Below are 576,716 nucleotides of genomic sequence, written 5' to 3'. Positions count from 1 at the left end.
CACTCAGGGCACATACCTGAGTTGTGGGCTGGATCCCTGGTGGGGGGATGAGAGGGAGACAGCCGTTCGAAGATTTGCTCTCACATCAATGTTTTGTTTTCTCTCTCTCTCCTTCTCCTTCCTCTCTCTCAAAGAATCAATGAAAATCTTAAAAAAAGAAGAAGAAGAAGAGGAGGAGAGAACACATAAAGGTACATACAGGAAAGAAGGCCAAGTACAGACAGGCAGAGACTGGAGTGATGCCGCTACAGGGAACAGAAGGGGTTGCCGGGCACTACCAGAGGCTGAAAATCACAGAAAACCTTCTTGCCCGGAGCCTCCAGAGGGAGTATGGCCCTGCTGACATTTTGATTGCAGACTTCCAGGCTCCAGAGTGCAAGAAAATAAATGTCTGTTGTTTTAAGCCAACTGGTTTGTAGTAATTTGTCCCACCAGCCCTAGGAAACTAAGGCAATTGTTTACCAAATACAAGTTGAACACTAGTGAATTTGCTGGGTAGATGCAGGATTCTAATCATCAGCTAAGAGCTGATCATTAAGCTATCGGTCATGTTCACAGTTTCTCAGGTTCTGCAAAAGTAAGATTCTGTTTGTACCTTAAATCATGTGGTTTAACATTACTAAGTAATACTAATCATGTGCTGGGAGATTCTCAGTAACATTATAGAACAAAGAAATGTCACTTAAAACTATACCAGCACACACTGCAACTTTACAGTGCCTTACGGTGCACAATAATTCCTTCCGATGCGGCTGTCCAAATATACAGCTATCTTAGGTGCAGTCCAAGGTAGACTATTCGGAGGGGCACTTGAAGCTTTCAAAAGCTTTAATAGTTTGATCAGCATTTCTTTTAATTCTGTAAATCACAAAGTTCACCAAACGCTCTGCAAACCAAATTCCCTGGCAAACCTGGGTACAGAGTCCTTCACAGGGATCTCAAACCCATAAAGTATGTTTCAGAACATTCTGGCACAGGATAGGTGGCTGAGTTACACCCAACAATCAGCCTACATTTAATTTTCAGTTCATTCTTTCTATTCCTGGTTTTGTATATCTTATACACATTATATGAGTTTCTGTATGTGTGTATACAGAGACATGTTTATGCCTGTGTATATTAGCATAATATCCATCTATATAGAGAGCTTAGGTTGGTGCTTTCTATTATTATCACAGAACATATACATAATTAAAAGAGAAATATTAGTATACTTGGGAAGCACATACATGAAGTGTTTTTACTCATAGGTCCACATGATCAAAAAATGTTGGAGACCATATCTGTAAACTTTAGGGATATAAATTTCATAAGGTTCATAAAAAACAAGTTCTACTTTATTGTCCAGAGCAATAAAATGAGCGACAGCTCAAGAATGATGGCAGGTTGTCAAAAATAAAATGCTAACAATACAATCACAAATGGTGGGGGCTGGGGGGAAGAAAAGGTCAGTCATTGTCACACCTGTGTGGTTGCAGAGGGAGTTCTCCCAGGAGGTCAGAGTTTAAAAGATTATTTGACAATAAGCGAGGGGAGAGCCTATCCAAGGCAGAACAAAGACATAGCACCTTACTGAGAAAATAGTGTGAAAACACAGACATCCAGGAAGCGCTGAAGTCCGTAGAAATACCCAGAAAAACAATAATTATAAAACAAAAAATCTGATGAGATACAATGAGAGTAAGGAAGGGACTAAGGAAAGAGGAAGAGGATACAACTAAGATACTGTGGACCTACTATGTGTTAATTCCTATTTTCTCTCCAGTATTTGCGAAAGCCTAGTGAAATAATTATTATAAATTCTACATTACAGATGATGAGGTCAGGAAACTGGGGTGCTAGTACTAAAGAAACTAGACAGAACCAAGACACATGAGACCCCAAAACCTGGCCTCATGCACTACAAGGCAACTGGTCTAGTGAGATAAAGGACTTCCTCCCCCCCTCCTTCCTTTCTTCCTCCTGCAAAGGAGTATATGCCCAGGACATTTTACGGTTTCCTTTCAATAGCACCGGACTAAGTTCTTAATAAGAAAGGGATCATCTGCTTCTGAGTCCTTCATTCAGGTGTTTACTCCACAATATTGCAGAGTCTCTGGAATGCAATAAGTGAAGAGGGATACACGACAGAGTAAGACTCGGGCCCTTTTTGGGGAAGCTCACTTATAGGCAAAAACAGCAAGCAACGGTGGTGCAACAGTAAGGGATAGAGAACTGTGGGAGCCCTGGGGGTCAGGAGGCAAGTGTGCAAGGTAAATAGTTTGCTTCCTTCTTACTATTAGGGAAACAAAGGAGAAAAGGGTAGAAAAATATGATTGATAATGCAACCCAAGATATGTCAGAAAAGAAGTAATGAAAGAATAAGATGACTTAAAATTACTTACCTAATTATACCCTAAGGTACCTGAGAAACATAAATATTTGAAAGCAAAAGATCGTTAATACTGGTTTGCACAAAGCAGAAAAGGCCAAGTCCAAAACTCCAGGCAGATGTTGGCAGCTGCTACTGAGCACTTTTTTTTTTTTTTTTTAGAACTGGTCATTAAACAGATGGTTTAGAGGGATTTTGGAAGAAAGTGGTAACTTCCATGATGAACATGGCACAAATCAGCATTTCCCACTTTTCCTCCTGGAAGCTACCCAAAAGCAAGGAGAAGAGAAATATACTGTAAACCGCAGACTTCATTTTCTGTAAAATCAGGAGAAAGATATAATCTGCTGTCTCCAACGTATGTGCAAGGCCTGTAAAAGCACCTGCAATTGGTTGTAAGCCACACAAAACAAAAAATAAGGAAATGCAAAGAAGGGCAGGAGAGCTCAGGGACAGCACATCTCAGAAAATGCTTGCAATAACAAACTCCCTGACAGCAAAGAGCATTTTCTGAAATGCAAAAGCTTAATTCCTCCTTAAAAAGCTTGTGGCAAAGGGGGTCAAAAAAAGAAGCATGTTCTGAAGTTTACCCTTGACTGCACCCGTCCTGTAGAAGATGGAATCATGGATGCTGCTTTTTTGAGCAGTTTCTTCAGGAGAGAATCAAAGTGAATGAAAAAAGCTGGGAATAAAGGTGGAAAGAAGCAAGAGCAAGATCACTGTAACTTCTGAGGTGTCTATTTCCAAAAGGTATTTGAAATATCTCACCAAAAAATTTTTGCAGAAGAATAATCTCCATGACTGGTTGTACATAGTTGCTAAAAGCAAAGAGTTATGGACTGCGTTACTTCCAGATTAACTAGGATGAAGAAGAGGAAGATGATGATTAAAACTCACTTATCTGACACATTTTGTATGAGTTCGTGAATAAAACTTGAGAATCAAAAGAAAAAGCTTGATTCCTTATTTGTAATATCTTCTGCAGGAATTGGGGTAAGAAGACTTTGCCAGAAATGCTCTTAGAACTAAACATGTGGAACGATCTAAAGACTCACAGAGGAGCCATATTTGCAGGAAGCAGAATGACTCTGTGGCAGCACAGAATGCGAGAGTGTGAGTGAGAAAGACAGATAGCATGAAGACAATCACATCTTTCTCTACCACAGGAACTTCTTTCTTGTAAATTGCTGTTCAGAAGTGTCCTTTTAATTGGATGATGAACAACCATAACATTCATACAAAGATATTATTAGAAAACAAGTAGAAAAAGAGCAAGCAAAATTTACTAACAGATATAAAACACACATCAGGTAAATGATGTCTTGGGACAAATAAAATACGTGAGCAAATATTTTCTTATGAATTTTTAAAACCACATTTAAGCCCTCACTCTCTGTAGGAAGCAATAATAACCTTTATGGAAGAAGATCATGACATGGAAATGCAATAACTCAAGAAAAGGAACTATTTCAAAGTACTGATATGGAAATATCTTCGAGATGTACTATTGAGAAAATGAAGATGTGTAAAACATACATGAAAGCAGGGAAAATAAGTTTCACTAAAAACTAATAAGAACATCATCCAATTAGCTTTATTTCCCTATTTGGCAGGGTTATTGGACTGGGCCATGAGGGTGAAGCCAGAGATTAAGCTTATCCTGAGATCACATTCAACAAAAGTCAGGTCATCTTTCTTTCTGGACTGGATGGACGATGTGGGCTGGACCTGAGTCCAGGTGGGTGCATTTGAGCTATTTCCATAACCAAATTCAAAGGGTGCAGACTAGGCTATTCAAATTTTGAAGAAAGAGTACATCCTTGGCCTCTTTCTGCTTAATGATTTTTGAATAAAAATTTGCCTATTAAATTTGAAAATCACACAAAAGAATTTTAAAAGTAAATAAAATAATCCATTGGCTCTAGTAAGGAACTAAAAATAACATGATAAATGCATGAATGGAATAAATACAAGAATTGAGCTCTAGCCTGTCTGGCTCAGTGGATAGAGCACCAGCCTGTGGACTGAGGGGTCCCGGGTTCAATTTTGTCCAAAGACACATGCCCGGGTTGTGGGGGCCATGCAGGAGGCAGCTGATCAATGATTCTCTCTCACCATGGATGTTCCTATCTCTCTCTCCCTCTCCCTTCCTCCCTTAAATCATTAAAGAACTATATTAAATATATATATATATATATATATATATATATATATATATATATAAATGGAACCAAAGCTGACAAAAATCAGCTGTATACTAATATAACCTAAAATTAGATCATATAAAAATAATTTTTGTTTTAATTGACTAAACACTCAAGTAAAATGGCCCCTAGACTTATTTTAAGCTTTAATCACATTATTATTAGTACAGTACTCAAAATGGCAGTGTTTGCTGTCACTCTGTACCCACCACTCATCAGAACACATATGCTGTCCTGTATTTAGTTTTAGTGAAATATTTTAAAGCAGACAATGATAACCTGGATATTTCCAGAGGAGTGGACTTAGAATTTCAGACTATTTCAAAGTCACTCTTATAGAAGGAAGGAGTTGAGGATGTTAGCTTGAAGATAGAGATGGACAGGATATTTCATAAAACGTTCCAAATATTTGAACAACTGCCATTGGAAGGTTGGAATAGACCATTTTCTAAAAATTCAGAGACATAACTAAGATCAATTAGTAGAATTTATAGGAAGTAAGATATAGGATCAACAGTAAGAATAATTTTGTAATAATTAGAGATATCTAAAGTTTAAGACATCAATAGCCTAAGACTGTATGAAAAGTTACCTAACCTTATCAATAAATGCAAACCAAAACAACCAGATGCAACTTAAAAAATTATTTTTGGGGCTATTAGATTAGCAAAAACCATAGAGAATGACAACATTCAGTCTAGGGAAACATGTGGAGAAATGAGCAGGCTTAGCCATTGCCAGTGTGAGCGGCAACTGGTAGAATTTGCCAGACTGTAACAAGTACGTACTTGTTAATCCAGCGTTTTCATTTCTAGGCATCGCATTTAGAAATATTCACGGGCAAGCTATATGTTCAAGAATATTTAGTGCAAACTTTTTCATAATAGCAAAGAAAGCAAGCAAACTAAATATCAATCATGGATTGAAGAATAACATTCTGGTATATCCATGCCCCAGACTATTATGCATCTATTAAAAGAACAAAGCAAATCTATCTGTACAAATTCAGGACTTAGTACTAAGGGAAATCTTAAGTTTCAGATTGCTAGTATAATCTCTTTATAAAACAACAACAACCAACCCACAAGGATGCTACTTGTTGGCACACGCACAGAAAGCCACCTCCAAGGAAACAGACAATGAGTCACATCTGGAGAGTGGGTCAAATGGTGGGAGCATAGGGGGACTGGAGATACTTTTGTAGTTTTGAATTCACATATGAGCATGTTAGGTTTTTGTAATTAAAGAAATAAAGAGCCTCATCAGTATGGCTCAGTGGTTGAGCATTAACCTATGAACGAGGAGGTCACAGTTCGATTCCTGGTCCAGGCACTTGCCAGGCTTGCAGGCTCCATCCCCAGTATGGGGCATGCAGGAGGCAGCTGATCAATGGTTTTCTCTTACTATTTATGTTTCTTTCTCTCTCCCCTGCTCCCTTCCTCTCTGAAATCAATAAAAATATTTTTTAATAAATAAATAAAGACTTTTAAAAGTGGAAGGGTTGATTTGGGAGGTGGTGAGTTCTCTGCTCCTGGACTGCTCAAGCACAGGGCCAAGGAAGGGGGGTTGGTAGGGAGGGAAGACAGTTGAATGAGATGACCTCTGAGTACCCTTAATATCCGGGGAGTCCTTGACCCAGTCTGCTACTCCTCTCTCCTCTAATGCACCCAGGAGAAGCTCCACCAAGGCAAAAAGAAAACAGAGTATATTAAAAATGAGGTAAATCCAAGTAATTACTGCAGAGACCTTGTGAAATCCATTACCAGCAGGAAGCAGCCAGTCCTGCCTGATACACCATACACCGCTCCTGCAATGCCAATTGGTTTCATTGCACTAAATTTGGGCTGAGTGGCTGGACAGGTGTAAGTGAGGCCAGGAAGATGACGTGGGATTTAAGGCACTTGGTAATTCAAGCCTTTGGCAAGAGTTCCCATGAGTTGGTGGATTTCCTTCTTTCCTCCACGTTCAGGTGGAGAACATGGCCCTTGGTTACCCGAAGCTCCTCTTCCTTGCCACACGCAGTAAGGTTGACATCTGCCCTGCCAGTTTTGTGGCAGAGGGTACCCTGTGACATTCAGCCAGGCCTTTGGAAAGTTGCTATTTCTCAGTGCTGGAGTCTCAGGGGCCTGCCAGCTTTTTCCTGCTCCCACCCACAAACAGCGGTGGGATCTGGGCTGTACTTTCCTGCTTACCGTTTATTGGCTACGAACAGCACTCTCCCTGAGAGGGTTTCCCCTTCCTTGGCAAAGAGAGGAGTCTGAAGAAGGCACCGCACCTGGTACCAGTGGGTCAGAGGCTCGGTTGGGGCTGTGGACAGCCAAACTGTTACCCTGTAGGGCAAGAAAAGAGTTGAAAGCCAATTATCGTTCAGGCCTATATTAATGGACTAGAGGCCCAGTGCATGAAATTCGTGCACTGGTAGGGTCCCTAGTGGTTGCTGGCCGGGGCCTCCCTCCCTTCCCCCGTGCCGGCCTGTCCCCTGGTTGAACTCCCAGAAGAACTCAGGTCGAGGGGACAATTTGCACACTACTCTTTTATTATATAGGATAGGATTGGGGACTTAGGTTGATAGATAATTTTCATCGTTTTTGACTCATGGAAACCTTTTAAGATAATGATAGCTCAATTTATTGAGCAGTTATTATGTGCTGTGTACTGTCCCAGGAGCTTTATGTATATTAGCCCATTAAATCTACACAACAACCCTATGGAGTAAGCCCAAAGTGGTTAAAGGACTTGCCTAATGTCACACAGAGGGCAAGAGGAGAGCCAGGCTTCCCATCCATTGACATATTTCTGAATCAAAGTTCATGAGAAACCCAAAAAGTAACAGAGTTAAATTGGGAACTGATTTAAGAAGTTTGGAGTCTGGGCTCTTAATGACTCATGCCAACTTGTTCAGGGGTCTTGATGAAGATTCTGGAAGCCAGAAAAAGTACTGGAGCCCTAGCCAGTATGGCTCAGTTAGTTGGGCATTATCCTGTGCACCAAAGGTCCCCTGTAAGGGTACATGCCCAGGTTGGGTTGAGGGCTCGATCCCTGGCAGGGGGCATTCAGGAGGCAGCCAATCAATGTTTCTCTTTCACATCAATGTCTGTTTGTCTGTCTGTCTCTAAAAATTAGTAAAAATCCAAAAAAATGAAACCTACTGGAGTGCATGACCTCTACCTCCCTTCTGGCTTAGATATCCTGTGTGTGTGTGTGTGAGCACATGCGCACACGCACGAAGTAGTGTTTAAATTGAGGTTCTTCATTTCAGATGAAGAAGGGAGAACATCTTGCTGTGCTCTGAGCACCGCGGCCACTTGCCATGGAGCCGGCAGTGATGTTGGCTTATAGGGAGTATGTGATGTTAAGAGTGGGGTAAATTTTCAGTGTATATTTTGACTTGAAGATTTGGGGGACAAATTTTAAATAAGTTACTAAGTAGTATAAACCACTTTTATATCAAAATATACTTAGCTACGTTACAAAGTAGAATGCAAATGTTCTATAGCTGTTAAAGATAACGCTTTTAACTTCAAAGAAATCTCCCGCTGGAAGCAGGCCACTTAAAGCTTATCGCCATTACCTTCTCAGGAACAGATTCATTTACTTGGGATATTACTGGGAGAAAGTCTTAGGGAAAAATGTATGGAATCTTTGAATGGACATGCTTATGTGGTGTAGGAATGACCTGCACATCATTTTCTTTCTCTCTACCAGCCTAGGCAAGGCTTCCAGGGACCCCCTTCTCCCCGAACCCCAAAGTTTATCACAGATCCATGGGCCCTTCTTTTTCAGCAGGTGCAAAGACAAGCCTGGACGGTGTGATAAGGGGTAGAGGAGGGGGTACTGTGAAGGGTTCCCTTTTGTCTGGTCATGTGACTCAAAGCAAATCTCTTTGCTGGCTGGAGCACTGGAGCAAGCCCAGGAAGAGGGCCGGGAAGTCAGGAGAGCAAAGATGTGGGGTGTGGGAGTGGCAACGCCTTTACAAGGAGCCCCAAGCCCTAACAGTCCATTTGTAGGTGGTTTTTATCCTCTTTTAAAGCCCTGAAACTTCCAACCCTTTGCAGTAGGGAGAAAGGAGTGAGTGCAGGATGGAGAAGTTACCTAATGTTGCAATTAGCATCAGCACGACCAGCCTGCCTGGTCATTAAAAAGGGATCCTAGACTGTGAAAGCAAAGGCTGTGAAGGGGAGAAAGAATGACACGAGGTATTACCCCAGACACAAGAGATTCTGCAGTCAGGTGGGATGGTTGCCCCTCCACATCTATTCTGGAAAAAAGCAGGAGGGTAGATAAAGCACAGACCCTCTCTCACTCCTTTCTTTGAGCCAGAGTCGATATGACACTATGGAAAACCGTCTTATTTTCAGTTCATCCTAAAATCTGAAAGTAACACTAACATCAATGCTTATCTTCTGGGAATTCGTAAAAACCAGTTTTGTTGAAGTTGAAATTAGTTTTAAAACACTTTAAAGGTATGATTAGAAACAGTAGAGGACAGCACGGGAGAGAGGAGGTGAAGAAAGGGGGTGATACCTACAGAGATCCGACAAAGGCCACGTCAAACCAGAACGCCAGGCCGTGGATGAGGCCAGACTGTGTCATCTGAAACACAAAGGGGATTTCTACTCTGCAAGGAAACAAAAGAGAAAGAAGAAACATTTTCTTGTTGACAGACATCCTGGATACTCTTGTGAGATGAGTGGGAACACTCGCAGAATATTTTCCTTCTCTCTTAAGTGCTTTGGCTTTGGCAACAAGATTCTCTCGGTGTGATTAATGCTGGGGTGACGCTGCACATTTGAGATTGTTGCTCTTGACAAAATTCTGCGAGGACCACACCACTGTGCCGCAACGACCCAGAGCACCGCTGGGCGAGTGCAGCACCTGGGGCCGCGTTTGACTACTGAAGAGGGGGACGACCCAGGACACAGGTGACAACCATCCTTCACGAAGCCAAAACATGGGCTGTGGCAGTCCCCCTGCGCAGCTGTTCAAACGAAAAGGCTGCTCAGGCCTCTGAAAAATGAAGTGGATTGCAAGCGCCAAAGGTCATTGTCATAGTTCATTTACTTTTCAGGAAGGCAATTTAACTTCCCACCAGGCTACAGCAGAAGTCATGCAGAAGTGGCCACAGTTTATGCCAAACGCAGAATAAGTGGGAATGGAAAGAAGATTGGAAATGATACAACAACATCCAGATGCTGGACCTGCTTTACTGTGGGACCTTCCAAAGTCACTTCAATTCTCTGAACCTCGTTTTTTTCATTTGTTGAAGGGTAACAAAATCTCCTACTTTCCCCACAAGGTTCTTGTGAATGTCAAATGAGGAAAACAATGCATATAAGAGTGTTTTGCAAACTTTAAAGCGTTTCACCCTTGAACAGCAGTATTACGGGTCCATGGCCGGGGCTGTATTCCTCCAAGGAGACTTATTTTAGTGAGTGCTCTAGGAACTTTCAAAGAGGGTTGTACATTATTTGCAGGTATGCTGCCCCCAAAGGCCTAACTTCCTCCACCTGCAGTGTCAGCGCATTCCTGGAGATTTCCACTGTACTTGTCACATTGAATTTGTTGGTATCGTATTACAATTATTTCCTCCCATTTTTGGCATTCTTCTAAATCAGGGGTTCTCAACCTTCAGGCCCTTTAAATACAGTCCCTCATGTTGTGACCCAACCATAAAATTATTTTTGTTGCTACTTCATAACTGTAATGTTGCTACTGTTATGAATCATAATGTAAATATCTGATATGCAGGATGGTCTTAGGCGACCCCTGTGAAAGGGTCGTTCGACCGCCAAAGGGGTCACAACCCACAGGTTGGGAACCGCTGCTCTAAATGGATCATGAGCTCCTACTTGGGCATGCACCAGCGCAGTGCCTGGCACGCAGTAGGATCTCAATAAAAGTTTGTTGAATCAATGCCCAAATGGATAGATGACATCTCAGAGTTTTCAAAAACCTCCCTGGAGCTCAGGAGGTAGCCCAGAGCAGCCAATGGAGCCAGTCGGAATCATTTTGTCTGGCCCTGCGGCAGTTATTTCAGTTGTTCCCGCATGCCAGTTCTCTTGCTCCAAGCATACGGTAGGGTTGCATTTATCCACTCTCTTGAGTTCAGGCACCGCCACGTGATTTATGTTGACCAATTAAATGTGAACAGAAGTGCACTGTGTTGTTTCCAGGCACAAACTTTTATTGCCAGTGCATATTTTGCTACACTCCTCCTTTTTCCTCAGGGACTGGCATCGTTGTAGACACAAGCTGCCATACCAGCCTGACTGAGGAGTGACTGAGGGGTGTGCAGAGCTGAAGCTGGTGCATGATGGATAAACAGTGTAGGGGAGAAAGACACCTGGGATATTACAAGCACTAAAGATCCTTTTTTTGTTACTGCAGCATGTTTTGGCCTATCCTGACTGACACCTTTTGTCCATTGTGATCTCAAGGTAGGCAATGGTTTGAGTCAGCCAGCTGCATTTTCCAGAGTCTGACCCTTGATTCCTCATGAGTCCAAGCAAATTATAATCTGGCTGGGTCTTAAATCTCTTACCCAGAAAAGAAACACATAGATATTAATCTTCTCGGGAAGGAAAAAACAAAATACTAGTGAAAGGTCACCCAAGAGGATTCATATCACCATCTGAGAAATGAGTCTTCAGTGCAGAGTCTCTTTAAGTGGAGGGAAGGAGGGCAGACAGTAGCACTGATTGAGTGCCTTCTTTGAAAATGAGCCAGTGCCTGCAAAATATTTAGCACAGTACCTACCATGTACCAAGCACTGCTCAGATTGTAGCTCTTCTTGTCATTCTTATGGGCACTGACCTGGGAGAATTGTTAAAAAGCCCAGACTCTGAACGCTTCAAGTTCTAGCTTTCATGACATTTATTCATTCTGTGACCTTATGCAATTGATTGTTCCACTCTGCCTCATATTTATCATTGGTAAAATGGACATAACAATAGTACCATTTGCATGGTGCTGCTGTGAGGATTAAATGAGTCATATGTTAAGGGCTCGGAATAGTGTCTGGTTATACAAGTAGAGATATACTGTTTAATTTTTCTCATTCAATTCTTAAAACAATCCTTACCCTTATTCTGCAATAAGGGAAACTAGTGCTAATGTATTATTCCTGTGGGTGACTCATACCTCAAATCTCTTCCCTGTGTGAGCAGCAAATCTCTGCACTGCAGTTTTAGGGATGGGAGAGCTAGAGAGGAGATTTAAAAATCTGCAGCGTCTCTGATTGGTACAAACCTGTGGAGATCTGCCTCTTTTGCATCCATAAAGTTCACTGTGTACTTGACTGATCGAGCCATCAAAATCCTAATGTCAAATGTGTCCTGGGGAAAAAAACACAAAGATGTTATCTTTCTGTCAGGACAGACTGAATTCAAGCAAGACTGATTGCAGTCTAGCTTTCCTCCTGGAATTTTAAGTCAGTAAGGGTTAGGCTTTAGAAGGCATGAACTTAATGAGAATAATATTACTAATACAAGCTAACATTTGTTTAGTGGTTACTATACGCCCAGCCCTAAGTATTTTGTGCTTTACTAGGCTATACCAATCTTCACAAATTCTCTGGAGCAGGCGTGTGGTGGTTCTTGACCATCCAGAACTGACCTCTTCTCCACATTCCAAGAAGCTGCACAGTAATTAAGTTCACTGGACAACCAGGCTTTATCGGAACTAATTCTGGGACTTTTGTCCAAGTTATTAGGAAAAGGCAGGCTCTTCTTTGGGACTCAGAGTTTTAAGAACCTGAGTCTGGAGCTTCCACAACACCTTCCTGCCCTGAGGGGGGCTCCTGCCTAGGAACAGAGTTACATCAGAGGAAATGGGGATATGTGACGAGGATAGAAAACCAGAGCCTGGGGCACTGTCCGAACATCAGGTCCCTGAAGCAAGCTCTATTTCCAGGCTTCGCATTTCTTGAGGGCCTGTGATTCCATTTCAGCTTAAGCCAGTGGTTCTCAACCTGTGGGTCACGACCCCTGAAAATACATCCTGCATATCAGATATTTACATTACGATTCATAACAGTAGCAAAATAACAGTTATGAAGTAGCAACGAAAATAATTTTATGGTTGGGGGTCACAACATGAGGAACTGTATTAAAGGGTCGCGGCCTTAGGAAGGTTGAGAACCACTGGCTTAAGCCATTTGAGTTGGGTTTCCTTCCACTTACAACTGGAAGAGTTTCAGACAACGCAAACGTCAAGTTACCCAAGGTTACACGGCTAGAGGGAACCACAACTGAAACCCCAATCTTTTTGCCAGCAAAGCTCCTATTCTAAGCTATTTATTTACAACACTTCCTCTTCAATTGCGCCTTGGACCACTGGAATCAATGGGAGGATGTGAATTATTGACGAAGTGGGAAGGCTGAGTGTGGGCAGGGGATGCGTCTGAGCAAAAAGAAAATTAGGAGTCACTTATTGAAAGGCAGTCCTCAAATCGCTTTGCTTTCAACAGTTCCATTCTCTGAGAATTTTCTTAATTGACTGGGAGATCAGCGCTGGAAGACTTGAAAACATATGCTCTTCTGTGATGGCTTAGCACCCAGCCTGGCAGCACAGTGTATGCAGGCTCACGAGTGCGTGAATGAATGAATGAATCAACAGATAAACACACGGGAGGAAGCCTGTAAAGAGGACACACTTACAACGATTGGCTGTCTGAAGTATTCATCCACTGCAGCAGCCCGGAGACTGGACAGGTTGACCCCATAGAAGCACTGCTGGTACCTGAAATAGCATAAAGCATCACCATGTATCTCATCCCAGCCCTCCCCTGAGTCCCCAAGCCCAGCATAGCTGTGGTGTTCAAGCTCCTCACAGGCCATCTAAGTTAGCTCTGGAGCAAGAATGAGGCCATGTGAAGGGCAACTGGTCAGTAGGCAGCAGCAGAGCCGAAAATATTCTCTAAGACCTGCACTTGACCTGTGCTGGGCAAGAGAGAAGGGCGGGTGTAGCTGAGGTAAAGGAAATTTCTTGTGGGGAGAACAATGAGAAGGATATGGGGTTTGGGGGTGGGGAGGAAGGCCTTTGGGCTCCCATCCTTGATCTCATGCCTGCTGTATGACACTCTATGCAAATCCCAAAATACAATTTCTGGGCCCTCTCATTAGCCCAACCCAGAGCACGACTTTAGATCTGCAAAGCCTCTGGACACTCCTGCTGTGTTGGGAAATGGATTTTCCTTTTCTGTCCTTCCGTAGCCACTGGCCTGCACCTTCACGACGGCCTTTGCTGTCGTGGCAGACAGAGGCAGTCACAGTGAGTGACGGCTGGATTGTCACAGTCCATTGTGCACACTTCTCCTCAATTCTGTGGTCAGTGACACCCGGCAAGTGCTACAAATCCTGCTTTCTCCTTCAGTGCCCCAGCTGTACACAGTCACCAGCGACCACTGGTACCTCAGCACAGCCAGGGCTCTTTGTCATGTTGCCTAAAGGTCTTGGTTATTTAGGGAGGAGATCCAGTATCTGGATTAAGACTAGCTTTGTTCAAACTCTGAAGATGACTGGCTGTGTGCCCTGGGCAAGTCACATGAAATCTATCAGTTTTCTTATCTCTAAAAATAAAAATAATGCAAAGCTCACTTTGTAGGGTTACAGTAGGATTAATTGAGTTAATACAAGCAAAGCCCTTGAGCAGTGCTTGGCATTTTAAAAAAAATCTTTATAGTTGAAATTACTATCTATGTGTCTTCCCCCCCGCACCCCCCCCCTGCACCCTCACCCCCCTAACTCTTCTAGCCAGCCCCCAGGACTTCACTACCCTATTGTCTGTGTCCATGTTATGCATATATGCATACAAGTTCTTTGGTTGATCTCTCTCTCCCACCCATCCTTCCCCACCTTCCCTCTGAGGTCTCATAGTCTGTTCCATGCTTTTGTCTCTGGGTTTATTTTGTTCATTAGATTCCACATGAGTGAGATCATGTGATGCTTATCTTTCTCTGACTGGCTTATTTCGCTTGGCATTTTGTCACTGCTAAGTGTTGGCTGTCATTCTCTGAACTTCACTTCAGCGCTGGGGACTAGGGCAATGATTCCCAATCTGTACCACAGGATTACTTGGAGGAGCTTGTTAAAAATTCAAATTCCCAGGTCCAACTCTAGGAAGGCTTGGGACCTCACTACTAAAGAGTGAGGGCTTTTATCCTGAGATTAAAAAGAGGTTTACTAAGGGTGTGTGTTATATAGCCTGTCAATCAGATGGGAATTTAATTTATCCATCTCCATTCCCCCCAATTCCACCTGCCAATATGGAGGGAAGAGAGAGAGAAAAAACAAAACAAAGCACAGAATAAACATTAAAATCTGTGGTGCAATTAGATTTTGATGGAAGGCACAGCCAAAGGAAGGCTCTACAACAGGAGGCAAAGTCTCTGATGCTCCCAAGAGACGCAGGGAAGCATCATAGTGTTAACTCAACTGCCAGTCCTCAACCTCCAAGTGCAATGCAAGCCCCACTGAGCTCCTCACAGATCCTGAAGAACTTGTCCTGTTTCTCATCTCTGAGCCTTTGCTTGTTTTCCCTCTACCTAGAATGACCCTTTCCATTTTTTACCCTGTTAATTCCTATTCAATCTTTATGAATTAGATGAAATATTTCCATAATGTAAAAATATAAAACCTTGTGTGACAATGAAATATTCAAGTTTCACCTACTTAAAAAACAGAAGTATTTTCTTTTTCATCAGTGTATATTTAGCACTCAGCATGGGACCTCACATACCGGTAGGACTGAAAATATCTACATATAAATCTATATATTTATATAATGAATGAATGGAGAAACTGGTGTCCTAAATGGCCCTATGTGTGAGCACAAGTGCCAATAAGGATAATGGAGAAATGGAAAATCATTCCTCCAAGCTTCTTCAGGTTTGTGACTTGTTTCTTAATCTTTTCCTTCCACCAGGGGAGAGAGCCAGGCTGGCCTACAGGTAAAGGAGATGAACAGTGCTGCATATCATTCTACAAACACACATCTTGAAAACAATCTCCTATAGTCCTAGAAAATGCTTGGGAAACACAATATTGTATGTTTAAACAATCTTTTCAGATTTAGAAGGAGATGGATGTGTTCGTGGGGAAATAAGTCATTGTCACAAAAGTTTTTATTGGAGGGAAGGAGGAGGAGGGTAGAGAGAGAGGGAAAAGGAGAGAGGGGAAGAGAGAGAGAGAAACAAGAGAAAGATGGAAGGTTTAGACAGAGTCAGAGAGGCAGACAGACAATTTCCCAGAGAGCCCAGAAGGACTCCACTTTGTCCTTCCTTTAGAATCCCCTGAAAGCTTTTTAAAAGTGCTGAGGCCGGGACTGCATGTCCCCCCTCCCCGCCCCCCACATACACATTTGTGATTGATTTGACCTGGGGTACAGCCCTAGCACTTATTTGTTTCCAAATTCAGGAGGTGATTCTAATGTGCAATCAGGGTTAAACACTACTAAGTTAGCTGGTCTAGAATTCTCGCCAAGTAGGTGAAAGAGAAATCCCCAAGAGCAAAGACAGCCCCTGCCTGGCAGTGGCTGAGGTTGAGAATGGCTCTCTGTTCTTCGCATACAACCACAGCTCTCTGTGCCATTTGCTTTGTGTGTTCAGTGCCAATTAAAGCCCAGTAGCCATGATCAGTGTGGTGCAAATGGGCACCATTCCTTGGGCAGACGGAGAGTTGTGGGCACAGAGCCCACTGCCTGGGTTTTAAAAATTTTCTGGCTGGACTATATTTCTAATTCTTAGAAATCTCAAATCTCCTGAAATGCATCATAAAATGATTAAAGCAGATGGGAGCTGGCATCTCTCTGGGTCTCCTACGATACATGGTCGGGGGATAGATTAGGAAATGAATCTGTTGACTTAGAAGCTGGGGATCATTTCCATCATATGTGGGTTTTATTTTCCGACTTAACTTATGATCCCTTTAGAAGCACATAAGGCAGAATCTATGTGTGTGTTTTTTTGTCCTGTCTTCTAATTTCCAAGTGTACTCACCTCCCCACCCCCCGCTTTTCCATAATACATGCAGCACTGGGAACCTCCTACAACCACAGTCCAGAAGGAAAACCATCTTACTGTTATTTATGCCTAAACATACCCACAATGCAGAGAAAGGGGCACGCCATTTACCATCACCTTAACTTCTCTACATTCTCTACGCTGAGCCTAGCTCAGGGAAGCAGCCAGGAGACCCTCCCTTCTCCAGCCTCTCTTGTTCTTGTAGCCGCTCCTCTCGTTCACCTTGGTCTTTTGTCCCCTCCCCACCAGTGTCTGGATCTGTCTTAGAAGGAGGGTGGTACAGCCTTGGGCTCTCTTGCATTAGTTGGCACTGGTCTCCAGATTCAACAGAAGAGAGCTTCTCCAATGCGAGCATTCCTTTCTCTTGCTCATATGAACACACTCTCTCATAGCATAACTCAGATATTTTACTTTAATAAAATCTTTGCTTCTTCACTGTAACAACAAAAAAAAAATCACTCAATCCACATCAAAAGCTTCCTTCCTTTAAAAAGATCAAAAACATTAAGAAAATATAATTAAGGAAGAAAGGAGACAAGAGGGAAGGGAAACCCCATTCAGCTGTTGGACAATTAAACAACTTCTGGGTATCTTAATGTACTATGCTTTATTGAAATTAACAACCAAGGGATGCCAACCAATGGAAGTCATATATTACCCTAAGAACTAGAAACCAAAAGCAAGGATCCAAGAATGTCACCTATGTCACATAGGGTGCTGAGAATGCAGCATAAGAGGGTGTTTGGAATGGCCTGGTGGGAACGCTGATAGGAGAATGATGGCTGTCTAGGAACAAACTGCATCTTTATTCAACTTCTTATACATCCCTTACATATGGCAGGACTAAAGGCTTGGCTGTTTCTGACAATTTTATGCATCAGCAGAATGCAGAGGTACCATCGTGTAAAGATGCTCAACTCATTTTGTGTCTGGTTTTGTTGATTTAAACCCCATCAAAATAATGCAGCTTATATTTTACATGTGCTATATTTATATACATTTTGTATTTGTAAAATATGTTTTTTAGTACAAAGGAGAGGGGGAATGGGTGCACAGGCCTTAAAAGGATCCAAACTTCAGACGGTGGCTCTTCTGTAAGAAGTGACAGAAAGCTGTGTCATTACTGGTTTGCACAGGAATTGGAAGCCTGTGTCAGAAGGAAGAGTGTCAACACAACTGTGGGTGGTGGACATCTTTTGTTTGTTCTACCAGCAAATGGCTGCTCTTCTTCTGTTACTGACAACAGATCTTCTGGGAGATACCTCTTCCCTGCTCGCTGTTCTTGTGGTTTGGATGGTCTTGACTCTGCCCTCTGAAGGTTGGCATGTGGCTCAGTCTCAGCCAATCAGAGCATCTTATCTCCCTGGCCTTGGCAACGGATCCAGAGTTAAACATCCGACTTAAAGACAGTCAAGTCTAAGATATTTGCTCCTACTGTTACAAAGGAGAGGTAGACATGGAGATATGAGTCTCTAAATCTAGATTTGCTGGAAACCACGTTGCTTCCATGAGGAAAATGCCTATCCAAGAACTGAGTGGGGCTGAGAGAGAGAGAGCTGGAGGGAGGGGCTCATCTGACCCACCTGAGCACAACCCACTTGTACTTGAGAAGCTGAATCTACTCTTGGGTTTTCAGATAAATTCATCAGAAATATTCTTTTTCTTGTAATTTTTCATTGTTTTTTTTTTTTGTTTGTTTCTTAAAACCAAAAGTAGAAAGAGAACAATTAATAAGAGTCTGCCTGTACAAGTGCTATGAACATAATAAATAGCTTTGCCTAATTCAGTGGACTCCTAATTCTGTGCGTAAGGAACTAGATTGGTTTAGCCATTAGAACCAGGCCAGGGCCTGGTAAAGAGGACGTCTGCTGGATTGGTGATTCTGTATGAAAATGGTCAGCTCTGATGTCAGAAGGTCCAGAAACTGAAATATTACATCCTTGATGACACAGGTCTGGATGTGTGTGGGTTCCGTGGCAGAGTATTATGGAAGAGCTATGAATTTGACACAAGTTACAAAAAAAAGATGAATGTAAAAATCAAGGCTTATTCTATAAGCAAAAGCCAGATAAGTTCAAGAGCTGCAGATATGAACAGAGAAGCCAAAGAAATATAAATATAAATACACACACACACACACACACACACACACACATATAAAATACTGGGTAGTTGAAAGGAAATATGGTTCCAAAAATCATTGAAAAATAACAAAACAAGGACAGTGGCCTATGAAAATCCAAACATGATTGTACTGGTCTCAGTATTCCTGCAAAAGTTCCTTCTCTGTGATACTTTGTGCTTATGCTTAGCTTCCAACAAAAATCTGGTTTTATCACACAGTGATTTGAAATGTTCTTATTTGGCCCACATAACATTTCTATGAACCAGTGACTACCAGGGCCAAATATATTACTGGGACAGACCAGAAGGCCTAAAACTCTACCTCTGCCCAAAGAACCTTTAGTAGGAATTTCAGTTTGGGAGCAGAATTAGCCTAGGAACAAACTATCCATTATCTTCACAGTTAAATTTAGCAGATTGTTCATTGAGCTGACTGGATTTCCTGTTTCTCAGTAGTACCATGGTCAGCAAGACATCCTATCTAATAAAAGACAAAAAGGGTAATTAACCGTACCTTCGCTATGCTTCCCATTGGCTAATCAGGGTGATATGCAATTTAATCGCCAACAAAGATGGCGGTTAATTTGCATACTAGGCTCCAAGTGGTGGAGCGAAGCCAAACGTACCCGAAACCTGCAGAGCAGCGAGGCCTCACGCCCCGGGATGGGCGGAGCCACGAGGCCTCAGGGCCCTGGGATCAGCGGAACAGCGAAGCCTGGCAGCTGGGGGGAGGGGGGGCTCTGGCTGGAGCCCAGCCAGAGCGACGGCCTGGGTCCCAAGTGCCAGAGGAAAAATGGTGCCAGCAGCCAAGGGAAGGGAAGGCCTATTGCACGAATCTCTTCGTGCAACAGGCCTCTAGTTTAGTATATTTGGAGTGGAATGGTGCAGAATGGGAGCTCTTATTGCCTGTGGCAGAATCCTGTTACATTCATCTTCCCTTGTTCTTTGCAAGCATGGACTTCTAATCTCTGTAAAGAGCAGACTACAGGCCATCCACAAAGGGTATCTATCCCTGATATCATTCAATTGGATCTGCTCTTGTTGAGCATGATGGATGCATATCATCCATTCATAACACTCTGAAAAGGGAAATGGCTCCTTTACTTTGGTTCCTTAAGTGGTGTATCACCTTTTAAGTGTCAGATTTGCTCAGTCTTACCCGTCTCTGGAATCCTCAACCATGTGTTCTGCTCCTGCTATGTCGAGGTAGGGGCTCATCTGACCCCACCTGAGCACAACCCAACAGTGCTTCCTCTCAGGCCTGCACCATGTGTCTCTCCCCTCCTGCCCCCAGGCATCCCTGCTGACTCTGGATCATGAGATGCCTCGAGACCCATTTGGTGCCCATGCATGAACAATCCAGAATGTAGTTAATGTGGAAGGATGAACATCTGGCCAATGGGGATACAAGAGCCAATGGATACCTTTGCTTCTCTCCCACCCTTGTATAAACTGTCCTGAGATGTGGTTCAATCAATGGATCAAGCACAATCTCTTGATGTTTGCTACCACACAGTGTTCAGCTCAGTAATGTACTTGTGTATTACTTCCCTCCTTGCCTGCCTCATTCTTGCTTCTCCTCATTCTTGTTTCACTGAGATTATATTTTTTAATATAGTAGTACCTTATAAGCTGTGTCTAAGACTGGGATTTCTGGGGACCCCAAGCAAAGACAATCAACATAAAGTGTGACCCTAGAATATAGACCAGGGGTCCTCAAACTATGGCTCACGGGCCATATGCAAATACAAATATTGTATTTGTTCCCGTTTTGATTTTTTACTTCAAAATAAGATATGTGCAGTGTGCATAGGAATTTGTTCATAGTTTTTTTTTAAAACTATAGTCCGTCCCTCCAACCGTCTGAGGGACAGTGAACTGGCCCCCTGTTTAAAAAGTTTGAGAACCCCTGATGTAGACCCTCAAGATGGAATTACTCACCAATGTGATGACAAGAGAATCCTCATTGCTAGCAGGGAGTGATAACTCTTGGCATGTAGCTTCATCGCAATTACTAATGATCCCACTAGTGGTTAATTAGGATGTAGTAAAGGTCGAAGGTGAAGCATTGGGTTATATGGTGACTGTGTGCTTGAGGTTCTGGGGTGATAATAATTATATGGAGTGAGGAGCAGGCAAGTCTCTGTTAACAGCATTGGAAGCATTGCAAAAAAGAAAATTATATTCTCAGGGAAGCCAACTCCCAACTTAAGACACACTGTGAAACCAGGAGGGTTTTCTTAGCAGAATTTAAAGAAATTCCTATCTCCTCTGTGCTCCCAGACCTGCTGTGACAAAACTCAGGTACAAAATTGGACAATTCCTCAAATTAGAATTGCCCATCTCCCCACCCCCAAAGGAGGTAATAAAAGAGTAATAGCAGAAGAGCTGTGAAGGAGATTGGACGGGCAACTTTGACTGTCTTATGTATCATATTGGGACCCTGACAGGGAAAGGGTAGGGCTCTGAGATCTGGGGTTGGGATAGCTCAGTGGATAAGGCAGAGAATCCTGAAAACACCTTCCCAACTCCCATGACTACTTCAGGCCAGTAGAAGCAGAATTCTTATACCTGTTCACAGCAGAGAATAGCTTCCCTTTGCCTGAAGACTGCACAACTTATCCTGAAGCTTGTGCCTTGCAAGATAATTTTGTTCCCCTCAGGATCTGCCTCACTACTGCCCACTGCCTCCATGCTCATGGTTACTCACTGCTGTCCGGCTGATAACTCCAGCACTGTCTAAGCAGTAAGTATGATTCCTATTCTAGGGGGAGATAACTTACACACCTAAGGAACTGCAGAAGCTGGTTAATATTTTCTGCTAAGAACCAGGAAAATATGTATGGGAATGGATTTTTAAAGGTGTTGATATAAGTCAGGTGAGGGTACAATTTACTGACAAGGGGTACTCCATGGATTCCATGCTCTAGCAAGAGACTAGTCCTCATGGTCTGCTGGGAAGTCGCTTTGAAGCTTGGTCATCATGAGGCATGCAGTTAATGAGACAGAGATTCCAGAACTTCTGTAGCACAGTATTGAGGAAAGGGCCAGAAGGCTCAGAGAGGTGGAAATCATAGATGAATTTACTATAGAAGATCTAAGAACATTCTACGTGACTGTTCTCAGGCAGAGCCCAGAAAACCTTCCTTTTATGAGGTAACCTGGAGTAACTTAGTGAGAGAGCAGTGGCATTTTTGAGATGCTTATGGTGGCTCTCCTCAGTAGATGAATAATAATAGATGATGTTGCCATCAAATTATGCTCTCAATGAGCACAATGTGGATGGAATTTTAAAAATGTCAGAAGCAATAAAGCAGTAATTGACTGTCATAGGCAAAAATGACATAAAACTGTGTGAGACAGCAAGGCCAGAGTGGCAATACCTTGACCCACAGGGATCTGTGGTGGATGCTGACAGACCCTAGTGTTACCAGAGAGGTGAAAGAGATGTGCAGTCACTAGGATGGTACTCAATTTGCAGAACAACAAGAACGACAACAAACTTGCTAGCTGGTGAGCTGATGGCATCAGCTGTCACAATACAAAGAGTGGGTCCCTCACTTAATCTGCAGAACTAATTTCCAGATCTGGTTTATGGGTCCAGAGGCCACTGGTCCATGACTGAAGAGGAGGCCCAGGCCCCTGAAGCACCACAAGCAGTTATGGTAAATATTCCCCAATCCTTCTCCAGAGGACCTGGGTTCCTGGGACAAAGTAACTATGCGGGTGAAAGGAGAATATCTCAATTTTTAAAAAATATGTTTTTATTGATTTCAGAGAGAGGAAGGGAGAGGGAGAGATAGCAACATTGATGAGAAACATTGATCGGCTGTCTCCTGCATGTTCCCTACTTGGGATCGAGCTGCAATCTCGGCATGTGCTCAACCAGCTGAGGCACAGTAGTCAGGCAAATATCTCAATTTTTAAAAGAATGTTAGATAACAAGGGTGAACTGATATTGATACTAGGGAGTTTAGGATGCCTCTAGTAGATGAGGGCTTATGGAGGACAGGTAGTAAATGAAGATTTGAACCAAGTCCATTGCACGGGGTATCCAAGGGGCTCATACCCACCCTTGTTTATTTCCGCAGTCCCTGAATCTACAATTGGGATAGATACATGCAGCGTCTGGCAGACCCCTCACACTGCCCTGAAACTGAAACTCCCCCATCCCCAGGGAGGTAATATTGTAATCTTTAATTTATAAATAAAGAAATTGTGTTTCAGAAAGACTGAACTAACCTGGCTAAGGTTTTACAGTTAGTAATTGAAAGAGCCCAGGGTTAAGCACAGTTCAGTCTGGTTCTAGAGTCTGATTCATCCAGCTTTTAACTACTGCCAGTTTGCCTATGCTTTCTGTTCGGTAACTGCAATAAACGTGTTAAGGGGGTGGCGGTGAAGAGCAGCAGCTTGCTTTTGGACATGTTAAATTTAAGATACCTGACAGACATCTAAGTAGACTTGTTAACATCCGAAGTCTATGGTTCCAGGGAGAGATCTGGGCTGGAGTTCTAACCATGGGAGTTGTCAGCCTAAAGACAATATTGACGGCCACGAGACTGAATGAGATCAGTAAGGAAGTGAGTACGGACAGAAAGAGGAAGACAATGAAGAATGAACCTGGAGTCAATCCAGTGTTGAAGATTTGGACCATGATGGGGAGGAGACTGAGCAGTTGGGGCCAGTGAAGAAGGACAACCAAGTTTAGGCTCCAGATGTGAAGAGCCAACGGTGTCAAGTGCTATCGGTAGGAGAGTCATGTGAAGACTAATAACTCATTACACCTGATGATCTTATTCAGCCTGTGAGTTGTTCCTAGGTCTCTCAGCTGACTCCCTCAGAATGCACCCAAACTCTTCTTTTTTCATCCCCCTTCTTCCGCTCAGCCAGCATTTCCACTGCTTTGCTTCTTCTAACAGAAGCCTTGCAAGCTTTCACCACCTGTTCCCTGGGGCAATGCAACCGAAGATCCGCATGCTAGTAGTCTAATGCAGAAACTGCTTTATAAAGCAAGGGAAATTAGAAAGAAAGCAAAGGCTGTAAATTTTGAGAACTATATGGTTTTAAAAATATTTTTGTGTGTTTATTGACTAAAAATAAAATAATTCAAATGCACCAGCTATCAAAGCAGTACAGATTAAAAATAAACTGGCCACCATTTTTTTTTCTTTTTTTGCAAATCAAATTGGCATTTTAAAAAATAAAACATATCCCTTATGGGCAAGACTGAGCAGACATTCTCATATTCCACTGGTGGAAGTGTTAATTGGTAAAACTTTTCCACAGGGCAATTTGGCAATATATAAGAACAATTTTTAAAGTTCCTTCTTCACACCTTTTGGTCCAGTGATTCTGCTTCTAGCAATTTATTGTAAGGAAATAATCAGAATGTACATCAAGATTTCTATAATAGGAAACTTACTTCAGTGTTGTTACTTTTAGAATTTGGAGTATAAAATTCTATAAAGTTCTATATTCTGGTAGAATATAGAAGAATAACAGAATGAGAAAATGTCAACAAGGTATTGTCAAAGTAAGAAAAAACAAAATAAAAGCTATAAAATGGTATGATTCTTATTTTATAAAGAAGAACAGAAAAAATTGAAAAGAAATCAGCTAAAATCTTAATAGTAATTACTTCTGTAGATGCTTGAGATTATTGAAATTTCTACTCATTCAGAAATATTTATTGAAGGCCTAGCATGTGGCAGGCACTGTTCTGGGTGCTTGGGAGACAGTGGAAATCAATAGAATGCTGGCTCTTGTAATTGCTGACCGTCTATCAGGAGGGATACAAAAATAAACAATGATAAAGAAAGAAAGTATATGTCATTTAGGAGGTGATACGTGTTAGAGAAAAAACACAGAGCAGAAAATGTGTATGGTCACTATTTTAAACAGGGTGGTCAGGGTAGGGGTTATTGTGAAGGTGGCATTTAATGAAGACTTTATGGCGGTGAGGGAAGTAGCCATTAATATTGAGGGAAAAGTATTCCAGATGGAAAGGTCAGCAAATGCAAAGGCTCTTCAGTGGGAGCATGTCTGATATGTCTAAGGATGAGCATGAAACCAGTGTGGATGGAGCTGACTGAATATGGTAGGAAATGAAGAGCCAGGCTGGGGAGAACCCACTGGAAGGTTTTGGAAATGTTGGGAAAGATGGGTTAAGAATCTATTGCAGTAATCAAGATTAGATGATAGTATTGGGATCAAGGGAGATCAGCGAACATATTGAGAATTAGTCAGATTCTGGGTATATTTTGAAAACAGTGCCAGCATAATTTCTTGATGGTTTTCCTCTGGGGTACAAGAAGAGAGGCCTTTAAGGTTTGGCGGCTCAGTGATTGGGAGATAAACTTCTTAGCAATTGGGGTAGAAAGACTATGAGTTGAGCAGGTTTGTGAGGGAGGGGAGAAGATCAGAAGTTGTGTTTTAGACAAGGTAAGTCTCTCCAAAGAGAGATTTACAGGAGGCAGTTGACTGTGAAAAATTTGGAGTTCCCAGGACATGTCTGAGCTAGAAAGATACACTTGGGAATCATCAGTATATAGATGGTATGTGAACTTGGGGAATGGGTGAACTCCCCAAGGGCGTAACAACTGTGGACAGAGAAGGGGTCCAAAGGCTTCATCCTGGGGCACTCCAATATCAAGGGGTCAAGGAGACAAGTACCAACCAGAGGAGGACAGGTTGAGAAAGTGACCAGGGAGAAAAATCAAAAGAATGTGGGACAAATAAATAATTCTGCTCAAATGCTGGCAAGTTAAATAAGTCGAGAAGTGAGAACTGATCACTGGCTTTAGCCATGCGGAGGTCAGGGCACCGGGGACCTTGATGAGGGTGGTTTCGGTAGAGTGTCTTGAGAAAAACTGAAGGGAGCAGCTGGAGATGGCTGAGTATAGATGATTCCTTTTAGAAAATTTTTTTAAAAATATATTTTGTATTGATTTTTTACAGAGAGGAAGGGAGAGCGATAGCCAGAAACATCAATGAGAGAGAAACATCGATCAGCTGCCTCTTGCACATCTCCCACTGGGGAAGTGCCTGCAACCCAGGTACATGCCCTTGACCGGAATCGAACCTGGGACCCCTCAGTCCGCAGGCCGACGCTCTATCCACTGAGCCAAACCGGTTTCGGCGATCCTTTTAGAAATTTTGCTGCAAGGGGACTTAATGGGTGATCGGTGGCTGACGGGGGAAGTGAGATATAAAAAAAGTTTTTTTTCTTTTTAGATGGAATAAGTAGCAGCATGTTTGTATACTTATGGGGAGCCTAGCCAGTCCACTGTTATCATTTATAGTCTCAAGGTAGGAAGCTGCCTGCAGATGGTATGGTTGGGAGTCACACAAGGAATACCTGGACAATCAACCTCCCCGTCTACTCTTTTATTTGAATTCTGAACTCTTCAATGGAGATTGAATAAGGAGGACACATTTAAAATGTAAACAGTTAGGGTAGCCTTCCAGAACAATAATCATAAGTAAGGTCTCCCCTTTTCATTGCCCTCCACATACCAATAGGCTCTTTATCCCCACTGGAAAGTCTCTGGCTTGAAGTTTCAGAATTACAGATTGAGCAGAAGCCACATAACGCTATGAATCTGTGGTAGGAAAGCCTATTTTGCAAGAAAACATTGGGGAAAAGGAAAAGTGTAGCCCTCTGACCCTACTTCTCACAGAATTTGTAAGCCAGGAAACCAAAGCACTTCCTATTTGCTGTCATTTCACCAAAAGAAAGAATTATAAAGAGCAAACCTGGGAAATGAACTTTGGATATCTCTATTGGAGGGCTCTGCTTACCTCAGCTAGATCTCAAAGCTTAAATTTTAGTATCCATCCTCATCCATCTGCCGGCACATGTCTGTGCTCCCTCCTACACACCTAACATTCCCACTAGGGTGCTATTTGTTCTGTTTCTCCCTCCATGGGTCCAATATTATCATCCTCCCCTCTTACTCTTTATAAAAACCAGCTCTCAGAAAAGAATGCTAGAAGGAATGGTGGTTTAGAACAGGAAGAATTTTGTGATAGTTTTCATTTTTCAAATGAAACAACCAAGTCTCAGAGGGTGAAGTGAACTGACAAAAGCCAACAGCCAATTTGGAAAACTCCACAAATTTTTTAATCAACCCATTTACAGTGAGGAATACTGATTGATATGTTCTCTGACAAGGGCATGTTCTAATAGAAGCCATAGTCCTGCCCTGGCCGGTTTGGCTCAGTGGATAGAGCGTAGGCCTGCGGACTGAAGGGTCCCAGGTTCGATTCTGGTCAAGGGCATGTACCTTGGTTGCAGGCACATCCCCAGTAGGGGGTGTGCAGGAGGCAGCTGATCGATGTTTCTCTCTCATCGATGTTTCTAACTCTCTATCCCTCTCCCTTCCTCTCTGTAAAAACAAAAATCAATAAAATATATTTAAAAAAAAAGAAGCCATAGTCCTGAGCCAACAAAATGGATGCTGAAAAGTAGAAAGAGAGCTACAGCAGTCAGGGGGAAGATGTCATATTAGCCTCAAGGGTAGCCTTTGGGGTGTTTGATATTACTAAGCAGTTCTCTGATTTGTCTATTATAGTTCTCAATGGGGAGTGATTTTTCCCGCAAGGGGACACGTGGCAACATCTGGAGACATTTTGGTTGTCACCCTGGAGGAAGATGCTATTGGCATCTAGTAGATACAGACCATAAATGCCGCTAAACATTCTACAGTGCAGAGGACAGCCCTCAGTCCCAATATATGACCCCAAATGTCAATCATTTCAGAAACTCTATTTTATTCTAAGGCAGCAGTTCTCAACCTGTGGGTTGCGACCCCTTTGGCGGTCGAACGACCCTTTCACAGGGGTCGCCTAAGACCATCGGAAAACATATATAATTACATTACGATTCATAACAGTAGCAAAATTACAGTTATGAAGTAGCAACGAAAATAATTTTATGGCTGGGGGTCACCACAACATGAGGAACTGTATTAAAGGGTCGCAACATTAGGAAGGTTGAGAACCACTTCTAAAGGAAAAGGAAAGAAAGAGAGAACATTACCAAAAGTTGGCTCTGGAGTAGTGTTCCATGTAGAGCTGGTCGTCAGAAAAGGGGGCCAAGTGGATGTCACTGAATGTCGGGAACATCTTTCCTAATGAGCAAAAAACAACAGACCCAAAAGTTGACTCGTACTGCTTTCTGATTGAAAGGTCCACTTACCTGCTTCTTGACCACCTCCATTCTTTCATCTAGTTCAGTCATTACACAACAGGCTAAAATACAATGTCACCTCAAAGCAAAGATAAGAAAATTAGGCAGAAGATCAGAGGGGATATAAGAAAGAATACCAAATCAAGTCCCTAAGCTATGTGCTGATAAGAGCTTGTACAGTCCTAGGTGATCCATTCAACCTGGCATATTTGCCTTCCTAGCTAGTGTCTTTGTTCTTTTCTGTATGTCTTCTGCTTTGAATTCTGGGCACTTTCTTTGTTTAATTTTTCTCTCTTATTCATTATAAAAGAAACTTGGCTTTGAAAATAATAAACATTTCATCATTCTATCACATTTTTATTTCCCTTCTCAGACCTGTCCGTCTATAATCATATTGACTATCTTTTTAGGTGCTACTGGAATCTATGCTTATATGCACGCTCACCATCCTCCATGCTGGTACAACCACGCTTGTATTTTGTTCCGACATCTATAGTCACCAGGAGGAAGGCAGATTCTTTGTCTGGCAAGCAAACACCTAGATTAGCATGTCTGAAATAAGACCTTTCTGAGCAGGCAGACTTGGTGATCAGCATTATTATTTTTGTATTTTTAGGGAGACCCTTTTTAATAGTCATTTATTAAACTGCACATGAAAGACAGATGAACTATTAACCCTATTTCAAAAATGAGGACTGCCTAAGAGATTGGAGATGCTGCCACAAAACTAATAATAATACCTAAAATGTCTTGATTTTGTTAACTTTGCCATGAACTTTTTTTCTGGGTTTTCTATGTGTTAATTCATTTAATCTTCATAACAATATAAAGTAGGTTTTATTATTATGCCTATTTCATAAATGAGGAAAAATAAGGAACAGGGAAATTTAAGTGTCTCAGCCACAATCTCAGGGCTAGTAAGGAGAAGGACAAAATCCAGGGATGGAATTCCCTTCGATGGTCAATGGCCCCATACGTTAACTCAAAGTCTATTAAAATAAAACAGATTGTTTTATTTAGGGTATTGTCAGAGGTAGAGAAAAAGCATGATTGTAACATCATTCATATGTCACCTTCTAAATCTCATGCATTGATGTCAAACAATGATTGTGTGGGGGTTTTTCAATTTCAAGATAGAGGGCTATTAAACAACCTTAGAAAAGTAATATGTAAACTTGGGAAGCTTCAGAGAAGGATGTTCTGAGCCCAAGCCTAATAGGAATTCCAAAGATATCAGATAAAAATGGAGGAGAGGAAATCATCAATGGTAAAATATTTAAAAATTCCAAGAGTTAAAGAAAATGCCTTCTGATTCAATGTACTCACTACATGTCCAGCACAAGAACTTTAGGAGTTCGTACTAAGAAGACTAGAAATAAAAACAAGATACTAAAAGTGTCCGCAGGGGAAAGTATGCCACTCTGAAGCATCAGGAGTCAGAATGGCATTGGACTTCTCAATAGCAATATTAGAAACCAGAAACCAGAAAAAGGTGCCTTGAAAATACTGGAAAAAAAATTGTTTTCAAGTTAAAATTCTCTAACCAGCAATATGATAATCCACGGACTCAATAAAAAGTAACTTCTAACATTTCCTTTCTCCAGAACCTGTTAGAGAATATTCTTTGTGGAAATGATGGTGTAAGACACAAGAATGGGGAGAGAAAGTCAAAGTGTGGTAGCCATGCGATAGGACTGGTAGAGGACAGAGGGCCCCAGGAGGAAGGCTTCATAGAATAAATACTGATAGGATCTGTCAGACCTGTTGGAACATGGAAAAAATTAGTAATGAGTATATAGAAAACTAAGCCAATGAAAATAAAAGGCAATTAACTCCAGAAAAAGCAAAAGATTGCATGAGAAAATGTATAATCCTATGCACCCACTATACCGCCTGATTTGGCACTGCACACTATTTACATTGTGACAGTAATATAAACACATTGATTACTCATTTAAACATTACCTAGGTCCATGTTTCCTTTTTAAAAAAATATATTTTTATTGATTTTAGAGAGGAAGGAGAGGGAGAAAGAGACAGAAACATTAAAGATGAGAGAGCATCACTGATTGGCTGCCTCCTGCACGCCCCCTACTGGAGATCGAGCCCACAACCCTGGCATGTGCCCCGACGGGGAATCAAACAGTGACCTCCTGGTTCCTAAGTAGATGCTCAACCACTGAGCCACACCGGCTGAGCGAGGTCCATATTTCTTTATATTAAATTCTGAATTTTAAAAAGCTCTCCTCAGCAAAGCAACAGATTTTTGTAAGTTTGCAACATCATTTGATGACAAAACCTGCCCTGAACTGATGTGAGTTGATTTATAGTCTATATTTATCTCACTTGGCATCCATATTCATATGTTTTGTAGCAGAGATACATATAATGTGTTTCATTATGGAGTGTCGCCTCATATCTGACTGGAGGCATTAAGTAATACAAGGTATATGAGTGTATTACCTTTCCAAAGTCCTCCAGATTCTGAATTCTGAAGCATATCTAGGCCCAAAGGTTAGGATAAGGTATAGAGGACCTGTATAAATATATTGAGAGGATGGGAGAAGGGAGGGTGTATCAAGAAGGGAGAGAGCTGATATGTAGGAAAGCTAACTTCTCAACCACAGAGTGACAAGAATAGCAATAGGATAACTTTACATATAAACGTTGTAAATAACAGAAGAAACAGAGAATAGAGTTGAAAGGGACAGCCTTCGGGTAGCAGTCTCCGCATAGGAGGAGATGTGACAGAGGGTTCTTATTTTTCATTATAAGCCTTTTATTATTATTTGATGTTGTAAACTATGTCTTGTTTTGATGGAAAATCAAAATAATTAGGGAAAAATGCAATCATTCTTCCCTCAGGAACACCCTGGGTAAAAAGCTGATAAAATCAGCATTTATTTCTACTTGTCTAGTTAAAAATATATAGCCCAATATAAAATTTCATATCCACTTCAAATATCTGGGGAAATATTCAGCTTAGAGAGGCTCAATCAGTTGCACGTTAATTAACTATGTGTAAAATCTCCTCACACAAAAGCACCTCACCATTTGAAAAATTCTCCAGAAAAAAAGTATACAAATTCTTCCCTTGGGGGCACTGAGGAGGAAATCCAAGCAGCTTTGCTCCTTTCCTTTCTCTCCCACAGTTCAGTTTTATCGCATGGACACAAGGCTTCCAAGTTCAACCTGGGCTGTTTTACAACAGGAACACTAATGAAGTTCTTGACGTTGGGTATCCTTTCCTAAGTTTATTCAGTTATTTTTTCACATGAGGTTTTTTTAAGTGCATATTTCTGAATCCCTAAATTTTGAAAACATGTATGGATGAGTCTCAAGCTTTATTTGTACGCATATACTGTGTCACTTGGTTAAGTATGAGTTGTACTTTTATTCCCTATTTTGTCTTCCTTGGATATCAAAATAGGGAGCAATTTAGAGTAAGTAAAATTAAGGTAAGAAGCTACAATTCAGTTACCTTCTACGTCTTATTTGAAAAACCTGGGTTGTTAGAATTCCTTCCACTCTCTCTGGTAAAGAGTAGAAAGTCAGTGTGTGTACAGGAGTTGTGAGTGTGAGATGTAGGTCAGACAGATCTGGGGTCAAATCCCTGCTCTGTCACTTTTTAAAAAAACTTTAAATAATTTTTTTCAATTACAGTTGATATACAATATTATATTAGGGGTTTCATGTATACAACCTAGAGATTAGACATTATATAACTTATTAAGTGGATTGCCCTGATAAATCTACTACCCATCTGACACCATATAGTTATTATGATATTATTGACCATATTCCCTATGCCGTACTTTATATCCACAGGACTGTTCTGTAACTACCAACTTGTACTTCTTAGTCCCTTCACCTTTTCCCCGAACTCCTCACCTATCTGGCAACCATCAAAATGTTCTTTGCATCTACGAGTCTGTTTTTATTCTGCTTGTTCATTTATTTTGTTTTATAGATTCATATATGAGTGATATTACAAAGTATTTGCCCTCCTCTGTCTGACTTATTTACTCAGCACAATACCCTAGGTCATTCCATTTTGCAGATGGCAAGATTTCATCCTTTTTTATGCTTGAGTCATATTCCATTATAATTATATGCATAACTTCTTCTTCATCCATTCTTCCACTGATGGACACTTAGATTACTTCCATATCTTGGCTATTATAAGTAATACTGGAATGAACATATGGATGTATATTGGCATTTTAGGGGGATGCCTCTTTGATGGCATAGAGCAGTGATGGCGAACCTTTTGAGCTCGGCATGTCAGCATTTGAAAAACCCTAACTCAACTCTGGTGCTGTGTCACATATAGAAAGTTTTTGATATTTGCAACCATAGTAAAACAAAGATATATATTTTTGATATTTATTTTATATACTTAAATGCCATTTAACAAAGAAAAATCAACCAAAAAAATGAGTTTGCGTGTCACCTCTGACACACGTGTCATAGGTTCGCCGTCACTGGCATAGAGGTTGTACTGTACTTTGAAGGATGTTTAGCAGCATCCCTGGCTTCTCCCATTAGATGCCAGCAGTGGCCCCGCCTTCAGTTATGAAACCCAAATTGTTTCCAAATGTTGCCAAATACCCCTGGGGAAGAAATATAAAATCACAAGAACCTCAACATTAACCCTTCCAATAAGTTAAAAACCTCCATCATTCACACTTTGTAAGGTTTCTACAAAATCATGCAAATTGATTAGTGCATGCAGACACTTAGTAAGCACAACAATTATTGGACTTTATATATTTTTATCCTGATTATAGGTAGTGATCATAGGGGAAAATATAAGCAGCAAAAAAAGAGTATGTTAAAAAGAACTAGCAGACCCCAGAGAGTTCATTACATTATAGAAGGCAAACACTTCATAGGGCTTTAGAGGTTATTTTTAACCATATAGGTGAAAAAATCAAAGTGAAACAGTCAAGTATTAGGCCAAGTTCCTTAAGGAAGAATGTGATAGAACCAGGACAAGAATACATAACTCTGAACTGGTCACTATACTATATTGAATCCTGTGCAGCACACTGCCGTCAACGTCCGCTCGGCTGGAGACTATCTCATGTGTTATGGAATAAGATGAGAAAATAAAAGAATTGGCGCAATGGCAATGTTCTCTCCTTTCTGTCAGAATTGAATGGGGGAAATTTTTGACAGGATTCTTGGCAAATTTTACAGACAAGTTAGCCTATTTTCTAAACCAGGATTGGCCAACTCACCATTTGCTTTCAGCCATTTTTTGGAATGAAGATAGCTCTCCAGCATCCTTTCATTGAACAGCATGTATCCCATTGGTTCAGAAATGATCACATCTACAGCCTCGGGAAGTGAGATTTCTTCAATTATCCCTGGCAGAACAATGATCTTGTCTGAAAGATGGTTATTTTTCACTAGTATCTGAAAAAGATAAAAGAGAGTAGCAGTATTATTGTTATATAGAATCTGATAAAAAAAACAAGTTTCATAGGTTAGGGGTTAACAGTGTGATAGGGATGAGAGGGAAGTGACATATCTTTTTTTCTATAAACACTCCAAACAGTTTTGTTTTGTTTTAAATCTCACCTGAGGATATGTTAATTGATTTTTAGAGAAAGTGGGAGGGAGGGAGGGAGGGAGAGGGAGAGGGAGAGGGAGAGAGAGAGAGAGAGAGAGAGAGAGAGAGAGAGAGAGAGAGTCATCAATATGAGAAACATTGATTGGATGCCTGTCATACTACCCTAACCTGGGATGGAACCCACAACCTAGGCATGCATCCTGACCCTTTTGTTGTATGGGATGATGCTTCAAACAACTGAGCCACCCGGCTGGGGCAGGTTTTGTTCCTTATTGCACAAATATTTAATGTTTAATATAGATGAGAAAATTCAGATATAGGACAAATAAAAACACCTATAATTGTACCACATACAAATAATAACTATTAAGCGTTTGACACATACCCTTCCACACTCTTTATACAAACACTGTAAGTATGTGTGATCTGTGTATGTGTGTGTATACAGGAAATGGCAAAAGTAGATTTACAGTTGTGATAAAAATCCTATCTAATAAAAGAGAAACATGGTAATTGTCGTACAACTGCTACCCTTCCGATTGGCTAATCAGCGAAATATGCAAATTAACTGCCAGCCAAGATGGCGGCCGGCAGCCAGGCAGCTTGAAACTAACATGAGGCTTGCTTGCTTCAGTGATGGAGGACTCCAACATTCCCCGCCTGACGCTGCAGGCCTCTGAGCTGGCAGTTTGAAACATAGTTACAAAAATAGAAGCTAAACAAAACCCCAGAAACCAGCTTTCAGCTAGCCGGGATCTCAGACCTGGAGTTGATACAGAGTTTTGATTGTAGAACCTAAACAAACCAGATACCTGCTTTCAGGAGCGGAGGCCTAAGAGCTGGAGACTCAGAGCTAAAGCTGGCTCTGAATAAAAAAAAAGAAAAAAGAAAAAAAGGAGCAGTTGGGAGCTTCAGTCCCAGCATGAAAACAGCCCTCAGCCCCTCACCCAGACTGGCCAGGCACCCCAGTGGGGACGCCCACCCTGAAGGGTGTGTGCTGGCAAGGCACCCCAGTGGGGACCCCCACCCTGATCCAGGACACCCTTCAGGGCAAACCAGCCAGCCCCCACCCATGCACCAGGCCTCTATTCTATATAGTAAAAGGGTAATATGCCTCCCAGCGCCGGGATCAGTGGAGCCGCAAGGTCTCCCGGCACCGGGATCAGCATGACAGAGGGCAGCACCCAAACCCCTGATCGCCCTGTGGCTCTGTGTGTGACAGAGGGCGGGGCCACAACCTCCCTATCGGCCCTGCTCTGTTCCTGACAGGGGAAGGCGCCCCAACCTCCTGATCGGCCCTGCTCTGTGCCTGATAGGGGGGAGCTCCCCAACCTCCTGATCGCCCTGCGGCTCTGTGTGTGACAGGGTGTGGCGCCCCCCCCCCCCCACGGGCCCTGCTCTGTGTGTGACTGGGTAGAGCCATAACCTCCCCATCGGCCCTGCCCTGAGTGTGAGAGTGGCGGCGCCCCAACCCCCTGATTGGCCCTGCTCTGTGGGTGATAGAGGGCGGCGCCCCAACCCCCTGATCTGCCCTGCTCTGTGCGTGACAGGGGGGAGCTCCCCAACCCCCTGATCGGCCCTGCTCTGTGCGTGACAGGGGGCAGCGCCCCAACCCCCTGATTGGCCCTGCTCTGTGCGTGACAGGGGGTGGTGCTGCAACCTCCCCATGGACCCTGCCTTGAGTGTGACAGGGGGCGGTGCCCTAAACCCCCAATCGGCCCTACCCTGAGCGTGACTGAGGGTGGCATCGCAACCTCCCAATCTGCCCTGCTCTGTGCATGACAGGGGGCGGTGCCCCAATTCCCCAATCGGCCCTGCTCTGAGCCCAACCAGGGGCTGCACCTAGGGATTGGGCCTGCCCTCTGCCACCTGGGAGCAGGCCTAAGCCAGCAGGTCGTTATCTCCTGAGGGGTCCCAGACTGCGAGAGGGCACAGGCTGGGTTGAGGGACCCCCCTCCCCCCGCCCCCCCCCCCCCGCCCCGCCTCGAGTGCACAAATTTTTGTGCACCGGGCCTCTAGTAAATAATAAAATAATAAATAATAATACAACAATAAACTCTGTAGACGCAACTATAAACCTATTTTGGCCCCACCCTGTATATGCACAGGTACTTTTTGGGATTACTCTTTACTAATGGTTTCAGCTTATTTCCCATTTTTCTGCCTGCAGTAAAGATGCCAAAAAATTCTGTATGATAACCTTGCCCAAATTAACTATCTTGATCCTTATTAAGTTATCTCTGGATCTATTGATTCCAAAAATAATACCATATTCATTAACCTGTCTTTAGAAGTACATTTTACAGTTATGTACTCATTTTTCTTTGATGTCCTCTATATTTTATTTAATAACTTTGAACTCACTTAAAAGAGGGGCCTTGGAGAGCAGGGAATTTATTATCTTTCTAAGATAGATCTTCCCAATGCCCTCTATGTCAAGGTGATTGTATGATTATATCTATGTCTTTTTACTGCCTGAAAAAAAAATATTTCCTAATAAACACCTTACACGTGCCAGCATAATATACAGCACATTTCTTTTTAAGTTGGGGTTCTTTGAGACCCCAAGACTCTTACATCTTTGCTCACTGTATTTATACATAGTCAGAGACCTTCATTTTGTATTTTCCTACTGTGATCCCTTTCCTCATCCTCCATGCAGTACACCATGAATTTATCATGACTCAATTCTCAATTTCTGATCACTTCTTCACATGGCTAGGGTATCTTTCACCTCAAATCCTATCTTCTAGGGTGTAACCATATCAAATGTCATTTCTACTTTTATTTTTTTTAAAAAACGAAATCAAGGAATCTCTAAGGAAAAACAATAAAGAAAACTATTTGAAAATGTCATCCTTTGTCAACATTCATCCATGCACAAGGACTCTTGGAATTCCATTCTATCATCATTCCACACGTTGGTCAAGTTCTTGGGATTGCATAGAGACCTGGCGGGAGAGCCCATTCACGTGAGCGATTCTCAAAAAGACTCCACCGTGGATGGCTGCCCACACTACATCTTTAGGTTGCTCTCTCTCGGGAGCTCCGGCCAGCACCAAACATTTTTACCAATGTGCTTTGCCACCTCCTCAATTATCAACAAGAGCCAACCCCAGCTTCTTCTTGAAAAGTAACCATTCCTTTAATTTTCATTAAAATCTTTATATGATCTTGGATTTCCTTGATTCTGTTTTTGTCACTAATGCTATAAGCCTCAGTTTCCTGGAGGCACACATAGTTGCTTCCCACAGACAATTAGTTTCCATGTTTTCTTATTTCTGCCTTCCAGATAAGTCTCATTTCCACTTTCTCCTTTTTGCCTGAACTAGCATGTCCAGTTCCTCATAGCTTTAAATCTGGAATTTAAAAATAGCATTTATATAACTACAATAATAGTAGCAGTGCCTACTTCTTAGGCCTATGTGACATAAAGCATATTAAGGGCTAAGTATTAAAGTTATTGTTGTCATGTTAAATTTCTTAAAAATATTATTCACTAAAAAAAATAAATGAAAATGAGTAAAAATATGAAAATGCAATTCACTTGTATTCCTACCACCCAGATGTGGTCAGGGTATATTCCCTAGCAGCATTTTAGTGCATCTCTGTTTATAAAAATATATAATATTTTGCAATTACATATTTATTAATTAATATAAAAATAATATTTTTTCTGTAATATATTTTAGACCATATTGTTGGCATGGTTAAATAAAATACACCCAAACTTATTTGAATATTTTGCAGTTTTTTTTTTCATTGAAAATTTATTGATCTCCCATAGAACAACCTTTAGGAAACAATGAAAATAGTTATTGGATATTCCTATGTTTGAATATAATTTCTTGACAGACATTTGAAAGTAGGAACTAAACTCAACCAGCTTTAAGACACAAGAGCAGCCAATTTCAGAGATAAAACATATAATAGTTTTTTAGTCAGTCTTGCTGTCCTTCACCCTTGGTTTACATCATTCTCAGTAGAGATCATTTATGCCACTGCCTATACCTTTCTTCCAAAACTGAAACTCAGTGCCACTGTCCTTTCCAGGAAAAAGGGCACTTCGGTCTCTCCCTCCAAGGGCTGGCAGAGGCCCTTATGCAGCAGAAGGCTCCGTCCTCCAGCGTATTCATTGTTGCACCGGTTTTCACTGCGTGACCTGGTTCTTCAGGACAGAGGGCGTTGAGGAGAGAGGGAGATTCCAAATAAAGGCTCTTCTCCCAAGATACCATCAAGGTACAAGAAAACCCATGTCATATTCTTGTTTCCATCCTGTTTCCTTGGTATTACATGGGGTTTCAAAAGCCTGTTTCAATAGTCCTGTCACTTGTTATCAGCTGCTTAACACTCTCTCTCTCTCTCTCTCTCTCTCTCTCTCTCTCTCTCTCTCTCTCGGTGGTAGTAGCAGTAGAATTCCTCCTTATACTATCACAATAACTTCCAAGATAGGTCAGGGATAATGTCACCTGGTATCCTGCTGTTCTTATCTTATTGGGGAGGATTTTCATTGAGTTACACGTGTTATGTAAGTGTTGGTTATCTTTGCCTGCTCAGTTTGGAAGCTTAATTAGTCTTAGAGGCCATACTACACAATGTATCCCTCAATTATATTTTCTCTTAAAGCAGTGGAAACAGCAAGAGTTTAGAGGTGGAATACTTGGGTGGTGGTTGTGAGTCCTGGACTCACTAGCTGTAAGACTGTGGCCTAGACACATAATTTCTTGGAAATCCATTTTTTTCTCCTATAAAATGAGAATAAAAATATTACCTGTTTCACAGTGTTATTTCAAGGACCAAATCAAATGAAAAAGAACAAAGGAATATATAAGTTAAAGAGAATCTAGATTAAATGGAAGAAGAATTTAAAGACAAGATGATAAATCAATAGAATGAGATTAAAAGAGAGATTTCAGACCCAAGGAAACAAATCAAGAAGCAAAGCAACATAATCCTATATAATAAAAAGCTAATATGCAAATGGTCTTCACACACTCATGCCCTCACGCCATGAGGGCTCAGCCACTTAACACTGGGGAGAGAGGGGAGGGGACCAGCCAGGCACAAATGAGCTCATGAGAGAGGAATGGGGACCAGCCGGGCTGCGGCCCAGGAGAGGGACAAGCCACCTGCCCCGCGGTCCCCGGCGCCAGTGGCTGCGCCTGCACCTATAGCCTGGGAGAGGGACAATCTGCATGCCCCATGGTCCCTGCAGTCCCGGGCACCAGCGGCTGCACCTGCAGCCCGGGAGAGGGACAAGCCGCCCGCCCTGTAGTCCCTGTGGCTGCGACCCGGGCAAAGCCACCCGCCCACGGTCCCCTGTGGTTGTGGCTGGACCGGGCAAAGCCAGCCCAGGTTCTGGGTGCCTGCAGCTGGCCAGAAGGAGGGAAGCTTGGGTCCTGGGTGCCTGCGACTGGCCAGAGGAGGGAATCCTGGGTCCCGGTGTGGGGTGAAGCAGAGGCGGTTAGGGGCAATCAGACCAGCAAAGGAGTAGTTAGTGACAATTAGGCCGGTAGGGGAGCAGTTAGAGGTGATTAGGCAGGCAGAGGTGGTTAGGGGCGATCAGGGAGGCAGGCAGAGGGGTTTGGGGTGATCAGGCAGGCAGGCAGAGGGATTAGGGGTGATCAGGCAGGCAGGCAGGTGAGCAGTTAGGAGCCAGCAGTCCCAAATTGCGAGAGGCAGTCGGATATTCCCCGAGGGGTCCCGGATTGGAGAAAGTGCAGGCCGGGCTGAGGGACCCCCCCACCCCCATGCACAAATTTCGTGCACCAGGCCTCTAGTTATAGAATAATACACAATATCTAAGAAAATAATATATTACACTCAAATTATATATAATAATTTTACAAAAGCATTTGGCATACTAGAGCTAACAATATTTTTAATTCTAGGGCTTAAAAATATCACCCCCAAGAAATATACACTCTAGACAAAATTTTGAACATGTATAGAAGATAACCTGTCCTAAAATTTTAAAAAATATTGGTAGTTATAAAATAAAATTTTAAAATAAAATGAAGTAACTAGTGACAGTGAAACGAATGAATAAATGGTGGTAACCCTGAATACTATTCAACAGTGAGAAAGAAAGGACTGGAGATATATGTGTTAACATAAATTAACAAGCAGAATTTTAAGCTGTGGGGTGAGGGAGGAAGCAGGCTGCTGAAGAAAATATAACATAATTCAGTTTATAAAAAAGTTCAAATGTTTTCAATAGTAAACTGCATTGCTTGATCTTAACCTGGGTGTGGATATAAATGTGTTTATTTGTTTAGTATTTTTTACACCTTATATTTATACTCACCTCTATTTCTATATGCATGAAATATTTTATAATAGGCAATTTAAAATTATGCTATTAATAGAAAAGCTTGAGATTATCATAATGAGTGCAGATTTTAAAAAGGCATACTGATTTCTGCAATCAGAAAGAAGCTAATAGGCAGGGAAGACAGATTAAAACAAAACAGCATAAAGGTACTTCAGACATAGAAAAATGGAATAGAAAAATCACTCAAAGGTATACTAAAAGAAAGTCCATTGAAAAAACCTGAATTTGTTAAAAGAAAAAATACATTGTGGTCATAGGAAAATTTCATATAGTAATAGCAACATGGAAATATATTCTGGTCAAGATTTTGGATTTAGAGAAAGGAAATTTCTTGGGCACCCAAGCGAAATGAATCACCTTAAAAGTGTAAGAAAGTCAGGCTAGCATTAGACTCCTCCATAGTCACATTCATTTGGAAAACAATGGAACAATGATTACAGAGTTTAGAAAAAGCAATAATTGTGACTAAAAGAAAATTAAATCCAGAAGGTGCGATTCACATTTTCAACATGAAAAAACTCAGGGTATATAGCACCCATAAGCCCTCTTCAAAAATGCTTTGCCAAAAATAAAAATAAATTAATCCACATAATTAAGAGATAAATTTTTTTAAATTGGTAATAAAGAAGCTAAAATAAAAGACTAATGATTAGAAATGGATTCATGCATCCTAATAATTCTATCATTTTATAACTCAAGAAACTGAATGCTAACCATTCCAATTTTATAGGCTGCTATAAAATTAATCCAAAATGATTAATCCACAGTGTGAGGGAATAGAAAATATTTTCGATATAGAAAACCTCAAAGGTTTTCTGTGTGTAACAAATATAAAATCAACAGCAACAACAAAAGACACAAGGAATCAGTCAAGAGGAAAAGATAAGAAAAGGATAACGGAGGTAGAAGAAAGAGTAGCAATCTGAGCATGAATTAGAAGTGAATAAATCTGAAAAGAAATTAGAAGTTTACCCATTTTTGATATGTAGACTATTCTTTTTGGAGTAGCAAGAATCAGTGGCATAAGATGATATTTCCTTTTCTTTTTTAAATATGTTTTTATTGATCTTAGTGAGAGAGGATGGGAGAGGGAGAAAAGAAGCACATCTGTTGGCTGCCTCCTGCACACTCGCCTAGTGGGGCTTGAAACCTGGGAATGTGCCTTGACTGGGAATCAAACTGTTGGCCCTTTGGTGCCTGGGATGACGTTCAACCCATGAGCCACACTGGCCAGGCTAACATTTCCTTTTCTATGGGTCCAATGAAATCACTTGGTTCCATAGGGAAAGATATTTATATGATCTTTATATGCTTTTCTGGAGGTTAAATGTTCAGAAGCAAGCTACAGACAAAGCATTAAAAACTGATTATTCTAAACCTTGACAATCTAGAAATAATATAATCAAACAAAATTGGGAGGTGCGTCTGAAGACAATAGTTCCTCTTCGACTATACTGGGAGTCAACAGTATATTCAAAGAAGATAACTCAGGAAACAGAAAAATGGGTATTAGGATATAAAGTGATAAAAAATGATGATGGCAATCAGCAAAATAACTAAAAAATCAAAAGCTCAGAGTGGTTCACTGGGAAACGTGATTGGGCGTGAACGGGTGGGTGGGAGATGACTTTGTTTTATTTTAGACCGACCTAAGTTGCTTGATTCCCCTTCCTCATGTACAGTTAGCACTTTAATGGGAAAGAAAAAAGTCAGTGAGCAGCCAGCCCCTCAAACAACAGGACACGTAACCAATGTTTCCTTTATATCCCTGCAGCCCCATTCCTTCATGGCAATTCTGAACCTCTGCTCAGACATTTAAAAAAGCAATAGTAAGCTTACTGTTAAAAAGTTCAGTGGCTTTAATTTACTTAAACAGAATGTTTGAGCTAAAGTTTTTTGCTAACTACTTGTTCTGAGCCCATCATTTTATAATCGGGAAACTGAGTCCTAAGGGGGGGGTCAGTGTCCAACCCAGGGGTGGGCAAACTTTTTGACTCGAGGGCCACAATGGGTTCTTAAACTGGACCGGAGGGCCGGAACAAAAGCATGGATGGAGTGTTTGTGTGAACTAATATAAATTCAAAGTAAACATCATTACATAAAAGGGTACGGTCTTTTTTTTTTTTAGTTTTATTCATTTCAAAGGGGCCGGATTCGGCCCACGGGCCGTAGTTTGCCCACAGCTGGTCCAACCTAAGGACACGCCACTAAACAGGGGCAGACTTGGATGAAAGTGATTATATTTGTCAATGTGTTTCAACAAGTTTAGTACATAACTATTATTGATGATAGTGGCATATGGCTTGGCTCCTTTCTGAGAAGGGTCTGAAGAGGAAGTACCTGTGGTTTCTGTCTCCCTCCCCCCCCCCCGCCTTTTTCCTTTCGCCCCCTCAGTGCACACCTGCCTCCCTCCTGTAATCAAGGTGATTACAGCACTGAGCACTGCCTATGACCCCTCTTGGGCCACTGGTGCTTAATGACCAGTGTGCAGCAAACAGGGCCTTGTGAAATTGGCTGCTGAGAAAGAATAAATGGGCCCCTGGAGGAACCAGCCAGAGACATGAGCGCAGAAAACCTGTGCAAACAAGAACTAGTTGGCAGGGCAACGAGGAGAGCACAGAGTGAGGAAGACAGAATGACAGATGAGGGAGACAGATGCAGAAGGAAGGGGAAGAGTCAAAGAAAGGGACTCCTCCTTGCTTCTCTTTGGGACGACTTAAGGGCAGAATGGGAGGAGTCCAGAAGCTTCTCTGTACTGAGTAATTATATGCCCCTTTATCACTGGCAGAATTTCCAAAGGTGGCAGAAGGAAGTCACAGGAAGCTTTCATGAGGGAAATGCTGCCAATCCTGTAGTTTGGCCGCCAACAAAACAAAACAAAACAAAAAACTAGCCGAAACCAGTTTGGCTCAGTGGATAGAGCGTCGGCCTGCGGACTGAGGAGTCCCAGGTTTGATTCCGGTCAAGGGCATGTACCTGGGTTGCGGGCACATCCCCAGTGGGAGATGTGCAGGAGGCAGCTGATCGATGTTTCTCTCTCATTGATGTTTCTAACTCTCTATCCCTCTCCCTTCCTCTCTGTAAAAAATCAATAAAAAATATATTTAAAAAAAAAACAACAAAAAAAACCCCAAAACAAACAAAAAAACCCACAAAAAAACCACACTGGCAACTTTAATACAGATAGTTGTTTCCCTTTAAAGATGTTCCAGAATGCTCAAAAACTGGGGAAAAGGAGCCTCAAGGAGGCAGACAAGCAGTTTAGACTTGGAAAGGAAGCTTTGATCAAGCTATAGAGTAAGCACTGAAGCCTGGAATGTCTTCAGAAGCATTCACAGCTGTGTGTGTGTGGGGGGGGGGGGGGGGGGGGCAGCAGGGCTGCAGCTTTGCACATCCTATTACCCAGCTTATTTGCCCTCATTTGGAAGGTAAGTTTTCTCTCTTGAACTGTATCTGACAGCAGGGGCTGTGTCTGCTCTGCTCAGCTGGCAGAGTATCTGGCACACTGAAGGCATCCAATACGTATTTGTTAATGACGTCACCAAAGGTGGACATAGCAGCCCTTGGAATCTAGTTTCCACCTTCGTTTGGAAAGTTATTACCATCACAGAGGAGCAGTTCCAAGAGAAAAGATCAGTCTTCCCCTTTCCAGTCTTCATGCTGGTCCTATGGCAGCAGGTCAATAAAGGGTAACTGGTTAAAAGGAACTTAGGGGAATATTCTCTTTTAAAAAAATATATGTATGTACTTTTACTGAGTTCAGAGAGGAAGGGAGAGGGAGAGAGAGAGAGAAACATCAATGATGAGAGAGAATCGCTGATTGGCTGCTTCCTGCACGCCCCAAACTGGGGATCAAGCTTGCAACCCGGGCATGTGCCCTGACCTGAAATGGAACCGTGACCTCCTGGTTCATAGGCCAACACTCAACCGCTGAGCCATGCCAGCCAGGATGGGGGATATTCTTTATGTCTCTATAAATGCTGGCATACCCGGCAATGGGGAAAAACATTTCATTTTATTTTATTTATTTATTTTTTTATTAAATAAAATTTTTTCTATTTTTTCAAAGGGGCCCTGTAGCCTGAGACAAGTAGTTGTGTCACTCACTGGTTTGTAAGAATTTTTATAAACTTCCTTTTTAAGTCTACACATAAGTTACATTTCAAGATACATAATGTTATTTGACAGCTTAAAATGTGTCATATGTTTAAGTAATATAAAAGAAGAAACACATTTCATTTGGGAGTCTAAGTACATAGTATCCCAGTATCAGCTTCAGAAATCGCAGACATAGTATCATTTGAATGATTTGCCTAAGCCCGTATCAGCACAGCATGAGAGCAGACTCTCTTCAATTCCGATTCTCTCATCCATAACTTGGAACCTCAACTAAGTTCTGAATTTGCTGAACCAATGGATGAAAGCATTTTCCATTGCCTAAATTTAGAAAATCCCAGAATGTGAAACTGTAGGAAGCACTTTTCCCCTTGAAAGTTCACACACAAACACTACATGAATTCCAAAGTCTATTAAAAATCAAAGAATAGAAAAACTTTACATAAAAATATGTCAATTTTGTTGTTTGCACACACAAAAAATTGAAACATGATATCCTTTGTGACCACAGTGGTAGCCAGGCCAATTCATTTTTAAAATGATGGCAAGGTTATTGAGGGCCCGTCTAGCATACCCTTCCAGGTTATCTTTGCCTTTCAGTGTCTTAGAGCTATTTTGGAACTCGGTAAGAAAACTGAAGATGATGCAAGTAATTCTTGCTCTAAGAAACAGAAGAAAATTGTTATCTGGTGGGATGCCACTGGTGACTGCCTGTGGATAGACCAGACTTGCATCTATTTGCAATTTCTTTTCAGCATTCCTCATTACCTATAAGAGGAGGTTTAATATCTGACTAGCTCACCCATTAATAAAACTATTTGATACATGTTCATTTAATATTTGTGTGAGAGTCACCACTTTACCATTAAAAATTATCTCTAAGCATTTCAATGTGCCATTTTTAACTTTAGTTCTGGGACATAACTTTATTCTGTAACTTCTTCATAACTTCTCTTCTTTGTTTCTTCTCTTCTAGGTATGATGGATAGCACGTTAGTTTGCAGTGGTTCTCAACCTTCCTAATGCCGCGACCCTTTAATACAGTTCCTCATGTTGTGGTGACCCCCTAACCATAAAATTATTTTTGTTGCTACTTCATAACTGTAATTTTGCTACTGTTATGAATCGTGATGTAAATATCTGATATGCTATATGTGTTTTCCGATGGTCGCGACCCACAGGTTGAGAACTGCTGGTTTAGAGTATTTGCTTCTGAGATAATAACCTGAGTTCAAGTCTCTGCTTTCTAGTAATTTTAATTAAATCAATTAATTTCAAGCCTCAAATGAGTACATATAGAATAGGAATAATATTAGCACCTACTTCCAGGTGTGCTTTGAGACTTAATGAGGTAATGCATGTAATGTGATTATACATGGCTTGGCAAATATCAAGTAAATAATAGATGCTAATTATTATACCCCCCCCCACCCTCCCAGCCCCAATGGTGGGAGAGCCAGGCTATTACTCCAGTAAGAGTGGGAGTGTGGATGTAGACAGTTGGTCAGGTCACCAGGTCAATTCTCCTTGACCATAGGTTTTCCTTTCTACTCTTTTCCCAGGATGCCACAAATCATTTACATTTTGTTTGGGAACTGCTAGTTGCTTATCAAATCTCCATTCTTGCCTTTTATCTTACTAATAAAATGCCTATACAACTGAGGGCAACAATACACAAACTAAAATACTATATGTCCCAGCCTCTCTTGCACCGAAGGGTGGCCAACGGACTAAGTTCTGGCCTATGAAATATATGCATGAATTGCTGGGAGTGACTTCCAGGAAGGTTCCTTAAAACAGGGAGAAAGAGCTTGGGAAAGACATTTTTGAGTTCTTCCTTCCTTTCTCCATCCTATTGAATTTGTGGGATGAAGCTATGGCAAACATGTTGGATACGGGGATGACTTTCGGGAGACAAGCCATATACCTGGATAGTGTAGCAGGAAGATGCAAGGAGCCTGGGGCCCTACAAATTTTGTGGAGCTTCCACATTCTTTAGGTCCTGTCCATCAGACTTCTTTTACATGAGATAAAAAATGCTCTTGTGTGCTTACGTCAGCGTTCATTTGGGTTTTCTGTTACATGGAGATGAACTAACAGATAAATGTGGGTGTCTTAATACCATATGATTTCACTTATATTTGGAATCTAAAGAACAAAGAAATGAACAAACAAAACAGAAACAGACTCATACACACAGAGAACAAATTGATGTCTGCCAGATGGGAGGAGCATTGGTGAACTGAGTAAAAAAGTGATGGGATTAGTACAGCATAGGGATGACAGTCAATAATCTATCCTATTTAATAAAAGGCTAATATGCAAATTGACCAAACGGCAGAACGACTGGTCTCTACAACGTGCACTGACCACCAGGGGGCAGACGTTTAACACAGGAGCTGCCCCCTGGTTGTCAGTGCGCTCCCACAGGACATCCCAAGCGGGCAGTGGGACATCCCCTGAGGGGTCCTGGACTGTGAGAGGGCACAGGCCGGGCTGAGAGACCGCCCCACCCCAGTATACGAATGCTGTGCACTGGGCCTCTAGTATATATATAAAAACCAAGCAACTGAATAGTGGAATGACCAGAACGACCGGTGGCTATGATGCGCACTGCGGCGGCCAACCAGCCCGATGAGGGGCAGGGCTGGCCAGCCGGCCACTTGTGGCCCCTTCCCGCTGTGGCCCCTTCCATCCTGATCACTTACTTACTTCAGTGATCACTTACTTACTTCAGTGATCTAAGTAAGTAAACGCTCTCCAGCCATCATAGACCAGGAACCTGAACGACAAGTGATCAGGAGGAAAACTGCTCATGGTCTGGACCGTCAGTCAGGTGTCTAAGAGAAGTGCCCAGCACAACCGCCACCTTCCCCACCCCCGATCGCCGCCCTGCCCCCAAATCCTGGTGCAGTCAGGTGTCCAGGAGAGGTACCCAGCACAACCACCACCTTCCCTGTCCCCGATTGCCCCCCCGCCCATGCAGTCAGGTGTCCAGGAGAGGTGCCCAGCACAACCACCATCTTCCTGCTTTCTCTCTCCACTGCTTACTACCAAAGAGGGCAGCCACACCACACCACGGCCTCTCTTTAGAGGGTTAGTCAGCAAGGAACTAAACCGCATTACCTGTCTAGGGAGAGGCTTAGAAACGGAAGCTGTCAGTGTCCCTGACACTAAAGGCCTTTGAAGCTTCAACTCATCCGAAAGCCAACAACAAACATGTATACACCCTGCAAAGGTCTTTGACACTAATAACTCCCCCCGGCCCACCCCTTGGGCTTAACAAGACTCCCAACATTTTTCTATTTTTTTTCAATTACAGTTAATATTCAATATTATTTTATATTAGTTTTAGGTGTACAGCATAGTGGTTAGATATTTGTATAATTTACAATGTGATTCCCTTGATAACTCTAGTTACCCACCTGGCACCATACATAATTATTATAATACTAGAGGCCCAGTGCATGAAATTTGTTCACAGGTAGAGTCCTTAGGCCTGGCCAGCGATCAGGGCTGATCGGGGCCTTCCAGCTGCCAGCCGGGGCCTCCTTCATTCTGCGCTGCCCTCTGGTGGTCAGCGCATGTCATAGCGAGCAATCGGTCTCCTGGTCAAACTCCCATAGGGACAATTTGCATATAAGGCTTTTATATATAGGGATTATATATAGGGATATGATTATATTTCGGTTGCTTTGCTTTTAGTAAAATCAATACTAATATTAGACCTTTCTGCTCACAAGCATGTCCCATTTATTATCTCCTATCTACTCTACACCACTGTAAGAGAGGCATTATTATTTCCATTTTTTGATATGAAAACTGAAATTCAAAATGATGAAATAACTATCAAGCATATTGTTTCTTTATAGCAAATCAGTCAGTAAAGAAACTCTTGAGTTAACTGAGGTTTTTTAAATAGCAAAAGGGATTTTTAAATGTATACCAAAGGATTATTTGAAGTCAGAATTTTCAACATATAAAAATGGTTGACAAACTATATGCTTGAGTAGGCTGATTTAGAAGTTAGAAAAATAATACAAGTAAATTGGTTATAGGCCAAGTCAAAGTGAGGAGCTGGGCTGAAAAATATTATGTGTCTATAAAATAATTCTGACAAAGCAACATTTTAACCATTTAAATATGAAGGAATTAGCATTTATTTGGATTTATTTTCCACCAAATGTTATGCGAGTATAAAAACTGTCTCAGGTTTCACCAGCCCAAATGTTTCATGTTCTCAGATGGTTTTTCTTCAAATGTGAAATTCAGCTAATTAGCCCATCCTTGGCTTTGAGAGCTACCAGTGGCTTGGGAATATCTAGAGGCCTGATCTGCAGCCAGCTCTGCAGAGCTTTGGGGACAGCAGATGAGTAAATAGAATCACTCCTGGGTAGTGAGGGCTGATAAAATACCTATGTCATAAAAATGTAGCCAAGGCATTCTGCACATTTCCTTCAGGTTCTTCTTAAGAAGAATACCTAGTCTAAGAATGTGCTCATGAGAATAAAAAATCACATTTCTGAAAGGTCAAGCAAGCAGCATTATGAATGGACAGAAATAGTTATGACAACCAAAACAGATCTAAAAAAGTGTGAGTTCGTGCAGACCTTCATTATCAAGTGAATGTAACTAGGGACTTAGAGAATAAATGCATTGGGGGCTCTTATGGGAAAGTAGAATAAAAACACATTTACTCTTAAAAATCAGAGACTTCGAATCTGGGTCTTGATGTGTGTTCTTCCTCCTCCCCCACCCACCTCTCTTCTTACAGGGACTGTTTAGGAAGACTGGAGGTTTCAGAACTTCTTCCACAACCACATTACTCCTTGCTTCAGAGAAATATGCATGCACAATATGGGGCAGAGCGACCCAGCTCACTCTACCCTCACAAAGCATTTTCTTCTAAGATCATCCCAAACCACATGCTGCCTGAGCTAAATTTGTCAAAAATAAATAAATTCATCCCCAGCTAGTTGGCTCCATAACTGACTTGTGACCCACTCAGCAAGCGCTTCCAGGTAGTGATCTGCTGGCGTATTTCTGGGAGACCCTTCATCTGTTTCTGTCAGATATCAATGACTCCGTCCTCTTGCTAAGTAGCTCTGAGTTAAAGGTGAGACCCAGGGATGCTTTTCACCCTTTATATTTCCTTCTATTTCTGCTTTAATCCAAGACTTCACAAGGACAATGTGACATAAGAAATATGTACTTGGTTTCTGCCCCTGGTTCCTGACACAGAGCTCCTAAAACCCTTGTAATTTCTGTAGTGATAGGAGCATCTTACACATGGCTCCTAAATCCCTTTGGATTTCCTGAGTGAGAGAAGCATCTTTTGTTCTAATGAGATGACACCTTGTTGGATCCTGGACAGTTTCAGAAGAGGGGCTGGTCACCAGGAAGATCAAGCCATGATTAGACACTTGGAACTTTTATTTTTCATTATTTTTTAAATTAAATCATTATTGCTGAAAGTATTACAAGTATTACGTATTAACCTCCCCCCTCCATTAACCCCTTCTAACCTGACCCTGTCCTCCACCCCAGGCCTTCACTACCCTATTGTCTGTGTCCATGGGTTATGCATATATGCATACAAGTTCTTTAGTTGATCTCTTCCCACCCACCCCCCAATACACCTCCGCCTTCCCTCTGAGATTCCACAGTCTGTAGAAGCTTGGAACTTTTAGTGCCTCCTGTATTCTCCATAAAGGGAAGAGGGGCTGGAGATTGAATTAATAATCAATCATATGTACATGATGAAGCCTCCATAAAAATTCCTAAATGGGGTTTAGATGCTGAGAGGGTAGCACACACCAACTCCAAGGGGACAGACGTTTCCACATGTGGGGCCCTTCTGACTTTCCCCTAAAGACCTCTTCAATCTGTATCTTTTATAATGTCTTTTATGATAAATTAATAAATATAGGTAGATGTTTCCCTGAGTTTTGTGAGCTCTTCTAGCAAATTATTGACAACTGACTGGGTTTGTGGGAACCCCCAACTTAGTAGGCAAGATAGACAGAAGTGTGGGTACCCTGAGGACCCACCATGTGTGACTGGTGTCTGAAGTTGAGGGCAGTCTTGTGGGACTGAGCCCTTAAACCTGTGGAATTGGGCACTAATTCCAGGTAGTGTCCAAATTAAATTAAATTATATAATGCCCAGGGCGTCCAGAGCGTTGGAAAATAGGTTGGTACAAGGGGAATAAAGCCCACACATTTGGTGCCAGAAGTATTGTGAGCAGAGAAACGTGCACAATGATGATAAACAATCTTCTGTCTCATATGTGGGGACACTTCTTTGCTAAGCCATTCAGATAATTTCTCAGTATTAAGAGTTGACCTCTATGTGTTCCTTCTTTTCCTTTGATTCAGTTATAATACATACTCAGTCTCTTATTCAAGCCTTGAAACTAGTTTGAGACCATGCAATTTAGAATATACAATGCAATTTAGAATCTACAATTCTGAGACAATGCAATTCAGGAATACAAATACCGGGATCTGAGTTCCATGAGAGTAATTAAAGGGTGAATTGTCAGAAACTAGGGTGATTATAACCACTTAGCCTGGAGTCAAAAGATGGCAGGTCTACAGGTTTATAAAATGTGATGAGGGAAGTGAAAGCATAGAACAGTGGTTCCCAATGTGGAGCATACACCCCACAGAGGAGCAATTTGATGTTTAAGGGAGACAATCCGAGAATGAGTTATTAACAGTGAATTTTTTGCATTTCTTATGGTTCTAGGGGCCTAATATACAGTATATAAATATATATTGTGGCATATGTATGCATTTCAGTTCTCTATTAAATGTTTTGAAACTTTATTTGCGATTTTTTCATATTATTATTTTTTAACAATTTCTCAGTGATTTCTTTCTCGGTACTTCAACTGTCCTTTCGTTCTTTTATTTTTCTCTTTCATGGATGCCATGTTCTTTGGAAGCTTGTTGAGACCAAGTTAATGGCCTTTTAGGCTTCCTCCACATGAATAGGAGTTCACTTTTTTAATAAGAAGAATTATATGTCACGGGATTGGGGGCACCATTATTTTAGAGATGCTGAGGTGGGGCATGGCCAAAAAAGGTTGGGAATCACTGGCATAGAAGGAACCTCAAAGATCACGGTCCTAGTTCAACAACCTCATTGTGCAAAAGAGGCAACAGAGACACAAAAAGTAACATGACTTGTTAATTTCAAGGAACCAATAAGCAACCCAGGCAAGGCTAGAACCTGAACTCACTGTCCCCCATGCAGCATTTTCTCATTTCATCACTCGGACTCCCACATGGAGACGGTCTTCCCTGTCACTGGAATATGAGGAAGAACTGAGTTGCAGTTTCACTCAGGAACCCCAGACTGTGCCTCATATTCGCTGAACAATACTTGCACATCGTTTTCTTGTCCTGGCTTTCTGCAGAATAATTCAACCACCTTTCCCATCATTAGCTGCTGTTCGGACCAGCTGAGAAATTCTTATGCTGATTTATTAGTCTCTACTGGGCTGTGTTCCATGTAATTTTCAAGCAAAGGACAGAAAAGATTTCCATCAGCGAGGAAGTGGTGTGAAGCACAGAGGTTAAAACAACATCTCCCCTGAAGAATACATTTATAAAGTCACCCAAAGCATGTTATTCAATCTGGCACCTGGATTTAAAGATTGCCAGATGGCCCACCCAGGACTCTGAGGAAGAAATATCACATTGCTCCTCCCTTCTTGCTCCTGCCTCGCCCTGATAATACCACGACTGATTAGAGAACCACAGCATCAAGGATGCCAGTGACTAAAGGTAAGACGCTCAGGCTGAACGCTCTCTCTGTACCTGGAGACAAGATGGCATTTGTATGTGTAACACTGAATTCCCCAAGCACTTTTAAGAGAGCAGGAAATCTCAGGAAGACAACAGAAAGAAGAGAGGTTTCAGATGCATCGCAGGGCAAGCCTTTGGGACCAACTATGTGGATGGCATGATGAAGTGTAATCTACCAAATGTATTATCTCACAAATCCAGACAGACTTTCAATTCCAGTCCAGGATCACCGTGCCTTCCGTTTAGTTTGATAAATTCAGTTCAAAGATTTTCAATCAGGTAGAAAGTGCTGTGCTCTAGATGATGTGACACCGTTAGAAATAGGACCAAGCAGAGTCCCCACCACCACAGGTTAATGAAGAGGAAAAACATATACACAGCCAAAAATCATGGTTAATGCTGATGCAGGGCTTACTTGTGCCGTGCACTATTTTAAATGCTTTACGAATATTAATTCACTTAATCATACAACATCCCTATAAGCTAGGCTCTATTTTTACTCTATTTTACTAACATGCAAACTGAAACCAGGTAATTTGCCAAGGGTCGCTGTAATGGGTGAATGTGCCTTTACACACACACACACACACACACACACACACACACACGATTAGTATAGCTGAAGTCCCAACCCCTAGGGCCCCAGAATGTGACCTGATTTGGAAATAGAGTCATTGCAGATGAAATTAGTTGGGTTGAAGACATACTGGAGTAGAGTGGGCCCTACTCCAATATGACTGGTCTCCTTACAAAAAGGGGAAATTAGGACACAGACATGCTCACAGAGAGAGCTCCATGTGAAGGTGTAGGCAGAGACTGAGGTGATGCAACAGAAGCAGTGATTCCTGCAAACCACCAGAAGCCAGGAGTCTTCCGCACAGCACTCAGAAGAAACCACCCTGCCGACACCTCCATCTCAGGCTTCTAGCTTCCAGAACTGGAGACAATACATGTCTGGGTAAGCCACCCAGCTTGTGGTACTGTGTTATGGTAGCCCTAGCAAACTAACACGGCCCCCAGGCCAATAAACAGTGACTTCAAACCCAAGCAGTCTGCTGCCAGAGTCTGTGCTCATAACCATTTCACCAACCTGCTTATGTTTCTTAAAGCACGGAGCACTCTGTGGACTTTCCCACATATAAGAGAATGAGAGACACAGAAAGGGTACACAAGCCAAATGAGTTCAAAGAAAGATTGTGAACAACCTAATTTAAAACATACACCGAGTAAGCATTTGCTGAGAACTTTCGACTTCGGGGACTCAAAAAGAGCAAGATGCATCACTACTCTCATGGAATTTAATAATCTAGTTGGATCTCTAAACAACAAAATTAAACTGCCCCGAGTCAGGGAGGCCCTTCATCAGAAGTGACACGCTGTAAAATCTAGAGGGTCATGCAGGAGCTACCAGGTTTACACTGTGGCAGAAGGAGATTTTAAGCAGAGAAAGTGTTATTGGTGGAAGTGGAGTTCTTGGGGTGCCTAGAGAAAAGGAATTTGAGGCCCCCACGGGAGAATGGGATTTTGTGGAAAGCTTTATTGATGATGTAAAATTGAGGGGGTTTCCCTCCATGTTCCCATCTGTCTTGCCATCGAAGAAATTCAATCTTGTCTTCAGCAGAGCCAGAATTAAAGCCACTGTCCAGAATTTTTGTTCCATATTAAAGTCCAGTCCAGCATCTGGCTAGCTTAGCGTGTGTTCCTAGCTGCAGTCCATTGTGTGTGGTATCCACACGCCATGGGCCATGTGGCTGCTTAAGGCCAAAGGCTATGGAGAGAGAACAGGAGAGTGCATGGGCAAGTGTGGGTTCCAAAGCAAGACACAGCAAGAGCAAGTCAGAGAGAGGAACTCTGTGTTTCAGGATTTTAACCAGGAGCTTCTTCAAACTAACCAATTCACTCTCCAAGATTTCGCATGCTTCTGATGGGGGCCACCTCCTAGCCAATCCATTGTACCCTAGGCTAGACTGACAGGCAAGCATCTTCCTACATCACCCTGCCTTCTCTGCGCATGCCCCCGTCTCCCGTTTGTTTGATCCCTCCCCCAGTGATCTGCAGGGAATGAACTGTGGTTCCATGGGGAGCATGAAGCTGTAGCTTCTTGTGAAGCTGCCCAGATGACCATATGGCCTCCCCTTTGCTCCTTCCCTATTATTAATATTAAATAGCTAATTATGACGATAACAAAAGCAATGTGTATAATATCAAAGAATCATGAATCATGCAAGGCAAGGAAGGGACTGTCCAGATTTTAATTAAACTGTGCAAGTCTGAGTCAATGTCCATTCTATCTCAGGCTCTTATGCCACACATTTCTCATAAGCAGCCATGGACCAGAGCCTGCTAGGTCTATTGTTGGCTCAGATGGCCCCTGGTCACCATTTTGATCTATCATTTGTTTTCTCTCTGGCTTCCTGACTCCTCAGATATTAACCTTAGCATCTGGTGACCACCTCAGCCCTGCCAAGCTTTTCATCCCCAGCTTCAAGGGCCTCTTGGCTTCGTTTCTGGCTTTTTAGGGGGGAACTATTTAGTTCTCTCTGGCTCCACACATATGATAACCAAGTACCTGGGTCAGCCAGGCCTGACCCGGATTAGGCAGTTAAGGGAGGGAAAGTGGTCAGGATAAGGGAAGGAGGTGAGTTGTTATGGGCTAATTGTGTACCCTCCAAATTCATATGTTGGAGCCCTTAATCCCTCAGTACTTCAGAAAGTGGAGAGAAGATCTTTAAAGAGATAATTAAGTTAAAATGAGGTCGTGAGGTGGGCCCCTAAACCACACATACAGACCCTACATACAGACGGAAGACCATGTGAAGACAGAGGGAGAAGACGGCCACCTACACGCCAGGGAGCGAGGCCTCAGAAGAACCCAGCCCTGCTGGCAACTTGGTCTTGGACGACTAGCCTCCAGAACTCGGAGAAAATTAATTTCTGTAGTTTAAACCACCCAGTCTGAGGTACTTTACAGCAGACTAATAAGTGGATGATAAAGGAAAATGGAGAGAGACATGTGTCAGGGATCCTCACTATCTCGGATACAGCTCTGGTTCCTGGAGTGCAGTCAAGGTCAACACACTGGCCTTCTGGACACCAACTCTGGGACCAGTCCCCCAGCCAATCAATACTTCCAATGGATTGGGGAGGGGGAGGCTCGTGAAGACATGATTCCTATATCACTGTCCCCTACTCTTGGTGTAAAGACTGAATCAGACTTTCTCCATCAGGACTGTTGTCCCAATAAGGTTGGGTGTGATTCCAGACACCTCACCCTTCCCCCCCGACAGGCACCCGTTTGCTCAGAAGCTGTCATTTACCACAGTTAGAGTTCAAGGCCTGAAATGTAATGCCTATTGAGCAGGCGAAATTCAGCAACACAAAAGTCACCCAGTTGATCATTCATCAGGGGAAAGTGACAACTACCTCTTCTCCCCTGTTTTGATTGGAAAAGTAAGAGGCCTTGGGTGTTGGAAGCAGGAGGAGGGTTCATAACAGAGATGGATGCAATGTGTGTGTGTGTGTGTGTGTGTGTGTGTGTGTGTGTGTGTACTGGGAGAGGGCTACAGGAATGTTGCCTGGAGACACAGCAGTCAGACTTTTAAAAATCCTGCCTAGTATTGGCCTTATTTACCTTCAACAGGGTCATTTTGGAAGTATTTTGGCTGCACTCATACATGCACGCCGCTGGGCTTCCAAGAATGCATGTCTGAAGATTTCTTTTGTGACTTTATTATAAGGGTGCTTCCTTCCAAGGGATGCATTCATCAAGGTGTCACAGCAATGTGCTTCCTGCCTTTGGCCTTGCTGCAAAAGCCCTTTCAAGCCAGCTGTGCACAGCTGCAATGCAGAGCGCGCCGCCTCCAGCACACGAATTAAATAAACATCATTCACTGTGTCTGAGAAACAGGCTGTCAAGGCATCAGGAGGAAAAGTGAGAAACTCAGTCAATTTGTCCTGATCCTTCTTTGACATAATCTGCATATGTCGAGCTATTGGGATCTGGTTACAGTGAAACATTCCAAGAGAGGAGCTGTGCCTTATTCTTCCATAATACCCCCTAGCATCTAGCCAGGGACACAGCAGCCCTCAGAAAATGCATAGGACAGAACTTTTCACATTATCACCCTATAGTTGTCCTGCAGGTACAACCTCATTCCGAAGTAACAAGCACTATTTCTAGTTTTAAAAACTAAACACATTTTTGCCATCGACTTACTCAATTTGCAGGTAACCTCTTGTCTACTTATTGCAACTTTACTTTCACCTCAGTGAGTGTGTGGGACAATACTGGCCTGCCACCAGCATTAATTTACCCCTGTAAAGAATGGGGCTTTTATTCACCTTGAAAGGAATAAGAACAGCAATTAGCTTTTGGACAGTGCCTCACAGTTGACAAAAGGCGTTCACACACGTTATCTTCTTCAGAGCAAGGCAGGATGTGTTGGAGGCCTGTGCAGGGTGGTTTTCACCTGTGTAGGACCTGCCCTTCTTAGGGAATTCTGGGGAATTCTTACTCCCCTGTTCTGATCATGTGGTGCAGCTGGAGGCTGCCAATTACAGCCAGCCTCCCTCACCCCAGCCACAGACATGGCCTGGACCCAGATCCAGGCAATCACAGCTCTCCATTCATCTAGACTTGGAGAAGGTGACTTATTTTCTTAGTCATGGATCTCAAAGGGTGTTATGCAGGGGCTGTCAGCAGTCTTCTCCTCCATATGGGGGTGGGATGTCTGCAATAGGAGAATAAATCCAACACAGAGAGAAGGTGGGGAAGGGAGGAGGCTGGACAAAGAGATAGGAAGGCCGGGTGGGAGAAGGACAGGGATGGGAAGAGAGGAAAAGGAAAGGAAATAGAGATAAAGGTAGAGGTAGAGGTAGAGGTAGAGGTAGATAGATAAAGAGAGAGAAAGCAATCTCATTTGGATCACTTGTCATTCCTCCTCATGACTACCTGGTTATGAGAGCCAATAAATTCTCTTTTCTCTTAAGCCAGTGTGAGTTACTCTACTGTGATTTGCAACCAAAAGCCTGACCAATATATTTTACAAAATTTGACTGATTTTTGAAGTTAAAAAAACAAACTGTCTTCCTATTGCCCATATATAGTCTTTTCTGTGTCCCATTCACGTTAGGCTAGTTGTGTGACTTGCTTCGGTCAAATAATCCATAAGCCATGGACATGTATGCGAGCAAAGGAATAAACCTTCTGCTGTGGTTAGGCCTGAGACGTTGGGAGTTTTTTATTACCATAGCAGAGCCTTGCTAAAAACCTTGCCTACCCTGACAGCCACACCTACATAGCGCTACAGCCCAAATATCAGCTCCGGCTGTTTGAGTCCAAATTCTGCAGTTCCTATTTACACTAGGCCAGGCTGCTTCAAGCAAACCTACTAAACTCTCCAAGTGTCCTAGGGCATCTCTGAAAAATAAAAACCAAACAAACAAGAAACCACAGTCTAATGGCGAACCCTAGGTAGTGCCAGGATGACTCATAATGAACAATGACAATCATAACAAGAAGGGCTCATCTTAATGTCCAGGAAAAGGTCGCCTGAAAGAGATCAGGGCCCAGGCAGTCTTGCTCACTGGTACATTGCTCATGGGCACATCTTTAGAAGTTAGCACAGTACCTGGCACACTGTAAAGCTCAAAAAATATCTGTTTGAAGTTGAAGGGAATGGTTACTATTCGCAGACACTGTGCTAAGTGCTTTACCACACGCTCATCTATACTCACTTACTCTACAGACATGGCTTATGCATCTCCTATGTGTCAGGCAGGCTGCAAACACTGAGGATCCTGGGGACAACAGACCAGGTCCCTGTACTCATGCCACTTACAGTCTCCAGCAACGTTTCTTTTTATTGTTAGTCCTCACCTGAGGATATTTTTTTTTCCCATTGAGTTTTAGAGAAAGTGGAAGTGAGGGGAAGAGACAGAGAGAAACATTGATGTGAGAGAGACACATCGATCGTTTGTCTCCCGCACGAGCCCCGACCAGGGCCAGGGACCGAGCCTGCAATTGAGGTGCGTGCCCTTGACCGGAATCGAATCCGGGACCCTTCAGTCTGCAGGCCGACATTCTATCCACTGAGCCAAACCAGCTAGGGCTCCAGCAGGGTTTCTCACGCAGCAATACATACTGACATTTTGGGCTAGGGAATTTTTGTTGTTGTTGTTGTGGCGGGGTCTCTCCTGGGCATTTTAGGTGCTTAGCAACATTCCTGACCTCTACCCTTTGCCCCCAGTGTGACAATCAAAAATGTCTCCAGACATTGCCAAATGTCACCCTAGATTGAGAACCACTAGACAGCAGGTTATTGACTGAAATACGTTAAGTATAAAAGTGCCATTAGTAAACACAAAACAGGGTCAAGTAACAGAAAATGACCCAAAGGGAGGTACAAAGACTGAGCGGTCAGGGAAGACCTCGGTTCTAAGTTAACATTGAAGAGACCTGAATGGAGCGAGCGCTAGCCCTGTGGCTGCCTGGGGAAGAATTTTCCTACAAGAGGGAGCAGTCAGAGCAAGGACCATGAGGTGGAAGTGCGCCTGTTGTTTTTGAGAAGAGACAAGGCTGGAGAGGCTGGAGCAGAGCAAGGGAAGAGTGTGGGAGGAAACGTGGTCCCAGAGGCAGCGGAGGCCAGTGGGAATGGTCTCACAGGCCCGGCAAGGACTCGGGATTCTATTCCGAGTGGGGTGGGAGCCACTGGAAAGTTTCAGCAGAGAAGTGCCAGGTTCTGACATACTTTTACATAATTACTCTGGTTGCTCCATGGAAAACAGAATAGAAGGGACAAGGGTAGAAGGAAGATGAATTAGGAGGCTACCAGCTATTCTAGGTACAAGATGGCTTTGCCAGGAGGGGTGAGGGAAGGGGTGCATGGATTCTAGATTTTGAAGGGAGATGTGTTGTATATGGACAAAGAGGGAAAGGAGTGGATAATAGGATGTACTATTAATATCCTCATTTTATAGACGAGGAAACCAGAGTGCAGAGAGTATGAGTAACTTGTGCAAGACCATCCAGCTAGCAAAGGTACTGCCAGGCTTTCACCCAGACACCGATTCCAGAGCCTGCCTCTTAATAGCCACACTATATGGCCAATCATGCCTGGCAGCAAAGCGGGGAGCAAATTGAGGGGCTCCACTCACCCGTTTCCTTTTTACTTAGCACCCTATCACCCTGTCTCAGGTTCCAGAACATCCAAGACAGGTCCATATAGTCAGAATACAAAGAGCAAGCAAGTGCAGGGAGGGGCAGTGGGAAGTAGAAAAGGGCATAGAGGGGATAAATGGTGATGGGAAAATAAAATAAAAATACAAACAAGCAAAGGGCAGACCTGACCCTCCCTCGTTACTAGCTCTTGTCATCCATTCTGATGCAAAATCATAGATATTTAATTCTCACAAGGCAGACAGCTTTAAAAATTCAAAATCCCCAAGGAAACTTATTGAAATATGTATTTACACCACATGTTATTAACAACAGAGCTCAGCTCAAGGTTGTATATAGTGCTGGTAAAAAGCATCCAGACTGGTTACACATTTAAAGAGATTATTATCTGGGATGTGAAGACAAACTTGAAAAAAAAAATTTGAGCACTGTTTAAAGGTATGCATTACTCAATCAAAGTCTGCATAAAGTTTCCCCAAATTTCTCTCTAAAAGCCACTTTGGATGTTCCTTGCATAATAACAAAGAATAAAAGCTACTTGTCAATGAGAAATACTTGTTCTTTCTGCTGCAGTAAAAATGACTGAAATAATACATGGAGATAATATAGCAAAACACTAATATGCACACATCTGCTAGCAAATATTGTAGATAATGCAGAGAGAACATGATTGATGATTTTAAGAAACAATCCAGAAGAAAACATGCTATGTAGAAGGTTTGCTACATACATTTGTATTACATGCAAATGCTCCTAGCATGAGATGTTATATTTTACATTCTGTTTGAGTAATAGATACCAGAACAACTGCTTTCCTCAGGGCCAATTGAAGGAAGGATGGACTGGAGAAGATTCGTGATCTTTAACTATATCAATGTTTCATGGGAAAACTCGACCACTAATGGAACAGTTACTTTGGTGGGATTTTCTAAAATGCACAGAAAGAGCACATTTCAGAGATAGTTCCACATGGGAAATTCATCTGCAGCATCATACATCAGCAAGTTATTACAGACAAGTAGTTGAACTTAGAATGGCACTATGGGGTGTCATCAATGTGGATAATTCTATATGTTTTTAAAAGGCCTTTAAGAGATAGTAGTCTGTTCACAACTTTGTAATCACATGGAAATGTCCTTGAAAATCTTTACAGCAATGACCTTTTACTGGTTATTTCATAGCAAAGTATTTGGAAGAGTTGCCTCACTTACAGATGAATCATAAAATTTTCTTGTTAAAGATAAGAGTTGTAATTTGTTAAAATTTTCTGTGATGACAAGTAGTACTCTACCTAGCAGGCATTTGGGGGAAAAAGTAAACTTAATTTGCTCTTCCAAAGTCAAGATGACTTTTAGTAATGAATCAGAGATGTACTATTTTTCAAAAGAAACCCGTGCTATGGAAAGAACATTTTGAAATGGTTGGTTGGGATATTTCATTGGCCCATGATTTTGTTTTTGAAAATGACATAAAAAGTCTCAAATCTGCAAAATTTTAAAAACTTGGGAACATAACTTTCTAATTTTCCCAAAAGCCTTCCAAAGAAAAATTTTAGTAATTTTTTAAAATTTCAGTTTACATTTTATTTATTATTTTTAATTGAATTTATTAGGGTGACACTGGTTAACATAGTTATATAGACTTCAGGTGTACAATTCTACAACACTTCATCTGTACACTGTGTTATGCGTTCATCACCTCAAGTCAGGTCTCCATCCAAAACCAGTTATTCCTCCTATACTCTCCTCCACCTCCCCCATAGCCCTCTCCCCAGGTAATCACCACACAGTTAAAGAAGAATTTTAATAACTTATTTTTAAAAATATATTTTTATTGATTTCAGAGGGGAAGGGAGAGGGAGAGAGAGAGAGATAGAAACATCAATGATGAGAGAGAATCATTGACAGGCTGCCTCCTGCATGCCCCATACTGGGGACTGAGCCCGCAACCTGGGCATGTGCCCTGACTGGATCTCCTGGTTCCTAGGTTGATACTCAACCACTGTGCCACGCTGGCCGGGCAGAATTGTAATAATTTAAAACACATTCTTAAAACTGTAAAAATACAATGCCTTATAATTAGTTTATAAGACCTTCTGATTGACATCAGAAAAAAAGAGAAATGTATTAACTGAACTTCATATATTGGTTAAAAAATAAGTATTATGATTTAGCTCAACTCATTTTGCCTTTCTTCCGGAATTTACATAGTTTGTATGTTTTCATTCCAGTGGCAATAGCCCTCATAACCAGTGTCAAAATAAATTTAAGAGAGAACCAGACCTTTAAATAACATTATCTCCAAATATTAAATATTTTAAATCACATAACGGTATAGGTTTTTGTGTGGCATTAATGAAATGTAGACTTCAGTACTGATTTTCATCCTTATCTTTTTCTTTCTTTTCAATCATTTTATTTCCGGTTCTTATATTATTGCACAGACTAAGAATATAAAAGTGAATAGAAGTTTACCTTTATTTTAAAAAGCATGCTTACTGAATGTTTAATAATTTACACAGACATTATTTTACATGTATTTTAATAAATATATTTACCCATGTAACTACAGCCACGGTCAAGATATAGAAAGTACCCATTACCCCCAAATTTCCTTCATGCTTCTTTGTAGTTAGTCCCGAGCTCCTTGCAATTCACCAACCCTCAGCCTCAGACAATCATTGATCTGCATTCTGTCACTACAGGTTATTTTTCCTGTTTTAGAATTTCACATAAATAATCCTATATGCTCTTTTCTTTGAGATGTATACACAGTTATGTGCATAAGTAGTCTATTCCTTTTATATATCCAAATTAGTTGGATATATAACTAGTTTGTCCTTTCATCTGTTGATGGGCACTTGGGTCTCTTCCAGGGTTTCATGTACAAATCTTTGTACAAACAGATATTTTCACTTCTCTTAGGTAAATGCCTAGGACTAGAGTTGTTGGGTCATAGGGGAAGTGCATGTCTAACATTATGAGAAATTGCTCAACTGTTTTTGAAAGTTCTTGTGACTTTAAAAAATATATATTTTATTGATTTCAGAGAGGAAGGGAGAGGGAGAGAGAGATAGAAACATCAATGATGAGAGTCATTGATTGGCTATCTTCTGCATGCCCCAAGCCTGCAACCTGAGCATGTGCCCTGACTGGGAGTCAAACCATAACTTCTTGGTTCATAGGTCGATGCTCAACCACTGAGCCACACCAGCTGGGCTCCTGTGACTCCTTTTTATTCCCACCAACAATGTATGAGGGTCCCACTGCTTTCTTGTCAGCCTTTTAAGTTTTAGCCATGTGTGGGTAGATAGTGGTATCTCATCATTTTCACTTTGGAGTATGTTTACAATGTACCTCATGTGGGAGTGCAGTAGTACACATACTGTCTCCAAAATAGATCCATCTGTGTGTGTCGATGGGGCGGCTAAAAATGTTCACCAGTCACGATATGCAACCCAAACCGAGCAGATACACAACACACTGTGACGGCCAGGTCCCTGCCCTAAGTGCGGCCCCTCCAGAGTCTAGGAGATTGCTTTGGGCTCGAGGTTTAAAAGGTTATGCTTTTAATTCATATGAATTTAGAAAGGAGAGAGCGCCATTTCCTGCTTTCAGGGCTAAGTTTGGTACCTGTTAGCAGGGGCAGCGGGGAGACTCGGCCACACATTTTTGCTCCAGCGCTGTGTCACCCGTGGTGCTGGCTTTGGTCTCACCCTGATTGAAGTTCATTTGCACAGAGGGTGACCCTGAAGAAAAACACGTTTCTCCTTCCAGCACGGCCCCAGGAGGTGGCCAGGCCCGGCAGTTTCTCGGGCACTTTACTGGCCATTCACTCTAAAGTGTGGGGATACTCATCTGTCATTTCACGGCTTGTTGGCAGGAAAGCAGCAGCGCAAATACCAAGAAGCCCCAGCAGTCGGTCCGTTTCGCGCAGGTCAGATGCCCAGTAATATGCACAGTGTGACAGTTTAATCAGAGAATCGTGCGGTATTACTGCTTCTGCCTGAGAGGAGCAGACTTTCTTTGCTTTTCAAGAAAGCTCTTTTCAGATAGCTATTAGCTTGTTGAATGAGGGACTGCACAAAAGAAATGCGGGCTCCTTGTGGTCTTTCAGATCATTAAAAAGTAACCCAGGTGGCAGAGCCAGTTATCATTTCCTCAGCGGCCGTGGATGAAAAGAGCAAGATTGGACACCAATCTGGGGCTACATGACGGCCCGACCATCCGCCCAGAGTGAAAGCGGATTCATCAGTTCCGTGGAAAATAAGGAGTCAAAGTGATTACTTAGCATTGTGTGGGCAAGCCAACCTGTTGATTTGACTGCATGTGTTGCTCTTCAGATGTCGGTCTTGTCTTGAAGAGTCTCACACAGCCAAGCAGTGATCTTGTCTTTTTGTTTTTCTCTCTTGTGGGACTTCCTACAGGGTCAAACTCTTGAGCTACCTGGAGCTGGCCGGGCAAAGTAAAGTTGGGGTGTGTGTGGGGGGGGGGTGTGAGTGTGAGGCAAATTCGCTGAGTTCTCAGACATCAAGACATTGTTAGCAATGATTGGTAATCAACTATCGGAATGCGTTTCCGTTACACTCCCTGGGAGAGCTCAAATAATGCCTTTCTTATTTAGGCGAACTTGCCCACTCTGCTTGCCAAGAATATGTGTGGCCTAATCACAATTCCCCTAAAATGTGTAGCCACCAGAGCAGGAAAAAAATGCTTTAGGTCAATAGCACTTTCTGCAAATATGCTGCTTTTCTAGTAATGCCCAGACTCAAACTGGCCCTTAAACATTGGCTGGCAATCTCTAAGCACCATGGGGCTGCTTAGGAGGAGAGAGAGGAACGGGAAGGTGAGAGGCTGTGAGTTCAGACTTTCATTTAAGGAGAGCAGATTTTGGAAGCTGCAAAGTGAGCTAAGTGGCTGGTGAATTATGGGGTAAGTGGAGATATGATACACACGTCAGTGTTGGAAATGGGGACAACTTCCCATGGCAGAGGGAAAACAACTGTAGATTTGGGGCAAACCCCTGAACTTCTTTAAGCCCCCTCAGTAAACTGAGGAAGCTGAACATCAGCTTCAAAAGGGTTATTTTGGGTTTGTTTGTTTGTTTTTGCTGTCTAGACGCTTCTTTAAATATAAGTTTATTCAGAAGCCCAATAAGTGAAATGGATGAAAAGGGTGTTGCTCTCCTAATCATCAGAGAAATATGGACCAAAGCTACAATGAGATATCACCTCACACCTGTTAGGATGGTATTTCCAAAAAATAGCAAAAAGGTAAGTGTTGGCGAGGATTTGGAGAAATTGGAACCCTTAGACACTGTTGGGAGGAATATTGAATGGCGCCTCCACTATGAAAAATAGTATGGAGTTCCCACAAAAAATGTTAAAAATAGAACTGCCATATATGATCCAACAATCCCGCTCCTGAGTATATATCCAAAAGAAGTGAAATCAGGATGTCAGAGATACCTGCACCCCCATGTTCACTGCAGCATTATTCACAATAGCCAAGATATGGATAAAGAAAATATTATATATACAACAGCATGTTATTCAAAACTCAATAAAATAACTTTGTGACATAAATGTAGAGGGCATAATGCTAAATGAAATAAACCAGACACAGAAGGATAAATACTGCATGATTCCAGTTACATGAAGTATCCAAAATAGTCAAACTTATAGAGGCAGAGAAGAGAGGGGGAAATGAAGATTTATTTTTCAGTGGGCATAACATTTTTGTTAGGTAAGATGAAAGAGTTCTAGAGATGTCAGTACAACATAGCATCTGTAGTATGGTAAATGATGCAGTGCTTTGCACTTTAAAACCCCAGCTCAAAGAGTCGAAATCAGAATAAATTCATATTAGAACACTTCAAAGATTATGCTCTTTCTAGTACTCAAGATTAAAAATTAGAAGTACCTTTCTAAAAAATGGCCTTTAAAGCATTTGTGCAGAGATTGCCAACACACTGAAGCTGGGGAACTCCATGAGAACCTAAGGGCTTTCCAGAATCTCATCGCTGGCAGTCAGAGGTGAAAAACGCGGGGAGGAGCACTTCACTTCTCACCCTTCAGCATTTCATCCAAGTCGCACCTCCCCTCTGAAGCCTCCCAAACCAGCCCAGGCGATGGCACCCGTTCCTGGTGGTGGTGCTTCCCTCTCTGCCTTTCGTGGGCACTTGGCATTCACCGTCTCGTGTCAGAATTTCACTTGTTTGAAACCCATCCGGGTTGTAAAGTACTTGAGGGAAGATATCATGTCTTATATGTGCTCTGTGTCCGCACAGGGCTTAGACTTGTACAGAGATCTGAGATCAGGTGATGAACTCAATTTCTAGGACGTTTTTGCTCACACCTAAAGCTCACACAACAAATAGCCCTGTGGCCTTGCCTAACCTTTTAGTATCATCCCATGTGCTCCATCACTTTCTTGATTTACTGTTATTATCTTTCCCTTTATTCTCCGTAGCCCAAAGTTAGGGTCCTAAATCTTGAACTTAGAGAACTTGCCTTACAGATCCTTCCTCCAGGATCAAGGCGCCCATGCCCCAAACTGCTAGGAATGTTGGCAGATGATGGCTATAAACTCCCCTCAGCCCGAGAGCCACCTTACCAGAGTCACATACCTTTTAAGGGACCATATACTAAAAATGTAGAATATAAAGATTCTTGCCTAAAGGTGGTTCAACTGAGAAGGGTTTTCCTAGCCTACAGACTCCCTGGGGGACTGGCTGAGCCCTCCTTTACAACTCCAGTGTAGCTGAGCTCCTTCCTCTGCCCAGTCCGACCCTGCTTCCCTCACTTCCCCGCAAGTCAGGTTCCTGAGAGCCCACTGCATTAAACGTCTTGCACGTGAATCTCTTCGTTAGAGTCTGTCTCCTAGGGCACTGGTCGGCAAACTGTGGCTCGAGAGCCACATGTGGCTCTTTGGCCCCTTGAGTGTGGCTCTTCCTAAGCCTTAGGAGTACCCTAATTAAGTTAATAGCAATGTACCTACCTATATAGTTTAAGTTTAAAAAATTTGGCTCTCAAAAGAAATTTCAATCGTTGTACTGTTGATATTTGGCTCTGTTGACCAATGAGTTTGCCGACCACTGTCCTAGGGAACCTGCCCTATGACTGATCTTACACATCAATAAGCAAAGAAGGATAAACAATGAAAGGATAAACAATGCCCATAGCAAGAGGGACTGGGAGCGCTGCCTCTCCTAAGGTCAAGCCATACCAGTCTCGCCATGGCTGCCAACACCCGGCAGTGAACACAGCCATCAGCGTGGACACTGAGTGGCAGAAAAGTGAAGTTTGGCCATCTGTGCTCTCTCCGTCAGTGCCGCCCACTAGAACTTCCTCTAGTGACGAACATGTTCTCTGCCTGCACTGTCCAGGGTGATAGCCACCAGCCATTAGTGGACACTGAGAACCTGACATATGACTAGTGTGACTAAGGGAACTGACTACTTTTAAAAATTAATTTAACCCTGGCAAATGTGGCCAGTTGGTTGGAGTATCATCCCATATACCAAATGGTTGTGGGTTTGATTCCCAGTCAGGGCACATACCTAGGTTGCGGGGTCAATCCCAGGTTAGGGCACATATAGAAGACAACCAATTGATGTTTTGATGTTTTCTCTCACATCAATGTCTCTCTCTCTCTCTCTCTCTCTCTCTCTCTCTCTCTCTCCTCATCTTTATCTCTATCTCTCTTCCCCTCCCCGCCCCCACCACCACGCTCTCTAAAAAAGATCAATAAGCATATCCTCAGTTGAAGATTAAAAGAAATTAATTTTTATATATAAATAGTCCCATGTGTCTAGTGGCTGTCATAATGGACAGGCAGCCCTAGCCTGTGAACCCAGCAGGTCCAGAAAGGCAGGACCACAATAGATCCAATTCCACCTGCTTTTATTTCTACCACCACCCAGGGTACTTGGCCTAATTCCTTAAAACTCATCCTAATGAGTCATATATAGGGACTGTGTGTGAGTACAGTCTAATGAGCCCCAAAACGATTATGCACATTGTTAAATCTAAGTGTCAGAGAGCTTTGCTGTACGTTTACGCTGATTACAACACATAAATCTACTCATGATGGCTCGCCCTCCTGGTCTTCCATTCTCCTGGCCCGCCAAGGGGTTTATCAGCTAGATGGAGAGACAGAACATGCATTTGTGTGCAATTTTAAACTAAGGAATACCCCCTCCATGACTCTGTATGTGTATACATTTGATTAACGTCTGTATGGTGTGAGGGCTTTCTCTTTACATTTCACGTGTAGGAAAAAGAAAAAGAGCAAGAGATAGTTGCCATGTTGACGTGGGCGGGCTCACAGCTTGGGAATGCATGGAAGACCTTTAGTTCTGCCCTGTTCCTCACACAGGGATGATCTCTTATTACTGACTCAGAAATGTCAAAGGGTGCCGAGGGTGAGAGCACATGGCTGCACCAGGCAAGTTCACGACCATTCTGCAAAAATGACTGGACGTGCACGCCCTCCGGACAAGGAGTCACTGGCATCACCTTGCCATCTGAGGGCTGGCCCTTACACAATCCGGCCGAGCTGCTGAATGCGACTGACATGGAATCCGACGCAATTTGAAACTATCCTTGTTTACTTAAAGCCCAGAAGCCTGGCGCGAGAAGAAGAATCCCAGGGACAGGCGACGGTAGTTAAATTTGTACATTTTTCTCTCTTGTTGCAATTTATCTTTTCTGAGCAATTTAATGAAGACTCCAGAGGAAAGAATTAACTGTCTGCTGCTTCCATTACCACATAATGAAAAGGTCGGAAGGAGCACCATGCACTGTACGCTGAGCTGCTAGAAAAGCCTATTCTTGGAGTGAGTCTCTTTTGTGGGCTGTTCACACTCGCACGTTGCCACCCACCAATAGTACGGGCGAGTGTCAGTGTGGGAAGCAGAAACCGAGAGCTGGTACAGATGGTCCCGCACAAGGGTGAAGGGCCTAGCCCACAGGGATCAGCGCACGGCACCCACAGCAGCAGCGAGGGGCGCGCAGGCCAGTGTGCATCCAGAGGGACCCGGCTGCCATTAGATTCGCACTTTGAGAAGACTGTAATCATCCTTGGTCCCGAGTGCATTTTTAAGTAGCTTGTCCGTAGGGCTACAGCCAGCGAAGGCCTCCGGGCAAAAGGGCCTTGCCAACAGGAATTTAAGGGACTCCGTGCAGTCCCTGCAGCATCTGGAAAGCCACCCCTGCCCCCAGGCTGCCTCACATACCCAGAGAAGAAAGATTGCAGCAACACACACCTCCTCTACAGAAGGCAAAACAGAAGATAAAATAAGACTATGGCGCTTTGGAATTCACCAGGACATTGACTTGTAAAGCTTTACAAGTGAGATCTGTCTAGAAATACCACACAAGAACAGAGACAGTTAAGTAGAGGGTCTTCCCACCTCAACACCCGTGGGGACAGTCTCTCCACTCATGCTGGGGCCTCCCCAACACATTCTGATTGGTAATACGGAAAGATTCGATGGATGAGTCACTGTACAGCTTCTTCTTCACCTTAAAATAGGTTATTTTTTTGGTTACAGAAAAAATAGCCTCATTTTTAGGAAATACACACTGGAATGTTTAAAAATAAAGTTATATTTTATATAAAGGACTCACAGAAAAAAGGTATGTGCATATCTCTAATGGCTAGCTACAAATATGGAAATGTATTTAAACACACCTAGGTGTGTATAACCGTGTATATGTGTGTGTGTGTGTGTGTGTGTGTGTGTGTGTGTGTGTGTGTGGTGATGGAGGAGCAAGAGTAAATGATAAAGCAAATGGGGTAAGATGTGAACAGCAGGTGAATCTAGGCAAAGGAATTTGGGAAGCCTTTGAAATATTTTTCTTTTACAACTTATCTGTACTTTGAAACTATTTCCAAGTTTTAAATAGTTTAACAGCTTAAGAAGTTTTAAATAGTTTAAAAGTTTTAAACGTTAAGTTAGTTTCCTTTTCGTCGTCTCTGTATTGACGGGCTTCTTGCTAGAGGCCCTTACAGTTATACAGCGGCCACACTGTGGGTGAGTGTGTCCGCGAGGGTAGCCCCACTCTGCGAGAAGACAACAACCCTGCCGATGTGTTTAATCAGAATGAGAACTCTCTTGGAGAAACCAATCACACAGACAGTTGTAGCACGGCTCCTCCGTGGTGTGCTGGTGATTGCTGAGAGTATTTGCTGGGGATGGAGACAGGATTAGGGCTAGGGAATGCAAGGACATACCTAGTTAATTTCTTCCTCTCCTCCCTTAAAATACTACAATCAAGAGTATTAGAATTTTAAAGTTTTAGAAATAAATATCGAATGTGTCACAAACCAAATTAAAATATATGAAAAAAACAAACTATAGGAGAGGAAGAAAATCCCTAAATTTTTTATACCACTCTTTTTTTGGGGGGCGGGGGGTAGGGTGGGGATAGGGAGGGATGTCTGATGCAAGAGATAATATCAGTTTCTTACTAGGACAGAATACAGAGTAGACCTCAATCATTACTGGTTTTCTTATATGCGCCAACAAACAGAATCATGGACACAACTGAACGTAGATATGATTAAGTGAATGAGTAGCACCTGAGACAAAGTTCTGCACTCAACTCCTCATCTTTAAGGATGCATTTTAAGATATTTTAAAACCTAAGCAGAGACGTTTTTAACTGTGGGGCTCTCTTTATATAAGTTTATTTTTTCCTCTTCTCTTTTCTTATTTAGAATTCCATATTGAAAGTTGACTAGGACCATAAAGAAAAAGGTGAGGTACAAACGGGGAGAGGATATTTTCTACCCATATAACTAAATAGGATTAATATTCAAATTTAGAAATCATTCTTATAAATGAATTTAAATTACAAAAACGATTTTTAAAATATTGTGAAAATCTGGGACAGGTATTTCCAGAAGAGAAAGGACAAATGGCCAAAACACTTTGCAAAGATGCTCAAAATCATTAATAAGTGGAAGTACAAACTAAAACCACAAATACCACGTCATCAACACAGAGTGGCAAAATCCACAGCCTGACAATATCAAGTGCTGACAAAGTTGCAGAACAATGGCACTCTCATTTACTTCTGGAGGGAGTGAACATTGGCACACCACTTTGGAAAACAATCTGGCATCACAGAGCAGAACTGAAGGCATGCATACCCTGTGGTCCAACAATTGCACTGTTGTGAATATGCTAGGAAACTCTGACAAAGAGGCAGTGGGAGTCTATGCAAGAGTATTCATAATAACAACACGTTTATAATGGAAGCTATCTAAGGTCTGCCAACAGCACAGTAGACGAACAGCTTGAGGCATTTCATACAACATAACACTATCCCGCATTGAAGATGGGTAAAGAACAGCTATATGCACTGACAAAATGACCCTCAAGAACACAATGTTGGACTTAAAAAAGCCAATTGCAGAAGATCACATATGTTAAGATTCCATTTTTGGAAAGTTCATACAGGTTTGTTTTTAGGGACAGAAACATATGTGGGAAAACTGTAAAAACAACAAAAGGATGATAAACAAAAATTCAAAGTAGTGGTTAAATCTCTTTAGGGCAGAAAGGGGAAGTGATCAGGAAAAAACACACAGACCTTGAATGGAAATGCCAAGAGCCTGTTTCTTAAAAGAGGTGTCGGCACACATTCATTGCATTGTCATTCTTTACACTGTACACATTTAACAAATATTCTTTTGTGTGCAGCCAATATTTACTAAAAAGGACTCTCAAGAATTGTTGAAGAAGCAAATGGCCAAACAATTTTTATCCAAGACTTGCTGAAAGAAGGACAAAGAGTGCAATGACCCTCCAGCCATGAGGCCCTGGCAGTCTTTTCTACCACGCATGCCCACCGGGCTTCTTGTCTCAGTCCCGCTCTACTCCCTCAACCCCAAACCCAGTATCACTCAGAGCTACCAGTGGTGCAGGGTTGGAGGGAATTTTCACGGTGCTCCTTCAGCAGCAGCAGCCAAGCTCTCCTCTCTCCCCGTTATGCTATCTATCCCTCATTAAAGTTCGGGCTTCTTTCACGTGTGAATGTCAAGACCACTGTCCTGTTCACACGAGTACATGCACACACCCAAACTCGGCAGCTTGCCTGGGTTGTTATCGTACACAGATTTTACCTGACTCTTGACTTGGACTTATTTTCTGTTTGTACACAATTCATAATGATAACAGAGCACCATATTTAAAACAAAGCATCTCACTGTCCTCCAATTAGAACATAAAATCTGAAAAAGCTCCTTGAAAGGCAGAAACCTCTTTGAGATCAACCATGTAGCAGCAGCCCCTTAAACCAAAAGTAAAATTTAAGGTGAGTGGTGCAGCTATTGTCAGTACAGCACTTACAAATAAAATAAACCTAGCTCCAGGGAGATCTGGCTCCTCACCTTGGCAGGTCATTAAAGATAAAATAAAAAAAACATTCACCACTCTGGCTGGTATGCTCAGTGGTTAGAGCATCAGACTGTGCACCGAACGGTCTCAAATTTGATTCCTGGTCAAGGGCGCGCACCTCAGCTGCCCTGGTTGGGGGTTGTTCAGGATGCAACCAATCAATGTGTCTCACATCAATGTCTCTCTCTCTCTCTCTCTCTCTCTCTCTCTCTCTCTCTCTCTCTCTCTCTTTCCTCTCTCCATCTAGTAGATAGGAAGAAAGGTGTGTTATATTTTCAATATTGTGACACTTTAAAAACAATTGTTTTCATATCAATCACTACAGTGAGTTTGGGCTCTTTCACCAGTAACATCTCAATAGGGAAAAAAATCAAAGTTGTATAAAAATTCTTCTAAATTACTTACTGGAAGAGTCCATCACTGAGTCCCCTGAAGCTTACGAGAGTTAGTGAGTAGCAGCTGTAAAAATACCACTTACCTCAGCATATTGTGCTACTGAGCTGGCCTCAACTGCATAGACTCTCCTGGCTCCAGCCTGTACAGCAAAAAACGACAGGATTCCTGTTCCACAACCAACATCCAGAACAACCTGGAAGGAAAGGAGAAGACAGAAATGGGGTGAAAACACAAACAGGTGCTTGGCTGTTGGCGCCACCCCAACCTGAGCACTGGAACCAGACTCAAGTGCTGGCTTTGATATTTACTATACGTAGTCTTACTGGGGCCAAGTTATGAGTCTCTGTGAGACTCCTTTTTCTCTTCTGTTAAACAGTGGTTATTAATACCCACTTCTTAAGGTTTGCCGTAGGGATTAAATAATATGAAGTGTGTGCAAAGTGCTTGGCACACAACTGGTGTTTTCAAATTGTTGCTATTATTATTATAGTTTCTGTAGCATGGGTTATTTTTAGGATGTTTAGGGCCAAGAAAAGTAGAGTGTTGTCAATGAGCTTGCTTACCACGTCAGTCAGCATGAACAAAGCAAACACTGTCTCCAACAATTATTAGAATTATATATATCATTATATATTACATTTTATATCCTATATAATAAAACCCTAACATGCAAATCGACTGAACAGCAGAATGACTGGTTGCTATGACACACACTGACCATCAGGGGGCAGATGCTCAACGCAGGAGCTGCCCCCTGGTCATCAGTGTGCTCCCACTGGGGGAGCACCACTCAGCCAGAAGCTGGGCTCACAGCTGGTGAGTGCAGTGGTGGTGGCAGGAGCCTCTCCTGCCTCTGTGGCAGTGCTAAGGACCCCTCACAGGATGTCTGACTGCTAACTTAGGCCCGCAGACATCCCCCGAGGGGTTCTAGACTGCGAGAAGGCGCAGGCGGGGCTGAGGGACCCCACCCCAGTGCATGAATGTCATGAACCAGGCCTCTAGTATTTGTATATATATATAATATGTAAAATTTTCAGAAATAACTGAACATAAAATCTTTAGAAATCCAAAAGTGAGTTGTTGTTATTGTTGTTGTTTTACCAGTTCCCTCCACAAAATTGGGAGGTTTATATGGAGAGTATTAAGGCAGTGGACAGATGGAATTAACAGATACTTTTCTTTTATTATCTATGCTCAGCCCCGGGACTGAAGTCAAGAAAACGATCACTCACTGGTACAAAAAGTCCGACACTTAGACCTACATGCTGACAGGCAAGAGAGCAGGGTACACATTGGGCCCTTCTCCCCAAATACTGTGGAAGCTGGGGCCTTGTCTGATCATTAAATTTCAGGTTATTGTCTTTGTGTCTCACCAGTGACTTTTCTTCTCAGCATCTTTTAGAACTAGCTCCGAGCAAGCCATTTAGTGTGACTAAATCCTTACAACAAACACATGAGTAGACAGCATTAGTATGCCTACTTTATAGATGACAAACCTGAAAGTCAGAGACACTGAAGACCAGCCCAAGTTCATGCTGCAGGAAGTGCAGCAGTTTAGAGTTGAATCTGGACACTTCTGCCTTCCAAGCTCATGTTCCATAAAATCATACATCGCTTACTTCAATTCATCTTTACAAATATGACATTTTAACACAGCAATACCAGTAGGCAATGTTTGACAAGGAGACAAAATTCTACTTTTTGTAGGAAAACTTAGCTAAGTTTTTGTTTTGTTTTTACTTCCATAGCTGGGAAATTTTTCTGAAACATAGGAAATATCACGAGGTTGTACATATGTGTGTTAACTGCAACCTCACACTGTGCTGACACAGATCCCGTGCCATTATTTGAAGAGAACATGCTGCTAGCAATGGGCTCACAGTGCTCGCTTCTATTAATTCTAGAGCTGTGGCTGGATTCCATATGGTTTCCTAGGGTTTGGTAATTAGGAGCCTTATCAATTTAAAATGTCACCCAGGCTCCGGAATTTGCTGTCAGGCTGTCTATACTTTTAGAAATACCAATATTCACTTCTCCTCATCCTCCCAAGGAAATGCATCATCTTTGATGATCCCTGGTCCATTGCAAGGACACCTACGACTGCTATGTAGGGAATGGAGGCTGTAAGTTGGAGAGCACAATCCGTGGCCACCAAAAAAGATGCACCTCCTCTCAGTTTTCTACCTGGAGAACTCAAGACCCAGCTCAGATACCACATCGCAGGGGAGCTTTACCTCACATCCCCAGAAAGTCTAGGGTGGGCTCTCTGGCACCTGGACATAGCAGTTACTATAGGATATTGCAAATATCTCCTTACATGTTTATCTTCCCTACTTGGCCTCTGAGCTCTCAACAAACAAGAATCACCTCATTTGTCTCTTAACACCTAGCACACTGGTGTTAAGGTTTTAATTTATTTATTATTAAAACCATTAATAAATATTTATTGACTAAATGGCTGAGTGGGATGACTCAATATGGCAGTCGCCTAATTCCAACCTCACCATGAAGTGTCTCTGGAAAAGGCTTATGACTTTTGCCAGTCATTCGGACTTTGGGAGTGTTCTTTATCGCAAACTTTGCACTCAAAGAGGATGATCTCAGGATGGACTTGCCTTATATCCTGAACTCTTTCACACAACCTCATCTTCTGCTCCCTGGCCTAGTTCTTATTTCTTGGCCTCCACGTCACCTCACAGACACGACACTTTCTACCCTGTCTCTCTTCATGATCTCTGCCCTTTCTCATTGATTCTGATCCAAGCATGTCCCTTGGGTCCCTCCTCGGAGTACCCGAGGCAGCCTTCTGCCCTGACACAGGCCTTCTTGGAAGGCTCTGTGCTCCTTTCTGCAACAGGGCCCTCGTATATGGCGTTCCCTTTGCCTGGGACGCTCCTCACTACACTCTGTGGTATCTGTCTATGGTAATTTTTATTTTGTCTACTCAATGTTCACTCTTTGGATGTATTTTTTAAAAATCTTTATTGTTGAAACTATTACAATGCTCATTTTGCTAGATCTTTTCAATTTGCTTCTCCAGATCTAGTCTCCACCCTTCTCCATCTTGCTCTTTGTCAAGAGGCTGACCTGTATGGACTACAGCAATGGGACTCCTTTGGACTCCAGTTGGGATCAGTCAAGAGAAAAGACAACAAGAGGCCAGAAGGAGTGAGAAGAGTGAGGTCAGGTGATTTACTCTCCTGGCTTCTTCCTTCCTTCTCTTACAGGTATCACCATCTCTCAGGTTTCCAGTAATGGCCTCTTCCTTTTGCCCCTTTATGCCTAGTGGTGGTAACAGATCCCTACTCTTGCTAGTGCCAGGGTGCTTCACCATCCCATGCTGGCTCCCTCACCTCTGCCCACATCTCTGTAAAGAGTCCCATTATTTAACTCTTCTAAACTGCCCTGCCATGCATGCCATCTCTCTCCTGCAGGCACCCTGGCTGGCATACAGCTCATCCTTCAGATCCCCAGACAACTCCCAACAGGAAAGACTTCTCTCATCTTTGCTCCTCTCCCAGGCTAAGTAAAGTCCTCCTGTTGGTGCTTTCTTATCGCCACCTCCTCAGATCCTTCCTTCATAACACTCATCACAGTTATAATGTTCCTTTCAGTGACGGATATTTGATGAATATGTGCTCCCTCCCCTGGATTCTGAGCTTTATTAAGGCAGAGACCACCATCTGTTTGTCACTCACTATTGAATCTCTGATATAACATGGGGTCTGTTGAACAAATTGAATAAATAATACTGTGTCTAAGTACCACAAATAGGGAACAGAGTCATGATCTAGAAAATATAGTGCAAATCTGCTACTGCCCCGAGAAAGCACCTTCTACCAGCATAGCATATCCACTCCAATCTAGGGATCTTAAGCATCCTTTAAAGGATAACTTGCTTTTGACATTGCCATTTACCATGATATTATAATACAGTTAGTTCTTGTGCACAATGTTCCTCTAGAGAGAGAATTCATCTGCAGCTGCCCCTGGCTACATAGGCAGTAACTGTAGGCATGATTAATTTGGGGCTTATATGTGGGAACACCAGAAAGTGGTGTGAAATCCCTGCCAGGACTAATAGGAAAAAGTCAACAGTTGGTCCATGGAACAGTGGCCAAAAGTTCTATGAATTTATTTGTAATTAAAGTAACTTTAAAAGTATTTAAATATTAGGATCATCATTTTGCTTGTACAGACTATTTTAATCACATGCCCTTGTGGTTTCCTGAGCAAAGAAACCCTGCAGAATGTTTGGACAAGGCTAAAAAAAAGCTCCAAGTGGGTTCAAAGCTGTTTCACTGGATTAACTAGCTCACAATTAGCAAGAAATATCCAAGTCCTTATGAAAGTGTGAAACGAAACTACCCTTGAATAACAGAATAAAAATAAGTAAATATGTACCATTTGTCTTATACTTACTATGTGCTATGCCTGTTTAGTACTCTGCAGGCTTGTTTACTTGCAATGACAACTCTATAATGTGGATACAATCATTTCCTCCATATGGCAGATAAAGAGACTGAGAATAACATGGAGTTCAAGTTACGTACTTAATAAATTCCAGAAATGAGATAAAAAACCAATTGTATCTAATGCAAACCTTATGCTCTAGTCTAGCCACTCCCCTCAGCTTCAATTCTAAGTTATTCTTTGTACTGTTGAGGCTATAGTAATATTGGTCACATTAACTTTCTTTTCACCCCAACAGTTTTATAACTACCTTCCAATACTGAGGTCCTGATTATCCCACAATAAATTCCTCAAGTTATGCCAGTTATTATTTATTCATTTTTCTTAATTTTCTTGAGCATATCAATGGCTGCTCTGAATTACAATATCCCAACTACCACTTTTGTGTGCCTTGCACTCCTAAATTCTATGGCCCGCCCACCTGGGCACTTTTACTGCCATCACTGCTTCTGCCAGCCATTATTTAATTACACCCGTAGACGCTTCCACTTAACCACACATGTACCTGATGCTCTTGTACAGTATCATGTAATTTTTTAAAAATATATATTTTTATTGATTTCAGAGATGAAGGAAGAGAAAGAGAGAGAGAGAGAGAGAGAGAGAGAGAGAGAGAGAGAGAGAGAGAGAGACATCAATGATGAGAGAGAATCATTGACCGGCTACCTCTTGCTCACCCCACACTGGGGATTGAGCCCGCAACCCAGTCATGTGCCCTGACTGGGAATTGAACTGTGACCACCTGGTTCATGGGTCGATGCTCAATCACCGAGCCACACCAGCCTGGCCAATGTCATGTACTTTTATCACCATTGTTACCTGACAGGGGCTGCCTATCTCCATAGACTGTGTCTACCTCATTCAGTAACCAAACTACTTGGCTGAACAACTTCTAGGCAGTAACAGAATGAGCACAGAGTGCACAGCCTTCTGCCGCCCATCACATCTCTTATTCTGGATTTTGTCAGGGAAGGAAAATTTCACATCCTCTCCTGGGCTGCAGAAGAGATTCCTTTACGGCTTTTGCAGCTTAGATTTGAATCCTGTTCAGATAATTAGCACTTTAATTAGGGCTGAAAATTTCTGCAGTGACAGCTCCATATAAAACAAAACTCTACATCTGTGGTGCAGTGAAATTTGATTTCAACCAAAAGGCTGCCTGTATTTCAATAATGCAGAACCCATGCTTGTGAGCACCCCTGACTAACTCTGTCTGGTCTCCTGGTATTGTTATGGGGTGGGGCCACAACATTAGTAACAAAGAAACAGAATTTCCGGAGGATGAGGTCCAGAAATCAGGATTTTAAAAAGATTACCAGGTGATTCTAATGTGCAGCCAAGGTTGAGAACCACTGCTCTAGTATTACAGAAAATGTAAAGTATGTTGATCACTCTTAGTTCATCTCATCTCAATTAAACCCCTTCATATGCTACCAATAGACTCAGACTAGCTTACTCAGCTCAAACCCTTAGGCTCTCAATCATTCACAGACATCTACCTAGTATCTCCTGTTACCCACTGTGCCAAGCACTGCTAGGTGCTGGGAATACAAAGATGAATGCAGCATGACTGCCTGGGAAGGAGAAAGACATATACAAGGAGGTAGTACAGCTCTGGCTGGTGTTTCTCAATGGTTAGAGCATCAGCTCATGCACTGAAGGGTCTCAGGTTCAATTCCCGGTCAAAGGCATATACCTGGCTTGCAGGTGGGGATCCCAGCCCTAGTGGGAGCACGTGCCAGAGGTTGAGTGGCAGGGGGGGAGGCAACCAATCAACGTGTCTCTTTCATATGGATGTGTTTTTTTCTCTCCCCCTTTCTCCCTCCCTTCCACTGTCTCTAAAAATCAATGGGAAAAATCTCGTCGGGTGAGGATTAAAGAAAAAAAAAGAAAGTAGTACAATAATGTGCGATAGTGGCAATGTTAGAAATATATAAAGGGCACAAAGTATGAAGGAGGAATAGTCTACTCTACCAAGAGTTCTGGAAAGATTTGAGGTGGCCTGGGTAATGAACATAGAAAAATGAGTCAATGTGGTACCATTTGAATGATGAGAAGGGCAGCAGCTCCAGGAAGACGGATCCATATGAAAAAAGGCACCTAAGATGGACAGAGCCAATCACTGTCATAAGACAGTAAATTTCCTCAGGAGCACGATGTGTGTCTGAGAGGTGGAAGTGGGAGTACAGCTGAGACATGAACATGGCAAGAGCAGAAGCCGGAGGAACTGGCAGATGCTTAATCATACACGGCCTTGTATGCAAGACTAAGAACTTAGACTTGATCCTTAAGCAAAGAGAGATCATGAAAACGTTTTCCACAGTAGAATGACTGCACAGTTGCATTTCAACAGCATCATGCTGGGGACCTGGGTTGGAGGGGACAAGATCAGAGGCAGCAGAGCAGACAGAATGGTTCCTAACCAACACTGGTCCCTTCCTCCTTCCGGTCAGAACCTCAGTTTTATTGAGCATTTCCCCTCATCCATATGGTTCTCCATTCCGAGTCCCAGGGAGGGGCTCTGATTGGTCTAGAGCAGTGGTTCTCAACCCTCCTAATGCCACGACCCTTTAATACAGTTCCTCATGTTGTGGTGACCCCCAACCATACAATTATTTTTGTTGCTACTTCATAACTGTAATTTCGCTACTGTTATGAATCGTAATGTAAATATCTGATATGCAGGATGTATTTTCATTGTTACAAATTGAACATAATTAAAGCATAGTGATTAATCACAAAAACAATATGTAATTATATATGTGTTTTCTGATGGTCTTAGGCGACCCCTGTGAAAGGGTCGTTCGGCCCCCAAAGGGGTCGCGACCCACAGGTTGAGAACTGCTGGTCTAGGGCAATCATAGACAGTTTGGTTCTTGCTAGTGATGGCTTCAGGCTCGGGTGTGTGAAACAATGTTGTTAATGAGACCGAGGGGAAGCCTGCCGGTGGCTCCTGGCAAATTTCCTCCCTCTGATACAGGTAGCAGAGCAGATGCCTCTTCTCTCCTGAGTGTGGTGGAATTTGGATGTGGTACTCAGAGTAATTGGACTAAACACCTCCTGGTCGTACTACCTCTGACTGTGTCAGCCAATCTGAGTGGGAATTTTCTCTTACTTAAGCCAATAATAACTGGTACAAGTAGAGCAACTAATTGGAAAATGTTTGCAATATTCCAGGAAAGATTTAAAAAAAAATTGAGAACTAAAATTAGTATGGTACAAAGGGGAATGGAAGAGTTGCAAAATTGCTGAGTTAGTAGACACTAAAGAATTTTGAGAACGAAAAGGAAAAAGAAAAGTCTACTAGATTGATCCCCTCCAGGTTCCTGGTTTGGGTGATGTATATAATATAAAAGTCCACTTTCACCTTCAGGGAATACATTCTAAGAGGCCCAGTGGATACCTTGAAAAATACTCAACCTTATATGTTTTTTCTATACATACATACCTATGATAAAATTAAATTTATATATTAGGCCAAGTAACAGATTAAGAATAAGAAATAATACACAGAACAATTATAACATATACTGTGATAAAATACGGGAATTAATTTGGGGCCATTATTGAGTAACATAAGGATCACTTGCACACAAACACTGTAATACCATCACAGTCAGTCTAATAACCATGACGCTACAAGTGACTGACAGGTGGGAACACATACCGGCTAGATATGCTGGACAAAGGGATGATCCAAATCCCTTTGACACAGGGACACAGCAGGATGGTGTGAGATTTTATCATGCTATTAAGAACAGAGCACGGTATACTATGCTGCTATAAAAAAGAAGGAATTCTTACCATTTGCAACAGCATGGATGGAACTGGAGAGCATTATGCTAAGTGAAATAAGCCAGTCAATGAAGGAAAAATACCACATGATCTCACTCATTTATGGATAATAAAGACCATTATAAACTGATGAGCAAAAATAGATACAGAGGCAGAACAGCATCGAACAGACTGTCAAACTACAGCGGGAAGGCCAGGGAGGGTTGGGGTGGGGGGTAGGAGATCAACCGAAGGACTTGTATGCATGAATATAAGCATAACCAATGGACACAAGACACTGGGGGATAGGGGAGCCCGGGGGAATCTCAAGGGGAGAAAAAAAAAAAAGGCGACATATGTAATACTCTTTGTAATGCTTTAAGAAAAAAAAAAAAAGAAGAAGAACAGAGCGCAATTTAAAATGCACGAATTGTCTATTTCTGGAAATTTCCATGTAATGTTTTTGAACCATGGTGACTGTGGGTAACAACCGCAGAAAGCAAAACCACGGATAAGGGGAAACTACTGTTGCATATTCAGTTTTGTACTGTGCCAGAACGGAACACGTGCCTTGCTCTCAGCCTGAGTGGCTCTAGGATTGGCTTGTGCTGATCTTTAAACGTGGAGCTGAGTTTCGCTGCTGCCACCACTGCCGCTACAGCCACTACTGCCCAAGGATCTGCTGCAGGGACTTCTAGTCCTCCTGGAACAGCCAAGCAGTGCTCACCTGGCTCATGCCACACGCCTTCCATCCCTCGCCTCCCACCACAGGGTTTCTTGGTGCTGTGAGGCAGGAGACAGGCACCACAGCACCCACTTGGCACTCGTGCACATGCACCCTTGTGGGCAAGGGAGTACCCTCTGGGAACATTCACTTTAAAAAATATACATATTTTTTATTGATTTCAGAGAGGAAAAGAGAAAGGGAGAGAGAGAAACATCGATGATGAGAGAGAATCACTGATCAACTGCCTCCTCCATGCGTGCACGCTGGGGATTGAGCCCGCAACCCTGGCATGTGCTCTGATGGGGAATCGAACTGTGACCACCTGGTTCATAGGTTGACACTCAACCACTGAGCCACGCCTGCGGGGTGGGGACATTAACTTTTGACAAATGGGAGATGGCAGCCAATGGGTAAATCATTCTTTTTTTTCTTCCCGTGGATGAACTATTGGAAGATGGAGTGGTTTCACATGGCCTCTTTGTAGATTTCCTGTGACCTGGGACAATCAGTTCCACATAAATGTGGCCAGCTCAGGGACAGACTTGCTTACACTTACCCTCCCTCCTTCCCTGCCTGTGTCCCCTTTCCCTAACTCGTGCTTTCCCAAGGTTGTCCTCCCTAATTAAGTCCTAGCATATAAGCCTGGGCCTCCTGATCTATGGTTCAGGGAACTTAGAAATGGTGCTAGTTACATGAAATCCATGTTTATTGACAGCTTTCTGTGATTCTGTCTTTTCTGGGTTTCTGGAACTTATAAATTCTAAACCTAAGCCACCACTCTGAAGTTGAGTGATGTCAATAGCACAGACTTAGGAAAATACATGAAAAGAGGGTTTAGGTACAAGCTCTGAGTTCACAGGAGCCCACTTCCTGGTTCGTTGCCAGAAAAGACTAGGTTTTAGTACAGTACTTTGAACTGCTTATTCTTTGATTGTTTTGTCCAATTTAACTGTTCTCACTGACTTTATCCTCTTTTTTCTACTTACCTTCTTATCCTGGAAAGCAGATATTAAAGCAAAAGCATTACTTTAGAAGTTACTGCTGCATAGAGCCTTCTATGTAAGCCTTTGCAAAGTAGGTAGTTGCTCCCAATTGGCCCTTCACGATGTTGTCTTAAAGGCAATGGGAAAGGTTTAGAAATTCAACCCCAGGAACGTTCTAAAACACCTTGCATTCAGTGGGTAGGCAATCCACCAGGCAGAAGTTACTAGTAAGTCAACCAATAACCATATCAGTGCAATATTAATCCTTCAAACCCCTCTTGTTTTCCCAGTTCCCTCCCATGCACAGATGATGCGCTGAGAATATCACCTTAGCAATCTGTCCCTTCTTTAATGATTTTGCAAAAGTGCCATCTGTTATGATAGTTATTAGTGCCATTAACCAAATACTTCTCGTCTCCTTATGGGCTCCTAGTAGAACTGCACTCCTTTGCCCTTTTGAAATTAGCAGTGGTCACATGTCTTGCTTCGGCCCGTGTCATGTGGTCATTAGTGACATGGGTCATTTTCAGGAGGAAGATTTGAGAACCAGGGGTGTGATTTGCCTCTCTCCTTCTCACTGTGACAGGAACTAGTATGTGTCACAAGGAGGCTGTTCCTTCAGCCTGGGTCTGGGAGCGAGAATGAGAGGGCACAGCCTTTGCTAACCCGTAACGGAGATGGACGTGAGTATGTTGGTTAAATCACTGAGGTCTGAGAGTTCACTGCTGCAGCAGCATAACCTAGTTTATCTTAACAAGCCTACGTCAGCCATAGCCTTGCAGTGCCAATGATTTCTGACTCGGATTCCCTAGCTATGCCCACAGCATTCTAATGCCGTGCTGAGACTGTGCACGTGGTAGCTCACCGAGTTCCTCCAGCCTCCATGTGTTGTATTCTAATCCCAATTTAAAAATAATCTCAGAAAGATTAAGGTCACAAGTCATCATCTGTTGCATTATAGCCCCAGCTCCCTCTTTCCCAAATGCCCTAAAACAGGGGTGGGCAAACTTTTTGACTCGAGGGCCACAATGGGTTCTTAAACTGGACCGGAGGGCCGGAACAAAAGCATGGATGGAGTGTTTGTGTGAACTAATATAAATTCAAAGTAAACATCATTACATAAAAGGGTACGGTCTTTTTTTTTTTTAGTTTTATTCATTTCAAACGGGCCGGCGGGCCGTAGTTTGCCCACGGCTGCCCTAAAAGTAGCCTGTGACCATTGTTTATTCCACCTTCTTGGCTGTCCTTGAAAGCTGCACTTGGCTTTCACACCAGATGAAAGCACTTTCCTCAGCTGACTCTGGCGTCTTCTTCTAGACCCCTTGCAGGAGTAGATTCTATTTAAGTTCAGGAGAACCCTGGCACAGACATGCCATCTCCTTCCCATTCACAATTGGGAAATCCATGCAGAGTCCTTCTAAGGGCTGAGAAGCCAAAGAGAGCAGCTAAGACTGAAGTCTATTTTCTTTCTCTCTCTCTCTCTCTCTCTCTCTCTCTCTCTCTCTCTCTCTCTCTCTTCAATCTCTATTACAGGGAATTAATCCCAGGGTAGGGGTGTGGGGGGTGGGGTAAGGGGGAGTTCTTATGATATAGAACCTCACATGAACCTTGGCTTCTGTACTGGGTTTGATAGTGTCCCCTATGTCACAGGACATCTACAAAGAGGCCATATGAAATCACCCCATTTTCCAAGTGCTCTTCTCATTTTAATTACATTGAGATCCCTCAGCCAGCCCAGGGAACACAAAATTAACCTTCTAAGAGGGTAGATTTTATGTTAAGTCCTTATAACAGCAGAAGGAAACTTTTGGAAGTGATGGATATGTTAATAGCATGGATTGTGGTAATGATTCCTCGAATGTATGCTTATCTCCAAACTCATCAAGTTGTATACATTAAATATGTACCGCTTTTTGAATGTGATCCATACCTCATTAAAGAGGTTTACAAAAATGTAAGGGAGCAAGAGCTATTTCATGACATGCAGACGGACTACTGGCAGGTCTGTGCTGCAGCCATTATTCCCACTGATGGTTAAGGTCAGGCCCCATTCGTGCACCAGATTAACCAAAGGTGTGTGGTGCTTTCAAGTGGGAGGAGAACTGCACAGCAGGACTAGAGATGAACTCAAGAGCCTTGGACCAGACTGCTGGTAAGCCCAAGGAAAGCTCAGGGCAGAAGAGCCTTAAGCCTCTGCACATCTGAATGCCAGCCGACTCTCCGAACAGGTTGCTTAGCATGTTTGTTGTTGTTTATGCTTTCTTTGAAGCCTTCAAATCCCTGAACCCCTCCTGCCTGAGCCAACCTCACATCTGAATGCACTAAGCAGCTGTTGCGACTGGGGATGCTCTCCTCTGAAAACGCTGATTAAAAAATAAAAAAGCTCTCGGCTCCTGCTTATTTTCACAAGTTTCCAGCAACTGGTGCCCTGACAAATGAAGTGTCAAAACATTTCCAAATTAAAACCCCACTGCTCGCACAGCCCCACACCCTCAGCAGGATGGACTTCCCCTGCTTGCACCCAGCACACACTTGAAGAAACTAAAAATAGCCAGATGGCAATTAACAGAAACTGGGAGGAGAAGAATGGGGTGGGTTCCAGCGGGGTCAGTTTCCTGAATGGGTTCCAAACGGAGTTCTCAGCCAGCAGTGCTCTGGCCAAGAAAGGATTTTCATTAAAACTGCATGGCAGAGGCAAAATGAAAAATCAGAATTTGAAAGATTTAAAGTTACAGCAGAGGTGGAAACTACGACACCATGCCCAAACCATCCATAATAATAATACTCGCTACCATGTACTGAGTTCATACGTGAGCCATGTACTGCGCACTTCATCTGCAGTGTTATCTTGACCTTGCAAGATAAGAAATACCTACTAGCTCTTATGATAAGGACAGGGAAGCCCAGAGATGGGAGATAACCTGCGTAAGATCGCCAGCAAACGGGATAAAGGTCTATGGCAGGTGCATGGGAAGTGGCCAGGCTGGAGTTTCAACTCAGCATTCTGGCTCCAGCCTGACGAACATAACCGCTGCGCGATGCTGCCTCATGCACACACGAGGGTGCTTAAGAAACCAGTGTTTTCACCCCACCCTTAAACTCAGAGAAACAAAAGTCTCCCTTGGAAATGTCCGCTAACTTTCCCACAGGCTGTACCTGTCAGAGGTTATGTGTGTGGCTCGAAAGTTAGACTAACGGGGTTCAAATCCTGGCCTTTTCATTTACTAGCTGTATTAAATCGGGTGCATTGTCAACATTTCCAGACCTCAGTTCTCTCATCTCTAAAGTGGTAAAAATATTAATAATAAGATTGTAATGAAGATCAAAGGAAACTGCTGTAGATTGAATGTTTGGGCCCTCCAAAATTCTAACCCCCAAGGTGATGGTATTTGAAAATGTGGCCTTTGGGACATGACTGAGTCACAAGGGTGGAGCCCTCATGATGGGATTAGTGCACTTTATAAAAAGAGACAGGAGACAGCTTACTTCCTCTCTCCCTTCAGCCATGTGAACATACAGTGAGAAGGCTGCTGTCTACAAGCCAGGAAATAAACCCTCGCCAGACACCAGCTCTATTGAAACACTGATCTTGGACTATGAGAAATAAATGTTTGTTGTTTACGCCACCCAGTCCATGGTATTTTTGTTATATCAGCCTGAGTTGACTAAGACAGAAACAATGTATGGAAAGGTCTGAACACGGTGCTTGCATATACTGAGTTCCTCAATAAATAATAGCCATTGGTATTAATTATGTCCTTGTAGGTAATCAGTTTCAGTGGGAAAGAATACAAGGGCTTAATGAAAAGGTAGCAACCTCCATGGACACACAGGTTATTAAAAATGGTCTTCAGTATGATAAAGCAGACAAAAAGGATTTTAAAGGATCTGGATTTGTGGTAGATTTGGAGTTAGGGTGACCAGTCATCATAGTGAGTCTGGGACTGGCTCCTGGGACACTAAAACCAGGATAATTTGCTCTTCCAGTTTTCATAGGGGAGGGGAAATTAACCCCCAGGAGTGGGCAGTACTAGAAGTAAAAATGGTCACCTCCTCTTCCTTCTTTCTTTCTAGGCTCTGGACTCGTCTGAGGAGACCAGTTGTTTAGTGGGTAGAAACGTTTGGAGGAAAAACAAAGTAGGAATCTCCGTTTGGACATACATCCAAGTCCTGTACTCCAAACAGCATTTCTAACAATAACACTGGTATTATGATTTCTACCTGACATCTGTGTCTACCTTTAAATCAGTTCAGAACTCAGAGGGGGAAAGGGATATAATTAATTATCAACCATGCGATTAATTATCACCTTTATAAGCCCCAACAGATGGATGCTTATTTTATTTCACTGGCAGATAACCCCATTTCAGGCTGGCAGGGAAAAGGGTATTTTGTAGAATCAAATGAAGTTACAGCTAGAAGTGACCTTAGAGAAGAACTGTTCCACTATCTTCATTTTTTAGATGAAAAGATATACACATAGAGTGGTCAAGTGACATAATCCATATGAAATTCTGAGAGTCATCTAATGCAAGGTATTGGTATGATTAGTAGTTTGGGAAGTGCTCTTTAGAAGTTGTAACCAAAATTAAAATCAGATTTTAGATAATATAGAAAATACATTATGGATAATAGAAGACAGATTATAGATTCGAATTGAACAAATTCAAAGGGAGATGATTTCTCTAAATAAAAGTATTACCCCCTCAAAAACATCTTCAAGCCATGGATCAACAGTTGAGAGTTGCATTTTTATTTTTAATTTGGCAAGAAACCTACCTTAGGTCAAATGACTGCTTACCCATAATCTTGAATACCAGATAAGGTGTCAGAAGAAACAAGCTTTTCTCCTCTATCCTCAGCCTACCCACCTACCATAATCAGGTCCTCCTCATTAGGAAAGCTAGCTTCATAACTGTTAACTAGGCATGTGCCACTGGCAAAGCAAGGGTCCTGGCACCTTGAGACATACTGCAAGACATATGGGATGCCTTAGCCAAGCATGGTCATTTCTGGTCTTACCTCTGTCTCTTGCCGTCACCCTCACCCTACCTAAGTACCAAGATTTGGCATTGAGAAAATGTCCCATCAGGAGTAAGTTGGAGAAAGCCACTTCCCCAAGTCTCTCCCACTGACTACACCTGTAAAACCTGGACAGAACGCTCGGAGCATTACTTGAAGCCTGAAAAGAAAACAGGAGCAGTAGATTGGGAAAGAAGACCAGAATTTGAAATACCACCAAACCATATCCCCTGACCCTCAACTCATGGCCTGAACTCAACACACCAAAAATGAGCACTGGTGTGTAGACAAGAGAGCTCCCGGAGATGCATTCTAGTTCTGGCTCCAACACTCGAAAGGGGAGTCCTAATGCTCAGAGACAGAGTGGAGACCCTCTGTTTTTCCTCCCTCTTTTCTACTCTTCCTCCCTCCTTTTTTCCCTTCCCTCCCTTCTTCTATGCTCTAGCCCTCAACAATCTTGCCGTCATCAGTCACATAAGCCTTCAGGAACCAAAACTATGAGAGAGGTGAACCTTTCTCTGTATGCAATGATGCCTCCATTCCCAAAGGCTGGAACCAACCTCCATTGGTTTTCTTTCTATCTTTGTCCTCTCTTTCTCTGTTTGGCCAATATGTGTGTAGGCAAAGTCATAGATGTGTACAGCAGAGGGAGCTTTTTGGCCCAGAGACTGAAAAGTGTTCCCAGGAGACCAAAAAGAAGGAGATCATGAAGAGGAAGGAACTTGGCAAAGCAACTCCATAAAAGGTGTTTGTTGGTTGTTTTTCTTTTTTTAAATATCCTCACCCGAGGATATGTTCATTGATTTTAGAGAGAGAGGACGGGAGAGAGAGAAACATCGATCAGTTGCTTCCCATACACAACCGACCGGAGATAGAACCCACAACCTAGGTATGTGCTCTGATCAGGAATTGAATCCACAACCTTTTGGTGCAAGGGACAACACTCCAATTAACTGAACCACCGGTGGGGTTTTGTTGTTGTTGTTGTTGTTTTATATATAAATTCCTTGCTTTATCCTCAACCTGTGCATGCATGGATTTTATCTTTATTAGCAAACTAAAACTGAGAACTCTACTAGGGTGCCATATTGACCACTGGGTGACATGCACATGGGACAGATCCAAACAATACTGCGAGGGATTTGAAAACTGAACTGACATAGGAACCAGAGCCCTCAGAAGAGCAACTAGTGGCATGGAACTCACAGCCTGAACCTAGCCAGGTTGAATGAATACAAAAACAAAAATACATTATCCACAGGCTTTAAACAAGTCCTAGAGTCTGAGAACATGATATGGAAAATGTACATAATATAATCCAAAATTTCTTGGCATGTTAAGAATCGGGAAAATCTCAATTCCTTGGGAAAAGATAATTAACTGATGCTAACACAGCAGTGACAGACATTAGGATTATCTGACAAAAACTTTCAAGCAGCTTTTATTTAAAAAGTTCCAACTAGTAATCATGAACACTGCTGAAATCAATGGAAAAACAGAAAGTCTCAGTCAAAAACCAAATGGCATAAAGAAGAGCCAAATAGAAACTTGGAACTGAAAAATATGAGAAGAACAACAAAAAATGTCGGATGGGCTTGATATCAGAATGGAGTTGCAGAGGAAAGAAAGCCAGAGGCAAATCAACTTCTAACTGGAGGTTTATTTATCACAACCTTTTCACTCTTGATCTCTCTGCTTTAATTAGCTATTGCTGCAGAACAAACCACATCACAATGTAGTGGCTTAAACTGGAAGCAATTTATTACTTCTCCCAATTTTATGGGAGGGCAGGACAGTTTCTCTGCTGGTTTTGCTTGGACTTACTCATGTTTCTGCATTTAGCTGGAGGTATGGTTAGACCTGGAGGTCCCAAATGGCCTCACTCATAGGTCTGGCAATTGGTGCTGGCTGTTGCCTGGATTGCCTCAGTTCTCCTCCACATGACCTCTCCACCTCCATTTGGCTAAACTGGGCTTCCTCCCAGTATGGTGTTCTCAGGGTTCTAAGAAGGCGAGACCAGAAGTCACAAGGCTCTTTAAGCCCCAGGATCTGAAACTCGCTCAATGTCATCTCTGTTATTCTATTGATCAAAGTACATCACAAGGACAGCATAGAGATAGGGGGTAAAAAATTAGACCATTTTGCGATGAAAGCAGCAGCTACGTAACTTTGCAAGTGGATGTGAAGACAGGGAAGCATGAGTCATTTGGATCATTATTTCAATGTTCCACCACCTCCTTCTTGGGGAATTAATACTGCAGATCTACAATTACTATGGTCATGGAAGAGATTGTGCAGCTCAGAGAAATTAGTGTTTTGCCTAAGATCACACATGGGGAAAATATGAAACTAGGTCTTATGACTGCTGATTCCACTGAGCAGTACTCATCTTTGAGATGAACTGTACCGTATTTTGAACACTTTGTTTGTGTTTAAACACAGGTAGGGGAACAATGATGTGTTCACAATCATTCATCATTCAGATCCATTTTGTGAAGGAAATAAATGCAGCCACTTGTGGAGTCCATGAAAAAAAAAAAAAAGGAAGTAAATCCACACAGTAAGAGCTAGTCCTTAGGTAGCTATTAGGCTCCTAACCTATTTTGTGCACCAAAACAGTGCATATAGCCTCCTGAGTTTCCAAACTCAAAGCTTAATTTCTTTACTGAGGTAAAATTCACATAACATAAAATTAACCATGAATCATTTTAAAGGGTTCTGTTCAGTAGTATTTGGTACATTCACTATGTTGTACAACCATCACTTCTATCAAGTTTGTAGACATTTTCGTCACCTCATAAGGCAACCCTGTACCCACTTAGCAGCTACCCCCAATTTCTTCATCCCCAAGCCTCTGGGAACCACCAGTCTGCTTCCTCTATCAGTGGTTCTCAACCTTCTGGCCCTTTAAATACAGTTCCTCATGTTGTGACCCAACCATAAAATTATTTTCGTTGCTACTTCATAACTGTAATGTTGTTACTGTTATGAATCGTAATGTAAATATCTAATAATGAGGATGGTCTTAGGCGACCCCTGTGAAAGGGTCATTCGACCACCAAAGGGGTCGCAACCCACAGGCTGAGAACCGCTGCTCTATATGATTTGCTAATTCTGGATATTTCCTACAAATGGAATCATATGAGCTTTTGTCATTGGCTTCTTTCACTTAGCATGTTTTCATGTCTCATCCATGTTGACACATGTATCAGCATTACATTCCTTTTTATGGATAATAGAAATATAAGTAATATTCAAAATACTCTATTGTATGGTTATACCACATTTTCTTTATCTACTCATAAGTTGATAAGCATTTGAACTGTTTTTACTTTTGGGCTATTATGAGTAGTGCTGCTTAAGATTTATGTACATACAGTTGATTAAATATCTGCTTTCAATTTGGGGGGTATATAGTTAGGAGTGGAATTTTGGGGTCATATGATAATTCTATCAAAGTTTAGTTTTGATTCTAGCTTTTGACAAGACTTCTGAACATGGTTATAACCACTGATAAGAGATGAATGGCCTGCAGCCAGCATTACCTTGTCTCTGAAGTCAACGTGGTTCTGGAGGATGGCTCTGTGGTAAGTGGCTGTTCTCACAAAATCTTGCATCATGTTCTGCTGCTGGGAAATGCAGCCATAAAACTGCAAGGAAAAGAGAACCAGAGGGAGCGTAAACAACCCGCAAGGCAGCACTCGCATGAACATCTGGTTCTTACAGTCACCTGGTCAAGGCAGGCCTAGCCTAACACAGGGAAGCTGCGGCTTTGACAGACACAGTGACTGGTCGACACTGGCCCTGTTTGTGAGAGCAGAACTCTCAATTGACCCCAGACTTCTGACTGCTACTCCATACAATAGTTTCAGGTCTAGATCTTGACCAGGTAAATGCCCAGGGGCCCTTCCCAAAGCAGAGGCTCTGAGATAGCACAGACCAAGCATAATAGAAATAAGAGAAAGGGCCAGGGTCACAAAGGATGGCCCCATGAGTCCCATCAGCCCAGAGAGAAAAACAGAACTTGGGTAGAACTCCTGGTTGAGGGTGGTGGTGCAGCCGAAGGCAGTGATGGTGGTAACCCTGATGAAGCAAGCCAGTTGGCAAAAGACATTTATTGCTTATGGATTTGTATCCATAAGAAATACATATCTTCATTATACCTGCCATCTTCTGGTAGTTTTCTATTCCCAGGAACTATTCTAAGTGCTTCACATACATCCTACTGTCAAATTCAATCATCACAATAATCTGATGAATTATGTTCCTTGGCTAAGGAAACTGAGGCTCAGAAAATTGCCCAAGTCCTGACAACTTGATAAGTGACAGAGTGGGGATTCCAATCCAGGTGATGCTACTCTTGCTGCTCAGGGGTCCATGCTCTCAGAACCACTGCAGTACAGTATCAATAGTCTCCTCCCCACCCACCACCCTGTTCAGATGTATTCACAGGTGTGTGACACGTTGAAACAAGACAATTCCACTTGGGGCAACTTCCCTGACCTGGAAGTATTGTGTGGCAGACGCCTCTTCTGTCCGCTGGTTAAACACTGAGTATTTCTTTTTCTCATTCCGGCACCTTTTCAAGGTATTTGAAAATGCGCTGAATTCTGCAAGGAGAAAGAAGCAAATACGTGTCTATGCCTTGAAAATCACAGAACTCACCACTGCACTCTACAAAATTCCGACTGAGAAAATACTGGAAGATTATAATAGCACGTTCATCGCCGAACACACGCCTGAGGAATGGTGAGGTGGAAATGGGTACCACTCCGAGGTGTGACACCCTTATTTACACTTGTCAGACATCTCTGCATTCACAAATGTCAAGTGAGAGCGCACAACGGCACACAGACTGGGCTCTCCCAGCTTCCAGGCTTATTCAGTATGCGCTCTGGGGAAGGTGACTGTGGATACAGAAAAAAATGTATATGTGAATACAAAATGTATGTGTATGTAAATGAATATATATGTAAAACTCATTCTGTTACATAGTGACAGGACATCCTTTTTTTTACGGTAGTCTCTAAGCATATAGAGAAAAGGCAAAATAGCAGGGGCTATGTGAATACAAGAGAATGCTTTCTATTATTTGAGGGGAAAATACATAAGTGAAGACTCAAAAATATCTTGGAAATGATATTGCTAACACAGCATGTATAGCTGTCAAATTTGGTGACTTCCGCCTTAAAAATGACTCCGAAATCCTGCCCTGTGGCCCTCACTACCTGTGGCCTCTTCTGTCTCCACCTGGCGTTGTGACCAGATCTTCCCCTTATAGCCCACAGGGTCCTGAGTGCCCAGCACTCTCATGAGCTCCAGCCCTCACATTCTCTCTGCCCTCCTGAGTGGGTACCCATGCCCTCTCTTCTTTCACATGCACATCCTCCACGCTTACAAATACCCATATCAACCTGGTCCTGGCCTGGCTCTTGACTGTAAACCCCCTGTTTCTTCTGTTCAGATTACCTTTTGACATCAAACTCCTATTCATCCTCCAAGACTCAGTTCAACCAGCATTTCCTATTGCTGTGTTCTGGAACACCCACAGGCAGAATGTAGTTGCTGTAAAACAGTGGCCCTCAATACTTCGCTATAGATCAGAATCAACTGGGAATAATTTTTTAAATCTGGATGCTGACCCCTCATCCCACATCTGCTAATTCAATGTTGTGGGGGTAGACACGAGGCGTCTCTATTTTATCGAAAGCCTCAGAGTTAGTTTCCATGTGTAGCTAGGGATGAGAACCTTTGCTCTAATCTCACTCTCTCTCTCTGAATCAAACTCTTTTAGGGCATGCTTCTCTGGCTATAACTTTATCTCCATTTGAAAATTTCTGTTACTTCTTTATTTTTTGCATTTGCACCCTTATAAAGGAGAGAATCAAAACACTGATTTTGAAATAATTATAAAACCAACACAAGAATACAAATCTCATTACCTAAGCTACTAATTATTGTTAAAATTTTAGTATGCTCTTTTGGGTTGTAGGAGTGGAGAGAGAGATAGAGATAGAGATAGAGGTAGAGGTAGAGAGAGAGAGAGAGAGAGAGATATTTTGGGGTTCCAGCCTTATTTATCTTTTCAAAACATGGTACTAACATAGCAGCCACCCAATAAATAGGCCTAAAATGTAAATTTGGGGAAATGTCTAACGAATTTGGTGAAACTATTTTTAATTGGTGAGGCAGCCCCTCGAAGCCCTGGGAATATTCAATGTGGGGGCAGTTGAAAAACATCTTTTTGGAGAATAAATATGTAAGCATACCTAGCACAGCCCATTCTGCTCAAGGAAATGCCATCAACTCTAAAGAAACTTTGCAAGGGATAAAGGAAGGGATTCTTGGTGTATATATATATCCAGATTAGATACAATGCATCCTGAACAATCAGTGTTTCACTACCTTATACATGCTCACTGCAATTTACAAACCTCCCTCAGCTAGTGTTCCCATGTGGACGGATTAGGGAAATGCATGCAAATCAAAACTAGAGATATCACCTCACATTTATTAGAATGGCTATCATAAAAAAAACCAAAAAACACAAGAAATAGCAAGTGTTGGACAGAATGTGGAGAAAAGGAAACTTTGTGCAATAGCCTTTTGAATATTGGGAATTTAAATTGGAACAGCCACTATGGAAATCAGTATGGTAGCTCCTCAAAAAATTTAAAAAAAAAGAATTACCTAATCCCACTTCTGGGTATATATCCAAAGGAAATGAAATCACTATCTCAAAGAGATATCTGCACTCCCATGTTGGTTGCAGTATTATTTACAATAGCCAAGACATGATACAACCCACATTCCTGTCAATCTGTCAAATGGATGAATGGATAAAGAAGATGTCACACACACACACACACACACACACACACACACATTTCCCACCGCCCCCCAATGAAATATTATTCAGCCACAAAAAGAAAAACCTACGATTGAGACAGCATGGATGGACATTGAGGGTATTATGCTAAATGAAATAAACCAGAAAAAGAAAGACAAATAGAGTATACTATCACTTATATGTGGATTTTTTTTAATGCAAACTCATATAAATAGAGTAGAAAAGTGGTTGCCAAGAGCTGGGGCATGAGGGAATTAGGGAGACATTGGAAAAGGGGTACAAATGTTCAGCTATAAGATGAATAAGGTATAAGGTTTTAATACATAACATGGCGACTACAGTTGATAACACTACATTATGATGGAAGTTTGCTAAGAGAGAACTTAAATGTTTTCAGCAAAACATAAAATAAAATAAATAAAATAAAATAAAATTCTCAGACATACTGGGGAAAAAAAGATCCTGGATAATGTTTACCAAGTTCTAGTCTTCTGGCCTTCTCCAATTCCCTGTGAGCTCTCAGAGAATGCCAGCAGGGGTTTATGTCAACCATCTGTGAGTTCTGAGTCCTGGGCATCTCAGTTGTTTGGGTTTTCAAAGCTTATAGTAAATTCATTTGTTCCACAAATAGTCTTTTTTTTAATTGAGTTTATTGGGGTGATATTAGTTAATAAAATCATGTTTCAAGTGTGCAATTGTATAATACATCATCTGTATATTGTATTTGTGTTCACCACCCCAAGTCAAGTCTCCTTCCATCACCATATACCCACCTTGACCTACTACTCCTCCTTAATTCCTTTCCCTCTGGTAACCACCATATTGTTATCTGTGTCTATGAAGCAAGTTGAAAAGCATCTTTTTGTTGTTGTTGTTAAAAAGCAAGATTTTGACTATAAAGTATCACAGCTTGTCTTTTTTTCCCCACAGCTAGTCTTCTTGTGTGGCTCACCAACTGTCTCCAAAGGAAAATGTAAAAGAGAAGTCCCAATGAAGTTGTGCATTATGCCAGCATCCATCCAATATATAAATAGCCTTCCAGAATAAATACTAATTTGGATGTATCAGCTCTGCTGTGTTTGCTATTTACCCCCCACCCCCCCAATATCATTACATCAAAGACACTACAATCACAACTCTATAATCCCAGCACAGGGACCATATTTGACAAACCCAATATCAGGGTCTCGGGTTTGAGATGCATTTGTGGGATTTAGGAAATCTGAGCATTCAGGCCAATCCAGGAGTCAGCATCATTTACTCCTGTCAGTGCTGAATTCTGTCACAGTGACTGCCAGAATGTTTTCTTCACATGTTACCCTTACATTTAATGGTTAAATAAATGTCTGTACATAAAGGAAATGAATGTGTTTCCACGTGATACATAACGATTTTTTTTAAAAGCCCCACACACCTTAAAAAGGAAGAGACATTTAATTGCTGATCTCTCCCCTCCCCTCAGCCTCCAGAAGGAATGACACATAGCCACTAAAGGTGCTATCGGAGTCCATTCGGGCTGCTACACGTAGTACCGCAGATGGGGTGACATAAACAACAGAAATTTATTTCTCACAGTTTGGAGGCCGGAAGTCCGAGATCAAGGTCTCAGCATCGTTGGTTCTGGTGAGAACTCTCTTCCAATAGACTGCGGATGTCCGGTGGCGTCCTCGCATGGTGGAAGGGGCCAGGGAGCTCTCTGGAGTCTCTTTTATCAGGACACTAAGGTACCTCATGATCTGATCTCCTCTCAAAGGCCCCACCTCCAAATGCCATCCCATTGGGATGAGGTTTCAATGTATGAATGTGGGGGCACACAAGCACTCAGGCTATGGCAGTACTCGCTGAGGAATCCAAATGAGATGCGGCCCATACAGCACAGCTTCTCTTCCCCACTTCTCCACACCGGGTGAGGGGCTGCTGGTAAGAGGAGTGAAGGGCTCTTTAATTTTGCCTCTGGAGAACTTTTGCCAAGGAGTACGATTTTCTGGAGGGAGGAGCCTTTTGATTTCAAGGTACTATTTGTTTGAAAGATGCCATTAATTTTGTAGAGCCAGGGGGGCTCCCAGGAAGAAAAGCAAGGGCAGCTGTTTGGAACATAAGAGAGTCAAAGTGGATGTTCATATTTGCATATTGGCCCCTTCAGCTGCTCAGGACAAAAGAGTTGGGAGGACATGGGTCAGAACCACTGCTCTTCAATAAAGAGATCCCTGTGGGGTATTTCCCCGAAGTCTGAGGGCAGAGTCCACAAGGATGGGAACCACCCTCAGTTACTCGTAAAAGCCAAGTCTCTCTGCCACAGATGGATTTTTGAGTAAAGTGGAAACTCCTTGCAAAGGACATACTTATCCACATTGTATCTGAAGGAGATGACCTGTGGGACTGCCATTGCCACCGCTCTGGCTGTCAACCATCATGTTTGCCATTTTTCACCGCAAATACCTAGATGCAATCTTCTCTGTCATACAGATACTAACCAAACTCATGGCACTTCCATGCCAAGGCCATGATTATCTCCCTTTGTATTTGCAGGGAGGACTTAGGTTTCTTCTTGACAAGCCACTGCTTTTCAATGTTAGCAGGTAGTTATATTCATGGATCAATAAAGACTACCGAGGCACGCCATTTCCCTTCTGCTCTGTTACTCCGACCATATTGAAGGGATCTGTTTTTGTTTGCTTGCTTCTCTTAAATAGCTGCTGTTTACAAGTGATACTGTCTGTGGAGCTTTACAAAAATGTTTATTTACCTAGATACTAGCATCTTTTTGTGCCAAGGAAGGGTAATACCTGTCTGACTACCTCATCTGTTCTGGCCACATGTCCCAAAATTATACCGAAGAATCCACAACTGACAATATGATCACCATGATGTAGATTTTTTAAAAATAATAATGCCTCAAACTCTAGACATTGCTGCAGAACTGCTTCCGGACTATAATTTACAGAAAGCCCATTTTAATGCTCTCTAGTCCATCAGCTCAAGTTTGCCAAATTAAGCTCTTTTTCCTGGCACCCCGGGAAGCTACCTATTTTCCTGTAGTCAGCACACAAAAAGGAGAACAGTACTGACCACGTGCCCCCATTCAGCTCCCCTTCCCTAGGTTTCACGTCTGGGTGCTTTCCCCTCGGAATGGATATGCTCAGGACAGACTGCACTGACCCCCACATCTCCTCTCTGGTCAGAGCTGGAGAAACAGGATGGTATCGAGGGCATCATGCCAGCAGGATGGGTGTGATGCCAGCGGCTGCTGAGGATCTTGTCTCCATCAGCCACTTATTACTTCTCTGCACAACATATGACATAGTAATTACTATTGTATTTGTCTAAATGCTTATTTTCTTCTTTATTAGACAATGAAACTTAGAGTTTATGAGGGTAAAAAGACTTTCTTACCATTAAATCTCAGTGCGTACTATGATACCTGGCCCATAGAAGTGTCCAATAAATATCACTGAATGAATGAGTGGATGAAAACATTCTTTTTCCCCCTTTCCTATCTACCTTTTATTTTATTTATTTATTTTTTATTTTTTGGTATACCTGTCCACTCTCACTTCCTGACTGGTCCAGTTCTCCCACAGCAATTATCTACTTTTACTATTTTATTTTCTAATCCTCACGTAAGGATATGTTTTTAATAAACTTTAGAGAAAAAGGAAGGGAGAGGAGAGAGGGAGAGAGTGAGAGAGTGAGAGTGAGAGTGACAGTGAGAGAGAGAGAGAGGAGAGAGAAGAAGAGGAGAGGAGAGGAGAGGAGAGGAGAGGAGAGGAGAGGAGAGGAGAGGAGAGGAGAGGAGAGGAGAGGAGAGGAGAGGAGAAACGCCAACTGGTTGCCTCCTGCATGTGCCCTGCCCGGGAATCAAACCCACAAACTTTTTGGCGTACTGAATGACGCTCCAGCCAACTGAGCGACCCAGCCAGGACTCAGTTGCTCTATCTTTTAGAGACATTTAATTAATCAAAAATGTCTTCTAGTTAGGTATCACTGATAGAACCAAATATCATTGGTCTCTGATGCATATTAAGTCAAATTCTATTCACTATCTGAACTCCTAAATCACAATAATACTATGCTTCTCTTTCTCTCTCTGTCTTAACAAGGAAGAACATAATGTTTGCATAATAAAGTTTCCATACCTTCTTCATCCCAACTCCCACAGTTAGATAAATGCAAACTGAATTTTAGGAAATTTTCTGTACACATATACTGTGTGTGTGTGTGTGTGTGTGTGTGTATGTGTGTGTACACATGCATATTTCCAGAGAAAGGCAAAGCAGTCTCAGGTGGTGGGAGGTGAAGCAGGACCGCAAAATGAATACATTTTAACCATAAATACTTGCAGGGGACTCTGCTGTTGAGTAAAATTCAACTTAAAGGTGACCCTAAGAAGGGCCTCACATAAGCATAGACAGGCTTCATTTAGAAATAAGGTAGATTCTCTGAGCACCCAAAATAGATAGGTAGCATTTTTATGACAATGTATATTTCTGTTGCATACATGAGAAAACTAGAATGGACTTCAAGTTAATTTTTCTTTTATTGCTATTATGTCCTTTAAAAAAAATGTCCTCATTCCTTGAAAGCAATTGCCAAATCAACCTCTTAAAACAAAGGTACTTATAAGCTCTAAGGAAATGAATACATTTTTTGGCTTTTATCTTCTCTCAAAGCCTTACAATTAGCAACCAAACCTATAATTTGTAATCTATATTAACACTTACCTAACACTATTTTTGTGCAATCAAAACATTTAGTACAGCAATTTTCAACCTTTTTCGTCTCACGGCATACATAAACTACTAAAATTCTGCGGCAAACCAAAAACCATATTTCTTACTGATCTGACAACAAAATCAGATATAATTTTGATTCATTCATACCAGATGGCTATTGTTGTGTTGGCTGTTGTCATTTTTTCATTTGTCAATCTAAGGGAAAAGAGGCCAGTGTCCCTGGGTCAGATGGCATGTTTTAAGAATTCTTGTGCTCTACTAGTTGAAAATCACTGTATTACTACAAAGCTCTGGGGAAGACCATCGGGAACTATTTTGTGTATTTGTCACATCTCTAAATGTCAAGAATTTTATGCCAAACAAATGGGCCAAGGATCTTGTCAAATTTCAAAGGCAATTTTTATGCATGTCTTAAAAACCAGTTATACACTTATTGAGATGACTGGCAGTGACCTAAACATTTATGAAAGTAAGGACAGATTGTTCATGTGTTTAAATACTGAGCCAGGTCTCTGATCCCTGTGGGATCTTAGTGCACTGGCCCTGACGCTCCACCCACCAATGAGGCAAGCGCAAGAACCAAGAACTGTGCCATCTCCAATAGGCATCAGCATCAGGGGTCAGCCTTGGCCAGTGGAATGAAGGAGCCAGAGCAGGTACAAGGTTTTAAGGAAAACTACTGTTGGCAAGTGGTGGAAACTGAAATTTAATAGAGATAGGAACTTTATGACTTACAAAATTGAAAAAATCCAGTATTAAAATTTTATTTTTAAGAATGCCTGTGTCTAGGAGTTCAAGAATGATATTGTTAAGATTTCCCTCCCTTCCCTTCCCTTCCTTCCGCCCACCCCCACCCCCATCTCTGCCCCCCCCCCTTTCTTACTCTTAATATTTCTATCTCTATATGTCTCTTTCTTGCTCTCTATTTCTCTGTTTAGCTTCATGCTCAGGCAGGCTCCCCCCCCCCCCCTCACAGGACAAGATGATTGTCAGCATTTCCAGAACTACATTGCTACCAGATCAGTAAGCTCAGTCCTTCCAAAATGTTCCAACAAAGGCCCCAGATTAAGTCTCATCGAACCAAGTTAAAGACCCATCACCGAATCAATTGCTATAGCCAGGGATCAATGCCAGTTGAGGAGACTTGAGTCAGCCCTATCTAAATCCAAAGGAAAACAGCTTCTGCTATCTGAAGAAAGGTGAGTAGATTAAAGACAGGCCAACCCATAGCTGACCACCCCTGAACAAGAGGTAGAAACATTATAGACGAAGGTGAAACAGGGAAGTGAGAGTTGGAAAAACTGTGCTTCAGGGGCTGGTGAGGCATGGGAAACAGACATTCAGATTCTTGGCTTCTGACATCTGAGCTTGGGCCAGCCTAAATCCAGGTTTTGCTCCGGGCAGCAGGCTGTTACTGTAAAAGACCACTACAAAGCCATTGATTTAACATTTCTGGTTCCGTAACATGTTGAATCTCTGGCACTGCCACAATCACCAGCTTTATTTTCCTGTCCATACTCCCTAAGAGTATTTGGCCCTGCTCACAGCTCCTGTTTATACAATTTGACCCTATATTCCATCCAGTAGGTGAGTAAGGATGAGCACTGATCAAAGGGTAGCACAGCCTGAACCAGAAAACCCAGGCACTATAATGAACAGAGACGGGTTCTAGGGCTCGAAAGGGGTGTGTGTGAATCTACTTTTTATTTTGCCCAATTTATGCCTGCTATCCTGGAGAAATTATTGACTGTGTTCCCTTTCACACTCAAAAGAGACCTGTTTTGGATGACAAATAACTGAGTCATCCTAGCTATAAGGAAATGCAGTCTTGGGGGAGGGAGCATGCTAGGTCAAATACAAGAGGAAGAGGCACCTGAGAGAGAGATGAGAAAGAAAGATGCAGATGGGTACAACATTACGCTAAGTGAAATAAATAAGTCAGAGAAAGATAAATATCACCTGATCTCACTCATTTGTGGAATATAATGAACAATATAGACCAATGAACAAAAACAGATCCAGAGATAGAGAAGCATCGATCAGATGCTCAAACCTCAGAGGGAAGGTAGGGGAGGGTGGGGGTAAGGGGGAGAGATCAACCAAAGGACTTGTATGCATGCATATAAGCATAAGCAATGGACGCAGACAACAGGGGGTGAGGGTGAGGGCAGGATTAAAAAAAAGATGCAGATGGGGGAGACCATGGATATAGGCTTCCCCACAATGGTTCTGGCACTCTCTACTCCTCAAATGCCATGAGACATTTCCTTCCCCTTTTGAACTTGAGCTATTTTGTATAGATAGCCTTGACTTGAACAGAAATTCCCTCTCTTTACAACATTATTTTCCCCCCTCTGACTCACTGCCAGTATTCTGAGAGGTTTGTGTTTGGTTTTGATTTGATTTGATTTTTGGTTTTACTAACAACTTTTATGTGGTACTTGCTTCAAGTGGTTATTTACTTATTGATTCAGTTGATCTACACAATACTTTACTCTAGAGGTGAATCAGCCAATTTGCAATTGGGCTCATTTCTACAATTGTGTTTTAAAACTATTAGAGTGAAGACCCTCCAATGCTTATATCACTTAGGATCAAGACTGAATCCCACAAAGCCACCTGGCCCTTGAAGGTCACCAGTCTTGTAAAAAGAAAAATGGTACCTCAGTTCATTAAGTGAAGCCAGAATGCACCTTCTGGAGCATTTAACATATATTCACAGAGGGACTAATTTGTTTATGTGGCAGCATAAGCTACTATTCAATTAGTGCTCGTGGCTTCCCAAGGCCTCTGCATGCCTCCCAGCAAGCAAAGCAGCACAGGTGAACACCAAACAGGTGGCACGTTTCCAATCTGATTAGATTTACAGAGTTTTTAAAATGTCGTTTAACAGCTTAAATCAATGTTTCCATGGCTGTCTATGCCTGACTCCCTACATTTCCAAAACACACCCTAACTTTGGGTAAGCATTAATACAACATAACATTAATTTTAAAAAACTGAACTAGAAACCTGTACGGTCAGTACATAATGTTTGGACACTTCATTTTGCCAAGTGAAAATTTGGCATAATAGATACAGAAATCTGTCTGGGCTTTCCTCTTTATACTAGTATATGAACTGAAAACGAGTAAGACAAAAATACTTATAAACTCAGCTGAGAAATTCTGTACCTGTTGCAAAGCAAAAGAAAGACTGTACTTTGTACCTGGCAGACTTGAGATTTCAAGTCATATAAAAAGATCAGTTCAGATGACAAGTAGCATCTTTTGGTTTGCAATACACTTTTAAGAACTAGCTCCCTGAGAAACTAAGATGGCGGCATAGATAAACACCAGGAAATAGTCGCCTCCCACAGCAATTGAAAATTATCCCAAAGGACGGAGCAAACATCGTCCAGAACAACAGGAAGGCTGGCTGAGTGTAATTTCTACAACTAGAAGACAAGAAAAGCATGCTGAGAGCCAGAGGAGCTGCGGAGGCTGAGTGCAGAGGTACGGCGCCCGCGCGGAAAGGGGGTGGCACCTGAGGACGCGGCTGTCTTTTTGAATCACAAGCTCCCGACTGCTCTGATCTCCGGTTCTGGGAAGTCTCTGGGGACCCAGGACACATACGGGGAGAGGCTGCTCTCTGAGGCGGCAGCGGGCGAACTTGAGGGCGGATTTCCCTCAGAGGTGCTTGCAGCCATTACCGGGACACTGAGAGGCGCAACTCCGGGCGCGGAGAATCAGCCATTGCTTCTTTCTCCGGCCTTTTGACTCCCTGAGACCCCACCCCACCCAGGCTGCAGCAGAGGCTTTTGCATGTGAATGCCCCGGCCCTTTGCAACCTGATAATTACCTAACTGCAGCCGGGCCAGCCAGACCCGGAACTTCCAAGAGAAGGCCCAAGGCCCCGCAGCGGCTTGCATTGCTTCACAGCTGAGCCTCTTCGTGGCCCGGCTGTGAGGCCTCAGGCAGGGGCTGAATTAGCACCTCCTTAGATCCAGGAGCCACTGTACCCAGTGGTCAGAGGGGGACCATTCTCCCACTTCAGACACAGCTGCTTCCCACAACCAATTGGCCTGGAGGTCAATTCCTCCCAGTGATCCTACATCAACCAAGGCACCAAGAGTGCACCAAGAGTGTCCACCCCAGGTAACTGGGGAGGCTGAGCTACTGGGCCCTACAGGACACCTGGCGCGCAGGGCCACTCTATCAACACAAGGAAGCAGCCAAAATGCGGAGACAGAGAAACAGGTCACAATTGTCAGAAACGGAGGAGGACAGACGACTGGATATAGAGTTCAAGGCCACGTTTATAAGGTTTTTCAAGAATTTTATGGAAACCGCCGATAAATTTAATGAATCGCTCAAGGAGTATAGTGAGACCATGGAGGACATGAAAAAGGACCAACTAGAAATTAAGCATACACTGACTGAAATAAAGAATATTTTACAGAGATCCAACAGCAGACAAGAGGATCCCAAGAATCAAGTCAAAGATTTGAAATACAAAGAAACAAAAAATACCCAACCGAAAAAGAAAAAAGAAAAGAGATTCAAAAAGTATGAAGATAGTGTAAGGAACCTCTGGGACAACTTCAAGCGTACCAACATCAGAATTATAGGGGTACCAGAAGGAGAGAGAGGGCAAGATATTGAAAACCTTTTTGAAGAAATAATGACAGAAAACTTCCCCCACCTGGTGAAAGAAATGGACCTACAAGTCCAAGAAGCGCAGAGAACCCCAAACAAAAGGAATCCAAAGAGGACCACACCAAGACACATCATAATTAAAATGCCAAGTGCAAAAGATAAGGAGAGAATCTTAAAAGCAGCAAGAGAAAGACAGTCTGTTACCTACAAGGGAGTACCCATCCGACTGTCAGCTGATTTCTCAACAGAAACCATGCAGGCCAGAAGAGAGTGGCAAGAAATATTCAAAGTGATGAATACCAAGAACCTACAACCAAGATTACTTTATCCAGCAAAGTTATCATTCAGAATTGAAGGTCAGATAAAGAGCTTCACAGATAAGGAAAAGCTAAAGGAGTTCATCACCACCAAACCAGCATTATATGAAATGCTGAAAGGTATTCTTTAAGAAGAGGAAGAAGAAAAAGGAACTCTTACCATTTGCCACAGCATTGATGGAACTGGAGAGCGGATAAATACCACAAGATCTCACTTATTTGTGGAATATAATGAACAACATAAACTGATGAACAAGGACTGATCCAGAGACGGAGAGGCTTTGATTGGACTGTCGGGCCTTGGAGGGAAGGTAGGGGAGGGTGGGGGCAAGGGGGAAGGATCAACCAAAGGACTTATATGCAAGCATATAGGACTAACCAATGGACACGGACAACGGGGGGGTGAGGGGATGAGCGGGGGGGGGGGGTAGAGGGTACACATATGTAATATCTTAATCAATAAAAAAAAAATAGAAAAAAAAAAAACTAGCTCACTTCCCACTCAAACACGGATTTAACAGCAATAGCTACATAGTGTGCCACCTTACAAGAAATTGATCTTAATTTTTAAGAAATCAAAATGCACCTGCTGTAGTTTGCGCAATAATGTGAATCTATAATTGTCTAAGTACATGGATGTACAGGTGTCTCCTTAGCTCAACATCTTTGTTCTCCTCTCGTTTTCTCTTTCACATTTATATAGGTGGTCCACCAGGCTCACAATGACTGAACAGAGACTAAATCCACAGGCATTTAAAAATTTGGCCATCATGTGTCTTAAAAATCAGAAACTCACAGGAAATGCGAATTTCTGGTGAAAATTGTGCAGCGTTTTAGCCCTGGGTCTGGATTTCTCTGTGGTGATCATCAGCACCAGGGAGTGGCTCCTGCCACCTTTTGAATGAATACAAGCTCTGCCGTGCCATCAAGCTGCCACCATTCTCTTTTACTTGCAGCCCACTTCACGCATTTTCATGACCTGCCTGGGCACTGGAGGCGTTTGAGTCTGTGCTCCCATATCCCCTACGATCCATTACAAAACTTAGTGGAGAGCAAGTCTGCAACTTAAAGTATCAATTACTTCCCTTCGATTTCTAAGCACCATGTAATCATAAACGCTAAGGAAAATGACAAACACACTTTATCATGCTATTTTTAAATCAATTGTGTCATGCTAAGCTTCTGGGAGAAGTTGTTGGGTTTCATGGCAATGCGTTTATCTACCTATCTTGTGCCAACACTCATTAGGGCAAGTTGAAAATCTAGAGCTTGTTAGATAAATCCTGTGAATTAGTCACTGTTATTCCCAAACAACCTATTTTCATATGGATATGGTACTGCTGACCAACTTACAGCGTGATTTCAGCTGTGAAGGTGAGTTTTTATTAGACCACCCACCTCCCTATCCCTGCCCTGTAATTGTGGATGATCTAGGCCCAGGACTCAGAAGTGTGATATCTGCAGCTGAAGACCAATTCCCCTCAGAACACATGCCCACAACACTGCACTGCATTACCATCAGCCCCTAACACATTGATCCAGCCATTTACTTCTATAACAAGCAACCAATGCATTCAGCAATAGTTGAATGAATGTTTCCCCGTTGACATCCATTTGCACCACCCTCATATGAAATGGTGGATAACATGGCCCTAAAGTCAACAGAAGTAAATCCAGGGCTTTTGGTTATCATTCAATGTTTCCATAACTACAACCAGCAGTCCTTTTTATATGTGTGCCTTACCTGAAGCTTTAACTGCACCCGGCGCTAAAAGGAGTGCTGGGTTCAGAGCCCTGAGACTCTGGTATGAAGGATATTCCAAATCTTAATAGGAACCCGCTTGAAATTTTTTCTTCAGATCTAAATGCCAAGAGAAGCTTTGCCTGCCATATTCTGCTTACTTGCCACTGTCCCCTCATGGACACTGGGAAATTTATTCATCAACAGTGTTTCCACTTCTGTGTGGCTGCCAGGGTTCTCAGAGCCAAAACCATGGCTTGGGAGTAATATTTGTGCTTTAATTTCCTCTTGGCCCCAGTCTTCTGTGCTTTCCATATTTTCCCTGAACTCATATAAGTGTGTGTGGAAACTCAAATTGTCAGTGGGAAATGTTGGCAGATGCATGCATGGATGCATGATAAATAAAGAGATTGATTTATTAATTCCATCATGCCTATAGGAAGACTTGACAAACACTGGCTAAATCATTCTGCAATTTTCTGCCTCACTTTCTACACAATAACCCGCCCTGCTCTGAACAGCAAATACCAGAACTTTGGAAGCAACAGTATTGGTCCCATATGCTGAAAGCAGATGGGAGCTGCAATGTCTTCACAGTAGCAGCTGCCCAGGAAGCAAAGTGAAGAGGAGGAGGCTCGGGGACGGAGCACGAGGGGAGAGAAACACAAAAGAGCAGTTGGGAGCAGAGAAGAGAGACGCCTCCTGCTACCAGTCTCAGCCGTGGTTAACAAGCAAGCGCACGTGTAGGGACTGCTCCCTTTGACAATGTTTTCGCATGTATGGCATCACGGCATTCAATCCCCACTGCCAAGGGGTATGATGGTCTCCACTGTACAGATGAAGAAGAGATACAGATGGTTGCCTCCGAGTCACATTAGTAAGGCCAACATTCATTCCAATGCAGTATCTGCATTCCAGAAGGTGGGAGATCCTAAAACATAGGGAATCCTTGAGTGGCATGTTCTACATTGGAAGATGCTGTCTATGTAGTAATTGAGGGTGGCTGGGAAGGAAAGGAGAAAAGATAAAATTATCATGGAACATAATGTAACATAAGTAACAGAGAAATGACTTCACTACCGCCAGAAGGATCGGCTAGACAGGGAAATGCTTTTGATTCCAAATGTTACAAAATCATGACAGCAACGGGTTCTCTGGGTGTAACTCCAGAATTTCCTTCTTTGGAGATGTTTCTTTGAATATTAGTTATCTATTATTCTAGGTTGTTGTTGTTGTTGTTGTTGTTGTTGTGTGTGTATACACACACACACATACATACACACACATACAGGGGCGGGCAAAAGTAGGTTTACAGTTGTGAGTACATGGAACACAAGAGTCAATAAAGCTTTTGTGCCGAAATCGGTTTGGCTCAGTGGATAGACCGTCGGCCTGCGGACTGAAAGGTCCCAGGTTTGATTCTGGTCAAGGGCATGTACCTGGGTTGCGGGCACATCCCCAGTAGGAGATGTGCAGGAGGCAGCTGATCGATGTTTCTCTCTCATCGATGTTTCTGACTCTCTGTCTCTCTCCCTTCCTCTCTGTAAAAAATCAATAAAATATATTAAAAAAAAAAAGCTTTTGTAATGCTCATAACCTGCATGTCCTTTTCTATATGGATAACTGTATACCTACTTTTGCTTACTCCTGTATATAAAATATAGTAAGTGCTCAGTGTTAGCTCAGCTTGGAAATTATTTTGCTAAATGAAAATGAGTAGCCATAGGTGCGAATTTTATCCAAGTGGCCCCTAGGGCTCCTCTCCACTGGGGATCTGTTTCCTTCGCAATGACGAGGGGTAGGATGGCCCTTTCTGAGTTTTCTCTCTGAAGGTCTAGCACTGGAATTCACACCAGCACTGTGGAAGGAAGGCAAGAAAGCCAGCTTTTCTTGGAAGGCTGCATGCCTCTGAACAGCCTGCGCCGAGGGGGCCTGAGTGCTGCCGGTGAGTCAGTTCCTTATTAAAAAGCATTTATTGATCACCTGGGGTGTGCTGAGAGCAGACCGGGGCTGTGGCGGGGGTTGCAGACAAAATTAGAAATATGTGACTACACACACACACACACCCTACAAGGCATTGCATTGTTACATATAAAATGATGTAGGATAATTTGCATTCAAATCCACTCCACCAGGGGAGCCTGTGCTTACAGCAGGTGAAAGGTGGGCTGGAGGTAGGAGGAATGTGGACAGGCAGAGAGGAAGGTGGAGGGGAAGGGCCTGAAGCGAAGCTCCCAGCAGGGAGATTTCTGAGTCTGTGCAGGCTTGGAAGTGGCCTGGTTTTTCAGTGTGAAGGGGCAGAGATAAGGAGTTACAGAGAAAATATTAAAACTGGACTGAAAGGCCATTGCTTGGTGATGGAATGTTAAATGCGAAGTTGGATTTACCATCTGGTGCAACAGGTAGTCTATGTGGGTTTTTGAGGTGGGTTTGATGACAATTTTAACCATTTTCTTTGCTGTGGTCCTGCCATGGATATCATAGGTGGCTTTTTTAGCAGTTCCATCAAAATGTGTCCGGCAGCCACCTGTATGAGGGAAGGGAGTCTGTCTCCCACCTGTTCTGCACTGTCCAGGACAGGGACTGGGAACATTGTAGGAGCCAGTCTACTACCATGAATAATTTAAAAATCTCCTGTTTAGTAATTACGTGTTAATATAGGTAAAGTGCTTAGAAGAGTGCCTAGCACTAAAGAAGCTCCACAAAAGTACTGCTATTCCCTCTTCATCCTCCTCGTCCCCCTTCATACCCTCCCCACCTCCCCTGGAAGAAGGCAGCATCAGACAGAGTACACGTCACAGCTCAGTGAGTCCTGTCCACTGGGCCAGGGCAGCTGAGTACTGCCACGCAGGTGTGCACTGCACAGAACACTCACAGAGACTACGGAGACAGCGGCGCTGTCTGGAATTGTCTTGCGCAGCGGCCCCGCACAGGCAAGCTTTCCATGTCACACCCAACTTGCAAGTTCCTTTCACACTTCAAAATCCTAGCGTAACCTCAAAAGCCCTTCCTGCTGTCAGAGCAGAAGGTACATCAAAGAGTGGTCAAAGCAGAAAGAAACTAACAGTGCCACAAAGAGGGAAGTAATTCCCAGGCAGCCGGCAGCTGCAGCAGGTGTTTCAAGTGCATTGGAAGAAAAGGGTCCCCCCTCCAGGGTGTGCTAAAAGGAAGACTGGGAAGATCGCCACGTTAAAAGCTTCAGCTTGAGGAAGTGGGGTCAGAGACACAGAGAAAGCTCTGCAATTGGTACAGAAGACCCGACTCAAGGGTGTGAGAGATCAGCTTGGCGTGGAACAGCACCGGCTCCAGCAACACGGGACACACAGGGTGCACGGGGGATGCAGATCCCAGAAAGACTTCCGGGAACAAACGGAAAAGGAACTTGACTGACTGTGGCTAAGGAATTTACCATTTCTTTCTGGAGATGAGATCAGCTGAATATCACTATTTATTATCATAGTCTCAGAAGTGTGTCTGATTTCTACATTATATAAAAGAAAACAGTTTAGAATACTGGGTGCCATTAAAACCATATGGAGGTTCCAGTTATTCACACTGCGTTGCCTTGTTACCTTCTGCCTTTAAGCGCCGAGTTAAAGAAATTCCACAACTAAGGAATATGGGCTAGATGGTCCCCGGCCCAGTTAAGATGCTAGTTGGTGGCCAGATTAGGCAGAACAAGTAATCTTACAAGGAAGTAAGGGTAAGATTGGTTTTTAAGTGGGAGTTAAAATAATGCAAACACACAAAAAAGCATCCGTTACCATATACCGTGCCTCGCTTGCAAACGACTTATTGACAACTTGGGCACACTGTATTAGAATGACTTCCATTTAATAGAAATTCACCAGCGACAAGGTGATGTTGGCCATAGCTCAACTGGGATACATGACAGCCATGGAAAGCGGGAGGTCTCCTCTGTGGCTGCTGAGGAACGTGAGCAGAGGTGCTGCAAGGCTGACGGGGAAGCTAGACTTCCAAGGCCCCAGAGCCGTGGCGGGCGGCAGGGGCTCACAGAGGTGCACGGATTGGCCTCGGGTGGTGGTCCCAGGCGGGCTGCTCTTCCTTTGAGCAAACACCCTGAGCATTTCAAAACCCCAGAAGCTGCACTACAAACATCAAGATGACAGACTGTCCCTGCTGTGCCTCTGTTACAGCTATGACCACTGTGCCCTGTGTGTGACAGTTGCTGGGGCACAGCGCCAGCTCCCTGCTAGACTCCATGCCCTGGAGAGGGCAACTGTGTCTGGTTCATTTGTGGATCTCCCAGCACTGGGCCCATCGTGGACATGCAAGAGTGTGCTGGGCTACCTATATTACATCAATTATCTCATTTAGTCAACCAGCAGCCCTCTGCAGTGTGTGCTGGAATGATCTCCATTTCACAATGAGGAAACTGAACCTTGGAAAGAGGAAATAGCTGTTGTTAAGTGACACACCTGACTGGTGATGGCATCAGGATTTATACCAAAAAAACACTCCACCTCATGTGTTTAACTACCGTATAAACCTGCCTCTAGATCAGAGGTTGGCAAACCAGGCCCCATGGGCCAAATCCAGCCTTTGACCTGATTTTGTACAGCTTACAAGCTAAGAATAGTTTTTATATTCTCACATAGTTTTTAAAACATCAAAGCACGGATAATATTTTACAACAAAAGAAAAATAATATGAAATTCAAATGTCAGTGTCCAAAAATTAAGTTTTATTGGCGTGCAGCCACACTCACTCTTTTATATACTAGTACCGTCCCAGCTGCTCGCATGCCATAATGGCAGAGTTGAGTAGTTATGACAAGGCCGTATATGGCTCATGAAACCCAAAACATTTACTAGCCGGCCCTTTACGGGGAAAGTTTATTCACCCATCTCTAGATACACAGCTAAGAAGCAGACACACTTCTCTGCCCAGCTGTGCAGGCAAACTGGCACACAAAGTCAGAGAAAGTGTGGAGTGATGAGTATCAGGTTGGCTTGAAAGCACCTCCGCCGGAAGGCCCTGGCTACCACCTGGCCACACCTGGAACCAGTGAGGCCGGTACAAGGCACGTGGCTCAGGCCCATCTGCTGGCGGAGGCGGTACTGCTGGTGGTAGTTCTGAAGGTCAGTGAGGATGCTCAGTAAACCATTGACTGATCTGGCCCACTTGCAAATAATGAGGATCTTGCGGATGACTGAGCTCTGCAGATGATATGAAAATCCCATTTAGCCTTGAGTCAGCAACCTCCTCTCCTGCTGAGCTCTCTGTAGAGATGCCAACAAGTTGCAGAACTGACAGATTTGAGCATCACCACCCTGTGCTGGGGATGCTAATTGAGCAGTGACATAGCCAGGAGGCACACAGCAGGAAGGGGGGGCAAGCCAGATGCCTGTACAATACTGTACGTGCAGCTGAGAAGGGCCTGGTTGCACAGCCAGGAAAACCCAGTGGAAGCAGCCAGAGGGAGCCCTAACGGCAAGGAAGAGGAAAGGAGATAGTCACTGCTTGCCCCTATGTTTTATGGGTCTCCTGCCAGATGACTGAGGCAAAGGACACCAATGTCCAGGTAGAGGCTGGGACAAAGTTCTTACTAGAAATTCCATACAGGTTGCCACTAACTGTAACCTGCACGACAGCTGCCCTGAAAATGTGCAGCAACAGGACGGGGGAGGTAGCAGAAACCACATCCTTGAAAAACAAAATGATACAATAAATAAAGCACAGGCCTTGGGGCCAGCATCCCTAGGCTTGAGTTTCGTCTGACACTACTCCCTGCATGATCACTTAATTTTTCAGATCCTTGGTAAACTCCTTTGCAAAATGAGCTTAAAGAGTTAATTTATGGGTTAGATGACTCAAAATTAGGGTTGTTTGAATATAATAAAAGAAAACAAATGATGGTGACTTAAGTGAGAGTAATTATTTTTTCTCACATAAAACAAGTCCTGAATTGGGCAGATCAGGGCTGGTGTAGCAGTTCCACAGTCGTATGGATAAAGGAACCACGTATCCTTCACCTCTGATGTGCTTAGAGAATACATAGGGTACCTCATAGTCACAAAGTGACTGCAGAAGCTCCAGCAATCATGTCTACACTCCAGGCAGCAGGAAGCTGAAAGGGGCAATGGATGAATGGCATACGTCTTACTCAATCCGCTGTTGTTAAGACGATTTCCAAGAAATTCTATCCAACAACTTCAGCTGTCATCTTTCTTTGCAAAACTGGCTGGGAGGTGCACATTTTAACTATACTTTTTGCTACCCCTAATAATATAGGACTTTTTATAATATGGAAGAAGGAGAGCCTAGAATGAGGAGGCAATTAGTAGTCTTGGACACAAATGCTTGAGGGCTGATGCTGTTGTTTCCAAATAATCTAATGTATTTAAAAGGATGCTGTAAAGCTGCAGAGGGTCATGCAAACACTATCCAGACTCTTTGGCTCCCATCCAAGGCCCTTCATGATTGGGCCCCATTGTGCCTGAGAAGCCACATCTCCGCCCACTCCCCACTGGCTTGCACTTTGTGTTCACCACGGAGAACTGCTGGCACTTCCTTGGATGGCCTGCCTCTGTGCCTTGGATCTAGTCTTTTTCACTCTTTCTTGCCCAACCAGGTATCTTCTTCTGGAAGCCTCCCACGGACTCCACGTTGAGCTAAGTGTCCCTTGGCTGTGCTCCCACAGTGTCCCATGGACATTTCATCCCTTCCTTCTCCTGATTACCTTGAGATAATCAGTCCAAGCCTTTATCTTTCCCTAGAGACCTGCTCTGTGCAATCCCAGTAGCCACTAGCCACATATGGCAATGGAGTCCTTGACATGTGGCTAGTCCATATTTAGATGTCATAGTCCAAAAAACAAATGTAAAATAGCTCATTAATACTTCCTATACTTATTTCATCTTTAAATTATAACATTTTGGATTTATTGAGTTAAACTCTATTATTAAAATGAATTTAATTTGTTTATTTTGGCTTTAAAAATGTGTTTACTAGTCAACTTAAAATTCTACATGTGGAATGAGTTCTGGAGATGGGTATTGGTGACAGTTGCACAATAATATGAATGTACTTAATACCACCAAACTGTACACTTAAGAACTGGTGAAGATGGTGAATTTCATGTTTTATGTATTTTTAACTAAAACATGTATACATAGATATATATTGTTAAATGACCATGTGCGGCTTGTTTTGTGGCTCACAGTGTATTTCTCTTGGTGGGCGCTGCTCTAGAGTATAAGCTTCTGGAGGGAAGCAACTGTGGCTCGTTGATTTTCATGTCTCGAGCCTGTGCAGTGCCTGTTTGCTAAGCATTGGTTGGACAAAGTCATATACAGGATAAACTCTCTGATCACAGTATGGCAAAGGCAGGAGAGAGGGAAAGCTGACAGTAGTAAAGGATGAGGGCTCGGCAGAACCACAATGTGCCCAGTCTGGGGCCTTGAGAAAGTCTTGGGTGAAACAATGTGGCCCCTGCTGTGTAAGTGGCTGGTGCACAGCCCCACGGAACCTGGTTCAAATCCTCGGACTGCTATTAAACAGTGACTGTCCTGGACAAGGGACATTCACCCTGAGCCTCAGTTTCCTCATCTGTAACCCAAAGATGATTACAGCACCAGCCTCATCATGGTGCAAGGAAAAATAAAGGAGATTCTGTTGGCACGGTCCCCGAAGCATAATGTATGATCAATAAATGTTAGCTTTATTTTTATTAACTTTTATGGGCCTGTTGTGAAGGAAAAGCAATTTTTAAGAAGTTGCCCGAAGCCAATCCGCATTAAGTCATTTCCCTGCTGAATATTAGAACAATTTTTAATCTGAGATGACAAAAATAATTTGAGCTGGCAGATGGCACAGTGTTGTCACCCACTTTGTTGCTTGGAATTGAACGAATTATGCATAAGTACCACCACCCTCCTTTCCTTGTTTGGAAGAGCACTTGACTGTCAGGTCTGCTGGGTGTTCTGGGTCTGAAGTGGCCCTGGACGCTGGCGTGATGGCCCAGCAATGCAGGCAGGCAGACGGGCCACACCGTCTGAATCAGAGGGGACAGCAGGTTATGCTTCCTAACGTACACTCACCGTGACTCAGTAGCTTGGAACAACATTTGCTTCTCATTTATGTCCACTATGGCTCAGCACAGGGCTTTGCTTCATGTTAGTCTCACCACAAGACCCCAGCTAGAAGGTGCCCAGGATTGTGGCCGCAAGAAACATGGTGAGTCCCAGGCTTGTGAAGCCTTCAGGCTGGAATGACATCATTCTCACTCACACTCATTGCCCAAAGCAAGTCATATGTCCATGCCTAACTTCAATGGAGTAGGGAAGTGGAATCCTATCATGTGACTAGAAGGGAAAGCAGAACGAATATCCATGAACAGCCATGAAGACAGCCACTGCCAGAGTAGACGGTCTCACAAAGGCAGAGATATGATGCCACCCTGCGTCCCAAGATCAAATTCTGGAATGCTAACGAAACCCCCCTCAATTTCACAACCACAGAAAGCAATGAAATGCAAACTGAAATGATGCACTACTTTTTTAGAACAACTGAATTAGTAAAACCTACAATATCCAATTTTGTTAAGGTTTCAATGAAATGATATACTGATAGAGTAATCAGAAATCAGAATGTGTATTTTTTTAAATATGTTTTTATTTTAGATAGAGAAACAAATCAATGTGAGAGAGAAACATCAATCGGTTGCCTCCTGCATGCCCCCTACTGCAGCAACCCAGGCATGTGCCCTGACTGGGAATCAAACCAGCAACCTACCGGTACATGGACGATGCTCAACCAACTGAGCCACACTGGCCTGGGCAGAACATGTAGTTTTTAAAATGATATTAGTTTCAGGCATACGGCATAATCAACACTTATACACCTTATGAAGTGATCACCATGGTAAATTTAGCACCCATCTGGCACCTTACATAGTTATTACATTTAGAAGATGGTCTCTCCATGAGAAGAGGGATTTTTAATAGTGCAAGCTCATAGCAGGTGCTCAAAAACATTTATTATATAAACAAACTTTAAAAAATGAAGAAAAGATAAACAGCAATAAATGAATGTTGAATTCAGAACATAACAATGAAGGGACCATCTCTCTTAAGAATCCTGGCAGGGTATGTTCATCAGTAACGAGAGAAATAGCTTTCAAAATTAAGAACAGTCTCCTAGGACCAGTGCTGTGTAGGCAAGAAGGTTCCAGCAGCCACAGAAACTCTCAATTCTTCCTTGATGTCACCACCACATGAGCCTCCTCTGCTTTTATTTCCTTCTCCCCCTCGACCACCCCTCCTTGAGTTTCAGCCTTCCTACCCCCAAAACTGGCTCAGGACAGGGTCTGAGTTGGAACATATGCCTATTAGAAAGAGCAGTTGTTTTCCTTCAACCACAAAGGAATACAAGATAACGGTGATCGTGCCTTCACTGGGATCCGCCCTGTTGTCTTAATGATCTCTCTACACTCAGATAATTTAATGAAATTCCCAGCAAAGTCTAAATCCAGGTTTTCCTATGGAACACACACCTTACTTCCCTTAAACATGCAAGATTGACATGCATGGTTGTGCTGGATGTGCAATGCACAGCCGTGGGGCTACATTATCTACCAAAAGCATCATAGACTTATTTACTACAATTCTTCAGCGAATGGCAGTGAATTCTCTTGTTTTCTAACAGAATCGGTATTTCATGATAACGTCCTGGCAGATGAGAGAAAACTGTCTAAAGGAAGGTGTTTGTTTTTGTTTTTCCTGGTTTGGACAAGGTGTTACGTGGTCTTTGTTGGCTCTGAGGCATGCGCTGTGAGCACACACATGGAGAAAGAGGTGGCACACTCAAATGCTTCATGGTCAGAAAGGTTATGTAAGCAGGTGAAGCAAGCCAAGTGTGTGCATCTTTAGAAAGTAGAGGGAACGGTGAAGAAACTAGTCGAGAGTATAAGACCTAGTCTTAGGGCAGCCGTGGGCAAACTACGGCCTGCGTTTGAAATGAATAAAACTAAAAAAAAAAAAAAAAAAAGACCGTACGCTTTTATGTAATGATGTTTACTTTGAATTTATATTAGTTCACACAAACACTCCATCCATGCTTTTGTTCCAGCCCTGGCCCTCCGGTCCAGTTTAAGAACCCATTGTGGCCCTCGAGTCAAAAAGTTTGCCCACCCCTGTCTTAGGGCCTTTGAGCTTGATTTTAAAACAATCATCCTGTAGCTAAATGTAATTCACCTTCTGGTAAATTCATCCCTCTGGCCACCAGCCTGCAGACTGTGGTTCTCGGTCAAATAAGTGATGGAAATAAAAGAAAAAAGAAGAACAGAATGCAGCTTCTTTGTTGAACCTTAATTTCCCTCCTTATTTCCAGCAGTCAAAACCATAGAAACCTCAAAAGGTTTGCAAGTTAATGTTCTCAATGAGGGCTGATTGCTGATCCCCACCCGCACCCCCCGCCCCCGCCAAGCAACTTTTGGCAATGTCTGGAGACATTTGGTCACAACTGGGGAAGGGTGAGCTGTTGGCATCTAGTGAGTGGAGGCCAGAGGGGCTGCTAGGCATCCTGCAATGAAGAACAGCCCCACCACAAAGAATTATCCTGCCTAAAATGTCAATGGTGTCACTGGTGAAGAACTCATGTGAGAATTTAAAAGACAGAAAGCCCAGCCTGTGTTGCTCAGTGACTGAGTGTCAGCCCATGAACCAAGAGCTCACTGGTTTGATTCCCAATCAGAGCACATGCTCAGGTTGTGAGCTCAATCCCCAGTAGGGGGCATGTAGGAGGCAGCTGATTGATGATGTTTCTCATTGATGTTTCTCTCTCTCTATCCCTCACCCTTCCTCTCTCTCTCTAAAAAAATTAATGAAAACATATTTTTTAAATAAAATACAGAAAAAAAAGAGAAAGGAAGCTGTTAGCTTGATGTGAAGGGAATCATTAAGCCCTAAGCAGTATCTATATATAGGTGTGGCTAGTAGAAATGAAAAAGGGTTAATCAGTTTCTGGACCCAGCACAGTGAAAGGGGGTGGTGGTCAATATATTTTGAAATATAATGTCAAAGTGCCCTCTATAGGCTGTTACAATCCACAGGGCTGTATAATAATGCCTAACTATTTCCCCACATCATCACTAACACAGTGCATTAACAATTTTTTATGAATAAATTTAAATATTTTATAGATGTTTAAACCTTTTCTTTTGTGTTAACCTATTATATGTTCCTTTGACACGCACCAGCAAGATAAAGCATTTGAAAGTATTTAAAAGAGGTATAGGCTGTGCCCTGACAGGGTACCTCAGCTGGTTGGAGCATCATCCCATACGCCAAAAGGTTGCAGGTTTGATCCCATAAATATTTCAGTAGTATGCAGATAGACTGTTCAGCAGGAAACAGGAACCAGAAAATATGGTTACTGTAATAAATGCTGAGAGCAGGGAGGCAGGGTGCAGGCATGCTCCAGCTGGGTTTCACTCAAGTATGAATTTTCCTCATAAAAGAAAAAAATTGAAAAACAGCTACTAGAAGCTTGGATCTTCACTGTTCGCTTCCTTGAGTCATTATCTGAAGCATAACCTCACGTATAGTCAATAGAATATCAACTTTCATATCGCAAAGGGTCATAAACAACTACAACAGACAAAATCCAGTTATAGTCGGTAATTTCAAATCTCCTCTCTCAAAAATTGATAAACAAGTAGTCCAAGAATCATTAAAGATCAATCAACTTGACCTAACTGATATTTAGAGAATAGTTCACACAATAATAACAGAACACATATTCTTTTCAAGTGCATATGGAACATTCACCAAGATATACCATATTGTGAGCCATAAAACAAACTCCAACAAATCTGAAACCACTGATATCATACAAACCACATTTTCATTCACATCACAGAAGAGTTCAATAAAAATACAGAAAGTGATCTGGAAAATCTCCAAATGTTTCAAAATTGAACAATATAATTCTAAATAATTCATGGGTCAAAAAATTTCATAGGCCAAAGAACAAATAACAATACAAATTATTCAGAATTGTAGGGCAAGGAAAACACAATATACCAAATTTATGGGATGCAGCTAGAACAGTATACAGAAAGAACTGTATAGCAGTAAAGCATGTATTAGAAAAAGAAAGAACTCAAATTAATGATTTAAGCCTCTTCCTTAAAAAATTAAATAGAAGCATGACCGGTGTGGCTCAGAGGTTGAGTGTCAACCTGTGAACTTGGAGGTCATGGTTCGATTCCCGGTCTGGCACATGCCTGGGTTGCAAGCATGATCCCCAATAGGGGGAGTGTAGGAGGCAGCCAATTCATGATCCTCTTTCATCATTAATGTTTCTATCTCTCTCTCCCTCTCACCTCCTCTCTGAAATAAATATATATATATATATATATATATATATATATATATATATATTTTAAAAGTTAAAGAGAAAATAGTAATCAGAGAATCAAAGTAATGAGAAGGAAGAAAATAAATTTAAAAGCAAGAATCAATAAGACAGAAAATGGAGAAAAATGAATGAACCAAAAAGCTGTTTCATTGAACTAATCAATAAAGTTGAGAAGCCTCTAGGTAAATTAATAAAAACATATATTATCATATAAGAAATAAGAGAAAGAACATTATTACAGATCATACTGACATAAAGAAATATTATGAATGACTTAATAGCAATTGATTTGACAACCTAGATGAAATAGATAAATTCCATGAAAGACAATTAAAGCTCAATCAATAAACAGAAGATACATTAAATAGATTTATGTGTATTAAATAAACTGACTTTGTAGTTAAAACCTTTTCACACACACAAAAAATCAAGATCCATTTGAATTTGGTTGTTAATTTTAACAAACGTTTAAAGAAGAAATGATGCCAAACTCTTTATAAAGAATTCACCAAAGGAGGTTAGGGGATATGCTCCTATTTTATAAGACCAATATTACTCTGATACCCAAATCAGACAAAGACATTAAGAAAACTACAAAGCAATACCTAAGAAGCATAGACATAAAAATATTTATAAAATTCTAGCAAATCTAATTTAGCTCTATATAAAAAGCTCACATGTCATGACCAAGTTTAACTCAGAAATTCAAGGTTGTTTCAACATTCAAAACTCAATCAATTTAATTAATCATATTAATAGGCTAAAAATAAAAATGATTCATTCATTTTCATAGATTCATATAGAGTTTCTATCTTGAATTAAAATACAATTCAAGATAGAAACTCTGAGCAAGTTAGGAATATAATGGACTTTACTCAGTCTGATAAAGAACATCAACAACAAAAACCCTACAACTAATAGTGAAAACTGAATGCTTTTCCTGAGATCATGAACAAGGTAAGGAGGCCCGCTCTAACTTCTTCTCTGCAACATTATACTAGAAGGCCTAGCTGGTGCAACAAGCAAAAAAACCAACAAAACACACACACACACACAACAAATACAGCTAGGAAAGAGAAATGCAAAACTATCTCTAATCACAGATGATGCGATCATTTATGTAGAAAATCTATTAAAAAAAACACAAACCTATAAGAATTAAGTGACTTAGCAAGATTACTGCAGGATACAAGGTTAACATATAAAAAAACCCCTCAACTTCACATCCAAAGCAATGGATAATAAATATATACTAAATTTGGGCTATTTGATGAGGAACAGGATATTTGCATGATACCAAAGTGCCTTGACCCAGACTCCTTACTATTTACATCTATCAGGAAAAGCAGAGTAACTGTGTATAGAAAATAGAAAATGCCTTGACCTGTGATCAAAACCCATACTACCAACAAGGGGTAGGTAGACCTCAGTGCTTGCTGAGGTGGTATTCTGAGAAGGACACAATATCAGATAGGTAGTTTTCTGACTGGGGATGCATAACCTGAATCTTTTCATAAGGAAATATTAGAAAAACCCCAATTAGAGAATATTCTATAAAAATAACTGATCCCTCTTCTCCAAATATCTTAATGTCATCAAAGAAAGAAAAAGGGGTGAGGAACTCAACCAAATTAAAGAGTCTAAACAGACATGACAACATGATCCTAGGCCAGATGTAGTACTAGAGAGAGAAAAGTGCTATAAAAGACATTATTGGGATAATTTATGAAACTGGACTGTGAACTGTAAGTTAAATATAAATACATAGAGATGCTAAATTCCTGAGTTTGGTAATTCTACTGTGGTTACAAAAGAGAATATTCTTGTTTACTAGAGGCCTGGTGCACGAATTTGTGTACCAGTGGGGTCCCTTGGCCTGGCCTGCAGGATTGGGCTGAAACCAGCTCTCCGAAATCCCCCAAGGGGTCCCAGATTGCAAGAGGGCACAGGCCAGGCCGAGGAACCCCACCGGTGCACGATCGGGGCTGGGGAGGGACTGCAGGAGGGCTCCAGGGCATGTCTGGCCCATCTCGCTCACTCCTGATAGGCCGGACCCCAGCAGCAAGCTAACCTACCAGTTGGAGTGTCTGCTCCCTGGTGGTCAGTGCACATCATAGTGAGCGGTTGAGCGGCCTTAGCGTATCATTAGCATATTACGCTTTGATTGGTTGAATGGGTGACCAGACAACAGGACACTTAGCATATTAGGCTTTTATTATACAAGATGGGGTATACCTGTGAAGTACTAAGGAGTAAAGAAATATGACATGCAAATTACTCTCAAATGGTTCCAGAAATAAAATGATAATATGTATTTACATATGTACCCACATACACACATAGATAAATCAAGTGTGACAAACTATTGTAAATTAATGAATCTGTTTTAAGGATATCCAGAAATTCTCAGTATTGTTTAAGAAACTTTTAGGTTGGAAATTTTTTTCAAAATAAAAAAGGATAAAGAAATTTCTCTTGATTCATAAACTTCCAAAATAAGGACCACCAGTATCTTTATTTCTTTTTCTCCAATAGTGAAATGCTGATAAAAGTTGGCTTTCCGTGGCTGTGTTACCCCAATTCAAAATGTGAGTTTTCTAGATGAAATGTCAACCAGTGAAGAGTGGAGGGGAAGTTGGGAAGCTGTTGAAAGAACATGGGCCTTACATTTTCTTTTTGTCACGTGGGCAACTTCCTTCGAACCTCTGAGCCTTAGTGGCTTTGCTTAAAAATGGGAATAAACAACAACAATAATCCTGCTGTGAGAATAAGGGAGAAGGTATCAATGCCTACCTCTAAAAATTAAGGTAAAAGTAAATCTTACTTAATCTAAAAATTAAGTAAGACTCAGACCATGCTGGGCCTCTGCGGCAAGCCCTCAGATGCTTTCAGTCCTCAGAGGAAAACCAAGATGCTCACCATGGTCGCCAACGTCTCCCCTGATCTGGCCTCCAGTTGGCTGATCTCACCGTTCTCCTCCCTCATTCCACCTGGGCCCTCTGCTCTCTGTGCCATTCTTCAAGTACAACCTGCCTTAGGGTCTCTGTAGTTCTGTTCCTCTGTCTGGACCACCCTTACCCTGACACACACAGGGCTCTACTCCTTCCCTCGTCCACTACAGCTCCAATGGCAGCCAATCAGTGAGGCTTTCCCTCAGAAAGTACCTATGAACAGTCTACACACTTAATCCCCAGTCATTCTCTGTCTCTTTCCCTGGTTTATTTTCACTACCTACCAGTATGTTCATTTATTGTCTGTGTCCTCATAAAATGTTAGCTACATATTTGTAAGGACTTCTATTTACTCAGTGCTATATCTTTAGCACATAACTAAGTGCTTGGCACATAATAGGCTCTCAATATATATTTGTTGAATGAATGAATGAATGAATGAATGAATGAATGAATAGGAAGGAAACCCTGCACATATCTAGTACATTCATAGTCAGTTTGTCATAGATATGAAGTCTATTTAATTAAAACTTCTTTCTCTGTTGACATCTGTCATCATTAAATATTCCCACTGCTTCTAAAATACAGTGAGATTTAATGGCCAGATTTCACAGTGGTCTCGGAGAACACTGGCAATTATTTGACATGCGACCAAATCAGGCTGGGAGAGTACTGAGTCACAATTCTGAAGAAGGAAAGGAGGAAGGAAAGAAATATTCCTTAGAGATATATTTGGGTATTTGATCATTCTTTTCCTAGTAGTGCCTAATTATCACTACTGATCAACTTCCCAATAAAGTTGGATTTTCTTTCTTACCCAAGCTCTAGAAAATTGGCAGCTGTTCACTTCTAAATGTAAAATCACAGGCTCACATTTCAAATGCCACATGGTCTTACTCCAGAAAAGCAGAGCACATCTCAAAAATGTAGCAATTGTGTCTGATGTACACAACTTGCTGTCAACACCCAAGCTGGCAAATGACAGGATCCCACTGCCACCTGGGATCTGGGCCCTCGGGGACCCACTGAGTCACAGCCAGCTTGCTCCTCAGTTGCCACACTACCAGCCTGCAGCTGTGGACTCCGGTCCCTCGCACCACAGCCTGCCTTGACAGATCCAGAATGCGGGACCAGCTGCTTGGCTTGTTCAGTCTCTAGGGCCATGGAAATCAGACAGGCAACCCACTCCCCAAGGACATTAGTTGCTTTCGAAAAGTATTATTAAATTAAACTAAGGAGGACCATTAATTTGCAAACATCTGTACTTGGAATCCATATGGTGCTGCGATTCAATCCTAGCAAAATCAAGACACACACAAACTCCAGAATAGGAAGGTGGTATAAGGTACCCTTGGGAAAATTCTCAAGTAGAGTCTGAAATTCTTGGTATCGATTATCTTTCCTTCTTACAGAACAAAGGAGACTAATCAATTACAGCCAGTGTCCTAAAGCAAGGTAGGCCAAGGTCTCTGTGCTCATTTCTGAAACACAGCTTACACGCTGAACCAATAATGAATTCATGATCTCAGAATTAGTCCCACCTAGGAGCTCCCTATTTAAAAGTTCCCTTCTTGCTTTTTTGATGGGTATAAACACATTACGTAGAAACTTAGTCATTTGTATTCTACGTTAGGGAAAAGCACGTGGAATACAAATTTCATTACTAAGTCCAAAATCTCTGTATCAAGGAATGTAACGAAAAGGGTCCGTTCACTCTCTCTCTCCTTGTCAGCTAAGGCATCAGATATTACCTACAGGGGCCTCTGTGTAGGACCAATAGGCTCCTGTCATTGGCCCCCAATACTGAGTTGGTTCCGGGCCTCACGACTATCTAGGCTATTTAACTAGAGGGCTGGAAGCAGCGCAGTAAAATGGACCCCAATATCTTTGGACTTAGTCTACTGGAATCCCAAAGGTTCTATTTCACTGCCATTTAAAGAAAGACTCAAAGAAAAGTTTTTGTCCAGACAGTGAAGGCAGTTCAAGTTGAGAGCCCCTAAAAAATAAAACTCCTAACCCTGTTTAGACTCTACATACCAACTCTGAACAGTACCCTCTGCTTGAAACATGGACATTGTGGACATAACGTATTCTATGTGGAGTTGAGCAGCATGACTTCCCCGAGCATTAAGTGTTCCAAGTGTGAACACATTAGAAGAAAGGTTTTCCCTTCAGTCTTCGTACTGTACAATCGCTCCCTGTTCTTTCACTGGCTATTTCTTTCGTGAAACGAACTGTGTCTCACCAGGGATGATGAAGAGATGAATAGGTATATGATAAAACAGCTTCCTCTCTCTGGCTGACTCCGAGTCAGTTCAGAAACTACAAACCAGGTTAACTTCTTTATCCCAAGTAGTTACCATAATAGGAAACAACTTTGGACATTTTAACTACCCAGAGGAGAATCTGTACCACTGCTAATACTTTGTATCGTCTGGATTAACACCATGGAATGAACACTTTATATCTAAGTTAAAGAAATGACGACAGACCATCAAAGGTAGACGCATGGCATTGTTAACCCTAATTACCTTTATCGGACTGGAAATCTCCCAGGTGCCTTTTAGCCCTTTCTTAAAGTAGCTCTAGTTACACTTTAGTTTACCTCCCTATTGCTTGACATTTGTTGTCCAGAATCTAAAAATGTTCGACAAGTGATCCAAAGACAAAAATAGGATGAAAACATTCTGATTGGCAAAGAAGAAGGAAATCACATTTCTGCAAACAGCCTCCTCTTCAAGGAAAATCAGCTCTGGGTGAAGGAGAACCCAAAGTGGGGAGAACGAAAACGTTCTCAGGGTCTAGGAAAAGGCCGACAGTGCTCTAGCCTGGGTATCAGGTAAGCACCAGAACCAGCTTTATATCATTGTTTTAATCTAGAACAACCCACATCAGGAAACATTCTGCTGAAAGCCAACCAATCAGTAACAGCAAAAAGTCAACCAATCAGGGGGTTCATTTTCAGAAAAGACAGGGGGTCATGACAAGCACAAAACTTACCAGCATAAGACTCAAACTTCAGCAGAGCACTGTTGTACCCCAGGGTAATCAAGACGGATTCCTTCCCCACCCGGCAACATTCGGTGTCTCGATTGAGTAGGCATTTAAAGACACAGACGCCATCAGCTATAAAGGGTGGAAAAAAAAAAGGATTAGGAAAATCCATTTTGAGCATTGTAAAAAGGCTCACCAACGCCTAAATGCATTCCTATATTTTCTCATGTTCTCTAGGCGCCTCGTTTCTTTTTTCTTAATACAATTTCTCCTGGGACATATGGGGAAATGAGGATATGAGTTAAAGCAGTGGTCGGCAAACTCATTAGTCAACAGAGCCAAATATCAACAGTACAATGATTGAAATTTCTTTTGAGAGCCAAATTTTTTAAACTTAAACTATATAGGTAGGTACATTGTTATTAACTTAATTAGGGTACTCCTAAGCTGGCCTTTGCTAAAAACGTCCTCAATCTGATTGAGGTACATATGCTGAGGTCGACACCTTCCAACTCTCCCATCCTCACTCCTCTTGTAGGCAGTCTCACTCAACTCGTGCATGAATCGCACGCACCTCCCTGGCGATGCGTATCCCGCTGCCCGCCTGCCGCGTCTCCCTTAGCTCGACTGACCGACACCCCCCACTTCTTCTAATGCCACTTCTTCAAAATAAACTCACCCAGGCTAAAAACCGACTTCTGCGCATGGGCCACGAAGTTTCAATTGCACTGCACGTGCACGCCCGCACGTGGTATTTTGTGGAAGAGCCACACTCAAGGGGCCAAAGAGCCACATGTGGCTCGCGAGCCGCGGTTTGCCGACCACTGAGTTAAAGAAATGACTATATGGCCGAATACCAATTCTTTGCAGGTGTTTAACACCACTTAAAACAGACTTCTATTGGATCTTGCCAGGGCTCCATTACCCATAACCCAATATTCCCAAAATCATTTTATAACTCTCTCTCTCTCTTTTTTTAATCCTCATCTGACAAATGAGGATGGGTTTTTGTTTGTTTTGGTGGTGGGGGGGGGGAGGGAGAGGAGAGGGAAAGAGAGGGAGAGGAGAGAGAGAAACATCTATGTGAGAGAGACATATCCATTGGTAGCCTCCCTCACCAGGGCTGGAGATGGAACCTGCAAATGGAACCTGCAATTCAGGTACGTGCCCTTGACCGGGTATCGAACCTGTGACCCTCCAGTGCACAGGCTGATGCTCTAACCACTGACACACACTGGCCAGGACCATTTTGTAGCTCTGGATGCCATCCTAGGAGAGACCAGGTAATGTCGCTGTGGGTGACTGCGCACCTACTATGTGCCAGAGATATCACACAAAAATTCCATTGTATTATCACTGCCAATGTTCCCAGGTGAAGACGAGGCAGAGTTTACGTTCATATATGCACAGCTAATATGTAGCAAAGCGAGAATTCAAGCCCAGGGTTGAAGTTGACTCCAGGGCCCATGTTGCTCCTACCACGTTGTGCCAAGGCAAGTGAGATAAAAAGTTTCCCAAGAAGGGCCCATGGTAAGTGGCTAGGTTCTCATTAGATTCATGCATAGATAATTGGGAACTAACTCACTAATGCTGTTAGCATTGGGGCAGCTGTAGTGCGGTGGAAAAAGCAATGACTTTGGGTTTTGCTTTATCTTTGACTAGAGGGCTAATGCATGAAATTCATGCAAGAGTAGGCCTTCCTTCCCCCGGCTGCCGGCACCGGCTTCCCTCTGCACCCGGGACCCAGGCTTCCCTCGCAGCCCTGGCTTTGTCTAGAAGGATGTCCAGTCTAATGAGCATATTACACTTTTATTATTAATAGATACTAGATACTTACTAACTGAAGAGCTTAATCACCTAAACACATGGAGTCATGTTTTTTCATTATGTAAAATGAAAATATTGATGCTTTGTTAAGAGTGAATGATGAAGTTTAAATAATTTCTAAAATCCTATTAAACCAATAAGAGAGTATTAATATTTCTCTGATTAAAAGTAGTGACCTGGTGCACGGATTCGTGCACATTGAAAGAAAATTAATTAGAAGGTGGCTGATGGGGCAGGACTGGGCGAGACGGGCTGGACATGCCCTGGAGCCAACTTCCCACAGTCCCTTCCTGGCATCTGTGGAGTGAGCAGGGTCCCTTCACCAGGTGGGGTCCCTTGGCCTGGCCTGCAGGGATTGGGCCAAAACTGACTCTCCAACACCCCCCGAGGGGTCCCGGAGTGCGAGAGGGCACTCTGCAAAGTTGCTCTCATAAAGGGTGTGGAACGCAAATGCAAGTGCGCAGTAAACCAGATTCGGGGCCGACAGTGCCCCAGGAACAACATAATGCACGGCTGAAGGTGGAATCGTGCGGCCCTGCAAGGAATCGGGCTCCCTCCTCTCTGGTTTCGGGGTGTGTCACCCAAGAACTGCTGCTGCCAAGTCACTGCAGCTCAGCAGCTCCTGTGTTGAGCATCTGCCCCCTGGTGGTCAGTGCACGTCATAGCAACCAGTTGGACACAGCATATTAGCCATATATATATATATATATATATATATAGTCTTAGCTCTTATCTTTAATGTCTTCCATTCTCTTTTACAAAATCAATTACAGTATGTGTATTAAATTGAATTATAATTAAAAACATAATCCTATATAATAAAAGGCTAAAATGCAAATTGACCGAACGGCAGAATGACCAGTCGCTATGATGCGTACTGACCACCGGGGGCAGACACTCAACGCAGGAGCTGCCGCTGGTGGTCAGTGCGCTCCCGCAGGGGGAGTGCTGCTCAGCCAGAAGCCCTGAGCCAGGCTCACAGCTGGCGAGTCAGCGGCGTTGGCGGGAGCCTCTCCCACCTCCAGACTGTGAGAGGGCACAGGACTCTCCCCCCCCCCCAAGTGCACAAATTTTGTGCACCAGGTCTCTAGCTGTTTATAAAATTCCAGTGTTACACATGAGCATATGCACATTTGTGCACACACATTCAAAAAACACACACAGAGTTAAGATGATTAAATGTTTTCAAATATTTTTAACCACTACTTCATATGAATGAGTACCTCCTGATGGAGGCATTCACAGATATATTTCATGAAACATCTTGGCTGGTTAAATAGTGCAGATGTTTTGTAAACATTTTCTTGGCATAAAACATGGTTACAGGTTGTTATTACAGCCCAGTCAGTGTCTCTAAGGCATCAACGTCTCCTCGCAGGGTGGCAGCTGTGAATGCAGATGCAGAAGGGAGTTTGGGGCTCTCTGAAACAATATGTTTTCTTAAAGTCACAAGAAATATTTTTTCAAGAAATTGGGATTATTAGCATTTACCAATTGTTTTTCATATGGTTTTGAAGTAGGATGAGATAGGATGAGAAGGAAGGAGATCCTAGTCTTCCTCAGCCCCTTGTACAAACACGAATATTACAGTCTGTGCGCTCTTTGTGAGCAGGGCAATTTCACTTTATTTTTGGGTTCATTCTCTCTTTTTTTCCTCTCTGCATCAAAGCCTCGCACAGTATCTAATACTTAATATTTTTTGAATTAGTGAAAGCATTTCTCTATGTATTAATTGCATCCCACCCCAGAATAGATAAGTTTAAAAATGTATTACTCAATCCTCCTTAACCAGATAGACTTGATTTTTTTTTCTTTTGTTGTTGTTGGTTTGTGATTTAATTAGGGTATACATTGAGTTGCTGTTTTTTCCTACCTTCATAAATTGCAAAATGCTTAGTCATACATCCTTTTTTCTTTATTCTCTCCCTATTTTCTTTTTAACTATGGTGGGGGAAGTCTTTTTAAGTATGCCATTATATCCAGAAAGTACTGGGAAATACGTCAAATGTTAAAATATACCTATGGCAAAAAATTTTTAATACTTGAAACAAAGTTGAAAAGCAATAATAAGCTAGGCATATGTTTTCAACATACATAACAATGACTTAATATCCCCAATATACAATTAGCTCTAAAATATAAGAAGAAATAAACATCCCTATTAAAAAGTTAGTAAGGGGTCAGTAGGCAATTGACAACTGGGAAATGTCAAAAGCAAAATTTTAAAAAATTTTGTATCCAACATTGGAAAGGCTGTGAGAATTCACTGAGTGCTATTACTAAGAATGTAAATTTCTATATTCCTGAAATGTATTTTGGCCATATGGTTTAAAATTTAAAATCTATGTACTCTTTGTTAGACGTTCTACTCATAACAGTTCTTCCAGGATGTACTTTATCAATTGTGAATGGATGTATATTTAAGGATGTGTATATTAAAGCTAAGAGTCCATCACTTACATGGTTGGTTAAATTAAACATGATACATTTGTGTTCAGGTTGCAGAACAGCATGTGTAATTTTTTTGTAGCAATTTAATATTGTGTTTATTTTTGTAGAAAGTTGTTTAAAAAGATATACACCGAAGTGTCATTAGTTGTTTCCTCTGGATGGAGAGATTTGGGGTCATTTTTATTTGTCTGCCTCGTTTGAATTTTCTAAGTGACTACTTATTTTTCTAATTAGAAAAGACAAGAAAGCTATTCATTTGGCTAAAAAAAAAGCAATCAAGCAAAAGACACACTACTATCACTAACATTCTTCACCACATTCTCATTCTTGGTGGGTATCACTATTCTTTACACTTTTTTATTTACCAGATATTAGCTGGTACTTCATTCATTTTAAAATATTTATTTAATATAATAAATATAATCATTATGTTCATTCTCCGTTTTTAAATCATTCATGGAAATGAATGTTTTCTTACATTTTTGTTTGCTAATGTAAAAACTTCTTGTGTTGATTTGCTATCCTGACCTTGACCATGTTAGTACATAAAAACATTACAAATGATTCCTGTTAACAAATGGGATCAAGAAGAAAATGCAGCTATTTTAGAGGAGAATATCCTATTAATCTAGAAATACGTCTTTCTAAATTTAAAGAATTTATGTTAGAAAAATGAGGGAATGCACTAAAAAATTAAGGAACATATATAAATCCAAGACCAGGAAATACTACAACACTGGGAAAAACAGGGATGGTGTGGAGACCATTTTCTTTATTTTTTATTTTTTTATGGCTAAAATCAGGTACTAATACATTCAGAGGTAAATGTGTTTATTGAGAATATTCAAAAATCAAATACATTTTCAATGTACATTATACCAAGGTATAGGGCATTTATCAAGTTATTATTACTAGTAATAATAATAATAATACTAACTACACCCTTGCCAAACATCTCATTTCATCTTTTCAGTGGCACAGAAAGCTGGCTGCTTCTGTGTATTTACTATCATTAGGCTTTTTTTTTTTTTAATCCTCACCTAAGGGCATGGTTTTATTGTTTGTTTGGTTTTATTTTTGTTTGTTTGTTTTTATTGATGAGAGAGAGAGAGAGAGAGAGAGAGAGAGAGAGAGAGAGAGAGAGAGAGAGAGAGAGAAAGAGAAACATCAATCTGTTACCTCTCACACACACTCCAACTGGGGATCAAACCCACAACCTGGGTATGTGCCCTGACTGGGAATTGAACCCACCACCTTTCTGTGTATGGGACGAGGTTCCAACCAACTGAGCTGCACTGGCCAGAGCTACTGTAATTTTGCTTTTGAACTTGATTCTCATCTGTGACACTCTTTGCTGCTTCTTCATAGGGCAAGTCCTACTCTGCTGGTGGCAACAAAGTAACAAGCAGAATAACTTCCTGTGCACAAAATTTAGTCCGCTTTAGGAAAACCTAGAGCTATGTCCCTCCCTCCTTGAGGAAAAGCCACTAGTTCCCCGAAAGGACTCTCAAAGAAAATGATAATCATGGTGAATCCAGATGCCTTGCTCTATCCTCCACTTCAGCCTCATTTGACAAAACTTATAACGGTACACAGAGAAATCCAGGACCTACCCATTCACAAGTACACACAGGTAACCCTGGAAAATGCCTCAGGGTAAGGTCAAGAGAATTGCCCTTGACTTTAATAACAAAATGCCCTACTTCTCCTTACATATACCCCTCTCCTTTCAGCCTATGCAAATGCAGAAATTCAATCTCCATAAGAAAACTACAACACTGAATAAGAATATTATATATCAGGCATGGTCTAGAACAGAAGTTCTAAAATACAGTTTTATGTATAAATCCACGGACAGAGAGTACTTATGACCTAATAATATGGCATTTACGGCAAGTCTTTGCTAAGTGACCCTTTAATATTTTCCTATCTAGAAATAGGAAGTTAGTCTACCTAAGCAACATGTTTCCTAGAAACAGGTAACTAAAAAATGATGGTACAGGCAGCACATACATATACATGAGAGTAAATCATATGGATAACTGAGCAGTTATTATTTTTAGTAAATTTAACCTCAGAAAATGAGTGTTAAAAAGAACATGATTATGGTTTAAAAAAAGATAACTAATATTAAAATTAGGCACCAATACTGATCACATTAATAACAATCTCCTATGAGAGATGACAAAATAGTAATATATATTCACAGCTTCTTCCTCTCCTCTACCTGGTAAGGAGAATTCTGTATTTGAAAGATTAGTTTCTAGGATTCTGCTAGCTAGAGTAATGATAGTGAAAAAAACTGAAAATGGATTAATTCTTTCAGATTGAAATGGGCCCAATGTTAATAGCAGAAGAGAAATGAAAAGAACAGGAAGGTAAGCAGAAAAAGGGATTTGGAAAAGGTTTTAGAATTGAGAATTGGGGTAGCTACCATATGTGAGAGAGTCAGAGATGGGGGAAAAAAGGCTTTTAGGACATTAGTTTCAGAATAACAGTTGTCTGGTCATTTGGTTTTGGTTTTGAGTTTGATGGGGGTTTTTGTTTTGTTTTGTTTACAAATGTTATCCCCCTTCCTCTACGTTTTGATTTTTAATTTTACCAAGTCTACACAACCAAATCATACAGCCATTACATAGTAACACTATCCCCTTTGGGCCCTCATTTAATAACAATTTAGTGCCCACCAACAGTTCCACGTACTGTCTCTCGAGTCATTTCGACTGTCCGAAGTCGTTCTCTAGCAGAATCTTAGGAAGGGCTCACTGAACAAATCCTTTACCAGATTCCTTAGGACGAGTCATTGGAAAAATATTCCCCAAATTCTTGCACATGAATAGTTGTCTTCGTCTTCTTATTTTTGAAGGTCAGGTTTTCTGGATATAAAATCCCTGCCTAACACGTTTTTTCTTTCAGATCTTATGGTATTCCCATGGAATATGTTACGCTATTCTATTCTCACACACAGCATCAAAAGGTCTAGTGATAATCTAATTTCTCTCTTACAATAATATACTCACATTGTCTAGATATCCAAAAGATGTTTCCCTTTCTTTAAAGGCCAGTAATTTTTACCAGAATGTGTGTTATGCTGGTCATTCTAGGCCAGTATTTTCAGGTATAAAGTACATTTTTTCAATATGTGTTTTCAATTTATTTCAATAAAATTTTCTTAATTATTAATTTAGTATTTGTTTTGGTTGTTTCTTGGTTTTTTGTGTTTTTTTTTCTTTTCTGATGTCTGCTTCAGAGACTGTTATGTGTGTGTTGGAATTTTTTTTTTGTTTACCTTCAACATTTGCAACTTTCTTTTGAATCCATTTTATCTCTTTTTACATTTCCTTTTACATTTTAAAACTTTCCTATTTTTTCTTCTTTATTTGATGTATTTTTTTATTCCTTCTAATTTAGCTTTCGCTTCTAAAAATTATTTCATTTTTAATATACATTTTATTTCTAATTATTTCTTAAATTCTGTCATTTCATTGAGTTCTCCTAATTCTGATTGATGTTATTCTTTCATGTCCTGTATAATTTTCTTAATGTCTCTTAATTTATTTTGCAAATAAATCTTACAGAAATATTTTTGTAGCATGTCTTTCTAGCATGCTTGTATTGTTGGTAGGACTCTTATTTTGCCCCTTTTCCCCTTTTTTCTTATAGTAACTGTTGGGATTTGACCTCAGTACTTTCCTGTTAATCATCTTTATGTGAATATCATTTTCCTGAACTTTTAGAAGGATGATAAATTACACTATAGTTTTATGAGAAACTACCAAATTCTATTTCACTTAATATTCCCATCAGCAATAGACAAATGAGTCATTTTTTCTACATCCTTGACAATATTTGGATTGTCATCATTTTTTCCTTTAGATATTCTTATAGCTGTGTAGTAATGCCTCATTGTGGGTTTAACTTGCACTTTCCTGATGGCTAATGATGCAGAACATCTTTTCATGTGCTTATTTACCACCTGTATATCCTCTTCAGTGAATGCCTATTTATGTCTTTTACACATTTTCAAATTGGATTGTTTTTGTTTTTTACTATTGAGCTTTGAAAGTTCTTCATATATTCTAGATGCTGGTCCTTTGTCAGATACGTGGTCTACAAATATTTTCTCCCATTCTGTAGCTTTGTCTTTTCTTTCTCTTAACAAAATTTCACAGGACAAAAGTTTAAATTTTGATGACATCCAATCTATCAATCTTTTTTTTTTTTTTATGAACCATCTTTTGTTGTCAAGTTTAGGAACTCTTCACCTGAGTCCCCTGACCTTGTTCATCCTATGGTTTCATTACATCTTAACTGGACAACTGCGACCATCTCTCCTCTGTTACCTGCTCCTGCAATTGAAAATGAGTTCACACTCTTCCAAGCTGTCAGGTTACATTAACGGAGAGCATGTGCAGTCATTGCAATGCTCTGCACAAACCTTCCAATAATCCCCACTGAATATGAAAGGACAGACTCTCCTACTTGAAACTATAAAGCCAAACTACAAGCTACTCTCCGAAGGGGCTTATAATTATGGTGTCTGAAGAAATGTGAAATAAAACATCGGGACTTCCGAAGCGCCCCTTCTGCCACCAAAAATATTACCTAATTTATTAATGTCCACTTCAAATGGCACCTTTCCTGATTGCCCCACAACTGGCCTAGGTTTCCTCCCTCACCTCACTAACCCAACAGCACTCTGTACCTTCCTTACAGTACGTAGCTTATTTTCTCATTTGTGCCCCATTCTTATTATCCATTGGGCCAGACTGTCCAAGGGCAGAGTGTCCTCCTTATCTTTGCTTCCCCTGGAGGACCTGGTGCACAGCAGGGACTGTGAATAGTCAATTTGACTGGAACCACCATCAGCATCATCCCAGCTCAGACACAGAAAGCCCATTCGCCATACCCGCTGTTAAAAACAAAGTAAAAGGACAAACTGAGCTCATCTTTCTAGCCTCTGAGTCAGCTTCATTTTTGTAAACAATTCCCTCTTTCCTTCCACACCCTTCTCCCCACACATGATCACAGTAGAAAGAACAAATAAACACTGAAACCAACCCCATAATGAAATTTTAAACACCTCTGTGACCAATATTCTCAGATCAGAAGGAAGTAACATTTCATCCTGCCTTTAATGAAAGAGTATGTCACTCCCTTAACAGCTTCTCTAAGAACCCACTGTTCCCTGAAATTTATTTGCAACGCTTGTCTGAGTAATCCTTCGGCTCCCCTAGGAATTTCTCTAGGCAGGACGGTGACAAGCAGCCAGAGAACCCATGGTTACTTGGAATCCCAGAAAAACAGTGGTTCTCAACCTTCTGGCCCTTTAAATACAGTTCCTCATGTTGTGACCCAACCATAAGATTATTTTCGTTGCTACTTCATAACTGTAATGTTGCTACTGTTATGAATTGTAATGTAAATATCTGATATGCAGGATGGTCTTAGGCAACCCTGTGAAAGGGTCGTTCGACCGCCAAAGGGGTCGCAACCCACAGGTTGAGAACCGCTGGATTAGTAGCTCTTGTTCCTTTAAAAATCTCAACACTTTCCTATGAAATTCATGTCTACTGTTCCCAGCACAGCGTTCAGCACGTAGTTTATGATTGATAATGTTTATTGACTTAACCAACTGAATCAATACGATCATAAAATCTTGGTGGCTTCCTAGATTATATAAAACAAAGAGCATGAAATCTCAGAGCAGTACAGATGTGAAAGGGACAATCAAACACATGGTATTTTTAGCTGACTGTATTTTTTTCCACTCCGACAAGTGGTTTAGATCTTCCGGTTTATAAAATGTTTTTCCAATTATGATATGAGGTCAAGAAAAAGTTCACTTCCTCATTTCTTCATAAGAATGTAAAGTTTTCCCTACTTTCCTTGAATGAGCGGCTTCTCTGAGATTTAAATTTAATTTCACTGTGAATGTCTCTTCGGGGAAGCTAAATATTATGGCATCTACAGTCTTTCTGGGTAGCGTTGCCTCAGATCATCAGCTTTCTCCTTGTGGTTTCTAGAGATTATAAACTATCCACTTGAATTCACTCAGTCGGGGATAATTGCTCCGATGTGGTTTCCCCAGCTATAACAACAAAAAAGTGGGAGCTTCCAATGAAAGAGAATAAAATAATGACTTGGCTGTCAAGAGCTGTTCTAGAGATTCATTTTTGTTTCTGCCCTGCAGCTGATCTGGTGGAACCAGATGTCTGCAAGACTTGGTGTGGGAATTCATTCATACATGCATACGCAGCTAACACTTATGAGCATCTGCTGTAAGCCAGTCACTGTTGATTGGCAATAGGGGGACATGCAAAAACAAACAAACTGTAGACACAGCCTTGAGAGAGCTTGCAGTGCAAGGGGAAGGGATCTGTTCAAATGCTGTGGTACCCCCGGGAAACAAGCAACTCATTCTGTCTGGGAGATCCATCATAGGAGTCAGTACACTGGACTCGAGGCTTGGAAGAAAAGTAAGAGCTTTCAACAGAAAGGAAAGAAGAGGAAAAGGTCATTCCAAACAAAGGGAACAGCCTCTTTAAAAGGCTAGTGAATGAACATGTCATGAATGAATATGGCAGATCTGGAAATGAGGTGTAAGCAGTCCCACGTGGTTTGTAGGTGGAGGAATGGGTGCTAATACATCAAACTGAATAGGGCGACTGGAAGAGGAATTTTAAATGTTTTTTTTTTTTAAATTAAATTTATTGGGATGATATTGGTCAACATGAACAGGTAGGTTTCAGGTGTGGGTTTCTGTGTTACAAAATCTGTATATTGCACTGTGTGCCCACCTCCCAAAGTCAGACCTTCTCCTGCCACCACGTATTAGGACCCCCTTCTCTCCCCGCGCCACTTTCGAGTTGCTGCAATTCCTGTTGCCATTTTGACTGATCAACAGTTGCCTGTAACAAAGAGAAGTGGGGCAACTAGCTACCTTTGTTGAGCATTTTCCCACCTTGCACCTCATTTGTTCCTCACTGCTGCAGCATGAGGTGGGGTTCCTTATGTTCATCCTATAAACGGGAAACTTGAGGCTCAGAGTTACTGGGGGATGTGCGTAAGCTCCCTTCCATCTGGACTGCTGCAAAGTCTACTCCCATTGCTCTGCATTATGTTGCTCCCTATGACTAGAAAAAGGAAGGGGAAAAGCGCAAAGGCATGTCAAGTTTTCTCAAAATATGAGCTCTGAAATCCTGCTTTCAAGGCGAGCAGGGGTCCATATCCCCTTCTCTTACTAGCTACTCTTATTTTTTTAAATATACTTTTATTGATTTCAGAGAGGAAAGGAGAGGGAGAGAGAGAGATAGAAACATCCATGATGAGAGAGAATCATTGATTTTCTGCCTTCTGCATGCCCCATACTGGGGATTGAGCCTGCAACCCCTGGCATGTGCCCTTGACCGGAATAGAACCTGGGACCTTTCAGTCTGCAGGCTGATACTCTATCCACTGAGTCAAACCAGCTAGGGCAATCTTAGCTACTCTTAAAAGCCTGCTTCATACCCCACCTGATCCATAAGGGGTATGGGATCACTCTCTAGCCCATAATAATTGATTAAGCATAGCTTCCTTTCATTATCTTAATTTCTTGCATACGGTGTTTATCTGCTCTTTTAGAACCAGTCCTATCTAACTCTCAACCAGTAAACTCCTTCGGATGCCTTATTCATGTCTTTTTACCCAACAATCCCCAGAACAATCCCTTAAGCACAAAACACAGTCACTAAATGTTGGTTCCCCAAGACTCTTTGAGCTCTGAGAACATTTTTGAAGCACTTTAGAATTTCCTTCAAAGAAATTAAAGATCCCAGATGGTCTACAAGCAATATTTTATCAAACATTTGAGGAGCAGGTAGTTTCCATGCTACTTAAACTGGTCCAGAAAAGATGGGATACTGCCTAAATCATTTACAAAGCCAATATAAGGCAATAATATACTTGACAATGATACTCCCAAAATAAATATTAAATTCCATTTTGAGTATGGAGGGAGGATGGAGATGACCTTGGTTTAAATCTTGGTTAGAACACTTATTAACTTTATCTCTTTAGCAATATTATTTAAACTTTCCATAACTATGCTTTTTACTCATAACATAATAAATAAAATAATAGCATAATATGACAATACTAGAGGCCCGATGCATGAAATTCGTGCAAGAGTAGGCCTTCCTTCCCCCAGCTGCCAGCACCGGCTTCCCTCAGGCACCAGGGACCCGGGCTTCCTTCCCTCAGGCTGCTGGCAGGCACCCGGGACCTGGGCTTCCCTCGCAGCCCCAGCGTTATCTGGAAGGTCGTCCGGAAGGACTTCCAGTCTAATTAGTATATTATGCTTTTATTATTATAGATAAGGTTAGTCCAAACTCAACAAAAAAAATGATGGTGATGCTCATATTTACCATGTATCTGACACTGTTCTAAGAATTTTATATACATTAACATCTAATCTTCACAACAACCCTGGCTTATTACCCTAATCCTCACTTTACAAGGGAGTAAATGAGATAATAAGCAGAAAAATATCACCTTTACAAAGCTCTTATATGGTAGAGACAGGATTTGAACGCAGGCATTCTGGCTCTAGGTCCCCTATGATTAACAACTCCTCTAGTCATTAATATTAATATCATTTTAACATGTTGAAGGAAAATATGTACTTCCTTTTATCAATACAGAAAATAAAGTGCAAGAGAAAAAAAACAAAAAGCTTTCACTAAAATAAACCTTTTAGCAATCTGGGGTAAGTCTTTAATACAATAAGGAATATTTGTAATGACCAAAAAGTCAATATGGGGCTTAAGTTTGAAATTAATTTAAAGTTGAAAATAACACCAACTAAAGAGTTTGCCCTAATCTCTATTAATTGACATTGTTCTCAGAGTTCTAACTAAGGTAGTGAAGCATGAAAATAAATAAGAGGTTTAAATATGAGAAAGGAGGTGGTTTGATTGTGGGCCTGAAAGAATCAAGAGCATCAATTTAAAACTTACACCAAGTAGAGAGCTGAGAAAGAACACTGGTTACAAAATGAAATTACTAAGTAGTTGTTTTATATATCAGCTCTTCCAAACAATACTGTTAAACGTATAATTCTATATTAAATAGCAACAAACTCATAAAAAGAATTAGAAATGACTTTAGCAAGAATTGTGAAAGCCTAGACCATATTAACAGAACTGCAAAAGCGAGGGCGTGTAAAACACAGATCAATGCAAAGTCTAGAAGTTGCCTATGATTCCAAGATTGTCTGTCGTGTGTGTGTTTGTGTGTGTGTGTGTGTGTGTGTGTGTGTGTGTAAGTTAACCCATGATTCTAAATTCTTTTCAAGTAAGTAAATGAATGAAAATAACCACAGTGCACAAGAACATATAGACCAATGAAATAGAACAGAGAAACCAGAAATTGGCCCAAGCCATTACACTCGAATAATATTTCACAAAGGAGGCAAGAGCATACCATGGAGTCAAGACAGTCTCTTCAATAAATGGTGCTGGAAAAATTGGACATATACATGCAAAAAATAAAAATAAAACTAGGCCACTAACTTACACCATAAACAAAAATAAACTCAAAATGGATAAAAGACTTAAACTAAGACAGGAAACCATAAAAATCTTAGAAGAATCCATAGGTAGAAAAATATCAGACATATCTTGTAGCAATATCTTTACTACTACATCTCCTAGGACCATGGGAACTAAGGAGAAAATAAACAAATGGGACTACATCAAAATAAAAAGCTTCTGCATAGCAAAAGAAACCATCAACAAAACAACAAGACTGCAAGGGAGAACATATTTGCCAATGTTACATCCGGTAAGGGTTTAATCTCCAAAATGTATAGGGAACTCATACAACTTAACAAAAGGAAGATAAACAATCCAATCAAAAAATGGGCAACGGACCTAAATAGACACTTTTCGAAAGTGGACATTCAGAAAGCCAAGAGACATATGAAAACATGCTCAAAGTCACTAATCATCCAAGAGATGCAAATCAAAATGACAATGAGGTTCCATCTCACATCTGTCAGATGGCTATCATCAACAAATCAACAAACAACAAGTGCTGGTGAGGATGTGGAGAAAAAGGAACCCTTGTGCACTGCTGGTGGAAATGCAGACTGGTGCAGCCACTGAGCAGAACAGTATGGAGTTTCCTCAAAAAATTAAAAGTGGAACTCCCATTTGACCCAGTGATCCCACTTCTAGGAATATATCCCAAGAAACCAGAAATGCCAGTCAGAAAGGATATATGAACCCCTATGTTCATAGCAGCACAATTCACCATAGCTAAGCTACGGAAACAGCCTAAGTGCCCATCAGCAGATGAGTGGATAAAAAGCTGTGGTATATCTACACCATGGAATACTACGCTGCCGTAAAAAAGAAGGAATTCTTACCATTTGCAACAGCATGGATGGACCTGGAGAGCATTATGCTAAGTGAAATATGCCAGTCTGAGACAGATAAGTATCACATGATCTCACTCATTTGTGGAATATAATGAACAACATAAACTGATGAACAAAAATAAATCCAGAGACACAGAAGCATCAAACAGACTGTCAAACTTCAGAGGGAAAGCAGGGGAAATTGGGGGGGTGGGGAGTAAGAGATCAACTAAAGGACTTATATGCATGCATATAAGAATAACGAATGGACACAGACAGTAGGTGGTGAGGGCCTGTGCTTGGCGGGGGGGGGGGGGGGGGGGAGTGGGCAGGGAGAGGTCAATGGGGGGCAAAGAAGACATATGTAATACTTTGAACAATAAAGAATTTAAAAAAGAAATAAATTGGACCATATGAATTCCAGAAGTAATATATCATCATTCACCTTCATAAGTATTTGGACTGTATTGGTGTCATATTGTCACTTTCCCATCAAGACCCACTTTTGTGCTCCTTTTAACACTAATTTTGGAGAATATAAATAACAATGAACTTAACCAATCAAAATTTGCAATATCTAAGGCAAATCAAGGCATATTATACTCTTATCTGTTATACTATTTCCTAATGTGCTCTTATACTATTATATATGTAACTGCATAATTAATCAAGAATATAGTACAAATTTTATACTTATTATACAATAAAAATCTTATATATCAAGAAATTAAAAAAAAGAAAATAGCCACGAGTTTTCTCTTTATGGTGAGGGTGGGCAGTGGTGGGATAAATAACCAGCTACAGTATATCAGTAATTAAAAGTTGAAAATGAAAGCTATGTAGTTCTGCTGCATCAGTAAGCAAATGGATAGATGTAACGGGGAAGGGGGGGGGGCTCAGAAATTAAGTTATCTAAGAATTTAGTTTTTGATCAAGGTGGCACTGCAAGTTCAATGTGTAAAGGATTGCTTTTTTAAACAACCGATACCAAAAAAAAACAGTGGACAATTTTAGTTTCTTGACAGAGGGAAAACTTCCTTAAATGAGGAAATTTACCCCTTTCCTCCCTTTATTCTGCTGCCTGGAGAGCGGGTGTGACGCCTGGAGCTCATTAGCCATTTTGTAACGACTGATATGAGGAGAGTTAGGTGACAGAGCAGTGAGTTGAGAGGAAGCTAGGTTCTTTAAAATTTCCTGGAGCCAACTCTGGACTGGTGACTACTGGACTTCTTTTATTTGAGGCACAGCGTACTTCTATTTTTTAAAGACACTGTTATCTGGGAGTTCACCATTGTGTACAGCTGCATTGAATCCTAACTCATACAGATCCCTCCCTATCATATTGTACTCAAATAAAAAATGTCATAAAGAGCAAACAGCAATTTTCAAAATAAGTCAGATTATAGAAAAGTATTTCTCAAATATCAGAGAAGGCTTAAGTGTACATGCAAGTGTTCAGATCAAGTGTTGCTAGCACAATGTGTCTTTTCAATGATGAAAGAGGTACATGAAAAAGTAGACACAATAAGGAAGGAAAGATGAAGAAAGCATGGGTAGGTTTAAAATAGAACCAAACAGAAATTTTAAAAATTAAAAAACACACTAAAATAATAGGTGAGTTTTAAAACAGCTGAATAAAGATTCAATGAACACATCTCAGGAAATCTTACAGAGCAGCGGTTCTCAACCTGTGGGTCGCGACCCCTTTGGAGGTCGAACGGCCCTTTCACAGGGGTCGCCTAAGACCATCCTGCATATCAGATATTTACATTACGATTCACAACAGTGGCAACATTACAGTTATGAAGTAGCAATGAAAATAATTTTATGGTTGGGGGTCACCACAACATGAGGAACTGTATTTAAAGGGCCAGAAGGTTGAGAACCACTGTTATAGAGAATCACAGGGAAAGACACAGAGACAGAAAACAGAACATTGGTTAAGAAACTCAGAACATAACAAGAAGAACTAATACACATCTAATAAAAGTTCTATGATAATGAAGAGAATAGGGGAAGAATACTTGAAAATATGGGATGAGAATATGATAAAACTTATGGAAAATATGAATCACCATATACTAGACGCATGAGTTACCATCAGGATAAAGAAAAAGAAATTCCATATTTAGGTATATTGTGGTGACATTTCAGTATACCAAATCTAAGAGAAAATCACTGAGGCAGCCAGAGAGCAAAAAAATCCATCAACTACACAGGAATGGAAATGACACTGGCAATTGCCAAAAGAAAGATGCTGTTCCTATTATAAACCATCTTCAAAATCAGAAATTAAGAAAGTATTTTTTTTTTTTAATTTAGAAAGCTGACCCTCTGGGCCTAGCATGTGTAATGGATTAATTCCTTATGAAAAGAAAAGGCTCAGAGCCCAAGTTTAGGTTTTATATCAAGCTCTTTTCACTTGAAAGATACTATAGGTCACCTTACCCACCTCACTCATCTAATAAGTGAGGGCCTGAAGCCCAGGCTGTAAAATGATTCGTTCAAGACCATACAGTTAGTTAATAGCAGATCTGGGGCTAGATCTTTAACATCTTCCATTAACCTCCTTGCAAGTAGAAATCGGCAAAGTTGGAATGTTCTTCGGAGCTGGTTACATTGGCCTTAAAACACTTATTCAAAAGCCTGAAATTATTTGCCAGTTGATACACATCCACATTCTCACTTCCACAGCCTCTTGTGCCCGCTAATACGATTGCCATAGATTAGAGAACAGACCCAAGGATGGTCAGGCAAATCAGGAGCAGCTCTTGTGTGGTCTGGACAGCTTACTGCAGAGTCACTCCACCGTGGCTGGTCCTGGCTACCCGGTGTAAGAGACCGCACAAGTCTGTCCTGCATGCTCTGTGCTAACGTTTTCATTGTCCGGCACCACTGAAGTCCTGCTGGCTACGCTGTAGTTCTACTCTCTCTGCGTTCAGAAACCTGAGAACATGCCATCACTCTCCTCATTACCTTCAGGGGTGAGTAATTTACTCGAGGGTCTAGACCAGCCGTGGGCAAACTACAGCCCGCAGGCCGGATCTGGCCCGTTTGAAATGAATAAAACTAAAAAAAAAAAGACCGTACCCTTTTATGTAATGATGTTTACTTTGAATTTATATTAGTTCACACAGACACTCCATCCACGCTTTTGTTCCGGCCCTCTGGTCCAGTTTAAGAACCCATTGTGGCCCTCGAGTCAAAAAGTTTGCCCACCCCTGGTCTAGATTCTGGATGTGAGTGTGGGTGATTCTCATACTGAAACAGAAATATACTAGAAAACATTGAGACCCTGATGTCTCTTTACAAGGAGGAATCTCTTGCTGTTCGTGAAGCCTAGAATTGTGGAGCTGAAATGAAGTCAAATTCCTCTAATTTATTGCTACTCGAAATGTGCGCCAAGGATCCTTGGCACCTGAGGCTTGTTAGAAATGTAGACTCGGGCCTATTCTGATTCTGAATCAGAATATGTATATATCTAATCAAGATCCCAGGATGACTTATAAACAAAAAAGTTTGAGGACTGCTCTAACCATCCAAAAGCAGGGGTTGCCCACCCTATTTTTCGTGTCATACCACATATTTTCTTTCCATATTTCTTTCTGTTCGGTTATCCCTTTATAGCACATGTGCCTATATTTTCAGCACCTTTGCTATTTGAAAAAACCCTAAAACTGACCAGTAGACCTCAAAATACTATAGGGACCATTAGACTTTTGACTAAATCTCTGTCCCATTCAAAAGTAATTTCTAACACCGCTCAAGTAAGCTTACTTCAATGACTGCTACAATAATCCTTAATAAATAGATGATTTAACATATTTGCTCTTTTGTGTACATAAAGGTTAAACTAGGTTCTTGGTACCAAACCCAATGTGTGGGGGATGTTAGGTCGGATCAAAGCATTGAATCAATACCCCCGCCCTGGGAACTGACCTTTAGGCCATTTCACAATGGACACTCCACTTGCTTAGACCACATTCCACCTGCTAAGACCATTATCTCTTCCCCTCCGGAGTTTCCCTGAATCCAGACCTGCACAGAGAATTCTCCGCCCAGAAAAAGCCCACCTACTAGTAAAGCCCTTTAAAAATCCCTGACTCCCCCCCCATCTTTGGGTGCTGGCGCCATTTGGGGGCTCAGCCCATCTGGTATCCAGATGACTTAATAAATTTGTAATTCTTTACCCCCTTTGGCCTCATGCATTCCTCTTTCGACCACCCTAACAGGGGATACCCACACCAACAAGAAATTCCCCAGATATCACAGGTTGTCTGAGAATTCAACTCAATTTTGACACTATTAATGCAGAGATAGCATTAGATTCCACAGGTTGAGGGTCCAGTCCCACAGGACTCCTCACCCCCACTTCAGATGCCAACAGCAAGTCCAAATTGTTCTTCTGGCTACAGCGCAGAAGTTCCCACAACCCTCTTCTTGGGTTTGATTTGCTAGAGCCCCTCACAGAACTTAGAGGAGCATATTGCTTCCTTCTGCGGTTACCAGCTTATTGTACAAGGGATAAAACTCAGGAACAGCCAGATGGAAGAGATACAAGGGCAGGGTATGGGAAACGTGAAGACGCTTCCATGTCCCCTACAGGCATGCCAGTCTCCCAACACCTTCGTGTGTTCACCAAACCAAAGGTGACAAACCCAGTCCTTTTGGGTTTTTATGGAGGCTTCATTACACAGGCATGATTCATTGTCCATGGCCTTTGGTGATTAATTCAACCTCCAGTCTCTGCCCCAAAGGGAAGCAACCAACCTCCATCCTTAAGTGAATTCCAAAGTCACCTCATTAACATAACAAAAGGCACTTTACCTCTCTCAATATTTAGGAAATTCTAAGGGTTTGCGGAGCTGTGAACCAGGAACTGTGGAATGAGAAATATATATTTCTCATTTGGTCTTCTGAGTGACCAAATACATATTTCTTATAAATCATAATATTGCAAAGGTAAAATGAGAAAAAAATCTAATCAGTTATTGAGTGAATTCAGCTCTGTGATACACCAGCTTTTATAATAATCAATGACTTTAGGAAGCATTTCCAGTTTTCCTTAATGGTATCAATTTTTTTAAGAAGTACAAGAAATCAGTATTCTATTTTTCAAATTTGTTACTAAATAGATAAGCCGCCTAGAGTTTTTTGAAATAATATACATAATTTTATTACAAAAATTTTTTTAAAAAAACAAAATGCAACAGTCTAGAAAACCAAAAATTTACTATTGATACTAATTCCTATGAGTTTGCTGTGCTACCATACACAAGAAATTAAAGAAACCATTAAATATTTAGAAACATTTAACATCAGAAGCCTTAAAATCTAACTGTATGTAGTAGCCCCTCAAAAAGCTACAACCTGCTTTTTTTATATAAAAGTATTTTCTCTACAAAGAATCTTATCAGCTATACAGAAATCTGTACAGTTTTTACACTGAAGCTAATATTGAGCTGCACTTGAATTCACATTCTTAGCAAAACAATTGCCTGAGAGCACACACACATACTCTGCACACATCATTACAGGACAGCCTTTATTCTTCATCTTCATCCTCTTCTTCATCATCATCCTCTTCCTCCTCCTCCTCATCTTCTGGTTCATTTTTCTTCTTTGAGTCAGTTGGCCTGCCAGGGCCCTTCACGTTTGCCCTTGGCAAGGTATGCAGCAATATCCTTTTCATATTTCTCCTTTAGCTTAGCTGCTTTTTGTTCATATGGTTGCTTATCTTTGGCTGATTGTTCAGACCACATTTCATCCAATTTTTGCAGTATCCCCAATGGATAAACCAGGGTGTTCACTTTTGATCTTTGGGTGATGTTCAGAGCAAAACAGGAAGAAGGCAGATGGAGGCCTTTTAGGAGCATTGGGATCTTTTTTCTTCCCTTTCTTGTCACCTTTTGGGGGAACATAATTTTTCATCTCCCGGTCATAGCGAGCTTTGTCACTCTTCACCATATCTTCGGACTTTGACTTTTCCTTTGCAGACATGGTCTTCCATCTCTCCGAACATTTCTTGGAGAATTCGGAAAAATTGACAGAAGAGTCCGGGTGTTTCTTCTTGTGCTCCTCCCGGCAGGTCTGGACGAAGAAGGCATATGAGGACATCTTGCCCCGCAGCTTGTTGGGGTCTCCTTTGCCCATGGTGACAGATGACGTCCACCTGGTGGTAGGTTTTCCTCAGAGTCCCGCTGAGCAGCCGGGTCTGACAGAGACGCTCCCTGGCTGGGCTCAGGCATGAACTGGTTTCTAGAATTTTTAAATGTAAAATATTTTTAAAATTCTTTTACCATTAGAGAGCATCTAGGAAATATTTTTCTAATGCTGTTTAATGCACCAGATCTTGCCTTGGAATTTTTCCCGACATTTTAGTTTTAAAGAAAGAGTGATGACCAAGAAGGCCCTCACTGGCAGTCAAATAATAATACTGCCCCACCCTTCACTTTACAAATGAGTCTATCTGGTACAGCATTTGCATTTTTACTGCAGTCCTGGAAGGGTTCTTAAAAGCTCAGATCAGCATGTTTTTACAGAACACAATGCAAATTTTCAAACAACTAAATTACTTTTAAAAAAAATATATATTTTTTATTGATTTCAGAGAGGAAGGGAGAGGGAGAGAATGAAACATCAATGATGTGAGAGAGTCATTGATTGGCTGCCTCCTGCCCGCCCCCCACTGGGGATCCCACCCACAACCTGGGCATGTGCCCCAGACTGGAATCAAACCCGGGACCCTTCACTGCACAGGCCGATGTTCTATCCACTGAACCAAAACAGTTAGGGCTCAAGATTTCTTCTTGTTTAAAAAAATGAAAGCACAAAGTAATCGAATAAAATATAGGTAAATTGCTACATAAACTTGGGCTGAATATAAAAGCTCACAAACTTAAGACAAGTTACAAACTGGAAATATGCTGTAGTAATAACAATGGATAATGTTTAAAGATTCACAAAGAAATAAGCACATTTTTGTCTAACCAGATTTGTGAAGATATTTTTAGTGGCTGTAGGTTAAAATAGAGAGAAATAACACTGTCATATGAAGAAAATGTAAATGATAGAATATTTTCAAAGGGCAATTTGGTAATATATATCAAAAGCTTTTAAAATAATCATGCCCTCTGACCCAGTAATTTCAGTTTGGTGAGTTTATCCTTAGACTATAATAAAGGTTGTGTGAAAAGATTTAATTACATTTCTATTCATCACCGTGCTGCTTGTACTTTTGAAAAATTGGAAAATTTTAAATGTCAAGCAATAGGGGATTAATTAAGTAGATCATGGTAATCCACATGAAGGGACACCATGGAACTGCCAAAAATAATGTTAGCACGGATAGCTGTTCCTCTTGTATTCTAGAAGAATAAAATGTTTTATTAGTGTAACTATAATTCCATAAGGAAAAATTATACACTTAGAAAAGTCTGGAAGCACGGACACTGGAGGTTTCACAGTATTTTTATCTGGCATGTAGAATTACAGGTTATCTTCTTGCTTACCTCCAAGTTTTATTTTTTTTAATTTCCCAGTAATTAGTATGCATAGCTTTCTTAATAATAAAAAAATTAAAAGTTAGTTTTACACAAAAAGAGAAACATAGCATATATCTCATATGCCTTGAAATGGTAATAATCACTTCGTATTTTATTGAATTTGAAAGGCCCAGAAAATGAATCATATGAACGTATGAGACTGCACTGAAACTGTATTATTATAATGCCTCTGACCCTGAAATCAGTAAGTGCAGCACAGAGTGTGAGGAGTGTGCCTGTCTTCCCACATTTCCCTAAAAATTCACATAAGCATCCAAAGAAATTAGTGTCATTTCATAACTAGCATGGTATTTATGCATATCTTCCCAACTCACTATTTAAAAAGACCATGCTGTATTGTCGCGCAGTGAGCTTTCCAAACTTGACCATCTGCCTTGTTTTTAAAAGACTCAGTCTTTATTGGTCTAAATTCTTTCTGATAAGCCCAGACCTTGAAACCTGTGTACAGATGAGAGACTTCGCCCAGCCACTCACAGCCCAAGGTCACCCTCTCCTTTTGTCTCTCCTCTGCCATATTTTTAATCAAAAGTTGTTTCCAGCCTTGTGACAAGGATGAAGACCCGTCTTCAGACTGTGGATCTGGAACCCTTGCAACACTTTCTCCTTTACATTCATAAAGATATACAATATATGTATATATATGTGGATTAAGAGTACTTGCTCACAATAAAGAGAAAAAATAATGGTAATTTGGAATGTGTTTACCATTCAATGAACACATTACACAAATTTTCTAATTTAAGTATTAAACACTAACTACTGTGTGCATAAGTAGATTCAAGGATATCCTAATTTCACCATATTCACAGTTCTGTGAAAAATATTTCTCATTTTAATGAGCTCTTAAATCAACCTGAAGAGGCAACTTAAATTAACAAATAATTGTACTCCATCATGGACCTACAAATAGAGCCCCAATTTATTATCTTTTCCCTTATGTATAATTCTGGTATTTTAACCTACTTTTCTCAAGCTGGTCTTTAGTCCTTATATGATGTTACACACACACACACACACACACACACACTACTAGGAATGTTCAAAGGCAAACAATTCAATTCTGAAAAGCAAGCATGAATGGTCCAGCCTCTGCTAAGTAAGTAAAAGGGTTAAGAGAGAAGAGTGTGACGAGGTCTTGCCCTGCAGGTGCACACAGTCTCAAGGTATAAGTCGAGTGTTGCAATGCAGCATGGTGTACGGAGGCGGTGTGTACAGGGGGGGAGCACCTGCGCAGACTGAGGGAGGAGGTGTTAAAAGAGACCTCCTGGAGGAGAGGTTTCCTCCAGACGATGGCACTTCCAGGCGATGACTGAGGCTTTGAAAATGACTAGGCAGAGAAGTGTGAATGGAATAATCCAGGCATAAGTAACAGCAGTTATAAGGCACAGAGGCATGAAAAAGCAGGGCAGGTGGTTGGCAGGAGCCTCATGCACCATGTTCATCCATCAGGCTTTCATTGAAGGAACAGAAATCATTCTAGCAAATTAAATAAGAAGACAGTGAGTGATTCAGAGAAACAGGGGCTTAGAAAATCATTGGAAGAGGTTTGTAAGAAGCTTCGAGGCTGATCTTTAAGGAGGGATCCCCACAACAACCCCTCCCAAATGATCCTCGAAGCAGCCATCTCTGCCGTGATCAGGAATTGGGGGCTCTAGAAGCTACTGCTGCGGCTGCTGGCTCCAGGGCCCCACGCCTTCAGCTTCAGTTGGTATCTGCAAATGGCTGTTTCAGTCCTGGCTCTCAACACCCATGAAACTATGACACAGATCCTGGGAACTCTGCTACCTCTGCCACTGAGGAACATACAAAATTTAACAATCCCCATGTGCTCATGGTAGAACAATCAAAGCAATGCCTCTGTGTCACTTCGGGCTTTCAACGCTCCCAGGTCCACCTGCTTGGTGAACACTCTCAGTGTCCAGCAAGCATTCAAGCTTACTGCAAGGGAGTTGAAATGGATTCAAGTGATCAAAACTATGGTCTTCAGCACACCATCATAATAAGCTTGGCGCTTTTTTTTTTGAGATGCAATTCACATGCCATAAAATTCACCATTTTTGAATGTACAATTCAGCAGTGTTTTTGAATGCATGAGGTTGTACAAACATCATCATTATGTAATTCCAAAACATTTTACCACCCTGAAAAGAAAGCCTGTACCCATTATCAGTCACTCTCCATTCCTCTTTCCTCCAGCCCCTGCTAACCACCAATTTACTTTGTCTCTATGTATTTGCTGATTCTGGGCATTTCAAATAAATGGAATCATGTAATATGTGATCTTTGTGCCTGGCTTTTTTCACTTAGCATAGTATGTTCAAGGTTCATCATCCTAGATATGTATTAACACTTCATTTATTTTTACAACTGAATAATATCCCGATGTGTGGATATACCATTATTTGTTTATAAATCCCTCAGTTCATCCATTCATCAGTTGGGTTGTCTTCATTTTTTTGCTATCATGAATAATGCTGCTATGGACATTCTTGTTTTTGCTTTAACATATGCTTTTAATTTTCTTGGGTATATACCCAGGAGTGGAATTGTTAGGTCACGTAGTAACTCTATGTTTAACTTTTGAGGAACTGTCAAACTGTTTTCCACCACAGGTGCTCCATGTTACATTCCCTCCAGGAATGTATGAGGCCTCCAACTTCTCCACATCTTCTCCAACATTAGTTATTATCTGTTTTATTATATTATTATTGCTGTTGTTATTTTGCCATCCTAATGGGTGTGAAGTGGTATTTTGTTGTGGTTTTGATTTGTATTTCCCTTATGACTAAGGATGGTTGGTATCTTTTCACTTATTGGCCATTTTATATCTTCTTTGGAGAAATGTTCATGCAAATCTTTTGCCCATATTTTCTCCCTATCTATATATTCTTTTCACTTTTTTTATAATATTCTTTGATGCAAAGAAGTGGTTTTTTAAAATTTTGATCAAGTCCAATTTAGTTGTTTTTTCTTTAGTGGCTTGTACTTTTAAGTATCATATATAAGAAACCATTACCTAATCCAAGGTCACAAGATTGAAGCCTATGTTTTCTTCTAAGAGTTTTTTAACTTTTAATCTTACACTGTTTTGAGTTAATTTTTGTATATGGTGGAAGAGCCAAATTCTTTTTTCCTTTGCATGTAGATATCCAATTGTCTTAGTATTATTTGCTGAGAAAAAATACAACCAACAACCTATTTTCACACATTTAATTGACTTGACATTCTTGTTGAAAATCAACTGACCATAGATGTATGGGTTCATTTCTGAACTCTCAATTCTAGGTCCACTGCTCTAAAAGCCTGTTTTTATGCCAATATCATGATGTTTTGATGCTGTAGCTTCATAGAAAGTTTTGAAATTGGGAAGTGTTAGTTCTCCAACTTAATCCTTCTTTTGCAAGACTGTTGCGTCTATTCTGGGTCCTCTGCATTTCCATATACATTTTAGGATCAGTTTGTTCATGTCTGCAATAGAGGTAGTTGGATTTTTGATAGAGATTGTACTGAATCTGTAGATCAATTTGGCGAGTACTGTCATCTTAATATTTAGTCTTCCAATATCATTTTAATAATATTAAGTATTCCAATCTATGAACACAGGATATTTCTCCATTTGTCTTACTTAATTTCTTATAGTGTTCACTGTATAAGTCTCACATTTATTTTGTTAAATTTATTTCTAAGGATTTTATTCAAACAAATTGGAATTTTAAAATATTATCTTCAGACTGACTGTCTAGAAAGACGAGTTACTTTTGTGTGCTAATCTTTTATACTGCTGAACGACATAATAATTCTAATTTTTTAAAATGTGTGTGGGTTCCTTAGGATATTTTATATACAGATAGATATACTTTTGCTTCTTCCTTTTCAGTCTAGATGCCTTTGATTTCATTTTCTTATCTAAATTCCCTGGATAGAACCTCCAGTACCATGTTGTCTAGAATTAGTGAGATTGAACATCCTGTCTCATTCTTGATCTTAGGGACAACGTTTTCTGTATTCCACAATTAAGTAAAATGTTTGCTATAGGCACCAAGGATTTTAAGCAGTAGAATGAAGAGTTACAACATTGAAAGCCTAGAGATGCAGGTTAATACGTCGGAGACTTACTTTCTCTGCTTTATAATCTAAGGCCAATTACATTATCATTATACCTATTATCTGCTAAGTTTTTCAGTATATTGTGTCTCTCTACTATGTATACTCTCTACTCTCTATAAGGAAGTGGCAGTTCTCTCCCAACTCCCAATACTACACTCTCCAGAAAGACGAAGACACTCCCTCATAGCTGCAGAGAACTTTACCCACCTCTTTCCTGCCACACCACCTGGAACTGCAAGAGAGAATGATGACACGGCCCCAGACTTCCAGCTGGTTGCTCACAGTCAGGACTTTTTCCATTATGCCTCACATTCTCATTAACCTCATATAATACTGGAATAGTAAGCCTCTGAAGTCATTCATTTATCTGGCCCACTATCCCATTACTCCTTGGCCTCCAAAAGCCCTCTACTGGACCCCTGGTCTTGTTCCCCATAACCTTAATCTTATATCTGAAGTTCCCCTCATCTTTTATAACAGAAAACTTTTCTAATTATGAGCCAGGTGAGCCTTCATAAGAAATTGATCCTATTGTCTACATAGAGCCACTACAATGAGCTTCAGAGAAACTATTAACTGATTTTTGTCAAATAATTCCATATTACTTCAGTCCCTTTAATTTTCATTTCACAAATAATTAATCTTGGGAGATACACTAGGAGGTTGTCCTGTTCAAACCTAGCCTGTTGGAAGTTTTAATGAATTATGACTGTGGTGCATATTTGGTTGCACCTGCTTTAACAATTTTTCCAGACTAAACTTTGCTATGGAGTAGAACACTTAGTCTTGGTCTGTACATACTGACTCTATGTTAGCACAGATGGAAGTTTTTTTCCTTATAATAATATTGATCCTGCCTTTGGGTCTCTACTTTCAACCCTTGGCCAGCAGTTCATTTCCAAGCAGAATACATGTGCATGAGTGCATGGGTGAGGAATGGAACAGGAGGAGGCATTCAGACTAGTTCTATTCAGACATGCAACATATTAAAATATTTTTTTATTGATTTCAGAGAGGAAGGGAGAGGGAGAGAGGAATAGAAACATCAATGATGAGAGAGCATCATCGATTGGCTGCCTCCTGCACACCCCCAACTGGGGACTGAGCCTGCAACCCAGGCATGTGTACTGACCGGGGAATAGAACCATGACCACCTGGTTCATAAGTTGATGCTCAGCTACTGAGTCATACCAGCCAGGTTGAGCATGCAACATTTTAAGAGAATGCCAAGTGCATGCCTAGCTCAGTTGATGGTTAAAGCATATGATTCTTCAATCAACTAACTATATCAATGGCTGCACTAAAGGAGCAAATTCAGAAATAATTTTGAACTCTCTATTACCCAATATCTATGAAAATATGAGCTGATAGTAATAATATTTATAAAATGTTATCTTCCAACCTTGACATTCTAATATTTACTTCTATATATTAAGCCAAATCATCAGAAAGATGTGTATCACATATCCACCCTTCCTTCTATACCTTCCCTCTTCCTCTTACCATTTGCCCCAAATATTTTATGAATTCTGTGAATTGATTATCCTATGTAATAAAAGGGTAATATGCAAATCAACCAAACAGGGGAACGACCGTTGCTATGATGTACACTAACCACCAGGGGGCAGATGCTCAACACAGGAGCTGAAGGCAGGTCCCGACTGCCTGATAGTGAACAGGGAAGCGGAGGTGGGTGGTGACAGATGCGGGCGGTGCCAGGCCAAGGCCCCCGCCCCACCAGTCACCCCACACACAGAGGGCGACCAGCGTTGGGGGTGGAGCTGGCAAGTGGGCGGGAACAGCCAACCTCTTGGTTCCTCCCCCCAGTTGGCAGGCTCCAATTGCCCGATGGCGAACGGGGAACCGGGGGTGGGTGGCAGCAGGGACGGGGCCAGCTGCCAGTGGCCAGGGAGGATGGTCCTCATCGCAGGCCAGGCCTAGGGACCATACCCCTGCAGGAATTTCATGTGCTGGGCCTCTAGTATTTCCATGTTCATGTTGGTGGATTAGAACTAAACATGTGGTACAGCTTCAGCAGACATATGGCATAGCACCTTATGCTTGCTGCCCTTGCCTTAATCCTGGCAATTTCATATTCTTAACCCTTTTTTTTCTCTTTATCTTTCTTTCCTACTTAGGTTTTATACTGTAAGTTGTCGCCTTAATTTAATTTTGGAATGAAAAAGGGAAGAGATAAAGAGCTGATATTCCTACCTCTGGAATTGCTTTGGTAATATTCCTTTTCCCCATGGATATTGAATGAATTTTCTATTATAAACTTTTTATCATCCCACTACCTGCTTGAAACTTTCTAAAGGATCGCCTAATACAGGGTTAGGCAAAAGTAGGTTTACAGTTGTGAGTATGCGAAACACAGAACTTATCCTTGTATTATTAGTTATTAATTATTGTATTATTTTCCATATGTACAACTGTAAACCTACTTATGCCCCACCCTGTATATAGAACTAATTTCAAATTCATTTGTATGGGGCCTCCAAGATTTTTTTCTCCAAACTCCTATTTCTTATTTAAGAGGCATAAGAGTTAGGAGTTCATATCCTGGCCTCAGGAATTACCATATACTGCTAGCTATATAAATTATGTAACCTCTCTGGCCTCAGTTTCCTCATCTATGTAAAGGCGATAGAGTAACTACCATAGAGTTGTTGGGAAGGTGATAAGAGTTGATATATATAACACATTAAGAACAGTTTCTGAGGTTTAGTGCTTAAATCATATTAGCTATTGTTAACAGTCTATCTCCTTCTTCATTAACTATGACCTGTTCTGTTAATAACAAGCTGCTTATAGCTATAGTTCCCTCTGCATTAAATAATTCCCACCACAGCCCACTTTATGTCCCATCCTTTGACCACCTATTCTAGCAGGTGAACTTCTCTTTTGCTAGACCCAATCCAAGTATCTAAACTCTGAAAATGGATAGATAGATAGATAGATAGATAGATAGATAGATAGATAGATAGATTCTTCCCTACCCCTTCAACCCACCAACCCCCCTGGACTATGAGCAAAACTGAACAACTCTTTCTCTTACACTTTGTAGAGTCCTAGGTCACATGGCACTTAGCTCACTGCATTTCAAATATGTATTTAGCTATTGGCCTCTCTTACTGGATAGGGAGCTCCTGAAGGCTCAAGACTGTGACCTAATTACAGCTCCTTCCCGAGAAGCCTATACTGTGACTAGCACCAAGCACTCTCAATAAATATTTGATTAGCTATGAATAAGTGAATGACTACATAAATGAGCCACTGAATGAATGAATGATGGTAATCTGCTAGGCATAAATAATATAACAAAAGAAATAATTCAAGAAAAGAATAACAGGGATTAACGGTTTGGGGAAACCAAAAGCAGGTTATGTTTTAGTAAACAATATCAAAATACGCTGAAATTTATGAACATCAAATGGATAACAATGCAGTTCTAATGGAGAAGTGTCCAAACTGAATAAGGGTCTGCTGCTAAGGAACTGGACTTGCATCTCTATAGACTGTACACATCATATGAGTTCTGCATATGTTAGTGACGTTAGTCCCTTTAAAGCTGCTCAGAACTGCTCGCTCAAAAACGTGAGGAAATATTCCTGTGGGGAATGTTTATGGTTAATTATGTAAAATTAACCTTCTTCACAGAAGATTTATATTATTACATCCTTCAGTGTGATATGGTCACCTCAGATTTAGCCTGAGGCCTATATATCCTTTCCCCTCATGTATCTCAAGGCTAATGCATCTTTAAGGGAGTTCCTTAAAGCTACAATGTTAACTATGGTCTAGGGCAGTGAAGGCGAACCTTTTGAGCTCGGCGTGTCAGCATTTTGAAAAACCCTAACTTAACTCTGGTGCCGTGTCACATATAGAAATTTTTTGATATTTGCAACCATAGTAAAACAAAGATGTATATTTTTGATATTTATTTTATATATTTAAATGCCATTTAACAAAGAAAAATCAACCAAAAAAATGAGTTCACGTGTCACCTCTGACACGTGTGTCATAGGTTCGCCATCACTGGTCTAGGACCCGTCAAGATCATTATCCTATCCAGGAACATATAACCATGACCTCTTTAGAATCAGGGTCTTACCAATGATGTTCATAAAATTTCTCCTTCAACAGAGCCACTACAAAATCTATATATATAAAAGGCTAAGTGACTGACTGTCCATCCAACCATCTGACCAACCAACCAACTAGCCGGTACATATGACGCGCACTGGCAATTTAAAAATAAACATTGACTCCCACATGCGCAATACATTTAAAGCTCTTGTTGGCACCAATTGCACACATGTTTCTATCTGTCATTGTCAATCGTGAATTTGGTTGACACTTCTATTATAGGGAAAGGGTGAATAGCGATACTAAAATATTTCTTCTAATTAATTTCCTTTCAGTGTGCAGGAATCCATACACCAGGCCACTAGTATGTCAATAAAGCCTACCTATTCAATGGAAAAATCGGAAGCCTCCCAAAAGCAAAGGGTAAAAAGGAAGGAAGGGTGGAGGGAGGGAGGGAGGAAGGGGAGAGAATGAGAGGGTGGGAGGGAGGGAGGGAAGGAAAGAGGAAGGAAGGAAGGAAGGAAGGAAGGAAGGAAGGAAGGAAGGAAGGAAGGGAAGGAGGGAGGGAGGGGAAAGATAGCCACAGATAAAAAAGAGAGAGAAGAGAGAGAAAGGGAGAGGGAGAGAGAGAAATTGGATCAAAAGGCCATATTCACTTTTTGGCTGGATCAAATTAAATGCCTGTCTGAGCTATTAGATTTCAAAGAACTAGGTTATTAAAATAAAATGAATGCCCAAATTACTTAAGAGATTATTGGTTATCACAATGTGAAATAAATTTAATTAGAATTTCATTACACACTTGTTTATTTATTTGGTTCTTCTGGATTAAGACATGTAAGTTTGCTGAAGAAGAGGAAAAAGCACTTTTCCACAACCAGAATGTTTTAAAAACTATTTCACTATGAAGGGAGAGTTCCAAAACTGTATTTTTCATCTTGTACCTATTTCCTAAGTAAATACCAAATATAATATAAAAAAGAAATGTAAAAAAATTAAAAACCGTAAGGGTATAGTTTGGTGAATTTGCATAAATTCAACATGTACTCAGCACCAATATGCAGAAATGTTACCTTGTAGCACCCACTCACACCCAGCACTTCTCTTTTGTTGCTATGCTAACTGTTGGCACCGTAAATTAGCACTGTCTGCTTAAATTTCATATAAATGGAATCACACTGTGAGTCTCTTTTGTGTCTGTTTTTTCTTAAACTAAATATTGAGATTCTTTCATATTACGTGTAACAATACTTAATTCCATCTTCTGCTTTTGTTGCAAAGTATTCCATTTTATAAAAAGTTCGTAATTAAGTTATCCACTCTATTGTTGATGGACATTTGGGTTGCTTCCAGTGTGGAGCTATTACAAATAGTGCTGCTACAAACATTGTGTATGTCATACATGCATCTATGAGCATTTCTATAATATACTTGGGAGGCACAATTTCTGTAAATACCTGGCAGGCATATTTGCTTGGTGATAGGATATGAGTATGTTTAATTTAATAACTACTGCCAGACAGTTTTCCAAAGGGCTTGTAACAATTTACACTCCCACCAGGAATGTAATTCTTGCCAATACTTGGTATCATCAGATTTAAAAATTTTATCCATTTTGGTGTGTGCATAATGATATATTACTAAGGTTCCTTTTTTTAAAATTCTTTATTGTTTAAAGTATTACATTAATTCCCCTAAGAACAACTGAGATTAAAAGCTTTTTCTTATGTTTATTAGTCATTTGAATATCCTTCTTTTTGAAAACCTATTTGAGCTTTTGTACATTTGTCTTTTAATATGCCTGCCTTTTACTTATTAATTTGTAGGAGTTCTTTTTCATATTCCAGGTAAGATACTTTACTGGATGGATATAAACACCAAACACATTCTGGACCAGGGGTCCTCAAACTTTTTAAACAGGGGGCCAGTTCACTGTCCCTCAGACCATTGGAGGGCCGGACTATAGTTAAAAAAAAAACTATGAACAAATTCCTATGCACACTGCACATATCTTATTTTGAAGTAAAAAAACAAAACGGGAACAAATACAATATTTGTATTTGCATGTGGCCCGCGGGCCGTAGTTTGAGGACCCCTGTTCTGGTCTATGTGCTGTCAGTGTCCTACCAACAAGCACAGGGATCACCTGCAGCTCGGAGAATGTTTCCCCTTCATGCCAACGACTTTCCACCGTGAGCTTCTGTGTCTCTTTACCTGAAAGCTTGTGGCTCTTAAATGTGCTCAGCTCATGCTCAGAGCCGGTTAGGAGTGTCAGGGAGTTCACGCCCTTAGGAGCAGTTCTCCCCCAACGTGGAGGCCCCGCGATACTTTCAGACCAAAAATCCAACACTTGCCAACAGAAATGTAGGCTGGTGTGTTTGCAGGAAATGGTGTTAAATATGTGTGCCAAGCAAACACAGTTACAGACAGCATAGTGCTCACTAGCAAAGTCTTCCACTCTTCCCTCCGAGAAACGCCATCACAGGCTACACGCGGACATAGTCAGCCATTCGATGAGTCTGAGCACACGCTGAACAGCCGGCTAGAGCACTGTCTCCCGTTGGAGGCCACTCAATGAATGGGCAAGTTGTCCTCTAAAGTCTCAGCAGGGCTGTCCTGAAGTCTGAGCAGTAAATCTGAAGCTCTGATGTGCTTCTTGATGCTCAGTGACGTGTGCCAATCACCACCAGCTGGACATTGCAACTGTATTCACCTGAACTCACTGAGAAAGTGCTTGAAGGTAGAGCACTGTGATTCGGGAATGACTTTTTATCAATGCCTTGAAGGAATAGAATACTTTTTTCAGATTTGATTTCTATAGGCTTGATAATCACCCAGGCAAAGGATACTGAATTCAAGACGAAAGACAAAATTAAAGAAACGCTCTCTAGGAAATTTAGTGAGTTAGGAGGCATGGTTATTAGTTTGGGAATTTGCATTTTTCATAGTTGTATCCCCAGAATCTAGCACAGGCCTGGCACATAACAAAGCTTTTAAAAATAAATAAATAAATGAATAAGTCATACAATATGTTAAATATGTTCATTGCCTGGTATCTATTTATCTAATATGTATTTATAAAATACACACATGATATAGTTGAAGAGATAAATAATCTTATAAAGAAAGAATAATACATCATTATGAAGGGAAAATGTTAAGTGCAGTGAGAGATTATAATAGCAGACCTGATAGACTACAATGATAGAATATAAACAACTTAATTCAGCACACATTTATTGACCACCTACTATGTGCAAGACACTATTATCTACCCCAAGATAAAGATGAAAAAGGCAAAATTGTTGCCCTCAGGAAAGGTACATAATGAATCATGTAGGCAGATGATACATGGGAGAGGAATTAGAGAGTCATTGCAGAACACAAGTTCACTATGATTAGTAAACAATTAATATCATGGCCTTCAAAGGCAAACTTTGTGAGTTCAATTCTCAGCTCTTCCCCTTTCTTAGTCCACTTGGTACATTAGTTAACCTCTCTGAGAATAATCTACACTAATAAAAGACAAAGATGCTAATTGACCATACTTTCGCTACACCCACCAGCCAATCAGAGTAACTATATGCAAATTAACCCGAAAAAGATGGCAGCCGGCAGCCACGGAGCAGGAGCAAGCAGGAGGCTTGGTTGCCCGGGTGATGGAGGAAACCAAGCTTCCCGGCCAGCCCTGAGCCGGCTGTGGCCTCCACTAAAGGAAACAAAGTTTCAATTATAGAAGATAAACAAATTCCAGATACCTGCTTCCAGCCAGCCTCTATTGGGAGCTTGGGTGGCTGGGGGTTGTGGCCAGCCTGCAAACAGCTATCAGCCCCTCACCCAGTCTGGCCACACACTCATGGAGTGAGGGTCCCCACTGGGGGCTTAGCCTGAAAATAGCCCTCAGCCCCTCACCCAGACTGGCCTGGCACCCCAGCAGGACCCCCCACCTTGAAGGGGCTATGGCCAGCCTGCAAACGACCCTCAGCCCATCACTCAGGATGGCCAGCACCCCAGTGGGGACCCCCATACTGAAGGGGCTGTGGCCAGCCTGCAAACAGCCATCAGCCCCTCACCCAGGCTGGCCAGGCACCTCAGGGGGGTCCCCTACCCTGAAGGGGCTGTGGCAAGCCTGAAAACAGCCATCACTCCCTCACCCAGGCTGGCCAGGCACCCCAGCGGGGACCCCCACCCTGAAAGGGCTGTGGACAGCCTGCAAACAGCCATCAGCCCCTCACCCAGGCTGGTCAGGCACTCCTATATAATAAAAGGGTAATATGCAAATTGACCCTAACAGCAGAACACCTGGGAATGACTGGTCACTATGACACACACTGACCACCAGGGGGCAGATGCTAAATGCAGGAGCTGCCCCCTGGTGGTCATTGCGCTCCCACAGGGGGAGCTCTGATGAGCCACAAGCCAAGCTGATGGCTGCCAGTTCAGCGGTGGTGGTGGGAGCCCCTCCCGCCTCCTCAGCAGTGCTAAGGATGTTCGACTGCAGCTTAGGCCTGCTCCCCGCTGGCAAGTGGACATCCCCCCAGGGCTCCAAAGCTGCCAGAGGGATGTCTGACTGCCAACTTAGGCCCAATCCACCAGGGAGCGCACCTAAGCCAGCAGCTGGTCATCCCCCGAGGGGTTCCAGACTGCGATATTGCACAGGCCATGCTGAAGAACCCACTCCCCCCCCCCCCCCCGAGTGCACAAATTTTTGTGCACCGGGCCTCTAGTAATAGTTATAAAACCCTTGCACAAGGCCCGGTATTTTGTAAGCATTCGTGATAACTTAAAATAACATGTATATGTAATATATATGATAAATATAATATAAACAATAGGAAAGTAGATGAAACTCTATGGCTGCACATTTTCTACATTTTTCATAAGTGGCATAATAATAATTCTAAGTCAACTGTGAAAAGTTAAAATGTATACTATAATACCTAAGGCTGCCCTAAAACTACAGAGGTGTGGCTAAACAGTTAATAGGTAAACTTAAATGGATTTCTTAAAATTATTTAAATAAACCAAAAGAAGGCAGGAAAGAAGGAACAGAGGAACACAATTTTCTGAGGATATATGTGGAGTGCTATTGGTGGTTCCATATAAGGGATGAATCACCAGCTACAACTGGCTTGGGGATGGCGATATTGACACAATATGTGACACTTGCACCATATGCTGTTTATAAAATCTTGTCCATGGACCAAAAGAGCTCAAAATACCCAAATAGTTAGGCTTTGGTTTTTAGCCATGTCAACCACATTAGATTGACTGCATAGAGGAGCTAACTCGTTGGGATAGAATTTAGTAGGAGGAAACAAAGCATGGCCTGTATCACGTAATTGTAAGTACATATTCTACTCCTAGTTGTGCCACTTGGATGAATAACTCTGGGCAAGGCAATGCTCCGTAAAACAAGGTATAGCTTCTGTTTTCTCCCCTTATGGGATTTGCACAAACCTGGCATAAACTACACAGATAGTCTAATCACACTGGTCCATGAACATCAAATACTTCTGAAAACTCTGCCTGGTGGCAGTATTTCGTAAATTTATGGGTCATCTCAGATATTGAGAAGCCATGATGTGCTTCCTGAAATTGGAGAGCCACACTGAAAAGTTCCTTCTCATTTCAAGAGAATACTTACTAAAAGTATTCTAGTTCCATCCACCCCAATTTAGAACTGGAAACATGAAACATAGAAACTCACACATTCTTACTGATTAACAAACTAATAGCTACCGTAATTAATTCTTTATTAGAGATCATATGATAAAAATTTCCTTGGCCTATTTTCCTCCTTGGGATATATGAAAGATCTGCTATAGGTTTTACAAGCTAAGTAAATCTTTATATTATGGAACTCTGAGGTCAGATTTTTGTTAATGAATGAATTATATTTGTTATCTTAAAAAACTGTCACTTGTGCACATTGTTGATACAATGCTATGATGCATTTTATCCCCTTAAAAAAATCTTCATTCAAAACTTAGTATTGTTTAAATAAATACACCAAATATATTAAGTCAAATGCAATCATCAAACTTTCTCACCAAATAGTTAATTTAAAAAAACCTTAAGGGACATGGTATATATAACTCTTCTTTGCCTATGGTATAATGCTGAACATTCTTATAACATGACATTTCTTACAACATGTTGTAAATTTAGACAAATAGAAGATTAGCACATCGATAAAGATTATTACAAGAGTTGTGGAAGAAGAAAACAAGTACTCATCTCTCCAGAGCACATTCTAACACACAGTTTAAAAATAGACAAAGGCATTTTCACTAGCAACTGAACCCTCTCTGCAGCTGTAGGAAAAGGAAAAGCAAACAACAACTTTATTGCAAGCTTTATTTCTAACAAAAAGGGTTCACATAACAGGGATGGCTTGAAATTTCACTATTTGGGACTTCATAATTAGCATTTATTATCCTATCACTCATTTATTATTTTTTTTAATTCTAATCACATCAAACTCCTCTATCATTCTTCTGTAAGCCATCTGAGATTCTTGCTCATAATACATCCCAATTAATTTTAACCTTGAGACTTGTTTCTAGAATTTTCTAACACCACTAAAATCACTGAACATACCCAGCATTGTGACATGATTTGTGAAATCAAAAATAAAAATTGTGAAGTGATCAGACAAATGTCGAGGGGAATGACGGATCTACTCTATCCTGGGTAAGCTACGGGGTGCAATCAAACTGTACAGAGCCTTCCAGAAGTGTCAATCATTCAGCCGCAGAATTCTTGGGTCATTCTGGAATAATTCCTCTATCTCCAACAATTAAAATGCTAGCGGTCTCAGCAACCTCCGCCTGCATTTTCAGTTGTATTTGATGAAGCAATTCTATGAGTCATACAAGTCATAATCTTATTTTGCTTCATAGAAATCCAAATAAGTAGAATTCTCTCTAGATTAGATTGAGTCATGAGGTATGAGGAGCTTAGTGTGCACATACAATATAAAATGAGAGAAATGAAACAAAAATAAACTAGATAGCCCTAGCTGGTTTGGCTCAGTGGATAGAGCATCAGCCTGCAGACCAAAGGGTCCCAGGTTCCATTCCGGTCAAAGGCATGTACCTTGGTTGCAGGCTTCTCCCTGGCCTGAGCCCTGGTGGGGGCTCGTGCAGGAGGCAACCAATCAATGTGTTTCTCTCACATGGATGTTTCTCTCTGTCTTTCCCTCTCTTTTCCACTCTCCCTAAAAATCAATGGAAAAATATCCTCGGGTAAGGATTAACAAAAATAAACAAACAAACACAAACCAGACATAAGTCAGAATGGGCACTTGGGTGTGTGCCATGAAAAATGCCTTCTGAATTTTCCTTAAAAGATCCCAGAAGCCATCTACAAAGCTTAAAAAACTTACTCTGCTACTATGAAATAAATAATACTCTCTCTGTACAGATAAGAGAAAAATTGTCCCAGGCCTATGAGATTATTCTGAAACACAAAATAATCCTAATAAATAATGGGAATGCTCTTAAATAAGTCACTTTTGAAAAGCATTTACTGCAAGAAAAATGTTTAATTGTATACTCCAATTTCTCAATGATAAAAGAAGAAAATGCCTTTTTTAAAATAAAGAAAGCTACTATCAGACGGGTATATCTAAGATAAAGAAAGCCTATATTAAAATTAAAAACATGGTACCTGACTTAAAACTATAATGGACTTAACCTTAGGTTAGTTTGAAATTTATTTTGCTTTATGGTAGAAGGTGATGATCTAATTTATTATCTCAGCAAAATTGCCTATATGCTTCCTCCCACCGATAATGATAGCAATCCTTATCATATACTAAATTCTCCTGAACAGTAAATTCTATTTCCAGGATTTCTATGATACCACAAGTCCACTGTTCAACCTTGCCAAAATACAACTCAATTTTGGTAATTTCACAGCACAGTTTCATATCTGGAAGGGGAAGAGTCTCCCCTAAATATTTATTTTCCAAAACATTTTTGAAACTGCTCTTACTATTCATTCTTCCATAAAAATTTTGAAATTTTATGTTAAACTGAACTTCTAGCAAGTTCAGTTGAGATTTTTATTGAAATTGGATTAAATTTATTTACTAATTCCTAAATTCAAATGCACACCTAAGTGGAAAGAGAATCCAGAAGGAAAGACAGAATATTAATGATGGTTATCTTTAAGTGATGGAATTATGAGTAATTCAACTTTCTTCTTCATACCTTTTGGTGTTTTTCAAACTTTCTACAATAGACAATTCTCATTCTTCTAACCAAGGATCACTTACACATAACAGTATGGTATATCATAGACCTGACATTGCAAATAATTTAATCATAGAAATACATGACTTATTTCTAAGATATTCCCAGAACCTAGGTAAAAATAGAGTTCATGATGATTAATTATGGGCTGAACTGTGAAGACAGGTAGAATATAATATGAATTTCTTTACACTTCAAAGGAGTAAAGTTTTATTATATTTTCTTTATCTTTAATAATTCCTACACAAATACAGACTTAAGACTGTATTTTTAAATTTTAAGTATAATATATAAGGAAAATATCAGAATGCCTAATTTTCCAAATATTTGAAGATGAAATAACATTTAATTAATTCTACCACTTATTGACTACATATCATGTGCCATTTAATCCTCAATAACAGGAGTTATTATCCCCACATTACATCAATGACAAACAACTGAAAACTACAAAAATTAGCATATTTGAGATTTTAATACATGCCTGTCTAATTCCACAGAGTATTCACCTTAACCTCCATATATATCCTCTCCCACAATAACATCCCATAATACCCCACAATAACATCTATGGTATGTGCAATGGGATACTTAGGCCTGTTTCTGGCAATTCTCTCCCACTGGTCAATCTGTTAGTTATAGTTTGAAGTAAAATTTAACATCAGCAGTAATAATGATAAGTTTTCCCAATGGGGAACACAGTAAGTTTCTTCATTTATCCAAGCTTTTCTTTTTCCTTTTTTTTTTTTTATATTTTATTGATTTTTTACAGAGAGGAAGGGAGAGAGATAGAGAGTTAGAAACATCGATGAGAGAGAAACATCGATCAGCTGCCTCCTGCACATTTCCCACTGGGGATGTGCCCGCAACCCAGGTACATGCCCTTGACCGGAATCGAACCTGGGACCTTTCAGTCCGCAGGCGGACGCTCTATCCACTGAGCCAAACCGGTTTCGGCTTATCCAAGCTTTTCATGACTCTCAGTAAAGATCCACACAAATAGATCTCTAGACATCTGTTAAGTCTATTACTAGGGATTTTATATTTAGGAAAACTATCTATGCAGAGTCTATTCCTTGACAGGCTCTATTATGTTTTTGCTACTCTGTGGTAATGTTAATTATTTTTTCATATTCTTTAACCTGATCACATAACTCTTGATAACTCTAATTTTCCTGTTGGTTCTCCTTAGATTTTCTAGGTTGATAATGAAATCACTTACCCATTTTATTTCTTCCCTTTTTTCTTATTTTTGACAACTGCCACTGAATATGTTAGAATTTGCCAAAACAATCATAATTATAGCAGGTGCCTTTGTCCTGGTCCTGATTCTAAAAGAAAAGGCAGAAGGAATTTTCAGCCAGTCTGTTGGTATGACCTTACGGGCTGAGAACGATCTGCTGTCCGGTCACCACCAGGAAACTCTCAGTCCCCTCCTGAGGAAGGTTAAGGCTTCACACAGCAGGGGCTTGGAGGACTCCTGCACGGCTCAGAGGCTCCTGGCCACCCATCTGGTGGAACCTGCCTTCTGCTTACCAGTAGCTAAAGCTTTTCATAGCTCATCATTATGAAACAGGCTGTTGGGTGGAAAGCTATAGCCTTAAAACTTTTTTGAACCCTTCCCTGTTCTAGTTTAATAGCATAAAATTATGTTGGCTATTTCCTAAAACATAACCATAGATTTAATTAGAATGACATTTAGAGAGGTTTTTATTTTTTAGCATAGAAAACTACCGTCATGTTCAATGAAAAGCCAGAGAATCAATTTTATGCACATTGTAAAAACACATACATAAAAAAAAAAAAATGTTTAACAAAGAGACACGGAAACACAAAGTAGCAGTGATGACTGTCTTAGAGAATATTTTGGTTTTGCCTGCCTTCTATCTTTTTATCTTTTCCTTTTTTTCTTTACATAATGCGTTTATAGTACTTCAATTCTGAGAAAAAGAAATCAAAACTTTATATTGAAAAATGAATATAATTCAATGCTCTCAAAAACTTTAAGAGACAATTTGCACATACATGAAATTAAATTAAAATAATAACCGAGCAACATGTTAAAAAATAAAGTGCAAGAAATCGGCCTAAATTGAAATAGAGACACGCAGCAGAAAGGAGGTACTGTGAATTTGGCAATGTAGCAGGATACAAAATTAACCCCAAGAAATCTGAGGCATTTCTATACACCAATAGTGAACTTTCAGAAAGAGAGATTATAAAAACAATCCCGTTTACCATCGCACCAAAAAAATTAAGCTACCTAGGAATAAACTTAACTAAAGAGGTAAAAGACCTCTACTCAGAAAACTACAGGACGTTGAAAAAAGATATAGAGGAAGACATAAACAGATGGAAGAACATACCGTGTTCATGGATTGGTAGAATCAACATCATTAAAATGTCCATACTACCCAAAGCAATCTATAAATTCAACGCACTTCCCATTAAAATACCAACGGCATACTTCAGAGATCTAGAACGAACTCTCCAAAAATTCATCTGGAATAAAAAAAGACCCCGAATAGCTACAGCAATCCTGAAAAAGACCAAAGTAGGTGGGATCTCAATACCAGATATCAAGTTGTATTACAAAGCCACTGTTCTCAAAACTGCCTGGTACTGGCACAAGAATAGGCATATAGATCAATGGAATAGAATAGAGAGTCCAGAAATCGGCCCGAACCAATATGCTCAATTAATATTTGACAAAGGAGGCAAGAACATACAATGGAGCCAAGATAGTCTCTTCAATAAATGGTGTTGGGAAAATTGGACAGATATATGCAAGAAAATGAAACTAGACCACCAACTTACACCATACACAAAAATAAACTCAAAATGGATAAAGGACTTAAATGTACAACAGGAAACCATAAAAATTCTGGAAGAATTCAAAGGCAACAAAATCTCAGACATATGACTAAGCAATTTCTTCACTGATACAGCTCCTAGGGCACTTGAAACTAAAGAGAAAATGAACAAATGGGACTACATCAAAATAAAAAGCTTCTGCACAGCAAAAGAAACCATCAACAAAACAACGAGAAAACCCACTGTGTGGGAAAACATATTTGCCAATGTCATATCTGATAAGGGCCTAATCTCCAAAATTTATAGGGAACTCATACAACTCAACAAAAGGAAGATAAACAATCCAATCAAAAAATGGGCAAAGGACCTAAATAGACACCTATCAAAAGAGGACATTCAGAAAGCCAAGAGACATATGAAAACATGCTCAAAGTCACTAATCATCCGAGAGATGCAAATCAAAACAACAAGGAGGTACCATCTCACACCTGTCAGACTGGCTATCATCAACAAATCAACAAACGACAAGTGCTGGAGAGGATGTGGAGAAAAAGGAACACTTGTGCACTGCTGGTGGGAATGCAGACTGGTGCAGCCACTATGGAAGACAGTATGGAGTTTCCTTAAAAAACTGAAAATGGAACTCCCATTTGACCCTGTGATCCCACTTCTAGGAATATATCCCAAGAAACCAGAAACACCAATCAGAAAAGATATATGCACCCCTATGTTCATAGCAGCACAATTCACCATAGCTAAGATCTGGAAACAGCCTAAGTGCCCATCAGTAGATGAGTGGACTAGAAAACTGTGGTACATCTACACGATGGAATACTATGCTGCTCTAAAAAGGAAGGAACTCTTACCATTTGCAACGTCATGGATGGAACTGGAGAGCATTATGCTAAGTGAAATAAGCCAGTCAATGAAGGAAAAATACCACATGATCTCACTCATTCATGGATAATAGAGACCATTATAAACTTTTGAACAATAATAGATACAGAGGCAGAGCTGCCTGAAACAGACTGTCAAACTGCAGCGGGAAGGCCAGGGAGGGTTGGGGGGCAGGAGGTAGGGGGGTAAGAGATCAACTAAAGGACTTGTATGCATGCATATAAGCATAACCAGTGGACATAAGACATTGGGGGATAGGGGAGGCTAGGGGACTGTCTAGGGCGGGGGGATAAAATGGACACATATGTAATACCCTTTGTAATACTTTAAGCAATAAATTAAAAAAAAAATAAAAAATTAAAATTAAAAAAAAAAAAAAAAAGAAATCGGCCTAAATTGAAATAGAGACATGCAGCAAAAAGGAGGTACTGGGCCCGGTACACAGTTTGTAGAAATTATTCATTTGTGATTTACATCCATAGCTACTTCCGATAAGGATTTTAGGCTGTTTATAAGATTTGATGAGTCAAGAGAGGGGAAAACTTGGGACAACCCTCCTTGAAGAATCCCGTGAACTTGGCACGCACCAGCCACAGTGCTTGCGCTATTTTACTGTGGCCCTGAGAGTCCTGGCAACTCTGAGAACTGCAGAGTCCCCAGGCAAGGCAGTGTTAAATGCTGACAGTATTCTAGATCAGTGGTTCTCAACCTTCTGGCCCTTTAAATACAGTTCTTCATGTTGTGACCCAACCATAAAATTATTTTCGTTGCTACTTCATAACTGTAATGTTGCTACTGTTATGAATCATAATGTAAATATCTGATACGCAGGATGGTTTTAGGCGACCCCTGTGAAAGGGTCGTTTGACTGCCAAAGGGGTCGCGACCCACAGGTTGAGAACCGCTGGGAGTGATTGTGCTGGGCCAGCAAAGCAAACCAGCACGGATACGTGACATCACTTGAACCCACCTCTCTGCTTACTCCTTCTCTTGTTAGCAAGGCTGAAAGACAATGAACCCTCTTCTCTCCCCATTGGTCTGCAAGCACTCACAGAAAGAAGACTGCAGGTTTCTGAGCTGTTTTCGGATGTAACAAAGGAAATGCACCAGATGGAGAATGCTCCAACTCAGAATCACAAAACATAACTGAGAGGCATCCATGGCCGTGTGTTCAGTAGTTATGGACCAGGCTGCACTTTACTTAGCCACTGTATGAGGATGGGTGCACTAGCAATAAACCACGAAAACACCTGCCCACAATAACAGTCAACCTTCCCCTGGTGTCCAAGACATTTCACCAGACCTGAGTGTGAATGAACCTAATAAGAGCTCTGAGCTCTCCTTGCCATCTAAATTAGTACAGAACTCTGGGATATCCTATATAATAAAAGCCTAATATGCAAATTGACTGAATGGCAGAACAGCTGGTCGCTCTGACGCGCACTGACCACCAGGGGGCAATGCCGTTATGATCAAAACTACCATTATGATCAATGAAAAGCCACAGCATCAATTTTTTGCACGTTGTAAAAACACATACATAAAAAAAAAAAATTTAACAAAGAGACACAGAAACACAAAGTAGTAGTGATGGCTGTCTTAGAGAATATTTTAGTTTTGCCTGCCTTCTATCAATGCAGGAGCTGCCCCCTGGTGGTCAGTGTGCTCCCACAGGGAGAGCGCTGCTCAGCCAGAAGCCGGGCTCATGGGTGGGGGGAGGGAGGATCAGGTCTAAGTCAGCAGGCAGACATCCCCCAAGGGGTTCCAGACTGCAAGAGGGCACAGACTGGGCTGAGGGATGTCCCCCCTCCAGTGCACAAATCACGGGCTCCGGGCCTCTAGTTTGGCTATAAAAGTGTATGCGTGACTTAAGGATATATTGCCATATACCTTTATAATGTCTACAAGCAACCACCAAGTTCATGTTGGCTAAGAACGTTTACCAAGCAACGGAAATTGGCTCCTAAGACTCTGCATAACCTATTTCACCTCTGTAAGCCTCAATTTCCTAAACTATAATTATGAAATAATAATGATGATGGTGGTAATAATAATAATAATAATACCTTCCTCGGGGGTTACTGTGAGGCTTAAATCAAATACCAGTGTGTGGGTTTGTAATCACTGCATGAAGAGCTCTGCTTTTCTCCTTGGGCATTTCGCTTCTCTGTTTAATGTAGCGATCACCCTGAACAAACTTCTACAATGCCACTAGTCTATTTCAAAGCAAGCAGAAAGCAAGCCTAAATCCAGCAACCCTGCAAACCATTTTAAATTACTGGGCAATGGCCAAGGGACCTACCCAGGCAAACAGAGGAAGTGATAGCAGAACCCAGAGGTGCTGCTCCTTAACCAGCAGCTTGAACCTTCAGCCGGGATAAAGTGCTTAAAATGAACAGAGGTCAAATAAGTAACACAATTTTTAAACAGCTAATAGGAAAATGGGAAACAAATGCCCGGAAGGAACTGTTGGAACAGACAGGCTGCACAGTGTTTCCAAATCCCTGCATGGGAAGCACAGCCATAACGAGAGTGTTGTTTAATCAAAGGATTCTTTTAAAAAATAAATGTATACCCCATGCACCTGTATCTAACTCACTGTGAGCATTTACCATGAATTGCTAGGATTCTTTTCCTGACCATCCCACAGTAAAAAAATGAGTTGCTCCATAAAAACCAACGCATCTACCCAGTGTAAGGCAGGCCCACTCTGTGTCCCAGTTGAAGACCAGAAGTAGAACATTGAGTAAATGGATGAGTAGGGCTCCTGTTCTTTGTTTGTCAAGATGTTCTGGCTTAATGAAACCACTAGCAACTGTAAATTCAGAAAACTGTGAATTTCCATAAATAACCTCATTTTCATTTCACACCTCTTCTAAAACTTTCAGATCAAAAACCTAGACTCTCCTAGGTCTTCTGCGGGGTTCATCTGTTAGTAGTTCTGAATCAATCCTTACTTAGGCTACCGAATCATTCTCTTTCAGAACAGTGCAGTAAATTGGTTAATACGTTTGAAAATGCACAGACTGTTAAAGCTGAAGGAAACTTAGAAATTTAGTCTGAACCCCCTCATTACCCAGAGGAGAAAAAAACAGAAGCACAGAGAGGCCTAGACACTTGATCAAAGTTGCACAGCAGGCTAATTTCTACATGCTTAGCTGACATGGGAATGAGTACTCCAATGCTCTTTTCAATACTCATGGTTTTCAAATAGCTTTTAAAGAATAACTCTTCTCATTATTCTAAAATGAAATCTTACACAGAACTCCACTACACAGGACACCGATATACAGGGTGGCCCAAAATAATGTATATGTATTTTAACAGCTGATGGCTCCATTTTGAAAGTGAAATATATTTTAATAAAGACTGCCTTTATACTTACTCAAGTGTGTGGATACATTTTTCAGGACATCCTCTGTCTAATAGTCAGAGATACAGGCTAAAGAAAGGCCAGGGGAGGAACTGGCTGGTGGGCATCTCCTTAGCCCACTTCGCATTTGTCGTACCCCTCCACCCAGTGCCCAACTCTGGCCTGCACAACCTCTGCAGGCCCCTGGGATTTGATGGAGCAGCGTGTGAACCTTTGCCTATATCATCCTGAGACTAACGTTTCTGCTGAAATCCTGCGGCTCCATGTGTGCTCCTTAACTATTGGGCTACTTCTTCTGTGAGTCTGGGCTGTACCCTGGGGCCAGTGGCTCCTAGACTCCGGTCCCCAGTTCCTCTTCCTTTCCTCCTGCTCCTGCATGTACACAACTCCATTATTTCTCTGGTGTCTTCTCTCCTCTAGGCCACAGCCAGGGACAACTCTATGAACTGCTCTAGATATCTGAGCAAATCTATTTTATGTGTCAAAGCAAATAAAAACAGATTTTCCAGTTCCGAATGTCACTACTGTTTTATAGTTCGCCCCCTGGTAACTTGGCAGTTTGTGGAAAGACACAAAAAAACCTGAAAATGTTCTTTCCCGGGTTTTCATCATTCTGGTCGTGATCTAAGTGGACACCTTCTCCAGGGACCTCAGTTCAGGCCTCCCCGGTAGCATATTCAAGCTAACATGCGTCACTGCGTTAGGCTTTGGGAAACTCGGAGGACTGAAAAACCAGTTCAAGGCACTCCGACAGAAGCAATGGACAGAAGAGGATTATTCCCGCTTTCTAACTGCCTTTATTTTCACAAAGGATACAAGCTTAAAGCAAACCTTTCCCCCACCCCACAGCATACAGGGGATATGAATACCACGCCTTCATTTCCCCTCACCACTCCATGTTTCCCAACCAGGACACCCTGACATTGGGAAAGGACACTTTTTGCGGTGTGAGATTGTCCTGTCTATTGAAGGACGTTTAGCATTGCTGCCCTCACTCACTCAAGGCCAATAATACCGCCCCCTGAACACCGTGACAACCAAAAATGCCGCTATGTATTCTAAACACCTCCTGGGAGTATAGAACCACCTCTCATTTAAAACCAATTCCTATTCATCGGCCCTTTTTCCCTTCCTGCTCTTTCCCAGGCTAGGGCAGGGGTCCCTTTTCCTGTTCTGGTAACACCTTTGCATTCTCTAACTCTGCCCTAATCTAGGACATTACAGCATTATACATTTGTGCCTGTCCCCATCATTCCTCAACTATGAACAAATTGGGGGTGGGGATCATACCCAAACCTTAGTATCCTATTAAGTGCTTAACAAATGTTCATTGAATAAAGTGTATGAAACAAACAAATGGCATATGCAGAAAATGTGGTCTTTGCTAAAGAAAAAATGTGAACATGTTTTGAAACAGGCAACACGTTGGAGCTTCTATCTTTTCAACTCCCTGAAACTATCCCGAAATTTGTGATGTGGAAGAGCATATGCAGATACATTTTTATTCTTTGGAGTAGCCTGTGGTAGCTTCTGTCTGCTCTCAAATCCCTTTACTATTAATAGGAATAAGTTCTGGTTCCATTACCAATCACAAATCCACTTAATCTAATTAGTTAAACTATCCTTGCAATATATGCATAGTCAAATTGATTGCTAAATGGGGAATAAAAACCCATGCTTTGACGTAAGGGAATGTCAGATGATACAACACCAGAAGGATGTGTGAATTGTAAGAGAAACCTTGAAATACAAGGACACAGGAAGACACCCATGTGTCCCTGATTGCATGAGGTGTATAAATGCTTCAATTTATTTAACCTTCACCATTTAAGTCCAAGTGGTATTATGAATATCCCCGTTATAGAGATAAGGAAAATAAAGTTCCCAGAGACTAACTAATCTCCCCAGAACCACAAAACTCCTAAGTAACAGACCCAGGATTGAAGTTCATCCAACCTTGAATTCATCTGCCTCCAAGCTCTGAAGCACCACACTCAACCCTTTCCCGTGCACACAGGGCTAAACTCTCCCCATAAAATTAAAGGCACTTAAACGTAAACAAATAAATTATGTCTCGTGCTTTAAAACCTGGGTTACACTAAGTCTCCGTGTGTCACTGCCGCCATATCACGGCTGCGCTCTCAGGAAGAAAGGTAGAAGAGAAAGAACATTTTTGGATTCACTATGGTGTGTCAGGTAACGTGCACTGTAGTGAAATCTCATTTAATTCCTGTATTAAATGTACCTGTGTCTTCCGATAAGGAAATTGAGATTCCAAGGTCAAGTCACCTGCCAGACTTGATCTTTCTCTGAGGTCACACGACCAGGGAAGACTCAAACCAGGATTCAATGCAAATAAGCCCTCCGATTCCACAATGCCACCTATACAATATTTTAAAATAAAGAAAATATCTAAAGAGACTGCGTTTTCTAAAGTGAGTAGAAATATTAGCTCAGGCAGTATATACAACATACCAAAACATCAAGCAAAATCGACAGTTCTGTTAGGATGATCATCTAGGCTGCTGATGAAAACCAAGTGGACTAAGCTTTTCCAGAGAAAGAGCGATTTCCACTAAATTATTTGTGTGTGTGTGTGTGTGTGTGTGTGTTTTGGGGGGAGGGGGCATTAAGGAAAAATCTAGCAGGGGATTGTCGACTGATATTCTTCAACTTCAAATTCTGGCCTGTTAAACCATGCTCACAAACACTCTCCTGATCAATAATTATACTAAATTATGCAGACAGAGCTGTAGATCTCATCTGACTATATTTTGTGCTTTATAAAAGTCTTTTGTAATCAGTAAAGATTAGTTACAATATGTTTGTATCAGTGATTATAAAACGGCCACGGTATTTAGTATATTTCATTATATTTTTCAAGCATCAGATTCTCAGGTTATTAAATTAGACATGCTACCACTGGGGAGTCTGGCAACTTTTCCTAATTAACAATGACAAAGGGAGACAAAGAGAAATATTGTTTCATGGTCCAACTGTATTCAGAAGCTAATATCTTCTAAGAGACATTACACTTGGTGTTCCTTGTAGAAAACACCACACACACACACACACACACACACACACACACACACACCCCAGGCTCCACTTTCGCCCAATACCACAAAGCAGGCACTCAGTGAAAAGGGAGTTCTAAATGAAACCTCTCTTTTTCTCCTATCTGTGCTTTGGATGCTATTTTAACACAATTGCAATCAAAATGATCATTGAAAGCAATGCTACAAGTTATATGTGATCAACAATGAAAATCAATAAGGCCACTTAAATAACAGTTCCAGTGAATCAAATTATGTATAATTCTTACCTTCACAACTCAATGATGCTTGAAATGAAATCCCTTTATACCCTTTATGCAAGTATGTCTTAGTAGTAGTTAGTGACTTGAAAAAAGAGAGTTTTTATCAGCAAGATTTCTGCTACTGCACGTTTACCTTGACTTAGGGGGTCAAGAGGTGCTGGATCAATGTATTTAGGTGCTTGAGGCATGCTGTTTCTTAGCTTACAGAAAAATTCTACCTGCAGGGTCTCCCTGCTCTTAATAGGGGTGAGAAATGGAGAGAGAAAAATAACCCTTTATACACAGAGGTTTTTAACTGTATCAAAGACTTCATAAGTCTCAAAATTACAGCTTTTGAAAGGGAAAATTAGAAAAACAATCCCTTAATTTCTCTCTAGTTTCCAATACAAAATGTCTTTCCCAGGCATATTACCAAAATAAGAATGGGCAAGATTAGATATAAGGAAGTATTTATACGAAGTCATGGAAATCATATATCAGTGTGTGTACAACGATAAATATATATATATATATATATATATATATATATATATATATATATAAAAAATACACCAATGATTATAAAAATATATGTGTACATAAAATATATACTGATGATGATAGGGATGCACATATATACATATACACATATATACATGTGATATAGGGTGTCCCCCAAAATGTATACCTTATAAAGGTAGTGTTCAGTAAACATTTCATTTTCAAAATTGAGCTATCAGCAGTTAAAGTGTGTATACTTTTTGGGGACACCCTGTATATGCATATATGCATAGCTATACCATCTGTATGTATATATTATATACATGTGTGTATATGTATCATCAGAGGTATATATCTCATAAATAAACATATGATTTCCATGACTTAGCAATTATCATAGTGCTATGTGCTAGGCACTGCTCTAATGCTTTTCATACTAACTCACTTAATCTTCATAAGACAGGTACTAATATAGTCATGTTACAGATTTAAAAAATGAGGCAGAGACTGCCCAAAGTCACACAGGAAGTAAGTGCTGGAGTCAGGTACACACTCAGGCAGTCTGGTCCCAGGCAAACGCGACTGAGCAGAGCCCAGAGGACACCGTGCACGGATGCCCTCCACCTTCTTCAACGTGCTCACCTTCCTTTTAGTGCATTCTATTCCCTGTGCCAGCCACCGGGCCTTTGCATGTACTGCTCACGCATGTTACATCACTCTTCTCCTCCTTTTCAATCTCAGCTCATGAGTTACTGTCCCCGAAGCAGCCTTCCGTCGCTTTCCTAACTGCCTACTGCCCCATTAGAGGGTCACGCAGCACCATGGGTTTTTCCTCTGGAGAGTAAGATTACACCTGTCTGCACAAGCAGGTGGTTCACGTCAGCCTCTCCCACTACACAGTCAGCTCTGAGATTAGAAACTAGGTCTTCTTTTGTTCATCTCCAATGTGTGTGCCAGTGCCGGGAACACAGTGTGCACTGAATGGGAGGAGGGATAAACTGCTATCGTATATCCTTTGAGAAGTTAAGTCTTTCAGATGGGTTTTTTCTGAATTTGAAGAAGTTATTAATACAGAAAAGAGGGCCAAAGAGCGAGAGGATGTGTCAGAGAATGAAGGGTTAGAGAGGGGTGGGGCGTGGATCTCATTTATCCATTTACCTGATAATTGCTAAGCATCTTCCTGTTAAGTATTAAGTAATGTGGATGCCATGATGAGGGCAATTCTGGAAGAAAATAGTTCTCTATGAATAATTAAACAAATGCAACACAATTTAAGGGCAACATACAGAAGGAGGAGGATGGAAGAACAAATCCACTCAACATGGGGCTGGTTTTAAGTGGCAAAACGATCTCTCGCTAAGGGTAGGAGAAGGCAAATGTATTTTCCAGGTTGGTGAAAAACAATTAGATAAAGTCTTATGTTCCGAGTAGGCAACTGAGAGAAAACAGTGTTCCAGGTGCCACAAAGGACTGGGAAACGCAGGAGCGCACACAAACGCTGGAGGGAGGGGGAGAGGTGGAGGCTACGCAGTGGCCACATCCTGGAGGGAACTGTCTGTCATGCACAACAGTCTGACTGTGTCCATGAAGAGACTTTACAGCTACAAATGTCAGGACAAAAGTGGCATGTACTGTTAGGTGCCTGAAGTTTTTTTCTTCTCTTCGCTTAATAAATTCTTCTTGCCTTTCCCATCCTTGATGTGTTGGTGATGCTCTGTACTCAGTGCATTCAGCACCTCACAGTTTCTTTCCTTCTCATTGTTACATAGGACAAGGGTATCAGGGCAGTTCTTACTAAATGCTATTCTTGCCAAATGTTAAAATGTAGCGCAGTATTTCTAAGATGCAGCTGCAAACAAGAGGAACTTGACAGAAACTCAACCAGATTAAGTGTAGCCAATGACAAAGAAGAAATCAACAGGTAATTGACCAAATAGTGTATATAAGCAATGACTAAGCCTCCCTTCTGCTGAGACAAGGCTGAAAGCTAAGTACAACTACCTAAGGACAACCACATCTTGTTCCTGATGAGAACACCCCAAGTGGCAAACCCCTCAAGTTCAGCAACCTCGTGTCTCCAGGGATCACCTCCATCGAGATGGTTCTCCAGACATCATCTCTAACCCTTACGTTTACCGAGTTTTACCCTCACACCTCTTGCCTCACACGTGGGCACTTCATCTCTGTTTAGCCTTCCCTTGTCTCAGCCCTCCAGTAGCTCCCCTGACATGACTTCCCATGATCTATTAATACAACTTCACTCAGGACTGAAGTCTCGCACTCGCATCTCCCTCTGTTGTTGAGCAAGTGAACACGTTATGTTTATGAATATTAGCAATGGAGAAACTGTATTTAGGTGTTGAGGTGGGCACTAGAAATGCTACTGTAGCCTTCCTTCCATCTATTGCTTCACCCTTATGGAGCTTTTAAAAGTGAACTAGGGTGTGGCTCAGTGGTTGAGCATCGACCTATGAACTAGGAGATCACGGTTGGATTCCCAGTCAGGGCACTTGCCCAGGTAACAAGCTCGATCCCCAGTTGAAGCATGCAGGAGGCAGCTGATTAATGATTCTCTCTCATCATTGATGCTTTTATCTCTCTCTCCCTCTCCCTTCTTCTCTGAAATCAATAAAAACATTTTTTTTAAGTGAACTACACTCTGGGAAGACTCGTAGGTCTTGGATGTCGGTAAGGCCACCACAGCCAGGTGTGTAGGTTTATATTGCACATGGGTTCCCAGCAAGGTGTTAAGCAGGGGCAGAAGTCCAGGCCATGCTCTTGTTAACCATCTCTCTTTATCTGTGCAGAGCAAGGTACCTTCTTCTAACTCAGCAATGGCCCTATATGTAGAAATCTACCAGACAAGCAAACCAAGTTGAAGATAACGCTGGAATAGCACAACAGATACATAGGAGGAAAAAGAGGAGCAATCACTCTGTCCAGAAACAAACACACTGGAGTCCTGAAGTCATCTTACCTTTGGCGATTGGCACTGAAAGTGAAGCCTGCCAACCGCCCCCACCCCCACCTCTCTCTCACACAGAGCCCATCATCAGGCCTCTCACTGAAGAGAAAAATGAGAAACAGCAAAATAACACAAATGCGTGCCAGCAGCAACTCCTGCCAGTCGACAGAATAATCCACACACAACTGCACGGGAAACTCCTGCCGATCAAGCTAGTTTGTTTGTTTTTAATTAAACTAATATAAACAATGAATATAAAATATAAGCAACTAAAGAAAACCAATGGCACCAAAGGGAATAACCAAGAGAAATAACCGGAATAACTGACACCAAAAGAAAGAGAAATAATTTATTAAAAAGAAGAGGATATTTTAGGAGGTTTGATATCCACACAGAGATTTCAAAGGATATTGCATCAAATGTTAGCAATGGATGAATTACATTGGAAGGAAATAGTTATTCATGAAACCCACTTTTCAATAATCTTTGTGTTCATAAATTTTTTTAAAAATGTCAATAGGCAAAAAGATATTATCCTATATAATAAAAGCCTAATATGCAAATGGACTGAATGGTGGAAAAACCAGTGGAACGACCAGTCACTATGATGCGCACTGACCACCAGGGGGCAGACACTCAACACAAGAGCTGACCCCAGCCCTCAGGCCCCCCCCAATCGCCCCTCTCCCCTTGTCGCCTCTAAGGTGGGTGCCAGCGGGGGCTCCCCGATCATCCCGCCAGTTGCCCCACAGATCAGTCCTGATCGCCGGCCAGGCCTAGGGACCCTATCCATGCATAAATTTTGTGCACCGGGCTTCTAGTATCTATATAACAAGGACAATAATTGAGGAATGAAAATTAAAAAGGATTTTGAAATGGAATGGCATGGTCATTAGAATGAACAAGTATAAGAAACAAAAAGGTGAGAGGCTACCAAATAGTAAGGAAGATAAATTTTAAAAGAAAAAAAAATTAAGATTCATAATGTTTCAGAATACCAGCTATAGAGAGAAAAATAAAACTACTATAGAGGAAAAAGATAGATTACCTACAAAAAAATAGTTTAGACTAAGAACAGACTTCTTGACATGGCACTGGGTGCCAGGAGACCATGGAAATGCATTCGAATAATCTTGCAGCTAGAGCTGTATCGCCAGTAGACAGAAATTAATTTGAGGACAAAATAAAGACAGTTTGAGTCATACAAGACTGAGAATTTACCTCCCATGCATCCAATACAGCACACAGAAAGGAGCCAAGAATACCTTAAAAATAGAAAGAAAGCTCAGAAGAAATTTAAAAGGAGGATGAGTCCTTGATATTGGGACATTCCTCTTTGATTATCAAGGGTTTAGCAAAATGGAATTAATTTATTTCTCTATAATTAGTATTTGGTACTATTTTAAGTATAATTTAGATAAACCTAATACTATGCTATTTTATTCCATTTACAGACAAAGCACAGGAGACTTAGAACTATGGAACAGAGTATAAACGGTTAAAACGTCAATAATGAGAAAAAGAACACATGCTTAACAAAATCAATAACGTTAGAGTAAAAATGCTCTAAACGTCTCACTTTCCCTTGCGAGAGGCAACAGAACACCAACTGCATAACAAAGAAAAGTGTATCACTTGAAATCGTAAACTATTAAACAGGGCTATGTTATCAGGCACTGGACTGGGCAATATCAAGATCAAGTTTTTAAGATGGCAGAGCCCTGAACATTTTTAACTTTCTACATTTCTATAATGAAGGGGACATACCGTAAAATGAGCTTACGCAAGGTGGTAATAAATGTTCCTTTTAAAATATTTCCTCTTTTCATGTTTTTATCGCAGGAAGCCTCAATACAGTAGCAGGTGTATTTTATATAAATGACCAAAATGTAACAATGGAAGTACGCCTCACATCTTGATCTCCATGTGTCTCCCTGTTAGAAAGTTAAACAGCCTGGTAGCAGATAATTCATGAATTATTCGTTCAGATGGCCACTATGTGTGGCATATCCATTTTCCTTACATCAGAGCGGCCTCTTTAGGCTCCACTCTTGGTACATCCGTGTTTTCCCAACACAGACTCTATCTTTATATTCTGCCAGATGACTACGAAATTCACTTGCCTGCAGCGAAATCTGGCTTTCACGAGGAGTTCAGGAGTTAACTGTTACTGAAGAAAAAAAAATCTGTGAGAGGAAAAGTCTGCCATGGTTAATGACATGATTTATTGCAATTACAGAACACTACCCTCCCTGATTGTTCAAATTGCCGTCTGTGGGCCTCAGCCAGATTAAATGCCAGGCTGTGACTAGCACCGGGGAGGTAATCAAATAATTGCCTTTGCTAAATAACACTGTTTTTAATTCACACAGCAAACTTTTTAAAGTGTAAATTGGTATGACACGATTGAGAGAAACAAAACACCAGGATTTTATTTTATTTTTTTAAATCGTTATTGTTGAAAGTATTGCATAGGCCCTCCTTTCCCCCCCCTCCCCCATTAACCTCTTCCAGCCCGCTCCCATCCTCCCAACCCCAGGCCCTCACCACCCCATTGTCCATGCCCACGGGTTATACATAGATGCATAAGCTCATTGGTGGATCTCTTCCCACCCAGCCTCCCCTACCTTGCCTCTGAGGTTCAACAGTCTGTTCCTGCTTCCATGACTCTGGGTCTATTTTTTTCTTATCATCAGTTTATTTGATTCATTAGATTCCACATATGAGTGAGATCATGTGATACCTATCTTCCTCTGACTGGCATATTTTGCTCAGCATTAATACTCTCCGGGTCCATCCATGCTGTTGCAAATGGTAAGAGTTCTTTCTTTTTTATTGCCGCACAGTATTCCACTGTGTAAATGCACCATAGTTTTTTTTAATCCACTCATCTGCAAAATGAAACTCCCATTAGACCCAGTAATCCAACTTCTAGGAATAGATCCTAAGAAACCTGAAATACCACTCAGAAAGAATAGATGCACCCCTGTGTTTATAGCAGCGCAATTTACAATAGCTGAGACTTAGAAACAGCCTAAGTGTCCCAAACACCAGGATTTTAAAAATTGGATTATCCAACAAAAATTGGACTGGTGTTGCTGACCAAAACTGATTTTTAAGGCAATTTTCCCAAAGATATTTGAAGCTTAATTTGTTCTATATAGCCAAAACTTTCACATAACTTAAGATCTAGTTGGTTAAAACTGTGATATTGACATGTATAAATGTTTGTCTCCCCAAAATCCATATGTTGAAATTCTAACCCCCAAATGATGGCATTAGAAGGTAGGGCCTTTGGGAGGTGCTTAGGACATGAGGGTGGAGCTCTCATAAATGGGGTCTCAATTACAAGACCCCCCAGGAATTGTTTCCATAGGTGAGGATACAATGAGAAGTCAGCCATCTGCAACCGGAAGAGGGCTGCTACCAGACCTGACCATGCTGGTACCCCGACTTCCTTCCAGCCTCCAGAACTGTGAGAAACACACTTCTGTTGTTTATAAGACACCCCGTCTATGGTATTTTGTTATAGCAGCTCAAACGAAGTCACTCATCATTCAAGAACTTTGAGGAAAAGAGATATTTTGTAAAACGTCAAGGTGGTGGGGAGAGTTAACTTGGAAAGCAACAGAGGAAGAAGTAAACTAGAGGTGGTATATCTGTTCAGCTAGATATTGTCCACACAGGAGGCAGTCTGCCTGAACCAGCAGATTTGAGAATGGGGAAGGAGGCAGCATTTTTGAAAGTCTGTCAGGGTTGCAATGAATTTGTTCCACTTCAAAAAAGAATTGGTCACCTGTACTGTCAGAAATAAATGGAGACTATCAGAGTCCTCAGCGGTTAAATAATTATGGACATGTTTGTTTGTTTTTCAGTCCCAAAAGAAAATGGTACAAAAGATAATAAGAATAATTAATATGGATGCTTGCTATGCATTATCTTCCACAAACTCTGTAAAACTGCTTTTCATATAACTCATTATCATCCCTAGCATGTCTAAACTCAAGCATTTCCAAACAACTACTAAAAGGTATACGTTAATTTCAGCTCACAACGAGGGCACCAGAATCACTAAAGGCTTCATTGCGTCCTCCCAAAAAGCATGAAATTGAGTTTTGTTCTACGGTTAAGCAATGGGTTAAGCTTCAATCTTGCCTATGATCAGATATACCACAAATAATCCACCAATGACTCACCAGAGACATACACAGATTCCACTATCACAGGGAAATATTAAAATGTATTCACATCATCCTAGCTGGTTTGGCTCAGTGGATAGAGCGTCGGCCTGCGGACTGAAGGGTCCCAGGTTCGATTCCGGTCAAGGGCACATGCCCGGGTTGTGGGCTCAATCCCCAGTAGGGGGCGGCAGGAGGCAGGTGATCAATGAGTCTCTCTCATCATTGATGTTTCTATCTCTCTCTCCCTCTCCCTTCCTCTCTGAAATCAATCAATATATATATATATATATATATATATATATATATATATATATATATATATATATAATGTATACACATCACTTAGATACAACAACACAAATCAGTTTGAGTGAATGAGCAAGTAGGAGATGTAGATGGATCTGGATTAATATAATCTAACCCAGATAAAGCTGCCACTGGATAGAAATTACAAAAAAAAAAAAAAGGTGAAAGAGATGTGAAATATCCAAGGAAAAGGTCCTCATCACATCTGGAACACTGGCCAGGGGATGGGGCTTGATCGCATCAGGGGTGTTTACCTACAGGAGCACCTGTCAGAGAAACGGGAACTGGGGTAAGTAGTGAAGCTGAGGCCAAACATAGGCACAAGAACAACAGCTGCAAGGATCCAAAATCAGAGGAAAAGTGTATTTTTTAATAATAAGATCAATAAATAAATGACACAAATCAGAAACCAAGAGAAACAAATTACAGAACGGAGGCTAGGAGAGATGAAGAGTAAATAGAATGCTCCTTAATTTCTACAGTCTTGCTGGCTGTATGTAGTTTTAAAGGATCACCCAGCTATGCATTTAATTTTGCACCGATTTGGTTTGTGATTGTGCTCTTCTCCCTAAACCCAATATTCACGTGAGGAAGGAACTCTGACAACACAAAACAAAGTCCTAGTCCTTAGAGAGTCTCTGATTGAAAACTTGAGGTTAGTGACTAATCTCAGAAAGGTATTCTGTTCACGAAAAGCTTGGTGATTATTCCTTCATCTTTATTTAATATACCAATATGTATTTGTCTGTAGAAGGATTTATTTCTCTTCTCCTGTGTACTGGCTTATTAGTTACAGCTCCTTTTTCATTCCTGAAATATGGTCAGATAATTTTCTAATAAATACTATCAGTTGTTTTCAAAATGCCACCACTGGGGAGTAACCACAAGTAAATATTGAAAATCTTCATACATTGAAGACAAAAAAATAGAAAATCCTCCAATTAATGTAACTTGTCCACTTTAAACCAATAATGAGGTTATTAATAGGAGAGGTGTATGTAACTAGTTACTGGGTGACATTGATGAATAAGCCGTGTGTGTGTGTGTGTGTGTGTGTGTGTTTTGAGTCGACTTGACTGGATTGTGGGGTTTCCAGATATTTGGCTAAATGTTATTTCTGGGTGTGAACTGGATGAAATTAGCATTTGAATTGGTACAATCAGTGAAGTTGGTTGCCCTTCTCAATGTGGGTTGGCATCATCCAATTCTCTGAGGACTTGAATAAAACAAAAAGGCAGAGGTAGGAAGTATTCAGCCCTTCTTTCCTGATTACTTGAGCTGGGACACAGATCTTCTGCCCTCTGAACTCTCTAGAAAACCTAAAGCTGAGGTTACAAAGCAACCATGCAAACTGAATTCAAAAGGTTGACAAACCCGTCTGAGGAGAGATGGAAGATACAAATTGTTCCCTCTTGGCAGATGCAGGGAAAATTAAAACCTGGGGGGGGGGGGGGGAATCAACTGGAAATTAATGAATTTTTAGAGATGAAAGGTAGACTAACGTGAAAGTTTAGAATCCCTGGGAGTCCCCGGACACAAGTGGATTCCTTGCCCACTCACCGACTCTGTTCTATGGGCCTCCACTGGGTGCATAAGAGAAAGACTGAAGGCAGGGCAGGAATCCTGAGAGGGCCACCTCATGCCTGGTGGCAAAGGGTGCAGAGCCTGACAGCTGATCAGAGGGAGCAGGCCGGCCTAGAAGGGTCGAATGTCTTCACTACATCTGTGGAGGCCACACACTCATCTTCCTCCTTAGCTCAACTAAAATAATAGATTAATGGTTTCTCAGTAATCTAAGAAAGAAACCTTATTGGTTATCTTTAAAATACTCTGTTAGAATCTGTTAACTCTTATTTAAAATGTTTGCATCAACAGTCACAACTGAGATTGGTTATACATTTTAAAACTAATAAATTTTTATGAAGTCTTCATCAGTTTGGGGATCAATGATAAATGTTCCATAAAACAAGTTTGAAAAAAAAAATGTCACTTGCTCTGCTTTGGAGTAGTTTAAGTTTTCTTTGTATTTTGACCTATAAACATTTTGGCAGACTTCCCATAACACTATCTAGGCCTGGAGCTTTTATTGGGGGAACTTTTTATATATTTCCTCCATTTCCTTCTGTGACAATTGTTCTGTATAGGGCTTCTGCTTCTAATAGGGTCAACTTTATATTTAAAAAGAAATTATTCATGGTATTTACTGTTTTTTTAATTCATAAAGTAAATAAAAATAGTGTCATGGTTTTTTTTATAATTTCTTATTTTTAATTTTACTTTTCAATTATATTTGATATTCAATTTTATTTTATGTTAGTTTCAGGTGGACAGCATAGTGGTTAGAAGCTTATATAATTTATGAAGTGATCCCCCTAATAAGTCTAGTACTTACTTGGCACCACACATAGTTACTACAATATTAGTGACTATATTCCTTAGGATGTACTTAACATTCCTAGGATTATTTTGGAACTGTCAATTTGTACTACTTAATTTCTTCACCTTCTTCACCCAACCCCCCGATCCCTCTCCCATCTGGCAACAATCAGTTTGTTCTCTGTATCTCTGAGTCTGTTTCTATTTCGTTTGTTCATTTATTTTATTCTTTAAAGTCCATGTAGAAGTGAAATCATATGGTATTTGTCTTTCTCTGACTTATTTCGCTTAGCAATAACACCCTCTAAGCCCATCCGTGCTGTTGCAAACGGTAAGATTTCATTGTTTTCAGTGGCCAAGTATTATTCCATTGTATATTTGTAGCACTGCTTTTTAATCCACTCATCTATTGATGGACACTTGGGCTGTTTCCATATCTTAAATATCGTAAATAACACTGCAATAAACGTAGGGGTGCATATATCTTTTTGAATTGGTGCTTGGGTTTCTTTGGTTATATAGCCAGAAGTGGAGTTACTGTGTCATAAGGCAGTTCCATTTTTAATATTTTGAGGAACCCCTATACTGTTTCCTACAGTTTCTGCACCAATTTACATTCTCACCAGTACTACAAGAGCATTCCCTTTTCGCCACATCCTTGCCAATACTTATTATTTGTCAATTTATTGAGAGCCATCCTGACAGGTGTAAGGTGATATCTTACTGTCATTTTAATTTGGATTTATCTGCTGGTTAGTGACATTGAGCATCTTTCCTTATGTCTATTGGCCATTTCTATGTCCCCCTTGGAGAAGTGTCTATTCAGGTCCTTTGCCTATTTTTTAAATGGATTGTTTGTTTTATTGGTGCTGAGTTCTGTATAAATTTTGGATATTAACCGCTTATCCGATATATCACTGGCAAATATGTTCCCCCATATAATAGGCTGTCTTTTCGTTTTGTTGATGGTTACCTTTCCTATGCAAAAGCGTTTTAGTTTAATTTAGTCCCATTAGTTTATTTTATCTTTTGTTCCCCTTGCCTGAAGAGATTATCAGAAAAAAATATCGCTACGAGAAATATCCAAGATCTTAGTGCCTATGTTTTGTTTTAGGATTTTTGTGGCTTTGAGTTTATCATTTAAGTCCTTTATCCATTTTGAGTTTATTCTTGTGTATGCTGTAAGAAGGCAGTTGTTTCCATTTGTTGCTGTTATCTGTCCGATTTTTTTCAACACCATTTATTGAATAGACTGTATTTACCCCACTGTATGTCCTGGACTCCGTTGTTAAATCTTAATTGACCATAGGTACATGGGTTTATTCCTGGGCTCTCTATTCTGACCCATGTATTTTTATGTCTATTTTAATGCCAGTGCCATGCTGTGTGATGACGATGGCCTTGTAGTATAGTTTGATATCAGGTGGTGTGATACCTCCAATTTTGTTGTTCCTTCTCAAGTTGCTATGACTATTTGGTATCTTTTGTGGTTCCATATAAATTTCTGGAATATCTGTTCCAATTCTGTGAGGTACACCATTGGTATCTTCATAGGAATTGCATTGAATCTATAAATTGCTTTGGGTAGTAAGGACATTTTAATCATAATTCTTCCAACCCATGAACACAGTATATGCTTCCACTTATATGTACCTTCTTCAACTTCTTTCTTCAGTGTCTTATAATTTTTGAAGTACAGATATTTTACATGCTTTGTTAAAATTATTCCAGTATAATTTATTTTTTATTCCATTTTAAATGGAATTATTTTCTTCTTTTCCCTCTGTGATAGTTAATTATTGGTGTATATACCAGTAAATGCAACTGACTTCTGGAATTTATTGTGGATCCTGCTACTTTGCTAAGTTCAGTTACCAGTACTAGCAGTTTTTTGGTAGAATCTTTAGGGTTCTCTACGTACAGTATCATGTCATTTTCACATATGCGTGTCTACCTGTTGAAATCACGTATGTGGTCTGACTGATGGGATCCTGGATGTGGACGGTTTTTCCATGTGTCTCATGTGAGAGGACCCCTGAGGTCTTTATCTGTCAGCACGTAGAGACCTCTGCACCCACTTGAGCAGCTGCCCAGCTTCCCTCTTCCATGTGGACCAGGACTGGCAGATCCCAACCCTTTCTATGGACATTAGTGTTCTGTCTAATGCCCAGCTGTTTCATCAGTGCTGATGAGTAGTTTGAACAACGGTTCAAGAGTTTCTGTGGGGCAACCACTAGGGGGAGCACTGCCAGGTGCAGGTGTGCCCCTGTGGGACTCTGACAGGTCTTGCTCACTGTTCTCCCAGAGGAGGGGCCTGGTCCCCACAAGAGCAGAAGCCTGCCAGTCTGATGGTGACAGTGCGCTCTCCCCAGTGTTGACAGCGCATGTCTCCCATCGGGACAGTCAGGCAGTTCTGACATATCCTAGCATGTGCACTGCCTCTCTCTGGAACTTCTTGTGTTTGCTCTTTGCCCCTTTAGAAAACACCCACTTTTGAGAGTTTTCTCCACCACAGGGATATTAAACCTCTCTCTTAGGTTCTTGGGTTGTGAGGAATGCTTTCCAGCTTGTGGTTTCTTTCCAGATTTCTGCATTTTTCTCCTTTTTTGTTTTGAGCACAGGAAGAACCAGCCATTGCCTGACTGGCTTCTGGCCCTGGGTTCACATTTAGCATAGAGGTCTCTACCAGGAAATCATAGATCATGCACACACTTACTTAAAGGGCTTTTTTTTTTTTTTTTATCACTACCTGGGATTTTCCTTTCAAATAAAAAAAAATGGTATTTCAGATAAAAAAAACAAACCAAAAATATCTCAACAAACACAAAATGGCACCTATTGCAAGATTCCATTTCTAGGAAACATCTGGAAGAGGTAAAGGGGCAGAGATAGACAAGGGGTAGCCAGGGGCGGAGGCCTGGGGAGTGACTACTGCTGGTGCAGGGTTTCCTTTTGGGGGATGGAACATCTTGCAACTAGACGGTGGTGGTGCTTAAACAGCATCATGAGTGTCCTTCATGCTCAGGAATGGCACCATTTAAAATACAAACAAGGACTTTATTACTTAGCATGGATTATACATTGGAAAAATGAAGGCTAAAAACAGAAAAAAGATAATAATACAAACAAACAAAACCCCAAATAGTAAAAATAAAAAGATAAAACAATGAACCACGCCATGGAGAACATAAAAACAAAATAAAAAAATAAAAGAAAAGGAAAAGATCAAGCAGTGGGGGTATAACAAGTTTTTCCCTTGGGACAGGGCGAGCACATTTAAGAAGCAGCCCTTGAGCTGGGCCCTCCACACGCAGCTCCCCCTCTGAGGCAGGACCCAGCATGGGTCCCAGGGAGGGGTCTTCATCCAGCGATGGGGCCTCGGTTTGGTCTGGGGCCGGCCCTGGCTCTTCAGCTGCAGCCGGAGAGGCTGCTGGAGGTGGTGAAAGCTCTGGAGATGGACATGCCTCCAGCTCTTCATCCTGCTCCTCAGGAAGGACTTTGGGTGTGACAGGAGCCGCCGCCTCTGCCTCCTGGGCTGCTGCTGGAGTTGGAGGAGGAGAAAAGATCACCCAGGTGCCTGCATGTCCATCTGTCCCCCAAAGACAGAACACTGGGCACAGCCCAGGACCCACCACAGGCCGTCCTCCATGCCCAAAGTCCAGCACATGGGTGGTCAGAGGCCAGTCTTTGCTCCTGGCCAGGCTCTGGGGGTGCTCCCTGTGTGTCTGGCAACAATTTCTCCCCATAAACTCACATGGACTGCCCCCACCCTTCCCTCTCCCACACCTCCCCACCTTCTCACCTGCGGGCTCTGCCTCTGTGGGCTCCAGGTCTTCGGAACTGGTGTTATTAACATAGAAATAGCACTCCACATCAGAGTTGAAAGTTACCCTCCGGGTGCTGGGCCTGAGCGGCTTCGAGGATGGAGTCCTCCTCCATCCACCCACGGGCCCTGGCTCCCCAGACTCCCAGGTGGCCATGCTCACTTTAGGGTTTCCCTGGCCCTTAGTGTGGCTCCCCGGCCCCTCAATGCTGGACATGGGGCAGGGGACTTCCTCCACCAGCTGATGTTCCAACTTGATCTGGGTTGCGCTCTGCAATGATAGCGACCGGCAGCAGGTTAGGAGGCCTCAAGCCTGGCCCTAGTCGCTGCTGCTTCTGCCCCTGGACCTTCTGCTCCCGGATCAGGCCCAGCCCTGTGTCTGCACAGACCTCCACCCAGGGGAAGTGAGAGTCACCTCCAGGGCTCGGGATAGACCTCAGGCAGTAGGTAGCCTTCATCTGGGGTTTGAACTTGACTGGTCCTGACCCCCCAGTCCAACCTGTTCCTATTCTGGGCAGGACCTCCCCATGTGAACACCCCTTCACCCCCCAACACACACACACACACACACACACACACACACACACACACACACACGGGACATAGGGCTGCTCAGGTGGGATCAGAGTGGTGGCCTGGCACAAACAAGACCTCCCTGTGATACCTCCGGGTCCCGGCATGAAAAGGGCCACAGGCGTCGTCTGGGCTGAGCCCGAATCCAGCTACGGGCACGTCTCAACACACTCTCATCGCTGCCTCTCTTGAGGCCTCGGCGTCGGCGCACTGGGAGACAACAGGAAAACATGGTGTCCTCTCCAGTGTCTCTGTCCGAGTGAGCCGGGAAGGGGCAGTTATAGAATGGGGCTGCCTGGTTACCAGGCTTCCAGGTTCTGTTGGGCTCCATCGTCAGGAAGTGAGGTCACCCCTGGGTCCCCCCACCCCGAGCATCTCCTCAGACATGAGCAGTGACCTCACTTCCTGACGATGGAGCCCAACAGAACCTGGTAACCAGGCAGCCCCATTCTATAACTGCCCCTTCCCGGCTCACTCGGACAGAGACACTGGAGAGGACACCATGTTTTCCTGTTGTCTCCCAGTGCGCCGACGCCGAGGCCTCAAGAGAGGCAGCGATGAGAGTGTGTTGAGACGTGCCCGTAGCTGGATTCGGGCTCAGCCCAGACGACGCCTGTGGCCCTTTTCATGCCGGGACCCGGAGGTATCACAGGGAGGTCTTGTTTGTGCCAGGCCACCACTCTGATCCCACCTGAGCAGCCCTATGTCCTGTGTGTGTGTGTGTGTGTGTGTGTGTGTGTGTGTGTGTTGGGGGGTGAAGGGGTGTTCACATGGGGAGGTCCTGCCCAGAATAGGAACAGGTTGGACTGGGGGGTCAGGACCAGTCAAGTTCAAACCCCAGATGAAGGCTACCTACTGCCTGAGGTCTATCCCGAGCCCTGGAGGTGACTCTCACTTCCCCTGGGTGGAGGTCTGTGCAGACACAGGGCTGGGCCTGATCCGGGAGCAGAAGGTCCAGGGGCAGAAGCAGCAGCGACTAGGGCCAGGCTTGAGGCCTCCTAACCTGCTGCCGGTCGCTGTCATTGCAGAGCGCAACCCAGATCAAGTTGGAACATCAGCTGGTGGAGGAAGTCCCCTGCCCCATGTCCAGCATTGAGGGGCCGGGGAGCCACACTAAGGGCCAGGGAAACCCTAAAGTGAGCATGGCCACCTGGGAGTCTGGGGAGCCAGGGCCCGTGGGTGGATGGAGGAGGACTCCATCCTCGAAGCCGCTCAGGCCCAGCACCCGGAGGGTAACTTTCAACTCTGATGTGGAGTGCTATTTCTATGTTAATAACACCAGTTCCGAAGACCTGGAGCCCACAGAGGCAGAGCCCGCAGGTGAGAAGGTGGGGAGGTGTGGGAGAGGGAAGGGTGGGGGCAGTCCATGTGAGTTTATGGGGAGAAATTGTTGCCAGACACACAGGGAGCACCCCCAGAGCCTGGCCAGGAGCAAAGACTGGCCTCTGACCACCCATGTGCTGGACTTTGGGCATGGAGGACGGCCTGTGGTGGGTCCTGGGCTGTGCCCAGTGTTCTGTCTTTGGGGGACAGATGGACATGCAGGCACCTGGGTGATCTTTTCTCCTCCTCCAACTCCAGCAGCAGCCCAGGAGGCAGAGGCGGCGGCTCCTGTCACACCCAAAGTCCTTCCTGAGGAGCAGGATGAAGAGCTGGAGGCATGTCCATCTTCAGAGCTTTCACCACCTCCAGCAGCCTCTCCGGCTGCAGCTGAAGAGCCAGGGCCGGCCCCAGACCAAACCGAGGCCCCATCACTGGATGAAGACCCCTCCCTGGGACCCATGCTGGGTCCTGCCTCAGAGCGGGAGCTGCGTGTGGAGGGCCCAGCTCAAGGGCTGCTTCTTAAATGTGCTCGCCCTGTCCCAAGGGAAAAACTTGTTATACCCCCACTGCTTGATCTTTTCCTTTTCTTTTATTTTTTTATTTTGTTTTTATGTTCTCCATGGCGTGGTTCATTGTTTTATCTTTTTATTTTTATTATTTGGGGTTTTGTTTGTTTGTATTATTATCTTTTTTCTGTTTTTAGCCTTCATTTTTCCAATGTATAATCCATGCTAAGTAATAAAGTCCTTGTTTGTATTTTAAATGGTGCCATTTCTGAGCATGAAGTTCATTCACGATGCTGGGCAAGCATCACCACTGTCTGTCCAGAACAGCGCACACACCAGCACATGTCAGAGATGCCCCACCTCCCCAGTGGGGAGACACTGTCAACACTGGGGAGAGAGCCCTGTCACCCTCAGACTGGCAGGCTTCTTGTCTAGTGGGGACTAGCCCTGGGGACAAGGTGAGGCAACAGAGGCTCCAGCAGATCCCCTAGGGGTACAGGGAGGCCCCTCCTGTGGGAGAACAGTGTGCAGGACGTGCCACAGTTTTACAGGTGCACACCTTCACGTAGCAGTGATCACCCTAAGGGGTTCCCTCAACGAAATTCTTGCAGAAATCTTCCAAGATGAGTGTTTGAGACTGCCCATCAGGCAATGATGACATTGCAGGGAGTTGGAGGGGGGATGGGTCCACCAGTCCTGGTCACATGGAGGAGGGAAGCTGAGCAGCTGCTAAAGTGGGTGCAGGGTCTCTGTGTACTGACAGATAAAGACCTCGGGTTCCTCTCACATGAATTGAAAAGAAGATAATGAAATAGAACTTGATGCGCTAAAATAAAATACTGACTTACCAGAAGAAAAGTCTCTAATTTGACAATTCTCCTGATACTCTGGAAGTTCATGTAAAATATTTTTAAAATTCTTTCTTAGTCTTTCTGTCTTGATTTAGTGAGGTTTCAAGCCAGAGTTCAAATATAATTTATTCATTTATTTGATTGCTAAATAAAAACCTCTTTATAAAAATATGTTTTAAAATATTTTGTGGAATATAAAAGAACACATCCTTTAAGTAAGAAATTATTTTTCTTACTTAACCAAAATAGAAAGGCTGTGTTAAAGAAGTCAAATTTTTAACAGTTTAATTTTTGTTTAGTTTCTGGTTCAAATGAAAGTTCTTTTAGCCATAAGAAAGCAGATATTGGCTACTCCAAAGACAAGTGTAACATTGAAACTACTCAGAGCATATATTTGAAAAATAATTGAATATAGTTAAATAGAATATTTCCCCATGCATACTTGTGGGAGAATGATATTCACCTGGCTGGGGTTGAACTTCTGTACACTGTTGGAAGGATTTTTTTCTTACTTCATGACCTTTCATTTCTAAAAATCCCACCAATTCTCTCCTATTACCAATAGGAAACTTTTATATGATAATTGAATTTAAGATAGAGGAAAACCAACTCTTAATTATTTATAGAAATTTGGTTGTATAGTGTTTGGAAAGTTTCTTAACTCAAAAATAACATGGCTGTTCATATTTATTTTTATGACTATTCTCACTGTGAAATATTTGGATAAAGTCCCTATTCCTTTAGCTGGGAGACTTAAAAACTTGTGGGCCTGGTATAAGTGGGAATCCTCATTTCTGAGTATTTCCAGGCTATCATCTCACTGAATGTTTGGGGAGTGGGAAAATGCCCTTGTCTAGGCTGGTGGTAATGTTGCTTGGGTTAGGATTAGAGACATTCCTGAAGCAGCTGGCTCAGGTGACCAGGGAGCCCCACAAAGCACTTACTATATAATCCGTCCTACAAAAATAGGGAGAGATAGGAGATCTACCTAATACGCAAAAACAAATACAGAGAGGCAGCCAAATGAAAAGACAAATAAGCATGCCCCAAATGAAAGAACAGGAGAAATCCCCAGAAAAAAATAACTAAATGAAATGTAGGAAAGCAATCTACCAGATACAGAGTTCAAAACAATGGTTATAACTGTGCTCAGGGAATTTAGGGGATAAATGTATAAATTCAGTGAGAACTTAAAGAGATAGCAAGCATAGAAAACAACAACAAATAAACCATTAAAAAAGAACCAGTCAGGAATGAAGAATACAATAGTGGAAATGAAGAACACACTAGAAGAAATCAATAGCAGGTTAGATGAAACAGAAGATCAAATCACCAATTTAGAGGACAAGATAACAGAAAACACCCAAGCAGGATGCAAGATCAAGGGAAAAACTCCATCCTGGAGCATTATGCCCATGTTCGTCACACCGGGCCAGAAGCCTTAAGTGGCACACTAGATCAGATGTATATCTCTCAGCAGCTTTAAAAGACACACTAGATCAGATGTATATAATTGACATCTTCAGAGCATTTTACTCCAAAACAACAGAATATACATTCTCTTCAGTGCATATAGAACATTTCCTAGGGTAGGCCACACATTGATGTTTCTATTGGCAGGGGAGTAGGTGGAAACTATATTCACATCCTCTTGGGACCAAACTGGAATTATAACTAAAACATAGATCAATCAACCAAAATAAGCAACTGAAGACTCCCTGATCAGAAGTCATAAGATGAAGGATTTACAGGAGATCAAGGATTTACAGGAGATCAAAGATTTATAAAAGAAGCTACAGCAAGACTGGTAGGATGGGTGGGGATGTGAAAAGGGCTGGCCCCTCTCCCACAGTTGGTGACTATGATCCTAGAAGTGACATCTCAGCTGTAAAGGTTCCCCCTTAGGGGCATAAAGTCTCAAACCCATGCTAGGACCCCCAACCCAGAGCTTCAGAGCCCATAAGAGGCACCCATATAACATCTGGCAGTGAAAATCAGTTGGGAGTCTGTCTTCCAGGGAGAGACAGAAATCTGCTAGAGACACAGGCACACGCTTAAAGGGCTAACACACAAAATCTTGTTCACGGACACTCAACATGGGCTCCTGTGGAGGGAGGGCAGAACGGACTAGAGGTGCGTGAGGAGAGTCTGGGGCTTGCGGCTCTGAGAAGAGAGCTGAAGGGACAGCTGCCAGAACCTCTGTGCTAAGTCCCTCTCCCACACTGTAAACACCATCTTTCTTGGGTGGAACTCTCCCCTCCTTATGGTATCAGTCTGGGGGACTGCAATAACCCACCATCTGGACTTCCTGTTGTCCCAACCTGCACAGCTCACACCCTACTGAGGAGTCAGCTGCCTGGTCAGAAGTGTACAGGCACGGGCAGATTCAGGGGCGTCAGTGACTGAGTTGTGTGGCTGTGAAGCAGCGGCCACTCCTCCCTCTCGCCACCAAGCATGACTGGCGCTCCACCTCATGGGATATACATTAACCCCACCATTCTGACTCCCTCCTGAGCGCAGGCTCCTGGCAGAATCTGAGAAAAACTGAGTTGTGTGGCTCTAGGATGGTAGTCATTTTTGCTTTGCATGAATGACAGGTGCAGAGCCTTACCTTCATACAGCAAAATCTTGGCCTGCTTAAGCCTGATAAATTCTGCTTAAAACCTGATAAAAAGCCTGACAACTTCCTGAGACCTGGCCTCACCACAAAGGTGCAGACACCCAATGGGTGGCAGCTAGACTCGGTATACCCTGAGAAATTTGCTGAATTTGCTCAGACCCAGCACTGGCACCGAGATTGAACCTCATCCCTATATGGTGACTCAATGCGAACCTTCCTGGTGGAACTTGATTATTGTCAGAAGCTCTTTCAGTGACTGAGGTGACAGGCAGCCGTGTAGATGTAAGTATTGCTGCGTTCTACAGGTAGAGGCAGGCGGAGGAGGATCTCTGGGCGTTTGGGGCCTTTTGTTGAGCTGCCACAGGACTCAGTGCTGGGGAAGCTGGCCTTGGTACATATGTCCTTTTTCATGCTGTTGTAGTTCTCATGCATGACCTTGGCTATGCACACCCAGGCCCAGCAGAGGCAGCCACAAACGGTGGCAGCTTAAAACAGGTGGCCCGTGGCCAGTCACAGGCAGCATCTGACACTGACCTATACCAGAGTCTCTCCCAAGAGGCCCCAGGACACAGTGGTCAGCTTCAAACAACATCAGAGCAGGATACAATTAGCTTCATAAGCAGCATATGCAAAGGGAGATCTTGGAAGGCACTAGACCTGCTGAGTTGACATCCCTTCTGTGTTGTCAGGACTTGCACAACAGGTTGTACACTATGGTCATGGTTGATCCTCAGTGTAAGCCACCCTGAGGGTTGCCCCCACACACAAACAGGCCAATAGCAATCAGGACTCAAATACAACAGAAGGGCTCACATAACTCGCACAAGTGACATTCCTGAAGCACCCCGCTTGGGTGATCAAGGAGACTGTGCCACCAATCCCATGTACAACATAGCCCACCCTACAAAGATTGGGAGACATAGCAGATTTACTTAATACATACAAACAAACACCAAGGGACAACCAAAATGTGGAGACAAACAAACATGCCACAAATTAAAGAACAGGAGAAATTTCCAGAAAAAGAGCTAAATAAAACAGACACAAACAATTTACCAGACACAAAGTTCAAAACAGGGTGATAAAGATGCTCAAGGAACTTTCTGAGAACTACAACAGCATGAAAAAGGACATAAAACCATAATAAAGAGCCAATCATAGCCTGGTCGGGTGTGGTTCATTGGTTGAGCATCGACCTGTGAACCAGAGGGTCGCGGTTTGATTCTGGTCAGGGCGCATACCCAGGTTGCAGGTTTGATCCCTAGTGGGGGCTGTGCAGGAGGCAGCCAATCAAAAATTCTCTCTCATCATTGATGTTTCTATCTCTCTTTCCCTCTCCCTTCCTCTCTGAAATCAATAAAAAATAATCAATCATAAATGAAGAATATACTGGAAGGAATAAACAATAGATTAGATGAAGCAGAGGACTGAATCAGTGATTTACAAGACAAGGTAGCCGAACACACCCAACCAAAGCAGAAAAAAAAGTTTTAATGAGGATAGTTTAAGGGACCTCTAGAACAACACAAAACATAACAATGTCTACATCATAGGGATAACCGAAGGAGAAAAGAGAGAGCAAGAGTTCAAGAACATATTTGAAGAAATGAGTTAAAACTTCCCTAACACAGAAGTCCAGGAAGCATAAAGAAGAATACCAAACAAGATGAACCCAAGGATGCCCACACCAAGGTACATCATAATTAAAATGGTAAAAGTTAAAGACAAAGAATCTTAAAGCAGCAAGAGAAAGACAGTTACCTAAAAGGGAGCTCTCATATGACTGTCAGCTGATTTCTCCACAGAGACTTTTCAGATGAGAAGAGATTGGCTTGAAGTATTCAAAAGCAAGGACCTACAACCAAGACTACTTTATCCAGCAAGGCTATCATTTAAAATTAAAGAAGAAATAAAGAGCTTCCCAGACAACAGAAAGCTAAAGGAGTTCATGACCAGAAGACCAGTATTATAAGAAATGCTAAAAGGTCTTCTTTAAGGAGGAAGAAGAGGAGGAGGAGGAGGAGGAGGAGGAGGAGGAGGAGGAGGAGAGGAGGAGGGGGAGGAGGGGGAAGGGGAGGAGGAGGAGGAATAATAAAAGAGAGGAACATAGTTAAAAGAATAAAATGGCAATAAATACATACCTATAAATAATTACTTTAAGTGTAAGTGACTTAAATGCTCCAATCAAAATACATTGGGTAGCTGAATGGGTAAGAATATAAGTTCCATGCATATGCTATCTACAAGAGACACACCTCAGAATAAAAGATACACACAGACTAAAAGTAAAGGAATAAAAGAGATATTTTGTGTAAAAAAATTTTTTTAAAAGCTGGGGTAGCAATACTTCTAGCTGACAAAATAGACTGTAAAAGAAAGGCTATACTAAAAGACAAAGAAGGTCACGAAATAATTATCATTTTGTAGTGATAATGGGAGCACTCTAACAAGAAAATATAACCCTTATAAACACTTATACACCCAACATAGGAGCACCGAAATATGTAAAGCAAATCCTGATAAACATAAATGGAGAGATCAACAGCAATACAATCATACACCCCATCAACGGATAGATCTTCCAAACAGCACTAGATCAGATTATATCATTGATATCTTCAGAGCATATTACTCCAAAGCAACAGAACATACATTCTCTTCAAGTGCATATTGCTTTGGGCAGCATGGACATTTTAGTGATGTTGATAATTCCTATCCACTTATGGATATGCTCCTATTTATCTGTATCTTTTTCAATTTCTTTCTTCAGTGTCTTATCATTTTCCAAGTATAGGTCTTTTACCTCCTTTGTTAAAGCTATTGTTGGGTATGTTATTTTCTTTCTTTATGAAACTATAAATGGGATTATCTTCTTCTCTTTTTGATAGTTAATTATTGGTTTATAAAAATGAAAGTGATTTCTGAATATTTATTTTGTATCCTGCAACTTTGCTGAATTCATTTATCAGTTCTAGTAGTTTTTTTGGTGGAATCTTAAGCATCTTCCCTACTCTTGAATTTTTTTGAATGCTTGAGAAAGACAGGTGTTAGTTCTTCTTTGAATGTTTGGTAACATTCACCTGTGAGGCCATCTCATCCAGGACTTTTGCTTTACTGGGAGTTTTTATTACTATTTTGATTCACTATTTATAATTAGTCTGTTCAGATTTTCTGTTTCTTCTTGATTCTGTTTGGAAAACTGTATATTTCTAAGAATTCATCCATTTCGTCCAGATTGTCTAATTTGTTGCCATATAATCATTCAAAGTATTTTCTTATAATCCTTTCTATTTCTGTGGTGTCAGTTGTTAATACTCCTCTTTTATTTCTGATTTTATTTATTTGGGTTCTCTCTCTTTTTTTTCTTGATGAGTCTAGTTAAAGGTTATTTAAGCTTGCTTTTTTTTTAGAGCCAGTTTTTGGATTCATTGATCATTTTGTATTTTTTTAAACTCTATCTTGTTTATTTATGCTCTGATCTTTACTATTTTCTTCTACTCACTGTGAGCTTTATTGTTCTTTTCCTATTTTTTTTTCCTTTAGGTTTAAGGTTAGATTGTTTGAGATTTTTTCTTGTTTTTGAGGTTGGCTATATTGTTATGAATTTCCTTTTTAGGACTGCTTTTGCTTGTGTCCCACAGATTTGGGTTTGTTATGGTTTTATTTTCATTTGTCTCAGTATATCTTTTGATTTCCTCATGTAGCTTTTGATATCTTCGTATATCTTTTGATCTTATTGTTAACCCATTTATTACTTAGTAACATTATTTAGATTCATGTGTCTGTATATTTTATAGATATTTTTCTTGTAATTGATTTCTGGTTTCATATCACTGTGGTCAGAGAAGATGGCTGGATATGATTTCAATCTCCTTAAATTTATTGAAACTTGTTTTGTGGCTTAACATGTGGTCTGCCCTGGAAAATGTTCCATGTGCACTAGAAAATAATGTATATTTGCTGCTTTGGAATGAAATGCTTTATAAATATCAATTAAGTTCATTTGGTCTAAAGTGTCATTTAAGGCTGCTGTTCCTTGTTGATTTTCTGTCTGGAAGATCTATCCATTGATGTTAACGATGTTAAGCTCCCTTAATATGATTGTATTACTGTTGTTCTCTCCCTTTATATCCATCAATATTTGTTTCATATATTTACTAGAGGCCCAGTGCATGAAATTCATGCATTCAGGGAGAGGGGGTCCCTCAGCCCAGCCTGCACCCTCACGCAGTCCTGGAGCCCTTGGGGGATGTCCAACTGATGGCTTAGGCCCATGGGGAGTGGGCCTAAGCCAGCCATGGACAAACTACGGCCCGTGGGCCGGATCTGGCCCACTTGAAATGAATAAAACTAAAAAAAAAAAAAAGACCGTACCCTTTTATGTAATGATGTTTACTTTGAATTTATATTAGTTCACACAAACACTCCATCCATGCTTTTGTTCCGGCCCTCCGGTCCAGTTTAAGAACCCATTGTGGCCCTCGAGTCAAAATGTTTGCCCACCCCTGGTAAGCAGTCAGTTGGACATCCTTAGTGCTGCTGAGAAGGCCCTCCCACCACCACTGCTGCACTCGCCAGCCATGAGCCCAGCTTCTGGCTGAGCAGCGCACCCTCTATGGGAGCGCACTGACCACCAGGGGACAGCTCCTGCATTGAGCGTCTGCCCCCTGGTGGTCAGTGCATGTCATAGCAACTGGTCAATCCACTGGTTGATTGTATATTAGCCTTTTATTATATAGGATGTGCTCCTATGTTGGTTGCATAAATGTTTACAAGGATTATATCCTCTTGAGGATTGACCCCTTTGTCATTAGGTACTCTCCTTCTGTCTCTTATTATAACTTTTGTTTTAAAGTCTATTTTGTCTGATATAAATATTGCTACCCCGAGCCTTTTTCATTTCCATTTGTATAAAATATCTTTTTCCATCTCTTTATTTTCAGTTTGTATGTGCCTTTTGTTCCAGAGTGGGTCTGCTGTATATAGCATATATATGGATCTTGTTATCGCATTCATTCAGCTACCACTGAAGGACCATTTTTCACTTTTTCTATGAATTATCTGTTAATATCTTTTGCACATTCTTACTGAATTTCCCCCTTATTTTTAAGATTGCCTTATATATTAAGGATATTAAGGATATTAACTTTGTGATATATACTGCAAAATTTTCTGTTTGTCAGTTATGCATTGAACTGCAAACATTTTGTGTTTTTCTACATTAAATTTTATTAATACTTTCTTTAATTGCATCAGTATTTTGAGACCAATCACATTTTCCTCATGCAGGTAAAAGAAGAATGTATGTTTTCTTCTGGTACTTATATGATTTTATTTTTTATATTTAGGTTTCAGATCCATCTGGAGTTTATCCTTATGTGTGATGTGTATGATCTAATTTTATCTTTTTTCCAAATGGCTAACCAGTTGTCCCAGAATCACTTATTAAAAGTCTATCTTTGGTCTGAAGATTTGAGATGACATCTTTATCTTATAGTTCCAGGTAGTCTTGGGTCTACTGCTAGGCTTTTATTCTATTCCATTGATCTGTATTTCTCTTCCTGTTTTAATTATATGAAGAGAAAGACAGATTTCTTATTCTCTGAGGAAGAAAGAAATCCAAGCAGGGGAGTTCTCTCTTTGTGGTATTTTTTAATATATGGTAGGGGTACTGTTCCTGCATAGCTCTTCTTTTTTAAAGTTCTCCTAGCTATGTACTGTTCCCATATAAACTCTCATATTAAGTCATCCAATTTCACGTAAACAAAAAGTTTGTTATTTTATTGGGATAGTGTTAAACTTTTAAATTAATTTAGGGAAAGTGACATCTTTATGATGTGAGTCATCCTTTCCAAGAACAGAGAAGGCAGTCCTTAATTTATTCACATGCTTCAGTGTCTTTTGGGAGGTTTTAAAGATTGCCTTGTTTAGTTTTTACAAATTTAATGTTGAATTAACTTTAAGTACTTAATCTCCTTTGTTGCTATTTAAATGAGGTTTCTCTCCCATTATATTCACAAACTGGTTATTGTTTCTGTATCTAATCACTAGTAATTTCCATTTCCTTATGTTAGTTTTATATTCTGCTGCTTTACTGAATTCTTTTATTATTGGAGAAACTTTTACCATTGTTTCCCTAGGGTTTTCCAGGTACAGGATCATATTATCTGCAAATAGAAATTGCTTTCTCTTTCCAATTCTCATCCCTCTAATTGTCCTGGCTATTACTTCCAGGACAAGGTTGAATAGTAATGGAGACATAAGGCATGTTTTCTTTGTTCTTAATCTTAGTGGAAGTGCTTCTAGTATTTCCCATTCATTAAGTAGGATGCTTGCATTAAGAATGGAATATATTTTTTATTAAGTTGAATTTTGTTCAAAGTCTTTTTTAGCACCTTTGGAGATAGTCATATGATCTTTGCTCTCTCTAGATCTGTTAATATAGTATATCATTTCCCTGGATTTCCAAGTAGGGAACCAAGCTTGCACTCCTGAAAATAAATTGCTTAATCATGGTTTATCAGGTTTTATTGAGAAGTTTGATGTAGATTACTAATGTTTTATTAAGTACCTCTGCATCAATATCCATAAGTGATATTAGTAATAACTTTCTAATTAGTCTGCCATTAGCTTACTTCCTTAAAAGAATTTTGACACTTTAGGTAAGTTATAGAACACTGGCTCTATGTGGTCTTTGAATTTTTAATAGAATTCTCCAGTGAACCATCCAGGTTTGGTGATTCCTTCTCTATTTCTTTGATGGAAATTGGTCTGTTTAACCTTCTATTTCAATGAAGGTTTTTTAAAATCATAATTTTAAATATTAATTCTGTTCCATTGTTTTGTATTTTTGTATGTTCTTTCAGGGACTCCAATTATATCTAATTGGATCATCTTTACATGCACTTCATTTAAAACACTTTTTTATTCTTTTATCTTTTAATCTCATTTGTTATTCTCTTGATGTTCTCCTGTTTTTCTTCAATGCTCTTAACTTATGTTTGAATATTTTATTCCTTAGGGAATTCTTAAATTACTCTTCATTTCCTATATAATTTAGACTATTTCTTCTCTGTTTTTCCTGAATGTAATCCATCCTCGTTTTAGTCTTTTTCATTATATGTCCACTTCATGTTCTTGGTTTTAAATTTCCATTTCAAAGTGGTTTGCTTATCAAATCCCCAAATACTTACTTGAGAATATTTCATTCCTTTCCAGTTAGTGGGTGGAATGTTCATCAGCTGAATTAATTTGGTTCTCATTTCCTGCTATATTTTTATGGTAGTTATTTATAAATAAAAACTGTTTGTGCCTCTGTACATCTGTGTATGGGACTAGGGTTGGGAGCAGTTTGAGAGATACCTGGTTCAAAAATCCACTCATCTGAGGATTGAAATGTGGCTGATTTACTGGATGGTTCCTTCTTTTGGGAATCAGGGCTCTAGGGTTGGGACTATTCGCTTTTTTTCTCTTGCCTTGTAGGATTACCAAAGTGCTCTTTAAAATTTCTCTTCTACATGTGGTTTCAAAGGGTGCCTCTCCATTTTAAACTTCTTGTCTCCTGAAGTGTTATCTTTCCAAAACTGTCTCTTGACACCTGTTTGAAATTTTACATTTCTTCCCTGTTTTCAGTTTCCTAATCTACTAGATCACTTTTTTTGTTTTCACTCTTATAGTGAACCTTCCCTTTATGGTAATGATTTTAGATCCTATCAGGCCTGCTATTAGTTCTTCCTTCTCTCTTCTATGGGATTTTCCAGGGGCTGCCCTTGTAACCCAGGAGGATGGAGAAAACTCAACGGGATTTTTGTGTTTGTTTTTGTAGCTGCAGGTATTTTGAAGTTTAGACAGTATGTGTCTTCTTGTTATGCTGAAAGCATGAGTTTTAGTTCTTACTGTTATTTTTGTTTGGGGTGGGAAGGACATTTGGGGAGAGTACAATTTATACTATCACCATTACATCAACTGTCCAGAAAATTAAATGTTTAATAATGCTGTGTCACCACACACAACATTTCTAATGACTGTCAGCTGTGAGAACCCTAGTTTCCCATCCTTGTCATACCTATGTCAAAACACATTTACTAGTTCTCATGGGTGTACACTGTTATACCTGAAATGACACAGGAAAACTGAGTGACAGGATCACAGAAGACTTACATGTATTGGGAGGTCTGTCCAAAAAGATGGATCCCACCACCATACACTAGCTAGATAACTAGCTAAAAGTGAAAAATGTGAGACAAAAAGGGAAAGCAGAATGTTGGGGAGCAGTTACATGGTGCAGTGGTCTCCAATAAAAGACTTTTACTGAAGGCTCTTATAAGAAGACTAGAGGCCCGGTGCATGAAAATTCATGCACTGGAGTGGGGGTCCCTCAGCCCGGGAGCTCCTCTCACAGTCCGGGAGCCCTCAGAGGCGGGAGGTGACTCAGTGATGAGGGGAAGGTGACGCCCCATCACACCTCTGCTGCTCCCACTGCCAGCAGCGTAAGCCTCGGCCGGCCCTGGTTACCTGTGCCCCGGGCTGGCCCTGGGCGGCTGGGGGGCTGTGGGGACTGGGGGACTCCGGAGGCAGGTGCATGGAGCGGCTAGGCCCACCTTGTGGCGTGCTTGCGGCCCAGGCAGGGCTAAGGCTGGGCACTGCCATCTTGTGGCTGTGGGCACCGCCATCTTTGAGGGCTGGGCAGTCAATTAGCATATTCCGTCTTTATTGGGTGTGGGTGCCGCCATCTTTGCGATGGTGTGAGGGTCAATTAGCATATGTCCTCTTTATTAGATAGGATGGACAGGGGTTCATGCTTCTTTCAAGCCTTCACTACTCTGCCTCTCATGCCTCAGTTTATCTATGTCATGTTTCTTGACTCTTATTCTGTATATATTACTGGTATCTTTTAAAAACATAACAATGAATTTTATTTTGTTTAATCTTTGTTAAAAGTATTATATATGTTCCCTTTTATCCCCCAATTGACCTCTTCTAGCCCACGCCAGCCACCTACCCCAGGCCTTCACCACCTTATTGTCTGTGTCATGGGTTATGTATACATATATGCATACACGTTCTTTAGTAGATCTCTTCCCACCCACCCACACCTTTCCTCTGAGATTTGACAGTCTGTTCCATGCTTCTAGGTCTCTGGATCTATTTTGTTCATCAGTTTATTCTGTTCAGTAGATTCCACATATGAGTTGGATCGTGTGATAATTGTTTTTCTCTGACTGGCTTTTTTTGGCTTAGAAATTTCACTCTATAAATTTAAGAGCTAGAGGTCTCCAAGGAGATAGTCAAGGAGGACATGTTAAGAGGTATAAGGGCAAGAAGGCACTTTTTCATAAGCTGCAGACTCTAGGTCCACCAACCTCTGACAACAGTCTCTGTTCCTCTTAGATCAAATGATCAAGAGTAGGAATCATCCTGCTGCAAATGGCATGAAGTCCCTATTTATTGGGATCTAAGCTACATTGAGAAAACTTTCCTCTCTAGCTTTCTAAGGGAAACTTCTAGGTTTGTTAGAAATTTCAGGGCTGTTTTGAAAGGTGGGTGCTAGCTAAAGATTGCAAATATGTTTGGCCCCATGTGAACTATACTAACTAAAAACATGACAACACATTTAAGAAAGAAGTGGGGTGGGGGAAGCGTGTGAAAGCTTAGAGATGATTACATTAAATGATGCTTTGTTGAGGTAGACATTGCAAGTTAGCTCCACTGACTCCCTTCTCTTGTCATGTTATTTTTTTTTTTATTTTAAAGTGCAGGCACACATTATGATTAGAAAGTTTACTCCAAGTGGAACAAAATTAACTCATAAAAGCAAGGAGAAACTTGATTAATTTTCTAAAAAGGTTACAGAGAAATTCTCTCACTGTATTAATGGCTGAGTAAAGCTCATATGGGTTCTAGGTCCATATTTTCCTAGAAAAACTTGCACTTTCTGACCCAGAAGCTGCATCACTATACCCACTAGAACCAGGTCCTACTGCACATCTTCCTAGAAATGTAGAAAAGGTCAAGACACAAACCATGACCTTACAAAGCTGGAAGTAAAGGGCCACACCATAGTATGGGGAAATGCAAAGAAAGTAGAACTGATGAAATGCTTCAACCTAAGAAAGTGTATTGCCATTCTAAATAGAACAACAGGGAATCAAATGCTTTCTGAAACAGACAGACAACGCCCTCTTGAATATGAAATAGAAAAATCACAACTATTCCTGGGAGTCAAGAGATAAAAATCCTATGAGGTGGCTAAGAGAGTGTGGCCCTAAGGAGCCTGTGGCAGAGAGCGTGGAACTGGGCATCGGGGAGCTGGGCTCTAGCCCTGGCTCTAGCAAGTACTTGCTAGGTAAGCCCGAAGATTCATCCACTGCTCTGCACCACACTCTCTTCTAAGGCTCTTATTATTCTATAGATTAGGAAATTAATATCCATTGCCTACAGTTGACATGCTCTCTGCTCTTCTGATCTGATATTCCTAAAAATCTAAGGAAACACAATTCATATTCTGAAGGGCCCCTGACATCTGTGGAAACAGGATAAAAAACTCCTTCTCTGAGGAAGAAAAAAAAAGAAATCAGAAATGCGTTTCCCTGTAAGGGGAAATAGGCTTTATCCAAAGCAAAGACAGGAAGCAATTACACAGGCCTTTCGTTTCCCAAGCACAGAGAAGCATTACGGCGCCTCAGACACTAGCCCCCCAGCGAGTGGGTGTGCATCTCAGCTCTGCTCTTTGCTCCGATGTCTTAGGGCAGGTCCTGAAAATTGCGCCTCAATTTTTTCCAAGTCCCTGCAGGGTACCTCACATTAACCTGCGGTGTTACCAGCCAGACTTGGTGAGGCTGAGAGCAATGCACACAGCTCAGATTCACTTCCTCTTCCCTTTCTGAGCTATGGCTTTTCATTCATCTTTGATGTTTCTGATACCTGAAATCCAAGGCGCGGGTGTTCTCAAGCCTGTCCACAGTCTATCTCCATCCATGTCTTTTAAAAATTAAATTCTAAACGCACGACTGGGGAAATTTCAAGGTTCGTGAGACATGTTTTAGATAATGATTTAAAGCCCTAAACCATGGCCAGTACAGATCACAGCAATGCCCATGGAGTGTACCACTTATTTATCTGGCAAGATGCAGCAAGTCCACAGCAAGGGTCCAGCTTCCGGTCCTCTTCCCTTACTTTCTTCTTCCCCTCTTTGCTTCCTCCTTCCTTCTTTCCTTTCTTCTGTCCTTTCCCTTTCCTCCTTCCTCCCTCCTCCCTCCTCCCTCCCTTCTCCCTTCCTCTCTCTTTCTGTCCATTTTCTCTCTCTCTTTTTCCTTTCCCATCCTGTACACACTTCTTTGCTTCACTCTATAAAACGTCACTTTAATTTCTAGTATTTGAAACAGCAGCTCACTCTGGCTCCCCTGCTAGTGATTTAATAAAAGTATTCAGTGTGAGAACACACACGCAAGGCAAAATTTACCTTCAATACACCTCTTCCCTGCAAAGACAAGCTGGCTAAGCCCTGAGGACAACGGAATGAAGTCAGGACTAAGGAGAGCTCCCTAAAAATCCAGCAGCAGGTGCCACAAGGGGATTTGTCTTCATCAACAGGGGCCTCCCCGGGCCAGCTACCCACAGTGCAGCGCAGGACCTAGAACCAAAAGCAGGCTGGAGCTTGTTTTCTGCTGCAGTGACCAGTGCAGCTCTGCTAAGGGCTGTCTCCTGCTGCTGTGCACACCTGCTTCAGTTCTGCAGTGCAACCGCTGGCTCCCTGCGAGTTTCAGGACAGGACTACATCTGATAAGTCATTTGAAAAAAAAAAAATACTTCACGTGGTGTTTAACAATTTGTGTTAGAAGCACAAATACGCTTTTTGTCCAATAGGCCTATCGGAAGTGCAGCGCAGACAGCAACCCCGATGCTTCCCCCATGGCACCAGAGCGCGTGTGCTCTGTAGAAGTGGTGGCTTTGGTCTGCTCATTCCTTGTGGCAGGCAGACTCTCAGATGGCCCTCAAGGAGCCCGGTCTCCAACTTCATGCCATTATGGAATCCTTTCCCCTTGAGGATGGAGTGGCCGAAGATCAATAACTACAACAAAAGTCAGGGATGTTACTTCCAAGGTTAGGCCACGTAAGATTGAGACGTTCATCTTGCTAACAGACTCTCTCTGGCTGGTTTTGACGGAACGAGGTGCCAAGCTGGGCAGGCCTATCTGCTAAGAACCTGAAGGTGACCTCTGGTGAACCGGCAGCCAGGAACTGCAGCCTTCAGAGAGCAGCCCTGATGGGGTGAGCTGAGCCGGCACCCACACGCGTGGGCTTTGCGGGGGCTCCTGTCCCCAGCCCCGGCCAGAGCCCGGACTGAACCTCTGACACCCCGAGCAGAGGACCGCTGACGTCATGCCCCGATTCCTGCCCACAGAGGCAGTGGGATCATCAGTGTGTGCTGTTTTAAGCCACTAAACAGGTAACGAATACACTGCTATTTCCCCAGGGTCTTGAACAGTACCTGGCTCCGACTCGGTGTGCAAGGAATGTGAATTGCATGAATCAACAAATGAAATGAATTCCTGTCACTGGTATGGGGAGAGTTACTGAAGAAAGTGAGAAAGCTGTTCATCTCAGTGCTGCTGTGTACAACACAATGAGGTGAATAAATCCAATTTTCTACAATAAACATGCTAACAAATGCAATTTTCTAAAATAAACACATCATAAATAAATACAATTTCTGAAAACAAACATGTTAAACCAGTTTTTCAGTTCTCATAGAGCCTCAAGGTTGACTTATATTTCCCAGAAGATTACAATAAGCTTTCTATAGTTAAAGATGAAGTGTTACTGGAGACCTTTTTATCCATCTTACCGAAGAGGCTGACCAGGAACCCAATTTCATGATGACAACATTTAGAATACGTGTAGCTCAAACAGTCCTTTCAGCTGACCTGGCTAGTGCTCTTCATTCTTTCCGCCTTTACGGTTCCTAATTTGAAAATATGCTTAAAGCTTCTCATTCATATTCTCAAAAGCATTTGAGTCAACTGCCTCCCCTTCCTCGGAAGGTGTCTCATTAAATACACTTGTGATTTGTAGCCTGTGATTCCAACTTGGTTATTTACTTATTAACCAAAAGGAAATAACTTTTAAAATTTCTTCTTAGTCTACAGACAAATGCAACTTTGGGTCTGTGGCTAGAAGTCCAGCTTTACTCTGGGTTAAAGATGATAACTAAACCCTAAGTGGGTGCCATGGAAAGTGGGGAGTAGAGGTTTTGAGGACAATATATCTGAGACAAAATGAACCCATAAAATAACCTGGAAATTTCTGATATTTCTACCCTCCAGGTTACTGTGAGGCTAGAGATAATGTGTCTAGCACCCACAATAAGAGAGTAGTTTAGCTATAATAATAATAATAATAATAATAATAAATAGATAAATAAATAAATATAATAATCAGAGAGTGATCTGGGATACCCAGTGATCTCTCAGACCTGAAAGAAAGACCCTATTCAAGAATCTAAAGTCATTGCTCTGAGGCATGGATTTGTCTATTAAAATGCTAATGCGCTGGGTAAACCTTTTATCAGAAACTCTTCAGGTGGAAACCTCAGGCTGGAAGGAAAAGGAATTCTGGGGGGTGGGGAAAGCCCCAGGCCCAGGCATAGGGATTTTGAGGGAGGAAAACCCTGGGAAGATGGGATCCTGATGACAGAATGGACTCACTCCTTAATCCACTTCAAACCCTTGGGGGGGGGGGGGGGGGTGCTCCTGTCTGTGACCCAGGGAGAGGGAGGAAGCAGTGAAGGGGGATTTTCATCATCAGGGCGGTGCTGGTCTGGCACATGGTTTTGAGCCTCATTATTTCAAATATCCAGGGGCCAGTCACAACACAACACAAAGCACAAATATGTTGTCAGTGATGTGTCCTTTTCTTGCTCAATAGCCTCTTGGTTTCAGTATTAATGCTTTTTTTATCATATATTATTTCAGTACTAATTCTTAAAATGAGGCTCTACAGTGCTATCTACAATTTTACAATTTACTCCCCTGATCCACATACTTTGTTCCTCTTTTCAGTGGCACTGACTGAAAGTATTAATCAGCGGATTGCCTGTCTTTGAACTGATTTATTCCTCGGCTGAATACAGACCCCATCTTAGTACCACGATTGAAAATGGGAGGAGAAAGGGATGTTAGAGGGTCTTTATTTGACCATGAAAACAAGTCTTTTCATCTGGTTTCACTTCTGGTGTCTTTAGACTCAGATACACAGGGGCCTTGGACGGTTTTCCATTTGTCATCCATTCGAGGTACCACGACAGCCTGACAGAGGAAGGAAATGCTTTCTCTCCATTGATGCGCCCATAATGCTGGAACACAAAGGCAGGTCCAGCTGAAAGTCTCAGTGTAGGGGCACTAAGTTTATTTCTTGGAAAGCTATAACGAAATCATGTAAACGTTGCTCTTGGTAAAATAACAATAAAAGGAAGGAGTTACTTGGCAGGATTCTGACTATTTCACATGCTTTAACAACTCTTCCGTGCAACCACAATATCTAAATAGTTGCTGGGATGAAATGGTTGCAAGGTGGGTTGTGACTGTGAATACAAGCAGTGGTCTACTGTTTGTGAGAGGAAGCCACTGTGCCAAAGATCTATGTGGTGTCTTTCAGATACTCTAGATCAGTGGTTCTCAACCTTCCTAATGCCACGACCCTTTAATACAGTTCCTCATGTTGTGACCCAACCATAAAATTATTTTCGTTGCTACTTCATAACTGTAATGTTGCTACTGCTATGAACCGTAATGTAAATATCTGATATGCAGGATGTATTTTCATTGTTACAAATGGAACATAATTAAAGCATAGTGATTAATCACAAAAACAATATGTAATTATATATGTGTTTTCCGATGGTCTTAGGCGACCCCTGTGAAAGGGTCATTCGACCCCCAAAGGGGTCGCGACCCACAGGTTGAGAACCGCTGGTTTAGATGGAGAAGTGTGGGAGTGTCCAAGGTTGTGGTTATGGGGAGGGGAGAGGTCAGGGGACCGGACTGTGTATTTGTCCTCCCTCCTGTGTCCATGTGAAAGGAGTTCTGCTAGCTTGCATGAAGGCTGTTCTTCACTGTCACAGTAACTGGGGCACAAGAGTGGGGGTTGCTGGCATTTACTGGGAAGGAACCACGGTGCTAACCATTCTGCAATGTCTCTCACAATGAAGAAGGTCTCAGCACATATGCTATTCATGCTGCACTGAGAAATACTGAGCCCCTGTAACAATTCTAGCCTCTTTCCCCACCCAGGGTTCTCTTGATTGATGCACAGGGGAGAAGGACAGGAACCTGTTCAGGCCGGCCACCTCATCTCTTGCTTCCTGGTGTGCTTGCCTACAGAGAAGGTGTTTTCCGGGCTGTTCTGCCCAAGTGGTGGGCCTGCATGTGTTTTTCCTTTTGGGAGTGGGGACAGGTTCAAATTATGAGGGAAGAATTCGGAAGTTTATTGGGGTGCACATCAAAACTCATGCTCTCTGGACAGCTTTTTCAGTGATGGTGACGAAGAGGGCTGTTATTACAGTCCCCCTCCCCCCTAAAACAAGAGTGAAAGAGGGAGAAAGAGAGAGTGAATGAATGAGAATCACCTTCCACATGACAATGTTATAGCACTGTCCTCAGTTTCTCTGACAGTCTCCCACAAAGTGGGGAAGTTTACGTCCTCTTCCCCTGAACCTGGGCAGGCCTGTAACTGCTCTGGCCAATAGAGCATGACATAGGTGATGTCAATTAATTGCCAGGAATGGGTCACAAACAATACCCATACGCAGCTCTGGCTTTATCTGCTAGAAAACCCCCACTTGGAACCATGAGTCTCCATGGGAGAAGTCTATGGTGTGAGGCAGGGGCCCTCAAACTTTTTAAACAGGGGGCCAGCTCACTGTCCCTCAGACTGTTGGAGGGCCCGACTATAGTTTAAAAAAAAACTATGAACAAATTCCTATGCACATATCTTATTTTGAAGTAAAAAAACAAAACGGGAACAAATACAATACTTGTATTTGCATGTGGCCCATGGCCGTAGTTTGAGGACCCCTGGTGTGAGGGCTCCACACTGAGAGTTCTAGTCTTTCAGTCATTGCCATTGTATTATTTGAGGCTCTCCCAAGACACAAAACCCTAAAGTTTGCATGTTCACAGAAAGTGATTTATTTCAAGGAATGAACCCAAACAATTATGGAAACTGGCAAGTTCAAAATCTGCAGGGTAGGCTGGCAGGGGGAAGGTGCAGGGAAGAGCCAGTGTTGCAGTTAAAGCACTGCCGGCAGAATCCTTATTTGCTCAGGGAAGATCAGTCTTTGTTCCATTAGCTCCTTCTACTAATTAGATGAGGCCCACCCACATTCTGGAGGGTAACCTGCTTTACTCAAAGTCACCAATTTAAACCATCTCACCCAAAACACCCTCACAGAAACATCCAGGACAATGTTTGAATAAATATCTGGGCACAGGGCCCACCCAATTAACACAAAAAAATTAGCCATCACACCTGCCCAGATACCAGCTCAGGTGAACGAAGCCTTCTTGGCTCTTCCAGACCAATCTGGCCACCAGCTGAGGGCCGAAGAGAACCCCCAGTTGATGTCATAAGGAGCAAGAGATCACCTGGCCAAGCACCGCCTGTTCCTAACCCACAGCGTCAAGAACACTATAAAATAGTTATTTTAAGTCACCAAGTGTACAGGTAGCTTGTTATGCTCCAATAACTGGAATGCTAACTCCAACTTGAATTACTCCCCATCCCTCTTAACAAGCATCAGCTACACTGACCATCTCAAACACACCAACCCCTAGCCTCAGAGCCTTTTCACTGTCATTCCTTCTGCCTGTAACACTTTTCCTCCAGCTCTTTGCTTAGCTGGCTCCTTTCATCCTTCCTGCCTCAGATCAAATATTATTTCCTCAGAGAGACCTTCGCTGACCATATTATCTAAACTTGGCTTCCCTCTCTCTCTATGTTTCTTTTTTTTCATTCTGCTCATTTTATTCAAAACATTTATCTTGATCTGAAATTACCTTGCTGTGTCTTTGGCTATTGTCTTCCCCGATTAAAATATTAGCTCCATAGAGATGGGTTTTTATGCAGCTCATTTATTGCTTGTACAGTGATTAGCATGAAGATGTGTTCAATAACTATTTGTTGAATGAAAAGTAATGAATGTTGATATAGTATGTAGGTGACTGACTTCAGGATTCTGTCCATAGGCCTCAATTTACTAACTCTGTTTTCGCAGAATTTAATGCAGGAAGATTAAAACTTCTATGTGATACAAAGGATGTTTTTCTCTGGCTTTTCCTCTGTTCCTTTCTTCCTCCTCTAATGAGATGAGCAACTACTAGGGAACAAAACCCCTAGAATCCTTTTACAGTATCTCAGAGACAAAATCACTGCATTTTTATACTTGACTGTCTATGTGGCTTATGTAGATATTTTCCTAACTCTTCCAGATTAACTGAAAGGCAAATCTAAACTGAGAAAGAGAAAATGTTCTATCGTCTCTCCTGGAGATCACTCTACCCTTGGCCTTGGTGCGACATAGTCTCAGCTCTTGATGTCTTTCTCCCGCAGCCCCCAGCATTTGGAGAAGGAGGTGGAAAGCAGGCCCACTCCCACCTTTTTTGTTGCCCCTTCATTTTCCAGTTCTTTCGTACACTTGAGCTATGAAAACACTTTATATACTTTTCTCATCACCTGAACTCAAGACTATCTGCAGGCCCTTCCCACCTACAGCCCCTCCGAGCCTAGCAGACATCCACTCCCATCTGCATACTTACTAATCCCCTGGGATTAGGATTCTCCCTCCTATGAACCATGTCCTTATTTTCTGTATTCCGATGCTTTGACATTTGGGGCCTTGCTGCCCCTGGAAAGACTGCCCTTCCCAGGTTAGCCAATTCCTAGAGGTAGAAACAGCTCACCTGCAAGCACACTTTTCACATGCCAACCAATCCAGGGCTCACCCTCAACCACTAACTTGACTGGTCTCTCATACTCAAGGGCCTCTCTCCACTTGGGCAGGCACTAAACAACTAGGGACAGCCTCTACACCCCGAACCCACTGACGTCACTCAAACCCGCCACGCTAAACCTGTTGACCCTGCTCCACCCCTTCCTTCCCACAGAACCACAGGGAAGGCTCCCGCCCACAGTTCCACGTCTCCCTCTGCCTCTGGACCAAGTCTGGCGCTTCTCCTTGCACCCCCACCCACGGTGTGCGGTGTCCCCTCCTCTTGGAAACTGTAACAAACTAACTTTCCCATGGCAGTCATCTTCTGATCCAATGACCATAACCATACCCCCAATTTTCAATGAATAGGCTGTATTTTAAAACACCAATAAATAAAGTCAGTGTCTCGATCATTTGGGCGCAACTGAAATTCTGCGCTCTCAGTGCTCACAGCATCTTAAGTCTTATTTTAGCAAGATTTTAAAATTCTTGATTTAGATCACTGATTCACTCAAGGAAAAATTATCGATGCCTTGAGTATACAAGGTATTATGGAAAGTTCTGGGGACAGGAGGATGAATTAAACACGCTCTCAGGCAGCCTCCTGGTAGGATAAGGACTCAAGAAATATTTAAGAAGAGAAGGAATGAATGAATGTCTTCCCAGAGTTCACAAGCGGGCGTACATTACTTGCTGGATGACCTGGTGTTCCATTCATAAAATAACTGTCAATATCAGAGGGCTTGAAAAGAGAATAAACTGACTTGTCTTTTTGTTCCATTCTTTACACAAGCTATTAAGATTGGGAATATGAAAGATTATTCAATTTTTCCAAGATTAAACTTAAGACTTGTTTGGAATATCTTCACAGAAATACAGCCTAACTATCCCTCAGATCAGCTGGAGGAAACTGTTTTTGGGGGACAGAACATAAATATATTATTAATAATAATACTGAGCACTTATTGGGCTCTTAATTTATACCTGTGGTGTGTGCATTATTTTATTTAAAAACTTAACATGTATTATCACCCTTATTTTACTGATGAAAAACACCCAAGCTTAAGTAATTTGCTAAATGCAGCACAGCTAATGAAAAGTAGCGTCAGCACTTGAACCCAGTCAGTGTTACTCCAGAGTACACTTGTTTATCAACTAATTCTAGATGTGAGCTAAGAAACTGTTAATTCCATTAAAGAATTTGGGCCAATCTTCATCCCAGGAGATATCCTACCCATTCAAAATTTTGCTACTAAATCTGTGATATTTGTGTATACCAGAATCTTTCTGCTAATAGTTTATTAGAATTTGTTTTAAGCTGGCTTTGCCTGGCCACCATCCACAGGGGTCCATTTGGTCATAAGATAAAATGTGCTACTAAAAACAAACCCCAGAATAGTCTCTCTCCAAAAATTCTCCATAGAAGACTAGCAAGCTTTAATAACTGTGATAATACATAGAGCACATTTCAGGACTCAAGTTGTTAGAGAGTTCTCTGCTTCCTTGTATAACTCTTTCCCAAGAAATTTAGTTAAAATCTGGTGATAATGACTGCCTGCCTTAGCTTGAATTTTTCTTTCCATTTCCATTAGTTTGGCTTAATACATATATCACCGAGGTCATCTCTAGACTCGATTTACTGTATTGAAGGAAAGCTTATTCCTCTCTGTAAGATAATTACATCCTCATAGACCAGGCATTGGGTAATGCATTGTGGAGCCTACATCCTTAGTTACCTTTAACCTAGCACATTTCTTAACGCACACGTGTAGGAAAGAAATTCGTAGGATACCAAGCAATGTGTAAATCTCAAAATCTGCTTCTGTTTCTCTCTGAGCCTGGCTACAGATTAAATAAAATTACCATAATAGGCAAACTGAACTCTTTTCTGGCAGCTTGCATTTCAGAATTCCCAGGAGAAACACTGAAAGCTACTCCTTTTCCTTCTTGCATCTAAAAGAGAAATCAATGAGTTGCTGAGTAAGGCTTTTGATCTCTTGCCAAGCCTCCAGCTTCCCAAGACATTAGTCAAATGGTATTTAATACTTCCCTTTTAAATGCCCAAACCACCCCATCCCAAAGGAACATAAAGTTAGAAGACCCATTTCCAGGCTTCCTTTCCTTTCACAAGCATTTATTGAGTGCCTACTACGTGCCAGAGGCTGCTCTAAGGCCTTGGAGATAGCAGTGAATTTGTATTCTACTTATCACTGAGGAGCCTTCCATGGCACTTGCGAGTTATGTGAAATCCCCACTGGAACCACACCGCATTGCAGAGCACTTGGAACTTGACTTGAAATGTTATGTTGGGGCGGGAAGACGGCTCTGCACTTACTACAAAAGGGTGACAAGCTGTGGGGAGGAGGTGTGCGCCTCTCCCATTTATTATATCCAGAGTTAGTGCATATGTAAGCGCATTTTCTGGGGGCCAGGTTCCATACATTTCCTTGAATTCTCAAGAAGGTCTGAGATTTTCACTAAAGTTAGAAGCATTCCCTCAACATACCCACAACTGCAGGGACCCAGGGGACTGCACTTGCACGAGTTCGATATAGGTTACTTTTGGAACCAAAAATTAATGCCTAGTACTCGACACACCGGCTGTGACAGCCGCTCAGACAGGTGCGCACCCACCCAGTTCCCCCAGCAGGTCGAACTTCAGCAGGACGGGAAGTCAGGGGACCGGTTCCTGCCCTGCTCTGCCCGCGAAGAGGTTCCCAGCGACTCACAGATAGCAGGGGGTGAGGGCATGTGCTGGGGGGTGGGAGCGGCGGGGAGAGGTTAAATAGGGGGGGGGGGAGGGAGGGGGGCAGGAGACATACGTAACACTTTCAACCATAAAGAATTTAAATCAAAATAAGCAATTTTTTTTAAAAAAGGAGGTTCCCAGCGAGAACTCAGGCCTTTCTTCTCAGGACTCACTGCTGACATCGCTAACGTAGGCCAAGCCTAATTCTCAGGGCCTGTCTGTCCCTGGCGTCCAACTTCTCGGAGAGCAATACAGACCCATCGGGATGCACTGGGCCTTTTCGGGACCGGGGTCCTCACCCCAGAACCCATCGGGGTGCACACCTGCGCAGGCCCCAGATGCGCGCCCGCGCCCGGGGACACGCGCCCGGCTCACACCCCGCCCGCCCTCGCGCGTCCTTTCCCACCGCGGCTCCCCGTCCGCGCGCCCACAGGCCGCTACTGCGAGCGGGCCTGGCGGGGTGGGTGGCGCCCAGTACTTCACCGTCAGTCACCGTGGCGTCTGCCTCCTCCCCGGCTGCGTGCACCTCCAGCCGCAGAGATTTCGGGTTGGGGGTCGTGAGCGGCCCGGGCGTGAAGAGCTGCTCCTCCGTCACGAAGCGCAGCTGCACGCGGTAGTGCAGGCGCGCGGGGACCCGGCCTGGAGCTGGGGCCGCGGCCATGGTGCGCGCGCCTCGCCCGGAACCCTGGCGGCACCTCCTCCGCGCCCCGGGCGCCGGGAGAAGCTGCTGGGGAAGGGGAGGGACTTGGCAGCGGAGCCGCGGCCCTCACCTCCCGGCCCGGCGGGCTTCTCGGACACCTGCGGCCCTCCACCCCCGCCCTACCCCGGGGCGCGGGAGCGCGCGGCGAGCGCACGCGGGCGCAGCCGCTCTGCGGGGCGCGCAGCTGAGAACACTCAAGTTTGGAGAGCGAGATGCACCTGGAGGCAGTGGGGGTTTGGAAGCAGAAGGGTGACACCTGCTGTTCGCCGGGACCGCTCAGAGGGCCGGGGCGTTGGTTTGGAACCGGCCTGGGCCTGGCTCTCTGGTGGGCCCTCTCTCTCCTGGAGGTTTTGGGGCTACTGGTGCCCATTTGGGAGCAAGGTCCCAAGTGCCGAGTTCTTGCCTTATGGGCAGGGTCCCGACAGCAGCAGGAAGGCGGGGTGGCAGGGTGGGGGGAGCCCAGGGATTTGTGCAGCTCCCTGGGCAATAATGACGAATAACCCCTCTTTCTTCTCCCCGCATGTACCTGGCTGCTAGATGGTGAGCATTTCCCTAGACGCGGGTAGGAGGGCCAGGTACTCTTGTCTCCACGTTGACGCCTGACTCCAGCAGTGACCTACCCTGGGCCTCTGGCTCCAGCATCCTCGGCTGCAAATGCTGGGGAACCCAACCCCATGTTGCTGGTCTTCTGTGCAGAGATCCCGCTGCGGGGCGTTAAGAAAAGGACGCAGTCCTTTGACAAGAGCCCCAACAGTCATAGACTCATGTGCCAAACAGGAGACTTTTCTTCAAATTCTGAACCAACTTCTGTATGTCCTGGATCTGTGACCTCCTGGCAGGATGGATGGCGGAGACAGCATTGTAATGCACCGCGATTCCATGAAGACGCTGTCTGGGCTGACTTGGCAGGAAGGGGCGTCCCTGGAGGCCCCGGGGCCTGTGACTTGAGTTTCCAAGGGGCTGCTGAACCCAGCCAGGCTTTATGAAACCTTTATCTCCTCCCTCCTGCCCACCTCTGAGATGGTCTAGTTCCTAACGTGGCCTTTCTGGCTCCTCCCCTTACTCCCTCCTAGGCTTTCTCGCCTCTCTGTCTCTTCGCTTTCATCTGAGTATCCTGCTCTTCCTTCTCATCTCATTCTCTCTTCCCACAGCCTCTTGGCTTTGATGTGTGCCCTGGGAGCCTCTGGGAAGCAGGTGTTCTTTCAAGAGTGGAAGCTGTGGAAAGGGTTCTGGTATAAGCACCATAGAGCTGCATCTGGCCCCCCTCTAACTCGGAGCAGCCTGGTCCTTTGAAAATGACTGGCTTGTCCTGATAGGTCCACCCAACGTGTGATGTGGCTCAGAGAGAGGAGGCCTTACCAAACTCCCATTATCTAAATGAGGGATGAGCAGATAACCAAAGGGAGGAGGTCGCTGGGATACCAAAGCCTGTCATAACCATGACATCTAACTCAGAATGCTTACTCCATGCCTGGCACTGTCCAAAGCATATTACATACATTAATTCATTCACTCCTCCCCACCCCTTGTGAGAGAGACACTATTATTACTCTCGTTATTTTTTTAATCCTTACCAGAGAATATGTTTTCATTGATTTGAGAGATAGAGAGAGAGAGAGAGAGAGGGAGAAACATCGATGAGAGAGAACCATTAATCGGCTGCCTCTGCATGCTCCCTACTGGGCATCTAGCCCACCACCCAGGCATGTGCCCTGACTGGGAATCAAATGGTGACCTCCTGGTTCCTGGGTCAATGCTCAACCACTGAGCTATGTCAGGCGGGTGACTTTATATTTTTAATTTATCCCAAACTTCTGTTTCCTAACAGCCATCACTCTCATCCACTTCGTCATTTCTGTCATCAGCACTTTCTTCTCAGGGCCACCGAACTTTCTAAAACCAGCTCAGGAGTCACTGAGGAGGAAGGCAGAGGAGCTCTTGCCCATGACGGAATGTTGAGGGAGAGCACTGGCAGGTCTACCTGCTGAGTTCCTGCCTCCCATCTGCGGGCCAAAGCACGCGCCAGGGAGGGGCTGTGCTTTCCTGTTCGCAGAGACTGAATGAAGGTCAGAGGGTCAAACTAGGGAACCAGCAGGCCGCGCCCCAGCTTCTTCCTCTTGAACCCTCTGGAAAGAAGTCACTGGGTGCACACCTTCCCAGCCGAGGTTGAAGACGATGCTTCGCCTTCTTGTTGCAACTCTTGTATTTACAGGTCTTTTCTAACAAGAAGTGAAAGGGAGGCCCATAGGGTTGGGAGTGCAAGGAAGGAGCAAGCCATGCTGAGGAGCCAAGTAAGAGGCCTGGGAAGAGGCCGATTTGGGGCCCAATATCAGCCCCACTCTTCATTACCTGGGTAACCAGGTAAATTACTCAGATGCTTTGAATTTATAGGAGCTTTTACAGTAAACCCACAAGGACCCTGTAAGCTTATTGTGAAAAGTAAACAACAGCTTAGCAAGCACTGAATATATAATGGCTGTCATTACTGTTATTATTCATTGAAGAAAATATGGAAAAGTAAAAAGACAAAAGCTTAAATCCGCCATATTTCCTTACCTGAAGGCAACCATTAGAATTCTTTTAGAAGTTATTTCTGACATGTTCCCTTTAGCCAGCTAATCGTGGTATCCAGTCAGCTTTTTTATTGAAAAAGAATACTCGCAGGTATGAGAGAGGTAATAGAGAATTGACTGCCTCCCCCCCCCCCCGCCCCCCGATAAGAGAAAAAGGGCTTATTACTTACAAAGGCATGTGAGTTTCAGCTTTTACTTAGTTTTGTTTTTGTTGTTCTGTCATTTATTTATGGCTTATGATTTATATTGTTCTCATGCCCACAGGCACATTGGCATGTTTTGTAAACTACCAAATACATAAACAGCAGCTATATTGCCATTGGTTGGATTTGATCCAGAGCCATTTGTATGAAGGTGAAAGTAAACATAAAAAGTAAATTGGGGACAGCTGAGAAAAGGGTTGGAGGGCAGGAGGGGCATTTTGAAAATGAAGGTGATTATTATTAATCTGCCCATCCACCTTTCAATCCAGGGCCAGCCCCTTGTACTAGTCAGTTACAAAGATATGACTTTGCTGATCACCTGCCTGGAGTTTATCCCAGAGAGATGATGTGTTCCTATGAGATCGATGCATGATTTTCCATGAGGTTCTTTTCTTGATCCCGAAGCAGAATTACAGGACAGACATAGCAAGCTTACTGACTGACCCAACTCTGATTCTCTCAGCAACTCACCATATACCAGGATACACTTGATTATCAGAGTTATTAGAGAACATACTAGAAAGAATAAAATGGATGATACCAAAAATATGCATCAGCATATATTTTACTCACATGTCCATACTTCTTGCAACTTCTTCAAAAGTAAAAGTTGCTTTGCCAGTCAATGCTTCCTGCCAGTTTTAATATCCTATATAAGTAGAGCAATAGCTGATATGGATTCATTGGTCTACGTGCATTCTCATTTGTAAGTATTATATGGTTGAGGCCAGTTTTAGCACTCACCCACCTTTTAAAGGGCAACACAGGTCAAGCTTTATCATGCATAAGAATCACCTGCAGAGATGGTTAAAAGGCAGATTGCTGCGCCCCGCCCTAGCAAGTCTGACTTAGCAGACCTGGTTAGTGCCCAAGAACTTTTATTTCTAATTCTAACAGTGCTGCTCGTTTGCCTCTTGTGGGCCTCACTTAAAGCAGCTCTCTTCTAACCTTGGGAGGAGTTGCATCTGCAGTCAGACTTGCTGTTAAAACATGCAGCAGCTAGTCCGAGCTGATGAATTGTATATACATAATGGAGGATAACTGTGCCATTCAATTACAAGTGTATAATATTTTCCATGGGTTGGTTTTGCTACAGACATTTTGAACTATTTCCACATCATTTTGAAGCTATAATAATAGCCTGTTTATCTTTTCAGGGATCTGTTGACACAAAATTTTCAGAATAAACAAAGGACAGTAGGATGATTTCAAAGAGCTCATAAACCAACCAATCAGCACTCCGCTTTCATTTGTATTTAATTGCTACAGGAGCATCCTAGGTGTGGTATAATGAGCACTTGAACCTCTTTCGTGTTCTCAGGTCCTTAACTGCAAAGTGAGGATGGTGGCTTCTGTATCAAAGAGTGGATATGAAGAGTAAACAAGTAATGCATATGAAAGTGACAACACTGACCAGGGAGAAGGTCCCTGACTCCCCACTCTCTTAGGGCACCTCATTCTTTTCCTTCAGAGCACTCATCATAGATTATAACCATGTATGTAGTGTGTGTGTGTGTGTGTGTGTGTGTGTGATGTGATTTCACAAACATTTATCTCCCCCACACTATTGTAAACCCCATGAACATCAGTTTTGCTCACTGTCAAATCCATAACATTTAACCCAGTTCCTGGTTCATAGCGGGCAATTGATTAATTTTTATTGAATGAATGACAAATATTTGGCCCATGGTAACAACTCAGTTAATGTCCATTTAAAAACAGATAGACACAAAATACTAGGTGCAATTAAAGTGAGAAATTTAGAGAAGGAAGGCATTCCTAAAAATTAAGAATCTGAACCTGACACTAGAACTGGCTGCCAAGCTAGCCCCGCATTGCAGGGCACTGCTGAAGTTTCCAGTTGCAACTGCAAAGCTGAGACTGACAAGTCTAGTGTGAGAGTCAGGTTATCACCTGCTAGAGGACAGAAACGGCCCAGCTACTGACTTCTGGGGTCCTCCTTTTTTTGCTTAAGCATCCAGTATGTCTCTGATTTCTTCAACTATGTTGCTTATTATTTCTGACTTCTCCTTCCTAACAGAAAATTTAAATCAGTGATAAGCAAAGAATCTTAGAGTTTATAAGCACAATGCAGATTTTCAGCTCAATAGTTCCTTATAGGTCTGCCAAATTTGTCAAATTAATAATAGTCGGGGGGGAAAGTTGCTCAATTAGATTGCCAAGAACATTCACACACACAGAGCACATAGATGTTTACCTTTCAAGGATCAAAATTAATTTTGGATCTGAGGACATTATTAGTATGACAGTTCTACTGTACAAGTTGAAAATAAAAACTGCATAATCAGACAAAGATACTGTATCATTAAGCTCTACAACCAGTGTTTGCTGGAAGGAGAAACAAACAGCTCAGTTCTTGAGGCAGACGTTGCACCAGGAGACAACATATACAAACTAATTTCAGACAAGAAAAGTAAATCTTAAAACAATTGTTATAAATACAAAAATGCTAAGTGGGCCACTTTAGACAGCTTTCCTAAGCTGTGAAATCAGAACCAAATCGGCAGTACTTGTGCTGTTTGTCAGATACAGCATTAGTTTCAAAAGCTTTCAACATAAATTCAAATCTTCTGTAGTTCTGCGTTACTCTTTCATCCTCCACTAATTCTTATACTTGGCAAATTAGGTTGCTATTTTAAAAAGAATTCCTAGTGCCCTGCTGGTGTGGCTAGTCAGTTGAGTCATCCCATGCACCGGGAAGTCACCAGTTCCATTCCCATGTTGTGGGCTAGATCCCTAGTAGGGGGCGTGCAGGAGGCAGCTGATCAATGTTTCTCTCACTCTCTGGCTCTCTTCCTCTCTCTCTAAAATCAATAAAAACATATTTAAAAAAATAAAAAAGATTCTTAGTATGTACATGCTGAAGAGCTAATATTTTGGGGTGTTTACGTATATAGTTTTTAGTTTCTTATGATGCAAAGAGACAGGGTTCCAAGTAAGCAGATCTGTATTTCCATCTCACCCTCACAGCCGGTACCCTCTGTTAATCTCTCTGTGTTTTTTGTTTTTTTTAAAATATATTTTATTGATTTTTTTACAGAGAGGAAGGGAGAGGGACAGAGAGCTAGAAACATTGATGAGAGAGAAACATCGATCAGCTGCCTCCTGCACACCCCCTACTGGGTATGTGCCCGCAACCAAGGTACATGTCCCAAACTGGAATCGAACCCGGGACCCTTCAGTCCGCAGGTCGACACTCCATCCACTGAGCCAAACCAGTCAGGGCAATCTCTCTGTGCCTTAAGTGTTCCCCATTTATTAGAGGGGGGGCGGGGGTAATAATAAAGCTCATACACTGGAATGTCAGGATTACCTTCTTAACTTTATTGGGGCTACTTTAAAATTTGTTTCCATTCCCCAAACAGGCCCAGTTCTCTAGCGTAAAGTATGGCAGTAGGAATAATACCGGTAAAAGTGCTCAGTAATACTAAGACCCACACAAAGAATTTCATTAACGTTAGCTGACATACCTTCCCAGATAAGAAGGGAGCGGGGCAGCTGGCCTTGGTAGAAACAGCCCCAGTGGTCACTTGTGAGGGAGCCTCTGCAGGTTTACTGAGCCCACGCCGCCCTGGGTCTCAGAGTGGGCAGCGCTCAGTGCTTTGCATGGACCTTCCGCGGAACCTGCCAATCATCTCCCCCAGGTGCCTGCTGAGCAGGCCTGCACTCCACAGCAGCTGCCGTCTCTGCTCTTTAAAAATAGAAACCACTTTAACCTGTGTGGGCTTCAACACAAGTGGGGGCAGAGAACTGCCTCAACCTTAACTCAAAGTTTTCTCCTCCCTTTCATCTTAAGAACACTCTGCTTTTCTTCAAATAATGAATTGTTTTTCTGATATTAGAAATTAATTGATCAAATAGAACCTTTAGTGGTTAGCCAACTGCACACAAAAATGCATGACAACTGCTTGTCTCCTTTCTTCATGCAGAGGACTATCCCTGAGGCAATCAGCCTCGAGGATCATTTCCCAAAATCATTTAGCCCACAGACTATACACACCACACAAAAAGGAAATACATTTTTTTATATAGAGAAGATTATTTAATTGGAAAAATATGAAATAGAAATCTAAGGGGAAAAAAATTTTTTTTTTTACTTTGTGGAGTCACAAAATATTTAAAAATTGTGTTGATTAAGAGACAAATACACATCCTGCTCATTGATGATGGTTAAATAAATTGAGAAATCTCTTTGCAGGATAGTATGTATCAAATTTCAAAATACCCATCTCTTATTCCTCAGCAATTCCACTTCTAAAAATGGACCACAAATGGACTGGAACCGAAGCTTCTGAAGGGGCCAGATTTTAAGGTTAAAATCTACGCAAAAGTTACAAATTTATCTTGAAATCCCTTCAATTCACCTCCAAGTACAGCATGCCTGACAGAGTTGTAATGTAATCTATGGGTAAGAAATGTATAAATGTGTAGACACACACATGCAAAATATAATTTTACAGCATTTCTAGTAACAAAGGATGAGACCATCACACAGCACCTGAAATAAGAAGGCCAAGCTGAAGTTATTGATGTTAAAGGGGAGTTCTGCTCGGGCACATTGCCCCTGCATAGAGTACACGGCTGAGCTTATCTGTGTGTGTTTTTAAGACTTTTACATTGATTTTTAGAGAGAAGGGCAGAGAGAAAAACATCGATGTGAGGGGGCAACATCAATCTAAGGGCAACATCCATTGGTTGCCTCTTGCATGCTTCCTACTGGGGGATTCACTGTTACCCAGGCCTGTGCCCTGACCAGATGCATCCAGTGCACGGGACCCGAGATGCATTGGATGACACCCAACCAGCTGAGCTACACTGGCATGAGCTGCTTTGTTTTTTAAAACATAAAATTGAGAGGTTGCAGCTGTTAAGAGGTGTAAGTGGGCTGACATCATCTATAGAAGTCTGGTAACTTGGGTGACACGGTTGGTTGGTTGGTTGGTTGGAATTTAAGGCATATTCATTGGAATGCATTCCATCTCTGATTGGTTGGTTTTTAGAAGGGTGGGATTGACATTAATTGATTGGCTGGTAAAAGACAAACAAACACAAAAACCTGTTTAAGTTATTGATCCATTGGATTATAAGGAATTCTAGTGGCTCCTTGTTATCATGGCTATAGAGCAATCCATCATTTCAGAAATTTATGGGATGTTTTTCATTCTCACTAGTTGAGCTCACTCAAATGTATTGATGCAACTCCATTACACAATCACACAAGTGCAGGAGATGTGTAGACAAGGAAATTCACTGCAAAAGAGACCGCAAAGAACTTAAAAATAAATAAAGATGTTGGAATAATTTGGTACCTTCATACTATGGAATAAATGCAATTTTTTTTAAGGAAGGAAACTAGATGTACTGATATGGAACAATTTCCATGAGGTGACGGTGAGTGAAAAAACAAGTTCTTCATCCCATTTGCTTTGTTGAATATTTTCTCAATATTTGGCAATCCTCCAATCCTGGGGTGAATACTCTTCTTAGAGATTCTCTGGAGGCAGATTGTCCCGCCCTGTGTCAGATCTTTCCCAGCCCAGCCCCCGCTCTCTACCTCCCAGGGGTCTCACCTACTCACCCTATGGAATGCTCCTGGTGTTTACATTTTTCACAAACCGGAAGCCTGTTTTCCCACATTCCCTATTTAGTCAGTGCAGAGTTGACATATTCACATGTATGTCTTTCAACTGTCTCCTAAATCAGTGCCTCCAGGGCCCCTGAAGTACTTCCAGCAATCTTCTCTCAAGTCTTTCCTGCCTCTTGCCTGCAATCGAGAGGCTCAGAACTAAACACAGCCAGCAGTGTGGTCTCTAGAGAACACCATAGCAATTACTACTACAGTGAGAAGAGAACTCATTAATGCAAAATAAAGTGGAGCAGGAACAAAGTCCTGTCAGAATGACTGAAATTTCTAGGGCTGCTCAGTTGGCACTCGGTGAGAGGTGGCAGGAGGAGTGAGAAGGAGATACAAACCATCAGCAGAACATAGTATTAACATGGTCAGATGGCTGAAGGTGCTATGAGAACAAAATATTCACACACTGTATGTTTGTTCTCTTAGGTGCAGTAGGGGGAATTAAACAGGTGGATTTATTCATTTTTACTTAACTTTCAACGATGACACTGGTACTCCATGGGCCCTGTGAAAGGTAGAAACTACATACAAGTAAAATGAAGCAAATACAGGTTATAATTTGTGCATCCAGCGACAATTAACATTTTGTTGCAGATCCTCCAGATTTTTTCTCTATACATAGATAGATGTTTCAAATTGTTTTTTAATCTGCATTGGAATTCAATAATATTTCATAAATATTAAACTTACTTCATAATTTTGTTCTTAATTCATTGCAAAGTGTTTTCCATTGTATGGTTTTCAATGAATCTTTTTGACATCTGGTTTATAACTTCCACTATTCACCTTTCACACTACTGTAAGTAGCAACCTTTTAGCTATCTCATTACACCCATTTTCTGTGGTAGGGTGCCCAGTGATAGAGGAGTTTTGTTGTTGGTGGTGGTGATGGTGATAAAAGACTCAATCCCCCAGGACAGTTGCTGTTGTCCTAAACAACTTTGCCAATAAATAAATCAGTAAATCAATAAGGCTCTAGCTCCGTGATGGCGAACCTTTTGAGCTTGGCATGTCGGCATTTTGAAAAACCCCAACTTAACTCTGGTGCCGTGTCACATATAGAATTTTTTTGATATTTGCAACCATAGTAAAACAAGGATTTATATTTTTGATATTTATTTTATATATTTAAATGCCACTTAACAAAGAAAAGTCAACCAAAAAAATGAGTTCACATGTCACCTCTGACACGCGTGTCATAGGTTCACCATCACTGCTCTAGCTGGTTTGGCTTAGTGGATAGAGCATCGGTCTGTGGACTGAAGGGTCCCAGGTTCGATTTCAGTCAAGGGCACATGCACAGTTGCGGGTTCGATCCCCAGTAGCAGGCATGCAGGAGGCAGCTGAACAATGATTCTCTCTCATCATTGATGTTTCAATCTCTCTCCCTCTCCCTTTCTCTCTGAAATAATAAAAATATATTTTAATAAATAAGTAAATAAATAATCATAGAATTACAAAACGAAATAGACAAATCCAGAGACATAATGAGTGATTAAAACTCACCTCCCTGAGTAAATTATAGAACAGGCAGACAAAATATGCCAGTATAAATACTGAAAATATAAACAACAGAATTACAAACTTAAACAAATGGATGTACATAAAAATCTGCACACAGTGCTGGGTAATACACATTCTTTCATGGTGCACACAATATTCAAGGAAACAGACTATATCCTGTAGAGTCAAAAAGTAAATCTACACAAATCTCAAAAGATTGAAATCACACAGAATTTATTCTTTGACAGCAATATAATTATATGACAAATCATTCACAAGAAAATAACTAGAAAATCCTCATAGCTGGGAAAGTAACTCATACCTTTAACCTTCCTTCTATAGCTATAGACTTCCAAGCTGTCCATGGGTTAAATAGGAAATGAAAATTAGACAATGTTTAGAAAGTAGTGACTGCAAATGTCAAAATGTCCCTGAACATCTTTTTGCCAATAGCTTGAAAGACTTAGAGAAAAAGGAAATTTTCTATAAATATACAACTTACAAAAACTGACTTATTTAAAACTTGAATCATAACAGAAACATTAAGGAAATTGAACCAGTCACTTAAAATCTTCCCCAAAAGGCAACTCTAGGTCCAAGTGGCTTCACTGATGAAGTCCACCAAATATTCAAGGAACAAATAAAAAAACAAGATAGAGGGAAAGGTAGAGAAGCATTATTAAAAGAAAGCATATCAGAGAAATATCCATAAGACATAAGTTAATATATGTCTTTGTTACTGCATCTCATAAGCACTCCAAAAGAATTGGTTATTAGCCTTATTAGCAGTCAAAAAGGAAAGATTGAAATCCCAGAAAAATTTAATTCTCCTCTAGCACACCAACAGTAGCAATGATTAACTAAGCCCCTCCCCTTGCACTGCCCAGGGGAACATGGGCGGGGGCTGCAGACCCTCCCACTTGCATGCCTTTGGCCCTTCCACAAAGCTCATGGGGTCCCTGGCTAAACTCATGTGTTATCTCATTTAATCATCACACTTCCCCTAAGTTGTGAGTCCTATTTTCACCTTGATTTTATAGATGATGAAACTGAACTTTAGAAAAGTGATTTTCATGGCCATATAATTAGCAGCTGGCCTGGGTAACTGGATGGAAAACTCCTACCTTTCACCTCTCTTCTATAACTACATCATAAGTGGTCCCACTGAGCCCCCCAGGGCCATCAATCAGGAATATTTGCTTTCCCACAGCACCACCTTCCTTGGCAAAGGTAAAGCAGTGCTCACTATTTCAAAGGAGCATATGGTGCCAAGGATTGACCTTTGGATAGGTATTTACAGAATGCCAACATTATGAAGTTTGTGCCATTGTGTAACAGGCAGTCAGCAGTTCCCCATAACAGGTGTTTAAAGTAGCACTTGACAAGTGTTTATCATCGCCATAAAACAGAAATTAATAGAAAGTATCCCGTTGAGTTGTTGGGAGAATTGAGTTAATATATAAGTGCTGTCACCCATCAAGAAGCCAGCAGTCCAAAGGCATCATCACAACAAACACCTTTCACCTCCCATCATGGCCAGCCAAGCCCTATTTCTTCTTTGGATGTGTGTCCAAACAGCCCCAACTGCACCCCATTCTATGAGCATCCATGAAAACAGAACACCCAAATTTCAAGATTTCTGTTCCTCTTAGAGAAGAAATATCTGGATTCTGAAGGAGTGTTGGAAGTGGATCAAAACCATTTAATTACTAAGCATACCCCATACCCAGTGCTCTTGGCTTCATCATCGTGAGATGAGTTTCCATCTTCATTCTGGAATAAATTTTCCATCTAGACACATTACTCTCACTCCTCTTGCAGCTGAATCAGGTTGGGGACTTTAATTTCTGTGAATCAGTCCAGTGTGCAACACCAAGTCTAAGGAATCATGAGTCATGTGTCACATTCATTTCCTATTTTTATCTTTGTCTGGTAGAGTGTGCTGTGGGTTTCTGAAATAGATATTGGTCTTCTTGAATCTTTGTATTCAAATTCATAGGTTGGAAGATGAAGAACAGACTTTTGACAGACCCATGACTATGCAGTTGCTCTCCGTGAGCAGAGAGAGAAGCCCCTCCGCAGGTCACTGGGACGGCAGAAAGGTGGTGGCCACTTCCCCGCCAGCACCTTCTTCTGCTTCTTTAGTTTTGAGCAAGAAGACCAGAGGACCAGTGTCCCCAGCATGTACTGTCTTGATAGCAGAGACACTATCATTGAATGCATTCATGCTTCCTAATAAATGTGACATCCAAATGTAAAAAAAGTGAAAACTTTCAAATGTGCTCAATTTTAGGGAGACTGTGCCATTCACAGAGCACTGGGTCATTACTCTGACCCAGTAATCTTAGTCTACTGGCTACACATCTCACAACCCATAAACTCAACTCTGTGACAAAAATATTTTTTAAATCTCTATTTCCAGCTCCAATTCTGCTGGTTAGCAGAAAACTGAATAGCTGTCACCTTGTAAAATAGAATTGGATTGGGAGAAGGAACTTGTATTTTTATTTCATATACTTCTGTATGATTTTATTATTTTATGAAAAAAGGTCCAGTCTTTCTAACTCCCAATGAATCCTCTGTGGACCAGATCCAGATAAACCCTTATTTAGGGAAAAGCAGCTGGTTGATGATGATGCTTCAGAATATTCTAGGTTCTCCCAGCAGAACATGGCAATACAGATATGTTCTCCCCAAGAAGCCACCTTGTAGAATCAGGTGTTAGGACTCAAGCATCTACAGACGATGGTAAAGAAATCAGGCCTCTAATAAGATATAGAAATGTTCTAGTGCCAGAAAATAGAATTCAGGAAAAGCTTCAATAGTGATGGGAGTAGAGAGGAGGGCAGACAGAACGGACATTTCCATTGGCTCACCAGCAAGGACCAGCAAGGACAGGGGCAGCTAGAGGAGTGAGGTGCACAAGCCTCAGGAGTGTGCCCTCTTAGGCTTCTTCATTGCATGGCACTGCATAGCAAAAGCATTTCTATACGAGAGCATGACTTACTGTTCCACTGGCCCTAAGCTGGGTGGCATTTTGGATTCTGCAAATCATTCAGGATGGCCATATGGCATCCTCAGTTTAATTGCCTGGCACTGGGCTTATTGCAGTGCTGGCACACCTATAAGCAAAAAACCCATCCTATTTCTGCAATACAAACAGTGTGATTTCCTGCTAACTCCCACTGACCAGTATCTGCTGTTCCTTAGGGTTTCCTCTTAGACATATTCTGTGGTCTTGGTTGGCGGCCAAGTGTCACACTGAGACCTCTGTATTTTAAAGATCACAGGACTACTCCGCTAATGCATAGAGCCTGCTGATGCTAATCATGCATTTGGGCAAAGCGAACAAACACTGGGCACTGGGGACCACTGAGAAGTATTTCTGCAGAATAGGGGCAGCTTGTAAATTTGGGAGACTTTCTAATACTTCCTGTTACAGATTGTATCCTTTACTCTTATCAAGCACCCTGATATATTTTTTAAAAGAATATTCTTAGTATCGATTTGTTAACTCATATCAACTTCACCAAACACACCCTTTTGCAATCAGATGTAAGAAATCAGGTAGGCAGTATTCACTGTGATTATTGAAACATAAACATTTCATGGCTGTTTCTGGTTCCTGACACCATTAACTCACATGCTAAAAGTAAAGCCGCAACACAGTATTTGGCGCACCTTTCTGTAGAAATGCGTAATTTAAAAGCTGTCCTGGCTTTAGAAAACTGCCGGGTAGATTTTAAACCATTAAGCTCTGTTAGTTTTAACTTTATTTTATCAGCATAATAAATTGTCTCAAAGTAAATATTCAGAACACTACACAGATCATGAAATAGAAAGTTGCTAGCACCCAAAAGCCTTCAGTACTTCCCTAAAGGTTTTCTCCTCTCTAAAGGTAAATAATACACTAGCATATGCTTCTTCCTGTTTTTAAACTTTATCAGTGGAATAATGCAACATGTATTCCTTCATGTTCGGCTTCTTTCTTCCATGGCATATTTGTGAGATTTATCATGTTGTTACTTGTACTTGGTCTAATTCACTAATGTGAAGTATTTCCTTATATGAATAGCCCATAGTTTCTTGATCCATTCTACATTTGAATGAAATTGGTTGTTTTCACTTTGGTGGGATTATGAGTCATTTTTTTAGATCAGAAGGATCTTATTTTTTTTCTTCATAATTTGAAGAACAGTTTCCCAGTGTTCTCAGAATAGGTAGATATACTTAATAGGCTTTAATTAAAGTGACAGAGATGTAATGATGTGTTAACACAAGTGCTTAGTGTTGTATTTGTAATTCATATTTCAAGTTTAACTTCAGAATGATCACTTGGGGTATAAAATATTTGCCCAAAGTGTATCTATAATTAATATGGCAATTGCTGAGGGAGGGTTTCCAAATAATCAAATATCATTTTACTAAGAATCAGTTTGCTAAAAATGGAACTTGAATTTGACCCAGTAATCCCACTTCTAGGAATATATCCCAAGAAATAAGAAACACCAATCAGAAAGGATATATGCATCCCTATGTTCATTGCAGCACAATTTACAATAGCTAAGATTTGGAAACAGCCTAAGTGCCCATCAGCAGATGAGTGGATTAAAAAATGGTGGTACATTTACACAATGGAATACTACACTGCTGTAAAAAAGAAAGAACTCTTACCATTCACAACAGCATGGATGGGCCTGGAGAGCATTATGCTAAGCGAAATAAGCCAGTTAGAGAAAGATAAATATCACATGATCTCACTCATTTGTGGAATATAATGAACAACATAAACCGATGAACAAAAATAGATCCAGAGATCAACCAATGGACTTGTATGCATGCGTACAAGCATAACCAATGGACACAGACACTAGGAGGGTGAGGACATGTGCTGGGGGCCGGGTCGGCCTGGGAGAGGTCAATGGGGGAAAAAGGAGACACATGTGATACTTTAAACAATAAAGAATTAAAAAAAAAAAAAAAACTAGGTGAAAAACTACCATTCTCTGGAGGATTATCTCAATACCTTGAGATTCTCCTTCCCAGCAATTGTAGACCGTTTGGTTCAAATAAACTCACTAAAATTATTTTTTAAAAAAAGAAAAAAAAATCAATTTGCCAGATTATTTAGGATTTTTTGAAGTGTTGACTTCTCTGCCTGTAAAATGGCAAACACTCATAGATTAAATACAAGACACTTTTCAACACCCTTTTTTCAGCTAATTGGCTTCCAGTGATTTGATCAGCGCTATTGAAGAATTACAAGTTGTTTCAAGACTTCACAATAGAGTTCAGCAACATATTTCAAAAAAAACAAAAAACAAACCAAACCAAAACAAAACAAAAAAACATTTTCGCAAGGTATTGGCCCCAAAATTTGGCTTTCGGAAATGTATGTAGAGGCTATATCTATATGTGTAAGGGAAAAAAGATAGGATAAATGCACAGATAAAATGTCCAAGAGGACTCATTAAGAAATGTTAGTAAAAGCAGAAATAATCAACCTTAAATAGTATAATCCTTAGGTATAATCACAAGAGAGCTGGTTCCTTAACTCAATCAACCAGTATTTGTTGATTAAACGATATACCAAGTACCCTGATTCCCACTGGGGGTTCCATAATGATCAAGACGGAGCCCTGGGGTTCGGTTCAAGACAGAGGCAAAGGGAGACCCTGAACTTACCTCCTCCCTCACACGCTCGGATCTCGACATCAGGACCAGTTTCCTCCGGATAAAACTTAAAGGCTGGCCAAGCAACTCCACCACATCAGGCAAACAAGAAAACACACACATTTAATAGGGTAGGAGAGGCTGGGGCCCAGTCTCAAGGTAAACTTCAACCCAAGTGCAACAATCCACCATCGGGGGGAACGTAAAGCCTGCAGATTCCCCCCGAGGAACGGAGTCCATGCCTCACATCAAGCACCTAATTTTCAAGACCTTCATCTGAGAGATGAGTCCCCAAAACATCTAAAACATTTAAAAAACAACAGGGCTGCTGTCCTGAAAACAGATAGGCCTTCAGGGTTCCTGCAGGGCTCCCGGTGGGCTGCTGATTGTGCCCAGACTTGGCTCATTTGCTCCTTATCAAAGGATTGGCCCAAGGGGCAGGCATCTCCTTTAACACATACATTTATGTTTACTTGAATTACTAATATATTTGGACTCAGACACAACTTCCCATGTACCCAGTCATGCCTGGGATACTTGCCAGTCTCAGAGCCAGCAGTAAACTGGTGCACCACAGGCCTCAGCAGCATGGAGAAGCGATGATGTCTAAGGGCCCTCAGCCCAAAGACTCTGCTTGCCACCAGCCCGGCACTGGAAACAGGTCCCTCCTCCTGGCCCAGACATGGTTCCAATGTACAGCAGATCAGGGTCAGACCAGAGAGCCCTCCTGCTCCCTGATTTTCAAGGACATTCTCCTCAGCAATATGGCAGCCATAAAATTACACACAAAATCTGTGCCTCCACTGAATGACAAATTTCTACATGCATTTCTTTTAGACTATAATGAAGAAAAGCATTTGGACTGAATTGGATCAGTCAATGAAAACTGGCTACATTTCCTAGGCAGCGTTCAAGTCTTGAAATGTCCTAGTTCCAAGGGAGAAAAAACTAATATTAAGAATCTATGATAGGAAGAATATTGTAACCAAGAAGAAAACACACTAATTATAAGATATATTTAAAACACTTCAGATTTCCAAGAGAAACCAAGTATAAAAATAAGGTTAGAAACCAGAAACTATTTTTTTTTTGTAATCTTCACCCCAAGATACATGTAGAGAAACGGAGAGAGAGAAACATCAATTCCCATATACGCCTTGGAGCTCTGCCCCCATCAAATCCGCAATCTAGGTACGTGCCCTGACCAGACTCGAACCTGCAACCTTTTGGTGTATGGGACAAGGCTGCAACCAATTGAGCAACCTGACCAGAGCCAGGAACTCTATATGTACAAAAAGTTCCAAATATCTCACAAGTGGCAATGGATACAACAGAAGTGTCCAAATTGGCTACTTATTTTCTTTGTAGCATAGTATTGTACTTGATATTGGTTATAATTCTGTCTACATTCCTTTTAAGGATGTTTTCTGTCTGGAATTTCTCTCACTTAAAGAAACCCTATATGAATGGGCTATTCCATACTCCTAGGAGGAGGCCTTATATACTGTGTGTTTGTCAAAAATCACAGAAAGGTAAATTAAAAGTAGCAAATTTTCCTGTATGTAACTATATAATTCAAAGAAGGGAAAAAGTGGGAGCAGATAATATTAAGTGCATTAGAACGAATTTTAATAAGCTGTTGCAACCTAAGCAAGAAACTTGGGTGCCAAATATTAATATGAAGTGACACAAAACAAACACATTATGAACATCCAAAAATCTGGATTTACAATGGAAATGATGACAGCTTCTGAAATTAAATAGCACTCAATCACTAATGTTCTGTGAGGGTAAGATTAGTACCCTGCTGGGCTTATAATTTTGTTTTCTCTTTTTATGCTGTTCATGTGTAAATATTGCCAATTTCATTTGACACAAAAAGGAAAACAACTTAATTTCTTTTCTAAGCTAGTGAACTACACAGAGACCACCCTCTACATGAGGCAGTGCAACATAAGGTCCCTGGCAATGAGTTAAGGGGGGGAGAAATCAAGCCATTTCAAATGTATTTGTAACAAGGAAACAAATTTATTGATTTTAAAAGACAAGACACCATTTTGTTTTGAAAAACACAAGAAAGCTAGCCTGAGTTCAAGTCTGAAATATTCAGAAAAATCCTACTAATATCTTTAGTATGTTCCAGTCATTTGTTTAAACAACACACTAAAAGTTAATATATATTTTTATAATTATAAAAGTTCCCCAGTTATTATACAGTACACAATACAAATCGCCCACAAACTATTATTTAGCTCCTGCCAATCTTGAGAGGACATGATATACTAAAAGATTTAGCATTTCTCACAAAAATCACATCAGGAAATACGTATTTACAAAATCAAATACATTATACAAAAAACCATCACATGTTATTCGGTAAAGATGTTTTTTAAATAATTAAAAAGTTTATTCAACTGTAGTCCAAAAACTGGAAAAGAACATTACATTATCTCACACATACAATCTCTACAAAAGTTGCTTACCTCATTTACATAATATATTCAGTCGATTGTAAAATAAATGTTCAATATCTCCTAGTGTTACTATGTTTTCTGTGCTTGTGGGACTGAATAATGAAATCTGCCACTTACTAAGTGAAATTTAAATGATGGCACTTAAAAAAAAAACCACAGTATTTTAAAAAAACGCAATGAAAGGAGTTTTACCTAGAAGGTACGAAAGCCCTGAGTGATAGTAGAATTACTGATTGGTAAGCACTACAATGAACCTAATTAAATGTTTACCACCCCAGGCACAAATTTCCCAGTTTTCTCAAGGCACTCACTTGAAGTTTCTGTAACCAACACATTGGTCACCACCATAGGTCCCAATTGATGATGCAGATGAGTAGAGAAAAAAATTTGCTTTGGTACAAAAGATGCTTTTTAAATGCATAAAATTCAATACCTCCTTTATTGGGTCATTTAAAATTGTGTTTAGCAGGTTAAAACAAGGCAATCATTTGTTCAAAACTATTAATTCATTCAAGGAAAAATTTACTTGGTCATCAACAGTCAATGGGGGTTTTTATTTTTTCTTTCCTCCCCAGAATCATAATTCTTCTAACAAAGATTTGTTGTCCTCATTATTGAGCTACATAAACAATTCTTACCAAAGATTTCATTACTCAGGGCTTCCAATCCCAACATCATAATTTATTTAAAAAACAAAGGAAAGAGGGAAAAAAAGAATCAAATACCAGAACCAATAAGAGACAAAACACATTTTTTGTAAATGACATATTACCAATTACTTCAAACAAAAGAAAAAAAAATCCTAGGCAGTCACTTTGTAAGTGGCTTTTACTATTTAAGTAAAATTGGTAAACTAAACTCAGGTCTACTGGCACGTAAAATCACTAGCAGCAATGATCAGAGCATGCAAACTGAGAAGCATTTACAGTAAATCATCATGAAGAATTCAAAAAAAGAGAGTTAAATTAAAACCCTTTGAGTATTGCATGTTAACACATGAGTAATTTGCATGGTTTGACCTCCTAAACTGCCTAAAAAGCAACGTTTACGGCAAACTTGCACTAGGCTATGGATGTCCTTTCACCAGGCATTGGAATAGGTTACGCTTTTATCTGTGCCCGGCCAGGGCAGCGCAAGCACGTCTGCGGACAGCACTGCTCTCGTGTTCCATCAGGCAGGGGACAAAGGAGTCCAGTGCACGCAGAGCGCCCGTGAACAGAGTCAGCAATTGTGTGAGCAGACTGGCGTTTCCAGGTATCAGAAGCAGTAGTCATAGCATCAGATGAGCTCGAATCAAGTGCTTTTGCTCTCCATTCTATCTCTATATAATTTTTTTGACAAAGTATTAAAGTTTTGGAGCATAGATTAAATTATGCCCTGTATGAAATTCCCAAACAATGTGTTATGAGAGATCTAACTCCAAACAGCTTACCTGCCCCCAAAGAGTTCAGCTTTTTTTTAGCTACTCGAACTCGTTTCTTCCTAAGGCTTCATTTACAATTGTACTTTCTAAAGCTAAATAAATGAAATCTTTCTTGTTTCGGGGGGAAATGTAACCCTTTCTTTATCATACCTTTTAAAGGCAATCTAGGTACTTTCAATGTGCAGAAATCGGTCTGACATGGGTCCACGGGCCCATGTGTGGTCGTCCTTTTCTAGAGTCATGCTGTGATACTAGAAAAGTTGATTTTTATTTTTATTTTTGTAAACAGTACACTTACTTAGATGGCAGTGAATATTTGGGAATAAATATATCAAGCCCTCTTGAAGAAAATTAAGAGTCGTATATAAAATGCAAGTGTTCAGCGTAAAAACACTTTCTCTTCCTACCCCCCCTTTAAAAAAACCAGCATAATTAGACATTTGGATATAGAGTATATTTTACCGGTCTAAGTCTAAATAAAGGATCTGAAAGGCTTTTGTCCCCCATTGTATATCTTACAATGCTCAAAGGGTTAATACAAGGCATTACATCAAAGGGGTTTCTAACACTAGAACTAAGCACTGATTTAATGCTTCTATTCCAGTTATTTTTTTAAAAATAATCAAACTTGCAGAAATACTAGGGTTCCATTAGTTGATTTGTTCTAACCATATACATGGAGGTTGATCTGATCTAGTGACAAGCCCAATTTTCACTGCATGTCAACCTCTCTCCCTCATGTCCTGTGTGATTCATACAAATCACAGGGTTTGATTTTGATTTTTTGGTGGTGGTTACTGTCTCACCAAGAATTTGGGGGAAGGGAGGTCATCATAAAGGTCAATTTTTTAATATAACCACTGCCTCAAATTGTACACAAAGGTGACTTGCCAAAGTTTTTTTACTTTCTACTTCTGTCCACACAGGGAGGACCAGCATCACAGTGACACACATCTTTTTTTCTTTTACACAAATGTTTCAAGCACAGCATTATTTTAGACATCTCAAATATATCATCTGAAGGATTTTTTAAACTTTGAAAATGCATCACATTTAGCACTTCTAGAAAGTGCATTCATGTAAAAAGGTTCATGATTACAGTAATGAAACCGTGTTCATTCCTGAATGATTTTGACAGCATTCTACAAGAACATGTTCATTTTCACTCGTCTACTACACATCAAAGGCAGTCAACGTTGCACACTACTAATTTTAGTTATGCAGTGTTAAAACCATTTTCTAAAATTTATTTTTGTTTTTAAAGTACACCATCTAAAGAGAGGTGCATGAACCGTGCTATACAGTACAAGAAAAAAGCACAAAAAGGAAAGCAGATTTCTGAAAAGGCAGCAAGACTTATACAGTCAGTCTAAACATAGTTTGGATGAAAATCCTGAAAAAGTGACCAGCCACTTAATATCCAAAAATTGTTTTTAAACTGGGTCCAAGTGGACAGTTCACCCATTTCAGCCTCTTGTTCATGGGCTGTAGGAATGTAAATATTTTGGAGATGTATACTAATACACGAAGATCAAACTATACTATTGATACTTGATCCTATTATATGGAAATACTTTTTCTGAAACTTAAAAATAGCCAACATACCTTCTTCACATTTTTCCTCAATGAAAGTTTATCACTTGGTCTATACAGATATTTTTCAGGACTAGTGTTTGATTATAATGCCATGAAACATTAAGTTCTTAAAATTTGTCCTGGTCACTTGTTAATAAACTTATTGTATTAGTGTCTAATGTTATTTTAAAAAGTCAGTTTCAATGACTGAAAAATGGAAATAAAAATGTTTAATAAATGCAATAAATGTGGTTGCTCCAATTTGCTCAAAGGTATAAATTATGATGTTTTTATTTTGTAAAACATTTCACAATTCAAGTTCAAAATTGTTAAGATTTTTGTTTGTGATTGTATATGTGTGTATGTGTCTTACTGTGGATTTCAAATAACAGGAAGTAGCATAGATCATAGATATTATTTGTCTATGGGTCAGAACTATCTTTACTTGTCACAAAGAATTTATGTTCCTAACTGTATTCATAAAGGAGATCAGAATATTTTTAGTGAGTCACGCTGAAATATAATAATATTAATTCCTGATCTAAATTTAGAACAAACCATGAACAATTAGAAGAAATGTTGAACCTTGGAGGATCCCCAGTCTCTAATTTTCATTAATCTAAATACAGTGGGGCCTTGACTTACGAGTGTCCCGACTAACGAGTTTTTCGAGATACGAGTCGTCTCTCGGTCAATTTTTTGCTTTGAGGTGCGAGCTAAAATTCGGGTTACGAGCCAGCTTCAGACACCCCACCGCTAGTTGGCGCAGCAAACGTCACAGTGAATGCCACAACATCAGCCCAGCATCACGTGTCATTGTAACGGTGAAAATTGATTTGACATATGAGTAATTTGAGTTACGAGCTCCGTCACGGAACGAATTAAACTCGTAAGTCAAGGCCCCACTGTATGCCCATTATTATCAGATTCCTCTAACAAAACAAATATATCCAACACTAAATTAAAGGAAACAATTATAATAAATATATTTAAAATTGTTCAATAAGCAAGATGATACCGGTAAATACATTTGGTCCAATACAAATATAGCATACTTCTGGGTGTAGTGGAAAGGGTTAGGAAAGTGAAAAATCAAGAAAGGAGGGTCAAAACAAAGAGTGTGGGGGTTTTTTCCTTTTCAGTTTTTTTGATTTAAATGTACCTGTCCATGTTTCCTAATGCACAATGAAGTAGATACATGGTCTTTGCAGCTTAAGGGGTCTTGCTTGCTGGTTTGCCTTTGTGTGTGTGTGTGTGTGTGTGTGTGTGTGTGTGATGGTACAAATTCATTGCCTTTTGGGAGGAAAAGGGAGGTGATAATTTAAATGATAGTTAGATAAAGGCAATAAGCCAGCAAAAGACTTTTGAATATACTAGTATGAGCTGTATAATACAAAATTTGAATCAATTAAAAAAATTACATCTAATGCATTTAATGTTTACTGAAGAAACCTGTTGACCTCAGTTATCTGAGTAGTCTAAGGCAATTGAGCAACAACAGTTGAAATAGACTGCGTATTACCCAATAAGCCATTTGGTAGTTTTAACTTTACAGATTGGCTCACCCTCTTCTTTCCACCCCCCACCCTCACCCCAATAAAACTGGAAAGATAAACATCTTGAATTTCATATAGGTCTCATTAATAATCTGTAAATAATTTTGTGCTTTCCCTTTTTTTTTGGCTTTATGTACTTATTTTTGCTTATTAGCTTTTTAAGAATGAATTAAATGAATAGATGTGCCTGTTTTTGTTGTTGTTAATAATTTGAGTGCTTAAAAGGACGTTGGCTCTTCATGTAAATTAACATGGGGATGGTGTATCCACTCCTGGATCTCACCTTCTGCTGTGGTAGCTGACTCTGCCCGTGGGCACTCGTGTGTGCGTGTGGACACAGACACCAAGACACACAGACAAACACGGAGACTGAAAAGATGCACTTCAATAAGTACCTGCTTATTTTAACTTTCTTAAATTATAACTAGATAAGAATGGTCTAACATATATATGTTTTATGTAACAAGTTGGTGATTAAAACTAGCCTGCTACTCCATACCCTTAAGCAATCTAACTTATAATCAAGTATTATTCAGCTCTAAGAACAAAAAATAGGTTCGTGGTCACTCAAAGAGGGAAACTGATTTTTTCGTCTTTTTGTTTTGCTTTGTTTGCCCTAAATTTCCTTTGAAGAACATGTAACCTGTCCTTACTTCGGGAATCTGACAATGACAGGCACAGCTTGTCAAATGGACTGAAGAGGAATTTACAGGAACAAAATAAGCCTTACTAAACCTTAGCTTCAGTTCTGTTTTAAGGCACCATGTTATAGCCGAGGTACGATGATCCCTGATGTACATTCTTCAGCGGCACTGGTCCATCAAGCCACCTATCCAAATCCTACAGAATCGGAGATAAGCAACAGTATGGCGTGCCAGTTACACTGCCTTCAGGTTCTGTTTAAAATTTAAATCCACATACTTTAGAAACCAGGAAATATTTTTGAACGAAAGAACGATATGCAGGTTGCTACATTCCTTGCATTCTATAAATTTTCTCTTATAATAGCAGCATATTGAACTACTATTAGGAAAAAGACCTGGAATAAAAGAAAGTCATCCAAATGGAATGGTTTCCTGTATGTCCAGCTCAGCATAAGTAGCATGTACACTTAAAAAAAAAAGTCAAGTCATTTTCAGCTTCAGTCTCTAACTATAACAGCCCCACTCAACAGCAGAACGCATCTGTGCAGTGGTCCCAAATACAGAATCAGTAGTCATTAAACAGAGGAATTGGTATGCAAATAACAGTTAAAATTCAATGTTTAACGGAAGCTTGCATTAACATGATTTAATCATTATGTACACAAATTATGTACATATTAGCATAATCTCTGGCAATTCTGTCATTTACTCTGAACTGATAAATGCACAGCTCAATTTTTCTTCAGAGAAATATAGATGACCTTCCCAACCCTCTAGCACTATCATAAAAATGCTCTGTATTCTTTCTCCATACTCCAAAATGCTATCAAAATAGTGTCTTGTGGTTCGGCCCAATGAAAAGCACCTTTCAAAAGCAAATTTGATGCATCTGCTGCCAAATGGGCATGCCTCCAGTGTAAATAAAAAATGCATTTCTTTTGATATTTCACAGAAGTGCATCTAATTAAAAACTCACACATGAAATCATACACCAAGACTAACAATCAACAATAAAATATTTTCAGCTACAAAAATGTAAATTACTTTTAATTATAAGAAAAAAAATATTAAGTGTTGTAAAAATCCTTCTTGACACCCAAAACTAAAGAAAAAACCCTCTTATTAAGAGGCAAATAATTTGTTTACGTTTAAAAAAAAAAAAAAAAGACCTGGCAAAATACATACACCCATTCCATTTCACAACTCCAAAAAGGTAATGTTCAGCACAGATAGAATTTGACAACAGTCGACCTTCAGGCTTATTAATTTCTTAACTTAAGCCCAATATCAATAGGGTTAATGTTAGCTGGAAAAATACGCTTTAATATTCTTTAGACCGCAGTGTAAGTGTTGCCTGTCGCGCTGCACTGTCTGATAGTCTGAGTACTTGTGACGATGTGCTCGCTGTGGATGGGATTCAGGAGGCTGGGCTGCACGCTGCTCTCGAGAACAGGCTGCAGACAACCCACCGGGAACGCCGGGGTCAGCTCCGTTTTCTCTCGCTTGGCTTGAGGTTCTGAAGAGTCATCTAGTTCTTCATCCATTTCACTTTCCACTTCACTGCCTTCATCTGCACAAACAAATAATGCCACGACCATTACCAAAAGACATACTGGAAAATGGCAATCAACTTGTGCTTAGAAACACGTTAATATGGAGCATTAGGAAAGCAACTTCTTAGCTCTTCTCAGGGGACAAAGCTTATAGGTTTTCCTCTCCGTGGATTTCACTTGCATCAAAGATCAGTTAATGCATCCATAATTCTTTCAAACATGATAAAGGTAATTTATTCAGGGTTAGTTTGTGATTAATACTTTTAATAACTCCAAAACTTAAAAAGACCTTTGGAATTTCCTAACGTTTTTGTATTAAGTAGTTTGGCATAAGTTGTGTCTTCATGAAGTAGTCACTTTAATACACTGTTGGCATTTGGGGAATGTATTGAGGTGAAAAATGCTAACTAAAAAAAGAAGAAGTGAGGGAGAAAAACTTCAGTCTCCTCCAAAAATCTATACTTAGATATAAATTTTACGTGTTGATATTAGTGTAGGTGAGACTGGTGATGACATATATCAGGTACAAGCATGGGTTGCTGTAAAGACTTTTGGTGAGCACAAATAGTATAGATGACAATATTAAATAGGCTCTTAATTCTTATTGCCAAAAATTATAAAGACTAAGGCAGAAGTATCAAATTAACAATGCACAATGGATTTCCATTCCTGGCAACACTGATATTCACTGTTAAGACAGGTATTCATTTCTGGAAATTAAATGTATTAGTCACTGGTCTCTCCAAATTTTAATACACTTTATATGAACTAAAACATCATTAGAATGGAATACCATTTAATGTTTTCCAGCAGCACAGTTAAAATTCAAAAGTAGAGAGAGAAAATGCTCACACAGCTTTATTGCTGTGAGAGATTCCCTTCCGAGGAGTATAGAGAATGCCTTTTCAGAAGTGACCACTTTTAAACAGCGGGGAATATAATTTTTGCCTTAAAAATCTTTTTAGTTCACCTTCAACATGTTTTACTGTTTACCAAAAAAAAAAATGAAGGCATAATCACATAAAATAGCTCATCGATAATTAAAATATATCTACACTTGTTATACTTTTGACTTCTAGTCACTTGTAGAAACTGAACCAAATCTTCATGTTATTCTCTTCTGTCATGTACAAGTAGCTCTTTGGTCAGATTAAGTTGAACTCTTTCTAAGGTTGAGTCTAGTGTTACCACTTGGGGCACACCTACCACATCAATCCCTGCGAATGCAGCTCTCAACATAAATGGGCCCTGAATGTTCCTCTCTTGTTATCAACGGGGCAAAGATGGTTCCAGAGAGAACTGAGTGGGAGTCGCAGTGACCTCCACGTGGCGTGGTGCAGTGCACAGCTGCCAGGAGCAGCATCTCCTGAGAAGCGGTGTATGTAATGAAAAAGGCTGAGTTTAGATGTACTGACAGGAATGACGTCTGTAATGCATCCCTAAACTGTAAACACAGAAGAACTTGTGTGGCAAGAGACCTTCTGGCCCATCTATTTTATACGGCTACCTTTTTGCTTTGGAAAATGGACTTGATGATAACAGATGTTAGAACAAGCTCATGTGAAGGGCTGGTTGGCTGCGTGGAGGATAAATTTGGTAGACATTTGCTTTATCAAGAGGGTAATAATCAAAACACGTGTATGATACTTTGCATTTTGTTGATGCAGTTGTTTATATATAAACAAAAGAAGAAGGAAACTCACAAAATTCTTAATGGCAGTAGTCTCTTAGGGTTGTGACTTTGAAATTTCACTCTCAAGTATTACTTGGAATTTTTATACAGAGCTAATACTACTTTCATTATCAGGAAAAACATTAAATATCTCATTTTTGTGGAAAGAGCCAACAAAAAGTCTTGAAGTTTTTACATTCAAACCTTAGGCTCTGATTATGCCACAGTTCAGCTATATCTCAAGAAGCATCATGTCTGAGGGTGAATGGGACCAGAGAGCCATTCCAAGAATGTGAGGTAAAATTGCATTGCTTCTCAGATCCCTCTCTACCTTCTTTCCTGTGCCTGAGAAATAGTGTCAAAATTATAATAGCAAAAAAAAATAAAAAATAAAAAATAAACCCCAGCACTGAAAGGAAAATAAAAACTTCCAGCAGGTAGGCAGGTGAAGAGGGAATGAGCAAAACCCTTCTCTCTACCTGTTTTGGGCAGAAATGGACAGGACTGTAGGTGGTGGACAGGACCAAACTCCAGTGCTCCAGGCCACTTTTGTGCAGGTCACTAGGGGTGACAGGGATCATTTGGATAGGCTACAAAGCAAGCCTTTTCTCCAGTCCCTAAGGGCAAGTCCATAGACATTTTATGCATCAATAGATTCCAAGACATCATCTAGAAACCTACTATCGATTATGGACATTTGGTACAGAAAAATTAACATCAGGTGCTACTGGAGTGGACTGAAGACTTGGTTTAGCACTTTACAAAGGAGAAGGGCTGCCATTCAGTGTTTAGCCAAGTAGCCATACTCCTACTGCACCTGTGGGCACGCAGGGATGAAACAACAAATTTTTTGTTACACGGCTTTGGTGTCAGTGTGCTATCAGGATGGCTGTATGCTGGACATGGGCTTCAACTGGCACCATTCTGGCTCTTCAATTACAAATTCGTATCATCTCATAATTGATTTATCTTCCTGAGGGTTACTTGGCTAATCCTATAGAGTACATAGGTACAGCAACAATATTTTGGGGCTATCGTTTTCCACTTCTCCTGCTTTGCTACTGTGTATGTTCCTCTAACAGGAATTAATGGACCCACAATTGCCTGACAGGAGTTCAACATGGGAGTGACATGGATTCAAAGGTGACCTTCCCTGGCACATTAATGTTTTGCACCGCCAAGGAGGGTCAGAAGCTGGACAATGAGTACCCGAGGACAGGCTGCTCCAGAAAACAGCACTGCACTCATGTGCAGATTCCCCAAGTCCTTCCTCTTGCCTTGGTTTCCCCACTGGTTCTGGCTGCGCTTGGAAGGGCTAATTGTGTTATTCTCACCTGTCTTTGTGCATTTTGTCCCTGACTCCAGAACTCAATTCTTTAAAACCTCAAGCTATCTTCACTTCTTAGTTTTTTTGAAGAAAGGTCTACATTTTCTACTGTGCTTGTTTATTAGAAATTTTATATTTTTATAAAAACTGGGCTGGTTTTCTAAAGGATTTCTTCTGCTGCTGTGTGCTCTATTCCAACCTTCTCCCCACCCCCCACCCCTAATCCATAGTCCTTTCACTCTGTGGTTTTGTAGAGCAAGAGTTTCTTCAGGAATATATGTCCTATTGTCATATTAGAGTGGTGATGCTGGTATTATAATTTAAAGAGAATGTGCGTTATCCTTTCCATCTACACCACGATTGATCTTGCTTCTCCAGTAAACATCACGGCTCTTTCTGAGTTCCTTTTCCATTGAGAAGTGTGGAGTGGCGATAGGTAGGCTGAGGAATCTTTTTCCTTGCCTGATAGGCCTTGAATACAGATATTTAAAGCAACTTTTATGCCATTTCTCTAGGACTCTGCAGATGGTCAGAAATAATGAACTTAAAACAAACTTCAGGCAAAAAGCCAAAATGAGCTTGTAACTGTGTTTAAATTTATTTCTTGTACTTAAGGCACCTCCCATAAAGAAAGCACAGAAATGGAGAAATAATGAAGAATTCCGAAGACATCACAGCCATACTCACCTAGGACTGTATGCTGTTTCCACAGAGTAAGAGTGCCAGACACATACGCTACATTTTCCTCTGTGAGAATTTCCCAGTCAAATAAAGTCTTTAAAAATGTACATTATTTTAAATTCTTACCTTTATCCAGATTTCCAGGAGACACAGCATTTAAATCGCCAAACTGCAAAACAGGCATTTGTGCAACAATTACTACCAGGCCGAATAAAGGAATATTCTCGGTCTGCGGTAAACACAGCGCCCTGTGACTTTTTAAAACTATAAACTAGTGACCGTTTTGCTCTCTAACTACACAGGTCATGCAATTTTTCAATCAAACTTGTCGAATTTGAACAGTTTAAATTGTGTCACAATTTAGCTGTCTTAGTCTCCCTGCAAAAGGCTACCAATTTTCTCTGCCGTCCACACTCCATTTTACTTTTATTATTTCAACGCAGCAGCAGGAAATAGGGGCCTGACAGCTTGGGTGAGTGCGGACGTGGTGGGATCAGTGTGGAAAGGCCCCATGAAGCAGCGCACGCTGCAGGTCCACGCCCAGTCCACATCCACGAGTCCACCTGGAGTTGACATGAGAAAAACATGGCCCAGCTGGTTGGTTGAATTCTGATTTTCAAGCTTTTATTAGTTGAAATGAAAAACATAATAGGAGCTCCAAAGTTGAGAGTATTTACTTTTATAGAAAGGCTTTTCTTTTTGTAAGTTGCTGTTCTTACTTAGTAAGATAATAGGGTTCCACTTTTAACAAAGAAAGGCATCTGACTGTTCCAAATGCCAACCAAACAGAGTTTAAAATAATATGGAACAAGGTCTAACCTTCAGCTTAGGCTTTATTTTCTATCTCCATTCACGAGTTTGATGATAATTTTACAATGGGAACATACATTCTGAGAGTCTCAGGGTGGACAAAGATGAACATAATATACTAAATAAAAAATTGAAGAGCAAACTAAACAGAGCTAATCAGAAAATGGTGACGTAAAACCTAAATTCATCCATTTTTTAAATGGAAAACATTATATATTTTTTTAAAGCTAAAGATTCAGAGTAAGTCATTATTAGAAATTCAGATTTCTCAACAGACTCAGATAGGGTGAGACAGAAATTCTACTTACATTCGGAAGTTTGCTTATAAAGAGTTCCATGATAGAAGTATTTTTTTCATCTACAAGGTATGTCTATAAAGTAATAAAACTGATCTTATTTTGCAAACATACACATTTTTTTAACCTAAACATGTACTGTTCTTATAGTAGCTACCTTGGGAGTTATACATTTATTCCAAGGTCCAAAGTTCTGGAATTTCTCTTTGACATTTTCAAGAGTTAGTTTATGTATTATTCAAGAAAGTCCATCTTATTATTTTTACATCCAGTTGTAACTCCAAACAGGCCTCCAAATTTCATTCACTGCAGCTGGTGCTGGGATGATTTCTGATTACTCACCAAGATCAAATTCATCTGTTACAATCTACGATCTATTCAGAATAATGTCATTTTAGTCTTCATTATTTCTTAGCATAGTCTTTATTATTTCTTAACACTATTATGTTACAGCAGTGTTACTGGAACAGTGTAGCCCTCGAGGTGACTGATTTGAAGGGGACAAGGGCCTCTCTGATACTTGGCTCCTAGTATGTTTGTTAGGAAGACTGTCCCATTCATTACTTTATAGGTACATCCCACAGGGAAACAAGCATAAAGCCATAAACACTGAACTGTTGTTCTAAAGTCAGCCCTGATCACATGGCTCAGAACCTTATATTAGTCAAAATAAAACATTCAGAGTGAAAGTTACATAAAATTTCTTGAATTAAAGTATACAATACAAGCAACAATAAAAATCAATGAGACTATATTTTTGGTATTATTTAAAAATTTTAGAGCTATAAACAGAATGCCTAAAACTAAGGGATTGTTTATAAGTTATATCTAATTGATGTAATATAAGATTTTTATTTTTTTGAAATAAATACTTTAACACTTAAGATGCAATTCTGGAAACAAGTTGGCAGTGATGATTCTAAAGCCAGGGGTGGGGAACATCTGGCCCACGGGCGTCATAAGGTCTGCAAAATCATTTGGTCTGGCCCTGCCCAGGCATTCGGGGTGAGTTAATTAAATGTTTGACGAATATAGCAGGCTCATTTTTAAGCTGATTATTCTGTATGGCCTGAGAAGGATGTTATAAATATCCAAATGGGCCTTGTCAGAAAATAGGTTCCCCAACCCTATTCTAAACATACCTCTATACCTATGAAAAGTGAATATTCCATTTGTTTTTGACAAATCTCAAAGTTTTTGAGACTAAATTATTATTGCCATTAATGAACAATAATACTATATAATGTGAAAACAAAACTCTGAACATACTTGAAAAACTGCTTTAAAAGAAACACTTTTTAGTTGCTGCTTAACTGAAACTATGACAACTTCCTCAATACAAAGATTTTTCCATAGAAAACTTCTGCTTAATCTAAATGGATATATCTGATTATTCAGGATGCTAAAAATAAAAGCCCAAACAACTGAAATCTTATGGACTGTTATACTAAATTCTGTGTGCTGTGCCATACACTGTGTGCTGGACACTATAAAAAAGTCTTAGGGACACTGTCAGTCTCTAGGCATCTCTAGGATCAATGACAAAATTCCACCTGTACAGCAAATAGAGAGAGCAGATTTAAAGTTAAAATACCTTGTGAATGAGGAGTAAGATTTTGTTATTCTATATAGCTGAAGATAAAGGTTTTTCATGCATTTTACATGTGAGAAAAGAATATACATGTAATTAAGAAAAAAACCCTTTAATCCTATAGGTAGACTGAGTAAGATGAAGAGAATCAGTCATTCACTCATTATTCAATAAATATTTATTTAGAACTTACTATGTGCTAGGCACTGTGCCAGCCAGTTGCTTATATTATGAAGGATAGGTAGTTTTGCCATAAGGGAGGCAACCTTGGAAACCTTTGAGAAGGTTTTAGAATTATAGGGTCATTAGAAAGAGAACTCAGTTGCAGGGAGTTTTGGAGCAGAAGGAAGTATAGGAACAGTGATAGGGAGGACTGAGAGCAGCCTGAGCTAGGAAGTGTCACAGACAGGGAATAGTGACAAGTCCCGAGGTTAAGCTAGCACAAACCAGAAACAGAAGAGGAGGAAGATATGAATGATTTGGATGAAAAAAATGGAGGTTCATAAGAAAGTACAGAGATCACTGTACAGTTATAGCTCCAGAAATAGGACAATCTAAAATCTGTTGTTGCCTTCTAACTTCCCTACTGCACAGGGGACCAGCAGGGGCTACTACTCACGGAGGTAACATCCTACAGCTGATAACGCACTTTCATGGCTCAGTACACAGCAAGCTTCCTCTCATATATTATGACCTCGAGTGTCACTTTCTCAAAGTCACTTCCTCAGAGGCTTTTCCTGACAGCCCTAAGTATCACTGTTGCTGTCATTCTCCATCACTTTCCTCAAAGCACCTACCACAAGGTGTAACCCTGACTTTGCTTCTTCACCTACTGTCTTCCCAATCCCAATGCCAGTGCACAAGGGTAGGGACCTTATTTGTCCTCTTCATAAATATATCCCAGAATCTGATAAACAGCTCCTGACAGATATTAAAGGCTGAATAAATACCAAATGAATGACTTTGCCTCCTCATTTCATACTCACATAAAAGCTTATAAATTTGGCAAGGTAGAGAACTTAGGTTTCATCTTACAGCCACTGAAAATAATTAATTGATTTGTCTAAAATTATGTAAGAAATACAGTGGTGTTAGATTTGAGACCAGACATTGTGATCCTCATTTTAGAAATTAGAGAGGGGGAGGGATGGATGGAGAGAGGGAGGGAGGGAGAGAAGGAGAGAGGTAGCAGGGAAGAAGAAAGGGAGGGAGCGGAGGGAGGGAGGGAGGGAGGAAGATAATGAAATGTATGTTCTAAAGAATATAAATCAAGGGATTTTAAATGTGCTCTGGAGTTAGAAAGCATATGGCCTTTGATGTATGTAGGAATTAAAATTCTACATAGAAAAAATAGGGAATGTCATAAAAGTCAAAATAGAATGGAATACTTCATTTTGAAAGCCCCCATCTTACGGCTTTACAGTTAAATGAAATTCTAGGACTTTATATAAATAGTATCTGACCATTGAGTTTTGAAGACAAAAGCTGAGTAGGACTACAAGCAGTTCTGCCTGAGAACGAAAATGGTCCTTAGGCTCTGACTTAAGGTTGTTGACACTATAAACTCAATCTAGGGCTGAAGGTTTATGTGTACTGACCAAGGCATAGATAGGCTGTGTGTGTGTGTGTGTGTGTGTGTGTGTGTGTGTGTGTGTGTGTGTGTCAGAGTGGAAATAACACACAACTAGAAACAGTTGATGAGCTCAGATGAATGCAAACCCTGGTGTCACCAACTGCTGCTCTCTGCTCTTTTGAGACGTCAGTGAAGGAATAAGGCTCTTTAAAACTTTCCCTATAGCCACAAGAAAGGTTGTTCACATGCAGATTTTGAACATCTTGGCCCTATTCTAATCTCTGAGCATTCTTCACTTATATTGAATTTTGTCATGTTCTGAATTTTACAAGTCCATGTAGCTGCACATTCTCTTATAATTTCAGTTCTATTAACCAAGGTTAGTAAAACTGATGGGAAAAGGATCAGGTGGCAGCAACTATTTTGGATGTTTTTGATGGTGGAGAGAAACATCTTGAAATTTCAATTGTAAGGGATTTCAGAGCATTATTATTTTCTTTAAATGTCTTCCAAATGAGAATCAAATTAATCAAAGTGTTTTATATTTAGCTTCAGTACAGTGTTTCACAACTGAGGAAAAATAGTTACAGACTTTAAAATGATTTCCAATTTTATAAAATTTTCAAGGAATGCTAATGTTGCATTTGGTAAAATCTTATGTTCCTTGGTTATTTTTTCCCCCTGTAAGTGGTCTTTTCTATGTATTTCCAAACAATTTTATTGAAGACTTCTAAGATGGCCACAATTTCTGCCAGTGTGCTTCACACCAAAGCAAATTCTGCCCTACAGTCGCTGTTGGCCACTCTGTACATAGGTAGCATATTTCCATGATTCTGTTGAGGCTTTTTTGCACGCCTCTGCCCCCGAGAACACAGTAATGAATGCAATTATGTACCTTTATATCATTTCAAGTGAAGTAAGAATACAGGCTTAGTTGCTTTTGAGGAGAAAAGTAGAATTAGGAGGAGCCAGAGAATTTTAAATTTAAACTCAGCCTTCCAAGTTGTTATCAAGATACATTTACCAACCTAGGTGGACAGAATAGTTTTTACTTATAATTGCTCCATAACTTTAAAAATATTTAGACATAAGGGAGCCGTAGGCCCTGCAAATATCAGGGTTGGGCCTGCCAGTATATCCTTTATGGAAATAAAACTGGCTGGATTTAAAAACTTTGGTGCTCCATAAAGCCACTGTCAACAGGAAACTATGGCATTAGTTTAATACAATACACAGGTACTCCTTAATTTTTATTATATCACCTCTATTTTTTGGAAATGACTAACTGAAGAGACAATAGGATTTGGGGTGTGAAAACGTGTTCTCTTTATAACAAGAAAACCTTTACAAGTAGCATATTCTGAATGTCTACTAACAAAAAGTGGAAAGGAGGAGGTGGTAGGACTATAACAATGCACCCTGCAATGCAGAGAAAAGAAGCCTGGAAGAAAATAATGAAAGCTTACATGGTAGGCATCTGGTTTGTGTAAGATTGTGAGTGTGGGTGCTTTGTAGGGAGCTGTGTTGTATGAATAAATTAGTCCCTATTCTGAATCTGTCTCCAAACAATCTATATGGTGAAAAATTAAAATGTAGATTGAGGCCATTTGACTATCTGTAGTGAGAAAGTCCTCCTTTCTCTAGTTAGTTCCACCACTTGTTAGTTCTAATTTTGGGCAACTTTCCACCTATGTTCCTCATGGGTGAAATGGGGACCCTAACACATCTCTTCTAAGGTTATGGTGAATATTAAATGAGAATGTAAAACACCTAGCACAAGGCCAGTCCTCAATTAAAAATATTAATAAATAATAATAAGTTGTATTACAAATAATAATGTAATTTTTGACTAGTGTGCATTACATTTTTCCAGCTACCACTATTCCAAGAGAGTTTCCTTTCCTGCACATGATTTTTAACTTTCACAATGATTCAAGCCTTTAAAATAGTCTGTACCAGTCTCCCATTGCACAGGTACATTATCTGTGTATTTCCTGGTTGCACTGAATGTTCACTGAAGTTAATTTTTATTAGTTTTCATTGGTTTTACTTTAAGCATTCACCCTCATTTACCATGATTTTATTTCTATCAAATTGGACTTTTTCCACTTAAATTTTACCCTAAAGCTTGCCTGTTGAATTACTATTGCTCTTTTCTAGTTTTTAGGTTTTGAAGACCCGCCCCCCGCCCCCCTTCTACTTTGAGTACATCAATTTGGATGAACCCCAAACATTTTTCTTTTCTTTTTTTTGGTTTTGTTAATCTTCACCTGAGAATATTTTCCCATTGATTTTTAGAGAGAGTGGCAGGGAGGGGAAGAGACACAGATAGAGAACCATCGATGTGAGAGAGACATATCGATTGGTTGCCTCCTGTACATGCCTCAACCTGGGCTGGGGATTGAGCCTGCATGCTCTTGATACGTGCCCTTGACCGGAATCGAACCTGGGAACCTTCGATCCAAGGACCAATGCTCAACCCACTGAGCCAAACTGGCTAGGGAGACATTTTTCTTTTGATGGTAAATCCTTAAGGGATTTTTTCCTTAAAAAATATTACTAAAATATTATCTTTTCATATTTATGTTAAAAATTAAGCCATGTTTTGGGTTCCAATTTTATTTCAAAAAGTTGGTTATAGAGTAGGCTTAGGAATAATATTAAATAGAATTTAAAATAAAAATTAAAAAGCTATGGTGCCAAGGAAACCAAGATGGCGGCATAGTAAACACCGGAGTTAGCTGCCTCGAACAACCACTTCAAAAATACAACTAAAAGACGGAACGGACATTGCCCAGAACCACAGGAAGACTGGCTGAGGGGAAATTCTTCAACTAGAAGGAAAGAGAACAGCATATGAGGCTCAGAGGAGGCGCAGTGCGGAAAATACAAAGGTGCGGAGGTACGAGCGGAGCGGGCTGGTAGCTGAGGGCGCGGTTGTCGTTTTCAATCGGGAGGGAGGCTCAGATTCTGAGCTCCAGTTCTGGGTGAGTCTCTAGGGACCCAGACTCAAACGGGAGAAGCGGGACTGTCTGGCATCGGTCGGAGCGCGAGGGCAGCTTTCTCTCTGAGGTTTGCAGCGGTTGCTGGGACTCTGAGAGGCAGAGCCTCCGGGGACGGGACTGAGAGCAGCCATAACTGCTCCCTCCACCTGCTCTGTTGATCCTGTGTGACCCGCCCTGCCCAAGCCCTGTGCAGAACCATTTGCCAGATAGCCTCAGGCAAAGGCTAGATTAGCACCTCCCTAGAGGACAGAAGTTTCCCACTGCAAACACAGCTGGTTCTCACAGCCAGTTGGCCTGGAGGTCAAATCCCCCTAGTATTAACTACAACAATCAAGGCTTAACTACAACAAGACTGCGCACAAAGACCACTAGGGGATGCACCAAGAAAGCATAAAAAATGCGGAGACAAAGAAACAGGACAAAACTGTCAATGGAGGATATTGAGTTCAGAACCACACTTTTAAGGTCTCTCAAGAACTGTCTAGAAGCCGCCGATAAAGTTATTGAGATCTACAAGAAATCTAATGAGACCCTCGATGTTATGATAAAGAACCAACTAGAAAATAAGCATACACGGACTGAAATAACGAATATTATACAGACTCCCAACAGCAGACCAGAGGAGCGCAAGAATCAAGGCAAAGATTTGAAATGCGAAGAAGCAAAAAACACCCAACCAGAAAAGCAAAATGAAAAAAGAATCTGAAAATATGAAGATAATGTAAGGAACCTCTGGGACAGCTTCAAGCATACCAACATCCAAATTATAGGGGTGCCAGAAGATGAGAGAGAGCAAGATATTGAAAACCTATTTGAAGAAATAATGACAGAAAATTTCCCCTACCTGGTGAAAGAAATAGACTTACAAGTCCAGGAAGCGCAGAGAACCCCAAACAAAAGGAATCCAAAGAGGACCACACCAAGACACATCATAATTAAAATGCCAAGAGCAAAAGACAAAGAGAGAATCTTAAAAGCAGCAAGAGAAAGAAACTCAGTTACCTACAAGGGAATACCCATATGACTGTCAGCTGATTTCTCAACAGAAACTCTGCAGGCCAGAAGGGAGTGGCAAGAAATATTCAAAGTGATGAATGCCAAGAACCTACAACCAAGATTACTTTATCCAGCAAAGCTATCATTCAGAATTGAAGGTCAGATAAAGAGCTTCACAGATAAGGAAAAGCTAAAGGAGTCCATCACCACCAAACCAGGATTATATGAAATGCTGAAAGGTATCCCTTAAGAAGAGGAAGAAGAAGAATAAGGTAAAGATACTAATTATGAACAACAAATATGCATCTATCAACAAGTGAATCTAAGAATCAAGTGAATAAATAATCTGATGAACAGAATGAACTGGTGATTATAATAGAATCAGGGACATAGAAAGGGAATGGACTCACTATTCTTGGGGGGGAAAGGGGTGTGGGAGATGCGGGAAGAGACTGGACAAAAATTGTGCACCTATGGATGAGGACAGTGGGGGTGGGGGGGGGGTAAGGGCAGAGGGTGGGGTGGGAACTGGGTGGAGGGGAGCTATGGGGGAAAAAAAGAGGAACAAATGTAACAATCTGAACAAAAAAGATTTAATAAAATAAAAATAAATAAATAAAAAAATAAAATAAAATACTTTTGAAAAGAAAAACAAAACAAAACAAAAAACAAAAAAAGAAATAATATTAAATACATATAAATTATGACAATTTAATTACAATAGATTAACTATGAAAATGTTAGAAAAATCCTTTTATGAGCAATCACAATTTACAGATCCCATAAATATATTAATGGACTATGTATGTTTTAAAAAGTAAAGCAGCGCTAAGTCCTGGGGTTCAACATAAGTAAGCATGATTTGCCCAAGATTATACCACTATAAATTAAGTAAAATTTAGTCATTCTGACTCAAAGTCCTACATTATTTCCAGGCATTAAATCTTTAATTACACAAATTATACAAAGAACCATGCAATCTCTATTGTGTAGTTCTAGAATAAAAGTAGAAATCAGAAAGAATAGATCTAAGGTAGCCTGGGGGAACTGGCCCTCCCTAAAACTGATTTTTAAGATATGAAGTAAGAAAACCTGAATAGGACAATAACTATGGAGGAAATTGAAGCAGTAATCAAAAAACTTCCAACAAACAAAAGCCCTGGACTAGATGGCTTCACAGGGGAGTTTTAGCAAACATTCAAAGAAGAAATAAAACCTATCTTCCTCAGACTATTCCAAAAAATTCAAGAGGAAAGAACACTTCCAAGCTTTCTGCAAAGCCAGCATTACCCTAATCCCAAAACCTTATCTTTATCTAGACACTATAAAGAAAGAGAATTATAGGGCAATATCTCTGATGAACACAGATGCTAAAATCCTCAACAAAATCCTAGCAAATCAGATCCAGCATTACATCAGAAAGATCATACACCATGACCAAGTGGGAATTACTCCAGGGATGCAAGGATATACAAAATCCACAAATCAATAAACGTCATACATCACATAAACAAACTGAGAGATAGAAACCATATAATCATATCCATTGATGCAGAAAAAGCATTTGACAAAATCCAACACCCTTTCTTGATAAATACTCTCAACAAGGTGGGAATAGAGGGATCATGCCTCAACATAATAAAAGACATGTATGACAAACCTACAGCCAACATCATACTCAATGGGCAAAAACTAAAACCATTTCTCCTAAGAACAGGAATAAGACAGGGATGCCTACTCTCACTACTCCTTTTTGACCTAGTACTGGAAGTGCTAGCCATAGCAATGAGACAAGAAGAAGAAATAAAAGACATTCAAATTGGAAAAGAAGAAGTAAAGCTGTCCTTATTTGCAGATGACATGATATTGTACATAGAAAACCCCAAAGACTCCATCAAAAACTACTAGACTTAATAAATGAATTTGGTAATGTAGCAGGATACAAAATTAACATCCAGAGTCTATAGCTTTTCTTTATACCAATAATGAACTCACATAAAGAGAAATTTAAAAAAATCCCATTTACTATTGCACCAAAAAAAAAAAAAATTAAGATACCTAGGAATAAATTTAACCAAGGAGAGAAAGGACCTGGACTCAGAAAATTACAGGACGCTGAAAAAAGAGATAGAGGAAGACATAAACAAATGGAAGATTATACCCTGTTCATGGACTGGTAGAATCAACATCATTAAAATGTCCATACTATGCAAAGCAATCTATAAATTCAATGCAATCCCCATTAAAATACCAACGGCATACTTCAAAGACCTAGAACAAACTCTCCAAAAATTCATCTGGAATAAAAAAAGACCCCAAATAGCTGTAGCAATCCTGAGAAAGAACTAAGTTGGAGGGATCACAATACCAGATATCAAGCTATACTACAAAGCCACTGTTCTCAAAACTGCCTGATACTGGCAGAAGAACAGACACATAGATCAGTGGAACACAACAGAGAACCCAGAAATCGACCCAAGCGATTACGCTCAATTAATATTTGACAAAGGAGGCAAGAGCATACAATGGAGCCAAGACAGTCTCTTCAATAAATGGTGTTGGGAAAATTGGACAGATACATGCAAAAAAATGAAACTAGACCACCAACTTACACCATACACAAAAATAAACTCAAAATGGACAAAAGACTTAAACATAACATGGGAAACCACAAAAATCTTAGAAAAAGCCAGAGGCAGCAAAATAGCAGACATTTGTCATAGCAATATCTTTACTGATACAGCTCCTAGGGCAATGGAAACTAAGGAGAAAATAAACAAATGGGACTACATCAAAATAAAAAGCTTCTGCACAGCAAAAGAAACCATCAACAAAACAACAAGAAAGCCCACCGCATGGGAGAACATATTTGCCAATGTTATCTCCGATAAAGGTTTAATCTCAAAATGTACAGGGAACTCATACAACTTAACAAAAGAAGATAAACAATCCAATCAAAAAATTGGCAAAGGACCTAAACAGACACTTTTCAAAAGAGGACATACAGAAGGCCAAGAGACATATGAAAACATGCTCAAAGTCACTAATCATCTGAGAGATGCAAATCAAAACAACGAGAAGTACCACCTCACACCTGTCAGAATGGCTATCATCAACAAACCATCAAATGAAAAGTGCTGGAGAAGATGCAGAGAAAAAGGAACCCTCCTTCACTGCTGGTAGGAATGCAGACTGGTGCAGCCACTGTGGAAAACAGTATGGCGTTTCCTCAAAAAATTAAAAATGGAATGGCCATTTGACCCAGTGATCCCACTTCTAGGACTATATCCCAAGAAAACAGAAACACCAATCAGAAAGGATATATGCACTCCTATATTCATAGCAGCACAATTTACAATAGCTAAGATTTGGAAACAGCGTAAATGTCCATCAGCAGATGAATGGATTAGAAAACTGTGGTACATCCGCACAATGGAATACTATGCTGCTGTAAAAAAGAAGGAACTCTTACCATTTGCAACAGCATGGATGGAACTGGACAGCATTATGCTAAGAAAATAAGCCAGTCAGTGAAAGGTAAATACCACATGATCTCACTCATTTGTGGAATATAAAGAACATTATAATCTGATGAGCAAAAATAGATACAGAGGCAAAGAAGCATTGAACAGACTCTCAAACTACAGTGGGAAGGCAGGGGTGGGTGGGGGCGGGTAAGAGATCAACCGAAGGACTTGTATGCATGCATATAAGCATAACCAATGGACACAAGACACTGGAAGGGGGTGAGGGCATGTGCTGAGGGGTAGGGGAGACCAGGGGGAGGTCAATGGGGAGAAAAGGAGTCGTATGTACTACTATTTGTAATACTTTAAACAATAAAAAAAAGATATGAAGTAGGAGTTAGGTTGGGGGCAAGGAAGAGTTGGGCAGAGTCCCAGGTAGAAAGAACCATTTATACAGTAGTCCAATGATGAGAAAAGCTTGGTGAATAAGATCAGAGGAAAGAATACAGTGATTATAACGGGAGTAGTAAGTGGGAGGCTGAGGTTTAATCAGAGTCAGGACCAGACCTTCTGTACCACGGGAAGAGTTTGTTTCTTAACTAACAGAAGAGAAAGCTACTGAAGGGTTTAAGTGCAGGTAACACAATCAGTTTTATATTTTCATAAGATGATACTGACTGCTCTACGGGGTGGTGGTAAGGAGCAGACGTGGTAATTGGCTGGATATGGGAGACCAGATAGAAAGAATTGTGAAAGATGACATTCAGGTATCCAGTATGATCACCAGGGAGGATTGCAGTATCATTTACAGATTGTAGTATCATTAGCAGACAGATCAACAGTTTAATTTTATTAAGTGTACAACAGCTCTCAATAAATAGTGACAATTATTGTTTTGTGGTTGTTTTTACTGATGATTGAAAATCACTTGTTGTGACTAGGGGTAATGGTGATTTTTCAGGTGTTGCTCCACGGTGTACACAGGTACTCTGGACTTGACATTTGTGAAGGGAAGTCACCTATGGGACTAAGAATGCAACTGAACCTCAACATGAAAACCACCTTTTTTTACCTTCAATCTGACCTCTAGGATAGCTTAATGTAACACATGGATAAACAGAATTCTTTTTTCTTGAATTCTCTTCTTCTCCCAAGAATCAAGAAAGTTTAGATATGATATTATGGCCATGCCAACTGGTCTATCCAGGGTTAATGTATGTTTGAGGCATCAATGTTGTATGGGGAGATCAAAAGTATAAAATTAGCCTTAATTGGCCTACGCTAAATAATGAATGAGCAAAGGCAGCTCAAAGGATTTTCCTATAAGTTGGGTAAGGGGATAGTAAGCAAAGAAATCAAGAGGTGTACTCAGATCTTTGATTTTACAGAAAGTATTTCATACTTTATTTTATGACATAGGTTCTTATTCATATTTTCACCTCATTTAATAATGTCATACTTACAAATACTGTTTACACATAGTGGGGAAAATATTGCCTATTAGAATTATTAGTTAGTAGTATCAACTATATAAGGCTATTTTCATTTTCATTCCGGTGAGCCAGCGCTGCCTGCACAAGCATATGAGAAGGCTGCTAAGTCTTCACACCTGGCTCACGACCACTGCCTTTGTTCCCTAGAGATGCCAGGAAAGCAAAGGCCAACCATCAGGAGAGGCCACAAGCTGGTAATGAGAACCCTTGTTATCATTATCCTGATCATTCTATTAAATAAGTCCTGAAGCATATGAGGTGGATGGCAAATGTATGAAATATACCAGAAGGTATGTCTATTTCAGAAGTTTTGAGCCCTGAGTTGAGAAATTTTACAATACTTAATTCACACACCAACTGGGCATTTTGCGACCAGGCGTCTATAAAGAACTAAGGAGAAAGAGGCACTAAGGGCACCATCAAATCTCACACCTAAACAACTGGCATCATTTAAACACAAGCACCATTAATGAACATCAGACACACACACAGATCAGCATACATAGAGATTTTAAAGAAGAGGAATAGTTTAACCTACATTCTGAATGCTTAACATATACTTTATTTATATTAGAATACTTAGAGAGGTCCTTGAAGTATATTTTTAAACTTATACCTTTAATAGTGTATTTATTAAACTAGGAAATGCATCTAATACACTTATTTTCACTTTTTAAATTTAAATAAGCACATATATGGAACTTCTTTATTGCTGTGTGTAATCTGTAATGTTGCCTTACCTGGTATAATCCTGCAAGACCTCAAGTGCCCCAATTCAACACAACAAAATGAACCATGCTGAATCATTTGAGCATTTGCATTTATTCCTAATTATATTAACAAACCCTTGTTTATAGTAACTTCAAAGTTTTAGCTTTTAGACATTTGTTGGAAATAAGACATTTTGCTTGCTATCTAAAAATTCTAAAGAGGAGAGTTTTTTCTTCACATCTAGTCAGAAGCAAGGCTCTGAAAATCTGAGTATTCAAACCAGATCTCTACCACTTAGATATGTAATAATCTAATCTGTGTCTTAGCTTCCAACTTGAATCTCAGCTGCTCATCCGTAAAACATGACAAAGTAGTACCTAACTCAAAGACTTGTTATGTTAAATGCTTTGTTGCATAGAAAAAACTTAGAACTGTGCCTGGCACATATAAGTGCCCCAAAATGTCAGCTATCATCATCATCATCATCATCATCATCATCATCTTCTTCTTCTTCTTCTTCTTCACTTTTGGATGCTGGGAAAAAGAGTCTACATTTAACTTTTTCCCTCTGCATTCTTAGTCCTTAGTTTTATCAGAAACATCAACCTTTCTTCTTTTCCATTCAATTAGGTTTTTTTTTTTTTAGTCCAGTGATTCTCAAACTTTTCTTTTACATAGGTACCATTATAACAAATTCAAACATTCCAGGATCTTGTACATGACACAATTTATAATTTTAGAATCCTCTGATTAAGAAAATACATATGAACAGAGGAATTTAAGGACCCCCTGAAACAAATCCACAGCCCCTCAGAGTCTAAGGCTTATTGGTTAGGAACCATAGCTTTAATCAATAATGAATATATTTAGATTATAATGTAATTCAGGTTCTTTTTTAAAAACCTCATGGGTTATAGTTCTTTCAGCTTCTCTTACCTCGCCCATGACTGCTATGGGTGTTTCTCCTGTTGCCTGAGCAACACGATGTTCTACTAAGTAGAACATATACTCGTCGTAGAGTAGACGGATCAGGTGGAAGGAGCCAAAGCTAGCAGCACTGCGTAAGGTTAAATCTCGAATAACCATTGAGCTGTACCAAGAGAAAAGACAGATGCAGCCAATATTAGTGACGAGGATTAGAGTTCAACCTACTTTTTCTCTTAAAAGAAGGAGTTGGAGGTCTGAAAGATTGGTATGGTACACAACCTGCCAGGCAATAATTTCATGATTAAAAGCAGTTGGCTCAACTCTTTGAAGCAGGGTGGTAAAAGAGGTAATCCTCACTGACACTTGCTTAGGTCTTTATTAGAGCTAGACAGGTTTTTATGGGAAAAGCCATTTTACTAACATAGGCAAGTCTGATGATTCCACTGAACTCTCATATGGGTCAGAATTGAATATAAAATAGTTTTGAAAAGTTGACAACTCATCACCACCATAAAAAAAAGCAACTCAAAGTGAAAATCTTATTGATGGGTAAACACTGTGTTTCCACCTCTCAATGACAGTGACTTTGATGTACGCTTTGGGAAAAGATGTACTTATGCCATACAAAGATTACGAAACCTAAGCAATGTTCTAGATGTGGCAAAGTAGAATGTAGATGATCTTTACACTGATCTGTGCAAATTGGGGTGGAAGGCAAATTTATTGTGATTCCAGTTTCTTACTGATTTCCACTGATTTTCCATGAGAAGTGTGAGAAGTGTAATAAAATCAATGAAGAAACACATGACTTTGTGAAATGTGAACTTGTAATTTATAAAATATAAAACCAAAATATGAACAATATTAATAAAACTAGAGGCCCGATGCATGAAATTTGTGCAAGAGTAGGCCTTCTTTCCCCGGCTGCTGGCACCAGCTTCCCTTTGGCACCCGGGACCCAGGACCTGGGCTTCCCTCGCAGCCCTGGCTTCATCCGGAAGGTTGTCAGGAAGGATGTCTGGTCTAATTAGCATATTATGCTTTTATTATTATAGATACTAACAATAAACTTGGTATTTAAATTGTAAATGAGTTTAAGATAAGCCAATCATTGGCTTGTCCATGCACTTCAAACTTCTTAAATATTTCTAATTAGAGTCAGGGTGGAGTATGTGTGGGGTGTCGTGGTGTGTATGTGTGTGTTTATTGATTTTAGAGAAAGGAAGGGACAGAGGGAGGGAGAGAAAGAGACAGAGAGATATAGACAGACATAGAGATAGATTGGTTGCTTTCAGTGTGTGCCCCGACAGGGGATCAAACCCTTAACCCAGGTATGTGCCCTGACTGGGAATCGAACTGGCAACCTCCTTTTGGTGAAGAGGACGATGCTCCAATCAACTGAGCCACCCAGTCAGGGCAATACCTAGCTATCTTTTAAACAATACTGATAAGCATGCCATGAAATTATTGTCACATGTTTAGAACAGAATCAGTTGAGTTATATTATTAATGCCATGTCTACTTTATTCTCTCTGTGTTCGGCCTCTGCCCTACAAACCAAGTATTAAATGACACAATTAACAGTTTAATTAGAAACCTATTGTTTGATTCAGACTTCTATAAGACATGTTGCAAAACTGATTCCACTGAACTTCATGTTGCTAAGTTACCACAAATTCAACTAATTTTAAAATCATTAATAAATGTTAATTATTTTATAATGGCGAGAGGTACCTTTGTGTATTTATCTTTATAATTCATGGTGTGGAAATGGAAACATTTACTCTAACACATGATACTCAATCCACCTCTTTGTGTATTTGGGGATATAACACACCCTTCCTAAGAAGAAAGGTGAGAACATCACAACTGTGACCCCCTTGGGAACTCTCTTTTCTTCTAATTTTTTATTGATTTTATAGAGAGAGATGAAGGGAGAAAGGCGAGAAGGGAGGGAGGAAGGGAGAGATGGATGGAGGGAACTGGGGCGGGGGAGAGAAAGAGGGGGAAAGAGAGAAACATCAATTTGTTGTTCTGCTTTTTAATGCATTCATTGGTTGCTTCTTGTATGTGCCCTGACCGAGACTCAAACCCACAACCTTGGTGTATCAGGATGACCCTCTAACAAATTGAGCTACCTAGCCAGGGCCTGGACTGTCTTTTCAACAGTGATTACAGTTGATTCCAAAAGAGTGCTACTTTATGGAAGATTTATATATTGTCCAGTTGTAGTAAAGCTAGGTTCCCTGCGCCCCCGTTCAAATCACTATAAAAGCTATACATTTAATTCCTTAAAAATGGGATATTTGGTTATCCTGAGTAATGCTGTGTTCTGTTATCCACAAAACACACAAGCTGAGAAATGGCCCACATAACTTCCTCCATTTCTGCCCAAGAAAGATGGTGATTATTTTTTCTCCACCTCCCAGGGAGCTAACAGTAGCCATTTAAAGCCAGGTTAGGCAAGGAGAGATCCCCTATCCAGAAAAGAGGGTGTTTGCAGCCATTCATCAACTGCCAGCTGATATCATGATTGCCTGCCAGTCCATTTCTATATTCGTATGCATGTAAATAGACACACAGAATTTTAGAAATTGTAAGATTAACTGGCTTCAGAAATTGAGAGTCTGTGTAAGTAACTGCCAAATTCTTATTACAATGCCAAAATCTTAAAAAAATACCTGCAATTCTATTTCTCTCATAGTTTGTGAATGCAGTGTTCATTACTCAATATGTTCTAATGCCTTAGTAAAAAGCAGTTCAGATTCTAAAGGCTTTTAGGTTTTTAAGCTATTGACTTTGCCTACCAGCAGGAGGTATGCATCTGTCAGAATATGCCTTCCCTTCTGTGGCCTTGCACTGTACGCCTTCAAGTCTTTTTGAAATGAAAATAATAACCATAATAGTGCCTAATAATAACAAGCCAATTATCCCCAACTCAGGGAGTACAGAGGGCAGGCAAGTGATGATCTGGGTTTGTATATCTGTGAGAACAAAAATACAAGTAAGTAATTTTCTCTTTTCAACATACCTGCAACACATCTCTGTGGAGACAAAGGCTCCAGGGGTATATTTCTAAAATGCTATCAACTAAATATAGTAAAAATAAAAACCTCCAGGAAGAAGTAAGGGCAGGCCTGACACATCATCAGAAAGCAGTGAAAAGGGGGAAAAAAAACCCTTGCTTTTTCTGATATAGAGGATGTACTCTGCTTTTGGTCATTTGGGTTTTGGAATAATCAGCTAGTAGAACTTCTGTTTCATCAATCATTCATGAAGCACACATAGCATCTATTTAATTTTCTGGAGAAAAATGGATGAATAACAAATCAACTTGCAAGAAAATAGGAAAATACATGGAATCTTAAGAAATATTCCCAAATTAGAAATTTGATTTCTAAATTACTGCTACTTTGAGAACACTGTGACGCTGTTTTCTAAATCTTCCCCATATATCCAGAGGAGATTCTAAATCGAGCATAGGCTTTTCTGAAGCATACCAGCAGGTCACAGTCAGGCAGCATCTTCATAAGGTGCTTCTCAAATCATGTGGGCCACAGGTATTAGGTATGAGAGACAGAACTGTAGAATTATTTCATTCCAAAACCAAAAACAAAATAACACAAAACTGGCAAGCTTTCTTTCACTGCATTTGAACCTTTGCTTACATCCTGTAAGACACTATTCTTACATCCTGAAAATAGTTTTCTAATTTAACTCTTAACTGGAAATATATAGTACATCTGCAGCTCGACTTTAAGAAATAAGAATTGGACCAAATCGGCTAAGAAAGCAAGTCTCTTACAATAAAAACCAAAGCCACTACCATCATAATGAAAAGATATCTTTATAAGGGTGATCAAAACAAGATGAAATTCTATAGTCTGGGCTTACTGGGTTCATGAGCCATACTAGTTCCTAAATTCTGTTACTTCTTCATATACCTCCTCTCCTCACAGCCAGCTTTGGACTCACAGCTGGTATCTAGATAATAACCTCGGTGTACCCATAGCCACAGTCAGTGGTATATCCTGTGGTCACTACTTTCTGATACGATACTTGAATGGCTGTATAGGATCAAAATTAGGAACCTGCCCAAACCTCAAAGTATATATGGTTTTTAGGCTCAAGTCAATGGGGTTACCTTTATCTAAAGAAGCAAAGAAATGAACCCACCTTAAGAACAAATGCCAGGGTCAAAAATATAGCTTATCTAACTTATAAAATGGAACTTCATCTGTCAATCCCATCCCAAGTATAAAAGGTATTATGCCATCTTAGGCTCTGTTTTAAACCCCTGGGGCAGACCTATGGTCAACAGCTTATACAGACATTTGATATCATATATCAAGTAATCTGAAAGCCTTTTTCTTCCAGGGTTCTTCTATGTCTACAAAAATATACATTTATATCAATATTATTTCAGTCAAAAAGTGATACATTTTGTACTGTCTACTAGATTATTGGATATTACACTAGCTATGCATTAGAATCACCAGAAATAAGCTTTTAAAGAAAGAATTTCTGATTTATTCCTCATCATTACTCCCTAACCACCAAGATTTTAATCTAGCAGGTTTGGAAGGTAAGCAGATTTATTTTACACTAATTCTGATGTGCAGCTAGGTTTGAAAACAGTTTTAATTGATCAATAAGAATTTAACTAGATGGTTTTGATCATGCATTAGAATCACCAGGACAACATTAAAAAATGCACAGATTGTTGGGCCTCACCTCTGCAGTTTCTGATTTAAAGCGATTTGGGGGAGGGGACCTGAGAGTTTGTATTTCTAACATGTTCTGAGCCATAGTGATGCCACTGGTCTCTGAGAACCACTGAAGTTGAGAATAGAAAGAAGTGGTGCTAATGCCTCAAGAAAGAAGCCTACAAAATGTCTGTTTGCCAGAGGGAGGACTGTAGCCCCTTTCTTGCTGTTGCTAAACACATTCTCTAGACTGGAGTCTTGGGTGTTCCCATCTGAGAACTTTAGGGCTCTGAGAAGAGGCTTTCTGTTCCTAGCAGATAGCTGAGTTTTATAAGCCTCCTGGTATAATTCCATAAAGTTGCAATCAATGAATTGAGTTTCTACAAATTAAAGTCTTCACTTATTTATTTTCTTTTGTCTGAGAAGTGTGTACATTACACACGTATTTGTAGACTATGAAAAATAAAGCTTAGTGGAAACTGAGATGTACCTGTAGAAAGACCATTTTAGCAGAAACTGCCTGGCGGCTTTTGGAAAACTGGGCCTCCCTTCGTAGGGTTTCAGGGCTTGCATCATCACGTTGTCCAGCCATGCGGCCCACTGCTCCAGGGTGCTCTGCTGCTGGAGAGTCATCTTGAAGTCTGTTTCTAGTCTCTGAACCATGTTGTCATCACACTGGCACACCCAGGAAGCCTGCTCCTGGGACAGTACACACAAAGCAAAAGAAAAGTTCAACACAATATCTTTTCATTGAATGGCAGCACACAAACCATATGCACGAATGGGAAATTATTTAAATGAATTAAGAGAATGAATGACTACTTACCTGTCAGTTGTTAAGGAAACTAACATCGCCTATGTGCATGAAAAAGGGATGTGACATAAAAGCAAGACTTGGCTTTTCTACATGACCTATTCTGTATGGAAGACAACCACCTATAACTGAAGAACAATTAAAGCCTGAACCTACAGGATGCAAGGTCTTTCATTCTATTCAGTTTTTATGCTGCCTTCCAAAGTGCTCTTCCCCCCGACCCCCCTGCTACCAATCAAATAAAATTTTAAAGCCAATTCATCTGAGAAGATTTAAGCAGTGGTTCTCCACTTTCCTGATGCCGCGACCCTTTAATACAGTTCCTCATGTTGTGGTGACCCCCAACCATAAAATCATTTTCGTTGCTACTTCATAACTGTAATTTTGCTATTGTTACGAATCGTAATGTAAATATCTGATACGCAAGATGTATTTTCATTGTTCGCAACCCACAGGTTGAGAACCGCTGATAGAGTAACTCAGATGTACAGATTCGATTGGCCAAAAGCGGTCTTTCAGGATGAAAACAGAAACAAACACTGAATAGTCCTGGGTAGAAGCATGTGCTCTATGAGTTTTATAAATGGGAAGCCAATCTCCAGGGGGGTCAAGGCAAGGCTATGAATGCAAATTAATCTACAGAACTGAGAACAACAGCAAAAATACTTCTGAGAAAATGTGGATATGCTAACTGCCAAGAAACAAACTCCTACAGCTTTCCTTCTGGTTATAACTGGGAAGTTTCATGTTTGGTAAGAGCAATGAAAACAGGAACTTTTAAGGTTACTTTTCAGTGGTTACCAGTAAGTTCTGTAATGTTTCCAATGCCTTTTAAGATTACTAAAAGCACGTATATTCTCATGGTGAGAGTATAATTATTTCATAATATAATAATCGACTGAGAGAAAGATGACATGGATTTTATGTAGGGCTTGAATTGATTAAACTGAACTCAAGCAATTCATTTAATTTCAGTGGTCTTATTTTCCCCAAACATACAATTAGAGAAATGAAATGTGACAGTAATTTTTAATGTGGGTTCATGTGTCCTGATAATATTTTCAAGATAGGTTTTTGTGGAGGGGAAACTGTAAAGGTCCTAAATCTATACCTAAAAATTGTGAACATGTGTGTATTCTTCTATAAAGTGTGTCTATAGCTTTCATTCTATCTACTCTCAAAGGACAAGTTCATTCAAATCAACGATTTCAACCAAATAAATCCCTAATCTGCACTCACTGGTTCCACCGTTGCTCCTGATCCTATAAACTTCACTTATTCAAGAGACATTTCAACAGGGAGGTGCTTCAGAGACAAAATGCCAAACTTCACTTTATTTCCCCAGGGAAATCTATAGTTTCTTCTATATTTACAGCTGATGATACCATCTACTACCTTTCTTTGTCTTATGCAATTACTCATAAACACTTTCAGATTTTACTTCCTAAATACCACTTTTAAATATTTTAAGTACATTAAAATATGACAATAGAAAAATAACAAATACAAATAATAAAAAATATTAAGAATACCTAAATGTCAACATAAAGAGATAACTACAGCATGCTACTGTGTATACCTTTTCAATTTTTTCACGTCATATGAATATGCATGTATGTATATGCATATATATTTAAAACAGGATTATATGACACAGTCTGTTAGATATTCTGCCTAGTTTCACTTAAATATATATGATAACCATCTTTCCACTTTGGCAAATATAGAGCTATATTTAATGTTCAATGATTAAATTTGCTTCAATGCATGAATATAGCATTGTTTACATAACCAATTCCATACAACTAGACATTTCTGGTCATTACTATTTTTTACTAGTAGGAATAATGCCAGAATTAGCAATCTTGTAACTATATCATTGCTTTTTTTGGCACTTCTTTCTGTATGACAGAATAATAAAATAGTTATAATACTTCAAAATATACTGTCAAGTAACTCCCAGAAATGATGTATCGATTTAAGAGTTCAGGAGAATACCCAGGGAAGTATTGTGGCCACAAAGAAAGGACAGAGGAGGTTTTTTTTTTAAATTAATGTCTAAACATTTTTTTGTTGTGGTAAAATAACACAAAATTTATCATCTTAACATTTTTTAGTGTCTAGTATAGGAGTGTGAACTATATGTCCTTATTGTGCGATCTATCTTTAATATTTTTCATTTTGAAAAAAAATGAAACTTTATACTCATTATAGGGGACATTATTTTTATGTGTTTGTGCACTGATAATTGAGAGGAGGAACTTATTGGTACTCCAGAAGAATTTCATTTAATTTCTTACTATAAATTCAAACTCACTAATGCCTTTGCTTTAGTAGTTAGTTTTTGCCATGAAAAATAATAATCTAAAACCAAACTTAGAAAAGTCAAGTCGCAGGACATTATTGTGGCTTTTCAAAATAATTTACATGTATTTCATTTTGCTACTCTCCAGACTGAAAATATAATAATGGTCGAGTATATTGTAAACATTCCCTTCGGAAAAGAATTTGGATATTTCAGTTCTATAGTCAATAGTTTTAAAATCAGATTAAAAAAATTCTTATTGTTGAAAGTATTACATGTGTCCTCTTACCCCCCACTGACCTCTTCTAGACCACCCCCACCTAGTGTCTGTGTCCATGGGTGTATGCATATATGCATAGAAGTTCTTTGGTTGATCTCTTCCCACTCACCCACCCACCCTCGCCTTGCCTCTGAGATTCCACAGTCTGTTCCATGCTTCTGAAATAAATATATGCAATAGTTAGGTTATCGGGTCAACCCATGGAAACCTACTTAGCCCACAATGTAGAATGAAAAGTATCATTTACACACAAAATATTAGAAAATAATACCATTGTAATGCTATCAATTAAATAAAACAAAAAACAATGATACTGCAATAGAAAAATTATCCTGAGGAAAAGAAGATTTAACTAGAGAATTATGAAGTGGTGAAAGATATATGAATATCCAGAAAGAAACTTTTTAATATGTTCAAGCTCTCAGAGTATGATAGTATTCACCCTTATATGTAATTTCACCGACTTAAATTAAAGTTTCCTTATTAAAAGAGCATCACCCTTATATGGGTCAGTCTCACTGAGGTTAACCTTGTAGGGGCAGAGCAACTTCCAAATGAAGAGGAGGGGGTGATAGAAGTGGAACGGTAGGCAGTGGACTGGGAAAACCAGAACTGAGAAAATCAGGCAAAAGTTGGAGCAGAAAAGGAAAGAATGAAGGAAGTTAAAGATCCAATATGCTAACTGAAGAAAGAGATTACTCATTAAAATGAAAAGAGGTGTGAGACATAGTATGTAGGGGGAAAGGAAGGGTGTACCACTGTGTCCATGATCTTCTGAGGAAAAGCAAAATTATTTGGTGGCTAAGTGTTTTGTTTTGTTTTTTAAATATGTTTTTACTGGTTTTAGAGAGAGAAGAAGGATTAGGAGAGAAACATCGATGTGAGAGCAACAGTTCCATAGGCTGCCTCCTGCACGCCGCCTACTGGGGATCCAGCCTGCCCTGGCTGGGAATGGAACCAGCAACCTTTCAGTGCACTGGATGACGCCCATGAACTGAGACACCCAGCCAGAACAGAGGGTAGGTATTTAATCATACAGGTTTCAGTACAAATAACTGTCATGTGGGCAGAGGAAAACTTGGTAGTTGAAAACAGAGGAAGGGGAAAGGTAGCCTCAAAGCTGGTGGGTGGAGAACGAGTAATAGAGTAGATACATAATCGACCATGTATAAGCAAAGGTGTTCTCAAGGTTGTTGTTTATACCCTGAAAGAACTCATTTCTGTAAATACTTCATAGGATTGCAGGCATTACAAATACACATATAAAAATAATGTTAAGAAATTTAAAATCTCAGATATTATTGGGAATCATTCATTTATTTTCTGTGATTGAACTTAAATTTCTTTTTGAAACTAGAAGTTGCCTAACTACTTCAACTGTTCTGAAGATACTTTTAAAGGAAGACTTAAGAATGAATGAAGATTTGAAATAAACAATAGAGTATAAATTTTAAGGCAATATAAACTTCTAATATTCTCACTGAAATTAGTTAACATAAATTCTATTGAAATATATATAAAGCTAATGGCTTTGTAAACCAGAGAGTTTCGTCTGGTAAAGGTAATACTTTTGCATGTGTGTATAAATTTATGTTTGTATATAGAGAAATTGATAAATATATACAAAGATTAAAAAAAACTTTATATCCATCCTCCTGGCTGGTGTGGCTCAGATGGCGGGAGCATAGTCCAGGGGATAGCAGGTTTGATTCCTGGTCAGGGCACAGACCCAGGTTGTGGGTTTGATCCCAGTCAGGGCACGTGCAGGAGGCAACCAATCGATGTTTCTCTCTCTCATAGATGTTTTTCTCTCCCTCTCTCTCTCTCAAATCAATTTTTAAAAAAGTTAAAAAAAACTTTATATACATCATAAGTTTGAGCCCAATTCATGAAAGTCAGAAAGAACAGCAAGATTACTATATCCTAAAATGAATGAAGCCCAGTATTACTTTTTGATATATTTTAAATGATAAAACCAGACCAGAACTGCATATTAAAATTTCTAGGAAATGGAGTAATTAATAGTTTGTTTTAAGCAATTATTTTAAACAGTTTTGCGATACAATTCATGTCATACAATGTCACTCATTTAAAGTATACAGTTCAATGGCTTTTATTATATGCACAGAATTGTGTATCCATCACTATAATCAATTTTAGAATGTTTCCATTTCTTCAAAAAGAAACCCCACACCACTAATCTGTCACTTTCCAATGCCCAGTTACCAGACCTAGGCAACGACTAATCTACTTTACATATAAAGTAGATATATACAATATGTGGTCCTTTGTGTCTGACTTCTTTCACCTAGCATAATGTTTTTAAGGTTCATCCATGTTGTAGCATCTATCAAAACTTCATTTTGTCTTACTGGCCAATAATATTTCATGTGTGAAGATACCACATTTTGTTGACACATTCATTAGTTAATGGACATTTGGGTTGCTTATACTTTGATGTAGCTAATATGAATAATGCTGCTATGGACATTCATGTACAAGTTTTTATGTGGACATGCTTTAATATCTTGTGGTATACACCTAAGAATAAGCTGGTGAGTCACATAGTAACTCTATGTTCAAACTGCCAGGCTGTTTTCCAAAGTGGCCGCAGCATTTTAAGTTTACATTTCAATCAGTAGTGCATGAGGTTCCAACTTCTCCCCATCCTCACCAACACTTATGAGCTGTCTTTTTTATTATACCCGTTCTAGGGTGTGTGAAGTAGCATCTCAGTGTGGTTTCGATTTTCATCATTCTGGTAGATAATTATGCTGAGTATCCTTTCAGGTGCTTATTGGCTATTTGTATATCTTTTTTGAGAAATGTCTATTCAGATCTTTGCTCATTTTAAAACTAGGTTGTCTTTTTATTATTGGGTTGAAATAGCTCTTTATATGATTCTAGATACAATTTTTATCAGATACATGATTTATAAAAATATTCTAAATTCTATGAGTTGCCATTTCATTGTCTTGATGGTCTCTCTTGAAGAACAAAAGCTTTTAACTTTGATTATGTTTAGTTTATGTATTTTTTATTTTATTATTTGTATTATTAGCGAGTAATGGCAGTTTTTATATGGCAACAATTAGTTTTATTACTTTAGTGTTTGAAGTGAACTAGATGTTGGAATTCCATAATAATATTCCTAAATTGGCTATTTTTTAACTGTAATTTAAAGTAAAAGTGAGTAGTTTGATCACAAGCTTCAAATATATATTTTTTATTTGGATGATCAAAATAGTCAAACATATTATACCTAATTCTTTTCAAATGAACAAATACTTAATAGACACCTATAGTAAACTCTGAAATAGGGTCATTGTGAGTTCTTTCAAGATGGGGCACTATTAAGAACAAAAATCTCTTGTGTGTTACAGTACTAAGGGTTTTGGATATTACTAAATATATAAACCACTAGAGGCCTGGTGCAGAAAATTCGTGCACTTGGTGGGGGGGGCCCTCAGCCCAGATTGCGAGAGGGCACAGGCCAGGCCGAGGGACCCCACTGGTGCACAATCAGGGTTGGGGAGGGACGTCGGAGGTTGTCCAGCCGGGGAGGGACCGTGGGAGGGCTTCAGGGTGTGTCTGGCCCATCTCGCTAAGTCCCGATTGGCTGGACCCCAGCAGCAAGCTAACATACCGGTCGGAGCATCTGCCCCTTGGTGGTCAGTGCGTGTCATAACAACTGGTTGACCGGTCAACTGTCTGCCCCCTAGTGGTCAGTGCACATCATAGAGAGCAATTGAGAGGCCTTAGCATATCATTACCATATTACGCTTTGATTGGTTGAATGGCTGACGGGACACATAGCATATTAGGCTTTTATTATATAGCACAACGTAACATAGGTGTTATAAAGTGGGGAAAGTAAAACCCAGAGCAGTTAAGTAACTTGCCCAAGATCCCACAACAAGGAGATGGAATAATTTAACCTCTTGCCTATTTAATTTCAATGACTGTGATGGTCCTTAGGCCATTAACCATTCAGGAAACCGTGGTGACACAGGTTGCGTCTAGTACTATAAATCTTAGTGGGCTTGAACCACAAAACAGAGGAGCAGTAAAGTCATAACTGAGTAAAACTCCCTTCTTTCAGGTGTTGTGACTAGAGATGCTGCCTGTGTATTGATGTAACTTTAAAAAGAAATATGATGATCCTAATTAAGAAGAAAAAATTAAGTGTTTTCTCTTCAAAAACACACTTTGCAAGAACACAGAGTACCTGGACATTGGCAAAGTCGACACGGTTGAGGTCATTGAGCATCTGGTTAATCTGAGACGTGTTCTGAAGCACTGCACGAGCTGCCTGGGCCAGGTGATTGAGCGACGTGTATCTTCGCAGAGTCTGGGCAAAGGCACTTACAGCGGCAACCTGTATAGAACCAATTAAAATGGGATTCTTTTTTTCCTTCTAGTAACAGAAACCACTGCACATGCTCAAATCTTTATTCCCTTGACAATTTAAAATGCTTCCCTCTGATACTTATTTCACATTCATTTGGTGAGAGAGCTTACTTATAAATTACAGCATTGAAATCTCTAAACCAAGTATTATTTTCTTTTGAGTGGGTTGAGGTCAAGACTAAAACAAATTCCCACATTCTTTGACATCTGAGTGCAGAATTAATTAAACCAGTCTTACAAATAACTACTCATCCATGGCAAGAAATGACTTTCTCTGGGGAAGCAGGAAAAATATTGATTTTCTTTTTTTTTCCTACTCTCTGTAGGACAGTCAACTATAAACTTGGCAAATAATTTTTTTTAACTTGGAAAAGCAAACTAGAGAGCCCCACTTTTTAAAATGGATAAAAAATATATACTTTCCAGAGGAATGTCATTCATATTCACTCTTACTACCCTTTATTTTATAGAAATGGGTAATTTTGAGGTAAAACAAAAGAATTCATAGCCTTTATTAGCAACTTTGTAGCTAACAAACTTATAAGATACAGGCAACAAAAACTCTTTTCCAGCATATAAATGTCTGTAAAAGGGCTAGTCAGGAAATCTCCATTTGCCCTTCAAAATCTATTTCCCATCCTTATTGATGCTGCTCTGTGCTCAGGAAGATTGTCCTGAATGTACTTTAGTAACCACCTCCCTTACACTATGGCTTCCATTTGGCTTCCAATGATGGGCACTGGCAAAAGACTGAAGGATGGGAATAGAGTCATTAAGTATTTATTCCCACGCAATTTCTGTTCTCTCCCTGTTTTGGCAGAGACTGTTTTCCGTTTCTATGACCACAGTTCTGTAGCAAGAAGAGTATCTTAATGCCACGACTTTCACCTCTTTCCCTTCTAGATGTAGGCATGTTCAGGACTTCTCACTATTGCTGCTCCTGAGGTACTTTACCATTCCTTTTCTTAACTCTGTTCACACCTTTGGAAGTAAACCCTTCTTAAACCTTCTTCAATTATTTTCCCCTCCAGATAGACCAGTGGTCGGCAAACTCATTAGTCAACAGAGCCAAATATCAACAGTACGATTGAAACTTCTTTGGAGAGCCAAATTTTTTAAACTTAAACTATATAGGTAGGTACATTGTTATTAACTTAATTAGGGTACTCCTAAGTTGGCCTTTGCTAAAAATGTCCTCAATCTGATTGAGGTACGTTTGCTGAGGTCGACCCCTTCCAACTCTCCCATCCATACTTGTCTTATATACTTGTTTCGTCTATCTCCTTTCCGAAAACCGACTTCTGCGTATGGGCCACGAAGTTTCAATCGCACTGTACGTGCATGCCCGCACGTGGTATTTTGTGGAGGAGCCACACTCAAGGGGCCAAAAAGCCGCATGTGGCTCGCGAGCCGCGGTTTGCCGACCACTTAGATAGACCATTTGTCTCCTGCTGCAAACCTGAATGAACCAGGTTACAATGAAAGAGATTAAAGACAATGCAAAAAAAGTCTAGATAAATATCTAAATCTCATACTCTTATAGAAACTTCTAACATGCACAGTAGATCTAACGAGCATTTACACATATTTATAGGAAAGTATGGCATGGCATTAAATCGCTGAGTATAGAAGAAACAACTGGGTGAATGATAGAAGGTGTTCACAGATCAAAGGATGCTCTATTTTGATAATGAAATTTATAGGACTATGTGGATCTTTGGTGAAGTTCACATGTCCTCAAAAAAAAAAAAAAGGGATCTTACAATTTCCCCCCATTTCTGTAGTTTATATTAATCAAGTACATACTATGTGTCAGGCACTGTGTTAAGTGCCTCTAATGTATTACCTCGTTCAATTCTCATAGCCATCCTACTAAACACATATTATGAGTTAAACAGGTTAAGTAGTTTGTTCAAGGTCACAAAGAAACTATATTACAGTGATTGGATATGTATGAATCCAGGTGTTTTGATAACAATGGCCAGTTATAATCTCACTATTCTGTTCCCTTTGTCAGGGTAGATTGTCTTCATTAATTGAGTATTCAGCTAAAAAAATGCTACACATTAGTTAGTGAGAGAGAAACAGCAGAAGGTACCCTCCACTGAGGTAAATCAAATCAAATCTGGAGATCAATGAAATGACCAATATTGCAGCTAGATTTCTACCACATCCTTTGATGACACTGGGTAGGGAGTTGCTTTCAGCTGTTTGACATACTGTTATCAACAGGATTGACTTTGCAAGTTGGAAAACATTCCTCTGGCCATCATAATCAAGTAGCACCCTCTTTGTTTTCCCACCTCGAGGTGGTACTTTAGAACAGCATTGCCATGGAGCACTTTCTATAATGACGAAAATGCTACATACATGATGCCAAATACGGTACCCACTATCCACATGATGCTATGGAGCACTTGAAATGTAGTCAGTGTGACTGAGAAAGGAAATTTAAATTTAAAATTCAATAACCAAATGTGGCTACCCCTACTTTATTGACAGCATATTCTAAAGTAAAAATCTAAGATGAAATATCAATGAAATGTTTTTTTCTATATGTTTAGAATTAGAAAGTATTATTGTGAAACTTTAGTCAAAATAGGAAGAACTGGGAGCTACTTGTATTCCTAAATGAATTTGTCAGCTGCAAGAGCTGCAATCTGTCAAGTATAGCCCCAAATTCAAAGATAATGTATGTTCTTGGAGTATGATAGTGGATACAGTCATTGACAAAAATTCGGAAGTGTAATTTTTGGTATCAAAGTTTAGACAAAATTAGTTCAGTCCTGTCATGGAGGCATGTTCATAGATGGACCTAAAGTGACACAGTTAGTACGGGACAAAGTGGAGACTAGAATTCATATTTCCAGATGAACAATGAGATAATTGTTCACTTTAAGAAGTGATTACTTGATTTACAAAAGCACTCTCCAGCATTTAAAAAATACACCACAAAACATCCTAAAAAATGTAAAAGAATATCAATTTACACGAACTTTTCACAACACAATGAGCATAGATGGGGACTTAAAGAGTCTAAAAATCCTTTAAATGGGAATTATTTGAACATTCTAGGCTATTCTTAATTTGAAATTAAGCAATCTGAAATATACACTTTAAAAAGGGCTTATAAATACACATTTAAAATGCTTCTCTAGTCTTTTGAAAGGATTATTATCAAACATACCTTGTGCAAGTTCTTTATCACATTGTTATAAAATACAAATATAAAATCAATTTTAAAATTGTATATATTATATTATCAACATTTTACATAGTGCTATTTCATAGGGCACATATAAAACTCATAGTCCAGAATAATTTCCTAAACACAAAAGAATATGCAAAGATATAAAAGTATACCTTGGTTTGTATCATTCTCTGTGGAATATTGTTCATGGCATTGGAAAGCCAACCTTCAAGGCTTTTTGCAAAATTTCGAATGGCTTGGGTCAAGGCACCTAAACGTTAAAGAATAAAGGCAAAATGAAAAAGATACAAAAGAACATTAATCTGTAAGCTAGATTAAGGGAAAATATGCATACACGACACGTGAAATAGCACAGAACTTATAATGTCTTCACTGATGAGCCTTTATTTAACATTATTCCTAACCTTGGAAGAGTTGAGAATTATATTTTGGGGGCTTTGTTTTTCCTTGCAAAGCGATTTTGTTCACAAATACTAATGCTACTTGGTTGGGAAATGAAAACATTCAAACATTTTTACTTATAACAACATATACCAGTTGTGAATTTTCTATCTTAGACAAACACTTTTTATTTACAGCTCTGTGCTCAAAGTTTTTTTCCTTTACAAGTTCTTCATCTTGATTTTTCAAGTTCTTAACCTATTTTCCTTTTTTTTTTTAGTTAAAAAGAGGATCATGCAAAGCTTCCTCCCTTTTTCTAAGCCTCTATTTACATTAGAACATGCCAGCTAGAGTAGTTTTCTCTCACTCTTGTTGAAAAATAAGGTAAAAATTCACATGGCTTAACTTGAAATTTTGGATAACTATTCTCCATTTCACTTGGCAGGTAGAGATAAAAGATCAGTGTGATAAAATTACTGTCACAAAGACCAATATTCTTAAGATATTCCTAAATTAGTCCAGTCCATACTTTTCACACATCTGTTAAAACCTGAAATAGGGGTAGGTTCCATGAGAGTGGCTTTTCATGGTGGCCATAAAGCAATTGGAAGCATCTTCAATTATCAGGGGTGACTATTTTACAAGAAGGGATCTGTTTACTGAGATTGCTGCATAAGAGAAGACCGAATTCTTCTCTTGTTCAACAAGTAATTCAGTCAATAGCATTTCCCTTCATCTGTGCCAATGTGGAGGGAGCAGCTTTAGACACTTACTAAATATTTGAGGCATTCACAGTTAAGTCTCTGTGGGTTCCCTATTGTATGGGTAGGTATTACAACTGGTAGTCTACTGTAAGAAACAGAGAAGTTACATGTTTGTCCAAGGCTTCTAAAATATTAATATTAATGATGAGATTAAGTTTCTCGGCTTTTCTCTTTGTGCTCAAATGAATCTGACATGCTTCTCTATTACTTTTGTTAAAGCGTAGTTAGACAATTACTTAAGTTACTTGCAAATGATATAAATATTACTAATCCAATAATAAAAACAACTATTTTTAGACAGTGACTTACTTAACTGGTCAAATGACAACAGAGAAGCTGAAATGGCTAATTTTTTATTAGCAAAAACACTTGAGAAGTGCAGACCATGAGAATCATCTATTGGAAACACTGAGTTGGAAATTTGAGAACTAATCTCTTGAAATTTCCAAAGCTTCCCACTTTAGCAAAAAAAAAAAAAAAAAAAAAGACAGAAAAGTATTTTCCTGCTGCATTATGTACTAGAATCATGAAGGACAGGCATGAATGGACATGAAAAAGAGTGAAAATTAACGACGCTTTTTGAAACTCAGTAAAAGTTTTTGCAAGATTCAATTTGGCTATCTGTATTTGGCAGTTTTCTAAAATTAATATGCAACAATTATTTAATCTAAAAAAAACCAAGACTCAGGAAAAGTTACTTTAAAACATTAATGAGTTTTACCTAGACAAATCTGATGCGAGGGAGATTATAAAATAAAAAGATATATTTGTATATCAGATGATTTTTAGTTTTTACTTTTTTTGTACTAAATGACATTTTGGCCATCTTTAAATAGACCTAAAAATTGTACATTTAAGTATTACCAGTTGAGTTCTTATACAATTCTTTGCACTTAACTTTTTCTTCATTTTCAGATAAATGTATTTTAGAATATAGTAGCTTCAAGCTGACTTTAAATTAGTATGAGATGCAGACTACTTTTTGGCTAAAAAAAGGAATCCCATCTGTACAGTAAATGGTACAGTGAAGTACTAGTAGCAACAAAATAACAATTTTTAAAATAAAGTTACGTTTTCTCTCTCTTTGGTTCCTGTCAGATCAAATTGTGCACATTAACTTTGACAACTGTTCTCATGAATGGATGTTTGAAATTTAAAATCTATTGCAAAGCAACTTGTTTCAACCCACTCATGATTAATATTAAGATGCATACAATCAGCAGATAGCCATCTAAACTCTATTTTAAGCTTTTTTTTAAAGTTTTGTTATAGAATGGGAATTAAATTTCCAAATTTACTTGTCACATTAATGTATCTTGTAATTTCAGAGAAACTATGAAACTATACTTATGTAAAATTCCTGAGATTGAGTTGTCTGCTGAATGTAGAGACAAAGTACTTGACAGAATAAACTGGTTTTTAAATCACAATTTAAAAACAAAGGTCAAATGTATTCTGTATTTATTTATTTATTTATTTATTTATTTATTTATTTATTTATAAAATATATTTTATTGATTTTTTACAGAGAGGAAGGGAGAGAGATAGAGAGTTAGAAACATCGATGAGAAAGAAACATCCATCAGCTGCCTCCTGCACATCCCCCACTGGGGAAGTGCCTGCAACCCAGGTACATGCCCTTGACCGGAATCGAACCTGGGACCTTTCAGTCCGCAGGCCAACGCTCTATCCACTGAGCCAAACCGGTTTCGCCAGTATTCTGTATTTAAATGGTGGGGCTTACAGTTAACTAAAACTGATGCATGATTTAAGTTAGGAAACTGGAATTTATAAGTTAAAGTCTTGTGAGGCTAACATGGAAATTTAAGATTTTAGAGTTATTTCATGAATGTTGAAGTTGTTGATTTGCCTCAAAAAAGAAAGTGCTCACTGACATCTCTTCTTATATCTCATGAGAGAAATTATATGTGGGTGGGAAGATGTCTAATGGGCTACCTATGCTACTTCTCTTAAACATCTCGAGAGATTATAACTCAGATCACAGGGGGCGAGATGAAAACAAGGAAAATGAGATTCTGAAACATAAATCAGTAGAGAATTTACACACTGAAATTTTCCATGACAACATTATTTTTAATCAATGCTTAGGAACATAGTGCAGATAGAGTAGAAAACATTAGCAATTGATAAAAATGTGAGACAATGGCAGTTGGATTTTTAAAAAATAAATTTCTATACAAATGTATGTATGTTCATTGATACTGTATGTAAATGTGTGTCTACGCATGCATTTTCAGGTGGTGAGGAACATATGAAGTAACTCATATCCTCCATTGTTACCTATCATATTTAGAAAAAAAGCAAGTATAAGTATACAAATGTTCATTCTTCACCTTTTGTTCTATTCAATCCCTAAATATTGTCTGGAACAACTTAATACAAATCACCTGGGAATGGTGTACTTGAAGTACACGGTTGCCCATTTCACAAGCTGAAAGACTGCTTTTACCTTACTAATGTCACTTTAGAGTAGAACTTCTGTCCCCAATCTTTAAAAGTTAAGGTCACTAGTATGTGCTCATGAAGATGTAAGTGTAAAATCATTCCAACTGCCGCTAACACAAGTATCCATAGTGGCATTTATATTGATACTTGCAGAAAATAGCTTTGTTTGCTGCAAGGTAGTGTAAAAAGCAAGCATCACTTAATCCAACTTATCTATGTAATTCCTGTTTGCTTCATGGTGGGACTAAAATGCTTGTGTAGTAACATAGATTTTTCTCTCAAAATGCCAGTTAATCATTGCTGTTAAATGGAAACTGCATTTGTAGTTCAGAACATGATGTAGGTGACAAAATAAATGCTTTTATAAAAGAATTCAACTTCAGTAGAAACCAAGATAAATTCATTTCAAATCAAAAGCAACCATGAAAGAAGCTGGCCTAGCAATTATAGGTTTCAAAAATTTTGGCTTTAGGGAGGAAACTGTGTCCTTGGATAGAATAATTTGTATGTGCTTGACTGGCCTGGGAGTGTTCTTGCAATTAGTCTTTGGGCTGTCACATCCATAGATTAGCTTTTCTTTGAAAAAGAAAACTACTAAAGATTGAAAACCAGATCATTGTTCCTCTTTTACTACAGTTCTGCTCTAGGCTGCTTTCAGGCAATATTCTGTGTTGCATGTTTTCTATGTGGCAAATCTAAATGCAATTAGAATCCCTCTAGATTGCAATGTCACTTCCCAAAACTTCCTGGGTGGCATGTATGAGAACAAAAGCATCCGTACTTGTCTGCATTTAACTTACTAGGAATAGGTCTAAGGACGTCGGGGATGAGAATCTCCACCAAAGCCTGGTACATCCCATGGTCACAGTTACACATCCATTTCAGGATAGACTCATGTTTGCACAGAGTTATCAGCTTTGCTTTCGGAAGTCGACTTTCTATTTCACTCAGATTGCTGGGGTGAATAAATGTAGCAAATGAATAGATGGCAAATGAGGATAAAAAAGAAAATGGACTTTAAAAATAGTTTTAGTTTATCAAATATTACTGAGGTTAGAACTATACCACCATTGCACTGGTGCCATACGGCTGGATATATATAACATTCCCCCAGAGCTGCCTATGCATGTTAATACTTTCTGACGGTATGAAAGGCATATATGATACTAAAATCCATGAAGATGAAATAGCTCTACCACAGCCCCCCAATGCAATAAAATGGGAGCTATTGTACACACGCTGAAACCTCCAGAGAGCAGTTTGTGGCTTATTTCAATCTATTCATTTAATGTTATCAGGTAGGGTTCACAACTGGTATACATATCTCTAATTTATTAACTGTGACATCTACTTAGCCATGAAAATGAACTGGAAAGTTTATTGATTCTGACCTTGATTCAGTAATGGTAGTGCCGTCAGTTGGAGTAGAGGGAGAATAGCGCCAGAATGTTTGCCACAATTTTTCTATCAGGCTAAACTGAAGATTCACAACAACGTCCAATATTGCCTAGGAAACAAAATGGTTATTGGTATACCTTACAATATTTCTTATGTGGAGGTGAGAGGAGAACATAATGTAAAGGGACTTAAATGGTAAAAATACCTTTGGGTTCATAACATGGTAAAACTGGACTAAATTGGGCCAATGGAAGTAGGGAAACAAAAGAGATTAGCTAAGGGGAAAAACAACTCTTAAGAGATTAGGCAGGATGACTGATAACTCTCCCATAATGGCCTCATATCTCACTCTTACTTTCACCTCTTTCTTCCCCCATGCTTTCGTCCCTCTTCTCCATTTTATTCTCTTACTTATCTTTCATTTTTTTCTACCCACTGCTTCCCTCTGCCTCCAGGGTTGCTGCCATTCTTCATATTCTCAGAGCGAAGGGCACAAAACATAGATTCAATTCACGTCAGTCCTCACTAAGCTGACTGTGTCCCCTGGCCATCAAAGAGGCCGAAGTGAAGGGTGTGGGGGTGGTTGCGTGTGGCAGACAGAGTTAGGGCTAAAAGTAGCTCTGTCGAAGGCTACTGACCATGAGTCCCAAAGTGTTCCCAGCTATGCAGAAGCTGGGTCACAAACTACAGTCAAGTCAGGAAGGCGTTCAGATGACCGCCTGCCGGGCAGAAGGAGAGCACAGACAGCACCTCTCTTTGGTCAGGCAACGCCTCCCGTTCAATCCTATTCTGCGCACGCCCTTTCGAGAGCAGCTTTAAGAACATCCCCTTCTCTAATATGGCGTCAGGGGCTTTACCTTCTCCTTAATTTTACCTCCTAGAGCCATTATCCAGCTCTAGGAGATTAATTTTATTTTGAGGATGGTAAAATTTGCCACTTCCATTAACTTCTGATGATCATATTTAGTTTTGCCCTGCCCTTGCAATTAGTTTATAAATTCACCTTCAGATAAAAGCAGTCATAAAATAAAAGAATAACTTGTGCAAAGAACACATGATTCTGTGATTATTTTGAGCATAAAAGATAGAAGTTGTCAATATAGTGTGTTTAATGTCCTCAGCATTGAGAATGAGGACAGCTGCCCAGTCAAGATCTACAAAATGCACATAAGCTAAGCGACAACAGAGGAAAACTGGGAGTCAATCTAAGGATTTTAGGCAAAAAGAAAAAAATATAATGTTATAATTCTGAAGGCTGTGCTACCTGTGTAGATTGACCTTATGTATGATACAGAGAATAAATGATGATCTACACAAAAAACTCTGAAAACAATTCAAATATTAAGCAAAATCTGTTTGGGACATATTCTGGGAACTAGTAGGAAAAGCTCCAAGTAGTTAGTAATGAAAATGGAGGGAAGGGCAAATTAGAAAATGGTATAAAATTCAAAAGGTTAACGTACTCTTCTTCACCCTTTTCTATCAGCAATAATAAAAATGCAAGTGCAAGCCCTGCAAATAAAGGGCGTATAGATGTCCCTCCTCCCAGGCAAAAACCAAAACCTTCTCAAGAGGAAGGTAAAATTATAGCTGCTTTCTCAACTGTCGCTTAGGCACATTGCAAGAGAGTTCTATTAATGAAACAGCTATTAATATCTCACATAATACCTTACATATTTATAGCCATGAGATTGCTGTAAGAACACTATGTGTATGTTAAAAGAAAAAAAAATAGTGTTGTAGCACATTATGTAGAAAATTATACTTGCTCCTTACCTAAAACTAGTGATACTTACACAATATCTTTGATAAACAAATCATGAGAATCTAAATGATAGGCAAAATAGGTATGTTAAGCTTTCTTTAAAACATAAACTGTAGTAAACACGATATAAAATAAAGCAAGTAATTCAGTGCATCTTAAATTTAGAGACTCTTAGGTCAATCTCAAATGCCTTCAAAAAGGACATTCTTCGCAGTAGCCTCTTGAGGCAGTTTTACAAATGAATAAAAGACGTATCCTTTGTCCAATCACCCATTTTCACATATGTTCATATTAAAATACATATCAAATATATTTTAAAATAGTCCATATTATATTGGCTTGGAGCAAATGACTCATGTATCTGTACTTCAAAAGTTCGGAATTTTCACAGAAAAAAATAGAATTCTTCTTTTTTCATATTTGCTCCTATGCTCCATGGGAGATGGCATGAATTCTGGTAACTCTGAAATAAATTGGGCTCATTTTATAGACTGCACACATATTAATCATCATACATGTCTATCTCTCTTCATATAGAGTTATCCTACAAATAGAAATGTTGATGAAAATTTTGTAACCCAAAGAATATTTTCATTTTATTGGGGGAGGTTTTCACTTAGAATAATCTTACTATATATTCTTTAGTAATGTAAATAATATTGCTCCAACTTATACTTTGAATAAGTATGAGAAACTTAAAGAAATACAAATTATATTTGTGTAGACTGGTTTGCTTAAAGCAAGGTTCAGAGTACAGGGAAATAAGAAAATGGTTAGAGAATCTTCATATATATGATATACATGTAAAAAGAAATTTTCCCTAGATATACAAGTATCATCCAAAAATTCTCTAATACTAGGAAAAGCAGTAGTCAAAGAGAAACATATATTAAGTGTCTTTCATCATTGCAAGAAATGCTGGGAACAGACTGGCAGGATATGCTGAAAACAATGTGGTACATGGCTTGTTAATAAAGAGAGAGCTTGCCCTTGGTTGTTAATAATCTAGCACCCTTGACAAGCACTCAGATTTATTCAAGCAGTTCTTATTTCTGGAGAATGAAAAATCTGTGAATGCTATGAACTGAGACTCCTCACTATACTGCATTGTCAGCAGTCAGGAGGACAGCCCGTGAAATCTAAAGGATTATCTTTTACTTATAAGTAGATCATAGCTAGCCCTGGAATAAAGCTACCTAAATTCTAAACAGACTCCTCTTTCAAAAGGAAAGGCACTTATGAAAACGCTCCTTGTAATCCATCATTCCCTCAGTACTAAGTGAGCTGCAGGTACATGCCATGCCTTGGAGAGAGTTCCCCTCCTGGAGACCATGTAGCCACTTCTGAGGAGGGATATTCAGAAAGGGACAGGAGTAGGGATGCAAAATACCAAGAGGAACTTTAATTACCACAAAAACAAAACTGGAGCCTCCATGATCCCTGGAAGTGCTTTATTAAACATTTACAGAAAATATTTTTGATAGAAAATGGTGTAAAATTCAAAAGGTAAAAAAGGTGCATTGAAAAATTAGGGCTCTTTCTCCTGCCACCCAGTCACCCAATTTCCTTTACAAAATCAACACCATTAACATTTTCATGTTTATTCTTCTGGAGAGATGTATATACATGCTGTTTTTTATTCAAATGATAGTATGCTATACACACTGCTTTGCATCTTGCTTTTTTCCTTTGAAAATAAATTCTACGTTTGTTCTATATTAGTGCATTTAGACTTGCCTATTCTTTTTAATAGCTGCATAATATTTCACTTTATAGATTATACTATATTTTATTTATTTAGTTCCCTACTAGATACTGAAGTTATAACCAACCTTTTGCATTGGAAACAATAATACAGTAAATTAGTTCCCTTGTGCATTTATTTCTTCATCCATATGTAAACCTGTTTTCTAGGATAAAAACCTCGAAGTAGAATGCATCAAAGGATTCATTAGAATAGGCTAAGAAAATGGATAGTAAAATTCATTCTCCCTTTCCTATAGTCCTCACCTTTCTACTCTGAGATAAGAAGATAAATTAACTTATAGGTACTCAAAGAAATATCAACTAACTTATATGTCTCTTAGGAATAAGTCTGGTTATTTTGTTTTGGTGAGTTGGCTAGCACAACTCAGCAGGGGGTTGTACTATGTCTGAAAAGATTTACCTCACAGTGCTCTCGATAAAGACTCTGCAGTGACTTGATATCCTCAAAGGTAGTACCATCTGGCAGAGAAGAGATTTCAACTTCTCCAAACTCTGGGAGTGCTCGAGATGCATCTGTTACCAGGACAACACAACAGAATAAAGCTTTGTGGATGGTGCCAATTACAGATTAATGAAGGAAAGTTTAAGAAAACTAAAAAGGAAAAATAAATAAATAAAAGATCAGAGGCCCAAAGAGCAAGGATTTTTTATATTGCTACTAGCAAGCAAAACTTGGCAACATCGTCAGCTCAGAAGAATAGAGGGAACATAAAAATTTTGGAGAAACTAAATTTTCACTATTACTATATCCCATCATAGTGCCTTTTAATATAAGGCATATATATATATATATATATATATATATATATATACACACATACATATATATGTATATATGTGTGTGTATATATATATATATATACACACATATATACATATATACATACATACATATATATATATATATATATATATATATATATATATATACACCAAGTTGCCAGAATCAATTTTGGTTATTTTTACTATTATGTTACTTAAGCATGTAAAAAAATCTAGCTTTAAACTCATTATGCTCCAACTTCCTATATAATTATAAACCACAAACCTACAAAATAAAGACAAAGAAAACTACAAGAATAACATTAAACTCAACAACATTAACTTGATGTGATGGATGAAGCTGTTGTCCTGTATGGAACATGATTGAGGTACTGACTGCTGTGGCACAGGAACTTTTGAGTTTGACACGCTTATACCAACAGGTATTTCCTGGTGGCTGGACCTCCCATTACACTTTTCTATATTCAGATGGGCTGTGAAATTTTCCTCCACACTGAGCACTGGGACAGCATTTAGCCTTCCCTTGGGATGAAGGTGTAATTTACATAGTAAGTCTGTTCTTTTCTCATAGCTCATTTGGAGTCTGCCTTATCATAAATTCAAATACAAACGTGGAAACTAAAATTGCAGAACAGTATTCCTTCTTGTCTTCTAGGTGATCCAGAATATGCTTTTATTTTTTTAAAGATAGTAGTTGAAATAAAAAGATGAAATAAAAAAATATTCTTCTTGAGAGCTCAAAGGCCCATAAGAATATACCTAAGAATTTTAGTTTGGGAAATGATGCCATAATATTTTCAACTTCTCCAACTTGTCTTTCTCAGAAAGTGCACATAGACACAGAAACACATACAGACACATACACACACACACTCTCTGACAGCTTCTACTCATCTTGTTTGGTCTGCTGTACAGAAATTATGCATGTTCATCACTACAAGAGTTTTTCAATTAAATTAAAGTGCCATTTTTGCACCTTTGGCTATGACAAGAAGATGCAAAATGATCAAGTTCCACTTCCTAACTCTTTAAATAAAGAGAAACATGTATATCATCTATGATTTTTTTTAAAAACATGAAGTATTGTGATCTAGTTAAAAGGCTAAATTACTTTTTAAAAGCTTATAATAACTTTTATTCTAATCTGAGGCTGTATGCACATGTAACTTTATACATAGAAAATAATTCTTTTTGGAACTTAAGTTGCTACTGAAATATAAAAAACACACAACACAATTTTGATTTAAAAAAAAGCCCAATTAATACAAATTCTGAAAAACAATTTCACAGCAAATAGCCTTTAATTTATATACATTTAGAAGTCCTACATAGCTCAAGAGTTTTAAAAATAAGCTTTAGTGAACATGAGAAAATAGAAATGAACTGGAAATGTCATACAATGTGCGTAGTTTCAGCACACAAAAAAGTCTTTCCATTTGGTTAACATCTATAATCAAAATCTCACTTGAAGAAAACACTACTATTGTTCTCTTGTCTTCAAAATCCTAAAAGCAACTAATATGCATTACACCTTAACATACCTAAAAACTGTTGATGATGTTGACTTTGGGCAATTACAGTTTGCTCAACAGATGTGCCTGTCTGTTGACCACTTCCTGTGAAACCATCTGCAACCCCATCCACTTTCTGCATAGGCTTGTACCTAAAAATATTAGATGGGAAAAAACAAATAAACCAAATTATTCCTTGCTTTTTTGTACTGCACAAAACTCCCAAGGCATTCAATTTTATCCTGTCTTCTTTAATGTTTCATGATAGTTGGATAGGATTCTTTTCCCTTGACAGTCTCATAAAGCTAAAGTGAAGAAAGTTTCTCAATTGTGAAAAGAAAAAGGGGGAGGGGCCAGGAAGAAGACCCATTTTTGAAAATTCAGAAATCTACCTAAGAAAGAGTTTTGAGGCATTTCTTTGGACACCAACGGCAAAGATGTTCCTGGTTATAGTTTTAATGATTTGAATATAACTTTTAATGGCCAATGGGTCAACGTAGAAACTCTTTAAATATGTTGGGATTTTAATCTAAACAAAGATCTAGGAGGTAGGGCCTCGGAAATGTTGATGAATGGCTTTCAATTTATTAGTATCTCTAAAATATGAATCAGCCTATCAACTCTACCATATCTTCGAAAGCCTCCCATGCATCTCAACACATGTGTCTCCCTTAACTCTTCTCCATATTTGCAAACAGAAAAACCCTAAGTATCAGCTTGTAGCAAAATACATGCAAGAATCCATCTATAAGCCTAATTTACCAAATTAAGAAAAAGAAACCCTAAAGTCACCTACAGTTCTGTATTTATCTTTAGGTCCTAGTAATAGAAACTCATGAACTTTGCATACTGCTAAGAAATTAAAAAAAAAATGTTTCAGTAGCATGGTCAAGAAGGAAAGCCTGCTTGGAAGACATAAAAAATATATTAAAAACTGGGCAACCCTGGTAGGAGAAACAAATACAAAATAAGAAATAAGCATCAGCCCTAGCTGGTTTGGCTCAGTGGATAGAGCATCAGCCTGCTGAATGAAGGGTCCTGGGTTCGATTCCAGTCAAGGGCACATGCCTGGGTTGCGGGCTCGATCCCTAGTAGCGGGTGTACAGGAGGCAACCGATCAATGATTCTCTCTCATCATTGATGTTTCTATCTCTCTCTCCCTCTCCCTTTATCTCTGAAATAAATAAAAATATATTTTTAGAAAAGAAAGAAGCATCAACTCTAATTTTTCTTTTTCCAATTTTTTTTTAAGATTTAACTTATTTTATTTCATAAATTTAGAAAAACTAAGAAAAAATTGAGATTTATATCTTAGAGATACCATCATTCACTTTAGGATGTCTGTCCTTCCATTCTTTTTTTCCCTTCATTTCTAACTATACTTATAAACAAAACCACCTTCAGACATTTGACTCTTAACATTAATACCATAATGCAAGTGGATCATTAATATGAATTATTGTGACTAACAATGTCCATAATACATGAACAGGATATACTCAAAGATGGTTGCATTCTGATAGCAGATATAGAATGAATGGACCTGGTGAAACATCATACAAAGTAATGCTTTAGTTGCCTTAAAGAATGATTCAATCTTGAATGTTATTAATTATAAGTTAGATAAATGAAACTTCAAAGAAAAATTGCAAAGTCATTCATAATGATATTTATATTTATTTCTTATATGACAAAAATAAAGTCAGAAGATGAACAGAGTGAAAAAAGGGTACAATACTTCATCCTTATTATCACTTTAGTGATGATTCCACATCACCAAAATGTTGGTTGCTATTTTCTAATGATATAAAAGAACTCAAACATGTTCTTTTATTTAATGGAAAAACCATTGGAAAGTACTTTTCAATTGGTTCATACCAAGAAGTGGCAGAAGGGATAGTAATGTGATGTTCTAGAAATGCTGTTTATGAAAAATAGAATTTTTTTCATTTATTTTCCTCCTTAAAAATTATCTTAGCCAGGCAAAAAATCTTTCTGAGGCAAATACTTTGAGTACTTCTGTGGGGAAGTTGCTAACCATTCATTCTGTCTAGAAAATTTGAATGATTGTATCCTTAGTAAATAAATTTAACAAAGTTTCCTGTCCTAATTGAGCCATCTCAGGTGTCATTTGATTTTACCCTCCTTTTATCAGCTATGAAATTTTATATTTTATATAAAATAGGCTAAAATTGCTTAACCATGTTTCTTCATTTAAGTTAATTAAGTATGGCATTCATGGAGTTAGTAAACAAAAGTGGTTAAAGGAATTTGAATTATTTACTCTGAAGAAGAGAAAATGGAAATGTTTCCTATAGAATTCAATATATTAAATTTTAACATTGGATTAGTGAGTAATTATGAGATTTTGCCAAGCTATGCTTCATCAAATTTCCTTTGTCCTTCACAAGTGCTTAATGGGCACAAATATCAAGGACAAGTGGAATTTCACCATAAAAGGAAATGACATATTTCTTTCAGTCTGTGAGTTTTCAGAGAATGGATGCTATCTCACAACCTTCTTGCACACAGTACTTAGCAAGCCTGCAAGCTTACAAGTAAAATTATCTGCTCCCTCAGAAAAATGTAGACATGAACGTTCCTAAGGGAAAGAGAGATTATATTTTTAACAAGCACTCAAAATCATAATTCATTATAATTAATGCATGATTATACATAATAATAATAATGATACTGAGTGGGAAGCATTGATTATATGTACAGTGTATTACACAGGAGATGAAAAATGCATCAATATTAGCTTATGGGGAAAAAGAAAATTAGCTGGTAAATTCTGGAGAAATGTTGCAGATCAGTACTTAAATACAAAACTTATATAGGAGACGTAAAGAAGAAAAAAAAGAAAATAGAACTGAGAAATTAGTTTTTTTATTCTAATCATAAAATTAAGGGTAGCAAGGTAAATAGTGGATTAAATGGATCAGGCAAAGATGCACTACGTGTATCCATTCTTGGTTACTCTGTCGATAGGCTCTTTATAAGCCAGAACGTTATGTTGTACTTCCTCAGAGAAAGGTATGGGGATAAATTTGGTAGGGGTCTGTGCCATAAAGAATGACATCAAGAAGCACAAGAGTATGGTTGTGTACAAGAGCAGTATTAGTGAGAGCTAAATATGAGACAGCTTCCAGGTAGTGCTAACTTTAGCTTTTCCTGCTTTAACTACTAAATCATGTGATAGAAAAGTGTATTGTCTGGCATTGCATTTGGTACTTAGAAGGAATTCCCGGAAATCACAAATATTGGACTGAGGAAAGCTAGATGTTCATATTCCTGATGCTCTAAGAAAAAAATCCTATCCCTGCCATCACCTCAGAGGGTTGGGTCTTCCCAGAGGAAGATGGAGTTTAACAGGAAGTCAAGAATAGGAACATTAAAAATAGGCTAAACAAATATCTGTGGTAACTGATTCTGCTTGGAAGAAACAGTTATAGATATTACTAGAGGCCCGGTGCACAAATTCATGCACCAGTGGGGTCCCTCAGCCTGGCCTGTGGGATCGGGCCGAAACTGGCTCTCTGACATCCCCCGAGGGGTTCCAGATTGCAAGAGGGCACTGGCCAGGCCGAGGGACCCCACCGGTGCACAATCGGGGCTGGGGAGGGACATGGGAAGTTGGCCAGTCCGGAGGGACCATGGGAGGGCTCCAGGGCATGTCTGGCCCATCTCGCTCAGTCCCAATCGGCAGGACCCCAGCAGCAAGCTAACCTACCAGTTGGAGCATCTGCCGCCTGATGGTCCGTGCATGTCATAGTGACTGGTTGACCAGTCGACTGTCTGCCCCCTGGTGGTCAGTGCATGTCATAGTGAGCAGCTGAGCGGCCTTAGCATATCATTAGCATATTACACTTTGGTTGAAAGGATGACCGGATACTTAGCATATAAGGTATGTCAGTATCTGGGTAGCTTTCCATAAATTTCAAATGATAAACTCATGCTAGGTCAACCCAACAAAATCCTGGGAATCGGGTTTAGGAATTGATTATTTTAACAAGTTCTGAAATGTTTCTTAAGGAGCCTGCACAGCACCAGTCCATAGGAGCCTCTTGGCCTGATATAAATTCCTTCAGCCCACTTCTGTAGAAGTATATCGCTAACATTAGAGATAAGCCATTTTTTTTTATAACTGTCATCAGTTTTCAATAAACTGCATGTGGAATATAAGTAAATATCTCTGAATGTACGGTGAATGCATGAATGAATGCTCAGAGTAACGTATTTCATTTTACATACTATTAATTGATCTTAACATGTATCAAATCAATGTAACAAACATTAATTGAGCATTACTATAGGCATATAGGGGAATGGATTTGAAAAGGCTCCATATAAATAGAATTTTTCCAGCACAGTTTTTTTTTATAATCTATTGATTTATATGATAATTCAACATTCTCTTAACTCTAGTTGAATTTCAACTGATGTCTTAGAATTGAAACAATCATTTTCAGGTTTCCTGTCTCTACCTTTTTCATAAAATCATCACCATTTAAATTATAAACTGTAAAAACCAGAGGTATTTTTTACTGAAACAAAATTGTTGAATCCTTTAAAAAACAAAACAGCTTAGTAATCTTTTAAACAACAGAACTCGCTCCCTTTTCCCATTTATTTTACAAGTGCATTATTTTTAGATTAGGTTTCCTTATAGTAGATTCTTAGCACTCCCTAGTTGCCTGTACTCTGAGAAAGACCTGTGCTGCAATCTAACGAAGAAACAGCTCTTGGTTTCAAAGTCAGTAAGAGGCAAATGATAATTTTAACAGCTTGCAACTCCATGGGCAATCAGAGCTAAAGTTGTTAATGATTAAGAAATCAAAGAAACTCTAATGCTTTAATAGCTGAGTGCATGCATGAAACCTGTCACTAACACAGAAAATCTGGAAAATTATTAGGAATCTTTCACCATGGGGTTAGTCTTAGCTGTTATTTAGAACTTGGACAGCTATAACTCTACTGTAAAATAATATCTAATTCTGTCAATAATTTCACATGGACAGACAATGGAGGAGTCCAAAGGAAGGCAAAGAACCATTGCATTCAATGAACAGTACCAGGTGGAAGGACTTTCAACAGACTAAATGGAACATTTGGAAAAATACCTTTGAAGCGAAAAATGCAAATGCAAAATCTGAATTGTACAGGCAAATAGAGTCATCATTAATGTAAAACTCTAGACAGTATGTAATCATTTAATTTGCATGAACAAATCTATATACTGAGCTCATAATCAGGGCAAGAGGCTAAAATTTTTTATTGGAATATTGAAATTCTCTTTGGAAATATTGTCCCAGAAAGTGTTTCTATGACTTGAGGTCTGAAATGAACCAAATGATATAAATGTGAGATCAGAGAAAATAGTGAATGTTAAGAGTGCCATTTTTTTTCAGAATAGTAACTAACTCCTTGATGTCACACTGAATATGTCTGTATCTAAATGGATTCCCACATCCACCCTGCTGGTCAATGTGAGCTACTCCCTCTTCATTAGTTCTACATCTATAATTGGGCAAAGGAAGAAGGAAAATTTTAAATTCAAATGGGATAGTAGTATTAATTACAGCAGTTCTAGGAAAAATTCTGGGAGAGGTGGGGAAAGGAGAAGGTTGAAGCTACTGGCTAAAATGAAAGCTGTGGATCATTCGTTCATTTAACACATATTTGACAATATGCTCAGTGCTCTCAGGTGCTGAGGATGAAATGTGCAAAGAGGCAGACAGGGTTCTCTTATTTCATGAATTTCTTCACTGACTCCTTTTAGCATAGATAATTTAGAGTTAACTGTATCGAACTGACTTAGTCTTGTTACAAATATTCACGGCACTTTCATGACAGCTCTTTTATCTATAGCTGAGCCCTTCTGTTAAACTGATTCTAATCTAGATAGATGCCCCCACTCCTTTATTTGGAGAATAACAACCTGACTCCTCCTAATGCCAAGACAGCAACAAAAACAGAATAAGGGCATCCGAGGCTTTATCCAGGAAAAAATAAATTAGTGAGGTTCTTGCATATAGCAAAATTAAATGGGCCTCGGTATCCTTAACAGTAAATAACGATGTACTTGCCCAACAAAATCATGCATACAAAGTGCTTATGGCAGAACGTTTCAAATGTTCAATAAATGCTCATAGAAGAATAAGTGGTGACTCCTAGTATTATCAAACTTTACATTAATTACTATAGTTACTAGTTAACTGAATTGTGATTCTTCTGTCTTCAATGGAAAATATCTTTACATTAGGGAATGCTACAGTGGCACAGTGAACATTAAATATCTACAAGCTGAGATTCTTTGTCTCCAAATGCCAAATGCACAGGCACTGATCATCTTCCTACTGAAAACTCCTGCCACCCTCAGCTGCCTCAGAGCAATTTACCAGCCCTAGGTGCTTAGCTCTGAAGGGACTCCAGGGAATTCATAGTCTAGGAAAGGAATTGTAAACTATTAACATCAATCAAAGTTGAAAACCACTGGCCTAGAGGTATACGAAATGGAAACCACGCTTGCCCAATTGCCAGGCTTCATTCCTATCCAAAACAGCCTTATTCTTAAAGAAATATTTTTCTCAAGGGCACCAGTATAATAATGATAATAGCAATTAGTACTTATCTAACACTTGCATATTTCCAGTTATAAGAACACTTTACTTTTTTTTCATTTAAACTTCAAAGCCTTCTGTGAGGTAGTCTATTATTCATTTCCATTTAGCAGATGAAGACATCGAGGTTCAGAGAAGTTCCGTCAACACTCTGCAGAAGTGTCAAAGCAGCCTGTACTCAAACCCATACCTCGCAATGTTAAATACAGGGGCCGTCTCACTTGTCTATGACAAGTAGATGAAGAAAGGTCTAATAACAAAGGTTCTAGTCCTCACTCTCTTCTGAGAAACAGGCATGCTTTCACATCTGTCTATGGCCACAGCAAAAGTAGCCCTGTTGCACCATCTTTCTAATAGGCCTCTATCTCCCCTTCCCCCGCCCCAGAACCACAAATGTTCCTTTTTTCACAGGATCCAATTCCTATGGAAAGACCATATAAAGAGGGAGGAAATGACATATTCCGTCACATATTTAGGACATACTAAAGTGTGATTTTTTTCCTTTATTACATATGCAAACATTTTAATACAGTTGTACGTTTCTGTTTGGGTTATCTTACCTGTTTAAGGTGGAATTCATCTAAGAATAAACACAAGGGGCTGGGTTCTAGTCCTGACTGCTCTGTGACCTTGGATAAGCTGTCTACCCTTTATGGACTTCAGTTTTCCCAGCAAGAAGATGAGTTGGACTAGGTGATCTCTTCCCTCCAGCTCTAACATTCTATTATTCTGTGATATCTCTTTTAGATGTGATGGGCATATTTGGTATGCAACTGTTGGTTGTTAAGTATTTGTTGAAGGAATGATAACTGCAGTTTAAATATTTGGAGGAAGGCTACTGGGATCAAACACAGCCAAGCACATTGTCAAAAGCACTTGGCTCTATTCCACCACTTTTGCTGCAGGGATTTGGAAGAATAATTAAAACGTACGTGTCAACACCCTCTACGTGCTTCTTTTAAATATTAAAAATAAAACTGCAACAAACATTTTTACTTAGTTTGTAGCTCTAAAAATTACTGATATCCATTTTGCTCTATAATAATCTAATTTATTTACTGTATAAATTATTGTAAACAATAGTTTATGGGTAAATTCCCTTGGAAACGAAAGATTACCACATGTGAGCATGTAAGTTATTTTCACATAAAATATTTTCAGCAGAAGGTATTAAAAAACAACTATTATACAGTCTTCTGCTTCTTTAACCAGGGTACTTTACCTCTTCTTGATCACCTATAATTCCATCAATTAGCCAGTTATTAAACTGTGTTAGACTAGATTCTGGTCACTAGAGTGATACTCAAAGGACCTACTGGAGTGCAGCCTGCTGTGTTAAATAACCCAAAGCAAATAGAAGACCCTTGTCTACTTATATTTCCTCTTGCCTGCTTTTGTATCTCACGATTTTATGTGAATCAAGTGGGCTCTAATCTGCTTCTATATTTTAGGTAAATAGCTTGAGAATGGCTTCATCTTCTCAAGTAAGCTAAACTACAGGCTCTGTGACACCTGTTTTTCAATCAGAAGCTGTTTCCATTTATTTCTTGACTCATGCCTATGTTCCTTATGGTGGTGTTGCTGGAAATCTGATTTATAAATAGGTGGAATTTTCCTTTACTACTTTATCAAATAGTCAAATGAAATACCATATGTAAAGGAGATCTAACAATTATAAAGGAATACAAAACAGCGATCGGATCATTATTTCTGCTACAACTACTATGATTCCAAACTTATCAGAAAAATGACTTCTAAAACTTCCCTTTTATTTGACAAAATAATCACTGAATATACTTGAATTTTCTTAATATAAGAATACGTGAAACATACATTTCTACTATGGAAGATGTGTACATACAGATGAATACAATAAATCTTGAGGCACTTAAACAATTTGAATATTCTAAAACAAGAGGCCTGGTGCTGGACATTTGTGTACTGGGGGGTGCAGTCCCTCAGCCCAGCCTGCGCCCTCTCGCAGTCCAAAACCCCTCTGGGGATGTCCGACTACCATGGAGGCCGGAGAGGCTCCCATCCCCTTCACTGTGCTTGCTAGCTGTGAGCCCGGGTTCTGGTTGAGTGGCGCTCCCCCTGGGGGAGCGCACTGACCACCAGGGGGCAGCTCCTGCATTGAGCATCTGCCCCCTGGTGGTCAGTGTGTGTCATAGTGACTGGCCATTCTGCCATTTGGTTGATTTGCATATTAGCCTTTTATTATATAGGATATGTAATACTATGTTGCTTGTATTTTAACAGGAGAATGAGAATCTCTTATGTGAATTTTAATATATTCAATAAAATCATTTGAGTTTTGGAATCATCTCATATTTAAGCCATAAAACAAATGATGTGCTCTTTCCCATTGTTTACAACAAATGCTCTTATGCCTACATTTAGACTTAGGGAGAAAACCTCTCCTCTCCCATGCAAGTGTTTCTGCACAATGGGCAATCTGCCTTCATTTCAGGCCCACTGATGCTGCCAGTTGATAGAATCCTTAAGACACAAGGGAAATCTCCCTCTGTCCTACTGATCCAATGAGGGATCCATGAAGTTGATAACACTAACACTGCAATCAGTTAGCCAGACACCATTCCAAGAGCAACTATCTACAATCCAAAACTTTTATAATTAAAAAAAATTACAGGAAATTTTAGGATTTCTTTGGTTGTCTAACATCTATTTCATGAGAAAGTAAAAACTAAAGTTGGCACAATTTACTAGTATTACTAAAAATTTTACATCATTTCTTAAATACATCCACATTATATCTAATTCTAAAAAACATTTACTACTATACTGTGATTGTTTATATGGCTTGTTAAACTTCACATCTCTGGAACCTTTTAATTAAGAGACCTTTGTTAAATCTTAGGTCTTGCTTCCCTAACCCAGGCTTTTAAAATAAAGAATGTATCTTAAAGGCTTCCATTTCCATGAAAATTTGCTTGGTAGGATTTATTTGCAGTTATATCACAGGAAGAAATAGGCTTCTGCTGTCTTAGGTGCAGTTCATCAAGCTTTTTTCATATTTAAGTTTGAGCATGTGTTATTTTTGAATCAAACTTTTTTTCCTTGACTGCACCATCACCTCCACTGTGTAGTGCTGCTATAAACGAGTGCAGAGACCTCATAAATTAAAAGCTATAAATATTGCCATAACAGGTGAAAAAAAATCATAACCCAAGACAATAACACTTTGTTACAATTCACACAAACACTATCTCCAAACATATTATGTGCTAGTGTTCTATGATTTATTTTATTATTTTTTCCAGAGCCCTTCTTAATATCTTTTGTGAACTATACCTCAAAAAATAAGGATCAGCAACTTAAAAAATATGGTTGAGAATCTGTGAATTAAAAATCTAAATCCTTTGAGATATCTTTACATCATATCCAATCTTGTCCTGACTCTTCAGTTTGGGACACTTGCACTAGAAACTATGACTGTGTAAAACCACTTTACCTCTAGTCTCTTCCCATTACATATTTCTAGCCTAAAACAAAAAAGTCATCTCTCCAGAAAAAAATCTGAAAGTTTCATTGTTTTGCTTCAAAGCCTTATACAACTTCAAAGCTATATTCTGTACAAAGAACAAACTTAACTTCATATACAACTAAATCCTTTAATCTCAGATTCAAACTACTTTTTAAATCTCGTTTCCCACTAAACTACTCAACCTCCTCAATTCTTCTTCTGCAATGCCGACCGCACCAAATCAGAGCAGTTACCAAAGACATCGTGAACTTTGCCCCTTTATACTTTCGCGTACATTATTCCCTCTGCCTGAATGTTCCTCTCTTTCTGATTCCTCTAAATCCCCACTCAAATAGCACTTTCTCTATGAAATTTCCTAGTTCTCCCTCTCCAATAATTTGATAAAAATTCCTCTGTATTCCAATAGGTCCTTGATCAAAGCTTTATTTTAGTACTTCTCATACTGCATTACTTAAAAAACAAAATAAAACAAAACAAACAAAAAAACCACACCCAAACATGTGCTTTCCCATCTAATTTCTTAACTCCTCAAAGGTAAGGGCTGTGACTTCTCTCTGAATTCAATTAGTACTTGCTGACAAAATAGAAAAGGGAATCCTGTGTGATATATTCTTTCTCCAGCAATGACTTAGAGCTAATACTTCTGATGGCTAAGGGACTAGTCATTGATCAATGGATTAGGCAGAATGATGCAGATTATCTGGTTACCTATGTGTAGACTTTCTTTTCTGCTACCTAATTCTGCATGCTCAATGGAAAATATAAATTATAACTACTGCCACAGCTGTACTACACTGTGGGGGGAGGGGGAGAGGGAGAGGGAGAGGGAGAAGGAGAGGGAGAGGGCGAGGGAGAGGGAGCGATAGAGATATCTTTCATTTTATTTACTACAAACTGTAATATAAGCCACATGAGACTAGAAGGCCTCAGCTGTATAACAGCATCATGGGCTTATGTAAATCATTTGATCTGAGAGTTAATTGAAAAATAGGACTATTAATGCTTTGATTGTCACAAGGCTGTGTGGTCAGACTAGATTGAGGTATCTTCAATTCTAAGATCTTGGTTCCATCCATCCATCCAATCATCCATCCTTCCTTCCATACATCCATACATCCATCCATACATCCACCCAACCACCCACCCATCCAGCCAACCACAAATGCTTGAGCTTTCTTACAGATCGAATACCTACAATTCTACATCTATGAAAGTTGGATTCAAATAAAATGTAAGAAATCCCGAAAATTCTGAAAGAATTTATACTGTGTCAAAAAGAATGGCTCGAGGGATGTACAGAATTGCAGGTAACAATCTCATGAATGTGAAGCGCATTTCTCCAGCTGGCATTTGCTTGGGTGTGCTCTTTACGCTTGTATTTAGTTTCCCTGTCTGGATAGCTTGGGATGTCACATTTAACTTAAAAGGGGCCAAACAGGCTGACTGATAAGTAATTCTGAAAGATTTGGAAAAAAGGCAGGATGAATAAAATTCTAAATCATATATGAGAACTGTCTGTCGTGAAAGTATGCCAACAGTAGTGACATTCTTTCACACTTATGTATTTGTTGAGAAAAAAAGGAGACCAAACATCTAAAGAAACACATAGCTTTGACATGTCAATGACAACTGCAGAGTCTACCTTTGTTTCTGTTGCATGGGTTGTTGCCTCATAGCCATATACTGCATATCTTCTTGCAGACGATTGAGAGGGGAATCTGGCTTGACACGAATCCCATAGTAATGGTACTTGGAGTTTCCTCTTCATAAAAGAACAACAAACATTAGAGACACAAAAAGTCAGTCAAACCTGTATTAATCATATAATATAGGATGTCCATATAACTTCTCATTTGGAAAAAAATATAAAAGCAGCATATTAATGTTATATATTTGTGATATGTCCTAGATACTTATATATTTTGATGGTAAATACATTTGAGGAATCAAAATAAGATTCTAAATCCACTGGCTCAAGGCCCTAAAAAAAAGTCCTTATAAACTCTCTCTTAAATATTGTTAAATAATCCACTTATTCCATTTAAGCTACATTTTATTTTAAAATTTATGTTTTAAATTTAATTTAGAAAGGGTAAGAGTGAGAAAAAATTCTGGCCAACAAAAATTTATTAACAGGATAAAGGATTGAGCACTAAAGAATAATTTATAATAAAAAGTTTATACAGAACCAACAGAAAAAAATCTTAATTCTACCTTTCTTAGGTAAGTTCTACATTTTTCAAGTTCTATTACTGCAGGGATGATGAAGATAACGTCACTGATGCAAGATGTTGTGGAGAAGTCTATTATATTTAATATTTTGAAACCTAAAAAGAAGCATGAATTTACTTATTTTGAAACATTTTATTAGTCTCTGTTTTTATGGGTTTATATTAGTTTTGCAGGCTGAATAAGATGTGTCACAAGAGACATGGGGAAATTTCTCTGTGGAAATGTTAAATTTCCACCTGGAAAAAAAATGTCACCATTACCCATGCTCAGGAGCAAGACCATATTGTTATTAGAAATGGCAAAGTTTAGCCCTGAATGAAATGTGAAATTCTTGCAAATATAACATTTTAAATATGTGAATTTTTACAAAGAGAAAATAGTTTTTCATAACCCTATATATAGCAAGACATCAGTACTCTTTCAATTTTTTTCTTTCATTTATAACAAGAAATGCAAGGGGAGTAGATTAAATATTTTATATAAAAACAGCACAATGTACAGTTGATTTATTATAAAATTGTACACCTGAAATCTATATAATCTTATTAACCAATCTCACCTCAATGAATTCAATTAAAAAATAAAATAGGAAAATAAATAAATAAAAGTTGTGGGAGAATTTCAACATGAATATCAATGAATTATGGTTACTTAAGTTCAACAATGATAACCAAACAAAACAGAATTTTACTTCCAAAATTAAAGAACATATATTAGATGAACCCTAAATATATGAAAACACATTAAAATTTTGTTATAAATAATATTGCTAGCTTTAAAAAAATGTAGGGCAGCCCTAACTGGTTTGGCTCAGTGGACAGAGTGTCGGCCTCCGGACTGAAGGGTCCCAGTTCGATTCTGGTCAAGGGCATGTACCTTGGTTGCTGGCACATCCCTAGTAGGAGGTGTGCAGGAGGCAGCTGGTCAATGTTTCTCTCTCATCGATGTTTCTAACTCTCTATCCCTCTCCCTTCCTCTCTGTAAAAAATCAATAAAATATATTTTTTAAAAATGTAGGGCATCTGAGTACCTATAAAGTTCCTGCAAAATGAACCAGTGTTAAAACCTAATGCCTCTATAAAAAGCTTTCCACTAGCAGAGATTGTATTATGTCTCCAAAATCCACTACAGAATAGAGCAAAAAACAAAACCAAAAAATACAAACCCCATTAGTAGTGTCCTCTGTAGGAAGTGGAGAATGACAGGGAGGCATGGCAGGGTGGGAAGCAGCAGACATTAACCAGGGGATGCAGCCAGTGGCAGGGCTACAGTGTGAAATGGTGTCTCTCTTGTGAGGCCACGAAGCAGACGAAGTGTCCAGTTTCTTACACATCAGCATTTGTTTGGTTTGGGCAGGGGCGGTGGTTTCCTTTCCACTGGCCATGGGGCAGGTCAGCATGTCCCATGGTCTTGGATTAAACTTAATTTGTAAATGAGGTCTACAAATGGCACTTTTTCAGTTGCCTTGGTTTAGAAACATGGCGATTTCATTTACTTCTTAGCTAGTTCTAAAACTTGAGAAAATGTCTGGTTCTGGTTTGAATGAATTCACCAGTTAATTTTGTTGCTGGTTAAATAAAAGTTCTACATACAGTTTGCTTTAAAAAATTGTCTGAGTTAATTTGTGTCATGATTTATATGGATTTTCTTTCTGTTCTCTGGTTTAGAGGTAGAAAGGAGAGCTAATTCAGTTTCCATGGTAGAAAGACTCAGTACTGTGACTCCTACCATTGTCAGTTTTCTATACGAGAGCTCTGCTATCTTCATAACACAGCATTTGTTTAAACTTTCCTCACAGGATTTCTTTTCTCCTTATTCTTCTGGGCTGTGCTTTCCATCCTTAATTATAAATACTATATAACAATTTTAAAAGGAACAGAAGACATAATTGTTACACAGTGAGAAGAGGGAAAAAAGAATACCAGAAAGTAAATGCTGCAATATTGCAATATGCACTTATAGAGTATGGATTCTACTCATTCACAAACCCAAACAACCCTAATTTTGTCACTTTCTATTTTAAAGATGTGTTTTAAGATTTGAATGGAGCTTCAAAATAGGATCCATTGAAATCCCTTTCAGTAACAAAAGAAGCACAATAGAGCTTTAGAATGTTGAATAAAGCCCAGAGTTTCAAAATATTGGCACAGTATGCTTAACTACTGAGCCATTAGCTAGAAGATAAGAGGTTAGGTCCCAAACAATGATTTCTGAGGGGGGGGGGGGGGGAATAATACTCAAGAAACAAAAAGCTTTTTTTCAAGGGACTGAAAACCAGTATACCTAAAAGAAAATACACTTATGAGAAAAACAAACCTCCAGCAATCCGAAAGTAACAGAAATAGTTCACTTGAAATGCAACAGAAAGAAATGATTCACACTTTGAATACATACAGAACTTATAAATCTAATAAAATTGACACACCACTCTATTCAGCATAAATTTATAACGTCAATTACTAAGGCTCTATTTACTTTATGAAGAATATTAATAAAAACCCTTTATTAGGATACTATAAAACTGTGACTTGAAACTAATTAAAGGTAGATCATCTAATGTTATATAGTGTAGCACCTTTATTTTTATACTATTTTACTGTTTAATATGGATTTCTTTAAGATTTAGGAAATAAAAAAATCCATATCTTTCTGCCCAGCTACTTAAAATATTTGTGTTATTATAGAGAAGTAAAAATGACCCTGTTTGAGGAAAGTATCTAGGAAGTAGTTTGGAGAAAGGGTTTAAGATATGAAATAACCATTCTGCGTCTAGACTTTTGCAATGCACTGTTCAGCCACCAGCCAGGTTTCCTGCCTGTGATCCACCATCAATTGTCACTAGCCAAAGATTTAACCTGTCTTGTTGCTATTTCTCCTGAAACAGGCAAGTCAAGGAGCAATTGCTGACAGCAACCAAGGAAACTCAGTACAGTCCTGAACGGGTTTTTCCAACAACTGCAACTAGGTTATCAGTCCCTGGTTTCACTGGGCAGCCCCTAAAAGTGAGTTGCTTACTGTATAACCTCACCCTTACAGGTCTGCATCTCAAAACTCTGGACATAGAGCCCAGTACTATTTAATGGTCCTATAAAAAGTCCAATTAAATTTAAAATTTGTGCCATGCAAAAAAAAAAAAGTAAAAATGAAGCTCCACAGTTCTAAGTATTATTTCTATCATATTTTGACAAGGAAGCAAACTGAAAAACTAAAAGTCTTCTTCACATTTTTGGCTTCCATGCAATAAAACTAAACTATATTTTTACTCCCATACATGTATGGTTTCATAATCAAGAGTTTAAAAAGGCTAAAATGAGATTAATTAGGACCATGTCATTATTTAGGGCTTAAAACACCCATATTTTTCAAGTTCACCAAATGATTTTTAATTGCTCTCCAGAAATGACATGAGAAAAACTCAGCTTGAATTTCTTACTCCAGACATTTCAATGTAATTTTTCAAGAGTCAAGAGATAGACAGTTTTCCATTTAATATGTTACTTTACTCATCATCTTTAGTATGGCTGTGTTCCAAAAGAGAAGACACTGATACATATTAACTTTTAAAGGATCACATGTGAATCTTGCATTAACAGGCTTGTTTGCCACTTCCTATGTGGAGAACCAGCTCTCCGCAAAGCTTTGCTCAGTTGATGTTTAGGAGGATGCCTCAGTGGCTGGGTAGTATTTATTGAGTAATGACCTTTCTTTTCCCTGTGGGGGTTTATATACTGAGGTCATTCTGTATTTCTTCTTTATATGATGATATCTGTAATCAAGTACTTTTGCTCAAACAATATGCTGAATGACTGTAATTTGAAAAAGAGAGGTTAATTTATGATCTTACTTTTCAATACTAACCTAGTTCCCAATCTCCTGGTTCGTAGTCCCATAAAAATGGACCTTATTAATTTTCCAAAAGAAGCAGCATTGACTGGGTCCAGTTTGTGTTCCTGACAGTGTCGCAGGTAGTGGTTGTATAGAGTGCTTCTGGGAAGGCTCACTCCTTCTGCTGTCTCATAATTGTCCAACAGCCACTGGAGCTAGTGTAAATAAGACAGAGTCAACACGGAGAAACCAGACGATTAACAGGAAGGTCACAAGATAAAATACATCATCTGAAAGTGCAATATACAGAAATACTTGGATCGCCATCAAGCCTTGTAATAGGGTAAACTGCTGTAATTCAGAGGCCAGTGTGGTCTGACTTTGAAAACTCTCCGAAATGTAAATAGCTGTACATCCCCATGACCGCAGGCCATCTCTATTCCTACAAACATTCAAACACATGTAGAAAGAAAATATTTTTTTCTGTATTGCTATTTCGGGAATTCTAATAATTCCATTAACTGGTCTAAAAAATAATTTATAATTGTTACAAAACAAAATATGTTCCAAACCTAGCAGTATGGCACATATGTTGTTAGAGTTGGCTTGTTATAACACATGAACAGCAGGCTTCCTTGTATGAGTTTTTATATTAAGGTTCTAGTCATTTAATACAATTCTAATTACTTATCTAATTTACTTACACAAGGTAATACAATAATGGCATTAACTACTGAGATAGAATTCTGTAATCAAAAAGGAAAACAAGCCAGTCATTTCTTCCGCAGAAGGTAAGAAACTCACTAGATTTTGGTTAAAAAGTTACATGTAAAGAAAAGGAATCATTTAAATTTTTCTACCTTAAAACTATGTTGCTTTTTCATAATTTTGGAAATTTTCATAATGTAGTTGGTAAAGCAATATTTTCTAAATCAGGGTTCTCATTTTAAAGTTTTATGTTGCTCTGTGTATATTTTTTTAAAAAAATCTTTAAAGTATAGAATGAGCAAGAAAATTTTAGAAAAGCTAATTAGGTATGCATTATTGAGTTTTAATATTAGAAAAACTAAATTATTAATTTGTTCATTTATTTATTTACAAAAGGAGAACTAAAATAGATTTAAATGACTTTGTTGAAGTCATATGTTATCTCAGTACTTGAGTCTGATTTCCAACATTTCCTGATCACTAACATACCAGTTATTATTTCCACAAAGGGAGCAAATATTTCACACTACTTGTCTCATCAAAAATTTCCACGTCAATTATAAGAGGTATGCTAAAGAGTTGATATTTTACATGCAATTCAATGGAATATTTCTGTACACAGCCTTAACTATTTACTAGTTTTCTTTTAATATTAATTACATGACAGTAAAGATAAATATCTAAAAATGAGAGTTTACTAATTTCTCATGATCAAGAAAATGATCTTGTAGACAGATTTTTTTAAAGAATTTGAAAAAGCAAATTCAATAAAATATTTGAGGGTTTTATCATAAATTGTCTCTTATAAAAGTGGAATACAGTATAAAAATTAAAGTTCAATATAAGATATTTTGAGTCTAAAGGTATGTTAAAAGAGACCATTTTTAAATGAAGAAAAATTTTCACAGAAGGAGTGTGATAATTACAGCAAAAGTTGACTTTAAAATACTCATAAGTCTAAATGATATTAGTCACATTCAATGAATAATTTATAGAAAATAAAGCTTTTATTGGATTAGCTATGTGGTTCTCCGCAATGTCTAAACAAGTCAAATATAGTGAACTGTTCTGCAAACTGATGTTCTTTTTATAAGGGCTTACATTTTTAGAGATTCTTTATTTCTAAACCCATTTTTTTTAAAATCCAAATTTATTTGTAATACGTATGAGTGTGTGTGCATACACATAAACATGTACATATACTTACATATGTGTAGAATATGTGTGATTAGTTGGTTGAAAAATTCCCCAAGAGTGGGTACTCTGGCACCTGTAATCTTGGCAGCAAAGCTGCATCTTACTCCCTTGCCCCTTGTCTGCAGGAGGAGGAACTTTAGTCCCTGCCAGAGGCCTAGACTCACTTTCGAAAAGCAGAAGGAAGTCAAGTGGAAGTAAAAGCCCTGAAGGATGGTGGTGGCTGTGCTGAGCCATGGCTGGTCCAGCGAGGAAGCCAGCCAATGGCTGTACCACCTCGGGGCGGTGCCCCTGCAAACTCACTGTGTACCTGGAGACTGGTTTAGGTCCCACCAGATAACTCTTGAGATTTATCTGGGAATTATAATCTGTGTTCTACATGCCGCTATTTAACCTTCAAGTTCTGACAGTAATGAAACTGTAAATCAGACATTTGAGTCTAAAACATAGTATAAGGAAGGATTAATTTTATTGTAAGAGAAACCTGGCAGTTAAGTATAACATAAAGGCAAACACTTCATGCACTGCCCAAGGATAATTTGATACCTGCTATAAGATATATTTCTTCCTTGGGTATTGTGTTTAATAAAATGTATTTTGACACTAACATTCAATATCTTTAACATTAAATAATTTAGAACTAAACTATTACTATTTCTTTTATTCTTTTTATAAGGTGTTTTATAAAATATTTATTTACACTTGTGGTTTTAAAAACCCATAAAATACCATAGAAACTTTTAACCTTTATCTTTAAAAGCTGATTATCCTACTAATGAGCTAACATAAATTCCTGTAAGGGTGGAAACCAAGATAATTGCATCTTTCAACCTTTACATTTAACCTATATTAATCAGGGTAGATTAAGGAAGGTGAATAGGTCCTATTTTTCCCAAAGGCAAATACTGATTGACAAATTAAAAAAATACGTCTTGCATTCTCCAATTAACATCTAAATGTAACATTTAGCATTTTCCCCCCAGATGAATTCTTATACATTAGGATTCATTTTAATTTCAGTTTACCAATGATATATATTTTACAAGTCTTATTCCTACCATAACTAGATTAACAGTACAGCAAAGTCAAGGGAGAGTGAGAATAAAATAAAGTTTTGCTTTGATCTCAATATATTTCAGTAGCTAAAATCAGTAAAAGTCATGAAATAATTATTTGCTAGATCGTGAAAAGTGTATAAAAATTAATGTCTAAAGTTTTTTATGTACTTTAAATGGAATTTTAAAAAAATGCACATGCTAAAGAACATTATGTGAAATTGGGAACAATTAACTTAAGAACATTTCTACATTCACATTTATAATCTGAAATATCACAAATTGAATACAATCTAAACCATTAAAGGCCAATTTATATTAATTACAACAGAGGAGTATAAATAAAGTTTTCAATGAAGAGAATTAGAATATTCTAATTTGATTTAGACAGACTATGCATTGTTTACCTGTAACATCTTCTCATACAAAAAATTTAGAAATAAAAACATTCAAATAAAAAATTTTATACTAACAGACTGATGTAAAAAGTGAAATTAAAAGTACTATTCTAAAAACATGGAGATAAATGATATCACCCTTGGCTTTGATTTTCTGAAGGATTAGATTGTTTGGAAAAGAAGCAGTGATCTACTTTTAATCTGATGGTGGCACAAGGGGAAATGATAGAGTGGCCATATATTCTTTCACTCAAATGGTGAGCAGAGAGAAGCCCTCTCTCTACCAACAATATTCACACATACACCCAATGAAGCATACTGGAAAACAAAACAATCTATATAATAAGGGCCTAAGCGACCATTAAGGAGGAACAACCAGAACAACCAGTCGCTATGATGTGCACTGACCACCAGGGGGCAGATGCTTAATGCAGGAGCTGCCCCCTGGTGGTCAGTGCACTCCCACAGAGGGATCGCTGCTCAGCCAGAAGCCAGGCTTGCGGCTGGTGAGTGCAGCAGCGGTGGCGGGAGCCTCTCCCGCCTCTGCTGCAGTGCTAAGGAGCAGTGAGCTGCGTGGTAAGGAGCAGCAAGCAAGCAGGTGGTAAGGAGCAAGGGATCCCAGATTGCAAGAGGGATGTACGACTGCTGGCTTAGGCCCAACCCACACAGGTGGGGCTGAAGGACCCCTCCCCCACCCCAGTGGACGAATTTTGTGCACCAAGCCTCTAGTGCATATATAAGTTCCCAAATAAATGTACACTTGATTGGTAAAGGTACTCAGAATACTGGAGGTAAAATAAGGCCTGTTCTCTTCTACTACTTGTTTTTTACATTCATTCATTTAGCAAATACTTAATGAGCATCTACTATGTACCAGGCACTGTTCTAGACACCAGGGATGCATCAGTGGACAAAACATATAAAATCCTTACACTCTTGGAATTTTCACTATCAATACATACTTTCTGTTTGTCTATAAGATGCTACTAGTGAAATAAATGTAAGTAACTATGCTATTATTGTTAATAGAATAAAACATGGCATTTGGTGTAACTGTACTGTCACAGGCGGGACATCATGAAGAGTATAAAACAGACAAGTCAGACATGCATTTCAACTTGGATGATAACATAATTATAAAAGTAGAGCAGCAGTACCCAAGACTCTCCAGGATATGCTGAAAAGGGGATACAAAATTGAATACCCCACTCCATCGTCTCATGTGCAGAAGGATGAAAATCAAAGCAATCAAGTTGGATTTTTCTGAGAGCATTATTTCTGATTTAACCCTAATAGAAATTTTCTGAATTAGTATGAGTAACCAAGTGCATGAACAGAAAATAGGAAATCTGTTCAGGTCCATATTCCAAAATAGAATGATGACAAATTTTGAGCTAAGAAATCATGATTAAGATCCTTCTTTAGAAACTGATAAATATGGGACACAAATTATCAACTTCTTTTAACTTTTTGTCTAATGAAATTGACCCTTTGTAGAAACTGATCAAAGAACTATTATCATAAAGATGAATTCTTGTCTTCTTCAAAGAATCCCACAAACTTCAAATAATTCTATATCAGTCTTGTGCAGTGAGACAACCAATAGATTCTATTAACAATATTTCATTCTTAAAATACCTCTCTACTAAAATTTTTCTACACATCTGAAAATTACCAATTACGTTAATAAAATTTAAAATACCATTAGCCGGTGGTTTTCAAGTAGAATGTATGCAGTAGTTTACTCTAGTTGTTAGATAAATCTAACAAGAATTAGGAGCATTACTAACTTCCTAAGAACAGAAAGACAACAGGGTCTTCTGGGCTCAGGGGGAAAGAAAACCTGACTGGTCAGAACACTGATCCTTTCTCTGCTCTTTACAGACCATTTGTAGAATCATTTGATTTTTAAAGACTTATCTATAAATGTGCTTTTAAATGAATGTAACTGTCCCTCAGAAGTGTAATAAAATGAATCAGGACATCAAGAGAAAGAATATTACTGCATTAGCAACATTTACGCCCACTCTTTCTACATACTGAAATGACTCTGGCAGCTGTAAACAATATGGAAGATTTGTCATGCTATGTAATAAAAAGAATGAAGCCAAAGCATAACTAACAGTTAACTGTTGTTTATGCAGCTTAATTCACACGTTCATTAACACTAAATATTATAAATATTACTTCACAGATTCTAGAAGAAAATAATAATTTCAAAAAAACCCCAACCTCTTTGAAAAGTTTCTAACAAATCAACAAATAAAATTATACAAAAATTCTTATGCCCACATTATTGTTTATGAAAATACCAAGATGAATAATTCAAGTTAAAATTAAACATATAATTTACTAAACAATATACCTGAAATGAAAATGAAATGCGAATTGAATATCAAAGCACAACTTAGATTTGTAGACTTTAAAAAAAGATAACTGGAAACATCAGTGGTTTTTTTCCTTGAGTCCCTGGATATTTTGACTAAAAGTGAACAACAGTTTCATGTGCCATTTTCAAACCACAAACATCAGTTAGTCACCACCACCCTCAAAAACATATAACATAATGACACAATAAATTAGTCTTTACCCACAGCCACAGACTCATGCTAACACAAAAAGGATATACTTAAGGAACCTATAAAAGAATGACACATTGCATACAAATTTTCAGAAAAGGAAAAAAAATATATTCCTTAAAGTGTTTAAAAAAGAGGGGTCAAAAGTATGTTATATTAAAAGTTATATCTAAAATTTTCACCAAAAATTGCAGGCATTCTCCAAGTTGGCTAAACTGTTTTTATTTGCCATGATACTTCCTCTTGGAAAAGAAACAAGACAAAGTACTTCATCTAAAAACAACTAGGTAAATACATAGCATTTAGTGTTGTGTTGGAATATAAAATTTAAATCTTAAAATTCAAATCTTTAAAAAGCACAGTGAAAACATTTTCTGAGCCATAGGTTTCAGATTTACTGAAAGAATAATGGTATTTCTGAAATTTTATTTTCTATTAGCCAAAGGTTTTAGGTTTACTAAAAGAATAATTATATTTCTAAAATTTATTTTGGGTAATCTAATTTTGGACTTTTCAGTCATGAAATATAAAGAAAAATTTTTAAAAATCATAATAACTTATCTCTAAATTTAAGAATATACATGTTGTCAGTTGGGAGGGAAAACTAGTTTTTACTATATTGCCATTGATATTAATTTAGCAGAAGATCTATCTAAAACATTTAATTCATAGGTATATTTACTTACTAGTCAGAAATCAGGTTAACAAAATTATTTTTAATCAGTATTTTTATTGGTTCCCCAAAATTTGAACATTAGATGACAATGTTTCTAGTTCCAGAAAACTATCATCACTCCTCTTGCACTTACCAGTGTTGTAGTGCTGCTGCATCAGATAACAGAAGCTTCAAGAAATAGTAACACTATTCCTGTTTTGTCTCAAGTACTAGCAATTTATGGCTTATCTACAGCCTCATTTCTTCTTTTGGCCCAGTTTCATTTTTCTTTAGGTTTTAGGCCCTGAGCTTCTCTAAGCAGCTGCTTCCTGCCCATCTTACATAGTCTTTCTGATAAGCAAGTCATTTTCAAACAGTTTACCATTGGGTTTGGCATTAATAATATTTTTTCCACTTAAAGAATATTACTGGACATACAAGTAGACATAATCGTATCTCTGTCTCAGACAGAGATAGATGCAGATAAGCATTTGCTTCATAGTAAATAAATATTAAAATAGAGAAGTTTAAATGTTTAATATTCCCATTAATTACATTTTACAAATAAAACAGCAGCTTGTTATTAACTTGGAAATGTTATATTTGTATCAAAACAGTACAAAAACCTAGTCAAGCATTATACTTGGGACTCTACTTTTTAGAAATTCCACTGTACAAAATAGCCATTAAGTGATACAGAGATCTTAGAGGCTGAGAAAGAAAGGTTAAGAAGCAAAATAAATAAGTAAATAAATAAAATAAGCATTTAGAAGCAAGCAACACATGCAGAACAAGCAAGAGATTAGTTTACATGAAGAGGCAACTTACATGGCTGTTGAGAAGAGAGCTTCTGTGAGTGGACAGACCGTCAGACTTTTGCAGCGTCTCAATCGCCATTTCAATCTGATAATAGATGTCATTAAAAAAAAAAAAGGGCTCAAGACAAGATAGTAATAAAAGGCTCCCCAGAGAATTTTTGATAGACTTTTAAAGTTCAATTTCTTCTTGGATGGTGGCAAATGAATATCTCATCAGAACTGTGTGTCCACCATCTTCCCCCACCCCCAGAGAATAAAATAAAAATATGCACACAATAATAAGTCCATTTACAAAAGTAAACCGTTTTTTAAAAACATTCTCTAATTATAATCAGAATGGAGACCAGAGGAGCAGGAACCCCAATGGATTTTTCCAGCTCTGAGAAAACATTCTTGACTTTCATAAATCAAGATGTGGGATTGGAAGCACCCTTTCTAAATTTTCTCCCACCTGAAGAGTATTTAATTTCTGTTCTATTCTTTCATAAAAGAAAAATTACAGTGCAGATTTTGTTTAATATGCATTAGTATTTTAATGCAAATGTGCAAAGACACCTTCATTAATGTTCAAAAACTATTAAATCTATCCACCACTCTCTTAACCCTGTATTAAAATTTGGAAGTGGAGGGTCATTAGTATGAACAAACATTAAGATGTAATCAGGGTGCCTACATTATGCTTTAGGATGTGGTGGTGAGAAGGAGCTATTATAAATGACAGAAGAAATAGAACACAGAAGAGAAAAAAATTCAGAGCCAAGAAAGAAAAGGGACAACCACAGAAGGTTTTATTCCATGTAATCTCAGCACATGAGCAATCTAACACCTTAAGTAGCAGGTGTCAATGATATGAGATGTGCTCCCAATAACCTCATATTTAGAGATATCTATCCATCAGCTCCTACTATAAAGCATGTACTATAATTTGGTTCTGAACACTCTGTATTTGGTTATGAGGTTATAGTAACGATATTAACTAAAGTTAAATAAAAATCACATTATATTATTTAAGAGAGAAAATCCATATCATTATTTTTATTTTTACCATCTGACCAAATAAATAATTCAATATAAGAAGTTATAAAAATATTTAATCCTTTAAAGTAAAGATAATTTATTTATATTTCCACTGGTTAAGGACATTAATGACTCCTTGAAATGTTAATAAACTTCCAACTCCCACCACAAAAAAAGAGAAAGGATGGCAATATCTATATCAAAGTATTTTTTTTTTCAGATTTCTTAGTGGTGGAATACATTATACACAGACATTCAGTCTCAAATATACATAATTTTCTCCTAAACATGAGACTTAATCGTTTTAATTTTATTTTATATTATTTTCAAAGTGACTGGTTCTTCTTCTTATACTTTTATTAATTCATAAGATATAATACTATGTCTTATTCTATTGTTAACATTTTTTTAGATCACAAAATTAAGTAAACTGGGTTCTAAAACATTTCTCTCTGCCAAATGGGATGTTAATGCAGTTTATCATTAATACTTGAGAATAACCTGAAGTGATATTGTGCAAGTGAAACACGATACAATACAGAAAGAGTAACAGAAATTTAATGAGTAAACAAACATTTCACTGAAATGGTATACTGTAAAATTATAAAGGATCTCTTAAAAGGGCATCAATAAATGCTCTTCTTTTAAAAGAGAAAACATTTTTAAAAAGCTAGAATAACTTTCAATCACTTCTAGGAAGCATTTGCTCAAAAGTTTAATTTGCCAAAATACCTACAGTTTCATTAGAGTTTGAGGGAGAAAATTTTGAGGTTAGAGTTCAGTGTACTAAATAAAAATAATATGATCTGTATCGTTTAATTTTATACATTTAGATAAAAGGTCAAAACTATCAGGAATGTAATAGCTGAGCAACAATGAGGGAGAAATCCATGTCTGGGTTTATTAATAAGTAATTTAAAATTGGATAAAAGAGCACTTACTTTTCAGAAGAAAAGAAGAGAAGTTAGATGATCTGCTTCTATTGCTACGTTGCTACTCTACAGTGATCTCAGACTTCCAGACATTCCCGAGAGGGCCAGGGTATTAGGAAGTGTTCCTCTCATTTAGGGCCAGCTTTTGAAGAGCTTTGAGGGAGTCATAAAGTCCAGAAAATGCCTTGGTTCAAACTGGGCTCCCTAGAGATATGCCGACTTTCTAGAATTATTTGGACCTTGAGAATTTTAGTTCCTTTTGTCCCTTTGTAATACAGAATTAAAAAATGGACTCTTTCTGCCGTAGCTCAGTGGTTGAGCATAGACTTATGAACCAGGAGGTCATGGCTAGATTCCTGGTCAGGGTACATGCCTGGGTTGTGGGCTTAATCTCCAGTGTGGGGTGTGCAGGAGGCAACCAATCAATGATTCTTTCTGATCATTGATGTTTCTACCTTGACCTTATCTTCCTCTCTGAAATCAATAAAAAAATATATATTTTTAAAATGAACTATTTCTTTTGGCTGTAGAAATATTCTGCCCTGACTTAGGCCCATACTGAGTTTGGAGAGGCAAGCAACAGAAGGAGGAAACATGGGAAGATAGGACAAGCAAGAAATGAAAATTGATTGAAGCAGAGGACCAGCTTCTGAGCAAGTACACTGGAACCCACTTGGAAGCTCACAGGGTCCAAATACCCATGAGTTCTCTGAGGCATTAATTAGTCCCAATAGAAGCCATAACATTTAGTGACCACCTAGCTAAGATAAGAATTACAGAAAAGCATACAAAAAATACATAACATGTATTTATCATATTTATTCAATGAAAACATTGAAGAGAATTCTTATCTCATGAAAGGATCACAGCCCTGATCTATTTTTTACAAGATAGGTTTAATTTATTACACAGTGACTGTGCACCCATCATATATTACACAGTGTGCAGGGAATTGTGATAAAAAATTCATAACCCAAGGATATTATAATCTGGCAAGAGATACAGGGTATGGCATATGTATGTACAAATGTAAAATTAAACAAAGCCATATGTGTCAAAAATAAAAGAGTGGTTTAGAGATGTAGAAGAAAATGAAAACTTCTTTATTCATTAACTTTTGAGGGAGTCTTAGTCTGCTTCTGAGGATGTGATAGAAATTATGACCCCTCTACTTAGAAAAATGTATTTAAGAACAGTCTACAAAATTTTAGATTCCTTTTCTCAGAGTTTATAAGACTCCCCAAATTCAGAACTCAATGCTTTAAAAGATGGAGAACTCTCAGAAGTGGGGGTTAGGACACTGTAGAAAGGAAGAATGGACTCAATAAAACTGGGAGGCAGGAAACACAGTTTGTGAAATGTCGAGGAGTCCAGTTTGTAGGGTGTGATATATGGGACAGGTAAGAAGTGAGGCTGAAATAACAGGTTGGAATTAGTTATTGGTATGTAAGAGTCAGGAAAGAAGAAATGTGATTAAGGTTTTAAGGGAAGTGTGGGATGTCTGAAAATGTCCATTTTCAGATAAAGGCAGATGGGTTTTATTAGGTATAACAGACCATGCATGCCCTGCCAGTTGAAGGCTAAAATGTGTAAGTCTGAAATGTACCCAATAAATGATTGAATAGAAGCTTTCAGAGCACAAGAGTATGAGATGAGATTAACATCCATAGGAATGTGTTACAGAAAGTGAGGGCAAAAGAGAAGTTAGAGGAACAATGTAAAATCAGGGAAGAAGAGTAAAAATGAGGCAAATATTTGACATACAGTTATGGAGGATTAATCAGCTGTAATATTCCAAATGGATTATTGGTCTTGTCATAGTTTCATGGGGGCTATCCATATCTATGTATATGAGTAGGGGTTGGATAGAGAGACAGCAAACTATCTAAATAAATCATGATAATGGATTAGGATAAATTTCTACTAGGTCCATTGAAAGTTAAATTAATTTGTTAACTTTTCCATTATTATGTGTTAGATATTTGCATTCAAGCTTCTGGCGATTAAACCAATCTCAAGAAAAGATGTCAGACTTCAGCATTTTACACCACAAATAAAATAGTGAGACCAGAGTGAACTGGGGAGATCATATGCTTCCAGTTTACGGTAGATCATTCAAAACTTAAGTCCAATCCTTAGGAAAAACTTAAGAATTCTCCTGGCTAGAAATATACTTAGTACTAAATTACTTCCCATAGTACACGTAACTTGTCATATTTAAGGTAAGAAATGATAATCAGGTAAGACAGATGGGACATTTGCTTAAAAGTAGGTTCATGGCTCCAAAAGATCACCGGCCCAAATGTTCATCATGATATTCTCATATATCTTCTAAAGAAATGTTTCTAATCTCAACAAAGATATCACTGTAGTTTCATATAATAAAAATGATTCAATTACTAGATTATCAGCTAGTTAGAGTTTAAAAGTGATTCAAATTCAAGAAATATGTAGGGTTTTGTTTTTTCACAATAAAAATAACTTCCCCCACCCCAATATAAAACAACTTACTGACTGGCATGGTGCTTGCTACAATATTGGGAACTTCATCAGACTAGTAGAGTTTCATGAGATTTCATTCCATTTCAATGAACATAAAACCCCATTTGTATACAAGGTGCATTTAGCACTGTGTGTGAGTGTGTTTGTGGAGAGAGAGATGAAGAGATAGAGAGAGATGGAGAAATAGAGGGAGGGAGTGAGGGGAGAAGGGAGACAGAAATGTTTGCAAAGATATTTAACAGCCCTGTCAACCAGATTACAACACATCACCACCTAAGTGGTAAGAGGGACACAGTGTATCTATGTATATATAAGGAATGTCTCACTTTCTCTCCCCCTACATGATTAAAGGGAAGCAGAATGAATTAAATAATTAAGTATTACTAGAATACATAAGGAGGGAAGGAGAGGAGAATTACTTCTTGGACTGTCAATGCCGGGTATTCCAATAGGGGCACGCTGGTGAACATTTTAGGCAGCATGAAGAAAGGCACAGAGATAAGATGGCAGAATGTAAATGCAAGGAAGAGTAAAACTGGCTGAAGGATCAAGTTCCTTTAGGGATAGGTAAGTTAGACAGACCTTTAAAACATAACTTCAATTAAAAAATAGTTATTTTTTAAAAAGGAAATAAAACATTGTTGGAAAACTTTTAGAAAGGGAATAAATCTGATATGATAGCACTTTATATATTGATGTAGGGAGGGTAAAAATCTAGAGACAGGAAAACACCTTGGAAGCTATGGTAAAGGGAGCAGTGAAAAGAAGGAGTGAATATAAATGTATTTCTGAATTAAAGATTTAAAGGTGGGAAATTTGAGGCAGAAAACTTGGCAGTGCCTTATTTTTACTTGAAATGAACACAAGAATCTTTATTTCATTACTGTGCGATTATAACATTTCAAATACACCTATCAAACACATTGACATGAATAGATTCTAAAATGTTTTCCTGTTCATTTCTCTGCTGCATGATTTCTATTCTAAGAATACTGATCATTCTGTTATTGAAATTTCAACTCTCCTGCAAACTATTATAATCAGATTAGCAGGCAGCCCTGTGACAATCTGAAAGACTAATTTGAGGCCTCAGTGATATCTGTCTTGCTGAGTGTTGCTCTATTTTATCTATCTATCTATCTATCTATCTATCTATCTATCTAATCTTTTCCTTGGATTTTTTTTTTTATTTTTTAACAAAGTCCTTTTGCCCTTTTCTATTTAATAGTACATTTTTATGACTAAAGGATTCATGGTTTTTTTTTTTTGTTTTTTTTTTACAATTAAAAAGTTGGCATGGTAAGTAAATAGTGTCCATTTTCTGTCTAAACTAATTAAGTTTTAGACTATAATTATACCTTAGGTTATTTTTTAAAAGTCAACTCTCTGAAGTAAGCTATAGCATACAGTTGTATCTCTTATGAAATAATCATCATAAGACTGAGTTGCCAAAGGTATATACATCCTCTCCATGATTCTCTCATGCGAGGATACATGCCGCTTGGGAGTTTAGACGGGTTCATGATGACCCTGCACTATTGCCTCATAATCAGATAAGAAGCTGTGGCAACTATTCTGAGATCCACTGGTAGGATGCTCCATTTGAGATGACATGTTTGGCCTGAAAAAATAAGCTTACAGAGAACTGAGATTATTGGAGTGGGTGGTACTTAGAAATTTCCTATGTGAAAGAGGAGGTAAGAAAAATAACCATCCCAGCCACCATGGGCACATGACTTCTTAGAAAAATAGGTCCTGCCTGACTGGAACGGCTCAGTAGTTGGATCACAGTCCCAGGCACCAAAGGGTTGTGGGTTTGATCCCTGGTCAGGACACATACCCAGGCTGGGGGTTCAATTCCTGTTCAGCGCATCTGCGGGAGGCAACCGATGGATGTTTCTCTCTCACATTAATGTCTGTCTGTCTGTCTCTTTCCCTCTCCATTCCTGTCTCTCTAAATCAATGAAAAACATATCCTCAAGTGAGGGTTAAAAAATAATTGGTCCTTTCTGGAAGATCCTGAGGAACACATTTATGTAAATCTATGCAATAGCCCAAACAGAATATCATATATGTGGACAATTAGCAGTTTCTCCTAATGTAAATACTGACAGTCACTCCATTACATGCTAATAAGACAGAAGGAAAAGAACAATTATATCATCTTACTCATTGTCTTTATAGGTCAAGGCATATTTCTCTTGACTCTAAATGGCTCTTTAATCTTTTTTAAATACTAAAGGTCAAGATTGATGTATTCAACTACCATTATAATTAAAGTTGGTTTTATGGTAAAACAATTTCCGTTCTAGAACTGTTAAAGTGATTTAAAAATAGAAGTAATGCTATATGCTTGATGCTTTATAAAGCCTTTCTCATTTGATCTGCACAGCAACTTTGCAAAATAGGAAATGCAAGCAATATGATCTCCTTCCCACAGGTTAGAAAATTGAAGCTCTCTGAAATTGAGGGACTTTCTTTACATCACACAGGTATTAACTATGAGATTGGAATCCAATATTTATTTCTCTAAATTCAGCACCATTTCCATTTTATGCAAATATAACATGAATGTAAATCAAGTGGAAATACCGCACATTGTTTTAATAAAACTACCTTCTGAAGAGTGGCTTGTAAAATTAATATTTGCTAAATGATTTACTACTAACAAACAAGATTTACTTTCTAATAGGAAAGGGTTTAAATAGGATTAATAAGCATAATTTTAAAATTATTTCAAAATGATCAAGTTACAAGGCAACAAAACGATTTGAATGGATAGTTAAATTTTAATCATCATAAAAATAGTTATCCTTAATGTATAATGCTGCATTTTCTTATTAATATAGGTTACTCTGTTAACCTCACCAGTTACCACTTTCTTAGAGAAACAGCATTTTTGTTTCCTGCTGAGAGAGCAGCAAATGCTTTGGAGAAACCAACGAAGAAAACACACTTAAGCCTGAAAATTTCCTTTTGGGTAATTTCTCACCTAAATGCTAAGACTTTACATTTAGTTTGCATCTGAGACCTCAAGTAAGACAGAAATATTTCTATTTGGCAGCTTCTGTTCAGAAAAGGTATCTGTGATTGCCAACATGAGCCTGCAGCCACTACCCTTCCTCCTGTTACAAATGGCAGCCTCTCTGGGGAAGTATATGTGTGCCTGTGTGTAGGGGTGGGGGTGGGGGAGGGGTGACTTTCTACAGGAAGCACTTCAACCGGGACCACCAAAGCAAAGAACACTTTCACTTTGCATTTAGTCTGTATAATCACTGTAACACAGGTTTTTTCAAAGTTTGGTCCTAGAAAGTTGTTAGAATCACCTGGCACTTGTGGAGAGTGCAGCCAGGTCTCTCCAATATGCATTGGGAATGCTTTGATTTCCTATTCAAAATTAAAGATGCCAAATGGAGAGGAAAATAATCAGAGGTACTTCCACACAGTATGGATAAAGTATTGTTTCATGAAACTTTGGTTTCAATCATCTGCATATGAATGTACATGTGCATATACATAGTCACATACCAGTATATGTATGTATGTATGTATGTATGTGTGTGTGTGTATATATATAAATGTGTATTCATGAATGTATGCATGCATGTATGTATATAAACACTGCGTCACACTGTAAAGATATTTCTCATTGTAGGTTGTGGCCCCCAAACTCAGAATGCTCTGCATTAAGGAATTTAATTAGCTCCCTTAGAGTCGATGGAACCCTTCTTCGAAGGACTATAGGTGCCTCTTGGGCACAGGCAGCCTGGCCTGCTAATGTAAATAGAACTGCCCTCACTGAAGCTAAGTCTCAGAATAGCACTCTGTTCTTTAATTTGCATATTCAAATAATATACAAATCAACATATAAATACACCTTGCTCCACAGCAATGTTGTAAAGATGCTTAACTAGAGATTCAGGATAGATTTTCTAACTCCTAAAATAATTAGAAATACCCAGAAAAAACACCCAGCCAGCTTTGCTTTTCATCCCAGCTTGAACCAGAAATTAGCTAAAGACAAAATCTTAATCTTCCTAACCAGTTGTAGTTTTAGGTCTTGCAAATGTTTAACTATATGAAATCTTTCTTAGTCATTGATGATCTCACGACATCTAAAGAATAATTTTAAATTATTATTCTTTCAACCTGAAGTTTTGGCAATTTTGTAGCACCAGAAATTATCCTAAAATATTTATGGGAAAAATATTTGGATAAGAAACTAGCATGAATTGAACATGTTCTGAGAACATTTGTTTTAAGTTAGTGTACTGAAACCAAGGCTTGTTTTGGGCTTCCTCTGATCATTCTGTAGAGCCCAAATCCCTCACTCTCACCAGGACCCTATGAGACTGACCTTATCAGTTCCTGACAATAAAACAATTTTCTGACACATCAATTGCATAAGCACTCAGGACTAGATTAACACTCAGGAACTTGCTGGGTTAGGTTTAAGTGATGGGATTCAAGGCCAACCTTACATTTTCAAATGTAAGATTTATTTTTATTTTATTATTTTGATTTTTATTGTTGACACTATTACATATGTCCCCATTTTCCCTGAGTCCCTGCTCCCTCCTCCCTCCAGCCCAAACCATAAGGGTTATGCTTATATGTTTTTTGGTTAATCCCTTCACCTTCTTCCATCTAGTCTCTCCCCTCCCCACTGACAGCTGTCAGTCTGTTCCATGTATCCATGCTTCTGTTTCTATTTTGTTAGTAAATTTATTTTATTCATTGAATTCCACATATAAGTGAGATCACATGCTATCTGTCTTTCTCTGACTGGCTTATTTCACTTAGCAGAATACTCTCCAGGTCCATCCATGCTGTCTGCCTTTTGCAGATTATCCTGAATACTAAGAACATTTTCACTCTGTACTTAAATTTATATAATTATTAAACAGAAGTCTTAACAAAGCATGATCCTGGATCAGCATTAGGAGATTAATCTGGGCATTTGTAAGAAATACAAATCCTGGGCTCTTCCCACACTGAATAAAAAACAATAAAAAAAAGGCCCTCAGTTGGGGTCCAGGGATGTGTTTAACCAATGCTCCAGAGAATGCATACTCAAGTACAGAGTACCACTGCACTAAAACAGTTTTTCTTTTCTGGGGTCAGACTGCAATTACTACTTTAAGGAAAGTAAGCCGGGAGGTAATGGATACTCCTACAATGGTTCTAGCTAACTTTATTAAAAGGGCAATGTTGAAGTGTATGTATTATTTAGATTTCTGCTTTTCTTTCATTCTCTTGCTACTCAATCCCACTCAACTTTTAGGCAATTTTCCAATTTGTTTTTAGCAACAAAATAAGAATATACTAGTAAGCACAATTTTGGTGAATCTAAAGTTAATCAATTTGCAATTTATTAAAATTTGTGATTTGAAAAATAATGTGGTGAGGGAGAGGATGAAATTAACAACTTAAAAGAAGTTTGAGGCTACTTGTGAATTTCCATTTTTACCTTGAAGGATTAGATACCTTTTGGCACTGAAACTAGCCCCATTACCCACATTATAAGCCTTTATAATCTTTGAAGCACAATGCCTGGTCAAAGTGATTGCTCAGTGTTAGGTCGGAGAGAGCCCAGAATGGGATACATGCAGACATGTGACAAGATAATGGACTCTCCCTGGCATTTCTAACAGATCAGCATGCCAGACACATATACTGGCTACTCCAGGACCCCCACACAGATACTGACTCCTTCCTGAATACCTGCTGAACCCCTGCAGCTGAAACTTCCTCAGCTGAATACCTCAGCTCATGTCCCCGCCCCTCACCCAACTGCAGTATAAAAAAAACCGCCCCCCTCCCTGTTGGCGTGAACCCACGTGCCCTGTCCTTGGGGGTACGTGGGTCTCCTGGCGATGCAGAATAAACTTTCCTTCCTTCCTTTTCTGATCAACACTCTTTACTTCCTTCGCCGACTCCTGAGCCACCTAACCTAACACTCAGTAAATGTTTGAGAGAGTGAATAACTAAAGAAAATAATCCAGACTCTAAGTACATGAATACAAATACAAACATTCACTTTCCAAAATACTGAATTAGAATGTTTCTAAAAATCTTTACCAAGTGTAATGCCAGTTTTCATTCCTTAAACTTTCAACAGTCTAATATATATTGTGTTCCCATATGAATTTGGCTAATTTGTGGCCTTTTAGTTTATTATTGGTCTATACTCTTCTAATTACTGTGCCTATACAATTCTGTTTTGATTATTATAACCTTTCATTATTTTTCTTTTTACAGAATTTTCTACATTATTCTTATATGTTTACTTGTATAAACAGCCTTCCTCTAAAAGAAAATAATCTATTGGTATTTTGATTGGGATCATACTGAAATATTTTACGTTAATTTAGGGAAATTCATATTGTTCAATACTAAAACTTCCCTTTCAAATATAAAAGCTTCTTTTTGTGCCCCTTAGGATTTTTAAAATTTTTATTCAGCAGATGAATTTTACACATATGTTATTAGTTTATTGCCTGGTATATTTTGAAATTTTTTAAAATGAGATCTTTGCTTCCATTATATTTTCTAACTACTGCTTTTTACATATGGAGAAGCTATTGATTTCTTTGTATATTATCTTATACTCAGTCACCTTATTAACTTTTCTTTTTGATATAGCTTTTCATTTGATTCTCCATGATTTTTATCAAGGTGAACAATCATATCATCTGCAAATTCTGATCTACCTACCTCCTCTCTATCTTTATATTATATTTCTTCTCTTGTTTAAATGTATCTTTCCTATAATTTTGAAAACACAGTTTCTTTCTTACAAGGTAGATGCAAAAGTTACTAAAATTGATAGTAAGTGAATTTAAAATAAATGTGTAAAATTATTTCTAACAGTCTGAAGTTAGATTACAGAACTCCTAGTCCATGGAATTTACAGACACCTAGAGTTATAATCAAACACAATAGCTAGATTTTAAAAGAAACCAGAGTAATTCTGTGACCAATAAATACAACTCCCTTAATGCATGCTGAGGAAGTGGTAATCATGCTTTTGGGGTATGAACTGATAAACATGGGGACATACAGATTCCTCTCATTTGAGAATTGACCACTGGACACAGGCATTGTGTTTATTTTCACTCATTAAATTAAAAGACATGGGCCAGTGGAGAGGCAGTATTAAAATTATATGGGTCTAATATTGACTCATGTATTTCACAGACCACAGTGTATTTTAATTTGCCACCAATACATTAGATATTTTTTCTAGATTACCTGGTTTCCATGAGTGAAACATAAGTGATTCTTTGCCTTTAAAATGTATAGTAATTTCAAACAAGTAAACTAATTTGAAATTTGATTTCTAAATAAAAGGATCAAGCTAAAGTTATACCAGAGGTCATCTGGAACATAACTTACTTCCATATTTCAAGTAGAATTCATAAACATCATTAACCTTTCCTAATCTAGATTTCACATGAAATAGAATATAATCATTTCTAGTAAATGTTCTGAAATGATTTTTTCAGTGTGAAATAGCTAAAAATTAAAATTACTCGTTATATTTTGCTTTAGAAATTCAGGGGAATCCATCAGCTATGCTCAGGAGAGGCGGAGGCCCCTGTCATTCTGTTTGTCTTAACCTTCTAGTTTATCAAGATTTCCAGGAGTGGAATGTCTTATAGCTTTAACCGTAAAATTACTGCCTCTAGATCTTATCAGCTTCAAGGCCAGAGCAGTGTGAACTGACTGACAGCTAAATGGAATCTAGATGAAGTGATTGAGACTACAAGTCACTCAAAGTCCCATTTTATTAAGTGCTTTAAAAATGAGGTCCCAGAACCTTCAGTCAATTTAGGATTTAGTGTAGGAAGCAGAAGATTCGTGGTATTCTGTCTGAGGAGTTTCATTTGAGGGCTCACATTGGCTGAAGGAAAACGGGACACAGGAAAACAGAAAAATAGAACTGATTTATACATAATTTATGCACTCTTCTAAAATTTAATTAAAAATTCTTTCTAAGCATATCTTTATATATGATAATTAGACAGAAGTTTTTATCTCATGTGACTATATTGTTTTTCTATCTCTATATAGCTATAATCAATAATCCAACATTATTTTCACTTTTTTTTCCAATTTGGTAAGATAGACGGGCAGCTCAGCTCCTTCTAATATAGTCATTTCCCACAAATATAAGGAAGCCCTTCAAGTACTATTATGAAAAAAAAATGTCTGAGATATACTGCTAGGTAAAAAAAAAAGCAAGATGCAGTATTTTTATCATCATTTCGATTTTAAAAATGGTAATGAGAGAGGGAGAGAAAGGCATTCTACTTGTATATTCATAGACTATCCCAAGAATGACAATAAAAAGAACTTGATAACAGTGGTTGCCTTTAAGGAAAAGAACTGAGGAATAGGGCTGAGAAGGAGACTACATTATGCACTTTCTTATAGTTTTTGAATTGTGCAATTTAAGAATGTATAATTCACATAAAGAAATTAATTAAAAATCTAAAACAAAGCAAGTGGCCATAGGGACCTGCAAAGGAATAAGAAGGCAAAGTCATTTTCTGAGGCGCTATACATATTCAACTTAGAAAAAAAAATTCCCTACACTAAGTCCATAAACACATAAACCCAAGGATAAAAAAATAAAAGTATCTATAATTTTTAAATGAATTCTTAACTTTCTATAAATTGAGAAAGGTAGGCCAAACTTTTACTTATATAGTAACAGATGGTCATTCAAATTTTCACCCAAGTAATTGAAAGAAATGACAATATTTTATATTAATCAAAAGAGGGAGAGATACCAACAATTTTAGTTTCAACATATTTTCCTTGTGCCCCTTGGTGGAACCCAATTTTAGCAAAAGCCACTTAACACATATAATTACTAAATGAATATACAGGAAGATGTAAGACTTAGCTTTCATATCACAGTCTCAACAGTGATTAGTATAACCTTATTTAACAAACAAGAAGAAAAACACCCTTCATAATAAGCATCTAATTATAAGAATACAAATGTTATTTTATGGAGTAGTGAGTAAATGAAGTTCCTTAAAGCAAATTACTGTTAATTACTGAACAGTGTGGTGTAAGGTAAACTGTGTTTTGATAAGCACAAAATATCACCTACTACAATCACAAAATTTTGATATTCAAATGCATATTGTTTTCAGGTTTCAAAATTCTAAAATTCTGTAAGTTATATCATTTACAGAAAAATAATGAAGAAAAATAAATTAGAATTTCAAATGAAGGAAAACACACAAGAAACTTGGTAATGTAGTTAGAAGAAAGATCAAAGTATAATAAGTTCAAAATTATAACTATAGGCACACACAACCCTTTTACCTTAATGTCATGTGTTACTAAAATATCAACAATAATTAGATCCCTAGAATTAATTTAATGAATGTAAGACATTTATTCTAGTAGTAACTCAGCAGAACTCATATCCAGAGATGTTCTAACAAAAAAGTTACATAATGTTTTAGAATATTCTTATTTAATACTATCAGCAGAAATGCCTTTTAAATGTGTGTATATATTTATATACGTAAAACATATATATATGTAATCTGTACACACATGGTAATTTAAAAATTGGTACTTTGTACCATAACATATTCATCAAATAAAATTTAATTTGTTACCATCATAAACTTTTGAAAAATTCTGACATTTTTAGGTACCTTTAACATGGATAACTTTTACAATGCACAAGCAAAAATAAAGTTCTAAAACATTTTTATAAAATATATATTTTCATTTAAAGTTATGTAACTAAAGTAAATCACACGCTCAAATAAAAGTTGTCCATAAATGATTCAGAGATCCTTCTAGTATGAGAAAGATGGTTTTATATTGAATATTAGACTAGGCAAGAAAATATTCAAATGCTAATCATTTATTTTTCTTAGCAGTGGCTTCAATTTCAAATCATTATCTTTTTTCATTGCCATATCTTTTTTATTTTAAATATATTTTATTGATTTTTTACAGAGAGGAAGGGAGAGGGATAGAGAGTTAGAAACATCGATGAGAGAGAAACATCGATCAGCTGCCTCCTGCACACCCCCTACTGGGGATTTGCCCACAACCAAGGTACATGCCCTTGACTGGAATCAAATCTGGGACCTTTCAGTCCACAGGCCGACGCTCTGTCCACTGAGTCAAACGGGTCACGGCGATTGCCGTATCTTGAGAAAGTGGTTTGTACACTAGAGTAAAGTTTTCTTTGTGGCAGGAAATTATTCCTAATAAATTCAAATCAAAGTATTTCAGTACAGACAGAGGTCAAATGTAAGAGAGAGTCTAAGTAATTATTCAGAGAACCAGAGCAGGAAACTGAATAAAGGTGATAGGTTTGTGATATTTCCAAGTACCCATATTTAACTAGTTTTATCTCAACTAAGTTAATTAACAACACATTTCACATATTAGAGGTTCTTAAGAAACAGCCCAATTTCAGTCAGGAATTGTGTCTACAGAATAGGCTTCTCCTATACAGTCAGTTGCATCAGGCATGCTGATAGGTTGACTATTAAACAGCTAGAAGAACTGAATTTATATGGCACAATCTGGCTCAACATTTGGAAAGAAATGGCTTGAGTGTTGACCAACAAGTTGTTAAAGATTGTGCTCACAGACACAGACAACTGTATGGTGATTACCAGAGGAAAAGAGGGGGAGAGGGAGGCAGAAGAGAGTCAAGGGGGGATAAATGGTGACTGAAGGAGGTTTGACTGAGTGGTGAACACATAATACAATATACAGGTTATATATTATAGAATTGTACCCCTGAAACCTACATAATTTCACCCTAATAAATTCAATACAACTGAATGTCATCCCAATAAATTCAATTTAAAAAAATTTAAAGGATAAAAAATATTGTGCTCATATAACTTCTTTGAATGGTTCTATAGTAAATGAAACTGATACATAAAAATAAGTAAATTTCCCTTGATGACATGGGCACTTATCAAAAAATCTCTGAGTTTTAATAATCTAAACAACCAAAAAGCTACAAATATTCTAACATTTGGCAAAAGGAGGATGGAAGGAAATCTTAAATAAGTTTCATGGCACCCAAACTTTGTTAACTTCACTATAGTAACAGATGTGAAAATGCAAACAGAACCACCAGGTCTCTGTGAAAGAAGCAGATGAAGATCTCTAGCACCACTGAGAGGGGAACTAAAAGGGAAATAAATTTGGTAAGAAATACAAGTAACACTAGCAGATGCATATTTAGATAATAAAAATCTATCACATGGCACTATCATATGTGCTCTGATGAGGGCACCTATCATTGTTCCAGGCAAAACTTATCTTTTTATTTAACTTTTACACTCCTCTTGCTAAAAGGGAAATTTTCTTATAAAAATGAAAAACAAAAAACCATCTTTAACAAAATCTTAAATATGAATGCATTTTAAAACGTGTAAATTAATATATACAATTGATACTATGAAGTGGTGGGGTACTTTCAGTAGTTTCCCACTATTTCCAGTTGTTATAATTCTGTTACTTTATTTTTAATATTAGTTTAATTTACCAACTAATATAATAGAAATCATGCATCAAATTTATGTAATGGATAACTGAAGGAGAAATGCCACTTTTTCATACTGTATATAGAAAAAAGTCAAATAATAAATTTACCCTGTTAATGTTTGCACCTGTATTCACATGACCTGGAATAATCAATTCAGTTAACTTAGTAACAGCACTAATAAATCTAGGTAACACATTTCCAGTTGCTAAGTATGTTTAACAGGGAGCCAGAAATCAGTGTGAAGGTAAACAGAAACGCCTGGAGAAAATAAAGTAGGGGAAGGATGAGGCTGGAGACATGGTATGCTATCATGAGAGGGTGGATGAAACAAAAATGGGAAAATACTCTTTCTCTTCATTTTTCAGTTTTCCTAAGGCCTTGATAATGGCAAGTACTTCGCTTCCCACTGCAAATGACTTTTTGGGTGACCCTTCTCAGGAGCACTATAAAGTACTGGAATCTATTTTTATGTTATGGGAAAGATAGTTATTTTTACATCTAGGACATTTTACAATTCCTTTGTGAACATTATGATTGTAAAGCTGGGAGGAAATTGCTTAATCTATGTAACCACTTATTTTATCGATAGGTGAACTGAGGTGCAAAAAGGGTATCATTTAGTTTATAATCTACATAAATATATTGGGACTAAAAGGTTTAGACATGCCGTATCTATTGTTAGTACCTACTGTTAAGAAAACAAGAGACAAATATACATAAGAAATAATCCAAAAACACAAAGAAAAGGTTACAAAAAAGGAACTCTCCACTGAGAATAGCTACTGTTCTGACGTTAGTAAGAAAAAGTGAGCTAGAAGTAAAGAACTTCAAAGAATGGATTAGGGAAAAGGCACTAAATGATGAAAGTGTAAACACGTAATCGTTACAAACAGAAAAGTATGTATAAAGTACTTACCAAGTACATGTTACATCTTGAAAATCCATAAAATGAAAAATGTAAAGTTTCTCATATTATTATTTTCTAACAAATTTGTTTCTACCTCTATTTCATTATAAAAACAAAGTCTATGGTAAGATAAAAAAGGGGTGGTTGTGCTTATTTCAAATCCCCAGGCTCCTTTTACATAGGACATCTCGAAAACCAATCCCACTGCTACTTTAGCTAGGCAGTTCTAAATGACTACAGTCTTTTTATAAGCTTAGTTGAGGTGAAAATAGAAAGCTCAGGTGACAGAGTTTGATGATTTCAAATTCTACAAGCTTTCTATGACCATTTCTGTGACATCATTTCACTACATTAAAATATACTGTGTCAAAATAATTGTATTTATTAAATTCTAAAAACTTGAAAACTCAAATACGTGTGTTCCTAAGATGCTATTGGCTTATAGCAATGATCAGAGCCAACACAAATATTTTTCATTGGAACTACCTAGATCCGTGGTCAGCAAACTGCGGCTCGTGAGCCACATGTGGCTCTTTGGCCCCTTGAGTGTGGGTTTTCCACAAAATACCGCCAGACTCAAGGGGCCAAAGAGCCTCATGTGGCTCGCGAGCTGCGGTTTGCCGAGCCACAAGTTTGCCGACCACTGACCTAGATCATTGCTCCCCTAATTATCTACACCACTGTCTCTTTGGTAGAATAAAAAATGGCACATGGGTAAACATTTTTAATTTACTTTTAAAGAGTGGATTTTAATATAACTTAGAAAAAATACGTATCATTTTCTCTTTTAAAAGTGAATCAACTAAAAAATATATTAAATAAACAGTATAGGTGGCATGAGAATATGGCCAAATTTAAATGTCTAAGGTGTGGGAAATGTTGCCCTTCATAAAGTAACTTCTCTGGCAATTAGCTAGTACACATATTACTGGTGAAAGATGTGAAATTTCCAAACTAAATGATATTTTACTCTGTATATTACTTTTTGGTTTTTATCTCATAAAAAGCCAGTGTAAATCAACATAATATAAAAGTAAGTTCTTTGGGCAGAAATTTAAAAGATTTTACTGAATATCATTGAAGAAAACCTATTAAAGTTAGTATTAATGAGTGAGAATCCCTTCTCTTTTCTCCTACTGTTAATGAAAACTTCCAAATTCATATAATTGTGGAGTGCATATCAGGAACATTCTGCATAATAGCACACATACTACATTCTGGATTAATACGATAATACTAAACCTAACACTTTCTTGCCCCAGCCCAGTTTGTGTCGTTTTTTTCTCCCTATATTGGAAAATGTCAATAGTGGCTACCAAGAGGCTAAATGAAACAAATAAAAACTCAAATACTTACTGTCGCTGGGGAGGCCCGAGTGGTATGCGTCACGGAGTGACCAGAATTCTCCATTGAATTGCCGATCAGATAGGTTCCCCCGGAGCTACTGATGAGTTGTCCTCCCGTGACGCCCATCTGAATCCCACCAGTGCCCACCATACTGTGGGATGAGACCACGGTAGTCACCTGTGCAGAACTCCCTTGCGTATCAAAGTAATTCCCTCCAGTGTTTTGGCTGTACATCTGCGTTTCTGTGTAAGGATAAGTTGTTGTTCGGCTTTAGAAGAAGAAGAAAAAAGAAATTTACTAGCTTATTTATACCACTTTATTTCACTTTTTCTAGTGTGTATATATGTTTAAAATATATCCTTTGGAACATGACAAGTTTTATATTTTGTATAAAACTTCATTTCCAGCCAAAAACCGGTTTGGCTCAGTGGATAGAGCGTCGGCCTGCGGACTGAAAGGTCCCAGGTTCGATTCCGGTCAAGGGCATGTACCTGGGTTGCGGGCACATCCCCAGTGGGGGATGTGCAGGAGGCGGGTGATCGATGTTTCTCTCCCATCGATGTTTCTGACTATCTCTCTCCCTTCCTCTCTGTAAAAAAATCAATAAAATATATTTAAAAAAAAAAACAAAACCAAAAAACTTCATTTCCAGAAGTAGTTGTGTTTACTTTCCAACTTAAAGGTACGGTACATGCCTTTAAGTACCTCAACATGTTCTCTGTACTGTAGAACTCTTGCCCTCTACTTGTGTCTACCTCCAGCATATAAATAGGTTCAGGTCTCTTCCCCCAAAAAAGTCTTGCTGAGTGACTTCTTCAATTCCTTATAAAACTTCCTGCAAATCCCAGTTTTAGAAAAGTTGGGATCTGGCATGAGTTGGGGCTGGTAAGTCAACTCCCTATGCTACTTCACATTCCTAGGTGACTTGCAATAACCCTCCATGACTAAGGAAGCTTGCATGGATATCTGTCTTGCGACCATAAGATCTTGAGCAGTTCACTCACCTGTACCCTAAGTCCCTATCTACATCTCTCTCTTCCTCTATACTCAAGATTCTCCTTGATGAATTACTACGCTAGCTCTTCACGCTATCACTTTCCACTTCCTAACAACTGCAGTAAAGCTTCCGCTTTGGCCTTTTGTTGAAACTGCTTTTAATAAGGTCACTTGAGACCAAATCTAAATACCAAGATATAAGGGTTCTGTCAGTCCTTATCTTTGTTGACCAGTCTGCTATATAGCATTGTTGACTACTCCGTGTTGCCCTTTCCCTGCTCTTTCGGTTCTGATTAAGCTTATTTCGTTGATTTACTTTTCATTTCCAGTTGGTCATGACATTTTAACATGACTTTTTCACTTTTTATTTTAAGATAAGTATATGCTCATAAGAGGTTGTAAAAATAGTACAGAGAAATATAAAGTACTTTTACTAAAATTTCAAATATAAAGTTAAAATTCTGTTTGTCAATCTCTTCAACCCTCATCTCAGAGCTAGCCACTACTGACGATTTAATGTGTAGATTTTCAGACATTTTTATGTATACACTGGGTCTCTCTTAATCTCTCTTGTTCCTTAGTTTCTATGACACTTATTTTCCACTATTTACTTTCTCTATCACTGCCTTTAAGAACATGTCAAAGCTCCATTTTTATGGCACTTTAAACAATGACATCTTCTGAGGTCTCTATGTTTAGTTCTTATTCAGACCATATACCTTTACCATATACCATAGGACTATGTAGATGTTCACAGTAAACAACCTTGCATAAGTTGATTTCTCCACTCTCTTTACTTTCTAGTTATACTTAAGAATTTTAAATCTGGGTTTCAAATAGCCACCTGGTTATCTTTATTAGGAAATCCTATGCGATATGAGAGGTCCCATATATAAAACTTAAAAAGGAAATTCCTTCTCTCTCTCCTTTCCTGTGTTCCCTCTCTCCACAGAGAGCAGCATAGCCACCCTCAGCTTTAGAACTCTTGCCTCTTTCCTCAGACTGACAGTAATCACTAAGTCCTACCAATTTTACCTTCTAAATAGTTCTCCAACTCTTCTTTCCAGTCTTGTACTTAATGCATTAACTCATAACATTTTGCATTATAATTGCCTTCTAATTGGTTTTTCTGCCTCTAAATCAGGCTCTTTTCCAATCTATTTTCAACTGTGCTGCCAGGGGAGTTTTTCTAAAATGCAAATACAAAAACAAAACTTTTCTTAAAGACCTTTCCAGGATTCTCTTTTGCCCTCAGGAGTAATTCAGAACCCTTGACTGACCTTACAAAACCAGTAGGGCTGGTGCCTACCTAATCTCTGTCCTGGTACTAGCCATGCCCTCAAATGCTTTTTCCACTCACACCATCCTGGCCTTTTTACTGGTCCCCCAAAGAGCCATTTTCTCTTGCTTTTGTTTGTTGCACATGGTTTCCTCTGCCTGGAAGGCCTTTGCATTTTTCTTCTACACTCTTCCTATTTCCTTATCATTCATAAACTCTCAGCTCAAACATCACTTACCTTATCCCCAAATTATTTTTCTGTACCCCTTGCCCTCTCTGGTCACTTTTCATATGTTGTTATGTGTTGTTCTCTGTATTTTCCTAATGCATACTCTGTGCATACCTGAATCATAACTCTCAACATAGTTATTGTTGAATTCCTCATGTCTTAATGCTCCCATGAAATTATGTTTTATTCCCATCTGTACCCTCAATACCTAACAAGTTTCTGGTACACTGTGAGCACACAAATCAACAGATAAAAATATAATCTGACAAAATAGCCAGTTTCATAAATTTATAAAACATAAAGACTTATTTTTGGTTAAAACATGAGAAACTATTCAAAGATTTGTCTACAGCATTTAAAACAGGTCATTTGAACTTATTATAAATTACACTTGTAAATTTAAATTATAAGCTTTAGTAAAATAATAATAGTGCTCTGAAAGTATTGCATACTGAGTAAGTTAATTCATTCCAGGAACAGCCAGTGTAGCAGAAACAGGTAAGATTTTAGGTTTTTTTTCTTTATTGATTAAGGTTTACATATGTGTCCTTACCCCCCTTTAACCCCACACCCCCCCAACTCATGCCCTCACCTCCCTGTTATCTGTGTCCATTGGTTATGCTTATATGCATGCATACAAGTCCCAACAACTCCATAGAGAACATTTTTTAAATAGAGAAATAAAGCCATTTTAAACACATGTACAGTTCTTCTCTCATCATTTCTCTCTAGCTCCTATTGGGAGTCTCATCTATATATTTCATTACATACTGATAAAACAGTCATGCTGATTTCAAATTTAGGTAAAAAGACAAATGAGGTCACTCTAATTTATGTCCATTGGATATGACAGTGACCCTATCTGACTCTACTTAAAATAACATAATCTAGTATAGCCAAGTAAGGTATACAAATTGATACAGGACAATAAATACTTTGACAGATGGAAGACATGGTGCTGGCTTTCATTTTCAGAGTCTTAGCAAAATGCCCAAGCATGCTCCCTAGTAATAAGTTGATTTCAAATATAAAACATAGTAATCACAAATGATAGCTAAAATACTGACCATTTAATATGCAATGGGTACTATTCTATGTGCTTCAGGTATTTACTCATTTAATCTTCATTTCAACTCTATGAGATAGGTGCTATTACAACTCCTTTTGCACAGACAAGGTGAATAGGATGAATAGCTTTATCCAAAGATAAGAATGGGTAAAAAATTATTTGGAATATGCACTGAGCCCATACTCTCAAACATTTTATCACATAAAAAGAACTTAACTTGTTCTGTATGTAAATTATACTTGTGAATGACTATTGGGGAATAGCCTTAACAGGTGGTACAAGGGCCATATGATTTTCTGTTGCTATTTGGGATTTCCTTACATCTTACTTCACTGTTTACTGGCCCCACACTACTCTCCTCTCTCACCCAGAACAGGACCTGCAGATGCACTTGCCCTGGTAAAGAGACAGAAAAGGTGGGACTATTTCAGAGGATACACCATCACACACTTGGAATCAATAAATTTATGGTCATGGAAGTTTCTACTCTATCACAAGAGAAACATTTCAAGGAATTTGTAACACTCCATCTTTGGGGCATGACTCCCTTTACAATTAGTTCTCAGTGAAGTAATATTAGTAATGCAAACAAATGAATCATCCTGATATATAAAAACCCTGGGTCCGTCACATCCACGACCAGGAGGCTCAACCAACCGGAAGTCAGTTTTGCCGTGGTGACCCAGTGCTGACTACTATGGCTGGAGGCACGGTGATCCAGCAGTGACTGCTGAGGGGGCTGCAAATCAGGCTCAGAGAGAGGCCTGAAGAGAGAAGCAGGGTCTAATCCATAGTCTCTGTGGCAGCTGTTGATCAGCACTTGCCTCTCTCTTTAGCTCCAGGCCTGGTCAGCAGCCGTGCCTCCACTTCTCACCAGGCCTCCACCCCGCCTTTCTGATCAGGCCCCATTGAAAGACCAAGAGATGCTGACAAGCACAGAAACTGACCATTCAGAACCAAATCTGGGTTAACTGTGAGGAGCCAATGGCTGCCTAGGAGGTGGAGCTTTTGATGCTGACTGGCATAGAAACCGACCACTCAGAACCAAATCTGGGTCAACTGTGAGGAGCCAATGGCTGCCTAGGAGGTGGAGCTTTTGATGCTGACTGGCATAGAAACCAATCAGAACCAAATTGGCCAGCAGAGGAGGGTAGTTGGGGGCGAGATCAGGCCTGGAGGGGAGGGCAGTTGGGGGGGACCAGGCCTGCAGGAGAGGGCAGTTGGGGGCAATCAGGCCAGCAGGGGAGGGCAGTTGGGGGTGATATCAGGCCGGCAGGGGAGGGCAGTTGGGGGCGAGATCAGGCCAGCAGGAGAGAGCAGTTGGGGGCAACAGTCTGGCAGGGGAGAGCAGTTGGGGGCGATTGGGCTGGCAGGGGAGCAGTTAGGTGTTAATCAGGCCAGCAGGGGAGTGGTTAGGGGGTGATCAGGCTGGCAGGCAGAAGCAGTTAGGGGAAATCAGTCAGGTAGGCAGGCAAGCGGTTAAGAGCCAGCAGTCCCAGATTGTGAGAGGGATGTCTGACTGCTTGTGGGATCAGGCTTAAACCAGCAGTCGGACATCCACAGAGAGGGTCCCAGATTGGAGAGGGTGTAGGCTGGGCTGAGGGACACCTCCCCCAGTGCAAGAATTTAGTGCACTGGGCCTCTAGTAGGTAAATAAAATCTAGGTCTGTAGTCTTCAAGTCAGTATAAAAATATGGCAGCAAAATGAAATGCAACCTGCTTTTATTTTCATACTTCTCTCTAGTTGGAGATGATTCAAGAGATAGAAAATGAGCAAAGAATAAGACAAGGATAAAAGTCACTAAAAAGTATGTCTAATTCATATACTGTCCTCATTACTGAGTCATGACCTCTGTGGCTGGGAAGACTTGGCTATTGCACAAACACACCCTGGGATAAAGACTGGCAATTTCTATGGGAGGGGAAAAGGACAATTTTATCAGAAAATGAATTTGTCTCTGATGAACAATGTACACTTGCAATGAGAACAGAGGAATTTTAAACATTGGATTGGGTAATAGAAGCAGATCATTATGTCCTTAGTCATTGTTCTTTAAAGGTAAGAAGATAAGCATGAATGTATTTGTGGGAGTACTGTCTGGAGCCAGAGTTAGTACAAATAACTCTTCGAGGTCTTTCCATGGTCTAAATGCTCTAAGCTCTGCCCTGACTGGTTTGGCTCAGAGGATAGAGCATCAGCCTGCAGACTGAAGGGTCCCAGGTTCGATTCCAGTCAAGGGCATGTATCTTGGTTGCGGGCACATCCCCAGTGGGGAGCGTGCAGGAGGCAGCTGATCGATGTTTCTCTCTCATCGATGTTTCTAGCTCTCTATCCTTCTCCCCTCCTCTCTGTAAAAAAATAAATAATATTTTAAAAAAATGAAATAAAAGAAATGCTCTAAGCTCCTGAATAAATACTGAAGAACTTATGTAAAAAAAGAAGCGCCAACAGCAAAAATAGCATTTCTTTATAGGTACTAGAAATAATGACTCTTTAATTCTGATTCCTCAGAGTAGTTTATCTTTCATATTGTATAATGAATACATGTGAGTTATTGCTTGCACATTATTTTCCCCAGACATTTTCAAAGTACAGGGTGGGGCAAAAGTAGGTTTATAGTTGTTCATCTGGAAAATAATACAATAAATAATAATACAAGAATAAACACTGTGCTTCACGTATTCACAACTGTAAACCTACCTTGCCTACCCTATGTATATTTGAGAAAATAACTCAATATTTGGCATATCTGACTGGAAGCAGCTATTTCTGGACTGTACATTCCTGAAACAGCTAAATTCCCAAAGCAATTCTGTTCACATTTGAAAGATTTGCCTCTCCTCCTTTTGTTTCTTATTTATTGATTGCCACAGGCTGTTATGAAAATAATGTCATATTATTTCTATAGCAGGAAAGAAATCTTTTCATTGTTCTGTGTATGTATGCAATAATGACTGTACACACACAGATATGTGCACACTTGCTGAGAAAAGCTTCTTCACAGCTGACTGTATTGTAAAGTCCTATGTAAATGTCAGGACTCTGATCCATTGAGTTCAGTAAATTACTACTGTCCCATCATGCCTCAGCATACACCCCGGGATTAGTATATGTGTTTACCTCAGCTATAACCAATTTTTCTGTTTTCTTTAACTTTATGTCTCTTATCCACAATTCCAGATATATAAAGTATCTCTAAATAATGTTTTATATTTTATAGGTCTTAAATATTCTCTCCTACCAATAAGCTAGTCAACGATAAAATCAAACAATGGAATGAAAATGTCAACTTAAGGAAATAAGATCTCTTGCAATTTTTATACTATAAAATTTATTGTGAAGACAGAATGTAGTAATGTTGGTCATTATAATATCTTACACTGGTACAATGTTTTATGATTCCAGGATACTTTGTACTCATTCTTCTAACAGATATTTACTGAGCATTTATTTTGGCACCTAGATTACAAGGAACAAAAAAGACATAACCTCTTCTATCATAAGGGCTACATAACATAAGAAGAAAGTGGTGAATAGAAAGGAACAAAAATAAGATGATTAGAAATTTCCTCAAGTCTATGAAAGAGAAAAATAGAACATTAAAATATAATAAATAGGAGGAGCATATTAGATAGGTCAGTCAAGAATGTTACCCCTAAAGAAGAGATATTTAGGTTGAAATTAATGATGAAAAGCAGCCAGCCCTATGGAAAATAGAAGAAAAAAATATCAGAGAATACAGCATGTACAAAAGCCACAACACAGGGAAGATCCGGGCATGTAGGAAGAAATTAGAAGTCTATTATGGCTGGCTATGACAAACGAGAAGAATATTAGAAAGCAATGAGGTTTTAAAAGTAGGTAAAAGCTAAATATTCAAGTATTATAAACAAAATTTTTTAAACTGTGAGTCATGATCTACAATTGTAATTCGTCATAACAGCATTAAAAAAAAAAAGGAAAGATATTAGATAGGGTTAGAGCACACTATACCTAGTAAGGATAGGAATTACTTTGAGGATCTTTGTTTCCATCATTTAGATATATGGTGTGTGTGTGCACACTCGTATGAGTATGTGTGTATTTACCTGAGTATAACATGAACATCTAACTTTCTCAGTGTGGATGGTAGTTTAAAAAGCTTGAAGCACATTGTATGGACTATGGCAAGAGGTTTGGATTTTGTTTGAAGCTGGGGTAGGGATAAGGAGGGTGGGTAAGGGAGGTAACGTAAGGTTCGAGTCAGAGAAACAACTCTAACAAAAGCCTTAGGTCAGAGAAATCATGGGAAACCAGGGGAAAGGAAGTGGCAAACAGGGTACGACCCTGCAGATGGGGTCACGTGAGATGACTCTGGACCACGTTCATTAGATGAAATGATAGGAGGTAATCTAATTGGCAAGTGTTTCCATGTAGGGATAGCAGTATCTACCTGATTGGACTAAACTGAGAAAATGAGTAAATGAAGGCAGACAGAAGAAATAATTGTTAAAATATAATTTGAAAGGCCATGAGGGAACTAGGAGAACTGGGGAATTAGGAAGAATTTCTAGAGATGGGGGATGTATTTTTCACTTCATTTCCACTAAGTGCATCACACAGGTTAGGAATTGCTAGCCCTCTTTTAGAGCTATAATGAGAAGCTAGTGCTGGCAACGGTGGACAGTGTTTGGGATGGGTGCAGTGGTTTGGAGTACTTACTGGACTACTGTGGCATGTCTTTGTCTACGGTCTGGCTGCTAATGTTGCCTATACCTGTCTTTTTTCAGCCTAATTTCCCAGACTTACTGGAAATTCCCTGAATCCCAAATATCTTTCAATAATTATTTTTGTTTTTCTTATTAACCCAGAATTGGTTTCTGCTGCTTGAAACCAAGAACCCTGCCTTAAACAGTTTCCCATTGTGAAGTTTTTATGTGAGTCACCAAAGCTCTACATAGCAGTAGCGACAATATTCAACTCACTGCATTCATGATTACGTAGGCTCTGGCTGGCCAGCATGAACTACTTATTTGAGTTTCTAAACAGACCTCCTCTTGAGTGCTCCAAGTCAGACTGAAGGCAGAAGATATACCAAAGATGTGCCACTTTGTGAAAAACACCAAAGGGAAAACAGTAATTCAGAAAGAAATTCAAGTAATCTGACAAATTTTTATCATTACCTAAGAATGAAAAAATAATCACTTAAATATAAAGTAATAAATACTACTCAACAAAACTAAAAAAAATACTTGCCTTGGTTTAAATTCAGGAGACATAGTTATTTCTGTTAATTTCAATGGCTATTAATAATAAATAAAAAGTAAAAGCATTTATTGAGCTGTTGCTGCACTAAGAGGAAATGCAAGAATGAATGTTAAAAGCCAATAATAATTCTTGCAATAACTAATTGAGCTTTCTCATCACATAAGTATTCTATTACTATATATGTCAGTAATGTACAGAGTACTGAAATCATAACTTTATATATAGCCTATTATCATTATAAAAATATCTAGATATTTATACTTTACTTTGTATTTGAATTCTTTATTTCTATAATAAAGAAATGTGGTTCTCACACTTTAGTGTGCAACAGTATTATCTGGAGGGTTTTTTTAAAACACAGATTGTTGGACCTCACCCTGAAAGTTCCTGATCAGGCCGCAGTTCTAACAAGTTCTCAGGTGATGTCAATGCTGCTAATCTAAACTCACTCTGAGAACCACAGTACTTCACTAAAAATGTGAAGCCAAACCTTCACAGGTATGAAGGAAAAATAGTGCCATTTCACAACAATTAGTTTAGTCTATTTTAGCTTTTTAAAAAGTCAAAGTCTCTGATATAAAGGAGTTTTATATTCTGGGACAGCAATCCATGAGAGTATTACCACAACTTCCATTGCTACAGGAGTTTTTGAAGGACAGCAAAAAGGTGCACATAATAGTACACAGACAGGTCATTTGCAGATAACGGAAGTCAAAAAAGTGAATTCATGAACTTAAACCAGGGGTGGGCAAACTTTTTGACTCAAGGGCCACAATGGGTTCTTAAACTGGACCAGAGGGCCGGAACAAAAGCATGGATGGAATGTTTGTGTGAACTAATATAAATTCAAAGTGAACATCATTACATAAAAGGGTACGGTCTTTTTTTTTTTTTTAGTTTTATTCATTTCAAACGGGCCGGATCCGGCCCGCAGACTGTAGTTTGCCCACGGCTGACTTAAACCAACTTCGGCAGAAATGGATCATGAAAAATTTTGACCCAGAGTCACTGGTTTATATTTGCAATTAAGAAAAACTGAGTTGGATCATATGGTGGTTCTATTTTTAATTTTTTGAGGAACCTCCATACTGTTTTCCATAGTGGCTGTACCAATTTACATTCCCTCCAACAGTACACAAGGGTTCCTTTTTCTCCACATCGTCACAAACACTTATCTTTTCTCTCCTCTTGTCTTTTTGATAACTGACATCCTAACAGGTGTGAGGTGATATCTCACTGTGGTTTTGTTTTGCATTTCCCTGATGAATAGTCATGCTGAACACCTTTTCATGCACCTGTGGGCCATTTGTAAGTCTTTTTTGAAAAATGTCTCCTCAGGTCCTTTGCCCATTTTAAAATTAGATAATTTGCTTTTTTGCTATTGAGTTGTGTGAGTTCCTGATATATTTTGGATATTGACCCCTTATCAGATATATGATTTGCAAAAATTTTCTCTGATTTCACAGGTTTCCTTTTCATTTTGTTGATGATTTCCTTTGGTGTTCACAAGCCTTTATAGTTTCATGTAGTCCCACTTGCTTATTTTTGCTTCTGCTGCCTGTGCTTTTGGTGTTTATATAAAAAAAATATCATTGTCAGGACTGCTGTTGAGGACCTTACCCCTATGTTTCCACCCAGAGTCTTACAATATCAAGTCTTACATTTAAGTCTTTAATCCACTTTTACTTAATTTTTGGTGACTGGTATGAGATAGGGGTACAATTTCATTCTTCTGCATGTTGATATCTAGTCCCCTCCCCCCCCAACCATTTATTAAAGAGACTATCCTTTTCCCATTGGGTATTCTCGGTGCCCTTGTTAAGGATTAGTTGACCATATCTGCATGAGTTTATTTCTGGGCTCCTGATTCTGTTCATTGGTCTATATGTCTGTTTTAGAACTACTATATCATCCAGCAATCTCACTTCTGGGTATATATCTGAAGGAAATGAAATGAATATCTCAAAGAGGTATCTGCACTCCGATGTTTATTGTAGTATTAGTCATAATAGCCAAGACATGGAAACAACTTAAGTGCCCATCAAAAGATGAATAAAGAAAATGTGGCATGCATACACACACACACGCACACACACACATACACACACATATACATACATACACACACACACACATCCTATATAATAAAAGGCTAATATGCAAACTATCCCCTCGACTGGGAGTTTGACCAGGGGGTAGGGCTGGCTGGACAACCACCTGTGGCCTCACCCCCCCCCCCCCTTCCTGGCTGCTCCCCCCCAGGCCACGCCTCACAGCCTGCCAACCACCCATGGCCCCTCCCACCAGCCAGTCCAGGCCCAATAGGGGTGGGTTAGCCATATCCAACCTGTGCACAAATTTGTGCACCAGGCCTCTAATATATATATGATGATTCAGCCATTCACACCAACATGGATGCAATTTGAGGGCATTGTGCTAAGTGAAATATGTTACACAGAGAAAAACAAGTACTGTAGGATTTCATATGTTCTATACGAAAAAATCAAACTTATAGAAACAGAGAGTAGAATGGTAGTTTCCAGGGGCTGGGGGTATGGGTTAATTTGGGGAAGATGGCAAAGGGTACAGACTTTCAATTATAAGATGAATACGTTCTGGGGATCGAATGTACAGCATAGTAACTATAGTTAATACTACTATACCGTGTACTTGGGGGTGGGGGGAGAAAAAGACAACTGATCAACCCTATACATGTGCACAAACCCAAGAAAATTTTGTACTGAAAAGATAAAAACAAAATAAAAAAAAGAAAAGCGATGTTAATACTGTCGCTAGCAGCATCTCAATTCAGTTCCATTCATTTTCCGCTATGTATTTTAAACTGCTGAGTAGCCTGCTCCTGTCTCACCTGCCACTAAATGCTCTTTTTTATTTAACTCACTCAACAAATGTAAATTGAGGACTTAAGTACAACTGTTCCAGGCATTAGAGATACAATGGAGAGTAAACAAACAAGGTACCTGCCTACCTGAAACTTACATTTTAGTGGGGGAAAGACAAATATTAGCTACGTTAAAAATAGGTAGCCACAGGAATAACAGTCCTGTTGTGGAAGAAATGTGGTTTCTGTTAGAGAATGGTAGGGAAACATACACAAAGTCTAGACCACAGAAAAATTATTTGGTCAATAGACTAAGGAGGATTCACGCAGGTAGAAAATAGAAGAATATAGCCAGAAGAAAACAAAAGGGGGCAGTGATTCAAGTATAGAGTAGCTGGGTAGTTGACTGTTACAGACTTAAAATATTTAACCTATAAGAATGTCTATTATATTTAACAACTGAGGTCACCAATGACCCTGAGAGTAATTTCACTGTAATGTGAAGAATACAGGGTCAATCCTGAGAGGTTTTACTACTCAGAGGGATACAGGAATCAGGCCTTTATGATTAAGATGGATATATTCTCCAGTGGGACTTAAAAAATTGAGGCAGCTAAAGCATATGTGTATGTTGTTGAGGCTGAACATAGTACTAACCCAGGCAAATAGGCTGTATGTCCAGTACCCAAAGTTAGGCACACCGCTGAACTAAAAGCAGCTTGGGGCTTCAGAGCATTCCCTGGGAGGCAACTCTGTTAATCTGACTATTTCTGAGTGACACACTAGGATTTGTTGGCAATGTCCTCTAGAACTTTCTGGTCATTATAAAGCTCAGCCTTCAGGAATCAGACTTAGACTTTATACAGCTGAAGGACTATACTCATATCCTCAAAGACTTTAGTCTCCGTGAGGCACAATATCGTGATTCCCAGCTTTTTCAAATATAAGTCTTCTCATGTTAGCTTTCAAATCTTTGTTCAAACAGAGTTTTTTAATCCTCACCTGAGAGTATGTTTGTTTATTTTAGAGAGAGGGTAACATGGGGGGAAATGGGAGAGAAAGAGAAATATCGATGTGAAAGAGAACACTGATTGTTTGCCTTCTATATGTGCCCCAACAGGGAATTGAAAGCACAACCTAGATATGCACTCTGACTGGAAATCGAACCCGCAAACTTCTGGTATACGGGACGATACTCCAACCAACCAAGCTACAACAGCCAGGGCTCAAAGCAGAAAACTTAATACGTTTTACTTTTTCAGTTAGTTTTATAGAGTGAGTACACTAAAAGTGAATATACTTTTTCAGATAATATAAGACCTGGTTAATTAAGTAATGCTTTTAACTATTAATCCCCATTTTTCAGATTGGGAATTCTGGTGCAAATGTTATTTTCCTGAGGTTATACTGTAGTCAATAGGGGAAATGGTCGAAACCGGTTTGGCTCAGTGGATAGAGCATAGGCCTGCGGACTGAAGGGTCCCAGGTTCGATTCCGGTCAAGGGCATGTACCTGGGTTGCAGGCATATCCCCAGTGGGAGATGTGCAGGAGGCAGCTGATCGATGTTTCTCTCTCATCCATGTTTCTGACTCTCTATCTCTCTCCCTTCCTCTCTGTAAAAAAATCAATAAAATATATTTAAAAAAAAAATAGGGGAAATGATACTTGAATATGGGTCTCTGAAGTTCATTCAAGAAAACTGTTAACACACCTTGTTTCCAAACCTAAAAAGTGCATATGTAGATTTCTTTCATTTCTTCCTTTCTTAAAAAAAAAAAATAGAAGAGGGGAGAGGAAAGGAGGGAAAGTGTTATCATGTATAACTATTCTGGATGTCAAGGTACAGGACATAAAAATGTCACAGAACAAATTGCCCTTAATGTGTATAATTTAATTTACTAATAGAAAATAATAAAAAGGTAATACAGACAGGGCAAAGAATAGCCTTTTCTCTTAAAAGCTACTGAACTAAATATCTGATATTGAAAAATTGTTACATATGATAGAGTTTTCTACATATTTTATAAATATTAAAAGAACATTTTACATTCACAAAATAAATTAAATATAAAAGTATAAGATGGAGTTTTAAAAACCATGAAAATAGATTCATGTGAATAACAAAAACCTTACTCTTAAAAAATCACATTCAATTATCTACAATAAAATACATAATAATACAATAGTACAACAGATAAAATTTACTATTTTTTTTAACTAATCAACTCTTCTCCCCTAACAACTCAAATAATTCAAGACCAAAAGACTATGACCTACTGCTCACTGAAAAGAACCATGCACTCAGGGTCAGAAAATAGGAACTCTATACACTAACTAGCCAGGCAAATTAGTTTACCTCTCCTGACCTCAGTTTACTCATCTGTAAAGTGGAAGAATTGAAATAAATGATCTCCCTGACCTTCCTAACTCTGACACTCTGAGAAGCCATATTTGAAAGTCTTCCATTTTGAGAGAAATGGGAATTGCTATGGGGTTCATGAAATGGGCCTTTTTTAATTATAGGCAGACCTTGGAACTTTTTTCCCACAAAGGGGCAGTTCTCTCTCCAAGAACTTCCTAAGTAACCAGCCATATATTTCCTAAAATCCACATCACAAACCAGATTCTACACCAATTTGAATGTGTACATTAGTAGGAGCAAAAAGGAAGAAAGCATCCCTTCCATATCAATTTCAGAAATTCCATATAACCATTTCTTCCTAGCAGAAAGCATTTTAATAAAGAAGCAAAATGTGAGATGGCTTTAGAGTAGCTGGAGGCTGGCTGCACTTGCTCCCAGCCACAAACCAGATTTACAGCTAAACTACAGAGCAATCGACCTGAAAAACCAATTGAAGTGTAGCGGATCTGAAATATTATATCCAAAGAGCACTGAAGAAGCCACATAGAGATAGTAAAAGGAACATACACGCAGAAAGGGAACGTACCTTTCAAGGAGGTGCAGAAGCTGAGAGGCTGGAGGGATATCCTATTTCAGTTGCAAAGTCCCACCTCCCCATTGTGAATACAGGGTCTCAACCCCACACAGGGATTCCCAACCCAGAACAACAGAAGAGCCAGGAAGAAGAGCCAGTGGAGCATGGAACAGAGGGAGTCAGGAGGGTTCTGTCCACCTGGGAGACTCGGACCACACCTTCCCATTGAAGGAGTGCTCCCATTGTTAGCAGGAGGCTGGCTGGGTGGAGAAACAGGGGGATATCTGTAATACTGTTAATAATCCTATCCTAACTAATAAAAGAGAAACATGGTAATTAGCTGTACATCCGCTACCCTTCCCATTGGCTAATCAGGGTGATATGCAAATTAACTGCCAGCCAAGATGGCGGCCGGCAGCCAGGCAGCTTGAAGTTAACATGAGGCTTGCTTGCTTCAGTGATGGAGGACTCCAACGTTCCCCGCCTGCCGCTGCCGGCCTCTGAGCTTGCAGTTTGAAACACTGTTACAAATACAGAAGCTAAACAAAACCCCAGAAACCTGCTTTCAGCCAGCCGGGATCTCAGAGCTGGAGTTGATACAGTGTTTCGATTAAAGAACCCAACAAACCAGATACCTGCTTTCAGCAGCAGAGGCCTCAGAGCTGGAGCAAGAGCTAAAACTGGCCCAGAATAAAAAAGAAAAAGAAAAAAAGGAGCAGTTGGGAGCTTCAGTCACCCGCCAGCCTGAAAACAGCCCTCAGCCCCTCACCCAGACTGGCCAGGCACCCCAGTGGGGACCCCCACCCTGATCCAGGACACCCTTCAGGGCAAACCAGCCGGCCCCCACCCGTGCACCAGGCCTCCATCCTATATAGTAAAAGGGTAATATGCCTCCCAGCACCGGGATCAGTGGAGCCGCGAGGCCTCCCGGCACCGGGATCAGCATGACAGGGGGCAGCGCCCAAACCCCCTGATCGCCCTGCAGCTCTGTGTGTGACAGAGGGCGGGCCAACAACCTCCCTATCCGCCCTGCTCTGTTTGGGACAGGGGAAGGCACCCCAACCCTTTGATCAACCCTGCTCTGTGCCTGATAGGGGGGAGCTCCCCAACCCCCTGATTGCCCTGCGGCTGTGTGTGTGACAGGGTGCGGCGCCCCAAAACCCTGATCGGCCCTGCTATGTGTGTGACAGGGTGCGGCGCCCCAACCTGCCCCGCCACGGGCCCTGCTCTGTGTGTGACGGGGTAGAGCCATAACCTCCCCATCGGCCCGGCCCTAAGTGTGACAGGGTGCGGCGCCCCAACCCCCTGATTCGCCTTGCTCTGTGTGTGACAGGGGGCGGTGCCCCAACTCCCCTATTGGCCCTACTCTGTGAGTGACAGGGGGGAGTTCCTCAACCCCTTGATCGGCCCTGCCCTGTGCGTGACAGGGGGGAGCTCCCCAACCACCTGATGGGCCCTGCTCTGTGCGTGACAGGGGGCAGCGCCCCAACCCCCTGATCAGCCCTGCTCTGTGGGTGACAGGGGGTGGTGCCGCATCCTCCCCATCGACCCTGCCTTGAGTATGACAGGGGGCGGTGCCCCAACCCCCAATCGGCCCTACCCTGAGTGTGACTGAGCGTGGCATCGCAACCTCCCGATCCGCTCTACTCTGTGCATGACAGGGGGCGCGCGCGGCGCCCCAACTCCCCAATCGGCCCTGCTCTGAGCCCAACCAGGGGCTGCACCTAGGGATTGGGCCTGCCCTCTGCCACCCGGGAGCAGGCCTAAGCCAGCAGGTCGTTATCTCCCGAGGGGTCCCAGACTGCGAGAGGGCACAGGCCGGGCTGAGGGATCCCCCCCGCCCCGTACCCCCCGAGTGCACAAATTTTTGTGTACCGGGCCTCTAGTAAAAAATAATAAATTTAAGAAAAGCAAAATTTAACCCACAAATCCTAAAACTAACTATTGCACGAAAAGACAAAAAAAAAAATAATAACTTGAAGAATATCTCTTTTAAGATTGCTTATTAAACATCATCTAGAAAAAACCTAGATGATTTAAAAAAAAATGTACTAACTACATGATTTTCAACTAACGAATATTTTGAGTCCAGTATGCATACTTATGAATTTTGAATAAATCTATTCAATGTCAATATATTAATATTGTAACACTACCCAAAGTATGTCATGCGATGTTATTATATACTAGAGGCCCGGTGCACAAAAATTTGTGCATTCGAGGGGGTCCCCCAGCCCAGCCTATGCCCCCTTGCAATCTGGGACCACTTGGAGGATGTCCACCTGCTGGCTTAGGCCCGCTCCCTGGGGGATTGGGCCCAAGCTGGCAGTCAGACATCCCTCTGGCAGCCTGGCAGCCCTCGGGGGATGTCCACTTACCAACAGGGAGCAGACCTAAGCTGCAGTTGGACATCCTTATTGCTGCTGAGGAGGCCGGAGAGCGTCCCACCACCACCATTGTGCTGGCAGCATTCAGCGTGGCCTGTAGCTAAGCAGAGCTCCCCCTGTGGGAGCGCACTGACCACCAGGGGACAGCTCCTGCATTGAGTATCTGTCCCCTGGTGGTCAGTGTGTGTCATAGTGACCAGTCATTCCCAGTCATTCTGCTGTTAGGGTCAATTTGCTTATTACCCTTTTATTATATAGGATAGAGGCCTGGTGCATGGGTGGGGGCCAGCTGGTTTGCCCTGCAGGGTGTCCCGGATCAGGGTGGGGGTTCCGCTGGGGTGCCTGGCCAGCCTGGGTAAGGGGCTGGTGGCTCGTTGCAGCTGGTCACACCCCCTTCAGGGTGGGGGTCCCCACTGGGGTGCCTGGCCAGTCTGGGTGAGGGGCTGATGGCTGTTTTCAGGCTGGCCACACCCCCTTTAGGGTTGGGGGTCCCCACTGGGGTGCCTGGCCAGTCTGGGTGAGGGGCTGAGGGCCGTTTTCAGGGGGCCAAGCACTCCGGCGACAGAAGCTCCCAGCCTCTTTTTTCTTTGCTTTTTTTTATTCTGGGATTTATTTACCTTCTATAATTGAAACTTTGTAGCCTTAGGTGGAGCTCAGAGCTGGCCGCAGCAGGGGGGAAGCTTGGCTTCCTCCATCACTGGAGCAACCAAGCCTCCTCTTGCTCCAGCTCCGTGACTGCCGGCCGCCATCTTGGTTGGGTTAATTTGCATATAGCCGCTCTGATTGGCTGGTGGGCGTGGCTTAAGGCATAGGAAAGGTATGGTCAATTTGCATGTTTGTCTTTTATTAGTGTAGATTATTCAAATAAAAGAATTCTGTGGTTCAGATTTTAAAACACTACATTTCTTTCCCATAGGACTACTCAGAGCCTTTAAAAGACTAATAATAGGAATTTAGAGACCTCAAAAGAGGAAACTTCATGCAGTATTTCCCTGCTTTTGTAACCATGAATGGACTAACATTTTATGAAATACAGTTTGATAAATTCTGTACTGGGGTTGATGATAAATCTATAATATAAAAGGAAAACGTGAGATGGCTTCCTATGAGTCAAGCCTTATTATAATAAATACCCATACAATGAACACTAGAGCATTTTAAAACATTGATAATTTTGAAACAGAGATAAGCTTCAAAGAGTGTTTGATATAAGAAAATCATTTAAAATAAAAAAATTAAAATATTGCTTAATTTGGCCCTGATATACTATGATTTATTTCTACCTTGGCATGATGGAGGAGTGAGTGCAGGAAGAATAAGTAAAAAAGGAGTGGGGGGAAAGAAGAAAATCATTTACAAAATTGATTTCTTAGCTACATCAAGGAATTTCAACTGAATTGGACTCCTACACAATATGAAATGTTTTTCAGAAGGTTTAATTACAGGATTCTAAATGATTAAAGATCATAAATGACAGAATATGTAGAATTGGACAAGATTAAAAATATAGACAGCCTTTGCGAAAAATCCTCCTGAGAAAACTATTGTAAGAAAATACACAGATGGTGTAGCCTGGGTTACTACAGAGGCAATGATAAAATAAACAGGAGCAAAAGTGAATGAAGTTACCTTCTCCCTTGAGTAAAGAGTTATTCTACTCCAACTCCCAGCACGTCTCAATTGTTCAAATTAAATATATGCTTACTCACTAACTCACACAGTGAAGCCTGTCATGCTGGCATGTAAATGTCCATATTCACAGTGAAAACCAGGTAAACACTTCAGTATTATCAAATTATAATGACTGCACATTTTCATAACCGATGACACATCTCTGTGAGGGCAATCATCACCTCTTGAGTGAGACCCGTGTATTATGGCTACTTAGCATGGGGATGCTGGTGACAGGAACATCAGTGGACCACCAATGACTAAGCATGGACAGGCTGGGCCATGGACTGGGTGCTTGAAAGCTCATGATAAAGATCGGCATCCCCATCTTCTGGGAGTATCATCAGCAAAAAGCATTTATTATCATACAGAAGTAGGAATTTGTGCCCCAAGTCAGGGACCAGACACTAACTGGCTATTAATTCAGTGTGGTGGAAGAATATGGAATAATCTTTCCTAACACACATAGAAGTATACCAAATAAAAAGAGGAGATATAAAGAACCTAAAATGAATATTAGAAACAAAAATTGTATATAGTAAAATGTCAGCACTACAAAATGAAAAAAGAAAGTGGAATGGCTTTTGCTGAAAAATCTTTTACTATATTTGAGAAAAATATTCACAGTCCTCTAGCTATTAAAATTTTGACTCTAGCTCATGGCAACACAATGTAAATATGAAAATGATGCTGCAGAATCTTAATAAAAAATTATACTTGTTAGGAAGAAAAGGTTTCTAAAGATGTATCAATCTTTCTCTTGACCAAGGGTGCACATTTATGGCATGACTAGCTGCAGTTGAGATACAATCTGAGCCCATACAGACCAGATCAAAGCTAACTGGACTCTGTGGAAAATGAACTCATGATCTAGATTTCATCAGTCATGATCTAACCAACTGAGCTAATGAGCCATATAAAATACATGTTGGCATGAGATATTTACTTTGAATCATTTCTGTGCTTAAATGGGTCATACAATTTTAGTCAACTTTAGAGATGCTGTTTTCCCAAGGTTTTGTGAATAAATTGACTCACTGGTCACACACATTTACCTATTATGTAGAAAGTCAGTGGTGAGGTAGTTTAAAAATACACAAGGCAATATGCAGAATTTAGAGTCTATATAGGAGAGAAAAATGTAATAGAAAATAACTATAGTGTAAAATTTAACAGCAATAATTGATGTTTATTGAGTATTCACTATTTCTCAGATATTACACAAAGCACTTCTGATAAGCTAAGTATATTCATCGCATAGAGAAAAAAGTGAAGCAGGTTGTGTAACTTTCACAAAGTCACACTCTAGTAATCTCTCACTCTGCCTTGGACTAATGATAAATGACTGTGATAGATATTGCAGAGCTAACTCTCCCAACACTCATTCCAACTACCCTTTTCCCTTGCCACTTTCTCGCATATGGACACGAAAGCTACAACTCTTATTCCCAGATTGCTGGCTGCTAACGATTATGAGATGACACAGTTATGGCCAATGAAATGAAAGCAAAAGGGAGCTAGGAGTTTTTGGAAAAGCTTCTTTCTCTCCCCACAACCCCTTTCTCCCTCTTCCTCGCCCTCTCTATCTTTCCATATATATAATGTGATATATGATATTATGGATATATATTATATGTAATATATATATACTCTAGACCAGTGGTTCTCAACCTTGGCTGCACATTAGAATCACCTGGGAATCCTTTTAAAATCCTGATTTCTGGGCCTTATCCTCTGGAAATTCTGTTTCTTTGTTATGGGGTGGGGCCACAACATTAGTAACAAAGAAACAGAATTTCTGGAGGATGAGGCCCAGAAATCAGGATTTTAAAAAGATTCCCAGGTGATTCTAATGTGCAGCCACGGTTGAGAACCACTGCTCTAGACAGAAGAGAAAAGGTGAAAAAAGATGTTTTCTTTTTATAAAGCAAACATTATCTTCATTTAATAAACTCTGATATTTAAAATACAAGTCAATCGCTTCTCGGCCTTTTGGCTAAGATCAAGTGTAGTATCTGTTCTTATCAGTTTAAAATACAAGTCAAACATCTACATTAATAAGAGTCCTCAGTTGTCAGGAGTGCTTCAGAGGCTGATTTTTCTAAGTACCAGATAGGAGGGCCTGTATGTATAATAACAGCAAAAGATCTCAGAGAGTGTGCAAACACAGAAGGGAGGCAGTTGGGTCCTGAGCAAATGACACTACACAGTGCACTTGTCTCATGGCCAAAGACAATGCTTTTTTATTTCAGATGAATATCAAATAGTTTACTTATACAAAATAGTAATTTTAAAAAACTTACTCCTAGTAGTTCAGTGTTGTAGAAATTAGATATTCATATTTCAAATATATGTTTTCCTCATAAAAAAAAGAGCAAAAAAAAATATTCCTGGAAACATTCCCCTTTGAACTATGCAAGAGACAACTGAAGTCCTACATTAATCAAGAATTTCATATATATTTCATTATATTTGGATTTTGTGTACCATATATATACACACAGTCCAATTATACATATACTGTGTGTGTGTGTGTGTGTGTGTGTGTGTGTGTGTATCCGGCCAACTGGCTGACTGGGCAGTAGCTATGATGTACACCGACTACCAGGAGACAGATGCTCAACACAGGAGTGGAAACCACAGGCATGGGAACATGGAACAGACTGATTAATCTCAGAGGGAAATGGGGGGTGGGAAGAGATTAACCAAAGATCTTATATGCATACTAGAGGCCCAGTGCATGGATTCGTGCACCGGTGGGGTCCCCCGGCCTGGCCTGCACCCTCTCGCAATCCAGAACCCCTCGGGATGTTGGATAGACAGTTTCAGCCTGACCCCTGCAGGCCTGATCCAGACAGGAGGGAGCCTGATCCCCGCAGGCCCAATCCCCACAGGCTGGACCCGGATAGGCAGAACCCTGATCCCTACAGGCCCGATCCAGAGAGGAGGGAGCCTGATCCTGTGCATTGAGAGTCTGTCCCCTGGTGGTCAGTGCACGTCATAGCGACTGGTCGACGGGTCATTCGGTCACTTAGGCTTTTATATATATATAGAGAGAGAGATAATATACAATCCCGTTCTACACTGTGCAAATCCCTAACACTATGTGGTGCAAATATAAAATAAGCTTTATTGAAGAAAATCTTACAGGCTGACATATAGCAGAGGGAGCACAGCTGGACTGGATACACCATGGTAATTGCTCTGTAGAAGATCTCTGGCCTCAAATGGGAGAATTAAAAAGACTCCCACATGAACTTACATTGCTCCATTGGTATAGACAGTATCGCTTCCTTCCACATACTGCACCTGAGCTGGGTAGACATGCTGTACCTGTTGCACAGTCTGTACCTGCTGTACCTGAAAAACAAATATTAGGACCTTGGTGAGTGATAGATATGAGAAAATGTACTACATTAGATTTATCTCAAATATTTTTCTAGGTTGGTGATCAATGTGAGAATGGCTTAGGATGTGATCTGTAACATCCTTCAAAGACAAGTGAATGTTGGTTGGGCCCAGATCAACTGCAGCAATAAGGCTGAAAAAATTCTATAACATTCCTATAGGTATATAGGTATATACACACTTCAAATAATTAGGGTGAAAATTCTGAAAGCTTTTCACTATTTTGAAAATTTAGGACTTCTCTTCCCCTGGGTTGTTAAAGCTAAATTTATTTTTTAATTAAAAAACTCATGATGGAAAATTTCAAACACTTAAATACAGAATAAATATGACAACAAAACTCATTTATTCATCATTTTATGTAAATGTTTGTCACAGGACCTCATCTTTCAACCTCTCAGAGGATTATTTAAAAGCAATTGCAGAGACTACGTTATTTCACTGGTAAATACTTCATTTTGTTTATAAGAGATAAGACCTATTTTTAACATGAACACAATACTGATATCACCTATAAATATTAGCCATTTCTTAAAACCATCTAAAATCCAATCATAGTTCAAATTTCTATGATTATTCCAATGTCTTCTTATTGTTGCTTTGTTCAAATCAGGACCCAGACAAGGTCTACATATTACATTTGTATCTTTCCCATCTTTCTCTTTTAATATATAATAATAATCTATGATAATGAATGTGTAATATGCTAATTAGACCAAATGTCCTTCCAGACGACCTTCTGGATAAAGCTAGGGCTGCGAGGGAAGCCTGGGTCCCGAGTGCCTGCTGGTGGCCGGAGGGAAGCCTGGGTCCTGGGTGCCTGCTGGCAGTTGGAAGGAGGCCTGGGTCGGGTGCCAGAGGGAAGCCAGTGCTGGCAGCTGGGAGAAGAAAGGCCTACTCTTGCACAAATTTCGTGCATCGGGCCTCTAGTCTCTAATATTTTCCCATCCTTTTTTTTCTTGACTAGAGGCCCGGTGCATGAAATTTGTGCATGGAGGGGGGTTCCCTCAGCCCAGCCTGCACCCAATCCAATCGGGGACCCTTCGGGGGATGTCTGACCACCAGTTTGGGTGCAATCCCTCAGGACTCACCTCTCTGCCTGCCTGCCTGCCTGCCTGATCGCCCCTAACTGCCTCTGCCTGCCTGCCTGCCTGATTGCCCCTAACTGCCCTCCCCTTCTGGTCTGATTTCACCCCCAACTGCCTCTGCCTGCCTGATCACCCTTAACTGCCCTCCCCTGCTGTCCTGATCTTGCCCCCAACTGCCCTTCCCTGACAGCCGGGTTGCCAACTGCCCTCCCCTGCTGGCCTGATCTTTCCCCCAACGGCCCTCCCCTGCCGGCCTGATCTCACCTATTAACTGCTCTACCCTGCTGGCCTGATCACCCCTAACTGCCCTCCCCTGCCGGTCTGATCTCACTCCCAACTGCCCTCCCCTGCAGGCCTAATCTCACCCCCAACTGCCCTCCTTTGCTGGCCAATTTGGGTCTGATTGGTCAGTTTCTATGCCAGTCAGCATCTCTGGGCCTATCAACAGGGCCTGATCTGAAAGGCAGGGCTGATCAGCAGCCCTGGTGGAGGCCTGGAGAGAAATGGAGGTGCGGCTGTTGGCCAGGGTGGGAGAGAAAGAGAGGCAAGTTCTGATTAATGGCTGCCACAGAGGCTACGGATCAGACACTGCCTCTCTCTCTGCAGGCCTCTCTCTGGGCCTGATCCGCAGCCCCCTAGGCCCATGGTTGGCAAACTGTGGCTTGTGAGCCATGTGCGGCTCTTGGCCCCTTGATTGTGGCTCTTCCTAAGCCTTTGGAGTACCCTAATTAAGTTAATAACAACGTACCTACGTATATAGTTTAAGTTTAAAAAATTTGGCCCTCAAAAGAAATTTTAATCGTTGTACTGTTGATATTTGGCTCTGTTGACTAATGCGTTTGCCGACCACTGCCCTAGGCAGTCAGTGCTGGGTTGGACGCCAGCAGCAGCTGCAGTCAGTGCTGGGTCACCTCGGCAACCTTCGGTCGTAATAGTCGTTAAGTCCCTGGCTCTTTATTATATAGAATAGTAGCCTGATGCATGAAATTCGTGCACAGGAGTGGGGGGGGGTGAGGGGTGGGGCCAGACCCCTCAGCCCGACCTGCACCCTCTGTCATGTTCCGGGACTCCAGCTACTCTGGGCCTAGGCACAGGCCTACAGGTTTAGGGTGGCCTGGCTCCCGAGGTCCCATTTTATCAAGAGAACAAAGTCAGAGTTAGTTACAGCCCTCACCGAACCCAGTACAGTGCATCTGTGCATACACCTGCCTCGTTCATGTGCCTGCTTCGCCCTACTGAATTACTAACATCTTGAGGACATAACTCTGTCTTATCCTGCTTCACGTTCAGTGTCTGGCCTGGTGCCACGGTACTGAGAGGGTTTGCTGAGTGAGTGAATAATAAGTGAATGAGTGAATGAATGAGCGAGTAAGTGAATGAGCAAGCAGCTACAGGGTGGGAACTTCTGCCGCGTTGCTATGGTGACATGGCAGAAGTTCCTGGCTGCCTGACGCCCACACCGGGAAGTTACCAGCGCCCCTCTCCTAGCTGCATAGTTCCCGCCCTGCTCCCAGCAGTGGCCCGGCACCCCTCTCCCGGCTGCTTAGTTCCTGCTCCCAGCGGCCTGGCGCCCCTTTCCCGGCTGCTTAGTTCCTGCTCCCAGAGGCCGGGTGCCCCTCTCCCGGCTGCTTAGTTCCTGCTCCCAGAGGCCGGGTGCCCCTCTCCCGGCTGCTTAGCTCCTGCTCCCCATGGCCCAGCGCCCCTCTCCTGGCTGCTTAGTTCGTGCTCCCAGCGGCCCGGGGCCCCTCTCCTGGCTGCTTAGTTCGTGCTCCCAGCGGCCCGGCGCCCCTCTCCTGGCTGCTTAGCTCCTGCTCCCAGCGGCCCGGCGCCCCTCTCCTGGCTTCTTAGTCTGTGCTCCCAGCGGCCCGGCACCCCTCTCCCAGCTGCTTAGCTCCCGCCCTGCTCCTGGCGATCCAGGTCCCCAGCCACTCCTTCAGAAGAGGCCAGGGCAGGTGGGAAGCTTGGCTTCCTCCATTGCGGGGGCGACCAAGCCTCCTGCTTGCTCCAGCTCCATGACTGCCAGCCACCATCTTGGTTGGGTTAATTTGCATATAGTTGCTCTGATTGGCTGGAGGGCGTGGCTTTGGGCATAGCAAAGGTATGGTCAATTTGCATGTTTGTCTTTTATTAGATAGGATTGTTACTTGTTGAAGAGACTGGATTATTTATCGTGCAGAATTTCTGGAATTCTAGATTTGGCTGATAGCATCTCTGAGATGAACTTTAATAAGTTCCTGTGTCCCCTGAATGTAATATAATCTGGTAGATCATGGGCCTTGAACAGGTTCAAAATTTGAAAAGCTGTGTACTTCCCATGGCATCGTATCAGCTGCCATGTAAAAACCAGTTGTCTCTCTTTTTGTAATCCTATATAAAAAAAGTCTAATATGCAAATAGAGCGACCAGTGGAACGACCAGTCACTATAACACGCACTGACCACTAGGGGGACAGACAATGCAGGAGCTGTCCCCTGGTGGTCAATATGCTCTCAGGGGGAGCGCCGCTCAGCCAGAACCCAGGTTCACAGCTGGCGGTGAGGAGTGAGGGGTCCCAGCCTGCAAGAGGGTGCAGGCTGGGCTGAGGGACCCCACCCCCCAGTGCACGAAAGTCGTGCACCGGGCCTCTAGTGTTACATATAATCAGTGGGATCAGGTGTTGTCAGCTGAATGCATGTATTATGATATTCCCTATCTATGTTTTACCTGAAGATATTAGTAGCCAATGATGATCATTTTCTAATCACAGTAATTTAATTAATAATGGTTGCAAGCTTAGTTAGTCTAATTCTGCAATACATTTTCATTTATTAGTAGACTTCTATAATGAAATTCCTCTCAACAATAATTTCATTACTTTGAAATAGGGTTGTATGGGAAGAATAAGGTAAATACATGATTCTTTTCTTGAGCCAGTACAAAGAGTGATGACTTTATCCCCTAGCTCCCTCCCAGTGTAGTTTTGCAATGGATTTTTTTAGTTTGCTTTGTATCCTTATGATTCTTGGCTTTTGAACATATTTGATGCTTTTTAATCATAGAAGTTTTTCTTCTAAAACTGTTCCATCTTTGACAAATGGTAGTCCCTTCAAATTTAATCCTGTTTCTTCTGACATGACCACAGTAATCTTTAATTCTCCTGCTTTCTGCCATAAGATGGTTCCAGATTTATCTCTTACATTTCCTGTCCTAGATATTGAATTAACCATTTCTTCAAAGAGCCTGGCTCCTACTAGCAAGGAGAAATATAAGTATAAAAACTGTTTAGGAAAGCAATTTATAAATAGGCATCTTGTTTGACCACTCTGTGATTTTTTTCTACAGAAATACCTGACATCTAAGGAGGCGCTGTTCAATATTATTAAAGAATACAGTCTATAAGAGCAAAAAATTAGAAGAAGAAACCTTAATGACTATTAAAAGTGGAGTAATTAAATAAATTATAGGAAAACTATTCTATAGAATATATGGCTGATGTTAAAAGAATAAAGAAAGATTGATATGTACTTTAACAGCAAGATCCAAGTAGAATCTCTAGGGCTGAAAAACACAATATCTGAAATGAAAAATTTACTGAATGGGGTTAAAAGCAGATTATATAATGCAGAAAAAATTACCAGTCAATTTAAATACCTACCATAAATAATGAACACATACCAAAAAATGAGGAATAGAGCATTAGTGAACTATGAGATAATATCAAATAGTCAAACATGTAAGCGAAGTCCCAGAGGAGAAGAGAAAGAACAGAAAACATTAAAAGAAGAGAACTAGAGCCCTAACTGGTTTGGCTCAGTGGACAGAGCGTCAGCCTGTGGACTCAAGGGTCCCAGGTTCGATTCCGGTCAAGGGCATGTACCTTGGTTGCGGGTACATCCTCAGTAGGGAGTGTGCAGGAGGCAGCTGAATTGATGTTTCTCTCTCATCGATGTTTCTAACTCTCTACCCCTCTCCCTTTCTCTCTGTAAAAAAAATCAATAATATATATATATATATATATATTTTTTTTTTTTAAAAAAAGAAGAGAACTAGAAACTTTTCCAAATTTGGTTAAAAGTATAAACATACAGATCTAAGTGTGTATACAAATTTATAGATACATCCACATCAAAGAGCATCAAAGTGCCAAAAATCAAGAATATGGAGAAAAAATTTAGAGTAGACAGAAAACGGACACATTATATACAGTACAGGATAACAGCTATTATAATGACTGCAAATTTCCCCATCGAAAATTATGCAATGGAGGAGGATGGGAAAACATCTGTAATACTCTCAACAATAAAGATATCTTTTAAAAGTAAGCCCAAGACAGTCAAATAACATCTTTATAGTCATGAGAAGAAAAAAGCCAACCTAAACTCAGTAACCAGTGAAATGTCCTACCAAAAAAAGGGGGAAATCCAGTGAAGGTAACGACAAAGTTTTTCAGGCAGAAGAAAAATAATAACACATAGGAACTGAGATCTATACAAAGAAATGGAAGCATGAGAAATAATGTTTGTAGGTAAAAGTTTTTTCTTTGTTTTCTCATCTTTCCATTTCTATAGATATCTGACTATGTAAAGTAAAAATAATAGCAATATATAACTGAGTTCACCGCATATATACAAGTGAACTGGATGTATCACAAAAATATCACAAAGGATGGAAAAGGGAAAAGAAAATACACTTTGTAATATTCTTATATGTTAAGTGGTATGATATCACTTGAGCACAGGCTGTGTTGAGAATGGGTAAAAATGTGAGATCCAACTTCATGCTCTTTGCAAGAACACACTTTAAATACACAGATAGAAAGGTTAAAAATAAAGAGGTATGAAAAGATAAACTTTGCAAACACCAACCATAATAAAGATGGACTGGTTATATTCATATCCGTCAAAATAGACTCTGAGACAAAGACAGTTACCCAAAGATAAATGTTTTGTCAAGAAAATTATCAAGAATAATAAATTCGCCAGGGCCGGTTTGGCTCAGTGGATAGAGCGTCGGCCTGGGGACTGAAGGGTCCCAGGTTCGGTTCCGGTCAAGGGCGTGTGCCTGGGTTGCGGGCACATCCCCAGTGGGAGTGTGCGGGAGGCGGCTGATCGATGTTTCTCTCCCATCAATGTTTCTAACTCTCTAGCTCTCTCTCCCTTCCTCTCTGTGGAAAATCAATAAAATATATATATATAAAAAAAAGAATAATACATTCTATGTTTTGGCATCAAGGAACAGTGTCAATAACATGAAGCAAAAACTGAGAGGATTGAAAGAGAAAGCAAACAAATCTACAGTTACATTCTTTATAAATGACAAAAGAGGGAAAAAATCAGTAAGAACATAGAAATTACCAACCAACTTGATCTTAATGATGTTCATATGACAATCCACATAGCAGCACAATACACATGCTTTCTAATGCACCTGAACATTCAGCATGAAAACTCTAATGCTGAGCATTTAAACAAATCCTAACCAATTTAAAAGGATTAAAATACAGAGTATTTGATTCACAAACAAATCAAATAAAAATAAAAGACAAAAAGATACCTCAAAAAGCTCAAATCTACACTAATAAAAGAGAAAGGTGCAAATTGACCATACCTTTGCGAAGCCCACCAGCCAATCAGGAGTGAGCATGAAAATTAGCGGAACAAAGATGGCAGAGGCCACAGAGCCAGCCAGAGCAAGTGGGAGGCTTGGGTCGCCCCTGGCAACAGAGGAAGCCAAGCTTCCTGCCCGCCCAGGCTGGCTGCCGAAGGAGGAGCCTGTGGGTGGCGGACATGGATGCGGTCTGGGTGGGTGCCAAAGAAGGGGCCTGTGAGCAGAGGACATGGAGCCGGCCCCAGTGGGTGTGCTAAAGGCTTAAGTTGCCATCACCCTGGCCAGCCGCCGAGGGAGGGGCCTGCAAACAGCCCTCAGCCCCTTACCCAGGCTGGCCATGACCCCATGGGGTGAGGGTCCCCCAATGGGGAGCATGGCCAGCCTGCAAACAGCCATCAGCCCCTCACCCAGCCTGGCCAGGCACCTCAGCAGGGACCCCCACCCTGAAGGGGGTGTGGCCAGACTGAAAATAGCCCTCAACCCCTCACCCAGGCTGGCCACGCCCCCCAAGTGGGGACCCTCACCCTATGGGGTCGTGGCTGGCCTGCAAACTGTCCCAGCCCCTCGCCCAGGCCAGCACCGTCCCCAGTGGGGACCCCCATCCCAATGGGGGCATGGACAGCCTGCAAACCACCACAGGCCCCTAGCCCAGGCTGCCCCTCCCCCCAAGGGAACCCCCAACCTGATCTGGGACACCCTTCAGGGCAGACCAGCCGGCCCCCCACCTGTACACCAGGCCTCTATCTATACTAATAAAAGGGTAATAAGCTAATTAGACTGTGAGACCTTCCAGGTGTTCTTCTGGACAAAGCCATGGTGGCAGGGCTGAGGTAGAGGCAGTTAGGGGCCAAGAGGAGAGAGCAGTTGTGGGTGATCAGGCCAGGATGGGACGGCAGTTGTGGGTGATCAGGCTGGCGGAGGGAAGGGGGGGCAATTGGGGGCAAGCAGGCTGGCGGGGGGTGGGGGCAGCTGGGGGCGAGCAGACCAGCAGGCAGAGTGGTTAGGGGCAATCAGGCAGGTGAGCGGTTAGGAGCCAGCAGTCCTGGATTGTGAAAGGGACATCCATCAAGGGGTCCAAGATTGAAGAGGGTGCACGCTGGGCTGAGGGACACCACCCCACCCCCGTGCACGAATTTTGTGCACCAGGCCACTAGTATTTATATAATGAGCGATACACTTTAATATAATCTATGATTTATAGAAATCACAAGGGGAATTAGAAAATATTTTGAATTAAATGGTACTGAAAATATAGTATATCAAAATTTACAGAGTATAGTTATAGCCGTGCATAGAAGGAAATTTATAGTTTTTTAAAATTTATTTTTATTGTTGAAAGTATTATAGATGTCCCCTCCTCATCCACCTCACTCCTACTCCCTCCCTAGGCCTTCCCCATACTATTATCTGTCCATGGGCTATGCATATAAGTTAATTGGTTAATCTCTTCCCATTGCCCTTCCCTCTGAAATATGTCAGTCTGTTGCATGCTTCAATGTCTCTGGATCTATTTTATTCTTAAGTTTATTTTATTCATTAGATTCCACATGTAACTCTTTATTTTGCTTAGCATAATACTCCCCAGGTCCCTCTATGTTGTCTTAACAGCTGCATAGTATCCCATGATGTAAATGTACCATAGCTATTTTATCCACGTATCTACTGATGGGCAGTTGGGCTGTTTCCAGATCTTGGCTATCTATAGTAATAAAAGCGTAATATGCTAATTAGAGTGGACATCTTTCCAGACATTCTTCCGGACAACTTTCCAGATGAAGCCGGGGCTGTGAGGGAAGCCCGGGTCCTGGGTGCCAGAGGGAAGCCGGTGCTGGCCAGGGGAAGGAAGGCCTACTCTTGCACATACTTTGTGCATTTTGTCCCTAGTTGTAAATAACACTGCTATGAACAGAGGGTGCAGAAATTCTTTCTGATAGGTGTTTCTGGCCTCTTAGGATATATTTCCTAGAACTGAGATCACTGGGACAAATGGCAGTTCCATTTTTAATTTTCTGAGGGAACTCCACACTGTTTTCCATAGTGATTGTATATTCAATAAAATAATGTGGGGATAAGTGGACAGATGCATACAAAAATATAAAAATGAAAAAAACTAGACCACCAACTTATACCATACATAAGAATAAACTCAAAATGGATAAAAGACTTAAATGTAAATCAAGAAACCATAAAAATCCTAGAAGAAAAAATAGGAGGCAAAATATCAGACATCTCACATAGAAGAATTTTCACTGATACAATGCCTAGGGCAAGAGAAACAAAGGAAAAATAAACAAATGGGACTATATCAAAATAAACGCTTCTGCACAGCAAAAGAAACCAGCATCAAAATGAAAAGGGAACCCACTATAGGGGAGAACATATTTGCCAATGATACATCTGATAAGGGGTTAATTTCCAAAATATATAAAGTATTCATACAACTCAAAAAAAGGAACACAACCCAATTAAAAAATGGGCAGAAAACCTGAATAGTCACTTCTCCAAAGAGGATATACAAATGGACAGGGACATATGCAAAAATGCTCAACATCACTAATTATCAGAGAGGTGTAAATTAAAAAGACAGTGAAGTACCACCTCACACCTGCCAGAGTGGCTACCATCAATAAATCAACAAACAACAAAAGTATTGGCAAGGATATAAAGAAAAAGGTACCCTAGTACACTGCTGGTGGTAGTGCAGATTGGAAAATTTATAGTTTTAAATATTTTTATTAGGGGAAAAACAATGCAATAAATCTAAAGTTTCAACTTTAAGATGATAAAAAATGAAGGACAAATTAAACCTAAATTAGGAAAAAGGAAATGAAGAGCAAAAGAACCACTGAAACATACATTTAAAAAACAATAGAAAAGTCAATAAAATGATAAACATTATGGAAGACTTAGGAGTAAAAAAAGAGACAATTTTGAATACCAAGGATGAAAAGTGAAAAACATGCTAAAGACAAAAAAAAGTACAATAAAGACAAATTAATGCCAATAAATTCAACTACATAGATTAAAGGCTACAAATTGCCAAAGAAAAGGGAAAAACAATATATAATGAAATCGAATACCTTCTCACAGAGGAAATAAACTCCAGATTATTGGTGAATTCTATCAAACATTTCAGAAAGTTAAAAAAAAAAAAAAAAGCCAACCTAAAATAAATGTTTTACCAAGAAAAGAATAAGGGAACACATTCCACTATTTTAACGAGGCTAGCCTTTACCGTGAGACCAAAACCAGAAAGATATTACAAGATGACTACAGAATAATTTCTCTCCTGAACATAAACACAAATATTATCACCAAAACACAGTCCTCCCGGTATATTAGAGGACAATTGGTTCCAGAAACCCCAGCAGTTACCCAAACCCAAGGATGCTGGAGTCCCTTACATAATAAAACTAGAGGCCCGGTGCATGAAATTCATGCGGGGGTGGGGGGGGGGTCTCTCAGCCCAGCCTTCACCCTCTCCAATCTGGGATTCCTCGAGGGATGTCCGACATCCCTCTCACAATCCAGGACTGCTGGCTCCCAACCGCTCATCTGCCTGCCTGCCTGATTGCCCCTAACTGCTTCTGCCTGCCAGCCTGATTACCCCTAACCACTCTCCTGTCAGCCTGATCGATACCTAACTGCTCCCCTGCCAGCCCGATTGCCCCTAACTGCCCTCCCCAGATGGCCTAGTCACCCCTAACTTCCCTCCCCTGCAGGCCTTGTTCCCGCCCAACTGCCCTCCCTTGCCGGCCTGGTCCCCCCCACTGCCCTCCCCTGCCGGCCTGGTCACCCCTAAATGCCCTCCCCTGCAGGCCTGGTTGCCCCAACTATCCTCCCCTGCTGGCCTGGTCACCCCTAACTGCCCTCCCTTGCCAGCCTGGTCGCCCATAACTGCCCTCTCCTGCAGGCCCTGTCCCTCCCAACTGACCTCCCCTGTAGGCCTGGTTCCCCCCACTGCCCTCCTCTGCTGGCCCAGTCACCCCTAACTTCCCTCCCTTGCAAGCCTGGTCACCCATAACTGCCCTTCCCTGCAGGCCTTGTCCTGCCCAACTGCCCTCCCCCTGCAGGCCTGGTCCTCCCCACTGCCCTCCCCTGCCAGCCTGGTCACCCCTAACTGCCCTCCCCTGCAGGCCATCTTGTGTCCACATGGGGGCAGCCATCTTGTGTGTTGCAGTGATGGTCAATTTGCATATTACCTCTTTATTAGATAGGATATATAGGGTGGAGTATAACAATGCATACAATCAGCCTTCTACCTCAGTTCCCAACCATGAATGGAAAATACTGTGGTTTTGTGTTTTTTTTATCTCTTCTTGGTTGAATTCATGGCTGTAAAAACCAGGGATACAAAATGATGACTGCATATTTATTGAAAAAGAAATGCACATGTAAGTGGACATGTGCAGTTCAAACCCAGGATTTCAACGGTTCACTGTACATCTAAACGCTCAATCAGACAAAAGTCATCTATGAACAAATACAAATACCATACAAATTAAATGGTGGGAGTCAGAACTTTAGCACTTAAACAATATTCATTCTGTTTAAATTCTTTAGTGCTTCCCTATCACACAAGATGAAAAAATAATTCAGAATGGAATACAAAAACCTTATTAATGCCTTCTAAACCTTGATGGGAATTTTTAAACATAGCTTCTCTGCTCCTTTATAATTATACATTAAAATTTTGCACATTATTGCTATCTTCTTATAGCTCGTGTTTTTTTCCTACATAAACTATCTCACCTAACAACAGAAAACCACCATTTTCCTTCCAGGCCTCATTAAAAATTTTGTTATACTATAAAAAAACCTTCGGTAACTTATTTTATCCCATAAGAGACTGACTATTCCTTTCTGTTTGCTCTCTTAGGACTCATTAATATGGGTGGTAGCACATGGCTTAGGTTCTCAATTGGTAGTACTTTATGTAGCCAATATGTTGAGGTGGCAAAATCAGTTAATTTGGAAGTAGAACTGATTTTAAGTACTTGTGCTGATAGTTGCTGTCTGTATATAGGGATAACTGGTTTATTTCTTTAAGTTTTAATTGCCTTGTGTGTAAAATAGAAAATATATCTACTTTATCATAAGGAATTTTTGTGAGGATACAAAACTTAAATATAGATACAAACAAAGCATGCCAGGGGTCCTCAAACTATGACCCGCGGGTCACATGCAAATACAAATATTGTATTTGTTCCTGTTTTGTTTTTTTACTTCAAAATAAGATATGTGCAGTGTGCATAGGAATTTGTTCATAGTTTTTTTTAAAACTATAGTCCGGCCCTCCAACGGTCTGAGGGACAGTAAACTGGCCCCCTGTTTAAAAAGTTTGAGAACCCCTGGATAGGCATATATGATCATTATAATATGTTTTGTAAGTTACTGAAATTATTAAGTACTTCAAAACTAAGAGTCTTGCCTTCTACATGTGTGTAAATTCCACCTTTATATCCCACTTGGTTTCAGGCATAAGTATGCACAATATATGTTCACCAAAGTTTCCTTCAAATCATGAAATTCTATAATTAAATCATAAATGAAACTCAGAAAGTGTCAAGAATCTTGGAAAACAAGTCTTGGATAGATGCTGGCTAACTCATCTTGGATGGCAATATATAAATATGTCCCTTGATCACATTGACATTTTATAGCACAATGTAAAAATAGGGCATGATTTTTTACATTATCTACCAAGTTAAGGAACTGAAAAAGTGAAAGACACACGAAATAGTGAAAACAGTGAATAACAGCATATTCTGGAGGATACAATCTTCATTATTATTCAATGTGTGTGGTTTTTTTAAATCAACCACTAGAAACTGGGATGAAGATGCCCTTGAAACAATTCATTGATAAGATACCGCATTGCACATAGTGCTTGAAGTTTGAGAAGGTATTCCTTCAAGGTCATATTGATAGTGGGGGAAGCAAAAAAGAGGTGTGAAAAAGACAGAGATAGAAGAAAGAATATAAAAGAAGAAAAATTACCTTATGTATACATGCCTCATTTCATCAATGAGAAGTTAAGATCCTTGGAAAGTTTTAAGTTGAGGATTTGTTATTGCACTTCCTTCCTTCCTTCCTCCCTCCCTCCCTCCCTCCCTCCCTCCCTCCCTCCCTCCCTCCCTCCCCCCTTCCTTCTTCCCTTCCCTTCCCTTCCCTTCCCTTCCCTTCCCTTCCCTTCCCTTCCCTCCCTCCCTCCTTCCTTTTCTCCCTCCCTTCATTTTTGGACACAGGGCTCTATTATCAATAAAAGTGACTTGGAGAGCTACAGAAATGCTGCCTTCAATCTTAAGTTGAAGTCAGATCCAGGAAGAAATAGGTGTCTATAGACCAGTCTATGGATATTTACTACAAACCCAGTCACAGGAGGAGAATTAGAATGGCAGAATTCTAGCCTACCCGTACTCCTGGAGCAAGTTCACACATAAAGAAGCAACATGCATATTGTTGCTATATTCCCAAAAGTCCAACACAGTGTATACACTCTGTAAATATTTAATAATTACTCAATAATTAAATAATGCCCTGTACCTAGCAAAAGAAATACCCACTGAATATCTATAAAATTTATCAGTATCTTCTTAATGTGGATAAATGTATTAGTCTTTCAAAAATATAATGAAGCCACCTAAGAATGCTTATTATTCCTAAGTGAACTGATAAAATTTTTAATGCCATTTAATGTATCATTAAAAACGAAAGGTGAAATTTTTTAAAAATTTGCATATTTTCTTGCCTAAAATAAACTGTGATTCAAATTTGTTCAAATATTATTTGATACTGTTCTTTATTAAACATTAATTTCTGTTCAAATATTTACTAAATTATTATTTATTATAACTTTATTTTTTATTATATTTGCTGAACTTTAGTGCAGGAACTATTCAAGTCAGCATTCAAGTCAGCTAAAAAAAAGAAAAAAGGAGAAACTAGCATTCTGTAGGCATTTTATTATCATTCCCAGGGACTATATTTTCTATCCATCTTTGTGGAATTTATAAACTGTCATACCTTCCAAGCCCTCTGTGGAGAGGAAAAAAATGATTAAATAAACTGTATAGGAAATTAATTCTCTGAATCTCACTGTCTTTCCCAAAATAAATTTCAGATGTGTTTCCAAAGAGAATACACAAATATCTTGCACCACTTTTGAATTTTAATAAACAAAAAAGTGATGAAAATATGAACTAAAAGGAGATGGACAAAGATGGAGTTAGCAGAAATAATCAACGATTTATATAATTAACTGTCCTATAAATCAAAATAACTTTTGGCTAATTTCTAAAAGGTTACCTAGTATATCAGAATGTTAGAGCAATGAAGTCTAACCATAATAACCTTCTGTACCAGAAATTTATCCATTCTCTACCAACTAAAGGGAAAAAAATTATCCTCAAAATACAAATATATGCAATATACGCAACAATATATTTACACTCAGAGACACAAGATGAATTAAACAATTGAACACTTTCTTACATATTTAAATGAAAGCACCTTTTATTGCCATTCAAATGTAGTATTACAAATACATTTGCTTATTTTTGTACATTTTTTATAATTATCCTATATAATAAAAACCTAATATGCTAAGTGTCTGGTCGTCTGTTCAATCAATCAATGCGTAATATGCTAATGATATACTAAGGCCGCTCAACCGCTCACTAGATGTGCACTGACCAGCAGGGAGCAGACCAGTCACTATGATGTGCACTGACCATCAGGGAGCAGACCCTCTGACTGGTAGGTTAGCTTGCTGCTGGGGTTTGGGTGATCTGAGCAAGACAGGCCAGACATGCCCTGGAGCCCTCCTGTGGCACCTCCCTGACTGGCCAACCTCCTCCATCCCTCCAGGGCCCCAATCGTGCACTGGTGGGGTCCCTTGGCCTGGCCTGCACCCTCTTGCAATCTGGGACTCTTCAGGGGATGTTGGAGAGACGGTTTCTGCCCGATCTCCCAGGCCAGGCCGAGGGACCCCACTGGTGCACGAATTCGTGCACTGGGCCTCTAGTTATTTATAAAATAAGTGAATATCAAAAACAATTTCCATATCATAGGAAACTGTGCTAGCTCAATAGGATCAATTAGTATATTCTGAGGACAAATTTATGCAGTATGTTGTTTTGGATGTGTTTCAAGAAAACGAAAATGAATCATATTTCAAAACAAATCCCTTTCAATAGTAAATAAAACCATTTATAATTGTTAAGCTCATTAGTCAGCCAAGAAAAATACCAGTCTCTTTGTAAAAATGTCTTTATTATGTCAAACTCTTCATTGCCTTTCTCATATAAGAGCATTCCTTACACATTTGGTGGGCACCAAAGATTTCAAATCTTAGTACTAAGAATTGTCAAAAATTGCTTCAAGATGGCTGTAAGAGATCTACAAGAAATATGAGATTATAAAGATGGGATATTAGAATATCTTCTTTAACATGGGAAATATTAGAGGCTGCTATGTGGCTGACCAAAAGTGAAGCAGGAGAGGGATCACATTGAAGTAGCTATTAATAAAAGGCCAGCAGGGACATAAAACATCCAGAGAAACAACTCATTCAATATTTCTGAACCAGTAAAACTGTAGGGAATTGAAGGGGTTGAAGAAAGATAAATAAGAAAGATGAGAGAGCACAGGGTGGGTATGCCAGAAGGGAAGATGCAAGACAAGAAAAAGCATAAAGGAAAAACTAATTTCCTCCACAGGCATGGGTTATGGAGATGGGAACCATAAACCTAAAATGGTGATTTTCAGTCAAGGTTAAAAGTTAAAGTGGGTTATATGTCACAATGCTATTTAATAAATCTTGTCAAGTAGCAATCCTACAAACATTTTGAATGCTCAAAGCAAATTGAAGATAAGGGTATTTATACTTAATGATTACAAAATTACATTGATCAAAGCGTATGGTTAAGCGACAGGACGGGTTGGAAAAATAACGTTAGTTAAATTCTGTCCCATTGGGCTGGCTTACTGGGAAAGAACAAAAAGTTTCCCTATATTTTTAACATTAATTTACAGAGTTCTTCCTAGGAAAGTCAGTAACTACAAAATTCCTGTTTGACCTTATAGGAAGGGTAGTCATTCCACTTGAAAGAATGAGATGAATGTGTACTGTTGGAAAACAGGGTATTGTTCATTTAAATGACAGACTTCATTTTATATAAAAAATGGGATTTGTTTGATTGCATTGTAAATCCACCCCTGGCCCAGTGTTAGTTGATTCTCTCCCTTATAAACTATGCAGCTTCTTCTGTTTTTCACAAACAGGTTTTTGAATATGCTTTTCTCATAGTAGACTGCAGTATAAGTAAACAAATGAGGCTTCTAGCACATTCAAATCAAATAAACATCACAAAGCCTGACTCCTCAACAGGGCTAGAGTTAAACATGACACTCAAACTTTATAGGAATTATTTACTAAAACTGTATGATTGCTGTGGGCAACTAAAAGTTGTTAGGAAAGTGTAACTATTATTGCTACACTTGGACTTCAAGTAGAATCATATGAAGGCTGATGTAGGTCCTGTTCACTCTCTGCACTTCTGACCATATGAAAACCAGGGAATCAACTGGGAGTGAATTTGTTCAATAAATCATCCTTTAGTGCCTGTTATCTATCTCTTCCCAAAATACCTGACTAGCATCAAAGAGCAGAAGCTACTTGAAAGAGGTAAAGAATGCTTCCAAAGGCAAGAGGGGAGGTGTTTCTGGGAGCAGGGATGTAACTCAGAACATATTTAGTTTAGAATGATTTCTCAATGATAAGTTCAATGGATATTACAAAAAATATATAAAATATGTATGTAAGTCAAAAGGAACAAAGTAACAACTACCTCCTACAAGTGAAGAACATTTTTTTAAATCATGATTAATAAAGTCTTAAACATTATTTCCCTTGGGGTCCAGCAGGACTGACCAATACTAAGATTCTACTAAGCTACGTAATTTCTGGAAGGAATTTACTAAATCACACTCTGGTGAGCAGAAAGAGCAAATGAGCTAGGTATACCAACCTTACTGCATATACTATAAATCATACTCTTAATAAAGACATAAATTCTCACTAAAAGGCTTTCTACCTTAGAGAGCTTTACATTTCATACATGAATTAAAACAAAATTAGTTACTTGTACCAACTTATTAGTCACCTAAATCGCTAAAATACATGAAAGGCACTCATATTACTATCATAGCAAGGGCCACGTTAATTTAAGCAAACTGTTGGTGTATCACCTACCTTTTAGCAATATCACAATTTATTTATTTGAATATATTAATAATATGTTACATATAAATACCGTTTCATGAGATTCAAACAATGAAGAAATAATCATAATACAATGTGATTGCTTCCTGCTATATACTCACACCCACTTCTTGCTATTCCCCTTCTGGGAGATAATGACTAACCATAGGATGACATGCATTCCTCCAATCCCCTACCAAGAAATTCACTTTTATATGTATATACTAGGTATGTTTCTGTACTAACCAGGAGAGTTAACAGTAACTGCAACAACAGACACTTCCAAATCTCAGTACTTTAACTGCGAAGCAACCTATCTAGCAGGGCTGTAGGGGGCCTTGTTCTACATGGTCATTAGAGATCCTGGTTAACAAAGGCTCTACAGTTTCCTAATTGTATCATCACTGATGTAGCCTTGTAGGAGCTGAGAGATTGTAGAGGTGGCATAATAGCTCCAAAAAGCCTCGGCTCACAAATAATACATGTCACTTTTGCTCACAATCTACTACTCAAAATATGCCACAAGGCCACAATCTAAATATAGAAGAAAATACACAGATGAACATTTTATGGCTCTGATACAATATCTTTTTGTTGAATAGTACATATATGAACCATGTGAGCTATAAAGTGTTTTCTTACTATTTGCTTGATTTCACTTAGTAATACATCTTGAAGTTCTTTCTGCATATACATGCTTGCACAACTATTCTTATTCGTTTCATACTATTGCACAGTATAGATGAAACATTTAATCATCCCACTATTGATGAACATTCAGGTTACTTTTTTCTGTTATAAAAAAGTGCTATAAAGAAGGAACACATCAAACATGCTATGGGGTTGATCTTCTCCATATGTTTACTGGCCATTTGTTCTTCATGTTTTGTGAATAGCCTATTATTATCCTTTGTCCACTTATCAATTACATTGTTTGTCTTCCCTTAATGATTTACAGGACCTTGTTAAACATGATAACATTTTTATCCCAATGTATTTAATGTAGTTTTCCTTTACCTGTCTTTATGGTATTTATTAACTATTACTTGGCAAAATATATCAACTTTTTTCCTATACGCTTTCTGGTGTTTTATTGTCTACATAAGATGTTCTCTCCTTTCTAAGATTATGAAAAAATATTATCCTGTTTTTGTTTATTTTGGCTTTGTAGTTTTAAAACTGATTAGCTCTATTTTCTAGTTTGGGTAGTAAGATAAAGATACACATTTAGATTTTTTTCTAAACAGATACCCAATTTTCCTCAACACCATTTATTACACTACCTATTTTTTTATTTGAAATATGTTAATCATGAACTAAGTTCTCATTTATACATGCATCTACTTATTTACTCTTGGTCTGTTAGTTTTTATTAGTATAGCTTTGTAGTATCTTCTGTTATTAGGTAGAACAATTCCTTCCTCCACTGCTAAGCTATTTTGTCTACTTTTCTTGACTATTCTTTTCCATGAACTTCAGAATCAGCTTTTCAACTTTCAAAAAAAAAACCTGCTGTGTTATTTTACTTAAATTATATTGAACTTATGCATTTGTTTGGAAAAAGAAATGGATTCTGTTTAATACTGAGTCTTCCCACCCATAAATATAGTAGTCTTTCATACGTGACTTACTTGCTTTATCCTAGTTCACTGGCTGTGCATGAGGTTTAATGAAGATTGGTGCTAGATATCAAAGTGATGTGATATATAAGGTAGAATACTAAAAATTGCCCCCCCCCCCACAGATTCCAAACCCTCATCCCTGTAACCTCTGAATATGATCTCTCCTGAGGTTATGTCATGTTACATGGCACAGTTGAGTTCAAAACAGAGTAGTAGTGATCTAGCCTCCTGAGACCTTAAAAGTGGAATGCTTCTCTGGCTGGCGGCAGAAGAGGAAGTCAGAGGCTCAAAGGCCTCAACATATCACTGCTGCTCTGCAGAGGAGGGGCCACATGAGAAGTAACTAGGAGCAGAGAGCAAACCCCAGCTGACAGCCAGCAAGCAAACACAGACCTCAAGTCCTGCAACTAAAGGAAGGAAAGGAAGTCTACCAACAACCTGAATAGATTGGAAATGAATTCCTGCCTATCACCGCTAGATAAAAGCCCAGTGTTTCAGACACCTTAATTTCAGAGACCAAACACAGAGAACCCAGTTGAGCTCACCCAGACTTCTGACATACAGAAATTGTGAGCTAATAAACAGGTATTGCTTTAAAACACTAAATTTGTTGTAATTTGTTACACAGTAATAGACAACTAATCCACATAGGCTCCAAGGCAATGGTTACTACCATTCTCCACCACCATGGATTTTCTGGATTCCAGGGAAGAGGAGGAAACACACTCAGAACCACTTTCCTCTTCCTTGCTGTACTCTCACTGATATTCCCTAAGGAAGACTGGCAAATATACCAACATAACATTTTAAGTTCTTAGGGAAATAAAAGGCTAAATCTTCTTTAAAATTTGTTTTCATATTTAATGTTCAAGGTAAATTAAAAATATCAAAGGACAAAGAGGAACCTCAGAGTTAATGGGTAAAGCACCTAATAAAAATTGAAGAGTATAATAACTATTATCAAATCTTAGAACACAACATCTGTTTCACAAGATGGCAGGATATATACAATCACAAGGGTTCCATCAGTATTTTACCTACATACATACAGTGACTACAATTTTTAAAGGAGACTATTTTGGTAAAATAGTAATTAATCAACAATCTCAATTCCACTAGTATAAACTGTCCCACTGTCTATCTTTTGCCTTTAAGTGAAAATGCAAGTTATTACATAATATGTTAAATTTTAAAACTCTTCATACCCTAAGAAATACTGAATTAGTCATACTCTGAAATCAGTTTAGAGAAATCCAAACTGATGCATGGGTGAATTATATAATTTTTAAAAAGATAGCTTGAAAGAAAATTTACAGTGGTATTTGATGACAAAACTGAAAATAAAATAAGCTTCACTATGTTTTGTCTCCATGCTTCTGTACTATTTGAATCCTTTTAATAAAATATGTTGCAAGTAGCACTGATGTAAACATTTTAAGACAAAGGAATAAATAAGATAAAGCAAGAAAAAAGTTATGTGGTGAATATGAAAGATAACTATTTTAATTTTCAGAGAATTGAGAGTAACATACTCAGTTTTAGAATCTAAAGGAAAAAAATAGAGAAAAGTAAAAATAGAGAGTAAGAGTAGAAATAATTAAAAAAGAAGAAAATAACATAACATGGACTAATTATCAGCTACTTGTTAAAACAATGGAAAATTATATAAAAATGTATTCGTTCACTGACTGAAATAAATTTTAGAAGTTCATTTTCTAACTTAAAGTTGATTTTTAAAATTATTGACCTGTCCAAGAATGGCTCTTCTCAAAACTCCAATTTCTATATGAAATATAAGTAAGAGGATTACAGCATCAGTATCTTTGGAATCAGTATCTTTCTTGAAGCATTGACAGATGGTCCTATCAGGATGATGGACAGGGATCTTATTTCCTTAATTAATTTATTTTGTTGTCTCAGTGGCTTTCAACTCAATAAACAAACAAAAGGTACTATTAATCTATCAAGGTGTCCCTGCAAGTTGGGGGAACAGGTTTGCAGTCACTGTGACAGTTGTTGGGAAGTTTTTAACTGCCACTTAAAATCTGTTTCCCACCTGCCTGCCAAACTGCCCAGAACCTCACAAAGGAGAATGATTCCTTTGAGCTGATACCTTGCCCTTTCCTTAGCACTGCATTTATAATTTAAATCTCATACTTTGTCATCCATTTACATCTTATGTAATTCACTTACCTGGAAAAGCAATGCTAGTTCTGATGTAAGAAGAAAAAAAAATTTTTCATCAGTAAACCCAGGAAGGCAGAAACAATGTCTGTTTCCTTCTTTATCCCTATCACAATGCCTGATACACAGTAAATCCTCAGTAAGGACTTGATGAAGGAAAGGAGGCAGGCAAAAACTGAAATTCAGCAACTAGCTCTGTGCTGCCAAGGAACAACATGAACAACAACAAAAAAATCACACAGGCAAATGGCACAGCAGGGAAGGAAAACATAAAGAGAAGAGAACAGTGGAAATTCAGCTCTCATGCTATTCCTAAGTAAAGCAGTTTTATTTTCCTTTACTTCATAAATTTCTTATTTAATACCTCCATCTATTTTAAATAAAAAAGTCATTGGAATAATAGAAAAAATTCTACCATGAAGGGTTGTTTCTATACAATTAAAAAGAGGGGCCTTATAAGCACTGACAATACACTAGGTAACTATTTAGATGAAGAATACTTTATATGAGCAGAAGCAAAATTGTATTCAAGCCAGAGACAAATGACTAAAGACAGGGGTCACAAAAATGGCTAATGACTAATCTGTGGCAAAATTAATAACCAATTAGGTTTACAGACAAGTTTTTTTTATATGACCAAAAACATTTTAAGTGATTTCTAGAAAGTTATTCAATGAGTGCATATAGACTATATGTAGGGTTCAATTCAATATTAATCCAAATTTTAAAATGTTTATAAAGTAAAAAAGTAGTATTAAAAATTGTTCACTATATATTTTTAATCATTGCTTTTTAGAATCCTAGTATTAATAGAGTCTTTACCTAATAAGTCATCCAAAACAGTCTACAACAAATTGTCTCTTTTTTATTTTTACTTCTTCTGTGAGATACATGATTTTTTATAAAATGAAACAAAACCTATTAATATGTAATCTGTGAGTCAGACCAGTGCTTGCTCTAGAAATGGGGCAGGGAGAAGAGGGCAGAGATAGACTCGGAAGAGGCACAGGAAACTTTCTAGGGTGATAGAAATGTCCTATATTTCCTTCAAAGTATGTAGGTTATATATACAAATAGAGTCACTTCTCACAGCACAAATAATGTCGTCACTTAAGATCTGTATAGCTCACTTAAATAAACTGTAGCTTCCTAAAACAAAAAGACAAAATAAGCATATAAAGTATTTCTTTTTTCTACTATTATAAAATAGACATATAGAATGCAATTAATTTTAAATTGATACTTTATTTTAAATGTCCATATTAATGTAATTGGTGTGTGTGTGTGTGTGTGTGTGTGTGTGTTTATTTTAGGGGGGGGTAAATTTCCCCCCCAGAAAAGTGAGGCAGTAAGTTACTAAGTTTCTCATAATGATATGTGGCCACAATGGTGTGGTAAAACATCTTGGCCGTAGGAATAATGGCCAAGAACATAATAAAGATTCCTCAAATTATTATGTTTTAATAACAAAATGAATCCTTTTAATGAAGCCAAATAATTACTGAATTATTTTACTCTGCTTAAGGAAAAAACTGGTTAGAGGCAAAGTCATTCAATTTATTGCTATTGTATAAATATCACTGAAATGGAATATTATTAGTTGCTAACAAGGGTGAGTCATTGTAAACACCAGTTGCCTGTTTACAATGCTAGCAATACAGTACTCTTTCTTTTTGCCACTGGAGTTAATGAGATAAAGTAAATGAATTAAGATACTTACAAAAGATTACAACCAATTCAATTTCTTTAGTAGCACAGTTAATTCCAATAGTTTAATTTAACTTTATAGTAGAGCAAAGTACTTAGAATTAAATTAGTGTTTCCACTTAGGTCTAAAATACAGTATAATAACTATCAAATAATTGATAGAGATATGCTGTGACTTTAGGGACAATTTTAGTAATTTGTATAACCAAAATAATTTAAATTACTCTTCAAATGGGGATCAATTATTAATAAACTATGCAGTTTTACATGTGACCAGAAATTTAAATAATATAAGACTTCAATAAATGTATTATCTTGAAAAAGCAGTTATGGAAAATAGACTCATCAACTTAAGTAAGATGAACAGAAGCTGGAGAAAGTCCAGGAATGAGTAATATAAACTTCTAAATGATTGGGAAATGACTTAACAAAGAAAGCTGAAAATAATTTGTGGTAGTAAGGAATAGAAGACTGGAATGAGAATTAATAACAGTCTTTATTTAACTAGATGAAGTAATATGCAAACAGACCTTCAATATTCTCTGCCCATTGAGAAAAGGATCTAAGAAGATAAACTCAAGCAGGAAATATTAGAGCCATAAGTAGGTATCAAGAAAAATTTCCTTTGCTATTTCAAGACTTTATAGCCTAATAACAAAGATGGCTATAAAATCCTCTGACTGAAAAAGTCAATAGAAATGACCAAAAAATCATTCTTCTAACACATGCTCACTCTTACCACTTCTGGTCTAGTTTCAAACTACAGTACCTCTTTGTTTAAGAGAGTTCTCAGATGCTTAGCATCCTATATGCCCACCTGCACATCCACCAGAAATACCAGGAATTACTTCTGATGTGAGGAGCCCGCGGCCAATGACTGAATACCATAGACTCCCTCTCCCCGCAAGTGGGATAACTCTGAGATGCAGCATAACACTAGATCCCAGATTGCCCCAATGTGATCCATATCCAATTAACCACAGATGGAGATTTTATAATAATAAAATCTGTACTGGATAAAATCCCTTCAATGTCTTATTGCCATTTACAAGAATCATTTCCCAAATAGATTATTTGCACTAAAATCTTTGTATCAAGTTTGCTTCTTTAGTACCCAAACTAAGACACACATATACCATTTCAATGTACAATCTACCTTTTAATATATTCAATAATTTCTTGGAATGGTTTCCAATTTTTAAATTTCTTGAAAAACATTTATAACACAATAAACAATTAAAAATTAGTATCTTCCACCTTTTATTATTAAAATACACTAAAAATAAATAACATCAAAACAGTTATTTAATACTAGCCAGCTATTGTTGCCTGTTATTGATTAGACTGAATCCTGCTCTTCTGTTTTTAGTGTGTATGTGGGAGTGGGGGAAGCTTAGCAAGTATTTGAGAGGTGTTGCATATATGCTATACCAAACTGATCTTGTTGATTACTTCAGGTGAGTGACAGAGAATGGAAGAGGGAAGAATTTCCTCACTTTGTGATTTAATGTTTTCTTAAAGCTCTTTCCCAAAACAACCTGAAGTCCATCTTATCAACTTAAAATAATTTCATATCCCACACTTCAGAAATTTTTAAGCTACAAAACAGATAACCTCGAGAAAACTAACAATCTTTTTCAGAAAATAATTATTAATGATCTCTCATGATTCTTTGATCCCTATGTAGTTTTAGAAACGATTAAATAGTAAGTTAGGAATTCTAGTCCTAATTTTCTGTGTGGCTGTGGACAACTCACTTTATTTTTCTGGATTTCAGTTTCCTCAATCTTAAAATAAGAAAGTCAAAATAGATCCATGTTTCTCTTCTGTTCTCCTCCTCACCACTTCAGGAATAAAGAAGAGGGGCAAAAGTGGAGCTATAGGTTTACCAATCCCATTCCTACAAAGCAGTTCTAGAAATAACAGTTTTACAACTAGACCTGTCTAGTAGAAAGAGGAGGAGAGGGAGGGAGAGAAGAAGGAATAGGTAGAGAGGAAAGGGAGCAGGGGAGGGTAAAGATTGGGAGAGAAAAAAAGAAAAGAAGGGACTTTAAAAAAACAGGTAGCCCCTTGTACTTGCTAGGATGACTACTATCAAAAAAGAAAATAACAAGTGATGATGAGGATGTGGACACATTGGAACCCTTGTGCACTGTTGGTAGGAATGTAAAGTGGTGCAGTGACTATGAAAAAGTGTGGCAGTTCCTCAAAAAATTAAAAATAGAAATACCCTATGATCCAAAGCAATTCCAATTCTGGGCATATATCCAAAAGAACTGAAAACAGGGTCTCAAAGAGATACTTGTACACCTATGTTCATATCAACACTATTCACAATAGTCCAAAGGTTAAAGCAACTCAGGTAAAAATAAAGGTTAACAAGAAAAACAACCATGGGATCAGATGACATTTAAGATCTCTTTCAGCTTCAGAGTCTTTGAATTAACACTGACAACAATTATGTAATGTATCATGGTAGTGATACAAGGTTCACGAACAAAATTAGAACAAAAAAGTTATTTATCCCATAAATACTATTCACAGTATTTGCACCATATGTATCCTAACCATTAATATATATAATCCAAGGAATGAGTTTCAGTGACTAATACATTTTCATGATCTCTACAGAGATTCATTAAAATATTACCTAAATGTTAGAAATCTTATGGCCAAATAGAAAGTTCTGCAGATTTAAGATTACTGTTAATCTCTCTACAAATTTGTCATGTCTCCACCTTGAAGGCCATTAATTCCCAGTCAGAATGAAGGGCAGTTTATTCTGTGTTCCCAGAGCATAACATTATAACTCTCATGGTCACACCTGTGTCAGGATGAGCTGTATACGTCTGCCACTCTACCTTGATTCTGAGTCCCAGTGAGTAGGTCCCTCACCAAGCTGTAGCTTATTCATCTTGTCTAGCTCTGTCCATACACTGAAGAAGAAAAGAATAAATATACGAGGGAAAAGACAGATGTAAAGACACCACAATGGGTCATTTGACTCAACCTCCCACCAGAGGTTCTTGTGCAACATTGTTCTATATCCCTCACTTCCTAGACCTCTCATCTCCCTGCATAGATTCCCTGATTTTCCTTGAGCTATTCCATGTTTTTATTTCCCAAAAATATTCTCTTCCAGTTTTTCTTGTAAACTCCAAATTTCCTTCAGCACACAGCTCAGAGGTCATTCCTTGGTAAAGATATTACTGACCCTTATTCCCCAAAACAATCCCTTTTCTACACTGAGGCACTTTGTGTCTAATTCTATAACAACTAGAGGCCCAGTGCACGAAATTCATGCACGGGTAGGGTCCCTAGGCCTGGTCAGTGATCAGGTTGATCTGTGGGGCAACTGGCGGGGCCCCCACTGGCACCTGCCTTGGCCTGGTGCTGCCTGCTTGCCGGCCCCGCCCCCCGCTGCCGCCACTGGTCACTTCCCTCTGTGGGAGGCAACCGGTGGGGCATTCGGGGGGGGGGGGGGGCCCGCTGGCACCCGCCTTGGCTGGCCTGGGGCCTGCAGGCTTGGGACAGCTCCTGCATTGAGCATCTGCCCCCTTGTGGTCAGTGCGCATTATAGCGACTGGTCGTTCCACCAGTCATTCTGCTATTTGGTCAGTTTGCATATTAGGCTTTTATTACATAGGATATCTATCTCCCTAAAAACTTAGTTTCCTATAGTCAGGTATCATGTAAAATTACCAACATTTAACACAATGTCTGGCATATCTTCTTAAAATATGGTATCCCAAGCAATTATCTAATACTAGATGAGAAAATATTTTTAAATTACTTGACAGAATCATAAAATATGACTACTCAACTATTTAAATAGTGGAGCTCTTAGTTTTACAAATATTCAGTAGCAATAGTCAACCAAAGGGCCTTCATATTCTATTGGTACAGCAATATTTATTTTAATTGTAGATCAGCATGTTCCTTTGAAATACCTTACATTTTATATTGTATACTAAAAACTAGCAGTCTGGCTCTAAAAATAAATATGCTTTCAAGAGCTAAAATCATTGCCCTTTGTTTTTTTTTACAAAAAGACACTCAACTGGAATTCATTTAAAAATATAACCCCATCTTTTACTGCCACAGTCTTAATTATGAGAACACTATCCCCTTAGGGAACCAAGCCAATGGGAATCAAATCCCAAGTAAGAGCAAACCAGAGAAAAATATTTTTGATTCGGTTGATTAAATGAGATAGTGGTCTCAACTGAAAGGAATTCTATTCATGTTTATGAGCTAAGATGCTCAGAAAGCAAACTTCTTGACCCTGAACAGAAGGCAAGGTACAAGAATGATACGGTTCACTACTTCATGCTTCGCTCTCCAAACTACCGACGGGACGCATTTAAGTTACTATTGATCAAATTTTGATTCAATAATATTATATTGTAGATTCAAGATATTATAGGCAATCTTTTTTTTGCCTTAATTACTATTCATTGATTCCACCAAAAGAATTCTTCATGGATATATTACTATCACATTTTCTTTCTGGTTATAATGATATACTACATCACAGGAACATGGCAAACAAAAATGAAGACATAAATGATCCACTGTTAAAGCTGTGGTCTAAGATGAGGGTCTCAGGAGTATTCATATAAAACTTTGACTCATAAAATCTATTTTCTAAAGGTTGTGGCATAATTTTAAAAATATTCCATGATCTATTGGAGAAGATTCATTTATATTATATCCTTCTTGAAGAATTCCCTTTGCATAGAACCAAACTGACAATTTTGGTTGGATCTTTTCCCAAACAAAATGTCACTTATCCTTTTGACCACAGGGTATATAATAGACTCACTCTCCCGAATATATCATAACTTATGTGGAAATGCTAAATATGTGATAGATTGACAGAATCAAAAAGAAATAATATAGCCAGATAGCTATTCCATTCATTTTGACAATTCAAATTCGAGACAAAGATTCATTTCCTAAATAGAAATTTATATAAAAACAAAGGTTCTCATATAAATAAAACCTTGAAATGAACTTTTATCACATTAAAAGAGACTTCAATGTCCCAGTTACATACCCAAGACTTTCTAGAAACAGACTGTGTCCCTGGGAAAGAAAATGTAAAGACTATAGTGCAGTATCTGATAATAAAAGACTTAAAACAAAGTTGGCAGATTCTATGAAAAAATATTCCTTTGGACTCAAATAAAAACTCCTCAACTCCAGGGTTCCACCCACTTAAAATGTTATGTTTAGAAGAAGCATTATACCAACAACACACTTGCCCACTCTGAAAGAAAAGATATGGGCCCTTTTCAAGGAAAAGGGGATATAGCAGAGATGTAGAGAGAAGAGGAATCATAAATGAGAGGACAGTCAAAACCGAGAACCGTGAAAGGGAGAAAAAAATCTTGGAACCCTGGTTAAAGGTGGTTTAGGACTTATTCTCAATGTCAGTAGCAGTTATGGAATAACTGAAGCCAAAGAATAAAACAAAAAGTAAAAGTTCTGATGTTTACCTAGGTTCTACTTTACAAAGAATCTAAACTGGCCAGCTATGGGAAAGAATGGAATAATAAGAAGGCATTTCCCACCCTCAACATGGCTCAGTGGCTGAGCTATGGCATATGAACCAGGAGGTCATGGTTCATTCCTGATCAGGGCACATGCCTGGCTTGTAGGCTCAATCTCCAGTGGGGGACATGGAGTAGGCGGGTGATCCATGATTCTCTCTCATCACTGATGTTTCTATCTCCCTGCTCCTCTCCCTTTCTCTCTGAAATCAATAAAAATATACATTTTTTTTAAAAAGAAGGCATTTCCATTTTCTGGTTCAGCTCTAGGATAAGCAGGATCAGAAGACCCCTCAGATTTACACATAAAATGACCAGTTTGAAGAATAATGTATAAGAAGCCCTAACAAATCAGTGAAGGCAAGGGAAAGGTAAGGGGGAAGGAAGAATTGCTCATTCTGGTCATAGTCTATAAAGGCCCATCAGGCAAAAATGTCTTCTTGTAAAGATAATAGGATAGGTAATATCAAAATTTTACTTTCTAATCAAGATACTGAACTCGAATACTTTTACATTTTTTAGTGAATTGCGAAACAATGCCTGTATTTGGAAGCTGAAATTCTATGGTGTTTTACAAATTAATGAAAAACTGCAAAAAATAGAAATTTTGATAAAGTATTAAATAACTGGACCATGCAAACTTTCCTCACAATTTTCCATTCCTGAATCATTGTCTAAGAAAAGGTGATAAGTTGGTTCTTAAGATTATGGAGAATAAATGAAGGACCACAGAGTAATGTTAGAATCAACATTTTATTTGGTACTTATTATAAAGTAAAAACCTTTAAAGAATATAAAGAAACAGAACCATATATCATGATTTTAAAATGTTCTGGTTTCTCAATATTCCAACACATATAACTTTACAAATCTCAACATTTTAAAAAGTAAGCTGTAGGCTCTCTCTTTACATCAAAGTGATCACAGCAAAGACACAATGGAAAGTTTAATCAACAGAAGTTACTACCTTTGACATCAATGCAATAATTTCAAATCCATTGTGGGTCAGTGAGAAAAGCTAGAAGATTTTAAAGATATTCTAGTATAGTTTAAACACTCAAGATGCCATTAGCACATTAACAAAACAAAAATTATAGACAAGTTAGGGTAATAAGAAATTACTATAGCACTAATCTCATCAGTTACAGACCATTTACAACCACAGGGACCACTGGACTGCATCAAGGAGCTTCAAACATAACACTGTTCTGGTGGAAAAAAAAATTACAAAGGAGAAAGCAATGCTTCTAAATAATCCTGGAAGGACAACTGAATGGCCATCCCCAGACAAATATCATACTAATCCATTATATAAAATACTGTTGACAAAAAGAAAATGAGAGTTCTCAGCTCTTTGCTTGGTATAAGGGGATGTATCACCTGCCTTGAGTGTCCAAAAGGAAAAAGATAAATTGAGGAACTGAAAAATACACCTTTCGAACAAGCCACATGGCATAATACAATGTTTTCCAAAGTGTGGTCCACCTGTACATATTTTTTCTGAGGACATGAACAAAGTGTATGTATATGTAATCTTTTATTTATGGCTGGTGATACTGGTTTTTTTCTTCTGATAGCAATTTCGTTTTTGGTTTTCAATATATGTATCTAACATAAAAAGTGATTTTATTTAAGAAGCAAGCAGATCCCCTTCATCAACTCTATAGCACAGGTGACTGACTTCCACAACTTTGGTACAAGTGTGGTTTATTTTTTATTTAATCTCTGGGGAAGACTAAGCAGAGGTGATGTTGATACCATATGAAAAAAAAGGATTAAGGGAATTAGTACAAGAAACATGCAACTGTTTTCCCCTACTCAGCTCCTAGGAGCCAAGCATTCATCCACTAGGCAAGAAGTAAGAGAAGTCTTTTTTAAAAATATGACCAGTATAAGAGGGTCCCTAGTTAAAAAGCCCAGAATATAACACTAGTTTACTGAAGTCAACCATACCTAATCATGCATTCAAACCAGCCTTTTACCCTCAAATTTTAAATATGAATAAGCATCCAAAGATTATCAGACATCTGAGAAAAGCTTCTAAAATGAATGACAAAGACAAAAAATAGTAGCTTGAATCTGACTATATAAACAGAGAAAAAACATCAACAACTTAAAAAGAAATAAAATATGATGTTATGAAAAGATACAGGAAATTTTTAAAAAGCTCTTGAAAATTACAACTGTGTTAGAAGAAGTAATGAGTTAATCATAAATGAAAACATTGAAGAAAATCTGCCAGAACTGAAGAACATGAATGTTCCGATTGAATAGGACCGCCAAGGTTCCAGCACAATGTATAAACATACCCACATCAAGACACAACATCATAAATATCAAGAAACTGGGATTTAAGACATTCCATAAACTTTCAGAGAGAAAAATAAATCACAAACAATCAGGAATTAGAATAGTGTTTCACTTTTACATGGAAATCCTTTCAAAATTCTGAAAAAAATTATTTCTAAACCATAACTCTGTACCCATTCAACTACAAAACAACTGATAAATAAATTCTCTCTCAGATACATAAGAGCTCAAAACATTTACCATTTCTTAGAAAGTTACTGGAAGTTGTGCTCAAGCAAATCAAGAAAGAATTTAAGACACTGAGCCAGGGAACAGGAAAGTCAACCTAAGAAAATACCAGGATGATGGCAAAGGAGATCCCAGCTGAGCAATAGGCACTGAATCCAGACTGGAGCAAGTCAAAATGCTCTGAGAGACTTCTTTAAGAAAACACCTGATCATTAAATCCAGCAAGTAGGAAAGGAAGATAAACGCAGCTCACTATATGGCTAGATTTATATAGTATTCATATATACAATGGAAATATAAGTATTGAGTAATGGTCTACCAAAATTAAAATATACTATTAGGTTGAAACATATGAAACTGTTGTTTTTATAGATTAAAAATGCATATAGTTACCCTAGTATACTGGGAGCTTAAAGGATGGAAAATGTGTGTGTGTGTGTGTGTGTGTGTGTGTGTGTTAGGGGCCAGAAAGAGGGATATGATAAGATAATGCTTTAAACTAAAATACACACAAAAAAGTAAAATAGCCTGGCCGGCATGGCTCAGTGGTTGAGTGTCAACCTATGAACCAGGAGGTCATGGTTCCATTCCCTATTAGGGCACATGCCGGGTTGCAGGCTTGCTCCCCAGTGGGGACATGCAAAAGGCAGCCAGCTGATCAATGATTTTTCTCCCATCATTGATGTTTCTATTTCTCTCTCCCTCTCCCTTCCTCTCTGAAATCAATAAAAACATATCTTTAAAAAAACAGTAAAATAAGTACTATTTTTGAAAACATGGAAGTAAATATCAAAATAATAGGTAGAAAGAGGCAAAAGTAGTTGCCTCTGAGGAGAGGGACATAGGATTAGAAGGAGATTGAGGACTGTTTATTTGTGTATTTTTTTTAATATAACTTGAACTATTTGACTTCTTAAACTACTATATAAGACATGTAGTAATTATCTGATGATATCTAAACTCAATAAAAAGATTTTTTAAGAAGAAGAAAGAGAGGAAGGGAGGAAGGGAGGAAGGAAAGAGAGGCAAGGAGAGAGGGGAGGTATGTGTCTTACAGACATTTCAATGTCTCAAGAGGGCACTTTCTGGGGATAGGAAATGTGATGGCCACCACATTACTGTAAGAAATAGACATTTCCACAGCCATTCTTCTTCCACAAATGAGACAAAAATCCAACCAGAGTGAGTGTAATTGTTCAACATTTGCTTAATATTCATAGGTTATCTTTTTAAAATTCTATATAATACTGTCCTAATTGTTCTCTACTTGCTCTTTGGGCAACATGTCATAAGCACCCTTTCCTGAAAAATGTCCAGCATCCAGAAATTAGTAATGACATCAATAATACCTGAGGCTTTTAAAACACCATTTTGGGTAGACTCATTTTTTAATGGTGAAAAATAAAGATAAGAAAGGTAAGAAACACAATTAATAGATTGAATCATATGAAACTGTTGGTTTTATAGATCACAATTAGATATAGTTCAACTAATACTGTAAGTGTGAGTTTGTGTGTGTGTGTGTGTGTGTGTGTGTGTGTGTGTGTATGATAGAGACCAGAAAGAGGGTGTGCTAAAAACAAAACTTCAGATGTCTATTAATCCTGACTCAAAGAATGTTCTTGATTCTAGCACTCTCCCTGCCACACCAACTTCTATCTTGTGAAAAATATAACCTTGAATCCCTCTATCTATCATTTAAGACAAGATATCCCTCACCCTAACTACTTGTTTATAATTGTAAGAGCAACATTTGCTAAAGATTCTCCTTGATACGAAGAAATTATGAGAAAATCTCAAATTTCAACATACTCTGTGACATAATCTTTCTCACTTATTTTCTTGCCACTCTTTAGAAGAAATGACAGGCCAATGTGTTCACAGCCCACATGCAGAACTATTTATTAGCTGGCATGGATAGCATTATTTTGTCAGTATCTTTCTAAAACATCCAAGTGTCGAGTATGAATAAGCCCTGTAGTAAACATGTGATGTGGAATTCATTCTCAATTTTTTAAATGGAATGAATCAGACCTCCAGACCTTTAAGATAATTTAATTTTCATTAAAAAGTATTTATCAGTCACCCAGGCACTTTCTAAAATATCACAAAGGCAAAATCTCTGCCTACAAGGTACATCCATCTTCTCCTTTATTAAGTACTGCTGTGAGGCAATTACAGAAAAACATGATTGCTGACATTTCAATATGAAAAAAATAGGAAGTTGTGATAAAGAACAGCGAGGGGAGAAGAGGAGACTAAAATCTCCTTAGGGTGGGCAAGTCAGAAACAAATGTTCTCTTTAAGATTTAAGAGGCTCTTTCGGAATAGGAATTATAGTTTGAGTATTTACTGTGGTATCCCTACAGTCTAGCAAAAAAGAATCTAGAATATCCAGGAAGTGCTCAAGAAACATGTGCTGAATTAACCCATGAACTGAACTAGGCCTATCTTAGCACCCACTGTGCCAGAAAGGACAACCCAAATCATTTTTGAACAGTCATGTTGAAGGGTCTGCACAATGAAAGGCACAGCATCTGCTCCGACAACGGCAGCTCCTTACCTGTTGCTGTACTGGCACTTGCTGTACCACCTGTGTAGGCACTGCTGCTTGACTAGCCACAGATGTCTGTAAAGTCACTGTCGAACCTGTGTCCGACCCAGTCTCTGATGTCTGCATGATGGTCTCTGAAATATATTAAAATAGAAATAGAGTTTAAAATGCTCTCTTTGCATGACTAGAAGCATTACATTTGCTAGCAGCATTACAGAGACTAACTTTCAACTCTGAAAACTTCTTACCCCAACATACTGTCATGATAGTCCATGCATACTTATAGTTATTTTGACCACTTTTTAAATACAGAAAATTTCTAATCCCCGTACCTTCCTTAGTTAGGGCTCATCTGTTATTAAGTGTTTCAACTATTTATAAACTATAGCCCAAAATTAAGTCAAGATACTCAATACTCAAGTCTCAGAACATAAACCTTAACTGTATGCAAATATGTTACAAACCATACTTTCTAAACCCTTTTATAGATTATCAGGATGTCACCAGAGGTGTACAATTTAGGAAAAACTACTTACAAGGTCCTTCCCAACTTTTAAACTTGCTATTCACTGATCTAAAAAAAAATTAGTATATATCAAAAAACCAACTGATATACCCTAAACTTATCCGAAGCACCAACCTAATTTTCTCATCCTGTGATCTGATTTGGTACTAAAATCAAAGTTTAATTATATATAAACATCAATTTGAAAGATAGGTAAGACAACTATTACATAAATGAGATTTGTAAACAAAGACCTGAAATATTATCGTTGTCATTCACAATTCAAAACAGCACATTTTTCAGTTCTCACTTGTCTGACCTACTAACACAGGATTAAATTTTACAGCATGTATGCTAACAAGTGTGGTTTCTCAGACTTCCTGGCCTTGGCATTCCCTTGTGCTACTTATATAGACAAAAGATTAAATATTCATTTCTTTGCTATTGAGCAGGAACAAAAATTCTAATTTTCTTCCGGGGAGTGGGGGGGAGGGGGAGACAAACAATATTTAATTGGTAGCCTAAGAAAAATACTGCATTATGGTTTTAAATCTGTGAACAATATGGTGAACATTAATTTTCCCTAAGAAAATTCTGAAAGCATATTCAGTTCTTTCAAGTAGAAAATTAACCCCTCTCAGCATCTTTTGTTACAGCATGACCTCTTCCAAATTTCCCCCCAAACCTTTTCTATCATCTCATTCAGTTTTACAAATGGACCTCTGGAGACATCTAATCTACTCTTCTTACTTTATAAATGAGGAAACCAAAACCCAAAGAGGTTAACAGATTCATTCAGGTGACAGGAATAGATGTGGGATTAGGCCTCTTTACTTTGAATCTGTGCTTGCTTTTCTTTCTAGACCTTGACATTGGCATCACTTCAGGTAATTATTCTTATTCTTTTGTTAGTCAAAACCCTAAAGCAGCACAATAAACCTTAGCACATACAAAAGATATAGCAGCAACAGCTAACACTGACTGCGTGTTTAACATATGCTAAGGAATCTTCTAAATGCTTTACATGTTAATTCTTAAATAAATTAACCCATGTAACAATCCAATATTGCTGGTATGACTATAATCTCCATTTACAGATGAGGAACCTCAGGCACAGAGTGTAGGTGCCTATGAACTTCAACAGAAGGAATGATAGGGACCATGGCTACCACCCAATTTATTTGCATCATCTAATGTTCAGCTCCAAAAAAAGAAGCTAAAAATTCAAAATCCAGCATCCTTTGATTTATTCCATACTTATAGGCTATCTATGACATTTGTGCTACAGCAGAGGAGCTATTAGTGAGAGTAAAGTGATGTCTTTCTGTAGGGAATGAGGAATGAACCAGATGTTAGATATTATCTTTAGTCCCACCTCCCACAGCAAGACAGGCTGTGGCCTTTGTCAGAGCAGTATACAAAAGAGGAAGACAGGGTTGTCAATTATGGCTTCTTCCTTAAGCTGTTCAATCAGGGATGGATGAGTTTCTTACAGTAAAGTACTCTCATTAAAATTCTCTCCTATTTCTACCAATGCTGGCTGGGAGCTTAATCTAGGTTCTCTCATGTGTCTGTACTACGTTGTATTACAGACCAGCCTACACAGCCATTTTTGGTATATGACCCATACTTTGACATCCAATATTTTAGACCAAACATAAGAATCCTATCTAATAAAAGAGAAACATGGTAATTAGCTGTACATCCGCTACCCTTCCCATTGGCTAAACAGCAAGATATGCAAATTAACTGCCAGCCAAGATGGCGGCCGGCAGCCAGGCAGCTTGAAGTTAACATGAGGCTTGCTTGCTTCAGTGACGGAGGAAACCAATGTTCCCTGCCTGCCTTGCTGGCCTCTGAGCTTGCAGTTTGAAACATTGTTACAAATATAGAAGCTAAACAAAACCCCAGAAACCTGCTTTCAGCCAGCCGGGATCTCAGAGCTGGAGTTGATACAGTGTTTCGATTATAGAACTCAAACAAACCAGATACCTGCTTTCAGCAGCAGAGGCCTCAGAGCTGCAGCCAGAGCTAAAGCTGGCCCAGAATAAAAAAAGAAAAAAGAAAAAAAGGAGCGGTTGGGAGCTTCAGTCACCCACCAGCCTGAAAACAGCCCTCAGCCCCTCACCCAGACTGGCCAGGCACCCCAGTGGGGACCCCCCAGCCTGAAGGGTGTGTGACCAGCTGCAAACAGCCATCATCCCCTCACCCAGGCTGGCCAGGCACCCCAGTGGGGACCCCCACCCTGATCCAGGACACCCTTCAGGGAAAACCAGCCAGCCCCCACCCGTGCACCAGGCTTCTATCCTATATAGTAAAAGGGTAATATGCCTCCCAGCACTGGGATCAGCGGAGCCACGAGGCCTCCCAGCACCGGGATCAGCGTGACAGGGGGCAGCGCCCAAACCCCCTGATCGCCCTATGGCTCTGTGTGTGACAGGGGGCGGGGCCACAACCTCCCTATCTGCCCTGCTCTGTTCGGGACAGGGGAAGGCGCCCCAACCCCCTGATCAACCCTGCTCTGTGCTTGATGGGGGGAGCTCCCCAACCCCCTGATCGCCCTGTGGCTCTGTGTGTGACAGGCTGTGGTGCCCCAACCCCCTGATTGGCCCTGCTCTGTGGGTGATAGAGGGCGGCGCCCCAACCCCCCCTCCCCCACGGTCCCTGCTCTGTGTGTGATGGGGTAGAGCCATAACCTCCCCATCAGCCTTGCCCTGAGTGTGACAGTGGCGGTGCCCCAACCCCCTGACTGGCCCTGCTCTGTGGGTGATAGAGGGTGGCGCCCCAACCCCCTGATCCGCCGTGCTCTGTGTGTGACAGGGGCGGTGCCCCTACTCCCCTATCGGCCCTGCTCTGTGCGTGAGAGGGGGGAGCTCCCCAACCCCCTGATGGGCCCTGCTCTGTGCGTGACAGGGGGGAGCTCCTCAACCCCCTTATGGGCCCTGCTCAGTGCGTGGCAGGGGGGAGCACCCCAAGCCCCCGATTGGCCCTGCTCTGTGCGTGACAGGGTACGGAGCCCCAACCCCCCTGATGGGCCCTGCTCTGTGCGTGACAGGGGACAGCGCCCCAACCCCCTGATTTTCCCTGCTCTGTGCGTGATAGGGGGTGGCGCCACAACCTCCCCATCGACCCTGCCTTGAGTGTGACAGGGGGCGGTGCCCCAACCCCCCCCAATCGACCCTACCCTGAGTGTAACTGAGGGTGGCATCGCAACCTCCCGATCCGCCCTGCTCTGTGCATGACAGGGGGCGGCGCCCCAACTCCCCAAACAGCCCTGCTCTGAGCCCAACCAGGGGCTGCCACCTAGTGATTAGGCCTGCCCTCTGCCACCCGGAAGCAGGCCTAAGCCAGCAGGTCGTTATCTCCCGAGGGGTCCCCGACTGCGAGAGGGCACAGGTCGGGCTGAGGGACCCCCCTCTCCCCTCGAGTGCACAAATTTTTGTGCACCGGGCCTCTAGTCCTATATATAAAAGGCTAATATGCAAAGTGTCCCCTCAACCGGGGGAGTTCAACTGGGAGTGTGACTAGGGGATGGGGCTAGCAGTCAACTGCCTGCGGACTGACCCCCCGGCTGGCCCCGCCCCTGATAGGCCCATCTCACTCTGATTGGGGCAGGCCAGCCGGCCAACCCCCACCCCCGCCAGCCTGGCCTGATCAGCCCCAATTGGGGCTGTTTGACCAGACCCTACCTATGCATGAATTCATGCACCAGGCCTCTAGTAAGAATATAAAGAATGGAGGCCTCTTTAAAAATTAAAACGTAGCAAGTCTTAAGGGTTCTTAATAAAGCACCATGGAGAGCTTATCTAACAAAAGCCCAGTGATCAAACGGCGGAATGACCAGAACGACCACTACGACCAGTAACTATGATGTGCACTGACCACCAAGGGGCAGAATCTCAATGCAGGAGCTGCCCCCTGGTGGTCAGTGTGCTACCACAGTGGGAGTGCTGCTCAGCTGACCAGGATGAGCAGCTGCTCCCATTGCGAACCCCGGGCGGACAGGCAGGAACCTTCTTGCCCCAAGTTCCTCTTCTTCCTTGCTCCCTGCCACCTCCTCTGGACACCTACAGGCTACACAGCACTGCCGCGAGCTCAGAGTTGACCCCGAAGGCTGGGAGGCGGGTTTGTGGCTGCTGCTGGACTGAGGCCTACTCTGCTAACCTCTCAGTGCTATTATCCCTGAGCCCGGCCCCAACCGGGTCCCCTGGAGAGGTGAGTGCTCCGACTCCATGGAAGATGCCAGACCAGGGAGCAGCTGCTCAGAGGGCAGGTCCACAGCCGCTTGGCTGACCGGGATGAGCTGCGCTTCCACAGCGGACCAAACCCCACAGGCCATGCCCCCCACCAGTGCATGAATCCCATGCACCAGGCGTCTAGTCACAAGATAAAAGGCATAGATTTGGAAATCAGCATCCTATGGACTATATTAGACTCCATAAGTAGGTTTTTACTCAGAGTTACTACAAGTTAAAATTTTTACTTGCCAACATTTAAAAATCAGAAAACTTTGCATTAAAAACCAAATTTCCAGATTCTCTTGAAAAATCTGAAAATGTAGAAAAGGAAAACCTATATTATGTGTTTTATAGGCAAATTATATAAATGGTGCAACTCATTCACTTGCCTGGCCTCGATAGGCATTTGAGTTCATGACACCTTTTGGGGTGATCTGAAACTTTGTCCTATAAATCCAGACTAAAAATTACTTTCTGGGTTTAAGACAAAATTGATAACATTTATACTGGTTTACTTCTTTTGTACAAAAGAGAAATACTCACACTTTGGCCATTTTACTAATAGAAATGTGTTACTAAATGTTGGAACTATAATTTTCCTGATTTTACAGATGAGTCAACTGAGGCCTCAGAGATGGTAAGTCACTTAACCAAAGTCAAACAAATGGAAGTAAAAAGGAGGGTTTGGACATAACACTAAAGCTCATTCACTAAACTACTAGACCAAGATGGAGTTTTATAATAGACATTGCACAGATAGAAGTGAAGCAAGCAAGCTGGTGAACTTTTAGAGTGAAAAAGGGTAAGGACCCCAACTGTTCAATAGAAGCAACCTTTACTGAACGGAGTGGGAAAATAAGAGGGATAGAAAATGAAGTCATATGTAACTTAGAGCGTCACAGAGAACTTTCCATCCAGCCTTTGGCTCTAAGTATACAAATCAAAACTGTGGTATAATCCAGCCATAACCGGTTTGGCTCAGTGGATAGAGTGGTGGCCTGCGGACTGAAAGGTCCCGGGTTCGATTCCGGTCAAGGGCATGTACCTTGGTTGCGGGCACATCTCCAGTAGGGAGTGTGCAAGAGGCAGCTGATTGATGTTTCTCTTTCATCGATGTTTCTAACTATCTCTCTCCCTTCCTTGCTGTAAAAAATCAATAAAATATATTTTTTTTAAAACAAAAAAACAACAACTGTGGTATAATGCAGAACAACCAAATAATTGTTCCAGATAATCTTCTGTTTACTCTCAGGTTACTGATCATCCTCTAATCTTCTAGGCTCCTGGATTATAGTCATGCTAATTGACAAACTTGACTCTCAGTTCTGTCTTCATTTTTCCTTAATAGACCAGCTTCATTATCTTCTGATTTCATTGTCTTCCTCGACACTAACTAAGAAAGAGGCTCTTTTTGCCTAGGCCTCATGCGTTGAGAGGGTCTCAATCACATCCCTTCCAGAGATTGCCTCAAAAAGTCCTACCATAATTAGTTCTCCATTTAACAAGTCTTTTCCAGGTACCACACAATATGTTAAGTGCCTGAAGTACTTATTTTATCCTCAGAAGACCCCCAGTAATGGAAATGTTATTATTTCCACTTAATGAATGAGGAAACTGAGGCACAAATGGATTCAATATCTTGCTAAAAGCCACACAGTTTTTTAGGAGAAGAGTCTGAATTCAAACCTAGGTTTTCAGAACTCCAACACCCATGATGTTACCAATACGTATATTTACTTTGCCATATCATGATGACAAGGGTTCTAAATGAAAAGCTTGCTAAAGACTGTTGGTCAGAAAAGCAAAGTTTTGGGGATTTTCAATCAACTGTATTTGATCTATATTTCCAATAACAATGGATAGACATCCTTTTCTCTGACACTGAATTACCAACTATTCTCTCTTTCTACTGAGGCCATAATAAAACTCAACTGAGAAGTATTTTTCCAGAGGCATTCTAACTGACTAATTCTGAAGACCTAATTTAACAGCAGATGAATTAGATAATGTTAAAGCATGTTTGAGGAATTTTGCTCAACAGATCATTTAAACCCACTGACACATTCAGAGTATTCTGGTAGCTTCCCCACATTTCTGTAGAGCCAGGATCATCACATGAGGGTAGTGTCTTAGCATGCGTTACTGGTAGGTTTTGTTTTAGACTCAGCATAAAGGTTTGTGTACACATTTGAAGTGTTCCCATTCATCTGGCAGTGGTTTCTGGTGCTTTGTTTATGTTTGGGAGTAATTTGGTTAGTTTAGTTCCTTCACAGCCTCCTTTCAAGTGATATTTGTTTATCAGCCACAAATGCAGTCACATTAATCCATTTTGATAAGCTAAATACACCCCTGCAGTTTGTCCATGATGGAGCCCATATGTAAATGAGTTGTATAGTCTTGCAGGAGAGACATGCACAATTTCAGTCTAGTCATCCTTGCCTAATGTGGCTGTCAGGTGTGTCAAGAGCAACAGATGCTTGTTTGACAAAGGACCTTTTTATTCTGGCTAATTAAGCAGTTGGACACACCCTCCTGTTAACGGTTCTGCTTTGTACAGCCTGCTCTGGCTGAATCATGTGAATCTACAGCTAAATAGGCCACATTTTGAAAGAAGGCTAATTAACCCCTAGGAGAAGGAAAAGAATATGGAAAAAAACCCAGCTGCTGAATGCGACAAGATTAGCATTTCTTCAACCAGATAGGCAAAACCTAGTCAAAGCAAATGTGTTTGGAACAAACATGCATTATTGCAAGTTTGAAGGCATTCAAATGTTCTTTGTGGAACTTACTGAAGATTATTTAATATACTCAAATTCACAGTTGGATTCCTTTTATCACGTACTATGTACATGCCAGATTAAATGGTTTAATAGTCTGACCTAATCAATCACTTACCAAACAGAATTATATAACTGCTAGCTTAAAAATAAGTAGTATCCACCTAATTTTTATTGTTGTTTTTTTCATCCTGAAATAATTACCTCTCCTAAAAAGCAAAGTCTGCAAAGTTCATTACACCAACATTTTTTGCACTGAGGAATTAGGTTTTAATTCAGTATAAAAAAATAAGATTTAAGATTTGTAATTTAATTTTCAAGTGCAATGGAGAATTTCCTTTCTTTTTCCTTAGTATAAGAAAATAAATGTTAATTCCAATTCCTACTTGAAACAAATTAACCAAAATTATGATAGTCACTTAGTAGGTGTAGTAAAAATAAACCACACCTGAAATGTGATATTCAAGAATAAATTATTTACTTAGAAACTTGTTTCAACATAAGAACATAGGAATGTTATTTACAGGGAAAATTCTTTGTTACAATTTAAAATTACTATTTTTGAAACAGCAAGGAGTTTAACATTGATGTGTTTTTCCCCAGAGAAAGATCCAAAATCATAACAAATTTTGCAGCATTAAATTTTTATTACTAAAACTCTGATTAAGCATCAGCATTCTTGAATGTTAGAAAATAAATATTAATACACATAATGTCCATAGCAATTAAAATTTCCTTTAAAATTATACAACTAAAATGAGCCATATTTGGGGGAAGGAGTTGCTATATATACTTTTCAGAACATAAAATTAATATAAAATGTATATGTTTCTGAATATTCTGGAATAGGTGATAAAAATATTAAGAATATACTAACTCTTAAAAAACTCAAATATTAAGCAACTTTCAAAGTTAGTATAAAATAAAATAATGGGCATTATAGAAATTTCATATATACATGGTTAAATATTCAAATGATAAATTTAATTTTTTAAACTTTTTCAAAAATATATTGAGCTGATTAATTTACCAACAAATATAAAACATGATGATTTGGTTTCTCCCCAATTCACCTCATACAAATGAAAGAAACTGGTTAAGCTATAGATTGTAGTCAGACTTTTTACTTAAAATACACCTCTGTGAAAGTTTATTCATTGTAAAGACACAGGGCTTCATCAAAACAATAAATCAAGTAACTGACAGGATGTGAAAAGAAAATCATGATTTTCTGTATTATAAAGTTCTGCCTCTTTATTTAGGTTGAGGTTGCAATCCTCATAACTGTGTATAGTTCATCTTTTGTACTAAACTAATCAGTAGAAAATGATGGAATGATGATAGTGTAGAGTGTTCAGCAGTCATCTTCCTGTGATAACTGATGATAGTGATTAATGCTGGTGATGATTAATCAGTACAATGGTAACATATACAGGTTGCCTAGGTAACTTTTTTCATTTTTCAAACAAAGGTTTTCTCTTAACTAATTCTTACCTTGACTCAGATTATAAAAATCTGTTTCTTTGGAGAAGAAAAATAAAGCTAAAATACTTTAGCTACTGAAGTGATGTAAGAATTACTTTATTCTAGTTATTAAGAGAAGCTGTCATCAGGCACAGAGGTAATCTGGGGGAAAAGAGAACCAAGTGCTTGTCCAGTCTACTGCTGGGGCCATCCAGCATTTTCCCTCCCTCATGTTCATGAATTAACAGACAAATCAGTCTTACCTAGATGACATATGCCATTTTGGCAGTGCTCAGGTATCAGCTGAGAGAGAAGAAAAATAAAACCAACCAAACAGAAACTTACAAGTATCCTAGTGGAAGGAGGGTTTGAAAATGAATCAATATACAGAAAGATTCTTAAGCAAATTCTATTAGACAAAGCCATAAATGTTTCTCCCTACTGGGCAATCCACTCCTGAGAGCTACAAGAAACTACTGGATGGAGTAGTTAATGATAATAGCACTTAGAATATAAAGATGATGAACAATAAGCATGTTGTCATAAAACTATCATCATCTTTATTATTAGAGATATTAATAAGAATAGCTACCATCTGTTGAGCACTTCCTATGTGATGGATATTTTATGGTAGAGAAAAGTAGAGTTTAGCAATTAAGTAAGTTGCCCAGAATTACAGAACTATTAAGACATAAAGCTAGGATTCAAGTCTAGGTCTGTCTACCTCCAATAATGGCACCCTCTTGGCTACACAGACAGCAGCAGTGAGGCTATTTTAGCTAAACCAAGTTTAAAAAGATTAAGCAGTGTATGGAGACTTGGAGCACTAAAAAAGAGTTCTAAATTTGAACAAATAGACACACTATGTACCATAATATACCTAGGGTGGGATCAATATACTATTTCCTAAAATCATCAAATCTATAATTTTCAGGGTATGGAAAAGCATATCATAGGCTAAAAGACACCTGTATTAACCTCCTGTTCACAAAATATTTTAAAGAGGAAATAATACAGAAAGACTATTTGCTTTCAAAAAATTGAGTTTGTCCTTTAAAAAGTCAAAAAAGGGCTCAGTAAAATGAATGTGTATTCTCTTGCCCACACAGTAAATGTTCCTATTTTTTTCTCTATGCCTCATTTGTTTTTCTTTCTATAAAAGTGGAGAATACTGCCTTTTGCAGTTCCTAACTATTCTAATGACAGACTTAAAGAGATCAAATCATCTAAAAAGGGGAGATAATCTATATATATAAAAGCCAAGTGACTGGAACAATAGAACAACTGGAACAACCAGTCGCTATGACGCACACTGCGGCAGCCAACCAGTCCGATCAGGGCTCTGATTGGCCCCCCTCCAAAACCACCCACAGCACCAACACCCGGCCGGCCCTGCCCGCAGGCGGCCCCACCACCCTGATCAGGGGCGGGGCCATCTGGCCCACCTCCTGCAGCCCCCCCACTCCTGGCCAGACCAGCCCCTGATTGGCCCCTCAACCTCGATCTGGGGTGGGGCTGGCTGGCTAACCTCCTGGGTGCTCTCTCCCCACACCAGTCTGGCCCCGATAGGCCCCCATCAGGGTGGGCGGCCAGACCCCATCCGTGCATGAATTTGTGCACCGGTCCTCTAGTCTATCTATATATATATATATAAAAGCCTAAGCGACTGTCACGACTGAATGACCAGAACAACCGGTTGACCAGTTGCTATGATGCCACTGACCACCAGGGGGCAGTGCACTGACCTTGGTGGTCAGTGCACCCCCACAGTCAACCTCCCGTGGCCGGCTGGTGGCGCCGGTGTCCGTTCCTTCCGTGCTCAGCCCAGTGACTGTCACCTTCTCTCCTGACTCCACTGGGGCCTTTGGGCCCCAGGCTGGGATGGGGAACTGGGGGTGAGTGGCAGTGGACACAACCCCTTTCCCTGGGGGGCCGAGGTCCGGCTTCCTCATTGGGGTCGGCGGCCAACCTGCCATGCCCTGTCCCTCCCCCCCACCCCCCGGCCAGCAGGCCCTGATTAGCCTGGCCCTGATCAGCCTGATTGCTGGCTAGGCCTAGGGACCCCACCTGTGCACAAATTCACGCACCAGGCCTCTAGTATATATAAAAGCCTAAGCGACATTTAAGACCGAACAATCAGCGGGTAGCTATGACGTGTACTAACCACAAGGAGCAGATGCTCAATGCAGGAGCTGCCCCCTGGTGGACAGTGCACCTCCACAGCCAACCTCCTGCGGCCAGCCAACCTCTCGCAGTCCCTCCCCACAGCTGGCCAACCTCCCGTGGTCCCTCCCCCAAGGCTGGCCAGCCCCAATCGCCCCGATCGCCAGCCAGGCCGAGGGACCCCACCCATGCATGAATTCATGCACCAGGCCTCTAGTACTGTAAAATAATACTGCTAATAGAAATAATGTGCTCCACTTTAAATGTACAATATCTTAAAGAACTGAAATCTCAATACTGCCATTTTTTTTAACCAATGTAGTGAATGTGGATGTGCATAAACTTGAAAAAAATCTGTTCAAACACATAAATTCTGGAAACAGTTGCTGTAAAACATAATGCTATTAATCAAATGAAATTTTTACATTGACTTTCATTCTAATACACACACACACACACACACACACACACACATATATATATATATATACACACACACACACATATACATATATACATACATACACACACACACAGATACACACACACACTTGAAATAACTACTTGGCCAAAGGATGAAAATTAAGACAGATAGAAAAGTCTAGCCAATTTTGTATATTCACAAATTTAACAGAAAATTTATTTCTCTCTAAAAAATAATATTTGAAATAAGTCAATTATAGTGAATTAAAGACTGTTCCTTTGGAGCTAATTTTATCGAAACTATTGGTGTACTCTATGTATGGCTGTCCTTCCAACTCAGTCTAAAGCATCTTCTTCGCTCCAAAAACAATGGTTCCTTTTAAAGTAGATTATTTTAGGATATCTCATAAATCTCTGCTTGATAATACCCCAAACTGGGGCTATTTTAATATGCTTAAAATCAACTGTAAGTTCTTTTAAAAAAATTATTTTACTGATTTTTTACAGAGCGACAGGGAGAGGGATAGAGAGTTTTGAAACATCGATGAGAGAGAAACATCGATCAGCTGCCTCCTGCACACCCCCTCCTGGGGATGTGCCCGCAACCAAGGTACATGCCCTTGACCGGAATCGAACCTGGGACCCTTCTGTCTGCAGGTCGACACTCTATCCATGGAGCCAAACCGATTAGGGCTCAACTGTAAGGTCTTTATGATTAAAAGCAATTGTCATCATGTGATGTTTTACATTAGTGTGAAATTTCACATAATTATTTTCCACCCTCACTCCTCCTACATTTTGATGATTTTCCCAGGCTACTAAAAGAGGAGACAGAGAATACTTCCTTTATTCCTGGAAATACATAAAGAGTGACTACCCTACCCAATCATTCCTTTTATCACCAAACGTTTTCCTCTCATCTCCCAAATCTAATCAATCATTGAGTCCAATGATTCTGCTCCTTAATATTTCTCAAAAATCTATTCACATATCTTTATGTTTCCAACTCCCTAGAGCTCAGGCCACTCCTTTCATCAGGTCCCAATATCCTCAAGATAAACTGCAAATCCCTTAACAGAGTTTATAAGGCTCTTGAGAATATAACTACTGACTACCGTCTATCTTCCAAAGAGCATGTACAACCCACACACATGGAGGTACTCTCAATTCTCCAAAACTGGGACCTTTGAATTAGGAGTTCCTTCTTATTGAAACAATTTTTCCTTCTTTGCTTCATCTTTCAGCTCTAACTATAAATTCCACTTCCCCAGACAGCATCCCAAACCACTAGCATTTCCCCCCCCTCTTCTTAACAATTCTGGGTCTCGTGTCCTATCTTTACTCAGCGCACAATAATTATCATCTTGTAGTGCACCTGTCTCTCCAACCAGATTATAAACACTACTAGGGGCGCGGTGCACGAAATTCATGCACTGGGTGTGTGTGTGGGGGGGGGGCGGAGTGTCCCTCAGCCCAGCCTGCCCCCTCTCACATACTGGGAGCCCTCAGGCGTTGACCCCCATCACCCTCCAATTGCAGGATCGGCCCCTTGCCCAGGCCTGACGCCTCTGACAGAGGCATCAGGCCTGGGCAGGGGACCCTCATTTCCCCCCATCACTGGCTCTGCCCCCAGCCCAGGCCTGATGCCTCTGGCCCAGGCATCAGGCCTGGGCAGGGGACCCCCAGACCCCTCCGATTGCTGGCTCTGCCCCTTGCCCAGGCCTGATGCCTTGGCCAGAGGCGTAGACCCCCATCACCCTCCGATCGGCCCCTTGCCCAGGCCTGAGGCCTCTGGCCCAGGAATCATGCCTGGGCAGGGGACCCCCACCTCCCTCTGATCGCTTGCTCCACCCCCCGCCCAAGCCTGACACCTCTGACCCAGGCTTCAGGCCTGGGCAAGGGGACCATCATATCCCCCCAATCCCCGGCCCCGCCCCCCCAGCTCCCCGCGGTTGCAGGCTCTGCCCCTGCCCAGGCCTAACGCCTCTGGCCTGGGCGTCTGGCCCGGGCAGCGGGGACCCGCAGCTGCAGCGGCCCCGCGATCGTGGGCTCCGCTTTAGGCCCAGGCAAGGGACCCCTAGCTCCTGGGACTGCCAGCTTCGACCGTGCCCAGCTCCCATCACTGGCTCCACCCCTACTTCCTGCTATCACTGGCCAGGGCGGCAAAGGCGTCTGATTCTCTGATCATGGCTGGGGGGCAGGGCAAAAGCTCCCCCCTGGGTTTCCGATCACTGTCAGTGGCAGGGGGCTTCTTCCTACTTTCCCTTTCGCTTCCCTGCATTGTGCCTACATATGCAAATTAACCGCCATCTTGTTGGCAGTTAACTGCCAATCTTAGTTGGCAGTTAATCTGCATATAGCCCTGATTAGCCAATGAAAATGGTAGCGCCGTACGCCAATTACCATTTTTCTCTTTTATTAGTGTAGATGAGCACATGGACGTTTTCATTCACAAATATGCAACAGGGCTCAAGACACAGAGGACCTTTAATTGTTGTATGAACAAATGAATCTATAAGGGGATGAGTTTAAGACCCAGCTGAAACATTACTATTAGAGTATGCTATATCAGAGACAAGTAACACTTTAAAATTCTGTATATATATATATATATATATATATATATATATATATAAAATTTTCTATTGGGGCCATTTTCAATCAAGTTATTCATTATGAATAATTTCTTTAAATTTTCTAATATGACTTCATTTTCAATTCCCTTTATGGCAGAATTTTACGACTCTCATATTCCAAGATTTGTAAGCCTCAACAGATTTTGTGTATAATTTTTATAAAGAAACAAGTATTAAATAAACCCAAATGAACAAATTAAGTCTTCAGCTATTGTTCTTAACCTCCTGACATCATTTACTGTGTTTTAATAAGTATACCCGATTCACTAACTTGTGGATTCAGATCCAATGCTTAATCATGTCATCTTGGAAAAGGTGGCCTAGTAGGCTTCATTTGTTTTTATAAGACAGAAGCACGCAGAGATCTTTAATTTTCCTAGCCAAAATGCGAAGAACAAGTAATTAGCCCAATAGTAATTGTTCTAACTTCATTATTAATTAACCACTTGAAATTTATTTGAGCTTGGCCACATTCAACTGACATTCTTCTATGTTCTCTTAACAACCATTGAAACTTTTCACACACACATAAAAGGTAGTAGCCTCTATTTACAAATTAGTTAACACATTTAGGTAAGGACTGTATATGCATTATTTCATCTGTCCAGAAATCCGGTGAAGATACTATTATTATCCCATTATGGGTGAGAAGACTTAGGCTAAAAGCTTAAATAACTATAAGCCCTAGGGTCACACATCTAGACATGGTCAGAGTGAGGACTTGAATATACTATACAGCTTATTAGGTTCCAGGAGCAAAACTTTTTTTTTCTTTCTTTTTTCAACCCAGCCATATGCTGTATTAGGCTTATAATATGACAATTTAAGTGTTTTACAAATTAAACATTATGTAGTTCTGTCTAAAGTAGCAGTCTTTTCTACATTTTTAACCTGTTGTAGGAATTAGACATCCTGTAACTTTTTAACCAAGTTATTTTGCATGTGTGGTTATCCTCTAAAAAAAAAATCTTAATTTCATTTCTAGCAATGCAGAGTACCTCACAAGATGGCTATCTGTTCTGGTCTGTAGAGCTCTGCAAAGACTAGTTAAAATTCTGAATCTTGTGTGTTCTGTACTACCTTTGCTGAGGCATCAACACAGTTAGGTTTCTTGAAATTTGAATTAGGACTCAAAAAATGACTAAACAGTGCCCACCGTCAATTCCACTTCTAAAGGAATAGGAATGACTGGATGCAACTTCTCAAATGCCAAAAGAAGGGTCAGTTTAAACTAGTTAATTCTCAAAAAAAATGAGTTTGGGGGGTCTTTGACATAGGCGCCAGTGGTTGCTGCTCCCTGACCTTTACACACAGTCACAAATTGCCTTCAGCAACTCCAAGAAAAACACATTTAACTTTGTGACCTAATGACACTGCAATGAAAGATGTTAAGTGAGAAGCAGACAGAGCTTGAAGAAAGATTACAGGCCAAAGATAGTGTTCAGGGAAACTCCACTCCACAGCAATACTTTAGAATACTCCTCTAGTCCAACTACATGCTTATTCTGGCTGGAGCACAGAACCATCTTTCCTTGATATATGCCAAGTAATTCATCACATACCTTGATCTATTCATTTTGTTGCTTCATTCAAATACTAATATGAGACATAGTTTGCTACAGTGAACAGAAGAGCAGAAAAAAGTAAAAATTCCTCAATTCTTACCCACACCTTCAGTCTATGTTGTGATAGACATTGTCATTCATTCTCATCTTCCTCAGCCCACCCCTCTCTCTCATGCATACAGAGGCAAAAGATCTAAGTGGTTCCAGCTCCAGCAATAAGGCGTGGCTGAGGAAAAAGCACTCTCATTCCAAAAGACAGTGGGGCTCTACCATTACAGCTTCATTGGCTCCTGCTCCTGGCAGATGGTGATAAGGGTACAATAACACCAGATCTACCTTGCTAAGAATCATGTTGCCATATGGCCAGCCAATTTGACAAATTGACCAATTCACTGAAAACTTTTTTAAATTGTATATACTGATGACATAATTTGTGTTAAGTGAAAGTTTTAAAGAGCTTTTGAAGATTCTTTGCTGATGAGTTTAAGGTTTTAATTTACCTGAAATATTACTGCAAGTCAGCACTGTAGCCCATATGTAACTATGTCATTATATAACTGTATTCTGGAATTTTGCCTTTCTCTGGGCCAATAATGTTTGAAAATGAGAATTTATTTTATATCAAAGGGCTGTGCATGTCTTGAATGCCATGGAGTTTATAAATGACAACAGGAAAGATTTTTTTCTTTCACCACATTTTCATCCATTAAATGAATTCTCTACTTCTCCTAATTCACAAGTTTGTCAATGAGTCAACTGTCTTAGATGCAACTAGATGGATATGTCCCTTCTGTGTTAAGCAACTGCAAGGCCATCAGTACATGAATATCAAGATAAATTTGACACTCAGTTGAGTTGTACTGATAAATATTTCTGTTGCAAATGTGTCAGTGGTGGAATTGCTATGGAAAATTTCAAATTAATCAATACTTCCTACAAGAAATTTTAAAAGTTTCTGCAATTATTCTATGCATGACTTGTGATAAACTTTATATGTAGTTAATAGAAACATATTTTGGGCAGTTGATAATTTAGAAAACTGGTTCTTGGCAAATTTAACGAAACAACCATTCAGTGAATTTATATTTCAGTAGACTGCTTTTAGGTAAACTGCCGATTCAGTAAACTGACCACTCGAAAAAGTAGGAGGAGAGTTGTAATGAGCCCATTTCCCAGTATCGCGGCATTTTAAAGAGTATCCAGGAGATCGTCTAGTTCAGGCCCTCATTTCACAGGGAACCTGAAACCTACAGACCACATGGATCCATGTTAGTGTCATTATTGGCATTAGAACTCAGAACTCCCAGTTCATGGTCAATAGCTCATTCTAACAGACAATGATTTACAAATAAAACAAAAAAGAAAGAAGGCACTCAAAAAGAAGTAGGAAGGCCTGCCAGAAGCTCAAAGTGCTTATTACACAATGAAAGAAATACTCGTAACATGGAGAATGCAACCCTAAAAGGAGAGAGACATGTTTCCAAGTTTCTTTCTCACATAAATGAATAAGACACTGTTTCAGGGTGTTTAACAAGATTGTAAGGAAGGCAATCTTTGTGTATATGTTGACATATCAACTAAAATGGTTCACTGGATTTTATATTCTGTGAGGACTCTGGATCATCTTGCAAAACTTTTTTTTCTGATACGTGAAGCATCTTGGTTCAGTATTTTGTTATTAAATGGAGTAAATATCTGAGTGTTTCAGGCTCAGAAATATTTCATTACATCATCTCTGAATGCAACCTGTAATAAACAAACTGTTTATAGTGAAATAAATAAAAAAGACTAATTTCTAGTTTGCAAGGAAGAAAGGAGAAAGGCAAAATTCACAGTGATTGCCACCAAAATACACAGGGAAGAAATTTTAAATTTTCACTGACAACGAATAAGTGTAATTTGGGGGGGGGGGGGGTGAGATGGAAACCTTTTAAATGTAATGGTTTGTGTAACAGCTTCTGTAAGGTGCCCTTTTCACTGTCAAAAGGCATGAAATGCTCAAAAGGGTAATCAGTTTTAGATGCAGGTTTACAAGCTTTCCACAACTTGTATTCTTTATCCATGCTGAAATGTTTTGCAATTACCTCTTACATATAATGTTCACACTTTCTTTTTAAAAGAATTAAAAATTGTTTTGTACAAATGTAACTCTAAAACCAACCATATTGCTTGATTTCCACCAATCATCTGATGCATCTGTTGGTTATAATTAGCTCACAAGTTGTCCACACCTAATTGACATAGTAGTACTTCTACAATATTGAAGACTATTAAAGGAATGCAGCGGCAAAGACCTCCCAATATAACCTACTCGCAAATTACATTATTACACAATCTGTCTTATGAAGGTAATATAAGTGATTTTCTTGTTGTAACAAAATGGTAAGCTAACATTTACATATTATATTCAAAGCCATATACAAATATGGACTTATTACTTCTCATGGTTCCATGGAGTCATTTTTCACAGAAACTAGATTTACAAGAATGGAACTTTTTAAATGCAATCGAAAGGTTATTTATATATGAAAAATATATTTCCTTTCTTTATAATGTTTACTCAACATTTAATGATATATTGTTTTAAATTAAGACAACACTAGGATTTTTTACATGTAGGCTAAAAAAGTCAATCATTCTTCCTCACCCTCTCTCCCTCCCCACCCCACCTTGTCCCTTTCTCTCTGTCCTCTCTCCCTTGTCTCCTGCCTTTTATCCACCCCAACCCTTGCAATATAAGCACATAGTCAAGGCCAAGAGTCAAACAGTAGCCACACAACAGCCTCTCCAAACTGTTCTAAGTATGCAATAAGTCAGCATACAGATTATAGTTTACATCAGTGGTTCTCAACCTGTGGGTCACGACCCCTTTGGTGGTCGAATGACCCTTTCACAAGGGTCGCCTAAGATCATCCTGCATATCAGATATTTACATTACGATTCATAACAGTAGCAACATTACAGTTATGAAGTAGCAATGAAAATAATTTTATGGTTGGGTCACAACATGAGGAACTGTATTTAAGGGGCCAGAAGGTTGAGAACCACTGGTTTACATTAACAGACTATGAGTTAAATGAGTCAGCAATATAGCTTAATTATATCATTTTTTCTTTGAAATTATATTTGTACATCTTAACAACGAATTTTGTCATAATCCAATCCATAGGCTTGAATTACAGTCACACCATTCCAATCATTATAGACATCAAAACAACAGTTAAACTATTTTTTAAAACTTATATATAAGCCACATGACCAAACTGTTTGGTGTCTCAAAACAAAGCTTACTGTGAAATTAGATAACCAGTGATGAATATTCCTGGCTTATACTTCCCAGACAACAGTAGAAGCATTTTATAATAAGACAGCTAAAGGTCAACATTAGTCATGTTGTATTACTTCACTTTGTGTGGCTATGTTCAGAGCAATGCAGTCTCAGAGACTTGAAGGTTGGACAGGACCTTTAAGGTAATGACCCTGACTCATGGTTTGGGCCAGGAGCTATCTGTGTGAATCTCCATAAAGAAATTCTACCTACCACTTTATAAGAAATATTATAAGTTACAGAATTTAGCTCTACTATGACTGCAAGGTAATTCCATTTTATTTTTGTTTATAAGTACATAAATCATAATTAGACTATAAAGGTAAAAGAAGCAAAGGCTTCAAACAACTTAATAAGGGAAGATATATTAATTCATTTTGCCATCTTTTCTTTATATCTAATGTAACTATATTGAGCATAAAGTCCTAAAAGACATGCCAATCTGATTACAGTTATATTTAGAAAGAGAGAAATTTTTATGATTATTTTTGAACTTCCAGAAAAAAATTAAAATTTCTTAATTTTTTATTACTGTTGCTGGCAATTCTACTGTTAAATTCATTTTTCTTCCAAATTGAATATTAATAAAGCTACTGTCAAAGCTGATAATCTGTGTGTGTTGTTAACTATGACTTGAATAAAAACCAATAGAGAATAGGGCAATTAAAAAAAAAGATTCTGATGTGTTTTGTATTGATGAATCTAAAAATGGCACTTAAGTTGGTTCTTAAAGAAAAGGCTCTATATATGTAAAAATGTATTTCAGTTTTACAAAAACCATAAAACAACCAAAACCCTTTCCTTGGGAAATATGCAAAATACATAAATTTCTGCAGAATTTGTTACTTCATAGCAACACCTAAATTGTTTTCAGTTACCACCTTTTTTTCCTTAAGAGAACTTGCCCAAAACAGAAACATCTACTACTTCTTAGGAGAACGTTTTTAAAATATTTGTTAAAGCATAACATAATATAAATCAAATAGAATTTTCTAAATGTACTTTTTACTTAAGACATAAATTATTTACCCAATAAATTATATTGTTAAATATTATGAAGACTCAAGAATAATTAACAAATCATAATTTGAGTAGGTGATTTACATTCTTTTCAAAGAATATACAGGCAAGTTATTTTTTACATGGGAGTTTAATCAATGTTTTAGGGGTATCATATTATAGTTTATGATCTGTTTGAGTTGCTCAGGCGTGAACTCTTTTCCTTTTATTTTATTTTTAAATGGCTCAACTTCAGTATTTAATTATGCTCTTTTTCATGAATACATTTCACTTGAGAAAAAAGGAAAGAAAAACCTCTATAGAGAATATTACTTAAAACAACTGCAGACCCTAGCTACACTTTCTCTGAAGAATTCATCCCTGCTTCCTATTCTTCTTGCTTTGAAGACAAGAACAAATGCTTCCTAAATGTGGAGTTTAACTGAACAGTCCACTGCTTTAACGCCGCCTTCAGAGTCAAGTTAGCTGGAGCAAATATGAGCTAACTTCTATAGTAGAACAGTTCTCTTGGCAACTGTGAGAAAGGCTGCAAGTGAAAAACGTTCTATGCTGTTATTTTTTTAAACTTTTTATTTTTTGGTATGTATCTCAGTGTGGGGTGATGAATACTAAGAAATAAGTCAGGAAACAGGAAAAAAAAAAAAAAAGGTACCCTCCACCTAAGTAACATGAACAAAGGTAAGGCTGCTGTTTGGTATTTAAAAAATTCTTCCTGTATTCAGGATTGTTGTCTTCCATCTTTAGTACCTCAGTTACAACCCATTCAAGAAGGAAAAAAGCTACTATTTCTTGCATGCCTACCACTGAACATAATAGTTTAATTCTCACAAAAAAACTTGTAAAATGCATTTCTCTCTACTTTATAAAATGGACACTAAGGTCCAGAAAGACCCAAATTATTTTAGGAAATTTTCACCACTAGTAACAGACTATACCAGGACCCACAATGAATTCCATCTAACAATAAAATATATGTTCCTGCCATATTCCAGTTTGCTTATACTTTTTTTTTTTTTTTTTTTTGCTCGTTGTACATATTTTCAGGTTTATGCAAACACAGTTTGGGTTTCACATTTGAAATTTTCAACTATTATGAGAATGGCACTATTAGGAGTAAAATAATGGTCCTGCAAAGTCAGTGAGAAATTAAAAACACCATGGACTTCTTAATTGTTCATTTTACACACTAGTTTGAAAAACCCAAGGAAATATTTGCTGTCTTATCAAAATAACACATTGCATTAGGCAGTATTTAATAGGTACAATAACAGTTCCTAATCTACCCTATGTAATAAAACCCTAATATGCAAATTGACTGAACAGCAGAATGGCCGACAGAACGACCAGCTGCTGTGATACACACTGACCACCAGGGCACAAATCCTGCATTTGGCATCTGCACCCCCCCCCCCCAAGAGAGAGGTAACCAACGGCAGCGATCAGGGGGTGGAGGCAGCCGACAAACACCCCGCCGGTCGCCTCCCACAAACCGGCAGTCGGACCTCCCCCGAGGGCACGGGCCAGGCTGAGGGACCCCCTCCTCCACCCCCGTGCACGAATTTCATACACTGGGCCTCTAGTTTAAGAATAAAAATAATAAGTTATGCCATGGCTGGTGTGGCTCAGTTGGCTGGGCATCATCCTGTGCACTGAAAGGCTGCTGGTTCAATTCCTGGACAGGACACATGCCGGAATTGCAGGCTGAATACCAGCAGGGCGTGTGCAGGAGGCAGCTGATAAATGTTCTGCTCTCAATCAATGTTTCTCTCTTCTCCCTTCTTCTCTCTCTAAAAATAAGTAAAGTATTCTTTTTAAAAAAATATATTTTATTGATTTTTTACAGAGAGGAAGGGAGAGGGATAGAGAGTTAGAAACATCGATGAGAAAGAAACATCGATCAGCTGCCTCCTGCACACACCCTACTGGGGATGGGCCCACAACTAAGGTACATTGCCCTTGACCAGAATCGAACCCAGGACACTTGAGTCCGCAGGCCGACACTGTATCCACTGAGCCAAACCGGTTAGGGCAAAACTATTCTTTTTTTTTTTTTAAACTAACACACTAATAAATTATGCTCATCACCTATGTCCACCATAAATTCAATAAGTATTCACTCACTGAATGCAGGCCACTGTGGTTAGATGTTGGGAAAAGATGACAAGTTGAGGAAAGCATTAACTTCACTACCTCCCCCTAACAAAGATTACCCCCTAAGACACATCTTTGTCCTTTTGTGTTCCACACCGTTCCTCGAATATTTTGTTACTTCAACATTCCTGTGTATAGTATAATGCCTGTCAAATCTATCATCCCAGCTCCTCCTCCACATTTATCTAAATCCGAATCCCATAACAACAAACTGCCTCTTTGCAAATTCAACACACTGAGGTCCAAGATGATATCCTCCCTCTCACCACATCAGTGCTGACCCCTCAACCTATCAATTCCTGAAAGATTGAAGGGGTAATATCCCTGACTGTCCCAGCCTCTAGTCTTCCCAGAGTTTTATTCACTGCATAGCTCTACCCTGAACTCTGAACCTATCTGGTGTAGTTATCATACCCACTCATAGTAACCTCACCTATATTAACTATTTCTTCTTGGAGACATATGCAAATGTTTCTAAGTCTAAAGTATAGAATAAAGTTTGAAGATACATTGACTGTGAAAGTAAACTAAAAGTACTTATTTTGTAGTCAGGCAATAACTTCCATAATCCTTATATGGCATTTTTGAAATTCTATAATGTTCCAAGAAATTTATTGGGGCACTTTATAAATACTATTCCATTTAATTTTGACAACTTAGAAAACAAATACTACGTGCGTACACAGGACAACACCTGTTGAGGTGATTATATCCACACTAGAGGCCAGGTGCACGAATTTGTGCATGGGTGGGGTCCCTGGGGGTGGCCTCCGGGAAGCGGGCCCCAGCTCGCATCCCCAGCCTCGCAGCCCCTCCTGGCACCCCTCCGTGGCCTGGCACTGCCCCCTTGCCTGCTCCACCATCCCGCATGCAGGGTGATCGATTGGGGCCAGGCCCTCCTGCCTGGCTTCCTTAGCGCCTGGGAGCTGGGCGGCGGCCCCACCCCCTGCTGCCACCGCTGGTCACCGTCTGTGGGGTGATTGGTCAGAGCTGGGCCCTCTGTCCGGCTCCCTCAGCACCTGGGAGCTGGGCAGCGGCCCTGCTCCCCACCACTGCCACTGGTTGCCATCTGCAGGGTGATTGGCGAGGAGATCAGCCCCCTGCTTGCACCCGCCTCGGCCTGGCGCCGCCCGCTCACCTGCTCCACCATCTCATTGCAGTCCCATTCTCATCAGGGCCCATTGGGGCCAGCAGTGCCTCCACTGCTGCCCTCTGCCAGTGCCATGTCGCTGACACCCACCATGTTCCGCACTGACCCCTGGTGGTCAGCACACATCATAGCGAGTGGTCAAACTCCCGGTCAAACAATTTGCATATTAGGCTTTTATTATATAGGATTTTAGACATAAAAGTTAGAGCGGTTAAATAACTTATCCAGCAAGTAATTTTGTTAGAATTCAACTCTAGATCTAGCTGACTTTCAAGGCCAGTATCCCTTATATTACGCTCTGTTAGGCCCGTGTCTGCCATTTGCTAGGCACTTTAACCAGTGACTGGTTCAGCCGGATGAACCTCTGTTTTCTCATACAGAAAAAGAAAGGGTGTGGTCAGTGTTCTTATCAGAAAGCAAGAAGCCAGTAGGAGGGCATCTGAAGTGTGGCATTTTTCAAAATTTACAGGCATAAACCCAACTTAATCCAGTACAGTCCTCCATCCCATTGCCCCAGCTGTTGTTTTGAATCACTAACTTTTCTTATACCATACATGAAGTGGTACAATAATATTATATAAAGCTATACAGTGTTAAGTTAAAGAAGCATACTGTAAGCAATATAGTAACCACTGAAAGAATAAAAAGAGAGATACAGCAAAGAAGGAGATAAGACAGAATCATGAAATTATTCAAGTCATTAAAAAAAAAGAGTATGAAAAGAGGAAAATGGAACCTAAGCATGGATAGGGCAAATAGAAAACAAACCACAACATGCTAGATTTAAACTCAACCATATCAGTAATCACATAAAATGTAGTTTATACACACAAATGAAAAGGCAGAGATTGTCAAATCATATAAAAACCAAAGACCAAGCTAAATGTTGTTTATAGAAATCTACTTCAGATATAATGTCACAGAAAGGTTAAAAGTAAAAAGATTGAAGGAGATATATCATGCTCTATTGATAAAAGACAAAACAGGAAAATAATATTACCAGGAATAAGGAGAGTCATTTCATAATAATAAAAGAGTCAATTCATCAAGAGAACATATAATCCTAAATATTTATACACCTATTATCAGAACTTCAAAATACATAAAGTAAAATCTGATTGAACTGAAAAAGATAAAGAGTAAAATGCACTATAACAGATGAAGATTTTAACACTCATCTTCCAATAACTGATATAACAAGTAGACAGAAAATCAGGAAGGATATAAAGAATGTGAATAACAACATTAACCAACTTGACTAATTGACATTTATAGAACACTCCACACAACAGAAAAATACACATCCTTCTCAAGTACATGCAGAACACTCACCAAGATAGACCATATTCTGACCATAAAACAAGTCTCAATAAACTTCAAAAATTCAGATCTCATAAACTGAACTTGTAAGTTGTCTGATCACCAGGAATAAGGAGAGTTTAATAAGAACCAATAGAGTTTAATTAGAACCAATAACAGAAAAATATCAGGAAAATCAATATATATTTGGAAACTCAATAATACACTTCTAAATAACCCATGGGTCCAATAAGAAATAAAAAGGAAAATTATAAAACTTTTTGAATTGAATGAAAATGAAAATACAGTATCATTCATGAGATGTCTTGCCCCCTTAATTCATACAAGAAAAAAGTTATAGGATCCAATCAATCCACAGATTCTCAAGTGAGGAAAATCAGGACTCTATATAATAAAAGCCTAAGCAACCATTATGGCAGAATGACTGTGGCTATGATGCACAGTGGCCACCAGGGGCAGACGCTCAATGCAGGAGCTGCCTCCTGGTGGTCAGTGTGCTCCCACAGGGGGAGTGCCATTCAGCAAGAAGCTGGGCTCATGGCTGGCAAGCACAGAGGTGGTGGTGGGAGCATCTCCTGTCTCCATAGCAGCACTAAGGCGTAGCGAGCCAAGCGGTTAGGAGCAAGCAGGTGGGTGGTAAGGAGCAAGGGATCCCGAATTGTGAGAGGGATGTCCAACTGCCGGCTTAGGGGGATTGAGCCCACACCAGCAGTTGGACATTGCCCAAGGGGTCCCAGACTGTGAGAGGGTGCAGGCCGGGCTGAGGTACCCCCCCCCACCAGTGCACAAATTTCGTGCACCGGGCCTCTAGTTAAAAATTAAGAGGATCATGAATTCATAAAATATTAAAACTGGAAGAACTCTAAAATCCTTCTAAAATCTGTAAAAACAAAGTTTACAGAGGAAACAGCTCCAGGAAGGACATATGATATGTTTAATAAAGTTTATAATAGTAAATATTTAAGAATAAGCAGTCTCCATTAGTATAGTATGCAAATGTCTGAGTTCTTCTAAAGCCTGTTTTCACCTAATAAAAGCAAATAAAGATTCTATAAAATGGAAATGCACATTTGTTGGCCTGAGCCAAATGTGAGCATTTGGTGCCTTTTATGTATGTTTCCTATATTTGTACACATGGCATAATAATTAAGAGTACTGAACTCTCAGTCCACATTTCCTGAAGTTATACTCTGCCTTTGCCACAACTAGTAGCCACAATATTGGGCAAGTTATTTTAACCTGTTTTCTCAACTGTAAAATAGTGGTAAACTATAAAATGAGAATAAGTAGTTCCTACCTCCTAGATTGACCATAAGGATTAAACATGTTAATGACTCTTGTGGGTTTACAACATTGCCTGATGCTTAATAAATGTCAACTATTTTTATGTAGCATTGATTTATAATTACTAGAAGCTTATTAGCCAATAATATGACTTTAATTTTTTAATTAGGAGACATCAATTAAAATAGGATATCAGCTCAAAGAAAAAAGTTGCTTCCAATTCATGTGTTTTAAAAAAGGCTTAGAAGTTATTTGAAAGCCAATGTCAAAACAAAGCTGGAGCAATATCTTCTTAAAATAAGAGACAATGATCCAATGAAAAAACATCTATGACATGGAGTGTTTTGGGATCAACCGACAAATTTAATACTATCACATATGAGATGATACTGAATCTACACATTAGGGCTGTACTCCTGCCTTCAACTATTCCTTCTAAAGTGCTCTGTTCAATGACAATTTAGGAATCTAAATATTAAATTTATAAAAGATTAAAAATATTGTAATTCTTAAAATATTTATTTTTAAATTTGTTTTTAAATGAATAAAAGGCAGCATTCAGCAGTATATCACTTGAACAAATTCCATTTGGTATAAGAAAACAACAAAATAAGTGTGGAACACATTTCACATTTTTTTATTTAATGCAACTTCAATGCTTTCAACGCTGCATACATTACTAAAAGCACAAAAATAAAAGCTGTACTATGAAATTGTAAAGAATACCAAATTGATATAATTATACTTTATAATTTCTTCCAAATATCAAAAGGACAAGTTTTTTTTTAAATCAAAATAATTTCATGTGTCACTTATCTGTTCTACTGAATAAGGTAGAATAAGTATCCTATATAATAAAAGGGTAATATGCAAATTGACTGAAAGACGGAGCAACTGGTCACTATGATGCACACTGACCACCAGGGGGCAGACGCTCAATGCAGGAGCTGCCCCCTCATAGTCAGTGCACTACCACAGTGGGAGTGCCGCTCATCCAGAAGCCAGGCTCACAGCTGGCGAGTGCAGCGGCAGTGGCAGGAGCCTCTCCCGCCTTCCCTCCATGGCAGTGCTAAGGATGTCCAACTACGGGGTGCGGGCCTAAGACACCAGTCAGACATCCCCCGAGAGCTCCAGGACTGTGAGAGGGTGTAGGTCTCTCCTCCCCTGACCCTGAGTGCACAAATTTTGTGCACCAGGCCTCCAGTATTTTTAATAAGTTTCTCCAATATTTCAAATTTTAATAAAACTAGAATTTGCATTGTCTTTCTGACAATGATGCCATTCCTCCTCCACTGGGCTGAATGCATGAGCCTGAATCAATGTGGTAACAAAATACCAAATGAGTCTGACTTACTATTCAAATATTTTGGGAAGTAAGTGAGTAGATTTTATACTTTTAATAACATAACGGAAACGTCACCCATCACCTTAGCATTTGTAAAACCACATTTCTCTTCTTCTCATACCATACAGGCACTTTTTCCTCGCACTCCCAATTATGAGAAAACTCGCCATGCTGGTACATAAAGGCAATGAGTGAGGCTACTCGGACAAGGCAGAGAGCACCATTTTTCCTCCGAGCCACCTATCAGCCTCCATCACCCTTCAGTCAGCCAGAAGTGTATTGAAGCTCTTGGTATGTGGGGCCTTCTTTGAGCTCTTGGTAATAAACTGTACCAACCAATACTTTTCACCACTGGGAGAAGAACCAAGCCAGAAAAACACTCCTGTGCGAGCAGAACCTGAAGAGGACGTTCTACGGCGCACTGAGATTAACACCTACCAGGAGAGAGCAGAAGCCTGAGAACCGAGGCCCCGCGCAAATACAACTGAGATGTCTTGAAGGCTGAATGTGGTCATCAACCATCGTCAAATGGTTAGCTGAACTTTACCGCTTACAAAATCTTTTACATATGTTATTTATCTGATCCTCACAATAGTCTTATGATATGAAGACATATTATAGATATTTTATTAATAACTATATTTTGCAGGAGAAGAAACTGAAACAAGAACTTAAATGATCTGTCTAAGGTTACTTTAACCAGTAAGTGAGCAGGAACTTGGCTTCTATTTTCCCCAAAACTAACTGCAGATTTCAGTCTTTCAGCTACATTGCTATATCCATCATAGATGAGGAGGTAGGCTCCACACTGGACAAGGTCAGCAGTTATTCCTATAAACCACTGTATTTTTTCCTGCTTTTAATCATCAGTCCCATACTTTCCTTTACTTCATTACCTCCTTTAATTCTTGTTCTTTTCTTTAGACAACCCAAGATGTCAGAAACCACTTTGTACATTTAAATCCTTTAGACACTGATCTGTGTAACCAAATATATTCCTAGGTCAAACCTAAAACTAGCAAATGTGGATTCTTCTTTTTTATGAAGGTCAGTGGGTATAGCAGAAACTGGCCTAAGGAGTAATAAAATGTGTAGAAATGTCAGAGATAAACATTTTTACTGCATGCTATAAAAAGTAGGCAGGACATGAATAATCAATAGAGTATCTCCTGATCTGGACTGACTGTGCCCTGCAGGCTGACCACAATCAGTGACTGAGCCAGAATAAATACTTAGAATAAAAGTTGAACTAAACTACAACAATCAGTAAAATAATACTAAGATATTAATGAACCTCTGAAGAACTACCTAATCATCATGTTAAGTGTTTTTACAATATATTCTAAACACAAAGCTTACAATGTCTTGAGGAGTAGTCAAAACCAAGTAAGTGGAAGATGCTGGCAAAAACAATGGAGAAGAAACCCCTATTGATTAAATGTGATTGTTTATAGGATATTACTTTTGCTGAAGAGCTGAATGTCTTCCTTTCATCTAAAAATTGAAGTTTAATACAGAAAAAAAGGAATACTTAAATCACCAGACATCCAAGTCCACAGGTTTAACCAGTTAATATTTTCTAGTCCATTATATAAAAATATATGACAGAAGAAATGTGCATTTTAAAAACAAATACTATCTAGTGCCTTTATTATACAGACAGATTAAAACTCTAGCATTCTAAGTTCTTCACCTATATGAAATAGTTTGATCATTCCACTAACCCAAGGACAGTCCTGTTATCCCTATTTCACAAATGGAAACCAAAGTATGAGGCTTGGAAACTGGAGTTGTAGAGTTGCTATGCGACACAAATGAAACATACCAAGTAACCCTGATAGCATAATGCTGTCTTTCACATTTTCTTCTACTACCTTCTGCTCTTCTATCTCCAACACAATGCACATGAGAGCTAATCACAAAGTTAACTCCAGGAGGTAACTTGAACCCATCAGCATAATCTACAGTCCAGTTGATGGGAACTATTCACTTCCAAAGCAAAAAAGATTATACTTTATTATAAGTGAATTTCATGGGAAGAGAAAAAAGGAAGGGGAGGCATTCAGATAAGAACCAGATTTGATCTTTAGACTAGAAAAGATGCCTAAGGAAGGGCAGGAGCGAATATAGAAAGGACCAGTAAAATAGGAGGTTGGAGACAAATGTCCATCTATGGGATTTACTCTCTGTGAAAAATCTTTAGCTCAACCATACTGGCAGATGTAACTCTCACCTGAGATAGGCTTTTCCCTAAATTGCCGAACTGGTCCTGAAATAAACTTGGGTTGTTGCTGTTGATCATGATGGTGGTGGTGGTAGTGATGATGGTGCATGCTGAGGTATTTGTATATTAAAAAGGAGATGACTTAAAATCAAAGGCAAAGCACTATGATTCTTCTTCCCTGGCATGGACTGGATATGCCCAACCTTATAGAATTCTGAGTTTACAATATACATGAATTTTGATTTATTAGAGAAGGACAAACCCTTCTACTTCCTTTCAGACACACCTCTTCTCTACCCTTTGATGCTACTGGGCATAAAAGATCTTCTAAGTGAGACACAGATCAAATTCAACAATTTGAATCATTCATTATGCTAGTTAAGAAGTTCCATAATATGTCAGTAAATATACAGTTCTGCCCAATTTAGCTACTTGCTTAAAAAGATAATAATACATACTGTAGAGTGAAAATATGGTATTCAAGAAACAAGGAGACACAGACGAGCACCTGCTACATGTAAGGAACTGCTTTACATGACACACTGAGGGGCAAGGAGTTGCATAAAAATAAATAGCTTCAAAATGAGAAATTATTTCAGAAATGTCATTTCAGTATGATGCCAGACTGGACTGTCACAATGGAGCTCTATTTAAAAAACAAACATACAAAAAAAGAAGCTCTAGAAATAGTACGTTTTTCAGAAAACTAAATTCTGCCAGAAAACTGAGAACCCTGAGAGGATAAAAAATGAAAACGAAGGTTATTTTCTTACTGTAGGACTAGTCAAACTAAATGGAGACTCTGGATGAGTATAGACAGCTCTCCTAACCCCATCCACACATTTGCTAAGAATGCTATTCAGCTTCAAAACAATGAGTGAGTGTACATGAACTGGAGCTATTATACACTAAGGTGAGAATATAAAATGGTATAGCAACTTCAGAAACTAATATGGAAGTTTCTTCTAAAGTTAACCATACACTAACCATGTGACCCAGCAATTCCATCCAAAGATACTTATCTAAGAAAAATGAAAAGATTTGTCTGAACAAAGACCGGTACACAATGTTTATAGCAGAGCCACAAATTTCTGAAAACAACCAAATGTCCATCAATAGTGAAAGGACAAATGTAGTTTACTCATAAAATGGAATACTATTCAGAAAATTTAAAAGAACAATTCGCACACACAATAATATGCATGAATCACAACATTATGTTGAGTAAAATAAGCCAGACACAAAAGAGTGCATACTGTATGACTTCACTTACATGAAATTTTAGGAAGCAGATCATTGTTTGCTTGGGGCTAGGGATCAGAGGTGAGCATGACACTGAGTAGGGTCACAAGTAAGACTTGGGGGGGCGGGGGTCAGTACAGATGTTCTACATCTTAATAGTGGTGGAGGTTGTATAATTTTTTAAACTTAACTCAACACTTTAAAAGGGCATATTTTAATGTATATATTGTGTATTTTACAATATGGGTACTTCAAAGTGATTAAAAAACACAATTTTGTGGCCTAACCAAGTGATTTCCTGGTTGAGTGTTGACCTATGAATCAGGAGATCACAGTTTGATTCCTGGTCAAGGCACATGCCCAGGGTGCTGGCCTGGTTCCCAATGGAGGGCATGCAGGAAGCAGCCTCTCAATTATTTTCTCTCATCATTGATGTTTCTATCTCTCTTTCCCTCCCCTCCCCCCTCCCTGCCCCACCTCTCCCCTTCCCCCTCCCCTCTCCTCTCTGAAATCAATAAAAATGTATATTAAACAAAAACCCCCACAATTTTGGAAGCAACACCTTTAAAACAAATAAATATTCCCACTACACTAAATGCACTGTTCAGATAATATTAAGGCATGGTGTTTATTCTATGAACATTTTAAAGAAAATTGAAATTACAAACATTTAAAAGAAAAGCAAGTTGAATGGTGAGTAAATCTAGCAATGTTATCATATATGAGAAATGACTAAATGTTAAGTCTGCGACAAGAAGATGAATTAGGGACACATAATTACCCTCATATGTATAAAGTTCTACCCTCTAAGGCAGTGGTTCTCAACCTTCCTAATGCCACGACCCTTTAATACAGTTTCTCATGTTGTGGTGACCACCAACCATAAAATTATTTTTGTTGCTACTTCATAACTGTAATTTTGCTACTGTAAACAATATGTAATTATATATGTGTTTTCCGATGGTCTTAGGCAACCCTTGTGAAAGGGTCGTTTGACCCCCCAAAGGGGTCGCGACCCACAGGTTGAGAACCACTGCTCTAAGGTAAGAAATAGATTCCTAATGGTTGGAAGTCATAAACACATAAACTTGTTGAATATTCACTACATCCCAGATACAATGGAATGTGAACTTGTAAGAAAGTACTTAGTTACTGATTTCTCATTGTTGATCTTCTGCCAGGCTTACTGGAGGGGACATTAGATAGGGTGATAGATTAAATGTCCTCTAAAAATCTTTTTAGAGCAGATTTTGTTCCTTTTATAAAGCTTGAAGTAAAATTTCCATTATTTCAAATTACTGAAATTTACACTTGCTACTAGTGCCACGGCTTCAATATCTTGATGTTCAGATCTTTTTTAATTAGTGATTTTCTTTAAAGAATATATTGTTGTGCATTGCTAACAGAGCCAATGCAGAGTACCTGTTTGGTATAAGCTACCTAACTATATAATTCCACCAAATGGGAAAATAAAATACACTTTAGAAGCATCCACTTTGTGGTGAAATTTCAAATATTACCTAACAATACAAAAAGAAAATTGTTGACAAAGAAAATAGCAATGTGTGTGCCCCATAAATGTAAAATGATTGGCCAGGAAAACAGTGCATTTCCTACTGTTCAGAGGGAAAGCTCCCTAATGGTAGGAGTGAGAGAAAGTTTGGATTTAAAGGAGCTCTTAAAGCTAAGGTAAGTTGCAGTGGATGTGAAAGAAGATAGCTTTTGTGATGAACATTAATCACCTCCCTTCATATTTACTCTTCCCTTTTCATTTCCAGAAGCTCAAACTTCATTTGGGGACCCAGGCTTTCCAAAGAAATTAACTCCATCCTTTACTCCAGAGATGAAACACAGAATCCAGGATACAACAGTAAGGACTTTCCACCATCATGGCCACAGTGATTCCTTCTGAGGTGGAATCAGAATAAACATCAGGACTTTCGTTAGAAATACTGAGACAAAACTTATTTTGCCAGTAGAGGTAAATATGGAAACAATAAGTAAGCCTTAGGAGCTACTGGAAGCCATATCAAAACCAAGACAGGATTATCAGAATGTAACAAACACCAAGAAGGCAGAATGATTAATTTAAAAGTCACTGAGCCACTGGATCATTCCCAAAGTAGCCTATCTTTGGACTTCTGAGTTAGCATTAGCTAATGTATTTCATTGGTGGCTTAATTCCATTTAAGTCGTTTTTTAAATGTAAGGTTACTACTTGCAACAAAAACTGAAAAGCCAGGGACTTTAGGCAAAGAAAAATAGAGTAAAATGCACAGATGTCAATTCAGACTTAAAAACTGGTTTTGGAATTTATAGCCAAATTTATTAATAAAGTATTTGGTGTCAGAAATATAATCTAATGAATCTCCCATTCGTTGAGCATCTTTTCTTTGTCCTATGTGCATATTTCTTATGAGCAATTATTTTAAAACGTATAAATATTTTTAGATTCATTTAAACTACCTTCTCCAAAGAAGTCCCACACTTAATGGGTCTGAGCTGTGATTCTTGAATTGGTGGGGTAAAAACCAGATGGTGCCATGTCTATTCTTAATTTGCCATGATCAATTGAAAACTGGGTTGAAGAAACATAAACTTCTGGATTTTGCTTCAAAAGGATGAGGGAAATGTGGACAACATGATGGTAGCCTCTACTCCACTTTCTATTATTTTTGAACTGTTTCATGTCCCAAATTAATTTTCTAGACCTGAGGATACAAAAATGGAACTTCTAACCATACATACCAAAAAAACTACCAGATGTTAAAATTGTTAAATAGAAAGCTGCTGTTAAAAGCAAAGACCCCAGTATTAACATGACTTATCATTTTAAATATTTCAGTTATGAAATATACAGGGGAAAAACTAAATACTGGTAAAAAAAGGCTAAATTGATATTATCACTTTGGAATTTTGAGAACCATTACAGATTCTAGTAAATGCACCTCTGATAAAAAAATATCTGAATAAATAAGAAATAGGAGGCCTTTGGTGACTTTCAGGTACAAAAAATCACTTCAATTTCATTCTGTCCATATATCATTTGAGAAAATCTTTTTGAATATTCATAGGTCAGTAGAAAAATTTTAGTAGTACAATATATTCCCCAAAATAGAAAAGGTAAATATCAAGATTAGTCACATAGCTATCTAATTTATGAATAAAAGGAATTATATATTCAGGCTTCCTAATACAGAAATATAAAAAATTATTTTCAATTTTCCCAACACCATTTATTGAAGAGACTGTCTTGACTCCATTGAATGTTCTTGCCTCCTCTGTCAAATATTAATTGAGCATAGTGGTTTGGGTCGATTTCTGGGTTCCCTATTCTATTCCATTGTCTAATGTCTGTTCTTGTGCCAGTACCAGGCAGTTTTGAGAACAGTGGCTTTGTAATAGCTTGATATCTGGTATTGAGATCCCACCTACTTTGTTCTTTCTCAGGATTGCTGCAGCTATTCAGGGTCTTTTTTTATTCCAGATGAATTTTTGGAGAGTTTGTTCTAGGTCTGTGAAATATGCTGTTGGTATTTTAATGGGGAGTGCATTGAATCTACAGATTGCTTTGGATAGAATGGACATTTTAATGATGTTGATTCTACCAATCCATGAACATGGTATGTTCTTCCATCTGTTTATGTCTCCAATTCATAAAGACTATACAGAAGCAAAAATATACAGACAAAATGTGTCAAAATGTGTCAAGAAAGGAAAAGTGTCAAATTGAGGAATCATCACGTTCTCGATAAATAGTGCCTAATAAAAAATATGAGTATTGTTAAAGGTTATATCTACAGTGAAAGGATAAATATTATCAATAGATAAGAGTATTTATATGAAGAGTAGCATATACTAAACAAATAAATACTTCTATAATTCGTCCATCACTGGACTTTCAGCTCCAAATTATTCAAAATATTTCATTCCAGGTGCTTGGTCCTAACTTCCTTTTTATTAAAATTAAAATGTAATAATTATTGGAATAAGATGACTGAGATAACAAATATTTATTTAAACCAATAGAAACAGGAAAATACAGAAAAAATTCTATGCAATATTTGGAGTGGAAATGAACTTGAGAAAGGAGGAAGGACAGGAAACTATGACACATAACTGAAATTCTATTTCTTAGGCATACATGGAAGGAGATGTAAAAAGCAATGGGTCCGGCCTGGCTGGTGTGGTTCAGTGGTTGAGCGTCGACCTATGAACGAGGAGGCCAAGGTTCAATTCCCAGCCATGGCACATGCCCGGGATACGGCTCGATCCCCAGTTGGGGGTATGCAGGAGGCAACAGATGGATGATTCTCTCTCATCATTGATGTTTCTCTCTCTCCCTTCCTCTCTGAAATCAGTAAAAATGTATTTAAAAAAATTTTAAAGTAATGGTCTGAGTCAATAAACTCCCCAAGAATCTCCTATAAGCCAATACAGTAGGTCCTCGGGTTAGGTCGGGGCGACGTAACGCTATTTTTGCCGTAAGTCTGAACCCACCTACATAAGCACCTATGTCACTCACATGAAGCACATACACAGCAGTAATGAAGTGAAACAGTAAAAAAAATTTAAAAGATAACAATTCCTGACCTCTACTTGTGGTAAATAAATAATAAAAACCACAAAGCACATATGTACATATGTTGAAATGACGGAACTATTTTTTTTTAAATAAATACTGTAAATTGGAGATGGCAACGTAACCACAAAATGATGTATGTCGAGTCCGACGTAAGCCGAGAACTGCCTGTACCTCAAAATATGAATTAATTGTGGTCACTCCTGCAGCCAACTATACCTTATTTTTTAAAAAATTGCTAATTGAGGATTCCACATTTTCCTTGGAAGTGGAAATGGAAATGCTAAAATCCCAGCAGTTTTCTTTTATATCACAATTCAAAGTATCCACTTTTCTTCAAGCAGCAAATGAAAATGTCAAAAACATTCTTGCTGCAGATATTTAGTTGTTTTCTGCCAAATTAATGAAAGAAAAATATTGCTCTTTGAATTGGTTAATTAACATGAATACTTCTCAAAAGGGCTCCTGCTTGCAAAATTAAGCCAGCTCTAGTTGGCACACTGCCCTAATATTCATGGAGACTAGACTATAGGCTCCACTGTACTCAAGAGACATTTAGCTTTTGGCATCCATTCATCAGCTTACAAATCATCAGTGCTAACCATTATAGACACTCAACTGTCTGAAGCAAACAGGGCAGAAAGCACCTGCATTTAATATGGATGTACCATATTCTGCTTCTTTGAAATTTTAAGAGCGAGGCTTAGAATACAGAATAAACAAAATACCCTAATTTACATATTGTCTAGAAAGTAGAGCTACTGCAAAAAAATACTCTGATGACAAACTACTTTAAGGAAATCCTCTAGGAACAAGGCAATCTTAGGAAGTAAGGAATTTAGAGTATTTTTTTCCTCAGTTCCAGGACAGAGTGAATGGTCTTAGGCCTCCGGGAGATGACACACAGCGCACAGAGCTTGCCATTTCTTAGGATTCAAGATAGATAAGTGATTTGCCTACTTCCAAACCTGATAAAATAACCATAGCATTACTCAAGCTAAATCACATCGTTCCTTTCTATCCTCTTCATGCCATACCCTTCTACAAAAAAAATGATAAAAGCCTCTTTCCGTGCTCAATGACATACTGGATACATGTCTCTAAAATTGAATAGGAAAATGTTTCTCAACTTTCTGAAAAATATATTCCAATCTTTTTATTTGAGAAAAAATGAGTAGAGATATGAAAAGAGAAAATAAATAATAATGTCTCTTCTTTTCTCTCTATCCCTAAATTAAATGGAAGAAAAGATCCGGACTCAAGACAGACAAATACTGATAAACCTAGGAATGCAAGCTGGCTTTTCCAAGATGTCCTCCACACGGTCCTCATGAGGCTGCAAGGGTGTCACCTCCTCATATGGAGTCTTACATTGGGGAATGAGAAAAACACAGAAGTCAATAGGTGATCCTAAAAAAAGGCATTTGACACCAACTAAAACATCAATCTACATCAGCACCTAAGTATTATGGCAAATATAAAATTATAAAGCAATTATTTAAGATCATCAAAATAACCCCTTATAGATCCCTTGTTTTTCAAGAACACTTAGAAGACATTATACATTCAGACTTTGGGATTTTGACATAATAAGTCTACATTGATCTTTAAATAAATTGAAGCTAACCAAGATGACAACCAGGATGCTTAAGGGGTCTAGACACCATGAAATAGTCTATAAAAATCAAACGAACAAAATAAGATAGAAAAAGATAAACAAGGAATAAAGAACAGATGGGATGAGAACATATTGTAAGATGACAGACTTAAAATGAACCGTTATCAACAAAGTAAATGTAAATGATCTAAACACTCCAATTAAAAGACAGATATTATCAGATAACTAAAAAGGCAAGACCCAACAATATATTCCTTTGAGAAATGTACATTAAATATAGACACAAATAGATTAAAGCAAAAGAATACAACAAGACACATATACTAAAACTAGCCAAAAGATATCTAGAATGTCTATACTAATATCAGAAAAAACTGAGTTCAGAATAGAACTACTACCAGAAATACAGAGGGTAATTTCATAATGATAAAGTGGTCAATTCATCCAGAGGATATAATCCTAAATAGTTAAGCACCCAGTAACCAACGTTCAAAATACATAAAGCAGAAACTAAGAGAAGCTCAATAAATACAATATTTGGACCATAAAATAAGTCTCAAATATAAAAGAATTCAAGTCATACAAACTATGTTCTTTGCTTACAATGGAACCAAAGTAGAAAACAATAACAGAAAGATTTCTGGAAAGCTCTCAAATATTTTAGAACTAAATATGGTACTCTAAATAACCAAAGGGTCAAAGAAGAAATCCAAAATGAAGCTAGAAAGTATTTTAAACTGAATGAAAATAATAACATACCATATCAAAAATTGGAGTATGCTGCTAAAGCCGTACAAAATCTATGGCATAAAAAAAAAAAATTATATTAGAAAAGAAGAAAGGTCTCAACTTAATGTCCTTAGCTTCCACACTGTGAAACCAAAAAAAGAAGAGTTAATTAAGCCCAATGTTAGCAAAAGGGAGGAAATAATAAAGATCATAGCAGACTTCAGTGACACAGAAAATAGAAAATAGAGTGTAAATCAATGAAAGCAAAAGTTATTTCTTTGACATAGTCAATGAAATTAATAAATTTCTAGAATGATGAGATCATTTTGAAAAATATATAAATTAGTAATATCAGGAATTAGAAGTGATACCACTACAAAATCTACAGATAATATGGAAATATTATGACAACATTATGCCAGTAAATTTTATAATTAAGAAGAAAGCCGAATTCCTTGACAGATACAAGTTACCAAAGCTCACTCAAGAAGAATTAGTGTGAATGAAACTGTATCTATTAAAAAAATTGAACTTGTAGTAAAAGCCTCCCCACAAAGAAAACTCCAGGCATCACTGGTGAATTCCATAAAAATTTAGAGAAGCAATAATCCTAAAATTTTTCCCACAAATTCAAGTTAAGAATAATTTCCAATTTGTAAGGAAATTATAGACCATATCCTCATAAATATAAAAATTATAGAAAGTTGATTTCAATAATGTCCATAAAGGATCATATAACACATCAAGACCAAGTGGGGTCGATCTCAGGATTTCCAAGCTTATTTAAAGTTTCAAGGCTGGCTTAAATATAATTCAATATAGTAAGAAATTAAAAAAGGAAAACCTTATGATTATCTAAATATGCACCAAATAGTATTTGATAAAACCCAAAATTCATCTTATATAATAAAAGGCTAATATGCAAATCAACCGAATGGTGGAATGACCAGTCACTATGACACACACTGACAACCAGGGGGCAGATGTTGAACACAGGAGTTGCCCCTGGTGGTCAGTGCACTCCACAGGGGGAGTGCCACTCAGCCAGAAGCCCTGAGCAGGACTTTATGGCTGGTGAGTGCAGCGGTGGTGGCAGGAGCCTCTCCTGCCTCCGCGGCAGCACTGATGACCGACTGCCGGCTTAGGCCCGCCTAAGCCGGCAGTCGGACATCCCCCAAGGGCTCCTAGTCTGCGAGAGGGCACAAGCCAAGCTGAGGGACCCCCCAAGTGCAAAAATTTTGTGCACTAGGCCTCTAGTTTCTAATAAAAATTCTCACCACAGTAGCAATAAGAGGGAATTTCCTCAGCCTGATAAAGAGTATCTTGAAAAATCTACAGTTAACATCGTACTTATTGGTGAAAGACTTGATGCTTCTCCTATTCTGATTACGAACAACAGAAATGGCTGCTCTCATAGCTTCTATTCAACATTGTTCTGGAGATTCTAGCCAGTGAAACGAGGCAAGAAAAACAAAAGATACCCAACTTTTAAAGAAAGAAGTAAAACTTTCTTTATTCACAAACAACATGACCTCTATATAGGAAACCAGACAGAATCTATAAAACAGTTATAAGAACTAGTCACTTTAACAAGATTATGGGATACAAGATCAATATTAAAAAGTCAATTGAATGCCTACTTCCTAAAAAAAAAACATTGGAAGCTGCAATCAAAAAGTAATATCATTTAGAATAGCATCAGTACATCTGAAATACTTAGGGATAAACTTTACAATAGATGTGTAAGTCTTGTACACTGAAAACTACAAAACATTTCTGAGAGAAATTAAAGACATAAATAAATGGAGAGGCATTACTTGTTCATGAGTTACATGATTCAATAGTTAAGATGTCAATTCTTCCCAAATTGATTTAAAAACTGAATGCAATCCAAATCCACATCCCAACAGGCTTTTTTTCATAGATATTGACAAGCTGATTTTAAAACTCTTATGAAAATACAAAAGACACAAAATAGTTAAAACAACTTTGAAAAATAAGCAGAAAAAAAGATGGCTAACAACACTACCTGATTTTAAGATTTACAATAATTAATCTACAATAATCAAGAAAATAAATTTTTGGAGTAAACACAGAAAAAACACTGCCCTGGCTGTGTGGCTCAGTTGGCTGGAGCATCGCCAAGTATACCCAAAGGTTGCAAGTTCTATTCCCAGTTAGGGCACATACCTAGGTTGTGGGTTCAGTTCCTGGTCAGGGCACATGCAAGAGGCAACTGATTAATGTTTCTCTCTCAGAATGATGTTTCTCTTTCTCTCTCTGTCTCTCAAATCAATAAAACATATTCTCTGATAAGGATAAAAAGAAAAAGAGAAAACACAATGTAATGAATTAAGAGAGTTCTAAAATTGACCCATACATAAATGCACAACCAGTTTTCAGCAAAGAGAGAAAGGCAATTCAATGGAGAAAAGACAGTATTTTAAACAAATATTTCTGGAACAATTGGATATTCATACTTTTAATAAATGAACTTTTATCTGTATCTCACACCACACACAAAAATTAACTCAAAGTAGATTTCCAGATACAGGTTAACAGCTCAAACTGCTTTACATGTGCGCTGGGGTTAAATACAGTAGGTCCTCGGGTTAGGTAGGAGATCCGTTCCTATGGCGCGATGTAAGGCCATTTTTGTCTTAAGTCAGAAACCACCTACATATGCACCTACGTCACTCACATGGAGCACATACACAGCAGTAATGAATTGAAACAGTAAAAAAATTTAAAAGAAAGATAATTCCTGACCTTTACTTGTGGTAAATAAATAATAAAAACCACAAAGCACGTATGTCGAAATGATGGAACTTTTTTTTTTTTTTATAAATACAGTGGGGCCTTGACTTACGAGTGTCCCGACTAATGAGTTTTTCGAGATATGAGCCGTCTCTCTGCCAATTTTTTTCTTTGAGTTGCGAGCTAAAATTCGGGTTATGAGCCAGCTTCAGATACCCCACCACTAGTTGGCGCAGCGAACGTCACAGTGAATGCCACAACATCAGCCCAGCATCACGTGTCTCACTCGTTCACTTTAAGATTTGACATACGAGTAATTTGAGTTACGAGCTCCGTCACGGAACGAATTAAACAAGGCCCCACTGTACTGTAAATGGGAGATGGCGACGTAACCACGAAATGGCGTATGTTGAGTCCGATGTAACCTGAGGACTGTCTGTAAATAGGTAAACTGAGGGTGGGATCCATGTTTCTCCCTGTTGGAGAAAGACGTTATAGATAAGCAATGAACCACCTGGTACTGCATTAGAGTCAGTGGCATCAGTATGAACTCACATTTAGTTGAATATAAATGTAAATAGACAGATGTAGAAGTAATTGTAAATGTGTATATCCTTAGGTTGCATACATATATACATTTCCTGGTTCTGGGTGCTGAGAGAACCTAGACCAGCCGTGGGCAAACTACGGCCCGCAGGCCGGATCCGGCCCGTTTGAAATGAATAAAACTATTGAAAAAAAAGACCATACCCTTTTATGTAATGATGTTTACTTTGAATTTATATTAGTTCACACAAACACTCCACCCATGCTTTTGTTCCGGCCCTCCGGTCCAGTTTAAGAACCCATTGTGGCCCTCGAGTCAAAAAGTTTGCCCACCCCTGACCTAGACATAGTGACATCCCATTAGCAAGACATAGTGACATCCTATTAGCAGTAATCAGAATACCTAATGCTCAATCTTAGTTTCTAAATAACATACTCGCAAAAAAGGAATTAGGGAATGGCTGATTCTAGGAATGGAGTATTGCAAATACCAGATGACCCTTAGGCATCTTGTGTCAGAATAAAAGGAAGTACTGGAAAAAGAGAGGAGAGCAAGTACAAGGGATACAGGAGCCAACCTAAAAGAGCTACCAATGGGCAGAGCTGGAATAAGTTCAGCAACAAGATAACAAAAATTGCTGTTATAACCTAAATTACAAAATAAATATACATGAGTCCATACTGATATCATAAATGATTAAATAAATAAATGGCAGAGAAGTGTCAAATAATAAGTACCATTTAAAATAATCATCTTACAGAAGAATTCCAAGTAATTTTTAGAGACACCCATTTCTAAATGCTGTAGAGCATGATTCCTGCATTCCTTGAGCATGAGCTATACTTAGTGACTTGCTTCCACACAATAAATTATAGAAAGGGTAAAAAACATTAACTTTACAGTGGAGAAACTTGGCAAACATCACTGTGGTCAGATAATCAAGATTAAGCCACATGAGTGATAAAACATGATGACATCAAGTATCCACCTGCCCCAGATATGTGATAAAAAGGGTGCCTCTCCTAAAAAAATCATCCCAGTGAAATCAAGAAGAAACATCAGACAAACCCAAATTCAGATCCATTCCATGAAATACCTGACCAGTACTGCTCAAAACTGTCAAGGTAATCTAAAATAACAAAAACTGAAAAACAAAGAAAGACTTAGAAACTACTAGTATCAAGGATCAGAGAAGAATAAGGAGACATGAGGTCTAATGTGAAATTCTAGAACAGAAAACAGAAGTGTAGTGAATAGTAATATACCAATGCTGGTTGCTTAGTTTTGACAAATCTACTATAGTTATGTAAGATGTTAATAATAGGAAAAGAGAATGAGAGGTACACAAGAACTATCTGTACTAACTTTAAAACTTTTCTGCAAATCTAAAATTATTCCAAAGTAAAAAATGTATTATAAAAGTGTATTATCGACTTAAATATAAAAAGTAAAACTATAAAACTTGTAGAAAAAAATATGAGGAAATATTTTGGACCTTAAGTTAGGCAAAGATTTTTTTTAGGTAAGATTCCAACAACACATAAATGGTAGAATTGATAAATTGAACTTCATCAAAATTTTACTTTTGCTCTTTGAAAGACCCAAATGAGTGAAAAGAGCTGATTAGGAGAAAATATATGCAAAGCATATATATCCAAAAGAGGACTTGTAACCATAATTATAAAGAACTCTCAAAATTCAATAATAAAGAAACAACCTGATTAAAAATAGGCAAAATATTTAAACAGATCCCAGAAAATATTTAAAGATAAGCTAATAAAAAGGTGCTCAAAATCATTAACCTTAAGAAGATTACATCATTATTTACAATAGCCAAGATATGAAAGCAATCCAAATATCTATCAATAGACAAGTGGATAGAAAAGCTGTGGTACTTACATACAATGGAATATTACTTGGCCAAAAAAAAAAAAAAGAATGAAATATTACCATTTGTGATAGCATGAATGAACATAGAGAGTATTATACTAAGTGAAATAAGTCAGTCAGAGAGAGACAAATACCATATGATTTCACTTATACGTGGAACCTAAAGAACAACATAAATGAACAACAAACAAAATAGAAACAGACTCGTAGATATAGAAAACAGACTGCCGATTGCCAGAGGGAAGAGGGGCTGAGGGACTGGGTAAAAAATGTGAAGGGATTGAGAAATACAGATTGGTAGTTACAAAATAGTTACTGGTATGTAAAGTACAGCATAGGAAATATAGTCAATAATATTGCAATAACTATATATGGTCCAGGTGGATACTGGAAATATCAGAGGGGAACACTTTATAAAATATATGATTATCTAATCACTATGTGGTAAACCTGAAACTAATATAAAATAATATTGAATGTAAACTTTAATTGAAAAGAAAAGATTCAAATTAATACCACAAAGAGAGAATTTAAAAGACTGATCCTATCATGTATTGGTAAAGACACAGAGGAACTGGAATTTTCACACAGTGCTGGTGGGATTGTAAAATGGCGCAAATACTTTGAAAAACAGTTTGAAAATTTCTTAAATTTAAGCATATGCCTACAATATGAAGCAGCCCTTCCACTCTTAGGTATTTATTCCCCCAACAAAGAAAGCATATGTCTGCACAAAGTCTTATACATCAATGGTCATAGCTGCCTTAATCATAATACTCAAAAATTGAACACAACCCAATTGTCCATTAACAGGTAAAGGGATAAACAAATTGTGATACCTCCACAGGATGAAATACTACTCATCAAGAAAAAGAAATGAACTACTGTTATATGCAACAATATAAATGCTTCTCAAAATAATTATACAAGAAGCCAGACAAAAAGCATACTATATGATTTCATTTATATAAAGTTCTAGAAAATATAAGTGAAATAAAACAAGTGCGTGGTTACAGGGGTGGGTGTAGAATTTGAGTTGAAGTGGCAGGAAGAAGTGGAAGAGAATATGAAAGACAAGGAAATTATTGTATTGATAGTATATTCACTAATTTGATTGCAGTGATGGTTTCACAGACACATACATATATCAAAATAATAAACTTCAAATATGTGCAGTTTATTGTATGTCAAATGTAGGTCAAAAAACTTTTATTTATTTTTTTAATCAACCACAAAACCTGGAAAATCTGAGAATAAACTAAGCCTGAAAAAAGGAAAGATGGTTTCTGGCAAAGAGCTTATGGCACAGTAAATGAAAGGCTGATTACATTTGGTCTACGTGGCTTCAGAAGAGAACTAGTACCAAAGAGTAGAAATTAAAAGGAAGCGGAATCAACTACACAAAAAGAATATTCTGACAACTGGAGCTGTCCAAACACGAAATGGACTGCTTTGTAAGGTAACTGTCTCTCCCAGTCACAAACATTTTAAGCAGAAACTCAACTGATTGCGTTAAGTGAGGCACTAGGAAAAATTCCAACTTGCGACAGTAGAGACAGTATTTTTTTTAATTAAATTTAATTTTATTGCTCAAGGTATTACATATGTGTCCTTATCTCCCCTTTGTCCCCCAAATCCCCCACTCTTGCCCTCACTCTCCAGGTGTCTGTGTCCATTGGTTAGGCTTATATGCATGCATACAAGTCCTTTGGTTGAACTCTTCCCCTTACCCCCACCCTCCCTTACCTTTCCTGTGAGGTTTGATGGTCTGATTGACGCTTCTCTTTTTCTGGATCTGTTTTTGTTCATCAGTTTATGTTGTTCATTATATTCCACAAATGAGTGAGATCACGTATACTTATCTTTCTCTGACTGGCTTATTTCGCTTAGCATAATGCTCTCCAGTTCCATCCATGCTGTTGCAAATGGTAAAAATTCCTTCTTTTTTGCTGCAGCATAGTATTCCATTGTGTAGATGTACCACAGTTTTTAATCCCCTCATCTGCCGATGGGCACTTAGGCAGCTTCCAAATCTGAGCTTTAGTAAATTGTGCTGCTATGAACAGTATTTCTTAATCTTTAAATGCATTAGTTAGAAAAAGAGAACATGTAGTTTCCACTTGGGGCAAATCTATAATAAAAGTGTACTATGCTAATTAGACCAGACGTCCTTCTGGACGAAGCTGGGCCTGCAAGGGCCGAGGCAAGCCACCATGGCTGCAAGGGCCAAGCCCCTTGCATGAATTTCGTGCATCTGGCCTCTAGTGTAATCATATTTCTCATACCGTAAAGCCCTCAACACCAAACATTTTGTGTGGTTTAAAGTATTTGGAAGCATATGAGCAAGGTTAATGAACACACTTGATAAACTTCAAATGGGTTATCTTTCACACTAGAAGTCCAATGCATGAAATTTGTTCATGGTAGGGTCCCTAAGCCTGGCCGACAATCAGGGCCGATCTGCGGGGCAACCAGCAGGGCAATCGGGGAGGAGGGTCCCCACTGGCAGCCGCCTTGGCTGGCCTGGGGCCTGCAGGCTTGGGCCAGTTCCTGCATTGAATACGTCTACCCCTGGTGGTCAGTGCACATCATAGTGACCAGTTGTTCCACTGGTTCGTTCCGCCATTCGGTTGATTTGCATATTAGGCTTTTATTATATAGGAGGATAAGGAACACAATCAAGAAGGCTTCAAAAATAAACAGTTTGTAAAATATGTATTTTTCTTGCTTGCTTGCTTTTGCATATAGTCAATTATTATAAAAATTGAGGGAAAGGGGCATTTATAATATTTACTACACAGTTCTAAGCACTTAGAGATCAATAACTAATAATTACTATTTATTGAATATATATATGCGTACAAATTCAAGCAAAGCAGTTTGAACACACGAACTTTACAATACTGCAAGATAGCTATCATGCACATTTTATGGATAAAAAACTTAGGCTATGAGAAGTTAAGGGGATCTTTAGACTGAGAATCTAAAGCTAATTCAGACTGTCTGGCTCCAAAATCCAGTGATGTAAGATTGCTTACTAGTTCCCTGAAGAAATAGGGTTCATATGATGATTACCGAATGCAGTCTCTTTCTTCCCTCTCCAAATAGTTCCTACAATCCTGCTCAATTTATTTTTCAAAAATCCAAATTTTCTTATGTTAGTTATCCAGCTTTGTTCCTTTAGTGCCTTATAACTTCTTATAGGTAAAGTCTAAACTCATCAACAGAGTGAATGAAAGACCTTCCTACCTACTTTCCTAGGATCATTTCCAATTATTTCTCCTGTATATTCCAGAAATACTTAATTAAAATATTGGCAAGTCTGCCCTAGCTGGTTTGGCTCAGTGGATAGAGCACTGGCCTGAGAACTGCAAGGTCCCAGGTTCTATTCTGGTCAAGGGCACATGCCTGGGTTGTGGACTTGATCCCCAGTAGGGAGCATGCAGGAGGCAACCAATCAATAATTCTCTCTCATCATTGATGTTTCCATCTCTTTCCCTCTCCCTTCCTCTCTGAAATCAATAAAAAATATATTTAAAAAACTAAAGGCCCAGTGCACAAAAATTTGTGCACTCAGGGGGGAAGGGGAGCCCTCAGCCCGGCCTGTGCCCTCTCACAGTCTGGGACCCCTCAGGGGATGACCACCTGCTGGCTGAGGCCCGCTCCCTGGGAGATTGGGCCTAAGATGGCAATCGGACATCCCTCTGGCAGCCTGGCAGCCCTTGGGAGATGTCCACTTGCCAGCGGGGAGCAGGCCTAAACTGCAGTTGTATATCCTTAGTGCTGCTGAGGAGGCAGGAGAGGCTCCCACCACCACCACTGTACTGGCAGCCATCAACCTGGCTTGTGGCTGAGCAGAGCTCTCCATGTGAGAGCGCACTGACCACCAGAGGGCAGCTCCTACATTGAGCGTCTACCCCCTGGTGGTCAGTGCGTGTCATAGTGACCAGTCATTCCCAGTCCTTCTGCTGTTAGGGTCAGTTTTCCTATCACCCTTTTACTGTATAGAATAGAGGCCTGGTGCACGGGTGGGGGCCAGTTGGTTTGCCCTGAAGGGTGTCCCGGATCAGGGTGGGGGTCCCGCTGGGGTGCCTGGCCAGCCTGGATAAGGGGTTGATGGCTGTTTGCAGCTGGTCACACACCCTTCAGGGTGGGGGTCCCCACTGGGGTGCCTGGCCAGTCTGGGTGAGGGGCTGAGGGCCGTTTTCAGGCTGGCGGGTGACTGAAGCTCCCAACCTCTCCTTTTTTTTTTTTTTTTTTTTTTTTAATTCTGGGTTTTATTTACTTTCTATGGCTGTCACTGGAAATGAGAGCCAGCTTTAGCTCTGAGGCTCGGCTCCAGCTCTGAGATCTCAGCTGCTGAAAGCAGGTATCTGGGTTTGTTTGGCTTCTATAATTGAAACACTGTTGCAGCTCCAGCTCTGAGGCCCGGCTGGCTGAAAGCAGGTTTCTGGGGTTTGTTTAGCTTCTATAATTGCAACATTGTTTCTTAGAGTGCAACTCAGAGGCCGGCAGCGACAGGCAGGGAACCTTGGCTTCCTCCATCACTGGAACAAGCAAGCTTCCTGTTCGCTACAGCTGCCTGGCTGCCAGCCGCCATCTTGGTTGGCAGTTAATTTGCATATCGCCCTGATTAGCCAATGGGAAGCGAGTCAGAGTTATGGTTAATTACCATGTTTGTCTATTATTAGATAGGATATATATTGGCAAGTCTTATAAAAATGCAACAAATTTGTTTTTGCAATTCTCAATTTTCTACATGCCCTTCCTCTCATTTTTGGCCTGATCATGGGATTTTTATTCTTCAAGACTCAGTATAAATATTGTCTCCTCTGTTGAAGTCTCCTTTGACATCCCAACAACAATTAGATACATTCTTTTACATGATACGCTTTCTCATACTAATAATTTTTTGTGAATTTGTACCTGCAAAAAAATAAAAAAATCTCCTCAAAAACAATCACTCATCTCTATATCACCAATATTCAAGGCCAATGCCTAATATATGGGAAGGGTTCACTAAGTGTTTATTGAATTAATGGTGGATGAGTAAGAAATTAAATGAATATACTAACCAGTATCTAAAATTAATAAGAATCACTTAAGGGTTTTCCATTTTTTGATAAATAAGTCATATCACCTATGACAGAGATATACTAGTTGCCACATTATAACATATACTATACCTCGTTAATTCTATATGATTTTATCCTAAATTATGTCTTAATTGAAGCAACTATTATTACCTAACCTACTTAACTGTGCAGCTGTTAAAACAGTTTATTTAATCAAAAGTAAGGGTGATATATAAATTGATGCAAGGATTAATTCTCAAGATTATAAAATGGTTGGAAACTAGGAGACCTTGAACTACTCTGATTACTTGTCAAGAAGAAAGCCAAAAAAATAACCTTTTTGTGACCTCCTCCCACAAACAAAACTATTCACAGATTTCACTGTTTCAAGATGTAACCTTGTACAGTGCTCTCCTCCTGCAGACAGTATGAAACATCAAAAAAAACCTCCCACCATTTAACTTTTCAGGCTCCTTTCCTCCTCAGTTCTTCATGAATTTAAAATACTTTTATGCCTGACCAATGTATGTTTGATTAGGTTCCTAACAACAGTCCCACTCTCTAACTGGGATACCATAATGTAAGGTACATTTTGGTGTGGGAGACTTCTTTTATCATCTTATTCTCTTGCCCAGAGCTATCATGAAAATAACTGGGGTTCCTATTGGATACTGCTGTTTTATGTTCAAATAAGACTAGAAGTAATTCTTTCTAAAAATGTAAAATAAGATAGAACTTTCAAAAAAAAAGCCAAGAAGCTTTGAAAACTACTCTCAGCTAATGGAAAAATTATCTTAATTACATGAGAAATGTTCCAAAGCAACGATTTTCAACCCATGTGCCACAAGAATTTTTTAAAAATGCAATACCTGACTAATTTAGTTAGGGGCACAGACCTCTTTTCCTTTAGATTGTCAAATAAAAAAATAACAACAGCCAACAAAACAATAGCCACCTGGTGAATGAATCAAAATTCTAGCCTTTTTTTTGTCAGATTATTAAAAAATATACTTTTTGGTGTACAGGAGGATTTCAGTAATTACCTTATGTGTGCCATGAGATGAAACAGGTTGAAAATCGCTGCTCTAAAGTACTCTGGGTGGAAACAAAGCATTCCCTATTCGTGGAGGAAAACGCCTTCCCTATAGAAAATGTCCACATGTTCAGAAGCCCATAGTCTCGTAATGCCTTCTACGTGTAGGTAAAGAAAAAAAAATTCACACCTTGGCCATTTTCTTCTAAAATGCTGCCTCATTACAGCAATAACAGTTTATGCTAAAAAAGGTTCCGTTCTGAAGAACTAAAATGTATTTTTAAAAACACACAGGAAGAAACTGAAGTGGTATTCAAACAGTCTGCCGAAGTGGACACAGCTTTGTAAAGACAAAAGAAGCCATTTTAAACCACATTAAATGTAATGATGTTTTTTTTCCTTTCTGAAACATGATAGTAAAAAGGGGATAATGACTGAGCCGTTTCAGAGCCCAGCAATACAAAGTGAAGGGCTGCGAAATGAAGAGCCAAAAATCTTTCAAAAAAACCTTTCAGTTAACATGTCCATCAAACAAAAGATTATTTTCCAAAAGGTGGTGTAATTTTTCTCAGATTAGTCCAAGAAAACAGGACATGCAATTTGTTTTGATTTTTCCCTTATTATCATCAACTTCACTCCTGAATCTCCTTTTATGAATAAACTGGTTGACATAAGGAAGCAAATGATTGTTTAACTTATCACATTGTGATCTTTCAAGGGAAACATTTCAGTTCATTCAAGTTCTGGCTCCTATCAAGATTTCTCGTCTCCGGCCTAAGAGGATAATACTGCATAAAAGAAAAGGGCACCATGTGTGACTTAAGAAAGAAGCGTTCATGAGAGAACTGGAATCTAATTACATAAACACACTTCCCTACAGGTGGATATAAATTAAAAAATCTCTGAAATCTGGTCTTTGAAGGCTAGCCGTGCTTTTTTAATTATGCTAAAAGTCCCTTGTCTGCTTGATCTCTCATGAACAATTTTAATCAGGCAAGCCTAATACACTCCGTCTCACAGACAACTTAACAGAGCTCTCAACTATGAGCTAATGGGAAGGAAAGGAACCACAAGCATTTTTATTAAAAGGAAAAAATGGCCAGCCTAGAGATTTGGCTAGCAATAAAGCAAGATTAAATCATGTTTTTTCCCTACTTAGCCTACTTAACTTCAAGAACTACAGACATGTAATTAATTTGCTCTTGAGAATTACTCTGTAAATATAAACACACCATTAAAAAATATTACATCCTTACAATTCACAGTGGTTTGTTTTTATTTGTCTTTCCTATTCACAAATGGACTAATAAACTAACAACCAGTTTGCCAGAATCTAAGAATAACCCAAATATCAATCTTCCCAAAAAAGGAGAGTAAAAAAAAAAAACACCCTCTTTAGTTTACAGGAATCCTAACAAGTTCAAAGTGAATATGAAATGATAAAAGAACCAAATAAGCCCTTCTCTACCTTTCAGCCAATCCGCAAGCTCATTTGCTACATCAGCTATCTCCATGAGTCCTCAGTCCATTCTGAGGCCCTCTCGATACAGCAGCCATGATAAGCTTCATTTTCCAATTGCTCTAAATTATCTAAAACTAATAGCCACCATTTTAAAATCCTTTCTGTGCACCAATTCAACCCAGAATGTATTGGTGGTTGTCACAGGCCCTAAGAATTTGCACCTATGTTACAATAAATTGGTTTTGTCTATCTTGATCTCTCAAACTGCTTTGGGGAATTAAAAATTCAAATTTTTAAATCCTGGTGTGAGTTTGCCTCCAATTAGTTTCTGTGTGGTTTAGAGCATATTCTCAACGCCCCCTGTGCCTCATTTCCTTCATCTGTTATACTGTCACTAATCATGCTCTCCTTCAAAGAGTTGATGTAAGAAGTAAAGGACATAATACATGAAAGAGTTGCTATAAGTATTAAATTACATAATACACCTAAGCACAATGTGAACATGATACGTTTAAGGTTCCTTTTGGCATGTTCCAGATCAGTGCTTCCTGGCCCTCCAGCATAGGTTTTATCACTTTCATTGATCCCTGAAGAAGATACTCAGCTTCTCACACTCTCCCCGGCAATCTTTGTCAGCTTCAGGACTCACCAGCAGCCCAAACCCAGACCTTTCTTTTATGATTTCCCCATCTTAACACTCAGTTCCATCCCTCTTGAGGCTTTCCAGCTATTTTCATACTTGGGCTCCCTGGGCATCTCTGCCTCACTCAATTTCTCTGTGCTTATTCATTAGAGACTGCTTCATTTACCTGTGCTTCAGTTTCTACCAGCCTGGTTCACTTCCTCATTAGTGCTGTGCTTCTTACTAACTGCAACTGCACACTATCAGTTTAACTCAATGCTTTTCTGTTTACATTGATTTAAAAGAGTATTCTTTACAGTTAAACTAAGAGATACAAAATTTAAATAGATTAGGACAAATAGTGATGATTATAGCTCAGGAAAAAAATTTGGCTAATTCACAGACAATGGTTTTCTTTTTTACAATCAATATAGATTTTATTCATTTGCCTATCAGAGCCTGTGATCCTTCTGACCTGGTTGCTTAATGAGTTGTAAAAATTCAACTTGCTTAAGTGAAATGGTAGATGCTGAAGAGTAAAACAGAATACCTGCAAGGCAGGACGAAAAATAAAATTAAGAAATAAACATTCAAGAATCATTAATTAGTCCTAGCCTGTGTGGCTCAATTGGTTGATGTCGTCCTGTGCACCAAAAGGTCGCCTATTCAATTCCCAATCAGGGCACATAACAAAATTGTAGGTTCTATCCCTGGTCAGGGTACATCCTAGAGGCAACTGATGTTTCTCTCTCACATCTATGTTTATCTCTCTCTCTTCCTCTCCCCCTCCTCACCTTCTAAAAAATCAACAGAACATATATTTTTAAAAGAATCATGCATCAGTACTAAGGTTGCAGATATATACACAAATTGCTTTAAACTCCCCCCAAAAGAGTTATCTGATCTATATACAAATATCCCAGATTAAGAAAATCTCAATTCCAGAGTTAGAACAGCTGATTTCTAATAGGGAGTATTCTTCAGGAATAACATAAATCAGGCCCATTGTCCAGATATTTTAACTATTCTCCCCTCCCCTCCCCTCCCCTCCCCTCCCCTCCCCCCTTCCCCTTCTCCCTTCTCCCTTCTCCCTTCTCCCTTCTCCCTTCTCCCTTCTCCCTTCTCCCTTCTCCCTTCTCCCTTCTCTCTCTCTCTCTCTCTCTCTCTCTCTCTCTCTCTCTCTTAACATTCTCTTTCAGTTCTCTGTTATATACACAAATTTAAAATGCTCGGTGATGCAAAATAAAGTATTATTCTTTACATAAATATGAATTACTTGTCTTTCATAGATCCTACGCTTACTAATTTTCTAATGGAGTGTAAAGTTTTTCCAATATCCCTGAGTTAATCCCAACCTGCTTCAAATTACCATGTTTTAAAGTTTTACCTCAGGTTCTGGTCAAGGCTATCAAAAAAATATATCAAATTAAGGACAAGTTTGTTTTTGTTTTGTTTTTAAATTAACAGAAGAGAGTAATAAAATATCTCTTAGAATTTTACTTTAAAAATTCTTAGAATCACTCTATTCAACTCACTCAGGCAAATTTTGTTAATTTATATTAACAAATAAATTATTGCAATGACCTAATTCAGCATTACCCAAAACAATGGCTAAAACTTCCTTTGCAACTCACTATTTGACTTTAAAAGAGCTGCTATTACCTCTGACACCCAGATCCTGGTATCTAATACCACTTTCCAGTAAGAGGAGCCAGGGCTCCTTGGAGAAATGATCGATTCTAAGAGTGGAGCAAAACTATACAGGTGAGTCAGATGCGCCCTATAGTGCCAGAAAGTAAGGAAGTACTAAAAAAAAAAAAAAAAAAAAAGAGTAAAACAAAACGATGAGGGAGGGATAGGTCAAAAAGACTCAGGAGCTGTTAAAAAGATCCCAATGGCCAAAGTTAGAATAATGTAATAAAATAAGATAGTGTTGGATTATAACCCAAGGTATAAAATAAATATCTATGAATCAATACTTATATAATTAAATGATTAACTAAAGAAATAAATGGGCGAGGACAAACAAATCTCTCATGCAGAAGTATTCTATACAATTTATGAAGATACTACACCTTCAAGGATTAGGGAAAACTGGGTGGGAGGTATATGGGAAGTCCGTACTATCTTCACAAGCTTTCTGCCAATCTGTTTCTAGCCTAAAAAAAATATTAATGTATTTTAAGTTTGTTTTTTTAAGCTGCTATTGCCTTTGGCTTTCTAAAGTTTGCTATCTAGCTTGCCTGTGGAAACCCTAGTTAATTTTAGATCACTTCAAGCATACAATTCTTCACAACACTCTCAAATGCAGAGGCTGCTTGCACTGCACTGGAATGGAAAAATGAGAACCAAAGTCTACTCTTGAGTTCTGCTCTCCATACAACTATCCATGGGACCATTTTAACCAGTCTTCTCATCTATAAAATGAGGCAAGCAGGCTTGGAGGGCATTCTGTTACTCCTAATGGGGAGAGGCTAATGTGATGGCCTGTCTGCACTCTCATCATTGTCTCATCTACATCAGGCTCCAGTTTTCTCTGGCCGCCCATCCGGATGTCAACTTAGTGCCAGGCCTGGCTTTTTCCAGTTTGTTTCTTTAGACCTTATGGTTATTCTGGAAGGATAACCAGAAATCAGATACAGTAGTTGCCTCTATGTAGGAGAATAGGAGGGTAGAGCAGGAGGGAGACATGACTTGCACTGTATATACTCTTGGGCTATCTGAATAATTTTCTACTATGCATATGCATTAATTATTTAAAAGCTTATTACAAAAGCAACAAGACACCCATCATTACTCAGGAATCACTGTGTGTTATAGTACCACAGAAAAAAGTAAGAAGCATGGCTCTAGGAGATTAGTTTAAAATTACTTCATTCAACTTATTTTGTAACAAATCAGCTATTTCAAAATAGCAGTCATGGAATCAAAAGTGACTTGGGCCTGTCTATTTACTAGTTATTTAACTCCCTGAACCCCAGCTTCCTCATCTGTAAAACTGAAATAATAATAATCACACTCCTCAGGGCTGTTGAAAAGATTAAATTAAAAAAAAAAGTGGGAAGTCCTTAGCATAGTACCTGGCCCATCTACTACTGACATTATCAGCATAAAAGGAAGTCTGTGGGAAGATCTGATTTTTCACTTACACAAGTCGTCTACTCAGCCCTGGATCCAGAAGCAAGTCTGAAATTTTAACACCCCTAAAGTGCACTTGGTTTTCAGCAATTATTCTTCCTAGTTTCCCAAAGAAAAAGCATTAAATAACTAAAATAAACTGTATTTCCTTCTTTGCACAAAAACATCTCAAATTATAAGAAACATGTAGAAGTCACACACTATTACTAATATCTTTTGAACTGAGTAATTTTTATGGATCATGAATGAAATCAACAAAGTATTCAAAGACAACAACATAAAACTTTATTAAATGTGCAGAGTGCTACAACTGAAGTTGTCTTTGGGATTCTGCCAGAAGATGGCATAAGTTTAAAATTTTAGGTTCCATTTGCATCCTTGCCTTTTGCCTTACTTTACTACAAAAGGGCATGTCATATTTTACCTAGACACAGATTTTTGAGACTGGTGATAAGATATGCAAATAACTTTAATAAAAAGCCTGGTTAGAGGAAGGCATGTAAAACAGTCAGATACTCAATAAATATTTTCTGATTGAATGTTGTATCCATAAATATATGATAAATATGCTATCATTGCATATTCCTATGAGTTATTAGAAATATTCCTTTCCTGTCTCAAAAAAGTAGCTAAACAACACATTTTACCCTTATTTCTATTTTATCATGGTTTTTAAATTAAAGGTATATTTCCACTCACAGGATCTTTTGTGTATTTGCATGTATTCACACATATACGTGGGCAACACTACAACAGAAATAGTATGTGTATCACTATGTACTTGAATATAACTTAAGATATGAAAGTACTACCTTACCAAAAGATATACTGGAGAATTTTTTATAGTTTCTAATTTTTTGCTTTAAGGTTTTGCTACAAATTTCTTAGAACTGCTTCTTGCTTTTGAGAGCGCACAGAGATAACATATATCTGATTTTTAACTACACCTAGCAACTTGACTGCGACGAGGAAGTCAAAAAGCATATAGTCATTGTAAAGGCTTTTACTATGAAAAAGCCTGTCAGTGAATGCTCCAAAACAACTGGGAAGAGGAATGCAAATCCGAAACTACAATGATAAAAATCTTATAGAACTATATATCCACATAGTTAGATAGGAGCCACTTAAGAAATTTCATTTCATTACTAGACCACCCAGTCCAATAATGGCCACTGTTGACTGTTTTTTTCTCAAATCTTCCATTTTACGTAACACTTTCCCACAGTTGGTAAGTCATTCACATGTATATCCAGTTCTGACAAAATCTGAGAACAAGAAGTTGTGCAGTTAAATCAGAGACAGAGAAATGTGATTTACACAAGGCTACCAAGCTAGTACATGGCCAAAACTGGGGTTCATACCCAAGTCTTCTGCCCCCAAATACAGTGCTCGCTCTGGTTTCTCCCAGCTGATCCCCAAAGCTGACAAGTCAATTTCTTGGAGCACAATGCCCTCTGTCCACCTGACCGCAATCTCTCTTCAGGTGTTTACATAGCATCTCTGGCCTCACTCCAGTCAACTCCCCAAACTATAGCCAGAGACATCTTCCCAAATTTAAATCAGATAATCATCTAAGTCAGGCCAGTAACTACTTTTCACTCTTCCTAGATGCAGAATTAACTTCTAACCAATGTCTTCACGGGCTGAGTGGCCTGAACCCCTTTCTTTTCAGGGTTGGAGGATATTATCTGCACGCCAGACAGGCTCCTGTCCTTTACAACCACCATGCACACTCATCCTGGACCACCTCTCCTCCCTTGTCACCTGGTTAATGTACTCTCTTTCCCACCATAAGCATCACTTCCTCAAGCAAACCTTTCCTACCCTTACTAACCAAATCAAGTGCACCTACTATAGACTCTCAGGGTGCCATCTGCCTCTAATTCATTGCAGTTATCACAGTTGTAATTTACATTCACTTACATAATCATTTGATTAATGTCTGACTTTTCTGCCAGAATGTCAGTGCCACAAAAGGTAAAGACGAGGTCATTTTTCTGTTTTTTATCCCAATGCCTGGCATAATTTCCAGCCCATAGTAGATAACTGACATTTTATTTTAAAAGCTGAACAAATACATAAGTAGGCTAATTCCTTTTTCAGTCTTTAAATATATGAAAACAGCTATTAGTATGATAATGCCTCACTCTACACATATATACACAAAGCTTTTATAAACCACTCTGACACTTTGAGATATCCCTTTTATGACAAAGTTCCCAGACAGTTCTTAAAAGCTGGAAGCTATAAATGAATACAAGGGTATTTGTTCATCAGTACAAAGAATGCACCTTCCTTGTTCCAAACACTGCACTTGTATTAAAAAGAATCTACACCTGGAACATGATAGTAAATTCCCGGGTCCTCTTCATATGAATTTCTCTTCAAATATGTCTACTTGATTCTTGACTAGTGTGATAAGTTTACAAAACTATATGCAGTATTCTACATTAATCGCTATTACAGACCATTGTAGATTCAGCCAATCATTTCAGATGGCTAAACTTTTTTAAAATCCTGATCCCCTCATCCAAACTATTAGCTTTCCCTTCCAGCTTTATGTGATATGCAAATGTTATAGGCATGTTTCATCCAAGTCAATGATAAAAATGATTAAAAGGACAAAAATGAGAGAACCATGTCACGTCACTAGAAATACCTCTCTCCAAGCTCACATTAATCCATTCATCAAATTTTTTCAACCATCTATGAATCTACCTGTCTTCATAAAACACTCCCTAATTTAACCATTTATCTCATAATGATATCATAAGACATTTTGTTCAAAGCCTTGCCAAAATCAACTTACAGTATTACATGGTAAAAAAAAAAATTACACAAGTTTAACATGATACATTCCTAGTGAACCCCTGTGGACTCTGGAGACCACTTCTTTTCTAGGTATATCTTCATGAACCCTTTTGTTTAAGGACCAATTAAAGAATTGTCCCCAAAATAGAAACGAAACCCACTAACCTTATAGTTGCAGAATTTTACTTTTACCCCTCTTTTTAAAAAAATAAAAATGGTATCTTCATGATCTTGTCTTTTGGCACCTCTGGTACTAGCCGTAATTGCTCAAAGATCACCAAACCATTCATTTCTGCAAGTCATTTAATCCTAAGGCATTAACTACTTAGAGAGTTGAAGTGCTTTCTCATTACTGCCTCACCTTCCTCGGACTTTAATTCCCTTACTATCAACATTAGTCCCTTAACTGAATTTGAATGTCATTTTCTTTTTTCTTTCAGTCCTTATTGTTCAAAGTATTGCATATGTCCCCTTTACTCCCCCATTGACCCTTTCTAGCCTGCCTTTGCCTCCTGCCCCAGGCCTTCACCACCCTATTGTCTGTATCCATGGGTTATGCATATATGCATGCAAGTTCTTTGGATGATCCCTTCCCACCCACGCACCCACCCCCACCTTCCATTTTCTTTTGAAGTTGAAACCAATACAGGAGGTTCCACAGTTCTGCCTTCACTCCAACATCTAGTATTACACCATCTGTCCCAAACAGTAGTTTATACCTTTTCTAGTTTTTCTTCATGATCTGAGCATAACATGTGGTTGTTCTCGGCTTCTTCACAAGCCTCAGTTCATTTTAGGATTCAGCCTCCTGTATGCTACTCTCTTTAATACCACTCTTGTATTTGTGTTCACCCTTTTCTTGCATATGAGAATCATTTGTGCTGTTATTGTATTTTATTTTAGAGAGCCTAAACACGTTCATCCATTCAATTAATGTTTTATTGCTTGCCAAATATAAGCAATTCACCAAACCAGAGGGAAGTATACAAAGATACCTCTAATATGTTATCTGTCTTCAATGAATCAAGAGAGAAAGTTGAGTTTCAGGCAGAAATATTGGCTTCTCTATTTCCAAGAGAAAAGTAGGTGCTGCTTGAGTGGAGTATAGAGCAACTAGCTGAAGTATGAAAAGGCTCCTGAAGTCTTCATCAAGAAAATGATATCTGAGTTTACTCTTGAAAAATAAGCAGCCATTCGAGGATGTGGAGAAAAAGGAACCCTCCTGCACTGCTGGTGGGAATACAGACTGGTGCAGCCACTGTGGAAGACAGTATGGAATTTCCTCAAAAAGTTAAAAATAGAACTCCCATTTGACCCAGTGATCCCACTTCTAGGACTATATCCCAAGAAACCAGAAACACCATCAGAAAGGATATATGCACCCCTATGTTCATAGCAGCACAATTTACAATAGCTAAGATTTGGAAACAGCCTAAGTGCCCATCAGCAGATGAGTAGATTAAAAAACTGTGGTACATCTACAACATGGAATACTATGCCACTATAAAAAAGAAGGAATTTTTACCATTTGCAACAGCATGGATGGAACTGGAGAACATTATGCTAAGCGAAATAACCCAGTTGGATAAAGAAAAATATCACATGATCTCACTCATATGTGGGATATAATGATCAACATAATTTGATGAACAAGAATAGATCCAGAGACAAATGGTGGTGGGGGGGGCAGGTTAGAGAGCAACCAAAGGACTTGTATGCATGCATATTAGCATAACCAATGGACACAGACACTGGGGCGATGGGGGCTTGCCCGGGGTGGGAATGGCTGGGGGCGGAGGGGGGTGTCAATTGGGGGAAAAGGAGACATATGTAAAACTTTAGATAATTAAAAAAAAGAAAAAATAAAGAAAAGTAAGCAGCCATTAAAAGATCGCAATTACGTGCAAAAGCATGGCAATATAAAAAGCACATTATTTTCCTTCAAGAGTGATTAACTTTATGTAGCTGGGATTTAAGATATATAGAGTGCAAGAGAGGACCTGAAAATATGGAGTCAGTTATAAAAAGGCCTTGTAACCTAGAGGGTTCAACACATAGGATAAATAAAATGAAGCAAAGGCTCCCTTCAGAATACTATACAGACATTAAAAGAAATGAAAATGTATACCCCAAAATACAGACAGATCTTTAAAATAGTGCTAAGGGCAAACAAAATAATGTCTACAGAATACCAGTAATGCAAAATTAAAATACATGCACATCCAGCATTTGTGTTCACACAAAATAAATCTCATGTCTTATAGGAACACATACAAATAAAATGATTCAGGTAAAAATATGAGAGTAGTTACCTATGGAGAGGAAATATAATAGGGGTGGGAAATTGGCACAAAGGAATTTTTTATGTGTATGCATCTGTTTTATATCCACAGACATTTTTAAATGTACAGTTTTCCTACAAGAGAAGTTTTCAAATCTGGGAATGACAAAATTTACTGTAATTTTTAGAAGACAGTGTGAAGTATACAGCCCTGTAGCTATAGTTTCTTCTGGAGTCAACGAGCATGAGCTTATTACCCTTTTTCAGCACATGCCGAGTAGATCTTTAGCATTATATAAGAATAAACTACCAATAAGTAAAGGTGGATGCAGAAGTTTTGAATAAAAATGAAAGTGAAGACTAGGTTGGACAAAGAGTCAATTGCCACAAATAAAAGCAGTATCTGAAAACTCAAATTTGGCCATCTTCTGGAAATACTATTTAAAACATTCTTGTACTGTGGTAGATTCTGGACTAAAAATAAATTCTAAGGTTTTTTTCCCCCCAAGCTGAGTTTCTGTTCCATTTTCTTATAAGTGTGCCAAAGAGAGCAATGAGAAATTAAAACAAGGCCTCACTGAGTACGTCTTGGGAGCTCAGAGTACAGAACTCTGTAACAAACTCAGGCCCTACCACTTGAGATGAATCTTACATTACCAAGAACTGCTTCATCTGTACAAACACACTTTCTATAGAACTGTAACTGAACACTACAGGCAAGGAGCCAACATTTTAAAATTTCATCAAGCTCTAGTGCCAGGTGACAACTGTTGGCTGTGACATGACTTATGCAACACACTTCATTTAGTTATCTTAGAATCAAAGGAATTTTTCCAAAGTGTTCTCATTCAGATAAACAGGATTTCTACCCCAATCACATTTGTTAAAAGTGGAAAACACACCTGGGAAGTTCGAGGACAAGATCCTACTGATTAAATTCTGAGAATAAAGAACTTTAAAAACATGTAATTGGCTTCTGCATGTGGTAGTCCTCTATTGAGATGTTGTTTTTCATCTGGATTCAGAAAGCTAACTAAAAAGCAACCAGAATCAATATGTACTTTTAAAATTATAAGTGATATGTGTAAATAATATGTAATGTGATCAACAATACTCTCTATTTATATAATCTTCCATTTCCATGCACATGCTCACGAGGGTCACATGTCTATTTTCCTCTTTTTGGCATGTTCTTCGGTAATTTGACAGGGCATCTTTTCCCTGTGACTCTTTTCATGAAGTATCATTTCAGCCCCTATTTAGTTATCCAACATCTCATCCTACTATTTTCTTACTCACTCTACATAAAATAAGGTATATTTTGATAGAAGGTGGAATTTAAAAGAGAGCATCTTCCAATAATGATGCTAATGCAATTTTACTTTTTAAATATTATTACCTAAAGAAGATAATGTATATTATTTATGGGTGATGAGATATGGATGTATACTAGTTCCTTTCCTCTTTATAAAATATGTGTTGCTTTTACAATCAAGAAAAAAGGCTTAAACAACTATGTAGTGATATGATGGGAGAAAAACTTGTAACAAGTTCTCAATTTCAAAAGACAATTATATATCAAAGAACCTTGGTCTGGGACCTTCCTCTTGCCTTCAGTCATTATCCAGGCCTACAATCCAACTTAGATAGCTTTGTCATGGGGTCTGCAACAAACTGGACAATGGAAGGCAGGGGCTGAGAAAATCCAAAAGTTACAAATCACATACCTAGAAAAGACATTAAATCCATTCTGGGTTCTAAAAATTAAATTTCACTAAAATGCCAAGTTTTCTTATAATAAGACGTTAAATCAGGACATCAGCAATTTCTGCTAAACTAAATGGTTTCAAATAAACATAAATATTCTTGTACCTCAATATATTCATGCATGAAAAAATAATATTTAGAATGTCACATAACAGATGTAACATTATTGTTACAAAAAAAGTCCTTGTTCAATAAAAGCAATTATCACTCTGATATTTGCCCAGTTTTCCTCCATGTTTTGCACTGATCAAAGAAGATAAACTAACATTTTAAAACACAACAAATAGCCCTAGCCAGTTTGGGTCAGTGGGTAGAGCATCGGTCCCATGGACTGAAGGGTTCCACGTTTGATTCTGATCAAGGACATGTACCTCAGTTGTAAACTAGATCCCAGGCCCTGATGCGGGATGCACCCATCTCACATGGATGTTTCTTCTCTTGTTTCTCCCCCTCCCTTCAACTCTCTCTAAAAAAAGATCAATGGAAAGTATCCTCAGGTGAGGATTAACAACAACAGACACAACAATGTAACTTTTAATGTTCAATTTTACTTTTCTTAGCATTAAACTTGAAGCAAATACTAAAGTTTACTGTAAAACCTACTCATGTCACTTATTCACCTCATTCTTTGTACACCATAAGCAAGGCAGGATTCCACAGAATCTCAGAGCTAGTAACTTCCCTCTCATCTTCCCAGGCTTAGGAGTAATATTAGGGGCTAAAAAAGTTATCAAACAATATGTCATATCACTAATTACACTAAGAATGTGATAGTAGTTACCTACAAGCTAAACATGAACATGTCCTTATCAAAAAGCTCCGAAACACTGTTCACTGTTGTGATACCTAAGTATACACACTTCTATTTCTAGTTATAGAGGACAGTACTCAGATGATTAAACCAACCCATTTTCTAACGCACAACATATCCTATATAATAAAAGCCTAATGTGCAAATTGTCCCCTCGGGAGCTTGACCGCTTGCTATGATGTGCGCTGACCACCAGAGGGCGTCACAGAACATTGTGGGCATCAGTGATGCACTGCGACCTCTTGCCGGCTACCTGGGAACGGGGGTGACAGGGATGGCGGTGCGGTCAGAATGTGGGGTGTCCACCGAGCTCGCTCTCACTCCTCCTGGCACCTTCACCTGGGGACACCAGGGCTTGCATGCCAGGGAAGCCCCCGCATTCAGGTGCGGGAGCCCACAAGGAGCCTGCCCTGCACCTGTATTGCCTCTTCGGGTGAGCCACGCTGCAGCTGCCAGGACCACGGGGAGCCTGACTGGTTCATGCAGGAGCCAGTCTGCGAGGTCTGCTGGAGAGAGTGCACTGCCCACCTAGCTTCTGTGTGGCACCACTGGGCAGCCCAGAGGCGCACTGTGCACCCCAGCCCGTGGCATCCGGCTGCGCTTATCGCATCTCTGCGTGGGGACTTGGGCACCATGACTCAGGCAGAGGGGGGCGCGTGGGGCCTGTGGGCCCAGAAGTCAGCTGGGACCTGCCCTTCCACACTAGATGCTCATGTTTCGATTGCTGGCCAGGCCTAGGGACCACACCCGCGCATGAATTTCATGCACCAGGCCTCTAGTTTTTACTATATGTGCAACACAAAACTACAAAAGCTTTCCAATGCTTCTATTATATTCTCACTTTGATGTACTATTTCCAGAGAACGAGTTTTCTGGTAAAATCACAGGTCATCATAATCTATAAAATCTGACATTTCCCAACAGGTTATAACACCCATCCCTGATATTTACTACTAGAGGCCCAGGGCACGAAATCGTGCAGGTAGGGTCCCTAGGCCTAGCCTGTGATCAGGGCCATCTTCTACCCATTCGCCAGTCTCCAGGCCGAACGCTGCCTTTGCCAGTGGGACGAGTAGGTCGCGGGCGCGCCCTGCAGCTTGCGTCAGCACTGCAAGCCCCAGAAGCAGCAGCAGTGGCTGCCGCGGCACCCGCATGAGCGGCCCGAGTGGGCAGTGCCCTCCATCAGCAGCTGGTCTGGTGCACGGGCATGGAGGTGAAGTCACTGGCGCCCACTTTCCCGCTGACCTGAGCCCGTGAGCAGCAGGGCATGAGCTGGGGATCCCAAAAGCCCAAAAGCCAGCCTGGTCCTCCCGCCACTCACCCCAGTTCCCCCATTCACCATCACTGATCCATTGAAGCCTGTGGGCTGGGGAGGGACCAAGAGGTCAGCCATTCTGCCCGCTTGCCAGTCCCCAGTCCCGCCCTGCCACCACCCACTCACTTCCCTGTGATTCCCTGTTCACTGGGGGCAGGGGAGGGGAGGGATCAAGAGGTGGTCAATGCACCTCAGGGCGACTGGTCGAGTGGTCGTTCCGGTCATTACACTTATGGTCCCTAGCCTTTTATTATATAGGATTTCTTTTTTTCTTTCTTTCACTAACATTCACTTTAAACATACATTATAGAAGTAGTCCCACTGCTGCCTTTAACAGAGCAATTCGCAACGTGGCTTTTTATGTCATTTCATACAGTAAATAAATGTAAATTCAACTCATGGGGTGAGATACTTCATAAAATATAATCATGCAAAGTATCAACAATATGCTTAATGATTCAGTTATAGCTATTGATTTATGGTTACATATCAAATAATAATTTAGTTATAGCTATCTTATGTAATTATGTAGGTGGTATCTGCTACAATGTAAGCATATAGCAAATTTATATAGGAGAGAAATTTCAAATTCATGATTGTTACAAGAGGGAAAATGAAAAAGGATCTATTTAAGCCCCTCATGGAATTCTATTTCATATAATTTAAACTTTTCAGGTAGTTCTGAAATCTAATTATTCTAATGTGTTGCTTATCAAAGCACGAATATGCTACATGATTTACAAGGTATAGAGTTTTTCCTCAGGGAGTTTATGGTCTAAGCTAGCTACATAAAAATATATAACAAATTTTTAAAAACTCATAGCAAAACTAAACATTTAATATTCTTGGAAGTATATGAGAGAACAAAAATGTTCATGGCATGTTAACATAAATTGTTTTTTATTATAATTTTTATTCATCTAATCCAATTTCCAAAATCTCTAAAACAAATTTAACCTATACCATGTTAGTCAGTAAATAGCATTTGTCATCCTATTCTAAAGATCACAGAATGTGCTTTGGATGAAGATAGAACAGTTTTAACACCAACATAGAAAAAGCCATCCAATAAGGTCAAAGTAGCATTTTCATTAGAAGTCAGGTAACAGACTAAAAGAGAAAAAGCGTAAGATTATCTCAATTTCACATTCATTCATAAATAAATACTCTCAGCAAACTAGAAATAAAATGGAACTTCCTCCACTTGAGAAAGTACTTATTCAGAGAACCTATAGCTAACAGCACACATAATGGTGCAAATCAGAATGTTTCCTTTCTAAGATCAGGAAGAGGACAAGGCTACCCTTCCTGACCATTTCTAGTCAACACTGGCGGTCCTAATCAATGCAATATGGTAAGAAACACAAGGCAGAAAAATTAGAAAAAAAAATAAGTAAAACTGTCTTTATTTGCAGATAATGTGATTATCTCTGCAAAAATTCCTACAGATGTTTTTAAGCTATTAGGAATAAGTATATTTTGTAGCATTATAAGATTAGAAGGTCAATATTTTCAACATCATCCATACTGTATTTCATACTAGCAAAGCTAGTATGATATTATAACAAACAATATCATTTATACTAATACCAAATATATGCTATACTTAGAGATAAACTTTAAAAATATACGCAAGAATTATACACTGAAAACTAGGAAACATTGGTAAGGGAAATCAAAGTCCTAAATAAATACATAAATATATCATGTTCATGGATCATAACACCCAATATTGTTAAAATATTAATTTTCCTGAAATTGGCAGAGTCAATGCAATTCCAATTAAACTCCCAGAATGGTTTTTTTTTTATGGAACATGACAAACTAATTCTAAAAATTTATATGAAACTGCAAAGGACCTGAAATAACCACATAAAAATTGAAACACAAGACAAAATGGGAGGAATTATATAAAACCTAATGTGAAGACGATAAAGCTAGAGTAATAAAGAAAGTAAGATATTGATGTAAAGGTAGCAATAAAAAAATTGGAACAGAAATATATCCACATGTATATGGCCAGTTGATTTTCAATGAAAATGACAGGGTAATTCAATGAAAAAAATTATAGTCTTTTCAAGAAATGGGGCTGGAAAATTGATACTCATGAAAAGATATAAAATGACTCATATCATATATAAAAATGAATTCAAAATTTATTATAGACCTACAGATAATACAGGGTGGGGCAAAAGTAGGTTTATAGTTGTGAATAGGCAGAACACAGTTATTCTTGTATTATTTATTATTGCATTATTTTCCATGTGAACATCTATAAACCTACTTTTTGCCCCAACCTGCATTATAAACTCGGAGACAAAAAAGTTAAGGCAATTTAAGTGACATTGGATTAGACCAAAATTTTTAATACTCCACAAAACGTCCAAAGAATAAAATTGATAAACTTCATCAAAATGAGACTTTTGTTCTCTGAAAAGACACACTTAAGAAAATGAAAGCACAAGTCTACAGACATGGGGGAAAAGTTTGTAAGACATATTTCTGAAAAAGGTGTAAATATTTAAAAAACAAATCAGCCGAAACCGGTTTGGCTCAGTGGATAGAGCGTCGGCCTGCGGACTGAAAGGTCCCAGGTTTGATTCCAGTCAAGGGCATGTACCAGGGTTGCGGGCACATCCCCAGTAGGAGATGTGCAGGAGGCAGCTGATCAATGTTTCTCTCTCATTGATGTTTCTAATTATCTCTCTCCCTTCCTCTCTGTAAAAAAATCAATAAAATATATATTTAAAAAATTTAAAAAAATAAATAAAAATGAAAAACAAATCAATAAGGACACATAAAAAATAACATTTTTTAAAAATATATTGTAAATGATTTGGACACTTTACCAAAAAAGATGTGCAAATGAATACGAATATGAAAAGATGCTCAGCATCACTGGCCATTTAGAGACATACAAATTAAAACTACAATAAGTCACCACCACATATTCACTAGAACTATAGGTAAAATTAACAGCACTGTCAATACCATGTGTTGGCAAGGATATAGTGGAACTGGAACTCTTATATGTTAGCAGTGGGGATGTAAAATGGTACAACCACTTTGGAAAACAGTTCGGCAGTTACTTATATAAACATAACATTATCATATGACTCAACAATATCTCTCTTACTTAATTACCAAGTGAATAAAAATATATGCCCATACAAACAGGTGTAGTAAATATACATAACAGCTTTATTCATAACTAGAGGCCCTGTGCACAAAAATTTGTGCACTCGGGGCGGGGGGGGGGGGGGGGGTCCCTCAGCCCGGCCTATGCCCTCTTGCAGTCTGGGACCCCTTGGAGGATGACCACCTGCTGGCTTAGGCCTGCTCCCTGGGGGATCAGGCCCAAGCTGGCATTCAGACATCCCTTTGGCAGCCCGGCAGCCCTCGGGAGATGTCCACTTGCCAGCAGGGAGCAGGCCTAAGCTGCAGTTGGACATCCTTAGGGCTGCTGAGGAGGCGGGAGAGGCTCCCACACCGCTGTACTGGCAGTCATCAGCCTGGCTTGTGGCTGAGCAGAGCTCCCCCTGTGGGAGAGCAGTGACCACCAGGAGGCAGCTCCTGCATCAAGCGTCTGCCCCGTGGTGGTCAGTGTGTCATAGTGACCAGTCATTCCCAATCTTTCTGCTGTTAAGGTCAGTTTGCATATTACCCTTTTATTATATAGGATAGAGACCTGGTGCATGGGTGGGGGCCAGCTGGTTTGCCCTGAAGGGTGTCCCGGATCAGGGTGGGGGTCCTGCTGGAGTGCCTGGCCAGCCTGGGTGAGGGGCTGATGGCTGTTTTCAGGCTGGGCACACCCCTTTTAGGGTGGGAGGTCCCCACTGGGGTCCCTGGCCAGTCTGGGTGAGGGGCTGAGGGCCGTTTTCAGGCTGGCCAAGCCCCTCCAGAGACAGAAGCTCCCAGCCTCTCCTTTTTTTTTTTTTTTTTATTCTGGGATTTATTTACCTTCTATAATTGAAACTTTGTTGCCTTCAGTGGAGATCAGAGCCAGCCAGGGCGGGCGGGAAGGAAGCCTCCTGCTCGCTCCAGCTCTGTGGCCATGGCCAGCTAAAAGCAGGTATCTGGGGTTTATTTACCTTCTATAATTGAAACTTTGTTGCTTTGAGTGGAGCTCAGAGCCCACCGCAGCAAGCAGGAAGCTTGGCTTCCTCCATCATTAGGGCATCTTGGTTGGGTTAATTTGCATATAGTCGTGCTGACTGGCTGGTGGGCGTGGCTTAAGGCATAGTGAAGGTAAGGTCAATTTGCATGTTTGTCTTTTATTAGTGTAGATAGCCAAAAACTAGAAACCTGTACAACAAATAAACAAATTGTGACATAGCTATGTAATGAAGTACTACTCAACAACAAAAAGGAACAAATTACATGAATCATGCACAGTTTAAAAGAGGCAGGTACAAAAACTACATATGGTATGATTCCATTTACATGAAATTACAGAAAAGGCAAGACAATGACATAAAGCAGATCTGAGGTTGTCATGGACCAGTGGATAAGAAGAATGACTACAAACTTTTGGAGGTGGTGGAAATGTCCTGTAACTTGACTGTAATAGGGGCACATGACTGTATACATTTGCCAAAACTCATCAAATTGTACATTTTAAATCAGTGAATTATATTGTATATAAATTATACCCCAATAAAGCCAATAAAAGTAATCAAATACTAGTATATGTTGAATACATACATTTGTAGGAATGTCTGATAACTTACCTACCCAAGGAATAACTATAGCTAGTTTGGATACGTGAAAATGCTAAAAAATAAACAAAACAAACAAACAAAAAACGCAAAAGGGTATCTATCAGTGGAAAACTCGGTCTGTCATCCCAATTTCTCTGCCTTTTTTCACTTAATTTATGTTCACCAGGAAACTGTATCAGTATATGAGGACTTGCTTACTAATCATGTTCATATATTTTAAAGGATGCTTTATTAAAAATAAAAGACTCTAACTGATGACAACATGTACATGAGTCTTTTTGAGAGGTGGACCTTCCCCAAACCACTTACAATATGAAGTCTTTAGCCTACAAATCAGAGTATCAGTGGTCTGTCAGCATGTTAGTATCCCCTCTTCGAACAACCTGCTAAACCTTATACTAAACTTTATCTGCCAGCAAAGGTGGACTGAAATGAGCTATGAGAGACTTGACTATTCCTGAACAACAGGTTTGAAAAAGTTGAATGAGCACAAGACTGACACAGATGTGACTATCTGAGCAACATTTTCAGTGGAGAAAGTAGACTATCTGAATTGAAGATTAGAGAGAAGTACAAGATAAGATTGGAAGATAAGATTTATTTATCCAAGACACATTTATTGGGTCCCTATTACTAATATATGCCAGGCACAGTACAGAAATGAAGCCGTATGGAAATCCTAGACTTAGGAATTTTGTCTCTTTACTGTGCAGCAATAAAAGTAATAGAGTTCTACAGAGCTCATGGCAATTCCACATACATTATCTCAACCAGTCTTCACAACAATTGATTTAAACAAGGGGAAACAGAAGCTTAGGAAAGTATATTTTGAAGCTTAATGTCATTCAGCCAGAGACGGGGGGGGGAGGGGGGGGAACAAATGGATCTATTTCATGGAGGATATATTCTGTAGTGGTCATATTATCCCCCAAACACAAAGATATTTGGTAAAACATTATGCAAGTTTCTACCCCTAAAACCAGAATAACCCATGGTTTACTGTCATTGATTATTTTATTTACAGTTTAATTGTCTATTCTTAAAAGATTCTAGAACCTCCACCAACCCACAGAGGTATCCATATTCATAATGCCCATAAAGACGTCATGCCCACTTTCTAGATACCTCTGTTAGCTGGTATTCCTAAATCTATTAGAATTAATAAATACATGTTTAATTAAATCTATCATTGAGTCAAGGCTTTCTTTCAGGGGATCAGGGTTATTTGCCAATCACAAATAAATGCCTAATCAAAAGTGTGCAACAGAGAGAGTATTTTAAAATCTACAAGAAGATGAAATATCTTACACCTTAAATGAAATTGTTTCTCAGGACAGGGCTATGATTTGTAACTCCTCCCAAGATTCTTAAGAATTCCATTCATAATGTTAGTTTACTGATGAGAACATTGAACTAGTAGCTCTTTAAAAGGTATACATCGAGATCCCAATCCAATAGATAAACGAGTGTTTAAAAGGGGATAAGAAAGAGGATTAGGACCAGAGAAGTGAGGGCTGAGCCGAACTAAAATCATAGGTGACATGGAAAGAACAAAGGTCATCATTGCTGCTCTTTGCAATGGCCAGTAGAGGCTGCCAATGTACAAGAACACATAGAGCTCTCCCTCCACCTCATGACACACAGGACTTGTCACCAAAACAAAAAGCACTTACTTCACTTTCATACTATAGTGTGAAGCCCAGCACTCTAGGCTCATCATAGAGCAATATTCAACAACAATCACCAGGTTGTCTTTTTAACCACAGCTTCTGGGCGTGTGTGGCAGAAACAAAGGAACTGCAGAATATTTTTAGTACTTTTGAAAGATGATCACACTTAGCCACTCTCTAACAAAAAGAAACCACCAAGCTTTATAAATTACCTTTTCTAGAAAAGATACCTCAAGTTTCACATTTGAAAATGGATATTTTTACTGAAGAATAGCATAATATATAGTTTTAAAATCTTTGAATAGATGCATTATTTAGCTTCTTCAAATAAGGGGAATCAGTTCCAGTTCAAGGAAATGTTCAGTTACTGGGTACAAAGTCATAATTTGATCGATAATTTGGAAGTTATCAATCTTAAATTTTAAATACTACTATGCTTAAAAAGAGTTTCCTAATATTCAGCAGTCAGGTAAGATTCTGCCCATCTGTGCCCCTTACCCAGAGCCAAGAACAAGACACTCAAATACACCAAGGGATAAATCACATTTTAAAATTCATTTTGTGAATCTGCTCTACAATTTTAAGAATTATGTATCTAGCCCTTTTTTGAGCTCCACACACTGCTGTTTCTTGCAGAGAGGAACTCTGCTGTCAATCACTGCTCCCTTTTGCCACGCAAATATGTGCTGCAGCTTTCAGTTGTCACTCCTATTATATGTAATGTAGGCAGCTTAGCACTAAATCAATTTAAGGAACTGCAGAAGTTAAATACATACATTATTATTATGATGACAGGAAAGGCAATGAATGTCTTGCAGCTCCATTTGCTTTCTTTGTTAAGGAAGAAAAAGCTAATTATCTGCAGCTGTCAACCATGAAGTCCTAGACCTACTTAAGTCAACATTAGCCTTGGACAACTGAAAATATTTCTCATATTTTTGCCCGATTGCTTTCTTTTTGAAAAAGGTAAAACTACATATTGTATCCTTTTTCATAAACAATTCATTGTAATATTTCAAACAACTGACTATCAATTTTTTATAATATCCACTCTCTAATTAGTGTAACCAAAATTTAGACAGATATAAGCCTCTCCACAGAAAAACTCATATTAAAATTCAACTAAAAGCCCACAGACTATTGGTTACAATGAAATTATGTTACAGATGATCAAGGGAGAAATTCAATCCATTTATTTAATTAACAAAAAGAGAGAAAGGAAAACATCTCCCACAGTTGAAATGCTGATAAATGACAGGAAAGCCACAATGACTCATGGGCACATATGTTTGTATATTTATTCTTTTTATCTACCAATCTTCAACTTCCCATTCTAGTCCCATTAGAATCTAGAACTAAATAACGACTTGGTTTTGAATTTTTTCTCAGATTTAAGATCAACTTGTATATTTTTAGGATATCAAATAAAAATTCAAATAATATTCTTAATAAGTTGAAGAAAAACAAACATCATTAATATATAAACAATGGAATCTCTTAACCCTGTGCTCTAAAAAGTACACAAAGGTAATTATTATTCATGACAAACATAAGTATTCTCGGCATTTGCTTTGAATTTTCAGTGATAAAACATTATTTTCCTTCTATTTTCTTTAGAAAAGCTCTTCTTACAGGAAGAGACTCAATATTACTTTTAAATTTCATATGAAATCACTGCCCATTTAGTTTGCTAATATTTTAAACACTGTAATTCCTAGTATAAATAAAACCAACATAAACTGAAAACTACAATATCAATAATGTAAGAAAAATTCCAACATATTGCCTAACATAATTATGATTTTAATAATTATAGCTCCAGTCCTGGCTAGGTGGCTCACTTGGTTGGACCACCCTCCCGTACACCAAAAAGTTTGTGAGTTCGAATCACAGTCTGGACAAATACCTATGTTGCAGGTTCAATCCACAGTCAGGGCATGCATAGAAGGCAACTGGCTAATGTGTCTCTCTTCTCTTCTCTCTCTCTCTTTCTCTCTCTCTCTCTCCCACTCTCTCCATCCCTCCTCTCCTCTCTCTCTAAAAAATAAATGAAAACATATTCTCAGGTGAGGATTTATAAAAATGTTTTAATTATAGCTCATATTTAAGTTCCTAAACCAGCCTTAAAGTGAAGCCTTTTCTAACTACAGCTAGCTGTCCCACAACTCCAAGATTCTGATTTGATACAACCCCTCCTTGTAATCTTGAGAAATCACTACTGTATTTGCTGGAGACAAGATAGAAAAAATCAAGACACATTCAAAGAATAACATGTGAGGACAACCAAGATGGTGGCATAGGTAAACACCTGAACTTGCTGCCGTGCACAATCACATTAAAACCACAACTAAATGACAAAATGAATATCATCCAGAACCACGGGAAGGCTGGCTGAGTGGAAATTCTACAACTAGAAGGAAAGCGAAAAGTGCACTGAGTCCGGTAGGAAGTGCAGAGGTGTGGAAGTGTGGAGGTATGGAGGCACGTGAAAGGGGCTGGCAGCTGGGTACACTGTTGTATCTTTCAAACGGGAGGGAGATACAAGCTCCCAACTGCTCTGAACTCCAGTACTGGGTGAGAATCTGGGGACCCAGACTCATATGGAGAGAAACTGGACTGACTGGCATTGGGCCAGAATGTGAGGTGGCTTTCTCGCAGAGGTGCTTGCAGTGGTCATTGTTCCTGCATGGGGTCTCAGGAAACAGAGACTCCAGGACTTTTCCAAGGCAGAGCAGACTGGCAGCCATGGTGGTTTGCTCCACTCTTTGATTCTTAGACCCCGCCCCACCCAATTTACAACCCCACCCAAGCTGTGCGCAGAGGCTTTTGCATATGAATGGCCTGGCCTTTCTCTGCCTAAAAACCTGTCAAACTGCAGCTGGGTCAGAGAACCCCAGAGCTTCCAAAAGAAGGCCTAAGGCTCATTAGCAGCCTGCACTGCTTCACAGCTGGGCCTCATCTGGGCACCTCCAAACCCCAAACAAAAGAGGAGGAATCTGCAGATCTCTCTGTAGTTCCTGCTGGGTGGCCTCAGGCAGTGGCTGACTTTGCACCTCCTTGGACATACAAGAGTCAGTGTACCCAGTGGTCAGAGTGAGACCATCCAGATTACAACTCTTCACATCCATAAGAGACACACTCAGGGGGCAGACTCGGTGAATGCCAAAGCCCCACTGAAGCAAGTCCTGCTCCATAAGGGTGTCTCCAGTACAGCAGTTCTCCCATTACAGATACAACTGGTCTTCACAACCAATTGGTCTGGAGGTCAATTCCTTCCAGTGACACCAACAACAATCAAGGATTAACTACAAAAGAGGTGCACACAGCCCACAAGGGGGTGCACCAAGAGTGTCCACCTCAGGTAATTAGGGAGGCTGAACCACTAGGCCCTATAGGACACCTAGCACACAAAGCCACTCTACCAACACAGGGAAGCATAAAAAATGCGGAGACAAAGAAACAGGTCACAAATGACAGAAATGGAGGAAAGCAAACTACTGGATATAAAGTTCAAAACCACGGTTATAAGGTTACTCAAGAATCTTCTAGAAACTTCCAAGAAATATAGTGAAACCCTCAAGGATGTGAAAAAGGACCAACTAGAAATTAAGCATACACTGACTGAAATAAAGAATATTATACAGAGATCCAACAGCAGACTAGAGGATCCCAAGAATCAAGTCAAAGATATGAAATACAAAGAAGCAAAAAAAACACCCAACCGGAAAAGCAAAAGGGAAAAAGAATACAAAAGCAAAAGGAGCCTCTGGGACAACTTCAAGCATACCAACATCCAAATTATAGGGGTACCAGAAGAAGATAGAGCAAGATACTGAAAACCTATTTGAAGAAATAATGACAGAAAACTTCCCCTACCTGGTGAAAAAAACAGACTTACAAGTCCAGGAAGCACAGAGAACCCCAAACAAAAGGAATCCAAAGAGGACCAAACCAAGTCACATCATAATTAAAATGCCAACAGCAAAAGACAAAGAGAGAATCTTAAAAGCAGCAAGGGAAAAACAGTTAGTTACCTACAAAGGAGTAAGTATCCATACAACTGTCAGCTGACTTCTCAACAGAAACTATGCAGGCCAGAAAGGAGTGGCAAGAAACATTCAAGGTGATGAATAGCAAGAACCTACAACCAAGATTACTCTACCCAGCAAAGCTATCATTTAGAACTGAAGGTCAGATAAAGAGCTTCACAGATAAGAAAAAGCTAATGGAGTCCATCACTGCCAAACTAGTATTATATGAAATGCTGAAGGATGTTCTTTAAGAAGAGGAAGAAGAAGAAAAATGTAAAGATAAAAATTATGAACAAAGTGACAACAAATACATATCTATCAACAAGTGAATCTAAAACTCAAGTGAATAAAAAATCTGATGAACAGAATAAACTGGTGAATAGAACAGAATCAATTCTTGGGGGGAAGGGAATGTGGGGGTGCGGGAAGAGACTGGATAAAAATCGTACACCTATGGATGAGGGCAGTGGGGGGGTGGGAACCAGGTGGATGGGAGCTATGGGGGAAAAAAGAGGAACAACTGTAATAACCTGAACAATAAAGATTTATTGAAAAAAAAGAGTAACATGTGAAAATAGTTAAGGTACAGACACATACATGGCCTATGTAATAAATAAACAGTATAAAGTACATGACTGTCTAACCACTGTGCTGTACACCTGAAACTAATACAAAATAATAGTGATTGTAAACTGTAACCAAACATTGAAATTTAAAAATCAGGTAAAAGACAAAATTGAAACAAAACAAAAAAAAGAAACAGTATAGTTTAAGTAGCTACACTGTACCAGACTCTAAGTACATTTCCCAGGGTCCCTAAACTAGTATTGGCAGGATCAAGATTTCATCTCGACTTCTGCCAACAAAGCCCAGCTTCATTTCACAGCACAATATTACCTCCTCGCAGAGTTCTTGTCTGGCTTTACATTTTTAGAAAGCTGTATCTATCAAGATTGAGAGATGATTGCCATCCTTTACAATTGCTGATGCTGGTGTATAAATATAAAAATAGCATAAATGAGAAAAATATAATTAGGAGGAAATCCTTAGTCTTAAGTTGAAGAGGATATAATTGATGACTTTAAGGGTCATTCTAATATTTTTTGGGTTACTTATTTTGCTAAGATATTTGGTAACAGCTAAGAACCCTCTGATTATTTCTTTTCTAACTTTCTGAAATCTGTTCAGAAAGTTATGCTATCGATAGTAATGCTATCTTAGTAATGTTATCTATAATTCCTACTCAATCATCCTATCTAATAAAAGAGAAACATGGTAATTGGCGTATGACCGCTACCCTTCCCATTGGCTAATCAGCAAGATATGCAAATTAACTGCTAGCCAAGATGGCGTCCGGCAGCCTGGCAGCTTGAAACTAACATGAGGCTTGCTTGCTTCAGTGACGGAGGAAACCAACGTTCCCCGCCTGCCTTGCCGGCCTCTGAGCCTGCAGTTTGAAAAACATTGTAACAAATATAGAGGCTAAACAAAACCCCAGAAAACTGCTTTCAGCGAGCCAGGATCTCAGAGCTGGAATTGATACAGAGTTTCGATTATAGAACCTAAACAAACCAGATACCTGCTTTCAGCAGCAGATGCCTAAGAGCTGGAGCCTCAGAGCTAAAGCTGGCCCAGAATAAAAAAAGAAAAAAAAAGAAAAAAAGGAGCAGTTGGGAGCTTCAGTCCCAGCCTGAAAACAGCCCTCAGCCCCTCTCCCAGGCTGGCCAGGCACCCCATGGGGACCCCCACCCTGATCCAGGACACCCTTCAGGGCAAACCAGCCAGCCCCCACACGTGCACCAGGCCTCTATCCTATATAGTAAAAGGGTAATATGCCTCCCGGCACCGGGATCAGCGTGACAGGGGCAGCGCCCAAACCCCCTGATCGCCCTGCAGCTCTGTGTGTGACAGGCGGCGGTGCCACAACCTCCCTATCTTCCCTGCTCTGTTCCTGACAGGGGAAGGCACCCAAACCCCTGATCGGCCCTGCTCTGTGCCTGATAGGGGGTAGCTCCCCAACCCCCTGATCGCCCTGCGGCTCTGTGTGTGACAGGGTGTGGCGGCCCAACCCCCCCCCCCCCCCACGGGCCCTGCTCTGTGACGGGGTAGAGCCATAACCTCCCCATCGGCCCTGCCCTGAGTGTGAGAGTGGCGGCGCCCCAACCCCCTGATTGGCCCTGCTCTGTGGGTGACAGAGGGCGGCGCCCCAACCCCCTGATCCGCCTGCTGTGTGTGTGACAGGGGGCGGTGCCTCAACTCCCCTATCGGCCCTACTCTGTGAGTGACGGGGGGAGCTCCCCAACCCCCTGATGGGCCCTGCTCTGTGCGTGACAGCAGGGAGCTCCTCAAACCCCTGATTGACCCTGCTCTGTGCATGACAGGGGGGAGCTCCCCAACCCCCTGATGGGCCCTGCTCTGTGCGTGACAGCGGGGAGCTCCTCAAACCCCTGATTGACCCTGCTCTGTGCATGACAGGGGGGAGCTCCCCAACCCTCTGATCGGCCCTGCTCTGTGCGTGACAGCGGGGAGCTCCTCAAACCCCTGATTGACCCTGCTCTGTGCATGACAGGGGGGAGCTCCCCAACCCCCTGATCGGCCCTGCTCTGTGCGTGACAGGGGGTGGCGCCACAACCTCCCCATCTACCCTGCCTTGAGTGTGACAGGGGGCGGTGCCTCAACCCCCCAATCGGCCCTACCCTGAGCGTGACTGAGGGTGGCATCGCAACCTCCCGATCCGCCCTGCTCTGTGCATGACAGGGGGCGGCGCCCCAACTCCCCAATTGGCCCTGCTCTGAGCCCGACCAGGGGCTGCACCTAGGGATTAGGCCTGCCCTCTGCCACCCGGGAGCAGGCCTAAGCCAGCAGGTCGTTATCTCCCGAGGGGTCCCAGACTGCAAGAGGGCACAGGCCTGGCTGAGGAACATTCCCTTCCCCCCCGAGTGCACAAATTTTTGTGCACCAGGACTCTATTTCTATATAATAAAAGCCTAATAATCTAAATGTCCGTTTGACCAGTCACTATGATGCGCACTGACTACCAGGGGGCAGACGCTCGTACCGGTGGGTTAGCCTGCTGCTATATTTGCTGGAGACAGGCCGGACACACCCTGGAGTCCTCCTGTGGTCCCTCCTGGCCTCGATCGTGCACTGGTGGGGTCCCTTGGCCTGCCCTGCACCCTCTCGCAATCCAGGACCCCTCGAGGTATTTTGGAGAGCCAGTTTTAGCCTGATCCCTGCAGACCAGGCCATGGGACCCCACCGGTGAACGGGCCTGTAGTTGTTTTATAAAAACTTTAAGAAAGCATTTGCACTAATGTAATTCTTATAACTCTGTAAGAGAGATTAGGTGAGCGGGCTCTAAACTATTATGGTGCCTTGGCCCAAATCACCAAACTATACTAAATACAGAGTAATTGGAAATGCATGTCTATCCTATTCACAACTGGGAACACTTTCCATTACACAGCAGATGCAACCATAATAACAACATTCATTTGTACATCACCATAACTGTCACATGCCCCCCATTTGGTCCTCAGAACAACTCTGTAATGAAAGAAGGCAGGTAATGTTACGCTAACCTCATTTTACAAGTAAAGAAAACTGAGACTCAGAGAATTTAAACCATTTGCTAGAGGATCCTTACAGAAGCCTCAAACATAGGCCGGCTGAGGAACTCGAAGTCCAGTGCTTGTTTTGTTACTGAAATTTACTGTCAATTACATGTTGACTTCAATATAGCTTTGAAACATTTCTTTTCTTACCCTGTATAATCTGGTCTAAGTCTGAACTTTACTAAGTGTACTGAGCTCATGAAAGCATTATGTTCATGCTTGTGTGTGATATAGTAACTTATGTTTCTAATATAATAAGTTTATAATATAGAAACATATTTTCTAAAAATATTTATCTAAGACTGTCAAAAGGACACCCAATTTTGAATGATCAAGAACAGTTTCTAATTATAACAAAAATCCTACTTAAATCCCAAAAGGAAAAAAAAAAAGATGCCTAAGTTGGCAGTCTGTTAAGTTGTAATCGCCTTCTCCTTGCTTACATCCACTTAATGGCACAGACAGTATCATTGCCTTTCTGTCTTTAATTCCTCGGAATCTCCCTACCCAAATGCACTGCCATTACTAAAGCGCAGAATGATCTCACTTAGTAAACCAGCTTCTTGCCCTTTCATTAGGCCCTAATCTAAATTACAGTATAAAGACATAAGGTTCTGTACTCATGACTGGCTCCTGATAAAGGGCACTGGCTTGCCATGTGGCCTGATGAAGTCCTAGGACACAGAAGGATCTTTTTTGGATTTTATCAGTCAATTTATGTTGAGCCAGAAAAATAAAATATTATCTTTGGCCATCTGGTTCTGTAACACTCTGTATTTGTTTAGAAAGGTCATTGTTGTCAAGTTATTGAATGTTATCTCTGGAATTGACAGGAAGAGAGAAGTTTTTGAAAGCAGGCCAGGAATATTAAAGCACCGGATATTAAGGTGTAAAGTAGTAGTTAAAAGGTTGGGCTTTTAGTGTTAAACAAACTACTGTTCAAATCCCAACTCCATTACCTACTAGTAAGAAGTTATCTTGGGCAAGTCAGCAGCTTTCTATTTTCCTCACTGATAAAACATAGATAATGCCACTCTAGAAAGACAGTGCCTCTATAAAATGATACAACACATACATATCACTAGCTTATAGTTACCATTCAAAACCTATTCTATAATTATTATGTGTAATTTGTGCCCTCAATTTAATTATGAACAAAGTTAAAATTTTCATTACTTTTATAAATACTTCTCAAGACAGAAGAGTAAAATTTAAACAGGCTCACAATTTATGCTAAGCATATCTAACATGTGGGTTTACAGCCTATATCTAACAAAACCTTCAGTCCATCTTAAGCATTTAAGCAACATTCCTTCTTTCTTCATGAGCTTTATAGCATGTATTACTTTGTTGGTGGAATGACTGGTTTGCTGTGTCACTGAAGAATGAAGACTAAGCAATATCAAATCCATAACTATTTCAGTGGAACTAGTACTGCTGTTACTAGACAATATACAATATCCTCATGATGTTATGCAATAGTTATTTTCTTTGCATTAGGTAGTTTTCAATTACTGTTTCACAGCAGTACTACCATCCAGCTATTGCAGTAACGAGATGATTCATAATTGATTCAGACAGGCTATTTAGGCCCTTTCCCTTTGTGAGATTAGCAATGTAGTTAAAAATACACAAATAATTAAAACAAATATTTTAAAAAGCAGCTCAATCAAAACTCCATCCAGAATATAGCCAAAGAGCAATGTTTGCAATTCAGTAGGCCAGATTTCAGGATCTCAAAGGTGGGCACATACTTCACCTGCACTTTGACAGGAATGGTCATCAGGATGTGTTGAACTGAATTATCCCCACACATGACTGGTTTCCCCAAAAATCAAAGTAGCACTAAAGACAGAGCAAAAGCCAGTCTCAGGCTGGGAAAGAACATTTTCATATGTTTTCTACTTCAAGAATTAGCTGCTACACATTTCCCTGTTTGGAGTCAAGAATAAAAAAAATAAATTAAGTAAATAGAATAAAAGGCACACATCTTTCATATGAACCACTGGGTGGGTTCTCTGCTTTCTCCATAATACTGACTTAGGAGATCTGGGAGTAACTAAAAATAAATTTCATCTTATATGCATACATGTACGGCCCATGGACATAAACAAAAATATGGTGAAGGCCTGGGGTGAGGAAGGAGCTGGGTGGCAAATGTAAGAGAAATATAAAAACTGGAGTAAAGCATAAAATATAGAATAGTTGTTCCCAATGTTAGCATGGAGGCTGTGTGGAAACATACATTGCTGAGTCCCATACCCATGGAGTCTGATTCAGTAAGAATGGGCTAAAGCCAAGAATTTTGCATGCTGAGAAATTCCCACATCATGCTGGTGCTACCGGTCTGGGAATCGCACTTTGAGAGCCACTCCTTCTCAATTATCTAAATTTTTAAAATACATTAAGAAACAAAATGTAAACTGGAAATTATTTGTTATGAATGTAGATTTATGAAAGACTTGGAGTTCCAATTAGCAAATCTATATACTACGAGGAAAGGCCTTTTCCTAATAAAAGGATAGTTAATTGATGTGTTAGTGAATCAAACATATCAGAAGATATCTCCTGTCAAATATTCAAATATGGTTCATAAAAGTACCACTAGAGCCCTCGCTGGGTAGCTCAGTTGATTGCAGTATTGTGCCATGCACCGAAAGATTGTGGGTTTGATTTCGGGTCAGGGCACATACCTTGGTTGCAGGTTCCATCCCCAGTTGGGGAGCTTATGGGAGGCAACAGATCAATGTTTCTCTTTCTCTCTCTCTCTCTCTCTCTCTCTCTCTCTCTCTCTCTCTCTCTCTCTCTCTCTCTCTCTCTCTCTCCCAGTTGGGGAGCTTATGGGAGGCAACAGATCAATGTTTCTCTCTCTTCCTCTCTCTCTCTCTCTCTCTCTCTCTCTCTCTCTCTCTCTGTCTCTCTCTCTCTCTGTCTTTTTCTCTACCTCCCTCTCTCCTTCCTTCCCTCCCTCTCTCCTTCTCTCTCTAAAAATCAATGAAAACATATCCTAGAGTGCGGATTAAAAAAAAGTACCACTGAGTTTAAAATGCCCTTCACCTTCACTATTTGAAGGAAGGAAATTCTAATGTGACAGGCTCCTTGGTTAAAAGGCTTCCCAAAAAACACAAGCTCACAATATTAATGAAGCCTTAAAAATAAAAGGTATCATTATATTCCATTTACAGATGAAATTTCTGCCTCAGAGAGGATAAGACACATCAAAAGGTAAATCAACCAACAAGTGGCAGTCAAAACTTTAATACAGATTCAAAGTGTTTCTTTTTTTGTTTCAACTTTACAATACTACCGTATAGTCTTTAAAAGAGTCAGAGGTTAGAAGCAACACTGAGATCCTAATTCAATCTAAGCGTATGCAAAACAGAAAATGCTGAAATATATACAGCTGTGAGAACTAAATGGATTATAAGCATTATATCTGTTAGTCTTGAACATAATCATAAACATCACCTATAAACTGTACATACTATTAAATGCCTAGACAGGATCATCAAATATAGGGCACTAGAAGGTAGCTGATCTACCAGCATTGAAGCATAGTCTTTGGCAGCACAACTCCACTGGGCAAGACATCTGTGGAGATTGGCTGACAGCAAGGTTCACGAGCAGATGCTGCATGGAAACCACCATATTCAGAGAGAGTTGAAGAACACATTAGGTATACACTGAAGTCATACACTCAAAGATGTGGCATTTATCGGCTGCTTGGAAACCAGAGCCAATAAGCCAGCCCAGAGACAGCAATCACCATTATGATGATGCTATTAAGGCAAGTTTACCCTTAAAAAAGAAAACACAAACATTGGCCCCAAATGGTGTTCTAGTGTTTGAGGTCAGGGAGCAGTGTGAAGACTTGCAATAATTACAGGAAACCTCCTAAAATAACTATTATGTTTCTTAAGAAAGTGAAAAATAAGTAAACAAAACAAAGGCCTTACATGTTAGCAGTAAGTTAAAAACCCAGGAATGATTAGGATGGCCAATATATATATTTTTTATTTCTTAAAAAACAAAATAACAAGTGTTGGTAAGGCTCTGGAGAAATTAGAAGCCTTGTGTGCTGTTGGTCTTACCAATGTAAAATGGTGCAGCTATTATAAAAAATAGTATGGAAGTTCCTAAAAAAATTAAAAACAGAATTGCTATACAATCTAGCAATCCCATTTCTGGACATACTAGTAGTATATCCCAGAAGAATTAAAAGCAAGATTTCTAAGAGATATTTGTACACCCATGATCAATGTGGCATTATTCACAATAGCCAAGAGGTGAAAGCAACCTAAATGCCCATCGGTGGATGAATAAAGAAAATGTAGTATACAAATACAATTGAACATAACTCAGCCTAAAAAAGAAAAAAGAAAAAAAAGGAAGGGAATCTGTCATACGCTATAATATGGATAAACCTTGAGGACATTATGCTAAGTAAAATAAAACAGTCACAAAAACACTCACACTGCATGACTCCACTTACGTAAAACATCTAAAGTAGTCAAACTCTTAGAAAGTAGAACAGTGATTACCAGAGGCCGAGGGAAAGGAGAAAAGAGAGTTATTCTTCAAAAGGTAGAGGGTTTCAGTTTGTAAGATGAAAAAGTTCTAGGGATCTGTATGCATATAGTTAACTCTATTGTACTGCACACTTAACAGTTAATAAGGTTTTAAAAAACTAAGAATAAAAATGTCTTGAAAACTCTAGTAAGGTTAATAGAAGTGTTGGAGAGGTTTAATATCACATGAGTAGATTAAATTTAATCTTTGTCATCTCTTAATAATACCAATTTCTATAATGGTTTCAATCTATGGTTTAAATTTATAATTGATAATGAAAAGGAGGTATACCATATCAGAACTGTTCAGAGGTCTTTTAAAAATCTTACTTATTCTCACCCAGAGAGATGCTCCCAGTTGAGTGAGTCATCATTACTGATGCAACTATGCTTTATTCTTCAACTGTCCTGGACTGAAAACAAATTGAGAATTTCATTTTTAAATGACAGTTTAACTCATTTGTAAGAAAATTCATTTAAAACACTTTTAAATGAATATATATTAATATAATATATAATAATGGATATAATAAGGAAATTACATATATTGTTTGATATAAGTAAACTTTCTTCATACCAAAAAGCTAAACATGGGTTAAGTTTCTATGCATATAAGATCACATCTCCACTGGGCTGGGCACCTTTGGAGAACAGAACCAATAATATATGAAAAGGCGGATAAAAAAAAATACTTCTCAAGACTTCTGAAATATTCTGCCCAGGACATTTCTCTTTTCAACAGCCCTTTTTTATGTGCATAACCTTTTCCCCCCATTATCTCCTCTATCCTCCAAAGTCCTTTGTTCATCTTTCTCCCCCCACATTTTAGAGGAAGAAAATAACTAAATTTTCCATACTCAAATTTTAGAAACAAAATCAAAGGTATCTCTCATTTCTGTATACTGCTGTTTCATCTCCAGGGAAACAAAGCCACAATTTAAGAACTAGGGTTAACAAAATCTTTTTACACTGACTTGACTTTGGTGCATTTTTCTTATACCATATTTTTAAAATCTATTGAGAAGTGTCTAGTAGTACCATAAAATTAAATCCTTAAGAGGCTCCATGAATCAAAATGTTCTACTGGTAAAAATTATATAAATACATGATTTAATGTGAAAATTATACATTATAACGTCTCTAAGAGAATATTTCAGCTCTGTAATATCATATATCCCTTAATTCCTGCCCTTTTTGTGTTAGATATTTTCTAATGTACCTTTTTCATTCCTTGTTTCTGTCACTAATTTTTTGTGTTATTTCCTTAAGTGAATGCCCTCGAATTTACAATTAGCATTTTAACCTAAAACATTCTAGTTTGAATTAATTCCTATGTAAATTTTTTTCCTGCAATATACCTCCATTCCCTTCCCTTTCTTTTTTTTAATTATTATTGTCAAACAAACTATGTCTTTATATGTTATAAGCTCATCAACAAAGATTTGTTATTACTGCTTCATGCAGTTGTCTTTTAAAACAGGAGAGAAAAAGTTACAAAGAAAAAAAATGTATTTCCATGTGTATCTTTCATAATACTCACATTGTTACCTTTACTGTTGCTCTTTATTTTCTCATGTGGATTAGAGTTTACTGTCTAGTATCCTTCTGTTTCAAACTGAAGGACTCTCCTTAATATTTCTTGTTGGGTCAGTCTGCAAGGAACAAATTCTCTTGATTTTCATTTATTTGTAAATGTCTTAATTTCTCCTTCATCTTTGAAGTTTAGCTAAATACGGAATTCCTGGTTGATAGTCTTTTTCTTTTAATACTCCGAAAATGTCTTCTAGCCTCCATGGTTTCTGATAAGTTAGCTATTGATCTTATTGGGAATTCCTTTTACATGTTATTTTTTTCTTTCGGCTTTTAAAATTTCTTTCACTTTTGTAAATTTGACTATGATGTGTCTAACTGTGGATAGCACTATTTAACTTAAAGTACACTGAGTAATGTGTAGATTAATATTTTAAATTAAGTCTTCTGCCATTATTTCTTTTGGGACTTCAATTATGCATACGTTGACACACTTGATGACACCCCATAGATCTTGTTAAGCTCTGTTCATTTTTATTTTCTTACTATTCCTCACAATGGATAATCCCTAGTGAATTATCTTTAAATTGACAAATTATTTCATTTGTCAACTCCTATCTGTTAAGCCCAACTAGTAAATTTTCATTTCAGTTATTATACTTTTAAACTTCAGAATTTTCATATGGTACTTTTCCAATAATTTCTATGTTGATTGATATTCTCTTTAGCAAGACATCATTCTTATAACTTCCTTTAATTCTTTACATGATATCATTTAGTTCTTGGAACATATTTATAAAAACTGACTTAAAGTCTGTCTATTAAGCCCAGATCTGAGATCCCGATGGGACATTAATTCTTTCAGCAGATTTTTGTGGCTTTCTTTCCTGTGTATGTGGTATACTTTCCTATTTCTTGCATGTCTCAATTTTTTGTTCAAAACTGAACATTTTAGATAATGTATTTTAACAACTGTAGTATCAAATTCTCCACACTGCCCCACCAAGATTTTTAACACCGATTTTGTTTTTATTGATGACACTACAAATAGTTTAGCACTTTTATGAGCTAATTTTGTAGATTCTGTGTTCCCTGTAGTGTGCTGGCCACTGAGCCCTCTACTAATTTTTTTTAAGTTCTATTTTTAAGCCTGGCTTTTTAGGAGTCACACTAGGTCAGTATAACTTAGTGGCCAACCAATGATTGGTTAGAGGATTTCCTTAAATGTTTGCCTGTATGTCTTCCATCATTTGCCCAAGGAATTTTTATGAGTAGTCACACCTTTGAAATTCAGTCAGTTTATAAAACAGTCCTAGCTTTCTTTTCCTACTTACATAAAACCTCAGCCATAGGTGATCTCCTTCCCCAGGTCTTTCCTAGGCATGTGCACAGCTGTGCACATTGTGCAACCTTTCAGATCCCCAGGAATACTTTGGAGCTTTTCCAAATTCCCTAGGGTTGGCTAATTCTCCAAGATTTCCTTTTAAAATCCTGGGCAGACACTTGTTTGCCCCAACTGAAATCACAGCCTTAAGCAGTGGATATGTTGCCAACAGTTGCTATTGTTTCAGCAAAACCCTGATAGGCCTCTTCTTCCCCCAACTGGGCTGAGCTCTGAGTCAAATCAAATAGTCAACCACTCTCTGAGAATAGAGTTTTCCCAGGGAGCTGCAAGCTTGGACAACATATCAACTGCGCTTTGGAGCTGGTGTTTTTAATGAATATCCAAAAGTGGTCAGATCTCTCCACTGTCTGGTCTGTAACACTGCCAGCTTTTGCTGTATCACTAAGCTGGGGAAAGAGGAAAGATGGAAATCACCTCTAGTTAAAATGTCACAGGCTCCACTGTCTTCTCATGGTTCAGTAGTTTTCTCTTGGGCCATGGATTTTCAGTTCATTCTCTGGTTAACTGCCAGAATTCTGAAATGGTTGGTTGTAATTGTTTTGTCCATGTTTTTGTTGTTTGAGCAAATAAAAGGAGGCCCTTGCTCTACCAATGTGAAAGCCAATCAATCTCTGGAATTTTAAATCTATCTTCTTGTAGTTTTAAACACAAAAAGCATTTTAACAAAAAATTTGTTTATAAAATTATACTTATAAATTTTTGGATCATTGATTCTTATCTCTAGTAGAAACATGAAAAAAAAAACTATATTTCAATATTTAAAGTTAAATAGTAGAGACTCTACTCTCTGAGAGGAAAAACTAAACTGCATGAGCAATGGCTCAATATATTCCCTGCTAATTAATATGTAAATGATCAAAAATAAGGCGACTCCTGGTCTCAGATCCACTTTCAGCCCCAAAAGACTTGCCCAAGTCTTTTCTGGATAACAGAAATAAGTGCAAGTGAGGAAGAAAGACTACTCCACCTTATCTTACCTGGCTGACCCAGGCCAAATCCAACAACTCTGACAGGGAGAAAAGAGTCACAAAAGACTGAGAGTGAGAAACTTAACGGAGAAGAGGAATCAGAGCCCTGAACATAGACAGCAACCCTATCGCCTGAGAATCAGTATGGAGAGATTGTTTTACCTCAGGCTCACCCAAGTATCAGCCAAACCCATGTAGTTGTGGTAGAATAAGGTGAGCTTCTGTAAAGGAAAAGAATTATGTATTACTATTATCCCTCTTCAATATTGCATGATATTTGCAAGCCATGGAATGACCAAAACTGTCAAAAGAGGACAAGCAAAGTAAATATCCTTTAGCAAAACTTTTGTTTTCAAGAACACTGTTATGCTTCTTTTGCTTTTTTTATTGTTGTGTAACAAACCACCCCAAAACTTACTGGCTCAAGAAAAATAACCATTTGTTTGTAATGCTGCAGGCTAAGCTGGGCTTACCTAGGCACTTCTGTTTCTCCTGCTGATGGTTACTCCTGATTACTTTCAGCTAGCAGGGGGGAGGTGGGCTCAGCTAGAGTACTAGGGTAACTAGGTTGCTATTTCCATGCAATCTCAGGGCCTCTCTGTCTCCATGTAACTTCTTTTCCAAATGGTGTCTCTGGGAAGGTAGCCAGATTTCTTACATGATGATTCAGGTCTCCCAAAACACTAAAGCCAAAACGAGGTGGCCTTCTTAGGGCTTACATCCAGACCTGGAGGAGTTCAATACTGTGGCATTCTGTTTTGTAAAATAAGCTACTGGCCCAGTCCCGATTGAAAGGAAAGGGACTTCACATGGGCATGAATATCCAGAGGTGTGATTCACTATAACCACCATCAATGCTACAGAACAGCAATTTTCAACTGGTATGCTGCAAAGATTTCTGAAACATGCAACACCTAACTAGTCAGGGGTACTGACCTCTTTTCCCTTAGATTGTCAAATTTAAAAAAAAAGACCACAATCAATATAACAATAGCTATCCAGTATGAATGCCCTGTCTTGAACTATAAATACATAGGGCATATAATACAGTTGCATCTTATTGGTCACATCACATAATGAGGTTGCATCTGATTAGCTAATTCTTGGTACCACAAATCCTTATATACAAGTATAGGCAACTGATTTTTAGAAAGTCACTTTGGAGCAAAAAAGGTAGGTAATTACTAGTTTTTTTAATCAATCAAAATTATACGTATATTTTTATCAGATCTGCAAAAAATATATTTTTTGGTGTGCTGCAAAATTTTAGTAGTTTGTGTGTGCCATGAGATTTTTTTTAAAAAAGGTTAAAAATCACAGCTATAGGGAGCATTTGAGAGCTTGCTCCCAAGCATATATTATCAGATAAGCTTTTCCTCCCTCCCTCCCTTCCTTCCTTCCTTTTTTAAATCACTGCTATAGACAACTACGACATTAAGGCCAATGTTCACATGAAATGGGAGCAATACAAAGAACTATAAAATGGTTAAAGCTAAATGAAGACTGGGCAATTATAGTCAAACTAGAGGCCCAGTGCACGAAATTCGTGCATGGAGGGGGGGGGTCCCTCAGCCTGGCCTGCACCCTCTCCAATCTGGGACCCCTCAGGCAGTCGGACATCCCTCTCGCAATCCAGGACCACTGGCTCCTAACCATTCACCTGCCTGCCTGCCTGCTTGCCCCTAACCACTCTGCCTGCCTGTCTGATCACCCCTAACTACTCTCCCCTGCCCACCTGATCGCCCCTAATTGCCACCGTGGCTTTTTCCGGAAAGGTGTCCAGAAGACGCCTGGTCTAATTAGCATATTACCATTTTATTAGTATAGATTCCATTCTCTGTGCCTTCCCATACTGAGTGTCAATCTAGATTCAGTGAGAATCTTAAATATAGGTGGTAGAAAATATGAACCTGATTAATCACTTATAAGCCATATGACCTTGGATAAGTCAATCATCCTCTCTAAGTTTCAGCTCCTCAGTTGTAAAAAGGAAAAGTATACAGGCCCTGCTTATCTTAAAGGAAAACTGTATGAAACAAATAAGATAAGAAATGAGTAAAAAGCTTTGAAAACTAAACTGCTATACAAAAATAAGAAAGTATAATTTATCTAACAGATCCTAAGTATAGTCAACCTAAGTAGGCTCTATTCTCTCTATTAATCCTATCTAATGAAGAAGGAATATGCTAATTGACCCTCACACCATCACAAAGATGGCAGCGCCCACTGCCAATAAGGAGGGAATATGCTAATTGACTGCCATGCCCTCAAAGATGGCGGTGCCCACAGCCACAAGATGACGGCACCCAGTCCCCTCAGCCCCGCCAGGGCAGCAGACAGGCCCGGCCTTGCCACACGCCTGTCTCCAGAGTCTCCCAGTCCCCTCAGCCCTCCAGTCGCCCAGAGCCAGCCCGAGGAGCAGGCAAGCCTTGGCTGTCAGCTGCCCAGCTCTCAAGGACAGGCCCGAGGTGCAAGCAAGCCTCGGCTGTTGGCTGCCCAGCCACCCAGGGCTGCCCGAGGCTCAGGTAACCAGAGCCGGCTGAGGCTTGTGCTGCCGGCAGTGGCAGCAGCAGAGGTGTGATGGGGGCATCACCTTCCCCTGATCGTTGGGTCGCCTCTTGCCCCTGAGGGCTTTCGGACTGTGAGAGGGGGCAGGCCGGGCTGAGGGACCTCCTTCCAGCATGAATTTTCATGCGCCGGGCCTCTAGTAAAATTATAATAACCATAGTTAATTACTCCATATGTTAAATTACTACCCACAGCAATGATATTATATAGCAGTGATGGCGAACCTTTTGAGCTCGGCATGTCAGCATTTTGAAAAACCCTAAGTTAACTCTGGTGCCATGTCACATATAGAAATTTTTTGATATCTGCAACCATAGTAAAACAAAGACTTATATTTTTGATATTTATTTTACATATTTAAATGCCATTAAACAAAGAAAAATCAACCAAAAAATGAGTTCGCGTGACACATCTGACATGCGTGTCATAGGTTCACCATCACTGTTATATAGTACAATAACAGGCTAAAAGTACCCTACGTTCTGTTACTATAAAGAATAAACACCAACACTAAATGTTTATTGTTGTCTGATTATATGTCAGGTGCTCTTAGATACTTCAGGTAAACTATAATCCTTACAATAAGTCAACAAGGTAGGTATTATCCCTCTTTTAAAAATAAATAAATTGAGTCAAAATACTGATTAGTTAAGTAAACTGCCCTGGTCACACAGCAGTAAATAGAGAAACCATTATGAATTTTTAATATATAATAGGTACTTAAACATTTGTTGTCTAAGTTAAAGAACAAATAAATAAAGCCAGGACTGTCTGACATTTAAAGTAAGGAGTCTTTCAACTATAGCTATTAAAATATCTCCCTCCCATAATTTCTATTTTATACGCAGCAATTGAAACTGTAATCACAGCAAACATATATAATTACATGAGCAATTCATCATCTTTCTCATCTGCAAAAACTGTTTCCCATCTAAAAAGTATCTTCATTTTTTTAAAGGTCTAATCCTTAATCCATCTACCGAGTCATTATGAATTATAATGGTCATATTAAAATGTGGAAATACCAAGTGGAAAACAGTGATACCAACATATCTCTAAAATAAAACAAAAACCAGCAAATATTTTTAAATGGCAAAATACGTGCACTCTGAATGACAAATAAAAGTTCACATCCTTATATTATGAAGAGATCTTAAAATTTAAAAGGAGGAGGAGGAACAAAAGAAACTGCCCAACAGGAAAATGGGCTAAAGATATAAATGGATAGTCAACAAAAAAATACAAATGGTTGATAAACATGCTTTTAATTTTTTTTAGTCATTCATTATTTAAAAATGCAAATCAAAGTGAGATTTTTATTCAACTATCAGATTGGCAAAAATACAAAAAAAAAAATTTACAAAGATTGATCATGTCCAGTGTCAGAGAGCATACAATGCTATGACTTTTCTAGAAATCAATCTGCTGGTTGATAAAAACATTCAAAACGTGCCCAGATCTTCTAGCCAGGGATTCCATTCCTAAGAATTCATATAAAGGAAATAAATACCTGCACAAAGATGCACATACAATTAATCATAATATCAATACAAGAGACCATCCTAAATGTCGAGAATTGCTTAAATTGATACATTCATATAATGCCAATAAAGAGGTAGAAAATGTTATTACCATGAAAGGATGTTTAAGATATGATTGTCAAAGTTAAACAAATTTTATGACCCAATTTTTGTAAGGTTTGAATTTGTAAAGGAGAGCAAATGCATGAGCAGAAGCACAGCCGAGAGCACCAATGTGAGCACAGATGCACTCACTGCGACAGGAATCCTGAGGAAATGTGACAGTAATCTCGTGAGCAGATGTGTAGTCATCATCAAGCAGAATGATGATGGTATTTTTTTGCTTTTTGCTTTCTTCTTTCTTTGTAACTTCCTGAATTTTCAGAATGTTTTACAGTGAGCATATGTAGTTTTTGTGATCATAATACAATAAAATTATTTTTATTTAAAACTAGAGGCCTGGTGAACGACATTCGGGCACTGGGGGGGCAGGTTCCCTCAGCCTGGCCTGCGCCCTCTCACAGTCCGGGACCCCTCGGGGGATGTCCGACTGCAGGTTTAGGCTCGCTCCCTCCACCACCACCACTGTGCTCGCCAGCTGTGAGCCCGGCTCCTGTGGGAGCACGTTGACCACCACTGAGTGTCTGCCCCATGGTGGTCAGTGCACGTCATAGCAATCAGTTTTTCCGCCACTTAGCTTATTTGCATATTAGCCTTTTATTATATAGGATGATGTCAACTGTCATAAACCCGAGGTCCCATAAACTTTCAAGTGTTACTACTTTAATGTAAAATGCTAATTTAAAAATCAGTTGATGTGGATACCAAATGAAAACATATATTCCTTTCAAATGATAAATTCAAAATCAAGTAGTTTCTATCCACAAATCATCTGAATTTATGATTTCTTTAAAAATGTCACGTCAAAAATTAAAGCAGAAATGTTTGTGTGCTATAGAATATACTTGGCATAAATATGCTATATTATGTCTTTGTGAAATAACTTGCATATGTAAAGTCCTAGAGACTTTGATTCTATCACTCAAAAAATCCAGCATCACTTGGTATGTTAACTTAGGAGCCTAACTTATACTCGTTATTTATAAAGTATAATGGGAATTTTCAATTAACCATGGTTAAGTGTACCCACAATTAATCTTGCTTTTCCGTTTAGTTATTGCACCCAGAGTGTGAGCAGGGTAGTTACTTGTTTGGTAGCTCTCTCAGCTCTGTTTACGTTGAATGAAGCCAGGATTCTAGAAAAAGAAATGCTTAAAATAAATTAATTGTTCAACTTGGATAGTGGATGAGCAAATGAACAGCTACTATCCTCAGGACTGACTGTGAATAACATCCACGTATACCACTACCCTGTTCCCCACCTAGGGACTCTGGAAACTTTGGGGGCCACTTAGGTTGCCACAACAATTGGGGAGCCACTTTGGACCACATATGCTAAACACGCTACTACGTGGGGTCCCACCAAGTACTGCCCCATCCACAATGACAACAGTGTCCCCATTAAGACAGGAACCAAAATTCTCTTGTTCATTATTGTATTTCTAGCCTACTATATAGCAGGCATTAAATAATTATTTGTTGAACAAAGTCAAAACAAGCAACTTCTAGCTTGAGTGAGAGACAATATAAAATAATGAAAAGTGACAAAAGAGAAATTAGACAGTTTTCTACTTTGACACGAGAGGCCTTTGTGACTGTGCTCATTATGTTTAGGGGACTTCTAGGATCAGATACATCCATCCGAGATATAGAGAAAAGCATAACATTCCACACCCAAATATAAATTATAAGAGGGTTATTTTCATATACACCTTCCTCTATTAGTAAAACTAAGCAATTGTGTCAACTTAAGACATAAACATTGTGCCAACTAAGCTCAATCTTGCCTTGGCAACTGGGTGGCAAAACAGTGTTGCGGTTTTAAAGTCTGGGCTCCGGAATAAGACTGCTGGGTTTAAGTTTGGCTTTACCATGCATTACCTGAGTAATTTACTTAACATCTTAACATACCATTCAAACTCTGGCAATTTACTGAACATCCTCTAGCATTGGTCTTCTCATATATAAAACAGAATAATGAAACAGGTTCACAACACCCTATTCTTAGCCCCTGGGCCAGATATGTCACATGACTTAGAAATGTTTGAATTTTAGAAAGTACTACCAGCTATCTTACACCCCAACTGGATCTAGAGCAGCAACCCATAATCACACACATTAACATTCCTATAGCTAAATGAATGAACGTTCAAAGTGTTCAGGTTTGACTAACTCAAAAACCCATGAGTTGTTTTGAGGCTAAATTAGTTTTGCCACAGACTTAGGGAACTGGTGATTTTTTAAAGCCTTTTGAAATTCACAAGTGAATATAAGGAATCATGGGTCTGTAGGACCTACTCCAGTCAGAGAGATAATGTGTGCCGGGAGCCGGTCCATGCTTGCTGTTTCAAGGGACCTGGCATACATGGCATACTGTTCTTAATAGGTTTGCTCACCTTCTTGGCACTATGTGTTTTAACCAAGGTCTCTGAGAAAGGTTGTTTCCCCAGGTAGGGATTGTCCCCTGAAGTTAGGGAGGGAATAAAACCTCTTAACTAAGTGCCAGGCGGGTAATTAATCACTTTAACTATGAACAATCATGCTTAAGCTACATAATCTTTACTCCCTGGAATGGAGATAAGAAACGCCCTAACCTTTGTAATAGAGATTGATAGGATTGAATCAACTGGTATAAATACAGATGTAACAAGACAGCAAGAGACAGAGAGAGAGACAGAACCTAGGCACAGAACCTACACAGAACATTCTCTAGAGACAGAAGAACTTCGCTGGAGAGAACATGGCAAAAGATCCTGGACAGAAACTGGCCTCAGAACCTAGAGACAGAACCTAGCGAGAGAACATGGCAAAAGATCCTGGACTGAACCTGACTACAGAAATTGGCAAGAGAACCTGACTAGAACCTGGTGACTGAACCTGGACAGAACCTGGCTGGAGAACCTAGCGAGGGAACATGACTACAGAGCCTGGCTGGAGAACCTGGAGAACCTGTCTGGAGAACCTACAAGAGAACATGGACACAGAACCTGGCTGGAGATCCTAAGCAGAACCTCTCTGGAGATCCTGAACAGAACTTGGCTAGAGATCCTAGCTAGGCTGCTGATCAACTGAACGCTGTCTCCGTGTCATTCCCTCTTCGCCGACTCCGTCCACACCTTTGGGGACCCCTGGACCTGCTGGGGTTGGACCCCAGCAAATGTGAAGGTTAAGTGAGTATATATAGGTATTTACTCAGTGCCTCTCACACGGGTAGCACTTAATAAATATTGGTTATCATTATAAAACTAGAGGCCCAGTGGACAAAATTCATGCACTTGGGGGGGGGGGGGATGTTCCCCAGTCTGGCTTGTGCACTCTCACAGTGCGGGAGCCCCGCGATTGATCTCCCCAAAGAGGTAGGCCCCGCCCACCCATCCAGGGCTCCTTGATAGATTGCCCCAAAGAGGTAGGCCGGAGCTGGTGGTCCTGCCTCTGCGCCACGCAGAGCCGCCGGGACCCACCTCTGTGCTGCGCACGTAGTGTCAAGTCCCTGCCTACCCGCGCTCGCCCACTACGCATGCAGTCTACTGGTGACGAATTGTTACAGCGTGAGGGCATCACAGCGTGAGGGCACCACAGCATGAGGGCGTGACGACCACATAGGCTTTTATTAGTATAGATTAACAAATGAGATACAAGATAACTATAGTAGTAAGCTGACTTGTGTTAGCTAGGGTAAGAGGAAGGGGTAGGGTAAGTAGTGGTTAGAATGGAATCTAAGACAATTATGTTAATTAAAATAAAACAAAATGAGAACTGATGGACCCTAAATTGAAAGAAAATAATGCATGTATCACACTGAACTCTTAAGTAAACACTCACTTCCTTTTGATAAAAGGGAGTTTCTCTAGGAGTTAAGATCTGAAGATGTTTCATATTTTCTATTTTACATGTGGTTTCCTCCTACTTACAACTCTATATACCTTTCTTCCTAAAAGTGGGTCTGATAATGAAGCTTTTGCTCAAGGTAGGTCCAAAACTGGTTTCTCCTTAATTTAAAAAAGCAATAAATTCTTGTGGACTATAGCAGGATACAGTAAAATTTGAGAAATTAAATAGTAAATGCAAGAAGTATATTGAACCCTATCTCCAAAATATGCCCATTTATCTCCTCCCTGTCTACTGGTTTCCTGAACCAAACTTCCAGAGAAACTATAAGACTTATGGGGGAAATGAAGAGAACTATCACTTATTGGTACTACTCTGTGCCAAGCATTGGATTATGTACTTCACATATATCCCTTATTTAATTTTTACAAGTCTGCAAGGCAACAGTTATTATTCCATATTACATAAAGATATTGCATTAATAAGTGGGTGAACTAAGATTCAAGCTCAGGTTTGACTAACTCGAAAACCCATAAGCTGTTTGCTCTAGAATACTTTGATAAAGGATAGAGCTTTATTCTCACATTCTTGACTGTTAGCTTCCTTTGTATTTGTATAAAGTATTTTTTAAGTGCACATAAGATTAAATTTATGTTATCTCTTAGATTAAATGCATTATAGTTCTTTATATAATCCAAAATTTGAAATGCACTTGCAATTTTTATCTTAATTTATCTCTGAAAAAAATAATAAAAGGATATCCATAAATTACATGTATCCTCTTTAGTTATAACAGCATATTCATGTGCATATTGCATTAAGTTTCCAAGCAATTAGCAACACAATTATAGTCAATGAAAGTCAAAGAACTTCAAATTTTGGGAGAGATTTTAAAGATAAAATGTATACTTAGTTGAATAACCATTCTGGTCATGAATCTTTTTATGGGGTTTAACCTCCCAAATATCTCTACCATTCCAGAGTTCATTGACTTTTTAGGGGGTGTATTCTTTATGACAAATTAAAATTACTCTTTCTATAATTTAAACTCATTCTATTTCAGCCGGGCTTTTAAGACGACAACAAGTCTCTAACATACCTGTCATTTTGCTACTTTATTGATTTTCACTGCAAGTTTGTAACAAAAAAAAGAGAAATACAAATACATTTGAAAACACATTTTAAGTTTACTCCCCTCCTTTCCCCAGACAAAATGAGTAACTACCATGCTTCAATCTTTCCTCACTCTTGTCAATATCCATTTTTGCTGCCCTTTAAAGTGCCTCTCTATGTTCAGAATGAACTGTTAAAAAAAATAATTGAACATTACCCTATACTACTATTTTAAAACCACTTGTCATTGGCCCTGGTAAAAAGCTAGTATCCTGTATATCCTGTGTACTACGTTAATTCAGTAAATTAACTTAGTTGAAGAGGAACAGAAGTAAAAGAAATGCCAGACTTAACCCTTGTTTCTAACTCTACAGTGCCAGTAAGGAAAAGGTATATTACAGCCGTGGGCAAACTACGGCCCGTTTGAAATGAATAAAACTAAAAAAATAAAAGACCGTACCCTTTTATGTAATGATGTTTACTTTGAATTTATATTAGTTCACACAAACACTCGATCCATGCTTTTGTTCGGGCCCTCCGGTCCAGTTTAAGAACCCATTGTGGCCCTCGAGTCAAAAAGTTTGCCCACCCCTGGTATATAATCTTGATCATCACTTTTAGTAGAATGCAAAAACAAAACTGAGGCATAGATTGCTACTCTAATTTACAGTCTTTGCAAAAATGAAAGCAGAATAGTTCTGAAATCCTATCTCCCAATGAAATACTACTCAAAGGAAAAAAGTCCAAAAGGGACCTGCTCTACAGGTGACCAATAGTCCCAAGGTGGCTCCTGAAGAACTTTTATGACTGGAAAATCGAATTTGAATTATTGAATAATTTGAATATAATTACTTTTATAGTGGATAAGAATGCCAGAGTAAAAGTCACAAGATCTCAGTTCGCATGCTAGAATCTCGCTGGGTCTCTGGTTTGCCCATCCATATTATGGAGACAACCCCTACCCTCTAACTGACCAGCTGGGAAAAGTTAAATAAGATGCTACACACACAAGCCCCGGCCCCTTTGGCTCGATGGATAGAGCATCGGCCTGCAGACTGAAGGGTCCCAGGTTCGATCCAGGTCAGGGGCACATGCCTGGGTTGCGGGCTTGATCCCCAGTGTGGGGCATGCAGGAGGCAGCCAGTCAATGATTCTCTCTCATCATTGATGTTTCTATCTCTCTTTCCCTCTTCCTTCCTCTCTGAAATTAATAAAAATATGTTTTTTAAAAAAAGATGCTACACACAAAATAACTTTCTAAAGTGTGATCTATATAAATGTAAAGTATATGCTATACAATATGTAAAAACAAACATTTCCTTCCCTATCACTCCCCTATACAAGTCAACTACCTTATTTCACTTATAATAAAGGATTTTAATGCTATCAAAGTGAATGGTCCAAAAATCATATTAAAAGAAAAAGTGGGACGGATAGACACATATAGAATCATTCTCTATTGGTTCTTGGAATAATACAAGAGAAGGATTCTACCACACATCTTTTGGTTTTTACTTTACATTTTCTCTAAACTATTTTTAATAAACATTATTTGTAAGCAATTTTAAGAGAACTATACTATGGAAACTTTTTTTTTCTCTCTCCAGGCCCATATAAGCTTTCACAGTTATTAGGTTCATATGTAAATACCGAGTGATAAGGAAAAAGAATGTCAGATTTATTTGTTTGATACAGACAATTCAAATGGTTTGAGAAATATGATGAAGTTGCAAGATTTCTTAGAAAACTATTTGAAAGAGTTGGTATTATATTCCTTTAAATATAGCATGATAAAGATTATTAAAACTATTAAATTATAACTTCTGTATATAAATGCATCCTTTTTTGTTATTAATCATGTTACAAATGTCTAAGACACAAAACTATTCAATTTATCTTTCTTACAACCTTATATCAAAAAAAGTATAAAAACTTGGAACAGACATCAGGGAATATTTGGTGCACTCTTTGGAGGACTTCTATAAAACAACAGTTTTGTAATGGAGGATATAGCTCCAGTTAATTTTTCTTCAGTCTTGGTTAAGTTTCTTAACCAACAGAATATACATTTATCTTCTCATAGGAACTGAAGACTGAAGAAATGTTAAAATAGCAAAGTTTTATCATCTTAAAAGGACTGGCAATTTCATTTCAACTATGTGGAAAGGTAAGAAGTAATTTGGGTGCAAATATAATCTCAAAGATTAAAGATGAACAGTTTACATGGACTCAGAATAAATGCTTATCCCTCTGATGCCTCTCCCACAACCCAGCCCACCCTCACCCCTGCCCCACCCCCTTTTCACCTTTCTTAAGGCCTCTTGTAATGGAAGCAGAAGTTCACACACCAAACTGTAGCACCTTCCTACATAGCCAACCCATTATTGAGTAGAACAATTATGACATCAGCACTATGTTAGCTAATTATTCCACCAAATAAATAAAATCCAATGATCTCCAATACGACCATGTCATTGACTTGATTACATACAGATAGCTGCTGTATTTTACTATCTTTAATTTGAATTCCCTCTGCTATAAGCTTGATGTCTGGTAATGTGTGAAACAATTGTGGAAATGCATGTAGCATGTACACTTAACTGGCTGCCATTTTAGACTGCCAAACCCATGCATCATGGGTACCAAAGAGATGGGAAAAGACTAACAAAGGGTCTGATATTTGTTTTCTCATTAAATGAGCCGAATAGTGCCCAGAAATTTCCCATTATAGGAGCCTCAATGCTCTTTCTTAACTATTTCCCTATAAATTATGCGTGCTAGCCACTACTTTTCAACGCAGCATGCCATTAATCCTACTTGGAGCATGTTAGGGAGGAGGGTAGGAAGGAGGAGTTCTCTTGTGGTTTCTAAGTCCCACAGAAAGCTAAGTTATTCAACGCTTTTAAAAATAATAACTGTAACTACATAACAAAGTGAAGAACACTCTAATACTGCTTTTTTCTTAAACATATATAAGTTCTAAAAGAAAAGAAAATTCCTCACAGTATTAACTACCATCAGGAAAGGAAAACCTATCCTAAAACAAAATCCTCAAAAATAACTTGGTAATTAAAATCGTATATGTAAAATGTTACTGAAAAATTCAAACATAAGATCTTATCTGACATGTTAAAATACTCTAAATTTTGCATACATATAGTTTAAAATTTATAGAGAACATGTGATCAATTACCTCATATTCTTTCCATGAGCCAAACTCAATGTATTCTCTACCATAAAATGCCAGAATGATCAAGTGGCCTAAAATATTAAAAGCAAGAAGAATAAGGTAAATATTAAAAATAAATTATTTAAAATCTAGATGATGTTATTTATTTAGTTTATGAATAAATATTGTGATATAACAATTATTTTTTCAGTATTTCTCAATTAGGTGACATACAATATTACATTAGTTTCAGGTATAAAACATAGAGATTAGACATTCATATAACTTATGAAGTGATCACCCCAATAAGTCCAGGAATTGATCTGATACTACAACTGAATTATATTTAAGGTATTTTTTTACATGACTATATTTTTTAAAGTTTCCTCCTTAGCCAAAAATGATATTGTTTTGATTTTACAGGGAAGGAAAGAGAACTTTCAAAGAATAAGCATACTATTCTAATAATCAAGAAAAATATGTTAGGACAAATAATACAGAGAACAATCCTAGAAAAATCTGTACCTTTAAATATTGATTTTTGTTGTTGTTGTTAACCCTCACCAGAGGATATTTTTCCATTGATTTTTTTTTAGAGAGAATGGATAGGAGGGGGAGAGACAGTGAGAGAGAAGCATCCATGTGAGAGAGACACATTGATTAGCTGCCTCCCGTTCGCACCCTGACCAGGGCCTGGGATGGAGCCTGCAACCGAGGTACGTGCCCTTGACCGGATTTGAATCAAACTCAGTACCCTTTAGTCTGTGGATCAACACTCTATCCACTGAGCCAAACCAACGAGGGAGAAAAAAACAACAACTGTACTTTTAAGTGGTAAAGATGAAAGACCAAACAATTCTGGGAATCAGCCTGCTAATTTCTTGTATACAGCGATGTAAAAGTGAAAATGGATTAACAGCTGACACACCTTTACTCATTCCTTTCTAAAATAAATAAGATTTGGTTCTTAAAAATAAATAAGTAAAGATACATAAGCAGGTCACAAAGGTCAGGAAACTAATAAGACATGCATAATTATTCAGTTTTATGAAAATTTTTAAAAGAAGTCTTTGGTTCAGGAGAGAACAGGCAAGGCTATTTTAAACTAATGATTTTTATTGGCTGATAAAGTAAATTTAGGGTAACCCTGCTATACAAACAGGAACTTAAGTGTATTTGTTTATACATATTATATCTTTTTTTGCCCTAAATATGTCCCATAATATCAGAAATCAATTTAGTAGAGTAGATCTGATCCTTTAGTCAAACATAAACAGCATTATAGCTGTCTGGCATGATTTAGTTTTATTTGTTTTTCTTTTTTCTTTAAAGGTAAAGATGACACTAAGCAACAGTTGCCATCAATTTTTATGTTGGTCCATTAAACTTAGAGAAATAACAAAGCAAACAGGTACAGCTCAGTATATATGAACAGGCAACAGTCTAAATACACATATTTGAGGTTACTTGAACAAGACAAGACAAAGATCACTAAAATAATCATAGATGTTTGCTGCATACAGCAAAAATGCAATAATCTACTAGTTAACACACCAGAATTCTCAAAAAGAACTTGGTAATCTTTAACCCTATTATCAAATGGTCCTGTTACTTTACTGTCATTATGAAATATTATATATTTTTCTGACGTGAGATATCATTATTGTACATATTTATTATACACTAAATGACTAAACAATACTTCAGAACAACTTTGAGCAAAATGACTATGAATTATACATACCTATTTCTAAGAAAATTCTACCTACCCCTTTAATTCTAATTCTTTTCTCCAACTTAAGCTCCCCTGTATTTAACTTTTTATGTGAATATCAAGTTAGAAAATTCAAGCTAATATAGTTATCTGCATCTTCTCCTCCTCTCCAAACAAGTTACAATACCTTCTCTTTGACTACATCCTTTACTACCTCATTCTGATACTAACAAAATTGCTCAAGAACTCTTTTCTTGATATCTTACAAGTTCCTTAGCCACCATACCAGTTCACTGATGATACAAATTTGTCTTTGTCACTTATCACTTTAACCTTAAAATCCAACTCATTTCTTAAAGCCTGTTCTCATATATTATTAAGTTATTCATTTAAGAATCACAACTACGTTAAGTACCACACATACAGTACAAATATTAAATATACATGGTGCAAATGCTCCATGGGTAGCTCACACACTACCATGCCAATTCACAACAAGATGGTCTCTCCCTCAAAGCTCCACATTGGCCCCAGGAGAACTTATTTTCCTCATTTCTTCCTATATTCTACAATGATTTTTTTCTCTCACATCTCTGGCACAGCTATTTGAAGTATCTTCATCTTGCCCTTTAACATTTATTGTATTACTGCAATGTGCTTGGCAATGTGCCATCAGTTGATTAGGATAAAATGGTAAATAAAACGTTATTTTGCATTCGGGTCCCACCTCATCTGCTCCCACATATTGTCCTAACTTTCTCAGTGGCTTTATCATTCTCCTGGAACCCAGTGATCTTTCACTTTTCCACCATCATTTTCTCATACTTCATAACTAATAGTAAACAAGTCCTGTTGAATTGGTACTCATGTCAGATGATCCATTTCAGCACCACCCTGAGACCTAGGCGAAAGGGGCTATTGCCCAGGGCCTGGCAGTATAGAGAACCCACTTTGACCCACTGGTCAGATACTTCCTCATGCAGTGAAAAGTCTGCACAGCCCAGGGCCATGCTCTCTGACTCCTCTGCAATCTACCTCAGCAGACTCCCAGGACCCTGAATTCCCATGCAAAGCCCTGAACTATCAGTCCTAGGGAAGATGCAGATGGAGGCACTAAGAGTAATCAAGAGATAGCTTATAACGGGTGAGGCAAGGTTGCTTGTGGAGTGAGCATGTGGACATGCCATGGCAAAGAAAGAGCCTTGGGTACGGGGAAAGGGAGGTACACTGCAGGGCACAGAGGAGTTGACAGAAGGCCATTTCCCTTGGCCACTACGTTCTACAACAGAACTGAAAAACCTGAGAATACTAAATGGTCATCCATCACATTTAAACCTGTGCTTGTCAAATTAGGAGAAAAACGATATCTTAACAGTTAGTTGATTTACAACATTTATGTATGTAAAAATACCATGTTTCCATTTGTATCCTTTATATCCATTAGTGAATGGAATAGGCCTATTTGCAATGAAGGTTTCCCAGCTCCAATCTTTATTATAACTGCAATCTATCAAATAATGATGTAATAGTAGCAGAGTAGCAGTAGTAAAAGTAGCATTGATAATACCTCTCACTGAAGGTCCTAGCACAGTACCAAGCATTTAATCTATACTAAACTCTTTCATACCCCTTTTGTTACTTACAATCCCACTGGCTAGTTATGCACATCATATCTATAAATGGAATGAACAAGTGGCAAAAGAAGAATTCTAACTATGGTGTTTATGAACTAAAAGCCCAGGTTTGCCCTAGCCCATTTGGCTCAGTGGATAGAACATCGGTCTGTGGAATGAAGGGCCCCAAGTTCGATTCCAGTCAAGGGCACGTACCTCAGTTGCAGGATCCTCCCCAGCCCAGGCCCTGGCCAGGCACATGCAGGAGGCAACCAATCGATGTATTTCCCTCATATCGATATTTCTGTCTTTCCCTCTCTCTTCCACTCTCTCTAAAAATCAATGGAAAAACACCCTCGGGTAAGGATTAAAATAAATTAATTAATTAATTAATTGCCCAGGTTCTTCATCCTATACTTCCTTCCTAGAGAGGTTTACCTGGCTTTACTTATTTATTTTTTTGAAAAATTTTAAACTGTTTTTGCTGATTTTATTTTTAAAAATTTATCTTTATTGTGGAAAGTATTACAGATGTCCCCCTTTTCCCCCACTGACCACCTCTACCCAGCACCCGCCCTAGATCTACTTTCTGCCAATCTTTACAGATCTGCCAGATTAATCTCCTGAAAGCATCACTTTTATCTTCACACATGATCCACTTTAAAAATATATACTGTCTGATTATGCTCTATCCAGTTAAATTTCAAATCCTTAGCCTGATTTTCTTTCCACTCCATCTGCTTCATTATTTCTCAACAAACTCTTCAAACTCTTCACACTAAAATCTACCTCTAACATGTGCTTAACCCGTTCCTCACAGCCTTATACACCACTCAAACAATCTTCAAGATCCACCTCATGTACTACACCTCCTCCATGAAGATTTCTCTAACTACTCATGCCCAGAATCTTTTCGCCCCATTTTTTATTTACACGTAATACTAGTAGTTTCTAACCATTCAGCAAGTAATTAAGCTCTGTACTTAGCATGGTGAGAACCACAAAGGATATGACATACCTTTTGACTTGAAATCACTTTATGGACTTAATCTGGTTGGAATGCAGTATAGGAGACTGGTAAAGTGGCTCTAACAACGGAGCACTTGGCTGAAAATCTGCCTTGATTACATGCTACCATAGACTTGACTAACCCATTTAGAAATTAATTTTGAGAACCCCAAAGAACCTTTGTTAATGTGCATTATATCTAGTCATACACTGGTAAGTGTTTAACTGCCAGCTCTCCTTCACCTACCAAAAAGCTAGATTTGTAGTTTCTCCTCATTTCCATGGTGTAAACAATCTCAACATGGCTAGTTTCAAGCTAGCATGTCACATCTAAACGCAGAGTTAAGAGGTGAGCAACACTGGCTCTCTTGAGTTGGTAACAATAGGATATAGTATATCACCAGTTATGTCTATCCATATTAATCATATCAGAAAATAAAATGGAGAAATTTAATAAATATTAATTTTAAAATAATAAAACCAATGCATATAACATAAACATGTTTTTATGAAACATATCTAAATTTTTCCAAACAAAAGAGAGTTAATGAAAAGAGTGGCATTGTTTTACATTTTTATAAACTTCTCTAATGTCTTGCTTAAGAGAAAACAATTAGCTTCTCACATCTACTTCTGCACTCAAACTGCTATTTTGGTTTATGACGAAAATGCAACCTCACAGACATTTAGTTGAAAAAGTTGGAACCTCCTGGAGCTGGTGACCTCAGGGGTCCTCCATTCACGCTTTGAACAGCATTCATATACAGTATATAGTTTCCATAAAAGACTCTGATGTGAAAAGATGTTACCATTAGTGAGAGTTTGGACTAGTTTGGTACTTTTACTTATTTTTTCTTACCTAGCAATTATCTCAATATAAAGAACTCATAACTCAGACTGCACAGAAAAAAAAAATTTATACGATTCATGTGTGTATTTACATACATATGTATATAAATGTATATGTAAACATACAATATTTCCCCAATTCAACAACCCAAAATACTAAGAATAGCAAGGGGAAAAAAGATAACTATACAGTAAAAACTTCATTTTTAGAAGAAAAAAAATTCTATGCAGAGAGATTATTTATGAAGTTAATGTATGAATCTTCACTGAGCTGGACATAATATTCAATTAAGTAAAAAAGGTACAATTATATTCTACATTTTTACAAGTGGACAATTTCACCATATGTACAAGATGATAAGTCAGCGTTACATATTCATTGATGTCAAGAAAAAACACTTTTATCAGAATCTATATAAATAAAAGGCTAATATGCAAAGCATCCCCTCAAGAGTTCAACTGGGAAACCAGGAGTTCGATTGCTCGCTATGACGTGTGCTGACCCCCAGGGGGCAGCGTGGAACATGGTGGGTGATGAGCTGTGGTGGCAGGGCGCTGAGGGAGCAAGGGAAGGAGGCGGCAGGTAGGCAGGGAGGTGGGGAACCTGATCAGCCCTAATCACCCAGCTAGGCCTAGAGACCCTACCCGAACATGGCTTTCGTGCACCAGGCCTCTAGTAGAATAATATTTTTGTCTAACTCTAAAATTTAAAACTTCCCAAATTTAATGTTTTAGGCAATATTTAATTCATCAAAATTATATTATGGAACATTTTAACAATATAAGTACACAAGTATTAATCAAGAAAAAAATAATTATCTTAAAACTTACAAAACTACTGGTAACAGACAGTGGTTTTACTGGAAAAACTGTATCTGTGTAACATTAAGAGCTAATTTCCCTTGGCTCTAATTTCACTGTGGTTTGGTATACTACTCACTGTTAAAATATCAAGGCGACATCGAGCATGTTCTGTACCTCTTCGTTAAGCTCAGGTTGGCATTACCTTCTTCAAAGAACTGAAATAGGATAGCCATTGCTTAAACCAGTTTAATTCCACTAGCTACTTCAAACCGTTGTGTTTCAAATCACTTCTATTCTTTTGCAAATAATATTTCTCATTAAATTAAATGCCTTTATGGTTCCTTTAGCAACAACAGAATATATTAAAATTTAAACTATATTTTGTAAATCAATGGCAAGCATGTTGAACATTGTTTAGGGATAGGGCAAAAAGTACCAAACGTAATCAGATTTTTATGCGACTCCACTGTTGACCTTATTTCTCAGCAGAAGCTACTGCTATTTTCAGTTATTTTTAAAAAAATATATTTCTTTATTGATTTCAGAGAGGAAGGGAGAGGGAGAGATAGAAACACCAATGATGAGAGAATCACTGATTGGCTGCCTCCTGCACGTCCCCGCTGGGGATCGAACCACAACCTGGGCATGTGCCCTTGGCCGGAACCGAACCCGGGACCTCCCAGTCCGCAAGCCGATGCTCTATCCACTGAGCCAAACCGGCTAGGGCTATTTTCAGTTATTTTATATCAACCATGTAAAGTGCTAACACAAAGCAGTTGCCTCACTTCTGCTGTTAGACTTTCCATGGAAGAAAAATGTGGAGAGAGACTAAATGTTTAAATAATACAAGACTCACTGTACATATTTACTAAAATAAATAAATTGGCCCTATTCTTTAAATTCTACTTTTTGTTCAGAGTAATAAGTATTTCATCTGTTTAGTGCATATTTTTCCTATTGATTACTGATCTTGCAATCTTTAAAAAAAATCCTGCTCCAAGATTTGAACTTGTTAAGAGTGGTTACTGATAAAAGTTTACTCAAAAGAATTCCTACACTGACCAATACTGAAAATGACTTAACAAAACATATAGTCCTTAATATCCCTCTTTGAAAACAATATTGTTTCTAATTATATCCAGTTCCATGTTACCATGTTCAGCTGCCATCCTGTCCTGTGAAACCCTCCTTACATCCTATCACAAGGAGTAAACTAGAAAGATGATAATGACAATATCCATTACCAGTTTGAGTACTAACTCTAGATTGCCATTCTGTTTTATATATATATCATTTTACCTTTCACTTTTTCATTTTATAAACGAACTGAGTAGGTAATATCCCCATATTTACATAAAACACCTGAGCTCAAAGTAGTATGGAATTAGTTTAAGGATAACTAGCTATCAAATGACAAAGCCAGAATTTTAACTCAGATTTTATTCAGAAGACTGGGACTCACACATCATCTTCTAACCAATTTGCAAGCTGACAGAACTCATCCTATCAGAGATTATTTTTTAAGCTAAACACCTAAGTAATCATGAATATTTCTCTACATGGAATTAGCATGAGTGTCTCACATAGCACAGCTTGGGCCTTTGTGGAAATTTCACCGTACCACCCAAGTACTATGACAGACTTCTATTAATATTGTGACAGTCCTGAAAAAAATCTATATTCACAATTAGTTGAGGGAAGTAATTTTCCTACAAATCTGTTTCATACTGAACCTGTGTTTGTGTCTTCAAGCGTGAGCTGTGCTTTCATAGTGTGGACTACAGTGCATATCCATGCCTCACGACATAGGAGACAGGGACAGGTCATGAAATTTTACACTGTGTAGCAGGTCAGGCTACTTAATGGCTAAACTACAATTCAGAATAACTGATTGGCAGGACTGTTCTATAAAGTGCTCTGCAGTCACTACGTAAAATATACATGACATAGAGTAAGCAACAGTAAAACTTCAGAAATATCATTAAAGGTTAGTAACAAGAGCCACATAATAAATTTTTCTCTAGGAAAAGCAGATAATTCAATGTGGTGCAACTGATACCTAAATTTAAGTATTAAACTCGCTGTGGCTCTACTGGATTATTAAGAAAAAACTGCAAATATTTCAAAAATCTATAATCTAGTCCTAAAACTTCTTAAAGTTTTAGTGCTGCCTTGTAAAAATATTTACAGTACATTAGGATAACAACTTATCAGACAGCCACAGAAAGCTTCTCTATGGTGCCCTACAGATCCCTGGATCTTTGACACCTTCTTATAAGATCCTCTCTAATAGGAAGCTAGTATAATTATTAGGTGGATGTATTAACGTATCCCAATGGGAAAATGCAACTGTAGGTAACTGTTATGGAAATGCAAAACAGAATGCCTCTTAATCACTAATAAACATCTCTATCTAAAGCAAATTTATTGTTTAATAAAAGTTTACAGTATACCATTTAGTTGTTTCACGCCATGCACTTGCTTAAAGAGGTTGATTTTACCTTTAGCTAAAGCTGTGTATTTTCTAATCTGTTTAGGGCAGCTGTCAAGTAATCAGAGTAAGCAGTGTCATTTTAATAAGGACGTCTTTTAATAAAATATAATAAGTCACAAATACCTAATTTCTGCTCTTTACTGTAATTGCCACTCTTCACTGTAACTGCTACTTTAACAATCTTTTCCAAATGCTGCACAAAAGATGAACAAATCAAGGGTATTAGCATGTGTGTATATTTACAGCTCACTGCTGTCAAAGGCTGTGCAGTTCCACTCCCTACTCCAGCAGCTATATGAGATCTGTTTCTTTTGATAGAGGCCTCCTGGTTTAGGTTGTGAATGTATCTGAATGAATCTCCTTTTCATGGCTATGTGGCAAACACATACTAAAAAGTATACAACAGAAATGTTGGCAAAGTTCTAGCACAATATTACTCCTTTAGGAATATCACTGACACTTTTACTGTCACTGTGAAAAACTATACATTTTACTACTTTATTCTTTCTTTTTCAATAACCTATCTGCTAAATTAGTTATTAGTTCATAATTTCAAAAAACATTGCTTATATATAGTTCATGTAGCCTATTTTCTTAAATTTTAAAAGTTTATTATAACTATTAGTTTTACATATAATTCCACTTAAATAATGTACATAAAACAAAAGTTGCTGCAATATTAAAATAAATGAAGGATCCCAATAACAGAGAAAGCAAACTATTACAATTTTTATTTTTAAAAAGCACATTCATTATGATTATTTTGCTACAGTTCAATTTTAAGTTTATGATGTTTTTTCTAAAATTCCCTGAAAACTTCTTTATATGATAACCGTTTACCTTTTTTACTTGTTTTATTTAAAGTACACTATTTTTTTAACCAGTATATTTTTAAATTTTGGTAGTTTATTGCTATTTTAATATCAGAAGTCTGGTGTACAAACAGTACTGGGTTTATAAAAAGTTTGCCCATTTTTGAAATGCTAAGCTTTCCCAATTCAAACTAACTTACTGTGAAAAGAAAACCATGACAACTGTTTGTACCTCTTGCTTTATTATTACATCCGGCCTGGTCACTCTTAGAAATTCAATCTATTATGGTTGCTAGGAGTCTGTTGCTGTGCAACCTAGAAGGGTATGCTGTGCTTTCAGGCTAAGGAGTGCTAATAAACCTGTAGGCTTCCTTCTATGGGTCTGACCAGTGTGTTTAAAGGGCTTAATACTTTTCAAGAGTGATTGGAGACACATCCTATTAAAAACAAGTCACACTGAGAGATTTCTAACAAAGGGACAAAATGCTAAACATACACAAATATTCAAAATGTATCCTCAGAATCCCTAATTTGGTAAAACAAACAAAGAACAGATTATGATCTATATTTCAATTATACCACCTACCATTCCCAAGTTTTTATTTCCATACTGACCTATAAAAGGTTATAATGGATATAAATGAACTCAGAATGTTTTAGGGGGGGAAAGCAGTTAGTAACTTCAACTTTATAAACTTATATAAATTCCAAAAATAGAAAAATAAATTTAACCTAGGAATCTAGGAGTCATGAATTTTGCAGAACTAAAAGGCATCCCCCCCCAATACACACACACACACACACACACACACACACCCTTGAAAATCTGAAATTCTAAATTTCATTTTATTATTAAAAAGATGACCTTTTTCATCCTTTATATTAATTCTAAAATATATTCTATCCTATCATATGCATATTCTCCATAACTTTAAAAATTAACACTCAATAAGTTACTCACAAAACTTCACTACAACTAGATAGCATTGAACATAAATAAAAAGAGAAAGATAGTAGAGGCTATCAATAAAATGCTGATAAACAAATTGTGTGAAATAGAAGTTTAAAAGTGGGCAGAGGATACGAGAGGACCTCTACATTCTTTAAAAAAAGAAATTATATTGACTTTTATTTCTTTATGTATGGTTAAGTCTTTCTCATAAAGTATTTGAAGACAAAGATGATGAAATTGGTCTACCATAAAATACCAAAGGTCATGCAGATAAATAAAAATATGTGATTTTACAATAATCAGTCTTTTTTATTTTTACTTTTATGAATTTATCTGAGCCAAACTGAGGACATATGCCAGGGAGCAAGATTTCAAATGCTTCTCAATAATCACTTTATGAAACTTTATCCATATTTTCCAAGGATGTTTTGATACACTAATTCTTGCTATGTATTTTACTAATACTGCCTGCAGCTTTAGAAAGTTAAAAATAAGTTTTTGTAAATGCCAGGCAAGATTTTTTCTTTATTCATGGAAACAGTTAGCCCTTCTATCTCTGAGCTGGTTGTACTTTCTAAAATAACCTGTCAACTACACTACCTCTTTCTTTTTTAAAGAGTCACGTATATCTGTCCTTCAATGGTTGTTTTATTTTTTCTTCTCATTGCACACTATGGGAAACAGAATAAAGGAAATTAACTATTTCTTTAAAAGTACCAAAAACAACAAACAGAAGAATGAAGAATAACTATCCAAAAAAGGCAAAAAATCCAATAATAAAGGAGCAGGCTGAGAGGCGCAAAGGAACCATCTGACCAAAGACTGAGACTGAGGCAGGAAGAGAACGGGTTGGCTAAGAAGGTTGAAAACTCAGACAGCCTATGCCAAGCAGTAACAAGCAGAACAGACCAGAGCAAATGGGAGAAAAAGGGGCAGAAAGGATGACAAACAGAGACAAGAATGTGTTAGAGAATAACTGAAAGAAAATTCGCAGAAAGAAACATGATTCATTTTACAAATGAGGGGGAAAACAAATATGAGATTTTTATATTCAATACTTATATTCTGAATCATCCTTATTTCTTAAGAAGGCATACAACAATTCAGAAAATGTCTTAAAAGATGTAGTGATATACGTACCATTTATGATGTAAAACCAAGTTAGCAGTAACTTGAAGACTCAATTTGACAATGAAATAATTTGATTACTTTCCAATTCTCATCTAGGATTAAGGAAAATTTAACTTAAGTCTATAGGTACAGGATGTAATATATGAAAATATCTTTTAAAGCAATGAAAACTGATTTTTCCCAAACAAGAACAAAACATTAAGACACACACTACACACTACACACACACACACACACACACACACACACACACAGTAGTCAAAAAAGTTATATAAAGTCAGATTCTAAATATACCATCACAGAAGTGTGTTAGGCAAATCTGTTAACTTTTAAAGCAGTTATTTAATAGTTGGTCAATTACTAGTCAAGTGTAGTAAATAATGCTGGAAGACTCTGCTCTGAAAGTTCTAAACTGGCTACATTAATATTTAGTCTCCTGTCAGGCACTATTAATTAAAGGCAATGGGGCAAAAATAAGGAATAAGACTTTTTAATGGCGATGGAATCCATAGTGGAAGTGTTGAGGGAAAGAGCCTTCTGGTTAGGAAGCTGCAACAATTATACAGTGTGGCATACTGAGAATAACATATTCATCCATGGAATTAAGTCTCTTTTATTGCACATTCCAGTTTTCTTGGATTTGCAACATCCTATCATATTTGATTCACTTCCAAATACCGAATTTCAAATTTAAAAAATCAAATTTCCTCAATAAATGCTGAACAGGAACTGAATTGTTTTATTTTTAATTTCATAAATTTTTATCAAGAATTGTAGGTTCTTTGATAATTCACATTATAAGGGTTGGTAACAAATGAAGGTTAGAATTCTGTTTTAGTAGTCCCATCTTACTAATTATAAAGAGAAATCATTATGGGAGCCATTAATATAACATAATTTCTCCTTTCTGCTGAAAGAATATCTGCCCAAATACTTTTCAAATTATTTCTATAATTTGTTTAGCTACAGTCAAAAGGATATTGCATGTACAAAGAAAGAGGTTTGTGTGTGTTTTCAGTATTAGACTTTATATAATATAAACAACTGATTAGAAGAGTAATATCAATTAAAAACATATTTAAAAACGTCTTAAAACCCATTTTCACTTTTTAAGTACTACCACTCACTTTTATATATTTAAAAACTTGAAAAAAGGTATTGGATCATTTGATTTTTTAAAATGTATAACAGAAGATACTGGAAAAGGCATCTTCAAGTGTTTTCTATGAATATAAGGGACAATTTCATTGTATCTCATTATAAATGCCAATAACCTCAAAGATGTATATTTCACTTTTTTGTGAAAGCAAATACATAAAAAATCTTTAGAAAACATAAAAGAAATAAACCATATTTGTACAGAGGTAAATGTTACTTTCTCGGAGTGCACTTAGAAAAATGTCTTTGTGGAATCTGTATTTAATTTAGAAGATTCTATTTAATTCCGACTCAAAATCTGAGACTAGAAATATTGAAGTTCACAATTCAGATTTTTAAATGGTATTTGTCTGGAAACTAACCTTTATTCTTTTTAAGATTTTTTTTTCATCCATCCCTCCATCCACAGAGGAGAAGACAAAACATGGCAAAGAGGAGCAAGAGTGGCATCTGAGTGCTGAGCCTGACTCAGCTGTTGTCTCTCTTTCCAGAGGTAAAAAGTCAGGGGAGTAACAAGGGGTAGGTGGGGAGATAAGGGGTATTGCTGAAACAAAATTAACCATGAGTTGTTAACTATTAAAGAAGAGTGATGGATACATGGGAATTCATTTCACTGTTTCATCATACTGTTCTATTTTTACTTTAAAAAGTTAGGGGGAAAAAGTAGAGTAGATTTGCTCTCCTTAAGCCTTTTATAGCTCAAACATTTTCTCATAAACACAGTGGTGGTACAAACAAGTGGTGAAACTAAATTAAATTAGACTTCTGTCATTTTTAATTTATTTATATTTTTAACTGGCAGAAATACTATTTTCTCGAGTTCAATAAACTCTAGCCTACAGGTTGTTAAAATGTGGGCACAACTGACTCACTTCAGACACAAATACCTGGGCACATTTGCAAATATAATCATTTAACCAGCCTGTAATGATGGAAACCAGGATTAGAACTAAATACTTCTTATACATAATTATATAAGTTCAGAGAAAGGGAGTTGTTTGTTTAAGGTTCCACAACAATTTCTACTTCCTTAAATATGTTAAAAACACACATTATATAATATATTTTTACCATTTTTTGAAGTATTACAATATAGTACAATAGCCTCAAATACTGCAAAACTGTATATTTCATAATGGATGACAGACACATATGTTTAATATTTGACACTGAACTGAAATTAGAAAATATGATTTTGACATTAGTACACTGAAAACCTCATTCTAAAAATATCAGCATGACAATCTATTTGTCAAAATAACAGAATTCAAGACAATCTGCCTCCATTAGTAACTTTTACTTATCTAAATAACCTCTCATTTTTGTCATTTTGCATACACAAAATTTTAAATTCAGTTCATAAATCCATGATTACAGATGACTAGACAATGACAGATAACTATGCTACATAAACAATAACATTCTAGTTTCACATTTTCTAAGACACTGCAGAGCATTTTGATCATAGAAGCCATCGTATACAGATACTTTCTCTAGTTTAAACTAGCCATATGAGCAAACTGAGGGTATAACCAATCAAATTACCAGTCAGCTCATTCTAATTTCAATTTGCCTATATTAATAGTGATTTTACTTTGAATAGTTCACATTGCAATTTTTTAGGATCTATTCTTGTGATAGTTCCAGATGTTTCAGCACAACCTCCAACTTAGAAATAAGTAGGGTGGACTGAAAACCTTAACCTTTCCTACCATCTCCAAAGAAAAACTAAAAGTAGGTTTTGAGTCTCTTAATCTGCTTTTTTCCTTATAGAAAAACCATAGTGAGTGTTGTTGTTTTTTCATCAATATACACCTCAAAATGATATAAAATGAAAAGGCTGTACATTCAGAGAAAGGAGTACAAGAATGACAGAAGGCAACAAAGAGTCAGGGGGAAAAAAAGTACTGTAAGGACAGATGTAAACAATTAGGACTCTTTAGTATAAAAGGAAGGCTAGCATCGACCAAGGTATCATCTGAGGCCTAGTGCATGAATTTGTGCACCAGTGGGGTCCCTCGGCCTGGCCTGCGGGATTGGGCTAAAACCAGCTCTCTGACAATCCCCAAGGGGTCCCAGATTACAAGAGGGTGCAGGCCAAGCCAAGGGACCCCACTGGTGCATGATTGGGGCCAGCGGAGACACAGGAGGTTGGCCAGCCGGAGAGGGACTGCGGGAGGGCTCCAGGGTGGGCATGTCCGGCCCATCTCACTCAGTCCTGATCCGCCAGACCTCAGCAGCCAGTCGGAGCATTTGCCCCCTGGTGGTCAGTGCACATCATAGTGACTGGTCGACTGTCTGCCCCCTGGTGGTCAGTGCATGTCATAGCGAGCAGTTGAGCAGCCTTAGCATATCATTAGCATATTACGCTTTGATTGGTTGAACAGCTGACTGGACGACTGGACACTTAGCATATTAGGCTTTTATTATATAGGATAAAGTTACAATGGAAAAAATACACAACTTACCTCTGTCACCTTTGTTCAAATGTCACCTCCGTAAAATCTTCCTAATCATCATACTTAACGTTGCAACCTCTCCACCCTCATCACCTATCCTCTCTAGTCAACTTTTTTTTTTTATCCTCACCCAAGGAGTGAGGATATTTTTCCCCATTTTTAGAAAGAGTGGAAAGGAGGAAGGAAGGAGTAGAGAGAAAGAGAGACAGAGAAATAAAGAAATAGGAACATCAATGTGACAAACACACATGGGTTGGTTGCCTCCCATGCACCCCAACTGGGGGTGGGGTTTGTACATGCAACCCACATACCTGCCCTTGAGCAGGAACTGAACCCATGACCCTCTGGTTCACAGACCAATGGTCTGCAGTGGTTCTCAACCTTCCTAATGCCGCGACCCTTTAATACAGTTCCTCACGTTGTGGTGACCCCCAACCATAAAATTATTTTCGTTGCTACTTCACAACTGTAATTTTGCTACTGTTATGAATCGTAATGTAAATATCTGATATGCAAGATATATTTTCATTGTTCGCAACCCACAGGTTGAGAACCGCTGCTAGACACTGAGCCATGCTGGCCAGGGCTCTAGATGCCTCTTTTTTTAAAAATTTTCTCCATATCATTTACAACTATTATAATACTCATTTATCTTCTCTCTCCATCATCCTCAATTGTCTGAATATAAGATTCTCAAGGGCAGAGATCTGATAAGTCTTCTTCAGTGCTCTATTCTCCATAGAATTTCATTGCTTGGCCCATATTGTATGTGTCAATATTTGATCAATAAATGAATAGATGAATAAAAAAGTGAAAATGAGTGTGTACACCCAAACTGACTCTACAAACTGACTCAGGAAAGAGGTTAAGATGACTTCACAACTGGTAGTAAACTTACCAAACTAATCACCTCAAGAGATGGTACAGAATAAAAATACCCTGATTAAAAATAGCCCTGGACAGATTTATGAAAGCCAGATCCATATTAAAAATAGTTTTTTAAGGAGAAAGCCTCTATAGTAGGCATCAAAGCAGATAACCCTACCTCTCCACAGTACAACCCTTAATGGATATCACAAATGCAACCACAGATCTGACTACTGTAATAATTCCATTCTAATACCACCAGTTGCCTTGGTATAAGCTTGGAACTCAGGTCCTGATTCTGTACTTTTGACATCCCAATAGGACAGTAAAGTTAGGTAGCAAAAGGTGAAACTCAGGAAGTCTGGAGTATTCAAAATAGCCTCCCGCCAAAAAGCATAGTTATCATAATGCCTCCCAGGTCTCTCCCCTACTAAGCAGAATTAGGAATACCCACACCCTGCCACAAGCAGAAAACAGGAAGGAGATAATATCCTAAAAGGCACTCCCCAACTTCTGAAACTACTAGTCTTAACAGACACTAAAAAAAATCCCAGGCAAGTTTAGAATTTCACACATATACATACACATACATATATATACGAAATTCATATATACATAAAGTTAGATAACAAAACCATTTGAAAAGATAAATGGAAATGAGACCTTGATCTAGTGTCTACTAGCTGATGCCTTTTTAAAGAAATATCCAACATTCATGAATTCATGCCATTAAATCCATTTTAAAAAACAGGAAGTAAATAAATCCATTTGGACTAATAGAACTGCATTGCTCTAAAGGTCAGTATAAAATCAGGACTAGACAAAATTATAAAATGGTTAAATGTGTATTCTATAATTTGATTAGAGATAAACAAACTGAGGCTTCATAATTATTCACTGACTGCTTCTACTAGAAAAGGACACTGGGTTTTGTGCTGAGTTCCAAAATTAGAAAGATCAAACATTTACAAATAAATATCTAAATCACATTTTCCAATTAGTATCAGGGTTAATAAAAATTTCATTAGAAGTGAACTTATTCAAGTTAAGAACCACTCTATTTAACTTTAGCAAAGATGAATTCAAGCAGTGTGGCCCTAGCCAGATAACTCAGTTTGAGCACTGTTCAGATATGCCAACGTTGAGGGTTCAATCCCCAGTCAAGGCACATACAAGAATCAACCAGTGAGCCCTGCTGGTGTGGATCAGTTGCACTGAGAGGTCACTGGTTTGATTCTGAACAGGACAGTAATGGAAACTGCCATTTACATGTTATAGCGCTGCTGTTTGCCTTTGTCATCTAATGTAACCTCTGAAACCATCTTTCAAGGTAGATTTTAGTAACCATAACCATATCTCACAGAGTTTAAGTAATCTGCCTAAAGTTAAACTACTAATCAGTAGCAGAGCTAGAATTCAAACCCAGAGCTGTTCATTCCAAAGTTATTGCTCTTAAACAGTGATTTTCAACCAGTATGACACAAGAATTTTAAAAACATTCAATACCTGACTATTTTAGTCAGGGGTACTACCCACCTCTTTTCCCTTAAATTGTCAAATAAAAAAATGACAATAGCCAACACAATGGCCATCCAGTGTGAATCAAAATTAGACCTATATTTTTGTCAGATCAGCCAAAAAAAAAAAAAAATGACACGTTCAGTTGTCATATATTTTTTGCTGTGCCACAGAATTTTACTTTTAATTTATCAGAGAGAGAGAGGAAGAGAAAGGAAGAGAGATAGAAACATTTATGAAAGAGAAATATCCATCTGCTGCCTTCTGTGCGCCCCCTACTGGGATTGAGCCTGACACCAGGCATGTGCCTGGACCTAGAATCAAATCTGTTAACTACCTGGTGCATGAGATGATGCTCAACCACTGAGCCACGTCAGCCTGGCCAGAATTTTAGTCATTACTTTATGTGTGCCATGAGATGAAAAAGGTTGAAAATCGCTGCTCTTAACCAATTGCCTAACACTATAAGCCAGGCTGGCAAAAAAAAAAAAAAAGTTAGAGAGCAGAGTGGTGAAATATATATTTCAAAATGTACAGTAGTTTCTAAGCTCCCTAAGCGCACAGCACAATGGAAGTTTTGTGGCATCTGTAAATATTTCTTAAATGATTCTGATGAGTAGACAGTGAAGATTCCTGAAAGATTCTCACCCAAAGAAACATAAAACTTTGGGCTATTTGAAAACATCCAAAGTATCTTCTTTTTAAAAGATTCCATTAATCCCTATTTAGACATAGTTTAAGTAAAAATTTATCCAGATTATAAATCCATAAGATATTAAAAACACATTCCATGTTTTAGATTCTTCCTCTTTATATCCAAGAAATATAGCAGTCTAGTACTTATTTATGCTGGGAACTGAATCTCTATATTCAAATCTCAGTTTAAAAGATCCAAGTATGTAGCACTCTCTTTTCAACTGAATTATACTCTTAACATTTGTATTTTTCCATTCTGTTTTACAGGCCAGTAGGTATGTTGGCAAATCAGGAGTATAGTTAAGTCTAAAAGTAAATGATTTAAATTCTGCCTCCCCCCTCAGAAAAAAACCCTTCCCTTCAATTAACAGAAAGCAAAATCAATTTAATGCATTGTATTCTAAGCCTCTCGTAATTCAGATGCAACAGCAGCATGAAACATTAGAAATATCATAAAGAATGAGAAACTTCTAGGCAAAAATGCAAGAACTAACTAATATTTCATCAGACTTTTGTTTATCATAGCTCCTTTTTTTTATTGAAGGCAAAGATAAATCCAAAGGGAATGGTTTTACAAGAAAGGTTGGTCTGTGGGGATTTACCTTGTTAAGAACAAATGACAAATAGTTTTCCACATATAGGAAACCTACTCCTGTTTCATATAAGTGCATCCTTTCAGATTTGGTACCACAAATGAGGCTGGTAAAAGCATCAAGTTACTGCTAGAAAGTTCAGTTGTCATTTTCTTGGTCACTCTTAGCAGATTGTTTCAAATAATCAACAGAGCTAGTGCTCAAATTATACATTTTATCACAAAACAGGATACCAAAACTAAGTTCAATCCTGACCTTGTAGATTTACTTCCAATTCTAACATACATACACACACACACACACACACACACACACATCCCATGTTGGCAATTACTATTCTGCCACCATCTCATACTATTATTTAGTAGACAACATATCCTTCCAAGAATTCAGATTAAGAAGTCACATAACAGCATGACTGCTGGTATTGCTTCTGGTTGCTATGGAATAAAGGGCAATCCCTTCACATTCTCATTCTGTTGGTTCTCACTAAGAGTGCTGCAACACCTTTAAGCCCAGCCGGGCAAGTCTCAGCTTGTACCACAGATATAAACTGCCATTATTTTAATTTTGTTCCACAAGAGAGTGACCTACAGGAACAAACGTTTCAATTATTTAAAATCAATAATGCAATAGTTTTCAACAACCTTTAGGATGGTTAGACTCAACCTTACCCTCATCACAAAAGTAGAGGTGCATGCCAGGTCTGAGAATTATTTCTGCCAACACATTATGACATAAATCACTAATACCTGACAGAGGAAAATAAAATGATAGTGATAAAAAAATACAATATTTTTTTTAAAGATCTAGCAAATATGGTTATTTTCCTTTAATATAAAGGCTGTTGATGACGTGTAAAAATATTTAAAATTTTATTCCTATTCTAAAATAGAGCAATTAAATACTGATTTGTATACCAAAGTATAGTTGGAGATAATAAAAAAATAAATATATATATTCAGAATGCAGAATTATAAAACTTTAATGTGCTTTTCCTAGAAAAAAAAATGAGTGCAAACTTATAGGTAAACAAGTATTCTGAGTACTGAAGGCAGCACATTTGAGTTGTGTGCTTTTTAAAAAAAAGTTTTGCACTAGCAATGATATAACAGGAGAATGCTGGGAGAGAAGTGTGGAGCCTGGGGTCCAACAGCCCCAGCTACGACAAATGTTATGTCACTGTGCAAGTCACTTCACCTTCGTTTTCTTATATTTAAAATAAGTGGGGGACAGGGTGGTGGGTTGAATTAGGTAACTTTCAAAGTATTTTCCAACTTAAAAATTCTGATTCTAAAATAAAACATCCTAATTATGTCTCTACTGGAATCCTACAAAATTGTGTCATTGGAAAGCACAGTTAACTCTGGTGACAGACTTTTTCACCTTTTTAATCTCTAGCACCCTGGCTATCCCTATTAGTTTCTGTGCAGAGCCAGAAGAGAAAGGCTGAAGTTGTGCCCCTGACAGTCATCATAAGGGTTTGCAGTTCCAGCTCCAGACCCAAAAGCTTAGCTGCTATGCAAACAAGTCAAGTTCAAAAATACAAGTCAGTTCTTGGATAAAGCTTTCCTTTACATGGTGTTCTTCCAAATCAGAACATTAAGTTGTTTGCTATTAGGGAGTTACTCCAATGCAGAATAAGAAGACCAATATTGTTACCATATTAGAAATGGCTTTTTAAAATTATACATATGACATAAATGCAATGGAAGTCAAATTTCAAAAAAACTCTTCAACACCAGAATAAAACCACCATTGCTTTAATTCAATGATTTTCAACTGATGTGCCCCAAGAATTTTTAAAACATGCAATACCTGACTATTTAGTTAGGAGCAATGACCTCTTTTGCCTTAGATTGTCAGATAAAACAATGACAACAGCCGACACAACAAGAGCTATTTGGTGTGAATGAATCAAAACTATACCTTCTTTTGGTCAAATTGGCAAAAAATATATTTGTGTGCCGCAGAATTTTAGTAATTAGTTTATGTGTGCTGTTATATGGAAAAGGTTGAAAATCACTGCTTTACTTGATGCTATCTTGAATGTCATATAATAAAAAGCCAAATAACACTTTGACTCTACACAGGTATTGAAAAGCACAGAAAAAATATTACAAACAAATTGGTATTAACATTAAATTCATACATTTTTTAAAATTAATAAAGTAGCCTATAAATATTTCTGAAATTAACATGCATTTCATATGATCCTTTGTTTTGCAGGGTTACATTTATATTTTGTTCAATCAATGTTTGGCTGATTAAGCTTTACACTGGTATTTTTCTGTATACATTACATCTACCTGCTTTTAGAAACCCTGACTATATGACAATCTAGTATGCAGGATCACTTAAATTAGATGTTCCCTAATGGCAGAAAGAATTAAATATAACCCTTTGAAAAAAGAAATCACAGTTTAGTCATACAATAAGATCAAATTAGTAGTGTATCACTTTGGTTATTTTATATCACTTTATTATTTTGTCTGACTAGTTAATCTATAATAGAAGTATTTTTAAAGAGTGCCACAATATTTCAAGTTATATATATTTCTCTGAAACCTTTTGGATCAGAAAAAAGTTTAGCACTTAAAGTTACATAACTGAAAAATGCAAGCCTTATTTAATGTATTTACTTCTTCATGCCTAAATCATTTAATTAGATTCAAACAACAAGAAAACATCAGCTTTTAAATAAAGAGATTTAGGTCAGTATTTTGTGTTGTTTATTAAAGTGACATTAATCATTAATTATTTTACATGTTAGATCATTACAGAATAATTTCCAATATGAATGGATTTTTTTCCCTATAGACTAACTTTGGAAAATAAACTTCTTTCATAAAAACTAAGAAAACTTCTTCATTCCCTGAAGTTGGTGAATCAGAAAATATTAAACTGCTTTGAATGGTGTTATATGTTATCACTACATGAGCTCTTAGTAATGAATGTCACTTCCTTTACTCTCTTCTATTATGTCCCAGTAACTGAGTAACTAACTTTGAAGGGAATATTCCAGAAGATAGTTGGTTCTCTTCACTTACAAAATGGCTCTTACCAGTTTACCCAAATCTACCCACAGGCAAATTAAAAAAATGACATACAAAAGATAAGCATCATTTCAACTCTGAGAAGTGTAGCTCAGTTGTTTTCCTGTGCCCTGCAAACACGGGCTGCTGCCCTTGAGCTTGCTCCCATTTTAATGACAGGTCAGATTTCAAGTAGAAGAACCTAGAGTTACTAAACAAAAGACTCTACCAACAACTGAGAACAAACTTCCTGATTTAAATAAATGCTGTGCTGAGAAGAAACAACATGACCAGTCACACTTAAATATTGCGTCTTAAAAATAATGTAAGCATTGTTTCAAGTCCACATTGAGTCTATTCTTAAAATTAGATTAACACTGTTTCAGAGTAACATAGGATAAAAGATTCAAGTTTATTTCAATAAACAAATACCTCAAATTATGTAGACCTAAGAATAGAAGGTACTAATTGTTAAATGTGTGATGAGCACATGGGGATTCATTATGCTATTCTCTCTATGTCAGTGTAAGTTATCAAAGTTCCAAAATAAGACAGTCTTAAGAATATGTACATTTACGGTACAGTTCTGCGGTATACATTGGCTTCCCAAGTGTAAACTGCTTTAGATATAAGATATAATAATCAGATATCTCAATTGAAAATATTAATTATGTATATTTTGTATACTAACATTATATTGTATAGCTTTGTAATGATAAAATAATTACAAGAAAACTCTGATGTAATATCTCAATCTAATACTCTTCTAAACACAACATTAATAGTGAAGCTCCATATAATAGTCAAAGGTTCCAGAGATGTACTATACTTGCAACAAATATAAAAACAAATGGTGCCCATAAAGAAACTTAAGTACAATCTATTCCTCAGCTATTAGTTAATATCTCAGTAAGGCAAGAAAAAACAAAAAAAGACTGTTCTTCCAACTAATTAGTTCACCATTTATACTTTCACTTATCCATCTTAACTTATTTTTATCTTAATTTCTAAACTCTCCACTAATTTCATCTAACTACATTTTTTTTTCTTTTTTTAAATATATTTTATTGATTTTTTACAGAGAGGAAAGGAGAGAGATAGAGTTAGAAACATCGATCAGCTGCCTCCTGCACACCCCCCCACTGGGGATGTGCCCACAACCAAGGTACATGCCTTTGACCGGAATCGAACCCGGGACCTTTCAGTCCTCAGGCCGACGCTCTATCCACTGAGCCAAACCGGTCCCGGCCTAACTACATTTTCAATATCTTTTTCTACCCTTCATTTTTTTATATTTATTGATTCACAAATATCATGTCTGTCATTTTGTAGTCTTCTAAAGTCCACACATAGTTGGGAATATGTATTTCGTATCCAGTACCTCATTTCTCTTCCTTTTCAAAATGCTCCTTAAAATTCAATTTAAAAAAATCACAATCACTTCAGGATTTCTAAATTAACCAAAGTAGTATTGTCACTGAAGACACATTGATATAAATCTTTACATTCTCATTCAAGAGTAAATGCCAAAGGACAATGATGTAAAACTATAAGCTTATAGACTAATAAATCCAATTATCTCTTAGGCCTCTGCTAGAATGATTTTGAATCAAATATTAGAAATAACGTTATCAACAGTATTTGTGGTAATATGCTGAATATGGCAAACTGGGTTTCTAATACATATAGCCTCTAAAATGAAATTTTTACTCTAAATTGTACTTAATCATTGTTCATACTCTAGTTTATCCAACTATGTTCCTGCCCAGATTTACCCTAATTCTTACCCAATTCCTTCAGATTAAGTAAGGTGCTATTCTGGGTATGGTATGTTACTTACTGGCATTCTTTCCAAGGTTTGTAAATCAATAGATAAACTGGAATTTCCAAAGCTCACACATAACACATCACACAAGGCAGTACTGTAGGATTTGGGAAATTCCTGACAGCAATGTAAATTAACAAAAACACAATAAAATAGAGAGGCTTACATTGCCCAAGAAATAAGCTTTTACTTTCGAGTTTACCAAGGGCAGCCGGGCTGGAGGTAAATGAAACATCAGGATCACTAACAATGACTTCCTCTCAAAAATTACTTTTATTAACATCTTCAGTCCATGGTCATTTACACCAATAAATGATCAAGTCTAACCCAATCAAAGTATTAAAATACACTCCCTTCCAATTTTAAAAATAAAATCCCACCTCATTTCCAAGCCATATAGTTCTCAAACCTTTGCTCAAACATAAATCCATATGTATTATACAACTCTACTCATTCAACATATTTAAAAGGCTTTAAATTTCAAAACTTGACTTCTAAAAATAAAGGAACAGATCAAATGTTGATCCAGCAATACAATATCTTATACTACTCTCATACGAATAAATTACAATTTTTATCTTTAACTATAATTCAACTTTAGTATTCATAGCATCTATTAACTAAAAGTAGCCTCTAAAAATTATCATATAATGTGAGGCACTATAAAAATTGTTCCCCATATCACACAAAGATCAATCAAAGAACTGAAGTCAAACGTTTCCTTAATGTTCTTTGCCTCAAGAAAATATCACTGGAGTGGTTTCTAATACTGTTATAAGATATGCATAATACAAAAACAAAATGGTATGGATAGACGTTCTAAAGCACCAAGCACAATGTACATTAAAATTATTTTCTAAAGGTCTAGACACACACACACACACACACACACACACACACACACAACATAATATCTAGGATAAATTCTATTTTTCTTAATGTAAGTACACCCTAATAATATAAAGTGACTTTTTAAACAAAATGTTTTAAAATGTCCTTTAAAGCATACAATATAATCACATTGTACAATACAGAGTCTAACTTTAGCTGATGTCTGTATTTTAATTTTTCATGTTAGGTATTCCTTGTGGCACATCAAAATACATACTGTAAATTAAAATGGTAAAGGTGATTTTCAGGTCACTAACAATGTATCTGTCCATGTGTTTTTTATTAATGATCCTTACAGTGACACTTCATTAAAACTTATCTCCAAGACTGTCATCAGATAGAATCAGATGCCAATCAGTGAAAGCCTAATGTGACAGATTATATACTCTCTGGTTCTTTTAAATGTCAGCCTAAACAGGAACAGGGGGAAAACGTAGATTCTTTTGTAAAACAAAAATAAATATATATCCACAAAACAATCCACCTAAAGGAAATGTAGACGGTTGGATTTAAGGCATTAGTTCTGTATCTGGCACACAAACTAGATTTCCTCAGTACTTCTTTCTTTTATTCCTACCTTATAAAGCTGTGCATGACTAAACCACAATATAGACTCCTTAGAAGGATACTATTGCACATCCACTAATGTACTAAGGATAGACATACAGATACAGTCAGTTTTTAGGAGAAAAGTATCACAAATATAAAGTAAAAAGATGCCTATTCTCCCTCCCCAAAGTATACGTACTATGCACAATACTACAGCAGGAAAGGAAAACGATCTGGAAGACTCCGACTGCCTTAGTCACTTCTGTTTCCCCCTTCCCCACCTCAATCGCTATTTCCCCGCAAAATGTCACAGTTAAAATTAAAAAAATAAAATAAAAAGAACTCGGTAGAATATGCAATGCACTGGTATTGAACAATGGAACCAGGATATGATTTCTAAATGTATCTACTTCTTCCTGTCTCTCTCCAGCAGTCTCTCTCAACACTGATCCCAACTAAGGCATGGAAGAAACTTCATTGAAAAAAGCAAAGCATTTGTAAAATGGGTTTGCACATTAAGATAAACTATGCTGATTGACACTGAAGAGGGCCAGATACATTTTTAAGGATGCCAGTTATTGTATTGAAATATATAGATGCTATCGAGCATTCGAATATGAATGTAGTTCAGACTCTTGAATATCTTTACATTAATTAATACACATAATTATAAAAAATAATTTAAAAAACAATAATTACAATCTACTCAACTTTCATACACTCCTCATTAGATTGTAAGAGATGAGATATAGCAGAACAGAAGACATCTTGAACTAATGCAAAAATGCTCCCTTTCATAGTCTGCAATGCTTAAAAATCCGGATTAGTAAACTTGGTAAATTAACAATAATGCAAAATTTTACAGAAATGAATGATTCTTAACCAAGAGACATAATTTTCTGCTACCAAACCTGAATAAAAAGAATGTTTTACAACTATAAATAATATTCAGAAAAAAAGGCAAGCAATAAGTATTAGCAATGAAAAACATAAAAGATGGCACTGCTTCCCAGAGCAGGGTCTCAAAGTACTAGTACTCCCAAGACGCTAACAACTCGCCCAGACTTCTTGACGGGACTTTAGTTCTTTCTAAAACTACCTGAAGCGCATGAAGGGAAGAAAAGGTTAAGGTTTTAATAACTGGGGAAGGAATGTGGAAAAATGAGATACACAGAAACCTATATTAATTTTTATTGCTTCTGATGAGAGAGATCTAACAAGTCCCTCTCCCTGTGTGTGTGTCAAATTGCCTATCCACATACTTGAGAAATGATATCCTGTTTTAAATCTCTCATTGGTGAGCAACAGGCAGGAACCCCAACTGTCAAGCACTTGTCTGGCATACAGATACAGAGGAGCTGCTGGTCAGGAGCTCAAGCTGTCAGCCTCAGCTAATTCCTATGTGGGTGAGGACAACAGGGCACTAGCCACAGCACCGTAAGGGAGCCACTGACAGAAAGGAACCTGCTGCAACTGTCATAGGTATGGCTATTACACTAGACCTAGGCTCTGGGTTTTCTTTTGTTGTTCTTATCAGAAGAAACAATAGGCAAGCAAAATGCTAGCCTCCGGCTCAGTGATATTGGCTTGTTTACCTTTTCCCAGAGCCAATCTTGTCATAGAGTCCTAGACTGTTAGTGCTGAAAAGGGCCTTATAGATCACACAGCCCTACTGTTTCATTTTGCAGATGGAAACACTGAGAGCCAGAAGGTTTAGGTGGCTAGCCTAAGGTTTTAGTTAGTGACAGAGTGAGCACGGAACAGAACCTTTTTTCTCACCTTTGCTCTCCTTTGGCTGGCACTTTTAAAGACCATTCTTTCTCTCTCCTCTCTCCTCTCTCCTTTCACATGACTTCTGAATATGTTTCCTCTCCAACTGATGTACTTGTATTTTCTGACCAGCTGCCTCATTCTTAGGTTTTCTGGATTCAGTTACTATTACAGTGGTAAAAGGGGTGAGATATAGCAGAAGAGAAGGACATCTTGAACTTATGCAAAAAATGCTTCCTTTCCCTAAATAGGAAGCACCAGGAACCTGACAGTCTTGACCAGGCACTGTAAAACACAGGCATGCAGTACTGGCTGCAGCATATTACAGCTTCTAATAAAAGTAGTGAGAAAGAAGAGTCCAGGAGGTAAGAGTCAGCAATAAGCAGGCATATGTGATTGTGCAAACACAGTATTTTTGGACTAGACTAGAGATTTAATCTAGAGGCCAGAACATAGCCAGAACTGAGAAGGGAAGGAGCCTTTCTGAAGCAAAATCATACTCAGTCACATCATTAGTAGATCAGTAACATGTTTTTTGTTCAAGGGAGTAGCCAAATGTACAGAAATTGTAAAAAAGATAATAGATTATTGAAATGATAAGAATGATAAATAACCTTACCATCTAAGTCACATTTCCTAGCATTTTCCCAAATATTCCTTTAAAAATATGTGTCAAATTCACTGGAGAAAGGAAGCAGATGAGATGGCTGAGCTGTCTCCCTACTTTACATGTTAGGCTAATTATCTATAAAAATAATGTAAAAGGAGTCATCTAGTAAACACTAAATAGGACTAGGGAGGAGGCAGCAGGTAAGGCGAGAGGGGCAGACAAAAAGCCTACAATATACAGTCCTTCAGCGGAGGTGACACACCGTTATCAAGTAAATTTTAAATTAAAATGTATAAATGACATTTCCAGTTTGAAAAACATTAGGGATATTTTAGATTAAAATAAGAAAAAAATCCATTCTTAATCAAATGTGTAGAAAATATATATTGTAAATTACTAAATACCACCTTTATATATAGCAGCCAACTACAATGTTTATTTAAACATCTTTAATTGTCAAAGAAATGGAGCTGAAGTTGACATTTCTCCTCTACAATTTAATATTATATGTTTTATTGCATAATGTTCCAAGGTTACTACATCTCAAAGTTAGGGCTGGCAAATTCTTCTGAAATTACTTATTGCTACCCTTAGCAAAATAATTGTAAGCAGTGCATTATAAAATTATAGAATAATTTCTTGATGAATTCAACAACTATTGCCATTCTTTTATATTAATGACTGTGTTTTGTATAAAGCTTATAAATAAGGTTCAAAATGTTTTCAAATGTATTCATGTATAACAAATATGAAAAGGAAAATATATACTGGATAATGAAATGACAAGTGTAAGAGTTTATTAAATGCTGCATCATTAGTCCTCAGTCTAAGATACCTGAACCAGGAGAATTATCCAAATATAGTAAAAGAAATCCATTAAAACAAGGCTGCAGTGTAAAACTAAAATATCACTTTAAACTAGTATCCTATTAATTCAGTGAAATAATAAGACTGATTATCAAAAGGTAATCCAATCCTGTGGTTGGTAGCTTTGTGTGTTTATTTTATAAAGTGGTGAGGAAGGAAGAATTATTCAATTAATGTATATTAGTGGGCCAAGTCTTTCGAAACTTAAAGCCCATTGGGAAGGAGGTGGTCAAGTGCATATTAAAAGGATTCTTAGATGGCTAAAAGATTAGAATGCATATCTTCTAGTAGTCCCTAATAATAAGAATTGAGCATGTATTCTGTGTCAAATACTGAGCAAAGCACATCACATAAATCATTCCCTTTAATCTTCACAGAGCCTATAATGCAGGTAAGATTGACCCTATTTTTCAGATGAGAAAACTGAGTCTAGGTAAAGGTAAATAACCTGTCCAAGGTCCCACTGCTAATAAGATGAACTGAAATCTGACTCCAAAGCCTGTGTTCTTAACCAGTATACTTCCTTTGATCTACTTAAACAAAACAAAACAGCCCCAACACACCAAGGTTACAGGTTCATCTCTGGTCAGGGCACATATAAGAAGCAACCAATGAATGCAGAACTAAGTGGAACAAAGAAATCGATGCTTCCCTTTCTCTCTCTCTCTCTCTCTCTCTCTCTCTCTATCTATCTAAATTCAATTTAAAAAGAACATATTAACCCTTTGTGGTCCAATTTTATTTTTGGAATTCAAACAGTCTGGTCCAAATTAATTGACAGGATTGAATGTTCAACCGGTTTGCGGTGTCGACCTCAGCCTCGACGTTGGACCTGCTCCTAGCGCCTAGTTTGTCGAGTCAGCCTCCACGTTGGACCGAAAAGGGTTAAAGAACAAAACATATACCTATTTGATACTCTGAATATATCTCATTTTAACTGATTTGTTTTCATTAAAGTACATCTTATACTTTGATGTGAAATATAATACTTCAAATATAAAAGTTTTGAAACAATGTCATATAAAATACTTTAAAAATCATAACAGCATAAACTGTATGGTAAATAGTAGGACCACATTTTTAAAAAATATATCTTACTGATATTTTACAGAGAGGAAGGGAGAGATAGAGAGTTAGAAACATCAATGAGAGAGAAACATCGATCAGCTGCCTCCTGCACACTCCCCACTGGATATGTGCCCGCAACCAAGGTACATGCCCTTGATCGGAGTTGAACCTGGGACCCTTGAGTCCGCAGGCCGACACTCTATCCACTGAGCCAAACCGGTTAGGGCTAGGACCACATTTTAAAAGACAAATGTCTAAGTTATTTTAATAAGACTAGTATTTAAAATGTTATTACCTCTACATGTTTTGGATTCTCTGTGGCATTCCAACATATGAAATACTATTCCTGATAGTGGTACCTCAATAAAATATCATATATTTTGCTGATTGTAGTTAAATGAGATTAACAGTATAGGTAAGTCCATTATCTGGAGGAAAAAAGTTTATATGATGTAACCATCATTTTCTAAGCTACTTAAGGAAGATACTGACTACTACTATTTCAGTTATATATCTTTTAGCATATATCCCTGCTGAGAAAAGAAAACCAATGATGCAACCAGAGCCCAAGAGGTTAAATTGAATTAATTCTCCTAAAAAAGCTCTCAGTGAACAAATATTAAGATAGATCATTTCCAGTTTGGAATTATATGATAAACAGTAAGGCAGGGAATCTAAAACTTTTCAGATAATAAAGCCCAATTAAATATTCAAACCAGACTACTTAAACAGCATGAAGTGGGGACTGAATTCTCCAGACAATTTTTAATAGTATTATTATTGTTGATTTAATTAACCTCATAAATATTATTGTCATTTATACTTTTGAGGTAGTTTTTTTATTTTTTATTTTTACTGATTTCAGAGAGGAAGGGATAAGCAGAGAGATAGAAACATCAGCAATGAGATATAATCATTGGTTGCTGCCTCCTGCACATGCCATACCAGAGACCGAGCCCGCAACCCGAGCATATGTCCTGACTGGGAATCAAACAGAGACTTCCTGGTTCATAGGTCGACACTCAACCACTGAACCACACCAGCTGGCTGAGGTAGCTTTTTTTTTTATATTATGCCATAAAAAGCATATTACTAATCATGTCATATAAAAATGTTTTAAGAATGTACAATATGTGCCAATAATACCAAATTTACATAGTACAAAAGCTACACTGACTAAATAGTATGATTCTCAAGTGAAATGAAAATTTTCAGATGGAGACTGAAATACCTGCATAAGATGATGATCAACATACATGCCTATAGGACTAATGCTGACATTCAGATATGCCAAAGATATCAGTCTTGATATTGTTCTGTTGTGCTAACATAAATTAGTATAGAGAAAGATAGGCTTTGATATAAAACTGCCAATTAAGACAGTATATTAAATTTAAATTCCATAGAAATAAGGCCATCAAATGCTTAAATGCACATATAATTACAAATTTTCCTTTAAACAAAAGTTCCAAACAGTTCACATTCTTACTGATAATAATTTCATGTTACAAACAGCACAGCACCCTCTGGTGCATCTGCTATAATACTTATAAAATTCCCACCAAAAAAAAAAAAAAGGATAGAATCTGAGTAAAAATGAACCTTAGAAATCAGTAAGTTGATACTTTTATTTACTCCAGTACATATTTTTAAACATAATGCTTAAAAACAATTTTCATTTAAAAAGAGCACTAAAAAGTTTATAGTAACAATTAAAGTAAGTGAGGAAAATGTTTTAGTTTTAAAATAATGCAGCAACAAAAACCACACTGGTTTCCAACATTTACCATTCAAATTAAAATAATGCTATCAAAAAAATTCTTTATGGATGGGATGGCAAAAGTTAACTTATGTTAACCAAATTTTACTTTATTCAAATCTGCCTTAGCCTCTTGCTTCAGATAAATTTGACTTATTGTATAAAGTGCTCCTGAGTACTTTTTTCTGGATTTAAAGGGAATTTTCCATTACAATATAACCATTTTTAAGTGTTTTGTGAAAGGATCTGCAACTTACACAGACTGAAAACAGAGTAATATTCAGAAATAAAAGGTGTTAAATTATAAACCTGAATTTGAATAGTTCAAAACTTTTACTTTAAAAAAAAACAAAACACAAAAAAACGTTTCCTAGGAAAATAACTCCAAAAGTATATTTTACTAAGGACAAAAGCAAAGGATGCCACCTGCTTTAGACAATTCTTTTGTGAACCACTGGAAGTCTCAACACAATGCACTAGAAATGAAAGTGACACCTGTTTAACACAGCCATCTGTCCCTAACAAGCTAGAATTAGTCAAATCCACTTAATCTGGGACTTCCAAAATATGGAAACACTATGCACCTGTGAACAGAAAGGAATTTAAATCTGGCTTTTGATGGCCAGTGGAAATTTATACCAAAGAGCTGAAGGCAAATGGTTACATTGGGGAAATTATTTTTAAAGTAACTGAAAGTAGATTTTTAGGCTAATGTTCAACATAAAAACAAAAACAAAAAAACAACAACAGAGTCTTCATAATTTAAAGGTTTACTTGGTATTCTCATTTTTTATAACAAAGTCTCACTATACTACCAAGAACAAAGTAACATTCCTATTAGGCTGTTAAGAAAAGTTTGGGGTTTTTTTTACTTCTTCCCATACATCTGATGCTATATACACACATATACACACTCCTCATAAATTCTGAAAAACAAAATCATATTCCACCTACTTACTGGTTTTTCAAATTAGAGGAAAGCACACACAAAATCAACTTTCTCAAGAATAAGAAAACGTTACCAAAAAGTAACACACACATGTCATTGAAATAGTACATTATATCCATCTTGATTTATGATTCATTCATTTTAATTCTTAATGATAAAAAAAATACCACATTAACTTTAGGATAAAAAATATTTTTTCTTTAGGGTTAACATATATGAAACTTATAAACTATAAAACTTTTGAGTATCTACATAGAATATAAGAAGACTTGAATACTAGAGAAATATTGTTTTTTTAATTAGGCATAACTATCCCATATAATGAAAAAATTATGGAATGATGAATTTCAGTAATGTGCTTTAGTTTACTATATTATACTAGTACATGTAAATGTACTACAAAAATATCTCTATACAGTTTAAGGCAACCCATTGGCAAAACAACCTAAAAAGATTAAACTAGGTATTATGACATATAATGAATCACAGATATTCAGCTACTAAAATAAGCTAGAAATGACTTCTATTTAATACTTTTAGTGTAAAAGTGTGGTCACTCAGTTTCAGAGATCTCTATTACTCTAAAAACTGAGAACACAGAAGAATACCAATACACAGAACAGTCCTCTCCGAGGAAAAATATCACAGAAAGAATAAACAAAGTGCTAAGTATTTACCCTTGGGTTAAACTTAAAAATGCATCACTTGATAGTATTTCTGGTTATTATGTTCTCAATCCATATGAATAATGTTGACATGATTGAGCCCAAAGAATCTCTAAAAGCAACTTTTGTATCACATATGTGTTTTCAAAAATAGATGATAGGATTCCAGTTAAGCCCTGCTCTCAAATCAACTGATGAGTGGAAGTCTGAATTACTGAATCTGAGATAATTATAAGAAGTAAAATGCCTCAAAAAAAAGTCCTTGGACACTGCAAGTAAAAATATTAAACCATAACATTATAACATATAAGCTACTCAGCTGAAAACCTATTATGTAAATAGCATAAGGTCTAAGCTGTCTCTAGACAGCAAAACTCCTATTAACTTCAGAGAATTTATGGGAACCAGGAGCTTCACCATCCAAAAGTGTTCAGGCATTTGACACTCATCTGAACAGAAAAAAAAAATACAAGTTAGTATTAGAGACTTGCATGGAATCTAGACTGGGGGAGAGGGTGAGTAAATATGAAGGAATTTGAGTGCTCTGAGAAAGACTTCAGAACAAAGTATCATCTTCATTTAAAATAGCAATCACATGGAAATGAATTGACAGGGGGAAAGTTTTTCTTTAAAAACAAAACAAAACTCTTATTTTACAAAGTATTATTCTTAACAGCATTACAATTACCCAACCTGCTCATTGAAAATCTCAAGAATAATTAAAACTGTCACATTATTCACAGGCTGCTCTGTCAGGTAAATCAATATATGTTTACTGTTAGGAAGAAGACTATTTAAATAAACATTTTAAAATTCCAGATTGTAAACTTCAATATGTGCAAATGTAATATTATAAATGCTTTAGCACACATTCATTATCAAAACTTTTTACTGATAATCTGTTCATTAAACGTTAGGCTGAAAAATGAACAAATTTACAGGATCTGGAAAACAGTTACCTCCAACCAAGAGCCCTACTATTTGAGGACTGATAAGTATTCAAATCTACACAGGAAAATAGATATTTTTAGAGACTTAAAAAGGAGAAAGTTCTCTCCCCTCACCAGACACAAGTCACTGTCCAAAGAAAGCCAAAATAAAGACTATGTTGAGTAGTGCACACATGCCTAGATCTCCACAACCATAAAGAAAGTGAAATATACACACGTTTCAAGTTGAGAAGCTTCATACATTCTTTATGAACAACTTGACTTCAATTTCAACTCTCAAAGCAACAGGAACAGAGAAGATGAAGAGGGAGGGAAAAAGCCTCTTTAAAGTGCCTTCACTGTCACAAGTAACACTGCAACCCGAGTTCTCACACAGCTTCCTCATGTCCTTTCCCTGTTTATCCGACACACAGTCTTGTAACCACAATGAACACTGGCCACTCCACGGGGAGGAGGAGGCTCGTCAAAGTGCAATGGAGCCTCCCTGCTCCCCCTCCCATCCCCACCCGCAGGATAAAGCACTGTCAGTAACTACTCACCCAAGTACCACGGACGCCCTGCATCCGGTTTAAATCACACACACACACACACACACACACACACACACACACTCCAAGAAAGGGAGAAGGGAGGGGAGGGGAGAGAGACTTTTAAAAATTTCTTTCCCGGGGCTGCAAAGTCCAGCGAAGAGGCTCCAGGTTTCACTGTGTGCAAGGGGTGTGGGGGGAAAGGAGGCGGGGGAGGGCAGAGTGCTGAATGGATATTAAGACTGTTTGCAGCACAAAGAAAACACAGTTTGAAAAGAAAAAGAAAAGAAAAAAGAACGCCGTGCAGTTGATGATGGTCAGAGAAGGACAGCCCATTGAGCACCAGGAGCAGAGGGGCTAAAACGAAGGGCACGGGCGGCAGGAAAAGTTCACCGTTGTACGAGGATAAAAATAACAAAAACCTTCACAAGGCCCCACAAGTGAACAACAACAACGAAACACTCGCGCGGGGGTCCCCCCGGCACATTGCTGTCCACTTCGGTTTTGAAAGAAGCAGGAAACAAGCAGCTTTGAAAAAGAAAATTGAAGAGAAAAGAAAAGCCCTTCTCTCTTCACCTGACTCTCCTCCGCAGACCAGACCTCGGGCAGCGCTCCACCATCCGCAACGCCGAACTGCGGCTCCCCCTCCCGCTCGGCGGGCGGCCCCCCGAGCTCCCGCTCCATCCCCGGAGCGCGGCCGCCGAGGGCCGGGCGGGCGGGCGGGAGGACCGGCGGGCCGGCGGGCGGCGCGGAGCCCACACCCCCGACCCCGCCGCGGCGCGCACGGTCCATTGTAAACAAGCCCGGGGGACCGAGCCCCTCGGCGGCGCCGCCGCAGCACGGCCCCCGGTGTCAGGAGTGAGACCCCGCACGGCCACGGCCGGCTCGCGCACACGGACACACACACGCACGGACAGCCGCGGTCACACGCATCCACACGCTCCCACACACATGTAGAGACCGAAGAATATTCACCTTGGCTGTGGATTATTGTGGTGTTGTTGGTGGGTGATGGAGATGGTGGTGGTGGGGAGGAGGAGGAGGAAGAGGAGGAGGAGGAGGAGAGGAGTAGTTGTTGTTGATGGGTAACAGTCGCCAGGACTACGGTGACTATGGCGCTTGATTCACAAGGCAACGGTTGCTATAACTCACAAAAGAGAGAGAGAGGGAGAGAGCGAAAGGGAGAGGGAGACACTCGCACGGGGAGGGGTAGGGGAGGGGAAAGGGGAGGAGGCGGGCCGGCGACTCGCCGGAAGGGGCGGGCCCAGCGCCGTGAATGACAGCGCCGCGTCCCGGCCGGGGGCACGGGGCGAGGGTTCTGTGGCGGGACGGACGCGGGATGGAAGCCCGCAGGCGCGCCGGGGCTGGAGTCCCCCGAGTCCCCCCGTGGGCGCGCTACCACGCGCGGCGAGGCTGCCCTGGGAGCTCGGGGGCGTGGAGCTGGGGGCACGTTTGTGAAACGCAAGGCGCCGGCCCAGCAGCCAGCTTCGTGCAAAGAAGCCCCAAAGTCGCGAGGCCCAGGGGTGCCCCGAGGGAAGGGGTGCTGAAGGCCACGCCAGACACTTTCTGGGAAGACCAGCAACGCTGGGGGGAGAACCCATCTTGAAGAGCGGCCGCCTCCACGACCCCCAACCCAGCCGCCTGAAACGTCATTTCCGGGGTGGAGGGGGCGGAGGTCCCGGATGTGCCGCCGCTATTTCTCTCCCCCCCACACACACACATCCTCAACCCCCCCCCCCCACCCTTTTTTTCCCTTCGTTTCGGAGCCGTCGGCGTGTTCCTAGTGGCACCCACCGCCTGGTGAATGGCACGTCTGGGCGCCGCAGGGCCCCGGGCCGGCGCCGCACTGGAGGGCCCGAGCCGCCTTCGCCCTCCTCTCCGCGCCCCGGCCGCTCCCGCCTCCCGAGGCCACGGCTCCGAGCCTCGCGTGCGGTGAGGCGAGCGCGCGCACCCCGGCGCCATCTTAGGGCCGCGATGCGGGCTGTGCGGGGCGCGCGGCGGGGAGGTCGCGGGGCCGTCGCTCCGGAGCGGATCACCCCCTGCCCACGGGGCGGGGAGTACGGGCTTGTGCGGAGCAGACTGCCCGCCCTGGAAGCTGTGGGAAGGCGCGGCAGCCACTCCGCCAGAGGCCCTGAGGGCGGGTGCCCTACACCTGTCCGAGCTGGCACCCAGGTAGCAGCTAGTTCCCGTTATCTCCCGCCCCTCACTAAAGTGCCTGTCCCTTTTTAAAGTGGGCCCAACGGGGATTTGAGCTCCACCCGATTCCATGGCCAGTGGCTGAACTGATGCTGTTACCGCACCAGGAGCTGCCTCGACACCTCCCGGTGCCGGCGCCGCGCGTCCTCCGCGCACGGGACCCTGCGGCGCCGCCCGGGCCCGCGGGCACCCCGACCTCCAGCACGAGCGCTAAGCGGCTTATCCCACACAATACCGTCGGAAGGCGCGCCCGAGGGCGTCGGTTTTACTCTGGAGGCTTAATTTCTTTGCACCTGTCAAATAGGGATTTGGGCCGACATAAACTCACTGTATTAAAATCACAGCGACTGTTACTGAGGTCTTACACTGCCCCAGACAGTGTGCTTAGTGTCTTACATACATTATCTCATTTAATCCTCACAGCATCACTATGAGGTATACAATATTTTAGGGACAACAGGCACAAAGTCTTAAAAGTCAGTGGTTCTAATTTACAGCTCCGTGTCACGGAATATTAGGGGTATTTTGGAACCAACTATTTATACAATTTAAGGAAGTTGTGTTGTTGCCTTTGGTAAGTTCATAATGAAGCACAGAGGTCCTTAGAATAATGTAATGCAAGGTAGTAGTGAGCAGAGGTGAGCACAAAGCCAAAGCTTACAGGTTACATGACCCACCAGGGGAGTGGGGTCCTCTTAGTCCGAGACAAATGACACTGTGGTGACCAGCAGCAGTTAAACTCGTCATCTTTTGAATAATTTCGACATACACATGGGAAATAAGGCATGCATCCCAGCTGTATGAGCACTGGTAGTCGTTATGAATATTCACTTTGTTACATGTACAGATAGAGTCCTCTGTTCCCGGAGTGGTGTGTGGAGCTGTTTGCTCACACTACAGGGCTCTGAATAGCTCTGCTTTTTTAGTTCTATTGTCTGTTGTAGTTTGCCTGTCCCTTCCCTCACTGTCAGCTGTTGCTTCTTACTGCTGCTGTCAGTGAACATAGTTCTATTATCCTCTCCACCCTTTTAATTTACTGCTTTTAATCTGCAGGCAAGAAAACCACATAATGAAGCTTATGCAAAACTGTCTCAAGAGTATAAATAGGTACTTTGAGGAAATCTCCTTTACAAAAAGTGTGTGACTTTTGTGCAAGGACATTGTAACATCAGTTTTAAGCAGCTTAGAGACTTTTTTTTTAAACCTACTTCCTGATTTGGCTTATTCTTGAGTTAGGAATAGGTAAATTTCCTAAAGTGATTCTTTAAGAGTTAGGATTTAGAATATTTTCCCTAGTTTTAGGAGAATTGATTATATTACTTCTAACTAGAGTAAGGTTACTATAATATGAAACTTTCATATTATCACCATACTGAATTAAATAACCAACCTGCCAATTCAAGCTATAGATTGAGGAACATGCTAGATTATATATGCACATACTGTTTTGTGCTATAACTGGTTATGAAAGAACCTAGAAATCCTTTTGCCTAAAGTCAGTTCTGATAGAATCTCCTTTCTGACCATTTTAAAGCTGTATAGTTGCATCTTTACATATATTGAACATATATTTCAGAGATTTGTTAAGTCACAGAAAAAAACCTAGCAGTGTCTAACATTTAGTACCTGTTACACATCACACACTGGGCTCAATAAGAGAAGGTTCCTGATTTAAAAAAAAAAAAAAAATCTTACATTCAGTATACTGTCAATGCAATATATAGTTGCTGAGTACCTAAAATGGGCCAGTAGAGTTGCTGTCTGTAAAATGCTCCAAGTCAATGAATATGAATTTTAAAATGTTGTGTCCTTTGAACTTGGATTGTTTTTGCTTTCCCCTTGGAGTGATTGGTGGAGACATCAAGTAACACATTTGTATCTGAACCACTTGAAAAATACAAAGCCCTGATTATTTATGTATGGATTATATACTTTATAAATTGCTTTAGTACATTCTTAAGGGTAAATTTCCTTTTCAGTATTATCTATTAAGTTACTTCCTCCTGTTAATACATACTGCATATTCAAGAACTAAAAAATTACTTCAATGTTTCTTGAAGGAACAGCTGCATATTAAAAGATAAATACTGATATGTGATAGGTTTACCTCTGGAAAATTGTATGTATGAGAGTTTTGAAAATTAATGTATTAGCCTGTGGCAGCTTACCATTGAATTTGTGGTGAATCCTTTCATAAAGCAGAAATCACACCTGTTTAAAAATTTTCCACTTGATTATGTTACCTGGTTTTCTTCAATTGAGAGACACCTAGACTCTTAGTCCTCATATGAAATAAATGTTTTATTTCAACCAATATTTATTGACTACTTACGATATGCAGAGCACTGGGGAATTAGACTATTGGATTATTAATTACTTTTACTAGATCTGAAATTCTGTGGATATGTATACCAATAATAATAGGGAGTGATAGATGCCAAGGTAATTCAAAAGTACACATAATTTGCCTCTCTTGAGCACCCCCAACTCTACACATCCACACCGAAAGTATATTTTGGATTTGAAAGCATTGCAGTTTCTTTTCCGGTAGATTTGCCCTAAATGTGTTTTCTTTAAGTATTACAAACTATTTACTCAGCAGTCCCGAGATATGTCCATCTTTATGAATAACCCAGAATTATATTTTTACCCCAGCACAGAAAAATGATAATAGAATCATAAGTTGACCTTCTTTTCTCAAGATCAAATATATTTTGACATACATACAGTTTTTTCTCTCAATGCAGAACATTAAATATAATATTTGCAGCATTAAAACCAAATAATTGGCAACAACCAAAATGTATATCAGTAGGAGGATGGAAAAACAAATGGAATACTATCCAGCAGTTAAGAGGAACCAATGATACAAAGTCATGGATGAATCTCAAAAATGCCATATTTAGCAAAAGAAACCAGGCACACACCAAAAAATACATACAGTATGAATCCATCTATGTAAAGTTCAAACACAGGAAAACTTAATCTTTAGTTACTGTTCCCCTATGATGGCAGGGCCAATGACATGGAATTTACTGTAAAGGAATAGGAGGGAACTACCAGTGATGGAAATGTTCTGCACTGTCCAAATTGGTAGCCACTAGCTGCATATGGCTGTTAAATCTAATTGTAAATTCATTGGAATTAAATTTAATATTCACTCACATTAGCCACATTTTAAGTAGCCACATGTGTCTAGTGGCTACCAAATTGGACAGTAGAAATATACAACATTCCTATTATTGCAGAGGTTCTATTAAAAAGTGCTGGTCTAAATCTTGTGTTAGTATTTATATGTGTGTTTACAATTATCAAGTTGAATATAATGCACATTATATATGCATTTATATGTCAATAATACCTGCCCTCAAACTTCAGAAATCACTAATAGTAGTATTTACTATTGTATTACCTCCTTAATTAACTGTTTCTTAATATTTTCATTCAACAGTACAGAGAAAAGGATAAATAATAGGTACTAAGGTTATCCTTGGTAAATTTTCAAACATGTGTTAAGCATGACCATATAGTAGGTAATGTTGATTTGCTGCTCAAAGAAATGAGTCCTGCCACTTTCCTGAGTAAGCCCAGAAACCAAAGGAATTGCTTTTGAGTGCTTAAAATGAACTCTGGAAGATTAAAGATAATTTTTCCTATTTTTCTATTGGGATTGCAATAGCTTAAACATGGTGGTGATTATATAACTTTCTTCTGGGGTAACAGTAGGAGTATTTGGGAGATTTTGGTGCTGTGATCAGCTTGAGAAATTCATGTAAACTCTCTAGGTAACAATTAAGACTCAAGGCTTTTGGAGATGGAAGAAAACATCTAAAAATTAAGAACTAAGAGATTTGAATGATCTCAATTCTTCAAAGTTCTAATTTTCATAAATTGGTTCAATATGCTTACTATATATGCTCATGTAATACTTCTGTGAAATTAGGATATTTTTGTGTGTAGAGTAAATGCTTACTATAAATAAAGTTAATAGCTACTTCTACCAGCATTTAAGAATTTTGTGAACCTCAACTAGATTTTTACAAGATAAACTTGTACTGATGTAGAGATTAATTCATATAACTTAATCAGCAATTAATGTCAATAATATATGCTAAAAAGTATTTTATTCAATTATTATAAAATATTTATCAAAAGTGATTTTATTTAATCCAAAATCTTCAGCTACCAAAGAAATTCTTAAATTGATCCTCTCCCTTTACCTCTATTATTTTTCCCTTTTGTGTAATGTACAATCTGGGGATAACATCTTCCAAGTTCCTGTAAGGCCATTATTTCTATTTAAGTATGCTAAAAGTAGCTTGCTAGTAGAAATGTCATATGTCTCATCCTCCCTCTCCCATCACAATACGTTATAAAGTCTATATTTAAATTGTTTTTGAAAACTTATGTCAACTATTAAAACATATGACTGAATTTGTTTACCTTTCTAAATATTTTTTCCCAACTTATCTCAGCCACTAATAAAGAGAAAAGATCACTGACTCAAATTACATGAATTTGTCCCTTTCAATGCCTTTTTGTTTGTTTCTAAAAGGGATTTTATGTGTATGGATTATTAATTACCTATCTTTCCATTTTGTTTTGTTTAATAACTTATATTTTGAGGGACGAAAAAACACAATAATATAGATTGTACAGTGGAACGTTTAAAATACTTGCCTCCAAGTACTGCTTGAAATTTTACCTAGTACTTTCATAAAAGAGATCAGGGTCATTTTTAAGACTTTCATAGATCTGGCTTAATGTGAGAATACTGATTAGAACTTGGATTTAGAGACTTCGAGTCCCATATCATATCAAACATATTAAAATGCACCTATATAGCACACTAAAAAACATAACGAAGAATTTATAAATGGGATAATGGTAAGTTTTGTAGACATCTAATTATTTATTTTGATTGCAGCTTTCTTTTCATGTTTGTTTTTTTCAGATCCCCAACATGTTTAGAGGACCTAGAGAAACATATAAATCCTGCTTGATGAATACAATGGCTTTGAAATATAATAGGAAAACTGAATTTACACAATTTTTCCTAGTTTGTTTTCCTTTCTCTGTGGGTGAAGGAGGGAAGCTGTTAACCAGAAAACAGAGAAATCCACTAAGATGCCATTATAGTGAACTCTGGATACTAGTTTCACAAAGATCTGGAAAACAACAACAAAAAACACAATAACAAAATAATCAAGAAATAGAAAAATTATTTTCTAAGATGGTGACTTAAATGCACTTGAACTCAATATACTAACGTGACGCTATTTAGCTCATAAAATTACACATTGTAAAAATTAAACCTACTAAAGACAACTGGATTTACATGGGAGGGATTTGGAGGGATACTCTACTTGTAGCTTCAAGTGTGTGACACATAATTACAGACTTCTCTTAAATGTGATAACATTCTTCACCCTGAAGAATTAAACCTTAAAGAACACTAATTTGTGTTTAAGATTGATGAGAGACAAGGATTGTTAATGTGAATAATTTAAAGATATATAAAAGTATCTGACAGATTCTTCATAGGGCTAAACTTACCCATTTTAAAAAATGAATAATTTTAAGATTAAATTATTACTCAAATAAAATTTAAAAGATAAAAATTAAAAATCTTATAAAATAACCATGTCATTTTCTTTCGAGTCAGTACTGATTCAATGCCCCAACAATGGAATACAACCCAGAAAATACATCAGCCTCTAAGGAACCAGCTCAAAGATGGCAGAACTGATTGATGCATAAATAATCAGATCTGAAATGGAGCTTTATTGCGCTGGTGGTGTGGCTTAGTTGGTTGAGCATCATCCAATGCACTCAGAGGTTGCCAGTTCAATTCCTGATCAGGGCACATGCCTGGGTTGCAGGCTCAATCCCCAGTAGGGGGTGTGCAGGAGGCAGCTGATTGATGTTTCTCTCTCCCTCCCTCTTCTCTCTAAAAAGTCAATAAAAACATATTTAAATAAAAATTTAATAAAAATAAAATGGAGCTTTATTTGAGTAGGTATTCTCACTGCTGAGTGTAGACTAAGTATCCTATATAAGTAGGAGTAATTTTTATATTTTTGTTAGTTGTAGACTGTCTAGGGCGGGGGGATAAAATGGACACATACATATGTAATACCCTTTGTAATACTTTAAGCAATAAATAAAAAAATTAAAAAAAATAATAAAAGGGAAAAAAAATTTAGTTGTATAATCGAAACATCACAACTTATTTGCATCTTTTGAAAAAGCCACATTCCTATAATTTGGCAACCATATTTGGAAAAGAACTATCCTAAGTTTATTATAGGCATCAAAAGATGAAAGGCTCACCTCTCAGAAACAGGCAAGGTAGGCTGAAAGTTATAACACGTTTGAAAAGGAAGTTGACAGGAGCCTTACTTAAATTTCCACAATCTTAATCTGATGTCAACCACAAAGAGGCAACATTAAGGTGAGAGGAGAAATGTTATCAGAAAGTCCAATCAACTGAGATGGTTATTATGGTCTTTTTAAAAGTATTGTGGTTTCATGAGTTGATATGCTTTGCTTTTTTTTTTTTTTTTTTTTTTTTTTTTTTTTCATTTGTGGAGAATGAACCAACAAGAAACCAGGAAGGAAGTAGTAGTCCTTGAGGCAAACTATACCTAAGACTTGGACTAAGGCTGTGATCTGAGAAGACATAGTCTAAAAACTAGTGGAAAGGAAATATTGACAGTACTTGAAAATTACTAAGCATGAAAAATACTCAATTCTCAGCTATTTGTTGAGGACCTGCTGTACATGCTATAGTAGTTATGGGCACATGGGGGGTGGGATGTCTAAAGTAGTGAACAAGGGAGAGGAAGATAGGTACAAAAGAACTAAATGTCATAATTTCTTTCTGTGCTAGATATCTTCTATTTGTTTCTTCATATTCACTCACTCTCTACTCTTCTTCATCCTCACATCACTGCATTCCCATGCTTTATGGTAGCCAGGTGGTTTCCATCTGGGCAGCAGTGGTAGGAGACTGGAGGTAGGGAGAGAGGAGAGTGAGGTCAGGGTATTTATCATGCAGAGTTGCTTCAAGATACCTGTATTCCTTCACTAAAGATGCTGATAAAACCTCCTTCCCCTCTTACCTTTGGGTTTAGCAGCAGTAGCATCTGCACTGTTCCCTAGGTTAATGCATCATCCTTTTTGGTTCCCCTACCCCCTCATCTTATAAGCAGGCCCTTTGTACTTTAACTCCTCAAAGTGCCTTTCTTCTAGTGTGTCATCCATTTCTTTTTGGGACTTGGATGACATCACATAAGATGACAAACTATGTACTGCTTTGCTAGGGCTGCCATAACAAAGCACTACAGACTGGGGGCTTACACAACAGAAACTTATTTTCTCAAAATTCTGGAGGCTAGAAGTTCAAGATCAAGGTGCTGTTAGAATTTGTTTCAGAGGCCTCTCTCCTTGACTTATAGATGGCCATCTCCCTATGTCAAAAGGTGTTTCTTCTAAATCTATGTGTTTATGTTCTAATCTTGTCCTTTCATAAAGACACCTGTCACACTGGATTAGGACTCACCCTAATGATTTTAGCTAAGTTACATATTTTAAAGAGCTTATCTCCAATTATAGTCACCTTCTGAGGTACTGGCAATTAGGACTTCAACATTTGAATTTGGTGAAAGGGAACATGATTCAGTTCACAAACAAGTCAGTCCACTAACAGACTAGTTAGGGAAAAAAGAAATAAATTAGAAAATAATATCTCAAGGTAATGAGTATAGTATAAATATAAGGATAGTATTATACTTACTCTAAGGAGAACATTAGAAATGGTAGAAGGAAAAATTTTAAATGCTCACAGTTTTATAACTGTATTTATAAATTTTTCCGTGGCAGATTAAAGTGGAAAGGCACGAAAGAACTCACATGAGCTGGGAAGAACAATCAGGTCTGCGACTGAGCTGAGAGCCATCTAGATAACAAAGTAACAATAATAGCTATCATTTATGGAGTTCTCCTGCACTGATTACTAGCTATCTTCTCCCCTTCCTCTATGATAAGAAAATACCTCCTGTTTTTGCTGTACCTTTTCCACAAAATGACCTTTCAGACACCCTTTTCTGACCTCCATTGAAACTAGATGGAGACTTCTGACTAAGCACTCTGGTCAATGGGATATAGTCAGAAGTGGTCATGGGACCACTTCTAAGAAATCTTCTTAAGAGCTACCTTGCTTATATCCTTTGCCCCTTTATTCTTTCATCCTCTTCTCCAACTTGCTGCTTAGAATAAGGATGCCGCAAACTTGGGCCAAGTCCAACACATGAGACCACAGAATAGGAGACTAAGTCCCTGGTGATTGTGAGGCTGCCATACTGCCCTGCACTATCCATGATTACATGAGGAGAAAACAACCAGCTTGTTTTCTGTCTCACCGCAGAAATGAGTCCCCATTAATGCAGCATTTTCTATGTGGTAGTTACTGTTCTCAGTTTTTTATGTGTTTTATTTCATTTAATCCTATAGCAATTCTATATGTAGGTACTATTATCCATAAGGATACAGACGCAGAGATACTAAATAATTTTCCCTAAAAAAACACACCTTGTAGAGTTTAGGATTTTAAACCAGACTAAAAGAATCTGCCTACAGAGTCTACTCTCTTAACTACAATGTCAAGTTGCCTCCTTCTAGTCTCTGATCCTATAGACATCCATACCCTATAGGGGGAATATAGTTATTTTTGCTTAAGCCTGAAGAAAAGAATATTACTTGAATTTGGGACAATGCAATCGTCATCCAGGGAGGGAAAGCAAAGAAAATGAAAAACTTTGGTAAAGCTTTCTTCATACCTATAATCTTATTTTTCATTGCTTATTTTAGCCTAAAATTTGCCAGTTTGGTTTACTGACAATGTGCCTCTTCCTAATTAATTTAAAAAAACTTGATAGGGCCTCTTGTGAAGCTCTGTAAGTATAAAATGCACTTGCTTTCTAGTTAGCAGCCCCACAGGGCAAGGTGTTTCTGATCTGTGCCTCAAAGGTGCCTCCCCTTGCCCATATTCTGCCAGAGCCCTTCTCAGAACCCCAGCTGGGATAATCTTTGGTGCAATCCATGGGCAACTTCTGCACTTAATGGTCAAATTTCTCTCCAGAAAGACTCGGCTCTCAGTCAGAAGTCAATCCTTATGGCGACAGTCTCTGTTGCATTCCCTTTAGCAGCAGGAGAGCTTTAAGAGTGTTACTGGGCTTTGTTAACCCTTCTCTTAGCGAAAATGGAGAAAAAGGGTTTTAAGAGCATCTTGGGGTTTTTTTTTTTCTTTAATGTTTGAAAAGAGGAAAATACTGGACCAGTGGATATTGTTCAATTCCCTTCCCATCTGGCCACTTAAAAGGCTGCAGAAAGGCCACTGGACCTACTCAGAGGATATTAACATGTGATAAGTTTATAAAGAAATAATGCAATAAATAAGGGATCTGTTTAACCACTTGTAGGAGAAGTTCTACCGGCAGACGACAGAGGGTGACAGACCTCTGATGCCTTTCACATGATTTACTGTCAGGCAATAAATAGTATAGTATTGATCCTCAAGAACTTGATTAGGATGGGATTTAAAAATGAACCTATCCCTATATCTACTGAGGTTTTTAATTTCTTCTCCTTGTAACAAATTGTTACAGCTAACACAGACATTTGAAAAGTGCATTTATAATCAGCATATTGCCATCTTGGGGTAGAAATAAGTGTATATTTCTTTTTTAGAACAGCTTTATTGAAATATAATTTACATAGAGTAAACTCACCCATATTAAATGTATAATTAAATAAATTTTAGCAATGTATTCAGTCATTTGACCACCACTACAATCAAGCTATTAAACATTTCTATCATCATCAAAAATTCCCTTGTGGCTCACTGCCACCCCTGACCCCAGTAAACTTTGATTTACTGTCACTACATTTTTCTTTTACTAGAATGTCATATAAATAGAAACAAAATATTTAAAGTTTGTTTTTTATTTGTTTGTTTTGGAATGGTTTCTTTTGCTTGGCAAGACACTTTTGAGATCCATCTATATTGTGTATATCAGTAATTCACTTATTTTTTTTGCTGAGTAGTATTCCATTGTAGAAATATACCACAATTTATTTTTAAAAAAATTTGTTATAAATAATACTGCTATGAGCACTTGTGTATGTGCTATTGTGGATACATGTTTTCATTTCACTTTGATAGATAACCTAAGAGTGGATGTGGGCAAGGGGGGAGGGGAGATTGGAGAAGTCTGAAATAATGTCGACATTAAAATTTTTTAATTAAAAAAGGGAGAATAAATTAAGTACCATTTTGACAAATATATTAGCAATAGTGAGTTTGTGTCTAAAACTAGGAAGGATATAGAAATTAAATACAAAACTTTTTAAGTCTCCAAACTCAATCTTTTGCTCCATTGAAATGTCATTCCTTAATTTTCATAGTTTGGAATCCTTTTAATGTTATAACTCCACAAATTGATTAACTGGTTTCATAAATTTTTCTCCTCAGAAAATATAAAAAGTTTCTTGAATTCTAATTTTCTAATGTGCTATAGTTTTTCTCTTTCATGAGTGTATGTATTTTATTATTATTTCTAATTGGGTTTTTGAAATAAACTTAGATGCTATATAATCAAGCTTTATTTCTAGTTCTAAAGTATGCAAATGAGAGCTTTTAATGGAGGAAGAGTGCTTATCATCTTCATACAAATATAGCTTTCTTCACTAATGTAATACTAGTGTTAGACCATCCTAAATTTAATTTTTCACTAATGGCCTCCAAAATGATCTGAAATCTGTTACACTTCCCATTAAGAAAGTTACATATTATTTGTACAGTTTTATCCAGATGATCTAACATCATAAGATTTTACCCAACTTACTCTGAATTTGGATTTTAGAACTAGCTTTATTACAGTGTTATTTTGAGGAATTAATGTAATTCACCTCCTTGATCTATAAAAGGATTAGCAGTTTTTTAAAGTTTAAGAAATAGTCTTCTTTGAAGTTGAACACTTAAAAAAATGTAAAATGGTTTTACCATGAATCTGTAATATAAAATGGGTTACTTGGTTATTGATGGAATAGCCTAAAATAGTATCATAGTGTTTGAGTTGCTGAATAGATACATACATATTTCAATGCACTTTCATTTTTAATTTGCATAATTTTAATTGATATTTAAAATTCTACACTCTACTTTTTATTAGTAAAAGTGAATATAGGAATATTGCAATTTAAATGCTAGAACTCAACTTTGTATAAACTCTGGACCTCATGTAAGAGTTCTAACATAGTAAATTTTTAAAAAAATATATTTTATTGATTTTTTACAGAGAGGAAGGGAGAGGGATGGAGAGTTAGAAACATCGATGAGAGAGAAACATCAATCAGCTGCCTTCTGCACACCCCCTACTGGGGATGTGCTCGCAATCAAGGTACATGCCCTTGACTGGAATCGAACCCAGGACCCTTCAGTCTGTAGGCCGACGCTCTAACCACTGAGCCAAACCGATCAGGGCTAACATAGTAAATTTTTGATGAAACAACTATTCATTAAAGCAGATTTTCTCCATGTTATTGATCTAATTAATGTAATTATGTTTTATCATTGCAAAGTGTATATGAATGGTCCATATTTCTTTCTGTAAAGTTAAGCGTAATAAACTATATCCTAAAGGTTAATCATTGAAGTTTTTTAAGCATTTAGAAAAAATTGAGACTTACAAAGTATTTTGGACTCTTTGTGCTATGTAAGTCCAAAGTATTGTTTAAATATTCATAATATATGTTCACTCTAACCACACTTGTGGCTATGTTTCTTTTATGTTGATCTGTCAACATGTATATACTGTTACTAATGTAATACATATACTGTAATATATACAGAATTATATTAATATCCAATGTAATATATACCTTCTTTATTAGTTAACAACATTTTTAAAAAATCAGTGCAGCATATAAGTTTGCAATGTTTTACATCTATATTTATGATGAATATGATTTTACCTTAAGTAAAATTAAAACTATGCAATAGTAAAATGAGATGCTTTAAAATGGAGTTTTGCTGTACTATCATGATAAAATGATAAATAACATTTATTGAGGGTTTTCTTTGTGCCAGTCACTGATCTTTGAAGTTAGTCAATCCTCACAATAACCTAGAAGGTACTATTGTAACTGCCATTTAACATATTGAGAAAATGAGGCCAAAGAGCTGAAATAATTTTTCCAGGGTCATAAAGTCAGAATACACACCCAGTCAAGGGCCTATATTCACTTTGCTGCCCCTACAGGGTACTAAATGAAAATACTTTTTTCCCAAAATAAATGAGTAGGCCAGTCTGAATTAATGATGAATTTAGACTTTTAAGAAATGTTTTAGAAGATATGCCTACTCACATAGCAAAAGGTAAAGTATATGATTGGTAAACCTTTTGGAATGGTTCCATCAGTTAATCCAATGATAATCAGGCCCTCTAAGATTCAGTCATGCATCTACAATCACCATATACTGATTCTAGAACAAAGCATTTACTCATTTTTAATAGGAGATATATACCTAGTCTGAAAACAACAATCAGCATCTTCATAAAGCACATCTCTTTCCACATATTCATTCAAAAAATCTGAATGTTCAAGAAGACTGGACTTCTCTGTTTATGGGCTTATACCATACACCTTCAACTCAAAATATCCAAAAACTGCCCTTATAATTTTTAATATTACAATTTAATTTTTTATCCTGAATTCCTATTGTTGATCAAGGACATCACTACCCTTCCAGTTAGTTGCCTGAGGCAGAAATCTGATAGTAATCCTAGACTGCTCTCTATTCTTTAATAGAGAGCCTCCCATAGCCAATGAGTCACCAATCCAGGACATTTTATCTCCATTACCTCTTTACACTCACTGTTTTCCTTCTTCCTTACAGACAGTTTTAGAACAGGTCCCATCCCCTTGGGGTTACCTGAGCAGATGCTTCCAATGTTTTTTTCTTTATCTGATCTAGAAACTGTTTTTAGAGTAACTTCTTAAAATACAAATCTGATCATGTCTTTCCTCTATTCCAACTCTTCAGTAGTTTATAGTTTTTAGAAAAATATTCCGATTCCTATGCTGCATACACAAAGCTCACTATAATTTGGCCCTGGACTATCTCTAGAAAACTGTCCATTCATTCTCCCTATCTGCTGGTGCAGGATCATCAGCAGGCGGGGGTGGGGGGGGGAGGGGGAAGTACTCGGAAGGACAGCTGGAGTTCAGTGGTGCGGCAAAGCATATTTCTGCTGTCATAATTTCCAGAGCCAGTAGACACACACAAGGAGTTGTGTTCTCTGAGTTACACAGGTTTACATTAAACAGTCCTAATTTGAGAGTTAGATTTAAAACAGAAACCAAAGAAGAGAGCCAAACTGAATTCAGAAACTAGAAGAATAAAGGTAAGGTAGTGTTGGTAGGAAGGCAGAATACAAAATTTTGTAGCAAACTTTTAATATTATTTATATGCCAACTATGTGAATATGCTAGGTTTAATGAAAGTATATTAAAGTACAATGGATATGAATAACTTACTGTGGCCCAGGATGTTCTGTGTTCAAGTATCTGTTTCTGTCCCATGTCACTGCCTCCCTCTGAAATGTTCTCTTCCACTTCCCTATTTTCTCTTACTCCATAAACTCATTTCAAGCATCATCTCTTCTGTAAATAGTACTAGCCTACACAAATTGAGCCTTTACAACCCATAGACCCTATGCCAAATGCTTCAATACATAATCTCATTAGGAAAGGTACCTCTATTCTCCTCATTTTACAGATTAAGAAACTGACATTTAAAGAGATGAATCAATTTGCACAAAGTCACAAAAATTAAATTAAGGAGTGCAGAATTAGACCCAGACAGTCTGATTAGAGTTTGTGCTTATTAGCCATCATTGGCCTTGGCTGATTTGTTATGCCTCTCCATATGCATCTGAACTCTATTACTTCATCAGAGCCCTATTCCTCTCTAATATAACATTTTATTTCTCTGTCTCTCCCAACAATAGGAAGCTCCTAAAAAGTAAGGGTCAAATATCTGCTACACAAGTAGAATTTCAATAAATGTTTATTTCATTAATTGTTACTGCCCATAGAGTTGCTTGGAAGGAGTCATTAAGGCCATCGAGTATTGAACCAAGGAAATTCATGTCAACTAAATGTGGCCTATACTGTTATTCTACAGTATTATTAATTTCTTTTGTAAAATCTGGGATCAGTCCATTAAAATCAGAGTATTCTCTCACCCAGACAGCATTATATATGGATTAGTTTTCTTTTTCTTTTTTATAGTTCATGTAGCAGTTACCAAGATGCTACAGTTACCAAGATATCATGCTACAGTTACCAAGATAATTCTCATATACAGTATGTTTAAGTAAAATGTGTTTTTTTTTCTAAATCATTCTTATTTTGCATTGACTTCTGATCTTCATGAACTATTGTCTTATTCTTTTTCTAACTTCTGTGTTTTGCAATTCTGAGTGACAATTAGACTCAAAATAGCCCTGGTTTGATCAAAGAAGCTTTCAACAAATTGTTAAAAATTTTAAGTTTTAGGGTTTTATTTCAGCCCACCAATAAATATCCCTCTCAAGCTTCCAGGGCAGCGATTTTCAACTGCTGTGCCACAAGAATATATAAAACATGGAATGTATGACTATTGGTCAGGGGCACTGACCTCTTCCCTTTTCCCTTAGATTGTCAAATAAAAAAATTTCAACAGGCAGCCAATACAACAATAACCATCCGGTAAGAATGAATCCAAATTATACTGATTTTTTTTTGTCAGTCTGGCAACAAATATATCATTTTTGGTGTGCCACAGAATTTTAGTAATTAGTTTATATTTTCCATGAGATTAAAAAAGTTGAAAATCACTGTTCCAAAGGAAGAAAAAATAGAGGGGAAAAAAACTAAAATACACTACTGGGAAGTGTGCACATTCTCCAGTTCCAACTGGGCTCACTAAAATTAGCCATTAGTTTTGCTAAGACAGGTGCCTTCTAGACCCAGAGGAAGGGAGAAGCAGGTCTACATGAAAGGAGAAGTTTGTAAACACGCCCAGGCCCTGCCTGTTCTTTAATCCACACCTCTAGGGTCAGCAAAGTGATTTCACTCTGGGTCAGAAGGAGCATGAGGAAATTTTATCTCATTTGCTTCCAAATTTAATCCTGCCCAGCTTTAAAGACAGCTGTCAGGGTGAGTGGTGGGGGAATGGGTGAAGGTGTGGCGGAATTTAGCAAAAAAAAAAAAAAAAGAGAGAGAGAGAGAGAGAGAGAGAAAACTCATGGACATGGACAACAGTATGGTGACTGCCGGGGTGTGTGTGTGGAGGGAAGAAGGTGGAGTAGGTATGGGGGAGATAAATGGTGATGGACAGAGATTTGTCTTGGGGTGGTGAACACACAATGTCGTGTTCAGATGATGTGTTGTAGAATTGTGCACCTGAAACCTATATAATTTTGTTAACCAGTGTTACCCCAATAAATTCAATAAAAATGAAAAAAAGAAGGAACAGTATAGCCTGACAGTATATGAGTACTCATACAAAAAAATTTACAGTGCAGAAACCAAAAAGGAAATAGCTTCAGCTTTTTATGAGCTAACTGCAGCTCCTCTATTAGAAGGGAGAGAAAGACATTAGAAGCTGTTCAGTCAACACCACAGATTTCACTAGGACCACTTGCTAATGTTGGGGGTGATGACAATGTGAGTAGAGTAGGTCCCTTCCAACCACGGGCTCCATTTCCCTTCAAGAGTAGAGGGCAGTCTTGGAGCCCTTGCCTTTGTCTCTGGTGCTTTCTATCACAGCAACTGCTCCATGGCCCATAACTGCCTCTAGCCTCCGACACCAGGGGCAAGTCTCCAAATTTTTTTCCTATCTGTCATGATGTAGGCAAAAACTGAGACCTTGGAAGATGTGTGCAAGATGGCCAAGATACAAAGGGCCTCAGGAGAGCAAGAAATACTCATCTATTGTGTCAAACTCTGAGATGTTCGAGTTTATCTGATCCTGGAGTCAGCTTTATCTTACCTAATTAGGCTTCCACAGAATTGAAATGAGTCTGTAAACCTAGAGTAAGGCTATATTTTCTGAGTCAGTTCCCTCTTTCAAGGGAGATTTTCCATTGAGTTCCAACCCTAGAAACACTAATCATTTAATTTTATATGTTTTTATTTTGGGGTTATTTGTTTCCTTTTATTTTAATTAAGAAAGAGTACATATTTTTTTACTAAAATCTTTTCGGGTATGTCTTTATACATATAAATATAAATGCCTATTATTAAAGAAACTTTAGAGTACAAAATGTGTTTTTCTGGATTAAATTTCCATTGAAATAATAGTTACAATAATAGTTACACTACTTAAAATCTGGTGTGGCCTTTGGTCAAATTATCATGCATTATAGGTTAGTAGGATATAAACTGAGTTTACTGTTATCAATATATTCAACATCTATCAAAATTTATCAATCTAAAATTAAGCCAGACAAATACATTTGAGAAATTAATGAACCCTTTACAGTAAATAACATGAAAGTTAATTGATAAAAATAAGTGAAATGTATAAATGAAAATTAACTTTCATATTTAAAATGATCAGGAAATCATAAGCAAAGCTAGGAGAAAAAATGCACAAATAAATTTTTATCATAACTTCCTATAGCAGTGGTTCTCAACCTTCCTAATGCCGTGACCCTTTAATACAGTTCCTCATGTTGTGGTGACCCCCAACCATATAATTATTTTCGTTGCTACTTCATAACTGTAATGTTGCTACTGTTATGAATCGTAATGTAAATATCTGATATGCAGGATGTATTTTCATTGTTACAAATTGAACATAATTAAAGCATAGTGATTAATCACAAAAACAATATGTAATTATATATGTGTTTTCCGATGGTCTTAGGCGACCCCTGTGAAAGGGACGTTCGACCCCCAAAGGGGTCGCAACCCACAAGTTGAGAATCGCTGTCCTATAGCAAAAGCAAGCAAGCAAACAAACAAAAAAACCATAGGGAAAAAAAATCTTTCTTCAAATAAAGAACTTTCATTTTTCGGGGGAGTCCCAAAATACAGCACATCAAAACCCCGTTGTTAAAGGATGAGAAAACACGTACAGACTGAAGACAGAAAAGTGACTTCCTTCAATATCAGAAGAGGAGGTTCCTAAATTGCTAAAGAATTAGAACAAGTTCCTGAGTTTCCAAATTTTTGTACTTTGGTACTGCAAGCTCCCAATAGCACTAAGCACTGTTTCAAAATATTTCAGAATAATAATGTAAACTCTTCGGTCATGTCATCTTAAAAATGTTCCAATTTTACCACTGCTAACATTTACTTTTCAAACAAGTAAAAAATAAAAAATTAACATTCTCTGAGGAATTTGAATGGTAGGAAAGGAAATATTTTCTAATGAATTTTACAATGCACCTGAGTGGAATTAGCTGATCTATTTTAAAGCTTAAATCATATCCATAAACTTTTTCAAAAGACACTAGTTGCAGAATCAACTTAGAAAACAAGAGGCACTCATATCTGCACAGATTTCTTTTTAAACAGTAATTGTTCCTTTGTCTTTTATAAATCCCTAAAGAGAACAATGCTGTTAATTAATAGTGAAGCAAGCTTCAGTGGTCTATTCATATTTTCTGACATGTTGCTCTGGAGGTGGTAAGCAGCAGTGTTGGTAACTATATTGACTCAACTTGGAAAGAGATTAAGAATCTCAATGTGACAACAAAATATGTATTTTCTTGTTATAGAAATATTTCACTACTTTGTTCAAAATCTACAGTGGCTTTCTTAGTCTTTTTGCATATTAGTCAAATTCCTCTGCCTAATTTTTAAAGTCCAATCCACACCCTTGCCCCTCAATTTACTTGCTCAGATTCAACTCTATTTTTTTTTTTTGCACGTGTCATTTTGAATCAGTTGCTTCACTCTTTGCTTCCATCCATGTCTTCTGTGTCCTCTAAATTTGACTCAAAAATCAACTGTAGGCATTACATGGGAGGAAGATGATAACTAGAAGTGGAGAAGGACCTTTATGTTTTACCCAGTAACATTTTATCAAGCTTTTGGAAGACAATGCTATACAAAGTCCATTCCCCCTCAAGTAGCAGGGGTTTACTTTGTTCAGAGTGGCAGTGTGCCTTTCTAACAATATTTCTCCAGGCTCCCTTGCTGCTAAGGGTAGTCACATGACACAATTTTGGACAATGAGAAACATATTAAGGTTTTCTTGGAAAGCTGCCACTTTTCTTACAAGGAGCCCCTCCCAGCTTCCTCCTTCCTTCTGTCGGGGCTATGTCAGAATCCAGATTTTCCATATACTACTTGTCTGACTTTTGGCAACTTAATTAATATCTCTGAGTCTCAGTTTTCTCATACATTTCCCATCCAAGTGGGAATAATAAAAATAATAAAGATGATGACAATATCAGGCATAGCATAATAAGGTGGTTGTAAGGCACATAGTGAGCACTCAATGAAATATAGCTATTATTATCACTACCAAGCATCCCAGCATACTAGCACCCCCCTCCCCTGTTCTGCTGCGTGTTCCTGAAGCACTCATGACAAAATTAAAAAGTACTGGAGGTCAAAAAGCCATACAAACTTGCGGTCCTCTACCATGAGTTTGTGTGACTTTGAAAATATATCACTTCTCTTGGCATCAAAGTCTACATCTGAAATATGAGATAAAACTACTGGTAAGTCATTTTCAGTTTTAAAATTCCAAAATTATTTTTTAAAAAAGCAAGGAGGAGATTTTTTAATAAATCAGAATAGTGGTTTCTTCCAGGGCAGTGGTCGGCAAACTGTGGCCCGGCAAGCCACGGCTCGCGAGCCACATGCGGCTCTTTGGGCCCTTGAGTGTGGCTCTTCCATAAAATACCAGCTCTTCCACAAAATAGACTTCTGTGCATGGGCCACGAAGTTTCAATCGCACTGTACGTGCGCACCCGCACGTGGTATTTTGTGGAAGAACCACACTCAAGGGACCAAAGAGCCGCATGTGGCTCGCGAGCTGCAGTTTGCCGACCACGGTTCTAGGGGACAGGAAGAGAGTTCTGATCAGAGAGAGGCACATGAGGTAGGGTGGAGATGTTTATGATGGTGGAAATATTCTATTTACTTGTCTAGTTAGTGTTACATAGTTGTTTGCCTTATAATATTCATCAAACTGTATACATATTTGTGTGTTTTATATATCTGTATCTTATATTTTATAAATTTAGAGAATCCGCAAAAGTTTATGATTATAGCATACTATTTGCTATTTGTTCTGCCTTCTATTATGTTAGAAATATTTTTCTACTGTGTAATAAAGAATAAAATATGTGATATACTTCCCTATGTATCCTGCTTATTGATAGGATAGCTCCTTTTACTCTTGCCTTGTATTTTCATCCCCAGGAGGGAAGAGAATATGGCATAAGGTAAGTTCCTAAAATCCAGGAAGGGTAAGTAAGAGGTAGCCCTTCTGGTTTCTGGAGAGGCTAGAAAAGATAGAAGACCAGACACAAAGTCTTTGCTTACCTTAAAGTTTCAAACCCTGGAAAGGGCTGGTATGGGAAAAAAAATACACTGGAAGAGGTCCCAATGGAGGTTTGCTCCATACCTTTTTTTCTATTAGTAATTCATAGACTACTTTTTGATCAGTTTTAGGGTTATAGAAAAATGGAATGCAAAACAGAGTTCTCGTATACCTCTTTCTCCTCCACCCACAGTTTTGTCTATAATTAACATCTTTAATTATTGTGATACATTTATCACACTGGTGAGCCAATATTGATACATTATTAACTAAGTTTATAGTTTACATTAGGGTTCACTCTGTGTTATACTTTCTATAGGTTTTGACAAGAAGTTTGAACTTGTATCTAACATTATAATATCACACAAATAGTTTCACTACCCTAAAAATCCTTCCATCTTCATCCCTAACTCTCCTTGAATTCCTGGCAACCACTGATCTTTTTACTGTTTCCATATTCTTGACTTTTTCAGAATGTCATATGGTTGAAATCTTATAGTACACAACCTTTTCAGATTGGCTTCTTTTACTTAGCAATATACATTTAAGATTGTTCTATGTCTTTTCATGGCTTGATAGCTCCTTTCTTTTTAATCATTGAATAATATTTCATTGTATGAATGTACCATAGTTTGTTTATCCATTCACCTACTAAAAGACATCTTGATTACTTCTGAGTTTCAGCAGTCTATATACTAGTATAGTGCCGGAAGCCGGTCCATCCTTGCTGCTTGACACAGTCGCTGCAGGAAAGAAACATCTGCACAGCATATGTTTCAAGGGACCTGGCGTATATAGCATACTGTTCTTAATATGTTTGCTCCCCTTAGCGCTGTGTGTTTTAACCAAGGTCACCTCTCCGAGAAAGGTTGTTTCCCCAGGTAGGGATCTTTCCCTGAAGTCAGGGAGGGGATGAAACTCCTTAACTAAGTGCCAGGCGGGTAGTTAATCACTACAAACAATCATGCTTAAGCTACATAATCTTTACTCCCTGGAATGGAGATAAGAAACGCCCTAACCTTTGTAATAGAAATTGACAGGATTAAAGTCAACTGGGATAAATACAGATATAACAAGACAATAAACAGCAGAACCTCTCTGGAGATCGAGACCAGAACTTGGCTGGAGATCCTGGCTAGGCTGCTGATCAACTGAATGCTGTCTCCGTGTCATTCCTTCTTCGCCGACTCCGTCTACGCCTTTGGGAACCCCTGGACCTGCTGGGGTTGGACCCCGGCAGTATAGAAAAGCCTAAGTGACCCAACGACTGGTCAACCGGTCGCTATGACACACACTGACCACCAGGGGGCAAATGCTCAATGCAGGAGCTGCCCCCTGATGGTCAGTGCACTTTCATAGTGGAAGCGCCACTCAGCTGACTGACGGTGCCAGAGGCAGGGCTCAGGGCTGGTGAGCGCCGCTGCTGCGGTGAGAGCCTCTCCCAATTGGGACTAACTGGGCACGAGCCAGCGGCAGGTGCAACAGGGCCGGGATGAGCGTGAGTGGCAGGCAGGAGCGGCAGGTAGCATTGGACTGCCGGTTTCGGCCCAATCACTGCAGGCCACACCGAGAGATCCCACTGGTGCATGAATCCATGCACCAGGCCTCTAGTTATGAATAAAGTTGCTAATAAACATTCATGTTTCAGATTTGTATGGACCTAAGTTTTCAACTCCTGGGGGTAATGCCTTTTTAGGGAAACACAGCATCTGACATGAAATCATCCTTCTTCCCCTGCTAGTTAGAAATGGCAGATGCATTGTAAATCTGGAGATCATCCGCAAGTTTGCACTGGAGCCACTGTTGGCTTAAAAGGGATTTCTGTATGTCCAGTTGTCTTAAGGTCACATCAGTAGTATCTCCAAGAACCAGCTCGTTGGTGCCTATCATTCCCATCCTCCCTCATCCCAAAAGTTTCCAGCAAGGAAGGGGAACTCATGGAAAGGTTTTGGAGAGAGACACCATCAGGAATAAAGGAATGCAAAATAGCACCTCTAAAGACCCCTGATACCAGGAGACTGTAGCAGTGTGTGCCCAGCAGGTATTTTCTAACCACTAAATGTGTCCCATGATAGAACCCATTGCTGGACATCACTACTGACAGGCACCAGATCTAGTGAAGACAAATGAAGCCAGAGCCCAGGAAGAGCAAACAGGGCAAGGAATTCAAGAGGAAATGCCAATCTCGACTCTCAGGGTCAAGTGGGACAAATGTCATCATGGGAACAACCAAAACACCTGAAAGGCAAAAACAGGCAAAACACCCATCTGGGCTCCCAAAGCCCCTTCTCACTACCATAAGGTCACAGTTGCTGCCCTCTTGTACACAGACTTCATGTTTGGAAATATGAGAGAAGGAAGGAAACATCCCTGATAGGGATTTAAATTTTGAATGGGTCTAAAAATATTTTAACAAACATGATTAGGTATTCTTTCTTCCGCCTTTATGCACCAACCCCTAATTGGAAATGAAGGCCCATACCCCTAAGGATGCTTAGATCATTAGAAGAAGGGGCAGGGATGGATTGGGGAGAGACTAGGAAAAGAAGTTAGTAATCTACCGGAGTTGGTTACATTTTTATTATACTATATGGACTGCATTATATATCATATTTTGCACAGATGTGAATCACTAGTCAAAGGACAGAAGACAAGGACTTATCCTAAAGACAATGTGGTCTGGCAGTTAAAGGCTCAGATCTTTAACTGTGTGTGTGTGTGTGTGTGTACGCATGCGCACGCGCGTGTGAATCCTAGCTCCTCGCTTATCTTGAGCAAATTAATTAACCTGGCTGAGCATCAGATTACTTATTATAAAAACTATCCTATATAATGAAGGGGTAATATGCAAATTGACCCTAACAGCAGAAAAACTGGGAATGACTGGTCACTATGACACACACTGACCACCAGGGGGCAGACGCTCAATGCAGGAGCTGGCCCCTGGTGGTCAATGTGCTCCCACAGGGGGAGCTCTGCTCAGCCACAAGCCAGGCTGATGGCTGCCAGCACAGCAGTGGTGACGGGAGCCTCTCCCACCTCCTCAGCAGTGCTAAGGATGTGCGACTGCAGCTTAGGCCTGCTCCCCACTGGCAAGTGGACGTCCCCCGAGGGCTGCCGGGCTGCCAGAGGGATGTCTGACTGCCAGCTTAGGTCCGTTCCCCCCAGGGACATCCCCCGAGGGGTGGACATCCCCTGAGGGGTCCCAGACTGCGAGAGGGCACAGGCCGGGCTGAGCCCCCCCCCCCCCCCCCTAGTGCACAAATTTTTGTGCACCGGGCATCTAGTAAATAATAAAAAACTACTGTTTACTTCATGAGCTGCTTTGATGTTTAAATGAGAGATGCACATATTCTTCAGCATAATACTTGGCACCAAGTATTATTAAGCTCTAAACTTTACACTTTGTGTATGTAAGTCACCCAGGTTATTTGACCCTAAATTTTCCACTTGTGATATGAGGGAATCACTGACTCTTTCACAGTGTGGTTGTAAGGATTAAATGAAGTAATCAATAATGGATGAGTACCTAGCATATGCTCAGAGCATGTTAGTTTCTCCCATCATCTCTAATAACACCTAGAATAGTGTGCTATTTATTATAGGTACTTACAGCCTTTAAGGCTCTATTAAGAAACTAGCTTGTTTCCATTTCTGAAATTTCTCGCCTCTTTAGTGAATTATTACCTGGGGAGACTAAACTTCAGCTTCATGGCACTTATGGAACCAGAGTTGAGTCTGGTTAACTTTATAAGGGACATGCATCTATATTTCATATGTCCTTGTTTCTCTCAGTATATATATCTTTTCTATCCTTCCTCACCCACATCTCCCTTCACTTCCTAGAGTTCTCATTTCAGCCCTACCCAGGACTCCTTCCCCTATAAGAGCTGGGTCACCATAACTCTTTTACTGTCAAATCTTGTGTTCTGAGAGCCTTTGCTCTGCTGTCAGTGTTCTGAAAACTGGATCCCTCTTGGATTCTTTATGGTAATGAGTTAATTAGTTCATTACATCTTCCAAGGTGTTCCATTTTAACAGGATACTCAAGTAGATTTTGTGCTTTAATCCAAGGGAATAATTTCTTTTATCGTCCTAATATCACCTTTGAATGCTAATAATGAAATATTTTAAAGTTAGACATGGCTTTGGGACACCTCATATCATATTTAGAGCCATCTACTCTCCCAACACCTGGTAAACCCTAATCAAGACAGTATAAATATTGGTATCCTAGAGACCTGATAATGTTAACTTATCTCTATTATATAGTGCCAGGGAGTGGCATGGAGCGCTCACTGTAAGCATAAGCCAAATAAAGGAAATTAATTAAATGGAAATAATTTTACTGACTTGGAGATAAAATTCTACCCTCAAACCTTTGCTGGAGTTCTAAATGTTATATTGGAAACCTAAGAACACTATAAATTTCCCCTTTAAAATAGAGATTTCACAAAGGGAGTATATATAATAATGTGCTCATTGGGAACATACTGTATTTATTCTTATATAAGTCAGCTTTGCCCAATGCTTGTGTCTGAATTTAGGACATTAAAAATATCTCAAATCTGTGGTGTTATTACAGGGTTTTAATGCTTATCATCTTTGTTCTTTCCGTAAAATGTAGATGCATTAACATCATCTCTTGCCTATTCTCTATGGAGCCACTTTGGCCTCTTACATAGAGAAGAAGGAAGTATTTCTTGCTCCCTTTTACTTCTCACTCAGAAAGACAGGCTTTCTCCTATCTCCCTATCCTATCAGGCCACAAAAGATGAGTTCTGCTATTAATTTTTGATGGGTTACTAACACAATGTGCTTAGAGAAAACTGTAGTAAGGTTAGATCCTAGAACTGATTCATGATAGTGCCACCTTGCTTAAAACTTGAACATTCTCTTCTTAATCATGAATTATTTTACTCATCAATTTTTGTTGAACCCAGAGATTGGCAATGCACTCTGCTGGCAACTGGTGAATACAAAGAATTATGCCCTCCCTGAATGGCTCTGAACAATCTACTGCAAGGCAAGGTATGTACAATGTAACTCGGTTATATCACCAGGGTGGGCAAACTATAACTGTTGGGCCAAATGTGCCCCATGGCTTGTTTTTATATGGCCTACAAGCTAAAAAAAAAAAAAAAAGGGTTATTTACACTTTTAAGGAATTGTAAACAAGCAAAACAAAACAAAAGAATATGTGACTGAGTCTGAAAATGGCCCATGGAGCCTAAGCTATTTACCATCTGGCCCTTTACAGAAAAAGTTTGCCCACTCCTCATCCATACAGTACTACATATAACTAATAGGACACAGTCCATCCCCAAGGGCAAATACTAGAGCACATTCTCATGGTCTCCTTATATACACACATTACCCAACGTCCTATCTGATGTGTTTCCAAGGGTCACACATGCTTCTCTGTATCTTGAGAGAGAATTTCAATCGGTCTCAGCCCTGCCTCCCAGAGCTGACTTGTGCAGAAGGGCATTTACAGCAGGATGGTAATAGCACCCTTAACTAAGAGTTGTGTTTAAAGCACAGAAGCGGGTGAAAGCATGCTCTTCAAGGGTTTGGGAAAAGGGTTATATGCAGATTTTTTACTGGGCTGGCGGTCAGTGCCCTTAACCCCACATTCTTCAAGGGTGAACTGTGCTTAGCTCTGCCTTATTGTAAGGCGGTGGTTCCTAAACTTGCTGCACATTAGAATTACTTGATGGGCTTTTAAATTTCCCAAACTGCAGATGATTCTGAAGATCTACTGTGTATCCCACGCTGTGCTAGCATTCTGTATTCATTATTTCCTCTAGTTCTCATCATACCCCTATTAGGTTTTATTATTTTTAATTTACAAAGTAGGAAACTTAGATTAATTAAGAAACTTTCTCGGTATTTCATAGCTCATATTTAAGGAATGGGGATTTGAACCCAGCTATGCTGACAGAGTCCATACCTTTTTACTACACTGCATTAGGCTACAAAAATATTATTTTTCCCCTGGCTTCTCCAATTCTATCTAAATCAGCTTATCATAACATTTTTCAAACTAAACTGCATAAAAAGAAAACTTAAGTCTGTATTCTGCGGGGTTTCTATCCATGTCTTCTGTAAGTCTACTAATTCCCACTTTTAGCCAAAGAAAATAAAGGTTAATGTGTGTGGCAGAGTCAGATTGTGAATGACTGTTTGATATATAATGTTAATTTAGTTTAAAGTGGTTTTATCCTTTTACCTATAGGCCAGTTAACAGGAACAGATTAGAAATGGTTATATTCATGGATTCTATCCAATATTCAGCCATCTTTTAAATATGTAACATTTGCTGTAAAAGAATTTGTATAGGCTTAAAGAAAACTAATCACCACCATTAGAAAATTAATCACACATGTATACACATTTTATATACGTAAATAATTGTTTTGAAACAGACAAAATTCCTGGCTGCACTATGATTATAATAAGAGCTGTAATAAGACTCTGCTCCAACACGTTGTTAGCGTAGTACTTCCATCTGTGCGTACTTAGGAATTGTGTCAATTTTTATCATGTAGCAAGACACAGTCAAATTATTTCCATAACTTTGGAAGTTACTCATTCCACATTTTCTTTATTATTTTTTGGCATTTGAGGCTATTTATTGCTCTGACCAAATGTCTATGCCTTGATAGCAAAAACATTAGCTTTCTTCTCATCTTATTTGATATTTTTGGAAGAACAAACTGACAATTCCCATGAATGATTTTGAGTTAGCAGGAGAGCATCTGCTGCAGGATGGCTCTTCCTCTTTTGAAGTTCACTGAGAAGCCAATTTCATCATTTTAAAAGCAGAAATATTGCCTGATCTTCATGGCAATAAAAGTAACCTAAATTTAAAGACTGACCACTCACACCCAGAAAAACCTTAAAATGTTAATATTTAGTTGGTAGATGCTAGCAAATGCTAACCACACTAATAGTGCATGTCCATAAATCTGACTAATGAACTGGCCTATCTTGTATTCACGTAGTTTTGGAGGTCTTGAAATTTATCTTTGAAAATCTGATACCCATAGTAGATTCTATTTTTAAAAAGTTAAATGGTGGAGAGAGACAGACACATTCTCTGCATTTGATAATACTTTCATTTTAAAATTGGTACATGAAATGTTTTTCAAAGGAATTGTCACACCTAGTTAATTTCTTTATTGTTCATACTGTAAATTTTCTTCATCCAATTTTTAGCATTCCTTTAGTGGCCCATTTTTGCAACGTGTTTATTGGTTTTATTTTTACAAGATACATCTATCATTAAAGATCATTAGGAATATATTCAAATTTGTTAAAATACTGGGCTTAGTAAAATTACAACAGGCAACATAAGCCAGATTGAGAAATATCTTGCCAAATAATACTTCTCAACAAGCGATTTGGAGAGACTAAATTTTTTTTAAAAAGTAGTTGATACCTGATCAAAAATATAATTTGCTTTCCCGTTTTTTAATGCTAGTGTTCTTGTATATATATTAATTCCTATATGGCTACAATTTTAAAATATGTCTGGCATTTGTATGCAATTGCATATAAATGTTCGTCATCAGAGATTCAAAAAGAATTGAGAAGTTCCAATCGGCAGAAATTATCTTTAGAAAGTTAATTTGGAATTCTGTTACAACCTTTGAGCTTTGAAACCATGAACTTTTTCCAAAGTAAGGTGGGGAGGGGTAGGTAATTCTTTTAGTGACCAATGTAATATGTTTCTGAGTTTTCCCACTAGAGCAGTGATGGCGAACCTTTTGAGCTCGGCGTGTCAGCCTTTTGAAAAACCCTAACTTAACTCTGGTGCCGTGTCACATATAGAAATTTTTTGATATTTGCAACCATAGTAAAACAAAGACTTATATTTTTAATATTTATATTATATATTTAAATGCCATTTAACAAAGAAAAATCAACCAAAAAATGAGTTCGCGTATTACCTCTGACATGCGTGACATAGGTTCGCCATCACTGCTCTAGAGGAAAATATATTTGAGTGGCTGTTGACTATTACACTCAGCCTTTGTAGCAGCCAGAAGAGAGAAAAATCTCTAACTATTCTGTGGACTGGTAAGCACTGGGACAGGGGGAAATCTATTTGGGTAGGATAGTCAAGGATTGCCTCTGAGGTGGCAAAATTAAAAACCAAATTCTGAAGCAAGGGAAAAAAGAAACCAATGTAAAATGTGGAAGGGATGGAGGATTTTCCAAACAAAGGGAGAAAGCCTGTAAAAAGGGATTTGAGAAAAGCTATTCCAATAGTTGGGGAATGGGCAGTTTATCAGTGTGTCTGAATGAAATGGTAAAGGAAAGAGTACCACAAGAAAGAGATGCAATAGATAAGAGAGAACATTAGTGGCGTTGTAAGCATGAGAAAGGTGTGTTTTTTAAAAAATATATTTTCATTGATTTCAGAGAAGACAGGAGATGGAGAGAGATATAGGAACATCAATGATGAGAGAATCATTGACCTGCTGCCTCCTGCATGCCCCATTCTGGGGGTCCCGCAACCCAGGCATGTGCTCTGACTTGGAATGGAACCGTGATCTCCCGGTTCATAGGTCAACTGAGCCATGCTGGCCTAGTGGGAAAGAGTTTTAAGCAGAGCAGTGACTTGATTTAACTTCAGTGTCGAAAAGATTACCCTGTGTAATAGAATAAACCAGAAGAGGCAAGATCAATCAATAAACCGTTTAAAAAAAAACACAAAACAAAACAGAAATAACCAAAACTAGCTCAAGAAGATAGAAAAAATCCCAAAGGTTTTAGATTGATAACTTAAAAGAGGTCCCAGACACAGAGTTAGAAATGAATTTCTAGCCACCAATGAACATAAAATTGTTTTTACTCCACCAGTTCTAAATGGTAGAAAAACATGAGAATCTATTAATAAAGTTAGAGTAGCCTTAAAATATCTGATGAAAGTAACAAAAAAACCCACTTTGTACTTTTTACTTTTAAACAGAAGGTGTCCCATTAAGATAACCCAACACACTAAATATTATGGAGAAAAATCATATGATTCTACCAATGATTGCCATAGATGTATTTGATAAAATTCACCAGATATCCCTAAGGAAAACTGCAACTAAAATAGAAATGAACGAAAGCAATAGGGGTTTTCAGGGGCTTGGCTAGGCATTCTCAACCTTAGCACTGTTGACATTTTGGACCAGGTAAGTCTTTGTTGCGGAAGCTCTCCATTCATTGCAGGATATTTGTTAGCATCCCTAGCCTGTATCTATTTGATGCTGGGAGCTGTACTCCTCTCCCCTAGTTGTGGCAATCAAACATATCTCTAGACATTGCTAAATGTCTCCTGAAGCACAAAATGACCAGTTGAGAACTGCTGAGTAGAGGACAATGTCATCACAATGTTTAGCATATTTTATGGCTTTATATGGTTGCATACCAATAAATTTTCAGTTGACATTAGCTTGAGCTGATAAAACAAAATACCATCGATTGAGTTGCTTAAACAAAAGAAATTCATTTTCTCAACATGCTGAGGATGGAAATTTTAGATCAGGGTATCAGGTACTTGGGTTCTGGTGAGATCTCTCTTCTTGGCTTGTAGGTGACTAACCTCTCACTGTGCCCTCACAGGCAGAGAAAGAGCAAGTTTGGTGTCTCTTCCTTTTCTTATAAGGAAGAACCTTATGACCTCTTATAAGGGCACAAGTTCTGTCAGACAGGATTCGACCCGTATGATTTCATTTAAACTTAACTAGGTCCTTAAAGGCCCTATCTACAATATAGTCACATGGGGAGTCAGGGCTTCAACACATGAATTTTGGGGTGACGTAATTCAGCCCAAAGCACTACCTAAACAAATTTTTAAAAAATCTATACCTAAGCCCAACAACTACTTTATATACAACGGCCATTGTTTTATTAAAATCAGTAATGAGACTGGGATTTCTGCTATTATCACTATTCTTCAACACATTTTTGGAGACTAACAAGGCTAGAAAGTTGAAGTTAAAGTTTAAAAATGGAGAATAAGCCCTAACCGGTTTGGCTCAGTGGATAGAGCGTTGGCCTGAGGACTGAAGGGTCCCAGGTTCGATTCCAGTCAAGGACATGTACCTTGGCTGCAGGCACATCCCCAGTAGGGAGTGTGCAGAAGGCAGCTGAATCGATGTTTCTCTTTAATCAATGTTTCTAACTATCCCTCTCCCTTCCTCTCTGTAAAAAAAATCAATAAAATATATTAAAAATAAATAAATAAATAAAAATGGAGAATGAAAAGATAATATATTTTCAGTTGGTATGGTCTTATACAAGATATTCTGCTAAATATCTATTCACATTAATAAGAGAATTAGGTAATGTGGTGGGCCAGATACAAAATTAATAGGTTTTTTCCTACTAATATGCAATTAGAAATTGATAAGTACATTTACAAGTACAATAAAGAAGATAAATTACCTAAAATGAATTTAAGAAGACAGGAATTGGATCTAAATGAAGAAAATGATATTTTATTGGAAGACATAAAACAAGATCTGAAATTGGAGAGACAGGTCTTCCTATATTAATATATAAGTTTATTGTAGTTCCAAAAAGAATCTCAACAAAATTGTTTCCCAATTGGTCAAAATAATTTTAAAATTTATATGAAAAGAGAATTGGCAATAACTTTCCATTTTAAAACTGATATCAAGAATGGATTTACTGTATCAGATTTTAAAAGTACTATAAATATACTTTAATGAAAACACTATGCATTAGCATGATAGACATAGATAATTGGCATAAAATAAAATCTAAAAGTAACAAAATAAATAAAGTTGTCAATTGATTTAGGAGAAAAAGAATTTTTTCTCTTAAATGACATCAGCAGTCCTGGTTAGTTATCTGAAGAAATATAAAAGTATCATACAATGGATAAAGATATAAGTGTAAAAAGTTACAAGACAAAAATATCATAAGAATAATTAAGAAACTTTAAAAAAACACACCTTGAAATAGAGAAAGCAAGTCAGTAAAGTCTTAAAAAGATATAGAAAAAGCAGTAAATTTGGTTACATTAAATTAAGATGTTTCTGCCAAAGAAAGACAAGCTATTATCCAAAAGAGAAAAAGTAATTAACAGTGGTGGCAATGAAGATGGAGAGAAACAGAAATACTTGATATCATAAGGTAGTAATAACAGGATTTCCAGATAGATTAGATATGGGTTTGAGAGTGGGGGGGAAGGGAGGGAAGTAGAATTAGATCAAAATTTTATGAGATAATTTAAAAAAATATAAATTACTCAAACCGAATTAGATTCAAAAGTATTTCTTTGAAATGAGAAAAGAAACCACAACAAATTACAAATTTTAAAAAGCTGCCAGATATTATAATAATTACTGAAGCAAAAAAATTATGATACACTATTTTTAAAAAATTCTCAATGGTTGGAGTGTTGGCCTGCAGCCTGAAGGTTCGCAGGTTCAATTCCTAGTCAAGGGCATGTACCTGGGTTGCAGGTTCGATTCTAAGCAAGCTCAGTCCGGGCACATGTGGGAGGCAACAAAACAATGTGTCAATTTATGTGTCTCTTTCATACTGATGTTTCTCTCTCGTTCTCCCCTTCCCTACCTCCCTTCTACTCTCAAAAAAAAAAAAAAAAAAAACAATGGAAAAAATATCTTGGGTGAGGATTAACAAAAATAAACACCAAACTAACCGACATAAAATCAGCAAGGAAATATAAGATCTGAACAATTAACCAACATAAACTTGTCACACCATCCAATAAGAGCAGAGTAAACATTTTTCAAGCATCATAGAATATTTACCAAATGCATTGTATCTTGGACATAAAACAAACATCGATAAATTTAAAATAATTTAAATTATACAAAGTATGTCCTCTGATCATAATAAAATCAAACTAGAAATCAATAACAGAAAGACAATAGGAAGCTCTCCAAACACTTGGAAATTAAACAATATACTTCTAAATTGCCGAAACCGGTTTGGCTCAGTGGATAGAGCGTCGGCCTGTGGACTGAAAGGTCTTAGGTTCGATTCCGGTCAAGGGCATGTACCTGGGTTGCGGGCACATCCCCAGTGGGAGATGTGCAGGAGGCGGCTGATCGATGTTTCTCTCTCATCGATGTTTCTGGCTCTCTATCTCTCTCCCTTCCTCTCTGTAAAAAATCAATAAAATATATTTAAACAATATACTTCTAAATAATGGATCAAAGAGAAAGTCTCAAGGGAAATTTAAAAATACAAAGAAGTAAATAAAAAAATGTACCATCCTATATAATAAAAGGCTAATATGCAAATCAACCAAATGCAGGACAACTGGTTGCTATGATGTGCACTGACCAGGGGGCAGACTCTCAATGCAGGAGCTTCCCCCTGGTGGTCAGCCAGAAGCCAGGCTCACGGCTGGAGAGCGCAGTGGTGGTGGCGGGAGCCTCTCCTGCCTCCATGGCAGTCAGACATCACCCTGGGGTTCTCAGACAGAGGGCACAGGTTGGGATGAGGGACCCCATCCGAGTGCACTGTTTCTTGCACCAGGCCTCTAGTATTAAAATATGTGGGATGCCACTACAGCACAGCTGAAAAAGAAATTTATATAGCACTAAATGCTTATATTAGGAAAGAGAAAAGGTCTCAAACCAATAATATAAGTTCCTATCTTAAAAAATTACCAAAAGAGAGCCAAATAAGCCCTGGCTAGTGTGGCTCAGTTGGTTGAAGCATTGTCCCACACACCAAAAAGGTGGTGGGTTCAATTCCTGGTCAGGGCACATACCCAGGTTGTGAGTTCAATCCTGGGGCAGAGTATGTGTGGGAGGCAACAGATTGATGTTTCTTGCTCACATCAATGTTTCCCTCTCCATCTCTTCTATAATTAATTTTTAAAAAGAACTGAGTTGTTTTTTTAAAAAGTCAAATAAGTGCAAAGCAAACACAAGAAAGAAAATACTCTAAATCCCTTCACTTTTCTTGTTACCAGGCCTAGATTCCATTGTCCAGCATTATAATCATTCCCTTACACTAATTACTTTCTTCTTTCTCTTACTTTTAAACAGAGCTAGAAAAAAAAGCCTAATTTTCATTTTACAAATTTCTCTCTCCACATTTGTTCATAAACATCTCAATATTACTGGAGAAAATCACAGCAGTGCTGACCAGAGTAATTTCCAGTCCGTGACCATACCCTTCGAATGGTCATTTGACAATGACAATCAAATATACCCCAATTCTAGAGCAAATTTACTTTTCCATTATCTCAGCAGATGATTTTTAAATCTCCAACATTCTCTTCTCTCTTGTTCTAAGCTAATAAACTTTGCATATCCTATCTAATAAAGGGGTAATATGCAAATTGACCATCACTCCAACACACAAGATGGCCGCCCCCATGTGGACACAAGATGGCCTGCAGGGGAGGGCAGTTGGAGGGGCCAGGCCTGAAGGGGAGGGCAGTTGGGGGCAACCAGGCTGGCAGGGGATTAGTTAGGTATCGATCAGGCTGGCAGGGGAGTGGTTAGGGGGTGATTAGGCTGGCAGGCAGAAGTGGTTAGGGGCAACCAGGCAGGCACTCAGGTGAGCGGTTGGGAGTCAGCAGCCTGGAAGGTGAGAAGGATGTCCAACTGCCCGTTTAGGCATGATCCTAAATGGGCAGTCGGACATCCCTAGAGGGATCCCAGATTGGAGAGGGTGCAGGCTGGGCTAAGGGACACACACCCCTACCCCTGTGCACAAATTTTGTGCACCGGGCCTCTAGTTTTATATAAAATAGTTCTACTCCAATAAGAACTATTCTATAGTAGTATACACATGTATGCCTTTTTTGTTATAACAGAAAAGTCACTGCTCCTATTTTAGCTCAACCTCTCTACATACCATTTTGTTTTTTTTAGAAATATTATTGCCATTTTTTTCTTTCTCTACCTCATTATTAATTTATCCCTCTCTACTGGATCCTCTTCCCATTCAAACTGAAGCATGCTTTAAGATTACCCATCAGCACAAACGAAAAAGCAAGCAAACAAAAACTTTTCTTTGACTCCACATCCTGTTGCAGCCACTACCTATATCTCTGCTCTACTTTATAGAGTACTCACAGTCTCTACTTCACATTTTCCCTTCAAATCATCCTAATTGGGTATTTCTTTTGACTACTCTAATAAAATGGACCTCATCTCACCAATGATCTCATCTTACTAAAGCTAATGTTCACTCCTCTGAGATCATCTTACTTGAGCTCTTAACATTGGACACCATGCACTCGATTCCCTCTTTCTTGACATACATTCTTCATTTGGTTTCCAGGATATCATGCTTCCCTTGCTTTTTTCTCATCTCTCTGAATGCTTCATCTCAAACCCTTTATCTCTTCCCCAGGAACTCTAAAATATTTTGGTGGCTCATGGATCTTTATTTTTTCTGGCGGGGGGACTCTTTTCTCACTTCTATGATCTAATCGTGGTAATTTCAGCCAATCCATTGGCTTTAAATGCCATATTTAGCAGATAACTCAAATTTATACCTCCAGCCTAGACTTGTCTTTAGAACTCTAAACTCTTATATTCTATTTAACATTTCACTTTTTATGTTTAATTGAAAACTTAAACATGACCAACAGAATTATTAACACTCCATCCCAATTTGTTGCTCTAAAGTCTTTCATCTTTCACTTAACAGATTTATCATCTACCTAATTGCTTTAAAAAATTATAAGTTTTGTAATCCTTCACTTTTATTTCCCTCATAAACTATATGCCATCCATCAGTAGGTATTGTTGGTGCTACTTTCAATATGTACTGAATCTGTCCACTTACTCCCATCCCCATAACTATGACCTAAGTCTACATCACCGACTCACCTCCTATTTCCTTAACAACTGATTTTGTGAATTCACTTAAAACTAAGACATGGCTGGCAGGTTATTTTAAAACAGTAGCACCTTAAAATCTCCAGAGCCACATAATGTATTTGCTTTTAATTTGGGTCTCCAAAGATATTTTAGGGAGCAACTATGGAGAAACTACTTCAAATGTTATTTTAGACTGTAAATACCTGAGCTTATACTTTAAAAAGACAAACAAAAGCAGAAAGAGGAATGGATAACCAGTGGTGAATTTAAACTACTTGTATGAGTCCTTCAGAATAAATTTAGGCATAAATTCTCACAGAACTAAAGTTTGTATAAAATAATAATGCAAAAAGTGGGGAATTTTAAAAGTTATAGTAATGAGCAAGAGGAACAAGCAGGAAGGGATAGACCCTCTGCTTGACACAGATGGTGATAACAGATGACAAGAAGAAAGCAGGACCAATTTGTTCCTATCTGCCTGTCTCTGTGGCAAAGACAATGATCTTCAGACTGGAGAGGGTGGAACAAACTAGTTTAAGAGTTTAACTAATGTCAAAGATAGGTGGCAAGACAGAGAACAATCCCAACTGGCATGGCTCAGTATTGAGTGTAGCCCTATGAACCAGGCAGTCATGGTTTGATTCCCTCTCAGAGCACATGCCCAGGTTGCAGACTTAATCCCCAGTGTGTGTGTGTGGGGGGGGGGGGGGAGGCAGCCAATGAATGATTCTCTCTCATCATTGATGTTTCTGTCTGTCTGTCTCTCTCTCTCCTTCTCCCTTCCTCCCTAAAATCAATAAAAGTATATTAAAGAAGACAGAAAACACCAAGTGTCCTGGCTGACATGAACTTCACTGGAGGCTTGGTGAGAACTGGGGGATGAAACTTCAGGACCAGCAATTGTTACCTCCGAGGAATGATAGGAAAGGGAAGAGGTATCACTGACTGAAGAGGAGCAAGTCCCGTGCAAATTGTCAATAAGGGAAAACAGTAAATTCTGCAATTATAGATCAGTGAGCCTGATATTAATTCCAGTGCAAAATTATAGAATGGGTTATTAAAATGAATGGGTTTTCAAGTAGTAGAAAATGAGAGCATGCAAATTCTTACAAAGGGAAGTGGTATTCACTAAGACCAAGCATGGGCTCGTTAGGATTAAGCTATACCAGACTAGCCTCGTTTAATTTAGGCTATTACTGTTATAAAGAACTATTTTTTTTTACATTTATTCAATATTGGGCTCTAGGTTAAATGCTTTATAGGATTTTTTTACTTGATCTAAAATATTATTTTCCTCCACTTTATAGATGAGGTAACAGAAGTTTAGAACAATAACTAGTCTGAGACCACAAAGCTAAAACCAGGGAACATGTATGTAAGCATAGGTAGCCACATTACAGAACTTGTGCTGTTAATCTCTATGCTATAATGTCACTGAATAGTATAGGGTAGGTGTATCTCAAGAATGTTATTGTATAGGTAGAATAGAATAAGAAGCAATATGTTAGGAATAAATGTAAAATCTATCACTTAGGTTTTTCAAAATCTATCTAATATCACATGGAGAAGAAAAGAAGAGCTAACAACAGTTTATGAATAGCTCCTTCTCATGTGGCCAGGGCTAACTCAGTGGCATCACAGCCAACGATAAAGCATTTCACCAAGGCCAGAGGTCAAATAAGAAAAGTTAAGACTATATAATTAAACTGACTCTTTATTGAAAGGCTCCAAGATCACTATTGAGGGAAAAACAGTGATAATAGGTCCAGATAGTAACATGGCGGGAAATATTACAGAACAAACAGCCAGAAACTTATCAATGATGAAAATTTAAAAGTACAAGAGAAAGATTTCAGCAAAATCGAACACTTTAATGCTCTCTTTCTTCACATATACACCACCTGCCGGGGACCAATTCCAGCATGTCATAATTTTATGAGTTTCATCACAAGGTTGATGAAACTTGGAGACTCAACAGGGTTGAGTCACACATATAGTCACCTGTTGGAAATGGCTAAAAGCATTTCCCCAAACCTGAATAGGAAACTGATTGTGGCTGCCAGACAGTTAAAGGGCATCTTAATCTACATGTTATTGCCTCCTACTGGTCAAACACCTGAACAGCCGTAGGCTATTCCCCAGACTGGCAATGCTTCTGTGCCCTTTGAAACCTTACCCTTTGAGGTGTATTATCTCCACCTTGCCTTAGGACAAATTGTGTTAATAAAAGCAAGGGTCCTAGACAAGGAGGCAGTCTTCAGTTCCTTTAGCTGAAGGTCCTCTGACCCCCAATGCCTTTCAAAATTATATCTCGTCTCCGGACTCTTTATTAGTCTCTGGATTCCTATGTCATCTACGTGCAGCGCCTTTTCCAGATTCCTGAACCCTTCTTGATGCTGGGACATGAACCCCGGCATAAATGGATGCCCAAAGTGGGACTTTCTGAACCCTGGCAGCGCCAACAATAATCACCTTTCTCTCCTTTGTTTCAGTTGAGATATATTTGAACATTATATTCAGTTGAGATATAATATTATTATAGTTTCAGGTATATACCATAATGACTTTGTATTTCTATATATTGAGAAATGATCACCACCATGTCTAGTTAACATCCATCACTACACATAGTTATACCTTTCTTCTTTGGAATGAGAACTTTTAAGATGTACTTCGTTAGCAACTCTCCAACACACAATATAGAATTGTTAACTAGAGTCACCATGCTGTATATCACACCCCCAGGACTTATTTATTTCCCTCTCCTCTCTTACATGTGCAGTGGAAGGCCTTGAATTATTGAGGGCTTTCATTATTTTTCTTACCATCACTATCAGTAGGCCTTCAGGTGGTTTTTGTAGCCACAATGTTTCTTGATTTATTATTTTAATGTTTAAAATGTCTTTAACTTTTTAAAAAATCTTTTCACATGTGTACTATTTTAAAGGATTTTAGGCTCAATATGCACGTGCCCCTTGATGTTAAGGGAAGCCCATTTTCAGACTATGACAGTTGCACTGAAGCTTTATTTATTTTCATGTGGTTCCTGTTAGGTTTTTTGGGGGAAGTGTGTATAGCAGCTCCAAAAAGCTTTGCATATTGTAAAAAATACATTTGGTAGAAATATGAGTAAAGAGTGTCATGTGGCTATCAAATAAGCTAAGGTGAGTTGATACTACATTAACACAATTATAACATACAGGAAGAAGGAAGTAATCATTTCTCTCTATATATACCTAATCCCACACATGGACTAACTCTTAGTTCTGATACTTAAGAGGATGAATAGATACTCCTGTATTTCCAGAGGGCACCTGGGTGATGAAGAGATTTGGAATTATGAAATATGAGAAACTTTTGAAGAAACTGGGATGCTTTTCCTGGAGAAGATATTAGTCACTATTTACCATTCTACAAAAGTGACTGAAGTAATAATAGGTTATAAGAGAGCAAAAAGAAAAGTAAGAGTTTTATCAATGGGGCGGCAGTGTAGTGGCTGAAAGTACTGGTTGTAGAGTTAGACCGCCTAGGTGTATAGCCCAGTGAAAGTGTTTCCTAGCTGTTTGACCTTACTCAAGTTACTTAACTGCTCTATGCTGTAGTTTCCCCATATACACGGAGTGGCCAGATTATTATGATCATCTGACGTTTGTCGGCAAATTAGCTATAATTTCGCCCTGAAGGTGCTAGAGGGCCAGACCATTATAATAGGGAAGCAGGTTGTTTACCATGACAGTAGAAGCGATTTTTTTCTGAAGATATGGGGAAACAATGCGATTTAACAGCCTTTGAACATATATACACTGAGTGGCCAGATTATTATGACCACCCCATCAGTACTTCGTTGGGCCACCTTTTGCCTTCAATACTGCAGCGATTCTTCTTGACATTGACTCCACAAGATGTTGCAAGGTGATGCGAGGAATCTGACACCATGCCTGATGAATAGCACTGTCCAGTTCGTGAGATTTGATGGTTGTGGAACCAACTGCCTGATGGCTCTTTTAACTTCGCCCCACAAATGCTCAATTGGGTTGAGATCTGGTGATTGTGGGGGCCATTTAAGCAAGGTAAAGTCTCCCTCATGTTCTTGAAACCACTCCTGCACAATAGGAGCACCGTGGCATGGCACAATGTCTTGTTGGAAGAAGCCATCTCCATTGGGATACACCATCAACATGATAGGATGAACTTGATCAGCAATGATACTTAGGTATGTTGTGCTATTCAGACGTTGTTCCACACGAATTAAAGGGCCCAAATCATGCCAGGAAAACATGCCCCAAACCATAACACTGCCCCCACCAGCTTGAAGGGTTGTACTCATGCATGTGGGGTGCATGCTTTCATGCTGTTTCTGCCAAATTCTCACTCTACCAGTTGCATGATGCAACTGGAAATGTGATTCATCCGACCACATGACTTTTTTCCAATGCTCGACTGTCCAATCTTTATGTTCCTGTGCAAATTGGAGACTTTTTATCTTGGTAACTGCAGACAGCAAAGGTGTTCGAACAGGCCTCCGGCTTCCATATCCCATATGATGCAGTGTACGGATAATTTGCCTACAAACGTCAGGTGGTCATAATAATCTGGCCACTCAGTGTGTATATAGATATCCCATGTTTGAAGGCTGTTAAATCGCGTTGTTTATCCATATCTTCAGAAAAAAAAAATCACTTCTACTGTCGTGGTAAACAACCTGCTTCCCTGTTTATAATGGTCTCGCCCACTAGCAACTTCAGCACGCAATTACAGTGGGCCGAGACCGAGCTCGTTAAGGAGGTCGTTAAGGAGCTCGTTAACTCAAATTACTCTGTCAACTCAATGCAAAAAATCAGCCGAGAGACAGCTGGTATTTCAAAAAACACATTAGTCGGGACACTGGTAAGTCAAGGCCCCACTGTATAGCTAATTTGCCTGCAAACATCAGGTGGTCATAATAATCTGGCCACTCAGTGTATATACTAGTAATGGTCAATGATTAAACATATGACATCAGGATTAAGCTATGTCAAACAGAGAATGGAGGACACATGTTAAACACTTGATACATTTTAGTTATTAATAAAGCACAATCGAAATTTTCCTATTGTTGGATAACATAAGCTAATCATTGGACTTTTGATGATGGCTCAGTCAATAAAAGGAGTGATAGGAAAGAAGAGAATGGTAACAGTCAGCTTTGAGAATTTGAGCTTGCATGTGATTATCATGGCATAACTTTTTTTGTTGTTAATCTTCACCTGAGGATATTTTTCCTTAGATTTTTAGGAAGAGTGGAAAAGAGAGGAAAAGACAGACAGAAACACATCAATTGGTTGCCTCCTGCAGGAACCCCTACCACGGCCTGGGCCAGGGAGGAGGGAGCCTGCAACCAAAGTACGTGCCCTTGACCAGAATCTAACCTAGGACCCTTTGGTCCACAGATTGATGCTCTATCCACTGAGCAAAACCAGCTAGGGCTGGCTGAAAGAAAATAAATCATAATTACTTAAGTTGGGATATCTTAAAATATTTAGTGAGGTCCTATAACCCAGTAAGATAAAACACAAACCGATTGCTATTTGATTTTTTAAAATTGGATTGTCAAGAAGATAAGTAATCTAGCAGATCTGGGTAAACTTCTTGGGCTTTACCAGTTGAGAATATTCTATCAAAATACCAAGAAAGTTACCTCTCTACTATAAATAGAGGTGGCATTAGAATAAATTATAGTACCTGTGGATTATATGAAATAAGGAAAATATGAATATACAAATGAAAGTGATTCTATTATGAAATACATTTAATTATATCTTTTGGCAACTGATATTTTATGTCTTCTGTGTGTTTTGTCCTAGTCTTCTCCAAAATGACAAATTTTAAAAACAGAAGCTTTTTATTTGATAAAGAGTTGGGTAGCAGTTAATAGGTGTCTGTCTATAATTGAACTTTTAATAAGGTGTTAAACATCAAAACAAGGACATCAATTTAAATAATAGTGGATTTCAATTTTATCCTGGACATTTTGGCTATGTTAGTAATCTGACTCTCCTGATCACTTCATTTCTTTAACAAATTTTTATCGAGCATTTACAGTGTGCCTTTTCTAAATCCTGAGAAAAGAACAGGAACATAATAGACGACATCACTGCTCTCATAGAACTTACATTCTAGTAATGAGATACAATAAGTCTGTAACAAACGAGAAAAATTCTAGAAAGTGTTGTGTTAGCAGAGAATCAAACAGGGCACAAAGATATGAAAAGACCAGAGGCTATTTTGGATTGAGTGGCCAGGAGTCCTATCTAAGAAATTTACATCTCAACTGAGACATAAATGACAAGAAGGATCCATAACTGAGGAAAAATAATTCTAAGAAAATGAATGACTAGTACAAAGATCCTAAGGTAAGAGAGAATCCCAGTTTGGCTGAAAGGTTGTGGAAAAGGTAGAAACGATGTTTATGGGAAGTTCAGTGATGCAGAGTCCAGATCATTTATGACACTATAGGACAAGGTAAAATATTGAGATTTTAGCTACCATCAGCAGCCAGGCATTTGGTGGGTTTTAAGCAGAGGAGTCACATGATCTGATTATACTTTTAAAAAATCACTCTTGATTCTGGCCAGTTAGCTCAGTTGGTTGGTGCATCATCCTGATACACCTAGGTTGTAGGTTCAATTCCCCATCAGGGCATATACAATAATCAACCAATGAATGCATAAATAAGTGGGACAACAAATCCATGTTTCTCTCTCTTTCTCTCTCTCTCGCTCTCATTCTCCCTCTTCAACCCTTTCTCTAAAAATGAATAAATACAAATCTAAACAAAACAGTCAGTCAGTTGCTTTTGCTGTTACATGGAGAATAGATTGTAGAACCAAGAGTGCAAGCAAGGAGACCAATTGAAGATTATAGCAATAGTCCTGGCCAAAAATGGGGAAGTCTTACAAAAAGATGGTGGTAATGGACATAAAAATCAGTCAGTTTTGGATCACTTTTGGAGTTAGAAGTGATAGAACTTGGGAGTGTATTAGAGAGAGAAAAGGCTAAATTATAAATGTAATCTAAGTTTTTGACTGAGAAATCTAGAAGAAATTGTGCTATTATCTGATATTTGAGAGTTTGGGGAAGGAATGGGTTTGGGTGTAAAAACAAAACGTTCTCTTATGGACAAATCAAGTTTTAGATGTCTATTAGTCATCCAAAAAGAGTTGTTAAGTATGACATTAGATATTTGATCTAAGTTTCAGAGACAGGTGACAAATGGAAGATATTATTTGAAAGACTAGACCACCTAACACCAGGACAGTAAGTCATATCACTTAAGAGAATAGAGCCAAGTTACTGAACCAATTTAGAGATTGGATAGAGGAAAAGGAGAACCCAGAATACAAAACTGAGAAGGATCAACCAGTGAGTTAAAAGTCAGGGGATGTACTAACCAGAAAGGTGGAAGAGGAAATCATTTCAAGAAGGAGGGAGTGATCAATCGTGTCAAATACTGTTTGAAATGAGGTAAGATAAGAACAAAGTAGAGAACATTGAATTTGGCAGTAATGAAGCTCAATTGGAATAAATTGAGGAGAGAATGTGAGGTGATGAAAGAAAGAGATCCACTACTGACAGGAGGAAGTGATCAGACGATGTAATCATTAGAGCCCTCGGAAACTGGACACGCCTACTCATGACATGGAAAGAGTTCAAAGGAAGGCTTACAATGATAATGAGGGGATTTGTGCATCTGTTTGTGAGTTGGACCGGATGACCCTGAAAATACTCAGCATACAATGATGTTCTAAGATTCTTTTATTCTACAGTGTTTATCTGATGCAGCTCTCACTTGCCTAAATTGTCAGTGCAGTGTCCCTCACCTGATCCCTCTGCAACCTTATTAAGGCCAGATAAATTATTTTCATTAGACTTTATAAAATACTGGAAATAGCTCTCGAAATTTTATTACTTTCTCAGTAGACTCTAGATTGGAAAAACTGATCTCATTCAACTGTCATAATGTAGGTAAGGCAATTAAGGCTTTGAGAAGTGAAATGGTTTGTTAAATATAAAATTCAAAGATAACAGTAAAGCTAAGACTAGAACCCAAGTCTCCTTGTTTCATTTCATTTTTTAAAATATATTTTTATTGATTTGAGAGATGGAGAGATAGAAAGATCAATGATGAGAGAGAATCATTGATCAGCTACTTCCTGCACACCCTACACTGGGGCTCAAGCCCACAACCATGATGACCAGGAATCAAACCATGACTTCCTGGTTCACAGGTCAACACTCAACCACTGAGCCACGCCAGCCAGGCTCCTTGTTTCATTTCTTATCATCTTCTTGGTTCTCCATTTTTGGTTTATATCTTTTTAATTTTCATAAACTATCTATACTAATAATAGAGGAATATGCAAATTGTCCAGGACACCACCACAGTAATAGTAATGACCAAACAGCAGGCTGCGTGAGACAATAAGGCCAGCAGTGGGGTTAGTGAGGGACGACCAAACGACTAAACAGCAGGCTGCGTGGGGCAACCAGGCCCAGAAGGGGCAACCAGGCTGGTGGGGGTGGGGGGCAGTTAGGGGCAATCAGGCCGGCAGGCAGAAGCGGTTAGGGGTGATCAGGCTGGCAGGGGGGGCAGTTAGGGGTTATCAGGCAGGCAGGCAGGTGAGGAGTTAGGAGCCAGCAGTCCCGGATTGAGAGAGGGATGTCTGACTAAACCGGCAGTTGGACATTCCCCGAAGGTTCCTGGATTGGAAAAGGTGCAGGCCGGGCTGAGAGACCTTCCCCCCTACGCACAAATTCTGTGCACGAGGCCTCTAGTGGTTACATAAACAGAGAAGTCACAGTGGCAAGGATGAAGGCTATGCAACACATAGCTCCCACTCAACAAGGCTAATCTAGCTACTCCACTGCCAAGTATCCTATTTCTCAGTACAGAGACAAATGCTAAATCCTGATATGGCTTAGTCCTCAAGAATATAAACTAGCTATTTAGTGACAAACTGACCACTTGACAAGGACAGCATTTAAACTTGGGTGGGATCAACACATATTCCAGGTTTGCCTTTGCCATCCACAGGACCTCAGGCAGCACCACTAGGGCTTACAGAGTTTTGGATATACTGAATTGGAACTAAGACACCCATTTGAAAATTAAGTGAGAGGAATTTTAGGATAAAATAGGCGGGTTTAGGGAGTTTTAAGAATAAAGAGGGTGCATGGGGGAGAAATGCATAGGTGAGGGCTTGGAGCCACCAGAAGGCATACATTCACAGAGAATAAAAAAGGTGCCACAGGATAAGGGGAGAGGAAGACAGACATTATAGAAGATAAGGAAAAGTCACAGAGTATGGGAAAAAAGGAAACAAACTTTCACAGAAGATAAAGAAATGGCAACAATGGCAGGCAGATTTTCACAGGAGATAAGAGAAATGTTACAAAATAAGGGGAGATAAAATGGGGGGGGCAACATGTGGGTTTTGGGCTTTGAAGCTGATATTCTGCAAAAAGAGTGACCAATTAGAAGAGAATAGGATCATAAAGTGAGGAAGGGGTCCAATTAGAAGGACCATGAAGAGACAAAGAACTACAGCATTTATAAACCTTAGAAAAAGGGGCTTTGTGGGTTACCCCATTGGGATTCACTCCCTACATGGGAGCTTGTATTTGCTTCCAATAAATTTCCACCTTTTTCATCTACCACCTTTTGTCCCTGGCTTCATTCTTCAAATCCATCTGGATAGGGACCCAGGGAAGAAATCACCCTTGCATCCTTCTCAGGAAAACAACCCAAATCAAAAGGACATATGGCAGTGAGCACATGACCATGAGATCCACCAGTTTGATCACATACTACACAACCTAGTTGCAAGTCTGATATTGATAGAATAATCTTTTGTAAGTGTAACTAAGGCACCAGCTTGGATATGAGGTTCTACAAGAATAGGGGGTTTATATTCCATGACCTCATTACACCTAAATAATTAAATAGCTGTTGTGTGATGCTAAGTTTCCAGTAGGTAGAATGTTTGGGCCTAAGACCCAACAGAAGGCAGTAGGAGTGTCCCTGCTTACAATCCCTCCAAGCGACCAATTTATAGAATACTAGAGGCCCGGTGCACCAAATTAGTGCAGGGGGGCGGTGGGCCTCAGCCCAGCCTGCACCCTCTCCATTCCAGGACCCGTCAGACATCCCTCTAGCAATCCAGGACCACTGGCTCCTAACCGCTTGCCTGCCTGCCTGCCTGATCGCCCCTAACTGCCTCTGCCTCAGCCTCCACCACCGCGGCTTTGTCCAGAAGGACATCCGGAATGATATCCAGAAGGTCATTCAGTCTAATTAGCATATTATGCTTTTATTAGTATAGATGTGCTTCCCATTTCTACAACTCTAGTCAACATGGGTCCAGATGTACTGCTTCTCAGAGGGAGAAACGTTCCATCAAAAGACACAGCAAGTGTCCCATTAAACTTTACTACTACTTTCATTTTAGGGTTGTCATGACAAGAAGAAAACAAAAAAAGTAGTAACAAGAAAGGAATCACCACCCTAGCACAGGTACTTGGCTGAAAATCAGGTAAACAGAACTACTACTTAACCATGAGGTCAGGGAAGAATATGTTTGGTACCCATGCAATCCCCTGTGGAATCTCTTGCCCATTTTTTGACAATAATTGTATAAATGCAACAGCTATGGCCTAAGAAAGTCAGAGGCTCAGAGGACATCCCATCATGCAAGCCACCTAGATCACTTAGACCAGCAAAGATGCTAGCCAAGAGTGAATGGAACCTAGAATAAATAGTAGAAGAAGTAAATTCAAGTGGAACAAGAGATAGACTTTAGTAAATACTATTTTATTTCTCCCAGATTTCCCCTTTAGGACTTAAGAATTCATTTCATCAGTTGCTGGTAGTACCGACAACCAATGGCTCTCAGCTAAATTTCTATATGTGAATTGCCCTCCTCTGAAAAGAGCTGCCTTGCCCCAGTTCAGACCTACTCCAGGGCACAGTCCCCATTCCATTCCTGGGTAATAATGGGTTTCAAAGACTCAGACCCTTTGCTTCAAGGAGTGACAACTCTGAAGGGCCATGCCTTGCCAGAGCTCCCTAGGGTCTTTATTGCAACTTCATTGTAGTTTCACCCGACCGTATTTCCTTTACATGCTCATATAAGGGCTTATCCCATGGGCACTCACCAATAAAACTACTGCACACAACACAAATCTTTTTCTTAGACTCTGTTTCTCATATAAAGTTCAAAAAGTACATGGCATGTCCAGGTAAGATAACATCTTCTAGTAATGAGAATGATATTGTACTAGATTATTTCATGGAATTGGGGAAATTAGATTAGGACAATTATGAAGTGTATGCTCCCACTTCTATAAAATAAAATGAATATATATAGATATATGTAAATTCATCCTTCAAAGGAGGATGAAGCAGTAAAATATTAACATTGAGTATCTGGATACTAAGCTCATATTTTTTCCCTATATTTTTAATAATCAACACTAGATATGTTATTTTTAATCAGATTAGCTCATTATTTTAGTAAAAAGTTGTGTATACTATACCTACAAAAATAGAGACATATGTATACAGCAGAAAGAAATAGAGACAATAAACAAGGTCCAATATAATTATTGTCTATTCTAGATGACTCTTGAATTAAGAATAGGAAACAATTTATCTCTCTTCCTTAATTCATCCATGGGACTAATTGAAATATCAGGTTAGATGGACCAATAGGAAACTACACCTAGGAGTGGAATGGGTGGGTCATATGGTTACTCTATACTTAACCTTTTGAGGAACTGTGAGATTGTTTTCCAAAGTGGCTGTACCATTTTACATTCAGCAGTTATTTATTCTAAGCCACGTTATTTGTCCACCCTTGTCCAAACAGAATTCCCTTACAGTCTGAATATTCTGCCAGATACTGATTAGCCATTTGTCTTAGATGGGTCTGTGCAAGATCCTAACCAAGAGAAAGACTAGGGAAAGTCAAAATAATTTGGTTGGTTCCCAAGGCATCATCCATATGGTTAGAATGGGTCAAACATTAGTTTCTCTTTGAGACTGACACTCAGCTCTTAGAACATTTTCTTCACTATTCTTGTCTAGCCACTTAAAGCATGCATTCATGAGCCAACCCACTCAAGAATCACTACTTCAAAAATGGGACTTTTCTCATTGGCTGTTTAACCCTAAGATCCTCTAAGAAAGGAACCTCATTATTATCCACTCAATTGCTTTACCTTGCCCAGGGACCCAAATTTTAATTAAAATCAGAAATTGTTATCCAGTACAAATTGTTTTGTTTGTTGTTTAAAATTTATGCTACATAAATTATATAAACAGGTGATCCTTGCTTTTCTTTTCTCAACACTAAATCATCCCACATTTTTTAGGAAATTTGCCATATACTATGGTTGAACATCAAATTCAACTCCCAGATTCTGGGAGGCAATTCTCATCTACTAAGAGGACCATACAAAAAAAAAAAAAAAAAAAAAAAAAGGACCAAACAGTTTTTTTAAAATATTTTCTGGTAATAAACATTTTAACTTGGAAATTGTGATTTTTATAAGTGGCATTAAGGATACCAGTGGTCACAGTGTTTAACAGTTTCACAGAAAATGCAGAAGTGTTTTTCAAGTGGGTGTTCCTTGATCAACTCTAAATAAAAACCAAATGAACCACATCAAAATGTATTTTCTGTGAAGATTTTTTTGGGGGGGGGGTTAATCAAATGTAGTTCAAGAACAATGTGTCTGCATTTAATGTGATTTTGAGCTTCACTAATTTGAAGTGGTGTGGTATAAAACTAATAAAATCTCTCTGCATATATTTTGAAATAATTCCTATTTCTTTTGCTAACCTGATTAAGTCAGGAAAGGCCTGCATGGCGGCCTTGAAAACTCAAGAGCCCTAAAGTAACCACAAAGGATGGTCTGAAATGAAAACCTTTAGTTAGAAAACCTTTTTAGTGGATAGTCATGTCCTAGGCCAGTATCTTCCCTGACAAAGGTCAACTTCCATCTTTATTGAGCCTATTGTCTTTTTGCATCTAAAATAAAATAACATGCCTGTGGAATCTCAGGGTAATTTGTAACTTTGCTTTTTTCCAGACCCCTCAGGGCACAGCCCTGGCACCTTGAGGAGACCACAAATTCCCTCATTGTTATTGTTATCATGTTAATTATTAACTGTTAACTATCCTATACCCACCTGTGTAAAGGAAGCATGTGTCTATCATTTTAGTTTTTATCCAACCCCAGAGGTTCCCCCACATCCTTTACTTTCTTGGGCCTCCCTAATCTATCACCCATGGATTGTAATGTATAAAACAAGATGAAAAACCGCCATTCTCCAGAACACTATCTCAACACATTGAGATTCTGCTTCCTGGCAATTATCCACAGTTTGGCTCAAATAAACTCACAAAAATTCCTTACAGGTTTGAATGTTCGTTTTTGTTAACACTTTCAATTATAAAAATGATCAAGAATTATATAATTCTTGCCCTAACCGGTTTGGCTCAGCGTATGGAGCGTCGGCCTGTGGACTCAAGGCTCCCGGGTTCGATTCCTGTCAAGGGCATGTACCTTGGTTGCGGGCACATCCCCAGTGGGGAGTGTGCAGGAGGCAGCTGATCGATGTTTCTCTCACATGGATGTTTCTAACTCTCTATCCCTCTCCCTTCCTCTCTGTAAAAAAATCAATAAAATATGTTTTAAAAAAAGAATTACATAATTCAAAGCTGGCTGAATAAATTGTAAACTGTTTTTTTGCTATTTTCATTAGGAAGTGGCAAATTAGATCCATTGTCTTTTGTCAAATCTATTGAAACTTAGTCTTGAACTATACAGATAAAAGATAGGTGAAGTTTCCAGAAATTTATCATTCACAATAATGCAACTGCCCTGCTCCTACCTTGCTGGTGTGGTGCTCTATCTTCACAGAAAGAGAATACTTAATTTCTTAGAGACATGGTTACATTATATATGCTACCTATAATATTTACATATTATTACATTAATATGTTGCATATTATATAATTCTTGGCCAGTAGTTAAAATTCTGGCTGAATATCAGAGTTACCTGAACAGTTATTTATAGGCCATATTTTGTCATGAGTATGAGAAAAATAATATTTTTTGGTCAATTTCTGAATACAAAATATTTTTACTTGGATCAAATTTCAAAGGTATAGGTTATGCTGTGCAAAAATATGTCTCCCACTCCTATCTGTCAACCACCTAGTTGTTTTGTACAGAGGCAAAACCAATATTATCAGCTTTTTGTGTAAACTTCTAGACAAATTTAATGTCTATATAAGCAATCTGTTCATCCTTCTTTGCTAAATTGGTAGTAAATGATACAGCCTTGCATTTTTCACTTGATAAAACATCCTGAAGATTGGCCCATATACATACATAAACAAGTTCCTCACTCTTCTTTGCATATGCATTTGTATATTATTATATGGATGCATCCATCATAAGTTGTGTAGTATACATGGAAAGCTTTTTTTTTTTTTTTTTTTTTTTTTAAGAAAACATTTTCCTGGGCCCTCTCATAGACCTATGAAAGCAAAATTTGTGGACAGAGTCTGAGAATATGTTTTTGTTGTTGCTATTGTCTTGTTTGTTCAGAGAAAGGAGGGGGAGAGAGAGAAACATTAACTTATTGTTCCACTTATTGTGCATTAATTGGTTGATTCTTGTATGTGCCCCGATTGGGGATTGAACCTACAATTTTGGCGTATCAAGACAATGCTCTAACCAACTGTGAGCTACCCAGCCAGGACCAGGAATATGTCTTTTTAACAAGTTCCCTAGGTGACTGTTGTCCACTCAGCACAGCAGATTGGTTCTGGGGAATCACCATTCTGGGTTTTCTATTCTGAAAATTACTATTTCCAGCTGTGTTTTTCACTGAGGCTAGGAAGCAGAGGTCAACTTTTCAGGGAAGAGTCTGACTTACTGGTAGTACATGTTTCTAAATGAAAGGAGGTACACAATCTTTATTGTTCAATTTTTAGGTCATTTTCAAGAGAAAAAAAAATTCCTGTAGATTGGTGCCAGTATAGTTGTCACCTATTGATTTGCTCATGTAATACAGCTACAATGTCTCAGTGAACCTCAACTTCTCTTCTGCTTTCCACAGTTCCCCCCAGCAGCTGATTTCCTTGACATTTGGCAATTCTCTGAGAAAAGCTGTAGCAGACGAATGATGATGGCTATAGTTTTTGTAATATGGAAAGGCCACCATGGACACTAGGGTCAAATCCCCAAGGAAAGTGCACCCACCCTACCTTTAGAGAAAAACTGATTTTGATTCTCCAAAAAGGTCACGAAATCTCCTAGGTCATCACTGTATTCATCTGGGCAAGAGAAAATTATTTCTTTTTATCAAACAGAAAAATCAGAGGCAGATCATTACATAGCTGTATCTTTTCTCTTTCCCCCACTCATACCAGTAAGTATATAACATGTTTTTTGTCTTATTTTCCCCTTCTAGTAGTTTGTGGTACAAAACAGTACATTATTCAGTGGGATCTTTCTTAAAAGCCCTAATCATCTAATGTAGTAATGAATATGTTTTGGGGTCAATATTTTGGGTGAATATGGATTTAGAACCACACAACTTCCCTAAGAACATGTAAAGCAGTTAAAACAGAAATACATACATAGGGTCATTTTGATTTGGGGCAAGTTTAAAATTACTGCAATTACATTTGTATAATACCCTTTTCCCATCCATCCCTACACTGAACCCTTCATTTTTTAATAGTTGCTTCCATTCTGTTTTTGTAAGGGTCATTATTAGTAGGAAGGCATAAGTAAAATAGCTAATCAGCTGAATTTTCCTGGAGATCTTGCAAGTAGATTGAGAGCCCTGCTATAACTGACACACTGGTTTTGTCTGAGCAATTTGAAAACATGAATCAATTGCTTAAAACAACTAAAAGAAAAGATGAGTGTTCCTTACTGCTTTGGATACTAATTGTTCATGGATTTTAATCAGTGGCAGTGATTTTTGAGATGAATTTTATGAAAATAGGAAAGGAAATAAGGTATTAATTACGTTCTACATAGATTACTTAAACAAATTTTATAATATGTAATCATGTCCCCACTTTATAGATGAAGAGATTGAGTCTCAAAGAAGTTATATAGTTTACCCAAATCACACATCTAGAAAATGGCATAGTTAGGGCTGGAAAATAGTTCTGATTCCAACTATTATGCCTCTTCTACTAAATTATGTTTACTATCTAGACACGATATAAAGATAAAACCTATTCAATATTTCATCATGAATCCCCAAACTGGATAATTGTGGCAATTCAATTTCCTAGACAAATATTTCTGTGGCTGAATGGATAATTACTGAACCAGTTGTGCTATCAGATCATTCAAATTATGTGCTACCAAAAAGAAAAGCTATTCTAGATATAGTACTATATATAAACTGAGCATCATTGAGTTTAGTTCAAGGTATAGCTGAGTATAACAGCCTCTTTAGGAAGTTTCCAAATAAAACAGTGACTTTCACTTTTGTTGTTAATGTGCAGTTCTATATCAGATTTAATCAAACATTAAGAAATGTATAAATTTAAATTTTGGTTTTAAATATAGATAACTGACATACACTTCTGTAACAACATCACACAGAAAGAAATCAACCTCAGTAAGATGACATTTTTTAAGGAGGCTGCTTACCTGTTCTGACCTCTCGGAGTTCCTGAATATTGATGTCAGGTTTAGCTAGGTTAGATATCTATACCTAAAATAAACTGGAAAAATTATAAAGTATTAGACAAGAAAAATAATTTGTTTTAAAAGAAACCCACAGAATTTAATGAGAGAACATATATACTCTATACCTAGTCTAATAGCAAATCCTATCTAATAAAAGAGAAACATGGTAATTAGCGTACGACCGCTACCCTTCCCATTGGCTAATCAGGGCAATATGCAAATTAACTGCCAGCCAAGATGGCGGCCGGCAGCCAGGCAGCTTGAAACTAACATGAGGCTTGCTTGCTTCAGTGACGTAGGACTCCAACGTTCCCCGCCTGCCGCTGCAGGCCTCTGAGCTGCAAGTAACTATGTAACAAACAGAAGCTAAACAAAACCCCAGAAATCTGTCGGGCTTCAGTCAGCAGGATCACAACATTGTAAGCAAAGGCCAGAAACCTGTTTTCAGCAGCGGAGGCCTAAGAGCTGGAGCCAAGCCTCAAAGCTAAAGCTGGCCCAGAATGAAAAAAGAAAAAGAAAAAGAAAAAAAGGAGTGGTTGGGAGCTTCAGTCACCCCCAGCCTGAAAACAGCCCTCAGCTCCTCACCCAGACTGGCCAGGCACCCCAGTGGGGATCCCCACCCGAAGGGTGTGTGACCAGCTGCAAACAGCCATCATCCCCTCACCCAGGCTGGCCAGGCACCCCAGTGGGGACCCCCACCCTGATCCAGGACACCCTTCAGGGCAAACCAGCTGGCACCCACCCATGCACCAGGCCTCTACCCTATATAGTAAAAGGGTAATATGCCTCCCGGCACCGGGATCAGCGTGACGGGGGCAGCGCCCAAACCCCCTGATCGCCCTGCGGCTCTGTGTGTGACAGGGTGCGGCGCCCCAACCCCCTGATCGGCCCTGCTCTGTGTGTGACAGGGTGCAGCGCCCCAACCCCCCCCCACGCCCCCCCATGGGCCCTGCTCTGTGTGGGACGGGGTAGAGCCATAACCTCCCCGTGGGCCCTGCTCTGTGTGTGACAGGGTACAGAGCCCCAACCCCCTCCCCCCCCATGGGCCCTGCTCTGTGTGGGACGGGGTAGAGCCATAACCTCCCCATGGGCCCTGCTCTGTGTGTGACAGGGTACAGAGCCCCAACCCCCTCCCCCCCCCATGGGCCCTGCTCTGTGTGGGACGGGGTAGAGCCATAACCTCCCCATGGGCCCTGCTCTGTGAGTGACAGAGGGAAATGCCCCAACCCCCTGATGGGCCCTGCTTTGTGCGTGACAGGGGGTGGCGCCACAACCTGCCCATTGACCCTGCCTTGAGTGTGACAGGGGATGGTGCCCCAACCCCCCAATCGGCCCTACCCTGAGCGTGACTGAGGGTGGAATCATAACCTCCTGATCGCCCTGCTCTGTGTATGACAGGGGGCGGCGCCCCAACTCCCCAATCGGCCCTGCTCTGAGCCCGACCAGGGGCTGCACCTAGGGATTGGGCCTGCCCTCTGCCACCCGGGAGCAGGCCTAAGCTAGCAGGTCATTATCTCCCGAGGGGTCTCAGACTGCGAGAGGGCACAGGCCGGGCTGAGGGACCCCCCTCCCCCCCGAGTGCACAAATTTTTGTGCACTGGGCCTCTAGTATCATTATATTTATACTAGAGACCCGGTGTATGAAATTCATGCACCTGTGGAGCCCCACCCCCTAACCCCCCAATATTCATGTATTTTTGTATATGTGTGTATGTATATATATTTTGTGGGGGTTTTTTTTGTTAATCCTCACCTGAGAACATTTTTAATGGATTTTTAGAGTAGAAGGGAAGGCAAGAGACAGAGAGAAACATGGATGTGAGAAAGACACATCAATTGGTTGCCTCCTGCATATGCCTCCACTGGATTGGACCAAAACAGCACTGCCAACAGGGCCGACTGCTGGCAGCCTGCTGGGGCTCAGGCATTGAGCGTATGGCAATTTTCTGTTTCTGCTTCCACTTGTGGTAGAGGTCCCGCTTGTAGAAGCTGTTTATGTAGCGACTACTTTCTGTCTTGATCTTCTTCTTGTCCTCCTGTCCTGACTGTTCCACAAACCACTTCTTCTTCTGGTCCCAGTGCTTCCACTTGTGGTAGAGGTCCCGCTTGTAGAAGCTGTTTATGTAGCGACTACTTTCTGTCTTGATCTTCTTCTTGTCCTCCTGTCCTGACTGTTCCACAAACCACTTCTTCTTTTGGTCCCAGTTGAGCTGCTGCCGGCCCCTGGTCAGGTTCTGGGCCTCATCTCCCATGAGGTTCAGGACAGCGCCAGCCACCTGCTGCTCAAAGGTGCCCCTGTCCCCACCAATGCTCAGGCCCCACTCACTGTTGAAGTCCTTGTGTCAATAGGGACATAGAAATCCTGGTCCAGCAGCCAGACCTCCTCCTTCTGGCTCTTGCTCCCCGCTCAGGTCCTGGTTTCTGCCATTTCCAGCCCACAACCTCTGTGAAGACGTCCTCCACGCTTTCTCCCCCCTCCTCCTCCTCCTCCTCCTCCTCCTCCTCCTCCTGCTCTTTCCCAGGCTGCTCCGCCTGCTGTGCTGGGTAGCTCAGGGCCGGGCCAGCCAGGCCCTCCTGCCACTTCTGCTGGCCCTGCTGGAAGCTGGTGATGGCCTTGCAGTCCTTCTGCTGCTTGGCCCGCATCACCTGGTTGCTCAGATCCTGGCCGGAGGCATTGATCTCAAAGATGGTTGCCTGCAAGCGGTACTGCTTGATGCTGTCCACCAGCCTCAGCCGCTACAGCTCCTCCTCCTTGAAGCTCGAGCTGAAGAGGGGTGCAGGCCCAACCCCATGAGGTCCAGCTCCTTGGACCATTTGATGGACTCTGGTGAGGGCACCAGCTGCGAGCGCACATACTGCTGCTGGGCATTGTCGGCCACATGGGCCAGGCCCCACAGCTCCAGTGATGCCTCCATGGTATTCCACAGGCCGCAGTCCTCATTGTCTACCACACTCTGTGGCCCCCGGCCCAGCACACAGTCCATGCCTACCGCACCTGAGGGCTCCTCGTGGGGGCGGGCAAGGGTGAGGGCATGGCTCAGGAACAGGTACAGGTCTATCAGGTAGGGGACCTCATCTGGGGCCACCAAGGAGTAGGCTGTGCCACTTCAGCCAGCCCAGGCCACACAACACGGTGCAGGAAGAGCTTGCCCTTAGCCAGGAAGCTGAAGTTGATGAGATGTCCAGTAGCAGGATGTCCAGGCCCTGGGCTGCCAGGTCAGTCATGATGAGGGTGGAGCACTTGCCGTGGGTGAATTTGGCGAGGTTGTTCTTGCAGCCGTCTGGTCCAGGGTGCTGTAGATGTGGTCGCAGCTCACTCGCTGGAGTGGCCTCAGCCCCTCGGAGACAATGGGGGTGGTGGGTGCAGACGCTCAACGCCTGAGCCTGGGGTGAGGGGGGCCAATTGGGGCAGCGCCCGATAGGTGGTTGGCCACCGCAGTGCACATCATCGTGACTGGTTGTTCTGCTGTTGGGTGGATTTGCATATTAGCCTTTTATTATATAGGATTTTTCTTATTCTGTGAATTCCTTCATTACTTCATTCCTTCATTAAATTACCAACATTGTATCGTTTGAATGTTTTTAGGTCTAACAGAGCCCAGAAAGCACTCACTTGAATGGAGTAATCCCAAGATTTCAAGGTAAACTTTCGGGGACTTTCTCATTAAATTCTGTGTATTCTAAGAATTCTATGTATTCTAAGAATACACAGAATTTAATGAGGTGCTTGGATGATCCATTGAATGCTCTGAGGATCTCATCAAGGCTACACAATTTGATCTGTGTGGGCTTAACATACAATTGGCTAGTGAAATCATGATCCTAAAGACAGGAGGTAAAAATCTCAGAATTTTTGAGAGCATCTATTAAAATGCGAGAGGTAAAGTGATGGAGAATCTTAAGTTTCAAAATAATAGTTGCCTCTCTAAACCACAATTAGCCCATGAACTAAAAGAAATATAAAGAAGCTGAATTACTTTAAGGTAAACCATTTTCTTTAAGTTTTACACCAGGTATTCTAGTGATTTAAATGGGATCACTAATTTTGTTGTATATTAATTAGAATTCTTTCCACTGCTAGCTACAGAAATTCAAGTGATTTAAATAATGATGAAATATATTGAGTAACATAACTGGAAGTCCGTGAGTAGGGCAGTCTTCAGGGTTGACTTAATCTGGCAGTGCCAGCTCTCAGTACCAGAAGTCGTCCTTTTGGCTCTGTCCCCCTCCTTTTTCTGCCTTCACGAAACGGCAGTGCCAGATTTACCTATGCATAAGCTCTTCCCATGTAAGGAAACAGTTTCCAGAAACTCCCGACCAATTCCCCTTGACCTCGCAGGCTCGTGTCCTGTGTTAGCTACCATTTCCGAGTCAACCATTGACAAGGGAGCGGAATTACTTCTGAAACACATGGCTTCAGGTAAGGAAACTGTACAAGAATGAAAATTGGGGTACTTTTAGTAGGAGGGGAATCAATGTTGGGTGGGAGGGGAATCTATTAACAAGGAGTAATAAAAAAAATTCAAGATTGGATGAAGCAGGGAAATATTTTATTTTCAGAAAATTAGTTTTTCATGTTAATGAAATGCAGCTTTTAAACAATTATGAAGAAAAAGAATCCAAACCTTTTACCATCTGGTTTTCCCCTTTGCTGAAATGACAATAATTTTGAGTGGAACTAACAATATTATTATGTATCCTATCTTTAGCCAGGCTTTAGAATTCTCAAATGGCTCTGAACACTTTCAAAATGTTTGAAGTTTGGAAAAACCTAAATGCTAATTTTCCCTTAATTTTTAGAACATCAGATTTTTTTAAATGCAATCTGTATATAATAACCTAGACTTCAAAATGTTGTTATGTAACAGCTATTTGATGTTTGACATGTTTTGACACTCCTTAATGAGCTTGTTTATATCTTTAATCTTAGAAATAAATTTACCAAGTATAAATCTAAGCAGCAAGTTTGATTTTATCCTTAAAGAGGTAGAGTAGCATCTAAATTCAGTGAGACACGTTTTGTAAAAACAGACCTACATGCCTTAGTGATTTCAGTCTAAGTATTTTTTCTTTGGCTCTCTTTTCTTTCTTTTTTTTTTTTTAAAACCAAATTAGTAACCATTTCCCTACTATTAGGGACTTCTAAGCTGTAGTTTGTGGAGAAAAGAAATCGGGAATGCTGGCTATGAGTATCAAGCTAGTCACAAGGTCATAGGAAAGCCATGTTGCATCTGCAAATCACAATTTTCTCCTCAGGTCATTAGACTCCATGAATCATTCATTTATTCATTTAATGAACATTTCTGATTGCCCATCATGGTGTTGGGAATTTTTAAAAAAAATATTAGACTTGGCCCTGGCTTTCAAGGAGTTCACAGTAAAGTGACACAGGCTGACATACAGCACAAAGGAATTTTTAGAAGGCTTAATTACAATGACGGAGAGGTAAATGAGGCATTTTGGGATTACCTACAAGGGATCTGTAAGTCACCTTAGGTCTGTAGAAGGATAAAGAAAATGTATTCTTTTAAATGATGGATGGTATTTGAGCTGAATATTGAAGAATGAATAGGCATTAGCCCGGCAAAGGGAGGTTTCAAAGGAAAGGGACATATTCAGACAGAAAACACAGTGTGGTCAAAGGCATGAGGTACAGACACAGCCTAATGTAAGGGGATATTAAAAGCAATTCATGTTATTGGATAAAAAACTGTGAAGCAGGCAATGGGAAAAGACAGGGCAGGAGAGGTGTGCAGGAGGCCTTCAGAGACTTTTTCTCCTTGTGGGTGATGAAGAGTCATTAGAAGGTGTTATTTAAGGGTTAGATTGAAACACATCAGAGTTTTCCTAACATCTCATTCTAAACTTCTTTAATTCTACTTATGGCTTTTGTCTGTAACATTTAAAACAACCTGAAGGAAGCAATCTATAGTTTATCCTGTAATTTTCTACCTTCCCAACCTCACTACCACTGCATCTTTGTTTGTGTGGTGCTAGGATATTTATTAAATTCAAGCTTCTTTATCTTATTCAACTGAACCAAAATAGTTGTGAAGCTGTTTTCTTTCATGGAAACACAATTGTAAACTAGTAACATGTTTATGAAAGGGGTTTAGCAAAGCCCTATTACCCTGGATTATGCCACCCTCTATTTAATTTTCTTTCTATTTTCATAAGGTGAAGTGCTTCCCCATAACACAAACTTAAGAACTAGCAGAATGACCTGCTGCCTTTATACACTCTGAAACATACAAAATTCTGGGTATGAAAACCAAATCTTCTACTTTCCTCATTCTCCTTTTTTTTTACTTAGAAAAGTCTATTAAGATGCAAATTCTGAAAGTGGGATTCATTTAGTTATAATTAAATAATGGCAGCACGAATTAGTTGACTATTAGGTGCCCAGTCAGAAAGGAAATGTGCTTGCCTTCCAGGATCTATTGGCCAGAGGTGAAGAAAGGCTTGGGAGTCTGAGAAGAAAGGACCAACTGTAAGCTTTGCCTTTTCACTGCAAAGGGCCATTTTCAGCCAGTAGGGTTTTTCTACTAAAACAAGACAGGATTAAGAAGTGTCTAATGCTCCTGAACAAAATAATAAAAGAGTCTATTATTCAAAAGTGGGTGTTAAAGAGAAAACCACAGACCTGAAATGATGTCACTTGTGCTAGAGCCCAACATATCAAACCTAAATTTAACACCTGACCTAATCACTGTTTCAACATTTCCTAGAAATATAATCTTAACCAGTCTGGAATTTTCTGGTCAAGCACAAGTAAGGTTATCTGTCACTTGAAGAGTAAAGATGCTAAAAATGATGTCAATTACTCTTTCTTTCTTTCTCTCTCCATCCCTCATAGAAAGAAGAGGCACTCTTCATGATTAACACACACACACACACACACACACACACACACACACACACACACACAAAACAAAAAAACCCTTGTTTTTTGTTCCCTTCACCCTAACAGAAGATATCCTGGTCTAAAAAGAATCTTCTCCTTTGTTAGTAACTCCCTTGCCCCAATCTTCTTCCTATAAAACCGTTCATTTTGTACAGTCCCTGGGGAGTGCCCTTCTGGTTGCTAGATGTGATGCTGCCTGATTTATGAATTGCTTAATAAAGCCAATTAGATCTTAACATTGAGTAGGATGAATTTTGTTCTTTACCAGGGGTAAGCTCAAAGCCACTCAATAGAAGTTCATCTCCTCAATATGACTACATTTTTGTCTTAGAAAATAAGAGAGTGTTTGCCTTGTCGATGTGCTAACCTTTCTTAGGTGACCTGTTAGAAAAAGTATTTGCAGTTCACTATGATGAGGGGACTAACCTGAAATCGGAATTCCTATGGTCATTTTCATTCTCGCTTATAGGATGAGTGTTTGTTCACCTTCTAACACTCCCACACTTTTGTTTGAATGAATAGAAAAGAGATTCCATAGTCCTGAATAAATGAACACATTTCTCCCAGAATTCCCCCAAAGGAGGAACAGAGTTGCTGGAGAACTCAGAGAGGGTGCCGCATAGAGGTCTGAACAAAGAGAAGTCTGGGGGTAGTTTATAACATAGAGAGGTAAAAGCATACAGCAGGAACATCTTCCTCATGAGGCTTAAACCTGGAAGTACTTTCCTATAGGCTGTATAAAAGAATGACTGAGTCAGAGAAAATTCCTGAGACTTCATATCTTCCTTATCGCCCTACATGGCTGGTTCAGGGATGCAGTCCTAATTTTTTCTTTGAACTTGTGTTTGATAGGTAAAGTGACAATGTAGCATGAGCAGAGGAGATATGCTCAAGATGGCAATATGCATGTGTGCCAACTTTCTGCCACCCATTCAAATCTAGGGCTTAGGATGCCCTAGGAGCACAGAACTCCTCTGGAAGCAGGATAAGTTGGAATTCACTGAAATTCAAAGCAAGTACAAGGTGAGCTTCTTACTCTATATCTGAGTAATTAGAGGCTCTGACAGCCCAAAAGGCCAGGCTTTCTGTTTGAATTAGAACTTGCTTCAAATGCAAAAAGAAGGCAAAAGCATTCTAAGAAACATGAACTACCCAGTACCACATACTTTCTTACTCATGCCACATCCCAGTGTTAGCTAATATGCTAAAAATGATGTAAATTAGTCTTTCCTTACTCTTCAATAACTTGAAGTTGAAAGTGTTAATAGAATGTGCACAAAAAACAGATGAAATAAAAACAATAATGGTGGTGGCCGAAACCGGTTTGGCTCAGTGGATAGAGCGTCGGCCTGCGGACTGAAAGGTCCCAGGTTCGATTCCGGTCAAGAGCATGTACCTGGGTTGCGGACACATCCCCGGTGGGGGATGTGCAGGAGGCGGCTGGTCGATGTTTCTCTCTCATCGATGTTTCTTACTCTCTATCTCTCTCCCTTCCTCTCTGTAAAAAAACAATAAAATATATTTTAAAAAAACCAAAAACAATAGTGGTGGCAGTGGTTATTCTAGTAAGAACAAAATATATATGCAAATATGAGTTATAAAATACAAATTGTCATTTCAGTGATTCTGCATACAAGTTCAATTGCTCTTATTTGAATTTAAAACCAGTATTGCCCAATGCAAAGAATATTAAGATTCATTCTAATAATTTAAAATTTTAATTTATCTTGTCTTGGAACAAGATTAAGTAGTAAATAAATACCATTCCAATTTGAGGAGCCTTTCAAAATATAGGCTTTTGTTATCAAGAACTATTAGGAGAACAGAAGTTGTAGAAAACTATCACTGTACCAAATTATATTTTCAAGTCAGCCATGACCTCACCATTCTGCAAAGAGTTCTCATATTAGTTAATTCCTCTACCACAGTACCTAATACATAACATAGTAGGTAATTAATGAATGTTGTTAAACTGGTTCACAGATTATGATCATTTATAAATTTATAAAGTTTTGATTGGTAACACAAAAGCAGATAAAAAGAATATAATTCAAATGCAATTAAAATATTTTAAAAAATAATCACACTCTGTTATCTGTTTTATAATCCAGACTTATTTTCTAGTAAGTGGAGTTCTATCTGAAAATGATAGACAAACTTGAATGTTCATTGGAGTTTTTTTAGAGATTTTTTCAGAAGGCTGATTTCTGGAACATATCCATTATCTAGAAATAATATTATTATTGTTATTCATATTTCTGACTCAGAAAGTCTGGCGTTTGGCTCAGGAGTCAGAATTTTCAGAAGGTGCCCAGTGGAATTACCATGAGAAACACCACAAAATGTAGCCAACTGGATTGTATTTACCTATAACTTGCTCTACAAAGCTCAGCACAGGACCAAATCTTTAAAAGAATGATTAGGAAGCCTAGAATATCATCTTTCTATCTACACCTTCCATAAATTACTGCTAACTCCAGGCCCTTATTTTTGTAGTTTCCTCTCTATTAGCCACTTCCTACTTCTGCTTTATTCCTGATAATCTCCATACAACCTGCTCTGAAGCTCTTCACAGCACAAGAGAAGAAGCCTGAGCAGCCTCAATGACCCAGTGGGGGAAGTGCTGATTTGGCAGCCCAAAGGCAAGAGAGAGAGAGAAGGGTTTAGCTGGGGCCAAAGGAGCCATAAGGACTTCAAAAGACTTTATACAGGAAATAAAGGTTGAGAGAATTTTTAAAAGATGAGGGTGGCAGGCTGACCAGAAGAGGAGCAAGTAGCTGGGACAGAGAAAGAACTGGAATGCAGATACAGATACAAGAAAAAGCCAGATTCTGTGAGTATGACCTCTTTGTAGAAATGTAAGTGCCTTGGTATCACTCCAGTATGAAGTTCACACTAGGGTGGGTATGGCAAAGAATGTGTTGGACAGGTTGGTATCAGATCACAAAGAGGCTTCATGCCACACTCATGGGGTAACAGGGTGCCAGTAGCAAGCTTCAAAAAAGGAAGTAACACTATCAGGGCTACAGCCTGAAAAGATCACTCTAATGACAGCGGAAGGATGGTTAGATGTATGAAACAAGAGTCCGTCACTATGGTCTACCAGTAGACCAGGAATGCGGAATCCGCCTAAGCAAAGGCAGTCGCAGGAGGGACGAGGAGGAGGAAGTGTGCACTAGGATTTGGTCATTACTGGAAGTTTAGGGAAACTGAGAAGCCAAGATTGACTTCCAAGTCACTTAACTGATGGAGAATCTACAAAAAGGAGACACTTTGGTGGCAGCTCCAGTGATGAACACATTTGGAACTTACTGCCTAAGGCACCTCCAACGGTC

At 39.2% G+C, this 576,716-nt stretch overlaps 2 protein-coding genes and 1 pseudogene across 6 annotated transcripts in view; all 3 read right to left on the bottom strand.

Annotated features, from left to right (window-relative positions):
- Nucleotides 1–214,029, bottom strand: part of LOC308527831 (histone-arginine methyltransferase CARM1-like) — a 223,506-nt gene extending 9,477 nt beyond the window's left edge. The window contains exons 1-11 of one of the 3 annotated variants that reach the window (XR_013996650.1): nucleotides 213,645–213,987; nucleotides 123,324–123,449; nucleotides 91,214–91,320; nucleotides 90,256–90,360; nucleotides 71,814–71,924; nucleotides 33,152–33,329; nucleotides 27,759–27,849; nucleotides 13,233–13,314; nucleotides 11,824–11,909; nucleotides 9,104–9,188; nucleotides 6,768–6,905 (exon numbers count right to left, since the gene is read on the bottom strand). Coding sequence is in view for 2 of the 3 variants with exons in the window: in XM_081103236.1 (XP_080959362.1) it covers nucleotides 6,768–6,905; nucleotides 9,104–9,193; nucleotides 11,824–11,909; nucleotides 13,233–13,314; nucleotides 27,759–27,849; nucleotides 33,152–33,329; nucleotides 71,814–71,924; nucleotides 90,256–90,360; nucleotides 91,214–91,320; nucleotides 123,324–123,449; nucleotides 213,645–213,822 (1,292 nt within the window). In the remaining variant the exon portion in view is untranslated. Of the gene's footprint in view, nucleotides 1–6,767; nucleotides 6,906–9,103; nucleotides 9,194–11,823; nucleotides 11,910–13,232; nucleotides 13,315–27,758; nucleotides 27,850–33,151; nucleotides 33,330–71,813; nucleotides 71,925–90,255; nucleotides 90,361–91,213; nucleotides 91,321–123,323; nucleotides 123,450–213,644 lie in introns of all 3 variants that reach the window. The other 2 variants (XM_081103236.1, XM_081103237.1) reach the window with 2 other exon arrangements.
- Nucleotides 143,543–144,150, bottom strand: LOC308527832 (high mobility group protein B2-like; annotated as a pseudogene). Its single transcript has one exon. The product of its transcript is annotated as a high mobility group protein B2-like (transcript).
- Nucleotides 214,030–236,622: 22,593 nt separating the features above from the next.
- RFX3 (regulatory factor X3) lies at nucleotides 236,623–514,072 on the bottom strand. 2 transcript variants are annotated; one of them, XM_081103228.1, is made up of 18 exons: nucleotides 514,026–514,072; nucleotides 380,829–380,953; nucleotides 347,576–347,673; nucleotides 325,665–325,923; nucleotides 307,407–307,481; nucleotides 300,023–300,204; nucleotides 295,575–295,694; nucleotides 283,835–283,956; nucleotides 281,911–282,023; nucleotides 277,972–278,087; nucleotides 277,381–277,535; nucleotides 273,122–273,219; nucleotides 269,577–269,726; nucleotides 262,440–262,648; nucleotides 257,253–257,406; nucleotides 243,493–243,555; nucleotides 242,501–242,543; nucleotides 236,623–238,711 (listed from the first exon to the last, which is right to left on the bottom strand). In XM_081103228.1, exons 2-18 carry the CDS (start codon nucleotides 380,943–380,945, stop codon nucleotides 238,473–238,475), a joined length of 2,313 nt encoding a protein of 770 aa, XP_080959354.1. In that variant the 5' UTR covers nucleotides 380,946–380,953; nucleotides 514,026–514,072; the 3' UTR covers nucleotides 236,623–238,472. The 2 variants fall into 2 exon arrangements, with proteins under 2 accessions (XP_080959354.1, XP_080959355.1); XM_081103229.1 differs by lacking the exons at nucleotides 236,623–238,711; nucleotides 242,501–242,543; nucleotides 243,493–243,555; nucleotides 514,026–514,072 and adding an exon at nucleotides 512,741–512,948 and having other exon boundaries at nucleotides 256,839–257,406.
- Between the last annotated feature and the right edge of the window lie 62,644 nt (nucleotides 514,073–576,716).

The sequence above is a fragment of the Myotis nattereri genome (genome assembly GCF_964212035.1).
Source record: "Myotis nattereri genome assembly, chromosome: 12".
Taxonomy (NCBI): Eukaryota; Metazoa; Chordata; class Mammalia; order Chiroptera; family Vespertilionidae; genus Myotis; species Myotis nattereri.
This window is presented reverse-complemented; position numbering and strand designations above follow the sequence as displayed.

Excerpts from the sequence above, each read along its gene's own strand:
- RFX3 (XM_081103228.1), bottom strand. The coding sequence starts at position 380,945 with ATGCAGACATCAGAGACTGGGTCGGACACAGGTTCGACAGTGACTTTA. Across the intron at positions 283,957-295,574 it reads CCCATGCAACAGAAACAAAG|GTACAAGCCTATGCAGAAAG; the intron begins GTAGACTCTGCA and ends TAATATTTTTAG. Across the intron at positions 257,407-262,439 it reads CTAAAATGGTCTTTCTACAG|CTCAATGGTTATTCGAGATT; the intron begins GTACATCTCAGT and ends CTCTTGGTACAG.